At 39.5% G+C, this 569,714-nt stretch overlaps 7 protein-coding genes across 34 annotated transcripts; 4 read left to right on the top strand and 3 right to left on the bottom strand.

Annotated features, from left to right (window-relative positions):
- Positions 1–53,378: 53,378 nt before the first annotated feature.
- On the bottom strand, positions 53,379–71,970 carry BMF (Bcl2 modifying factor). Of its 3 annotated transcripts, none has more exons than XM_054068637.1 (5): positions 71,866–71,970; positions 70,651–70,815; positions 69,418–69,738; positions 68,309–68,472; positions 53,379–55,331 (listed from the first exon to the last, which is right to left on the bottom strand). In XM_054068637.1, the coding sequence occupies exons 3-5, from the start codon at positions 69,731–69,733 to the stop codon at positions 55,230–55,232; spliced, it is 582 nt and encodes a 193-aa protein (XP_053924612.1). In that variant the 5' UTR covers positions 69,734–69,738; positions 70,651–70,815; positions 71,866–71,970; the 3' UTR covers positions 53,379–55,229. The 3 variants fall into 3 exon arrangements, with proteins under 3 accessions (XP_053924612.1, XP_053924614.1, XP_053924613.1); XM_054068639.1 differs by having other exon boundaries at positions 69,418–69,642; XM_054068638.1 differs by lacking the exon at positions 70,651–70,815 and having other exon boundaries at positions 71,866–71,968.
- Positions 71,971–161,410: 89,440 nt separating this feature from the next.
- On the top strand, positions 161,411–450,956 carry GPHN (gephyrin). Of its 24 annotated transcripts, none has more exons than XM_054067567.1 (28): positions 161,411–161,510; positions 255,513–255,591; positions 288,145–288,202; positions 315,628–315,720; positions 325,653–325,691; positions 340,544–340,638; positions 343,776–343,842; positions 347,998–348,270; positions 349,454–349,561; positions 354,723–354,857; positions 374,632–374,688; positions 376,649–376,720; positions 382,752–382,793; positions 394,901–394,963; positions 397,310–397,352; positions 398,640–398,777; positions 406,536–406,628; positions 410,006–410,061; positions 415,101–415,220; positions 419,800–419,858; positions 420,085–420,238; positions 422,157–422,278; positions 440,324–440,411; positions 442,490–442,563; positions 445,229–445,293; positions 446,591–446,694; positions 447,900–447,996; positions 449,936–450,956. In XM_054067567.1, exons 1-28 carry the CDS (start codon positions 161,447–161,449, stop codon positions 450,067–450,069), a joined length of 2,592 nt encoding a protein of 863 aa, XP_053923542.1. In that variant the 5' UTR covers positions 161,411–161,446; the 3' UTR covers positions 450,070–450,956. The 24 variants fall into 24 exon arrangements, with proteins under 24 accessions (XP_053923542.1, XP_053923543.1, XP_053923548.1 ...); XM_054067570.1 differs by lacking the exon at positions 161,411–161,510 and adding an exon at positions 161,914–161,932; XM_054067568.1 differs by lacking the exon at positions 325,653–325,691.
- An 18,150-nt stretch (positions 450,957–469,106) lies between these two features.
- Positions 469,107–523,463, top strand: PALS1 (protein associated with LIN7 1, MAGUK p55 family member). 3 transcript variants are annotated; one of them, XM_054067768.1, is made up of 15 exons: positions 469,107–469,237; positions 489,449–489,535; positions 496,592–497,105; positions 504,723–504,931; positions 510,643–510,720; positions 511,468–511,614; positions 512,236–512,397; positions 514,804–514,881; positions 515,799–515,982; positions 517,056–517,127; positions 517,570–517,641; positions 518,356–518,523; positions 519,271–519,473; positions 520,785–520,895; positions 522,591–523,463. In XM_054067768.1, the coding sequence occupies exons 3-15, from the start codon at positions 496,739–496,741 to the stop codon at positions 522,765–522,767; spliced, it is 2,028 nt and encodes a 675-aa protein (XP_053923743.1). In that variant the 5' UTR covers positions 469,107–469,237; positions 489,449–489,535; positions 496,592–496,738; the 3' UTR covers positions 522,768–523,463. The 3 variants fall into 3 exon arrangements, with proteins under 3 accessions (XP_053923743.1, XP_053923745.1, XP_053923744.1); XM_054067769.1 differs by lacking the exon at positions 469,107–469,237 and adding an exon at positions 471,293–471,390; XM_054067770.1 differs by lacking the exon at positions 489,449–489,535 and having other exon boundaries at positions 469,122–469,237.
- Positions 523,464–525,715: 2,252 nt separating this feature from the next.
- On the bottom strand, positions 525,716–536,722 carry ATP6V1D (ATPase H+ transporting V1 subunit D). The gene is made up of 9 exons (XM_054067772.1): positions 536,562–536,722; positions 533,799–533,916; positions 532,593–532,672; positions 531,156–531,223; positions 530,424–530,468; positions 529,870–529,973; positions 529,415–529,481; positions 527,901–527,979; positions 525,716–527,263 (listed from the first exon to the last, which is right to left on the bottom strand). Exons 1-9 carry the CDS (start codon positions 536,600–536,602, stop codon positions 527,122–527,124), a joined length of 744 nt encoding a protein of 247 aa, XP_053923747.1. The 5' UTR covers positions 536,603–536,722; the 3' UTR covers positions 525,716–527,121.
- Positions 536,723–536,816: 94 nt separating this feature from the next.
- On the top strand, positions 536,817–547,667 carry EIF2S1 (eukaryotic translation initiation factor 2 subunit alpha). Its single transcript, XM_054068535.1, has 8 exons — positions 536,817–536,967; positions 539,345–539,586; positions 540,683–540,762; positions 541,225–541,376; positions 543,970–544,076; positions 545,756–545,853; positions 546,756–546,899; positions 547,188–547,667. The coding sequence occupies exons 2-8, from the start codon at positions 539,346–539,348 to the stop codon at positions 547,311–547,313; spliced, it is 948 nt and encodes a 315-aa protein (XP_053924510.1). The 5' UTR covers positions 536,817–536,967; position 539,345; the 3' UTR covers positions 547,314–547,667.
- Positions 547,668–553,408: 5,741 nt separating this feature from the next.
- On the top strand, positions 553,409–563,736 carry PLEK2 (pleckstrin 2). The gene is made up of 9 exons (XM_009564760.2): positions 553,409–553,471; positions 555,834–555,998; positions 556,984–557,165; positions 557,863–557,954; positions 558,282–558,469; positions 558,978–559,079; positions 560,495–560,578; positions 561,614–561,692; positions 562,734–563,736. Exons 1-9 carry the CDS (start codon positions 553,424–553,426, stop codon positions 562,859–562,861), a joined length of 1,068 nt encoding a protein of 355 aa, XP_009563055.1. The 5' UTR covers positions 553,409–553,423; the 3' UTR covers positions 562,862–563,736.
- Positions 563,737–564,357: 621 nt separating this feature from the next.
- Positions 564,358–568,932, bottom strand: LOC104062656 (galectin-related protein A). Its single transcript, XM_054068537.1, has 5 exons — positions 568,779–568,932; positions 566,592–566,680; positions 565,659–565,833; positions 565,108–565,293; positions 564,358–564,509 (listed from the first exon to the last, which is right to left on the bottom strand). Exons 1-4 carry the CDS (start codon positions 568,800–568,802, stop codon positions 565,150–565,152), a joined length of 432 nt encoding a protein of 143 aa, XP_053924512.1. The 5' UTR covers positions 568,803–568,932; the 3' UTR covers positions 564,358–564,509; positions 565,108–565,149.
- Positions 568,933–569,714: the final 782 nt, after the last annotated feature.

Here is a 569,714-nt window from a genome sequence, read left to right as displayed (position 1 = left end):
AGGCAGTCCAGATGTAGACTTGGTCATCTGTACAAGCAATGGTGTCATCTGTGCTGTCTAGGGAAACCCTGTGGCACTGCTCACCCTGGGGATGGTGCATCAGTGAGAGTGCATCCCTGTAATGATGTCTATCTAAGAAGCCCATGAATAATGCTGTATTGCATGACACACTTCTGGAAACAGGGGAGTTCAAGAGGCAATTCTATTAACTCCCAGAGTATGAGGAAGGGCCTAGGGAGAAGAAACAATATGTCACCATATGTGTTTACTTTTGAAGGGCAGGGCAAACAAAACAGTCACACAGCCCTCCAAAACCTGTGCAAAGCTGTGCAATAAAAGAGTCAGATAAAAAAGAGATGTGAATTGGGCATCCACACTGTGTTTTGAATGCGCATTTGTCCCAATAACTTTCAGTTGCAAGCAAAGCAGAGGAAAGTGTAAGAACACCCTGTTCTGAAGGAGTGCACCTGCGAGGTGACACAGCTTCCTGTCCCCACTGCTGCTCTCCTCTGTCAAGAGACTGGTTCTAGGTTGGCGGCTGCCTGGTGCCACTGCTGGGAAGAGACACCGTGTGGTACAATAGGTGAACTAGAGACTGTGTGGCCAAGAGCACTGTACTGCGTGGCAGAATGAGTCTTTAGAAGCAACTTAGCAATAGCATCTGTTTTAAGTCCAGGTAAATTAGACACTCACGTAGAAACAAATAAAAATGTATCAGAATGTGTTCGTATCCTTACGACCCAGAGATGTCCACTGTGGTTGAACTCCCAGTTTATCTTCTCCATGGTCAAAATTATATCTTGGTAGTTATACATCACATTATTTGTTACTCTTAAAACTAACATATTTTAAATTTTTAGGAGTGTGAAATTAATTTTCAGTGTACGCCTTATATTTTTTCAAGATTATGGGGCTACTCAAATAGCAGACCTTGGTCTGCGTTTGAACCAGGAGTAAGTATTACAAGGTGTTCAGGCATGTCCCCTCCACGTTGAGGTATGAACTTTCACACAAAAGTTCTCAAAGACTGAATGAAAATAAACCATAAAATTCTTCTGCCTTGCAACCCCACCAGCATCAATACAACCATAGTGGTATACAGGAGGTCAGAATTTGGGAGCTGTTAATGTAACTCTGTCTTTGGAGCTGTAAACTATAAATCATAAGTTCATTGGGGTTAAAACTTTGCTGTTGTCTTTAAACCAGTTTTGTGATACAAGATTTCAGCATGGTTTCAATGGGTCTGTGTGAGTAATCTGTGAACTCCAGTGGTTCAGGATTAGGCCTGTACAATATGGTTTACCTTCTGGGTGCTCTAGAAATTCTACTTACCAACCTTACAGTTCATCTCTCCAACAGGAAGAAGCTATATAGTCATCACTTAATTTTGTATGGGAGATTTCTAAGTTGACCCAACATGTCTGATTAAGAGCTGCACAAAGCATCGGGGGGGTAATTAAGTTGGAGTTCAAGAGTAATGAGGTGACAGAGATTGGGTTGAGCGTCATTTCTTTCATGTCAATATGTCCTATTTCCAGAAAAACAGAAATGCAGTTGTGAAAAATTTCCACCGCATGTTCCCAGTGAGATTAGAGGATTACTTTAATGTAAGTATTTAAGAGACAGAATAAAGAATATCACACCACGTTAAAAAAAACCCCAAACAAGCCAGTGGGAATTCTAGGCCAGCAGAATGTCACCAGGGAGGACGAGATTGTCCTTGATATCAAAGAACACCATGGAATGTGTAATTAGTGAAGGAACCACAAGGTATCCTCTATTTTCAGTCTGCTATCCTCCATTTTCAGTCTCCTCAGAATTAAAGAAACCCAAGCAGCCTATATTCTCTTGATACAGTGAGGGGTTGCTGTCTCAGGAAGAAAAGGGTCACCTACCACCTTACCAGCACCGTTTCCTGCCTCTGCTGAGGCTGCACAGCACAGTGAGACCTGGCCGGACTTCTGAGATTTAAGGATCATAACACAGGCTGTGGTGCCTGTACAACAATAGTTTCTTCATAGCGAGAGTGAGGATGTCTGATACAAGAGCTGCACGGCACAACAAAGAGACAATTAAGTTAGTTACCAGATGAGTGAGGTGACAGAGACTGGCTTGGACATGATTGCTCACACTTCTATAAGCCCTAAATTTGAAAAAACAGAGACAGTTTTGACCATTACCGACAGATATTATTTCCAGTGTGACTCTCTTCTTGTAAGAGTGTACCAGCTTTACTGGTGTTTCTTGCTCTTCCTTAACGCTCCTCCAAATGTCCAGACACTTTCTAGGAACAGGCTAGTGTGGGGAGGCCACTGTGCAGCCAGCAGCTGCCCTGGGTTCTCTGGGTCAGCGGCTGGAGGAAGCAGTTTCCTGTTTTGATGGTGCTCAATGCCACTTAACAATACAGGGAAAGAAAAAACTGCAGGATCTAAGCATAGCAAAGCTGTTTTCTACATCAGCTGTCTGCCTGCCTCCCTGCTCTGCCCCAGCTGCCCCCCAGATCACAAGCCCACCTCAACCAGTGGACGGCAGCAGAGGAGCGGAGGCAAGAGGCACTCAAAGCTGAGGTAATGAGAGCTTGAAGGCATCTCTGCCATATCAATGGCTGGACCTCTTGGCAGTGGGCATGAAACAACAGTCTGAATATTACTAGTTTGTATCTTTCTCGCTGCCTTCCAGAAGAAAGAAAATGAAATCCACATGCAGTGCTTCTGGAGCATCAACACCAGCAAGAGTCACTCATGCCTTCTTACAACACCTAAAACATCTCATCCTCCTAGTAGATGATTTTCAGCGCTGTCCTGAGATAACCATTTCCAGCAGTGGTCAGTTCATTAGGGCAGGAACAGCTTTGGCAGATTCCTCACTCTGCCTTTCTGAATAATGTCCTTTTCCTCTAATGGTTTGTTCAATGCCAATTCCTTAATCCACTCCTAACGGCTCACAGAGTGCTCTTACTCTCCCACCCTCCTCCTACTGCCTATATACTCAGGCAGCATCCCTTGCTACCACGCCAGAGTTTGGCTCTCCTGATCTCTGTCCATATCCAAATCCTACCTCACTGGCCTTGTTTTTCAAAAGCTTCTCAGATTAAGGGTTGCAGGAGGTAGCTCTGTAAAGCACATTAAACTAAACGTTGTAACTGTGGCTGGAGTCACTCAGAAACAGGAAATGCAGGTACCCAAACTGTAATCTGAGTTTGTTGCTATCCCTGTCCCTTTTTTTCCTGCCTCTCCCTCTCTATTTCTGAATTCATGGTGTCTTCAAAGGCACACAAAGCAGCAGAGAGGAGCCCCAGGCAGACTGAAAGTCACCGGCTCTTTGGTAGTGCTCAGGCTACATAAATCCCGGGTGAGTCACCCCTGCTTGCAGTAGCAGGTAACCCAGCCATTGCCAGGCAAGCTCACAGAGCCTCAAATGCAACTCTGCTAAGGAAATTCTCAGAAGCAATGCAAGCACTACAAACAAAATTCCTTGTTATTAACCTGTGACAATTGAGTCCTACAGATTTTAAAGTTCAGGGGTGGCATTGTTTGAAGATATGGCATGCACGTATTGCACTAGGTTTACAGAATAGTGTGCCAGAAACCTCCACATCAAAGTTTTCTTTCTTTTTCTTTTCATTTTAGGGGGAAACTCACCTAAGAATCCCACCTGTTGGTTTGGGATTTTTATCAGACAAATTGTGATTGGGTTATAGTGCCAATGAAAAGCAGGAAAACTTCTAGGACTTAAATTGCCAAGCACATGGTGAAGTTTCGCATAGAGCACAGTCAGTGAGACAGTAATGCAGGGTGTCTATCATACTGAAACCTTCTAATGACCCAATGGTGTTTTACCATCATCTGAACACAGCAGGAGATCTGGGACCCTATTGAATAAAGTGCTCTAGGTCTTTATGAAGAACATCACAAAAAGGGTAAGTTCAAGGCCAAAAAAATCCTCCCACAAATCCTAGGATGAAGTTGGCTTTATCTACACTAAAGGTTTAGCTAATGTTATTTTGCAATTGAGGCGTGATGTTCTCTCACCTTCATCTTTTCTTTCTTTGTTTTCCCAGACAAGATTGAAGAGTATCATTAACACAAGTTTCTCAGAAGGCATCTGTCATCTGTCACTCGTGTTTATATATCCATGTTTACTGTGTGCAGTCTGGGAAAATCTCACAGTGTTCTTGAGGGAGTATAAAGAGCACAGGGATAAGCAGTGGAATGACATCAGCTACACATGGAGCAGCAGTGTCTTCAGTGTTGTGTTGCGCTCAGTGCTGTTAGGACAAGTTAATTACCAGGTTAAAGGAAGATAATCAACATAGGAAACAACGTCATTATTCAGCAAGACATCAAATGCTCTCAGGTGCCTGTTACTCTTGCTCAACCAGTTCAGTTGTTACCAGTGTATTAGTCATTTGACCACACTGAACATCAATCTTTCACTCCTCATTACACACTCAAATACTAGCTACAGTATAGGCTTGCTCTATCCTGTAATTACAATATATAGCTGAGCTATAAAATCTATTATGTCTAAAGGTCAGACTCAGAAACAAATTAATTAATTGCACTTTCTCCACTTCTAGGCTAAGATAAGATTTTTTTTTCGCCTACTTTCCAGTAAAAAGCTCTGCTTTTTCCATAGCACAAATGGTTTGCCATAAGAAGCAGTTGTCAGCAAGAAACTCTTCATACAGAGGCAAGCAACAGATGTATTATCATCACAGAGCTATCAGTATTATAAAGTTAACTTTTGGCAGAGAAATCTTGGCAGCAAACAGCCTCTTCAATCTGAAAGAGATTAGCAGTTCTGCACCAGGACAGTGCCAAAGTCAGCCTCTCGGTGCGTGCCGTGGCAGAGGGCTGCACAGGGGACGCACCCCTCTCCACGAGTCGAGTGCTTTTCCATTCAGCTTGGTGACAAGGATAGCATTTCATGCCTTTCAAAGGCATACAAATCGAAATGCTGAATTTAAATCACGATTTGTCAGATGGCAGATGTCGTGGTGGCCTTTGGACTGTTTGAACACAAGAGTCAGGGGAAAGCTATTATTTCTGTGGCTCTGTAAATAAGGATTTCCCTGCTCTGTTCTGGTTCCCCATATTCTCACTGGTTGAGGATCAATAGTGTGATGCTCTTAGGGACCAGGACTGCAGCATGGCAGGAGAATGCATCCTGGAACAGGTCTTGGGATCGTGAGCGCTCTGGTTAGACAGTGCAGGTTGAGAGAGGCACTAGTGAGACAACCCTATTCTGGCTGAGGAAGATGTTCATTCACTCAAGAATGATTTTGCCTTTTCTGTTTTCCCACATATGTGTTTGAATTCCTTTTTGCCTTCAATTTTTTTTCCATCTTGTTACCTTCTCTCTCAGCTCCCTCCTCCCCATCAGTCATTTCTCTATCAACAGTTGCCATTCTTCACTATCCCTTGCTGCATACTTGGCTGTCACCTGGGATGGTTTTTGCTGAGCAGGGCAGTGACTTCACTAGCACAGAGGCTTGCCTGCTCCTGCCCCTGCTGTGAGCCATGGCACTAATGCCAGAGCTAGAGCAGGAGTAGCTGTGGCATGACTGAGGTTGGAAAGTGAATCTTTTTAGCTGTTCGGGACAGGACAGTTCTTACATCATAGTGACATGGGAAGAAACAGCCATTGCTGAAGAAGGGGTGTTGAGCTGCTTGTGGTGCAGTGTGGTGTTATGGTGCAGCAGGTCTGGGTTACTGCAGGAGTTAAGTATGCCTATGTAAAACAATGGTTCCCTTCCCAAAGCGCTCACAGTTTAAGGGACTCTCATAAGCTAAGCACACTCCAGATCTCTAGTGAAAGCTGCCATGCACTCAAAGAGCAAGTTGGGGAAGCCCCATTCTGCAGAATGAAAGTCCAGTCTCCCCGGGTGAGGAAGAAGACATGTATCACTTTCTTTTCCTCCACGGTTTTGCTGCTGGTTGTAAACTACAAAACAAACCCAGGATTTCAGAGAACATTCAATCTGCAGCTTGTTCTCAGCTGATCCTGTTGCAGGGAGCAAGTTCCTGGCTGATTCACAAGCAGTAAAAATAAACACAGTCTGGGGACGGCAAAGAGGAGGGAGGGAGACTGGTGGGTACAGAGGAAAAAGTAGGAGCTACAGCAGCTGGTGTTTTCTTTGCTGGTTCTTTTCAGAGGATTTAGGCAGGTTGGAGATGTAAGTGATTAATGGAGAATGATAACACGCCACCCCCCTCCCCTATCCTGGAAGGAACACGAGTCTTTATGCATATCGCTGGTCTCTCAGCTTTAACCTTTCCAAGACTTACACACTCCATCCACTCCGATGCAGTGCTGTGGGGCTGACAGCACATCTGGGTGTATTAACTGTACGCTCTGCGGTTTTTACAAATGCTTAGGGTTTGTTCCAGTGTTTGGAAACACTGCACTCAAAGCTCTGAGACTTCCCCCATGGAGCTGACCAGACTGAAGACGATGAACTGCCAAACAAGCTTGAGACTGGTTGGGGTTTTTTTCCCCTTGTTTCTTCTGTTCTTGGAGTAAAGGGCACAGCTAGATATTGCTGAATCCCAGTAAAACGTGCCTCCACAATGGCTTCCAGATTGTTCTGGGATAAAGCACATTTGGGAAGAGTATGCAAGTAACAGAAATCCTTTTCTGTCCCGCTCCATAGGTATGTCAACTGATTTGCTAAGTACATCTAGGAATCTCACCTTCAGCTCTGCTCAGGGGTTATTGTGCCACAGTGTGCTTCTGTTCTCTGCTGGGTGGTTAAGAAGTCTCCTCTTCTCTTGCTTTTTTTTGCACTGGAGAAAAACGTCCCGCAGAAATAGGAGGCAAAGGTGGATGCAGAGCTTCTACCACTGATGCAGAGGAGTTGCAACAGAATTTCTGTGTTGTAACTTGAGGACCAGGAACGGCATAAGATGAAAGCGAAGGAGCTTTTGTTATCATTTGTTTTAAGCAGGGCTGATGGAGGCATAACAATAATAATCCGCTAATGAAATTTACTGAAGATGAGATGTCTTATCAACAGAGAGGACAAGTACAATATCGATTATTTCAGAAATTCACAGTGCCACTGGGCATACACCTAGGCAGCAGGAATTCCTGCTGTGAAGACAGGGGGACAGCATTTGGAAGAAGCAGGGATGTCAAAAGACCAAGATATTGTCATCGTTACAGGGTAACTGAGCCATCAGCATGAGAGCCATGGAAGAGGAAATGCAGCTACAGGATGTATTAGACGAGATACTTTATCTGATTAGAAAAGCATTACCACCATTGTGCAAGGCGGTATCCAAATGTCATCCAGAACAACATAGACAGCGCCTGTCACCCATATTTACAAAAAAGAGACCAGAACAACTGATTATCAGGGAAATGAAGAGTCTGTCTTAGAAGTCCCTGAAAGAAACTGATTTATACAGCAACAAAACAAGAGTGGATGAGCAGGGACAGGAGCCTTTAAACATTTCAGAGGAGAAAATAGCAGGGAGGTAAAAGTAATCATTTAAACTAAAGCATGACTTTACCACAAGAACAAGATGAAAATGGAAACCTGTCATACCTCTGTTCCTGGTTGAAATCCAGACCAGGCTGTATGTAGCTGGAGTAGAATTAGTGCTTTATCACAGGTTTCTGTGGTATGAAGTCACCACCACCAAAAGTGATGATGGTGGTTAAGTTTTGTGGGTAATCTTTCTAGAAAGGCCAAAGACTGCCTGGATAGGGATCTTGAACAAGGCAGTAGATGAGTGCAGTGCAGTGGAGGGTGGTGGGTGGAAATCATACAGCCATCAGTTGATGCTACTTGCCCTGAGTACAAAGAAGGACCCAAGTCCCTACAACTGCTGGCAAAGCACTTGTTCATTTGATTTCCCCACTGAAAACACAGACTAAGATCAGATTGAATGGCAACGCCCTGTTGTTGCCCCATGGCTTGTGGTGTCTGGTGCTCTGCCTCTGGGTCACATGCATTTACATACGCTTTACACACATGCATTTCGCATGTGCTTTTACATGCAGTGCAGAGCCTTGATTTATAAGAGCACAAGCTACGTGCTCACCAGGCAGCCACATGGTGCTGGGTGCGAATACCCCTCTCTTGCATCTCCCCAGAGCACACAGGCACCACACACTCGCCTCGTGGCGGGGACTAGGGTGGGAGGAGAGGAGGCCTGGTAAAGGCTGAGCTACTCAAAACACACTGGGGTTTCCTTCAGTCTTAAGATCTGAGACAGACTTTTGCTGAGACAAGTGCTGGCACATCCTGCAGCTAAAAGGAGGGGGAAGCACAAAGGAGATGAGGGAGTGGGGTGGAGAGAAAGACCAAGAGACACAGCCGATTATCTCTTTTCCTACTACACTGGTCATGTGAGATAGGAGGAATTTATAACGCACGTACACACTCCAGGTTTTTCAAAGGCTGTCTTTAGTTCTGTATCATTTCCAGGGGTCAAATGTTTATGCATTTTGTCTGCAAGAGTAAAAATGTGTATTTTTAATAGGGAGTGACTGATCATATGAGTAAGCCAGCATGCAACACACTGAAACAAAGGCGAGACGCTTCACTTCTGCTGCAAGGTTAACTGAACGGTGTAGGATTTAGGTGCCCTATCTTGACCAGTACTGCTTTATCAGTCAGACCACACCACCTTGACTACCTTGTATTCTTACTTCCGAACAAAACCAAACTGCCTTGAACAACACCTGATGAGACATGTTTATTATGTTTATACCAGTTTTGAGAATTAACACCTCTTTTGATGTGTAAACACTTTCCCCATCTCAGTCTGCCCACATCACTTGTTTAACCCACAAGACACTGCAGTTGCAAGTGGCACACGAGGTAGCCATAAAATATCACTGTAAATGATGCAGGTGAGCTCTGTCCTGAAGGGCACTCTGCAGAGAAGGTCTTGAACACACCTGAACTTACAGGCTACCTATAAAAAGTGATGTAGCTTTTCTAAATGAGTTTTGAAGGAGTAATGTAGTCAGATCTTTAATGTTGAGAAGAAGAGGAGAAAGCCAGAGAAGATTGTTGCATAGAGAGCTCTTTACTTACTTTTAGAAAATGAGAAATCCCAAGCGCTGTTTGGATGCACACCAATATAAGATTAACACTACAGGGCACCGAACACAGTGTATTATCCAGACAAGTTTCTATCCAGTTCCTTTTCGGGAGTCATCCTGCCATTCCTACATAGGGTGAAGGAAGGATCACTGCTGTGAAACATGGAAATTATTTATGACTCATCTTCATTGAGCGAGTTTTAGGGAACAAGGTAGAATTTCTTCTGCTAAAGCCAGAAGTCTTATTAACAACCTACAGGGAAAATGAATAAATCTTTCTCACAGAGTAAACTAACTGCTTCTCTCTGGTCCTACTTCAATCCTCTGACATACACAAAGACAGTTTTGGTTTTGTTTATTAACAGCCTGTCTTAAAGTTGATGGAGAAATTCTTCCCCCGGGACAGCAAATCCTGCACCCTTTCAGGCGGCTCAGTTGTGCTGCATGGATCAAGCATTTATCAGACCCAACAAGCCTCGTAGCATTGAGGGTGCTGGCTCAGCTCCATCTCCTCCCGACCTCTGAGTTGTCTAGTGCCAGGCGCTTGTTTTCCACCCTTAGCCAGTTCAAGCTCTCTCCACTCAGAACTGCAATACATGGGGACTTTTTGTAGCTGCCCTTAAAATAGACTCGTGTGGTCTGTCCCAGCTCGGCGTCAACTATCCTTCTGGGTAACCTACTGCATGCTACATAAACACAGCAATTTGCCAAATTACCAATTCAGCAAAGAGCAGGTTGAGGTGTGGGCTGTTAAATACGGAGGATTTGCAGGAGCTGACAACATGCTTGGCACAGCACAAGGGACTAAAGAAGACAAAGCCCAACCTCAGTATGAAACCGTACCCCACTCCCATGTGTGTTTGTAGAAGGCAGGCAGCTCTTTAGGACAGTGTCATGCTTTCATGTGTGTTTATACAGTGCCTAGCACAACAGAGTCCTAATCCAAACCGGAGCTCTTAAGTATCATAGTAATGCAAATTAAATAACACTAATAATACGCTTTCCCTCTGTGCTTACCAGGTCAGGCACGAGGGAAGGACCAGGGTTTCACACCAAGCTGAGATGCATCTTCAGGCTAACCTTGGTTAGCAAGTTACACTGCCTGACCCGCAATCACATCTCCCGCTGTGAGGTGAAACATGTTAGTTTATACCCGAGAGAAAAGTTAATGTCATTTATCTTGTGTTTGCCCCAGCTAAAAGCACGTGTTTGTACAATTACCAGGGTTCAGCTAACACTGGTATTTTAGTAAGCCACAGTAACTTGGCTGTGTCACAGTCTATAGGGCCTTTTTTTAGAAAACAGATAAAGTGCAGGTGGTAAAGAAAAGCTTTCTGCAGACATTTGCTGAAAGTGTTTTCCCTAGTACTTTATAAAATAGTGTGAACTGCAGTCACAAAATTTAATTAATATTTTAGAACTTCTAGCAAAATATTTCAGACTCCAACAGAAAACATGTTTCAGTCATTTCCATATATCCTTTAATCCAACATTATTAGTTGGCCTATTTTCCACAACCAGAGTGCTGTACAGCAGGTAATGTTGTAGACAAAGCTTCTAGCAAGAGTTCACCTCCTGCCATGAAACTGCATTACAGCGAGTGAAAGCTAGGGATGTGCACGTGTGTGTGCGTTTCACCTCTTCTAGCTGCAGGAGGCAGGGAGGAATTAGTAAAATAATTAAACATGCATATCAACATCCTTAATCAATAACAAAATTTTACTCGAAGATTGACAAAACAGTATTTTAACATTCACCGAACTTGGCTGACAGTAGAAAACCATCTTAATGAATAACATCATTGTCAGAAAAACATAAATAGATAAATTATCCCCAAGAAATCTAGTAAATAATATGTATAAAACAAATGTGTAGCATTCAGATAATTGCATCCAACAGATGTCTTCAGTTAGCTGTTCCTGTAAAGGGGTTATCATTTGAGAAGAGGGGACTCCAGACACTATACAAGATCAGCATTGTACCTTTTAGTGCTGTGAAGTTTTAAATAAAGAGGTTTAAGAAGGGAAGCAAGATTGTAATTTTTCTTATCAGGAACAGCTTATTTGAAGGTAAATGTTAAGATGAGCAATACTAGAATGAGATTAAAACTACATCTTTTGGTAGGACATTTGTTGATAAGTTCTGTAGATAAATGCAGTGGGTTAATGGTCCCTTTCACATTGTAACAGTATCCTCAGTGGGATTTGCTTCCTCGGCTGCTCTCGGTCCCCTCCCCCAGCGCTGTGGAATGAGAAATGCACTGTTTTTAATGACTGGAGCAGGAGAGATCTTGTTATTGTGGCTGCATCACCCATCCAGGACACAGTTCAGTAGAAGTTTGTCATGTGGCTGAGCAGAAACGATGAATGCAGGTTTTATGAAGTTCATTCCCCAAATACAAAGGAAAGGCGGGGGGAGAAAAAACCCACCACATTCATGGCTATAGGCTGCGAGAGTACACAGTTCACAGCCTCAGCTCTACATCGATCACTGTCAAGTTCCTGGGCTGCAGTGCACCTGCAAGCTCTCCCCTACTCCCTGAGCAGCAAGCCTTTACCTGCACTCCCACCTTCCTCCACAGCATCTCCCCCCTTATGCACTCCTTCCCTCTCACCTCTCTTCCTTTCTAGCTGGGGGCATTCATTGCTTTAGTGTCTTTCTGATACCCAGCTTGGATCTAGGGAGAACTAAATCACTGCTCTGCTTAGAGGCAAGTGGGTATTCACCAGTTAATATCCACACACACTTGTTTCTTCACCTCAGGCATTGCTTCATTTCCTGTTTGCTTCCAGCAGTCACCTCCTTTGCTTGAACTCTGTGCCATTCTGCAGGCTAATATCAAACAGGTGGAAGAGGTAAACATTAAAAAAAAAATCAACAGCCCAACATATCCTTCCTCTCCTCAATGGGCACGATGATATTTTCAGGAAATGGGTAACAGCTGCAGGTGCTAGAAATGGTCTACATGTATAGGAAGGTCTGGAGTTTGTATGCTGGAAACACATAGATAATATTTACTGTGAATAGGTTATTTTAATTGGGTAAGCACTGATACAAAATCTCCTTAAGAAAACACCCCCTGCACACTCCTGCTGTGACAGAAGCTATTGTGCACTGGCCGAGCCCCTGACATGAAGGTCTCAGGAGAGCCAGGCTGGCTCCCCAGCAATGGCACAGCACCCCAGTGCGCAGGGGAACTGCTGCACCACCACCTCCCTGCCTGCCACCTCATCCTCAGCTCTCCCCAGGGTGTTTCTCTTTGTGGGATTTTGGGGCTTGGTTGCAGGAAGGAGGTGGCAGTAAGGTGGAAAGGCAAATTCCCTCCTGCTGTGGTGGGTCCATACACCTGTCCATACACATGCATGTACCTGCATCTGCATGAGCTTATACCTGCATGTGCAGCCCCCTCTGACCATCTGAGGTTTAATACACCAAATGCTGGGCTTTATGAGTAGGCACTCGCTTAACAGTTTTGCTACATGAGGATGTAGCTCAATCATTTAATTTGTTGACATCTATGTGAAGACATCCTCTTCCCTATGAGGAAAGCAAACAGGGCATGGCATTCTCAGGGGTTGCTCCTGTGGCTTTATTTTTAGTCTGCTGAAGTCTGGGAAACCATATCCCTGAGCCCATTTCACTGGCTTTATTCTGGAAATCAGTATCATTGTCAGCTGTCAATAACTCACTCTATTTACCACTCTCAGCTGCTCAGGAAGACACAGCAAAGCCTAAGGCGGGTAAGGTTACTGTGTGTTAACAGTAATTCTTAAGGCAAAGGGTATAATGAGGCCCTATGAAGACAGTGACAAGCTTTGGATTTCTTGTAGAAATGGCGATTGTGCCTGTGTCAGTTTGTGCTTGCTGTGTTGCAGACTCTCCCCCTCTTCTCCTCCACAGGTCTGGCTCCCCAGCCCCAGCCCCAGCCCAGCAGTGGTGGAGCTGAGCGGCTGTGGGCACTTGATGCTGATTAAATTCTGCTGACTGAGGAAGATGTCAAATTCTACCCAAAGCAGAGAGCCGCCAAGGAAAAGCTGCTTTTCTTTGCTTTTGACAGCTGGAGCCATGAATTTAAGCAGAGGTCTCACCTTCAGGCAAGTCAACAGCTGGGCAGGGAGCAGTCTTTCTTAAAGAGAGAGTGTGCTGTATTTTCTGGAGTTCAGTGTTACCAGGAGGTGAACGAGTTGAAGTGCAAGAGAACATTTATGTAAAAACCCAGGTGCAGCTGGGGGTTTTGTTGTCATTTTTTTTTTATTATTTTACTAGAGGAGGACCAAGTAACAAACAAGAAAGAGGAAATGAAAACACATTCTTAATTCCCACTCTTGGTGTTTCTCATCTTCCATTTCCCCTGTGGTACATAGAAGGAGGAGATGCAGCCCATGTCTGTACAGGGAGTTCCTGAAGTCCTTTCCCTAAGAAGACCGTGTACTGATCACATCACATTTACCTTTATATATGTATGCCAGCCATGCTGCAGGAATTGGTGTCTCTGGTGACTAGTAATGGGGTCTGTAAGACCTTTCCCTGTTTTTAAACCTATCTGTGCACAAGAGCCATCCAAAGCTCTAACTGCCCACTTGCCTTTGTGATGCGACACCTGCGGTCTCAGTTCAATGGGCAGTGGATGCGAGTTCCCATAACAAAATATCACTACCGTAACTAAATACCCATCACTGCCAGTTATTATTGGCAGTATCACCTAAAACACTGTGGACTGAATGGTACAAAAATGTAATTAGGCTTCACTCCCACATTATACTTGCTGAGTCGGAAAGAGCAACTTTGTCACTGCAGGGCCAGGCTTTGCAATACTGAATTTTCAGCCCCATGGAGAAGAAGCCAGGACTGTGAGGAGGTTCAGACCTCATAGGATGCAGGGACAGACACAGCTCTGACCTAAGTGCAGAGGGAAATACGCAGCACAGTTGCATGGCCACTGTCACATCATGTAATTCATGAGTGTGTGATATCTTAGCAGGTGCAACTGGCCAAAAGTGTGAAATGCAGTGAAGCCCTGCTATTACCCTTTCCTACCCTTCTGCCCCCAATAAAACCACAGCTGCTTAGAGTACTCTGGCCACTAGACAAGAGATTCAAGAGATTTAGGAGTACTCCCAAGTTCTCTTGTTAGAAAGACAACTTTAGGAAAGAATTAGAAATTAGTTGGACTAGAAGGAAAATATATAACTCTGTTTAGTTTGCACTTAGGTGGTAAGAGGCTCCACAGGCTGATCTCAGAGTTGTTTAGGTACTTCATGCAACAGCTTCTTAGTGTGAAACACAGAAGCAATCCTGAATAGGTGAATGCCTTAGCCAGTAGGCATCATAGCCATCACCACTCTTCTTCTGTCTGACACAGTGAATCCAATTTTCTTTCCCTTCCTTTCTGTAAGAACTACAAGATGAGAAATGTCCCACTGGGGTCTCCCCACTGATCGTTATAACTTCCTAGGGAGGTGGGAAATGTGAATTTCAAGCCCTTCAGAAGGAAATTATGTCCATCTCCCCAGTACCTTGAAAAGATGAACTGAGAACAGGACAGCCACTCCCCTTGGTTAGGATGGAAGAAGTCCTAATGGACTTTTAATCATGGTTAAGGCTGTCACTTTGTGGCATCTAATGTGTATCCTGGGAAGAATGACACAACTGCCAGGCTCTTCTGTGAAAACACATGGTCATCATCATTGCCACTGTTGCTCTGAGGGGAAAAAAACCAACCAAACAAAGAGCAGGCATCATCAGCCAGCCCAGCAGGGAAAAGGAAGGAAGAGTGGAGAGAAGAAATGGTTTGTGTCTTTAATGTTCGGTAAAAGTCACACTCCTCTGACCTATGAACACTGACGGCCTAATAAGCAGGTGTCGATACAGAACTTTAAGAGTGCCTGAATTGGGGGGTTTGATATTCAGAGTTGAAGCGCCTCTTGAAAGGATGTATTTACAAAGTTAAGCAGTAGCTGAGGTTGTGAAAGTTAAAATTTAGGGTATAGGCACCAAAACTCCATCCAGACCTAAACATAAATACAGGCAGGCTTTCTTTGGATTTAGCCTGATCCATTCAAGCAATTTTTCCTAAAATTTTTCATCTTTATCTCCACCAGTGGCAGGAAAAGTGGAAGCTCTTGAACATAAGTGATTGTGAATGCATTGTCTTATTTATCAAACAGACAAGAAGGCAAACATAAAAAAAAAAAAAAAGCTTTTCATAGCTATTTGGTTATTATGACGTAGAAGGAAGATAAAATTCCACTTCTGACATCATTCCAACTAACCACCACCCTAAACCTTTGCTGAAACTTGTGCCAAATCTCAGCTTTCAAATGTCTGTAAATTCAAAAGCGTTTGGAAAACCTGCAGAAGTTATATTACATGTAGCATTGAAAGACAGAGTCTACTTTCTGCTCTGCTTGAACACAAGAAGGCATGGAAACTGGAAATCTGGTGCCAGACTTCTTTGTTACTAGATTTTCTGCTTAGTTTTACAGCCTCCTACTGTTCAGGTGGGGCTCTGTAAGAGCAGAAACTTGGATGGCTAAGTATTTTTCTGAATCTCATTTTTAAATGCTTAGGGAGCATCCACCATCACCATCTCAAGTAAGAAAGCTCCTGAAACCAGCCAAAGACATGAAATGATAAAGCACAGTTTGTTGTGAGGGTTGCAGCTAGAACTGCCAGCTTTGTGATTTTAGAAGAGAAACTTAACCGTCAGCACATCGTGACATTTTTGGTGTGACGCATGATGATGTGTGGGTGGATTTCAATGCCACATGTTATTTCAATGCATTATCATCATCGGGCTTTATTGAAGCGTTGCTGTGTTTCATCATTATCTCTTGCAGCAGCTTCAGCTCAGCCAATCCTACTACGTTCACAGATACTGTGTCTGAAAAAAAAAGCTACTTTGCCCAGATTTGCATCTTAATATTCTAGCAAACCAGATAACTGGAAGCAATTTCACAGAAAATTATTTTTAAATGTATTTTATGTATATATTCATACTGGAGGCCTGATTCTCACTTCAGTCTTTTCAGACAAGGGAAACATGCCTTGTTATTTTTGCAAATAACCGTGCAGTTTCCATTTCAGATGATAATTGTAATTAAAGAATATATTAGAAGACTCAAGCCAATTTTCTTTCAAAAAGATAAAACTCTTCTAAAAAATATCAGTTATGAATTATTCTTCTGATTCCTGGGTATCTTATGGGCACAAAGAATGATCCTGCTACAACTTTTTGATAAAGAGAGATGTAAATAATATGATTAGCTTATTAAAAAAAATTGATCCAATCTTGAAATATTGGGGTAAACATTAACTGTGCCTTCCAGACACAAAACTTTAAACTAACACTAACGGAAGTCCTAAGATGAAAGCTTTCCCTGGAACACTGAAAATACAGGGCACACAATGCACAAACTTAGCTGAATTTGAAAGAGAATCCAGAATATTCAGTCTGTAGTTATCTAGGCTAGGATCTGTTAAGCATAGTTGTGTATTCATTTGGACTGTAGCTTCCCACACAGGTTGTGTGCTGGAACTGTGCTGAGATTCTTCTGTGTGAAGGACCTGTGCGTCCCTATTACCAGGAAATAGTTAATATCCTTTCCCAGTGGGGCCCACATGCACCTGCAGAACTGTGGTGTGTGGTTTCTTCTTGCAGCTGCATCTGTGACACTGCTGCTGCCTGTGTAGAGGTTTTAAAGTGTAAATGGAGAGTTGGTGAGGCTACCCTTCAGTGGTAATGCAGCCTCGAGGGCTGCTGCAGAAGCGGCAAAACCATCCTCAGTAAAGAAGCACTTTTAGTAAAGCAAGTTTCTCAGCTGTTAATGCTATATCCCACCTCGCTCTGGAAAATTCGAAGCATATTATAAATACCAGCTAGTAAAGTATCCTCACAATGACATTCTGGAATTGCTGTCTATTATTTTTGTGACTTTTCCAGAGGAAGAAATTTACATGGTGAGGCCCTATTTTTCCTAAGGTCAAGCTAGACAGACGATGCAGATCTTTCCTAGCCCTGTAGTTTGGCTTCTCAGCCACTCTGCTGCTCCCTTAGTTTGTTTTCTGAATTCCTTAAGCAAAAGGAGGATTATTTTTGTCTCAATTGCTAAAACCCATCGTTCACTATATCTGCTCCTTCTCAGGAATGAGAAGATTATGGGGGTCAGTAGTCAGAATTGAGAGTTATCAACTAGCCCTGGGCTCCAGGAGCGGTGATTAGGATCATCTGTTATTAACAGCAGATGCATGCTCTGGAGCAGAAGTGCTCAATTCTCCTCTGCACTCGAGATCTGTCTGGTGTGAGGGTGATATATGGGAGGGAAGAGATTGTATTCACTGATTCTACAAGGTGATGTGATTTAGAGGAGCAAGATGGTTGTTTTGTTTTATTCCCATCATGTGATCCCCTTAAGGCTCATATACCACTGAAGGATCGCCAGAGCCAAAGAACTGCTTGCCCTTTGCACTCTGTTTTTGCACCATTCCTTCCCCCAGCATATTACTGATGGTGTGGTGGGAGAGTTACAATTGGCACATAAGCCAAATCTGATACTTTTGGGCTGATGGACATTTTTCTCCTCCAGGCAACATTTTTTAGCCAAGGATTTCAGTGTCAACCTTGCTTCTAAGAGACTGTGTGCTGTTATCTTTAAGTTTACAACTTTCTGAAAAGAAAAGGAGATTTATAGGAGGAAAATGAGGGTGCATGTGCACACCTTTTCAGGCAAGACAGGCAGACAAATATAGCTGAATGAAGAATTACTGCATGTGGTTGTTAGTGCATGGTTGCACAGGGAGTTTTAGTTTGTGTGCATGCACAAAGCTGCGTGTTTCAAGGAAAAAGACTGCTGAGGTGAGAGATCATGTAAGTGGAAAGAGATGCTGGCTGTGTTTTCTGTCTGTACCTTTTCGTGTAAAAGTTCTCGCTGTCTGCTCTAGCAGTAGATGTATTTAGGTCAAAAATACAAAATGTCTTGGCATAAATCACTGAGGTTTTTCTTTCTTTCAGAGACTTGATTTCCCTCCTCCTCCTCTACTTCTTGGCTTTGTTTTATTTAACCTAAAATAAATGTCTCCCATTTTTGGTTTTTTTTTCTTTTCCTGAGTGGAGAAAACCTAGTATAGCAAGTGACCCTCACTTTATCTGGTTTATAAGAACAAACGTTTAAGAAGACATTCCTGGGAAATGTCTTATTACTGCCATAGCCCTAAGCCTTGATAAGAACCCCGTTGAGCTGATATACTTATACAAATATACAAAACAGGTGGCCCCTGCTCCCAGACAACCTGCTCCCAAAGAGAATGAGGCATTTTCACCACAATATTTAGATGCTATAAGGATTTGGAAACTCCTGATCAGAGTGTTCATGCACACAGTAAAGCCCTGCTCCTAACTCGCCCCCAACGCTCCTCAATGACTGAATTGCAAGGCCACATTGCAGCAAGTTTAACTTCAAGGAAAGAAAACAGAGGGACAAGGCATCATGGTTCCCTGTCCTTTATCATAACCAGCATTCAAGCATTAGAGCTTCCCTTAAGGAAATGAAGGATCCACGTCCGAATTTCTGTTCTAGTATTTGCCACCTCAGAGGAGACCAACTTTATCATGATAGATGTCCTGGGCAAGCCACTCATCTGTGGAAGCTTTTCCACTTCTTATAACTTACGCACAGGGACTCAACAGTCTCACAACTCTTCTGCAAACAAATGCCCTCTGAAAAAGGCAAGAAAATCAGGGAGTTTTCTCTCCTTTCATTCTATGTCTGGCCCATTTTAGGGAGACAGGAACAGCTTCAGCAGGAAAGCAAATGCTAGTGAACCTTTTGCCTCAACTGTGGTGCACCTGGATCCAACATCTAGCCTGGTTACTAGCCAGGATGAATAGGAATTTAAACAAAGAGAAGGATTTCACTGCTAGTGGCTCAGATCATGGTGGGAGACATCCAGCTTGGACGTTTTGCTCAAGGAGAGCCTCACAGCTGTGAGCAGTAAGGGAACCACAATCCCTTCCTCTGCTCTGGAGCCAACACACTTGAATGCTTCTGCGAGGCTTGAGGCTAAAGGTTGCTTGGTGGCTAGCTTGGGGGCTCCTGGGGCCTTTGCTGGGCTCTGAAGTTCCTCCTTTCTAGCAAGGAGAAGCACCTCTCCCATTGCCTGGTAGTAAAAGCGTCTGCGCCTGCAAGTTGTGCCTCATCATGGGCCTCCACCTGAGCTCTGCCTGGGAGTCAGGTGCTGCAGCAGAGCAGCCTTCATCCTCTGCACTGCAGACCAGCCATCATCTGCTTCATCCCCTGCACCTCAGCGGGTGTTAGTTTTTATTCGGGCCTGATGCATTTCAAATCTGATATTAAATGCAGTGAAGCTGTCTGCCTCTGGCCATACTGAAGAAATTTACATTACTACCAGTAACACCAAATAAGGCAATAAAAGACATTGCTTAGTTTGCATAACCTCTTATTTTCCTCCCTAGAACTATTTTTAGTTAAACAATTTTCTGCCAAAAAAGCTCTGTCTGTGTCCAGAACTGCCCTGGTCATCGGTGCTGTTACCAGGGACTGGAGCTTTATGGCCCTCATAACTCTAGAGGGCGAAAGGTCGAGCAGTGGAGCCTTTGTGTCAGCTCCACATTTCTCTTTAAACACATGTGAGAGACAAAGCTCCCCTGAGACCCTCATGGAAACTGCCTCCAGGGGTGGGGAGAGGGTGAGAGAGCACTGGCCTGGCAGATAAAAGCAACATCAAAAGGAGCAGGGAGCAGCTGTCCATCTGGAGAAGCAAACTTTTTTTCTTCATCTTCTTTTAGGAGAAAGAGACTGACTCAAAGGGATAGTCTCACAACATTTTGCATGGAAGGAGGGGAAAAAAAAGAAAAACAAAAAAACAACAACCAACTCACCAGCAAGGGGGAGGGAAGAAAAGCCCCTGCAGCAAACAGAAGGAGGTGCTGCTTGGCAAAAATCCCAGGCTGAATCATTTAAATCACTTTTAGTGCCTCCAAATGCAAGTCACTACCTCTGTTTATAGAGTCACAGCGAGAGACCTGAAGAGAATACATTTCCCAAAGCAACGTCTGAGCTCGGGAATGAATCAAAACTCACTCTATATACTGCAAACTCCCTTCCCTTTGACCAAGTTTTTGTTGTTGCTGGTTTCAGTGTCAGCCTTCATCGCCTCAAAAAAAAACCCACAGCTTGATGACCAGATGATAGCTGAGTGTGTTTACTATAGGGAGTGTTTCACTACACGGACTTTCCAGTGCCCGTAATTGCCAATAATATACAGTCTGCATATAGGTAATTGTCGATCAACACACAAATATAGGTGTAATCCTTCAGTTTTCAAACGGACAAATTCCACATCCTTACCATTGGATTTACAGACACAAAAAGCACTTCTCCCAGGCTGTAACTATGAAAAGATTTACTAAAACACAACACTTACTCATCCCAAAATCAAAAAGCAGCTGCATTCAAACACAACAAATTCAGCGGCAAATACCAGTCTGCATCATAAACGGGGCCAACAGGGCTACTTCCCACTGCTGACCGTGTTTAAGGGCTTCCCGTCATGTCTACTTGCACCTGAGGACACTTAAGAAGATGCTGACAATATTTTTTTCCTTTCAATATAGGTTGAAAATGCCATTTCAAAAATAGACAGCAATATCAAAATCAAGAAAGTCCTAATTCTCATTTTTCACCAATCCAACTCTTTCAGTATTGTGAATCTGAAGGCCTGAAATTATTTGACTATGTAAGGTGATGCCAGGCTGCAACTGTTGGAAACTTTTCATTTCTGCTTCAATAAAGTGAAGATGCTGCAAGTAGCCTATAACAAATGTTTATCTATCCTGTATGCTTCCTAACATGAAAATACCTCGCAGCATTCCACACACCCAGAATGTATCCCATACCAAAGGGAGAAAGGATGAAGGATGGATACAACAGCCCTACACCCCCTGGGAGGCAGATGGCACCCCAGGCTGTGAGCTGAGGAGCTTCCTGCCTGCAGAGTCCAGCCTCACATCACCACCCACACACAGGAATGAGATCCTCCCTTCTCTCCACCTCTCCACAGTGTGGGTATGAGCCATGGCCAGAGTCAGGTACCCAGCTAACCAAACCAGACCAGCAGTCTGCCCCGCGGTGGCAGTCCTGACACTCTCTGAGGTGCTTCACACGTGTACCTTGAAATGAATCAGCCTGTAAATCAGCATTTATGCAGAGCTGCTGCATGCACGAGAAGGTGACGGGGAGCACAACCCCATTTGTGATTCACCCTGGGACACTCATTGGCATCTCTTCATGCCTGCCACAGCCTCCTGCAGTGGCAGCTTGGGGTGCTCCCAAAAGCCTGTGGTGACACCCAAAAGGCAGGTGAGTGTGTCTGGCATGTTCCACGCAGCATACTGCAACCAGTGCTGCAGACCTTGCCAGCCTGTGGGAAGAGACAAGGAGCCACGGAGGAGGTCTCCTGGGAACTGGGATGAGATGTCATCCTAAGCAGTGCAGGGAGAGCACGGTGCTCCCATCCTGTACTCACAGGAATTAGTTTAGTTGACTTTCAGCAACAGGCACCTGTGGCACCCTGGTACACCTTGAGAAGATGGAGACGTCCATCCACAGCACCATGACTCCCACGGCATCCTCCTGCCCCCAGCTCAGGCATTCCCTGTACCGAGGGCAGAGCCAGCCCCTGCGTTCTTTGCAGATCTGACTCCCACCTCATGCCTCCCTGCTGCTGGGATAATAAATACCTCACGCCTGAGCGCAGCGCATGGCCAGGCTGCTCTCCCGCTCCCCAACGGCACATCCAGGGGAGGCAGATTGGCAGGTTGCTGGAAGAAACGAACCTCGTGGGCTGGCGGGCAGCCAGACTGCCGTGGCCTCCTGCCACAGCCCCTGCATCTCACAGGGCCAGCCTGCCAGACACGTCCCCCTGTCGCGTGACAGGCCACTGAGTTGTCTCACACGCTAGAAAAGATTTGAGAGGTCTGCCTCATCACTGAGAGGCCCATGCAGGGTCCCCTTTACTGTTCTCACCCACCGCAGGTTTTAGTGGCACTGGTGGGTGAGCTTCCTTCTGGTTTCGGTCCAGAATTGGTGCCCAGAGTACTGCAGATGACTTGAGATGCTCTTCATCTCCCTTTCTTTCTGAAGGGGATACTCTCTCTTTACTCATTTGTGTCTTGGAATTCACTGCTACCATTACCAGACCAGAGACACTCCCCTTCCCATTTCCCATCGGGGCAGAGAGGCGTGGAGCCCAGAAGAGCCCAGTACCCACACCAACCCACCCATGGGGATATTGATATGGGTGGGCTCTTGTAAAATTTGGATGCAAAAAGCCAGTGGTTCTTCATGCCTGAAGTGTGTCCATAGTATCTGACTGCTCCACTAGTCTTTACCCAAAAGCTGGGGGGTGGGTGAGTCCCCATATGTCAAACTGCTACTTCCAGCTCCACTGTCCTGGCATGTCTCCAGTCCCAGCTTCCACAGTGGGAATAAGCACAAAGCCTTTCCTTCCAAGTGGCTCTGGCGCCTGGTCCTGCTCACAGCCCCACAAACCCAAAAGTTGGCTCTGATGGCCTTGGTGAAGAAGAGCGTGCTCTTTTTCCCTCAAGACTGGGCTATCTGCCATTACCACAGATTCAAATTGTGGTGGATACTAGGGCAGCCCATACATCTACATTCTCAGATATGTCTTCTTTTTCTATGCACAAATATCTCCTGTTGGATCTCTCTGGATTTTTTTTTTTTTATTGTTTGTTTAAGCTTTGTAGATTTCTTATGGTTTTCTGAATATCTGGTTGGCCTGTCAGGTCAAAAGCCCCCTGCAATGCTGCAGCACATCTGAGAGCACATCTCAGGCAGGTGCCCAGGAGTCACCCTGTCGTATCTGGAAGAGGCAGCACCCCAACCCACACTGTTGTGCACATGCACTGCGCTAAACCAGCTACATGAAATAAGTCAGTCACACAGACCTACAGTGTATATCAATTGAAAAGGCAAAGAATAACTGTACAGGGCATGTCCAGCACATCTGATGATACTTCCTGGAAGCACCAGACTTACTTCCACCATACACTTCCCGTGAATCTGTGTGCAAAATCTCCAACAGAAATATGGGAGCCCTAAAGGAGAATTTGCTCCAAATGTGTTACTCAAGCCTACTGGGTCCATTTTTAGTGTCTTCCCATTTGTAGTAATAGGTCACATTAATACGTTGGTACTTGCGTGATCTCTGACTCCTCATGATTACCTCCCAGCTGTGTCTAGAGCAGAAGTTTCTGACATTGCTCACTGCTGTTGTGGCCACTTCTGCTCACGTGGCTACTCATTTCATTCCCCCATGGCTCCATGGCTCAGGACTTGCACCCCACTGCTCCAATGGCTTAGATGGAATTATGCCAGACATAGCTGAATATGATTTGCATCAGAATCTGGCCTTTATTTTAACTGCATTTTGTCTTTGACTGTGTTTCGTCTTCTACAGACCTTTAAAATACTCTCCTATTTGCTCAGTGTTGTAATGAGTGCAGCCCAGGAGCTGCTCTGATCAGCCAGGCAGAAGGTGTGGATGCAAGACGAGGTGTTTCTGATGGCTGGACTGAAGCTGAGACCTGTGGTTCTAGTGGATAGCCACCTGAGTCTGAGTCTTGCCCTTTTTAGCAAGCTTCGTTGGAGCATGCAAAGAATTGCTTAGAAAAGCCACATCTGAAAAAAAATCCTTCCAATTTTTAAGGGTAACCATCCACAATGTTAATTTATTAAAGAAAATCCCACCAGACCGTGCACAGGCTCTGAAGAAAAGTCCTAGAGGAGCACAGTGGACTGAAAGGAAAGCCTAAGAGTTTGTCGGAGCTCCCCTAAGAGTCACTTTCTTGGTTTTTCCTCACTGAGCACCCTGTGAGCACTGCAGGATTTTAAAGATCCCAAGAAAAATTTTGTAGCCTGCTTCTGTGTAATAAAAGCACTAGTGTTAATGTGGCACCCTCGTCAAGCACGTGAGGCTTTCCCCAGGGCCTTGAGAAGCCCCTTCCCTGAGTCTTTGTTTTGTTTTGCCAAAGCTCTGCCTGTGCTGAAGGGGTTACTGTCTCGTACAATATAACAGTGGGGCTGACTTGGCTGGAACAGACATTAACTTCCACAGTAAATCTGGCAGGAGCTGGTAATTACAGAAAAAGCAGCCAGGGGTCATGGCCAGCCAATGCTCTGGAGTAACAGAGCAGAAAATCAAAACAGAGGGGGAAGGGAAATCATATTCATCATAGTCTTAGGGCTGAGGTCGGTCTCCTCCAAACTATCAGGAGCCTGTCGTCAATTGTTATGTTTAGAAGGAGCCTCTGGAAGATGAGGTAATAATAATGTTAAACATTAACTTGTTAGTGCTCCCGCTGCACTGGAAATTCACCTCCACCCCAGCACAGCTGGGAAGGGGGAACACACGCTCCCTGGAAACAGACGGGACTACGGTTTGCTAATTGCACTCCTGCATTTGCCCAGTTTCTGGCAGGTTTCGAGCACTAACATGCGACCCAAAAGTTCCTGCTTTGTGGGTCTTGCCCTCTCCCCACAAGTTCTGCATTGCTTCAAAATCCAACGCATGCTTGTCCCCTTGGCGCTGCTCTGGAGTGGAGCAGGAGGATGAGGGAGGGCTGCCTGCCTGCAGCGCTGGCACGGACAGTATGCGTGCGACTCTTTGAAGGACAGCAGATTCCATGTGTGAGCAGGAGCATGTGTGCATGGTGTCCTGATAAAGCCTGGAAGAAAAGATGACTGGCAGCATTACTGCTGTCCTATAGCTCCTCACATCTCTGCACTCCAACATCTCTCCTTACAGCCCCAGTTAAATTAGTGACTGCCCTGTAGCTGTGGCCATTAGTGGGCTAACACTACCTGAGAGCACATCATGAAGGAGCGAGGTCACGGCAGGATGGGAAAGGCTGTAAAATGCAGGGCAATTTACAGGTAAAATAGCTGCCTTTCTACTGGAGAAGCACTTCAGTGTTCATTTGGGCTTTTCTTGGTCTCTCATATGCACACAAACCATCACACTGTCGTGCTGATAACCCCATATCCCTTGACACAGTTCACTGGATTAAGCAGATGTGTCATCACAGAAACAAAGAGGGTAACAGGGCTTTAGCTCTGGCCATGACACAGCTTGGCATGTACCCTCGGACTGCTGCTTGGCCTTACCAAGCCAAATGGGGGCTATAAAACCTACCTTAAAGATGTGCTGAAGCTTAAATAATCTACAATTACAGAGCACTGCTGACATCTCCAGAAGATGAGAACCACTGCAATGGAAAGCTCAACTATTGGTGGTAATACAAAAGAACTTGAGGTCTAATGGACAGAAAGCATGGATTAACCGATGCAAGTCGAGCTGCACTCTGGAAAAAGTCACTGGCACCGGTCATCCCATGTGTTCTGTGCATGGTGGGCTTACTTGTTTGGCAGCCCCCTTCTGCTTCAAGGGACAAGCCCCTTGGCAGCTGCTGTGAAGGGGGACCAGACCAAGAGCCCCTTTACTGCCAGGCCAGTGTCCTGGCTGAGGCTGAGTGGTCCTGAATAACGCTGGAGAAATGGTTTGCTTATTCATTAAATGACTAACAAGGTGGCCCGTATCTGCCTTTCCTGCATGTTGGGCACTGCTCAGTGGAGCAGAGATGCTGCAGGAGAGCTGCCACTGCTGTCAGATGCAGTGGGCTACCAGCTGTCTCAGAGGTGGCAGGAGCTCTGCATGTTGACCTGAGGCCAGCCAGAGCTCAGAGCAGCAATTCAGCTGCTGGCACCGATACACCCATTGTATCCCTGTACAGTTTACTCTTTAGGTAGCACTGGTGTTGCAGTAATCCCATAGGTAGTGTGCAGGGTGGTAAAACAGACACCTGTAAGCAGAAGGGTAATGTCGTCCCCATGTTTAAAAAGGGTAGAAAAGACAACCCTGAGTACTACTGAACTGTCAGCCTCACCTCTGTGCCTGGGAAGATCATGGAACAGATCCTCCTAGAAGCTATGCTAAAGCACATGGAGGACAGGGAGGTGATTAACGGCAGCCAGCATGGCTTCACCAGGGGCAAGTCCTGGGTTGAGGCAATCCCCATTTTCAGTACACGATGGGAGATGATGTGATTGAGTGCAGCCCTGCAGAGAAGGACTTGGGGGTGCTGGTTGATGAGAAGCTCGACATGAGCCGGCAATGTGCGCTCACAGCCCAGAAAGCCAACCATATCCTGGGCTGCATCAAAAGAAGCGTGGCCAGCAGGTCAAGGGAAGTGATTCTGCCCCTCTGTTCCTCTCTTGTGAGACCTCATCTGGAGTATTGTGTCCAGTTCTGGAATCCTCAACTTAAGAAGGATATGGAGCTGTTGGAACGGGTCCAGAGGAGGGCTACAAGGATAATCAGAGGGCTGGAGCACCTCCCATACAAGGACAGGCTGAGAGAGTTGGTCTTGTTCAGCCTGGAGAAGAGAAAGCTCAGAGGAGATCTTATAGTGACCTTCCAGTACCTGAAAGGGTCCTACAGGAAAGCTGGAGAGGGGCTATTCGTAAGGGCTTGTGGGGATAGGATGAGGGGTAACGGGTACAAACTGGAGAGGAACAGATTTAGACTAGACATAAAGGAGAATTTCTTCACCATGAGAGTGGTGAGACACTGGCACAGGTTGCCCAGGGAGGTTGTGGCTGCCCCATCCCTGGAGGTGTTCAAGGCTAGGTTGGATGGGGCCTTGGGCAGCCTGGTCTAGCAGGAGGTGTCCCTGCCCATGGCAGGGGGGGTTGGAACTAGATGATCTTTAATGTCCTCTCAACCCTAACTATTCTATGATTCTATAATTCTATATAACACAACAAAGTATAAATGTTTTTTTTCACATGTACACTTACTTATACCCACCCTGCTGCATCTCATTTTTGCATTCATGAAAACGTATAGTAAGTACATAAAATAGGGATACTGGGCTCAGGTTGGGTTTTATCTGCCAGTAGCCACTTACTGCTGTACTGCACACACCACCTTGTAGGTCACCCCATCTCAGCTTTCACACTCACTTTAGCCATCTGATGCACAAACAAGCTATCAGTTTAATTTGTAATTTCATATGGAGGAAGCCTCAATAGATGCCTGTTGCTAGATTAGTGGTAACTAGTGCATCTGTTTGCTTACAGAAGATATTATTAAGTTGGTGTGCCATAGTTTATGGTGAAGAGCATGGGTAAGAGGCAGCCCTTGCACTGATGGGCTGGGATTGCAGCTGGGTAATAGCCAAGCCATGGCCCTGGACCTTGATATGCTTCCAGCAGGCTGTAGTGTACCTGAGGCTGGGCTCTGACTCCTTTCCTAATGTTTCTGGTCAAATAAGAATTGAGAAGTACAAATATCTTTCTTCAGAAGATCTCTAGCCCATTTTTTTGCAACCCCGAGGTGTTAACATAAGCTTCAGGTGTTCACACAAACTCTTGAGTGCTTCTCTGAATTGCAGCCTGCTTCTGCTCGGGTGCACGCCACGCTGTTCACAGACGATGCTGCAGCTCATGCAGCTGCAGCCTAGGACCCAACAGTGCTCTGCCGCCCAGGCTTCGAGGAGGTCAGCCAGCAATGGTATGGGCAGACATACTCTGGGAAGTCTGAGGGAAATCAGCATGTGACTGCCCACGCAGCTTTCTGTTGTCCAGGCACAGTTCCTCCCACGTAGCATTTGTAGGCATCCTTTGTTAGAATTAGATATGATGAGGTAAAAGGTCCAGGCTCAGACCTCTCTGAGGAGGGTCGAACCAACTGCCACTTGAACTTTTCTAAACCATAAACCGTAAGGTTTTTCTAAAAACCATAAACCGGGAGTCTTCAGAAGATGTGGGAACAATTCTTACTTTAAATACAAGCGCAATTTTCTCTAACCTCAGTGTCATGATTCAGCACTTCCAAAGTAAATAATTTACAATAACAAAAGCAAGAAACTAAGAGGTTTGTGTGGGATCAAGGTAAAAATGAATTTTGCAACATGAGAGAGATGAGATGAAAGGTAGATTATCATGAAAACAGGACATCTTGATTCTACCACTAAGAAAAAGCTGAATCCCCCACCACAAAACCTACTCTGAGTCATTGTTTAATGAACCGAACATTGCTTGCAAAAACTCTAACTCCAAGCTCTTTTTTTTTTTTCCCAGATAATAAAAACAGTGCTGATATTTTTATATTGAGTTAATGGTCTTGAAGAAGAGCCACAAAATTGTACTTTGCTGTAGAAACTCCTGCTGAAGAGAAGTAAATCTGGAAGGTAGCAAAAAGATTCTGGATACACTGTTTACTTAACCCCATGTACCTCTTCTTTCCCTCCCACATGAGCACCTAAACCCACTTGTGTGCTTGTTGGCAATTACAGGGTCTGTTCTCAGGGTTGCAGGGTTTTGCAGTATGACTCAAAGTAGAAACCATCCTGTTCTCTCCTTGAGTCTGCCAGCTCTACTGACACTGAGGAGTAGGATGCCAACATAGCTTAAATCTCAGCAGACCTTTACAGAGCTGGCTTGGTGTTTCTATCCACATTTTACAGATGGAGAAACACATTCAAAGGCAGGACCTTGACAGTGTCAGTGTGCTTTTACAAAACTGATTCGGCTGCTCTGGAGTTAGCAAGATGAGTGCTGGCATAGGCAGGTCTCCTTTTCTGGCAGCAAAGTCTCAAAGACAGCTGAAAGACCCCTCATCTACAACCATTGCTTGGCAGTGCTAACAGTACTGCTCCAGTATTAGCAAGAAGGAATTTCTTTGAAAATTCTGAGTCGGGTAAGGCTCAAGCTCTTTGCCCAGGACCAGTGTACAGGTTAGTATCAGAACCAGGAGAGGTAGCTAAATCTCTGGCTCCCTGCAGTTAAGGATGTGTGTAGACAATTGGGCTGGGAGCTTGTCATCACCTCTTATGAGGAAAGTGAAAGGGGGAGGCCTTTTGGAGAGCATTAATGCTTTTATTGCAGAGAGATATTACAAAAGATTGCACAGTGGAACATGTTCCAGAATCAGGAGGGAACTCAACCCTAAATCTTTTGATTCCTTTTGCAGCTGAAAACATGTCACAGCAGGATCCACTGCAGGTCCTAGTGCTAGAAAACAATGAAGATAAACGGTACAAGAAGGTTTTTCTCATGTAAAAGCAGCACTTTTTTTCTGACATGAAGTTTTTTTTACACCAGGCCTCTCCCTGACGCTAAGGAGGACCGCGACAGGCCGAGCCATGACTGGTTGCGTTGTGCGACAAGAAGGTGGAGTTCAGCAGTCCATAGAAGAGATGTCATCTATATTATTCTTCACTTTACCGCTGTGTGACCCTTTTCCTTACCCTTTGACTGGGCTTTCTGAATGCTTCCGACACAGATTTCCATACTTGGACTGCAATATTTCAGATAGTTGCAACTGTAAGACTCGGTGAGCAACAGCCTGAGAGCTTGACTCCCTCACCTTGAACCTCCTTGGATGTGGTCAGGGCGTAGCCAGCCACTGAAGTGTGAAAGCCAGCATTTGCTTGCTCACTCATTTGCTTTCAACCTCCACCCCCCATAGCCATTGAAATGTTGCTTTTGGCAAGAACTGGGGCACAGGGGAGGGACAATTACCACGAGCACTCATTGTTTGCAGAATGTTTTTCTTAATGCCTTAGAAAAAAAAAAAAAAAAAAAGAAAAGGGTCAGGTTGAAAGGTCAGCCGACCTCTTTGTTTTCTTTGGAATGAGAGATTCAAACCCTTCAGAAAATGTTTTATTAGCTCTTCTGAATTTCACTTTCGGCAGAGGTTTCTCTCCAGGCAATGTTTAGAGGCACCAGCAAGGAGTGCTCACGCTTATCTAGCTGAAGGTGATTTAAGGAGAAGAACAAAATCTGCACCTTGGCTAATGGAAAGCAATTATTTGCTTCAAATTTTGTTACGAAAGAAAGAAAAAAACCCCACTCGCTTGCTGAAGAAGGAGCTTGGGGATGAGCAAAGGGCTGTAGAGTCAGTTTTACCTCAGTACTAACTGGAAGACTCCTCCGTTTGACCAACCACAGTAGGAGCGTCTGCGTTCCCATGCATAGATAACGAATGTTTACAGGACAAGTCCATACAAGCGACATTTCAGGCTTTGTGGAGGGGGTTGGCTGCTGAGGACACAGCGGTGGCCGGAGCAGGTGGCAGGAGGCTGGCACTGAGCAGAGCAGCGCTCAGGCTATGCCTGCGTGACCCCCTTCTCCATGTGGAAAAACACAGAAAATGAGATTCCTCTCCTTTGTGAAGGGCTTTCAAACCTAATGACAAAAGGCAGTATTCAGAGCTGGAAACTATTATTGTTTTTCTTTGGAGGCATTCAGTCCAGGGCAGGTTGGGAATTCAGCAGTAAGAGAGGGTAAGAAATGCCATTTACTATAGCATAAAATAAAAGATTTAATTCTCTTCATTTTGGTAACTTTACTGTTCACTATATATTTGGTAAAGTGTGGTTTTGAAGCAATCTGGGTAGTTCCATTCATGGTAAAGACAGGAAGAAAGGTTGATTTCTTCCCCTTTTTAATTGCCAGGGTTTCAGTGATCGTGATGTCAAAGACATGAGCTCCAAACAGAGATGTTCCTGCAGCTAGGGCCATCAAAACGGTGTGAAGGCCCTCAGGAAAGGTGTTCAGACAGCTGTCTTCTCACCATGTATGAATGAGGAGAGAGCAATTTAGCACACTGCCTCATTTCTTCAGTGGATGTTGAAAAAGCTTGAGTTTTTTATTCATACTTCTCAAAATGCTTCACAGCTGGAGTAGGTATCACTTCCCTCTCCACCTCTACTCTAGCACACAGGTGCCAAGCCCACCTGATGTTGCTAACGTGTTCATAGCTTATTGTTGGGATGCGAGTTGCACACACGGGCATGTCTGTGCATGGCAATGAGCAGACACGTGTCAGACATCCAAGAAATAGGTCTAAATAAAACAGTACAATACTGGGTGCAGAAAGTAGCTCAGCTCTTGGAAGCCCAACAGCTGTGTCAGCAGGGTTTCTATCCACGCTGGAGGTAGCCCAGATGATAAACCTGCTACCTGAAGCTGCTGCAGTGCTCATCCAGGACGGTCGGCTTCCGAGCTCCAAGGTTCTTCTGGTCTGGGAGAGAGCTCAGGGGCTGCTGTACCATAGTCCATACAGCAATGCAGCCGTTTCTTTGGATATGGGAGCTGGGGGGATGATACTTACCAGCTGTGCACAGTCCCTTCCTATTTACATCTCCTGCATTAAGGCGTCTGACTGACAGCTTCTATCCAGTTCATGAAGAAGCTGGTTCAGCAGTGGCTCCTCCCAAGTGTCAGACCCCTGCTCAATGCAAGCCATTAGGAGGGCTTTCCTTCCTCATTAGACCTCCTGCTCTGAACTCAGCCTCCAGTGCAGAAGACAAGCCCAGCTAAGGCTTTTATTTACAGAAGCAATCTTGCTCCCTCACCCAAAAGAGCACTGCCCCACTCCAAGGGCTGTCTGTCCCCTTTGCAGTACCAACAAGCTCTGTCCTATTCAAGGACACCAGAGTCTCCAGGTAGTGGAGAGGACAAGGATGGTGCACACTTGTCCTCTGTAGTTTCACTTAGATAGGCGTTTTGGTTGACTGCCTCCTTTTGGGATGGCAATTTGATCCTGCGGAATAAATCTATGGATTACAAACCAGAGCAGCATGAGTTTTGGATATAGGCACCCTACGTGAATATGAGCTATAAAAACAGAGTCCTGACCCTCTCCTCAGGCAGGGTAACCAACGCCCTGGCAGCTCTGTGAGCGCTCTGACTCTGTTACCTAATCTCCAGCTGTGGGCTCCGCGCCGTGCCAAGTCTCCTTTGGCTCTGTCTAGTAATAATCGTTTCTGGAGTCCCGCCAGGGCCTCCTGCCAGTTCCAGTCACACTCTGCTAATGCGAGAGGCAGAGTTTATTAATTCATCGCCAAGGCCCATTGTCTGGGACACTGCCTGGCTGTTTATTTACTCCAATATGGTCTGTATTTACTCAGACAGAGCAAGCGAGGGGACTTTGTTTAACTTTGCAAGACCTTCTGCTGGAGGAGACATGTGACCTTATGCAGAACCTCAGATAAATGTTCAGAGCTCGGGAAGGACCTGTATTTTTTTTTTTTTTTTTTTGAAGTGTGGCCTCAAATAACACCGGTAGCCAGTATTGACAAACTAGCAAAGTGTAATAAAGGAAAAGAAAACATAATAGAGCTCTCATTTGAAATACATTTGTGAGTGTTTTGAAGATAAAAAGAGAAAAACAAGCCCGTACCCTAAGACTGAGGCCACGAGATAGGGATTTGCAGCAAAGGGAAAGGGCTTTGCTTACAGAAAGGGACAAGTCAAGACATGTTAACCTGAGTCCACTCTCCCCTTTCCATTGACCTCCAACAGCGTGCAGCTGCGATTGGAGGTGGGAAGAGGCTTCTGCAGAGGGCACGTAATGTCGCCTGATGGCTGCGTGGTGGCTGTGATCTGAAAGGGCACATAGGGAGACCACTGGTAAAGCCCACTCGAGCTTTGCCCATCAGGAGAGTGTTTTTCTCAAAGCGGTTCTGCTGTATTGTTGTAACTCTTGGTGTGCATTTCTGTTGGAGTAAAGGTGCCTTCTGCTAATGCAATGGAGCTGAAGATTAAACATTGTGTTTTATTCAGCAATAAAACCTATTTAAGGAACTCCTGCCTTCTTGTTCTTACTTTCACCTTTGCACTGTTCGCAGTTGCACCTTGATTTGTTGTGATATTGTGCTGCAGATGGAATCTTTGCAATGATCTCAGTTTAGGAAATAAGAAAGCTGTTTCAAACAAACTTTTTCCCCATAACATATGATATTTGCAGTCCTGGCCAAAGCACAGTATACATCTACCATGTATACTGGGTAGGCTTAGTCCAGAGAAAGGCTACTGTATTATTTTAATTCTACTCGTTTATTTAATGTAAAAGTTGTGCATGCATGTACCTGTGTATACCATGCACTACTTACATGCATGTGTGTATTTATAGAGACAACCCCCTTGGGAGTGAGGGCAAGGAAAAATACAGCAATCTGAACAGTGCATGCTCTTGTCTGGCTTGTTTTAAGTCAGATCCTCAATGCTATTGTAACATGGTTTTGTATTTAATTTCCTGTGTTTGTAACTCAAGCCAGCTTCCAATGTTGCTTGTGAGTGTTTGTTTGGGTTTCTCTGAAGGCCTTTCTTTTGTTGGAAAGTGTGAGGATTTTAACATAGCTGTTAACACCGCACTAAAAAGCGCGATCTTGTTTTCATTGGGGCAACAGCTAAAACACCCTTCTGTTCACAGTGGGAGTGGCGCTGGTTCCCGAGATCAGCATCAGCATCTCTGCACTCTGGCCATACATCTGCCTGGGAGCACGGTACAGCCAACCCTGGAGGAGGTTTTGCTCCCAGTTTGCACCAACATGAAAGACCATTATGTTTTCAGGGCAACGGCAAGCCCGAGTGGTGACTGATGGAGCAGGTGGATTTAGTCCCTGCAGCTCCGGAAGTTTTCTTAGCTTTGCTGGATGCGCACGCACTTCTGCAAGGAGGTGAGCAGGACACGCCTTACTGGCCACCCCGTGCCACGGCTTCATGTGTTCATGCAAACCAGCTGAATGTGTCTAATTGTCAAGCCACTGCGTCAAAGCCTGTGGTCTGTGGGCTTTTTGGCCTGGCCAGAGCTTGAAGAAGGGTATTGCCTCCTCCTCACTGCCTTAAGCACCCTCTGACCTGCACACCTGCTTTATTCAGGGACACTTGACCTCGTAGCATTGATGGTGGCACCAGCTGTGGGACACTATGTTTGCCAGCGGGTGCGTGGCAGTGGTTTCTGTGGCTGCGATGGCTTGGCTTCGCGTGATGCACTGGTTTGCTCCCATCGCCCTGCTACACCGCAGGGCTGCCCCTTCAGCCTCCTGCCCGTGGGGCTGTTTATACGTAGTGCTGAGGTCTGCTGCTCCTCTCCATCCTCCTCCACAAGCCAAAGCTGCCTCTCCAAATATGCACAGTGGCTGATACCATTTGTTTGTTTACTGGAGAAGTTCTGCAGTGGAGTGTGAAGAGAGGGCTTTAACTGTCCATGTGTGGGGTAGTGCCAAAAGAGTGGAGGGGAGGTGATGAGTGTGTTTGTGTCTCTGTGCGGAACAGCACACGCTGCCTCCCGCTGGTTTTCCTTTTCAGTGGGAACCAGCAGCCACTTCAGTGGAGGAGAGAAGGTGCAGCAAAAGTTTGGGACTCTCTGCTCTCCTGACTTGTGTTGTGTGGAGCACATTATATTTATTATCCTTTGAGCTGTGTTCTTCCAAAACTCCGAGGAGTAAGAGGATGGGTTCTCGAGCTCAGTAGAGGCCAGCATTTCTGTGCCATACCCCACCACTGCCATCACTCCCCCTGAGGGCTCATATCTGCTGGTTCTATCAGAAGAGTGACCTGATGCTATCAGTGAAGGGTCTCTCTATATATATTTTCTGTGCCGGACCATTTCAGTCCAGATTAGTGAACTTTCCATGCCTGGGACTGGTATTCTCCAGTGGTTTATTTGGAGTAGCATACAAATCCTGGAGGATGTGTAATCTTATGTTGACAATTGGGCCTCATTTGTGTATTTTATTAGTTAATTTTTAAACACTGACCTAGAGCTCTGGATCCATTTTAAAATAATCCAAATTATAAATAAACAGACTGCCTAGCATGGGCTTGGAACAATAAATCAGGAGAAAAACAATTAAGCACAACAGAAAAAAATTGGTCTTGAGAGAAAACAGACACTGAAAGGAGAAAAGGCACACCAACATATATTCTAGATGGCGAGGCAGAAATAATACAAGACTGAAAGAAAAAGAAAGAAAGGTAAAGAAACTTCACATTATGTAAAAAAAAGAAAGAAAGAAAAATTGCATTCAGGCAATAAATAACACAGCATTAGCACGTACAGCTCTGTTAGGCTTAATTACAACAGATTAATCTTAATGAAAAATCAGTCTTCTAAGCAGCTCTTAATATTCACCTTCACTGCTTGTACCTGCTAACTGAGCCCAAGTGTAACAAGAAGAGCCTGTATGCATATCACATTGAAGAACATATGCAGCTGAGCTTAACCCTCCCCACTGGGGTGACGAAGGTGGAAGGTGACCTGGGGAGCGAGGGAAGCCAGGTGGCCACGAAGGGGAGTAGGGGGCATGCTGCCCTCCCATACAAGTAGCCCAGGCTCTTTGCTGCGGACAGGAGTGGGGAAAAGCAAAAGTAGCTTCTCAAACAGCCAGCTGATATTTATTGCCTCTGAGTTTGGTGACACAGGTAACTGTTTTGTCCTCGCCCGAGGAAACATTCTTAGCAGTGCAGCGGGCAGTGACAATTTGTCATGAACCTGAAATGTCATACCTACATGCACTCTCTCTATTCTGGCATCATCTCTCTGGCAGCAGCCAACATTTCTTTTTCCAGAAGATGCAAGAAATCTTCTGCAGTAGTCTATCTTGGGGAGAACTGCTTCTCTGTTGTAAATAGCGAGAGTTTGATTTATGTTCTTCATATCACATCTCTTCTTTAATTTAATGCTGAAAGTCAGTGTTCTTGCACAGAACTGTCTAGTTCCATTTAGTCACTCTTGAACACAGTGATATGGCAGGGAGTCCCACAGATTAATTACATACTGTACTTGAAAAATAAAAATAGTGCTTAGATGGCTCATCTTATCACTGGACCAGTAGTGGAGTAGTGAAAGTAAACTACCACCAGCAGCACTGAAGGGAGAGAAGTCAGCACCGTCCCTCCTGAGACATGCACCCTCACCACAGATCTGCAAAGTGCCAAACTATAGACATTTTCCTAGACCGGTTGGGTCAGAAAGCACTAGGCACCACTCGCATCCTCATCAAGACTGGCATTTTCAAAGCATCCATAAAGCTCCTTGTAAAAGAGCACAGAGGACTCGCTTGTCTTCTTCAGCAAGGTGTGCTTAGAGTATGCCGTCAGTGCAGTTGTGCAGTAAAACTTACTCTGACAAGACCAGAAGAGGGGCTGATAGTTGTATTGGTCCTTCATCCACTAAATTCATGAATCCTGTAATAAGTGTACTACAGCACTGTGTCTAACTTCCGTTGTCCATCCCTTCCCCTCTCGCAGGCAGAAAGGCTGATTCATGCAGCTATGCTAAGTCCCAAGGATGAGTCCAGTTTTTCAGAGACCCATGGCAGCTCCAGCACACCCTGTCCCAAAGCTCCAGGCTTGCATCAGTGAACAGTTTAAATCTTCATAAGGCACGCACTGGGTACGGAACTTAACATAAAGACTGCCCAGGATTCTAAAACAAGTAATCTTTCTTCTTGATAGCACAATATGTAGACCTTGGTAAGAGTAATGAGTATTACTGGCGTTTCTCTACCTTGGCTCGTCTGCAGTGCAGAACAAGCTCCAGACTGGGCTCAGGAAGGAGAAGAGGGTGCAGGACCCTTTTCCAGAAGTTCACAGATTGTCTGATAAATCACAGAGCCCTTCTATATGCTGGCCCAACACCTATACATGCTTTAACGCATGTTCAGCTCTTTCTAACTCATTTTCTTTCCTCTCCTGCATGGGCTGGTGGGTGTACCTGGCCCAGGCTCATCCCCATGCCTTCCCACAGTAGCATCTCTCAGCTGAGCACACTGAGGTCCCAGGGTGTTCCCCTCCGTAAGAATGTCTGTTTCAAGGGAACACACACTATTGTGTGCCAGACCATGCCTGACAGGGATGTGACACAATCAAGGCCAGCAAACAGAGGGGTTTTCCCATATCTCCTGCACTCCAGGAGACAACACTCTCCCCTTCATCCACACTGCTGCAAGCACGGGAATTCCGGTGGGACAAAGACAGGGGAATTCCCGGTGGGACAAAGACAGGGGAATTCCCGGTGGGACAAAGACAGGCGTCTCCAGGTCGCTAGCATCTTCCCTCAGGATGGAGGTGATGTTTCAGGCTGGGGAAGCAACACTCCAGTAGTGGATAAGGGATCTCTAGGAGATGGTCAACTCCTGGATGACAGGAACTAACCGAAGTGCCAAAGCTTCAGTTTAACAATTGCACCTTAAACTGGACAAGATGAACCATGAGTTAAATACCAATTATAAAATGCTTTGGGATCCCTCCTGCATTGCATGCTATAGCTGCATGCTATAGCCAGCTTTCCCAAATGTTTAACCAAGAGGACTGATAGGAGCAAACATCCAAAGGTTTGCTCATGTGATGTCTGCAGTTCTAAGGCTACCAAAGCACTTGGCAGGCTGAAGGGCAAAAGAAAGGCACGAATAGTGTGTATAGTGCATTTGTGGTCACTTCCTTCTGGGAAGAAATCGCCTGTACAGAGTGCAGCATCTCATAGTATAATATCCCAAAGTATAAATAGTATCCATTTGCATCAAGGAGTGCTCTCCATGTTTTCCACAGGGACATTTATGTCCAGCTAAATATTCCTGAACCCTACTACACAATGCATTTAGCACATTAGGTAATTACAAAGGGAGGCTAAAATGCAGAAGCAGATCTTAGGTGTTCTCAGACGTGCCTACACTGCAAACTAAAGACTTCACCAAAGATTTTGTAGCTGTGCAAGAGCTAGCTTTAATTACCTAGCTCAGGTACTGATAAGGTAGCACAGATTAGCTGCTCAAATATTTACAGGTTTCTCTGGCCAGTTTTCCATCCTAGGCTGAGTCGTACAGTCTACAGATAGCTCTGGCAGACCCAGCCTAAAAACAAGCCGCATGCCGTCATCTTTCTGAAACAGAAATGTGTGTTCAGCCTTTCACTTGTAAAGCAATGACTGGAAGCTGGTATGCTATGGCAACTAGTATAGAGCAATCCAAAAGTCTCAATCTACATGCCACCAAGCTCTTCCCATTAAGCGTTTTGTTCCCGAGTGTGCTCTATAAGGACCTCAGGTCAAGTTTCGTGAAAGGCAACCACAGACAGGCTGCCCTCTCCATCCTTGGCCTTGTGGATAGTTTGATATCTCTGCCTCCAACGTGACACATCTAATGTCTTCCATGGGTCCTGCATTTAAGGCCAGCAGGTTGTTCACAGATGCCTGTACAGGATAAGCGGTTGTGGACCCAGCACCATCTGGCTGAATAAATTGCCAAAGCAGCTCTTGTGCATAGACCAGGGTGTTGTGGGTGGCCAAGGCAGAGGGTGCAGCTCTGCTGTGGGACAGTGGATTAGGAAAGAAATGCTGCTTCAGCATTCATAGGCCAAATCAGAGTAATAAATAACCGCTATAAAGAGTTTAACTGGGGACTCCAAGTACCTGTAACATGATAGTGTTTGGAAATGAATGGCCTCTGGAAGCACTAAGTAAACAGGTCAGAAGATTTGGTGGCTTCACATATTGGAGAGAGTAAAAATTACACATTACAGAATGAGGAGGAGCCAGATACCGCTCCTTGCTGACAACGAAACAAAGGTGAGCATGGCAGTGCAAGCTTCACACTAGTACGGATTCAGCACTAGGGCTTTCACAGCCACCTCTGAGCACCTGCTATTACTTTGTTATCTTCCGAGAGGAAAGGATCAGGACTTATTTTTTCTGTATTTCCAGCTACCTTTGCTGAGGATCCAACTGCCTCAGTTTTCTTGCACAGACAGCGAGAAGCAGCTATTTGCTGGGTCAGCTTTAGATCCCTGGCTTCTCTATGAATCTCTCACTGGGCTACTTCTATTCTCAAAGAGCCTTCTAAATAACATATATAGTTTCAAGCCAAAAGGGAATTATGCTGTCCAGGCAGCTGTGGTTTATTTGTGTCAAGGTGGGGGCACTAATGTGTATTTGGCCATTCGGAATCACAATTCTTTCAACGTCTTCTAAATCTCAGCTTCATCATTCCTACAGAAACAGTGTCTGGTAACTATTCCAACAGCTTAACTATTCAGTTGCTGGAATCAGTTTCCTGCCTTTGCATATGCTTTTTTTCTCCAAACAGGTTTAAAAAAAGCATGCACATAATTCACACACACACACACACACACACACACGCACACCAGGATCAATAAGACAAAACTTAACATTTTCTTGAATAAAGAACTTTGATGTTAAAAAGTAGGGTGCAATATAATGTCTTTGAAAAGTTGATGTTTCTGTGCTGCTATTATTTCTCCAAGTAATATTTCCTTCTGTTCTCTAAATTTTCTTTCCTTAAAGCTTTCATTTTGTGGCCCTGCCAAGCTGTCTATATTTTCTTAAATTCTCATTTCCTCTGGCACATGTTTCTTGCTTATAGTTACAGTAACTAAAAAAAAAAAAAAGAACAGGAAAAAAAAAAAAGAGATTTTGCACTGAGCCCAATTTCCAGTCTGTAATCTTTTTTAGTATTGCTTTACCACCCTCTTTATTCTCATGTTTCTGCTTGCTGCAAACTTACCTGCTAGGTTTGGGAACTATTATTTCACTTCATTTTCAGAGCTGTTCAAAAAGAACTAAAGCATCCTGATCTGACTCCATTTGTAAATTTCTGTTTGCTGTGCAAAGGCTTAATTTGTGCTTTGTTCTTGCTGGTTACTTAGGGTGTCATATCTCTTTCCTCTTCCACCTCACTCTGTTTTTCAAGCACCAGCATTTTTGTGTTACTTTATCTCTTACTTCCTTCTCCTCTCCCCTATATAAGTAAGGTGTGTGTGTCTCAGCAGCCCTTAAGGCTAATTTCTGCAATAGATGTCGAGCTTTCTAGAAGAAAATGCTAGCTCAGTGCTGAATTAGGTACTGAATGTTTCAGGTTAGATTGAAGGATGCTTTGTGACTCAAGATGTTTTGGGGCTACGTGAGTATTCTCTGCTTATGAAGGAAATGGCAGAAAAACAGTATTAGGAAAAAAGCGATGAAAGTAGCATTTCTTCCTTATGGAGCATTAACACCATGAACAAGGTGAATGATCACAGATTTATTTTATAGTAGTATCAGGAGCACAAATTTCCCACAAAACACTTTCTGAAGTATTCTAAATCTTCACAATGCTATGAAGAAATAAATATATTTTAGCCAGTATTTACAGAGATTGAGTCATGAGGATGTTATTGCCCAGACTTTCAAAACAAGTGCATATTTTGTACAATGAGTTCTTCATATGCTTACCATAATTGTAGACGGTAAGGATGTACACATGTGCATGGGAGGAATAGTTGCCACTCCCATTTCCCTGAAAACCCTGAGTCCACGCTGGTGGAGGAGCTGGGAAGGACCTTGGCATCCAGCTCCCTCAGGCCTCACAGAAGACCTGGGCTGCTTTCATGAGTGTAATCTACAGCCAGGACTTGTAGAAAATAAGTTTGCTTGTATCACTCTATTTTAGTGTGCGGGGAAAAATAATGGCAAGACAATGTTGTTTTCCTAGGAAGAGTAAGAGGAGGAACATAACAAAAGCAGCTGCACCAAACCAAGATTACCTGTGACAGACTGAGAGCAGAGAAGGATACGCTTTTAAGGGAGATGAGCAATAGGAGGAGAAATAGGAGACCATAATTTTTACACTCTCCCCCTCCTTTAAACATTAAAAAAGTCTGGCATCCACCACACACTTCCTTCAGACAAAGCAGCTTTCCCTCCCTGATGCCGTACTGGGAGTTGAAAGAGCAGGTGGCAAGAGACTGGAGAGTGTTCCTGTCAAAATGAGACCTTGCTGCCCTTTTGAAACCAAAGCGTGCAAGGAACACCCCTTTGCTTCTGGTATCTTTTGGGTGTACATCACAGCTTGTTCTAGCAACCGAAACTTCAGAGCTGCTGGCTTTCAGCTGTTGTGTTTTCACTCCTGGTGGGAGGAATGGTGCTCATAAAGCCTGCTCCAGGCATGTTTACTTTCTGTCGGAAAAAGCTGCTTCTGTTAGGAAAGTCTCTCTCCACCAGCCATCTCGACTATTTCCAGTAAAGTTTTCTGATCAACAAATATTAGGAGACAGATCAAAAAAACCCAGAGGTAAATCAAACTGCTCTACCTAAAAGCAAAGGACATTTGTTTTTAAAATCCAGAGAGAGAGAAAAACACACTCAGGAAAGTTTAATATCTTTTGCTCTGGTGATGAAGGACCTAATTCTGTTTTCAATTTTATGTCTACTTATCATCTTGCTGATTTGAAATGTTACAGAGAGAAGGAGATGCTAGACTCCCAGACAGGAATTACTTAGCAATAGCATCTCCTTTCAGAGACAAAGCAGGAAATCCCTTTAGGTTTGGGTTAGAAAAAGGTGATAAAGCATAAAGAGAAGGCAAACACCTCGCAAAGACCCAGAAGGTGAATCCTTGGCTGCAAGCCTACAACACAAAGCTGTGCCCTGATGAAATCTATTACTTTGTGAGCGTGGTACCTTTAAATGCTTCTGAGTTAAACGTCCTTAAGCTGTTTTCCTCTTACTTTGTGATTTTTCTGTATATATATTCAATGCACTTCAAACAAAGACCAAAATCCCAGTATGTAAGAGACTCAGGAGGGCACTTACAAGCAGATCTTGGGAGATACTGTTAGGAGCTGGGGTACACTCTCCTGGGCAGAAATGCTTTGGTGGCTCTTGCAGGAAGAGCCGTAGTGACTATGCAGAGCTCTTCCAGAGAAGCTCAGATTTCTGGTATGTTCAGAGATCTTGATGGTGAGTGAAAGCTTTTGATAACTCTATAGGAACTTGGCGTCTATGTGTTTTTCTCTCTCTCTGGATAATGTCTTGGCAGCCACTCCAAGTCTATTTTAAACAAAGCCAGTGATTTCTGAAGAGATGGAAAACACATGAAGGGCACAATGAAAAACAAGAAGAAAACTTGACTGCAGGACAGGGGGAAACAAGAGTGATAAAGAATACTGCTTCCTCCTCTGGCAGGCAGGGTGAAGCCCCCTTCACCGCACACCACCCTGCTAGAGCTACGATGTCACTACGATGCTGTCGTGGGTCCTGCTCAAAATTCAAGAGCTTTTCTCTGCTGAGCTCCCCTCTGCTTGCTGGTGACCCGTGCTGGAACCGTGCTGCGCATCCCTTGTCCCAAGCACTCAGATGCTGCTGGCAGCAGGCGGTGACAGTCATGGCAGAAAAAGGGAGCAGGAGAAACAAAACAGCAATGCAAAGGCCTGGTCCATTACGAAAGCTCTGATACCCAAAACAAAAATAAGTTATCTACAAAGAATGTAATTATGGTCAAAGCCATACATCTGACCTAGGGCCAAGAAAAAGTTGTTTATAGCTGTCAGTACGTAGAGAGATGAACCTGTAATTTATATATGCTGAAACATCATAAGTTTTGATCCAGAAGCCTCCTTTCCTTTTGAAAAGCTCAGTAACTGAGCCCTGGTCACTTGGATCATGTGGGATATCCATGCAAATTCTTTCACTACGCTCAGTTTAAAGCATTATGTATGTATGTAGCACAACCTCTGGGACACATCTTGGCTCAATGACCTGTCCTGGGCTGCATCCCTGCTGCCCCGAGGAGGAAGTGCTTCCCAAGGCCATGCACTGGGGAACTCCAACAGACCCAAAACACAAACAAGCCACTAATATGGCCTCACATTTGTCTTTATGGCCTGCCTACACAATCTATACGATCAGCTGCCTCCTGTATGCACTGAAGATTGATGTTACATGCTAGGTAGTCTCTGCTTGCACTGTAACCTCTCTGGGACAGGGAGGCTATCTTTGCTTTGTTTTGGAAGGCACCCAACTTGCTCTCAAGCATTCAACAAGCAATCAAAAAATGATTCAGATGGAGAAGTAGAAACATAACTTGCTCGGGCTTGACAGCGTTTGTTTATCAATTCCCTCTTTGAACCAACTTAAGTTGGCAATGACCGAAAGTTAGTGTGTAGTAGCTCCCAAAAGCTGTTGCTGCTTTGTTATTTGGTGCAATTCTTTCAGGAGTTGTCCACAATTGAAAAATAAAAATAAAAAAAAAAGGTATCACATCTGCTACTGGTTGGTATCCTTAGAAGCCATCCCGAAGGACAGATCAAGGACTGAATAAGTATGAAAACTTTGGAGAGAGGATTAGATGAAGGGTAAGATATATTAGGTTTGGCAACATTATAACCTACCACAAATTTAAAAATTGTGAGTCAGACTAAAAAAAAAAAAAAAAACCAAACAAAACCCTCACTAAAAAAAATGCTAGAAAATGCTTTAAAAAATCCTTTTTCTTTTTTGTGCTGCCTTTCCATTTCTAATTCTATCTGCCTACTCCTAGGGTCCCTGCGAGTTTACTAACATTGCCAACACTCGAAAATGTCTTGCAAGTGAGACAACTTTGTAGAAAGTAAAACACCAGGAATCTTCCTGCTATTCTTGGCTCTGGGAGCAGATTGTGGTCTAGTGGTTACAAGCATCATGGCCAGCTGAAACACACCCATGTTTGGGTCATCTGTAAGACATGAACCGTGGATGTCTGGTTGCAAGAGCATGAATTTCCAACCTTAGGGCTAACGAATCAGATGCTAACACAGAAGTAGGAACAAGGTCAAATTGCTTCACAAAGTTCTCTTGCAGAAGGGTGACAACAAGGATTATAGAAGGTCCTAATTTGGGATTTCCTTTTAAAAGGCTATGTAGCAAGTAGCTGAGATGTAGTTCTGTGAATTAGAAAGCTGAGTCCCATTCCAAGCTTGCTCAATGAGTTCTTCAGTATCCTAGCTGCAAAGTGGACCATTAACCCTCTAAAGCCTTAATATATGGCTCAGCACATTGAAAGACCTCTCAGTAAGCATAGTTATTGTAACTGAAACTAAAGCCAATAAGGCTCTGCCTAGGCCAACCTCTTTTAATATTTTTTTCTCCCCCTGAATAGTCAGGAGGTAAAAAATTTATCATCATCATGGAAATTCCTGTAGCAAGGGACGAAGCCACATTCTTTATGACAGCCAACAATATTGGGGTAGGACAAGGAGTTTTGCGCTTGAGCCAGCTGTGCTGTGTTTACCTGGAGATAAACAGAAGGCTCCAAACTTCCCAATGAGATTCCCACTCACCTTAAGATTTAAAAAAAAAACGTTATGAAAAAGGTAGGGCACCTTTTCTTATCTGTTTTAAGGGCACACAGATTCTAAAATGAGCAAGTGATGACCCATTTTTAAACCCACTTATAGCATGCTTTTATTCTATATGGAGCACACATTCCTCTACCTCCTCTGGTAAACATACAGAAAAGTGTTGAACCTTTCAGTACAGCCAATTAATCACTAGTTGGCAAGATGAAGAATTGTTCTGGACAAGTACCAACTCAAAAATAAAGAGACATTAGAAATCATATCTTATCACAGACAAAGAAGTGCAATGCACAGAAGTTATGTCCCATTATAGAACTGTGTCTGTTTGGAGATTAACAAAATGCACTACCCTGTTTTACACAGTGATGAGTAAGTAGAATCATAGAATCATAGAATAGTTAGGGTTGGAAGGGACCTTAGAGATTGTCTAGTTCCAACCCCCCTACCATGGGCAGGGACATCCCACTAGATCAGGCTGTCCAAGGCGCCATCCAGCCTGGCCTTGAACACATTCAGGGAGGGGGCATCCACAACTTCCCTTGGCAACTTGTTCCATTGTCTCATCACTCTCATGGTGAAGAAATTCTTCCTAATGTCGAGAGCTAAATCTGCCCCTTTCCAGTTTGTACCCTTTCCCCCTCGTCCTATCACCACAAGCCTTTGGTAGAAGCACAGCAGAAGAAGAAGCAAAAAGACAAAGGTAAGGTAACATCCTAAATTTTAACTCTGCAACACTCAAATTTTGAGTGCCGAACCACTCTATCAGCTCCACCATTCTGAATTGGACAGTCGAGCTGCCCCTCAGGCAATCTAAGAAGCAGTAGATGTCTAAGAGTGATGGCCACTCAGGCTGGTGTCCTCAGCAGGGAGACAGCTGGGAAGGCCACTGAGACACATAGGAGACAAGGAGAGTATATATACTGCGATAAAGTGCCAAACTGGTTGATTGACTTCAAGCACCTTTAAAGATTACAATGCTGTGGGATACTGGGAATTCCAATCCACATCTACCATGTTAAGGAGAGGCCTGCTGTCAATGTGGGCTACGGTGACCTCCCATCCAGCAGAGGAGTCTCGCTGGAGTCTATTTCACAGGCAGCTGGTGCAAAGCCGGGCGCTGTGCTTTGGTTCTAATTTACAAAGGGCAAGTGAACTACTGCAGTGGGAATAAGGATGGGTTTGTTTCTGTGGATGAGGCTACCTGAAGGAATGGTACCTGGTTCAGGTGGAGGTATAAGGACCACATAATATCGGCTCCAAATAACAGCTTACATCATGAAGCATTTCTCTTTCTGATAAATCCCTGACTGATTAAGTGTTTGTTCATGCTTGGGCACAACTCAAGGCAGTGCTTGGTTTCCCCACTTTGCTCTGCTCCACCATACCGGCTCCAGGGCTGCAGGCTTGCACTGAGGGGGAAGGCAGAGCTTTCCCTGAAAGCTGGCTGCAAGTACGGTGAAGTCAGCAGGAGCTGTTGCCAAGGAGTTCAGTGATCTCTGGGGTGCATTAGTTGTAGAAACGACTTTGGTAAGGTTTCCTTGCAAAGTGACACAAGGACGTACAAGTAGGGTATTGGAATATAATTAAGAGAGAAAGGAGGTAGGGTGGATATTGGGGAAAACCTTTTGTCAGAGAGATTTATTAGTAGGTACAGCAGTGTCCCGCGGGAAATAGCAGAAAGACATTCACTTGGGATATTTAAAATTAGACTAATGAAAGTGCCAGCAAATATTCCGTGGGGAGCGTGCTCACTCTTGACAGGCAAAATGAGCTCTGTGACCCCGTCCTGTCGGAGGAGGGCTGTGTGTGAGCACCAAGGAGACTGAGTGAGCTGGCTGCTGGCTGAGGAGCCCCAGGCTTCCCTGTGTGAAGGGTACTGGTGCGGGGAGTGCCGTCAAGCTGCTGCCCCAGCACTGCAAATTATGGGCAGGGTCACAGGGAAGGGAAGGTACTGGAATCCTTTTATAACAACAGCATCTCAGCACCTTCTTGCCAAATGGTGAAAGGGAAGGGGGGGGGTGCAGCAGGTCATCACAAGTAGAGCAGAGGGTCAGAGTAGCCACGCTCTCCCAGGACTGTTCTGCCTCCAGTGGCACCTGCTGAGACCCAGCCAGGAGAGCAGCCCCTCATGGAGACCTGCACCTTGCTCCCAGCTTGCCCTTTAGCTGTTGGTGCTTGCAGAGAAGTAAACCTGGCTCCAGCTTGACAGCCGCTTCCAGTCAGCTGCAAAAACAGTTGTCCTGTGCTATGAATTAACAGTGTTCCTTTCCCTTGTGTTCCCAAGCCTGTTGTTGCTGCTCACCTTGTTTCCTGCAGGCTGGTAGGAAGAGCCATTTTCTCAACCAGCGCCTAGCAGTCGATGCAAAGGCATCCAAAAGTGGGAATTTCTCAGCAGTGTGGGTGACTCTGCTGTTCTGGACTGACTGCTGGCATAGCAGAGAGTTGTGGTCCAGGCTGATAACCATGACCAGCCTTGAAACAACACCCCACTCCCCTTCCTATCTCGGATTGAGTTGGTGTGTCCCGATACCACAGTGGGCTGCTACAATGAATCATCTACAGTAATTTAAAAAGATGGTGAAGTAAAATTATTGAAACCAGCCATTTCTTTACAGTTTCCATTAGCTTTTCCCTGGTTATTTATTTCTGTCAGGATTGTTGTAAAAACTCATAGTGTTGTAAGAAGTCAAGCCTCATTGTCCTCTTACTAAGAGCTAACTGTCTCCATGAAAACTTAGTTTCATGACTCTTGCTGTCGTGATTTGAGCAGCAGACGTAAACAGGGTCATCTCCAGCCATAGTGGGTGGATGTTTAGTTTATAGCGCTGAGGTTAAGAGTGAAAGCCTGTGACTAAGAGCAGAAAACAGAGGAGCCTTTGTATACATCAAGAGCCCTGAGGCAAAACACAGAGAAGGAGAATGCTGACACAGACTTTAATGGAGAAAGAAAAGAGTCCATTATGAACGTTACAGAGAACATAATTCATTTAAGAGAAATCAAGAGTTAAAGGACTCATAGAGGGGAATATGAATACTGACGTCAGTGCATCACGCCTGGTGGTTTGTTGTTGGACTCTGTACGTGTGTTAGGGTACCATGCATCATGTCAGGTGGAAGACAACTTGCTGCCAGAAATTATCATCCACTCTTTGTTACATTCCTGTTGGAAACAGGTTTCTTTCAGTTCAAGTCTTTCAATAGGAACCAGCAACACACACAATAAAGAAACTGCAGCTCTTGCATTTTAACACCTATCTCCCAAAACTGTGAAAAATTGCTTTTGGGATTTCCTTCCCAAACAGCATCTCTCCATAAATAAAAATGGAGGAGGGAAGGCAAAAGGAGGACATGAAGCTGTCTTATTTCTGAATTACTTGGGTATGAGAACACAAGGAGAAAGCTGGTGAATAGAGCTGCTTCCAAGCTTGCATATATGTTTCAGAGGTATGTTTGCTGTACTGTAAAACATTAGTATGAGTGCCTGATCCATATACTATAGTGGCTTCTAAACTTCAGCAGCCAGAGCCATGAAAACAGAGTGCTTTGTGCAGTAGCTTGCGCAACCAAAGAACTTTCTTGTCCTCAGAGTCTTTTATTATTTTTAACAAGACAGGCTGAGCACTTCTTGATAAACATTTTTTTCCCTTGAAGCAATAATCCTACTTAAACTTTTTACCTTGTTCCTACAGCATACTGCTAGGAAGTTAATAGCAAAACTCATTTTCCCTTAAAGTGCTAGTCATGTTAGTATAGAAAGAGAGGGGCGTGTTGTCATTGCTATGAAAGTGCTCTATTAATATGCAGGCTTAGTATTTTAAGAAGAAAGCTTTTCTGAACCACATTTTGTAGGATATCCAGTTTGTTTTAAACTAAATAAAAAAAAAAAAAGAAGTATTACTGTCTGTGGTTATAGGAATGTTCCAGCCTGTAGTGTTTGGTCCTGATGCCTAACCTTGACAATGTTTCCATGCACCTGGAGTCTACTTTGCCATGACCGAGTGACAGATAGCAGGTCATGATAGAGCCAAACCAAAGAACTAAGATTAATCCAGGGGATCTCAGAGGAAGGGAGTATCTGTGCTCTTGCCTTTGCTTTGAGCAAGGTACGATGCATCCTACTGCTTTGGCAAATGCTTCTGGGACAGCATTACAAACCATTCGCTTTTAAAAGCCATTCTTCTCATTGATACAAAAATTATTAAAATTTTTAAGAGTGCAAGTTTAATTAATGGTAAGAATTTAACCACACGAGAATGAGGAAATTCAGGCCCAAGCCTTCCATCTAAGTCAATCTCACTTCTGTACCCTGGTATCAGTGTGTTACAACAGGCTCTTTCATGGTCACATGAGGCTGGCCAGGGGACACACTTCTCACTACATCTGATACAATGAAAAGAAAAACTGTCTTTTTCCCCCTGTGGTCTTAGATGCACATGTGGCTTTTCATACCACACACATCATGTGTTCTTGGAATGAAAGGCCCTTTTGTAACATGCACACACCAGACGAGGCAACTTAACATCGGTTAGGATTGTTAACTGGGTTCCCTAAAGCCTCCCAGTAACATCCACTGGAAGAGGAATGTGGTTGAAGGAATTTGACCACATATATTGAATTTGTGATACACATCACCGTTTCTGCTCCACTCAAGTTAACTACCATTACTTAATGGAGGTTGCTTTGCCCTATAGGAACAGAGTAAAACTTAAGGACAGGCCTGATGATTACCAAAATGTGTGTCTTGCTGACACTTGAGATGGCCAAGACATTCTCATGTCTATGTTTGAGGGAGTCATTGCCACCTTACAAGCCCTCTCAAAGCCCTGGCTACCTTCCTGTGCTGCCTTTACATCAGAAGACCAGCAAGAACTGTATTTCCCTGGTCAGCTTACTAAGCAATAAGTCTTTGTCCTCAAGGCCTGAGTGCCTTTGAATGTGCGTGTGTAGGCAATAGGTAAGCAGCCGTCTAACAACGATTACATTTTGCAGATTTGGAGGATGCGTCCCATTTATGTGTTAAGAGAACTTCCTGATTTGAAGCAGAAATAACCACGCAGCTCAAAATAGCAGCAGTTCTCTATCCAAGCATGGGAATATATCTCCTTGAAACACTATTTCACAAATTAAATTATGTCCAAGGACAGTAGTCAAACATGGAAAGAAACTCTTGTCTTTGTTGCAGGGCCTGGTATTAGGGTGCACATAAAAGGTATTTTCAAAATTGAACAACCCAAACAGTATCACTGATTTTGGTGACTTCACAATGGACCAGCTGTGTAAATGACCTCTAACCCTTAAAAAATAAAACAAAGAACACAGACAAAGAATTTAACAATTTTATTAAAAATTGTACCAGTTATTAGAAAAAAAATCCAAGTATTAAAGTATTAAAAAGCACCAAAGAAAGAAAGCACAAAGCAAATATACTGCACAGATACAAAAAAAAAAGGAGCTCTGCCCAGTCACCATTGGTACAGGCAGGAGTCCTGGAGGCACACAACCAGGATAAACAAAATGCTACATTCTCACTGGGTCTCAGTCCATGGCAAAGAAGGTGTGTGCACTTCAGGACTAATCCAGACAGAGATCTCACAGGAGAGCATCGGGGTTAACTTCTGCAGCAGGACAGTATCATATTCTGGTGAATATCAGAACTCAAGGGGAAACCCTCCACTGAGGGATAGTTTCAGTACATTGCAAATTCTAGCTCACCTTACCATCTTTGTTTTCCAGATGAGGGACACTGAAGTTTTAAAAAAGAAACAAAATTAGTATCCCACCAAAGTAGAAAAGTCATGCAGGAAGGGGAGGGAGGAAATGTGAATCTACATTTCACAGTACTCTTGTCAGTGAATTTTAGCTAGAAACATGGGAGTCTGTAAAACATACCATTGACGGTAATAGAAGAAGAGGTACATGATCAGGTTTACAAAAAAACCCAATTATCTAAATACCCAAAGTCAAATTTAGTGGCAGGATTTTCAAAAGCACCCAGTGGAAACAGACATACATACAAATCCCTTGCGATGTTTTGAAATGTCCCTCTTACAAGTCTAACTTCTGACATTTATTTAAGGAGATACTGACAACGTCATCTTTCCATCACACCAGTCTCTCTCCCTTTTGTGATCAGATTTTCCTTTGAGAACAGTCTGATTAAAATTGGAGCTGAGGAAATGGTGATGATGCTCTCCTGGAGCTGTGTCCACAAATCAGGGAGACTCCTTTAGATTTAAGAATAACTTTATACATGCAAAATTTCCATAACAGATTTTAAAAACAGTTTAAGAATCTTACCCTTCCCACCCCTCTGTTCCCCAAAGGCAGCAAAGAGTCTGAAGACAGAACTGAAACATGGCTTCAAAAAACAGCCCACAGACATTAGGTTTCGCTTCCCAGAAACCAACTTCCAGCATGGGATTCACAGGAAGAGACCCTCCTTTCTGTGGCTAAGGGGGAAAGTGAGGCACATGGAAGAAGAAGGGATAGGGGATGTCAGACTGCATTCAGTTTAAGAACACACACGCACACACACACATACACAATTACATTCCAGTGCATTTGATGTGTTTGGTCTTTTCTGCTTTTCCTGGTGGAGAAGAACTGAGCTGTGTAACACCTGCGTGAACACATGCAAAACAAAGAAACAGAGACCACTGAAGTCTTTAGGAACTGTAAAAGATTGTCCTAAGATCTTTTATCAATTCCTTGAGGTATTTCTTCTTGCTAAAACAATCAAAGGCAATGGGTAGGCATTTTTTGCAAATGATCACAAATGCCAGTTTGAAAGACAGACTATTTTGTAGGACATCATTAAAAACCTTTGTTGTCAAATTCTGCTAATACTCAATAGTGCTTGGTCCATGCACAGAGCTCCCATGAATATGAATGGGCATTACATGGTCCTTTTACTTATAATACCACAGGAAATACTGCTGGTAAAACAAGAGAAGAACTCCACTTATCTGCATTCTCGTTTGATCCTCGCACATATGCTGAGTGCTCTCCCTATTTTCCCTTTCAAAACTACCCTCAATAGCACACCATTCAGCATGTCACAGTCTCACCATTCCCACAGCTTCAGCAGAGATATGGGTCAGGACCAGCAGTGGAAGGGTAGAACTCATCGTGGAGTTGATGGGGTCACACTGCAACAATTGCCTCAAGTAATTTTGCTCTTTCTTAAAAAACCCAATCTTTCTCCCTAGCCCACTAATGGGCAGAATCTGCAGTTCCCCAGAGGAGTACCAAGCCCCACACTGAATGCAGTTCAGTGGGTACAGCTCCAGTGACCGCTATGGAGCAACTCCAGGACTGTAGTAACATCACATGCACACTTCGCCCATACCTTTACTCCAGCCTTGAGGGGACAAAGCAAACCACTAGTAGAAAGAAAGATGTCTTTGCAATCACCTTTTCTACATCGAGGACGTCTGGGTTCCTTGCCTCTATTCCCTTGTTGATACACAGCTCCAAAGCAAAGCCTGATAAGGAAGTTTCATTCAGGATTCCTCTAACCAGAGTTTAGCCAACAAACATCTAATAACAATCAGCTATTTAAACTGATACATGTGATCGGTTATGTAGGAATTCAGCACTACCAGGGATTATCAGCACCTTGGGAGAAGGATACAGTTCCACACACAGATCCAATGGCAACCCTTCCATGCAAATTCATCCTCCCCCCTGCCTTTGTTGTATTCTATTTCCAGCAATTTGCAGCTATCCCTGGACAGTCGCTTTGTGATTACTGGCTCAGCTTTCAAGAACTGCAGGAAACAAAAGTAAAACTAACTATTCCCTACTAGCACCAGGCTTGATGGATGCAGGGATGGGCAGGTTACAAGATATTTGAAAGGCTGGGAAGTTACAGAAGAATTCCATCCCTCAAGGGAAGAGAGCTGAGGTCTGAAGTCGTTTTGGAGATCTAGGGAAGGCAGGCAAGATACTTCAAGGCTGCTGGTGCCATCAGCAGCAGCTCAAGCTCTTCTCAAGAACTGCACATTAAAAACAGGGTTTTGTTTTAGGAGAAAAATCTGACTGTTTCTTCTAAATTGTTAGTTTTACAACACAGAGAGAAATGGTGCCCCATTCCTTTCACCAAGACAAACTAATATCTAAAAAGCCAAGCACACTCCTTCACCGACAGGAAACCACCTTCCTTGGAACTGTTTCCTCAAACAATCATCATATGTCTGCAGTCACACTGCAATAACTACTCTGCAGGGAAGATCTCGGTGTATTCGCAGGGCCTTACTAACATGGAATGGGTGACAAGTACATGGGTGCTGTGCATCTGTGCATCTGTTAATAAACAAGTGAAATCTTCCCACTATTTCCTCAAGTAGGTGAGACTGTAAATATGAAGTAGCTGCTTTTCCCTAATTGAATAACCAGCCTGCCCCTCCAAATTTACACGAAGCAAAATAAGACTTTTGGGTTGACAGAGCTTATTTCCTTTCTCCAAGATATGCAGATATGGAATATAATTAAAATATATTATCAGTGGTTGTAAATCTCTGGCACGAGTAACCAACACACATATTGCAGGAAGTCGGCCTTTGTCTAGCATTAGCTCTATGTCTCCAATTAAGTATTGTTGTTCAAGGAGACTTTAACTTGAGACCCTGGCATGACCAATTTTGATAAGTCTGTTGTTATAGTGGGAAATACGGACTGGCAAAGATGTGTCTTTCCCTGAGCCAACTGACTCTATTTAGGCAGGCAGCCTGACTGAGGAACAATTTCAGGTACTTGTTTCTCCATGTTAAGAAGAGTCTTTCTCACCCTTGATAAACTGGTTGGGTGATAACACCAGGAAGCACCAGTACCAGACCTATCTTTCCAGCTTACACATCCAGACAACAGACTGTTTGGCAGTCAAGTCTAGGCAGAGGGGAAGAGGAAAGCTCATGATGGTTTTTAAGTGTCAGATGTACTTGTTGAATTTTTCATAGTTTGCAGGACTGTTATGATGTAGCTTTGACTGTTCCTGATAAAGGGGTCCTGGCAACCAGTGGGAAAACCAGTCTGTGCTTGCACTACCACCCAGGCTTTCTGCCCCATTTAAGTCCTTGTTCTCCAATGACCAGCGTTTACTCCAAGCAGACTATGAAAAGCAAGGTATGGGAAGCCTTGTCTCTGTCAAATGAGCAGAGAGTGGCTGCCCATACTGTTGCAGCGTAGTCGGCAACAGCTGTCACTTGTAGACCTCTGGGTAACTCTGTAGTGCACATGCTTAAAGAAACAACACAAAATCAAAATCAATCCCCCCTCCTAAAAAACCCTCCCACCCTCCCTCTTCATACCCCCCCCCCCAAATATTACTTGAAATTCATTTACATGAATTATTAACCATCATGGACAAACACATTACTCTAGCTCTAGCTAGAAAATTTAAGTAAGAGGAGAAAAAAGTTTCTCTCACATAAACTCTCCTTATGTTGAAAGAGAGTGACTGTGAATATACGAAAGGGAAAAAAGGCTTGAGGACCTCTTTCAAGGAGCTAAAGCACACTTTGTCACAGCAGAGCAGCATGCAAATCAAGAGAATAGGGCCGGGAGGGAGGGAGAAAGTCCAAATTTAACTGTGTTCAGCAAATTGTTACCAGACACTACAGTGCAATGATGAGACTATACAAATACCAGAGAAAGCATGAATTAGAGGAGGATATGCAGAGAGGGGTGGAGGAGAAGGCGTTTATGTGCAAGTAAACTACTCTTCCCCTACAGTAATGCTAATTTTTCAGAGGGGACTAAGAGCAGAAGAACTCCTCAACACCTGAAGTTGACATTTGTAACAGGACTGAAGAGCAACTCTCTGGACAGCCCTTCCTCATGCTGGTTTCATCATTTGAGCCATCCAACAAAGCGCAGAGGCAATATGGTAATGGTCTGAAGAAAATAAAGTCTGTATTGCTTTTCTGTTTGCGTTTTACCCTAGTTGTCATTAGGTTTGCGAACTAATGATATTTAAGGCTACAGAGAAGTAGCTGTCAATATTTAAGGCTACTTCCTTTCGGCAGGGTGATTTCCCTGTGCTGGTCCGATAGTGTCAGTCATATGGACAAACTTCTGAGTGCATACAAACCAGGAACTATTAGATGATCTCCCTTGAAATAACATTACTGCTGTTAGTCAATATATGCTTACAGCAGCCTCCAAGCATTACATACTAGAGTAACAGACAGACTGCTTGTACAGTGTACATGTCAGACTAGTTGCTAATTAATTTCCCTGTCAAATCTTGAAACAAAACTCAGATGCCTGGGACCTAAGCCTTCCTGACCAACCACATTATAATAAGAAAAGAGAAGAGAAAAACAAAACAAAATAAACTCAAATCATAAAACTAATAGAAACATATACATTAGCATTGCAGAATGACACTTGTGTCATATTCCATGGGGTTTGGCTTCATGCTGGCTCACGGGCACTGTGAACACTGAATTGGAAGCAAACACTGGCAGAAACCAACAGCTACCAGCAACCTCAGAAAGGTTTAATTTTAAGTCTGTTCTAATGAAATGATTTTGTCTATTGATGGCAGTAACAAAGAACAACATCATGTGAGAGAGCTGCAACTGGTGCCCAATGGAAAGATTGAAGAGATGAGATTTCTTTGTAATTTTCTCTCACACAGTGTGCAATGAAATAAACAGTAATCCATGCAGAAAGCAAGTAACCTGATGGATATAAGCTACTAGAATGTTTTCACTGTAAAACAGAATTTTCTTTGTGGAGGAATCAAGCATCTCTGCTCTGGAAGATACCCGAAGTATGTTTAGAGTCATCAATCCCAGACATCATTTTTAACTAGCAGCCAAAATGACGCTCCTGTACTCTACCATTGACTAACACAGGGCAGAGGAGGCCGTTAGTCTAATACCTGCCTCCCTTGCACAGAGGTCACCGGCGCAGGGAACCAGCAGCAAGCTTTACCAAACACACCCACATTCTGGCTTTCCTTCGACAGTGTTGGACAAGAGCTCCCTGCCTCACGAGGCAGGGAGCAGCAAAGAAGAGTCCATAAAAAACCCCAAACTTGAAGACGAGTATCAGAAATTCAGAGTCCTCACATCCGGCCGGCGGTGTGCAATGTCTCGCCCCCGAACCAGTGTTTGTTCAGTGCTCCCTGCAGACTGGATGCGGCCTGGAACAGGCGGGCCAAGCTCACCTCTGCCCAGTGTGGTTCCTGTTCGCCTCCGCATTTAAGGCCAAGTTGTGTAGGAAGAGAAAAAGCTGCCACCACACTTGATTTCTATTCTGCTGATGCTGTAGAGGAGAACAGTTGAAGCAAGGTTATTTATATTTCTAAAATTGCAACATACCACTTCTCTTTTCCAATAACAACTCAGTTACACTTTTCAAGAGCAGACACTTTAATCCCATCAGCATAACAAGGGGGTGCAGCAAGGGATGAGGCGAGAGAGGGAAATGATAAGTTCTCCAGAAATAATTGTAGCTCTAACATTACAAAAAGAAAAGAGCAGACCCTTTATGCATTGTGCACAAGAGGATTAAACTTTTTTTTTGCTTGTAGGATTTTGCAGAGTTTAGCCAAGTGCTGTTTTTAATCAGATTGGCTTCTGAGCCTTTCAAAAGCCCCAGCTGCATGAACAAACAACCTTTTTTTTTTTTTTTTAAAAAAAAAAAGCCCCCCTTCACCCCAAAAGTAAAAAAAAAAGAAAAAATATAACTGGTGATCCATCTGTAAGTGATTTGACACCGTGAAGGTCAAAGGGTTAATCTTCAATTTAAACCACACTGCTGAGACAGCAAAACTCTGATTTCATCTAGTACAAGAAAACACATTCGTGCACACACACTCCCCCACCCTCCCCCCACCACATTTTCCTTCCCAGCATCTCCAAGATAATACTGCCCTTTTTATAGCCACTTTTGACAGTAAGCCATAAATAATCAGCCTTGGAGCCCTTTCCTACTGACTGGAGCCAATTAAACCTTAAGCAAGAACATACTTGAAAACACACAAAAAACCAAAACTAAGAGGTTATTTCAGGTCCCATTGTCAAGGAAGAAACATAGGAGTTGAGTTTCAAGGGGACATCAGACTACATAATGCATCTTTGGGGCAGGGACACTGTTCCTTCTTTTGTTATATGTAATCACCCCTGCAAAAGTGGCTCCGATTATACCCCCACTTTCCCGCACTTTAATGGCATCTCATACAAACAGGTGGGTTTCTCTTTACATTGCCTAGCCTGGGATACTATTTCACCTCAATAATCAACCCTCTATTAGAAGTCAGTCTTTGTTTTCTCATCCAGAATTCCATATTTGCTAAGCAGGACTGATCATTTCTGGAAAACAAAACAAACCAACCCCAATCTCCACTCCGCCCCCCAATCCCCAGCAGACGAGGAAACAGAAGACTGGCTTCCAACAACTTTGCCTCAGTACACAGGAGTTCATAAAAGAGCACTGAAGCACAGTATACAAACAAGATGTTTCAACTCAGATTAGCCCAACAGTGGAGAACAAAACAGTTGCAAGGCATTCTTTATCTAATCACAAATAAGAGAGAATTGCAGCTGGAGCTGGTGTATTGGAGATATGTCAATGTGTTAACAGTCATTAAATTATGTTCATATTTCAGCCTGAGTATATCTGTGCCATGTGAATAACAAGTACATAGAAAACCTGTGTTTATTTCACAACTTAGCAGTGGGTCATTCTTCTTACCCTTAAGCTTAGTTGCCTCTTGGATTTAGAAGTGTTCACACAGATCTCATCACACACTTCATCACCACTGTGTTTGGAGCATGACCCACAGACAGCGACTGTACAGCCTGGTACAATTTATTTCAAAGTAACCAGCCCTGAGTTCAGTCCATCCCAGTTGTCCAGACATTGATAAGTTTACAGGTGAAAACACTCCTTTATAATAAAACTACTCCCTAGGGGTGGGTTACAAAAACCTAATTTATCTCAAAAAACAAGAAGCTTTTTGTTTTGATGCTTGCCTCTCAGTTTGACAAGGCTTGTCCTTCCTCATCAAACTGCAGAGATTCTTCTCACCCTCTTTCTTAGAGCCACATCCAGACCTGCTCAAACATGCATGTGGGACCACAATGTCCTGATGACACCCAGATACCGTCTTTCTATGAAGCCGCTACAGCTTAGGTTGACCACTCTGTAAACCGAGAGCTTCATGGTAGTGTGTCAGTGAAGTAGCACGCAAGCATCAATGCAACCTTCTGCAGTATCTGAAGCAGGTAACTATGCTCGGAAAGCACAGTGGACAAACATACTATAGATGCTCTGAAGACAATGTGCTTGGGCAGATTATTTCATTGTATCAGCAGTCAACAGAATAAGAAGCTTCTTATAGGGATTTAGTATGGGAAATACAAAAGCATGTTTAAAAAAGTGATAGAGAAATCCTAAAGTTGAAATATATCTCAGCCTCACTGGTGGACCCTCTTTAATAGAACTCTCATGGAATTTTATAAAGCGAGCTAATCTGCAAGCAGACAAGAGGAGGTCTACTGGTCTGCAAGTGCAATTTCAACTATTCCACACTGTCAGGAGGACAAACACATGTAAGAATCCCCATATTAATGTCCTGCATCTTGTAGAAGGCTGCTTTGCACTTCTCACACTCTGTAAAAGGTTTCTAAATACTCTGTCTCCTCCTGAAGTTTTACATGTCACCTTAGCAGAAAAGGATAACATGTTCTTTGCAATGATAGGTAAAGGAGGCCACGTTCAGGGAAAAACAGTCGACAGATTGAGCTCATCATCCTCCCTTTTTTTTGAAGAGGGGAAGCTTTTTGAGGAAGGTATTGGGGTTTGTTTTGATTTGGTAAATAAGAACTTTAGAGCTCTCCTTTAAGAAGGGTTACAGGCCTGCAAAAGAACCGGTGGGATGTGGTATGACAAATACTGAGAAAAACTCCAATTTTCAGTTTTTAGTTTATATTCTGTCGTGTTTATTTCACTGCCACTTGAAGCCACTTTTTTTTTTGGTACAGCATTTTTGTCCTCCTTTAGTTAAAAATGCCTCCCACTGTTTGCCTGAGACACTCAAGGAGATTTCCTTGCGAGAACAGAATAGGGATTATTTCACCCTTGTTTTCCCCTGCATATAAGAAGCATAAGATCTCAAATCACTTTAAGAAGGACATTGACAACATTAATTTCATTTTGAAGTGAAAAAATAGAGCACTAGGCCAAGGGCAGCTTTCCAGGTTTTATTCCTAGACCTAGGGCCTGCATTTCCCTGGGTTCGTATTCAGCCAGCATTTCCTTCAGTGGCGGTGTAGTCCCGCACACTCTTTCACGGGCTTGCGTACTGAAACCGCCTGCTTGCACCATCCTCTCCACACACCAGTGCAGGAAAGTGAACTAGAGCAGAACAATGATCAAGGCCAAAATTAATCTGGCAAAGAAGTTGCCTTTAGTATTGATCAGATCATTCTAATCCATGTGATCCATGGCATCAGGTAGTCAAGCCGATGCTTGTGCCAGCACAACAGAAAGGCAACCGGAGACAAAGAGCAAGGTGGGACTGATTGCTTCAGCAGCAAGCCTAGCTGACAGGGTTCACACAGTTATGGCTTCTCTTCTGGGTTTGTATGCTACCCATGGCACTAATTCAGTGTGGGACCACAGCCACAGAATGGAAATGGCCAAAATTCTTTCCAATGCAGTCACTACTGCACTGAAGTATCAGGCATGAACACTTTGCCATCTCCATGCGGTAGCAGCACAATGAACATGTTGAAGCTCCCTTCCCAAGATGGAAAGAATCCTCTTTTGCCTTCTACACTAATTGTAACTAAAGAAAAACTGGACTTCTGAATACAGTAAGTCAACACAAAGTTGGAAAGACATAAAACCGTTTCCTATTGCAGCTGCTGCTTTTTGAAGGGGATATCCTTAAAAAACTGTCTGAGGCATTAGCATGAATGCTTCAATGAGTCATAGGGAAAGGCCGTTTTACAGGAAAAGTGTCCTCTACAGCAACGTACATGAGTGGAGCCTGTTCCATGAACTGTGCTGAACTAAAAGCCTGAATACTGGTAAACACACAGAAAAAAACAGTAAGACTTTTACTGGAAGCAAATGAAAGAGGAACAGGATTGACCTGACGTTTATTCCCTCCTCATAATTAATATTCCTAACACATATTTCATACTGTGAATATACAACTATGTATCTATCAAAGAGTACCTCAGCTGGTAAAAGCTTTTTACTCTTACCAAGCCCTTGCACAGGTTCATCAAGGGAAGATCAGTACAGATACACCTAAAAGAAAATGTTGTCCCTCTGACACAGCTCCGTTAATCCTTAAGCATAAATGTTTAACGTATGAATAGGATTTACTTTTCTACCTGATACATACATGCCATTAATATCCCTCCTTAAAAAGTAAAGAATATGTTTGTCTTGCACATGTGTCATATATGGGTCTGGTACATTCCCATCACGTTAACAGAAGGGTACACCTGTCTACCCTCTTTATCTCACGGGCAACATTTGACTTTGCTTCATGGCTTCCAGATGGTTCAGGGTCAAATTCTGATCCCCTCTTAACTAGAGGGATTAAAATATAGCCATAAATGGCACTATTTAAAAGAAGAAGAAGAATGGCATATGTGTACATAAAAACATCATTCTTTCTTTAATGACTAATACAAGTATTAGCAATAAGTTGTTGGGATTTTATTTATTCACTGAAAACAAAAATACTTGCACACCGGGAGTAGTTGCTGACTCATCGCTGAAGGCTGTTTTGGCTGCCAGGTGGCTGGAGGCATATTGTGCTACCACAAAATATGCTTCAGCTTAGAAAGACTAGAAAGTCACAGTCCCCAAAGCAACAGAGGTTACAGAAGGTGTCCCCTGCTGGAGAGAGAAATGCAGGCCAATGGAAGTCAAATACAAATCCTTCCAGCTGTGACTCCTAATGACCAAAGCATAATGCATGTGTAAAAGCAGCAGGGGAAAAAAAAGGAGACAGTAACAGAGAAAATCAAAAGGGAGCTTAGTGGCACGATTTCTCGTGGTGACACAAAGATAAGGACAAAGATCTTTCTTGAGGATTTGCATCCTTCTGTCTTGCAACCCCCCCCAGCTCTCTTACATGGGACTAAACTTGTGGTAGAGAGAGACATCATTTCAAGCGCTGCTTCCTTTCTCAAAGGCTTTGTGGAGCAAGATAAGCAACATGTGTTTATGGAGAGAGGATGTACAGGAACGAGCGCAGCAGGAGGGATGCATAGTGCAGGGGAGCCCCAAAACCCACTTATGGGCTGCTCAGCCCGAGCAAGACATGCTGGCCTGAGCGTCAAATGGCGATGTCCATTGCTCCAAACCTGCTGCACACACAGCTGCGCAGGTGAGCCCTTTCTCAACTTTCTTGTAGTTCAAAAACAAACACGCAGCCACTCGTGCCTTCCTCTCCAGAGCAGGCAGGAAGGGGAAGCAGACAGACGCCATGGCAACAGCCAGCTGACAGCAACCTGGGAAGGGCAGCCACCGGCCACTGTGTTCCCAGGCCCCCAGCCTTCCCCTCCTGCACGCCTGGGGGGCACATTTTGCCATAAATACAGTAAATATGAGCCTTGCATTTCCATAGAGCCGCACCCAATACCACTCTCGACCTGTGGCATGGGGTCCTTGGAGGATTCGCCCCCATGCTGTGGGGCAAGACGAGGGTGCAGGAAGAGATGCCCAGACCTCACCTCTGCCCCCAGGAAAATACAGCCACCAAATGCAGGCAGGTTTGTTCGCTCAGACCTTGAGGGTGGACCAACAGAGCCGTTTCACGGCTTACCCTATTTACCATCTAACCCACACAAGCTGCAGGACAGACTGACCTTTATTTTGCATCAATTCCCTCACCACTAGAAAAAGGGAGGTACTCCCAAACCCGCTCAAGTGCACAAGAGATCCGACCCCTCAGTGATTAAAACATCCCTTGGGTATGCTCCTTTTTCGTTAAAAAACACCACTTTGCTAGTTTCTGCAGGAAAATACCTTGGCGGAGGGGTGAGGGGGGCTCAGGGTCCTGCCTGGGTGCAACACTGCCAGGGAGGCAGGCAGGCAGGTGCAGCGCTGCAGCCGGAGCCTGCGGGCAGAACAGCCTCTCGTCAGCAGTTCTGATGACTCAGAGGCTAAATTTAGAGAGCGATATAAACACAGCAGCCGCAGCGCAAACACTGCCCAGCACAGCCGCTCTCACGCACAGCCCTCTCTCTCATCCCACTCTCTCGTCCTGCTGCTCCTCACCAGCCAGGGTCCTGCTGCTCCTCACCAGCCAGGGTCCTTGCGTCCTTCAGGGTCTCTCATCAGCAAAGAGTTGCGGTCCCTATCACCATCTTGTCAGGCTTTACATCAGGAAAAGCCTAATTGGGTTAACAGAAGTTGCCTCATTGCTTTTATTTTTGGATTGCTAGTCTTTGCCATGGGCGGGTGGCTACCCAGGAGAACAAAAAAAAAAAACAAAAACCCAAACAGAGACTATAAAAGGCTAGCGGGACATTCCTCCTCAATGGCTTCAAACAATTCAAACAAAGGACTCTGCAGTTGGGCACTTGCTTTCCTGCCTTTCCACCATAAAATTTAATTGAGTAAAATACAGACACACACACTCCTCACCATAAATAATCAGTCCAAACATCTCACCATCCCCCTGAGATGACAGTATCTTAATAAGATCGACCAGCCTAAGTAGAGAACTAGAGACAGAACGACTGGGTTCTAATCAGCAATCCCTGCGCGATCTCAGACAAGTTATAACCTGCATTTCCTAGTCTCCCACACTAGAAAACAAGTGGGATATTACCGCAATTATTTCTTAATTGAAAAATAATTTCTCAGCTGTCACGCTGCTACAAACAGAAAGCACCTCATCACTGTCACAGCCAGCATGGTGCTGCGAGAGCCAAGGAAATGCAGGAAAGCCTGCGCAGACCACTAGGGTTGTACAGGAGAAGCAGCAGCACTGAACGCTGTTTAAATCACACACGCAGGTGATGTTAGAAACACTGCGAAACAATTCACTTGTACTGTCCCAAAGAATTATTTTGTGTTCTTTATTGTGGTATTTTAAGGTTGCAGCCCTACTGCCTTAAGACATGGTAGTCTCGTGTCTGACATGGTGAAGGATTCATGGTGGGCTGCTGCACAGAGCTCTCCCAGCTCTCCCTGCTCTCCCACCAGCAGGCTCCCTCATCCTCTGCCCACTTCCTCTGCCAGAGCTAGGCAGGAAGTTTTGCTTTTTAACACTCTCCCCCATTTTAAGCAGGAACAAAACCATAACATATTTAAATCTTTTGACAGCTGAAAGCGTAGAGAATGATAGATTAAGGCTGATGCAAAAGTTTTGTGTTTTTTATTAAACCGTCATACAAGGGTTGTGCGTGACTGGTGCATCAAGAGTTCACACAGCCCAGCCACCCCCAGCAGCCTTATGTGGCTGGCTGAGGAACAGCACAGGGCAAATACATGCAATAGCTCCCCCTAATACTCTTTCAGCATCTAACAAGTTTGAGCTTAGTATTTCCCTAGTCAGATCTGGTTTCTGTTTATTTAATGTCTCCTTCAATGGCCATAAACTTGTCCTGATTCCCCTTGAGCCTAGATAAAGTACTGGGATGCACAATATGCCTTGACAAGGAGTTCCACAGAGCTATCTGTTGCTCAAAAATCTACCTCATTTACTTTGCGCTGGCTCCTACTAACTCCACTTGATTTTGTCTAGTTCTTGTATGGGGAGAAGTTAGACTGTCCACTTCCTTTATGTCACTATTTCTGTTAAATATTGCTATCCCCTTGCTCTGTGTCTCTTCTAGGCTTAGCAGCCTTAACTCATTTTTTCATTTTTCATATGGAAGTTTTATCATCCTTCTCGTCTTCCTCATTTTCCAGTTCTGCTGCATCATTTTTGGAAGAAAGAAACCTGAACTCTATGTAACATTCAACATATCAGAGAAACATGAATTTATACACTGGCATAACTATGCTCTTGGTCTCAGTTTATTTTCTTAACATAGCAAAGAATTTAATTTCAGATCAGATGTGAAAGGGTCCAGCAAGTTTCTGTCAAATAATCAGCTCCGCAGGTGGCAGGATTTCAGAACAAGTGCTAGGCAAGTGGCAACAGGTTGCTGTCATTTGTAAGCATAGGGGAAGGTGCACTTCCAAGCCCACCTCTTCCTCCATTGTTATTTGTCAAAATGGAAAAAATCTAACAACATTAAGCAAGAAATCTGCCACCAGTTCCTTGTATTGAGTTCCTGACTCCACTGACTGTGTGAGCTCCTCTTCCCAGTATGGCAACCTCCTTCCCTCAAGCCTAGGACTCCCATTCGATAGTCCTGAAAGAACACCTCCAATCTTCCAAACCTCATACCCACCCTCATACCTCCTCACCCACTTCAGGAGCTCCCCATTTGGTAATTTCCCATACCATGCTCCTGCATCCTCAGCTGGAAATTCAAGTCCTGCACTAATGGACATGCCAGACACAGTAGAACTGGAAAAGAAGACCCACTGCTTTGCACAGCAGCACATGGGCCAACAAGCACTAGCCAGCAGAGAAGATCCTCAAACATACTGACCTATTCAGGAAACAAATTAATGCACGTACCTACTCCAAGTCTCAAAATAGCTGCAGGTACAAGTAAAGAGCTGTTGGTGCTACAAGCTCAACTGCAGGACAGTTTGAGAGTTTCTACATTACGCTACTAAGGAACTTCTCTGAACGTTCTTCCTAAAATGTAAAATCATCATCAAGGACAGCTTCCTACAAACAATTCCCATTTAAAAGAGCCACTTTTAAAAATTCCGTGACTGTACTCAATAAGCAATGGAAAAAAGCTTGATGTAGTTTGGGATAAATGATGCACACCCAGCGCTACATGCCCAGACTCTCACGCCAACAGGTTTCCAACAAAAGACAAGGGCTCCCTGTTGCATAAGCAGAAATGTCTCACAGGAGGCCTCGATAACTCTCAGGAGAGACAGAGGGGAAAAAATATGCAAAACTTTAACAAGTTTCACTTTCAAAGGAAAACAACATTTCCTCCTGGACAATTTCAGTATAATTAACTTGAGGCAAACAGGTACATGCAGCTGTACATGTACCTGTCTGCAGCTGGTGTCGATACAGGCATTTGGGCTCCAGAGGCTCCTCCAGCCTGTTGCAGTTACTTGCTGAACCAAGTGCAGAACTTAAGAGAAACAAAGTTTTCCACAGTTAGACCCATGGAGACTTTTCAAGCATGGTCAGCACATCTAAATCAACTGCAGGATTCCTGATGTGTTGGAAAGGGGCTTTGTTGTTGTTTGTAAATGCACTTATTTACTCAAGAAAGCTCAGCTCTTATTCAGCATCTGGTTCTCATTGAGGCTCAGCTTTTTTTAAACCAAGCTTTCCAGATGGGTTGACTGAAGCACAAGGAGGTCAAGAGACTTGTCTGAGGTCATACAGCAAGTCAGTGGCTCTGCTTGGACCTGAGCCCAGAATTGTTCAAGGCTACCACTCCTTGGCTCTTAAAGAGACAATTTTATCCCCTATGAAGTGATCTTATCACCACAAAGAAGAGATGCAATAAAAACAGTCCCCTAAAAGCTGCAACCTGCTTAGAGTGAGTTATTTCATTTGGAAAAAGCCGTAGCATTCCAGTGTCTCAAAGGAGCAAGTCAAGCTGAAGGGGTGTGTTATTGATCTACAGTGTCATCCACCCCACTCTTGTATAATCCCATGTTCCTATAGGGGCAATTCTGCCCTGCTGCTGATGCCATCTCTGGTTGTCTACTCCTATCCCATCTAGCAGCGTGTCGCATAATGAAATACACTGTTGATTCAGCACAGGTTGAAGCCCCTTCTCAAGGTAAGGGAACCCAAGTGCACTCGGGACCTAAAGCAGAGCACAAGCACTTGTTGCCATGGCCTGGACATGTGGGTTGCAGGCAGACCACGCCAGCCAACCCACGAGCAGATCTCCTAAGCCCAGCTCTGTTCTCCACAACCTCAAAACACACTTTCAGCTCAGCCACAGGATGTGCTACAGCAAGCAGTTCACAGATCCCACGGCAAAAGCATACTTCCTCCACACCAAGGAGGTGGCAGGTACTGGGTTCTCCTGCAGAAAGCATAGCTTCAGCTCTACCTTTGTTTTCCAGGGGCAAGGCGAGAAAAGCACAACAGAGGGAAAACTGCCAGAAGCTATGCAACCTCAGACAGGTAAGAGGTACTAGAGAGCTCAAGAAGACATAGATGGGCCTTATATGTCATTCTGAAGAGCCCTTTGCAAACTGGATCAACATCTAGCAGGCTCTGCTACTTAGCAGAACGGAGCATTACTCAGTCCTTCCTATAATAAATTCAGCATCTTAAGATGAAAGCCGCAGTGCTAGGGAATGTTGTGTTATTGGTCTAGCACTGTTCTAAGGATGAAAAAGCCAGGTTTTAAACTACAGTATTCTGTTTAATATGTTAATCGGAAATGAAATCCTAAAATTGGTGTACATGCCAAAAGCAAGCATGGGTGCTGCCAACTCTCTTATTCTTACAAGATGCACACCCAAAATTTTTTTGTATAGCCAAGAACCACAAAACAAATACCACATAGCTCCAGGAGCCCAGAGAAGAGATAACAGTGACTCTCCAGGGTTCCCAGTGTGGAATGGGGTTAGACTGTGCGTGCAGCTGAGTCCAATGACAACTCAGTGACGTCAACCTCAGCAGTTATTGCCTGCTCAGTTCCTCTCTCAGTCAGGCATGTACATTAACCAGCGGCCTTTGTGTCAACAAGCCTTGCTGCTGCTGCAGCAGCAGAACAGGAGCCATACCCGAGCTGCTGGAGAGTCTTGCAGAACTCAAGAGCCACAAGAGGGCTGGATGCACTATGTCAATGCTGAAAGCCTTTCTTAACTCCCACTGAAAGGGCATGTATGTTTTCTTTTCACAGGTTCACAGATAAGATGCTTTGTAAGCTCCAAAAAGAGGCAGAACATGTTGAAAACCAGGCTTGCTGCCTCTCAGGACTTCACAATACCCCACTGGTGTGACTAACTTTGTGGCATTCTAAAATCTGTTTCAAGACACCACTCTGGAAAGTTGGTTTTGACCAAATACCTGAGACAAGCTGAAATGAGGCATCCAAATCAAGGATTAGTTTCACAGCAAGATAAACGACAGCCCAATTTTCCACATCTCAGAGACTGCCCCTTCCAAACTACAACACATTGTGAACCAGTTCACGCGTCTCCAGGAGCAGAGCGCTTGCTTCTTCAGCAACAGGCTGGGAAGAGTCATTGCATACGCAGGACAGAGGGGCTTCTGCATATGAGATCTGTGCCAAAAGCTAAAGGAAATCCTCCATGCAGGGCTGGGAGGGAAGGGATTGGGCATGACAACAAAACGCTCCACGGGGAATGCTGCCTTGGACACTAATATGTGGCTCAGTACTCAGTTTTCCTGACAAACAAGAAAGAATCCCTTAACAGATCCAAATGCCAAGGCCCATCCCAGGGTCAGGCTGTGGAGAACCACTGGCTGAACTATTCCGTCCTTGGGTTAACTTTTGGGGTTGGGTTTTTTTTTTATTCTGTTTTGTTTTCAAATTTCAATGGCTGAACGGCTCTCCCCCCCCTTTTACTACTTGTTGCTCTTCCAGTTCAAACAAAGACAGCAGAGCTCCTCCTCTGCTGGCTGCGCCATCCCAGTGAAGGCGGAGGGGTTTGTTTACTAACTCTCCCACATGCTTGGCTGACAGGCAGACGGCTGGGCCAGCAGCCCTGGCTGCAGGGCTGTGTGTGGCACCGAGAGCCTCCGCCGCACCCGTGCCTGGTGGCTCACCCCTGGCCACAAGGCAGCAAAGAGCCCCACACAAGGCAGCTGTGGCAGGACTGGCTTGGGTGAACATTGCTGGATGCCTTTCCAGGGCACAGACATCAGATAGGTACGCTTCTGAGATGAAAGGGGTCAAGTTACAACCAGTTCCACCACTTCACTCCAGGGCTCCTCCACTGAGATGGTTAACCTTCCCTTTCCTGGGAGAATCTGACTAACAAGAGTGGGGGTCTCCAGCTGCTGTTGAAAATGTAACACTGGGGAAAACCCCGTTCAACCACACACAATACTTATTAAAAATCTCCTGGTAGCGACATTCATAGGCCCATCTAAATTTCTACAGGCTAATCTTCCTGTTACAGCTTCTTTAATCCTCCTGCTGTTTGGTGGTGAAGAGTCCCAGAACTCCCTCATCTTTCTGATGACACAGAGAGGACCAAAACTCTGCCAGCCACAAGCAATATTCTCTGACCAAGACAGAGAACCTCACTTACCTTTGAGAAGAATTGCAAGAGATCTCACCATTAACAGAGCATCAGCTCCCTTTGAGTGAGGTAAGCTTTCTGTCCCTCTCTGGAGTCAGCAAGTCTTCATATGCAAGCAGATACACACTCTCCTTGTTGGGCTTGCACAGAAGTGGCTAAGTGCTGCCTACTGCCAAACCTCTGCCACCTCTGCATGGCCTCGGTTTTACATTTTATCCCAACTCAACAGGGGGAAAGGAAAAAAGAATCAGGGACATTAGGAATGCTGGCTTTATTTTGTTTCTTTGAAGAGTTGGGGTTTTTTTTTTTAATGAAGAAAACAAAATCAAGATTCTGAAGTGTGGTTTTCAGACTTGATGGCATCTAACAGCTGTCTTTTGTTGTGAGGAAGTCACAAGTCTGAGACAGTAGCTTGGACTGTGCGACAGAGGAGTTGCTAGCAAGTCTAACATGATCTAAATATACTCTGCAATGTTTCAGAAAACTACCCCTAGACAACAAGGAGTGTCAGAACAGACTCCAGGCTTGTTGTCATCTCCAAGGTGAGGAGCTGACATAAGCCACACATGACCACTTGTGCCACAGAAGAGAAGACACCGGTGGTGAGGAAAGTAAAAGCTGTAATAAAAAGCTAGGGTGAGATCCCTAGAGAAAGCCTCAGTGACCCTGTTGATGATGAACTGAAAGAGCTGGAATAGCAGCAGATAATGCAGAATGGCTACCTTTCCAGGCAGTAAATGCAATGCCACACATTCTTTTCCCTCCACCTGCCACTCTTTAGGAAAAGCCAGCAATCTAGCATACGCAAAATCCATCTGCTGCTGGAACTCTGCTGCCTTAAAAAATTGCCCACTTAGCTTGTGCCTGGAGCCAGACTTCTACAGCACCACTTTTGGATAGCTAAATCCCCACCTTCCCCTCCCAAAACACCCTACCCTCTGTATGTGGAGCCGGTGGAACTGGTCAGCAATGCACTGCAACTTCCGTGCAATCTGCACCTCGGCACGTGCTTCCCTCTGACCTTCCTGAGGCTCCTCTTGGAGGTGAGGATCCAATGCAAAGCCAACTGGAGGGACATGTAAACGGTAACCAGCATTCCCTACAAAACAGAGATCAGGAGAGTCATTCTTCCAGTGCAAAGAGTAGCTCTTCGATTCACTACACTTTACGGAGGAAAGAGCTGAACATAATCCTAAATTTTTGACTCATGTTGAAGTCCAGTTCCTGAAGCCCGAACAATGACTGTGTACCATATGCATGCAGTAGAGCTTTTAAGTAGATTTATATCAATTAAACAGAGTGTTTTGTTGCTTCCCATGATCAGATGGCTGGCAGGATCTTACACTTGGTTCCTTTTGCTTGTTTATAGTTCAGCCAAGTGTGGATTTCTTTTTTTTTTTGCAATTTTGCAGTTTTACCAGATCTCTGCCTCACGTTGTCTCGTATCAAAGGTTGCTGTATCTTTTCTGTCAGACTTTTTTTTTTCAGTTCTCTGGCATTCAGTTCTCTGAATTAAAGCTTTGAATTTAATTTGAATTAAAGCTGAATCATATACATAGAGCTGAGTGGTGTCCCATCAGTTACAACTAAAATACTGGATGGATGTGCTACTTATTCAACAACTCCAGTAAAGAGCCTAAGTGTAAACTTCTGCACTTCCCTCTCTCCACTGAAAACTTCCAGGAGACTTCCTATGTAGATGAGGCAGCACTAGAAGTTAAAAAACATAGGCAAATCATAGGATATGAGGTATGGTGAGCACTTAAAACATCTAGCAGTAAAATAAAACATGACAGAACAAAGCCAAAAAGAAAAGGAGTGGGAATAGCAAGGACAGCGGAAGCAATAAGCAAGTGCCTGGTTCCTGCAGTGGACAAGCAAGGATAAGAAAATACAAGCTGTCTTTCCTGAGGGAGTAGGACCAAAGCAAAATTATTTCAGTCCTTTAATACAACACGCTAATGAAAGAAACCTTGATTGATTGGGGAAGTGCTAAAGGGACAGTTTCCTTGCAGCAAAGCTGGTGACACTGGAGTGCTCTTACCATAGAAGAGTCTCCGGGGCTCTTCAGTGACTCCACAAGGCAACATAACATCCTGACTGGAAGAGGACGGGCTGAGTGTTTGAGTTGCCTTGTCCTGCTGCTCAGGATGCCTGATACCGGGACCACAGCAGTGTGTGAGGGGGAATAGTTGAAACCTCCCCAGAAGGCAGCTGTAGGACTGGTTCTGTGTGAAAATGCCAGTTGCAGTCATCTCACCAGGCTGACCTGCAAGTCCAAAGTCATCAGAGTGAAACACGTCATCGTCCAGCCCATCCAGGCTAGAATACTCCTCTTCCAGGTAGCTGGGGCGGTCCATTGCTCCTGCAATAAAGGGACATTTGAGGAAACAGCTAAGACACAACAAGAATGTCCAGAAGAGAACGTCTTCTGCTCCAACAATAAAATACAGTTCTTTTTTCCACGTGTGCCTGCCTCCCTGCCTCCTAATGCAGCCCACCTGCATGGGCAGGAGAGGCGAGTGACTCAGTGGTGAATGTCAGCTTTGTAAAGTGCTGGGCCAAAGACAGACAAAGTTCACACGTGTCCATGAGTTGACCCACGGTTCTACAACTGGTCACACGGAGGGAGCCAACTCCCAACCTCTGCACATAGAAACTGAAGACATTGTTTTAAAAAGCAGCCCCAGTCCTTCAAATCGCCCCATGGCCAGTCAGCTTCCCTGGGGTCTACTTTGGTTTGGCCTGCCATATTTGAACTTTACGGTATGCCCCATTGACTTTTCCCCATCTACTACTTATTGATTAAGAAAAGCTCTTGTAATCACAAGGCTGTGCAGCCAGACTTTAAGAAACCCCGGTGGCTGCAAAACTCAAGAGCTGGCAAAGCTATTTCTGTGAAGCTCTCCACTGCTTCTCCCTATAAGGGCCAACTTCCCATTTCTTCCCTTGGCTCAACTTAATACATGTCCCAAACTTGGCAAGACAGTCACTTCATTACCCCTCCTACCCTCGAGCCTAGAGGCACTGCCAATGCATTAGTTCACCCTACTACTAAAAAAAAAACCCCATTGTTGGTGTCAGTGCTTAATGCAGGACTTCCGTATAGTTGTCATAGTAAACACTCCTGAGCTCTGTTGCAGCACAAATTTGGACACAGATGTTGGAGGAAAAAAACCCCAGTAAATTCAAAATCACTATTTCAGAGCTCTTTGCAAACATATAGTGATTAGAAGCAGATTTACCAAAAAAAAGCCATAAGTCCCTTTACTGTTACCTGTGCATCTAACCCAATTGGAAGACAGTCTCCTAAGAGATCCATCTCCAGGATTTCCACCCAGTTCCAAACAAGGCAGTGAAATTCAACTCTTCATGTCTCTTCCTTTGCTCTGGTTTGCGAAGCATTAAACAGAATGGAAGACTAGCAAGAGGAATTTCAGGCCTGAAGAAGACATTAATAATAACTTTATAAGGATGGGTTCAGTGGTCCCCTCGGTGCTCCCATCTCCCCCCAAGGTAAGCAGCACTCCACGGAGACAAAGGGATGGAGCAGTGCAAGAACTGTTTATGCAGGGCTCTAACTTGAGGACACTACAGTTATTTAAGCTGTCGCATCTCAGCGGTTCGCTCAGCCCAAACACAACTCCCCAAGAAGAGCAGAACAGGTATGAGCCCCGCAGCTGGTCCAGCTCCCCTGGATGACAGCAGCAGTATCTTGGCACAACACCGTTAACATTCTCATCCGTGCCTTGAAGCGACACACCGAAAGGAGTTCCAGGTCCCGAGGCGCCGGCACGGGGCAGCTCCTGCCCGCCCCGCCGCTGGGTCTCCACCGGCTGACAGAACGGCAGAGCTATGCCACCTTCCCTTTGCAGCCTCTCCCGGCAGAGACCCGCCGGGACACGGGCATTCAGCGCAAGACAGCGCACCAAAAGCGGCCCACCAGCCGGCAGACCAACCCTTGTTTTGTTCCGAAAGACGGGTTAGAAAGCAACAAGTTTTACTCGACTTTCCGCAACTTTTCCGACTTCTTCGCAGAGTTCTCGTGACGCGCTTAAGAGCGAACACCGAGGACAACTCGCCCTCGGGCTCCGTCCAGCTCTCCCCCCGGTCTCGAGGCGCAGCTCCCGCCGGAGCCAGCGCAGCCCCACTGACAGGCGCCCGGAGGCAGGGCTCGGCGCACACGTGCGCGCCGCCTTCCCAAAACAAAGCCGCCCGCGCTCCGCTTTGAGCCCGACCGGGAGGTTCGAACGCGGCTCGGGAGCCCGACCCCGGCGGGGCGGGCGGCGCTGGCCCTCGGGCACCGCGCCCCACCGCATCGCTGCCCTCTCGACGCCCGCCGCGCCCGCTCCCAGCCCGCCCGCCCCGCGGGACCCCGGGGGAGCCGCTCCGAGGCGAAGTCCCCTTCCCCGTCACGACTGCGCCCCAGCCGGAGACCCGGCTCCGCGGGCGGGCCGACCCTCGCCGGCGAAAGGGCTTCCCGGGCACTCACCGGGAAGCGGTCCGGGCGCGCCGGGAGCCGCCGCCGCGTCTCCCCGCAGCCGAAGTGCGGCCGCCGCCGCCGGGCGCGCCGCGAACAGCTGATGCGGCCCCGCCCCGCGGCCAATGGGCACTGGGGGCGGGGCTATGGCGAGAGGGGCGGGGCATATGCAATGGAGGCGTGGTTTCGTCTGAGGGGGCGGGTTTTTGTTGCGGGGTGGTGCGGCCGGCCCCGCCCCCGGGGGGCCCCGCGCGGCGTTCCGGGGCGCGCGCTCGCCGGTTGCCCCGTCGTGTGCCGCGGGGGGGAGGGGGGGGGGGTGGAGGGGAGAGCGGCCATCCGTTCAGAACTGCCCCTCCGTCCCCAGGCTACGGGGACGCTGCGGGGGGACACCCTCAGCAAGGTTGCAGATGACACCAAGCTGAGTGCTGCAGTTGTCACACCGGAAGAACGGGATGGCATCCAGAGGGACCTGGACAGGCTGGAGAAGTGGGGTGTGTGAACCTCGTGCGGTTCAACAAGGCCAAGCACAAGATCCTCCCCATTTTCAGTGCACGATAGGAGATGTTGTGGTTGAGAGCAGCCCTGCAGAGAAGGACTTGGGGGTGCAGGTCGATGAGAAGCTTGACATGAGCTGCCAATGTGCGCTCACAGCCCAGAAGGCCAACCATGTCCTGGGCTGCATCCAAAGAAGCGTGGCCAGCAGGGCGAGGGAGGTGATTCTGCCCCTCTGTTCCTCTTGTGAGACCTCATCTGGAGTATTGTGTCCAGTTCTGGAATCCTCAACGTAAGAAGGACATGGAGCTGTTGGAACGGGTCCAGAGGAGGGCTACAAAGATGATCGGAGGGCTGGAGCACCTCCCATATGAGGACAAGCTGAGATGATTGGGCTTGTTCAGCCTGGAGAAGAGAAGGCTCTGAGGAGAATTTATAGTGACATTCCAGTACCTGAAGGGGCTACAAGAAGGCTGGAGAGGGTTTTTTTACAAAGGTTTGTAGTGATAGGATGAGAGGCAATGGCTATAAACTGGAGAGGGGCAGATTTAGACTAGACATAAGGAAGAATTTCTTCACCATGAGAGTGATGAGGCACTGTCACAGGTTGCCCAGAGAAGCTGTGTCTGCCCCATCCCTGGAGGTGTTCAAGGCCAGGGTGGATGGGGCCTTGGGCAGCCTGATCTGGTGGGATGTGTCCCTTTCTGTGGTAGGGGATTTGGAACTAGATGATCTTTTAAGGTCCCTTCTAACCCAAACTATTCTATGATTCTATGAAATGAGCACCTGCCGGACTCACATCAGGGACCAGGCTCCCAGGAGCCACACTCAGTCTGGTGCTGCTGCCACAGTGCTCATGCTAAGCCAAGAGTAGCGCAACTGGTACAGCTGAGCTGGGCTTAAAACTGATGGGAGTTTGAGTCCAGCTAGTTATTTTCCAACGAAACTCTCATTCCTTGGTTCTAAATAACTCAGAAAGTTCTTGCTGGCTTTTAAAGCCTGGATATAGAGGTGTGAGGATCAAGGAGTGCCTTGCAGCAGATCGTGCTCATTCCTGTATAGGAGTAATACGCAGAACTAAAGAACTAAACTAATAAAGACTAAACTCTCAGTAGTGCTTTCTGTGAAGCTCCCCTCACTGAGAAGATTAAAAAGAACAAGCCTCACACTCCTAAAATCAGCTCAGTGCCATTTACCCTTATTCTACCGTTGATAGATCAGCTTTTCCCTGAAACTGACAGTAAAATCCCATCAAGTTGAGATGCAAGACCCAGCTCCTCGGTGTGGGGTGGCACCCTCTCATTTGGCTTTTAAAACACACAGTAACATGGCTTTGGGAGATTTTAAAGTCTAGCTGGCAGCTGAGTAATGTTAATTGCTGTCAAGTCTGCCACAGAGTTATTGATGTTTGTAACTTAAACTCATAGGAGGAATTAGATTGGAAACTGATGACTAGCAAGGTGAGGTGAATTATTGTGAACTCCTCATATGGCATTCTGCTGGCCAGGATCTGTGAGCCTCTCCAGTTAAATACTTAAGAGTCACTGTGTTTTTGGGTGAGGTATTTACTGTTGCCATTAACAGATCAACAGGCTAAAAACGTGCATCCTCTGCAAGAGCCCATTTCTTTATGATTCTTTTCCAAGAGTTCATTTCTACTCTTTTATTTGTCAGAAGGGTTGAGCCTTTGCTTTGTTACAAGTCTATCAACGCTTGTCTGACTTGTACCTCACCACTAAGTGGGAAAGAAAACAGACTAATTTCTTTCATTTTTAGTAAGAGCCAGGATCCTAGATTAATTAAAACTCATTGTTCCCTTTTGATAGTCAAGGGAATTGCAAGTAGCGGGGGAGGAGAATCCTACTAAAAAAAAAAAAAAAGTAATGAAAGGCATGCTGTATCTTCAAGATGTTCGAATTTTATCACACTGATGGTCAGGCCCTGGCAAAATGCCAGCTGCTGGAGGGCTACTTCTAATTTGAACGTGCATCGCTATAAATAAAAAATGAGTGCACTACGATTCCAACCACTTATGTCTTCCAGACTGAGTAATAACTGCCTGCTGGTTAGGCTCATTAACAGCAAACCCAGTACCTGATCGGCTTTGTTTTCATCTTGTTGAGCTGCAGTTGGGGCCACACTCTATATCCCCAGAGGCTGTGTTTTGGGAACTCCTACTGTGTAGAAAATGTATGGAAACTGAAATCTATGTATATAATCAGGCTGGATGGCAAGGGAGCTCAGGAAGGATATTTGTGCCTTTCAGTGATTTAAAAAAAAGATATGGCAGCATTTCTAAGAGAGGGGACTCAGAGGGATTCCTTGAGGAAATTAGACATTGTTAAGAAATGGCTCCGAGTAAATAGACCGAAACCAAGACAGAGACAGCAAGTCTGAAATGGAAAATTGTGAACTGGGGGCAAGTTATACCACCAACCTCACCGCACTCTGCTAAGAGAGTTTCTACAATAGCATGGAGACAAGCTTCTTACCTGGGAGTGGGAGCCCTAGGGATAGATACTCTGCCAGAGAGTTTTTGCTCATTAGTGTACATGGTGGCATTTTGATTTAAGAGATTAATCTTAAATCACGTGCAGTAGAGTCCTGGTGACATCTATGTAGGAAAATACTGTGCCATCCTATAACCCTTCTGTCACCCTGCTCTACTTCTCAAAAGCCTAGTGAACAAAATTGCTCCTTTTATTCAGTTAGCCTCCTCCCTATATAGCCTCTATGTGTCTTCAGAACTATTTCTTCTTATTTTACTGACAAAATGCTATTGTCAGCACTGTGCTGTAATTGCAGAGTACATTGTGGTCTTAGGTGCAGGTCTTGCAAGCTGCTCTGCCTGGGTGGGCTCCAAAACCTACACAGGGCCAGCTTGGCTTTGGTGGGGGTAGTCTTGTCTCATAAGCTCAGTTTTCATTTCTATTTTTCTGGCTCTTATGGCTGGAATAGGGAAATTAAAGGTAGTGTCATGAATCATAAAGCAAAGGGCTGATTTTGCTTATTTTGTAATCTTAAGGACATTTGGTCAATTTGATGATTTTTCAGGGGGCTCAATCTGAGTGCCAAGTAGTGGAAAGTACTGTCTTCTGCCCCAACACGTATGAACAAACCTACTAACTATGTTGTGCCAGATTTTACTGTTGTTAGTTATGTGAGGCAGAAAAAGCCTAGGTTGAATTTCAGGTGTTGACTGTCCTTTGCGCATTCCTCATCCAAGCAGCCTTTGTGCTGAAGATTGGCCTCCATCCTGATGGAAGGGCTCACGGGGTTCAGTACCCAGTGCTGGTGGGGGAAAGTGCAGGTGGTTGCACATTTGAAAAGGTATATTTGGGAGCAGGATCAATTTCTGACTATAACTAATAGTGAAAGGATATTGCTGTTGGGATTTTCCTCTGAAGAGAGCAAATTTTAAGAAGGCTTGCTGAGATTACTCCTTACTTTTCTGAAACACTCTTTTCTCACCAGATAATGGCATTGCCTTGGGCAAATGCTTCATCCTCTCTCTCTGGGTGCTGCCCTTGACTCCTACTGCAAACACCAAAGACAGGAGGTTGTGTTCTCCAGTCAGCGTTTCTACTGTCCACCCTGCAACTCACTTGTGATCTTAGAGGCAATGGGCTGAAGGAAATGCTGACTGCCGGGCTTGAGGTGTGCACATTTCTGTGTATCACTGGACAGGCTGGATTTGTCCTTTTGTCCTTCCTTCCTTCCTTCCTTCCTTCCTTCCTTCCTTCCTTCCTTCCTTCCTTCCTTCCTTCCTTCCTTCCTTCCTTCCTTCCCTCCCTCCCTCTCTCCCTCACATGTTTTATTGGTAATGTTAAATAAACCCAATTTTTTCCCCATCTCTGGGTTTCTTCATTGCCCATCTTTTAATCCTGAATCTCTACTCCTACCCTGTCTCTCCTGGTTTTTCTTGTCTCATTCTTACAAGTTTGCTTCTCCTTCCTTTGTTTTCTGTTTGCCTCTTGTATTCTGGACCAACTCCTGCATTGTAAATTCCCTCAGATGTTTGATTCTGCTACTGGAAGAGATATTAAAGTAAAAATCTGTATATAATGTCTTCAGAGGTGCAGCCTCATTCTGTAATGGCCTGATCTGCTCCTTGCCAAAGGCAAAGGAAAACTGATTTCAGAGGAGAGAGATCTGACTCTAAAATACCAAGAACATTTCTGAGGGAGACTGACTAGTAACGGATACTGAGGATCCTCAGGACTCATCAGATATACACAGTGCCGGGCAGAATTAGGTCTTTCCCCTATAACACTGCATGAAAAGTGTCACAGCTAGTTAATGTGTAAGCTTGGGGCTTGGCACCATGCTCTTCACTGCCTGCAAGGTCTGCCTGCCTAAGTAAGACTGTTTGATTCTGAAACTCTGTCGTCACACAACCATAGAATGGCTGAGGCTGGAAAGGATCTTTGGAGGTCATCCAGTCCAACCCTCCTGCTCAAGATAGCCCACCTTGTCCAGATGACTCTTGAATAGCTCTAAGGACAGAGACTCCTGAACATCCTTGGCTAACCTGTGCCAATGCAAATCAGCTTGGGTGGAAATATTTTTTTAAAGTAACAAGTTCAAAATACAGAAATGACACCATTTTTATTACATTTTTGAAGAATTCCCCAGTTTACTTTTCCATTGGTTTCTGAACTAATGACAATTATCAACCCTGTCTTGGGACACATTCACAGATTCTAAATTCCCTCATCTTTTATTATTCTCCATGCTACTCACAGGATATAAAATAGAGAAGTCTTTGCTGAATCAGGTCTTAACAAAGTACATTGCGTGTTCTCGCAGTAGAATGCAGATGTATTATCGTTCCCATCTTACAGAAGAGGGACATCGCATTAGTGTGTCATGCATTTGGCAAAGAACTACCAAAGACTACATGATGGGCTACGTGGACTTCTGGCTGGAACCAGCAGAGATTATTGCATTTCTTTTGGTGAATGTTCACTGTTACTTTTTGATGTTTGACCTCAAAAACACTCATATTTGGATGGAAAATGGTGGAAGAATGGAGTTCAACTCTTTATGAAGGTAAAGCAGAGAAATTTGAGGACTAGCATAAAACCGAGGACCTTATTCTTTTCTCAGTGAAGCCAGTGGCAAATCATCTGCAAATTCCAGTAAAACTGGAATGGATAGGCTTTACATTTTGGGTAGGAAAAACCAAACAACTTTCTGAAAAAATTCAGAACCTGGAAAACAAGTCTGAAAATAATTTGGCAGAACAGGACACCTTATTATTTTCCTGAACAAATGTTTGCAATTAATGACTTACCACTTCATCCCAGTAATTCTAATACTTGTGAAAACCTATTTCCCATACCAGCCTGGGGAATTGCACCAGGCAGTTTTGGGAAGAGGGTTTTCTTCGGGTTTGAATTGTGAATGCGCAGCTCAGCAATCCAGGCAGCTAAGAGGAAATGCAGCATTTTCTGTGTGATATGTAACAAGCGTCATAGCTCACCTCTTCTCCTCCGTGTAGCTGGATGCTGCTGTTCTGGTACCAAGATCGCAGGAAAGCTTTATCTGGAAAGGGTCCCTCAGTTTGGCTCCTTTTTAACTCTCCCCTTTTTAACAGCTGGTGTTTCCAAGAACTGAGTTGAAAGGCTGAGACAGATTTTCATTTTTAATAACTGAGCTTCAGGTTCCACGGGGGGGGGGGGAAATGTCCTCCACTGTAGACAAGAAGGTCCTATGTCACCCAAATTCTTTACTTATTAAAGAGATAGGTGAGATCCTCTTACAAAACTACATTTAAGTCTCTTCTTAAATCTGGCGAGGTCTTAGCTCTTTCTTTCTTACAATCTTTGTTTTGTTTTTTATGGCTCCTTTGTGAAAATCCAGCAGGTCACCCACCACTAGGACTGACAGGGCAAGAACTACTGCAGAGAGCAACGAAATCAGGAGGTGAAACCTGCGTCCTGGCTTTGACAAAGGTACAATACTACAGTGGGATGCACTCACTTCATTTGTGCCTCAGGCTCTGAAGGTGTATGGTGTGGTGGAAAACATACCAAGCTCCTTCAAAACGTGCCAGCAGGTGGCAAGTAACACTTTAGTCCATTTGGCTAATGGTAGGTTGTTTCAAACTGCCATCCTCCCTGTCTGTCTGGTGTTGAGCGTGTGCAGATGCAGAGCACATTGACATGTCGAAAACTCATAGCAGAACATGAAATTCTCTGGACAAATTTTCTTATTTGCTTCCAATATTTTAAATTATCTATTTTTGTGAAAAGAGAAACTGGGGGGTTGCTCACTGAAAATGAAGTAGCCTGGAACAAAAAAATCAGTGATACATGAGAGTTGTCTCCTCTTTAAAGGGAAATATAAACATAATGGCCTCAAAAATTTCTGTGGAAAAAGCAGTTTGCAGTTCAATAAATAGCACACATCATTTCAAAGAGCCGCTTTATTGGAAAGTATTGAACCCCAAATGGCCGTCTTTTCAAATGTCCTTGTGTACCTTGGGTACGGAAGTCCTGCCAGAGCACTGCCACGGATTTTAAAATCTTGCCTACAACTTCTGGTTGGAGGAAAACAAAGTGAGGGAACTAAGATGGGAAGGTTGAAGTCCAGTCAGGTATGCACCAACCTGGGGCAATTAAAGCTTTTGTGCAGGTCTCACAAAGACAGCAGGCTAACTGCTGTTTTCAGAGGAATGATGGGAGGAGAGGGTGGAGGAAGAGGGAGTCGAAGCCAGACAGCTAGGCAAGGGTTGTGTGTCCCACCTCTCCGTGGCTGTAGCTTGCGGGTCACAGGAGGGCTGCAGTGGCAATGGACAGGCAGTGCCTGTCTGCGTGTATGACTCAGAGTTGGTTTGTTCCCTTCGGGGAAGCACCCTGCCTTCCCCACTGGTGCTGCACAGCCTCACGCCTGACCTGACTCATCGCTCCCCTTCCCAGGGGACTAATCAGAAGGGCAATATCTGGTTAAATCAACTTTTGTATTCTTCCGCTTCCTTCACTCTCTTTTGTTACGGTTTTCTGCTACTTTTTTTTTCTCACATCTCTGCTTCTGTTTGCTTATACTGTCTGCCCTCTCCTCTTTTTTTCCTCTTTCCTCCTTTACTGCTCCACGAGTCCTCTTGCTTTCTATCGCCTGGTCTCATTTTTCAGTTGTCTTTCTCTCATTCTCTCCCGACAAGGAAGAGGAGCGAGGGCTCCGGCCTCCAGCACCCCTGTGGAGTGTTGGTAGCTGTAGTTGGTGCTTTCTCTTGTCCAAGCACTTTACAAATAGCATTGTTATGGTAACAGAGAGAGGCAGACAGGCCAGTGTCCGACCTACCTTGTTGGCAGGGAAGCTGGGATAGTTGTCTCATCTGCCTGCCTAATGATTTTTGGTCCGAGATGCTAGTTGCCTTCCCAAAATCCCAGGGCAAGTTTGATAATTAGGTTATTTTTATGTATGTTTTCCCTAAACTCCTATTATTTCAGCATCTCATGCTAGCTGACATGTAGAGCCAACGAGGACATCCAGCAGCTCGGTGACGGCACTGCTGTGAGACCACTGAACTCCTGTATGAAGGCCGACTGTGAAGTAAGGTTCAAAAGCAGACAGCACTGGAATCGCCCCTTTTTCAGTCACAAGCAATGGCACCTTTGCAGAGCTGGCTTGGTAGCCTGCAGATCCAAACTGCTGAGTCACACTATTGTGTTTTGGGCTTTTTGTAAAGCACTAGACTGTTTTTGAAGGGAAATCACAATGGAGGGATATGGCAGCTCCCGTGCGGGGCCCCTCGGGACTGCTGGGTCCCTGCAAGAGCAGTGCTCGCCTTTGTGTGGCGCGGAGCTCGAGGAAGCCCACACAGCCCCACGCCAGAAGAATGAGCAGCTTGCTTCAATATTTCCTTTCAATTCACTGCAGCCACTTAGGGAAGGGGTAGATTACAATATAGGAGAAAGGTTACATCTCGTGCCTTTTTGTGTATCGCTCTGCTGCAACAGCAAGTTTTGAAAGGGTATTTGCTCCCACACGCACACACAGGCTTTCTGCTATAGCTGTGTTTTAGGTGATTCTCTCAGAACTCCCAGTCCTAAACTTCTGAAATCATCCAATTTCTCTATGCAAGCTCCAATCCTTATTAATTTATTGTCTTTTATAGCAGATACCACTTTGGAAGTTTTTCTGAGTAATTACAAGTAAATTCAGTGCTTAAGTGAAAATAAAATTAGATCTGGCATGAGCAGAAGGCAGAAGAAAGGAGTGAAAGATGGCTCAAAATGAATCTGTAGGGGGTCTTAGGTAAATCTCCTTGCCTGGTTCAGGCCTCAGAGTTTCTGTTGCTAAATTAAAGACAATTTTATGCATTACCTATGTAACTATTTGAGGTCTAAAAGGAAAGTACGCTAAAGAAGTGAAAAGAGTTATTACTGTACTATAGGAAAGGTAACTTTTCTTAATCCAAAATTGAGCTCTGGATTATATACTTGTTTACCCCAGTTTTATGCCCACGTAAGACTACTAGCTTAAGGGAATTTAATGTTAAGCTGTGCTTACTGAAGAACAGAGGTCATGGGCTTAGATTTTCTCAGTAAATCCCATGCCATAATAATGTCTTTGGTCCCAATTTGTCCATTTCACAAAACAGTCTCTCCTCGACCTGTGAAGTCTTCAAGCAAATAGAAGCGTTGCTTAGATTCCAGCAGGATGTGAGAGTTTCTAAGCTTTAACAGTCTAAAAGCAGCTGTTGCAGCCCACCTCTGTCTTTTTAGAGACATTTTCTCTTGAAGTCTTGTATTTTCTCCAGGACATGCCAGATTTAGGAGTATTCTACGAAAGATTCTGTATATATTTAATGTATTTAAATGCCAAAACAAACATAATCCAGCCATGCTGATCCACTTGTATAGTGAAAGCTTACAAAAGATAAGTTTGAAGCCCTTGTATTTGACTATTCAGGCAAGTAGATACCTAGACAATAACTAGAAGTTAGATAACTACTAGGTGTTATATAACTACTAGATAAGGCAGGTAACTCTGTTTTTCTAAGTACTTACAGAAGTAGTCTGGCTAGGTGACATACAGAAGTAGAAATAATATGATCTTTGACAACAAGCACTCCTACCTACCTGTTAAACAGAATACTCCTCAGCATGGAAAAGGGGGAACTTGAGGAAAAAAATGCCATTGGAAAGTTTCAGTTAAAAGTAACTTGTAACTATTATCAGATGATGTTGTATACAAAGGGCAAAGGCTAATTTTCCTTACATTAACTTGTTACAAATGCCTCTCTACTGTTTAGCACTCAGAGGACTCAGGGAGGTCTGTCACCAGCCCTGGGTGTTTAGAGGGGGTTTGGATGTCTGACAAGCAAGTGTCCTCCAGCATAAGTCAGGAGGCTTGAAGGACCCCTGAGGGACAGCTGGAGAAACAGACATCCCCGTCCTTTGGCTGGCATGTGCTTGGTGGCAGTCTTCTAACTATGAGGAATCTCCTTACTTGAGGGATAAACAGGATCTGTGAAAACAAACGTAACTACAGGCAAGCACGTTAAGCCAAATTGATTCCTAGTAAACTTTGCCTAGCTTGTGCTGTAGGGGTGAGTTTGGCTCGGCCTGTGACCTTATCTAAGGCTGGGACCGTGGCATCCAATATGTAAGGGTATTAACACTGTGCATACTTGGAGCCTTTCATTTATAAATGGATCCACAGATAAATTCAGTCTGGTGTAAAGAAGTCAGAATTCCCCGAATTTGTGTGCGTGTGTACGTGCCGCATGGCACAACCTATACTCTCCGTTTGTGCCTATATATAGAAAGTAAATCTACGTGGCGGAGCGGGGGGGTAGGGGAGGCTTTGGCCCTGATCCATTACACCTGGCCTTTCTCGTGCACCATGAAAATTTCATGTTGTTTTCCTCCAGTGTCTCCTGCCGTCTTTGTTCGGCTCAGGCCAGCGCTGACCAGCAGCCTCCTGGCCAGGCAGGCAGCAAGCTCTGGCTGCCACAGCCTCCCCTCTGCTGCTCTTCCAGCTTCTAATGGGCAGTCAATCAACGGACTTGTTTCTTCGAAGCTTATCTCCTGACTGCTGAGAGGGGCCAGGACTAGGGATAACGTGCAAGCTAGAAGAAAAGACACCAAGAGCATATTTAAAGTGCTTTTTTAGTTTTACAATCAAGATTTTTCTCTCCAAATTATTGTCACATTCAAGCTCTCACCATTAAAAAAAGTCACTCAGGATTACAGCACATAAACAAACGGAAACTTTAGTATGAAGGAAGAGCAGTAATCTCTACACCTTATCAATGTCATCAGATAAACAGGACAAATTACCTTGCGTCAGACTGGCTGGCAGGTCAGCTTTTTTTCACTGAAATAAAGGAAGCTCCTTTCTAGAAATGAGTCAAAAGTGGAACCATGTTGCTAAGCCACAAATCTTTGGAGGTTGATTACAAAACACAGTCTAGTTCTCCTTTAGATTCATCTCTATTGTGTTCGTAACTCAGCTTCACTACAGACCCATGGGGAAAAGCAAAAGAGGCTGTGAAGGGAGTGAGCTCTGAGGCAGCCAAACCCACAGTCGCTCTGTGAGGCATCGGGTCCCTGGCTCAGTTCAGTCAGAGCCGCTTGAGTTGAGGTTTGCAAGGCAAAGCCTCACTGGCAGAGCCTGGCTGGTCTTTTCTGCAAGGACACCAGACAGACTCTTTGAAGACATCACTAAAACATCTCATATGAACTTCGTTGGCACTACAGACTGCAAACATGCAGGGGTATTTACATGGATGTGCAAAGACCAGAAGGGATCTTCTTACAGATTCATTCAATTTGATAAATTCTGAAGCCAACCTTTTTCTTTGTATCCTACTTGGCAATACCTTTTTAACCTTCTTCGTTGTTATCTCTGAGAGAGAACTGAGAACTAAACTAATATTAACTGAGCAGCTTTTTATATCTAGATGAAGATGCTCATGCAGCTTTAATTTCAGAAGAAAATGAAAAAACCCACTCATGTTTCAGAAGAGCTGAAGAAGAAAGACAAGTGAGTTTTTTTACAAGTTGTTGTAGTAGAAGAAAGTTGTAGGGTGGTTTTAGGGGGAGAGGAAATATTCTAGTTAATATCTTAGTTTCCTGAAACAATTTTAACTTAATAAACAGTTTTGTTTTCTGAATGCTGGATAACCCTAACCGATCTTGTAGAAAACATCTTGGAAACCCTACTGCCCCTTCCCATCTCCCTTGTAACATACCCATCTCCCCAGCAGCTCTATGCAGTGAGGAAATGCCCCACCTTTTACAACAGTGAGAAACTGAGGCCCGGGAAGCCAGTGACTTGTCCAAGGCCACACGGAAAGTCTGTGGCAGGTGAGGGACATGCAGGCAGCTGGCACCACTCATTCTTCACTGCCATTTACATCTTTCCAAAGTCAGCAAATTTCAGTCTGACAACTTTTTCTACCTGCTTCAGATTTTGCGCACTGGGTTTACATGCCCGGTATTCCTGTAAACAGCTGAACAACATTGTAAATTCAAACAAATAATTGTGAATCTCAAGATATCTGGCAAACCCAGACCGAAATATTATTTCTAACTATGGAGATAGAGGAGAAAAGCTTAAAATTAAGAGTCTTAATACTGAAATGCAACAAGTCAGGTAGAATGATCCTACATGCGTATGACTTCTTAAAAATGTGTGGTTTTAAAGCAAACTCTTGCCTTTTTGTGGCTTGGTTCATGATTGCCAGGGATTTGGTGCCGCTAATACTGATACTCCTTCATACAACAAGAGTGAAAACAAGCTGTTAGCAAAGCTGGTGCTGTGATTCAACTACACCACCAGAAGACAGTCAGGAGGTGTGAGGAAGCAATGAGATTATGTGCTCAGGTAAGTATGCGGTATGTGAATATGAAGTGTTACAGATGAACCTATACTTTTTGTGTATAGCCCAAACAAGGCTGACTGGGCAGAGAGACTTTGAAGTTATGGAAATTTAGGAAAAGTTGCTCTAAGAATTCAATTTTTTTTGTATGTGCCTTTGTTCAAAGTGCAATCTATTTACAGGGGTCCTGGAAGGGGTTTGAACATTGGCTTTGCACAGCCTGACAGACTACAAGGCAAGGCATGATGGCTTTCACACGCTCTCCATCACTGTCAGGCTCCTCCTGCGTCACAGTTAGCACACAGGCATTGCAGGAGCTGTGAAGCAGATGTGCAGGACCAGAATCTTAGGCCACTGCTCTGTTTCTGGACATTTCCTTGGTGTGGGAGCCATGACACACGAGGCATGTGGGTGTCTCCCTTCCAGCCTTGCTTTTGAATGAAAGTGGTTTTTAGGGATTGTTAGGAATGGTTGGACTCAATGATCTGGTGGGTCCTTTCCAACCTAGTGATTCTATGGTTTCAGCTGCTGTGTTTTGTGCATTGAGCTAATAGGTTGGTTATACTGTCGAGCAGATGCCTGATGAGCCAACTACTTGTGTCCAAAGGGACGGCTGTTTTTAGGAAATAACCAGGGGGGCACAAATCCCCACTGTGCGCAGGTATCTAACTCAAGGCCACAGATGAATACCTAAGTCCTAGGGAAGGGTGATGCTCCTCACATGCCCTAGCTTTCCTGATTTTTTTCAGTATCCCCCTGTTCAGCACCCTGGCTGCTGTAAATCTCATTTCCAATAATAGCTGCTCCAGGGTGCTGATCATCTATTTGGGACTAATGAACATAAAAAACAAGTGGCTGTAAAGGAGCTGTGGAGATGTTTGGCAAAGCAAAGCCTTACTGTCTCTTGGCCTTGGTATATACAAATGCACCTTTCTTCAGCTAATGTGTAGTACCTGTTCTTAGGCAGTAGAAACAATACCTTACTTCCCAGAAAAAAAGCCAGCCAATGCTACCAGCACTGGTATAGCTGATAGAGCCCACTCTTTTTTACCCCACAAAGCTTTGTAGGGTTTGAACACAGTTGAAAGCTGTATGATCTACTGTCTTGCTGATCCTGTCTGACCTAGCAGTCTGATGTAAAACAAACTGCACACTCCCCTAGCCGTGAGTACTACATGCTAGGACAACGCAGCCTTTCCAGGTGATTCTGGCTCTGTAACCCCCTCCCCACAACCTGTCTTGCAGGTCATGTGGATGCAACGGTGGCACATCCTGACTCTTAATAGTTGATAATGTACAGACACTGTAGGGGTCATTCAGCTGCTGGGCAGTCCTGGCAGCTGTTTCCCCATTTCCAGAATAGCAAAGGAATTTTCTGTGGGCAAAGTATGGTCCTTGGACTGCCAGTCAGAGCACCCTTTTTATAGGTGAAATCTGAGACTTTCTGGTACTACAATGGAAAATCCCTTTCTAAATGTCATCTCTAATCAGTCTATTGCATAATTCGTAGTAGTCCAGAAAGACTCTTTGTCTGACCACTTGTATGTTTAGAAACCCCAGCCGTGCTGCACAGAGCTGGCTGTTGCTCGCTGGGTTCCATTAGAGTGATGCCGTTGATCTTCTCTGAGGTGCACGAGCACAAGAGCAAAATGCTTCTCACAGGTCATAAGCAACCAACAGCATCCCGAAGACCACTCTTTGAATAGTTCAGTAGGATTCTCAGGGGCAAGGAGATCACAAAATGCAGCTTTACACGTACAGGTTTCTTGTGTTTTTAAAACAGAAAACACTGTATTTTGAATCAAAAGAATATCAGTGCCTTAAAGCTCAGGTGCAGGCCCCAGGATCCCCAAAGCTTGAGGGACAGGGACCTGGAGATTTGCTCTTGTTTAATTGCCAAATCAATTAAAATGTTGCAAGTTTCTCCTAACGTGCTCCACTGAAACCCTCTTTGGGCTTGCTGTTGATACCTTACAGGAGGTTTCTTTTTCAAAAGGGTAGGATCAAGAACCCCACTTAGAGTAAATACATGTCAGCTCCTGAAACCTTTCTCTGTGGTTAGGGGAGAGCATGTCTTATTTAAAAAAAAAAAGTGAGAGAGAAAGGCTGTCTGAGTGGCAGGTAGCACACTGCAGGCCTGTGTGAATAATTGAAATGGAATCTGGAATGCACACCACCGCGCCAGGGACTTCTGGAGACTGCGTCTCGTCGGAAGAACTGACTCTTACTGGAAAGGTAATGGAGAAGTTGCTGGCCCAAACCTCAGTAGTCTCAGCCTCAGGTGGAACAGAGACACTCAGGTCAGAAGGGGCACCCCCTCGTAGGACAAAGTATATGGCATTTGAAAACCGGGCACTGGTCCAGAGCCTAAACACAAGCATACAAAGAGATCATTCAGTGAGGCCAAGGATAGCCAGAAGCTTCCTCCTGAGGAAAGGATGGAGGAATTCCATGTGATGCCACAGGAGATGAGATACTCTAGAATCTCCTGTTAATCACTTCAGCACTGAACATCCCTAAGCAGAGCTGGCTGTCACGATACCGTAAATAATTCTGTTCTTTGGCACTGCAGCTCTAAACAGTACAGATAGCAATACAGCCTCAGCAGTGTCACAGTCTAGAGACATACGGCTACGCTTGTTGACAATTTCTTCAAGTAACTATTAACATTGCTGCTGTGTTGACTCAGTATACTGGGGTGTTTCTTCGCTCTGCTGCTGGCATTGCCTCTATAGTGTGCTAATCTCCAAGGCAGAGAGACTCATCTCAAGAACAAACTCCAAGAGAAGTTTGTGGTGTGCAAAGTTTCCCTCTTATTCAAGAAAACTGTGGAAGCCTTTATAAGCAGCCTTTTCTGCAAATGCTGTCCTTTTCCAGGCATGTTCAGTAGCGTAGACTTTGAGCTGAACACAGGGCAGTACTGATCTCAGAACTAAAGCACAAAACTCTTCTCACTTTCCTCATCATGGGAAGAGTCTCTGAACCAGCGTGGGTAGAAGCCCATGAGGAATGTAGTCCCAGGAAGGCCATGGAAACTGTATTTGCATAGATCCGATGGTCCCAAATCCTCTTTGCATTTTGCTAGAGGGAGTGCAAATGGTCTGTCAGCATACAAGGAGAACAGGACAGAAGAGAAGGATGACATAGGATGTCTCTGAATGAAAGTGATTGCAATTATTCTTGAATATTGTGTCTTTAGCTGGGAAGATTTGATTGTTCCTCTTTTTCCAACATCTCTCCCAAAAATGTTTCTAAGCATTTCAGCAAAACAATAATTCCCATGACAGCCTCTGTGAAAGTTTTCCTGGAAGCTAGTTATGCTTTTTCTAACTATTGGTCAAAATTAGATGACAAGTATTACCACTGAGATAAAGATTTAAATCCCGATAGTGCAGCACTCTTACAAACTTATTTAACGCTAGCAGGCCTCTGACTGCTTGTGTTCTGTGGAATCCATTCATTGAGACAGAATATGTATATCAAAGCTTTTCCAAGACATAAGACTAGTTCACAAAACATGGTCAAGTTCAATCTGTTAGCAAAAGTATACTTTGCAAACTTCCCAGCTTTTTAATCAAACATAACGGGAATAATTATTCTTGATAATTTTAAAAAGGGATAACATTTTTAATAATTTTTAAAGCTTCTTATGTAGGAATTTTGCTACATTTTGCTACATACTCCTCTTTAAACCCAGTTTTCCATCAGGTGCTTCAGGCAGGCAAAAAAAGAGCAAGAAATATTAGACCCGTAGAGACCCAGGCTGACACCTCTGGGGAACAGAGAAAAGTTTAATGGGATGGGGAAAAGCATCTGTACGGCTACAATTGTAGGGAGCTAGAATGGTTTATTTAGTTGCTTCTCAATGACGTATCTTTCTTAGGCGTTTCTAGGATGCCCATCACATTAGTATCTGAGCTCCATCTCAGCTGTCTGGAAGGTAGTAACAGAAAACTGCTATTTGATCTCACTCCTTCTTTATCTAATCTCATCTATCAAGAGTATGCTCAGCAGCTCGGTATCTGAGCACCTCAGAGAAATTACACGAAGTTAACAACCTTCTTTGGCATCTCCTTTTTGTATTGGAAAAAAGCAGTGCTTGCAAACAAGAAAATCCAGATCAGTACTGTGTGATTCAGCTATGTGCACCCACAGGCAATGTACAGAGGATGAATAGGGGGAGCAGAGATATTGTGAATAAAAGAAGCTTCAATTTCTGTGGAAGTCTTCCAACAGCCCCATCATAACCGCTCATTAATTATAACCCAGCTGATAGAGAACTTGGCATGTTTGACATCCAGTGCAAATGTCTTAAGATATTTAACAGATGGTGAAAAGTGAAGTACAGGTAAAATGTTGCTCCCAGACTACTTAGATAGCAACGGTGCCAGAGCTGCAGTCCTTGGGCCTGCATCCAGGACAATAAATTCTCTGCGCTGGACCTGAAGTAGCCTGGCAAGGAAGGTTTTTTGCCTCAGTGGACTCCCTCAATGCACAGATATACTGTGGAGGACAGCTGCTTGTCACCTCTTCTCATCCCCTGCCCTCCAAGCACATGTAGGCAAAACTTCTACTGACTGTTTTACTCAGGTGCAGCACATCCTTAGCACACAATACCACACTGTACCCACTCCCTGCCCACATACCAGGGACTGGGAAGGTGGGTGAATTGTACTTGGAAATCTCCAGCACTTGAACAAGCTTCAAAGCTGTTTATGGGCTGAAAAGGAGCAAAGACCCCAGGGCTTCGGACCACTAGGAGCTAGTCTGAAAAGGATAACTTTTAGCAGCGGTACTTGCTTAAGCAGCCCTCACACCCTCTCCCCTTCCCACCCTGTGCCACCCCCTCCTTGGTTTGCCAGCTGTCTGTGCCGTGGGATGGTGACCCAGACAGACCCAGTGGCCCTGATTCACTGCTAGGCACATCTGAAAGAGAAGCTCAGGGATAAGAACAGGCATTTGGGGCTGTTAAAGCCAGCAGTCATACTGGAAGAAATATTTGTCAAATTTTGCCATAGTTCAGGACTTAAATATAAGCTCATACTGATGAGGCTGCTTGTCTCAGCTGCTGTTGCTGAAGTTTCAGCTACGTGGCCTGTTGACAATAAGTCACTTTCTGTGTAAATTCTCATAATTTCTATGCTTCAAAATCATTTTAAGGTCTGCTGTGATAAATGTTGATCTCCTGAGGAATAACAGAACCCTTGATTTATGCTCTTACAATTACCTCTGTTAAGCAGTCACAGCACTTAAAAAAAGATCTTAGAGTGGCCAAAGGCTATTTTGTGCACCTCCAGGTCCCCAGTTCAAATGCCACATAAAGTTTAATTGCTTTCCTGATGCAGGCTGCTCTCTGCAGCATGGCCCTTTCTGCCTCACTTGCCATCAGTGCCAGCTTAGTGGGGCTGGAGCTTGTGCCACTTTATCTCTAGTCAGGCTGAGCCAATGGTGCCTGCAATTAATAAGGGATCGTGTGCTCAACTTCTATAAATAAATTAAAGGGACAGAGTCATCCCTAGGAACCTTGTCACCTTTTAGGCATTCATGCATACCGTAAGTGCACTGGGCCAGCACAACAGCTCAGGAACAAAATGAGCAATTAATTAAACAAATGTACAGTAACAGAGGTAATGGAGTAGCTATGTCCACAGTGGGAAAGTTTCCCAGAGCCTTCTCACCTGACCAAAGCCTGGGCTAAGCCAGCAAGGTAGAAAGGAAATGAGTAAAGAGTTGAGTGAGTTTTAAAAGATCCGAGGTTGTGACTGAAAACTAGGAATTCCCACTCCTGTCCTCAGGGTACAGACACATTAAATCATCAAAGGCTGTGAAACCCAGTGCAAAGACACCTCCTAGCCACAGCGAGCATGGAGTAACCTGAGACTGTTTGGCTCTGGGAGGAAGAGAGACAATCAGCCACTTCAGGAGGAGGAGAGACAGCCACCTCACCCGTGTGTTGGGTTGTGCTGGGTAGCTGCTAATCAGGTAAGCTGGTACCTTTTGCTTCATAGCCAAGTTCATCATGTAAGCTGGTGTGTCCCCATCGTTACACACCAGAAAGCTGGTGAATATATTGGCCAGGGATTTACACTGCAGTCATGGTTAGTATTCTGCTAAAAGGGGGGTAGTTACGTTGAAGAACTTTATTCTGCATCTCAGGTGTGGTATCTCCTGTCAAACAAGGCCTTCTGCAATGCATGGTAGCTCTGTGCAAAATTTGGACTGGGTGCTGAAAGTGTCCTAGAGAAGCATTAGGAGGTCCCACTGTATGACTGTGAGAGCTTCCTCTGTCTTTAAAGCAAGTATGTAAAGGTATCAGTGCTAGTAGCTTCACAAAAGCAATGCAATTCTCAGAGCCTAGGATAAAGTGTGAGAAAACTTGAGAGTCTTTCAACCAGAGATGAATAACAGACAGCATTGATTTGGGAAAAGATATTCCAATACTGGTGGCAACAATGTCCAAGTCCCTCCACCACTCCCAGTTTGGAAGAAGAAAAGACTGACCTTTGAAACTATGTGGCTAAAAGGGATATGATTGAGTAGTCCAGAACTGCTGAGTGCATCTCAAGCAAGTGTTCATTTAAAACTATTGGTAACTGGTTTGTTTGAAACATCCTGAAAAACACTGATATTAAGCAACTGTGCTACAAACAAGCACTGGCCAGCAGCTCAAGTGCAAAAGCATTACCTGAAATGCTAAAATGATCTGTGGATTTAACTTAGTTCCAGTGAAAATGCGATTGCAGGACACATACGGGTTTGTGCATTTGTAACTTCAGAGATACAAAACCAGGGAAATATGTGATGAAACAAATAGTTCCTAAAAATATCTGATGGGCAGAATGAAATACTTGTGCAACTGGCTAGCATGGCACTCTTCAGCAAGAGGTGGATTAGTGGTCAGTCTTCAGGGAAATGCTAATTAGTGTAACTGGGAACAGATATGAGAGCCCGAATAAGACCAAATGTTTTAATCTCCAGTCATGTAAGCATAATGCCACAGCGATGCTCTTGACTTCATTGGAACAGAACATGGTGCACAATGCTGTGACTCGGAGGGCTGTCAATGTCTAGGCGTGATATATTAATAAAGGATTTTTTCTTTGATCTAGTAATAGTGCTAATCTTTGTCCTAGAGCTGCAGCAACTGATTGGACCATATTTCCCATGGTGGGACATTAACAATGATCCAAGTGATGAATATTTCTCTTCCCGGTACAGGAGACAGACAGATTAGAAATACGTACACATACACACACAAAGGTGACTTTTCAAGATAAAAATGTTGTATTTTCAGATTTCTATGAAAAACATAGTTTCCTTGGGGAAAAAAAAAAAAAAACCCTGTGTAATCTGCCTCTCCTATTTTTCCATTGATGAATTAACACTTGATTTTGACAAGCTCTTTTTGTTATTAAATGTTCGTTGTTATTAAAATATTTCTATGTTCTTCATCCCTTTAGTTAGTGCCTACACTCTATCAGGTACAGCATGTTTGGTTGGCCGAGTATGGCATACTGATTTCTGTCAGCTTGTGACAGTGAGAGGCTTCTGCCTAGGAACACCAGGACGTGTTTTACCACCCTCAGCTGCCTCTCACGCTGACAGAAGAAACTAAGCTCACCCCAACAAAGTATCATGCAAAACAGAGGAAGCATTGCTGATACTGTGATCTTTTCTGTAGTTAACAGCATTTTGTCTAATCCTGGTGAAATCACTGCAAATGATATTGCTGCTGCCCTTTATCTCAGGCTTATAGAGGGAACATGTGGCTCTGATTTCCCTTTTCCCCACACAAATTACTGCATGGGGGAGTAGCAAGGGAAATAGGAGGCTAGACATAAAAATTACCAAGCAGTCTTTGCTATGTCTAAAGAAGCTCTCTAAGGGAAAAATTATAAGAATGGCAGAAAAATTGAGCAAAAAGGTTGCAATGTTAGGTACATGCAAAAGCAAGAAAATGTTAGGGTAAGTCCTTAGCTGCTGTAAGCAGCTGTAGCTTCATTAAATAAAGGGGGCCAGGTTGATTTACACTATAGAGTCTCTGTTATGCTGTTCAGTGCCATTATAATTTCTAATAAATGGGTTTCAGTGCTATTAATTCAGCTGATATTAATAATTTAGTTTTTTGACTGGCCAAAATGAGCTATTTTAATCGCTAAGAATAAGATTCCAAATTGCCACCTGAAGTTGTCTTTTGAGCCTCTGAAAGGTACTTTTGAGGACTGCCCTGACAAAATGCCTGAGGGCAGATCTGCGTGTCTGAAAGACCTGTCTAGACTAGGAAAATGAGCAGCCCTTACAATGTGCTAATGGGTACATATTGGTTAGCACATTTTAAAACACTGGAGAAAAGGGAGAAGATTCTTGCTCAGGCTATAGTGCGTTTGGGTTAAAGTCTTACCTCTGACAAGGGGAAGAAATTGTGCTCCGTCTTCCCTTCATCTCCTCTATCCCATGCCCAGCTGTACAGTCCCGCTCCCTGCTTCGAAACTGATGCTCTCTGGATCCTTCCTATGAAGCAATTTACTTCACTAAGCCAGCACAAAACTGATCACAAAAAGAAGTGGATACCTTTGGGGTGGTTTAGTGAGTTTAATCAGCTGATGGAAGTATGCAAACAAGTGACAGAGCTGAGTTGGCGGCAAAAGTTGTGGCTGGGAGACAGGATGTGAAGAAACAGAAAATCTCCACCTTTCTTTAGCAGTTTTATTGGCTTGGTATATCTAGTAAAACTACAGTCTACATCCTCGGTGTCTGTGCTGAGCCCAGCAAGGAGGAGTCTAGATGATTGTGTGGGTAGATGACCGCTTGGGTTTCACACGAGCCATTGAGATGTATACAGATATCAGCTGGCTGCTTCAGAAACTGTAAACTTTAAGTGCAGCTCTAGTATCGGGCTTAATCCCCTCTTCTGCTGAGCAATTTTCCGATACTTAGTCAAAAGACAGTCTTTGCCCTTAAAACAGGAGTGTCTTCACAGCTGGCTTCAGTCTGTTCTACAGTCTGTTGACTTGACTCTGTTTGGGGGTGCACTCGGTTTGGCCCCGTTCGGCCCATGTCATCCCACTGCAGGTCGCCCCAGCGCACCTCAGCCCATGTCCAGCTGCTTGAATTCCCTCCCACCCCTTTCCTTTCCACTTGGCCCTTCGTATTTCTCTTTTTTTATCTGCAATATCTAAACTGGGTCTCTCCTGCTTTTGCACTCTCTGTGAGTTTAATGTTTTTTCTCCTCTACCTCCTGGGTTCAAAACTCTCCCTCTGCATCCAAACGTACTCAGTTTGGGCCTTATTCACCTATTTCAGAACACTGTCCCCCCTCCAAGAGCTCAGATTCACTCAACTCCTGGCGCACACGATGTTGACACAGCTGTCTGTACGAGTATCTTTTCTTCGGATGGATAAAAACTGATCAAGATTTGGCCCTTGGTGAATTTTTTTAAGGCATGTGGCCTATTTTTCATTATGGTAAGTGTGTTTGTTCTGCTCCTTCTGAGTACAACAGGAGCTTCTTGCTTGCACACACAGCTTTGTGCATCACGAGGGTGTCCCTGTTCATTTTGGCCTCGCTATCTGTATTCAACCCTTCTTTGCAACAGGCAGAAAAGGAGGAGTAAAAACACCTATCCCGGGGCGCAATCTGTTGTTCAATATAAAGAGATTTAAGTAGGAGCAATGGGAGAAGGAAACAGGCTGAATATCAGGAAAAGCTCCTGCCAGTGAGACGCGTTTGGCTGTGAAATCTTCTCCCAGGGGAAAGAGGTCAAAGCCTCATTGTTTGGAAGTAGAGCTGGTCAAAACTGTTTTTGGAGCAGCAGCAGCGGGAGTGGTGGAGGTGGGGAGGAAAGCAGCAGCTGTGCATGGCCGAGCGCAGATCCAGGAGGGGAAGTGGCTGGATGCATAGCGAGAAGAAGCAGGAGGAGAGGGGGAGGCTGAAGGAGGAGTGGGGCATGCACCGGCATGAGGGACACAACAAAAGGAGAAACAGAGGCACAGTGGGGAGCAGTAGACAAAAGCAGGAGAGAAAGCAGGGAAAGCATAGGGGAACAGAGGCAGGAGTGGCGGAGGCGCAGGACAGGAAAGAATGGTGGAAAATGCTAAGAGAAGCACCGCGAGTAGCCAGCGTGCGGAGATGAATGACAATAGTGAGGTCTCATTTTGGTTTTGTGAACTTGGTGGCCGTGGCTAAGCAAAGCTAGTAGATATTAAAGGACAAAGACGTTAGATTTGTTGATGACATTATTTGGACAAATCTCTCATCCTAGGGCACTTCACGCAGTTTTCTCATTCTGCATCAAGACGAAATCAAGCTGTTTCAATCCTTGACAAAGCCATGGACAGGGAGACTCAGAAGCCCCCAACCCAGCTTTTCAGGGCAATATCTTACAACGTGAAGGAGAGGCACAGGCAACACCCTGACATTTCCTGCCTTCTTGATGATATTTGCTTGATGATAGGAGCTGAAGGAGACTGCCAGTGTTAATATTGCACCAAAGTTCATTGCCTACTAACTATTTTTTGTACTGAAATTCCCCATGTTCAGTGACATTTCGTTCCTCTTACTGGAGTGAGCTTCTCATTAAGCAAATCTCATTATGACATAAATTATCTCAGGTTCTTCAGCTGTCCCTACCACATACTCTATTGAAGCACAGTTAGTTAGATGGTGAAGCTCTTTGCTATTGCAAAGGAGGAAATACCCAGTAGAATTTCTTTCACTGTAATATTATTAATGTTTCCTATGCTCTAAACCAGGCTACTCATTTCATTTTGCTGAGGTCTGCTACACAGTCTCTACATAGATTTGCAAAGTAGAAAGCAATGCTAAGCTTTAGTTTTGGTTATTATGCCAAAATGTTCGTGTGCTCAACTGTTCCCTGAGCACAGTGAAAAAATACAAGCTCTCTCCGAGACCAAGTGACATATCCCACGCTTAAAGCTGCAGTGGAGTCCTGATGGAATTTACCCACGGTTCAAATCCAGACCATATTTCTGTCACCTTGCTCTAAAGACTTATTTTTAATGCTTACAAATCTTTTCAAATGCCAATCCACAATGAATATTGCATGCTGAATACAAGACTTGCCAACTTAATTTGAAGAAATTGCTGATAATGACAACTTCGATTGCCTTCTCATTCTGCTCTTTGTCTTCATTGTTAATCCTTTCTCAGCAACCAAACTCTACTTGGGTTACTAATGACAGCTGCTTTGTTCTTATTTTTTTGTTTTTCTTAATTGCCTTGGAGGACTATTTTAAAAGAATATTCATGACAGAAGTACAAGTTGGCAGAAATGCTATTAAAAGGAAAAAGCTTCTGTAATCTTATCTTTGGTGCAGTGACCAGGACCTTCACAGTAGTGTAACTAAGCTGCCAATTCCAAGGCTAAAACCATATTGTGGTAGTTTAGTGCAAATGGAAATAATCTAATATAAATCTGTTGAAGATACTGGTGTTTTTCTCGCTCCATATTCACGGCAATGGAGATGAAGATCTGATGACTAAGCATTCACGGAAGGAATTTGAAATGAAACAGATAAACCTGTTCTGATAAATTAGAGTTTGAGGTCTTTTTAAGACATGAATGAATCAGGGCCTGGAAATTAGATGCTGCTTCTTGCCTCTACTGTAATTCAGATCAGTTGTATTCTGAATCGCTGAATGCAAAATGACACAATCTCTCTTAGTTCCCAGTGTATAAATCTTCAAGGCGATTTCACAGCTGGTTGTAATAGGATAGGTAATCTCAACAAAAAAACCCAAGTAGTAGGCAACAGGGTCACTTTTTGATCTCTAATTCTGAAATATTCCTGTATGTCGGGGTAAGGCAATCTGGATGGAGTAGGACGGCTTGTTTGGCTCGTGCCAGGGCTGAGCACAGAGATCCTTTAACACCAACCCACGTTCCAGGGCTGGTACTTTAACCAAAGACAACAGCGCCCTTCGGTGATGTGATCGTGGTGTAGCAGAAGGCTGAATCTGTACTCCTTTTCCCACATTTGGTGTACTACCGCTCCGAAGCAAGAATTTGACATTTGGTAAGGTGGGCAGCCTTTGTGTCCGGAATATATCATATACTTTGTTGTACAAATGTTCAAACAGACAAGATAGGCCAGGGGTGACAAGAAAGGCGAGAGGGACTATCCAAAGCAGCTGAGGGCTGTTTTGGAGAGATGGATTCCAACCCATCTGTTCAACATCACGCACCGACAAACTTATTTTTTCTTCTGGGTCTCCAATCTGGGATGCATCCTACAAAAATACTTAGCACTCAGCAGCTGAAGCTAGCTTGGGCTTTGAGCATAATATGCATTATGAGATGCTCAAGATCCATCAAAGTTTGTAGGACTGGTTTCTCATACGGGGTATGAGATGAATTAATTTCATTGCGAAATGCTGATTTTACCCTCTGTGGCTCAGCCTCTTGTACAAAAAATACAAATATAATTATCTGGCCTTCTGGGGGCTGTAAGGAAAGGTTTAAAGCTCTTTAAGCGTGGGTAGAAAATAAGGATCGTATGAACATAGATGATGCTATGGAGACATAAACAATAATTCAATATTGAAAGCAGAACTTATATGGTTTGTCTAGTAATGCAGAAGGGCATAAAAGTGATGAAGTAGAGAAAAGTAACTAATAAATAGCTACTGTTTCATGTGCACTAAATTAAGTCTTCAGTTTTAGACAAAACATTGTATGGTTATTAACTTAATGACTGTCATCACATATGCACTCATGGACCAAATCCAGATGACATGCACACCTTTATCCTAGCAATTCCTGACTTTCAAGTCTCTGAACTTGTAAGTTTTCTGATATTCTTCTTAGTTTTTTTTTGTCTTTAATGTAAAAAAACCCCCTACACTTATAAAGAATACCTTTTATTTAGTTTATTATTTATTCTCAAAAATACCTGAAATCACAACTGCAAAAGAAAATATCAATAATGTTAAAGGAATACCTATACCAGTACCAAATACTTTCTGAAGAGCGGAATTTTAAAAAATAATCAAACTTAACTAATATATGCATCACATATAATTTTTTCACTAAAGAAAAAACTTAAGCTTCTTTTCCCTTGCATTTTCTTTTTTGCCACTAAATCTAATATTCTAAAATCCTCAGAGTATTATTTTGCAATTAGCATTGCCTTGTTTTTATTAATTCCACAAGATATGTTATCTCGTAATACAATAAACCCCTGTACCCGCACCAAAATAGTTGTATATGTAGCAGAGTTGATGGGCTAAAATTCTGCAGTGCTGCTCAAACTGTTCTGCGCGTTTTCATTCTTCCCTTGAGCACCAAGTATTGCTAGTGATACAACGGTCTTTTTGAAGGCGTACAACGTGCCAGGGAACTGTATTTTTATACGGAGGTAACTGCCAGCCTGTTGATGCCTGTTAGCTGCTGTGGTTGACAGTGGGAGTGCACAGGGTGCCCAGAGTTGGGCTGCGCCAGCATCTAGTGGCCAGAGGGGAAACTTCACAGCCACACCGGCTGCAGCCTCAGCAAAGGTTTCACTCTGAGAGAAAATTCATAACTACAGAACCGAATGAGCAAACTTTAGTCAGGTGTTTGTCTCTGAGACTAAAGGAATTATTAATTTATAAGATTAAAAGGAAATGTTAAAACAAGGTTGCAACTGTGCCTGATTCTGTTTCACCGCATAAACCTTCCCTTGCGCATGCCTTAACTATTGTTTTGGTTTCCTGCATTAGGCAGAAAAGCCTAGAAGTTGCTAAGGGAATACTGCTTTATTTAAATATTCCATATATTTTACCTATCACACGGTAAAGCTTGGTTTTCTTCTCTTCCAAGTCATTCACTACTGTTGTCTCAGAAGGTTGCCAAGGACAGTAGAAAACAGAAAGAATAGCTACAATGTGTTTTCACCATTCTGGGGCCATGCAATGTTTTCTTAAAGAAGACTTAATTATGAGTTGTGATTTATTAATTGTATTTGTAACATCACTTCTGGTTCAGATTTGGAGGAACTTAGCAACATAATTGGAGCTGCATTTCCAGAGAAGAGAGTAATGAAGAAGCAGAGACAGATACAAATCGTTCCTCATTCCAACAGGCCCATCTTCAGTGGGATTTTCAAACACACTTGGCACAACTTTACTGTTTCCCTGAAAGTAAAAGCTCTTGTTCTGATGATCAGAACCAACACTGAATGCCACTGGTAATAGTCAAGATAATTTGATACAGTCTCTTGGCAATAACAAAACCAACTATTCTCTTCTAATGCCATTTTTTTTCATTCAGGCAATAACACAGATTTCAACTGAAGTTCTCCTTATTTGTATTACAAGGGCTGTAGGACCAAACAGAGGGTTTAATCAGTTCACCGAGACACACGAAGTGCATGAAGATCAGCATATTAGGCTCAGAATAAAATAAGGAATAAAATTAATGCTCTTATCAGAAGTAAAGTAGCCGTAGTTCTTCACTTTAGGCATCAGTTATCCCTAGGCTTTCTTCCCTGAGCCCCTACTCTGAGTCACCAAATCAGGGCATTCAGAGAAGTTTTATTTAATGTTCATCACCCTTGATGCATTAATTCCTTCACCTTAACTTTACTAACTGTAACTTAGCAGACAAGCCTTACGTGAGGAGGAATTGAGGTGGCAGGTAGAAGGTTTACACGAGATGCCATGTACCCCTAGGGACAGGGAACTTCTGACTTCTGATGATACTACCCGTGGCAGCATTTCCCTACCCGCTATTTTTGCTCTCCTAAAATAAATATCAAACTGGAGACAGAAGTTATTTTAGGATCCTTACGAATGCTATATCATAAGGCAGGCAGCCTGCTGGACTCAAATGTATGTACTGGAATAAAACCCCAATAGCAGAATCACAGTATCAGGCACTACTCACCCAGCACATACCAATTATTGGTTTCTAACCTCCCAACAAAGCTTTTTCAAACAGTGCAAGAGAGGGTATCAAAGGCTTAACTCACTAATAAGTGTCACTAAATGCTCACTAATTGAAACATCATACTTGTATTCCTAAAAAAGCTATCTTACTTTTCCTTTTACAGTTCATTTTGCTTGCAAATACTAATATTCCACTATACAATCAATGATTGTCATTGAAAAAAAAATAGGCAGAAACAGTTGTGTATAGATCTCAAAGAAACACATTTATGGGATTTATCCACAGGTGTATGTATGTGTGTGTGTATATATATGTTAACACATTTAACATGTTGTGATATTTTAAGCTGTTTGGGGTGTGGTTTTGTAATTTTCAATGTACAATAAAAAGTAGCTTGGTTTACATAGAATCTTAAATCCATAAAACTGCTTGGTTGGAAAAGATCTTTGAGATCATCGAGTCCAACTGTACCTGTTCACTACTAAACCATATCCCTGAGCACTTTATCTACCCATCTTTTAAATACCTCCAGGGATGGTGGCTCAACTACCTCCCTGGGCAGCCTCCGCCAGTGCATAACCCTTTCGGTGAAGAAATTGTTCCTAATGTCTAGTCTGAACCTCCCCTGGCGCAACTTGAGGCAATTTCCTCTCATCTTATTGCCTGTCACTTAGGAGAAGAGCTCAACACCCTCCTTGCTACAACCTCCTTTCATGTAGTTGTAGAGAGTGATAAGGTCTCCCCTCAGTCTCCTCTTCTCCAGGCTAAACAACCCCAGTTCCCTCAGCTGCTCCTCATAAGACTTGTTCTCCAGCCCCTTCACCAGCTTCGTCGCTTTGCTCTGGATGCACTCCAGCACCTCAATGTCTTTCTTGCAGTGAAGGGCCCAAAACTGAACACAGGATTCGAGGTGCAGCCTCACCAATGTCGAGTACAGGGGCAGAATCACTTCCCTGGTCCTCCTGGCCACGCTGTTTCTGATACAGGCCAGGATGCCATTTGTCTTCTTGGCCACCTGGGCACACTGCTGGCTCACATTCAGTCAGCTGTTGACCAACACCCCCATGTCCTTCTCTGCCAGGTAGGTTTCCAGCCACTCTTCCCCAAGCCTTGGAGCGCTGCACAGGGTTGAGCAGGACTCAGCACTTGGCCTTGTTAAACCTCATCCTGTTGGTCTCAGTCCATTGATCTGGCCTGTTCAGATCCCTCTGTAGAGCCTCTGCAGAGCCTCCAGTGGCAGCCAGTTTCTCAAGCAGAATTCTGTGAGAAACAGCACTGAAGGCTTTACTAAAGTCCAGGTACACTACATCCATAGCCTTTCCCTCATCCATTTATCAGGTAACCCTGTCATGAAGAAGATCAGGACCTGCCTTTCATGAACCTGTGTTGACAGGGCCTGATCACCTGGTTGTCCTGTATGTGCTGTGTGACAGCACTCAAGATGACCTGCTCCATGACCTTCCCTGGCACCGAGGTCAGACTGACAGGCCTGTAGTTCTCTAGATCCTCCTGTAACCTTTCTTGTAAATGGGTGTAACATTTGCCAGCCTCCAGTCAAGTGGAACTTACCCATTCAGCCAGGATTGCTAGTAGATGATGGAAAGTGGCTTGGTGAGAGCCTCCGCCAGCTCCCTTAATACCCTGCCCCTGGCTCCTTCTCGGGTTCCCTCCTCCGGGAACCACCTGTCTGCCTGGATCTAGCACTCAGCTCCAAAACTTACCATCCCTGACACTGATTCTCACCTACTGAGCGTTGCTACTGCCTTTGCCACGTTACATAAATTGTAACGAATTATAATGCTGTAGTAGAGGGAACTAAACCAAAGAATTCACTTACTATGGTAAGACTTCCCACAGACTGTCAATTTCCATAGACGTGTTTTGTGAAATGAGATGAGAGGGTTTGTCTCAGCCACAATCTGATGTTGGTATAATAACCACACGCACTTAGGATGCAAAACAAAACTACCATATAAAATGTAGATCAATTAAAATCTCCTTTCATTATAAAATGCTGATCTCTAATGTCCTCTGTTTCTTTCGCAGCACTGTCATTTTTAAAGTCAACAGGAACAACTTACAGTCTTTGATCCAATGTAGAGGAAACTCTCATACATAAGGGAGCTGTGAGCTTCAGTCTCAGGGTCGGGAATGTACATAAAATCAGGAGTTACTCTACCAACTTGTACTAAATTCCACTGATTAAACTGAAAAGCAGCCTGGCTCCTGACAACCAGCACAGCATTATAATGGAAGCACACGCATGGTTTGTAGAGCATTTCAAGAGAAAAGGGATGATCTGATTTGATTAAACTCTAGAGACATTAGTATACAAAACATAGAGTCAGATCATCACTCCCAATTACTCTTGTGTGATAAAAACAGTCTAAACTTCCTTTCTTTCTTCCCTGTTTCTCACTAGGCTGGTTAGACAAATTTCTGCTGTTTGTTTGTTCCTTTCAGCTACTTCCTTCTTCTTCAGCTGCATCACACCCTCGGTGTCCAATGTAAGGTTAAGTGTTGCTAAACAACAACAAAACTCTGACAGAATAGTCATTGCTTCTTTCTAGTGCTTGTGGCTGAAAGGTATGCAGATGCTTGGTGTGTCCCACAGCCACGGTCTCTGACTGTGTTTCTGTTTTGCAGCAATTCTGTGTTGAACAGAGAAAGAGAGACCAAACATTACGTCATTGTCCCAGATGTCTGGGTTTTCTTTGCAAGAAAAATGGAATAGTAGACAGGAAGGAAACTGGTATTTACTCAGTGGTGACAGCTGAGCAGCCAGGAGTGCACCCACTTGAACTCCAAGATCTTTTTCATATTTCTTTTTGTATTGCTTAACCCTGAGATCAATGAAATTCCAGATTTTTGGGAGAAATTCCATAAACAGGAGTGATAGTTCCTTTTCTTTTGAAGCAACACTGAACTATTTATGGACAAGACATCCAATTCACTGCAGCATGTGGTAGAGCACGGCACTATCTTAGGCAGAGCCACTGCTCCCATAGAAGTCACACATGGAAAGCTCAGCTAGACATAAAGTGTTAATCTACAATAGCAGAATTTTAAAATACAATTAAATATTTTTAAATATTATATATATTTTTAAATATTTTTTACTATGATGTAAAAGTAAATAAAAATTTTAGTGACTTCTTTGTCAACAGATGAATTATTTTCCACAAATTTCACATACAGTTTATAGTATGACACTTTAGGCAATATGTAATTTACTACTTCTTGTTTAAATTGTTTTGGGGAGAGGAGTTTAAAAGCTTTAAGCACATTTTGTGTACCTTTCTCTTGTAAAGTGATGTCATCTACTTCTGCCAAAGTCAAGCTAACTTGATAAACATTCTCACAAGACCTCATGATTAAATAACATCCTATAGCTTGTAGAGCAGCAAAAGATGGGGTTGAACACACACCAGCTGTGTTTATATCAAGGCTCTGATGCCTCGATAAGGAACCAAAATACTCATTAACTTCAATGAGTGCTTCCCTTCTTTAGAAGTATATAATCAAAGATATATGAACTATGGCCCAGATTTTGTGAGCATCTTTATGCGCCTATTTTCCAGTTTTGTTTAAAGTCCATCTATTTAAACCTTTTTGGCCAAGCTGTTATATTTTATCTGAGAAATAAAACTGTAGAAGGACATTTTTCTTCAGAAATATTCAGTCACTGTGATAATCCAGACTGCTCTATTGGTGTATAGATGAAAGACACAGAAGCTTGAACTAATAAACAAGATTGCACTACGACGATTTTTCGAACTTCAGACTTGAACTTATCATATAACTATTGCTTTGCTGTCTTGTCCTGTAAAGACGAAGAAGCCGGACGGCGGGTATAACGAGCCATAGGATTGCTTTGGAGGCATTTTCTAGGAGCACTGGACTGGAGGAGCAGCTGTGTTAGACACTTCTCTCCTGCCCTTTACACTGCTGGGACCGAGCAAATTGGGACCCAGCAAATGCAGACAGGATTCCTAAAGCTCCAGTGTCACCAAGTGACTGCTAGAGCAAGGCGGTACCACTGGGGCCTATAACGGGAGTGTATGGGCAGTAATCAGCTAGAGGGAATAAACCAACCAGAAGAAAACACATTTTTAAGAGAACAAAAAAGGCCACAGGGAGACTTTAATTCAAGGAGTCCTACTTCATTGAGACAGTCAGGTCATCGCCTCCAGCAGCAGCTACAAATCTCCAGCCTGCAATAATTTGGAATAAATTAATATAAATGTGGAGATGGTACGTGGGTCGATGCAATGAACCAGCTTAAACCCAACACAGGAAAAAAATCCATGGTGCGTGACTGAGAAATTGAGACTCTTTTGCAGATTGGAGATAAGCTCTGGAATAAAATGTAGAGAAACCTGTTAGACAAGCGCTAGTTAAAAAACTGAAGCAAGAATAATAAAACATATAAATACTACAGGGGTAATAATAGGCAGAAAATGGCTTTGTTTTCCTGGGGATTTTACACTGAAGGGAATTTTGCTGCTATATCGCCTGAACACTAAGAGGAAAATTCCAGCAGCGCCACTGCTCTTCGTCCGGTCTGGGGGACTCTGTCCAAGAAACCCCTGGATCTGGAAGAGTCCACAGAGGAGGGACAACAAGGAACTAATGGAGTTCCTGACTACTGATTTAGTGAACATGGAGGCAGTTGCTATTTAACAACCTTTAGCACTTCTCAGTGTAAAGAGCAGGACATTCCCACAGGGGCACTGTTGTTATTTAAACCATAGCGCTCACCTGCGGGCACACACCCAGCCCTGCACACGCAGCTGTGCAGACACGGCTCTGCACACCTAGCACACACCCCCACTCGTGCACACTCTGCCCTGCACACAGAGAGCCCCGCACACGCATTCCTGCACACACCGTGCACAGAGCTGGGCACACACATTCCTGCACGCACGGACACACACACATGTACACTCAGCCATGCACACACACCCCCTGCACACACAGAGCCGTGCACACGCACTCGTGCACACACCCTGTACACACAGAGCCGTGCACACACATTCCTGCCTGCACTCTGCACACACACGCAGCACGCACGGACACACACATGTACCCTCAGGCATGCACACACTCACGTGCACATTCCTGCACACACCGTGCACACACACAGCCGTGCACATGCATTCCCGCACACACTATGTACACATGCAGCACGCACAGACACACACGTGTACACTCAGCCACGCACACATTCCTGCACACACCCATTCGTGCACACACCGTGCACACTCAGCCATCCACCCCCCCACTCCCCACCCCAGTCCGTGCCCCCTTTGTCCCCACCCCCCGTGCCCTGGCTGGGGGTTCCGGGGGGCTCTCAGAGCCGTGTCTTTGGAGGGTCCCATCCCCGTTCTTTTGGGGGGGTCTCGACTCCTTTGGGGGCTCCTACCGTGGTTTGGGGTGTCAGGGGTCCCAGGCGTGGCTGGGGGTGTCCCGTCCCGGTACCTTTGGGGGCTCCGGTCGTGTTGCCTTTCAGGGGTCCTGGCGTGGTTTGGGAGGGTCTCAGGGGTCCCGTCCGGGTTCTTTTGCGGGTCCTATCCTGGTGGCTTTCGGGGGTTTGGTCGTGGTTGGGGGGGTTTTGGAGTGGGGGGTCTGGCAGGTCCCGTCCTGGTTCTTACGGAGGGTCCCATCCCGGTTCCTTTGCGGGGTCCTGTCGAGGCTGCGGGGGGTCCCATCCCAGTGGCTTTGGGGGGTCCCGTGGAGGCCGGGGGGGGGGGTCTCGGGGCGGTGAGTCCGAGGGCGGCGGCAGCAGCAGCAGGGGGGCTAGGGGCCCCGGGGGAGGGTCAAACTCTCCGCACTGCCTCCACTGTCCCCAGTACTGTGTCCCCAGTGCCCCCTGAACCGTGTCCCTGCTGTGTCCCTACTGTCCCCTGCACCAGGTCACCGTGTCCACACTGTTCCCAGCACCCCACAGTGTCCCCAGTATCCCCACTGCCCTTGCACCCCAGTATCCCCAGTACTGTGTTCCCACCGTCCCTGCACCCCAGTATCCCCAGTATTGTCCCCACTGTCTCAGCACCCCAGTATCCCCATTGTTCCCAGTACTGTGTCCCCACTGTCCCCACCACCCCAGCGTCTCCACGACCCCAGTATCCCCACTATTCCCAGTACTGCGTCCCCACAGTCTCCAGCACCCCAGTGTTGTTACCGTGTCCCTACTGTTCCCACCACACCAATATCCCCAGTACTGTGTCCCCACTGTCCCCAGCACCCCAGTATCCCCATTGTTTCTAGTACTGTGTCCCCCCGTCCCAGCACCCCAGGACTGTGTTCCCCACCGCCCCAGCCGAGCCCGGGGACCCGGGCGGCCCCGTGGGCGGAGCGGAGGGACCGGGGCTGCGACCGAGAGCAGGCACCGGGACCCGGACCGGGATCCTGGCCCCCAGCCCTGGAATCCAGCCTGGGATCCTGCCTCCAAGCCCTGGGATCCTACCCCCAGCCCTGGAAGCAGTTAACGATAAGGCCCATCCGCCCCCATCAGCGTGTTGGGGCGGTTCGAGAAGGCTCGGCCCAGGCGGTCGATGGGCAGAGGAAGGGGGGGCGAGGGGCGCCCATCGGTGAGCACTGCCCCTCCGCCGGACCCCCCCTGGCGTCAGCAAAGAAAGACAATTGGATCTCTACCCCCCTCAAGCCGAAAATGCCAACAGCCCATTCAATTTCTCTCTCCCCAGAATCCTAGAATGGTTTGGGTTGGAAGGGACCTTACAGCCCATGCAGTTCCAACCCTCCTCCATGGGCACATCCCACTGGATCAGGCTGCCCAAGGCCCATCCAACCTGGCCTCGAACACCTCCGGGGATGAGGCAGCCACAATTTCCCTGCGCAACGCTCCACAGCTGAGCCGTGTCGAGCCGAGCCGAGCCCGCGCTCTCGGGGCTGTCAGGGGACACAGGGGACGCGGGCACCACAGGCAGGGACGGTGGGCGCTCTTGGGGGAAGCCTGGGGGGACACGGCGCGCTGTCCCTCTCCCAGCCCCAGCCGGCATCCCACGGGCCGCAGGCGGGGTGGGCAGAAAGACACCCGAGAGCAGAGCCAGGCCGCGCCGAACGCCGACCAGGCGGAGCCGAGCCGAGCCGAGCTTTGAAATGCACCGCCTGCCCGCTCCCCGCCCCGCCCCTAGCCCGGCCCTGCGCCCCCCAGCCTGCGGTACCGCCCTGTGGCCGCGGCGCGGCAGCACTGAGACACCGCCCCGTTCAGGCCCGGTCACAGGGCTCCTCCGCCCACCCCCCACGCTTTGTCTGCGCTGATTGGTTACTGCTCCCTGAGTGACGCGTGGCTCAGCCAATGGGAGCGCGCTCTCCTCGGCCCCGCCCAACACGGCTCCTGTTGATTGGGCGTCTCTATCTGACTGACGCGCAGCTCAGCCAATAAGAGCGCTCGCTGCAAGGCGCGCGCAACGCCCGCTCCCGGGCGGGCTAACGGAGGGGGGGGGCGGGATCCGCACTGCCTGCGGTACCCGGTTTCAGCCCGTGATCATCGAGCTAAGCTATATTGAGACTGTTTTCACTTAAAAAAAGAAGTAAGGGATGAGAAGAAAAAGCGTAGAGAGTATAGAAAATATTTGTGAAATAAATAAAATAAAAGCATGGGAAAAAGCAGGGGAAAAGCATAATAGGTAAAATTCTCATCTGAAAAAAAGTGTGAATTATCACAAAAATGGAAATTTCTGCGCTTTTTAAAGTATTAAAAAAGCTGTTGACGGAGGATGAAACACGAGAAGAGGTAAATGAGTGAATGCAATGTTAGTTTTCCCCAAGTACCACACATGATTTTAGTTTGCCAGCAGCCACAAGGACAGAGCTGAAGAGGTGCGCTGGGGTGTCAGCCTCATCTGGCAATTTAAAAACCTCTCTGGCCTCTTCTTCCAGTTCCCATGAGCAGAGGTTAGAAGCTGCGTTTTCCATGAAGATGCGCAGACCTGACTGATTAAATTACAGAACGTTTTACCCACCCCTGAAGTGTTTGCTCCCTACACTACTTACCTTCCTCTCTTTTTTTTTTTGGCAAGGGCAAGTGGTTTGAATTAAACAGTTGGAAGATCTATTACTATTTTAATTATGATCATATTATTCTGTGGAGTTCTGTTGCAACAGTGGTAGAGAAAATGGCTTTTGTTGGTTTAGAAATAAAATAACTACTGCTTTTGCTGACATCAACAGGAATTACAATTTTGTAAGCAAGGAACTGCATGTATTATATACAGAAATAAAACTGTGTCAGCTAGTCAGCATATTTATAATCACGTTTTAAAAGAGACTCATGCTTGGTCAAAGGAATCTTCTCTGTCTCCTTTTCTATTAGATAGTAGACCTTTATAACTCTTAGAATGTTACTGAAGCTCATCCCAGGTACTCAATTAGTTGGTTCTTGTTAGGATCTCTTGTAAATATCGCTCACAGAACAGGTATTTAAACCACAAGGTAATGGTTGTTTTACCTGGTATTAGTTAGGGAAGATGCAATTTGCACTAGCAAATTCTCCCATTGCACTCAAAATCAGGGACAACAAGAATAGATCTGCTTTACTCACACTAATAACATTGTTAAACAGTATTTTTACTTAAGCATGATGTTACTCAGCATCTTTCAGCTGAAAACCAAGTTCTTTTAGAGTCAGATGAGGGAAGTGTTCTGAGAGAAATCCTTAAGGTGAGGTAACTGTACACCGTCACATCCAAATCATAATGGATATTCACCAGTGCTAAATCAGACTTGCATGTGCAGCTTGAATGTCAAATATCCTAAAATTTGAGAGCTGAACTTTGAAACCATGAAGTTATTTTGGTGTGTTTTTTCAGTCCATACTGAAGAGTCATACATGCAGGTAGAGGGATATGTACAGCTATAAATCAGTTATCCAAATAAGGGATAAGAGGTTCATAGTTTTCAGTTCCTATCTGATCCGCTTTGCAGCTTTGGGAAGGGAACACTGTGCCCCTTCGCAGTGACTGTATATGCAAAAGCTTGTCATTTCAGTGACAGGAAAGTTTTCTCTTAAATGACATACTGAATATGCTTTGTGGGCTATTTAAACATCCCAAGCACACAATATCCAGCCTATGAGCCATTCAATCACTAATTCAGATCATTAATTCTAGGGGCAAGCCTGTAAACCTCAAAGGAGGGTTTTCTTCTCTTGACTGAGGTTTCTTTGAGCTATTGCTGTAAAAACACTAATAACAAATGGGAACTTACTGTCTCTGCATCATCCTGTCCTACATCCTTGTATTGTGCTTCTTTTATTAAGAAAAAATATGACTATGAATCCTCACTTGCCTACTAAGTTGGAAAAACAGCATTTCAAGAGTCTGTCACTTGTATAGAACTCCCTTCAAAGACAGAGCCAAGAAGCTCAGCAGCTTCCAGCTGATGTTTTTGCTGGTGACTCAAAGAAAAGTGTAGGCTTCTCAGGCAGTGCTGCGAGCCAGCAATTAGTAAGCAATCTTCACCTCAGTGCATCCCAAGCCATCACTTGCTTCAACGAAGGGGAGCTGTCAAAAGCCAATTCACTTTCTAGCAATCAACATCTGAAATCAGGTCAGTGAGTTTGCAGTGCAAGACACTTCTTGCTGGGCCCAAGAAACTGAAATTTGCCGAGCTTGCCAGTCTCTCTTAACACTCTTAATGAGGTTTAGTCAGTGCAACACAGTTTCTTGCAATCTCATTACTTCCTCTGCAATCACAGTGCTGGAGGAGACCGGTTCAGATCACCCTCCAAGGATGGAGCCTTTATCCACTGAAATTTCAAAAGGTTTCTGATAAGCCAGAGATGCTGTGTCAGTCCTTATATGATGTTTTTCAATGCCCTTTATGTTCCATAACTGTCTCAAAGTCGTCTTGCAGTTAATATTATGGCCCTAGCTGAATTATTAGACATAATGCCTTGCAAACGTGAGGTAGGTTAAAAACTAGCTTGGATCGTGTTACTTGCTGAAATAAACAAGGCACTAGGAGCAGGAAATTTTATAGCAGCCTTTGCAAGATGTTCTGTGGTTTTAAACATCATAAGACATGTGATTGCAATTGCCCAAGGTAGAATTGTCAGGGTAGTGTGTAGTCCTCTTCAGACACTCGTTTATACAGTGACTTTACCACAGTTTGAAGGACCAAAGGGGCATCAGCTGCTAGAAACACACCACCCAACAGATTCTTGACTTTCTTACTCAGCACACGTCTTACAAGAGGATGATTTAGTAGATTGCCTGAATAATATAGGATGAGTTCAGTGGTGCAAATGGTTTCAGTGCAGATAAAACTTGAATAATTTGTAGTTTCTTTCCTGGATGCAGCCAATAGAGGACTCATGCAGATAAAAAGGTGTAGAAGTTAATGTATACAGAATATTTTCTGTAGTATTCTCACTTCAAGCTGACAACTGCTGCTCTGAAGAAGCTTCTAAACAGAATTCATTACAATTTTTGTGTATATAGGTCTATATCTCTCTAGCTATGGAGATCTTTATCTCTCTATCTAAATATAAAATATAAAAAATATAAAAAATAAATCTATAGAGATTATAAGTATTGTATCTATATTACTATACAGAAGTGTTATTGATCCATATTGTTATTACCCATATACATTATCAGAGATATCTGAAGAAATATATCTTACACTTGATTATATAATTAAATGGAGTATCCCTAAGATAGAAAACAAGGTGTTCGCGATGCTATTCAAAGCAGTGAACAAAGATTAGCTACAAGATGCAGCAAATTTCCTTGTGGTTACAAAGGCAGATGGAGTATATTTCAAAACAAGTTGCTGGAGTGGCAGTATTTTAGCCCAGAAGAGCACTTGGTCAATAAATTTCAACCAGAAAAAAAAGTCAACACAGTACATCATACAGGGCTGTAATTCCTTTTTGCAAGTAAGTTAAGACTAAGCAAGTAAAACAGGTCATAGATACATTTCTGATTTTTTTTCAAACCCCATCAAGTATTTTATCATCAAGCAGTTGTGTACTGGATGTTGCACAAGCAGCAACATATGCTCTTTAGAGTTGGATGGCTTCTGAAACATCCGGAGAATCTGATAACGTACAGGCAGCTAGCAACTCATCTTTCACATCTCAGCACTAGCTGCCTATCTTCAGATGACACTTTTTTCCCCGTGCTTAGTATTTTCTGTGGCTGTGAGAGATTATAAGCTAGAACAGGGAGACAGATGTGTGAAGATCACAGTGAGTAGAAGAAAAGGAATGTCTAAATATTTTCAGCTTTGAAATGCAACAGTAATTTCTTATTTTTCCTCACTTGTGAGGATCAGCACACCAATAACATCCAAGAGAATATTTGTACAGGAATATCTGAAAAATGTTAATTGCGCCTGAGCTGCACTAAAGTGTAAACATGCTGCATCAGCTCCTTCACAGAAGAGAGCTCTTCTCCACACAGAAACCAGCAGAGGTGCAGCACATGGCTTTGCCAAAGGCCTCAGCTGGTCAGCAGGTGTTAATTACCCCAAAAAGCCTCACCTGGGACCTCCATCCACGCACCACCCACTCATTAGCTCTGGAGCTGCATTTAAACCCAGGCCTGAGGCTTGTGTTTTGTTAGAGCTGTGGGGTTTGTGTGCTGTGGTTGTAGGTTCTGATGTGGGTTTCCCTCTGGATGTGCCATGTTTTTATGGAGAGTCACTGACCTGCGTTGCCCTGGCTCTTCTTGCTTAGGTACTGCGTGTCTGTGCCCTGCTTTGGGGAGGGGATGGTGTATTAGAGCTTTGTTGTTGCTCTTCCTCTGATTTTGCCCTGCCCTGGGCAGCAGCCCGCTGTTCTGCTCTGGGAGAGGCTATGTCTCCCGTCAAAACAGGCTTAAACTGTTGTTGTGAAGGAAAAACATTGATTTTTTTTTTTTTTTTATCAATTTGTGTCTTTACTCCCTTGCTAAAGGGAGCCTGGTTTGTGCTAATGCATATGGTGCTTGCAAGTGGGGAAATGCTGCACAAAGTGTGAAAATAGATATTCAGATGATAAACCAAAGACGCGAAGGAAGTTGCATAGGAGTGAGCATAGTGACTTGCTTAATATAACTTGCTATCTACTTACTAGGATTATTAATGTTTTCTGCATGGGTTATGAGAAAATGAAATCTATCAATGAAACACATGCTTCATACTGTCTTGGGTGCTTTAGCTTGATGCCCTTTAGTAGTCACCAAACTGTGATGAAGGCATGTTGAGTCTTGCTTGTTGAATTTCTTTAAAGATAGTATAAATACTAGCTAAATCAAAATACTTGGCTCCGTTCTGGAGACGGAGTGCCTGTGACTGGTTTGTGATACGCATGCATTGCGTGAAGCAAGTCCACAGTGCTGTAGTATTTTGTGGTTGGTTTATTTATTTTTTTAAAGTACAAATGGAGACGGTCTGTGGGTCTGTGGTTAAAGCCTCCTCTGCTCTGAACAACAAAACCTGATGTAGCTTTTTTAGATGGGAGACTTGTGATAATCTTGTCACACTGTCTGCCATGGTCTGCTGAGTTTTATTAATAGTTTCCTCGGGGAAACCTGTAACTTCTACTAGAACTTGGCATACCTTCCATGAAAATATCTTGTTTCAATTTAAGGAATTCAGACAGAAAGGAATGGGTTGTGGTGGGTCTAACTTCTGCCTTTGTTACATCTTTGCCTGATAGATAAGGAGAAACCTCTAATCTGAACCTCTAACTATATTTTATAATTTTTATTCTCTTCTGCCTGTTCTGTGGTGATAGCGTTGTAATTATGTTGGGTAGGTTGTGGTTACTTTTGGCCTCCATTGGACTATGCCATACAACCAGATTTTATTTAGAGTTGGCTTTCTGAAATAGCTTTTCTTATTTCAGGAGTATATCCTGTGTTTTTTGGGTTGAATGCTTAGTGTCTTCTGTATAACTCTTTGATTCTGAGTATGAGAGGATACTACGTACTGGGAGATTCAGAAAACTGTAGGATTCCTCTGTCCCTGTTATTTGCTAGGTCACAGCTTTGTCTTCTGTAACCTTTTATAATGGTGATTTTATTTTCTCCTTTAGAGTTGTAGCTAAGATGCAAATACTCTTTACAAATAAATTTAAATTAGTAGTTATATTAAGTCTTGCTCTGTCACTGTGGAATGCAGCTTAGGTTCTGCAAAATAATTTGTTAGTTTCTTCAGACTTTTTCTTACAGTTTCAGCAGTCCTTTTTTCCAAATACCACCTTATTAGGTCTTAGTTGAACATAAGTACTGCACTCTTTATGCGGAAAAAAAATCTATCTTTACTATCCTTTGATATCTACCAGTGCTTCTGCTTCCTTGACCCATTTCAGCCAAAATTATCTAGGCTAACCTAAATGTTAAACATTGGATCACTCCAGTCAGACCAGCCTAGGAAGGAAATGTGTGACTTTGGCACCTCAGGGGGGAGGGATGGTAGTCATTGTGGTGGGTTGACCCTGGCTGGATGCATGCAGTTTGTCCCTCAGGTTCTATCACTCTCCTCTTGAGCTGGACAAGGGACTAAGACTATAATGAAACTTGTGGGTTGGGAGAAGGACAGGGAGATCACTCGGCAGTTACAGTCAAGGGCAAAACAGATTCGGCTTGGGGAAATATTAATTTAACTTACCTATCAAATCAGAGTAGGATAACTAGAAATAAAACTAAATCTTAAACCCTTTTCCCCCATCCCTCCCTTCTGGGCTCAACCCCTCTCCTGAGTTTTCTCTACCTCCTCCTCTGCAAGCAGCACAGAGGAGTGGGGAATGGGGGCTGCAGTTGGTTTGGTGCATGTTCTCTGCTGTTCCTTCCTTCTCAGGCCCTGGCCCTGCTTCAGTGTCAGTGTCCCTCTCATGGGAGACAATACTCCATTAACTTCTCCAGTGTGGGCCCTTCCTTCAGGCTGCGGTTCTTCATGAACTGCTCCAACGTGGGCCCTTTCTACAGGGTGCAATCCTGCAGGAACGACTGCTCCAGTGCAGGTCCCTCATGGACTCAGAAGTCTTGCCAGCAAACCTGCTTCTGCATGGGATTCCTCTTCCTGCAGTTCCTGCCAGGAACTTGCTCCTGTGAGGTATCTCCACAGGATCACAACTTCCTTTGGGTGCATCCATCTCTTTCAGTGTGGGGTCTTCCATGAACTGCAGGTGGATGCTTACTCCACTGTTAACCTCCATGGGGTGCAGAGATACAGACTGCTTTACTGTGGGCTGCAGGGGAATCTCTACTCTTGACACCTGGAGCACCTCCTCCCCCTTCTTCATTGAACTTCATGTCTGCAGAGTTTTGCTCTCATGTATTCTCAGTCCTGTGTTCTAAATGTAGTTGCCCAGTTTTCTTTTTCCTCTCCTTAGATATGTTATCCCAGAGGTGCTACCACTGCCACTGACTATCTGCCTTGGTTAGTGGTGGGTCCATTTTTGAGCTGGCTAGCATTGCCTTTACTTGATGTAGAGAGCTTCTAGCAGCTTCACAGAAAAGCCACTCCTGTAGTCTCCCAGTTACTAAAACCTTGCTGCACAAACCCAATGGACTCTTGCAGCTTGGGAAATGAAGCTGCAAGCAGTTAAAAGCAGGCTGAGGCAGCTTCACCTGAAGCCAGGGTAAGTTATAGTTGCAGTCTTGATTGACAGAGCTAAGCTTTTCCAACTCAACCTTCTAGTTTAGATCTGACTTATTCCAGCAAGTGTACACCAGCTCAAGTGGTTTAGCACTCCTAAGAATATCAAAGCCATCAAGCATTACAGAGCTGGCATGAGTACAATTAGATCCAGTTGGTTTCTAATTTGTACTATTAGATAGGTAGGTTAGTTAGATGGGTCAGCAGTTATGAACAGGCCAGGCATTAACAAAAAAAAAGGTTTTAGAGTACCATGAAAGTGCTATTTCTATGCTTTTGCAATTAGGACACAAGAGATAAAGACCTTCCTTAGGGGGTACTTTAGGCTTGAGCAACCCATAGCCCATGTGCACTTCTATGCATTCCTTCTTTGACTCTAGAAAAACTCCCTGCTCCACTGTGGCAACTTGACTTTTACATGTACAGGCCCTCTGATCATCGTTGTAGCGCTCCTCTGGATGCCTTCCAATAGTTTGTTGAGAATTTCAGAACTGAACACAATACTCCAGGCGGGGTCTCACAAGAGCAGAGTAGAGGGGCAGAATCACCTCTCTTGACCTGCTGGCCACACTTCTTTTGATGTAGTCTGGGTTACAGTTGGCATTCTGGGCTGCAAGTGTGCATTGCTGGCTCCTGTTGAGCTTCTCATCGATTGGCATGCCCAAGTTGTTCTTGGCAGGGCTGCTCTCAATTGCATCATCCCCCATCCTGTACTGAAATTGTGGGTTGCCCTGACCCAGGTGTAGGACCTTACACTAGGCCTTGTTGAACCTTGTTCTCACAGGCCCACTTCTCCAGCTTGTCCAGGTCCCCTTGAATGACATCCTGTCCTTCTGGCATGACAGCTGCACTGCTCAGCTTGGTGTCATCTGCAACCTTGCTGAGAGTACACTTGATCTCACTGTCTATATCATTGATTAAAATATTAAACAGCATTGGTCCCAGTAAAGACCCCTGAGAGACACCACTTGTCACAGATCTCCATCTGGACTTTGAGCCATTGACCACTACTCTCAGAACGTAACCATCCAACCAGTTTCTTATCCACTGAACAGTCCATACATCAAATCCATATCAAATTAAGAGAGGAGGATGTTATGGGGGACTGTCAGAGGCTTTATGGAAGTCCAAATAGATTGTCTGTTTTTCCTGTGTCCAATGATGTGGTCATGGCATCATAGAAAGCCACTAGGTTGGTCAGACAGGACTTGCCCTTGGTGAAGCCATGCTGGCTGTCTCAAATCACCTCCCTGTCCTCTGTGCTTTAGCATGGCTTCTAGGAGGGATCTTCCCAGGCACAGAGGTGAAGCTGATGGGTCAGTAGTTCCCAGGGTCAGCCTTTATACCCTTTTTAGAACATGGACAATGTTGCCCTTCCAGTCACTTCTCTTGACTGCCATGACTTTTCAAATATGGAGAGTGGCTTGGCAACCACATCAGCCAATTTCCCAAGGACTCTGAAATGCGTCTCATCAGGTTCCATAGATCTGAGGTTCCTCAAGTGGTCATGAACCTGATCTTTTCCTACAGTGGGAGGGGCTGTATACCCCTTGTCCCCATCTTGGTGTCCATTGGCCCAGGAGGGGTAAGGAGGGTGGCTGTCAGTGAAGACAGGCAGAAAATTTGAGTACCTCAGCCTTCTCATCATCTGCTGATACAAGGTCACCATTGTTTTTTTTTTTCACTAGTGGACCAGGGCAGTGAACACTTTCTTTAACCTTCCTTTTCTGGTTGACATATGTATAGAAGCCCTTCTTGTTAGTCTTTGCTTCTCTTTCCAAGTTCAGCTCCGGCATCCATCAGGGCTATTACTATTACAAGGTAACTTCCCACGTTGCCTTGTAGGAATTCTAGAAGATGGTCAATCAATAAGGGGAAGAGTAAATGGACTAGAGCTGTGAAATGTCAGCAAAACTGTGTGATGCTGGAATCTTATGTGAAATTGGAAGGAATAAGGTATTGTGTAACTCCTAGGTAATACTTTGGACATTTTTGAGTAACAGAACAGTAATACATGTTGCCAATAGGTGCTTCTCACTCCCACCTCAATCAAATTGTCAAGCAATTGGTAGGACAGCAATTGGTCTGTATTGATTATGCCTTCCAGGCATCCTTAAAAGCAGTGAGAAATCAGATTCCTGTATATTTAGTGTCATTAGGGGAGATTTATCTCCACTGCCACATTGGGTGGCAGTGACTCCATGGGTTCACTTTGTGTGGGGATGTGCTTACTTTGACTAATTGTTTGTGGTCAGGATGTTTTCCCCTTCCAGGAGACCTGTATGGTCTTAAACCATGGTCTTGTACTAAAGTTTCTTGACACTGTGAAACTGAAAATAAGTCAATACATTTGGATAACACACAAGTACAGGGTGTAAGGGTTGTACTATCAGCACCAAATATCTGTGGCTTGCCTAACTCTCCTAGTAAAACCAGTTGTGTGTCAACCCATATTGAAATGCAATGTAGTATTGGCCCTCATGAGACATACTCTTATGAATCCTCCAAATGGTTTCATGGGCCTCAAAAATCCATTGTTTCCTGCTCCTGGCTTTCTGCTATAACCCTTCAGCTTTGTCCTTCCTGTAGAAGCACAGCTTTCTTCTTTATTTCCTATGCTTTAAGATATGCTTATTTAAAGCTCAGCTGAAAGAAGGTTGTGTAATAAAATACTTTCAAACACCACCTCTTCAGAATTGGTTTGTTGCAATAAACCTTAAGTATCCATCCACTGCAGTGCTCAGCATCTGGGGCACAGCAAGTACTGTGGTAACCACTGATGGAAAGCAGAGTAACGATTCAGTGTGAGAGGCAAAAACAGGTTTGGCATCAAGGGGCAGAAGGGAGTTCAGCTGCAGGACAAGCTGATTTATGCATGGAGAAGGCAATGAAGTTCTTAATGCCTGTCTCCTGAGGAAACCAGTTCAGTGTTGCATATGATAACCTGGTCCACTGGTAGCCACTGGTTGCTTGAGGGCCCCAGATGAGTTCACTGTCATTTGAGTCTAGTGCTTAGAGATGGGAAAGGCACAGTGGCACGACCTGAGGGACATCACTTTTGCCTTCAGGTTAGCAGCTCTATGCTGCTGAGAAGGCATCTGTACTTGCAGACATCAAGCTAGAAAGGAAAGTGGCCAAAATGTACGCGCTAGTAAGAAGTTGTTAGAGTTACCACTTATATTGGCTAAATGTAGTTTATATACATATATTTTCAAACCAATATCTTTGGAAGGTTATCTTTGCCCTTGAAACAATAGTTAAGGTTACACAATTTAAACATTTACTAATCTTTATGGATGCTACTGCTAAGTAACGGTATTTCTCTAGAAGTGCTACTGTAATTTCCTTAAACACCTTTTATTTAGTGGTGTCTAACAATATTTAATTTTAACCAGAGTTTTCCATTGTTGCTAAAAGCAGCTCACCTCGGAGGAGGGAGCATTACTGTAAACAGTGCTCCAGGCAGCAACTAACATTTAAAGCAATCCAGCTCAAAGTAGGGCTCTGTGACCTCCTATGTAAAACACCAGCAGCTGTCAGCACTCTGTTTACTCCAGCATATTTGATGCTGCTTCTGGCTGAGCTACTGCTACAGTTCATCTGTACTTAAAATAATCAGGACAGGCATTAGGGAATAAGTGTTCTGGTATAAGCCTAAAGCTATTACAAGCCTAGATTCACACCAAGAGCCATTTTGGAATGTCCAAGTGTAGTATATTTCCATTCATAAGCCCTTAGCATGAAGAGGAAACTTCAGCAAATGCTTCTTGATGCAGATGGTCTCTGCAGCTTGTTGCTTTGAGTGAGTTTGCTCAGAAAGTTATTAGAAGGATGAACACTGACAGGGTACCACTGAGGAGAACAAAAGATGAAATAACTTGAAGCTGCTACATATATATTGCCTATGTATTTGTGTGAACTTCTTGGATGCAGCTGCTGTTGGATGCAGAGCTCTGGCTAGTTTACATGCAGGCAGAACATTAGTGTATGGCTCACCTCTTGGAGGAATGAGGTGAAATAAGATGGGACTGAATCAATAGACCTTAGATGAGACCTATGGAGCCTTTGTAAATGACATAACCCAGGAATTGGTTGTTAAAAGGAAGACAGATCTTGGTCACAGCAAAGTCCAGAGCCCTGTGTTTGAGGGTGAACTGAGGAATGGACTATTTTATCCGCAGTTTTTTTCCCCTATATTATCCTTGTCTGTCAGCCTGTGAAGGGTAATGTTCAAAGTAAAATCAAAAAAATAAAACAAACCCAAGAATAGCTATATTTTAAATCTGTTCCTTAAATTTCACAACCAACTTAATTTTCACATAAGATGGGGAGTAGCTGTAAACACAGCTCTGAAAGTGGCACTTCTTTCAGGTGTTCCTTCAGTGGAAGGACTTGAAGGAAGCTTTCCTGTGGAAAGAGTGACTTCAGGAAAAAATAGAACAAGGTCGGGGCATGTATAGTACATCTGGGCAGTGCCAGGAGACAGTGTCATGCTGTTAACAGGTGCCAAATGACTGGAAACACAAGTAGCTTAGCCTGCATTTAACCAAGTGGTGTGTGGCAGAGGAAACAAATGTCAATTGAAAAGCTATGCAGCAGAGGATTATGTATATAATGGTATGTAGGATTTAATTTGTCATGACAAGGTTAAAGTTTGTTTCAAAAGTACAAAAAGAAAGCAAGGGTAGAATATCATTGTTTGATTCTAATAGCGAATTTCATTGTTGACATGACTAGTTTTGGTGGGAAGAGCAGCTATTGGAATTAGTGTTGTGTATTTGGAATAGTAACTCATCTTAGGCCTGGGCCCAGTCAATAGCTTCTGCTACAGCTGTGGTGCTCCACATAAAGAAATTAGGGCTAATTGCTTTCTCTGGGTTAGTTGTTTTCTTTTGTAATTACTGTATGGACAGAAAACTTGTACTTTAAGAGACTTGTATTTTAGTTGGGCACAACAAGGAGAAGGCTAAGGCACTGAACTTCATTGCCATGGTCTTCTCTGACAACCTCTTCCCACCCTTCTTGAGTGGATGGACTGCATGAAAGGGACTGGAGAGGCAAGGTCTCTCCCACTGCAAGACTTCAGGTTCGTGACTACCTGAAGAAGATGAACATGCATAAGTCTATGGAACCTGATGACATACATCCCAGAGTCCTGAGGGCTGATGTAGTTGCCAAGCCACTACATGATATTTGGAAAGTCATGGTAGTCAGATCTACAGTGACTGGAAAAAGGGAAATATTGCACCCACTTTTAAAAAGGATAGAAAGGAGGAGTCTGGAACTACTGACCTGTCAGCCTCACATCTGTGCCTGGGAAGATCATGGAACAGATCCTCCTAGAAGCTATGCTAGAGCACATGGAAGATGGAAGAGATTAAAGACAGCCAGCACAGCTTTGCCAAGGACCAGTCCTGCTTGACCAACCTAGTGGCCTTCTGTGATAGAGTGACTACACTGATGTACATCAGTGGACAGGGGAAGAGGTACAGGTATTTTCTACCTGGACTTCTGTAAGACCTTTGACAGTCCTCCATGGCATCCTTCTCTCTAGATTGGAGAGCTGTGGATTTGAGTGGACCGCTTGGTGGATGTGAAGTTGGCTGAATCAATGTATAGTGGTCAGTGGCCCAAGGGTCCAAATGGAGACTGGTGACAAGTGGTGTCCCTCAGGCTCATATTTGGACCAGTACTGTATATCTTCTTCAATGCTGTAGACAATGGGATTGAGTGCACCCTGGGCAAGTTTGCAGGTATCACTAAGATTAGTGGTGTATTTGACACACAAGGGACAAGATGCTATCTAAAGGAACCTGGACAAAGCCGGTGAAGTGAGCCAATGTGAACTTCATGAGGCTAAGCAAGGCCCAACCTGTGAGCTGGGGCAACAGCTGCTATTTATACAGGCTGAGAGATAAAGGGATTGAGAGCAACCTTGCAGAGGAGGACTTGGTGGTGAGGTACTGGTGGATGAAAAGCTGGACATGAGCCAGCAATGAGTGCTTATGGCCCAAAAGGCAAACTATGTCCTGGGCCGCATCAAAAGAAGTGTGGCAAGCAGGCTGAGGGAGGTGATTTTTGACCCTCTGCTCTGGTGAGACCTTGCACTGAGTGCTGGGCCCAGCTCTGGAGTCCTCAGCATAGGAGAGACATGGACCTGTCAGAGCAGGTTAAGAGGAGGGCCACAAAAATAATCAGAAAAATGGAATGTATCTTGTACAAGGATGAATGAGGTGAATTTGGCTTGTTCAGTCTGGAGAAGTGAAGGCTCTGTGAAGATCTTGCGTAGAGGGGGCTCATAAGAAGAGGGGGACGGACTTTTTAGTAGGGCCTGTTGTGACAGGACAAGGGGTAATAGTTTTAAACTAAGAGGAGATTTAGACTGGATACAAGGAGGAATATTTTTACAACAAGGGCAGTAAAATACTGCAGAGAGGTGGTAGATGCCGCATCCCTGGAAACATTCAAGGCCAAGTTGGATGGGGCTCTGAGCAACCAAACTGAGTTGATGCCCCTGCTCAATGCAGGTTGGGGTGACTAGACCTTTAAAGGTCTAGTCAAAGCCAAACCATTCTCTGATTATGTGAATTTCAGTTTTACTTGTGTGATTGAGCCTAAGGTATGAGGGTAGAAAGAAATACCTGTGGTATAAGTAAATTTTAATGGGATATAAATAAGCTGAAGCAAACCTAGAAACATTATTAGGGTGGTGGAATAATCTGCTGCATTCATGAAACAATGCTGTGTGAGTAAGGGTCATATTCAGTTTAAGCTAAGTAAAACAAATTAGACAAGCTTTTCTGAGGGGGCCATTCAGTGGTAAGTTAAAGCTGTTAGGTCTTTAAAATTCAGCCTTACTGGAGGCTTTCATTGCTGGACTAGAAAAATCTTTTTTTTTGTACCCAATTCTACTTGACACTGCCTACTATGATTCTTCTAGAGTCTTCTTCAACAAATGGGAAAAAATGTGTGGGTTCTGCAGAACAGCTGCCCCCTGGAAAGGGAAGAGAAGGAAGAGATGTGAATGGCCAGAACTTTCTCAGCACCACCTTCCTTCCTAGTCTTTCAGCAACTTTCCTGACTGTCTCTTGCCCCATTCTTGGTGGCTCTAGCAGCACACCTGTACCTGTGCTGTACCAGGCCACCTTCTTTGTTTTCTTTACTTGGGGGCATGTTGGTGTAAGACACAACACTTCTGTATTTAAAACCCATTTGTACATGCCTACGCAAGTTTAACTGATGATCTTTTGTGCAAGACAGAAGTGAATTGAGGACCCTGCCTCTAGTTGCGTAGTAATAGCTTCTCCTGGAGGAATCCCCAGCAACAGTATTTTAATGTTGGAGCCCCTGCAGCCTCACTATGACACCACCAGCTTTCTCTTGATGTCAGGCTACTTAGGTATTAGCTATCACTTTGGCATGCTGAGTGCCTTTCATCAGGAATCATTTCTGCTGCAGGTTTTCCCAACCTCTTCATTCTTCTGCATGTGCCCTGGTTGCTTCTCCAGAGAAGATGACACAATGTGTATTGTCTTTTAGTATGAAGTATTTGGGAATCCAGGCAGTGCTGATGCAAGGAATATATGGAAAATAAAGTACTTGGTGGTGGATGACAGTAGCAGTTTATGTGCTTGAGCTGAGCCCTGCTGCCTCAGATTTGACAGATGATGACCTCAAAAACACAAGGTGTGTCTCATCAGATTTCCAACTTCAGCTGCTATCATGCCTGGAAAGAACCTGGATTCAAATTTTAAGCTGCTTCAGTTTCAATCAGATGCGTTCATTCTGCAGCCATAAGTCTATTGAGTTTGAGAAAATTCAAGTGGGGATCAGGCCAACAGTTCAGGATTTTCAGCTGTATTTGGGAAGCCCTTTGCTCCCTCAGAAGGCTTAACTGTCCCGCAGGTACACAGTTACCTTTAATGATGTTTGCAATTCTTGTAGCATACCAGATGGCCTGTATCAGGCTCATCTGTATTTCTTGGCCAGGAAGTATACACTGTAAATAACCTAAGTGATGCTTCTTATTCCTAAAGCAGGTTATTGTTTGGCTGTAAGTTCAGTTCCTGGACTAACTCAGCAGCCAAAATGTAATTCTATATACAGTCCCTGCACCAAGCAAAATAAATTAATAGTCATTTAAAAAGAAACTTTAACCAATCCACCTGTATTGCTACTTCCCTCCAAATAGTTTTTGAAGTGTCTGTGGCAACACATGTTAATTCATGCTACTCATCCAGAGAAACAACTGTATTTTGAGTATAAGGAGGCTCTTTTAAAAACTCTGAAAAAGTCAAGTAGAAAACTATGCCCTGAAGCATAACCCTGTTCTTCTTTAGTCCTTGACTTCATACAAGCGCAGTGCGTTTTAGGGCTGCTCCTATGGTGAGTACCATTCAGGATAATATGCATATATAATTGCAGATAACCAAATATACACCAATTTGCAAAATTTGCTGATGCTTTTGAAAAGCCTATCTCGGATGTTGCTCTGTTTAATCACTCTTGCCTGTACTGATGAGTGGTTTCACAGGAATACCTTCTGATCTTGCATTGTTACTGGGCATGCTTCTTTTTATTCTCTCAAAACTAAGAAACTGCTTGTTCAGAGACAATGGAAGCTATTTTGGATTCCTCTTGTGACTTTTTTTATGCATTAAGGATTTATTACTCTAGATTCCTAAGTCTAGTCATTTCCACAATGTAATAATGGATGTAGAGTCACCCAGTGTAAGTAAGCTCCCTGTCTGTCATTTCCATCCTTGTTGGCTGAGAAGGGTTTTACCTTTACTGGGACGACTTTTCAGCTCTGGCAAGTGTTTCTTGATCACAGCACAAGTTATATTTGCAGGACTGCCTTGGTTTTGTGGTTCCTCTAATTCTACACTTGACTAGTGCAGACAGCGCATAGGGTTCGCCTGGGATTAGCTGTTTCAGATAGATGTTAATGGAATCTACTGATGGGTTGTACTAGTCCTATCTAGATTTCCAACATTATTTGTTTTTTGCCTTTGTTCATTTTTTCTGCCTTTCCATCACAAGGGGGTAGTTAGTGCACATCTCCCTCACTGACTTCCAGATAGGAGAAGGACTGGAAACTATTCCAAATAAGATTCCCAGAACATCTAGGTACCTAAGCTTCAGTTTTCTTTAATATCCTCTTTGCTTAGTGGTTCAGCAGCAGAATAGCGCATTGTTTTTGACAAGTGCTGCCTTCCTCTGTCCTGTGGTTTACAGAGTTGGAAAAAAGAATAAAGGAAAAATGTGGCAGTGCTGAAGAGAGCCTGAGCAGCAACCTACCACTGTGGGAGTTTTGCTGCAAGGGAAACAGACCTATGGCAGGAGTAAGTCCATGTGCTTCAGTGATGATGGCTGGAGTTATTTTCAGCAGATTTTTCTCACATTACTTCTCCTTAGCTATTTAGCCATCAGGGGGTAGCAGCCTGTCAGAGTCGGTGTTCTTCTGGGTGGTTATGAAAACAGCAAATGCCATCACTGGTTTTCCACTGTGGGCGAGTGAAGTGTTCAGTAAACAGTGTTTCCCACCTAAGGCAAATCTTGTATTATGTTGAGAGGTAACCATCACTCCCTTGCTGTCTTTCATCAGTTCACAGTATATTAAACAGCAAAATTGGTAACAACTTCTATGGCACTTGTCATCTTGACAGATCCTAAGGCTTTACAGGGATAGTTTCCCCTACTGTTGAAGCACAGTCTTTAAAAGCACCCAGCAACATTATGAATAGTACAAGGCAGGGGAGGGAACACAAATCGTGAGTCCAAACTAAGCCAGCAGATTGTTTATTGAACAGCTCTTAGCAGTGGGCAAAAGTTTACAGCCTTGGACACAAGTCTTCTGAATAACCCAACAAATCTGTTCTATTTTGAAATAGCCCTAAAGAAATCCACACAACAATCTCAAAGTTATGCATGGACTGTGAAGTCTTACTTGGTGATGATTTCTAATTTATTGCATTTGTTGTCTATGAATTAATTTGGGAAATGGTATGAACCCCAGTAACAATGTTGAAATGGATAACTATCCACTGAAGATCACCCATGCCGTTGTGCTTGGTGTGAAAAGACTCCATACCTAAACTGAAAGGCACTAGCCTTACCCTAATACATAAGTTGATAACATACTAGGTGCAGAAGTATTGTACCATAAGTACAATGAAGCAATGCTGGTGAAAACAGGAGCTCACTATTACTGATTGCAGAGGTAGAGAAGGGAAAACAAAGGTTACAGCTGAAGTCTTGAATGAGTATAAAATAATAGAGGTGATTAGGCCTTAATCTCTCTCTCAAAGGTAGAGGGACTACCATGGAAGAAATAAGGTTGCCTCAATAGGTTTACTTGAATAGAAGTTGGCTGCTCGTTATATTTCTGGATTATTTGTAGCTTAGTAAAATTTAGTGTTAGGAACTGCAGCTATAAAGAGGTAAAGGTAGGAAATAAACTACAGATGAGTTATTACTAGTGTGACAGAAGGATAGAAAGGAGAGGCATAAGAGCAAGGAAGAATCCATGTAATTGTACAAGCTGAAGATGTTTGCTTAGGTCAACAGTGCTAGAAAAATGAAGAGAAACTACTTCATATTCAACTAGATAAATAGGAGTGTCTTGTCAGGGATGCAGAGTTGAAACCCTAGTTTCTTCTGGTTTGTGCTGCTCTACAGGGGTCTCCTTTTATCTGTAGCTGAATAAGAGCTAATGTTGTAGGTTCATTCCAACTGAAAGTCTGTTCTAGTCTAATAGCAACAGACAGCTGTGAAGCTGCCGATGGCAGTTAAAGAGAATGAAATGGTTGTTTCCAAGATGTGTGTCATAGGCTGCTGAGACTTGGAAAGCTTGTATATATGGATAACTACCACCAACTTCAGGTCATTTGAACTGTTTTTCACATCATGTCTTATAGGTATCTTGAACAGGTTTTGGTCCTTCTCCAGAATCACTGCAGGAACTGTCAGTGTCTCTTCTTGCTGACATCTTTGTCTGTAGACAGTCAGCGTAAGCACATGGGTGATGATGTTGAGTCTTTCTGACAGACTCCTGTGGCCGAGGACCATGTTCTTCAGTTGAAGTCTTTACGTGTCACTGGGAAGTAGCAAGGTTGGGAGTCAGGTCTTTTTCTCAAGCTTAGGTGTTCAGTAGACCTTTCAGGCTTGGAGTGGGAAGCTGTCAGGAGTGGAGCTGAGCAATATTTAGTAGTATATCAGGCAACTGCTTGCCAGCCTTATAGGGAAAGTACAGTTCTTTACTTTTCTTTCTCTGAACTTCACAGACATGAGACTGTATACCTGATTCAGACCTTGACAAAAGGAATATCTCTGTCCACTCTTCTGATCCTCCCTCTGCTTCTGCTGGCAGGGGAGAAGAGTATGGCTCTACTGAAACCTCTTCCATTATTCAAACCCTGAACCATTATTAGTTGGATGCTTAGGCTGTAAATAGTTAATGTTAACATCAGTCTTGGGGGGGCTTTATTTACATGTAAACTCAGATTTTTTTTTTTTAGCGTCTGTGTGAAGCCAAAGTGTGCAGAGCACAGAAAATTCCAGATAGCCAAATTACAACATTTCAAACTTTTTTGTATGCTACAAATAGAGGTATTTAGGGCTTTTTGATCATTCTTCCTCTTGTGTGGTCTTCAGGACTAGCTATCTGCCAGTGAAAGGGTTTTTTTTAAGCTATCTTTAACATCTTGCTACAAGTCAATTTGTTATTGTACTATGCTGTGCTCCTGTTAAGCCAAAGTCAAATGCAGTTCCAAGTCTGAGGAATGTAAATTGTTTTGAAAATAACACCTGCAGTAATTGAGAATAAAGCAAGGTAAAGGACTGACTATGGTGGGAAACCAAGAGAGGTTTCACAAGGCTGAGGAATATCTTTCTGCTACTTGGTAAATAGTAAAATTTTCTCCTTCCAGCTGAAAAAAAAGCATCAATAACCTGCTGATGAGTAGCAACACATCGCTTCAAGAGTCTGACAGTCAACAGTACCTTCACTGTGGGAATCGGGCTCAGTGTCTACCACATCCAGTGCTGTGGCACTAGAGCTTGAAGTACTGCTGCCATCTGCAGGAGCTCAGCTTGATATTATTTCCGTGCTTTATTGCTGAGCTTTTCAGAAACAAAGTAGTCTCCAGAAACTTGATGTCCTGATTTTGGCTGAGATGGAGTTAATTTTCTTCCCAGTAGCTGCTGTGTTTTGGAGTTGAGTTAGTGTGAGAGCAATGTTGGTAACATGTTGTTGCCAGGTGATGCATATGTTTGGGATAGAATTAGTCTTCCCAGCAGTGCTGGTTTTTAGATTGAGGAGAATGTTGCTAGTGCACTGTTTTTAGTTCTTGCTAAGAGAGCAAGGATTTTTCACTTTTCCCATATGTTGCTAGTATCACAACTGCAGAGTCAGGACAGCTAACCCAAACTGGCCATTGGAACATTCCATATCATAACATCATGCTCTGTATAAAAATTGGAATTTGGCCAGGTGACAGGCAAGAGAGCAAAGTTCTGCACTTGTGATTGCTGAAATTGCTTCTTAGGATAAGCTAATCATTGAGTGGTGAATGGTTCTATTTTAACATACTTTCTTCTTGCTCTATTAACTGTCTTTATCTCAACCCATGAGTTTCCCATTTATTTTCTGATTCTTCTCTCCATCTCACTGGAGATGGACTGGACCAGATGGGGTGGGCTGAGAGTGGCTGTGTACTATTTAGCTGCCAACTACGAGCCAGAACTATGACACTTTTGCATCAGGCGTGTCAGATTCCGTAATGATTGCTTTTTGCTCTGTACCATATCAAAAGCCCGAATGCATCTGAACCAGTGATTCAAGTATGTTTTGGAGGGACTTCTGATCTGTGCTTAGGCAATGCAATGAAACTAGCACTTATTCTCATTTAGTCTATTTAAGGTGTGCCCCTCCTGTAAACTTACTTCTAGTACTGCAAAATAGACTGCTACTAGCCCAAAGTGAAAGCTTCTAAATCTGACCAAACATCACATTTATCCCAACTGCTTTTCCACAGTGGAAGGTGTGATTGCTTATTAATGTGTGACCAAATCATTCTGCTGCTCAGTGCTCGTCTATGTGCTCATGGACTTGTACCTACATGTGTGTTTTAAAGAAAGGATGTTAGATAAAGTAGAATCTGGGTTGAGGGAGGGAGAAAAATTGACTAGAATAGGCCAAAGATAGTATTTTGTGGACACCTGTGGACTAATTAAGTCCAACTTTTGATAGAAGGGTTGATACTGGTGGTACATGGAGCTAGATGCAGCCATACTGCCTGTGCCAAAAGTATTGTGAAATGTTGGTGTGAGGGGCTGCAACTGTGATAACTTTAACTTTGAGGTAAGTAAGGATTTGGGAAGAAGAGGGTGTTGAGTATTTAGTGTTGGAGTTCCATGTAAATGAGTTGTGGAGTTAGATGTAAGCCTGTAGGACACCAGAATGAGATGAACTTGGCACACTTGAAGTGTACAAAGACCACTGGACCTGGTACAGACTCAGCAGCACAATTAAGGAATGTAAGATGTAATACAGAATTAAAGGTGCTGGACAAGGAGTCATTAAGTACTTCATACCTTAGGATTGCAGGACTTGCTTGTTAGAGTTTTTCTAGGTATTCATTTCAACAAAAGTGAAAAATAATGGGGTCAAACTCTTGTGTGAGTATGAATTTTCAGACATGACCCCATTATGTCAGAAGATAAAATAAATGATGGAGAGTCTCCAGATGTGTGGCAATTAAGAACATTTCTAGCTTTGTACTTGTTCTTATGCTGTGAAAGTGCTGGTTGCTGAAATCTTATTTTTCCTATCCTCGACAACAAGCACAGAAGACAAATGAACTACTGAGTCTATGTAGGCTTCTCCTTGACATCTAAAAGATTGTTTTGCTTCTCACTTCGAGTTCAGTTTCAGGTCATCTCATGCCTTTTTGATATTTTTGACAGAATTCTCCATCTACTGTACATTCAGTACAAGCTGACTTTCACATCAGAGATAATTACTTCAGATAGGTAGAAAAAGATTTTTCATTGCATGAACTGAAGACAGGATTAGAAAGCAATTCTCACCTCCAAATTTATGTCATAACTGTTTTGCTTCTCAAAGTGGCCTAATTTTATAAACAGCAGCTTTTGACTGTGGCAGACTTCATCTAAGAGAATACTTGAAGTTAAAACTTTAGAAGCTCAGGTTAAAGAGTAATTTCCATCTCTACATCTGAGTTATAATCACTAGGCACAGCAGTCTTCAGCGTGCTGAACAAAATGTAACAAACCTCATAATCCTTCCCTGTTTAATGGGAATATGGTCAGTAGAGTTCTTTAGTGATTGAAATAAGCCCTGCATTGCTACTGTGCTTTCATCATAAAAAGTTGCCTGAGTCAATAGCAAGGCAGGACCAGTTTGTCTCCATTAGTTAAATGTATCTGCTTGCCATTGTATTTTTTAGATGCATGCCTAGTGAATTTGCAAGCTAAGATAGATGTGTTGCTATTACATTCAGAAGTCTCTGAAAAGAGATTGGATATAGAGAGTATTTATCTTGATCTTGCAGTCATCTTGTGCACTCAGCCCTCACTGAAGTGCTCCATAAAGACAGATGGGGTTAATTCCCAAATGGGAATAAAAGCCACTTCTGAAGTGCAGCTGAAATACAGCTTCAATTTGTCCCTGGGAATGCCATTGTGAGTAACTACACAAACTCTGTTCTAGCTCAGGATAAATGACAAAGAACTATTCTTAATCAAATGGAGAAACAAATTGCAAACTGCCTTATCTGTTATGTAAAATGAAAGGTAATTAGTGATTCTTAGTCTAGAAGCCTTATTAGTCTTACCTGTCATATAGAAGGTGTATTGTTGTGTACTTCTAGATGATAGTGCTGCCTAGACTAATACTATACCTTGATTTTTGTCATTATCTGAGGGGATAAATTGTTTTTATCTGAACAACCAAAGCAATAAGCAGGGGCTTTTGTAATACCTAAGTACTTAACTATGCTAGTGCTGCTACAAAGAGAAAAAAATCTTTCTTGCTTTTGCAGGGAAAATGTGTTCTTATGTTTTACATATACAGATAAATCTGAGGTGCAAGACATCTTTCAACTGGCTGAGAAAATAAAGCAAGGACTCTAGAGACTTACTATTTTAGAATAGAAAGAGCTGTGAAGTTGGGAACTACCTACACCTGCTAGTTCTCAAGTGACTACCCTAGATTTACACCATCCCATGACATCACTGAATGCATCTTTACCTTGAGAATCCAAGGCAAAGATGTAAGAAACAGGATGAGGAAGTTGGAGAAAAATAGGTACCAGGAAAGAAATGAGAATACTGGTGTTTGCAGTCCTGCTATGTATACCTTGTATAGGCTAGTTGTCTTCACTTGCTAGGTGGTAGTTACCATCTCCAAAGATCTTAGTACTCTCTCCAGAGCAATTGTGCAGTTCAATTTTATTTTCCACCCTACAGTTCTTTGCAAATTTTCTTGCTCTGAGCTAAAGTAATGCCTTCTGCTGCACAGAGCAAGAACCCTAGTTAACAACGGCTTTAACGGTTTTGAGACCTAGGAACTAAGCATTTGAGATCATTAAAAATAGAACTGGAGATAGGAATTTATGAATTGGTGTTACCCCTTGATATGAGCAGTTACCCAGCATTCAGGACTTTTCCAGGTTGTTTCTCTGAAGTGGTACATCTTAATAACTTAAATTCTTGTTTTTCTGAGGCTAACTGGAAGGAAGAACGAATAGTAAGGCATATTGTTCATAAATTCAGCAAGTTTTTTTTTCTACATAGTACTTAAGGGGGGGGGAAAAAAAACAAACAAAAAAGCCTCTTTCAGAGGCTTCAGCATTGTAATGAAGCCCCATTTCCACTGCTGTCCTTTCTCCTGGATGAAAGGTCTATGCATGATGGATAATTAGATCGGCCAACAGAGACCACAGACCTCAATATGCTCCAGCACATCTGCACACATGAAGAAGCAGCAAAGCCTTGAAATCCTGGGGGTTGGAGCTTGGGGAAGGCAGCCAGAGGGTTGATATGTCCTGACAAGTCTGCTGCTGTCTGGAGCAGGTGGGAAATTCAGAGCTTCTCCATGTGTCTGTAAGGTCATGACAGTCACTGGGAACTTGTGAAGTGGGAGAGAGCTGCTGCCTGTGTTCACTTCTGAGACAATGAGCAGCACAACAATCCCTGTCACTTGTTCTTGCTGCCACAGGGGTTGGCATACCAACTCAAGGGAGTTGTAAATGTCTGAGCTAGAACCATCTGAATGTGTGCACACATGCACAAATGAGTGTAGAAAGATAATTGATTTCTATAATATTCTTTCCCCTGACAGGATTCACAAATTGGACTTGCCATGAGTATGGTTAGAGCAGTCTTGTACTCGCAGCAGGCCCTGTTCCTGCCAGTTTGCTGGTTAAATTGCTGCTGCTACTGCAGCTTCGTCACTGACTTCCCCCAGGCCTGGCAAGCACAGTCACTTGGAAGGCAGCAGGCGAATGTCAATGCTGTCTCACAACAGGATTCCTTTAATCCTTGGCACCCTGTCACATGGTTGCTTGCTACTTAATGACATGCTCCTAAGTGCGCAGTTAAATGGAGTTGTAAGAAACTGAAAGCTCTCATTGCTTCAGCTGTTGCTTTGGCAGGATTTTTTCAGCAGTTTGTTGCCTTTGAGAGGTTTTGGAACACAGCCTGTTCTTTAGATATGACTGAGGCCAGCCTTAAACTGCGAACATAAATGCAGATCCTGAATCCAGGCTTCAGCCAGTCAGTTCAGCTTTTTTCCAGGAACTGGGCCATGGTCAGTTAGCTTAAATCCATGAAAGTTCACTTCAGCTATGCATAAGACATGCAAATACATACCTGCAAATTGTGCAAAATTAATGGCTAGCCTCCTCTCCACAGGCGCTTCTGCCCTGGAGATTGTGCGGTTAGTGGAGGGAGCACTGGGGCACAGTGTGCCCAACTCAGTAGAGAAAAGAAAAGCAAAGGGTGATGGAAATAAGTTGAAGAAATAACAGCCCCATGGTTAGGCAGTTATGTTATGCTGGAGAAATTTATTTAATCTGTACCATAGAGTTACTTGGTGGTACCCACCAAGCACTGGTGTGTGGGCCACCGCTGTGTGTGTTTGTGGTGTTGGTGGGAACTTGCCCACCCGATGGACCTGAGCTGGCTCTGCCTGGGGTCAGTATGGTGCCTCTCAATCCAGTTACACTGGCAGTCCAGGTAAACTGTCTGTGGACAGCTGACAACTCAACTTCTAGTCCAGGGATGAACAGCTAGAGTATCTGTTCTCAGTGTTCCCATATTTGTGTCCATTTTCTCAGACCTCTTCTGCATCCCACTTTGCTGCAGTCACCCTTTAGTTTTACTAGTATCTTGTACTTCCTTTTAAATTAAAAATCAAGAGATGACTGTTCAACTGTCATCTGCTTTTCACACCCATTTTAAGTTCAGGCTTGGGTATCTCCCTGTTGCTCTGCAGAATTTGAAGGCTTTCATTGTGTTCTTTAGAATGTCTAGGCCAAATAAAACAACAACTTTTACAAGTCAATGGTCAAGAGAACCTCAAAATATTAAGCGTTTTGTTTAATAATAATGCCATTAAAGCTTTACCAGAATTAAGAGAAATAACTTGGGTCAGAATTCAAACATTTGGGTACTGCACTTCTATTTTTAAGTATTCAGACTATTTAGTAATCATTTTATTCTAAAAATAAAGTAGTAATATTTTTGCCATCAGTGGTGTTTGTACCAGCTGTCCAAGAGAACATAAATTTCTTTCCAGTCTTTGGAGTTTTAAAGAACAATCTATTCTTTGCTGCTTCATGTTAGGCAGGGTTCCCAAATTTTCAGTTGAAATAATATCACGCATTTGCTCAAAGAACATTGGAGCAGTGTTATTTACAGCATAATTTTCAAATGCAAATGACAATGTCTGCAGCTGAAAAGTGATTCCAGCTCTGAATTAATTTACCACTTTCCAGTCAACTGAAACATGCGTGCTTTCCAGTACATATAAATGTTTATGCAAGTCCTAGGCCTAGTTTAATGAGCTGGGATGGTTCCCAGTACATGGCTGTTAACACTCAGATATTTGCTAATGACAGGACTCGTAAGCAAGCCAATTCCATCTTCCTGTAGCCACAGGAAAAGCAAAATGATTAGCTTTCTGCTAAGCTACATTGGCTATATTTATCCAGCAGGGTGGACCTTATGCTTACTACCCCTCTCTTCCATGTGCCTAAGCTTACTGCTTTTTCTCTGCTGCTTTTTGTATGTATGAGCAGCACTATGCATGTGCTCTACTACTCCCTGCCCAGGCCAGGGAGAAGATGTGTGAGAGTAGGTTTCACTAATCTGTCCTTTGCATCCAGTTATTGGCCACTCTGTGTTCTGGGAGGCAGAGGCCGAACCATGCCTGTGTACTCCACCACACGTGTTCAGCGTTTCCAGTGTGCTGGGGAAAGCATCTGGGCACCCTGGCAAAGAATAGGTGGAAACAGGCTGGCACTATCAGCCACAGTCAGCTGCTCTCAGCCCCATACCTAGTAATAGTGAAGAGGAATGAAAAGGACAAAGGGTCAGGGGAATTGTTCTATTGACTACATACAGCTATGGGATCTAGAGTGATCTTCCTTGGGCTGGTGGGACAGCTCTTAATTATTAGCTTTGTGAGTCACCATGGAAATTGAAAAATGTAGAATTATTTCCTGGCTTCTGTTAGAATCTGAGCTGTTGAGGACAGCAAATGCTTGAAGAAGTAACAGCTTTACTTTTATGCTCTTACCTGATGAGGTGAATATGGATTATCTATATTGGTTCCACCTCTTGGGAACTGAGGCAGAGGTAGCCTCCAGTAAGTAGAAGACAGGAAGGATACAGTGGGGAAATTGCTAAACTCAAGGTAACAAAGGTCCTTAGTGATATTGAAAAGGAATTGCATGCATACCATCATGTCAGAAGCCTGAGCAAGCATTATTAAGGAGATTCATAGTGCTCTTCTGGTTTGTCTTTTGGTTGGTTTTTGTTCCATGCAGAGAAGTGCATGAGAGAGGGTGAACCAGTGCTTCCCGTTCTCTTAGATGTATTCAGGAATTGACTCATTCACATTGGTATTTCTTCCCCAGTTATGGTACTGATCCTGCTTCAGACTGATAGGCTTCCTCACTCCCCCTTTACCTGTCTCCAGGGGGCTGTGCTCCCCAGTGAGCTGTGCACCTCCTACTCTTCACACCTTGGCTGCAGAAGCTGCCATGGCCCACAAACCTGGCCTTGCTTTCTCCTTCCTTACCTCACATGTGTCAAGGCAAGCTCCTCTGCTCTTGCATCTGTCAGACCCAGACACAATTACATGGTGGGTATTAACTAACTCTGTACCATGACCAGCAGTCTTAATTAAAAGACAGCATCATCAACTGTCTGTCTCTGGGAACAATGTTCCTTTCCCAGAAACAAACGTTCTCAACTAAATCTCTTAGCTGTCAGTCTGCCTCATCTGCCCTAGTTCTAGATACTCCCAGAGAGTCCCAGTGGATTCTCCTATGTCTCTTTGCCAGCAGTTTCCAAATTTCAAAAATCAAAGCCTTCTAACTATGTCTGGCACTACTCAAATACCTTTGTAGGAGTAATGTTTCGGGCAGTCCAAACAGCACTGCAGCGTTTTTCAGTTCTCACTTCTTCCTCAATTTTTTAAAGTATTTGCTAGGTCAAATGTGAAATCATTGTGAAACAACATCTCTTCAGTTTCTGTGACCCAGCAGGGGCATCAAAAAGCTATTTCTTAGGAAAACCCAGTTAATGTCCCTTTTACTGTGCTGTAACCATGGTACCTTGGCCACAGTTGTGCCTGTTCCTCTCATAGCAAAGGCTTTGCTGACTCACCAGCGGATTCATGCAGACAGCAGCCTTATCTGGCTTCTGAGGAGCATTGCTGTGTCAGTGTGTGATCCCTCTGCATGCCCTAGGCTGTATCTATTTATAGCTGTTCTGCCTCCATCCCCGGAGCAGTCAGCTGTGTGATGGTCACAGCCTCCAGATGGTGAAATTAGGGTGTTTGGTGCCCTTTGCTGGATATATGCTGCTATGGGGCCAGGGGCAGTAGTTGAGATGGAGCAACTGAATGGTTGTGATCTGTGGAGTTGTTGCACATGGGAGATTTTGACAGCTTAAAGAACTGTTGTTGATATTGGCAAAGTGGGTTTAACATGATGTTGTAGAAGTGCCAATTTAACAAAGCAATTCAGTGGAATTAATTAATTTGAGAAGGATGAGGTTCACATCAGACTTAATACAGGGTTTCCTAAATTAAATCACACACAGGCATATGCAGAGACAGATGTACAGACACACAGAGGGTTAACCTGTAGCAAAAAATTTCCTTCTTGATTTTAGTGAATTACGCATGGGTATTCATCAAAGGGCAGTCATTGAGTCTCAAGGTCTGACTTCACTTTTCTTCTTCATCTGCTATGTTAGCAGATGGTCTTTAAACCTTGAGGAGTCTACATGTGAGAGGCATCCCAGCTTGGGGAGAGGGCGGTCACATCTCACTGCAATCCAGCAGAGCTCAAAGGGTCTCACTTAGGATTCCTGTTTATAGAATTGCGAGATGACTGACTTTGGTCAATATTTTTCCATTCTGGCCACAATTTGTCAGCTAATCTGAGTATTTTCTACCAGCTGTACATTTCTAGTACTTTCTAGATTATACAGTTCTGTTACTGTCCAGCTTGGGCTATGATCTAGGCAGCAGGTGTTCCAGGGACCATCAGGGACTGACTGATTGCTCCTTGTTTACTGACCTTGTGAGGCAGCAGGAGTTCCAGGTGTGGTCAGGGAATGCCTCATTGTTCCAATCATTGCACTTGTACAAAGGCAAGGACACAAAAGGAATTTTCTCCAATGATGTGCATAGCTTACCCTGAGATGTCAGAGTAGCCCAAGGTGTGTGGGCTGTACTACCACAAGAATTAACAACCTGAAAAGGATTTCTTGCTTCATTTTCATTGCAAATAGCTGCTGGTGGTCTGCTGTCCTCTTCCATGAACATACACAGTTCATGAACTCCGTACAGCTCATGTTGAACATCAATAACTGCATAGGCTGTTATTTAAATAGAATCACTGGCCATAAAACATCCTGAAATGCCTTATATGTATTCTGGTAAAAACAACAAGAGTTTGCTGTAAACCGTCCAACTTGGTAAAATACTGTTAGTTTAGGATTTTTTTTTATGCTACATTAGTCAGAAAAAGCAAAGATACACCTCTGCCAGATGGACTGCTATTTGGTAAACAAAAATAAAGGAGCAAGAGAAAGCTGTACCCTATAGAAGCAGAAAATGAGAAGCATGTGTAACCTGTTTCTATTTTTTTAAGTTTCTCTTCTGCTTTTCCCATTTGTACTGTTTCCACTACTTGCAGCTCGTGTACTGCTGCTTCTTTTAATCTTAATCTCAATTATTTTTTCTTAACTTAAACTACAAATATGTTGAGTCAATTGAAATGTTATTGAAAACTGATGCAGAGCTTGGTCCAAAATAGACTGAACCAAAATTGAGGAATGGTAGGGTTAGGAGCTTAACCGTGCCCCTTTGCTTTTTACTTGTTTTGATTCTGTAAATGTAATTTGCTGAGTGGGTTCTGTGACTATGTACCAGCTGACATCAACTGGCTCTAGTAGGGTAACTTGACAAGGCATGGTTATTCAGCTGCCAGCTTTTTCCTTCTGATCTGGTTTGTCTCTAAGACAGAGACTGATGGGAATGTCTGGTGTATCTCATTATCCACTCAAGAAATGAGAGGGTTGTTCTTTCAAACTACTCCTCTAGACTGCTCACCTTTATCAAGTGTTTGGATGGGATTGCCCCAGGACAAAAAGAACAAGGAGGCTGCTGTAGTTGTTCTAGTCTGAGTTTCTGTATGTGGAGTAACAAAAAGGCTGGGAAAAGCTGGTATTCATAATGAGGAAATTAAATTGCATGGAGGAAAACAAAATGGAAATGTAGGTGTGTGTATAAGGCAAAGCCATCAAACACTGAGGATTATGCTTTCCTTGTATTTGTCCTTTAAAACAGTATATTGGCAAGAACTGGCATTCAGAACTGGATTTGAGGCACCACTGGAAGTAGTGACATGAATGTGATGTTACATAATGTACCCATAAGAAGAGTTACAAAAAATGCTATATGAATGAGCTATGGATGTATTGAACAATGCTTGTTAATGTTTCAGTATCTGGAGAGTCAGCTTCTGGATGTCAGTTTCTCAGGGGGATGTTTCATGAACTTCCCTACAATATTGTGCTTGGATTTAGACTCAAAGACATGGAGAAGCATCTGGGGAGAAGCCGTGTAAAAAAAACAAAACAAAACCCAAAAAAACCCAAAAAACCAAACTGTGGTGTCACAGTCTTAGTACTCAGAAACATCAGTAAAAATTCCTGGCATGTTAATCTCTATTAAATAAGATCAACCACTTAATTTCTTGAAAACACCATGGAACTCCTCACACAGGAAAACTGTTGTGAGAGTGTAACTTGCTCTGCTGTCTTCTGCAGCCCCTCTTCTGAACATGAAGCAGCTTTGGTGTACATGGTGGACTTGCTAACAGTGATACATTCAATGTGAATGTTCTGGCAGGGGAGATGTCTGGTCATACAAGTGATGATGGATTATGCTTTTTGCTGCCAATTTATCTATGGTGCCAAAAATGCTCAGAGGTTAGGCTTTTCTAGTGTGGCCTGAAGATGATCAGTTTGTGGGTTACCAGAGTCAGTTCCCTGACTAACAAGGTGAAAAATATTTTATAGGAAAAAAAAATGCAGATAAGTGGTTAATAACAATTCAGTTTTGCCCATGATTATCTAGAGTTAGCTGCTCCTCCTCCCAGGGCTGTTCTTTCTCAGACACTGTGGCATCCTTTCAGTGTGCTTGGCTCTGTCTCCAGATGAGTGCAGGTGAGTGTCATCAGCAAGGACCTGGCAGAGGCAGCAATGTCCAGGAGGAGAATACCCAATGGTTTAAGATAAAAAGTATGCCAGAGGAGAAAAATTGCTGCTGCAGTTGTAGAATAAATAACAAGACAGCTGCTGTTTCAATAGAGGATAAGGGATGATGTGATTGAGAAGAGCCCTGTGGAGAAGGACTTGATGGAGCTCATTGATAAGAAGCTTGACATGAGCTGGCAGTGTGCTCTGACAGCCCAGAGGGCCAATGGTATCCTGGACTGCATCAAAAGAAGCGTGGCCAGCAGATCAAGGGAGGTGATTCTGCCCCTCTATTCCTCTCTCGTGAGACCTCATCTGGAGTATTGTGTCCAGTTCTGGAATCCTCAACATAAGAAGGCTATGGAACTGTTGGAATGGGTCCTTAAGAGTGCTACAAAGATGATCAGAGGGCTGGAGCACCTCTGCTATGAGGACAGGCTGAGAACTGGAATTGGTCAGCCTGGAGAAGACTCCAGGGAGGCTTTATAATAGTGGCTTTCCAGCACCTGAAGAGGGGGTGTACAAGAGACTTGGGGGAGGGGCTTTTTATAAAGGTGTGGAGTGATAGGACTAGGGGGAATGGCTTTAAATTGGAGAGGGGAATATTTAGACTAGGTATTAGGAAGAGTTTCTTTGCCATGAGGGTGGGGAGTTGCTGGAACAGGTTGCCCAGGGAAGTTGTGGCTGCCTCATCCCTGGAAACGTTTAAGGCCAGCTTGGATGGGACATTGAGCAGCCTGGTCTAGTGGGAGGTGTCCCTAACCCTGGCAGGGGGTGTTGGAAATAGGTGATCTTTAATGTCTCTTTCAACACAAACCATTCTATGATATTGTCCATGAAAAATTATTACAGCCTCTGTCTGTGATCAATATTTAGAGAAAACACATTAAAATGCCTTGCACTCCTTTGTCTTTCATTTGATTATCTCAAAGCATTTTCTAAGCAATTATATCACCCTCACAGCACCTTCTAATGAAAGAAATGTAGTGTTTCCAATTAGGCAAACATACAGGCTCTAACAAGCTAAAGCCAAAATAATCAAGCATGAATGCCTTGATACAGCAATTTGAAACCCTATTTATTTCAGTAAGTGTTAAGTATTTGTCTGTCACTGACCTTACAGAAAACAGATGATGACTGGAAGATCTGTGAATTAAAACTATTCTGTTCTACCATATAAATACACAAGTAAATGCCTGACTTTAACTCCTTCTCAGATTTTATAGTGGTTGGTTGTATTCTTTAATTACAAAGGATGTGAAAGAAATTTTGCGTTTGGGCCCTCTACTAGGTAGGATCCCAAAGGATTTAATAAATTTATTTCACTGCAATGAAGCTATTTCTTGAGTTGACTGTGACAACTGCTTCACAGCCCATAGAGACTTTACACAACAATCTAAAAGACCAAGTGAAGAAGTCTGTATTGACTGGAGTCTGCAGGGAGAATCTGGGTCAGGGGAATGCAATTACTTGAGCTGCCTGAGCAATGGGAAAAATGTCATTAATATTTATTTGAGCTCAGAAACAATCAAATTTTACTTTCACTTGCAAGAGTGAATTTAACCAAAGGCTTATGTAGTAGCAAAATAGATGTAGAGTTTGATTATTTACAGTATTTGAAATGTGGAATGTATTTGTAAGGTACGAAAGTAACCCAGTACAGAAACTTTGTTGCCCAAATGCCTAACCAGCATTGAATTCATGTAGAAGTTAGATAATAAATATTTGCAACAAACTGTTCACAAGATATTAATGTAGTGAAAACATTTGTGAAATAAACTCACAAGTACTGTACAGTAAATTAATGAGACATTCCTGATCATTTTGTGGGCAGCAGGAAGAAAAGAATGTGCTGACTACCCAGAAATGGCTTTTTATTTTGTTGTCCAGTTCTTGCATAATGTGTCATGGGTTTAAGTACAAGATTCAGGATTTTGATTTAAACTGAAATATTAGGTGATCTAAGAGTCATTATGAAGTATAAGTTTATCTCATTTAGTTTAGTTGACTAGAATCCATTAACATACAAGGATACTAGTGTCCTAAATACTATTCTAGTAAGAGAATTGCATAGCCAGTGGGGAAGAGGCTGTTTTCTTCTGTTTTGAAAAGAGCTTAAACACTATTACCATAACTGAAATATCCTTCACAAAATAGCTGAGACAAGATCCTTTACTTTGTTAGATATAACAGGTGACCAATCTAAAAGAGATGGGCAGTAACAGAGCCAGATGTGGACTTCACACATAAGCAAAGTACAACTCTTTTGATCTTGTGAAGTGACTTATTTGGTAATTGTCTTACTATATTCAGAGCGTAAAATACAAGATTGTGGTGTAATACTGGTGAATTTAAACAAACTCTATTACTCCTGCATCATTTGCAACACATTTTATAGATGTCCCCACCAAAAAAGGCAGTGATAAATTTCCAAGGGATATTTAGCATACATTTTATTCACACAAATCTGATATCAACAGATATAGGAAAATAATGTTATTAGCAGATGTCCATCAGCTGACACCTGTATGTTTCTTACAGGTTTCTTTCTTCTTTTTCCTCTTGAAAAAAATTTCAGATATATGATAAAAATTATTTTAAAAATAATTTTTTTCCCCTATATTGTCTACTGAAACAAAGAGAAAGAGGAGTTCATGTCTTACATAAAATGTAGTTCAGTGTCACATCTATCAAAACATCTTGCCATTTGCCTTACTGTTAAAAACAGGTTAAATTTAGTGGCTACTTATTTAATTTTAAAGTAAAATATATGGCTGATTTTACAACTGGTAGATACTGAAGCAGATGTAAACCAGGTGCCAGGTATTCCTTCTATAAGAGATGGGAACTGCTTAAGCATTCTCACCAGCAGCTATTTTAGATCACAGGAAGTTATGCAGTTCTGCTATAGCCCTTTGACCAAACTTTCCGAATAGGGACAGTGGAAGCTAAAGTTAGGATTTCTATTTTTAGGCAGCTCTATAAAAATAATGTAAGACCTCACAAGATTCTGTATCCCATTGTTCCTACGAGACAAGAGCAGCAACAACCCATTTAGCAATTTTGAGAGTGAGATCACCTCCTCGTCTGTTGTAAAGGATGGATTAAAAATCTTAAATGTGAAAGTTCAAACATAAACTGTAGCAGCCATTACTTCTTATTTGCAGGTATTTTCTGTTAATGTGTATGAAACTCCCAGCAGCCTCTGGTCTGCTGGTCCTGGGCGCTGATGCTCCTCACAGCTGTGCTGCCCAGCAACATTCCTTGCACATTTCTGCTGCTGTGCTTCAGTTCTCATCTGTTGCCTTCTGTTTGTCAAGTTCTGGTGTCTCTAGACTTGCTTGCCAGTGCTCTTCTGGTCCATCGATCCTTATTCACTGTAGGGTAGCTACTCCAGGTATAAGCCAGATTCTGATATTAAATCTCAATCCTAACTTGCAGTATTCTCAATTATTCAAGACTTAGGATCTCATGAAGCTTTAGCTGCTAATTTAAGCAGCCCTTCTCCTTTTGTGGCTGTTATGTATTTACAATCCTGAATCTGCAATCAAAATAGTATTGAATTTGGGTTTCTACAAGTCATTTTACTCCATAAGCCTTTATCTCTTTTAATTTGCAACTAAATCTATTAGGAAACTTAGTAACAATCACATGTACATTTCACAGCTGGATTTAAAAACACCTGTGAAGGATTTAAACATGGTAATGAAGAACCACTGTTATGAAATCTAGAAGTTGGTGTCAACCTACAACAAAATTTTTGAATTATTTTTATATTGACTTCTACACCAGAAAATTATTTCTGAATTTCTATAACACTGTAATGTATCTTTCTAAAATGCATAAGATTTGTAAGGTCTTTTGGCTATACATAGTACACTAATTTCTGCAAGACTGCTGTATGCAAAAAGAACAATTAAGTAAAAGGCAAATGGAGGTTTCGAAGTCAACAGGAAGATAAACATGAAATGCCCCGTGTGCATCTCCTGTCATGGATTCCAATTTAAGTAAACGGTACACAAGACAATATGACTTGATTAACTAATTAAAGGACCGTAACACCACAGTTATAATATAGAGAATTATACAGAGAATATATAAACTCTAGAAGAGAGTTTAGCAGACAAGTTACAGGCAGAAGAATATGAAGTCAAGGACCAGAAAGAGAAGAAAAAGCTTTTGCCATCAACTGAGTTAATATTGGGGGGGGGGGGGGTGTAAAAAGAAATAAGGCTGATCTGACTACAAAAGGTTAACAGGAGAAGGTGGCAGTAAAAGCATGGCAGCAAATCCCTCATTAACAGCAATAACACAAATGGGAGATTGCCTTGAAAATCACCATACCTAAAGGAGTCATCCAAGGGTGAAATATGCATTAGTAACTTCTGAGCTTGGTACATCAAAGACTTTTAGGAAATACTCAGAAAAGATAGATTGACATCCCAGTTTACATGAAATGTGCAGTGTGAAGTATAGGTTGGAAGAAGAAAGGCTTTGGAGTAGAGGACAGAAAGCCTGTAGCACTTTTATCATCCTTGCAAATAATTTTTAGCTTGGCTTTATGAAGAATGAATTTTGCAGGGATATATTATCAGAGTTACTCTGCCTCTCTGGGCCCATTAGGTTTTCTGAAGAGTCTGAAGGTGTCGGCTGGGATACGTAGGCCTCCCATTGGTGTAAGGAAGAACCTATTAGTATTATACCCGCCAATAAGCTGCAGAGGAAGAAGAGAAGGAAAGGGAAAGGTGTTGTGAGAAAATTTGTAAAAGATATTTTTGTAGTTAATTACTATAGTGCTGAGAAAAGACAAGAAGGTTCAAAGTAAAAAGAAGTAGGAAGACTGCTACAAAGCATGAACAATGACTGCAGCATAATGCCTTTCTCTTTTTCTATCAGGCGCTCTGGCATTTGTCTGCACTTGGGCACCTATTTCCTTGTACTTGAGACCTTGTTGATTGTTAACACTGTATAAGTAAAATATTGGACCTGCAAAAGCAATAGCTGGCTTTGTAGTTTGAGGTTTTTTACTCCTATTTTGTTTCAGAAAACTCTTTGTTGAGTCTGTCTCTTGCCACATCTAGCAATAACAAACAGAAAAATCTATGAGGAAAGGGAGGGAAAAGTGCCATGAACTTGGTCGGTAGCCATCTCTGCTCCTACACAGATCATCAGACCTAAGGCAAATCACCTGCTAGGTTCCTTACATCCACTTTCATTACATGCACATGCAGTACATTTGTTAAACAGTGCATTTCAAAACAGTTTTGTGAGTTTAGTTCCAGAATAAACTTCATGCTAGCGTAGGTTTTAGTATGATCTCTTTTTCATGTATGTTTCCTTGAAGCAGCATTTCAAGGACTGTTGAGTCTTCTCCTTAAAGCAAGAATAGACTACGGGCACATTGTTATTCCAGAAGTGTCAGCATCAGTAACATTCAGTCCAATAAAGAAATGCCTTGCTGAAAACATGTATGATGAACACATTATTATCATACAGTCACATTAGAAGTTACGCATCCTTTTATTGTGAAATGATAAAAATAAAGAAAAGCAAAACGTAGCACACTTGAAAACATTACTATTTCAAGGGTCGGTCAAGCAGTGCGTGATGCCATGTTGGAAAAGCAAGTTGAAGTATAAAAAGGAAATACCTCTCTTCTGTGCCCCAAAAATGTCATGCGGAAGTATTCTGCCTCTTCTATACGTTGTTGTACCTTTAGTCATAGTTATGAAATAGGTCTTTTCTTTGTGATTCCAAGCAGCACTGTACATTTAATCTAAGCATTTATTTTCCCTTCAGATAGCATTATAAGACTATTAAGGGTAAAGGCAGAAGAAAAATGGAATTCTTCTTTAAAAGTACCTGGCAGAGGAGACAATAGCTTACTTGCAAACAAAATGCACAGTAACAAAAGTAACAGAAGGAATGAAAAAAAACCAGAAAGCAAAAAGTATTCAACCCCTGCTCAAAAATGTTAGCTATATGCAACCCTTTTCCAAATATATAAGCAGATTCAGGGAGTCTGCCTATGCTGAAAGAGCTAATTGCAGGGATTGTTTTCAGACTGCCTGTGCCTGTCAATCGTGGCTTGCCCTATCTTCTTATTCTTTTTTAACTCTGTTCTGGATGAGGGACTCTATTCTATGTGCATAGGTGAGCTAGACAGCCTCTGTGGTCTTTATTAAAGAAGATTTCAGTTAAATCTTTAGTAAAATATAGAGGGAAACCAAATGCTTCAGTACTTGACCAATTTATGAAGTATCAAGAAATATAGAACAGATGTGTTCTTATTCAGTGTACATTCCTTCCTTCCTCTTCAGTAGTCACTGGCATTTTAGCTATCCAGATGCCACAGTGTTTAATCAATGATTCAGTACATGGCCCATGAGATATGCCACAACACTTCGACAAGCAAGTTGTATCTCTCCATGGGGACAGAGGATCTGAGTTTGTGTCAGTCTCTTCTTGTCAGTTATAATTAACCACACACTCATTTGCATACATAAATATTTATACACAAAGAGAAAACTTCCTAGAGCTTTATCAGATCTCACTTTATCACAGTGGAGTCTGATGGCAGCACAACACAATTTAATTTTGTTAAAAACTCGGAGAGAATTTTGAATCTCATAAATACAGAAATCATGGCTCAGGTTTTGAGATGTTAAATATCTGCAGCTCCTGGGGACACCTGGAAATTATAGATGCACAGTATCACTTCTATTTTAAATGTCTGGCCAAAGTCTTAACAGAGCCACAGGAAAATGAATGACAGAACGTACAGACCTTTTATAAGACTTGTGTTTTTTCAGGCTTTAAAAAAAAAATGTGATGAACCTGTCAGGTAATAAGAGTGGCAGGGGAGAAAATGAATAATGGATCTTTCGAACAGTCCAGAGTTACTGCCTGTGTTGTTCTGGGGCAGGACCAGGTCAAAACAAACCATCTAAATAGTGTATGTCACACCAAGTCACTAGCTAAGCCAAATGACATTTACCGTACAAAGAATTCTAAGAGCCTGCCTTGCCCTGCTAGCCACTTAGATAGTGTATGAACTAGGACAAAAGAAGATTAGAATATATGCTAGGCTTTGTTGAGCTGATAAGAGACTTCTTTATAGAAAGTAACAAAATTACTTCCGTGTGGAGCTTCTACTCAATGACTTGTTAACAATTACCTAGTTACTGGAAAAATAGTGACGATGAAAAAAAGGCTACCAAGATTGCCAAAATGACACTTTTATTGCCCGCTTTTTCTGGATGTCCCAGTGGAAGCATCCCAGTGGAAGCATTAAGGACTGAACAGACTTATTTCTGACTTGTGCTCACCTTGCACCCAACTCCACAGGCCATGACAACACAGGCTGTATAACCTGGCAAAAATCCACTCTTTGCTAAAAGGAACAATTCCTACTGTCAGTTCTTTTTGTCACCTAGATGTAGCGCTCATTCAGCTTCATGCTCAGCTAAATCAGAAAACAGATGTAGACAAAGACTAGCAACTTGTGACAGCAGGTAGCCCTCCTCCCCCTTCTACCAGATCATGTACACTGAGGTAAGCATGTGCTGGAGCATGTGCAAAGGGCAACAAAGCTGGTGAAGGGTCTGGAGCACAAGTCTTATGGGCAGCAGCTGAGGGAACCGGCGTCATTTAGTCTGAACAAAAGGAGGCTGAGGGGAGGAGACCTTGTCACTCTTTATATCCACCTGAAAGGAGGTTGTAGTGAGGTGGTTGTTGGTCTTTTCTCCTAAGTAACAAGTGATAGAATGAGAAGAAATGGCCTCAAGTTGCACCAGGGGAGGTTTAGACTGGATATTAGGAAATTTTTCTTCACTGAAAGGGTTGCCAAGCACTGGAACAGGCTGCCCAGGGAAGTGGTTAATGTAAAGAACACTGCTAGGCACCTGAGTCAGGTATGCATACTCCAGAAAGGACTAGGGGAGCAGATTTACACATGTGTATGTAGAGGTGCTCCAGCTTCATTTATGCAAGTGATGCTAGCACAAGCACAGGGAAGTGAAAGGCAGGAGTTAAGGCTGGACATAGAGTGTCTTTTTCCCTTCCTAAAAATCAAAATCTGTATTGGCTACCTGCAGGCAGCATCCTATTCCAGCCACTACATCTTTGGTCTCTCTTTTACTTTCTGTATAGAGGATCAAGGCATCTATGTCTGAATTGTAATAGCCAACTTACAGCACGTCAGAAACACAACTTCTAACTCCCAGCCCCTCATCGTTATTCAGATCTGGTTTTAGCCAGGACAACACCTCACTTTTCAGGCTGATGTGGATCTTTAAGGACCACAGCAGTCAAATCACTCAACAATTTAAAAACATTTGTTTATATGACAGATTTCCTGAATTCTTGGTAAATTGACACAGAAACTAATTCCACTTCTATCACAAAAATTATTACTCCTTAACTTCTATGTCATTGAGCCCTTTTTTAAAAGCGATGTCAGACAGTGCCTGAATGTGCACTTGCTGCACTAGAGGGAGTAGGAACCTCATCTCTGCAATGGGCAGCTTTGCTTGATGCAAGTTTCCATAGAAAATGCACTGTTCAGGGGTGGTTTGCATGAACAGGTTCCTGGCTATTCAATACTGAACTGTGAAACAGGGACATCATTAAAGATCAAAGCTGATGCTTTGTGAGGAAACAAGGGTCTTCTGACTTTCTAAATAACCTCCACATTTCTTTCATAAAAAAAATCACTCAGATTTATAATTAGTTGTTTCTGATTTGGGATCAGGGTGTATGCTGTATATATGCCATGCTAAGGTAGACTTCCTTACCTTATCACGATTGTGATTTTACGCCTTAGAACAAAATTAGTTTCCAGTGTCAAACACCCTCTTGCTTTGCATCTTTGTATACCAAACAGTTTTTCCCACAAGAGACTTGATATAAATTCCTCTTCTAAAGAGGAAAAACAAGCGGTAAAAGGATGGCATATTCTGTTTCTGTCTGTAAATTACAAGCAACATGACCTGTGCCACATCAGTTAAAGAAGCTTTTCTTAGCTGATAGGCATGGTTTAATCACTAAGAAGCAGCCATACATTTCCATCTAAAATGCTATAACAAGAGTTTTTCTTAAAGAAGAAAATGCTGTCAAAATTCTTGAAGGAATTAGAGAGGGATAAGTTATTGTGTATGTCTTTTTCTTTTACTGTGTCAAATGGATGCCTGCGTCTGTAAAATTTTAAATGTGAAAAAGAGGCAGAGCAAAGAGAAGGGATACCTCATAAAACTGCTTCTCCTGTGTTGCTGCAGCAACTGTAGAAGTAGATCCCCTATGCCATCAATAGGAATAATGTACTTCCACTCACAGAGGCAATATGTATTACTTAAAACTCACAAGGCCAACATCAAAATTACTGGTCTGGTAAGATACCCATGTCTCCAACCATGATAGACTCTCTTACAATTTCAGATCTTTTCTAGATTTTAATCCTCTTCCTTTGTCTGCTTCCCTTTCACATTGCTTTCTGGTTAGAAGGCAATAGCGGAATTCCTCACTTTCATTTCTTTGCCATACCTCCTCCTCTCCCTTCACTCCAGTTTTCAGTTGTGGTGTAGCTGTCTTTTTCTCCTGCTGTCTTTTCACTGTCTAACTATACTGTCTCCATAATATCCTCATTACCTCATTTCCTCTCATTCATTCTTAATCTTCTCCTCCTCCTCTGGTTCTTTCCTTTCTACCTTCAACCAGATCACAGGTTCCATTATCACAGAGCAATCATCTCATAACTCCCCTAACCTTTCCACAACTCTCCGTCTTCTCCTTCAGGATGCACAGGGCATGTAGATGGTTTCCTTATTTCTAGTTCTCCATGATCCATAACCTTCTGGAAGTAAATGAAAAATATCGTTAGTCTAATTAATTTGGAGATTCAAAACCTTGACATTTTAACCAGTGGGAATAATTCTCCAGGAAAACCTGAAAGGGGATAAGTCTGCTGAAGAACTAGAATACCTAGAAAAGGAAACCTCTCATCAAAATATAGAAGTGTTTGAAACTAGCCTTTCTTCCTTATGTAGTGCTATGCTGTGCTTGAATGGGTGAGGGAAGGACGCTGCCATTCTGTCATTTCCCTCTGCTCTTGCGGTGAGCAAAAATAGTCAGAAACAATTGACTGTATTAGTAACATTGGAGGTAAAGGGCACCCTACATCTTTGTGGGACGTATAATCAATCTTTTAGTTTGCCTGCATTAGCCAAATCCATTCAACTGAAGCTCTGATTTTGGAAGCTCCTTCTTCTTTTGAGACTATAGGTAATATTTAAAAAACACTTTATAAAATAAACATAAAATATTTCCATTGTCAGTAGGAACAGTCTATAGGCAAGAGAATGGAACAGAAGAGCTTTGAGCACATTCAACCTGTTCCGAAGTTCAAAGTTCTTTATTTCTGTGTCCTTGAATAAGTTGCTTAATCTTTCCCTTCCTAGTTTCCTCAACTGTAAAATGAAATTAATACAGATTACTTACTTCTGAGATGACCAGAGGATGCTAACGTTCCAGGAATTCTATGAAAATTTTGGCCTCATTTTCCTTCACTTGTTTTATCAGCTGTACCTGCCACTTAGGTGTAGGTGAAGCCTCTGTAACTAAAGTTAACACAACTCTGAGATCTTGCATAAGAACTATCTGATGACGTGGAATTTCTTTACCTGTCTGAAGGAAGCAAGATGGATTTAGCTTCTCAATTGGCATATACGAGGTTCTGTGTTTGAGATCTGTCAGAACTGTGACTCATGAGTTTCATGACTGCAAAAGAAGAGTCATGCACTACCACGTAGGGATATGTAATGCAAATTAAGGAAGAAAATAAATGAAATAAATTTTGAAAATATTTTAAAAATAAAAGATTGCCGATGAACAATCTTGTGTATCTTTAAGAAACAATGCATTTATCTTTCTTTCAACCTTACTTTAAATTATGCTGTCAGCCTCTTCTGCCACTAGTCTTACTGCGTGTCTTGGATTTCCCTTCCTCAGAGACATAACCTTAACCTTGACCGTTAATGTACGCACAGTGCCAGTTACTGGGTCATATACTCAGGCCAGCTAATGCAGTGGGGAGAACTCCCCTCAAATATTATGTGATCCCCAGTAAGCCTCTTTCTTAGCCGATGTCTCAGATTATTCTGTTTTGGTAGCCTCATCCCACCCCTAGCTCCATCCCCACGCTGAGATTTACACCACAAGACAGTAGGAGCACCCTGGCTAAGGTCTGCTCAGTGAGAACTCCAGCAGTCGTCTCTGTCTGCCTTTGGCAGCTTCTACTGAAGCCCCTTCTTATTTGCCATGTGCCCCATTTCTCATTCTCTGAACTATAAGCCTAACTTTACCCAAACTCTAGAGTAAGCCCAAGGAGAGGAACCCATCACTCTCTTCAGGAGAACGTCCTGCCATCCCACTTCCCTGCCTGGGTGTTCCAGCCCTCTTATTTGTTTCTGTAGATTTTATAACAGTTTTACTTGCTCACTCACAGGTATCTCTGATTCCAGTAATACCGGTCTGAATATTTCAAAGCTGAAAAATCAAGATCTGAAAGATAGTTTGGCTTAGACACCTTGAAGGAAAACTTAAGCCAGTTTTGTCTTTTGGTTAAGTTTTCAAAATGTCATTTCAACTTTTCAATTTTTTTTTTTCCCAGCCAAGGATGCTGGAAGTAAGGCTAAGATTCTATTTTTGGGAGCTGTGAATCTAATAAAATATCAAGTACCACAAGATTTGTGATGAAACAACCATGGTTGCCATCTCTGCTGCTCTACTGTCTTCCCTAAAACTGAACAGCATTTTTTAATATGAATTGCTGTATTGAGATCAGTTGGATTTTTCATGAAAGTGTTCTCCATCATATACGGTGTATACGTATCAGACAGGCTTTCCCTCTGAAACCAAGCACATTTGTATCGATTTGCCAGCTCAAGAAGTACAAAATGCTATTGAATAGTTTAGGCAGAAAACAGTCTGGCCTAAAAAGCTTCTAAAACTTATGTAGAATGCATTCCAACACGCGTTTAGTGAATAATTTTTGTGAGAAATGTGTAAGTTCTGAGACACAGAACAGCTAACTGTTGCTAACTGTTCCTCTGCTTTTCAGTGTAACTTGTATTTATGTAACTATGAGTTTGCCTCCAGAGTATCATCATCATGCTTGTAACTCTTATTTCAATGACACAAAGAACAAGAAGGAAAAAAAAAAATGTAACTTAATTGTTAAATATTTGACATTATCTTTAAAATAAAAACATGCATGGGGCTTTCGGATAACCCCAGGCACCAGGACAGGCTGGGAGCTGAGTGGCTAGAAAGCCTCTTGGTAGACAAACCACTGGGAGACCCGAGGCACAACTAGATGAACATAGTCAGCAATGCTATCTTGCAATAAGGAGGGGCAACGGCATCCAGGGCTGCACTAGACAGATCATTGCCAACCGGCACAGGGATGTGATCCTTCTCTCTAATCAGCAGTGGTGACACACCTGAAGTGCTGTGTTCAGTTCTGGTCTCACTGGTGCAAGAGACACATGAACATACTGGAGGGAGTCCAGCACAGGGCGATGAAGATCATTAAGACACTGGAGCCTCTTTCATATGGGGGAGACGGGGAAGACCGAGCCATGCTTTTCTCAGTGGTACCCAGTGACAGGACAAGAAGCGATGGACACAATTGAAGTACAGGATGATTAAACTTAAGGAAAAGATATTTTACTGGCAGGCTGACTGAACACTGGAAGAAGTTGACTAGGGAGGTTGTGGAGTCTCCGTCCTTGGAGATATTCAAAACCTGACTGGATACATCCCTGAGCAATCTGCCCTAGTTGACCTTGCTTTGAGCAGGGGAGTTGGTCCAGGTGATCTGCAGAGATCCCTGCCAACCTCAACCATTCTGTGTTTCCCAGAGTCAGAAGAGTGGAGTGCAGATTTCTAGTTCACTGAGGTGAGCCTTACTGATTTAGGAAGGCAGATGGTGACTGTTCTCCTCAAAAGTGTAAAGAGTTTCATTGTAGAAATGAATTAAGGGAGAGTAAAGAGGCCAAGCACTTGCAAATATCCTCTGTTTATAGTGTGTATGGAGTGAAAAGGGAGTTACAGCTTGCAAGTCATAATAGAGGTAAATTAGAAGTCCCACAACAAAGGAGAAGAGGGCACTTAGGAGAGAAAGGAATTAAACCAAGGGTCATAGCAACTGTATGTTTGAGAGGATGCAGGGGGATTGCAGTTTCACATTACAGCACAGTAATTATCTCGCAGTTCTAAGTTTAAAAATAACACAGTCACAAGATTTGCTTAAAGGTTAAGTGTCATATTATACTGCAAATGAAGGAGACAAGGCTGCTCTTCCTCCCCTCCAACACTTGTCTGCTCCTTTCCTAAAGACTGTTGTCCTGAATTAGAACAACACACTGATACAACAGAATACTGAACCACCAAGAGAAAAACCTGATTACTCCATTGGTGCAGTATGGTGACCTTCATGCTCCCTGTGGACATGTAATTCTTAGAGCCCATGCAAGAGAGGGGACAGGGAAACGCAGCTGTAAGAGATAAAAGAAGAAGGAACATCCACTTTGGCCATACGCTCAACTGGATACCAGTGAAATGTATTAGACATGAAAAAGAAAATGTTATTTTACATACTCTCAACTATGAGTGAGTTATTGGTGTAATCAGGCAGCTTGGCTGCAGTACTGCCACACACCCTAAGGCAGTGTCCTCTACTCCACACTGTGCAAGCAGATCACTTACAATATCTACCAAGACTCAGAGCTTCCCTAAAAGCCGTAGGCAATGGAGGGCACAAAAGTACTCCTGAAGCATTTCAAATTTCAACACGTTGTTACAAAAATCCATTCCACAATCAAGAACAGCATTGTATGAATTTAATAAAAGTTGATGGCAAAGAGCTATCGATAACTCCAAAGCTTAATGTCTGAAACTCCAGATCCCATACAGCATTTGCCTTCACCAGAACCGGTTGTGTCAAATAAAACAAAAGCTTATAAAACTTCACTTGATTTCTAATATTAATTGCATTTTGTATTGATACACAGATCATATTTTGGAGGGGTATCTTATGTGAGCATTTATACAGCCATCTGATTTGTAAAACTCATGATACAGTGAGGAAATACCAGGGTTTTTTCTACTTGTAAGACTACCTCCCTTAATCCTAGAACTATAACAGTAACAGGAAAAAAAAATCCATTTGTTTCTACAAAGCTAAGATGAAAATCCTTCAGAGGTCTCACGTACTAAACCGATATTTTTGTATACTTAGCAGCTTTTTAAGTTATACTGCAGACTGACGGCTAGAGACAGAAAAGGAGTTCCAGAAATATGAAGATATTCTCCCAACGTACATGGAAAATGGATGGTAAACAATCTCTTCCAAAACTAAGTACTAGAAAGAATAACCCTCATGTCACATTTATAAAAGTGTATTTTCAAATAGTGAGGTGGAACCCAAAGTAAAACAAATATGTACTACCTGGCTATATTTATATACTGATTTTAAAGTTATACGTCAAGTGGCTTTACCTACTGCTGCAAAGAACAGGGAGAAAGAATAAAGTTCCGATGTGTCTGCAGAAAGTCTTCCTATTGGTTCCCCCAAAACCCACTACTGAACTACTCTACAAAAAGAAAAGAGTACATCTCAGATAAATCTGGGAAATTCTGTACTAAATATAGCCAGGGAATATCTGTTCAACTGAAAAACAGTATTGTGTAAATGGTTGAAAAAAATTCACGGACATGAGAGGACCAGAATGCTTATACTGCTTCCTGCTCTTAAATATTATGTGATCTTGAGCAGCTCACAGTTTCTAAATACGTCTGCTGATACTGGGAGCCTCAAAGCCGAAAATGCATTTACACATTTGGTAGGCGGATGCTCAGCATCTCATAAAGTCATTTAAGTTTAGGGTGACCAGCTTGCATCAAAATTGGTAACAGTTACTGGAAATTTTGACCACAGCTCCTTACTTCTGAGATTCACTATTTGTACAATAAGCAATACTAGAAATGAAAAATAATTTTTGAATACACACACGTGCCCACCCATGCTTTTAGACATGTCTACATATACACAGAAATACTGTTCCAAATGAAGGAGAGGTTTGAGCCCTCAAAATAGTATTTCATTAAACTGTTGTCATATTAAACAGTAAGATTGTTTTTCTTACAGCTGGGAGAAGACACCTGCATTGCTACTCAAGTTAACACCGCTCTTGAAATTAACACTTGAAATCTGACTATAGTCTAAGAACAGCAAAGAAAGTAAAAGGATACCATCCTCCCACAACAAGTTTATTTGCCAGCTGTGACAAACTTCGTAAGGTCAGCTATGTTTTTCTAAGTAGTTGTCAAACAGTGCAACAATTTTGTCGGTGGTATCCAAAATCAGGACCTCCAAGATTTTGTGTCATAAGCCGTAAACATAAAAAATTCAATGCTGTCTGAATGGAAATCTAAGGGTTTTGTTGTGATGACAATTCAAAATCTGGAACAGTTTAGAAATCGTGTTGAACCCATTAAGCTGAGCCCCTGCAGAGTTTTAGAGAATAAGAAGATCCATGTCTAAGATGGAAATACAGTGAAGGAGATTTCTTTCTCAAGGAAACCAATCTACTAGATTGATGGGTGTTGGGATGCTAATACAGTAGTCAGAGAGGAAGCTGTCTGGCAGAAGGAGACTACGCTTCTACTGAGTGAGCATTTTGAAATTGCAGGGCTAAAGTTGTAAGACAGGCTGAGCTTTCTATTGTTGAGAAACAAGAAAATGCTTTATTTTGATAGTATGTAAATGTCCCAATAAATTATTTTTAGCCAAAGTGGATATTGACAATGACACTACAGTTTCTTTGATTTTGATGTAGTAAAATATTCTGAAAGGTGCCTACTTATGAGCTATGCAGTGAAAAAAATGTGTTTGAATAAGAAGAAAGCAAGTTAACAGGGATACAAGAAAAACACTGTTAACTGATATCAGGTTGTCATTGCTAGTCTGTAACTGGTTAGCATGTCTTACTGAGGCAGAGTAAACACAGTAGATCCTATCCTAGAAAAAGGATGCAAATCATACAGTTATTTTTACTGGTTACAAGTTTGGTACAAGCGTATTTGTGCTGCTTGGTTATAAATTTTAACCACTGATCTAAAATTACTTCAAGAATATCTTAATACCATCTAGTCTAAACAGAGCTACAGTAAAACTGATGGAATAAAATTACCTTGTTTTCCCACTCGAATAATTTCATAAAATGAAGAGCAGCTACTGCCTATGCATCAAGTCAGATGCTACTGTTGAGATGAAGAGCCCTTTACACAGTGGTGAGCCCATGTCTGAGCATGTAGCAATACTCAGCCTCACAAATTCAGGTACACGAAAGAGAACAGTAGACCCCAAGATAATAGTAAAATACAGATGGCTAATAGTACAACACAGGAAGGCACTACAAAAATTGTATACATGCAAGGTGTTTGTTCCAGATCCTTTGACTATGTGAACTTATGATTATATTCAGGGGCTACTGTAGTTCTGTGTCTGTGTCTGTAGTTCTGAACTTCTCAACAACTACTGGATTGAGATTGAAGATCTCTGGACATGTGGTTTTGACTCAGTTTCCTAATCTTTAAAAGACTTGTAACGGATCTTAATTGATTTCTAAGTATTTCAAAACATATAGGCAAAAAGGGATATATCAGAATTATACAATAAAGATAAATGTACACATTGTTAACTAGCTGACTTCTTGTCACTCCTGTTTCTAGGTGAAACTCCTTGGAGAATAAGTTATTTGCTGGAAAAAAATAATTTCAAGTGATCCCTAGCTTTCAAATTTGGTAACTAATTATAACCACAGAAAAAAACCAGATAAAAATTTAGAAATTTTGCAATTAAATATGAGACAAGGTTTGTACAAAGTGGTAAAATAATCAGCTTTTTTGTATAAAATTGGCTCAAAGGAACAAGAACTCAACCATGCAAACCATTGGTGTAGTCAGAAATGCCACCTTTTTTCTCAGAATTGGCCTCTTTTGGGATGCCATTCCATGAGGTGTGGCAAGCCAATAAAACAAACCAAAGAGGAAGATCCTTTCCCACGTTTCCAAGTTTCCACTGACCCCTGCCTCCTATTCACAGTAATTGCTATTCTGTCTCTGGCAATCCTCAGGCCCATCTGTGAGTGAGTTTCCTGCCAGACCATATTAAAATTCTGCCCAGGTTTCTGCCATAGGCATGAAATGCATCGGCTAATGGAGAAGTCTGAGGAGTGCAACAGAGGAGTAAGGATCAGGTGGGGAGAGAGGATGTTGGCAGTCAGAAAGGACTAGGATAATGTAGTGATGCGCTTGCAACTTTAAATCCACTCTCTTATGTACAGCAACCCGAGGACCTGAAATGCTACTTTCAAAAGACATTTTAATTTTTCATTTCCAGCATAATTATTTTCACTTTCAAAATTGCCAGTATGCCTTAAAAGAAGTTGATCAAATAAAATCTAGATGAAAAACAAAGACAGAAATAATATCTCACTGGGAGTTGAACTGAATGTGTAACTTTTTAGTATTTCTTATTTTGCCCAGAAACATCTGCATTGGGCCAATAACATATTAGAAACTTTTCTGTTTGTCCAGAAAACAAAAAAAAAAAATCAGAATTTTCAAATGGGATTGATTCTGTGAGAATGCTTAGCTTCATTTATCTAACTGTCTTCATTGATGACAGTAAGACTTAATGTAAGTAAACTTTTTCATATAGGTTGGACTTAGAACTTCAGTATTGGCATGTGGAGAAAAAAGGGAAAAAGAAAGATTTCAGTTAAGCAGGGGAGAGAGAGAAAAAATGAATTTAGGTCATGATGGTGATTTTCTTACTTCAAGGATCTGGACAGAGAAACACTTCATTCCCAGTCTCTATTCCAGTTTTAGATTAAATGTTGATTAAAATTTTTATTAGAACCGTGGTCTCCCTTTTCCCATGTGAGTTCCATAATATCACAAATAGCCAGTCATGCTTGTGTACTCACTGTCTGGCTTAAGAATAATTACTTATTTACTCAAAGTACAAACCCTGTAAACTTGAAAGTCTTAACCCATGCAGAACAGCTGACAGCTTGCTGCCTGGCACACTCAGAAGTGTAGATTTAAATCCAGATATCAGGCTGGTATTTAACAGGAGAGCTAAAGCACTTCTGAACTTTCAGGTCCTAGCTGAAGGCCCTATTCAGGTTTGTATTTCCATTGAGGTGAGACCCAAGTGTGTCCCCATATGCTGCTGCAGCAGGAGCCAAGGAGACCGTGACAGGTCCTTAATCAAGAAACCATAATACCTCAGCATCCATCAGCAAGTCAGTTATAATGCAGCCAGGAGCTCTGTTACCCTTCTCTCTAAAACCAGAGTAATAGCGGTTTATCTTTCAGACTAAATAGTGTCATGGAAATGAAAAGATATAAAGAAAGGTCTGTTACTAGAAAGCTTGTTTTTTCTACGTGTTTTTCTGCTTGAACTTTGATTAACTGTGGAAGAGGTAGCCTGACTCTACTGGGAGTTAAGGAGGTATCTGAGATGAAGTTGAGGTAATGGAGCTCTGGAGCAAGATTAAATAAGTGACTACAAAGCATAGCCAACAATTTTTAGACTTGCCTAAACCAAAATTATATAAAGCCCTAATAATCCACAGAGGCTGTGTATTACAAACTTCCTGAATATAATATAACTACATATAATGTCGTATGAACCTGCCACGTTATTTCTATCATCTGGTAATCTTCTATATGCGCAGATTGCAAGCCTCCTTTACTGGTCTACAATGCAAAAGTGTATAAGCAGAAACGGCAAACAAGGTACTGATTTCGTTCTTGAGGAGCAGAAAACCAAGCAAACTCATGGAAAATGAAGAGATCAAACCTTCTCACATCATCACCGAATAGGCATCAAAGACAGTACACATTGCTCGTTTTATAAGCATAGTCTATAGATCACAACAGAAAAATACATCTGGGGAAGGCATTGCTACTTGCTTTCTGCTCGATTTTTATTTGTAGATATAGTTGTAGATGTGTGAAGGCTAAGGAACCCTTTGAACCACCCTGGCGTGCAGTTTAGAGCTGAACACAATATTCTGCAATGAGTGTTGGAGAATTTGCCTTCAGTCAAGCTAGCAGGAGGTTGTGGCTGCCCTTCTCCATACAGTATCCTCCTCTTCTTTAGAGGATCTGTTCTAGTATTTTTAATGCTTTTATTAAGTCAAAGCAAACAACACAACAAGGTTTCCTGCAGAAGCAAGCTGTCATTTGTTCACTTTTGGCCACAATACGTGATGATCATTTGTGGTCAATTCATTATGAGATGATAATTTAATTGTTGGTTCAAAATACTTACTGTCTCTTTCCTCTTTCTGCCTTATTTCATACAGTTTGGAGCTGCCTTGCTTGTTAATCAAACCTGCAATTTCTTAAAGTTTTATTTCATCTCTTACATGGTAACAAGGGGAAATACAGATAAAGGAAAATAATGTATGGAAAGAACTGATTCAGCTCATTAGAATTCTGAATTTAGTTTACATGAGATCCAAAAGCATTTTCTTGCTTTTCATATCCAACTCCTTAATGAGGCAGTTTTGTCAAAGTGAAATTTCAAAAATAGAATGTTCCAGTAAGATGTCTTTTAAATCTGTCTACGCTTTGTGTATGCTAAACTCATCAACTGCTTTTCTAAAATAGCTACTGTTTTGCAGCAAACGAAGCACAGACAATTGAATGTGTCAACACCACTCATGTGGAGTCATGCTAAGATTCATTTATTTTTGTCAGGCACCCATACTAGTAGTGAATCAAATGAACTGCAGTTGTAGTCAGATGTCACACAACATTCGTACCTCAAAGACCTTGGTTCTGCTCACAGTGGGTTATCAGTAAGGGCTGCAGTGACCCAGAAGAAGTGATACAGAGGAGCCTCAAGCTTCTCATCATCCCCGCAAAAGTCCCTGACTATTACCTTTGGCTGACACCATTTCCAAATTATTCGGAAAGTGTGGAAGCCCTTGTTTAGTACACATTTTTTCAGGAAAAAAACCTGAGCAAACCTACTTTGGCAGTTTAGAATAACTACAGCAAAATATCTGGTGTATCTTCCTTAGAGTGGAACAGAGAAAGAAGACTTGTAGTAGGACCAGTCCAATGGATGATGGACGAAAAGATGATGAGCATGAACCCAAAGATAATCTTTCCACAGGATCTGCAGGACTTCCACTGCTCTTTCGTAATTGATTCAAACCCTTGGTGTGAAGCTGAGGGTACACTTGAGTTTGGAATATCCCTGCCTGCCACTTCTTGAATTCTGTCTGGGAAAGTCTGGGCAGAAATATATATGTCTGCGTAATGCAGCAAAACACACTGGTCCAGCATGCCCTGGACAGACATCTACAGAAAATTAATTTCCAAGGGCTGGTAGAGACTGAAACATTTCTTCAACTGAGCAGCAAGACAGCAATATCTGAAATCTCAGACAAAGAAGAGGCAAGCTGAATATACCTGCTTTGTGCATTAAACAATTTGAAGATAGGGTTTAACTGAAACCTTTTTCCTGGGCAGGATGATGGGGAAGCAAGAGTTTTTGCTTTTATGGTCTGACCAGAGTATGAGAATTAAAAAAGGACTGCAAGGGAACTGGATTGGAAATGCCTCACATGGTTGTCACTGTCACAGAGCCATCAAAGTCATACAATATAAGCTCAATAAACTTCACCCTTCCAGGTATTGTTTCTGAGAATATATCTGAGGTTGTATCCTTGAGCATATGGTGCCATTTCAAAAGTTACACCACAGCAGGTAGCTGAGTAGGAAGAGATAGTGAGGGAAACAGGCTGTATGCATGGATGTCTGTTAAAGCCACCTTTCCTTTGGAGCTTTCTATGTCTCTCATTGCTGCAAATGTCCAGACTGTAATTAAGCATGAGCTAAGTCGTGATATAGTTCATTATGAAGTGGAAGAGTTAACAGCTTCTCTCATTTTGTAATCTCACAGATACAGGCTATTTGCTTAATATACAAATCTGACCTTGCAAGTGTTGGTGCAGCGCAAGGAGTAATGCAGTTTTACCCTAAGCAAAACCACATTTTTCTTCCCACTAATAGTTAAGACAGTCACTGACGCTGGGCTCCTATGCCTTACTGGAGGTGTAAACCCAGACAGTGTTCTCAGGAGGCCTCTGGCAAAGACGGTGTGGCAAGGACGGACTATGGTAGGGCCCACTAGGGATGGTTTGCTAGCCTTACCTAGCTAAATTGCGGTGCATGTGCTGTCTTTTCTCCAGACACTTGCCTAAAGAAAGGGATTGTTTGGAGGAATCACCTCTCATAACTTCTTTCAGAGCGATTAATATTCTGCTATATCAGTGGTTACATGAAAATGCCTATGCTATTCTTTTCAAAATTTATAGATCAATGCCAACTATTGAGAAGTATCGGGAAGTAATCATGTATAACAGACTGACTTTAAACCAAGAGCTGCATTGGAAAAACTTTATATTTTAATGTCTCAAAACTTAGTTTCCTGACGTTTTATAGACTTGCATCAATAGGCTAGAAGTAGAAGCCTATTTCTTGTTACTGAACCACTGAGCCAGCTAGTCTCTTGACCTTACTTGGATTTGCACCAGTGGCATAGAAACAAAATGTTCTGAGTTCCATTAATGATTAATTAAGCCAGCTATTTCATGGCTTCAGCTGGATCTGTACCAATGGCACACAGTTGAAAGGCTGTGTCCCACTGCTGATCCATCTAGCCAAACAATTCAAACAAAAAAAACTATGAAGAAATTACATTTAAGGAGCCACTGTGAAAAAAAATCAGACCTGTCTGACAACGAAATTATAGAAATTATACTGAATACCTATCCTAAATATGAAGTGTCTTTGAGAACTTTCAGTGAGTTTTTAAAGAACCCTTTTTCACGCCTTGTAATCAACAGAACAAACCAGTATCTTCCTGTAATCATACTGAAGTCTCTTGGTTTTTTTAGTCAGGATTTCTACAGGTGCTTCCTGTACTCTCACACTGTTTCACCCAAGGGAATAACTAAAGTGTGATTCCATAGTGCTCATGATAAAATAAGAAAGTCTACTATGTCAGCCAGTGGACTAAGCCTACATGGAATAAACAAGGCTGGAAGAGACAGCTTAATGAAAGGATGGCGCTTTGTTAATGGACAGATATTGATAATTAACAGCTGGCAGACTAAGTACTGTGAAAGATTTCCCAAGAGGTTACTAAAATGCGTTATACTTCAGCACTGGTGTGACCAGGACAAAATGTGACTATCATGTGTATTGATTTTGATGAGGAAAACTTGTTTTTCTCTGGATGCTCAACATGAACTCTGGTATGGATTGCCAGCGTATTTCCTAGAACATCTCCCTGCAGTAAAAGATTTCTTTCTCAGATGCTTGTTTCCTTACTCTGTCAAAAACTTGACTGTAGGACACCATCCTGTTTACAACCTTCTCTTCAGCTGCTATGGATCTGCCATTCTATTAACAATCTAGTTTCCAAGGACTTTCGTACTACTATAATAAACCCCCTCATACTTCTTCTTGACTCGGTCTTTTAAAAATTTGTAAGCTTACACTATTTCATCCTGTTAATACAATCCTCTACTACATTTCTATACAAAAAATCCCACACAAGTCCCACTAGTAGGCACTTATAAGCCAGGAAGCATTAAAGCTGATGATGCCAGTGAAATCTTAATTCTGCCCCTCTTTCTTACCATCCACAAGAGCAACAAATCAGCAGGCTACACAGGGAGACTGAGACGCTCTGAATAAACAATACTGGTGTACTTAGTGTAGGGTGTGAGAATCCTCTGCAGGAAGCTACAAAATGTCAAGCTTCTTGCTTGTACTTTAGGTAATTTCTGATACGTTTGAGAGAAAATAAATAAATAAATCTTTTTGCCTTGTCTACAGCAGAATATTCAACACATAGTGACTGAACCCATGAGGGAACAGCAGTGTGAGCACAGCGATGCAGCATATCTTCAGTAACCATGCTGTTTTGGGTTCAGGCTTACACCCACCCACATATGTTGTATTATACCATTGCATAATCAGAGATCTCTGGAGCCTGGATTCTCAGTCTCTATGGCTGCACACACTGCAGCTGCTGTGTCAATACAGAAATACTGACAACGTCTGCTGGTGCACCTCGCCACCAAAGTGCTACTAGTGTGACTTCCCCGGAGACATAGGATATTTCTTCAGGCCTTTGTTTTTTTGCATTACTAGTCCGTCTAAGAAAATGATATGCTTAGGAGGAAACTCCCAAAACGGTTCCATAACGCCTATGCAAATTGCAAATGCTTGTTAGCATACAGTCGAAGGGAGGATAACCCAGAGCCTGTTATTAGCAAGGTAGTATTGCAGCCTCAACAGGAATATCTGAAAATACAAATATCTGCTAGAGGCAGAGGGCTTGAACTTTGACAACGAGTTATCATTAGCAGTCGATGACGTTGCTGAGAGAGCTGGGGTTGTTTAGCCTGGAGAAAAGAAGGCTGAGGGGAGACCTTATTACTCTGTACAACTACCTGAAAGGAGGTTGTGGAGAGGAGGGAGCTGGCCTCTTCTCCCAAGTGACAGGGGACAGGACTAGAGGGAATGGCCTGAAGCTCCGTCAGGGGAGGTTCAGGTTGGATATCAGAAAAAAATTCTTCACAGAAAGAGTCATCGGGCACTGGAACAGCTGCCCAGGGAGGTGGTCGAGTCGCCTTCCCTGGAGGGGTTTAAGGGATGGGTGGATGAAGTGCTGAGGGGTATGGTTTAGGGAGTGTTAGGAATGGTTGGACTCGATGATCCAATGGGTCCCTTCCAACCTGGTGATTCTGTGATTCTGTGTGATTAAACGTGGAAGACACTTGCCTACATATTCACGCAAAACGAGTTTAAATATTTGCTTCCAGGTGGATTCCCAGATCATACAGCTCAAGTAAGAGGAAGTAAAGATGGTTGTGATACTAAGTTGCTACTTAGATAGTAAGATGGTGATACTAAGAGGATACTAAGATGCTTTATCTAAAGGCTGCAATAACCACAGTTTTAGTGGCAGAGGAGAGGGCTCGAAGGGGAGAGGAGGCAGAGCTCCGGGAAGGCTGCAGGAACGCCTCGCCGAGCCCGGGGGACACGAAAGTCTTTGGCAAAACGTTGTCTCTCCGTGTGTCATCCTGACCGAGGGGAAGGGCGATCGCCACCCTCGCCGCCGTCCCTCGTGGCGGGAGGTGCGAAAGACCGAGCTGTTGACTCGGTGCAACTAGACGAGGAAAAACGACTCGGAACTCCGGGGAACAGCTCGGCCGGCAGGAATCGCGCCTGCCCGTGCCTCGTCCCAGCCGGTGTGGCCCCCGGTCCCTCGTCACCGCCGGCCGTGAGGCAAAAGCAGCTCCTCCGGGCTGCTGCGAAGGGCGGAGCCGCCGCTCGGGGCCGCGCGGCGCGCTCGGCGCTGGATTGGTGCTGCCTGGGCGGCGCGCAGCACGCGCGTCTCGCGCTCGCTGTGGCTCGGCTGGCGCGCCGCTCGGCGTGGCCCCGCCCCTCCCCGGCTTGGCCCCGTCCCCTTTGCGCTCGCGCCGCTCCCGCCCCCCCGCCCCCGGCCCGCCCCCCCCGCCCCCCTACCCCCCCCCCCCCCCCGCTCGCTCTCAGTGCGGTGGCTGCGCCGGGAAACATGGCGTCGGAGGGGATGATCTTAACCAACCACGACCACCAAATCCGCGTCGGGGTCCTCACAGGTAACGGGGACGGAGGGGGGGAGAAGGACGAAGGCGGCGGGTCGGTGCGCGCCGTCAGGCCGCCAGGCGGGGTGCCCGGCCGACGGCTCCCGTGGCGCCTCGGCCCGAGCGTGGGGGCGGCGGGCGGGGAGCGGGACCGGCCCGAGGTGTATGGGGGGAACGGGGGGTCGAGACGTGGCCGGGGGCTGCAAGGGCGAAGGCGTCCGGGAGCCGGGCCCGCCTTCCCGGGCCTGAGCTCGCTGCCCCGGGGGTGCCCGTGAGCGTGGCACGGCCCGCGCCGCCCGCACCTTTCGGGAGGCTCCGTCCCCTCCCCCTCCCCGGCCTTTTACTTTGGGGGGGGGGGGGGGGAATGCGTCTGCCCGGGTGCTCCCCGTTGGGAGGGGAAGGAGGGCATGTGTGCTGCCGCCGCTCATAGCGCATGGGTGAGCCTTGAATAAATCCGTGGCACATGACACGCGGTGGTCGCACGGAACGGTGCGCGGAGCCGTAGCCGGTGCGCGTGTCGCAGACTTCGGGGTCTCTTCGGCCTTCGGGGAGCCCTTTGCCGTTGTTCCGGTGAAGCGGGGGGGCTCGGCGCCCCGGTGGAAGCGCGGAACGCCCAGAAATGAAGCCCTCGGGGAGTTCGAGTGTATAAAGGCGTAAATAGCGCTCCTGGGGAGGGAAGGGGCGAGGGATTCTAGTGACATTTTTGCGCGTCGAGCTCTGTCGCTTTTACCGGCAGCCCGGGAAGACATGACTGTTGGTGGAAAGCGGCGTTGGGAGCCGGCTCGGGAGCCGGCAGATGTTCGGAGCGAGAGGGGACGCGTTCACTGGAGAGGAGGCCTGGAGTTAACCCGAAAGTTACTTGTTAAACGCATCGCTATTTAACCTAGACGCCCCCATGGGAAGCGGGCTCGCTCCCGCGGTGACAGGATTTTGGGGGGGTTGGGGGGAATCCCGCAGTGCCGGGGGAGCCCGCGGTGCCGGGGCGGTGTGGAGGGGGAGCCCGTGGTGCCGGCGTTCCCGGGGGCTGTGGAGGAGGGTCCCGCGGTGCCGGGGGGTCCCGGGCGCGCGGTCGGTGGGAGTCGCGTGGCGGCGGGCGCTGTCCCCTCTGCCGGGTGCTGAACCGCCGGGGCAGCGCGGCGGTAGCGCGGGGGCGCGACTTCAGCCCGGCCTGAGGAGCCTTTGGCTGCGACGTTGTTTGGACGGTAAACCTCTAGATAAAGCGCGGAGCAGCAGGAGTGGAAACGCTTAGCGTTGCTTTCAAGTCTCAGGCAGTCATATCCTCAGTAAGGACAGAGCAGGTTTGACCAGATGCAAAAGTCGCAGTGGGGGAGTTTGTAGCTTTTTTCCCCAAACCTAGGATGTGCCTGCAATTACGTATTATTGTAAAAGTTAAACTGAGAAGGAGGTGTCTGCTAACGGAATTATCTTTGTGTATTTTATGCAACTTAATGCTGTGTAACTTGGATTATTATTTTATGCTGATCAGTTAGTTGTAATAATTTTCACCTGTAAATGTTCTCAGAATACAGTAACTTGGGTTATTATTTTATGCTGATCGGTTAGTTGTAATAATTTTCACCTGTAAATGTTCTCAGAATACAGTATCAGATACTTATCATGCCACAATCTTTTAAATAATGATTAAGTCCCACCCTGAATTCAGATAATCTTTCAGAATACCTAAGGCTTTATTTTGTATTGTAAACCCTAAGCACGTTTAAGCTTAGGGTTTACGATACTAAGCACTATCAAACTCTTAACTTTGTGTCATAATTTTCAGTCCGTGTGCCCTGATGTTACTTTTTTGTTTTTAAAGGAAAGCCAAAAGGCATAAGCAAACAGAACAGTTTTAGCCTGTTTCCCCTTAATTCCGTTGTTTTGAATGACAAGCTGAATTTTTTTTGCAAAGAATTATTTTGAAAGGGGACACCTTGGTTTCTAAAAACTTTCCTTGTCTCCTGTTTATGTGTATTTGTAGACATAAAATTTTATATAAGCGTGTTACTTTAATATCATATGTTTGGCCAGTGTTAATTACTTTCCACTCTGGCATTTCTTTTTCCCCCTGAAAAAGATTAACTGTACTTGGAGGGTTTGGACACCATAGTTGTTTTTGCTTTCTCAGTTGTGGAAGGGCAGCAAATCTAAAAATTCACTCTTCTGGATTTTTGTCATAGAAATGAGCTAATAATTGCTTCTTGGCTGGTGCATGAAGGAGTAAGTGTAGGAATGGAAAGGTTAGGTATGGGCGCTATTTTTTGGCTTAATCGTTTAGAACAGTTCAGTAATCAGAAGTTAGATAATTAATATAACAACTTCTTTAGCTTTTCTAATTAAGATCACAGCCATATGTTTGTTTTGTTAGCAGTAAATACTCGTGGGCTTATCAGCACGGGCATATAGATTTATGTTCTTGTTAGACCTGGTATACTTGGTTTAGAAAGCACCATTATTGCACCTTATGGTAGTATTCAGATGGAATGTAAATTTACTGAGGAGTAACTCCTTTGAATTAATTTGGAATAAGATGGTATGTTTAATTTTTTAATGAGGACATAAAATTATTTGGTCTTGTTGTCTTGTCAAGATTGATGCAGATGGCTCCAGACTATATTAATACAAAGTGGATAATGTTTGTTGTGTAGCTTAGTTTCATTACATTCGATTTTGTTTTAAGGTACTGTATTTAGTTTTGCTTAGTAGACCTTTGTGTTTGTGTCTGTGTTGCTAGTTTCCTGTCTAGAAACAAACATATATTTCTTCACTTGTGACTAATTAAGACAGATACAATGGATTAGAGAAATAGAAAGTTGACTTATTGTTTAGACAAAGTAACTTAGTGTTTTAACATGAAAATTTATTGGTTATTGGCAGCATCTTGTTTTGTTTTTTGTGGGTTTTTTTTTTTTTTAAAAAAAAAAACTTTAAATTCACATATCCAAGCTGTCAAGGTCTTTTACTTAAGAATCAATGAGAAAAACGGAGTCCACAATTAGGATGTTTTCAGTGGGAAAGAACTATATTCCTGAAATATGGTAAAGTACTTTAGTGTATACAGCATCTACTGACTTGCAGATGTCACTCATGTTTATTTTTGAGTTCCTATACAGAAAGTTGTAGAGTTAAGCTTACTTACTGAGACAGAAGAAGGTATAAACCATGATGGATTACAGAATTGTGAAACATTGTAAACTAGTGGGTTATGTCTTATGTGAATATGAAGTCTCACTAGCTTGTAGATAGCAAATTGAGTTCTAATCTTTGTGTGTTACTATCTCAAGACATTTTGCAATATGTGAATAGAATGCAACCATGAAAGTGTCATATTCGGCCCTAGTGTTTAATGAATCTTTTGGATTAAAGGTACTGCTCACTTAAGTTCCAAAACTAGGTTTTCCCTCTTCTGTCACCAGTACATACTAATAATAGACCTTCAGTGTTGTGTTGTCATGAGGTTACTCTTAGGGTAAAATATGTTTTAAAAGGTCTGTGGCGCTACCTGTCAGACTGGGAGGTATTTGTGATGGAGAATGAGATAGAGGACTTGGACAACAATGGGCAAAACTTCATCATTTACCTGTTTTGAGTATCTTCTTCTAAAAAAGAAAACACAGAGAAACAAGAAACGTGGTATAGATAAACAAGTAAAAAGAGGAAGAATGTCTACATTTAGGGTAAAGGTTGGATTATAGGCATGCTCTGTCCACAGTGTTGCGCACTAATGCTTCCTTAGTAAAATACAGATCTTGATAAGGAATTATTCTGGCTGGCCCTTGCAAGCCTTTCATGTTTGGAATATCTCTAACAGAGTGGTGGTTAATCTGTTACCATTGGTGTCAGGATGTTGAACCTGGATTATTAAGTGCAGAGTTTCGTAACATTGAAGTTGGCTGGAAAAGGGAAGAAAATAGGTGCAGTGCCCTGGGTTGAATCAATATTTGGTCATCCTTCACTGGTGGTGAAATTGATAGAAGTTACATAATCTGTGACCTTTCTTGTTATGTGAGGGACTAAGCAAACCCTTGACTAGAACTGTCCAGAGAGGTCTAAACAATGCTACCATCTCCACTAGCCTGATAGAAAATTACTGTGGTTTCTCTGGTTCCTCTTTTATTTTGTACTTTTCCCACACCATCTCCATTTTCTTCTTATTTACCTCTCTTATCGTTTTCTGTCCAGTAAGCATCTAGCTCATCAACACTTCATGTTTTGTTATAGGCTTTTTCCCTGAATATTCTTGATAAAATTTCTCAGATTTGGGGTTTACTTATAAAGCTTCATTCAGTGTTTGTCTGCTTTTGAGGTAGGTCTTTGAGAAAGAGTCATCACCAGACACAAACAGCATTCTCTGTCTTTACTCCTCTTTTTGTATTGTTTCTTGCTTATTTTAAAAAAAATAATCTCAGACTAACTTTCTTTTTTTCAGGATAGTTTTACTGTACTTAGTATTGCTTAAAAAGCAGTGATACAGCTTTTCACCTTCATGACACTTTTAAAGGGAGTAAGGGGGTTTGGCAAAATGACGCCGTTCACTAAAGATTGCTTCTTCAGGTACTTCCTTTCTTCCTCTAATTAAAGATTACAGCATTTTGTATGACAGTTGTTGCCTTGGGCCTATACGGTAAAGGAGAAAAAGGTTCCTGAATGGATAACCTCAGACTTTGTTTAGTGTCTTAACACTGTAGCATGAAAGATTACAGTAGCATCTTTAAGCCTCTAAGAACATTTAGTTTGAAATTACACAGTCTGTACACATTGTGTCTGAATTGATCACTTTGAAGAAAGCTTTTTTCTTGGATACTGAGGGTGTTGCCTACTCAGAACATCATGCAAACAAAGAGATTACCTGGGCAGGATTGGAAGTTCACCAGTGTAAAAGTTTTGTAAAAATTATCTTGGAGAAACTTGGAGGACAAAATACTTACGGTATCGCTATTTGTTGGTCGGGCTGTTTTAGATATATACAGCTAAAATTTGTATGCCTCTCTCCTACTTTAGGAGATGCCTTCTCAGGACTTCCCTCTGAGACTTTTCATTAGTAGCATGCAGATTGCAAGATCTTTTCTCAGTGGCGATGCTGTTCATGTTTTGGACATGCATTGGGAGTTAAAGTAAACATCTTTGAAGGTGTGGGTGTGAGGGTGAGGACTGACATTAAATTTGCCAGGACTTATTGTCAAATTGTCTGAATTGTCTAAATTGAAGTTGGTTGGCTTTTTCTTGTGGTCTGCCTTTTTCTCAAAAACTGCAGCAGCTTGTGGAGCACTCATGTTCAAAATATAGATTCAAGTCAGTAGCTTTTTCTAGGAGCCTTAGTTTTCTTCTAAAAGCTTAATTCAGCGAGTGAATTCTCTAAGTAGGGAAGTACTGATTCCTTTAAGAACAACAGATTCTAGACTCTGAGCGACATTGATTTTTCATCTTTCCCAGCTGTAAGGCTGACATAAGGTTGAATTCCTCCATAGCAGCTACATCTCTCTGTTTGCCATTTGTAGCCATAAGTCTTTACAAAAGCATTTCTTTCTGATTTTTTTTTTTTTTTATATGGCTGTGATGGAAAGCTTTTGTGTCCAGTGAATGTAATCCATACAATTGTTCAGTTTCCTTATAGTTTAACAGTGCTGAATAGGAACCTTTACCTATGATGAAAGTCCTGGATTTTTTTTCCCCCTGTTTTTCAGTATGTAGTGTGGAACAAAAATTGGTGACTGAGATCTTGACCAATAAAGCAGACTCTTTTATTTACAGTTTAATTTGCTTGCTGTGATACCTTTTTTTTTGAACTGAAAGAAGTGGAAACACTGAAGTGAAAAGCATGTGAAGAGATTATTTCCCAACTATACAAAGATGTTTTAATTAATACCTACATATGTAGGAATTTACCTTTTTTTTGGGGGGTTTATATGTCCTTATAGAGTAGGAATGAGAAGTCTTGTCTAATCAGAGTTTCTTGATTTGGAGTGTACTTGCCTAAATACAGCTGAAAGACTTCCATCTTCGCCCGTGCTCCCTGTCTGTAGTTCATACTTAGCAATACAGAGCTTATCCATTACATTATGCTTTTATTTACTTTTCTAGGTGTGTATTTTCCCCTTTTCCAGTACTGCAGGAAAACTTTCTGTGTTCTTTACCTTATGAAGTCCATGATCACTAATCTTCGAGAACTAACTTAGTGCTGGGATAACCTTTAGTTGGTTTGCTGGCTTTATAACTGGACAATAACAGAATATATGACCATCAGTCTATGCTGTGGGAAGTCTAGCATACAAAAAAAAGCTTACAAAAGCCTGCTATGCAGACACAGAATTTCTCACCTTGAATGTTGATTTAGTCATATCTGACTGTTTGTTTGCTTGTTTATTTTTTCAAGCAAGAGAGTAGAGCATCTTTGTTGAGAGGCACTTTTATATCATACTATGATTTCACCCATAGCTTTTCTGAAGATGTCTATCTTGAAATTTCTAACACTCTAAAAGCAAAGAAGTTTGCTGTGCAGTGCCTTTGTGAAGTGGAAGTTAAGACTTTCACTGTGCTTTTTCAATTGTTTATACTAAAAGAGTTTATTTTGAATATGTGGGAAAATAGGTTTTTTCTTATTCCAATGTTTGAAATAGTCTTGCTGATAGGATTTTTTTTTTTTTTGAGATAAGCAAGTATAGTTTTTTGTTGTCTGCAGTTCTTGAGATTGATATTATGCAATGGGAGGACATGATAACAAAAAATGAGAACACATTTTAGCTCTTGCTAGAATATTTATAAGGTCCTGAAGGTTGGATTAAATAAAAGAAATTTACATTCTGTTTCTATGTGTAGATGTAGTATGCAACTCTTTACAAGATCATTTCAATACATGAGGTATTAGTAGTCTTGCATATGATAGAATTCTTACAAGTTTAGCTCAAATGCCTGAAAATGTTATTCCTGCAGAATAGAAGGGTAATGAACAGCTGTATGGGAAATGATCAGGTAGCAGCCATTTTTATTTGGGATGTTTTGAATTAATAAAAAAGTAGCATAGCCTTTTAGGTTTTGGGTTTTTTTTGTTTTTTTTTTTTTAAATCACAAAAAAATGAGAAAAGTAAGTTGACATTTACAGGGAACAGTACATAAAAAGTTCTTGGGAAAAATAGGCTTAATTAAGCAGTTATCTTACAAATCTCTTACTTGCAAAATGAGATTTTCTATGTGATGTTTTGTTTACTTGCTTTGTTTTCATGCTAATTAAGTGAGGCCTATTTTATGCCTAACTTACTAGTCAAGTGCAAAAAAAACCTGGCATAAAACCCTCAAGAATAATCATCTTCTAAATACATTTTGCAAAATCCTGCAGAACAGGGCTCTATCCTGCTATTGCAAGGTGGGTAAATGATGTTATTTTGTAAGGAACAAAATGCTTTGTCTGTTCCTTGTACTATCAGATAAATAGCAAAACTTCCACTGGCTGACTTCAGTGATTTGGTGAATAGCTATGTATTACAAACTATTTTTGAGCAGTAGAATGGTTTTTGATGTATACCAAAGCCTGAAAGAACTGACTCAATGTTAATTTAGTTCCATGTGCAAGTGGGTTACTTAGAACAGTAGTCTTTAATAGTTTTATACTTAATATGACACTTCATGATGTATTCAACATACAAATTGTATTTGTAGACCAATATAGTAATATATTAAGTATTGCATATGTATTTAGGACCACAAATAAAGAAATACGTGTTTCTCAGATACGCTCTTTCCTTTTCTAATTAAATTTTATCACTTATTATGTAGTAGGGTAAAGAAGCAGAATGCCTGTGGGCTTTGAACTGTAATATATTTTGGGCTTTTGAGTACTTACTGTGTGGTTATGAAATTCTTAGTTTTCTTCATTGCATTATATTTAAAATCTTTGTGAAATATTTTTAATTTGAAAGTTTTTTCTTGTGTTTATTTTGTTGGCTTTCCTCTATATCATATGTGACTTTTGAGACCTAAAAGTGGGAAGTAGAAATTTAAGACTAAGGTTTGGTTTTGTTTGTTTGGTTTTACTGATGTTTTGGGTTTGTTTTGTTATGGGTTTTAATGTCTGCTGTGGGGCATTTAAATTCATACCGAATTTAGGAATTGAGCAGTTATTCAGAACCATTTTATGAAAAGCTGTATGGATGAAGAACAATATATATTCTTGAGGAGTTAAAATGAATTACAGTGAAATATCCTTCAGATCTGACTCAGAAGGGGAAGGTTCCTAGGATCCCTGCAAATGATGACATAGGCAGATATGGCCATTAAAAAAATAACACCCCTTTTTCTCCTAGCAAGCTGTGTTTACTGCCCTGGGATGGGCTATTTAGGAGCTTAGGGGGTTGGTTGTAAGGTCTGAGGTGAAGTCTGTAAAGCTGTCATCCAGTAATTCTTGAAGAGACACTGAACGTGGCACTAGTTAGGAATTGGGCAAACCGCTACACTTCTACTTTGCTATTTCTTACCTGTTCCTGAAACAGTTTTCATGGAATCATGAAGCCAGACCAGACTGTAAAAGAGAAGATGTTGATGTCAGGCAAGTTTGTATCCTTTCACCTAGGTACTTGCAAATCTTGCTGTAAGAAAATATGGGTGGCAGTGTATGTTTCTGGAGGAAGAAAATTTCCAGGAATTCAAATAACTATTAGGTAGTTTCCCAGTGACATGGTTCTTTCATATACTGAATGAGTAGTGGCATAGTAGTGTAGACAGTGAGAAGCCAAAGGCTTACTGTGAACTCCCTGTCACAATCTTCATCTCAGGAAAAAAATTGTGAGAATGTGGCAAGATGCCTAAAAGTAAGTACATAACTGGTGAGAAAAATGCCTGTTGTTTCCAGAAAAAGCAGAGGAAAACAAAGATTAAAGAGAATAGGTTCTTCTAATTTCCTCTTTTTTTAGCTTGATTTTCCTTTTTAATTATCTGAATACTGAAGTAGAGGCATTAAAGGGATCTGGGGATTCTAGTCGACGGCAAGTTGAACATGAGCCAATAGTGTGCCCTGGCAGCCAAGGGGACCAGCTGGGGTGCATCAAGTACTGCATTGCTAGTCAGTAGAGGGAGGCAATTGTCCGCTCTACTCCGCACTGGTGTGGTCCCTCCATGAGTACTGTGTACAGTTCTGGGCACCATAGTATAAAAAGGATATCAAGCTACAGGAGAGTGTCTAGAGTGTCTATACCACAAAGTTAGTGAAGGGTCTGGAGGGGAAGTCATATGAGAAGCAGCTGAAGTCACTTGGTGTGTTGAGCCTGGAAAAGACTGAGGGGGGATCTCGTAGCAGTTTACTGCTTTCTCACAGGGGAAGGGGGAGGAGCTGATTTCTTCTCTTTGGTGACCAGTGATATGACCCGAGGGAATGGCAGGAAGATAAGCAAGCAGAGGTTTAGGTTCAAATTTAGGAGAAGGCTCTTCACTCAGAGGGTGGTGGACCACTGGAATAGGCTCACCAAGGGAGTAGTCATGGCACCAAGCCCAACAATATTCACAAAGCATTTGGACAACACCCTCAGACACATGGTGTAAATTTTGGGGTTGTCCTATGCAGGGATAGGAGTTGGACTAGATGATCCGTTTGTGGGTTCCTTCCAATTCAGGTCATTCTGTGATTCTGTAAACAAGCCTAGAGCAAATAAAGGATCCTCAAAGTCAGCTTCCTTGGAAAAATAAGCTGTATATTAAGCATACTGAGGAAAAATGTTGTGAAACGTGTCTTTAAAAGATAATGCAGAGACAAAGTGGTTTTGTAGGTAATACTCAGAAAACTCCAGAGATGCCGGGGAAAAAGTAGCAGTAGATGCTCAAATCTGTCTAACTCCTTCTGGTTAAAACTTCATCATTGCTGTTACGCTCTGATATAATACTTTAAGAAAATTTAGACAATATTTTAGAACAAATAGTATATGAAGTGGGGGTTTTGGAAATGTTTTTGTCATCCTCAGGTTTTTCTTCTACTGTCATTACAATGTCCTGAAAGAATTCCTTCTCAGATAGTCACTCTAATGATGTTCCTTTGCCTTGATAGATATCTGTTGTAGATCAGTGAGGTATGACTCCCTAGCTACTAGCTTAAGTACTTCTACTTATCGAAAAATATACTTGTTAGGCTTTTTTAGTGATCACTTTGATTGAGCAGACTGAAAAGTCTGGGGGCGGAATTTTCTTCCCTTCTAGCCTCTCGTTGTTAGGGATTTCAACCAGTTCTGAATATGCAGACATTTTTGTTCTGGCATTTATTTAGCAAAATAAAGAAAAGAAGAAACCAGTAAAAGGTATGTAGTGTAAACCAGGAGACGTAACAGGGTGTTGAGATTTTTTGAGAGAAATCTTATAACCTTTTTCGAGTAAATGTGACTGCAGGGTAGCACTGTATGGCATAATTCTTTAGGGAGAAGAAGGGAAGGCACAGAACTTCAAGAAGTTGGGAATGGTCTCTTAGTAAGATGTATATGGTTCGAGTTGGGTATATTTAAAGTTCTCCAGAATGCAATGCTATTCTGATGTCTGGTTTTTAGGAACATGCTCTGTTTCACAGTAGGCAGGTAAGCTGCAGAACCTTAAGGTCTGATCTTTCCTCTTAAATTGTAGTGGAGTAAGAATTAGAACTATTACTAGTGTCTCCAGTGTGCAAGACCTTATCTGAGTGAGACTCAGGGTTTCTTTTAAGCATTGAAGATGAAAATGGAAACTCTAAAGTTCATGTAAAAAGCAACAGCTGAAAAATTTCCTGTGATCGTTGAAGCTTCAAGGATGCTTACCTGCCTGTTCCTATTTCTTTATTCCAAAGAGTATAGCTGTAGTTTATGTGCAGTGGTTTCAGTACATGACTTTTCTCTTTGGCTTGGCGGTTGATCAAAGACGATTAGTGAAAGTACTAGTTGTCATTTCACCGTTGTTTTGTCAGAAAAGGGTTCAAGTAGACTTTTTTTTTTTTTTTTGAGTGCTTTTATGAACGTAACATCTTTCCAGAAATGGCATCTGAAGCAAATTTCTGTAGAACATTAGACTGGGACATCATGGATTATCTTTAATATTAGAAAAATCTTTTCATTCCTTGATAGCATGTCTTATATTTGGTTATTGCTATGTGTAAGATGCTGTGAGGGCTCATTAAATCATAAGGGAGATTTTGAATGTGAAATAGTAATTATTTTCATTATTTCTTACTAGAATAGTAGTAGCTTCTGGTGCCCCCCAATGATGTTTATTTCGTCCAAAACAAATTCAGCATTTGAGCTCTCATTCTTTTCTGCAATGTGAACCAAAGTACAGTGACTGGGGACTATCAGGGGACAGCTTGAAAGCCACACTCTTGAACTAAACAGAAACACTAATATAGACACAAGTCTACATATTCACTTAATTCCTAGTATCCTTTTTCTGCACTGAACAAACACCTACTGAAAATGTTCTACTTGTACTTCAGCCTCTATAAAGTAAATTCAGCTGTGCATATGAGAAGTATGCAGACAAAACCACTTTAAAATGAATGGTTGAGATCTTATTAGCATCTAGAAAGTATTTAACAATTAGGACACATTCAGGGGCCTTCTCTATGTTTAAGATATTGTGGAAACATCAGCCTGGAACGATTTGAGGCAATAGCAAAATATATATGTTATAATTCATTCAATGTATAAATTTAAACTTAAATCCCTAGATGCAGACGTTCCAAGTAGCAGCAATTGCAGGAAAAAGCAGGCAGATGCAGAAATTCTTTATATTTAGATAATTAGGTGCTATCTGAATTCTGCACCAGTAAGTAGACAATTTTTATTTCTTTCTATAAATCTTTGCTTTTGTGCTGTACCTGCATAGGTCATTTGGCTGTAATTCAGTAAATTAACTTACCTTTTGTGATTTCATTCAACTTAAGTGAAGTCTGCGTTAGCAAGTATGGCAGCCTAAGAGAAGCAGATTTGTAGAGCAAGCTGCTTAGTCCTAGGGGTTGCACATCCCCACTGTTTATGGTGTTTTGCTTCATGCTAGCTCAAAAACCATGGAGCAAACTCTAAGCAATGGTTGGAGTGCATTAGGTGCGCTCTTGGAGAACATATTGTTTATTTCGTCCAGAATGAATTCAGCATTTGAACTCTGATCCTTCTCTGCAATGTGAGCCAAAGTACAGTGATTGGGGACCATCAGGAGACAGCTTGAAAGCCACACTCTTAAACTGAACAGAAGCACTAATACAGAGATGCTGTTTGCTATTTTTTGCCTCTAGAGGATTGTATGTACCTCCCACAATCCTTTTGTGTGTCAGAGATGTCTTCCAGTGGGTAGCACTGGGGAGACTTTCCTGATGGTTGAATTGCGTCCAAAAAGTTACTGGCTCTCGGACTGTTCCTGTGAATTTTGTGAAGATGTTGTAGGCAAGAGCATGTGCTTTGAATACTCCGGAGAAAAAGTAGCTTAAAAAGGTGTGAGAAATGCATTTTGTGAACTCACCTTAAAATTACTCATAACTTAAGCTTGCCTAAAGTAAAATTCAATAAAGTTATTTCAAATGTCCAAAATAAGCCAGACAATTACAGATTTTTATGGAAGTTATAGATGAAGAAATGTCAGAAAAAGCAGTTTGCACTAATACTTAATTAGAACAGGCTCTCCCAGTATCAAGCTGACTTGTCTGTTAGGAAAACACATACAGCACTTTGATAGGGAATTTATTTTCCTACATTCACTATATCTCAAGCTATATTATTCCGAGCTTTTGGTATACCATGCAGTCTGCTATAACTGGTCACCACTTTAAAGCCCAACAGGACTCTGTCCAGGTTTAATCTTGTGCCCTGTAGAATTTTGGGCATGGTTCTATCATCATTGCTGCTTGTTCGCTTGCATGCTGTGCTGGCATAACCTGTTGTGTGGCTGTGCAAGCAGGGAACTGAAACAGCTGAAATGTAGCTTGCTATTAGAAAGGGATCCTTTCCAGCTGAATCACCTGTGTGATCTCGCTCAGCACTGAGCTCTGCAGACTCTGCTCCAGCAGTTGAATGGTGAGCAAGGCTGGCAATTTTCACCTCTACTGTCAATTTTTTTTTATATCTGTTCCTTCTGTACTACTCATTTATCCTGCCATTTTTAACTCTGTGCAAAACAACTTTAACTGGCTAACCTAGTGGAAAACTAATCTTTTTAAGACCTTTGCTTTCTGCAGCCTGAACAAATTGAATTAACTCAGCAAGGGACCTCATGAGTGCCAGTATGAGGGAAGGGATGGATTGCAGAGGTGGGATAGGTAAGGGTGGGCTTTCTGATCACAGTTCAAACAGATGTATTCATGTGTTGGTTTTGTGTACTTACATTAATTCAGAAGATAGTCTTGGCACTCCTTTACGTAACTAAGTGTTGTCTCCTTTCTTGCAAGTGTTGCTTTGTCAGGCCAGGTATCCTCTTAGTGGTATTTGCTAGCTTGTCCCAATTGACAAGCAAAGACACTGCCTTCACTGAATAATAAGCAGGAAAAAAAACACATAGTGAACAAAGGGAAGGATTTGTCCATTGTAGGAAATTATTTTGAGGAGGTAGTAACTCAAGATATAGTTCTCTTTTAGTATGTAAACTTCTTTAGTTTGTATGACTAGCAGTGTGGTGTGTATGAGGGCTGTATGAAGCATTTGTGCTTAGTGAAGAGCTGGATATTTGGTAACTTGCACGTGTTAGGTAACTAGAAATGCTGAATGTTAGACTTCTGCAGTGGTAAATTTAGAGAAAAGGTGAATTATCTGTATGTATTTACAGGCAATTGGAATCTATTTTTATTAATATGTTAATTTTTAATAGTCAAAACTTCCAACATTTAGTTTTTGTCACTTATCTGGACTGTAGTGTGCCTGACAGAACTAATTTGAAGATTATATATACATATTATTTATAAATATATACACATGTAAACATTTTTTGTATTATTTATCAAATAATAATTAAAATACATGTATGTGACCAATTACCCATTTGTACTAGATCTCATTTTGCCTTCTGCTTGAGGGACTTCTTTGGTAGCATTCAATCTGTCATCTTACTTACACTTGGTGTAGGTTTTTCTAAATATATCTTTACTCGTTAAATTAGCTAATATGCTAACTTTGAGGTTGCTAATCTGATATATACTTGGTATGCTATTGACTTATTTTTCTTTAGTTGGAACTTGTCTGTACTCATCTACTATCAACATCTGCATGCAGGATCATTTCCTAATTTCACTTTTATCCTGCGTACCTGCTTGCTGATCTGAACAGAATCATTACCTTTCTCTTGAGCGGACTGTCATCGATGTGATGGGGGTAACTGGAACAACCAGTCACAGGCATCAGCTGGTTGGGTAAGTCAGGCTTTGGGATTCTTTATATTTCCTTATAAAGTGTGAGGGATTGGAGTGAAGGAGGATAGTTTAGTTATATAATTATGGTCCATGAACTGTGTGCATTTATTTAAGGCCTTATTTCACTGAAAATCAGAAGCCTGCTGGTCCATGCATTTGTCTGATACTGTATGTTTCCGTGGTGTCCAAGGCTATTTATTATGTATTCACCATGGTTTTGGCATCCAAATGCAGTGCTTGGAGATAAAGGCGGCAAAACTAGTAAGTTATGATGTAAGTAGCATCTTCAGTATTAAGATACATGTGTGAATTTAAAATAACAGAAAATACTGAAATGCTGTAGTCACTGGAAAACCAATCTGAACATTAAAAACCACTTCTAGAAGAAAAAGTTAAAGCTTAATAGTAAAAATACAATATTATGGGAAGTGGGAGAAAAAGAAAGTATAGAGGAGACCGATAGCCACATTATATAAATCAAAACCATGTCATAAGGTATAGCTTCTATGCAAGAATGTAGAGACTGAGGTTATACAAATGAGGAATAAGGTTGCTAATGGAAAGCAGACTAATTAAACGGGGGAAAAAGATTTGAATGCTTAATAATTATGCCTCTGTAGGTGTCTTCAAGCATCCCATTCACTAGAAAAGTTTGACTTGTCACTTAAAGGCAAAATTAATAAGTTATTTTTGTATAAAGAATAGAAGAGTAAACCAAATATACGAAATGCTTGTAATTCCAGTAGTCTCTCCTTAAAAATCCCTCACTGGGCCTTATTCAAAGCAGAAAGTGGAATTTTTAGCCATCTTTTATGATGAATTCATTTTTTTTCTTTGTTTTATTAAGGATGAAATTAATCCCTCCTAGAGAAGTGGGATGTCCATGAGCCCCCACATATCCCAGCAAAATTGCTTATATATATGGTGAACAAAATGTGAACTTACCTAGATGATAGATTTTTGCCAAGCTAGTTTTAAATCAATTTCTCTGTTTACTATGAGTAGATGCTTGTGCCCACACAGTAGGAACGGGAACAAGTTGCTGCTAGTAGAAGGAAGGTGGGATTTTTTTCTCTTGGTAATAATACAGGAAAAAAAAATGTTTTTTGGCCGAGGCATTAGTGCCCTGTGTTCTTGGGGTATATCATATTGTCAGGCCCTCTCAAATTGTATCATCACTGCAGTGCACTGTTGTCAAACTTCAGTTGGAAAAAATCAGAAGTTACACTTTTAAAAGGACTGAATGGGTAAGATCACATCTGGTAGCCTTGGAATTTGAGAGTCAGTGACCTGAGGCTACATACAGTGGCCCAAAATTCAGTTGCCTTCCATTCACTTAATCACGCTCACAGAAGCATATGCTGTTTGTTTGTGGGATATTGCTTTTTTTTGGGGGGATAATAAATTATTGGCTTCCTGTTTTTGAAGTGATTAAGCTACTTCTGCTGATGTCTGGTTGATCTATGAATCTGTTGTTACTTTACTAATGTCTTGTATTCTTTCAGGAGAATATTAGATTCTGTTTATTTTAGTCACTTTTTTTAATATTAACCTGTATAGAACTATTTGGTATTTGATGAGGTTTCAGAATTTAATTATGTGTCTTACATAGTGATATATAAAAAAAAAAAAGTTTTGAAAAAAGGGGTAAGGGAAGATTTTTCAACAGTTCCTCTTTCCCTTCACCTGTCTGTTAAGGAAAATGCTTGAGCATGTTACTTTTTTAATGCCTGCAAGAAAATAAAGCTTTTAAAAAAACCTCTTAACTCTTCTTTAAGAACAATGGAAGAAAAAGAAGTAGTAAGGACAACAGATTCCTTTACTGTAATCTTCTTCCATGTCTGGCTTTTCATCGTTGCATTTTGTTTAAGTTTTGCTAGCTAAATACTGGGAAGGACTTTTCAGTGCTTTTCTGCTATTTTGTAATTGAAAATTCTTTTCAGTTACTGTTATTTCTGCCCTTGTGTAAGTCTCGTTCTTTGTGATTTAATAAAGGCATACTTCCTTTGGGACTGACAGTAATATCTTTTGTTGCCTGTAATGTGACAAGTTATACTGAAATCTTTCTTGGCAATGTTGTTTACTTTTTATTTTTTTTTTTTCCTTTGGGTGATCAAATATATTGTATATCTTATTCAGATTGTTTTTGATGTTAGGTGAAAAAGTCAACCTCTTGAATGCAACTAGATTGAGAGTTTTCTTACAGAATTTCTACTAAATGTCAAGTGCTCATTTTCTTGGAACTTTTGTGTTTGGAACTGCTTAGAGTTGACATCTCCTGGAATGTTAGGATGCTCCACAGTATGGCTTTCCTGTAGATTCTGGTACACAACCTGTAGGAGGAGGAAAGACGAACAGCTGTTGGCCATTTACATTGTTGGTTGATTGTTTTGCTACATTTGGTGAACAGCATTTTTATTTCTCATGTGTTAGCTTTTTAGAGCTGTTTTGGAGCCTTTGGAGAATCATCTCCCTTTCTTGTCCCTTTGGAATCAGAAATGGAAATTCCACTTCCATAGTTTCAAGGGGTTTCTTTCATAGGAAAAAAAAAAAAAAGTATACATTTTAATTGTATTACTGCCATGTAAGTCAATGTAGTTCCTCTGGGCTGTTACACAGCTATCTAATGTCAATTACTGTGCATAGATGATGCATCTTAGGATACAGATTGGGATTTTAACCATGTTATGTGAACGTAATTGAAGAAAATCCTTTTATTGGGTGCCCAGATGAGATCATTTGATTAAGGATGTGGTTTAAAGATGTTTAAAGCTCACAGTACTGCACAGCTTGTCACTGTTCTGTGATTTATTCTGTATTGGATGAAATTTCAGATACTGGGTTGTGACTGATAGCATTGCTTGCTGTATAAATCTGTATGAAGTTCTTCCTGCTAGTGCACAGTATTTTTATTTGTACAGTCTGCAGATTTCTTCTATGTAAGTAAGTACTTAGCAAATTCCCAGGTATAAAGGAAGTCTTGAAACTTATAGACCAGACAGGGCATATGCTTACACAACACTTTTTTCAGTCTCTGAGGACAAGAACTGATACCAAACTGGAGTGTGAGGCTCCTGAATAAACTAGATTTCTTGTATTAGCTTGGATTTACTGTCGTAATTAGCTTTGGCTTTTCCAGCTGGACTTTTAAAATATAGCTGACTAGTAAAACAGCTGTTGATGAGTTAAAAGTTACTTATAGAACTATCATAATGTAATATATAAGTTGGAGATCCCTAGAGGCTGCCATCAATTTTAGTATTAGATGAGATGTTATTTATCAAATATTTCTGTAACAGTCCCTATGTGAAGGTCCTACAGGTAATTTTTAAATCCAAAATTTAGCAGTTGAGAGATTATCTTAGAACACACAATTTTATTTCGGTTCAGATTTCCTTTGTTGAAAGAAAGTGAGTGTTATTTTAGGGTTTTTTTTTCTGTGCTTGAATGTTGAATGTTGTTTTTTTTTTTTTTGGCTAAGCCTTTTCATATTGAGTAACCAGGATCAGATGTCTTGAAAACATTACATGGACACAGCTTTGTCTTTGGTCTCGTTCACTTTGTTCCCTTAGTTTTTTTAGAATAACTTAGTATAGATTTGTTTTAGCTGAATAGCTGAAATTCTGTAGAAATAGTTTGTCTGGTCTGTAGTAAACAAAGGTCTGTATCAAGTTCAAATTAGCTAATTCAGAGAAGTAAAATTCTGTATATTAGAAGTATGTAATGTATATTTTTGTTGTATACTTTGCTCTGTTCAAATTAGCTAATTCGGAGAAGTAAAATTCTGTATATTAGAAGTATGTAATGTATATTTTTGTTGTATACTTTGCTCTAACAGAGTCAAGAGGCTTTCAGTTTTCCTTGTTGACTCTCATGATAAATATCACCAATATTTTAGCTTCCTGAAGCAGGGCTATGGTGCAGTCACTAAACTGAAAGACAGACTTGCAGTAATAATAGTGTTCTAAGAGTAAGAGCTATGTATTTCTTTAATAATTAAGGTTTACAAACCTCTTAATTTACAGACGCACTGCTAATCCACTGGAAATTACATACATGGATATATTTTGCCTTCCTTTTTTACTTCTGATTGCATCCCTCCTTGCTCCAGGGAATAAGAATTTGAGATGAGAAGCTGAAGCTGCAGAGCACCATTAGTAGTTTTAACTTACTGTGGTATTTACAAGTGTACAGCAGTTTCTAAAAGAATGAACAAATACTTCACAGTTAATTTATTGTATTGGTCAACCTATGGGGGTATTACCTTTCTTGTATCTTTTAAGGGTGGATTGTAGATTTTTGGATGTATTTTGGATGGAGGGAGAAGGATAATACATAATGCCAAAGATGCAAGTTAAGGAAAAAAAAGCTGCAGTTTACGCAAGAAGTGTAATGGTGGATGTTGGGGGCAGAGGAAGGTGTTGAGTCATTGTTTTAAGCTTGTGAGTGGATTTACTAGAGTCCGCATGCTTCGGAGAGCAGAGAATATTCTGTTGATCCAGTTCTGCAAATACTCATTTGGGGATATTATGGTTGTTCCAGTGAATGCTGCATTAAAAGTAGAGGAAATTTTAAATATTCTTTAAAATGAAATGCATTTCATTTGTTCTCTCTGTGGAACAGTGCTATTAAGAGCTACATCCCTGACCATACACTTCTGAAATTAAAAAACCTTCATGGCTGAGGAGGTGCCCAAACTGTAAGAAGTCTTGTATTTCTGAAGAAAGATATAAATAGTCAATCAAACAAGTCACTGTAACACTTGGCTAGATCCAAAAAGGGACATAGATGTGGTAATACTTCAGTATCTTAAATTAGCAGTCTGGACCATGTAGTGGGAGGGGAGAGAACAGGGTTCTCTGTGTTTTGAATGAGTGTTGCATTTTCTTTTCTGCTAAAGGGCAAGTGATAAAAAAGAAATAGTCCATGGAGCAGGGACTAGAATCTAGGTCTTCTCTCCCAGTTGAGTGCTGCAGCTATTAGGCTACAGTGTGGTGCTTCTTGCTGACTGTCCAGATGCTATAGCATTATGATTTTTAGGTGGATAGTTACCTAGCTTTAACAGATAAGAAGCTGGTCACCACACAGCCTTTTAGTTTCTTAATTAAAGCACTCTTGTTGGAAATAGATGAGTGTTTGAATTCCCATGGGCTAACAGCGAACTAAACCCAAGTTCCTTGCCTCTGTAATTCAGTATAGATCTACAGGAAGAGTTCTGGGTTGCAAGTCCTAAACCATTTGTAGATCCTTGTGCAGCAGCATCCTGCGATGCTCTACAGGGCATCCAACACTGCCCTTCCACAGGGGGTGCATGTGCTGCCTCAGGTGTAACCTACATGTTAGCTTGCATAGGAACCTCTTAGGGTATGCTTTGGTGGAGCTTTAGTCTTCTATAAAGTTTCTACCAGAAAAATCTAAATGCCTATATAATTTCTGTTTCTAGGGAAATAGTGTAGTGTTTGTTGGATTGCTTTATATAGGACTTGAGGGCCTAAATTTTACTTGTATGCAAAAATGCATTTATTACATGCATTCAGGAGCCATGCAGATGAGGAGAAAACTTGGAGAATGTTTATGAAGTTTTTGAATAGTGTAACAGCAGGAGCACTGCTTTTTGTTGCCATTTAAATTAGAGTAGCTTAGCATTCAGAAAGTTCTGGGATTACCCATACTGGAAGCTTTATTAGTACATCTGAAGAGGTGAAGATACAGGACAGTCAGGTTTTCCTTTCAGCTGTTTAAATTAAATAATAACAGATTTTTTTTTTGAAAGGAAAGAGAAATAATTGCCTGTTTTACTTAGGAAGATTTTGCTGATATCATTTCTATGATGTAGTCCTGTTCCATATCTTCCTGTAAAAAAATTGATTTGTGTAGGCTTTATGAGGATTGTAACAAGCAGGAAAAAAAATCTGGGGAAGCTCTCCCTAGCTTTCTTCCCTGAACTCTTATTTACATGCTATATGATTTTAAAAAAAAGAATAAAGAAATAAAATATGAAGTCTGTTCTCCTCATCTCAGTTTTTCACTTTACTTGAAAAACAAAGGTTTGGTGTGTTCACTGCATTTTCTAATTAGTTACACTGGCTAGTTTATTTTCACAAGTGTCATTCTGTATCTTAATCGTTTTGGTAGTGGTGCTTCTATGCAATATTGAAATTGAAGTAACTCAGAGTGGTTGGTGTCAAGTGTTTTTTTGTTTCTTCTTGAAAAAAAAGTACTCTGTGTCTTTGATTATTTGCTGGATTTCTTTTAATCTGATAAGGTACACAGTTCTGAAAAACAGAAGTAGTGCTGATATGACCTTGACCATATCTTAGCTACTATGTGTCTTTAGAATAAGACAGTACTGCATCATAATTTCCTGATGAGTTACAGCATCATGATGGCATGTGCTCCCACTCAGAATCTATTTTAAGAAATGACAGAAGCACTTTCTTATAATTAATCTTGTGGATTAGAATGAAGAAAGTCTACAAAGTAATGATGTTCTGGAGAAACTAATGGAAAAGTAGTTATTTTGTATGTATAGTAAAAAAAAAGGTAGCAGAAAAAAGCATAATACAATCTCTGTTTTTCATGTTTGTCTGTACATCTGTCTGTGTAACAGATTTGTACAACAAAGGAAATACTAAAGAATTCCTCAAAGAAACACGTGGCCCACTTTGTTAAATAGATCTTTCAAAGGCTGTTCTAGTTTAATGCTGTCTTTCTCTGTGTTCAGTAGCAAAGTGTAACTACTGTTCCGTCTCAGACTGGAATCCATGTGGTGTAATATCATATTGTAATGGATATTAGGGCTAGTTGCTTAGTATTTTTATTTTTCCCTTTCTTGCATGTCAGTTTAACCTCTTACTGAAACACAAACGACATACATTTTCAGAATTTTTTTAGTCAAATTCAGCAGTTTTATTATTACCCTTAATTTTACATTTCTTGATCACCTTTAATTAGAAAATATCACATAAGTGATATCTGTAAAGAAACACGAAATAGTATTTACATTTCTTTCTCTAGTGTTTAAACTGGAAGTTATTATGAAATCCTTCAGCATATATATTACATGCCAACTCGAACAAGAAGGTTGTTTCAGTTGTGTGATATTGCATTGAAAGCTTTTGTCGTGATAAAACTGGACAAATATTTATAGATTTGAGTTTGCGGTTATGATTTAGATGTTGCCATATAGTTCAACATAATTAATCACTTTTATGGCCATCATTTCGTTTTCAGGTGTTTCAAAGATAATGGCCCCAAATGTATATATTTTATGCACCTATTTAAAAAATAAAATCTGTGTGTCTACTTAGCAGCATGTCTTCCCTTTTTCAGTTTGTGTTTCCGATATGGTAAAGAGTTCTGCAAGCAGAACTGCCACCTTATTATTGAGCTTTTTGATTATTTTCAATCAAATTTGACAGAGGGATGGCGGTATGGAAAGTTTTAGATGCCTACAAAACACCTTGCTTGGTAGAAAAAATGCCCACAGAGGATAAGGCTTCCATGTGAGTTCATCCCTTCTCAGGCAGGAGCGAATTCCACTAAAGGTACCTGGAAAAGACACTGTATTAGAACCATCACTCATGGAAATAATGTTTAGTGAATTCTGTTGGTGAATGAACAGAACTGAATGTAGAACCATAGATGATTCAAAGGTGTATTTTTTTGTGTGTTGTTTTTTCCTTGTTGGTTCTTGTTAGGACATCATGTAAGCTATGTAAATATTTTGTTGACAGTGGCCAGTACAAAAAGTTCAAATTTACTTCCAGTTTACCTCCAGGGAAAGTATTCTTCTAAGGTACACTAAGTTGGTACAGGGTGTAAGTGTGTGCATGCAGTATTTGATGTAGTTTTGCTCCCTTTGTTCATAGTAATGGCTTACCCTTTTCAGTCCTACTGAGCTCTTGGTCTCTGTGACACATTCTTTCAATTAGGTTTTTGGAACAGGACGTTGAGTTGCAGGACAGTGTGCTGCCAAAAGATACGTGGCTGAGCCTGAATGCGTTTCATTGGTTTGTAGTATAGAATGAGAAATGCAAATGGGTTGTAAATGAAGAGACATGGCACTATGAAGCAAGAGGCAACCAGGTCTCTGCACAACTGTTGAGATTTAACTTAAAAATAAAATAAAAATAATAAAAAAGTTCCTGTTAAAAATTCCATTCACTACTCAAGCACAAGACAGCTGAAAGTAAGCAATTTAACATTTTTCATTTTTTATCCAAAACTACGTGTCTGGTTTGATCTATGGTTTTGCAGTGAAAGATTATAAACTGCACTCTGGGATTGCATACTCATTATTTTAAGGAAACTTAATGAGCGAATACAGGATCATACTCTGTTTTAGCTCTTGCCTCTCCTTGCACAATTAGTTATTCATTACTCCCAATGTGTTGTACTTTCAAAACTTAAAGACAAATAGTGACTCAAGCTTTGTCTGACTTGCCTAATCTACTGCTCTTGTTACTATGACAAAAATGTAAAATTTATATTGGTAACTAACATTTAAAATTTATTTGCCAGACAACATCCATGGTCAAAAATCAGGTAGTAACTAAATATCAGCTGGCAGGTGTCAAGGAGCTGCTTATTATGCTCTTCATAATGCTCTATTCTCTGTAGATGATGTTCTAAAAACCCCTCTGTGTTCTGAAAAGTGTTAAAGAAGCTTCATATTAGTAAGCATTAAACGTTAACATTTTCTACTTTATCCAAGTTACATCAACATCAGGCTTTTATCTTGCTTTTCTTTTTTCTTATTACCTTATTGTAATGCCTTCTTCCAGTCACTCCCATGCTCACACCCATTATTTGCTCCCTCACCCAACCTCAGCAATAACATGGCATTTCTCTCACATCCTTGTCTTCCCACATTGCCATTACTCTTGGGCAAAAATGCAGAAAAAAGCAGTTGTAAAAAGAAACTGAATTACTCCCATTCAGTCTGAATTAAGATCACATTGGTAGACAATGCAAAGGCCAAAATTCTAAACGCTATAGTGAGCTTTTCTGTGAAAAAGTAGTTTGACAAACTGTAGGAAGAGGAACTTTTCACTTAGGATGTGCTCGCTACAGAAGATGCACTCTGTGATTTTTAGCATAGCGTAAAGTTCAGCTTGAAACCAAAAAAAAAAAAATAAATCAGCATGAGAGTATATAAAATGAGGCAGCAAGCTAAATGGAAGTCAGAAAAAGCAGCTGAATGGTTTGTGATGTGCAATCTGTTTAAAGTCATTGTATTAAGCTCAGAACGAGAACGTGCGGCAAATGGAAAGGCCTCTATTAGCTGACCTCTAACTGCTTTGAATGGTTCAGTGTATTAGTATCAGTTTTATAGAGTTCAGGAGACTGTTACAGTGCTGTGCACCTTCCATTCTGCCTGTACACTTCTGTTTCCATTCTGTGGAAACCAAGCTGTGAAGGTCTGGAGTGGTCCTGTGTTTCCCCCAATATGTAACTGGTAAGTAGCCATCAGGTGAACCACTTCTGAGAGCTACAAAGTGCTCCTCTATTTCTCTAGGTTTTGATACAGTATCAGAAGACCAAAAAAATAAAAGCTGATATGTTGAAACTTCAAGAGACAGAAATTTATTAATAACAAAAAGGTGTAGTGCAAAAGGACAAAATAGAGACACTGACAAGTGAAATATGAAGCCAAATAAGGCAAGCCTGAAAACGGCTTTTGAAAATCAACTTGCTAAAGGAGTAACCTAGTGATAACCAGCATCCATGTATATCAGGGAGCAGAAAGATTATCAGAGTATTGGTGGGGTTAGTAGGTGATCAAGACATAAAAGGAGCAATTGAGGAAAATAAAGCCATCATGTAAAAGATAAATTTATTATTTGTGCTAGTGCTCTGTACAGACGGGATTTAGGGACTTAGTATGCTAAAGTGTGGGGTTGTGTGTTTTTTTTTAAACACAGTGTGAATCTCACATTGAAGGTGTTTAGCAGAAGTCACTAATTCTGAAGTAACAGAGCTCTGAAGTGGAGTGCTGTTTGATATTTTTTTTTTTAGGGAATACTTGTGGTCATTCGAGGAACTTCAGGAAATCTGAATGCTATGTTGAGTACACTTCAGAAGCTGTAGCAGACACTACTGTGTTTTCAGTGTATCTACTATTATATTGGGGAAGAGTTGAAACAGCTTTTCTGGAGATTAATTCCGTTCAACCTGTTGGAAGGTTTTTAAAATGTCTCATGGTGCCCTCAATATGAGTGATATAATAAATTAGCATTTTCAGAATGCTTCAAAAGACTCTTGAAGTCCTTCCACTCTTTAGTAGTTGGTTAATAGTTAGGAAAGTGTAGGAATAAATTGTCATAGTTCTCTGTAGGGGCATATATCACCAGAATCATGTAGGGATCTGCTATGCGAGCTGCCGTGGTTAACATAAGAGTAGACAAAACAGCTTCTGTACTATTTACTGCTTCTTATATTGCAAATAGTAGAAGGTATAAATAAAATTATGAGATAGTAGTTTTACTTATACATATCATTACAGCGGCTTTAAAGTTAACCCATACTCAGATAAAATTTGTAGTCTCTGTTTAAAAAGAATGTAGTAGTGAAGTGATTTTTTACAGTAGATTTCAAAAGACTTTGCTTGCCGTTTTGAGAATCAAGGAAGCACGTGCCTTTTATATGTTTACCTAATTTTGTAGAAATTAGCACCTATGATTGCTGGGGTGTGAGAAAAATAAATCGGCAAATGGCAAATAGTTAGAGGTTCTCCTGGTTTCTTTTTGAGATTTTGAAAACCACTGTCTTGCTCTGTAAAATACATTTGATTTTGGTCACCACCAAAACTGAGAAATTCCCATTGTTCTTAATGATTCCAAAAGCTTTGTGGCCTTACTGGTAGTCCTAGTTTTAAGCTCGGGGTTATTGATTGGGGGTCAGGAAGGAATTTTCTTACAGATTAGGTTAAAAACTGCTGTACTTTTTCGGTCTTTAGTTGTGGATGTAGTTCACTTTCCTAGGATCGTCTGAATCACTGGATGTGCTTCTGTGTAAGACCAGGCTGCATACTTTGTACCAGTCAAAACCAGAAACAGAATGCAATGACTTGGGAGGAATTGAATGGTGAGTGTTCTTATGCTGCTTTCTAAGCTCCTTGTAGAAGAATCTCCTAAAAAAACACCATTACTGTCCCCAAATTGGAATTAATATGAATGCAAAACATCACACTCTTTATTCAGTCTTATTAATGTAATACGACCCTTTTTGTTTAATTTTCTGTCTGTCTTGTCTGGGTTTTTTAGGTTACAAATCCTAATCTAAATTGGGACCACTAACTGCTATTGCAATGCAAGTCATGTTTAGAATCAGGAAGCAGTCTCACTGTCTAATTTATTTTAAAGATGCTTAAATAAATACTTTTATAACTATATTTACACTAAAAAAATGCTACTTAAATGTTTCTAAATTTAGGAGTGGAAGAGCTTTGTGAAGACTTAGTATTTGCACATATTTCATATTGTGTTGTGAATTTTCCCATTAACTTCGACTAAAAATGTTGGTGCTTTTAGTGGAAATGAATATGTAAGTCTTCATCAAACTGCATTTTAAGTCGTGAGGCAAGAGTGAACAGATTTGGCAGAGCACAAAGTAACAGCACGCATTTATCTACTACAAAAGTAGTCTGTCTACGTTGTAGGACCTACAGAGCAAACAGCTAGTATCTTTGCACCTTAAACTGTAAATAAACTTAGATTCAGATTATAACAGATGTGCATCTTCTGGATTTAGGACAAATACAGATATGTATCTTTATCTGTGAATCACTTATACTAAGTTTTTTTAATGTTTTGAAAAATACTGAGAATTATATACAGGTCTGAAAATGACAGTAAACTATTTTAAGATGAAGAACTTACAAACTCTTTAGTCTTATTTACCTAGTATTCTTATTTCTCAGAGTACTACTATGCTGTCTTACACTGTGCTACTTGTTTATGATTGGTATTGATAGCATTTATATTCAGTAACCTCTAAAAATTAAAAAGTATGCATCTATTTTTAGAACCAGAGTCATATATCTGGGTCAAAAATCAGGATTAGCAAACGGAAACCATGCCTAGCTGCAGAGCATCTAGAGAAATTGAACTTGCGAACTGTGTTCCACAAGTGAATTTTGATTTGAATATGAATCTCTTTTCAATAAAGATGGGGGGGGGAAAGTACAGCCAGTGTGGAGATGGAGTGTGATAGTGGTGGATGCAAAAAGTACCACCTGCATCTGCCACACGTTGTTTTGCTTTAGACATGAAGGCAGAGTCTGTATTGTAACTATTGTAGGTGTGCAGTGCTGATAAGGCATTTGACTTGGTTGGATCTTGTGAAAGATCTGTGTCGTAGGCTGGTTTGTGTATTCAGCAAACTCAGACCCACTATAGCTTTCACGTGGTCTGAAATGTCTGTAAATAAATAATAAACTGGACTCCTATATTTGTTTAAGCTGTGCATTTCAGAACTCCACAGTAGATCTTGGCTCGTGCAGTCTTTCTGTAGCATCATTCTTTCATAGGACTCTGTAGGAAAATGCAAATCTTAACGAGAACACGGTTGTGCAGCATGATGGCCATCTGTAAACACTGGCCTCTTGCCTTCTGCTACAGACTTCACCCTAATTTTGGCAAGAAATTAAAAGAGTTAATTTTTATTTTCATTAAGTAGTAGAAATTCTTGCCAGTTTAGTAATAGGTGGATAGAAGGCTTGGCAAATTCTTGATGCTCATTCACCTGATTCTGATCTTGGCCTTGAGATTTTGGCAATATAAGCTTCCCATGCTGCATATAACCATCATTCTGTAATACTACAGTTTGGTCTTTAAGCACGGGAAAAAATTCTTAGGGTAGATAAACCTGTTGCCCATTGAATAATTGTTAAATACTTTCAAAAGAAACATTTTTATCATTAAAAACTTATGCATTTTTTTAGTTGAACGTCGTTCTCCAGAATCCCAACAATTCAGATTACTTGTCAATGCATGGTTTTCCCCTCAGAGTTAAAAAGCCTGGTTCTTACTCTAAGAAATTTTGCCATCATAAATTTGACAGGATATGGGTGTTTTTGTGCAAGGGGAACTGATGTTTTTCAAGAAGAGTTGCAGCTTCTGTGCAAGAGACTGACTGACATTTGCTTTATGGTCTTTAATTGTGGATGTCAGTTTTTTTGAACATTTGGATTTCTTTTTCTGTTTTTGTTTTATTTATTTATTTTTTAATACAAAGAATGGGTCTAGGGTGCATACAGTGAGAGAATCGCCTGTGCTTCCTTGACCTCAAAAATGTGTTTATATTTTGTGAAAGACAGTTTGGACATTGTAACTTGCTTGTGGTGTTTTTTTGTAAGACTTATTTTAGGGTCTGTTTTATACAGATGATGAAGGGCATTGATCTGAAAAACACAACCTCTTGTTTTCCTAATTTTCTGCGTAGAATTTTAGTTAGTTTGAGAAGTGGTATCAAAAGACAGTTTCGAGAGATGTGCATGTGTGAAATGTAAAAACTTCCTTACAATGCTAAGCATGCCTTTGGCATGTTTTAAATTTTTGAAGTGGTAATTTTTTGATAAAAAGCCTTTTTAAATATGCAGGCATTTTGCACTGCCTTTGTATATAATATGAAGCATTATGAAAACAGGTGACAAGGCAAAAGTGGAAGACTGTCTATATGAAAGAATGAATGACAGTTCTGCGTTTCTGTTACTTAATTCCTTCGGCTTTCTTAGAGTTATTGAAGATAGAACTGCACGCTGTTTTCAGTAGCTTTTCAGGGTATAGCGCATGTCTGTTGCTCCAGGACTGCAGTATTGCTGAATTTTTCCTTAAACCTCTGGATTTTTTGCCCTCTGACCAGCTGACACAGTACTCGCTGGTAATTTGACTGGCAAATTCTTCCTAAAAACATTAGTAATAAGAGTTGATTGCTGTAAATTATGTAAAAGCTTGTCTAAATGTGCCAAGTACCTGCTCTGTGTTGTTAATGAAGTTATTTTTTTACCACAACATATTTTTTCATGTTTGAAAGTCATTTTAAGGTCAGTGGTTCTGGAAAGGTCTCAGTGGAATTTTGTTCATGCTGTAGCACACAATACTCATGCTTCTTAAAGATATCAGACTCAGGTGCCTAATAAAGCACCATATAATGACTTTTAACAAGAGAAAAGTAACAAAAATGCTTCTTGGCTTTTAAAAAAAAAATCTCTCTGCAGTCTCCTGAGCTCAGTTCTTGTTACCCTGTGTTTACCTAGGATGACTGAGTTCCTTAGAGTGGGTGCATTTTTTAAGTAACGTACACTAGTATACATTTGTAGAGGGGAAAATCTTGCCTACCTTAAAAAATGAGTCATCATTGTCTCTAGATTTTGGTGAACAATGAGCTGTCCTATGGATTTATATAAATTGTTTGAATGGAACCTCTAGAGGTCTTATGTTCAATCTCAACAGCCAAGCCACATTTTTATTGCCATCGCCCCATCGAATTTGTAATTCTGTTTTTGAATAGTTGTAAGTTGCTATTAGCTAACATCTTAGCTGCTTCTTTGCCAGACTGAATAAATTCAGCTCCCTCAGTCTGGCTTCCTTATGCATGTACTCTGGGCCTATTAACATAGTGCTTTCTACGGGACCCTCTATAGTTTTTCAACCTCTATCTGAAGGTAACGGAACCCAATCTGAACACACTGTTCAGGTGCGGTGTCATGAGTGTTGAGTAGAAAGAAACAGTAACTTGCCTGGATCTGCTGAGCACCCTTCTAGTTTTGCCCAGTCCTGGAGTTTCTCAGTCTCAGGGTTGAATCTCTGACATTCATCAGTTCAACTAATCTCTCTAATTTAATGCCCTTCACAAATTTCCTCACCCTCAGGCTGTCTCATCATTCAGGTTGCAGATTTCTTAAAAAAAAAGTAAAAAAATAATCCACCAGTGCCACAATATTGACCCCTTTGGTATTTTGGTCTTTATGAGCTGCAAAGAGGAAAGTGAGTCATCTATTATTACATTTTGATCTAGGCGGTCTGACTAATTTTTAATCTTCTTAGCAGTCCATTCTTCTAGTCTGGGCTTCTCAGCTTCTGGACAGTGTTCCGTAAGATGGTACCAAAACCCAAGGTCTGGTTACTTTAAGTGCATGGATTTCCCCTTAGCTACCTAAGCAGTCGTGTCATTAAGTAGGCAACCAGGCTGGTCAAGAGTAATTTATCCTTGGAAAAACCATGTTGGCTCTTTCTAGTTACTTTCTTGTCCATCATGTGTTTGGAAATAGATTTCAAGGAGGACATGCTCCACAGTCTTCTCTGGTGCTTTCTAGTTCATGTTGTTGGCCTGTTGTTTCATGGGTCTCTTCCTTTTGCCTTTATTAGGGATTAGCCTTTTTCTAATCTTTAGGACCCCTCTAACACCAGCAAATGTTAGGATATTTGATAGCTGATAGCAGTCTCATCACGTTTGACTAACCTTTTCAGCTCCCTGAGGTGGATACTATCTAGCCCTAAGGGTTTGAATACAGCTTCAGTAAGCACTCCTAAACTGTTGATCTCATACTGTTGGTTTTCCTGCTCTTTCCCAAACCGTGTTGGTACTGGCAATCACCTGGGAGAAAGCTTTGCCAATATGGAACAGGACAAAAAAGGCACTGAGTATTTCTATCTTTTCTGTATCATCTGTCACTGGTATGTCTACTCATCCACCAGAAGACTCTTGCTTTCCTGAACTTCCTTTTGCACTAGCAATGCCTGTAGAATCTTTTCTTACTGTCATTTATGTTCAGCAAAACAAAAGTCTTCCTGACTCCTTTCCTGGTTCTTGTCACCGAGTAATACTTTTATTCTCTCCTCTGTTGCGTATTCTTGTTTCTCCTTGTATGTTCCATTCTTGCCGTATTCTCGTAGAGAGTGAGTGCATCCTGTCCCTAGCTACGTGGACAAGCAGACTTCAAATGGATGTGAAGATTTAGAAGGGATGTTTTTCACATATGCTTTGTTTAATGGAACTGTTATTGATGTAGAGATTTTGTTTGTCTATAATTAAACAAGACGTGACACAGCAAAGGTATTCAGAAAAGTATCTCCAAAAAACCATACTACTTGTATCAATATGTAGGGCTGGGAAAGCATGTCTCAAGTGTATTCTTACATTCACATTTCTAGTCAGTCATGGACATCGTTTTCTCTGCTAACTAGGAGAAATCTGAACTTATTGTTTGAGCTGAGCAGTGCCAGGAATTATTAGACTTTCAAACATGGTATTGGATTAAAATCAATGAAGGAGGATGTTTCATCTTTAAGTGGCAATGTATTAATGCCTGTTAAAAAAAACCCTAAATATTCTTTGACTATTAGTTCTTATTTTGGGATCACTGGCTGCAGTAGTCAGTCTTTCTGAGAATGGAAATGTACGAGCGTAAAAGCATGAACTCCCCCTTATGTGTGACTGTTGTTTATCCTTTAAAAAAATAATTGAATACTTACCATTGAATTGTCTTTCTACTACGTAACAGCAGACAACTAGATCTTTGTCTTCCAAAGTGGACTTACATTTCTGTTAGGGGTATTGCTTACTACCTATCCTTGCCTGAAGCACCCATTAAACAAGCATACTTTGGATGTGAGAACACTAGAAACTTTCATTGGACCAAATTTTCAATTTGTTTTGTTCTGTCTGCCAGCAGTGGACGAGGAAGTGTCAGAGGAAGCAATATTTTTCAAATGAATAAAAGAGATCTGCCCACACAGAAATGGACTGTGTCCCTAGGAGCCATGGTATATATACTGCATAGAAGAAAATTAAGAATGCTAAAAATGCACTGTCTTTCAAAAACAATGCTAATAATGCAATTCCTTTGGTCTTCTAGCAGATGAGTTGTTTAAACATAACTTTTCAGTGGTAGTAGTCCTTTTCTCATAATGTAGAATTTTTGTTGAATTTTGTCTTTCTTAGTATATTTTACTGCTTAATTCCCACTGATAATACCTGTATCCCTTTTTGTTTGAGAAAAATAAAATATCTGCTTGTTGAGTTGAAAAGTATTTTCATGTATGTATGAAAGGCAGCCATATATGTAGTCCTCGAGGGACAGACTAGAGAGAGTTTTAGCTTCTATTTCAATAAGTAAAAGAAAAAAATATTTTCAGGGAGTTAGTTTGCTGTAATGAAGTTTTTAAATCAGATGTAAAGTGAGCCTGTTATACAGAATAGCTGTTTATTGACCCTTGTGGAACATATTCTTTATAAACTGGAAGGTTTGTTGGTCAGGCAACTCTATTTCCTACTGATAAAGTTTTATTGTTAGTAATATGTAATCAGGTGATCTGCAGTAACAGATGCATGTAAATGATACATATTCATGATATAAATAATTTTGAATAAGGATTTTTCCCCTCAAATACCTATTTTATTTTTTATGTATTTCTACCATCTTTATTTTTGCTATTCTGCCTCTGTGTCTTGTACTGTTCTTGAAATACTTAAAATGTTGCAATTCCCCCAGGTGCCTTCTGCAGCAGACAGACTCACTTTGGTCTTTTCATCCATTTCTAATGTTAAAAAATGTAACCAGTTCAGATATTTTACTCCATCATTTGTTGGAATGATTGGCAAGGCTGGAAATGGACTTCTGATCTGTGGAGCATTTCTTTGGAAACAGGAGCGGCCGTAGGATGCTAAAGGGAGTTGTTGAGATTCCAGAGCAGCCTTTGCTACATTCTCTAGCTTGTTCAGATTGACTTTTTTTCTGAACTAACTACAGTTTTTACAGGTGCTGCTTTCTATTATGCAATTTTTGAAGTGGATCTTGCTATTCTGGAGATGTTTACAAGTAAAGCTTTCTATTCCAAGATCACTTTCCAATGGTGTTACATCTTGATTAACACTGGCAAACCTCTAATTACAGGCAGTAAATTAGGCTTCACAACCTGCAAACTGTTCTGGGACATGGGTAGTTTTTTAATGGCAGTGCTACTGGAAATGACACGACAGGGATATGAACTAGGCTCGGTGAATGTTAGTGTAGAGATTACTTTTTCTGCTCTGAATTTCAAGCATACATGACATATCTTACACAGAAATCCCCTGGGTCATTGAGTCATATTTTAATAATAAACTCTCCTTCTCACATCCCACAGTGGGTAAAGTCAGCTTTAGAGCTCCACGTTCTTCCTTTTTATAATTACAGGGATTAAGGACTATTGACTGTATCCTGTATTACTTATTTCATTAAAATGTGTTCTTTCTTGCTTGCAATATGATAAGGAGTTGTCTCAGAAATAAATCATCATTGTCTGGAAAGACGGAACATGAAATTATGACATAAGAAATCTGTTTCCTTTTGTAGCAATTGCTGTTCTCTCTATCCATTATTGGATGTTTGTTCCCATATCAAGGCCACCCCCTGTCTGTACGAGCACAGCAGTTTGTGGAGCTGCAGTGTAAGTTGGATTTGCTCAGTGTTTCTGAATTTTTTTTTAATGTCTTAGTGACTGTGTTTGGCTTATCAATTATTTCTCATATTGCTGCAGAAGTTATTCTGTTGGCACAACCAAAGGGACAGTTAGGGTGGGAGAGGCAGGGTTTTGAAGTTCTACTTTGACATTTCTGCTAAAGTTAAGTTACATAGTGCATTCCTGACTTTATTCTTTGGCTTTGAAAGCTATTCCTTCAAACTAACAAAAAACTCCTCTCCCCAGGAACCCTAACACTCCGTAGTGCATCCTTCACCTGATCAAATCTTAGATGACTTTTTTTTTCTGCATATATCCTGAGAGAAAATTATTTTAAGTAGTGTGGTATGTGTGTGATACCAAGTTCCGTGTCAATCTGGCATGTGTGTGATCATCCATAATCCCTTAATCTGTGACCTGATTCCTGCTTTTTAATGCAGGCATGAAAAGCAGGTAAAGAAGAGTGTCTTTGTGTTTGGAATGCTGGTGTCCCTTCCATCCCTGGCAAAGCTCTTAGATTCTGCATTATCTGATGAGGAGAGATAACCTCCTTGTGGAAGTTCTTTGTGTTCTAAAAAGTCTGTAGTGTCTTCTGTTTCCTACTTTTCTCTCTGTGTATTTGAGGAATATGCCTGAGACTATTGTATTGTAACAATGCCTGGCTGTTGTAAATGGCCCCTGGAAATACACTAGCAGTCCTAGGATGCATTGAAATTGTTCCTTCTGTGGTGCTAAGAGCCGATGCTTCATTACATAACTTGGTACAAGGGCTGTAGTGGCTGGTGCCTGTCTTAGTGTATCATGGATTTTTTTTCCCCATTGATCTCTTCCCTTTTGGTGTGAAAGAAGTGTGATCGTGACATCTGTAAGCTTTTGCAGGTTAATCAGGGCTGTTTACAATGGGAAGAAGTACAGTTATAGAAAATGTGCTTAAAACAAACTGTTTGTTCAGCTTTTAAAGTTTTCTTACCTTCCCTCTGGGAATGCTTAATACATTTACACCTTAATTTCAAGAAATAAGTCTCAAGAAAATAGAAAATAAAAGTATGTGGAAAAGTAAGTAGCAAATGGTAAACCATTTGACCAAATAATTAGCCATATGTCAGTAGGACCAACTTGAAAGTTAGGCTGAGACTAATAAAGAAACTCAAAATCACATTGAGAAATTTACTTTAGAAATGTAAACTTCTAAAACCTAGTCTAAAGATACGGTGCTTTGTCTTCCTCTTTGTCTGAAATATAATGAAGTCCAGTCTCTCTTGAGATAATTCTTTAATTTGGAAACCACTATAGAATAATGTCCACTAATGCATTAGTGATGGTGAATCCTGAGAACGTTTTTGATGTGTAAGAATCTCACAATATGTGCCAGATTTTTTTTTTTTTTGTGTTAAAACAGCATTTGCAATCCTCTCCCTTTTTTGTTCAGAAAATTTCCTGAAGTGGCTGATCTGCTGCCAACCAAAGGCAAACCATCTCTGAACTGTAAATGGGAATATATACACATAGCTCTTCTTTTTCAACTGGGTGCAAGTTCAGGTAGATGCAGAACATGCTTGTCTGTAAGCTTTGGGTACTTGAGTGATTATTTCAAGGGTATGTGTGCCACATATATAGGTGTGCTGCATTTGAGAGCTTTTTATGAGAAACAAGTGATTTTGAAGCAGAACAGAAACTATAATAAATAAATTACAAATGAGTTGGGTTTTGTCACATGGCTGCTGCTGAAAACATGTCTTCAACAGGTTTTGCACAGAATACTTTTAAAATACTTTATTTGTATCTTTATGTTTGAGAACATCTGCCAAAGAAAAAGATAGCTGCTCACGTGTGTTTCTCTCCACGTTCCACGGAAACATTTTGATATGAAGATGTTTCCTGCCCACTCTTCTAAATCCACTTTTGAGATGTGCCTTCTTACTCTAATGTTCTCAAAACTGGTTTATATGTTTGTTTAGATAATTGTTCATGACCCTTTCCCTTCCTTCCTCTGTAGCATGGCCTAATGCTGTGAGTAGAAGTTATGTGTTTGTATTATCCACTACTTCTGCTTTGTCCTTCTTCCCAGAACTGCAGGATTTTTTTAATCTTTTGCCTTACTCAAAGGGTCCTCTGAGGAAAAATGTATTTCAATACATTGTTATTTCTTTCCAGATTGTGCCTTATTTTCATCATTGCTTTGCATTCCTAAGCCTTTCTGATCCCTAGAACTTAAAGGCTCTTTCAGTTTGATAGCACTTGTTTTATAAGAATGAGGGAAATGAAACCCGTGTTCCTGAGCCACTACCGAGTGGCTGTTTGGGCACCATTTTCTGTCCATTCTGTGGCCATAATAAGGGTTCACTGATTGACAGTTTTGGAGTGGATGATTTCAAGAGGAAGTTAATATAATTTCCTTCCCCTTCAGCAGTTTAGAACTGGAATAGAGGGAGACTATAGGCCAGTTTTATTTCTTTTCTAGTTTATTTACTATCCTAGTTCTTTCTTCCCTTGCTAAGCCTCTTAATTATACATCTCTGCTTTCCTGTAGTCCATATAATTTTTTCAAGGAAGCAATACGTATGTTGGCATCAGCCAAAATAAGCTTTTTACTTTGTTGAGGTATTTAGTGATGTATTCCCCTCTCTGACATATGTAACATGGGACAGGTCTCAGATAAGGAGGATCATAGAATCATAGAATGGTTAGGGTTGGAAGGGACCTTAAAGAACGTCTGTTCTAACCCCCTTGCCATGGGCAGGGACACCTCTCACTACATCAGGCTGCCCAAGTCCCCATCCAGCCTGGCCCTGAATACCTCCAGGGATGGGGCAGCCCTAACTTCCCTGGGCAACCTGTGCCAGTGTCTCACCACCCTCATCAGTAAGAATTTCTTCCTAACATCTAGTCTAAATCTTCCCCTCTCCAATTTAAAGCCATTCCCTTTCATCCTATCACCACATGCCCTTGTAAAAATTCCTTCCCCAGCTTTCTTGAAGGCCTCCTTCAGATACTGGAAGGCTGCTATAAAGTCTCCCTGGAGCCTTCTCTTCTCCAGGCTGAACAACCCCTACTCTCTCAGCCTGTCCTTGTATGGGAGGTGCACCAGCCCTCTAAGCATCTTTGTAGCCCTTCTCTGGACCTGTTTCAACAGCTCCATATCCCTCTTATGTTGGGGATTCCAGAACTGGGCACAATACTCCAGGTGGGGTCCCACAAGAGTGGAGTAGAGGGGCAGAATCAGCTCCCTTGCTCTGCTGGCCACGCTTCTTTTGATGCAGTCCTTCCACTGTGGCAACTGCACCACTCAGCTTGGTGTCATTTGCAAACTTGCTGAGTGTGCGCTCAGCATTTGCAGGTAAATATGTTCTCTTATATTTCTACAGAAGCTCTGTGGTTGCCACAGGCAGGATATTGTTTGGCTGATAAAAGGAAGCGTTCCTTGATAGCAACTTATGAATTGCATCATTCATGATTATTAACGCAGGGACCACAATACTGTCTTTGAAAAATGGATTACTCGTGAAGGGTAAAGTTACCTATTTATATGTGTGTATTTCTACATGTTTTTGAGAAGTGACTGAAAAAACTTTAGTTGCAGTTTGAAATAACCAAAAACCTTTAGTTGATTGTACCTTATTAAACTTGCTCCAAATTCTCTCACTTGTGAAGTATTATTGAGGGTTCTGTGTGTGCATAGGCTTCTGCGTACACAAGTATTTATATTTAGGTTTTAGTTTTGTCCTAAGTAAGCTGTAGGTCTGTCGGATGTCAGACTTTTGGCATAGAGGGAAATCTTGAAAATTGGTGCTGGTGCTAATTTTCAGGTTGTGAAATTTGGGATACCACGTGATCAGGAGAACATCTTTATCCCATAATGTGTGTAGGCTTTATGTATGAAGAAAAAAGCCCTCAAGAAATAAGTATGGTATATGTATCCTGTTCCAGATCAAGGAGGATGCTGCTCAGGACCTTCTTTCTGCCTATCTAAAATGAAGTAATAAAGGTAGTTGCTAACCTGAAAACTTTACATGATCTCTATAAGCAGCGAGATGAGGCTATGATTATATTTTGGGAGAGTTCAGCATTGCAGTGGCCTTCTGTAATTGCTAATTTCTTAGGGCCTACTTCTTACATGGACAAACTAATACAGATTTCAAGTGAAGAGAAGGACACAATTCACTGGCTGTCCATGGTTCTTTGACTTGAAAATCAGTGTTGTGTGTTCTAAATTAGCTGCTTGGTTTTGGGGTTATAGGAGTATCTCAAACTTCTGAGTGTGCAGGAAATGATTTTGTTTTCAAAAGATATTCTTTTCAGATATAGTTAATTAGAATTTGCCACTTTTCTTCTTTAGGCTTCTGATTTTCAATCTGTTGATTTGTGCAAGTGTTTACCAAAAATGGAACTCTGTACAAATCCTGCTGAACGGCTAAAAGGAGATTACGAATGCAACTGTTGATGAGACTCAATATTAAATCTGTAGTGATGCATCATTATGTTGGATTCTGCATGGCTTGTAGCAATGTAGTTGGTTCTTTTTTTTTCCTTGAGAATTTCCTTGGTATAGAAGAAAATTAAATTTCTTTTGCAAGGAGAATTTTCTATAAAATGCTTAAGCTATTTGTTAAAAATAAGCATAAGAGTTGTAAAGCCAAGGTTCTTTATTTTTTTTGTGTGAATACACACTTCCTGTCAAGCCAAAAGTGGCTCTTAAGTTTTTTAAGTGTTTTCTTAGAAGTATGATGCATATGCATAAGCATCCCAAAATGGATGACTTCCAGTAAGACAGGAAAGTCATAAACAGCTTTCTGCACACTACTGTTATTTTTCTTTCTTTTCTGTGTCGTTTGTTTGTTTGTTTAAATGGGTCATGTTTCATTGTGAAATGAAATAATCCTCAAGAACTTTGTTTCTAACATTACAGGCAAAGTCTTTTGAGTCATACATTCATGTTAAATTGTAGTGCATAGGAAACATGGGTAATGTTTAATGTTAGAAAAGTTAGAAAATATAAAGAATAAAAAATATATAGGTTGATGAAGAGCTTGCATAATTCTGCAGTAAACTTCCCTGATGTGTGCTTCATAAAACTGTATGTAAAAGGCGTAGTGAAACAAAATCAGAAAATGTTTATTAGTCAAAGCAGTCAAATTTTAGAAATCAGAATTAAACGAGCAAACTTTGTTAGTGATGCAAACCTACTTCAGTTGCACAAGATTTAATATTAAATAGGAACATAAAATTGTTGTATTTTATCACACCTTATGTCTTTCTACTTTACTATGATGACAGTGTTTAATTACAAGGGTTTGAGGAGTCAGCAGAAGGGTTCCAGAACATGAAGGTTGTTTACTTCCTTACTTTTTCACCAACTTGGTCTTTTTATAGGACATTGGCATGTATTTTGAAACATCTCCTAAAATAAGTTGTGTTAATGTTGAAACATATATTAACTGGCTGTTACAAAAAAAACCCCTACTTTTGAGTTGCTTTTCTTTTTGGTTAGTGGTGCCTTGCTGTGATAGCTTCCACACTTAGATCATATTGAATATAGATATATTTTCTTTCTATACTTATGAATTTTCTGTCTTTCTGAATATATCTTATTTCTTGATTTGAAATAGCTCTGAAGCACCTGAGGTGCCAGTTATTCTGTTCTCTGATTATTAGTTTTCTTTTAAGTAACTGTGATATCCTCATGATAAACTGGACGTATTTTTGCATAGGTAACCTATGCAGTTTTTAAGAAGCATCTGAAAGGCACATGTTTGTGCTGGTGTTGCAACAAAGTAGTTGCATCTGTCATTGGTAATTGCTTTGGATTTTCCTTAAGTTAAGAAATCAGCTTTTTTATTTTGCATAGCTACATACATTGCATTATTTGTAAAGAGCGCATCCTTTTGAGCTGATACTTCCCCTCCTTTAAAGTAGTTTGAATTAAAATTGTTGAATGAAGAAGATATTAAGTCATGCAGAAAAGGTTTAAATCCCTTCTGACAGAGGAGCAGGAAAAAAGACCTTTCTTCCCAGGAGTCTTTTCTTCTGGCTGTCAAATTTGAACTTATTACTTGAACAACTTGCTTGTTTTTGCACTTTATTTGTGTTGTGTTACTATGTATACGAAAATGTAGTGTCTTGCATCAAACTAATATGTCAGAATCCAAATACTATAATTTTGTCAATAATTACTACAGCCGTAGCATCAACTTTATGAAAATGAAACCCATATGTGAATTTTTGATAGCACATGATTTGAATATGAGCTGGCTTTTGATTTTGCTACTACGAATGCATTAATCTAAAATACTTGGTTTTCTTAGAGCATGTCTAAAAATTGCTATGGGCACGTAAGGACACATCTATGTTGTGCAACGAAGTGTGGCACAAAAGATGGCGGAAAATTGGAGTCCAAGTTAGCACTGGACCTGGGAACAGTACAGTTGTATTAGAGCAACTCTGTGTGGGGTAGGAAGCCTTTTCCAGAACAGATAATGGCTTTTCTTTGAAGATACTCTATCAAAATCCAGCTGCATCCAAGAAATAGGACACATTAATAGGAGTTCGTTGTGTATGACCGCTTCCCTCTCTCCAAATTTTATATATTAATTTCTGGACCTTGAAATGTCATGTAAATTAGATGTAATTTTCAGTTTAAGTAGATATTTTTTTTCCTTAACCTACATCAGTGTTCATATTAATTAAAGAAAAAAACCCAAATCTATAATTTATATTGGCTTTAAATTTATTCTAGTTAACATGGAAACAAAGATGGGAGCTGAATGCTTATGAAGCTGTTTGGGAATTGGTTGTCGGCGTGAAATTCTGAAATACCTTTCATCCTGAAGTAAACCCTTAATATGTAGAGTGACTTCTTAGACTGGAAAACATATAATCTGATAAGAGAATTCCTAGTGGGTTTTTGCGTATAGTTCATGCCCTTTCAAATCTGTTGAGTTTTATGAACGTACATGAATACAGCAACCTGATCTAGTGGGAAGCGTCCCTGCCCATGGCAGGGAGGTTGGAACTGGATGATCTTTAAGGTCCCTTCCAACCCAAACCATTCTATGATTTTATAAATACTACGAGAATTGCTTAAACAACAGCTAGCTGCGAAAATATCTAAGAGAAAAGCAAAGAGAGTGGCTGTATGGAGGGCACTTCACGGCAGCACTCTCTTGAAATTACCCCTATCTCCTAGTTTTCAGTCTGTTTCTACAGTATATTTGCAGTTTTTACTAACGGTAAATGTCATGACTGCAAGCATTGGAAAAAATGTAGGAATCTCATTGTACTTGGAAAGTTTGCATGGTAAATTGTATATATAGTTACTTACAAGTTTGTAGTATATTACTACAAATTACTAGGCTAATTGGTATAGCTCGTCAGCTGTCATTTAAAAATATAATAGACATTGTCAGCAAGAAATTTTGAACTGTTTTGATTTAAGTAATGAGGATTTATATCGGTGTACTTTCTACTGTAAACCTGTGCATCTATCCACGAGACTGTCTTAATAGTTTTAATAAAACTCTGCCCATATTTTAAGACCATTTAAAAATATTTTATTAGTATTTGTGGCTTGCATGCTGTGTGTATATTTAGAAAGAGTCTTCTTTAATTAGAGTCGTCTTGTCTGATTCACTTGGTGATACAATATTAGAGTGAGTTTTTCCCATCACAACTGTTTCCATGGAGACAAATAGTGACAATACTCAACGAATGAAATGTGAAATTCATGGTGAGTTTAGAGGGAGAACACTCCCTCTCACATCTTGTTGATTGGCATGATTAATGGGAAACTGAAATAATGAATCTTAAATGACATTGTATTAAAGTGTTTGAATGATTGCTTCAGTTCTGTTTCTTTCATGACATTTGCCTATTTTCATCCTTGTTTGTGTGAATAGAACCTGACCCACAGTACCCTGTGTATATTTGTTGGACCTGCAGGTGGCTGGGTTATTGTGTGTGAAGCTGATAATGTAATTGGTGGTGTCAATAATTGTTTGGGATAGGAGGTTGAGGGGCTAGGAAGGGAAACTAATACGGGAATTTCAAGTCGTCTTTTGATGCTTTGTAGAGGATATGGTCACCCTAGTTTTAATACTTGTAAATACAAGGACAGCCATCCTTTTTTCTTCATGTTTTTTTTTCCAGTCATCCAGACTGTGCACATTTTCAGACCTTAACTGGATGCCTAGCAATTTCCAATTTCTAACACCTGAAGTTAATCCATATTGCTCAGAATACTAGAATTCTTGATTTCTAAATATCATACTTATATTTTCACTTACTAGACAAGATCCTTCAAGCCTTATCAGAAGTTATTTTTGCAAGCTGGACTGTACAGCTGGGCCATTTCACCAATCTGTAGATAAATATTCATAACTATTTTTAGGGGGAATAACTTTTAAAAGCCTATATTTATAACCTTTTTTTTTGGTGGAGGAAGAGTTTAGCAGAGGTGGAATATAAAACAGATAAGGAGAATTTATATTTCTACCACTATGCAACTGGCGTTCTCAGGAGACTGGTTGTCACTTTCCACAGATGACTGTCAACAGCAGATACATGGAATCTGACAACACATTTTTTAAGTAGGCTTGGCATTTTTAGAAAGACAAACTATTCTCTCCGATTGTCTGGATAATGCACTGCATTCATCAGCATTCATGCTGGTTTCACCTTGCTTTCTTAGAGGTGCTTTTGTAGATCTCATGATTCAGTTCCTGGTATTTTTTACCACAGGATGTTGTGACTGCTAATATTTTATGTGACTTGTATCATCAGATAAATTTTCATCAGATAAATTTCTTGTCAGATAATTTCATGGGAGAAAAATCCCTGAGTGTTGTTAAATTCATAGATGCCACTTCTTGCAAGATTCTGGTTTTCCTTAAACCAGAATCTTGGAAAGCAGGGAGAGTGTTCTTGGACGCATTAGGACGTGGTGAGTAGAGAGTCATGCCTATCCAAGTGTGCCATGAGGACTGGCATGTGATGCCAAGATGCTTGATCCACCCTGCCAGCCATGGAAAGCTCCCATTCCCTCCTTCCTGACCACAGAAGCAGGTGTCAGCAGTGTGCGGAATAGTCAGAACAACACGTTTGGTTTGTCCTCATTGAGGCTGCAGTGTTCAAGTGGAGAGCCACCCAGCATATATTGCCAGACAGGAGCGATGATTTAAGTTACATAACTGATATAGCTTTTCCAGTCTTCTGACCCTCCAATTCGCTTCCTTGTACCTTTCTCTCTGACTCAGTCTTCCACTTAAATGACTCCTGCCTAATTACTTTCTCCTCATTCATTTTATCACACAGGTACCCAAAGAGGGTATTTCTGAAACTGTTGTCTAGGGAAGTTCAGGTTTAAACAGCATTACCAATATTATTAGCTAGCAGTTGCTAACCTGGCGGTCCTGCTCCTCTCTCCTCAAAAGCTGCCCAGTACTCCCCCTCAGGCAGCTGAGAAGGTTGGCTGTTTCTCACGTAACTGGCAGTGAAATCCAACTGTTCCTCATGGCACCGCCTGTGATTTCTGTCACTTCTTACATTGTTATCTGCCATATTCAGCAGTTTCCCATCTTCTGCTCAGTTGGCTTAAGCTCAGGCCTGGGTCCAGCCGGCAGACCACCCAGACAGGAGGTACAGGAGTATCCTTGGGAAAGTCTGTATGGTTTTGCTTGATATAAAATACCTTAAAATAAATAAATTTGCTTGGTATAAAATACCCCTTGATGGGCATTTGTTATTGGTGAGGGTTTGAGGAGCCATATAACCATACGGAATCACAGACCAGCCTTTGTTCCAACCACTACAGCTACTCTTAGTAAAGAAATCCTGCTGTGATGGAGGCCAGAGGCTATGGTTGCGTGACCGCTTTGATTCCGTATGCTTCTGGGATGTTGCTGAACAGCCTTCCCATCCTCTGTAGGTCTTCCAATTTGTGTACCTGTGGCAGGAGCCATTGGCTCCCTGCAGGCACATAGACACTCTCTTAGCTGCGTTGCAGTTCTTCTCCCCTCCTGAGAAGGTCCTACAGAGTTTACCAGGCTCAGTTGCTCATGAGAAGTCTGGAATTGAGCCAGTGTGGTGACCCAAGACATGGTAAACATACAACCTGCTCAATTGTGTGATATTTTGAATGCAATAGGCAGTGTAGAGAGTTGAAGTAAACTATGATCAAAGCAAATAATTATAAGATCAGGTGGAGTTGCAATTGTTAACAATTAGACAAGTAATAGGAATTATTTTAATGTTTCCACTGCATCCCATAATTCAAAATTTTATTCGGAACACTGGGCTGTCACTGAATGTGCCTTCCAGATATACTTTCTTGTTTCTTTCTTTCACATACTTTGTAGGGTGAAGAGGAGGAAAGCAAACTTCTTAACTGTATGCGGCAACAGTAAGGTGAAATAGGGGAGGGGATTCCAGTAGGAATAATGATTATTCTGATAATAAATATCACTTCATATATGGAATTCCATCAAAGTCTTTGTCTTGAAGAATACATAATGTAGTTTCCTTATTCCAGGAAGGCTGACAAGTAGGGCCATTCATTTATTTTTGAAGGGATGATGATAGCTGAAATATGAACTCACTTAAACCTCTACTCTTAGTGCAAGGTGATCTTTAGAGGAGAAAGAAATCTACATCTATCCTTTGGCTTTATTAGTTGCCTCCCATACCCAGAGTCATAAGTGATGCATGAGCCCTAATAATTAAAAATTATGTCAGGATTTAGAAAGCAAGCCTAGTTTGCAGACTTCTTAAATGTAACAAGTATGGTTTTGTGTTTGAAATGCAAGTTGTGCATCATACAGTGCTCACTTGTGGAATATAGTAGCTGTTTTGACCACCAAGTGAATTGGATTTGAGGCATAATTCTTCTTTTTCTGGATTTTTCAGCAAAACTGCTGTTCAGTGAAGTCAGCAGATAAGGATTTTTATCACAAGATGCTGATAATAAGAGTTTCCAAAAAATGCAATTTTATTATGGGAGACAAGTTAGTATACTGTTTTACAACAAATGAATCCTAGCAATCTTCATGAAGAGAAAAAGGAAATCCCTTGTAAGCATGGTTTTTTTTTTCCCTTTATTTATTTTTTTAATCTAGTCAAAACTTTGATGTCTGGAAAGCAGTTCAATATTTCATTAAGAGTGTAACATTTCTAGTATCTGTTAACTGGAGCACTGTTTTAGTTATTTAAGAGAGAAATAATGGTAGTGATCAAAGAGATTTTTTTATTTATTTATTTTAACTGTTATCAGCACCTGCAGAAAGCTTTTTGTAGTATTTCTGTAGTGCTAAGAAATTGATTTTGAGATGCAGAGGACAAATGTTATTTTAGTGCTGCGAACTGTGAATTCTGAGTAACTAGTTTACGGTCATTAGTGGTAGGTTACCATCATAGAATCACAGAATCACTTATTTGGAAGGGACTTACTGGGTCATCGAGTCCAACCATTCCTAACACTCCCTAAACCATACCCCTCAGCACCTTGTCCACCTGTCCCTTAAACACCTCCAGGGAAGGTGACTCAACCACCTCCCTGGGCAGCCTCTGCTAGTGCCCAATGACCCTTTCCGTGAAATTTTTTTCCTGATGTCCAGCCTGAACCTCCCCTGGTGGAGCTTGAGGCCATTCCCCCTTGTCCTGTCCCATGTCACTTGGGAGAAGAGGCCAGCTCCCTCCTCTCCACAACTTCCTTTCAGGTAGTTGTAGAGAGCAATAAGGTCTCCCCTCAGCCTCCTCTTCTCCAGGCTAAACAACCCCAGCTCTCTCAGCCACTCCTCATAAGACTTGTTCTCCAGCCCCCTCACCAGCTTCATTGCTCTTCTCTGGACACTCTCCAGAGCCTCAACATCCTTCTTGTGGTGAGGGGCCCAGAACTGAACACAGTACTCAAGGTGCGGTCTCACCAGTGCCGAGTACAGAGGTAGAATAACCTCCCTGGACCTGCTGGTCACACCGTTTCTGATACAAGCCAAGATGCCATTGGCCTTCTTGGCCACCTGGGCACATTGTTGGCTCACGTTCAGTCGGCTGTCAACCAACACCCCCAGGTCTTTCTCCTCCAGGGAGCTTTCTAGCCAGACTTCTCCTAGTCTGTAGCACTGGGTAGGGTTGTTATGCCCGAAGTACAGGACCCGGCATTTGGCCTTGTTGAACCTCATGCCATTGGTCTCAGCCCAGTGGTCCAGCCTGTTCAGATCCCTTTGCAGAGCCTCCCTACCCTCCAGCAGATCCACACTTCCACCCAGCTTAGTGTCATCTGCAAACTTGCTGAGGGTGCACTCAATGCCTTCATCCAGGTCATTGATAAAGACATTGACCAGGGCTGGACCCAGTACTGAGCCCTGGGGAACGCCACTTGTGACTGGCCTCCAGCTGGAGTTAACTCCATTGACCATCACTCTGGGCCCGGCCATCCAACCAGTTTTCAACCCAGGAGAGTGTATGCCTGTCCAGGCCAGAGGCAGACAGTTTCTGAAGCAGAATGGTGTGAGAAACTGTGTCAAAGGCTTTACTGAAGTCCAAGAAGACTACATCCACAGCCTTTCCCCCATCCAGTAGTCGAGTCACTTTGTCATAGAAGGCAATCAGGTTAGTTTGGCAGGACCTGCCTTTCATAAACCTGTGTTGACTGGGCCTGATCATCGAGTTCTCTTGCATGTGCTTCATGATAGCACTCAAGATCACCTGTTCCATGACTTTCCCTGGCACTGAGGTGAGACTGACAGGCCTGTAGTTCCCTGGATCCTCCCTGCAACCCTTCTTGTAGATGGGCACAACATCAGCCAGCCTCCAGTCCAGTGGAACTTCCCCAGTCAGCCAGGACCACTGGAAGATGATGGAAAGGGGTTTTGAAAGGACATCCGCTGGCTCCTTTAATATTCTTGGGTGGATCCCATCCGGCCCCATAGACTCGTGGGTGTCTAGCTGGGCAAGCAAGTCTCTAACCTCCTCTTGGATCATGGGAGCCACATTCTGCTCCTCTAACTCCTGGGTTTTCTCATGAAAAGAATAATGATGAAGTAAATCCTGCTATTCTGTGTATTATGTCAACAGTATTTATGCCTTATTAATTTTTATGATCTCTGTTGTAATGCTTTATTCTACTCGTAGCTTATAAAAAAGTAAGGAATAATTGTTTTCTCATTTGTTTTGACTCCCCTCATGCCTAGATGGAATTTGCTGATCATGGGGAGATGCTGTGTCTGTATATTTCTCTCTATTACTGAAATTATCAGTTTTCAAGTCCTCGAGTAATCCATCAGGATTGTTGTGGAACTGAGGTGGGTGTTGCTACACTAGATTGAAATGAAAAGATAACCTCAGAAATGCGTAGCTCAGAATCCAGCCATGGTGCGGGCTGTTTGCATGCTTGCTTGCTGCAGAAGATCTGAGAATGCCAATAGCATTTTATTTATTGCAGTGAACAGTTGCACGCTCAGCAGTGACTGCTGGTGTGGCTCAGAAAAATACCTCAAATTTTAAATTGGCTGCTAAGATGCAATGAAGTTCTGGAACATCTCAGAGAAGTGTGTGGTACTTGCTTCAAACCAGCAAGTGGGTGGAAGTTGCCAAACTGAGAGAAAGTCTGAAAGGAAGATCCCATCCTCAAAGACATAGGCTATGCTTTTTGTTTTCATACCCTTTGGTTTTAGTATGTTTCATCCAGCAGATTTGAGTTTCTGTATTTCAGAGTTTCCTCATTATAGTTTATGTCCTTAAAAAAAAGAAGGCTTTAGAGATGCTGAGCTTTTGCTGTGGTTTTGTTGTTCTCATTTCAAGGAGAAAACTCAGAAAGTTATGTCTCGGAGTATTCAGTGACTTGTGGTACTGCCATCAGAGTTCAGAGGCTTATTTTATCGGATTCTTTAAAATAACAAATGTTGAAAATCTCGAGTTGTACTTTCCCATCTCTTTTTAAAGAGGATTTAGTCTTGGCTGGATTCCAAGTCACCATCCAAGTTTTTTTTCATGTTTTTGCAGTGGACATGGTATATCTCCATGATGTGTGGTAGTTGTCATGATCAACAGCTGTGGCCCTCAAACATTCATATTCTCTTCACAGCATGGAACAAAACTGCAGTGTAGGTTTTATGTGTAACTTAGCTGATAAAAACTACAGCTGTGTCATATGCAGAAAAGATCCATCTTACAGCTGTAGAACTGGTTTGGTTTTTTTTATCCTATTGGGAGAGAAGTGTTACTGTTGTAATAGTGTAAATATTTTCAGTTTAGTGTTTGTACTGAGAAGTTTGCTTATTAGTAATTTTTGAAGAAAAGTCTGTAAAATTTTGCTGCAGGAAAAGGAACCTCTGTTGTAGCAGCATCTTCTCTGCCTTGTTAGTAAAGGCATAAGCCTTTCAAATGCATTTAGTGGCTCTTCACTGAAAAAGCAAGACTGAGACAGAGGATGACACAGGGAAACATGAAGGAAGGAATATGCTGATCATTTGACTTCAGTTCAAACTACAGCTTGCTATCTTCCTACAGCCTGTTATCTTCCTACTTTGCAGAACATTATTTACTAATTTGGCCAGGAGCATTTGAGGTTATGGCTTTTAATGTGACTCCTTCCATTTAGAAATACTAATTACAACTAAAATAACATTTATTCCATGTAATACCCTTCATTGCGTGTTCAGAAACAGCATGAGTGATTCATGCTCAGAACTGCCACCATCCATCAGTCGGGTGGATCAAGCGCTAGAAGTAGTTTAGGACTGAGTAACTCCTGTCTTCACTTGTTCGCTTGAAGGAAGTCTGGGTCCTTATTGTATGAGAAGATCTCCTTAGGAGGAGACCAATCACTTCCAGGGCTTCTAGCATGTCAGAAGAGCAGGCAGCATGTAATGGGTGTGCCAGGTGTGTGCTTTCAGACTTGTGGGGTGGCAAGAAGCCGGGTGCCCCTCATTCTTTGGCTGATGTAGAACTGTTGGGAGTTGGCTTGGCCAGGAGCAGACTTTGAGCAAGTAACTTAAATGTTTCAGTCTGACAAACTCACATGTTTTCCCGATTGTTGTGAGAAGCACTGCTGAATTGAGTTGAAGAATTAAAATTTCACGTAACAGCTGCCTATTCGTAAATGGCATATAAAGGTATGTCCTGCATTAAAACTTCATAGCAACAAAGAAATGATAATCTGTGGACATTAGGCAAACTTCGCAACGTATATAATTACAGAAACGTTCTGTTAAATTTGCTCTCCCATCAGTGGGTATGTTATACTTTATTTCTTTTTCTGTTTTGTTTTTCCTCAGCTTAGGGGAACGTCCATCAGTTTCAGTAGATTTGATCGGAAGTTCCTTTGTGGTGCAACAGTTGTAGAAAAGGAATAAGATTTTAGTAACAAATCGCATGAGGAAAATTCCCCCAGTATTGATGCATTTTATACTACCTAGACCATTTTGCTCATTTACTTCTATAAAAATAAAATTTCACTATGTTGGCAGAAGCACTGTTTTGCTGATATAACTGCATATATGCTTGGTATGTTTTCTAGCACAGCATGGCAGCTGCATACTGCACTACTACCCATTCCAGCCAGGAAAAAGTGTGTGTTATCAAACTGCTCTTAGTAGCTGCTGTTTTGGAATGTTGCATTTTAGAGGAAAAAAATGCCATAATGCTTAATGCTTATTATGCTTCATTAAAGAATCTCAGTTGTTCACCTCCGATGCTTTCATACTTTTACCTTTCCCTAGAGAATAAGTAAGAAGAGTCACGTAGTCCTACATTTATAACTTCGTACTTGAGGCTTTGCTGTGCAATTTGTATGTAGAACAACAGGAAAAAAATATTCCAAATGTACCATTCCACTGCTTTATATGAAAGAGGAAAATGAGAACCGGAACTTTGTTTATCCCTTTAGCTTTTTCACTAATCAGGAATCAGTTAGTTATTCTGCAAAAATTGGCTAGTGATTGTTTCAAATTCTGAGAAGAATTCTGAAAGAAATTCTACAAAAGAATTTGCTGAAAAACTGTGGCCTCTTTTCTGTGAAATTTCAAGGCCTTTCTTGTCCATGAGCTCTCTGTACTTGATAATTTTGATAATTTTCTGCTTTCTGAACTGCTGCTTCTCCTTTTAGTTTGTGATTCTCTTAGAATCCTTGCAGGTCACTTGTTTATGTCTCTTATATCTCCCCTGTGTTTGTATTCCTGTCTTTCAGTTTTTTCCTCATTCACAAGGTCTGTTCTTGGATAGTGGTAGGGAGGATGTTCAAATAATTTTCTGTAAATATCACCTTTGTTTTGCCAGTTTTAAAAATACTTCACTACTGATGAACTGACCTCTTAATCTAAACTAATAACTCAGTGTCTCTAATATTTTTGTGGCTATTCAGTCATGAGTTTAAACATATGTTTAAGGTCTGACAGATAAGAGAGAATTTAGATAATATTTAATTAACATGTTACTGTCGCTAGGCTAGACTGATGACCCATTTCACTGAAATTATTACCAAAAGTCATGGGTTATTTAAGCAGAAACCAATAGTACAGCTCACATTCTAAATGTTTTAAATCAAAGCAGACTATTTCTAGCTAATTGTTATATTTTTCACAATATCTATCCAAAAAGATGATCAGATTTTCAGAAGTATTATGTTGAGGAAAACAAGCATTTCTGAAGCATATAACCGAATAAGCAAAATTATCTAATATACGTATTATTTAATAATGGTTTGTGGTTTCTACCTGCTTCAGTTGTAATTATCTCGGTATTGGCTCCCATGTTGTCTGTGCCACCTTACCATTTTTTTGCTTCTTAAACTGCCAGAGTGTCTCTCAAAACGCTGTTATCTGCTGCTAGTTACGCATGGGAGGAAAATCTAGTCACTGCCTTTACTTTTACAAATTCCTCTTTAAAAAATGCTTGAATATCTGAAACTCAGAATATCCCTTTTGGTTTAAGTAAGAACTGCTTTGATTTTGTTGGGTCATGGCAAATACTTCCTCCAGTTTTCTCCCTAACTTTGCAATTAAACCAGGATATTTTTAGCTTTATTTTTCCTGTCTCTGTAGGCTAGTTTTGCTTACTGTATAGAGATGAATGTTGGAAGGACTAAAAAATGCTAATGCTTTTGGAATATTCTAAGCAATTAATTGATTTTCTTCTGGGGAACAAAAAAGCTTCCTATCATGGCTTTGCTGCACATGCTTGCTGTAGCATTGTTTCTTGGAAGTGATGTGGTGAAGATGATCATAAAACGTGTAATCTGCTGTTGAAACTTATTCACCTAGGGGTTTCTCAGCTGCAGTTCTCTCTTTGACGATGCTGTTACCAGGAGGAAAGTCATGGTGTAGATGACTCAAAGGAGCAACCATTTAAAGCATGCTGCTTCACCTCTGACGAATGTTGCCTTGTATCAGATGTTTCAGCAGGAACCCAAAACATGATGCCTGGCCCTCTGCGTATCTGGGGTCTCGGGGAATTTCTGCTTTTTTTGTATCCTGGGCCTTGAGGATTATTTATCCTTTATTTTACCTAGAAAATGCTCAGTCTTCCAGATGATGTCTCAGGTGTCTATATTTGCAGCGTTTTGAAAGCATATTTGGGTCATTTGTGAGAATTTCCACTCTTAACTCTCACCGAAGATGCAAATTTTATTTTAAATAAATCAATAAAAGGAATTGTAATTTCCAGCGTTTAAATAATCACTCTTTTAGAACAGCATTCAAAACCATGCATACTAATTATGCTCTCCTGGCTCCTTTAGACTATAATCATTTTATTACAGGCTGCCACTTTATGATACCATTTCCTGACGATTTCTCAGTGACACTGAAAAGTGGTCTTGCTGCTACTTCTAGTGCTGGAGTCCTGCCTATAAGAACAGGTTCTCCAACCACTTCTGCACCACTGCAGGCTTGGCTGGCTGTGGTCAAGCCAGCTGGTCAACAGACATGCTCTGCTCTTACTTGGGTGCAGGACTGCACCTTGTGTTGGGAAGGTCATTGCCTTGCCTGATTTGCAAAACCTCTTTCACTTCAAGAAGTGTGGAGCATCAAATAAAACGAGTATTTAGCGTGCTCCAACAAATGGAAATGGTTCTCTGCGTATATGTAACTTCTTGCTGTGCTGTGTTGTGGATGTTAAATGTTTTATGTTCATGAACTTAATTAAAGAAGAGTTCACTGAAGAAAATAAGGATAAGTAATGCTTCGGGTCTTCAGAGTCTGTGAGAATTTGGGATCTGACAGAGCGTTCTGTGGAAATATCACTATATGCTTGTCTTAGTGCTTCTTAGATATCTTCTGTTTGCCACTGTAAGAGACCCTAAGCTCAACAGACATTTATCTGACCCAGCACAATCACTCTTGTTCTTAATGTAAGGTTATTTAAATATATGGGGAACAGTGATGCCATTGATGTTACAGAATACTCTTGATCTGACATTAAACAAGAATTACAAAAAGTTATCGCTGTCATTATCATATGATTCTTAGTACAGTTCATTTAGCAACAGCAATTGAATCCTTTTTTCCCTGCAACTAGCAGGTAACGATCCTTCATTCTGTTCAGTTACAACACTGTGACAGCAAACAAAGAGATGACATGCAGGATTAGCTAGGGAGCTACTTCACCTTCTTCCTGATCTTTTATAGGGATTTTTTTTTTTTCCCACGAGGTTTTCTATCAATGCAGTGTGAAAAATCTTAGCATTTTAAAATTTAAAAGTAAACCCTTACTTAACCAGTTGTTGGCTGGAATAACAGGTGGTACAAAAGAACAATGCACAAATGATGCAGCACTCGTTTCTAGGTAACTGGTCAGCATCAGAAGTAAACATTAGTGTGCTTTTGCTCTGGTCCTACAAATAAATATACTTGGTTAACACTGGCAAACATTTTAAAAGCAAGAACGAGCCATAATAAAGAAGATGAATGTGAAAGGAAAGAAGAAAGCTTTAGTCAACTTACAGGTGAAGATACAGTTCCATTTGGTGAAGTAGAACTTGAATGTTCTGGAATTACACTCTCAACAATGTAGTTTTTCTTTTGAAATCCATGTTTTCCCTTTGTCTGCTTTGTCCTTTAAGGCTTGACCTACCCAGAAGAAACAGTTACATATAGTTGATGTGCTATTTACGTAAACTTGAACGTGGAAAAAATCTGGGTTTAATAGCTGGTATGTCCAATTTATACATAACATTTTTAAAAAACCCAATAAACTAATTACTATCTCACCAGTAACTAATATTTATTTTCTCTTTTAATTTTTAAATAATTTATCAACTTGGAAGTTTGTATCGCTCCCTGGCATGTATTCCTGTTCCTCAATTGAGCACATTCAAGGCGAGGAGTCAGGGAATAATGTTTTTGTAGGGTCTTCGTGTGTTCCTTCCCATCTACAATGTTTTGTGTGTTACACATTATGATCCACCTCTCTGGCAGGTTTGGCTTTTTCATGAAATAAAGTTTTTGTTTCCTTGTACATAGTTTTGCTATTTCTGAAGCAAATCCCAGCTGCTTTATCGAAACCCACATTCTCATTTCTTTTTCCTGTTTGTTAAATTGGCTGAATTGGCTGAGTTTGATATTGGATTAATATATTACTTTTGCATTTAAGTTACGCTCTAGAAAGAGAGAGTGTATGAATTTTTGAGTCTGTGTGGTTTTTATGTTTGGGGTTTTAGTGGACTCCTCTTCCAACCATTCAGCAAATTATTAAAACCAAAAATAATCCTCACATTCAGCTTCAATAAATATCTGTTAGTGATTCTGTAATCATGTTAACTTTTTAAGCCATGAAATTTTGCTAGGGATCTAATTATTTGTTTTGTCTTCCATATTGAAAAGACTGGAAGGTGGGAGGATTGTATGGTGTTGATGAGGCAGAGCCTTTTTGCTAAGACAAATAGGAAAGTCTCTTGAATTGAAAAACTGTTTGGTTGGGGGGAAAAAATAAAATATTATTTAGAGAAGCTAATTTTATTTTAGATACTTATTTGCAGTTACAGGGTTCAGTTCAGGTTTTGGGATCAAATTCTAAAAATAATTTATGATTAAATTTTACACATAAATATTTAAATTATAATTTTGGTGGTTTTTTTTGTGAAAAATACTTGGAATGGTGACTGGAAGTTTAGTGTCCAGTGTCTTACTCAGGATTAGAAGGATTGTCATTAGTTAGCCTCTCTTAGCATATACCCCACTGAATATTTTTAAGTGCTAGCACACAGATATCTATATGCTTGCAATGGGAGACCTAAAAGGCTGGAAAGGGTGAAGCTGAAGGGTAGTAGAACCAGCTGTGGTGGGTTGACCCTGGCTGGGTGCCAGGTACCTACCAAACTGCTCTATCACTCCCCTCCCCAGCTGGACTGGGAAGAGAAAATATAATGAAAGGCTTATGGGTGGAGATAAGGACAGGGAGACATCATTCACCAGTTACTATCACAGGCAAAACAGACTTGACTTGGGGATATGAATTTAAATTATTACCAAGCAAATAAGAGTAGGATAATGAGAAATAAAACCAAATCTTAAAACACCTTCTGCCCACCCTGCACTTATTCCCAGGCTTGACTTCATTCCCGATTTTCTTTATCTCCTCACCCCCGAGCTGCACAGGGAGTTGAGGAATGAGGGTTGCAGTCAGTTCATCACACTGTTTCTACTGGTCCTCTCTCCTCAGGGGGTGGGACTCCTCATACTCTTCCACTGCTCCAGTATAGGGTCCCTCCCATGGGAGACAGTCCTCCACAAACTTCTCCAATGCAAGTCCTTCCCACGGTCTGCAGTTCTTCACAATTTGCTCCAGCATGAGCCCTTGCCATGGGGTGCAGTCCTTCAGGAACAGACTGCTCCACCATGGGGTCACAAGTCTTGCCAGTAAATCTGCTTCACCATGGGCTTGTCTCTGCATGGGTCCACAGGTCCTGTCTGCAGATAACTCTGTTCATCTGCAGAGATAACTCAGGCTTGTCTTACCATTTCCTTAACTCTGTTATGTATTTGAAATTATTACAGTGATACTTTCTTTTTTTGTTTTCTAAGTGATCGTAACACTTCTTTTATATTATTTAGAAGAAAATCTGTATCTGTACGTGTTCATGTCTGTTTCAGTGTGGTCTGCAAGGGCTCAATGGACTCTGGGATGGAACATTTTGCTAGGGCTTTAGCTACCTCATGACTAGAAAGCTGTATTTCTTTCACCATACTGAGCAACATTCTTACAGCTGATACAATATTTGATTCATAGAGTTCCTCTTGGGGTAAATTTGACTACAGTGTAAGTATACAGAAGGTAATAGATGATTTTCACTTAACAAGATGCAGTCATTTATTTTTCTTCCGGAGACTGAGGAGGACAGGGTTATGCATGTATGTGTAATCTGTGTCTGGTTGTATCTCCACAGTGCAGGCAGAGTTTACTTATGGAATTATTGTACCATGGAAGCAAACCTATGCAAGGAAAATGGAAATGACATCTGGGCATTCAGGAATTTTTGTTTCCTGAGGGGACGTTGCTTTTTCTCATAGGTCTTTGAGCTAAAGAAAACTTCCAAGGATTTTTTGAGCAGGAGTGATTGGCGGTTGTGTTTCCTTAGGAAAGGTTATTGCTTATTTGTAATTCTTCCTCTCTAAAGACTTTGTATTGCTCTCCTTTCTCAGCTGTCTCCTTCAGAGAATTATAATGGTGCTAAGAACCTTTTGTGTAGTAGCATGTGTGGTATTTTGAAACTGATACCTTGCTTTTACGACTGATTTTATTAATGTTCTGCAAACAGCTCTATTTGAAGTGGAGTTTAGAAAAGGCAAGACTTATGTAGGTGCTGGCTTCTTTTCTGGTTGCAAAAAATCTGCTTGCCATCTCAAAAATGACAGCTTTGCAGTATCTGCTGTATTTTGAAATAATTTCCAGGTAGGAGACCTCTGAAATATTTTTTAGAATTCTATTATTTTGAATAATAGAGACTGATATTTAGGTTCTTCCATAGTAATACAACAGTAGGCAATACAAAAATTATTAATGCTTTCTTAGCGTTTTGTTGATGTAGATCACATGTTCTACATTAGAAGAGTGGTTGCCTTCTGACCCAAAGGACGTCTCAGCTGAATGAGACATTATTCTCTTGCGTTTTTTGAAGACTCACTAACTGGTCATGGCAAGTTTCATATCTGAGGTTGCTCAGAATTGCTAAATAGAATTTTAAATTCTCAGTGTGAGAAAGCTTTTATGTGGGCTTGTGATTTACTTATTTATTTTTAGTAAAACATTTTCATAATATACAAATGAATGCAGATAAAAGATACTCCTAGCTCTTTCTCTAATTTTCTACTAACGGTAGATGTTAATGTCTATTATAGCATCTCCCAACTCAAACCTATTTCCCCATTACCAATCAAAAGCTGTAATCAGTTTCTTCTAATTGGCACAAATCAAAATCCAACAATAAACTGCATACTTTAATCGCACCTGTAGTTTTGTGTTAAGTGTGCCTGTTAATTTACGTGACATGCAAGGTTTTATATGAAATACAAACATGAAATAGATAAACCTCTAGGAAATCTAACATTAAAAAACTTTACACTGAGATTGGAGCATTGCCATAGTAGAAAAGAAAACTGTCTTCTTGCACTACAGAGCAACTATTTGCGTACACTTGCATCTAGCTGTTGGGATGGGACCAATTGCATGTGGACTTCCTAAAGGCAACTGTGCTTTCCAGAATGGCTGAGTCACTCAGTAATCCAAGAGATGAGTTTTGGAACTGCTTTTTAAAGAAAGCTGTGGATCAGGAATCTTGAGGGAACAAAGAGACTGAGGGTTTAAATCCAAATGAAACAGAAGAAAAATTTGTATGATTGTTATCACAGTCCCTCAAATCCTTTTCTCAGCAAACATAAAGGTGCAAATCTTGCCTTTGAAAGGCTCATGGCTTCCATGGATGGGAAGCATTTTGACTCCTGACTCATTGTGCCAAGAATCAGACTTGCTTCAAGATTAAGAACAGTATTAAATCCGACTTTACGTCAGAGTTGTGAGCATATTTTTAGAATTTCTGTTAATCTCTCTTTGTAACCCTTGGGACTGGGTATATTTTTATTTCGAGTATAGCAAGTAGATGGTTTATTTCCACTTGACAGTGTTTTCAGACAGGTCTATGTGTTTTGTTTGTGGGGCATACTGATGCAGCAGCCCTTAAAAGAGAAATACTGCAGTGCTCTTGAAGCGTTTGCCCTTGCAGCACTGTTCTCCAGGGCTGTATGCATGAGATAAAAGTAGAGCTACACAAAGTTGCTAATGACAGTGATAGAGCTGATAAGTAGAGTTCTCTGTGGAACAAAAGACTCTAACGGTTGCTCTTAGGAAAACTCTTAAGCAGCTAGGAAGATAATAGGGAACGTGGTTTTGCCTGTTTGTAACAATAGCTTTTAATTGTTATTCTTTGGATATGAACATTTTTAAAGACATGGGTAGGTACTTAGAAAATTTATACTCCAGGAAACGAATATTTCTAATAATTGTTCCAATGGATGTGTGGGCATATGGTAAAAATAATAGAATGGTGATAGATAACAGTTTTTTTGCAAACACTTCATTTAGTCTTCCCCACTTCCCCTCAGCCCTTGCTATTCATTCAGTTGTCTTCCGTAAACTATAAATGAGAATTTTTGTACTAAGTCTACTCACATTCTTGTTCCCCTTCTTCTCCGAAAGTCACGTTTGTTGATTTCTCAGTTCTAACAGATAATGTGAAATTGAATATTAAATTCCAGTTTTCTTCAGGACAAAATGAAAGTGTCTGATGCTGTAGAACATCTTACAGGGAGTGTCCATAAAAGTAAAATAGTGGTAGGTGACAGAAGTGTATTTGCCTAGAAGAATGTTATCAAAACCAGTAAGGCTTCTCTGGATACCTTTTGATTTCTAATCTCAAAAGATAATGCAGATTATGTTTTGTTATTTAGGGAGGAAGAAAATTATGCTGTGAAACTTAAAGTACATGCACTCCCACCAGGTATTACTGCATCTAGGGACCTTATTCAGCCTTTAATTATGCATTTAAAACTGTGTTAAATGTTGTAGAGGTTATAAACCTCAGTACATGAGATTTAGTAAGAGCTTGGGTATAAAATGCCTGTTGTCTTAAGTCTGAAAATCATGTTAGTCTGTTATCATAACTTTTTTCTTTTCCCATGGGGAATTTAATTCATCAATGATGTAAATATGTAGCTATGCATTTCTTTATAACTTTGTCATTTTCTGTGCGCAGTAAGACTTCTTTACTATCCCAAGAGTACAACAGATAAAAAGTAACTAATTTTGCTGCTAGTTTTTCTCAGTTCGTCATCTCACCATATCAGTTTGTCTGAAAGTGGAATTTGTTTACCTTTTATGAAGTGAGGAAGTACTTTTCCTGTCCACAAATGGCAAATAGGGGAATGGAGATTTAAAGTTTGTCTAGTCAAAACTGTCATATTGTTTAAATGTCTGCTTTGAGACCATCTAGTTTTCCAAAATCTTCATATTAATAGTATATTTAATTTCTTTAGTGTGCCTTACTGACTGTAGCTGTTGGAAGTGCCTGGCCATTTAGGACTTGGCCCAGTAGTTCATAGCAACTTGGTAGCAAGGACAGAAACAAATGCTTCAAGGAAGCAAATTCTTTTGTGATCCAGGAGCACTCTCTTGCTCTATTGAAGTGTTGTTAATTCACATTTAGAAGCTTACCATTATAGGCAAAAATAATAAAGGTAATGAAAGAGGTGCTTAAGACCCAAACGTTGATTTCAGTCTGCAGCCTAAGCATGTGAATTCTATCATAGAAGTTTCTTTTGAGATGGAGTAGAGAAAGAATCCTTTTTCTACATAGTCCAGTCTTGTAAGTAGGTAGCAGGGATTTTTAATAAGTTGGGCAGACTGCGATACAATTACAAAATAGCGAACTTTTATCAGTATCTTTGGGTAGAGGTGAAATTCCTGGGCATTTTAGTTTGACTGAAGGGCAATAGTCATCAAGTATTAATGAAAGAGTAATTCAAGATAGGGAAGCAATCAAAAAGTAGCGTGAAATTCAACATTGACAAGTAGATTTTACCAGGGCTAAACCTTCTTTCATTAAGTAGACTGGATTTTCTTTTTTTCTGCAAAGTAAATCTTGATTTAATTTGACTGACCTTCAGTCAAACAAGTAGTAGAGATGTCACATGGGAACTTAGTTAAATTGGTCATGTCTAGACCACTGCCGCTTATCCTAAAGAACTCCTTTGTTACAGTATCTTTACAATGGTTAAATAAAAATTTAAAGTTTATGTGATGACTGGATGTGTCTGTAAGATTTATCATGTCCTGTTGAAAACTATTTAAACATGACAAAAACATACTTGTTGGAACATTGGAAAAATATCCTTCTAGTTCAGCCTGATGATAATATTGTCATTGGGACAATAATAGCCTGGAAACATCACTTCTATAGGTCAGAAAATGATATAAAAGAAAGTGAGTCCTCCTGGACTGATATAGAAGGTTAAGATGTTAGAATGCACAATGCACGTCTATATACTTGCTGTTTAGAAAAATGTTGCAATAAATTTCATCTGTCAGCTAAACACAGTGGAGAGGAGTGAGTTTGAAGAGCATACATTGTTTGTGAGAGAACTGTAGACTGTCAGTGTGATGTGGCTGAGGAAAAGAAGCTTAAAAAATTAGGTTGTGTAAGCTTTTTTCCAAAGCCTTACGAAATGGACTCTACTTCAGGTCACCATTGTCTATTTTGTCCCAGAGTCTTGGAAGGAAAAAAGCCCAAATCCACACCTCAAGCCCAACAGTTGGCAGTTATACAGAGCATGGTAGTCACGTCCTCCTGGATCGGTATTTCCAAATTCTTTCCGGGATTCCTTTAGAAGAGACACATGGTGGATCAGGAGTCTACGTAAGCAAATGCCAGACAAATTTGTGTCAGGAAAGAGATGCAGAAGGCTTAGAGTAATTGGCAGTTGGAATAACTTTTGTCAGGACTCCCAAGAAAAGGGTAAGTGTCTCCACTGAAAGCATAGTCCTTCTTCAGCAGCTATAAGAGCCAGACTGAACATTCAGCATGAAATTTTCATTTTTTCAGGCTGCATCTGATTATTATTGAAACAACTGTTCCCTATCTGTTCTGGGAAGAAAGCTGTGGACCAGATTCTGCAGACTGGTCAATTGATCCCTGCTGGTAGATTAATTAAATTACTGAGTGAGATTGTTTGGATTGCATTGTTAAATGGTCAAACTAAATGATACAAATTGATATAGAAATGACAATTGACTTCAAGTCTTTTTTTGTGCAGAATAATTTCTGTTGGCAGCAGCAAAGATCAGAGGTTCGTTTCAGCTACTGCCTAAACACAAAGGTTTATGCAACACCTGAATGTAGTCAGTCGGCTGCCCCTTACTATTGGTTTTCTAACCTCCTTTTCTTCGTAGAGAGACTGGCAGGGTCTTTCACAGTGCAGTTATGCGAGTCTGGACTTTTTCACTGGAATATAAGAGGAAGTTTCAAAGTAAAATCAGCTAGTCTCTTCCCTTTCCTTCAAGAATGATTTTGTGTTTCTTGGTAGCAGCAGTGAGAAGTTTAATCCCCCCTGAAAAAGAAATCCGCATAGACCATGATGTTCGGAAGAAACAGTGTAATTTTAGCCATGTTTAAGTTATTAAACTGTTTCATCCTGGACCTCCAGGGATTCAATCAAAATTGAATGATGAAAGGAATTCAACACTGGTGACAGTCAGGTAGTGTGGCGGGCTTTTTCTGTATATGGTTTATATGCTTCCAGGCAACTATTTAAAACATTAGAACTAGTTCTGATTGATTAAGGCAACAGCTCTTAGAGTTAGTGTCCGTGTTATATTTGTCATTCTAAAAAGAGATGATAATGTGACATATTATGTAGAATGGAAAGCTGTAAATTTCCTTTCTTGGATGTTTTTTTTTGGAGAAGAACAGACCTCTGGAAAATGTCAGCATATGCATTATGGAACTGAAATAGTCAATGTAATGTCTGTAATTTGTCTCACACAAAAGACATCAGTTTATTTCAAATTGAATTTGAAATTAACTTGTGTGACAAAACAGAGAAGCAGAAATTAAAAACTAATAGTTTGGATTGTCTGTGCGAGCAGAGTCTTATGCTTACAATTAGATTTGTTGTTCACAGATCTTGTTTACATACGAGTTATATTGGCATCATAACATTTCTGTAAAATCCTCTCAGTTTCTTGGAGAGGCCAATCTGGTAGTGCCAGCCCAGTCTCCATTTGTTAGTAGATTTTTAAACTTGCTGACAACCAGATACACCTGATACGGTCCAAGGGAGTGCAAATAGAAGAACTCCTTATCCTGGGACTCCCTTGTCCTGGGAGTTGTGGTAAAAGCTGGTAATGCTCATAAATGTTCTGTTAGGGAAGCGTTGAGATAGCTAGGGTTTCTCAGAGACTGAAGATCCAAAGGTAGCATCCTGCCTGATGGCCAGGCTGTCAGTGCAAGCAATTGACAAGCAAGTATGCACCATCTTATATGCTATATGCGCTGCTGGAAACTTAAATTCTTTGAGTATTGGCATGTTTATAGTCATTATATGCTTGCCTTAGAAGGAGAAAATGATGGCAGATGATCTATGCTTGATTTTCATGTGCGGCTTTTGAACCACAGATCAGTGAATAAAGCTTGTAGTCCAAGAAAAACAGAAAATCACTCCCCAGCCTGGAAACTGATCATTTTCTGTTGCAGCATGGCAAAAGGATGACGTTACTAACAGTTCTCATGTACTGTTCTAAGGTCAGTCTTGTCATGTACAATGTAGATCACAGATCACTTTATGGGACAGTTTATGCTGTAATTTGTGGTCTGTGTTGCAGCAGCACCTAGTGGTTCGAATTAGATTATGACACATGAACTCTGCTGGAAGAGCTTACATTGAAAATACACAGAATGGAAGGAGTAGGGTGCAGGAAGCCAAGGTGGAACGAGAGTAGAGAGATGGCTTGTTAGTGACTAAAGGAGAGCTGAGGTGCAGCCAACAAAAGAGACTGAAGTCTTTGTAAAGGGTCTAACATCCTTTTTATGTGTCATAGAAACATCGTCTTTCCAGACAACAGTTCTTGGTAGCTCACTGCGTTGGGAAAATGGATTTCTTGAGTATGAACATCTACTTCTAATCTTGGTTAAAAGTCTGCAATCCTTAAACTTTGGTAGGCTTTGAACAAATACTGCAGCCCAGCTACCTGTTGCAAAATGTTATCCTCTGAAATTCAGAGTATGTCGTTAGGATTGCTCACTGCATCTCAATGCGTGCTGCTTTGCTATGGCTGCTCTAAACATACAGATGAAGATAGAGCTTCACAGGTATATATTGTACATTAGTATTCAAACTGCATTGATTTCCTGGAAGTGGATCTGTAAAGAAGGTTTAGCTGAAATTTCCAGGCATGTGAAGGACAAGAAAGTCATCAGTAGTCAGCATGGCTTCACCAACGGGCAGTCATGCTTGACCAGTGATAAACTTCTATGATGAAATGGCTGGATTGAAAACTGGTAAAACAGCCAGTGATCACGAAGTCTAGTTGGAGGCCAGTAGCTAGCTGTGTACCCCACAGGGGTAAATACTGGGTCCAGTTCTGTATAATGTGCTCATTAATGATCTGGATGATAGCGCGGAGTGTACCCTCAGTAAGTTTGCAAATGGCACTAAACTGGGATGAGTGGCTGATGTGTTAGAGTCGTGCTGCCATCCAGAGGGACCTCAACTGGAGAAAGGGGCATACAGGGACCTAATTGTCACAAACTGAAACACAGGAGATTCCCTCTGAACATCAGGAAACACTTTTTTACTGTGAGGAGGACTAAGCACAGTCACAGGTTGCCCAGGGAGATTGTGGAGTCTCACGCTTTCTAGAGAGTCAGAAGTCATCTGAACATGGTCAACTGGCTCTAGGTGGCCCTACTGAAGCAGAAGATTTGGACCAGATGACCTCCAGAGGTCCCCTCCAGCCTCAAGCATTCTGTGATACTATGATATAATAGGATCTTCTACAGTTGGCTTTTCTATTGTTATGAAGTATTTTTTTTTAATTCATTCAAGTAGGAAGTTTTTAATCCTGTGGAAAACTGAACAGCTTTAAAATATTTTGGTGCAGAGCCTTGGATCTTACTGCTTTACCAACGTTTATTTTTTTTAAAAAAAACCAAAATCACGACAAAATGTTAACAGACTTTAGTCATGTTTCATTGGTCTTGGTGTTTAGACACAGAGAAAACAGGTAGAAAATCTTATAAGAAAATTAGTTTGGAGAAGTGGAATTGCAGATTACTAAGTAGCCCTTAACCATGGGAAGTTTAGGAGACTATTTAAATTAGTTTCTGTTAAAAGAAGGAAAAAATAAATGAAAACAAAGTTGTAATGGGGTGTGGAGCCACTTTGATATTTTCGTGCATTAATTGCTTAGGTTTAGAGATTTCAGGTAGGCAAAAATGTGTCAAGTAAGCAGAGATTACAAATTAAGGACAGAAACACAGAGTCTTTACTCGTGACACAAACCTGGTATTCCTGCAGCTTCCTTCTGCCAGTTTTCTGAGGGTCTTGGACAGCTATTTTGCTTTGTGAAAACATTGTTTAAAACATCATTCACTATTTGGAATTATAACAATGCTGTGTAACACTCAACCTATTAAATTTGCCAAAACACAGTATAGAAAAATATGATACAAATTCCATTTCCATTTCCAGTCTTAGAGCAAGGACTGTACTTTAATTCCAGCACATTCTTTTGAATGGTATCCTCAATGAAAGAAAAAAAATGGCCTCTGTTGAAATAACCACTTTCGTGTGGGTAAAATGTGAGAAACTAATGTTTTGAGAATGTTGTCAGAAGCCAAGTGATTTGATTAGTAAAGCCCTTGTAGCATAATAAAAAGAATTACTTAAAAGCTGAGAAATGACAGAAGTTAAACTAAGACATGAAAGACAACATGTAACTATGACTTTCTGCTTACGTTTCTCTTGTCAAGCTTCCTCTTTGCTTGTTTGCCAGCTTTTTTCGCGCTCAGTTGTGCTTTCTGCTCTGCAGCATCACTGCATGGCATAACCTAAAAGCATTCATTTGCTGATTCTTTCCCTCGAACCATCACCCTTTTAGGTTATCACATTCATAGCTTACAGGTCAATTTTGGCCATGATACCGACAGTGAATTTAGTTGGTTTGTTTGACTTCCAGTTGTGTCTTCTCTGACTTCTGTCTACCTGCCCACCTGTCTTCAGAGTTTGAGCTCCTGGGGGCACAGACAGCCTCCTCTTGAATGTCTGGAAAATGCTTACCATTTACACAAAATAATCTCTGGCAAGCAAAGATTAACAGGGAGACTGAGACAAATAACTGTCTGGAAGATGTGAACTTTGTCAGTCAATCCTGTTAAATTATAGGAACATTTTGTATTTTAAGGGCAGGAAGAAGCTCTCATTTTTACTTTTCTAATATAGCTCTCATAACTGAATGCTCTCTTCTAGAATGATTACAAGACATGGATGTATTTGAAATAATTTTCCGTTATTTCTTGCAGAAACACGGTCATATATAGTAAAGTAGGCTTTGGGGTAAAAGAAACAAATGTATGCACTAATACATTTATGTGTCTTGCTTTTGCAGAAATTTTTTCAGGCTCACTTTTTTTTCCCAAATTTGTACCCTAGTGTCAATCAGAAAGATAAATTTTGTCAAAGCTTGGAAAAATGTGTTAATTTAATCAATATCAAGTCCGTTTATTACAAACACTGTTTCACTGAGTACTTAGGAAACTGAATTGCTGGAATTCACAGTGATGTATGTGAGCTTGTGAGGACTTGCAGTGGCATCTACTGCTGTAATGGAAACAAAGAAATCTTTTGAACTTTCTTTCTGTATTTGTATTGCTCACAGTTTAGGATACACCTGAAGTTATGCAGTATCCTTCAACAGGAATTGAAAAAGCTGTATGTTGGAGGTAGGGTTTTTTTTTCAGCCCCTATTCTTACATAATCTTTGGCTACTTCCTAAAATTTTTAATACTCTTGTATGAAAGTGTCATTTTTGTATGATTTAATTTTTTTTCTTTAATTTCGAGTTTAAAATTAAAAAGTGAAATCATCAGGTGCCTAATTATGGACAAGGTTATGAGAAGTGGGCATGTTTGTATCACCGCTGAAAGTGCACATAAAGTCAGCTGTTTCTATGATGGAAATAATTCCTGTCTCCAATTTATGTATGAATTCTATACTTGAAACTCTACTTCTTGCTTTTTCTCTCATTCCTACAGAGAATTAATTTGTGCCAGTCCTTACAAGCACTTAAATAGGAATAGCATTAATTTTTAATAATTAAAATATATTTTAGCTATTGAAATTGGAAAAGAATAGGTATTGCAAGCAATGTTTCAAATTGGTCTATGTACAATAAAGCTGAAATAAATAAATTAACTTCTGTTGAGCAGTAACCATAGTTTGATTTATACAGTGCTTGTTTTTCATCAGGTAGTTGGAGGTATATCTATTAGATTTAATCACTGTTATTCTTAATAGGTTTACCTCTTTAACTTACTTGCAAATCTTAACTTTTAGGGAGTTAGCATCACTATGCAGAAGATTTTATCTTATTAAAGGTGGCTATTATCTTTTCAAAGACAAAATTGAAGGAGACTGTTATAAGCGTATAAACATACAAACTAAAGGCAAAAAATGCATTTTTGTTATGAAATACTGAAAACTGCAGTGGAGCTAAAACAATTGCACATAAATTTTGTTTGCATTCTGTTTGTTACAGAGACATTGATTTCACTGTATTTTGGAGATGATGCTCTGTGGGCCAAAATCTGGGTCTGAAAAATTGCTTTTCTGATTGGTTAACTGTTGAGGATTATGCGAAAAGATTGAAAACAGTAAGAGACATGCTGAATCATTTTAAATTAAATGAACATAATAAGTGTATTAAAGCTTGGATTGATTTAGTTGTTTTTGTGCCTGTGTTACTACACTGAATGCTAGACATTGGATATTATGTACCTTGCCATAAACTGTTGAAATATTGGAATTTCCTTCACTAATTGTGTGTGTCTGCAGTTGTGTTATTAGAGGGGAATTTGTTAAGTTGCAACATTTATAGCCATTACTACGATGAAGAAAAACAATGAAATAGGAAGCCGAAAGGGCTCAAAGCCCAATATCATCTTCGTGATCTCTCTTAGGCAAGAAAGTTCCAGAAGAAGCAGCAATTGACAGTGGTTGGGTGGAAGACAAGAGAGGAATGGCCGATGTAGAATAAACCGACACTGATAGCAACCAAATGAGAGATGGGAAACTTCCACCCTTTTTTTCCCTACCTAATAAATAACGATACTGTAAAACTAGAAGAGAAGTACAGTATAGAGTTACAAATTTTAAGTTTCTAGAGCATTTATGACAGTATGTCTGTGACTCCTTAGTCCCTTTGTGAGTAATGTTATGTATCAGCCTACAATACTGAGGTTTGTGAGTCATTTTACAGATTGAAATAGAGAAGTTACCACTGACTTCAGTGAGGTAGTTCATTAAATTCTTGTAAATGCTGTTGTTCGTATATGGTATGAGTGAGAAAAACAGTTCTGATGTTATTTTAAGATGAGGTGGCTTAGAAGGGAGAGTTTCCTCTGCAAAAAAAGCCTGTGGTGTTTATGTGCCCACTTTTTACTTTTCTCCTGCTTCTTCTCTTTCCCTGTCTCTTCAAATTGGACTGTTTTAGGAACCATTCTTTAATGCCACTGTTTTTCCTTTTGATATTTTTACCCCTTTAGCAATTTAAAAGCTGTAAAAGTATTGATTATTTTCCTGGAAATTGTGTTCCAGTCCCTTTCATGACATAGGTTGTAACCGTATTTCCAGTTGCAGATTTCGCTTCTCTTAGGTTTGAATGTGCAATGTTAGCATTAACCGCTTAATTTTTGAAGAACCTGTAAATCCCAATACTTTAATCTGAGATATGCTCCTTACTTTTACAACTGTTGCTCTACTGAAGTTATTTGTCTTTTGCGATATATTCCATTTTTCTCTTATAATTAAACAAAGGTGCCAGTTCCTCCCTTCCACCAATATTCTAGATTTATTTGCTGTCATCATAGGCAATCTAGATCTCCCAATGAGCATTCTTAAGTTAAAAAACCCATAATCACTAATTGTCTCCAGTTACTTGCAGAGGAATGAAAAAAAACAACTTCATTTCAGGGTTTAACATGTCTTTCAGATTACTCAAATTTTTGTTTACATTTGGTAGTAGCCTGTTGGAATTCTGGCTGAGAAGTGTTTAGAGTGCTGTCTCAAATTTATCCTTTCATTATTCATAGTCTGTATCTTGGCAGAATTCATTCTTTTCATGAATTGTTGGATTACATGATGACTTTTGACTTCCACTTCATTAATTAATGACTCTATCTTATAAGAGCAAAACACAGGTTTAGTGTAATTTTTATTTTTTTATGATTTTAATGAACATATAACCAAAAAAACCTGTAATACTTGTTTTAGTGTTGTTTCCCCTCCTCATACTATTCATTGGTAGAATTTCTAAGAAGCATTTTATTTCCATAGTAGAGGAGGATCTAGCCAATGCTATTGCTACATGTAACACTATATATTAAACTGTATAGCTCATATAAAAATTACATAGCATATGTAAATTATATATATAACTGTATATAAAGATTAGAGCACATAAGTAATAAGTGCAGAGTAGGGTAAAGTAGTAATGGAAATATTGAAAGTGATCCATGTAGCTCAGCTGTTTTTCTTTTAGTTCAGTTTTTGCAGTAATTCTGCTCTAGGGGAGGGAGAGAAGGAAGGAGGGAGAAAGAGTAGGATTCTTTCCAGATTCTGGTGAGAAAGGCAGTCAAGGAACAGGACTGTAAAAGAGCCTTTTTAATAAGAAAGAATAAAAAGAGGAGTACAGATAGTGAGCAAATCTTATGTCCCTGCAGAAGCTGGGAACTCTGCATTCATGCAGCATCAGATGGGCCCCAGGTGGGTTTTCCCATGGCATGCTGCCCAGATTCTGTCTGTGGCGAGGTTCCTCTTCCTTCCCATGGTGCCTTTTATTTTGTGTAACAAAAAGCCGTTTCTCCTCTCCTGAGAGCCTGGGATGGCATTTCTGCCGTAGCATCCACCAGTGCCATCTGGGGCGTGCCAGCAGGTTCCCCTGCAGCACTACTGATGCTGACATATGGGCATCTCAAGGCTTGACTAAGTACATGGCCCAGCAGAATGTGCTCGGCCAGCTCAGGATCACTAAATCCTCAAGTACAGTGTCTTATGTAAAGCTGCCAATGCAGTGTTTCCCTTGGCATGGGCAAGAGGACAATCTGCTCTACGGGGTTTTTGAGGGGAATGCAGGGAAAGACCCAGTGATAGTTTTCCAGCTGCAAATCTTGGTGCAACTAGCCGACTTTTAATGTGTTTTGAGGTTTTATTTTTGCAATGATTTAGACATTTGTTGGTAGGAGGATGAAAATGCCTCCGTCTGCTCCTCTGTGTTATCTTTCCCTTGGTGTTATTTGAATATAACTGTGAGCAGATGCAATAACTTCAGGTCTGGCTGCCAGGTATACATATTATTTCTAACTTCATGAGACTTAGGACAAAATTTCTTTGCAAGTTCAGCAAATTAAGCCGGAACAAAGAGTACCAGGTCACTGCCTGGGTGGTGTGGCTCACTGAGTTTGTTTTATTTTAGTGTCTGATCCCTTGGAGCTGTCTGTAGGTATCTAGCTTAAGGAGCGTTGTGCTGCATTCATTACATGCAAGCAAGCAGTAACTGAAAGATGTGTTTCCCATCTTGTCTTTTCTAGACTGTTTTTGAGAACTTCTGCTTCTGAAAGCTTCAATGAATTTAAAATCCTAGTGAAATGTGACTGCTCCTCTTCGAGCAGTACAGGGGCAATATTTCAGTCCTTGCAGAATTATTTTATTAAATGTATTTGAGACATGCCTATCAAACTGATCTCTGGTTTTCCTTCTTTCTTTACCTCACATTTTTAGAAAGCAGGCAGTTCGTTACGGGGGAGATAGGATTACAGAAAACCAGCAGCAGGTTAAACAGTGCATAAAAGGTGATGATATAAAAGTTGACAGAGGCAAGAACTTTTGGGAGCCTGCATCTGGCCCGAGTTGCTATTTATTGTATTTAACACACACATTAAGCATCCAAGGTTGGAAGTGTTAGAATTTCATACTGGTGATTTCTATTCTGTAATCTTCTATTGACATTATGTAATAATTCCCATTGGTAAGAAGACTGCTCAGTCTTGGCAACTGGGAATGTGGCTTTTGTGTAATTCATTACCTTTCAGCTAAATAACAAGACTGAATTAACAATACCCTGGCAAGTTATGCATAAGCCCTTAAAGTTTGCTTCAATACAAATGCTTTAGTGCAGTGAAGGCTGTGAGGGTCATCCATTCTGTTCTGTTTGTCCTCTTCACAAGTCTCCAAATAAAAAAATCAAATTTAGGGTCTTAAATACCTGAAGGTACTAGAAGGAGTGAGCTCAGTGTACCTAGCTTGTCATCTGAAGTTTTGGGATAATGTATGTAATTGATTAAATGATCCTTTGACACAGTGGAGTGTGTACAGCAAGGATAAAACCTATTTGCACTGAGAGGCTTTTCTCTGGTGCTTGTCCAGGGCCATGAAGTGGAATCTCGAATGAGAGAGCAACAAAGCTGAATTTCTTCATTCTCTGTTTCAGCTGGAAGGTATTTGTGAGCAGAACGAGGAGCATGGTAGTCTTAAAAAATAGTTAAAACCACATAATGTCTCAGGAGAAAGAGGAAGAATCTCAAGCATGTCACTTAATTGACATTTGGAAGATGACTAGGTGTTACAGTAATTGAGATGCTATAACAAGATAATTTTTTTTTCCCCAGCTTAGAATTTGTACTCACTCATCTTTTCTTCTTTTGTCTAAACGAGTGTTTTAATGATTTCAGGCTTCCCAGGTTGCCTGGCTTCATGGCGTACTGTAGTCACCTTGCCTTTGGCCCTAAAGGCTGAGAAGCCCTCGAAAAATAAATTGGAAAAGCCAGGAGGTGTCTCCTCAGCTTAACATTTTCTTTTAGCTCTGCTTATTGGCACAATTTTGTTGGATTTGGTCTCAGAATGGTACCTCTCCAGCGAGGCCTTCCTCTGGCAGCCACTGTCTGCTGCTTTCTGCTAAGAAGCATCAGCTGAGATGCTGAGCACAGCTGTCTACACCTGCTAGAAGAGCTTTTTAATTACTTGTCTTGTATAGTGTTGGCTTTTCACCTATAAAGAACTGTTGAGAGCATGGTAACTCTCCTAACTATTCTGAAGAAGTAAAATATTTTTTTTTTCTTACAGCTCTGTACTTAAAATAAAAAATAAAGAAATAGGCTGGTGGTGGGGAAAGCCAGTTAAGTCTGAAAATGTATGGGTGGTTTTCATTCTTTCCAAGTATGACTATGTGATTGAAATCACAAGGCTGAGGTAAACATTGTTTTTAAAACGCAAAGAGAAACACTTTGTTGGATGAGAAGATTGCTGGATGGGAAAAATACAGAGCTTTGTTACTTTAGGACTATGAAACAAGAATTTGATTAGTGTCATTGTAATTCTGAGTATTCATTCTGGATAGATTTACGTTTTTATTTGTAGACACAACCTGGGTTGTTTTGCCCATGCTTCACTCTAGGTAGCTGATGTCAGTGTAGATCTAGAAACTGTGATAACATGGTAGTTCACTTCTAGAGCTGACTTTGGCAGACCTGTCTGCTCAGCTCTGTTGTACCACCACTTCAGTTGAGCTGGCTGGCTTTTGGAGGAAATCTGGTTTATGTCTAGCCAGTTCAAAGTATGTGTAAAGCGTGTTTGTATAGTTGTTCACATACGTTCATTAATCTTTTCTGTTAAATTTTTAAATGATCAGCATGGAGCTAGTTTGATCCTTTATGCGCTGATTTAGAACTGCAGTGTGTACCAGTGTGAAAATGTTACCTTTTAGTTTATTTAATATGTGATTACATGCTTGTTTTCTTAATGATAAAACTTCATTGAATCCTAATGAAAAACGCCTCTCCTCCACGGAGGATGTAATATGCTGTAGTTTGTCAGTGGTTTTGGAAGACCTCTTTCAAAAAATAAGGAAGTTTCAAAACCTGCTTCTGCCCCACACAGAACTTTTACTCTTTTTCAGATTATAGTTTAGTTTTATTATTTACTGATCATGAACCATGGATAAGGATTAGTGATTTTGGCCCTGTGTGCCAGAAGCAATTTTCCATGTAGTTACCTAGAAGCCTTTGCTTGAATAAATTTCTTACGTCTTTTCTATGCTGTACTGAAGTTACAGTGAGATTTTGACAGGAGCCATTTTCTCTTTTAGAGGACATCTCATCTGAACATTTGTGTAAACTCACCTCAATCAGATTTAAACTTAACATGGAAACAGAAGTTAATATATATATATTAATTAAGTTAATTATATATATATTAATTATATATATATTAATTAAGTTTTTATATATATATATATATAAATATATATATTAAGTCCCTAATATATAGAAGTTCCTGGCTGAATGGCTGAGTCTGGAGTGCAGTAGTGAAGTCTGTTTCGAGGCAAATAATCAGTGGTCTACCCCCGGGGTCAGTACTGGGTCCAGTCCTGTTTAACATCTTCATTAATGATCTGGATTATGGCAGCATGTTTGCAGGTGAGACAAAACTGGGATGGATGCCTGATGCGTTACAGACTTGTGCTGTCATCCAGAGGGACCCTGACAGGCTGAAGAAATAAGCCATCAAACTTGTCTCTGAAGCCAAGTCCTACTGGTTTTGGATAAGAATTTTCTTCATCCTAATACAGCTGTTAAAATACGCCTTGTTTCCATTTTACGGGTGTGAACGAAGACATTATTGTTAATGTTAGAGTAATAACCCTCACAAACTAACACAGATTGTTGACCTTTCCTAGGAAATGTAAAACTGCATTAATAAGATTTTAAATAAAATCCGTTGAGATGTCTTCTACTTTAAAGCTGCATCTCATATTTGGAAGGAAGAGAAAGTACTGCCTTTTTTTTTTTTTTTTGCACATGTGAAATGAGATTGTTGAGATATGATTTTTGCACATCTCATTGATTTTTCTAGCTTTTACAAATTTTAAAGGTCTATATTTACAGATGTGAAGGTGGGCCAAAAATTTGGTATTCTTTAAGAAGCTTGTAGTTACTATTTTGTCTTTATCACATTCTTTAGAAGTTTGTAATATAACTATTTGTATAGAAATGTTTTAAAGTAAATAATCTACATTTGAACCTTAGTTTTTAGTTTTCCTCTTATTTCTGGCATCATAGAAAAAGCATGAGGTTTTGCGAGGTAGTGAGATTTGACGTTTTTCTCAGTGACTGCATATGAATTCTTGTGTGTACATAGCAGGGACAAAATAGCCAAAACTGTTTTGCAAATCACTAACGTAACTGGAAAAGTAATTCACGTCTTTTCTGTTGTAGATTTGTAGTATCTTGAGCTTATCAGAGACTGTTTGCAGCAAAATAAGAAAAGCGAGTTCTCCAGTTGTACCGCATCCCAGCCCCCCGCTCTGACTCCCTGTATTGTTCTTGATTTCTGGGGCTGCTCTTCTGTAGCCATCTGTTCACTTCCCAAAATAGCACTGCTTGTCTCTTAGTTTAGAATTCTCCTTATTATCCATAATACATTTTAACTTCCCTTTGAATGAAACCTATTTTAGACAGATCTTTTAAATACATTACCGAATATTCATACATTAAATAGTTTAACACCAGCATTGGCGTTCATAATTATGCCAACATGTTTTGGGATATTGAACATGAGAAACAATTCCTGTTTTTCTGTGTTCCTTGTGCTTAGTTGTTCTGCATTGTTCTAAGTACTGCTTCATTTGAAGCTAATCAAACACTAAATTATAAATACAGTAGCAAACTGAAAAGTGATACTACACAGTCGCACAGTAGGTAATTCCAGATTCATCCTATGTTCATAATGACTCAAGGCTATGTGTGTGTTGCTTGATTGACTGACTGGCTGCTGATGCACTAGAATTGTTAAGAGCCTTATCTTCATAAGGGCATTAATTTGCCTTTTCTCTCTCCAAGCATTGATTTTCCCATACTTTCTAACTTACTAGCTTTGATGTCTCTAATGTTCTACAACGTCTTAATAGCTTTGACATCTCTAATTTTGTAAAATTGACTTGAAGTGTGTCATCAGGTTAAACAAACAGTGCTTGGAAGGAAACCTGAGGAAAGGCAAAAAGGGACATGGGCCCTGGGAGATAGATTTGCAGCATTTAAGTAATTTCTGTAGGCAAAAGCACCCATCTTTAGTGAAGAGTTTTAAAAATGTTGTGTTTTAGTATGTACGTCTGGCAGAGTTCGTCTGTCACAGGAATGCTCAAAGTCTTATGCACTTTTAAAATTTTGAAATGTTTACGCTTTTAAAATGTAGTTGTTTACGTGCTCCATACTCATGGAACAATCCTTTGGAGGAGCACAACTTTTCTAAGTGAACTGATGAAATTTCAGATGTGGGCTTTAGCTGTTTAATAGTGAGTATGTGGATAGTTTTAACTAAAACCTTGAGTTTTGGTTTTTTCTTCTTAAGTTACTTGGAAACATTTTCTGACTAAGTTTAACGGGGTTTGCCTCTATGGGGTATCTAGGTGTATTAAAAGGATTCAGTTTGTCTGCACGCATCTTTGTAGTTTAGGTTTGGGGTCTTTTTTAATTACTATTTTCTTTGTTTTTCTCAGACCTGTATTCCATAATACTAGAGGAGAAAGCCCAAATTTAGCCTAGCATTTGAGGGAAAGACAAAATCAGTATTCTGCACCATTGCTATGTGTGTTTTTTTTCCTTTCGCTTCCTCTTTCATTTCTGCACACACACACCCCCCCCCCAGTTGTAAGAGCTAACTTGGGGAAGAAATATGAAGTTGTTCAGATTTCAAACCTTTCAAGACCAAAAGAGAAAGGAGGAAGAATTTAGTTGCTCAAAAGTATAACTGCATTACAGAAATTTTGCAGAGGAGTTGGCGCTCATGAATCCATTCAGAAAGTTGGTACTGAAAACAGCATCTTGTTTACAAGCACATCCTAAAAACTGTGTCAGCCAGAATAACTGGCAGCAGGAGGTGCTGTGTACAGAGTCACAGAAAGTCCGAGGCTGGAAGAGAACTTCTGGAGGTCATCTTGCCCAGCTTCTTTGTTCCCTGAGCCCTCTCTGCCAGGTGCCTGGATTACCTGATACTGTCCTTGCTGAGTGGCATCATTAGATAATTGGGTGTGAGGTGGCCTGTAGAGCAATGAGGCAGTTCCTCTGCATGGATATTCTGGAATCTGGCAAAATTTGAAGAGAACTTTGATATTAGTATGTAACCTTGAAATATTAAAAACTTTTAGCTGATTCTAAGAAGGTGTCAGAAGACTTAAAAATGATTCAATTAGGATCGTACTTGACTAGTAGAAACTGAAATACAGTTTCTACATGGGGCAGATTGTTTTGAAGCCTCATTGTACACCTTTTTCTCCATTGTCTTGTGCTATCTACTGCTGGAAATGGGGTATTGCCAAAATATGTCATCTGTGTGAGCCACCATGGTATTGTTTTTAAGAACCTGCAAACTTCAGAATTGATACAATTTTCCCTCTGCTCTTGCGTGATTGAAAAAACGAACAAACAAACCTTTCCTGGTGAGAAAGGAGGAAAAGCTCAGCTGAGATTGTTGTAGCCCATCACCCTCTCAATACGAGTCTTTCATTATCTTTTTTGATTCTAGACATTGGTGCGTTCTCAATGCAGTGCTGTTTTCTCTTTGTGCTTCATCAACTCAGACTGTATGTATCAGCTTATAACCCTACTGATAAGCACCCAGTGCCTCACTGACTTCAAAGCAGAGAAACCTGAGCCCCTCTTCCAGTTTAGGGTGTTGCAAATAGGCCTCATAAGAAAACACAAATCACATCAGGATATAGATCTCAAAGTGATATGATGCACGTGTGTTTTTGACATTTTTGTGGTGAAAAACCCCTCATCGTGGCAGTATTAGTAGCTGACTGGGATGTATTTAAAATTGTTCCGCATTGGGAAGAGCAGAAATTCTATCATTCTGCCTGGTGAGATGTTAGTAGTGCCATGAAGTGCCGTTTTTTCACAACAGAAATAATTTCAAATATTTTTAACATCTTTGCAAGTTAAGCAATAACAGAAGGTTGTCTTCTGTACAGGAAGAACTTAGATACACCTTTAAAACATTTCCCACCGTGACTCTGCCTCTTCAGAGGAGGGCATTCTATCGCTGAGCCCCGCCGTGCCCCTCTGAGGAGTGATGCTGTCCTGCTTATGCTGATGGTTTTTTGCTGCCCTTGCATTAAGGGCAGGACACAAAACTGAACAGGTAGGCTGAAGACAGGGCCTCCAGGGCAGTGGCAATGAGAAATAAGAAGCTTCAAATTAAACTTACATATACCAGTTTCTTTTCTCTCCATAGATTTCTTTGTAATGCTTAAAATGTTAAGGAGAAAATGCAGTAGGTTATACGAAATGGAAAAAAAGAAAATAAGGGCTTGCATAATAAATAGGGAATGTTCAAGAAAGGAGTCACTCAATTTCTTATTGAGATTCTCGATTACTTTTTCAGTGGAAAATTCTGAAAACTGTAAATCTCTTGGTGTTTGAAAGTCTTTCCAGTGGTGGGCAATGTAGTCTCCGGGGAATTCTCAACAATTTTGAATTTTCTGTCGCTCTATACAAGTATTTTTCATCGGTAATTATTTTAAATGGGTTTAATGACTAAGATGCTTCAGAAAATAATGTTATAGCATCCCATTTGTGGCAAAGTACATTAAGGATGTGTTCTTAGGTATTCTGATAAAAGCACTGTTATTTATAGCATTTTAATTTATTTGGCAGTTTATCATTCACCTGACTTTAACACCTGGCAATATTTCCCTATTTGCATTCTGTGGGCCTTCCTACTTAGTTTGCGACACTGCAGCACTGTAAAATGTGATGGTTGCCTAAACCCAGCAACTCTGAAAGGAAGGTAGTTCTTCTGCTGGCAGTTCTAAACGCAAGGCATGTCTTACAAATTATTTTAATGGGACATTCTTGTGAGTTCTCAGCTCACTGCTTCTCTTACAAAATTTATTTAGAAGTCACTGATGTTAGTGGCATCTAATGTTAATAGCCTTTTTTCCCTCTGTTTTTATATTAAGCCCACAGCAAATAAAAATTTAAAATGTGAAACAGAAGCCTTTTTATAGAATCTCAGAATAATTTAGGTTGGAAGTGGAGCTGTGAAGTGCAGCCAGGCCGGTTCCCTGAACAAAGCAAGTATAAGATCGCCTTGTGCAGGGACACCTCCAGAGTCTTGAACATCACCAAAGATGAACACTCCACAACCCTGTTGGGCAGCCTTTTCCAGTGTTTGTACAAAATTAGTTTATATATATATATATATATATATATATATGTAAAATTTATGTATATATATTAAAATATACCTTATATATGCAGATATATGGCATTTATACATATATACAATTTTTATATGTAGTTGATATGTATGTATATAATATAGATTTAAAGAAAAAAGGGTAGAATACAAGAGTCTGTATTTGGAAAAGTCAATATTTTGTGGAAAAAGTTTAATTAAGATTTATTCATAAATGTGAGGTATAGTCACAATTTTAGGATTTCTGCTGTCAGCAGTACAGAAAATTTTTTATGTCCCCAACGATGAGAAGTATTAATTGTCACTTAATGAACGAGAGTAATTTGCAAAAATTCAGCACTGTGGATTCACAATATCTATTACGATTTCTTAATATAGAATCATAGTATGGTTAGGGTTGGAAGGAACCTTAAAGATCATCTAGTTCCATCCCACCAAATCAGGCTGCCCAAAGCCCCATCCAACCTGGCATCCACAACCTCCCTTGGCAACCTGTTCCAGTGTCTCACCACTCTCATGGTGAAGAAATTCTTCCTTATGTCTAGTCTAAATCTGCCCCTCTCCAGTTTATACCCATTCTGCCTCGTCCTGTCCCCACAAGCCTTTGGGGACTAGGGAAATAGCCCCTCCCCAGCTATTTCTTGTGGGCCCCTTTCAAGTACTGGAAGGTCGCTATAAGATCTCCTCTGAGCCTTCTGTTCTGCAGGCTGAACAAGCCCAACTCTCTCAGCCTGTCCTCGTAGGGAAGGTTCTGCAGCCCTCCGACCATCTTTGTAGCCCTCCTCTGGACCCATTCCAACAGCTCCGTATCCTTCTTATGCTGAGGATTCCAGAACTGGACACAATACTCCAGATGGCGTCTCACAAGAGAGGAATAGAGGGGCAGAATCACTTCCCTCGACCTGCTGGCCACGCTTCTTTTGATGCAGCCCAGGACACGGTCGGCCTTCTGGGCTGCAAGCACACATTGCCGGCTCATGTTGAGTGTCTCATTGACCTGCACCCCCAAGTCCTTCTCTGCAGGGCTGCTCTCAATCACATCACTCCCTGTCGTGTACTGAAAATGGGGCTTGCCCCGACCCAGGTGTAGGACCTTGCACTTGGCATTTTGAACCTCATGAGGTTCTCGCAGGCCCACTTCTCCAGTCTGTCCATGTCTCTCTGGATGACATGCCATCCTTCCGATGTGGCGACTGCACCACTCAGCTTGGTGTCATCTGCAGCCTTGCTGAGGGTGCACTCAATCTCGCTGTCAATATCATTGATAAAGATATTGAACAGCACTGGTCCCAGTACGGACCCTTGAGGGACACCACTTGTCACAGATCTCCATCTGGACATGGAGCCATTGACTACTACTCTTTGAATATGACCATCCAACCAGTTTCTTATGCACCGCACTGTCCACCCATCAAATCCTTATCTCTCCAATTTAGATAAAAGGATGTTGTGGGTGACCATGTCAGAGGCTTTACAGAAGTCTAGATAGATCACATCCATCCGTTTACCAGTGTCTACTGCTGTGGTTATACCGTCATAGAAAGCCACTAGGTTGGTCAGACAGGACTTGCCCCTGGTGGAGCCATGCTGGCTGTCTCAAATCACCTCCCTGTCCTCCATGTGCTTTAGCATAGCTTCTAGGAGGATCTGTTCCATGATCTTCCCAGGCACAGAGGTGAGGCTGACAGGTTGGTAGTTCTCATGGTCGTCTTTTCTACCCTCTTTAAAAATGGGCACATTACTCTTCTTCCAGTCACCAGGGACTTCTCCTGATTGCCATGACTTTTCAAATATCATGGGGAGTAGCTTGGCAACCACATCTGCCAATGCCCTCAGGACTCTGGGATGCATCTCATCAGGTCCCATAGACTTGTGTATGTTTAGGTTCCTCAGGTGTTCGCCAAGCTAATCCTCCTCTACTGTGGGAGGGGGTCTACCCCCCAAGCCACCATCTAGCTGTCCCATGACCCAGGAGGGGCGAGGGGAGCAGTTATCAGTGAAGACTGACGCAAAAATGTTAAGTACCTCAGCCTTTTCCCCATCTGTTGATATGTGATCACCATTTCCAACCATCAGTAGGAGAATGTTCCCTTTGATCTTTCTCTTTTCTTTGATGTACCTTTAAAAGCCCTCCTTATTGGTCTTTATTTCCCTTGCCAGGTTCAGCTCCAGCTGCACCTAGGCCTTCCTGACTTCATCCCTACCCAACCGGGCAGCGTCTCTATATGCGTCCCAGGTTTCCTGTCCCTGCTTGCACTGCCTGTGCAGTTCTCTCTTCTTCTTTAGTTTAACCAGCAGGTCTTGACTCAGCCATGCCAGCCTCTTCCCTTCCCTGCCCGATTTTCTATATACGAGGACTGAGCACTCTTAGACTTTATGGAAAGCTTCCTTAAATATTTGCTAGCTCTGTTCCACTGTCTTGTCTTGGAGGACTTTGTCCCAGAGGGTCCTACTGAGTAACTCCTTGAAGAACTGGAAGTCTGCTTTCCTGAAATATAGTGTCCTAACTATACTCCTCGCGTTTCCCATATCCCTCTGGACCTTAAACTCCACCAGTGCGTGATCACTGCAGCCCAGGCTGCCTCTGATCCTAATGTCACTGATGAGTTCGCTTGTATTGGTGACCATAAGGTCCAGTATTGGTTCTCCTCGGGTGGGGGGTCTCTATCTGCTGGACTAAGAAATTATTCTCAATGCACTCCAGGAGTCTCCTGGATTGCCTACAGCTTGCCGTGCTACTTTTCCAGCATATGTCTGGGTGGCTGAAGTCCCTGAGCAGGATGAGAGCTTGCGAGCATGAAGCCTCCTGTAGCTGGAGGAAGAAGACTTCATTGGTTGTCTCTCTTTCATTGGGTGGCCTGTAGTATACACCAACTACTAGGTTCCTGTTGGTTCTTCCATCTTTGATTTTCACCCACAAGCTTTCAACGTGTTCATGGCTATTCTTCAATGACAGCTCTTCACATTCTATCCCTTTCCTGAGATAGAGGGCAATGCCTCCACCCCTCCTTCCTGGTCTGTCCCTTCTGAACAGCCTGTAGCCATTGATAGCCACATTGCAGTCATGGGATTCGTCCCACCACATTTCCGTGATGGCAACTAGATCATAGCTTTCTAGTAGCATGGTGGCTTCCATCTCTTCCTGCTTGTTCCCCAAGCTTCGTGTGTTAGTGTAAAGGCACTTCAGCTGGGCTGCTGGTTGCATCACGTTCCCAGTGGACCCTTTATTACCTATAAGGTGTATTAGAGAGGTCTTCTCCCTAACACCTGACACCCATCCTCCCACCTCTTGTTAAGGGCTAGCTTGATGTTATCCCCCTTCCGCTTCATATCTAGTTTAAAGACCTGTCTAGAAGCCTTGCAAGCTCCTGGGCAGACTCTCCTTCCCCTCTGAGAAAAGGTGGCTCCCATCTGAGGCCTGTAATCCTGGTGCTGTGTAGGCCATCCCATTATCAAAAGCCCCAAAGTTATTGCGGTGACACCAGCCACGGAGCCATGTATTAATTGTCTGGATGTGTCCGAGCTGTGCTATGTCACCACCTGTAATTGGAAGGAGGAAAGAAAAAATCACCTGGGCCCCTTATTCCCTCAGTAGCTGTCCCAAGGCCCTAAAATCTCTTTTAATCCCCCTTGGGCTTCTTACTGCTGCTTTGTCCTCTCCAGATGGAGCAGCAGTAATGGGCGATAGTTGTTCTCACCAGGTTGGGAAGTTTCCTGGCCACATCCCTTACCCGGGCACCTGGGAGGCAGCAGACTTTGCTGTGAGTGGGGTCTGATCGACATAGCAGACCCTCTGTCCCCTTCAACAGAGAGTCTCCTACAACTGTGACGCTCCTATCTGTCCTTGTGGCAGTTGTGGCAATGGAGCGTTCATGCCATTTCGGTCTCTGCCCCTGCTCTGATGTGGGTGCATCTTCCTTCATGTTTTCCTCTGGTCTGTCCTCCACATTGAGAGCCTCAAATCTGTTGTGGAACGACACCTGAGGTGGTGTGGGCAGCAAGGGGGTTGATTTTCTGCCCTGTCAGTGGACACATGTCCACTCAGTACCTCCTTTTGAGCCCTCATGTACAACCTTAGAGGGGGGAGGATGCCAGATCCTTTTGATCCAGGGCTCTTAACCTGTGTCTGTGTCTTCTCTTGTCCTTTAGAGCTCAGGATGTGATCCCACCAGTTTATAATCTGTGAATACACAGAAGTCAATAGTGGAGTTCAGGAAATGTGCATACCAGACGTGTATATCTATACCTTCTAAGACTTTTCTTTTATTTCATAATACTCACTTCAAGAAGAGGAGTTCTAGAATGAACTAATGAATTGTGTGATGTGTTCTATTTCCCATCTGCTCAACAGCACATTTAAAAGAGAATTTATTAATATTACAGATCTTGGAATACACTGTAAAAAAAAAAGAAGTTTGTCAGCCAAGTGTTTCCTCTTTCCCAATTAAAATAGCATTGGTATCCATTCCCATCTTTATAATCTTCATACGGCTGGTTTAAAACACCACAGCTCAAAGGCCACAGAAAGGACAAAAGTCATTCTATAATGACAGAAGAGACACCAAACTTTTCAGTGGCATGTACGTCTATTTTTGTTGGCCATTTGTGAACCATGAGGATTGCTAACGGTGCAGTAAATAATAACAGTAATAATATTAATCATCCTATCATTCTCCTCCTTATTGATGATCAAGCGGGGAGGACTTGGAGCAAATAAGAAAATCTAGTATACATCTATGACTTGGAGTTTCAGGAGGGCCACAAGAGCACATTGTTCTTGGCTAAACCTATTTAGCCTTCCTAAGTGAGACAGTCACACAAACAGAGCTTGAAAATGTGTGTCAGAGCCTGTAATGCCAAGTACTGTAGCATGCCAGCAGGCAGAAACACCAAAACCCAGTGAGTCAGGAGGTGTCTGTGATTGCCAGGGAATACTGTCTCTGCGGGCTCTGTCAACGGGAACCTCTCAACATTCTGCTGTTGTTCTGTCTCATTTCCAGTACCGTTGTCTTGGCTGGATGAGGGGGAACCCTTGGCAGGATGCTCAGTGTTGCCATGTTACAAATGTGGCGACTGCTGGGTTTCTTTTGAGCTGCAAGAAATTTAAATGGAGTGGAGCAAGTGTTTATATGAGGTGTCATTCTACAGATTCCAGAATGCCTTGGTACAGTCCTGACAGCTGATTGATTCGTTTGATTCCTTGCCTGTACAAGCAAACATATGAGAGATGACAGGCTGTGTAGGTTTTAAAGACTTCTCCCATTTTGTTTCTTGCTGTAGCTCTAGAGTTAGATATTGTTAAAGACTGGGAGTCGGCCAAGAGAGGGGACTTAATGGTTAAGAGTAAACAGTCAAATATCAATGTGACAAGATTATCTCCAGAGGATATAATTTTTTCTGTTCAAGGGAAAAATAGATGTTGTGTTTATTCACATCACAAAGGGACAGCAGTACGATGATGACATTTGTGCCTTGCAAAGGTGTTTAGTAATAAAAATGACTATGAGGCCCTGAAAGGAGGCAAAGTCAGTTAGGTAAATGAGCGACATCATTATGATGAAAGTCACATTTAGGTAGCTCAAACAAACAGTAGAAATAATCTAGGCTACTTCTCTCGTTAGTAATTCTGATTTCATTGTAACTAATAAGGAACACAGTTTTGAGCACGGCTTGAATACAGTAGCTTGAAACCACAGTACAAAATACAAAATTAGGAGTGAACATCTTTAAATGCAGGGAGGATCATTGATAGGAAGAAACATTGTACTGCAGCTCTCTGGCCTCTTGTGAGATGAGGGTTGTACATGGCTAGAAGGCACTCTTATTGACTGTATCACACACTGGGCTGAAGACTTACAGTGAAAGTAAGCCAATTTTCAACTAAAAATGTTTTTTATGCGGTTCATGATTTGTTTGTTAAAATTGTTGTTTTAAAATATCTGATTGTAAGAATACAGCGAGATACCAGAAAGGGAATGGAGAGTAAACTGAAAAAAGCCTTAGATTTTCACCCTGTTATCAGAACCTGGAATCAAGGACTGGAAATCAAGACTCCATAGAGGGTCTTCGAAGCTGTAGCTCAGTAAGTAATTATAAACAAAGGTACACAATTGTAAAGCCTTCTCCTGTTATATTTTCTTATTTTTTAGCCTCCAAATTATTATTTATTATATGTCAGGTTTTATGTTTTGAGTGATACATGGAGCATGACTTCTAGTACTCTGGAATTATTTGAGATTGTGATTGTAATAATTGAATGAGTGAGTGATGGGTGGTTAAACTATAAACACTGAGGTTTTAACTGATTTTTAGGTTTCTCACAGCTCACTGAGGTAAGTGGCTCAGTTCCAACTATTTAAAACTTTTTCAGGTTCCTCACATTTGGGAGAAATGACAAGAGACATTGGTTCACATTTTCAAAGTTTATTCATAATCATTAGGAGCAGACGTGTAGAAACACAGGGGTCAGTGTCAGTTCTAGGTACCAGTTCAGTGAAAAATGGTCAGCTTCAGAGCTGTGTAGAAGAGACAGTTTAGGCACGTAATGTTAGAATAAACTAAACATTGGGAAAAAGTTAAAATTTTTGCATTTTCTTTGGGTAGCAGGTTGGGGGTAAGGAATAAATCTTTGTTTCTTTTAGAGTTCTCTGTTTCATAAGATAGAGGTTTTCTGATCAGATACTCTCTCCTTCTGTGGCACCTGCCCCTCCGAAATCTTCAGCACTGCCATGAGCAGAAATGGAAGTGAAATAACTGTGAACAATGTTGAAAATCCTGCATTCCCTCTGTAGGATTAGTTATCAGCAGTTCAGGGATGGATGTAGCGGGATCCAGAATGGTGGTACAGAGTTCTGCAGACCTGTGTGTGGTACATTTCCAGATCATCGTGAAGAAACGCAATTTCCCACCTCTTGTAATAACTGCAGAGCCCTGGGAAGCCAGCAAAAATCTGAAATGACATGACTAGATCAGCTTTGTGTTAATGTAGCTATATTCCTTCTGAGAGCTTGAGACTACTTTAGATGCCTTTATGTTGCTGCAAATCTGAGCTAATAAACCCTGCCACTGCTGAGTTAACACCATCTAAAGTTAGCTTAGGTGTGTCTGTCTTGGCGTTTTCTGACCTAAGCTTATCTAGTGATATTAGAGTGTATAAAGTAAATGAAGGTTGATCAGGATTTAATATGTCTTCACTGCTAGTCCTGCTCTGCTGTATCCAAGCTGGCGCTGGTGGTCGTATTCTGGTGTCACTGCCTTATGGTCTAGATTTAGCAGGGCTCATCAGTTCAAAGTAAAACTTAACAGAAACAGTGTGCGATACTGTGGGTTGTGCCCAGTGAACGCAAATGGGCTGTGTTGTTTGGTGTGTTGCACTGCGTACTCAGTAACAACTGTCTGCAGAGGCTTTTTCCTCCATTGTCCGAAGTATTCTTTTACTTTTGATAATGGAAAGCTGGTTGTAGAAAGAAAAGTGTATGATGATAGTAGCTTTTTAAACAAGTTGTTGGATTTATCTTAATGCAGTTGTAATTTCTTGACCAATTCCACTACTGGTTTTATTTATTTTTTTCTAGTTAGTATTGAAAATTTCTCCTTACACTGTTTTGAAATAAAAACACTTTATTTTGTACTGCAGCTTGTTTTATGAAGGCTTAAGAGTTCTAGGACAGAAAAAATATCCAAAGAAAATACTTATTTTTGGAAAAAGAGGATTTGTCCTGTTGTGAGGATTAGTCTACTTGCGTTTTTACAAAATGGAAGTTTTAGCATTATGATGGAGGGCCTTGCTGAATTGAGTTGTTTCTCCCACTTGCATAAAGAAATCTGTCATAAACTATCAAGAACTCACATTCAGTGAATTTGGTAAACATATGGACATAATTTACTTCATAAAAACTAAATTTGAGTAAAAGTAGTTAACGTAAAATAGCTAAATCCTGTTTTGGTGGTTATGTATTTATATAAAATATGTGAGTGTTCTGACATTATTAAATTATACTAATTTGTTTAAAGATTAAATTTGCTAAAGATTAAAGACAATAATTTAAAGATTCCTTTGCATGAACAGGCATCCTTATACCCAGTAAAGCAGATAGCTACAACCGAATTTTAATCTCAGTTTGTGTCACTCCGCTGGTCCAGTACTATGGATGAGCTTTATGTGCTTTCGCATACACTCAGAAGATCAACCCAAAGTACTCAGTAAGACATCTGGCTTTGTGGTCTGATTCTGATCTCCTCCAGCTCTGTGTCTTGTCTTTGTGTTTCCTTCATGCCTTCCTGTAACCTAAAATTCATTCTGTCCTACTTTGGAAGTCCTATATCGCATGGGTGTAGGTCTAGATCCAGGGGAGGCATTTTCTGAAACCATAGATACAATAACTAGGGAAATCCTCAAGTTTGGAGTTGTCGCCTTCTGCTACATTAGAGTTTTAGGTACTTCAGGTGCTGGACAATGGCCTGAATAGCAGCGAACAAAGTAACTGTCTTTCTTCACTGTGGTTTTTTTGAGGTGATTTAACAGAGTTTGCCAGACTGTGTTGACTGTGCAGAAAATACCTCAAGTTCGTTAAGGATGACAAGTCACCCGATTTCTAAAGTCTGGGACTGTCTGAGACATGAGCAGAAGCAGGAGAGTATGCTGAGGCCCCGGGGCCTGTGGGTCGGTCCTGGAGGGATATCTAAAGATCAGCGGTTCTGTAAGCCTTTAGCTGTGCAGCGATGCAAAGAGGGGTGTTGCTGCATGCCATAATGGGAAGTATGGTTTCTAAAATCCTGTCATTAATTGGTGATGCAAACCTGGGCTCACAGGTCCATAATGTGTTAGCATCTGGCATAGGAATAGTTGTCGTATTTAGAAGAGCATCTGGCTGAGGTGTGGACTTGATTAGTGTACACTGCAACCAAGAATCCTTCCAAACAGTTAAACTGGGCTTGTATAAGATGCTCTATGTTGTTTCAGGTGTTGTGGTCTTCGAAACTAAACATGCTGTTTTCCTGAACTAAATAACATACAAGGAAACTAAGATTAGGGATAAGAATATTATTTTTTGTAGTGATGGAAATAACCCTGATATCCACTAAATGAGCAAAGCTGGAAGTCAAGACCTCCCTGTAACGGCTACCTTTTAAAGGAATGGTTCTCAGCATCTGCTCTAAGTACAGCTATTCTGACCTGTAATAGAACTAATAATTTCAGAAAAGCCTAAAAAGGAGGTATTACTCTTCAAAAGTAGTTAGCCTTTACTATTACTATTATTGTTGGTTTTGTTGTTGTTGTTGTTTTAAGTCTTCTCTTCCCCTCTCTTAGATGTGCTTACCTTCTGTCTTCTTCCTTCCCAGACCACAGGTTTTACATTGAAAGGAGAGACAACAAAAACATATTGGAAATATTCATTAAAAAAAAAAACCAAACCAAACCCAACCCAAATCCAAACTTACTTATTTCCCATGAAAGTAACAAGAATCCTAAGGAACTGTTCCATCAAGCATTTAGTATTTGCAGCTTTATGCAATTTGTTTTTTTTTTTTTTTTACTGGGTACGAACAATTAGTATTGGTAATGCTGCATCTCCAAAGATTTGAACGTCTTTAATGGTTTGATGCTTTTCTTCTGAAGTTTGCCTGATCACTAAAGTGATCATAGTGACAGTGTGATTGGGTTGAAACTCAAGCTTGTTAGAATAGTAGATTAAACCCCAGTACAGAATTTGTAGCCTAAGGCCACACAAATACTGTAAAATTTAAATGATAAATCATTTGAAATAGGCATAACCCACTAGACTAATGGCTACACAGAAAAAATGGGTTATTTAATTACTGTTATAAAATATGAGAAACCTTGGGGGGTTTAGAAGTTCAGAAGTTCAGTTTAGCCTTCAGAGAAGCTCTAACATGAATTTTACAGCATTAGCAACTGTGGCCCAAGTGGCCTCTTGTGTTCAAGAACAATTCTTCTGGCATTTAATCGATTCCTAAATCTGTTGAAAACCATTTTGTGCACTTTCCTTACCCTCACTATTCTTACAGGAAGATTACTTGTGAGGTTTCACCCCTCTAGCTCTTGGAAAATTTGTTCTTTATTTCTTAGGATTTTCTCACAGTTATTTTTCTTGTGCAACACTATTCTTCATTTCTTCTCCCTTTGATGCTTACTTTGCTGGTGTATTTATATAAACACACCGGCAGGAACCGTATAATGCTTTGTTTTTGATAAGCTAATAAAAAACCCTCCTCTTTTCATCTCCTCTAAGATCTCTTACTTGATTATTGGAATAGCCCTCCTTTACATCTGTCTTTCAGGTAGCATTACTGCTTCCCTGTGTTTTCTGGAAAAAAATCATAGGTTCACATGTCTAAATTGTATTGCTGGTTTATGAACACTCCATTTTTCACTGGGTTGCCTGAACTTTTCTCTTCTCCTGTTTTACCAGTATATTAGATCATTTGTTATAGTAGTTTGTTGATATTTGAGGATACCATCCTTGCACTTCATAGCATTGCATCTGAAGGGAAAAAAAAGGCAAGAAACTTGCTTTATTCTGAGATCCAGTGAAGCACAGTTTGAAGAGCTTGCTGTGAGACGTTCTTAAAGGTGGATGTTAGATTTTGTTGTCTTGAAAAAGTATACTCAGAATTTCCCTGTATTTATGACAAAAATTATGTGAAAACCAAAGCAGATGACAAACGTTCATCAGATGTGTGGGGTGGATGTATACAGGAATTCAAACTAATCACTGCAGTCCTGTCTTTAAAATCTGTGACGTTGTGGTTGATGTTGTCTGCTGTGTCAACCTTCACGTGGTCAGAGAAAATAGGGACAAATACATCATACAGGTGGTTACTGTCGTGCCAGAGAATGCATGTAAATGTTCTTGCTGCATATGTAAGAAAGAGGCTATTCATGGGATTTTGTTGAATTCGAGTAAATGGAATAAAATATATGTGTTTTTGCTCTTGTCTGCTGAGAATATCTGTTTGGAAATGAATTATAATACATGAATTGAAACTACAGCTAGTTTTGGTGCTATGACTAGCTTTGAATGCCCACTTGGAATAAATTTTATTAAATAATTTGAGGTTACTGATTTGCTTTTTTATTTCAAACAGGTTAATCCTCAGCAGTGTGCTTTCTTTCATCAACAGGCTTCGTCTGATAGCTTGCAGAAGCAGCCTTTGTCTTCCTTTGTTTCCCTATCAGACTTTCACATTACTGCTTACAAAAAAACATTCCTACCAGTGGATATGTTCTGTGACTTGTTTCAAACAGTTGCACCTTGGCCTCTGTATTTCTGTTGACAGACGTTTCAAAGATAAAAGGGAAACTGGGCCCAAACAGTGATGTGATCAGGACCTTCTCAGCTACTTTTTCACTTTTCTGGTTCTGTTGCTGTTCGTGATACGTTCTTTGGCGGTAGAAGTTAAGTGGTTTTGTAAATGGAAAGGATAAAACACTGTCTTTAAAAGGCCCTACTTATTTCTGGAATGCAGTTCTTTGTTCTTATGGGATAAAAAAATAATTTGCATCTGGACTTACGTGAAAAGTATTAACTGAAACTACATATCCTGTACATCTTAATTTCACCAACACAATGTTTTGAACTTTTTAGTCTTATTTTTCACTAATTTAATTAGTTTTATAGTTAAAAAAATTAAAAATACAATCCACCTAAAAGAGAGACTCATTTCTTAATGTGACTATTTTAGATATTTTAATACTTCGTTTAAATAAAATGTTTTGTTAGCTTTTTTTGCATAGTGCTTAGGTTAGAATATGTGAACCTGTACAGGGGATGTTATGTTTTCTGTTTCCTGATGCTGCTCACACCTAAGCAAATCCTTGGCTGTTGTTTATTTGTGTTCTGTAAATACCACTGTGTGTTAACTCATTCTTTTCAAAATTGTTTCCACTGTGATGTGTTTGACCAGATGCTGCAGAAACTGAGTGTTACTGTTTTATTATTCCATTCTCTTATGTCCATTTTTAGCAGAATGAAGTTTAAAATGGAAATGAAAAGGGAGGGAAACTTGAAATTTGGTATGCATTGATGCCTTGCAATTTCGCAAATGGTTTTTAGATTATCTTTAATAGAAAAGTAACTGCAATGTAACAAAAGGAGAATTTTTAAAGATACATTTATCTATAATTAAGGGAAAATTAGCAGGGAGGCAAAGAGGAGACTCAGATTATTACTCCCACTGAGGAGAAGGCAGTTTGATATCAACCGGTGCTATCACGTTTATGGCTTTGATTCAGCTTTAGCTGTCTTCCTTGTGTGGATATCAAAGGGAATCTGGATTTATTATGATGATAGCAAATGGCATTTAGGGAACAAAGATCAGAGGTTCTTAGGAAACCAGCCTGCATTATTTTTGCTGGTCACAGACAACGTTATTTTCTTAGCAAGTACAAGCAATTGCAACTTGCATGCAAACCAGTAGTTCTTTGTGTTCTGTAAGTACATCAGAGAAATTTGTGTGCAGATATGCAAACAGTGTAAGTGCCCTTCTTAAAATTTATTTGCTGTCTTCCGTAATAGATCTAGTGAAGGTGCTACAAGATCTCTGTAATTTGCCATCTGTTTTATGTATGTTTTCTGGTTGACAGGCAGTCATTTAAAAAATGTGACGGTAGCAGAGAAAAGAGGCAGGATATTTATCTCTGGTGTTACTGCTCCTGGAATAGGCAAAATACCTTAAAACAATTTTAATAGCAAGAGAATCAGTCTTCACATTCTGATACTATCCCATTACTTTGCCTTCTTTAAAGCATGCCTGTAGGACAGGAATTCTGTGTCTCCAGGAGAACAGGCTTTGGAAAAGAGATGTTTTGAGGTCTGATTAAAAAAAACCAAAAAATGTTATCTATCCTAAAACATAAGTGCTAGCAGGGTTTGTTAGGTTGTATATACAATTACACTTGGTAAAAAGGGGCTGCTTGCTACTGTGTGCATAAGATTGAGCCTATAAAAATCAAACATTTGAATCCTGCTATATCACATGCAGTGCCTGGAACAGAACCACGTGAATCTGAAATGAGGCTTTTGAATAGTGCTTTACTGCAAACAAAACCAGACTAGAATACAGTGCTGTGTCAGACTGGTACTTTCTGTAACATCCCAAATGTTTTAAATATATTAAGTTTTTGTCAGTTGCTGAAGGAATATGGTACGAAAACCTAGATATATAAATGATCCTATAAAAAGAGGGATAAGGGAGAGATATCTACTATGGAAAATCTGTGAGAAATACTACAGACAGATGAAAAAGTCCTGAGAAAATGAACTGAACTTTAGAGCTTATAACACTAAAACACAGAAATGTAAGAAACTGATATCTTGTACTTCGGTGGATACTGTTCACTGTTGTAATAGTCCATGTATATTCAAAGCAATAGCACATCACAGATTTCAATGACTGTCTTTTGGAGTGTAGCAATTTTGCTGCTGGGTTGGTTTTTATCGACAGGTAACGACAATTACCCTAGAGGCAGTTCCAGATTTTGAGAACCAAGAGAGAAATCTGGCAGATAATAGTAGTTTTCATTTTTCTGGAATAGCTCATTTTGGTATTATGGAGATAAACATTATTAATTTGCTTTACCAGATTATAGATAGCCCTTCATTTTTAATGATAATAATTCCATTTTTTTCTAAAGCATATGCTATGAAAATGACTATTTACTATAGAATTGGAAGTGCTTTGATCTAAACAGGGCTTTTGTTTACTGGGAATACACTGTGTGGGATAAGAGATGAAGTGACAGTTTTAAATGGCTATATTGTTTTGAAATCTTAGAACGTTCAAGAAGAGGCTAAAGTTCACAACAGGCTGTTCCCTGCCTCCACTTGAAAAGAAAATTAGTTTACCTTCAGATGTGAAGAACTACTCTGCTACTTCTCATTTTGAAAATATATGTATTTTCCTTCAGTATGGTCTCATTTAAAAGTCTTAAAGAAAGCAAAGAAAAAAATCATATGGACGGATTTAGAAGTTCACAAATGGGAAGGCTTCACAACTGTTGGAGATTGTATGTTTGCACGTTAAGAGTGTGAATGCCAATTTCAACCTTTTTACATGAAATGTTGTATGTTGTGTAATTGGCAAGTGAGAACTGTATTCCCTTGTTTCCTTCCCATCTCCGTTCATTTCTGGGCATGAGACTAGACAGGGGTCAGAACCAGAACATCAGGAATAGAAACCAGGAACTGAAAATAGGACAGGTGTTGGGAGAATTGTAACTATTGCTAAAACCTCTTGACTTTTGATAGGTGTAACAACTCACTTGGAAGTCAGACTGTTTCATGGGTGTTTAGGGATTCCTCCTTAGTGTGATGTTTTTCAGAAGACATGTTTCTGTGGCAGGAGTGGATTCAGTCTATGCCTGTGGTATTTGTGCCAATATTTAATTTCATAAAAAACATTTCTGGTACCTTATAGACTGTCACTGTTGAACAGCACTCCATGGAGCAAATGCGTCTTAGGGAACATTTTTCTTATAATACTCCCTGTGTATAAGGAAGTATGTGGGGGGTGTAATACAGATCAGAGGATTAGGCACTTGGTGTACAGGTAGAGGGAAGCAGCCAAGCTAACAATTCTGTATCTCTCCATAAATGATACACTTAACATTGGTTAAAATACTAACTTTTATAAACTAGGGGAGGTGTGTTAAAAAAATAAATGAATTTTGAAACACGACAATAAAATCCTGCATGGGAAGTCCATTTCTATAGACGTCCTGTGCAAAAGTCTCCCATGGTTGTGCTTTAAAGACAAGAAGTTAGGCATGGTCTTTGTGTATGTAGTCCAATTTGTGGCTGGGCTGCAGTTTTCTTCTGCCTTTTCTTCCCTCAAACCTTAAAGCACCATTGATCAACATGATCTTTCTGCCATACTTTCAAACTCAGCTTCACCCTATGTCCTGTTTAAAATTGTATTTCCATCACAGTACAATTTTTTTTTTTAAATACTTAGAATTTTGATTTATGGTTTTCTAAGCCATGAGAAAAGTAGTCCCTACTCTGCTTTGAATGCTTCCGCTCCATGTTCACTGCTGAACATTTGTTTTATTTCCTGGGCTAGAGTTTGCAAGGATGTGAGGGAGCCTGGCTGACCTTGTATGCAGGTCAGTAAAATGCACCAAAGTCTTCCCGTAAAAGGTTTTATTCCAGCCCATTCTACTGAATTATTTCCTCTCACTGGAAGCTCTTCTATTGCTGTCAATGCTAGCAATTTAATCGGCAATTAATGTCCCATGTTAGTTTTCAGAAATTGTATTTTGGTGAGTATTACAGCTAGCTGAAAGGAGGTTGTGGAGAGGAGGGAGCTGGCCTCTTCTCCCAAGCGACAGAGGACAGGACAAAGGGGAATGGCCTCAAGCTCCACCAGGGGAGGTTCAGGCTGGATATCAGAAAAAAATTTTTCATGGAAAGAGTCATTGGGCACTGGAACAGACTGCCCAGGGAGGTGGTCGAGTCACCTTCCCTGGAGGTGTTTAAGGAACAGGTCGATGAACTGCTGAGGGACATGGTTTAGGGAGTATTAGGAATGGTTGGACTCGATGATCCAGTGGGTCCTTTGCAACCTGGTGATTCTATGATTCTGTGATTCTATGATTAATAAAACCTTTGGAGTTCTTGGTTGTTAAAACTGTTTGAAATTATTCGCATTTATCTGAGGCGTCTATGTTTTCTGATTCAGCCTAGAACAGTAATCTCAGACGAGGCTTGCCAGCAAATTTGCAGCTTCCCAGTGTTCTGACTCTCATATAATCATTAAAAGAGGAGCAGGGGGAATGAGGGAAGGTTAGCAGTTTTTAACTCCATTTATATAAAGGGCACTATAATATTTGAGTTATGTTGAGACAAGACAAAGATGGTCTCTGACAAATCTATGCTTTCATTTTAAACATTTATTTGATAATTTTGTCTCAAATTTCATGAGTTATACAAACATAATGGCTAGTTTTACTGATTAAATAATTTTATGTTGCTATATTTAGTTTTCCCTTTTAAAAAGTTTTAGAAGCAGTCCCAATAGCTTCTTCAATTGTAATTGTGATGAATTTTGATGATGAGATTGGAGAAGACAGTAGAAAAAATACAGGGTATTTAGGTTAAATTTTAATACTTAAGAAATGTTTGATTTGTCAGTAGTTAAACATTATTGACTACCATTTTCATTCATGATGGCATATATTGGCATAGGAGGTATGTCGGTACATCACTAGTGTAAGATTTATGATAAGGCAGTAGGTAAAATGTTCTGTTTACTGTTTTTTGCCAAACTTGACAAGAGGCAAATATAAGATTTCGAATATCAATGTAGCTGGGATCTTTTCCCCCATAAAATCGAGAATGTAGTTTGTTGGCTGGTCTGCTGATCTTGGAATTACTCCGTTAGCGCAGGAGTTGGAGACTTCGTAAATTCAAGGGTCTTGAGTTCGGTGCAGTAGATATCCATGGAAATGGAAAGTTTTTGAAGATTCAAGGTGAGCTTTCCCTGGCATGGTAGGTAGGTCGTGCGATCTCATTACAGTTAGATTTCAGTTTAGCATTGAGATAATGATTAATTGTCTCAGGAGGAGCAAGCCAGGAATTCTGGACTTTGTTAGCACTACCAAGTAGCTGCTGTTTAAACTGATGAGTGGTGGCAGTTACCTGGAAGACAAGAGGATCCTTGTGATATGCTGCCAGGCTTAGGGGATCCTATTAGGTAGGCTTTATCAGAGATGGGAGGTAAGAGAAGCTTAGGATATCGGCTGATGGTTACAGTGTTGAGATGCAGAGTAGGTAAACCTCCTAAAGTTAGTAACAGTTGACAAATACTGCTGTGATTGTCAAATACTGTTAGCTGTCAGGCTTTGTGTGAAAGCCGGGGCTGCTATCTGTTCCATCAGTTACCCCAGCACCTTCTTCTGGGACCCTTTCTTCCACTACTTGTCTTTCTTAGCAGATTCACAGGCTTGTGAGATGCATTGGCACAAGGAGTGCTAGCAGAAATGTTTCGCAGTTTTGTAGTGTGTTAGGTAGGTCTGTCACAGCACGTGTCGCAATCTGTGAAAACAGTGTATTGTGGGAATGATTTGCATTTTTCTTATTTTTATGATGCACAATGAATACTCATAGATGTAAATTAAAAAGACTATCATGCATTTAGAGAGAAAGAAGTAGGAACGTTTGCTTTTGCAGATGATTTTAAACACATCCTCTTTCACTAAATACGAGGCTGTGTTCTATGTCAGAAGGTGAGCAATAGTTTGTTTCTTCATAAGCTCTCTTCTTTCTGGCAGATGACCTTGCTGGTTATGGCAGATTGATCCTTACACTGAGTTTGCCATATCGCAACCTTTGTGCCCTTCACAGGTTTGCTGCAGCCAGAAATAACTGTAATTCCTTTGAACTGATGCTGATTTTTTTTAAAGCATTTATGCCACTACTTTTTTTTCCACCTTTCAAATTGACTGTGGCCCTGTTTAAGAGAAATTTCTCTGTTGATGATTCGGAATGGGGTACGTGTGCTGAGAGAATTAAGCAAGGGAACAGAATTGGAGTTTCAGGTTTAAATCACATATTTTTCTTTTTTTTCTTTCTTTTTTTTTAGTGTTCTGAAGGTCATGAAAGTACATTAATACTCCTTTGAACTTCTGTGAAATTTACTCTGTTGTAATTTCAATTATTACAATAACTAGCTGCTTTACATGCACTTTACAAGTTTATTATAAGATGTTTGAATACATTTATGCTCTTAATTGTTTGGTTTGGCTATTGCTCATATTAAACATCTTTGCTAATCCATGAGCAACTGTGAACTTAAATACATAGCAACTTTCACTGTTTCTGATTAGGTTAGGAATATTGACCGGTGCATGATTAAAGACTCTGCTGTCCAGGGAGGTTATTCTCCCTCTGTACTCGGCACTGGTGAGACCGCACCTCGAATATTGTGTTCAGTTCTGGGCCCCTCACCACAAGAAGGATGTTGAGGCTCTGGAGCGTGTCCAGAGGAGAGCAACAAAGCTGGTGAAGGGGCTGGAGAACAAGTCTTAGGAGGAGTGGCTGAGAGAGCTGGGGTTGTTTAGCCTGGAGAAGAGGAGGCTGAGGGGAGATCTTATTACTCTCTACAACTACCTGAAAGGAGGTTGTGGAGAGGAGCGAGCTGGCCTCTTCTCCCAAGTGACAGGGGACAGGACAAGAGGGAATGGCCTGAAGCTCCGTCAGGGGAGGTTCAAGTTGGATATCAGAAAAAAATTCTTCACAGTAAGAGTCATTGGGCACTGGAACAGGCTGCCCAGGGAGGTGGTCGAGTCGCCTTCCCTGGAGGTGTTTAAGGAACGGGTGGATGAAGTGCTGAGGGACATGGTTTAGGGAGTGTTAGGAATGGTTGGACTCGATCCAATGGGTCTTTTCCAACCTTGTGATTCTGTGATTCTATGGTTCTGTAAGTGTAGGGATATTTGTGTATACTTACACATCCAGTGTTTGTGTTTGAGACTTCCTGTAGGCACAGTGCAGAAGCAGTAAGGACACCAGCTTAAACGGATTGTTGCCCCAGAATCTATGATACAGTGTTTATCACTTTCCATTGAGTGGTTTTATGTTTAAATTAGGTGAAACCTCACTGAAAATCAGACTTTATACATGAATATTCAAATCACACCCAACACCAAAAAGCATTTCTAGTGAATCAACTTCTTTTGTTTCTCTGGTTTTATTTTGTTTTGTTTTAATTTTATTTCTGTTTTTTTTAGTGAGTGACAGTTGCTTCAGGAACCTTGCCGAGGATCGTAGTGGGATAAACCTTAAAGATCTGGTCCAAGACCCTTCTTTGTGAGTATCTGGCTCTTATTGCTAAGCAAAGAAAAGCTTCTTCATGATATCCTTGTGAGTAGTTTTGTAATTATATAAAGAAGTAGTATGATGAAGTACACTGAGTGCTTTAGCGGTAATATGCTTGCCAAGTTGTAAGTTCTTAATACAGGCAAACATTATTAACACTATGTTGTCTTTTACCTACTTCTGTTCATGAATATCTAATAAGCACATATGGTAAAGGGTACAAGAGCAGTTGTCAGAGGTAACAGGCTGTGCATGCTGGTATTTCTGTGGAGGGTTTGTATACACAGTCACGCCTCTGTTTAAGGAGGAACTACATATAAACTCGGAGATTACTGGGTAATTATGTTCTCATCAGTTATCTTAACATGTAGAATCCTTTTTTTCATTGTAGCTTTTTCATGCAGCTGATATTTATTTCTTTCTCTACTACCTGTTTTAATTCGAGTATGTGAGCAGATGATCTAATTTTTATCTTATGGCAACATAGTGGTCTTCATCTTGTATTTTCCTCTAAATACAATAGGAAAATAAATAAAATTCAACCTCATGAGCTCTGAGTCAGACTTGAAATCGTATCCAGACTTCTTGTTGTTTGTTTTTTCTGTAGTTCCCCACTCTCCCCCTCTTCAGTTATCTTTAATACTAATACACTCGCTCGTGTGCATGAGTGTATCACTTGCTATTCGGGAAGGGAAAGAGAGGGAAAAATTCACATCTTCCTACGTGAATGATAGTGCATTCCACAGTGGGTCTTAAGATGATGAGCCTTTACACCAGCAGAGCCTATTTTTCAGTATTGGTTGGCAAGTAGTGGAAAGTAAGGTATATTTGACACCTTATTTCAGTCACAGGGGATTTTTGGGGATAAATATAACTGTTGCTTGAGATTCACAGAATGAATGAAATAGGTAAATTTTTAATAATTACTAAGTGTTGAAGTCAAGGCTATTTCAAAGGTCTTATTTTTCAGCCAAAATTTGTTGCTCTGACTGTGGACAAACTGTTTCTTTCCTTTGTAATCTAATATCAGATACCAATGTCAGATTTACATAAAAATTTAATGCTTTATCTGTGAATGGCTTTGTTACTCTAAAAGTTTGCAGTGCATTTGTAATGCATGACACTAGTAAAGTTGTTTACCAGAGAGAGTGCAAGAAATTTTAGGTTCATTAGCATATAAATAGATATATAATCAGTATATACTTTTAACACTAGTTTATGTTAGTAGTAGATGATGACTTAGCAGCAGAGTCAGAAATACAGTATAATGCACCAAGAGACTAGTATAATAAAAAAGTTTAAGTGGTTTTAGATTAGAATGGTTTGATATATCATGTGAAATGCATTTTGGATGGTGTCTATTTCTTGTGAGCTACTTCATACTGTTTTCTAAGCTATATTAGTATCTCCTGCCTTGGTTGCCTGCCTCAGGTTAATCACAGATAGCTTCTTCTCTTTTGTTATTGTTTTTTTCCTGGCGTTTTCTGGAGGGCTAAAAGCGTGTCTTTATATTGAAATGAAATTCTACAAAGACAGCATTGTATGGGTTTTTGATTAATTTGGTTCATACCAAGCATGTCTAATTATCAGGGGAATCTTTTTTCCCCCAACAGGTTTCCCAGCTTAGGCAGTCCGGATTGTATAAACTTGATGTGCTTTTGGTTCTCTCATCTTTGCTGCTCAAATCAGGAGTTTGAGCATCTCTTTCTATTTGTATGCATTTTACTCTGTCAATGAAAACAGAAATGCTACTTAAGAAAAAAACCCAAGTGTACCAAATAAGCAAAGTGAGGATTTAGTGACTGACTGTGGGAGAAGGAAGCACACAACTACTTTACAATTAAATCTCATTTTGTAGTTAATTACAGGATAGTTGAATTTGAACAAAAAGTTGCTTAGAAATTCAACTGAAAAGGTGGTTTGAGAGTTAACTATTGTTCTTTATTCATTGCAGCTGATCACAGAATCATAGAATGGTTTGAGTTGGAAGTGACCTTTAAAGGTCATCTAGCCCAACCCTCCTGCAAGAAGCAGGGACATCTTCAGCTAGGTCAGGTTGCTCAGAATTCTGGGATGTCTCTGCTGTATAGTGGACAGTTTTGGACACAAAACTTAAAGATATAGAAGTGTGTAGGAGAAAGGAAAGAGGTGAAGGTGCTTAGAAAGTGCAATGCATGACAGGTGTTACTTAATTTAGAAAACAAGAGTGGAAGAAAGGAAGTATGAGTCGCCTACATTATTTAAAAGATTATTAAAAGGATTCTTCTTTCTGGCTGATGAGAAAGAAGTTCAATTTATAGCAGATGGGATTGGATATTTGGGAAAAATCCAAATGTCAGTTTATAAAGAAACTGGAATCTATTTCTAAGAATGTCAGGGAGAGCTCTGCAGATTACAGTCTACATATGCTTGGTCCTGTGGAAGTGTAGAGAGCTGGAAGGGCTAACTTTTTTTCCCCCCTTTCTTTTTTCTTTTCTTCTATGAAAAAGGTATACATTCTGTCAGCTTGGCATCAGCGTAATTAATATGACCAAAAACCAAATGGAACTTACTTTGATTGCTATGTAGGTAGCTTAATGTGGCTATGAATATTCCAAGCCTATGATTTGGTTGAGATAAGGCACTCAGTCCAGCCCTGCCTACCATTCCAGTAACACATAAAACGTATCTAAGATTTTGCATTCCACAAAGGAGATTTATCTCCATGAGTAGACTATAGGTGTCTCTCAGTGAATTATCCTAAACAGCAGAGCTGCAGACAGCAGGTGTAGTTGGAGGAACTAGGCTGGTTGGTTTTAGGGGATGGTGCAGATGTTCTTCAGACTATGTTCAGCTAAGGTGAAATACAATGGAACAGTTTAAGATGCTAGCAAAGCCCTGCTCTTGTAAGCAGGATCTTTGAGGCTCTGTAGCAAGGCTTAAGAAAAGATAGAAAATTGATCATTTCATTTGACTCCTTGCTTAGGAGCAGACTGAGCACCACCCTTTTTTTTTCCCCCTACTTTCTACTCTCAATACCCAATCTGTGCTAAGGAGAGAAATAGGTTAGATAGAATCCAATATGGCTGTCACCTGAGACTCCTGCTGGGGTCTTTACTACTGAATTTCTTGTAGCTGTAAGTTATTCAAATACACTTCTGAAGCATGAACCATCATATTATTAGAGGTTTAGGCATACTTCCGTGTATTTCAAGCAGAAGTTCTATGTGTAGACATTCCCAAATATTAGCTCTTAGGATCACTTTATAAGATGTTCTTTTCAGCTCTACTCCGTTTATAGGCATAAAGTTTGTAAAATATTTGTCCCGAAAGAAAAGAGGATGCTTTTAATTTTTCTGTGCAATTCAGTAGGTGCCGCTGCACATAACAACTGATACACATTTGTTTGGAAACATTTTAGTGCTTCTTTCAGATGAACAAGATCCAAGAGATTCTAAATATCTTTCTTCTTTCTAGGCAAAATCACATATTTAAACTGTGTTTCATATCTCCTTCGGATTAGCTAATTTCAATTAAGAGGGGGTAGATAAATCTAAAAGGTAAGAACAGGTAAATTTTGACAGGAGATGGGAAGTTATTTTAATATCTAGGGACTACAGAAGCTTTCTCTTTTTTGTAGAAGTTGAGAGAAAAAAATATTGTTTACCTTCCAAGTAATTGCATTAGAAAGACAACCAAAATGTTAATCCACAAGTTTAACAGATCTGTACTAGAAACTCCTGAGTGAACTTTGAATTCTGTTTGTCCATGACAGGAGATAGAAGTCTGACAGAAGTTGTCTTTGTCACTGCCTTATTTTATTTTACAACTTTGGAAGGAAGAGCTAGATACTTTCTGGGAAATAATTGTGAGAGCTTTAGAATTTGTCTATTAATCTTAAGGACTGAAGATAAAGAATTCTTGAGGAGCTCTGATTTTTTTAGTTTTGTTTAATGTGAGGATGCATGCTGTGCTGTTGGATTGAAGACTGATAAATAAAACATTAAGTCTGTGGATGTAAAATTTCTGTGTCTATCTTCACTTGAAGGAAACTGTCCAGCAGTTGTTGAGGATAACTGAAAGCACCTTAGTTCATTCTTTCTGGGTGCTGCTCATCATGTGAAAATGAGTAGCATGTTCTGTCGTGATGTAGGGTGCAAATCCCATGTTATGATGATACAGTTCTCTTTCTCTTCCCTTTGTACAGCCTTTCCAGTTTTTCAGTGTCTGTTATAATATATGAATGTCACACCTGTTTCCTTTTTTAACTACTGGTCTCAGTAATGCACCATAGAGAGGAAACCTTTCTTCTCTAATCCTGTCCACTGCAGCAGCATTCTAGTGGGAGTTTATACTCAGTTTTTGTCCATTATTTGACTGTACTAGCACGTTTTCCCTAATAGGCCTGGCTTACAAAAATACTTCTCTTGCCTCTCTTGTCTCCTGTTGGTCAGCTCATCTGTTAGCACCAAATTATTTAATCAGGCGATCTTTGTCAGGGCAACTGGAGGACTCACGATGATAACCTGGAGTATTCTGTTATGCAGAGGAGCAATACTGAGGTGTAATGGAAGTGCCGTCTATTTCAAGTATGGCATATAATGAAAAAGTCGTACTTGGCAAACTTCCAAAGATCTGATGCATACCTAAAGTAGTTAATGATGAGTGTAATCCATAAACACTTCATAAAGCTGGTGTAAATAGAATTGGCCTCATACTATCCTGATGGTTTCTCATTGATCTGGGACAATGAGTGAGACAAGCCTTTATCTGCTTCAGCTGCAAGCAGAGTTTGTGTGTGCCTGTAAAAAAATTATAGTTGCCCTCCCTTTGAGATAGTTAAAACATGCTTGCATTAAGTGGCCAAGTTTTCTTCGCAGACCAGTTTCCCTGCTTGGCTTCTTCATAGTCTGGCCAGAATCTATGAAACGTATCACAGAGATAGTTCTGTAGTTCGTGTGACAAACAGTTTTTCCCTCCAGTCATACGAATAAGTCCATAAGTGTTTTCTACAGCCATTATGTAAGGGACTTTCTGTTTAGGCATGCTGATTATCTAAGGGAAATCCACTTCTCACCTTCATTGGAGACCTCCACCACTCGTACTTCAAGAAAAAATTGTTTTCTACTTACAAGATTCCTTGGCAGTTTGGGGCAAAAATTACTAATATTGTATGTGTACTTCTTTGGCTGTTGAAGCTTAATGACTCTTAAACCTGCAGAAACAACTTCATCTGTCTGAAGCAAAACCTTAACATCAGTCTGTGGCAAAGCAGAACATAAGAAGAATGTCTTTCTATGGCTTGTTCTGGAACTAACAGTTTAAAAGGATACATGATGTTTGTTGGAATAAGAAACATGGCTATTGGTTATGGAGATTTACTAGATCATTTTCAGGGTTACTATTTATGTTATTTTTATTAGCTATACTAAAACGTTGATTTGGAAAGGAAATTACTAGGAAATATTTTCAAAAAAATTCAAAAGGAAAGCTGTGTCCCTCTTGCTCTGTTTTACTGTATTTGCTATCTAATGTCTGAAAAGAAATACACAGGATCCAGGTTGGAAAATGTTGATCTAGTTCCACTCTAAACAGTTTCACACAACTACTAACATTACCCCTCATCCTTTCCTTGAGCTTTTATTGCTTGAGCGTGACATCACAGTATGGAATATCCCTTTGGTTAATTTGGATCAGCAGTGCTGGCTATGTCCCTTCCCAGCTTTTTGCCACCCTGGAGTGGCAGAGGGAGAAAAGACAAGGCCTTGATGCTGTGCAAGCACTGTTCAGCCATAGTTAAATTATCAGTGTGTTATTAACAGCATTTTAGTCACAAATCCAAAACACAGCAACATACTAGCTGTGAAGAAACTCAGCCCCATCCCAGCCAGACCCAGCACACATACAAGTAATGTTACAATTGTGATTTTTTTTTTTCTTTTGGATTTGGAAGGAATATAGACAAGGGCATCTGGATATATTCAGAATCAGACCAAAATTACTTTATACAGAAGAATTAGGAAAACTGAGTATATACCAAGTACTGTCACAGTCTCAGAGGTGACTTTTTTCTGTAATCATTTGGAGTGATAGGAATAGATTAGAGCAGAATGTAAAATGTTCATTTGGTTGAATATAATTTTACAGCCCATCATTTGCTTTTGAATTTAATGGCACAGCAGCCCAGTTTCCTGCTCAATATTCCATTTTCGCAAAATCACAGTCCGAGATCTTTTTAAAAGCTTCATCTATAATGCTAGGGATTTCCTTAAGGGATTATGCTGTCCATCTCTCTGGCTTTGCTTTTTGTCTTCTTATCCAACCCAAATCCACCACAGCTTCTAGTTGCACTCTCTAGTCTTACTTTAGTGACCTTATCTTGCCTTTCTTGATCTTCTCATTTCAAGCTTCTTTTGGAGGGATCTTTTTCTGTTGCGTTTGCCGTTTTCATCAACTTTCCACTCTCTTAGGATCTCTGACTGTTGGAGCTCAAGCAGCCTCTTCTAAGCCCATTTTCCCACCTCCAGGCTTCATCGAAATCTCATCTAACCTGACTCTTCACCTGACCTTATTCTTCCCGACTCTAGTTGTTGTTTGTGTTTAAATCCAGATCTTTTCTGGTTATGTAAAAGGAATTTCTTCTCATAGTGTCCAGGCAGTGGAAGGCAAAATGCTGTATGTATCTACAGAAGAGAAATGATACAGTGCTGATCTTGGGTGAACCTGCATCAGTGGATGGTTCTCTGAGCAGATCCTCATAATACTTACTGAAAAAAGTAGAAAACAAAACAGAAGACCTACTTATATGACTGTATAAAGCTGGGATATGCTTACATCTTGACTACTGTATTACCTTCTAAAAGGAATATGGTATGGATCATAAGATTAAGCAGAGATTTGGAACAGCTTCTCACACAAAGAGAAATTAAATCGACTAGAACTTTTCATGTTAACAAAGAAACAATGTATGGTGGAGGTACACAATGAATAGCATTAAAGAAAGACTCGGAGGCAATTGTTCACTGTTATTCACAGATAAGAAATCGTGACAGGAAAAAATTCAGAGAGCAGGTTTAAAATGAGTAGAAGTGCATACTTATTCAAGTGTAACAGAACTGAATATTTCATAATTGATGGAACATCATGTGGAAGCCTGGAGTATAAATGATAGATAAAAAAACCCAGAATTAGACTGATGGACCTACTATGGCTGTTAAAGCTGATGATCTGCATGTAGTGTCTAGGTCAGCAAAGCTTCTGTAAAGAAGATGGCAAGAGGCAGTAAGTGTGTACCACAGGACAAATCATGCTTTATGTTTATTCCTTAAGCATTTGTTTCTCAACACTAGAAACATCATACTGAGTTGTGTGGACCTTTAGACTGATCTAGTATGGCAATTTTTGTATGTCAGGAATAGTAGTTACATAAATAGTGAGCACATAGAAACTTGAAACACTTTTCCACAAAGCCAGCAAACACTTATCCATGAAAGTAGAATGGGCTTCGCTGGCACATCTGAATTTAAATTTGAAACTCCCAGTAATGGAGGAGCAAAAGCTTCTTAACACAGGGGTTGTAATAATTTATTAAACAGGAGACAATTTCTCTCCCCTAACCTCACAATTTAAAATGACTAAATGTGTTTTTCTGAAATGCCCTTTCTTCCGAAAATCATTTGTGAACTGACCCCCAGACATCAGTCTTTTTGTAGGAAAGGATTCATTTTGTCAAAGCTATAAATAGTTGAAAGAGTGCCTTATTTGGAGAATGCTGCTATGAATTTTTTGTGCGTTAAGTTGAGATTTGTATAGATTAAGCTAGCAGGGCAAGCAGATAATCTGCTACTGAAAGATTATAAAAGAACACCTAGCCTGGGTTGTAAAGGAAGCCTTTGCCACACATTTTAAGAACGATTCTGACACTGAGATACAGAAAATTGCTACCCAGAGATGTTTTCATGTTCTTACACAATGCTACTCACTGTATTTAAATTCTAGATTGCTTTCTTAATTAGAAAGAATTGTCCTGCTGTCACTTGTTCTGGGGTACTTTTAAAAGTTACTTACCTTTTCGCAGTGTACAGCAAAAATCTATACAGATAGTGCATTAAGAAGGATGAAGTATAGTTATCCTACGATAATTCGTGTATTGTTTTCATGTATTCTTTTCTTGCCTTCTTTCACTGTCTTGTTTTTTACCATTAATTCTTTACATAGGCTTTATCCATGCTAACATATAAACATAAAAAGAGCATAATGAGGACACAAGTATATGATGATGACAGCCTTGAAGTTCAAAACTGATATACCAAGGGTTTAAAAATTACCTCAAGTGATTTTACATAGTTAATTGTTTCAAAGAAACGCAGCTGTAATACAAAAATTAATGCATTCGTTTACACTCTTACTAATTCTGTTTGAAGCTTTTTCCTTTTTCTATAGCTATACCATCTCTCTTCTAATCTTCAATTTCATCACCTTCGTTGTTTTCTAACAGAAGTTTTTATTCTAATAAAATTCTGTTTTGTATTAGTTATTTGGTTTCAAATAGGAGAATGCATCTCATCTATTAGGTGACATTTTTGGTTGGAAATACAGTCTTTCCGTGAAATTCATTATTGGTGTAATTTTCAGGTAGGTAATTGTTTTAGAAAATACGAAGTGCTCTGTAGTGTCATTTGACTGACATGATTGAATTACTATTAAAAAAACACACATTGAGAGATCTCTTTCTCCCTTAACCCCTCATCATTCAGTATGCCTCTCTCATTGTCATAAGTACTCTATACAATTAATGTGCTTTGTAGCTCAGTACAGTGTGTGGAACTGTTCATCTACAGAATAGATGGTGGAGGGACTGTTAAACGTGGAAATGCAAAGCTGGAATGTATCTCTTCCCAATTTCAACAAAGCATACTGCATTTGTTTGTGTGATTTTTTTGTTTTTAAATAGTCTGTTACTTATTAGGTGGTGTTTTTTAGTCTGCTGTGTTCTATTTTTTTCCAAAAGATACATTAGAAAATACGAATGTACTTCCAAAATAAAGATGCTGTTAGTGCATACTTTCCTCTTTTCTGCTAACAGAAGACCCCCCACTTTCCTAACAGAGCCTGGAGAGCTATTCACTATACAGGTTTCTAATAATGTACGGAATACATTACATTATACAGTTATCCATTATATTATACAATATATTATATAATGCAGTTATGTGTGATTTTGTTTTCATTTTCACGTACAGATAAAGAGAATACAGGACAATATGATTGTGATATTTTTACCACTGTAGTCCTGGGATGGCTGCATGATTCAGGACTGAGAAGCAGAGTGTGGTACCATGAGCAGCTGTTGTGTCTGTTTTGCGCCTGGAGCTCTTGCTGTAGCCATATTGTCTAAATTTCCTTCAGGAAACTCTGTATTGTGTCTACACTCTCCGCATTAGCAATGCTCTGAAAATTAGAGAAAAACATTTGAATAAATTTTTATTTAACCTATCATTACAGTTCCACAGATATTAGAACCTTATTTTCATCTAAACCTGCATGAACTTCAGGGGAAAATTAGAGGCTTCAGGAGTGTCAACCTATCACATTCCAGGGGTTTCTGTTGCAGAGTACAAGCCATTAAGAAAAATTCAAGAATGTATTTGAGTTTTCAATAGTCTTGAAACATCAAAACTCCAAGACTGAGCAGTTTTCACAGAATAAGCAACATAACCCAGAGTATACTCATCCTTAGTGGCAACCATGCAGCCCCACCTGTCCATCCATACATTGACACAGGTGGATCATCTTGGCTTTGTGTGTTTAAGCAACTGCAAACTTTGCTTTCCACCAGCCTACAATAAATACTTCTACCCCAAACCTATCTAAAATGATTCTCAGGATATTTACTTACAATACTTTATTGTAATTAAACTTACAATGACAGTTTTGAAAGTTTTGGAGTTAATTGTACCTTATTCAGACGGTATTCCTTGGGTAAAGTTGGCTTTAAAATGCATTATTGCATGATCTTTCAGCATTTAATCCCTTCTGAAAACAAGAATTTGCTGGAAAAATGCAAAGAAATACAGTATATACATTTTCTTTGTACCTTTTTCCAGCTTAAGAACAAATGCTACTGCCATGAGCCTTGGGCAGATAGGTTCTCAAGGCCCATTCTGCATGTGAGGGGATGAAGAAACACACTTGACACGGCTTCATATTTTTAATGCTATGCGCTGTATTGTTCTTCAAAAGCTAACAGCATTAAACAGCATCCTCGAGGAATAAATTTCTGGCCAAAAGCTAGGTAAGAATGAAGATTATGTTTGTGTTCAAATAGATGGAGTATCTATGTAAATCCATTATTTGCTAATGCTTATATAGGCTTTAGTGATAGATGAACAGGTAAAGATTTCAGAACATTTCTAATATATTAAATACTAACATTTTGCAGTTATACAGATTTATACACTTTTATATTTGGAAAGTATTTTGTGAAGTTTGTTTTTAAGAAATCAAAACTGAGAAAACTTCTGCCGTTTTTGCTAGTGTCAGATGCAGTGAGAAGAGTGCCTGGTTCTGCCTCTGTGGTTGAGCAGAACGTTTTGAAGATACTTCAAAATACCCAACGTTTTCTAAACCTAGTAGAGCAAAAATGACTCAAGATTTTGCTCAGAAATTCCAGTAATAACAGTGAATTCTACATTGAGGAGGTTTTTTTTCTTCATCTTCCTTCAAGAGTTCCCCTTGTCCTGCCTTCTCCTGCACATTCTTTGCACTCCGGCCAGCATTGTCACCCTTGTACTCTCAAGCCTTTTAATCTCTTTAGCCAATTTATTGTTTGTACTAAACAAAAGTGTTTGATTCTGTTTGTGTTTGGTTTTTATTTTTGTGGAGCTGTCAATGCTTACCATACTCAAGAGCTCTAATATAAGATAAAATTGTCTTTGAATTGAAATACTTTTTTTCCAGTCAATAAGTCTTATTATCACTTTTTGCTACTATTATTTTCATTGAGTAAACGAGGGAACAAACGTTATTTGAACTGTGCAATGCCTGCAGCATGTGTAGATATACACGAGCTATTTTTAAAATACTGATATTAGTCCAAAGCTTAGTGTAGACTGAATGAGTATCCAGCTTCTCCAGAAGATTTTGGAATAGCTTTTGATTTCAATCTCACCATGGCTACACTGTTACCCATAATCAAACTTTTCATTATCTCACTGGCTTGGATATTTCTGCGTAGCTCAACACACTGACATATTGTGAAGGGATAGAAGTAATCTGTGGCAAAGCTTGCAAGCTTGCAGTACTTAAAAATGCTTTTTTCTTTTGATTTCTCTAATGCAGCAATGACTTCTCTTCAAATCTGGTTCAGTGGCATCTTAGCTGAAGATGCAATGACTTTTGTTTTCCAACAACAAAGAATCAATTTGCACTTCCTTTTTTAGTGACGTGTTAATACTCTTCAGCTTTGGATGAAACCTCATTTTCTGTGGAAAGACAGGCTAATGAGAGCTGCTTACCCTTATTAATCAAAAGTTCCTTAATTTGTCAGAGGAGTCTTTATTCTTCACATCTTTTCTTTCTGTCTCCCTCAGTGTTTCTCTTCATTTGAGGTAGTGTTGTGTGTATACAGTGTCTTCTCAAGACCATACATTTTTGGTGCTACTTTGGTGTTCAAAGTGGTGGTTTCTGATCTTCACGAGACAGGTCACTAGCTGAAAATTTTTACGGAACTTACTTTCCCAGATTATTAGTTGCCCTAATAGCAAGCTTTTGTCTTACTCTGTCCTCTGTAATGCTATTCAGCTGATTTATGGAAGCCCTATGTTGAAATCATCATTGGTGAAGAAAGAAGAGATTGCTGGAACTGTGGTAATCCTTAATCAAAAATTATTCAGGCACTCATCAAGGGCAGGTTTTGAAGCTTGATGTATTTAGACAAGAACTGTGACTGAAGGATATCCACAAAGAAGTAGGCATCCATAGTTTCTACAGTTACAATGTCACAAAGCAATAAATGTTTCTTATCACAGAGGAATATTGAGTAATGGGAAAGATCAAACCATCGACAGCTTTATGACAAGGATGTTTGTATACATTTGACTGCTTCCAGAGGCGATGTCCCTTCGTTCAGCAAAGTGAGACTCCATGCTGGTACCTGTCCTTCCTGTCCCAGCAAAAGTTGCCCTTGAAGAAAGACTATCAGAAAATCTTTAGACATTGTATTATTCTGGAACAGGAGCGAATGATCAAATAATATATTCATATATACCTGCACTGTTTGGATTTTACAGGTACTTATGTTGCTGTTTCATTTTAAAACACATGGAAGAAAATATCTGCTGAAGTTATTGCTTGTTAGCGTGGTGGTGTTCCTGTGTCTGGCTCAGCAGCAGGTCCACCTCTTTTCCTTCTGTTGCAGTTCCTCTTCTAACAATCTAATTGGAGAGAATAAGCCACCTCCTGCTTATAGTAGCAAGCTACTGGAGGAAAATCTCACAGTCTTTGGAGGAAAGGATTGTACTGTGTGTATCTCAGCCTTGAGAAAAAGAAGATGAAGGTTGAAGGCGTTTATGCTGGGCAGGGCATAGAGTACGTTCTTTAAAAGATTGCTAAAACTCCATTGTGCTGACCAGAATATAATAATCAAGAGCCTCAATTTCACATCTATAGTTCATGTTCTCAAGAAGTAGGAAATAAAGCTTTCTCTGACTGGTAGTGTTGATTAGTTCATAAAATGAAAGGTATGTCATGGAATAAGACAAAATTTTGTTTTACAACTGCTGTTAGTATAAAAGACTAATAGTGGGTTTTGTGCGTGTGTGTTTAATGCTGCTTGTGTTTAAGGGAGAAATACTGAATGGATAACTTAAGTGTTATATCTAATGTGCCAGTGTGGTCATGTGGGGCTAAAAATACTGAGCAAATACGAGCAAGCCCTAAGTCAATGAAGAAGAGGAGAGCAGATGAGCTAAGTGACAAATATTTTGCACTAGGCCAGTAAAAATGAGTGAAATGTTGAATGTGAAATTAAAGTGGCAAACCAAAAACCATAATGTCTGGTTTCATGTTGAAGTGTTGATAAAGACCTTTTGGTGAGGAACTGTCATAAAATTTTATGATGCACAACTGTTTTAATTTTAATTGAATTTCATGTTTTGGTGGAAAAGCTTTGCTGGAAAGTGATCAGGTAACTCTCAACCTAAGTTTTCTATGTAAGATCTCAAAGTGGTATGAATGAGTTGTATTTGCTACTAACAACTATTCATTTAAATGATTCTTATGGAACAGTCGGCACAGTTTCTAATTACACTGATATGCAGCAGATTTTATATATTTTATATTTAAATTATGTAGTTCATAGAAATTGCATATTGCCATGTTAATAGCTTTTTGACAAACAAGGATGACCAAGTACTCTGAGCTGTCGGGTTGTAATGTAGAGGTGTGTAGCACAGCACTCAGTACAGAGCAATGTGCTTTCTCTTTCTGAATCATTTATTAGTTCTAGCTCACTGCCACTCTAACTATGAGATAGAGTGAGCTGTGATCTGACGTGGGATGCTGGTATAGCTCTCTGCGTATAACAGAAAGGTTTTTTTTTTCTTCCTTCATCTCCTATGCTTAGTAGGTCAGTTGTTAATAAAAGCTCAGATTTCTACCAGAAGGTGTAATAAACATTTTAAAAAACAAGTAGCGAGCTTGCATTACAATGCATCATTCAAGTATATCTCACTAGCAATTGTTCAGAGTTAGGATTATTATTTTAATTTATTTTGATGAGAAGACTATTAGTGTTTTGTTCTTGCTTTAAAGTAATTGAGTGCAAAAGTGTGTCATAAAGTAAAACAGAACTCTCCGATATTATGCAAGCTCCCTGAAGTATTTACATGCCATAGCTACTTACTCGGCTGGGTTTAGAATGGGGAGTGGTTGAGGGAAAATATCGAGTGGGCTAGAAAACCTTGTGTTTGTGTTTGTGCTTATGTATGTATCAGTGCAGTTCTGAGGATGAAATTGAGCTGGAGCAGGATTAAAGGGCTAATAGTGCTACAATACTGTATGAAGGATCCAGCTATAGAAGCTGAAGGTGGGAAGTGGCAGATAATATTGCCTGGGATGGAAATTGTGTAACTACTCCTTGACTGCTGTAAGTACTGAGGGAGAATCTCAGAGTTAATAAGTGAAAATTATTTTGGAGGAAGGCAATTGCAGGCAAGACCACAGAGGTGGCACGCATCCATGCTTTGCTTGTATTTCTCCCTTCCTGTCTTTTCTCTTGCAAGGAAAGCCTCTCTGTTGTACGATGTTTGCCTGTGAATGGTGATTTCCTGTGACCCATGTACAGACTACGAATAATTGAAAAGACTGTCTTTGTGCTTCGACATTGTGTGTAGCTTTGTGGGTTTTTTGTCTACATGGGTTTTCATGACCTATTCAGTCTTTAGCCATTCTGTTAAGTTAGTCAGCAAGAATCTCCAGTTAGTCCTTAACTTATATTATGTGCATGCATGTGTATGGAAAAGTTTTAAAACCAAGATTTTTTTTAAGCAAAATTAAGTATCTTCCAACCAACCATATTACCACTGCCTTGTTTTTCACAGAATAATTAATGACTGAGAGATCAAAATGTTATTGACAGTATCTATGTATTATTTGGTTTCTTATTCTTTTTATTTTCATACACAGTTCATTTTACAAATCAAAATTTAATGAAATGTATTTGCTTTCAGTGTGAACTCAACTTGAGGTTTAAAAATCTACCTGCAGAGTTTGTCTTAATGGCATATATGGCAGAACTGGAGTCACTGTGCTCCACTGTTAAGAATTGGACACTGTGGAGTAACAACCAGCTGAACTGTGAGTTAATCAATAGACACGGCAGAAGGATAACTTTGGAATGAACATTTTTAGATATTGGGTACTCAACTTTGACTTTCTTTCGTTTATAGAAGGCTTCTGCTACATCTTATTTACCCATTACAAAATGCTTTGAATTTTGTACAAGTGGATTTTGGACATACTGTTTTATTAGACAGTCTTACAAAGGTGAGACAAATTGAGAGGATACTGAATATTTTCTTTAGCTTAGTTAAGGTGAAAGAGGATGTTCTGTTCTCCCCAGGAAAGTCTACTGTCTTCCTGGGGCCCGGGTTTAAGATGTAAAGACAAAACTTCATATTCTGGTATGGCCTTTGGATTATTATCCATTATTGATTTTTCAGCTAGGCAGCTATAAATTTCAAAGAAGAAATCCAAGGCAAATTAAGAGAGACTTCAGGGTCTTGGAATGACTGATTAAGGAATCAGGAGCACATGTACTGTTCCTCTATCAACCCAGTTGCAGGGACGATGAGGGAAGAAATAGAAAGAACCAGCAGATCATGGCTCCGAGACTGCTGTCACCAGCAGAATTTGGGGTATTTGATCACAACTTGGTCTACATGACACCAGGCCTATTTGTGACAGAGAGGTTATGCGTGTTGCAAAAGGGGCAAAGGATCTTTGCACAGGAGTTAGCAGGGCTCATTGAAAGAGTTTTAAACTAGATTTGCTGGAGATAAGCATGGGGTGGTATGCCAGTGTTTGAAGGACAATGTGCTTGTGGGATCCTTTAGTCTGCTGTCTCTGTGGAGGCAGATCATGGAAATCCATGTGTCAGCAAAGATTCAAGGATAACTGGTGTGTTAGAAATCATGGAAGCATCTGAGAATGGTCATGTAGGAATTAGGGCTTCTACCGCTAAAAAGGTGGTGAGATCGCTTGCCCAACGGAAGTACATCTACACTAATACATGCAGCATGGGCAACAAACAGGAGGAGCTGGAAGCTATTGTACAGCGTGAAAACTATGATGTAGTTGCCATCAAGGAAACATTGTGGAATGACTCTTGAATGTGGAGTGCTGCAACAGACAGCTGTAAACCCTTCAGGAGGAATAGACAAGGAAGAAGAGGGAGTAGGGTAGCTCTGTGTGATGATAGGGTTGAGTGTTTATGGGTAAGAATCAGGGGAAAGACCAGCAGGGCTGATATCATGGTGGGAGGCTGCTACAGACCACTCAACTAGGATGAAGAGGTAGATGAAGTATTCTATAAGCAGCTAGGAGAAGTCTTACAATCACTAGCCCTAGTTCTCGTTGGGGATGAGATATCTGCTGGAAATAACAATGTAGCAGAGAGGAAACAGTCTAGGAGGTTCCTGCAGTGTGTGGCAGAAAGCTTCCTGACACAGATGGTGAGTGAACCAACTAGGGAAGACGCCCTGCTGGATGCTTGTTTGGTAACAAAGAAGGATTTACGTGTGATGTGATGGTTGGGAGCTGCCATAGGCAGAGCGATGACCAAATGATAGAGTTTTCAATTCTTGTCGAAGTGTGGAGGGTGGGCAGCTGAACTGCCACCTTGAGCTTCTGGAGGGCAGACTTTAGTCTATTTAGGAGCCTGCTTGACCGAGTCCTTTGGAAGGCAGTCCTGAAGGGCAGGGGAGACAAGGAAGGATGGACATCCTTCAAGAAGGAAATCTTATAGGTGCAGGAGCGGGCTCTCCCCATGTGTTGTAAGATGAACCAGCAGGGAAAAAAACAGGCTGGCTGAACAGAGAGCTTTGGGTGGAACTCAGTTAAAAAAAAAAAAAAGTGATTATGATATTTTGGAAGAAGGGGTAGGCAGTTCAGGAGGACTACAAGGATGTTGTGAGGTTGTGCAGGGGGAAAATTAGAAGGGCCAGAGCCCAACTAGAACTTAAGCTGGCAACTGCAGTAAGGGACAATAAAAAAAAGTTTCTATAAATATATCAGCAGCAAAAGGAAGGCTAAGGAGAATCTCCAGCATTTATTAGATGTGAGAGGAGACTTAGTGACAAGGGTTGAGGAAGAGGCTGAGGAACTTAATGCCTTCTTTACCTCGGTCTTTAACAGTAAGACCAGTTGTTCTTCAGGTATCACAAGGCTTCACTTGATCACAAGTGTCAAGTCCTGTACTTGGACCACAACAACTGGTTTGGGGAACAGTGGCTGGAAAACTGCCCAGTGGTAAAGGACCTGGGAATGCTGGTAAACAGCTGGCTGAATATGAGCCAGCAGTGTGCCCAGGTGGCCAAGAAGATCAACAACATCCTGGCTTGTGTCAGAATTGGTGTCACCAGCAGGAATATGGAAATGATTCTACCCCTGTACTTTGTGGTGGTGAGGCTGCACCTCTAATCCTGTTTTCAGTTTTCGGCCTCTCACTACAAGAAAGACGTTGAGGTGGTGGAGTGTGTCTAGAGAAGGGCGATGAAGCTGGTGAATGGTCTGGAGCACAAGTCTTATGGGGAGCAGCTGAGGGAACTGGGGTTGTTTAGCCTGGAGAAGAGGAGGCTGAGGCAAGACCTTATCGCTCTTTACAACTACCTGAAAGGAGGTTATAGTGAGGTGGATGCTGTTCTTCTCACCCAAGAAACACGTGCTAGGATGAGAGGAAATGGCCTCAAGTTGCATCAGAGGAGGTTTGGGCCAGATATTAGAAAAAAATTCTTTACTGAAAGATTTGTCAAGTGTTGAAACAGGCTGCCTAGAGAAGTGGTTGAGTCACCATCCCTTGGAGATAGGCACTTAGGGATGTGGTTTAGTGGTGGACTTGGCAGTGCTAGGTTGCTGGTTGGATTCAGTGATCTTTAAGGTCTTTGCCTACCTAAATGATTCTGTGATTCTACGATTCTAAAACATCTGTAATCTAAGCTTCAAAGCATGAGAAGTCTATAATTTTTTTCAGAAAAGCCCTTTCCTCTAATTATTGTCTGATTTATGAAGATGACTAGATGTGCGCTGGTAATCATGTTTCTCAGCTTTGAAAAACACTACTGAATTAGGAGAAGCATGGCTTCTTAGCAGTTTAAACTGTGGAGCTACAAAATATATCTTGACACTTACCTAGGGTAGCATTATGCATCAATGAGCATTTGAAGGCAGGTGATATGGCTGGAGGAAATATGAGCTAAAGTGTTGGCTGCTGTTATGGAGGCATAGCACTGCTATTTGTCCTGATGTGCTTTACGTGAAAATGTAGCTGACAATACAGTTTATGTTAAAATAACCTCGTAAAATTTACCCATTGTGTTTTGCTGGGGGGGTGGGGTGTGGGGTGTGGAGGTGGGGATATCTTGTAAGACAAAATCTGGAGTTTTCTTTTCATTTGTAAATGATCTGTGGTCCCTCTGGCTGCTTTCTAGGTCCATCTTTTTGTTTTTAAAGGGAAGAGATAGTCCTATTAGTGTAATTTTGCCTCATTTGATAGATATGTACTGAGCCGCCTTCTCACAGAATCATAGAATTGCTTGGTTGGAAAAGACCTTTGAGATCATCGAGTCCAACTGTACCTGGCCACTAGTAAACCATATCCCTGAGCACTTCATCTACCCTTCTTTTAAATGCCTCCAGGCATGGTGACTCAACCACATCCCTGGGCAGCCTGTTCCGGTGCCTAATAACCCTGAAATATTTCCTGATGTCTACTCGGAACCTCTGCTGACACAACTTGAGTCCTTTTCCTCTCATCCTGTTGCCTTTCACTTTGGAGAAGGAAGCAACACCCACACCTCTGCAACTTCCTTCTCCTTCTCCTCCAGACAGCTTTCCAGCCGCTCCTCTCCAGGCTTGTATCGTTGCATGGGGTTCTTGTGGCCCAAGTGCAGGACTTGGCACGTGGCCGTGTTGAACCTCATACCATTGGTCTCAGCCCATCAATCCAGCATGTTCAGATCCCTTTGTAGAGCCTCCCTGCTCTCAAGAAGACCCTGTCAGGATAGGCCTTTCATTCTTTCATTGCTTGACCTGATGCTACCTACCTACCTATAAGCTCTTTGATCACAAATGCAAATCTGAAATAGAAGAAAATACTGCAAAGCTGTTGAATTTTTGCATTGTCAGCATAATAGGATTTTGCAGTTTTACCAGCAATTAAGGCCCTAAAATGTGTTCTACTGATGTTATCTACAGTGGTTCCTCTCAGTTCTTTAAATGCTCTTTCTTACGGTATTGCAGCAGTTTAGCTCAGTTCCTAAATTTGAGTACTACTGAAATTCCTTTCAGTACAGATTTGGATTACTCCTGGGCTCTTCTGACTAGCATTTTGTAGTTATTACTGTTACTCCTTAAAGGATGAGGGTGTTTAGTGAGAGTTCTGAAAGACAAAGGCAGGTTACATAATAACAGTTGCATGTTTGGAGTGCAATCACATTGTCTTGCCCTCTGTCATTCCTTTTTTATCTCTGCTATGTCATCCTCTTGTGGGGAAAAAAACTGAGGGGACTTGAGGCTATGTTTCTTAATGGTTAAGGTCTGTATACCAACATGTGCACAACTCCATTGATGACAAACAAATGTCTCTTCCAATTATACAAGCAGAATATATAGAATATATACTGCTGCCTGTATCGTAGCAAACTTTTTCCTTACTAATTTGGATGTAATGTTGTCCATAAAGTGTTACTGTAAAAACCCAAATATTTGAATATTTTTTTTAAAATCCCCTAGAAGAAAAAGGCACACATAGGGATTAACAGAAGCAAATGCAATGTCTTGCGTCTGGGATGGAATAACTGTGTGAGAATAGAGGACAGACCAACTGGCTAGGAAGCAGCTCTGCAGAAAAGGAGCTGGGACTGTCCTCGTCCTCTTAGGCAAGTTGAATATGAGTCAGTGGTGTGCCCTAGTAGTAAGGTGGCCAACAGCATTCTCATCGTTTAGCAAGAGCATATCCAGCAGGTCCTGGTCACGGGGTTTGTTCTGTCTGGAGAAGAGGAGGCTCAGAGGAATCCTTATCACTGTCTGCAACTGCCTGATCAGAGCCAGAAGATGGGTCCAGACTCTTCTTGGAGATGCTCAGTAATGGGATGAGGGGCAATGGGCACAAGTTGGAATATGGGAATCTTTGACTAAATATGAGGAATTTTGTATTCTTTTTACCGTGAAGGTGGTCAAACGCTGGAACAGTTTGGCCGGAGATGTTGTGGAATCTCCATTCTTGGAGGCATTAAAGACTCAAATGGGCAAGTCCTGAGCAGCCTAACCTAACTGGATCTCCTTTGAGACAGGGTATAGACTAGATGATTTCTAGAAGTCCTTTCCAACTTACATTATTCTGTGATTTGATGATGAGAGTTCTATGGAAAGAAGTGATGATCAGCAGAGAGAGGGGCAAAAAAAGAAGTTTCATGAAGAATTTGAAACTGGACGGTGAGGGCTGCTGTCAGTATCATGCTTGTGAATAAGAGGAGAGCATGGCCAAGTGTTGATAATTCTAGAATCTGCTAGTTCTCATAATTCAGAATTATCTGTGAGTTAAAGTATTGTTTCTTCAAAACCTGAAGCTAAACAAGAATCTATAAAGACAGTCTTATCATCTAATAATATCTATTCTGGATTCAAGGGAAATATTTTTTTTTCATAGGTTTTTGGGGTTTTGCTTGAGCTATGCATTTTTTCCTCTGGAGAAATACCTTTAAGCTTCATGTATACAATAACTTAATATTCCTTAAATGGATGTAAATTATAGTAATAGCACAATAACCAAATTTGAACTGGTCCTCTTTTTTAAAGGTTTTTGAAGGGCCAAGTGTTTTCAGATTCTTGTTAAAGGTTTTTAATTATACTATGAAAAAATATGCATTGTCATCACAATTTTTATTTTCAGTACTTCTGGAAATTTCATATAATAGAGGCACTCTTTCTCTGGAGACACTCCAGCACCTCAATGTCTGTCTTGTAGTTAGAGGCCGAAAACGTAATACAGTATTTGAGGTATGGCCTCACCAGCACCGTCTATAGGTGGACAACCATTTCCCTGTTCCTGCTGGCCACGTTGTTTCTGATACAAGCCAGGATGTTATTGGCCTTCCTGGCCTTGTGGGCACACTGCTAGCTAATATTCAGCCTGCTGTTGACCAGCATTCACTGGTCCTTTTCCATCAAGCAGTGCAGGACATGGTTGGTCTTCTGGTCTGTGAGCACACGTTGCTGGCTCATGTCAAACTTTTAATCCACCAATACTCCCAAGCTGTTCTTGGCAGTTCTCTGCTGTCAACCCTTTCATCCCTCAGCATACATTGGTAGTGAGGGTTGCCCAGACCCATGTGCAGGACCTTGCACTTGGACTTGCTGAACCTTATGAAGTTCACGTGGGCCCACTTCTCAAGCTTTTCCAGGTCCCTCTAGATGGCATCTTGTCCCTCAGGTGCGTCAACCGCACCACTCAAACTTGCTGAGGGTGCATGCAATCACACTGTCTGTCACTGATGAAGATTCATTAAACAGTTGTAGGGGACTGTGTCAAAGGCCTTACAGAAGTCCAGATAGATTATGTCTGTAGCCTTTCCATCATAGAAGGCCACTAGGCTGATCAAGCAGGACTTGCCTTTGGTGAAGCCTACATGATTTGTTTCTTATTTTTATACAGACTTTGTTTCAAGAAAAGAAATAATACTGTTCAGGTCATAAGTAAAAAATATGTGTCAAATATGTGGTGCCAACTGAAATCTGTGGGACCTATAAGTTACTGATATGCTGTAAGTTGAATTTGACATAATTTGTTTATTTTTGGAAGTCAGATGGACTTCTGGATTTTTTTTAGTAGAGCCAAAACTTATATTTTAGTTAAATTCACTGTTCCAGTGGGTTTTTTTTTGTTTGAACTTTTAATTATTGCACCATATTAGACTGTAGGAATGAGACATTATGTGTATAAATGAAATTTATAAATAAATATATTGAGTATTTAATCTTGCTGGGTTTCGTGTATAGTCATCTTTAAATATCAATGTTCCAATATCAGTCAACCTTATTTAAAAAATTAATTATGAAATGTTATCTGACTTGCAGCCACAGACAGGTTTCCTTAATTTGTTTTCTTTGTAAATAATTTATATGAATTATAATTTAGCCTGAGAGTTTCTGTAGGTTTCTATAAAGCAGAAATGGTTCCCGTGCAAAGATGGCAAGAAAATGATGAACAAACAGAAAGTGTAAGGAGTACTAGGACACATAGGACCAGGTAAATCCAGGGACTCCTCAGGGTCTTGTGAACTAACAGAGAGCTGGTTTACTTTTTATTGCTTGCCATGCTGCCTTTTTTTGAACTCTCACATGTCATTGGCAAAAAAAAAAGTGATTTGGCAAGAAAAAGGTGGTTTCTTACAGTGGTTTATTCATCAAGCCCGAGTTTCTCTGTACCCAAACCTCATATGTTTTCTTCGATATTGGTATCTGTGAGAGTCATGCATATACTGTACTGCCCTGAATACCTGTTTGCAGGTAGAGTTGTCCTAACTCTTTGGTTTCCTTTCTGCGTAATGGCTCAGGAAGTACTGTGCGAAGTATTAGCGATGCTAATGTAAGTGGTGTTAGTCATTTGACTATTGATAGTCAGCTGTTTAGCCTTGTAATTAATACAAGGTGCTTCTAGACGTACACTGGAAGCAAAATCTACGGTGCCTAATCTTTCCCGGTGTGAATCAGTGTTCACAGTTAGCATATTGGCTATCTCAGGTGCCACATCTTAGAAACACATCTAAGCTGTCTGTGGTGTTTGCCAGTAGAACTGTACATTGAGTGTTTTTCAAGACTGTTTCCTAGATACGTGAAATTGGTTGTTAGTGAGAAAAGGGAGATCATGGGCATGCTGGAAAATGGGAGGTCAACAATGCTCTTAAAATTGTTTTAAAACCTGTATGGAATTACCACTTCAAATCTCTTTCTCATAAATATTCTTTAGCTTGGGGATGGCTGGAGGCATTTTGAAGTTATCAGGGATGTTATGGTCACTGTCACTCAAAGGAATATGATTCTAAGTACCATGTATATGTGCTCAGTAACTTTGTGCATGCATATGTTGAAAAAAAAAGTCTTTAGTTACTGTGAGGTGGTTACCCTTCTCCCTGAATATCACATTTGTAGAGGAAGCAGAAATAAGGAAGAAATGGGCTTTGAGAAAATGGAACCGGAGAGGATTGTTCTATCTAACTATTGTTGTTACTTTTAAGAGTACATCACACAGAATAGATGGCAGGAGAACGTAGCTGATAATGACTTACATGGTGAGTTAAAGCTGCAAGTAAAGAAAAGTTAATAGTTATATTTTGCCAATGGATTATGTTTGTGCAAGCTATTTATAAATTAAAAGTAGTAATTTTTTAGGCTCTGAATTAGACAAAATGCATAAATCCAAATTTAATCAAGACCCTCTCAAGTTGTCTAAGACCTGCATGTCCCCTGCCTACCATGTTTCTGAATATTGAGAGTCAGGTTGTAACGTGTTGTGATGTGGACAACAGACAATTTATCAGTAGATTTTAAATTCATCTAGAAGCATTTGATTTTACATTTAAATAATAGAAGGCAAATTAAAAAGGAAATGGAAATGAAAACTACAGAAAACAAAAATAAAAGTGCTGCAAACCCCTTATAGCCAATAACATACCAAACCCAAGAAATGTTTTTCAGTAGCTTGAGTTTGAACATTACAGAAGTTTCTTAGAAGCAGCTGTAAAGTACAGATGATGGATGACTTCAAAAATAACTAAATCGTATGGAATGGGGATAACTACCTAAGATATACAATAAAATCTCACTTTCAGAATTGTCAGTAATGCTATTTGTCTTTAGAAGGTTTCTTCTAGATTTGAAGAGGGATGGATCAAATATGAAATTGTTTTATTCATATGATTCCATTCTGTGGCTGAACAGAATTTGATCTAGAATCTGAAATGAACAGATCATTTTTACATATTTTCCACATTTTATTCTTCCTGAGTTTGAGTTCATCCTGCTCTCACCTGTAGTCATTATTAGTTTTTTTTGGAATGAAGAGATTTTCTGGATGCTTTTTTGCCTTGCCATAGAAAGTACTCCACTCTTTTCGACCTATGTCTGCAATTCATTTCAGCTTATTCTCCAACATCAGAGATTCCTGTGTTTCCATTGTCCTATGTTCTGTTTTTACTTATCCCAGGCACATTTCCTCTCTTTTTAAAATAAACATTTAATATTCATTAGCCTTGACGTAAGTTGATGCATGGACTTCGTGTATCTAAGCATGCTTCGCAAGCATGTGTACTTGCTTGAGCATCTAAGAAATGATAGGGAAAATACACGCTGAAGTTATTGGGAAGAAAATTATCGTGTTGTAGTGGTGTGTAAGAAGCATAGACATGGCAAAAGCCTCCACGGTGGAGGGCCGTATTTCTTAAATTTATTTTTGTTGGAGACAAAAAGTCTTTGAAGGACATGGCCAGCAATATCTTATAAGAAAGAAGCCATATTGTTACTACTACTTGTAGGTCAACCTGTTCTCCTAGGATAAGTTGTCTTTTTATTAGCTTTTAATTGAGATGGTCTCTCTTTTACATCGGGATAGAAGCAAGTAAATCTCAGCTGAAATGATTGAAGCATCAGCAAAATAACATTATCCTCCTGTGTAGGTTTCTACAAGTTGTTATGGTAATTTACCAGTGGAATCTTTTATTTCCAGGCAGATCATTGCAATCCTTAACTTATTGCCTAAATCCTTTAATTTACAGTGCCTTCCAAGACAGATAAAAGGTCACTCTCAGGCACCTAAAAATTTTGCTTTCAGTTGACATAGGTGAGGATTTTGTGGCAGGCAATTGCGAGCAATATATATGCAAATGCTCTGTATCTCTCCTAGGTATGTAATTGCTGGAAAAAGTGCAAATGCATACTTTGCCCTACACAGTTATCTCCTATAGGACAAAGCAAGATCAACGTTTATTATTATCTTGGCCTTGCCTGTAAATACTTTTTTTTTTTTTAAAGTCTTCAGTCTGCCAACAGAATCCCAACATCAATATCAAATACATATTTCTTTATCTAAACAGTAAGAATTTCACTCTTTTTGTGATACTGATTTTTGTCTGTTTCTGCATGTTTTTTCTCTCAGGAAGAGAGAAATCTGCTCATGTTGTTTAATGAGCTGGCTGGTCAAGCATCTGATGCCCCGGTGGGAACTTTCAAAGTCACTGAACACATTTGGTACTTAAATCTAACTGACATTTCTGTCTGTTTTATTTAATGCGTGATTTCCATAGTTAGATTACCAATCAGATAGAGCATAGTACGATCATTCTTCCGTGCTGTAAACATGTGTGTATCCCTCTCAGAAGTGGGCTTTTTGCTGTTGGTCAGCATGGCAGGACTGTTTTTGGATTCTGATGACATTTGGGAAGACTTTAAAAGTCAGTTTTAATTAGAAATAAAACCGCAATAAAAATTCTGAGTGTAGAATTAGTCTTTAGGATTTTATTTTTAGCCCGTTTTAGATGCAGCACCTCCCTCTATTGTTATAATCTGGTGGAACTAGGCTATTGGAAACTGTGAGATATTTGATGTAGTGTTGTCCATGCTACATTGTGTGGTGCAGCTAAATGCTGAAGTCCTTAAAAAAATTTATAAATATCCTTTTTGTTCATATTTCATTTAATTCCATTCAGAGAGCTTAAAATGTTTGCCTTCTGGGTGCTTCATACCCTTGCTGTGACGCATACAAGTATTAGTGGTAGGACTTTTGAACAATTATTAATGAATGTGTTTAGTGAAAATCAAAACTTAGATTTTGCTTTTCATGGAAGTTCAGTGTTCCTCCTGCTTTTCCCCAAAAGGCAACTCTCTTCATGCCGAGAGTAAAAAAATGATAACATTGCACCATGGAAAAGTCCATCTGTTTTAAGTGTCCCTTTCATCCATTTTGTTTCTTTTGGGGGCCAATGTCTGCAAGCCCAAAATTTCTTGGGGCTGTTGCCATCCCTGCTCTGTGTCTTTATGAGGCAACAAGTAAATTGATAAACATTTTCAAGAGGAGGCAGTATATTGATAAAGACATTGATAAATGTCTTTATCAATGACCTGGATAAAGGCATCGAGTGCACCCTTAGCAAGTTTGCAGATGACACTAAGCTGGGAGGAAGTGTCGATCTGCTGGAGGGTAGGGAGGCTCTGCAAAGGGATCTGAACAGGCTGGACTGCTGGGCCGAGACCAATGGGATGAGGTTTAACAAGACCAAATGCCGGGTCCTGCACTTGGGGCACAACAACCCTATGCAGCGCTACAGACTGGGGGAAGAATGGCTGGAGAGCTGCACAGAAGAGAAGGACCTGGGGGTGCTGGTTGACGGCCGACTGAACATGAGCCAGCAGTGTGCCCAGGTGGCCAAGAAGGCCAATGGCATCTTGGCTTGTATCAGAAATGGGGTCACCAGCAGGTCCAGGGAGGTTATTCTCCCTCTGTACTCAGCACTGGTGAGACCGCATCTCGAGTACTGTGTTCAGTTCTGGGCCCCTCACCACAAGAAGGATGTTGAGGCTCTGGAGCGTGTCCAGAGAAGAGCAACAAAGCTGGTGAGGGGGCTGGAGAACAAGTCTTATGAGGAGCGGCTGAGAGAGCTGGGGTTGTTTAGCCTTGAGAAGAGGAGGCTGAGGGGAGACCTTATTACTCTCTACAACTACCTGAAAGGAGGTTGTGGAGAGGAGGGAGCTGGGCTCTTCTCCCAAGTGACAGGGGACAGGACTAGAGGGAATGGCCTGAAGCTCCGTCAGGGGAGGTTCAGGTTGGATATCAGAAAAAAATTCTTCACAGTAAGAGTCATTGGGTACTGGAACAGGCTGCCCAGGGAGGTGGTCGAGTCGCCTTCCCTGGAGGTGTTTAAGGAACGGGTGGATGAAGTACTTAGGGACATGGTTTAGGGAGTGTTAGGAATGGTTGGACTCGATGATCCAATGGGTCCTTTCCAACCTCGTGATTCTGTGATTCTGTGATATATCTTCTTTTTGGATGGCAGCAATAATACCCCAAACTGTCATCTAAGGTCTATCCTGTGCTCCAAGTTAAACCAAAGGTACCAGCTAGAAAACTGCACTAAACTCTGAATTGATGTGGGTTTCGGTAACTATATAGATCTTTTAAGTTCATATACTTTGTCATTACAGTTCAGATTTCCCCCTCCAAATACAAATAAAACATTCTGCTGAAAGAGGAGAGTGGCTCCTGGTCAATGATGTATAAATGACCTCATCCTTCATTTCAGATGTATGTCGAGGACAGAGATCCTGGTTGCATTCTTTCCCAATAACAGGTTTTTGAGCTGACAGTATTTTCCTACTGAAGGTACCTGAAAAATTTGCCTCTTCAAATTTATTCTTGCTTTCCTATGGTAAAAAAAAAAAAAAAAAGCTTTAAAGGGTGAAAGAGAAAAATAACATTTTTTTCTGCCTTAAAAGTCATGTTTTTATATACTTTGGTTTTTTTCTGTTTAGAAGAACAAAGCCAGAAAGCAGTGAAAATAGGAGAGAATAAAAATTTTACAACATTGAGTTAATTTTACGCATCCCTCCATTTTTTGTGTGCATGCACTAAATCTTTTGAGACATGGTGAGGTGGAGGGAGAATCCTGTAATGTTGATGTGTTAATCCCAGAGCTGTCGTTCATGAGAGACATGAACTGATGGAGGGCACGTCTGCAATCATTTTATTTCTGTGAGTTTTTGAGCACAGCTTGTTGAAGTTAGATGGGGGAGAGTAGGTTTTCAAGGGTTTAATTATCGAATCCATTTAAAAAAAAAAAAAAGAAATAGAGCAAAAAACATGGACTGAATCTTCATCATGTAATTCTACACCTTCGAGTAAGTAAAACTGTCATCAGGAAGCACTTTGCAAGCTGTTTTGCACAGTTCATTGCTGGCGTGGAGCCAGCGATAGGAGCTGCAGCCCAGCTTGCTCTCCTGCCAGCGTTCTGTTGTGTAGGAAGCGAGCCCGAAATAGCATGCTGCCTTACTACCTCCCTTCAGGGTGCTTTAACGATTTCTCAAAGGTCAGTAGAAACCAGTATTAATTAAAGGAGCTTTGTATCTACTTTTAATGTATGTTCTTACAGGTAGTGGAGAACGAAGTTGCTTTGAAATGCAATTCTGCTGCCTCTTCCCTGCAATACTCTGTGAAGTTTTGGCTATATTTGAGGATCCAAGGCAAGATGATTTGCTGATGCCTCATGGGTCAACATTAAGCTAGCCCAGTTGAGTAGGCTAAAAATGCTGTCTCGGTCAGTTTTGTCCTGCAGGAGTAGTTTTCTAATATGTATTCATTCAGTAGCCTCTGAAAACAATGAACATGCCCTTAGGATTCGAAGTGGCCAGGCTGGCTCCCAGTCATTTGATCTGCTCACAGGCACAGTCTCTCTTGGTTTTTAAATCAGTCAAAAGGTAGAGTATCCTGATGGGAGATAACAAATATATTTATGAGATGGATCTGGGAAAAAAAAAAAAAGTTGAAGAGAGGATTTTGAGTTTAACTTTCATTTAAAGATGAAGCAGAGTTTCACTGAGGGGTTTAGTGACAACTTGAAATCATTTAGACAGTGATCTATCTGAAGAAAGATTAACGTTAATTAAAGTGGCGTTGGAGAACTTCAGCAGATGACAGCAGCCGAGCTGACTGCAAGCTATTTTTAGAAAATCTACTTCATTGCATCCAGTATGACTCATTTATTAAGTTAACAGATGAATCAATAGCTCAGCTTCTTATGGCAGTCACTGAATGTGGCACTGTATATAAAGACTGTTCATATCTTTGTTCAGTATTCAAATTAAAAAAGCTAAGTCGTATTGATTCACTGCAAGTGCACAAGTGTTTTGCACATGATGTAGCTACACAATAACAATCCAGTGAGTCCATCCATGTGCATATACACAAGGGCACAGGGGAAAACCAGTCAGAACTCTAACTTGCAACTATATGAAAAATAACACTGTGATAATTTTAACATTATATTCAGAATGTATGTTTAAAAAGGGAAATGCAGTTTCTGCACAAACAGGCCATAAAAAGATAACATTAAAATAATGAATAGTTTATTGTTTTAGCAGAGTTGTAATTTATTTCAGTGAGTTTTGTCTTCTCAAATTCTCTTCCTGTTTGGGCTGTGGTTCATTGTTTCTTGCCTCCATTTGAGCATACTTCTTCCTGGGTTTTAACTTTCCATAACTTGGATGAAGCTAAAGTTTTCCCTCTTCAGTGATATTCTGCTTTCATTTGTGAAATAGTAAAGCTTCCATCTGTTCCAATACAACTGTATTGGTCTTACTTCAGTTTATTCCCTGTATTTTGCTAATTTCTCAAGTTGCTATAGAAACTTTGATTTCCATATTATCCTGAATCCTTTTTTTGTGAACTTCCTGCAAACCCCATCTATGCATTCTGTCAGCCTAAGATGCACTTTTTTCCTAACATAGTTCTACTAAAAAAGACAAAGTTTCTGTTCTTTCACAAACTCCCATGCAAATAGTTATATGAGATTTATTATTTCCTAATTATTTGTATTGAACTTCTATCCTGTATTTTCTGATTCTCACCAGTTCTTCACCAAGCCTTCATCAGTTTGTGGAGGTTGTAGAGGTATGTAGAGGGACAGATAGAGAGATTGGTCTGAAAGTTTCCGTCTTGATTTGTCAGAATACTCACATCCAATGCAACAGCATTCCATGACAGGCGATGGTGGGATCTCAAGGAGTTGACTTTGCCGTGGTCCTTTCAGTTGCCCTAGTAGCACATGGGATCACACAACTGAGAGACGTCCCAGCTCAGGGGGTAGATAATTGGTCCCAGCCTGCTGCGATCCTGAAGAGTTCAGAGGGGTTTTCCATATGGTTACTTACTTATAGGATTTCTAGATAGTTAGTTGGATATTTGAATATTCATTTTCATGTTTTATTGTTCATTTGCTGCAACTTGGAAGACAATGTGGAAATCGCACCACCACAAAAATGTCAATAATCAAATAATGGATTTGCAAAAATAACAAACAAACTTCCAGACAGGTCATGATTAATAGTGACACTTGAATGTAATTGAGGGAAATACTCAAAATACAAATTTTTCCTAAAGTTGTGCATACCAATTAGTGCATTGATTTTCAATTTCCCTTGATTTACTGGTCTTCCTTACCATTCATCACTATGTTTTTGTTTTTCCCAATGACTTTTCTCCGTTTGGGTGATATTGTGCAGTACCTTACATTATGGGCCTATCTGACTACGGGACATTTGTAACAATGATTTGGTAACTCCAAACTAAGTGCTTTCAAATTTCTTTTTGGAGTATTTACCATAAGGTTGGAATGGATTAGAATTTATGTTTTCTGAGTGAAGAGCACACAGCATTTGTCACAAGTGGTTCTGCCTCAGGTTCACTTGGTAACTGAATTGTATGACATAATATTTTTTGTGTGACGTTTGAGCTGATCGAGACATTTTGTCAGAAAAAAGCATACTGTTTTTAAATTTTATCTGTATGTTGTTGCTCACTACACAAAGGCTCCCAAACAGGAAGATTAAATCCTTTTTTCTCGTAGATACATTATTGCATAATAAAAACAGAAATTCTGTTCCTCACGCATGTCATGCTTAACACCAGTAGAAGAGTTTAGGCTGTGTCAACTGGAACCTCCTAGTGTTTCTGATGCTTTTAAACTTCTATGCAACTCACAACCAAACTTCATACACAAAGTATTTATTACTGTGTAGTACCATACTTAACTGGCAATCTGCTGTGGTTGATCTGTCTTCCAGGAGTTAAAAAACAGAGTGAAATCTAATGTTCTGAAATGAAGAAAGCATAAACTTCTTTAAAAACTCGGTAATTTGGTAACTGACATTTTGCTTCAGAGTGTGCTACCATTTGGACGGCAACTTGGCAGATTCAGAGTGTGTTAAACTCTTGACACAAAACTTTGTAGAAGTATTTGCAGAAAATTATGCTAATTAATGGCGAAAGCAGGCAGATGAGTTTACTAAGGAAATTATTTTGATTTTTTTAATATTTTATTTTCTCTGATGGATTCCAAGGAAGTGCTTAATAACTGTGTCAAGGGTGGCAAATAAAGAAATCTGCCAGGTGGAATTCCCTACTGGTGGAGTGCTGGCAACAGAGGCTGTCTTCCCCTTCTGCTAGAGGATAAAAGTCCACAAAGTTATTTCTTGGTTACTCCATGTTTTCTTAGATGCCTCATTCCGGTGGCAATAGGACTGGTTATGTGCAATGTTAACATGCACTGATCTGAGCCATTCCTTGTCTTGGTATGATGATGAAATCTTTCATCCTGATTTTGGAACCAATTTCACAATAGAAATGCCATTTGAACAAAGGTCGGGTATAGTGAAGAATGAAAGCTCATGTTTGTACTTGCACTGGCAGAAAGAACTTTTGGTTCTCTCCAGCTTTCAATTCCATTGATGATTAGAAGCAACAGAAGGTACAGAGGAAACAGGAGAGAGCAATTGCTAAAGTCTAGTTGTTCGTTGAGTTTAAATGCTGTAATGTCTGCACCCTTTCTCTACCTCAGAAGTCGTAGTTGATAAAACTTGGAGCAGTCATGGACTTGAGACTTGATGTTTCCTATGCAGACTTCGTCTTCTGTCTAAAGCCTTCAAACCATTTGTTTCTGAGAGTGATTTATTTGTACATATACAGAAAGGCAGGACTTATGGGGAAAATCTTGGTGTATTTTCTGTGTTACTCTCTTCTCCCCTATTTAGGTTGAGTAAACAATATATATAATAATTTCAAAACTGAATACAAGGAAATATATATGTGTAGAAATGCTGACAGTTGGAAGGAAAAAAATCCAGTAGTAGGGAGATAATAGAAATGCACATTTGATAGTTGTCTACTGCTTTTTACAATAAATAGTTTCTTACTCAGTTTCCGTTTCTACAGGACCCAGGAAATGACTAGCGTTGTTGTGAAGAGCCAACAGGGGGGTCATTAGTGCAGTTATATTTTTAGGTCTGAATTGTCACTATCAATGGTTCTGCTTCATGAAATAAAAGAAGCCATGTCTCTGTGTCTCTGAGGAAAATTGAATATTTAACACCACTTATAGTACATGCTATTCATGCGTCTTCAGTATATGAACTATTTTTTGTCATAAACTTTTGCAGAATGTAGATAAGCTCAACGTGGAACAACCCCCGTTTTTCTACATCAGTGTCAACTACTGCACATCACCAATTTTCTGTTGCCATTCATGAACTCCAGAGACTTTTCAAACATGGAAGACATAGAGTCTCTGTGGTTTATATGGTCTCTGCATGCACATCTAATTACAAAATTTGAATTTCTAGACCAGCATTTGAATGCGTTTAAAACTGTATAGCAGCTTAGTGAAATACTGAGCAAAAGTGAATCAGACTTCAAATAGTTGAACTCATCTATATGACTTAGACAACAAACAAGGAACAGTAGAATATGATGACTGATGGCCGTTAATATAAAGAATAACATCTTGATAATGATAGTTCTGCTTGGTTAACCTAATACTTATCTTTCAGGCTAATGAAGGACATATTCTTTCTAATTTTATGTTAATCACATGAAGATTTTAATTTTGGATAAAGAAAGGAAGAGGAGTTTTTTGCTGTTGTTTTGGTGCTTGGTGGGAAGGATATTTGTGTTTTGGAACAAGTCATGACACCGTTAATATGCCATGCTTTCTGTTACTGATTTTGAGAACATTATTCTTCTGATTTCAGGTTGGGTGGGACTATATCTGCATACAAGATAGTGCCAGATGAAATAGAAGAAATTAAGGTACAGTATTACTGCATTTCAACACTGAATTTCTTTGCTTGGAGAATTACAGAAATGTTACATTAAAAAGCCATGTTATTTCTTGCTTTGAAGAATATTGGGGGGAGTGTGGGAATTTCTAAAGTAAAATTATTAGATGCATATTTATGCATCAAAAATAGAATTTGTTACTTTTACAAGTACAGTACAGTTTCTCCCTCTGAAAGTCAACCTCAGTAGAGTTTATTTGATGCCAAAAACTTGTATAATTCAACGTATTTCTGTTGCTTGAAAGGAGATGCAGAACTACTATGAACATTGAGTTACGTTTTCATTACAAAAAGTAAATATGAATGTAATGTCTTTTTGCTTTTGAGGTCAAAAGCACATCCTTATTTTTTTAAATATTAACTGTCTTAAGAAGGGATAGTACGAAGTCTTTGGTACTCAAAATCATTAAAAGCTTCTGATTTTGGGGTCTGACAACAATAAATACTGAAGTTTACTTCCAATGCAATGTGCATTATAACAAAACTCTCTTTCGTCAAGTCCACTCATGGAAGGTAATTCAGCAATTTGTGTCAATTTTATTCTTCAGTGGAGTACAGAATGGGAATTTGGCCTAGGTCTGGTAGCATGATCTGTGTAGCTGGTTCTTTATTGGATTGGTAGTCAATCAGTGTGACATATTGTTTGCTCAGTGTTATTACTTACTCCGTCGTGCTGTTTCAGGTACTCATTTTCAGCTATGCAAAGGGAGTTACTAGTAGTAGTTTAAAATTTAGTAAAGGGAAGTGGTTGCATGCATCTGATTTAGAGATGACTTCACAGTGTTTAAAGTTGTGAGGATGTGTTCCTCCTCAATTAACATCAAACATAGTGTAAGCCAATACAGTGATTGCCTGTATCTCCATCAAAGTTATCACTCCGTTATGATCAAAATTTATTTCTGTCCTCTGAGATTCATGGACTCTATCCTGAATTATCATGAAGAGCATGATTTATTAGGGTAGATCTGTAGATCTAATGTTTAGACTTTGGTATTAGAAAGAAAGAAGGTTTTCAAAACTTATTAGTGTTATGTAGTATTTTCATGATGTTCAGAGAACTGCACCAAAGCTATAAACCCAAAAATGACAATAACCCTAAACCATAATCTTTCCCCTCTAATATAGGAAATCCGAACCCACTGACATTTTGATAATGTTAAAGACTAAGAAAATAAATCTAACGTTTCTGGCTTCATGGTGCAAACTGAGTTCAGTGAACAAAGAAAAATAGAATGCTGGTTAATAAAGAATAATTTTACTTTTAGGAACTTACTGTACTAGGCAGGATAAATAGTCCACAGGAATGTGTTTTTCTCACCACCTACCAAGGAGGCCCATTCTGATTTTTCAGTTCTTTCTTACTTGACTGGTGTCTAAATACTTGAGATCCTAGGAGACAGCAACGGATGGGTTACTCATTAATGTCAGTTGTGCCAGCATGTAAGTTGGAAGAGAGGATTGTATTGTTCTAAGTCAGAGCTATTTAAAGTGGTCAGCAAAAGATCACCTCTTTTACTTGTTTCTGGTAGCTGTCTTGCCTTGCTCAGGTAATGGGTTTTTCAGGTTGTGACTGAAGTCAGCCCACCTCTCCCACCTTAAATGATTGAACTTCTCAAGCTGTAATGCAATAGGTGTTATTCATAAAAAATAAGGCATTACTGGAAGATGCTAAGACACTCTAGCAGTGAATATAATGGACTAATCTGTATCGAATATGGATGAGTAGTCTTTTGTATATATGTATTTTGAATAGCAGCTGGCGAAACAGGGAGACACGGTATCCTTATGGTAAATATAGGGGGAAGTCTTAACTTCTGAAAGGTTTTTCAAGCAGATTTGAGCAGAAAAATGAGAGAGGAAGAAATAAAAGAGAAAGCAAATGAGATAATTGGAATATTACTTCATGAGAGGACAGGATCTTCTTCCAGGCACAATAGTTCGGAGTTATTTTGCCTCACAACTATCCCTCCCCTATTTAAACATGAAATATTAAGGCATTTAATTTGATGAAGTATGCAAGAATAGCAGCTCCATTTTTAATGTATGATTTAACTTGAGAGGTTGCTGAGTTATATTCACAGGAGTTGGAATATTCATATTTTCTGATAACCCTTACAAAGTAAACTGCTTGCTTAAATAGCACAGAGCAGTAATTACAGCAACAAATAAATAAGAAGTCTCTTTGACGGCATTTCCATAAGCTCTAGAAAGGTGATAGATTAACCTCTTTTACAGCTCAAAATAATTCATGAGGAAACAGATGTATTGATTTTGTTAATTCACATAATTTCATCTTAGGTAGAATGCTATTGCAGGCAGAGACTGTATCTGTGAGATTATGGAAGAGGAAAAACTCCATAAGACTTACTTTTCAGCTGACAGGTATATTATCTTTAGGAGATTAATTAAATGCATGTTTCTGAAAGTATTAATAATTTTAAAAATAACCTGTATTATATATATATAAAAGAAATTATTTGTCCATATTGCAATATGCAGCAAATTTTAACATGTGTTGATAATGTTTCCGTTCTGGAGCATCTAGGATTATATGTACCTTTGCATGGGAGTGTGATTTTACTATGTGTATAATATATATGTACTGCGAGATCATATATGGTTTTATGTATCTAGAATATTGCTTGTACATACGTGTGCCTGTTTCTTTGAATGAGTATTTGTGGTAAGTGTTGGGTGTAATCGAAGCGGTGCACCTTGCTTAGTGTCAGTTGTGCTTGTAGGCATACGAATTAGGATTTCTTATGGCAGCAGTGGTAGCATGTACCCTAAATGATGTTGTGCACCATACCAAGGTTAGGAAGAATTGCGTGGCACAGTCACCACTGCAGATCCTCAGCACCTGTATCAGTCGGAAACGGAGTGTGATGTAACTCGCCTTCCTTAGATTTTTGTTATAGGTGCTTGAGTTGAGTGACAGCACTCAACAAGTAACCGTATGAAGATACCATCACAGGTTTCCTGCCTGGGAACTTTTACAGAAGGAAGAAATGTCTTCTATCACAGGATCTTCAGGACCATTCTTCAATAAGAGAAGCTTTCAGAGAAGACAAGTCTGAGTGAATGCCTAAATGGATGTACTGCCATTTCCATTCCTGTCATTTCTCTACACCAGTTAAAGCAATGGCACTTCATTTTCAATACCTGCTGGTTTTAAAATACTACAGGAACTGTTGAAGATAGTAAATATAGGAATTACAGCATATTTCTGAGAAAGTGGCACTATTTTGACTTTCTCTAGACTTCTGCTCCTATCAGAATTATTCATCCTGTAATCAAGGGGCTTGTCAAACTTGCAAAACCCCATTGGCAGATTTCAACCTTGCTCCCCATCCACTATAGTAGTATGTTGTGCCCAAAGGTGAGGTCTTCCAAGCCAAATAATTACAGGTATACAGGAACTGATGAGCATATCAGGCTTTTGAAGAACATCTTGTGGTTGGAAATTAAAGGAGTTGCATTTGAGAGGAGAAGAATAGCAGAAAACTTAACATTTCTTTTTATCTCGTTAGTGACATTCATGACAAAATATGGTTTCGTTTGCAATGTGGACTTTGCCTCAAGAGTAAAACAATTTATAATTATTACGAATGAGGGAATGTTTGTGTGGTGTGCCTGTAGACAATTTTATTTGTCAACAGTAGTTTCTTATGGTTTATAATACCATGAGAGATGCTCTTTTTGATTGCAACATTCTGTCGTTACAAAGGAAATACAGGATGTTGTGAAGGATTGTTATTCTAGAGGAAAACTCGGTGAATGAGAAAAGCCCTCATTAACAGATTTCTAAAAAAAAAAAAAATTACTTGGTTTGCTAGGATTTGCACGTCAACAGCAGAAAGGAATTTAATTGTTCGGTAGTTGTTGTTTGGGGTTTTTTTTAAGTACTTCCCCATATGCTTTTCATGTAGGCATATGCATACATCTCATCATCTCAACCAGAAATTAATTTGGCAGCAGGTGTTCAGTTTGTAAGAGTAGCATGCAGAAGAAAGACATTGCTATTATATTTCATTTTGTGATATTTGTGGTATAAGACAGATGTTCGAGTGTAGAGGACAAACTTAAATGGTTACCTCCTCTGGTAGTTAATTTTCAGAAATCTTGTTAGAAATTTTTCTTACTACTGGTTGTAAATTTGTGAATTTAGATGCAAAGCAGTTCTGGAAGAAGACTGGAATTTTTTTTAGTTCTATTATCCACCATTTCACACAGAGAAATACTTTAATGCTCCTCAAAGAACACCTGTAATTCTTCTATAGTTGTTCCTTAAATAAAAGCACCTATACATAAAGTATTAAAGGCTACCTTTAAAACTTGCAGAAGTATGTGTTCACTCAATAGATTAATATATGAAAATCCTTTTCGTGAATAGCTGAAACACATTCCTCTCAGATTGTATTCAATCTGTGAGGCAGCAGACTCCAATGATAAAGATCCAAGAGTGGAAAATGTAAAAAAATGGGTAAGAGAGGGAAGTAGCCTGAAACTACACCATTTCTGATGCAAGTCAGGATGCTGTTGACCTTCTTGGACGCTTGGTCATGCTGCTGGCTCATATTTAGCCAGATGTCAATCAACACCCCTCAGGTCCTTCTCTGCCAGCAGCTTTCCAGCTACACTTCCCCAAACTTGTAGCATTGCATGGGGTTATTGTGGCCCAAGTCGAGGTCTTGACACTTAGCCTTGTTAAACCCCGTACAGTTGGTCTTGGCCCATTTATCCAGCCTCTCCAGATCCCTCTGTAGAGCCTTCCTACCTTCAAGCAGATCAATACTCGCACCAGCTTGGTGTCATCTGCAAATTTAGTGAGGGAACACTTGATCCCCTCCATCCACCACTGATAAAGACATTAAAGAGAGCCAGCCCCAAAACTGAGCCCTGGAGAACACCGCTTGTGACCAGCCGCCAACTCTGTTTTACTCTGTTCAGTACAACTCTTTGGGCTTGGCCATCCAGACAGTTACCCTCTAGAACTGCTGCACAAATGGATACATCAAACCTTTCTGACGCACCATGCTGTGTTTGTCCATCCTCTTTGCTGACAGAGGCAATTGAGAAGTGGGATGTCTTATGTTAGAACTTTACTTTACTTTACTTTACTTTACTTTACTTTAAAGTTTACCTGATGGACACACAGATTTCTTCCTGAGTTAGTTTCTAAGTCCTGCATTACCAAAGTCAGTGACTGCTTAGCATTCTTTTTCAAGCTACACGACTCACAAAAAAATAAATTACATTGTTTAGATGACAGAAAGAACTTCTGAGTTTTTTACTTGCGGTACTAATCCTTCAATGATCTTACAGGTTCTGTTGTTTCCATGCTGGAGAGAATGAAACATTTGTGTGTGAGATGATATGACAAAATCATGAAAAACATCATATGAAACAAAAAATTACTTTCTTTTAATTGTTTGTCCATGTGTATGCACTTATGCACATAAATAGAGTTGCTTAGGCTAGAGATTTACATTCCCTACAGTGCTGATAATGTGCTTTTAGCTCTTTCTGCCCCCATGCTATGCATTTTTGCTCCATTCTTTTACTTCTTGTCAACAGCTAATTTATTTATATTATAGTGTATATTGCTTCTAGTTAACTGTGATTTCATCATCTATTGTTTTATGTCAGTTTTTCTTCCCATTAATCCTTTGTTAAGTTAATTTTGTTGCTTCTAAAACTGATTTTTTCCCCTTTTCTGGAAAGCGCAGTTTGTATTACTCTATATTCTGGCTTAGAATCCAGTGTTTAGTGCCAAGCCTGGCTGTGCAAGCCCGAACCACTGTCCAGGCACACTCTCACACCAGCGATACATGAGTGTTCCCTAAGAATGACTTTTCTGTTGTGGGATTTTATTCTCACCCATGAAGGCAGTAGTTGTTGTGAATGTTGGTTTTGAGTCTTGGATTGCATCTGCTCTGGTAGTTTTGACACCCTTCTTGCTTGAAGGAGATGACTGTACTCCAAGCTATTGCTGTCTCAAGTTTTTTGTATAGAAACTCTTTAGGGATTACTGACTGAAGGAGCTTTTCATCTGTTTCTCTCACATCCTGTGGAGAATGGATGCTCGCTGCAATCACAGATCTTTCAACCAAAAAAAATCTGTACAAAAAGAATGTAAAATGAGAGATGGCCAAAGTGTTTGTATTGCTGTTCCCCAACTACTGGACAGCAGGGTTCAGCCCTGCCCTTGTGGATGTTCCTTGGCATTTGGTGGGATTTATTTGAGGCCCAGTTATTTGCTGCCATTACCAGTATTACAAACCTACTCCATTTTTGCTCTGTTCCTTGCTGTTTCTGTACTGTTTTGAGAGATGTGCATGATGTAAACCAAGCAACCGGGGCAGGGTAAGCTGACCATTGGCTCTGTTTGGCATCTGGCAGTGAAGAGTCTGATTGACTTTTTGTTTTGGAAGAGACATTGGCAAGTATCTGGGGATGCCCCAAATTTTTTTTACATCTGTTAGTGATCAAACTCTGATCCCTATTAGGACTACTCTGCCTTCCTGGCAAGGACATCAAATGCCAGGATGCTATGGGAGAAAAAGTATACTCACTAATTTTTTACATGGAAATCGGAATTATCACTTCTGGTTTTCTTGCCGTCTTCTATTTTATATTTCATACATTCTGTGGCCTTGGAGACTGCATGACTGCAGAACTGACAGAGCAGACCACCCCACCCCACCGAGCTACCTTTCTCTTACAGGCTGTCTTGAATATAGAACATGCTGAAGCATTGCTATGAATTCCTATTCTAATGTGGGAAGGATTTAAACTTATGCATTTTAGATTTTATCGTGAAATTTCATTATATGAACATCCAAAAAAGTTTAGCCTGTGTTTTGGAGACCATGGAATATTGCAGCATGGGGAAGGTAAGGGCAGGAATATAGCGCATTCAATTAAGTAGAAGTATGATGCCAATGAGATAAAATAATTTAGTAATGTTATTATTTACTTTTAAAAACAAACAAAATAATTCTGTAGTTCTCCTGCAAAGAGAGAAATATCTGTAGAATGAAAAAATAAAAATAGCTGGATGTTAATTTATGAGACAAACCAATATATTTTTGAGCTTTCTAGCCTTTGTGGTTACTCAGCATTTAAGCATTCTTGATGCTGTTGCCCTTAAGAAGAGGGGAGATTAATGTGTATCAGATTTTTCATTACAACAGTTCTGTTTATCTATTCAGTCTTTCATCACTAAATATTTTAGAAACAAACAACAAAAGATTTCATATCCCATGTTGTTTTTCAGCATAAAAATTATCTATGCTTCTCTCTGTGGCCATAGGAACCAATTTTCTCTGACTTGCTCCTGGATTTCTTTCATTTTCCCTTGTGCTAAATGCATATCTCTGTACCAGTCATCCCCTAGTTAGATCTTGGACTATCTTCTTACTTGCTCTAACTCAGTATTTCTGCTTTTCAGCTGACCCAGTATACTGGGCAGTGCTTTCAGTGGCTTCTGAAAAGTCAGTCTTTAAACGAGATCTCACTTTGCCTGAATGAGAGGAGAAAGCATAGCTCAACTTCATTAAGCAGCAAATAGCTTTTGACAAGTATATAAGTAAATCGAGTTTATGTAAAAGCCCTAATCATTTTCCATGTGACCTGTTATGTTAAGTTTTGTTTGGTTATATTTACCATATAAGAATGTGTCCTGGTGAGTCTTTTGGGGACTTAGGAAGGAAATTTAATGTTGTCCTATCAGAACTTTTAATGTCATAATTGGTTAGGCGTGATGGAGTTTGAGGAAGATATACAATATGATCTTTCTGTGTGGAAAATAGATTTCTGAAACTTTTTTCTTTTTATGATTATGAAAATAAATGAATACCTTGAAGTTCTATACTATTTACAGGTAGTGTCTTAGTGAAATATGAGAATTATTATTTGTAGAGAAATGAAGTATCACTGCAGATGAGGACACTGAAATACTGCATGATTGGGTGACAAACCATCTGATGAAATTCAATGGGGGTAAATGTTAAGAAATGTGTATGGGAGGTGTGAAAAAATTCTAAATTTGCGTGTAAAGTAGAGGTCTCTAATTTGTCTATTGCGATCAAAGAATGAGGTCTAAGAAGTGTGCTAAGGTGGTTACTGTTAGCTCAGTGTTTAGGAGCAACTGAAGGGCAGAAAGCAAAGCAAAACAACATGTGAATTATTGTTAGGAAAAGCACCAAGATCAGAACGGAAAATCTTTTCTGTCATGTATGACCCTCTGGTGCCCCACTGTGTACAATGGTGCGTGAAGAGCTGATCCCCTGGCAACAAGAATGACACGGTAGAGCTGAAAAAGATTTAGAGTCAGCTTAAAAAAAATATCTCATTTATAAAAGTACATACATATGAAGAACAGATAAAGAAGCTGGAACAGACACATCCACAAGTGGCATGTTTGGTTGCATTTCAGCAACATTCTTCCTTATTTATACTGCACTTCCAAAATTAATTCTCATGCTTAATTTATGCACATCCTAAGACTACCTGAAAACAGGGACTGAAGCTTTCACTGTATGTCATCTATTGTTTGATAATCTACTGACTGGGGTGGGAAGGGAGAAGTTCCTAATAACAGGAAGTATTCACTTAAGAGTGCTGGACCTGAGACCTTGTCTGGTTATAACAGCAGTCACCTCTCCCATCAGAAACTATCTCAATAGATTGTATTTTTGTGAAAAAGATTTGTAACTGCTAGACTGCAGGTAGTTCTGCTAAACGCCATACAGTTGGCCTCAGCCCATTGATCCAGCCCATCCAGATCCCTCTGCAGAGCCTTCCTTCTGCCCCCCTTATCCAGGTCATTGATAAAGATATTAAACAGGACTGGCCCCAGCACTGAGCGCTGAGAAACAGGACTTGTGACTGGCCACCAAATGGATTTAGCTCCATTCAGCACAACTCTTTGGACCGAGTTATCCAGCCAGTTTTTTGCCCGGTGAAGAGTGCACCCATTCATGACACGATCAGCGAGTTTCTCCAGGAGAATGCCATGGGAAGTGGTGTCAAAAGCTTTATTTAAGGTCTAGTTAGCCAAGATCCACAGCCCTTCCCTCATCCACTAAGTGGGTGACCTTATTATAGAGATCAGGTTAGTCATTATGCTGCACGCACCCCACTTTGATGATCACTAGCCTAGACTATTGAAATTATTTACTGGTTTAGGGAGCATCGTGACATTAAGTAATAAAACCCAGCCCTGTGTAGTGTGTTTATAGATTGCTCAGCACCAGTCACTCCATAGATAATAGTATTCTTAAGAGGCATCTTGAATTCTCTCAGCTTTTGGTTTACAAAAGTGTGGTTTCAAGTAGTTATTTTACTTTGGTGCCTGTCATAGTTTACTGAAAATCACCCAGCATTCAAAATTTCATGCGGAGTATTTATAAAATTGCAAAACAACCCCAGAAATGTTTAGTGAACACATTAGTATCTCAATGAAAATCCTCTTGACAAGAGGTTGTTAAAAGGATTCAGGAAAAAAATGCAGGAAGAGGTCAGTCCACATTAAAAAATACTATATAGCAACAATTTTAAGTAAGGAAGCCCAGCAGATATGTTAGCAGGCTGAAAGGAATTCTCCACCTCAAGTCTGCTTCTGTAACACAAGCACACAGGAGAAAGAAGCTTTCCCGAGAGATTTCTCTATTTTTTTTCCTAAGATGAAAAGCCTTATTGTGTTAATTAGCATTTGTAACCATTTATTTTGTCTGATTGTTTAGGTTTTGTCAGCCACAGTTTATGCAATTATTTCTTTCTATGGCTTTTACATAAGGGAGCTAAGAAGTAGTGCCACAGGTTGAGGAGAAGACAGACATAAGTGTAAGGTGGAGGTGTTGCCACAATGAAGTGAGTCCGTCTTGGGTGCAGGCATCACATTCTTAAGGAAGTGGGTTCAGTATAGACAAATAGTCTCAGAGAGCTATGGTTGTAATAAAAGCCAATCATTTTTGCCATGGTATGTGGAGACAACACTAATTCTGTATTTGATAGGAAAACAGTAGTGTTATGTATTTGGATGAACTTGCATTCTGGAATATCTTTGAGCTCCCGATGGAAGTATTTCCTAGCATGCACCTCTCTACGCAAGAAAAACAACTCTTTTCAAATTAATATCAGATTAAAGTTTCTCATTTTCATTATCCCTGGGCTTTCAATCTGTTCTTTTTCTGGATAGCTCCAAGAGAAAATAGCTAGCATTTTAATTTTACTTACTATAACACTGTTTCTGTACCTTTCAGTTACAGAAGGATTTCAGAAATGATGTGACTTAACTGTCCTCAGAGAAATGTATGAGGCAGAGAATGCCACTGAATCATCAGAGTTCAGTAAAGGTGCAGTGGCTGCAGAGTTTTAGTTTCTAAAATATCCTCTTATAAAAAACACACAAGGGTTCCTAGGATTCTTCTGTCAGAAATGTTTGCATTCAATTTCAGTTACCTCATTATTCTGACAAGACTAGGTGGAATGTTAAGACTGCAAAGGTAACAAATAGTCTCTTCCACCATTTCTTCTTAGACTGACATTTCTATTTTCTGTTATTATTTATTATCTGCTCGGTTAATATTGTTATGCTTTTTCAAAATATCCTTGTATTTTAAAATTATAAATATTGTAATGGTTTCACTCAGTTATTTCAGTAGCGTAATGAGATAAACTTTTCTGAACAAATAGGCTGATCCCCTAGTGAAATTTATACTGCTCAGTCCAGTCATTTTAAAGCGTTCTGCATTCTTACCAGTGAAGTGGTCTTGGTAGTTGAACAGCATATAAAATAAGTGAGAATTAGCTAACATTTATCATTCTTGAAAATGAATCTGTGTATCTAAGGATACCTTATGACGATAAGAGCTTAACATCAAGATGTTTTAAAATTCTTATTGTTCTTTAATAAAACAGCAAACAACCATTATGTATTTGGAGATAGGAGTGTGTTCTATATTTTAATGAAAATTTCTAGGTAATAATGCTGTATAAAAAAAGGCAGTGTTTAAAAATAAAGCTGAGTGTCATTTGGGACACTGAAGCTAACACTTTAGTTTTACAGAGAGTACCTTCAGGCTGTAAAAGTCAACAGACAATTATCCTTTGGCTATTTTGAAGGGAAGATGCCGAAATTTAAAATCAGGGAATTGTACAGAATTGCTTTACATAAAAAAGCTTCAGATGCCTCTTAAGTATTGTTCAGAACTGTGAATGCTTCTGTAGGTGAGAAAACCAAAGTGATAGTTGTGTTTAACTATGAAATACGAATGGGTATTAGTGAAGTAACATGCTCCAAGTGTAATCAAAGCATTCCCATGCATGTTATCGTCACTGAATCAACTTCTGCAAGGCGCAGCAAAAGGAAGAAGCAATAACAGTGCACATATAAAGGGAAATGATTATTTTTTCTGTGATTAAGTCTTCTCTGCAAATCTAATATGGAAGGTACTTCGAACACATATTCTGACAGTTCAGCCAATGGTTGCAGGCATGAAACTTCAATTGTAAAGGCACAGTTCGCTACATTTGCCATTTTGCTCTAGGTAAAACAACTGACATACACCTCATGTATTTGGGTACCCAAGCACTTTTATGATTTATTTTTCTATTTAAATATTTTCTGTGAATTAACATACAGATTTTAATGCACCGTATATGTGTGTTCCGAGTATTTTGTGTCGGAAAATTTTTTGCACAATTTTGATACCTTAAGCTCTTTAAAAAACAATCCTATATTTGGACAGATCGTATTTTAGCAGCGACATACAGCAAAACAATAAAACAATAACAGCAAAATCTGAGCTAATTATGTTGCAGTTCATCTCAAACTGTGTCAGTCTCATAATATGCAAACTGAAAAAAATACGAGAAAAATTATAGTCTTCCTCTGTGGTGGAATAAATGGCAAATTTCAGACTAGCTTTTGTAGAAAAATTTTTAAATTCACTCTGCTAGATATCTACCTACGAAAATAATACTAGACATACTTGGGCACTTATATTGCCTTCTGAGGATGGCTAAGTAATAAGGAAAAAACCAAAGAAAATATTCTTTCTAACTCCCCTTATGATTATGTCTTCTGAGTATGTTTAAATCATGGAATGAACATCAAATCATATTCAACTTTTATCCCTTTTTGTGGTCTCAATTAAGAATCTGTTCTATCATCAACATGAGCAACGTAATTCTTCAAAGTTAGCTAACTGGGCACAAGTTTTTCTCTGACTGCACGCTTAATGTATTTCGCTCAAGTGAGCGTGACTTGAAGGTTTCAAAATCAGGAATATGATTCATTGCATCAAGCTCACTAACAAATAGTATGCGAATAGTTTATTTTACACAGAGGGTAGATAATAGCTTCCCAATGCCAATAAAAAATAAAAATAACAAAATCAATTTAAAATTGAAACCGTGATATAAACAACCATTCTGCTGTCCCTTCTAGAGAGGTTAATTTAAAGTGATTCTTGAGATCGTTGAATTTCTCATGAAAACCTGATTTACCTCTTTCCTCCATTTTGGATTATCTGTAGGGAACTGAAGGTAAACATCCAAAGTACAGAGTTTGCAAAAGAATTAAACATTTTCTTATCAGACCTCAATCAGACACTGAAATCTATCCAAAGAACAGAGATTACTGATGAAAATATTTCTGCAAGTAGGTCAGTGAGAAATTTAATATCTTCCTACAAAATTCTTATTATAATAAAAGGAGCCTAGAGAGATGAAGTCTGTTATTTCTGTTAGTCTGCAGTTATTTCCTGAGCAAAATAATAGTCTTTTGTCAGTACTGTAAATGAGGATGGCCAGATGTTAACATGCTAGTTATAACCTTCCGTTGAGTGTATGTTGCTTTTCTGTGCCACATTTTTATCATTATTTTTATGTTTTTCTTCCTAAAGGTTCAAAAAATACATGAAACTCAAATGTCCCAAAATCCAGAGAATGAAGTGGTAAGGAAGGTGTCCGACAAAAAATGGGTTTGACTGTACAGTTGTTTTTTATGTAGACAGCTGTATATTGATCATTCCAGTGAAATGTATTTGCTGTAGCAAATGCTTTTACGATGTTTTCTTGGAGACTTTTGAAATTTAAGTGACAAACAAAAAATGCTTCATTTCCTACTAAAAATACCCCTGCTTTGGAGTTAGAAGTGAAAGCTGAAACAGCAGCTAGGGACTTCCTGGACTAATAAATGATCTGTGACATTTAGGAAGGAATAACTACAGTGGCTTGGAAATTAACTTCATTTTTTAGAGTTGATCAGATAGTTAAAGCTCCAAAACCAGAAGTTCTAAGTGTACAAAGTATCAAATACTGTGCTTAGACGCATGGGTACAAATGTAAAAGCTCTTGGAATATTGCTGCTATAGAATTGTTGGATTCCTGGTAGGCTGATCTTTAACCAAAAATATATAACTTCTAGCAGAAGAAGAAAAATCTTTGGTCTGTTTTTAGTGTCTTTAAATATCAAAGATATTACCAGGCCCGGAGAGAGGACTCTTTCAAGACAGAAAGACTTGCTCTGTAATTGCAAGAAAAAAAACAAGGGCTTTTTCTTCCACAGAGTGAGAAGTGATGTGTGTTGAAATGGGAAGGGAATTCTGTGTGTGTGTTCTGCACTGGGGCAGGGGAATGAGAGAAACGGACAATGCCGGTTTCTTTCTGGATCTCACTAAGAGGGGCCTGACACCAGATGGCTTAATATCTGCTTCAGTAAGGCAGAATAAGAGGAGGAATATAGATAGCAAATAAATCATACAGTCTTTGGATGCTGGAAACCATGAATTCATGCAGCATGGAATCAGTCTCTGCATGGATTTCTCCACTCATGAGAAATTCTTGCTACAGCTTTAGATAAAGGAGAGGCCATGCCTGTTGCATAATCACCAGTACCGAGGGGGGAGCTGCTTACGGGCTCCTCCATTATAATGAGGTGGCTGAGTATCTCTTTTGGCCAGGGGAGTTGTGCAACATGACACGGGGCTGAAGGCCACGCTCTATGTGGAGCACAGCATAGGCTGCTGTGGGAACTGCAGGGAAACTGTTACGTGGATCACTAACTTCTTGATGTACAATTGTCTCCTGGTCAGGATTACTACGATATTAGAAACATTATAAATAGAACATTGTGTGGTCTTTAATTTCCAGAGGGTATTGACCGGTTCTTGCTCACAGATAAAATTTATTGCATACTGTCCTTCATCCACTAATTCCACCTACTCTTCCTTACTGAAAATACTGTCTGGATGACTCTGCTGCTTGTGTAAGCTCTTTGTCACTCTCCAGCCCTAAACTGGCAATTGTCTCTACAGGAGAAAGCAGTAGTCCAGAGATAACCTATACTGGATGCATCATAATCCTTAAAGTAGAATGTGTGGGAGATGATAAAACTCTGTGAAAGGGGCAATATGGTATTTTTAATTATTGAGATGGTGCCTGTATTCTGAACTGCGTTGAGAATATGACTGTAATGTGTTTATAGCCTGTCCAGAAAGATAGGTTTTGCAATTAAAAAGACTCCAAATTATGTATATAAACATTTTTACTGTAACCAGGCCATACTAAAATAGTAGTAAATAAAGCAGGTGAGGTGCAGTTAAAGAGACTTGTTATTTCTTATGCAACTTTTTTTTGAAGTGTATAAATAACTCAGGATTCTCATAAAGGTTACCCTGTGTGTCTTCTTACTTCTTTGAAATAACAAACAAGTGCTTCCTAGTCCAGAGGGCTTTCCATGGTTTCACAACTCTAGAAGTGACTCATGCTTTAGCAAGGAGGGTTCTATTCCTGTGAAGCCGCAGACATTTCATATGCATAACCTCCACTGTCTGATTTGAGCCCATCAGTACCAGTGGGAATACACTTTTTTTTTGCTAGAACCTGCAGTACCTTCAACTCCACTCCTTAAACATTTCTGTAATTACTGATTCTCCTTGCGTGTCATTTTGGAAAACTACTCAACAAAAAGAAGTGTGTATGTATTTTCTCTGCCTTCTGTTTCAAGGGAAAGAGGAGGCATGAAATACCCATTTATGAAAGTATAATGAATAATTGTGGTATCTGCTAATTGTAACATTTAAAATAGTGTTATATTCTAGATAGTTATGAAGATGTGATATAAACTTCAGATAAAGAAAGTGAAAGCAATTTCAAAGTAAATTCAAAAGGTGCTTTCTGAAATACTTCCCTCAAAAGGATAATTTACGGTGAGAAATGTCTGCTAAGATAAGCACAACAGAAATCATTTGAGGTTTAGAACTTAAATTGTAAGAAAACCTTTTAGTAAAAAGGACACTAAGATTTGATTTGTCTTATGCTAAGTAGGTAAGAGTTTATAAATTGTTGATTCCTTTTGAAGCAGAGACTGTAAGGGCTTCATTCGTCAACAACTGTTCCCTTAGTGTTGCAGCTTTTGGTTCTGGCACAGATCTTGATTTTGCAACTGAAGCATATTGTACAAATATATTCATCGCCAGAACCCTTAATTAAGCCGTCATTCATTCAAGATTAAGTGTTAAGAGTACCTGTATAGATGGTAAGCTTAGTGCAAGTGTTTATTATTCCAGAATTGGTAGTATTTGTTTGAAAACTTAGTCACAGAACAATAATTATGAATAGAACCAGCATGTTGGAAATTGAGGGACTGGAAAGCATTCCTGAATGCACCAAGACTTTCTCTGCACCAGTCAAGAGACTCAGTATGGTCATTGCAAGCGTTGCTTTTCCTTCAGCAGAAAGCATTCTGTGCTTCTGGCGTTTTGATAGTACTGATTAGTATTTCTTTTATGATTCTTAAATTTTAGCAAGTGAAGCTTGCCATATGTCTTAGAATCATCCTTTTCATATCTTTTCATGTATTGCTTTGAACTTTGTTTCCTGATTAGCCTCTATGGCTTTGTTAATATTATGAGATCAGATTGAGCTATATCATATCAATGATGCAGTTGCTTTATTCAACTTCTGTTTTCTCCATTTGCAGAAACTTTGAGTCAGTTCAGTAGAATATAGTTTATTTTATATGTAGTCCTTGTCATATAACAAAATGCTATACATTTCGTGTAGCACAAAATAACTTCCAGAGACTTAGGACCTTAGAAACAGTGAAGATTACAATACAAAGAATCCTGCAAGAATGCTGTAGGTTGTTTGACGTTCTTTATATTATTTTGGCTGTGAGATTTCCAGTACCAACAAAGGCATATTTAAACAAGCTTAATATCCTGACACGTTTTAGCTTCATAATTACTAGCTGCAGAAACAGTTGGAACGTGATTTTGAAATCTCTTTAGGATTTTGAATGCTTTTATTACCATCCAACTCCAAATAATTTTGTTGTTAGTATGTATCAAGAAAAATGTACATGTTTCCAAATGTTCCATTAAATGTTCCAAAGAGAAATGGCTGGGAAGTTTCAGCTCTTAGGGAAAGAAGTCTTTCTAGTGTAAGTTGTCTGCATCAGTTTTCTCCCAAGTAGGATAACAAGTTGAAATCTCTGATTGCAGTGGCATCAGCTAATACTAAGACACCTCTGCAAGCTGTAGTGGAAGCAGACGATAGCTCATCAAATTCTGTGGTAACAGGTTTCACACCATATTGTGTAATAACTGTGATGCTTTGGGCCTATAAGAGAGATTCTGCATACACTGAAACCTGAAAGGGCCTTTCCTTTGAAGAGAATGGCCTTTTTAGTTCAATAATGGATTGTCTTATAAGTTCCAAAAGGTTCTTTCAGTACATTTTAATCTTTGGGTGCTTATACTCCAGAGTTCAGGAACGAACAATAACCTAGTCAGCAAGGCAGCCTAGTTTCTTCTGTTATTCTTCTATTGTGCTCTATCTCTGTAAGAAAAAAAACAAGAGCTTTTAAAGAAAAAACTTTTTTCTGTACTGATCACACTTATTTTTCATTGCCTTCGACAGCTGTCAACATGTTGCGTGCATTCACGTCAATGAGTCTCAATTGATTTTTATCCTTTCCTTATCCCTCTTCAGAATCATTTGCAGAGTCTTCCAAGATTACTCCTACTCAGCAGATAAAGGAAAAGTGCAGACAGTCTAATCAGTTCAGGAATACTCCAATCTTCTTTCCTTTCTTGCGTGTACCTTTCTCTTCATTGTTAGTATATCGCTGTCACAAGACTATATCAGAGCAGAATCTCCATATCATATGTTGTGTTATCTTCTGGAGGCTAAATCTGGCATTGAGTGATAGACCTGGAAGGTCATTCACCACCTAAACATAGTACTCTGTAATTTGTTCCTTATTTCTCTCTGGTAGTAATTTTTCTTTGGGAAAAATAAATACCTTTGCATACTCATATGTAGTGACCTGATTTATACAAGAATCCTTTCTCCATCAACTCACGTATAATATTCAGGGTTCTTTACAAATGCTTTTTTTTATTTACTCTACCATAGAAGGATGAACACAGATAATTTCCATCTAAATTATATTCAGGAAAGAGGTTTTATAGTTGGCTTGATAGGCTTCACCAGGGCATAAGAACACTTCTCTGAAACAGTCTGAACACTGCCAAGACAATCATACATCACAATATGTTCATCTCTTTAATTGCTAGGTCATGTGGCCTGTACATGCGTTGCTTGGCTAGAAGCTTCTTACATTTATCTTGTGCATTATAATTAGGTATTAGAGAATAAATATAGCTGATAGACAATAATCTTAAAACCTCTCAGCTGGTAGGAGCATCTGCTACAAATATGCAGAGATGTCAGTAAGGATGGTTTCTTTGTTACAAAAGAAGGGCCTCTTCTAGTAAATTTAGGCAGGCAAAATTGGAGTGCTTTTCCGTATCCCTACAATGATGATCAGAACAGTGATTTTTAGGTGACTGGCACTGTCATAATGCACTGCATGAGTGAGCAGGAAGGTGCTAGATCCATGCATTATGTGATGACTCCATGTATGGAACTGTGCTTGCCATAAAATAATTATTACAATCCATTATCTTCAGGATCTTCAATATATGCTGTCACTTCTTCCTAACAGGTACTTCTCTGAATATCTAAATAGGCAATTGTATTGCCAATATTATCCACCAAAGATTAATCTGCAGCTTATCATTTCAAGAAATGCAAAGATTTCCTATCTAGAGGGGAAGAGTATTTGAGTTGGTAGGGAGATGTCTTTTTAATTCCATGCATTTCCAATCCATGCTAATCTCCCCAAACCCTTATTCTGTTGTGGTTAAGAAAAAGCAGTGTCTGAGTCACCACAGTCACTCCATTCTGACTTGAACAGTATTCGTACCTGGAATTCAGGAGCTTGCAAGTGTCTGTTCCAGTCTTTCTGCCTTTTTCCCCCGTATTGATCATTCAGAGCAATGCACATGCATCATTCAGGCCTCAGTTTTCATACAGCGAAGTGTAATAACGTATTTCACTATTTAAACATACAGAACATTTTGGTTCGGGGTACGAAATGGTCCATGACCTTAACATGGCTGCAAAATGGAACGAGTTTCACTTCAGGAAGAATCTATTTTTTGTGAGCATTTCTGTTTCTTAGTACTGTAGAATATTACAATTATTGGAAAGTCATGAGCCTAGTATATATCCAGCAGCTATTTCAGCATCTCATCTACCAGTTTGCCAGCATGTAAATTCTCTTCACCCAGAGCAATTATCAAGCTTCCATTTTAAGTAGAAAGGTTAATGTGATTTCCCATAGTCTTATTTGTTTGATATAATAATGCTCTTTGTTGCACACAAAAGACAATGAGCCCTGATTTAAGTGGCTTTGACTCTACCTACAGTCCTTAGTAAGGTAGAAGTGATAGTTTAGATCAAATATCTACATTTCTTCTGAAAGTTTAGATTTTCATCTGAACTAGTTTATTTACTTGCTTTTCCAATGGTCAGTTGTCCAAAAGTTAAACATTTACTGATCTTTGAGTATGTTTTGTAGACAGATGCCTGTCAGGAATGACAAAATAATCCTGAAGTGGACAAAAAGGGAGAATAACTGAGATTACATCCAGGCCCATTTATGTATATTCTTTAGAATTTGGCGAACTAGACTTTTCCAAGGAAATTTCTGTGAAGATACAGGTGACTTTTGCGGTTTCCTTTAGGAGTTTTCTTTAGAGAACTTAAGTAAGTCTGTTCTTTCCCATACTGCATGTGCTAAAATATAGTTGTTGTTTTGGCATCCCATTCAGCTTCCTGGCTTAATAAAGCCATACATGAGTTTTGTTTGTATTATGCTTTCAAACTGCTTATTTTCCTTTTATGGTATATTGACTGTGAGTTACCAGAATTGGTATACATGTAGAGAAATATTCAGTAGACCTGAACTTGTTATCTTGGGTGTAATTTCACCTTCTTCTGACAGTAGGTGTATTCATATACTTCTATGTGAGATTTCTTATGTAGTATCCATAGCTATTGTGTTTTAGCTCTTCTAGGTTATTTGTTATACTCAGTTCTTTTGATTCCTTTCTGTACTTTGGTGGGGGTACCAAGTTTCTTTCTGTGATTGAGTACACTCATGTTCTCACACTGCACAACTCATGGCTTCCTAACCGAGCTGATCAGGATGAACCAAGTTGTTCATGACTGAATAGTTCTAGGAAAACCACTGTATTACAGTGGTTCCATCTTCCCTGTTGAGCTCTTAAATTCTTACTCCTTCTGCTTGTGTCTATGAAAGTGGCACATCTGGTGACAGTTCGCTCGGCCAACTGCAGAAGTATGTGAGTCCTTGTGGTTGCCATTGTCTATGCTGCCTTTATAAAGGCAGAGTATCTCTTCTTCAGTCATCAAAAATTCCTTCTTGGAGTGATGCCAAAGCTCCAGAGTATCTAGGCTATTAGTCTTCTATTACTCATTTCCAGATCTTATGCTTCTGTGATTGAATTTTATACTTCATATTCTAAATTTCGGATGGACTTTATCCTTTGTCTTCATAGATCCAAGTCTTGTAGTTTGTTTCTTTGCTTGTTGCACTGTGGGAATATCCAGAAGTTCAGCTGACTTCACACCACATTTGGTGGCTTTCTCGCTCTTTGTGGACTCAAGGAACTTTCCCCACCATGGCCAAAGCAAATTCTATTAGATCTCTGGGCAAACTTTGTATCAGAATTGTATGTTATTTCAACATTTGCGAAGGCCACCTGGACTTCTCTCTTTGCATTCACCTGGCATTATATTGGCCTAGTAGAATCCAGGGCTGTTTCAGCCTTCAGTGGAGCAATGCTGTAGTTTTTTGCGGGAGTCCTCAGTCCTTCTGGGTAGTAAAAGGCAAAGGTAACTCTTCAGAGTGAATTGTTGCGGGAATGTACATGCAGACTCAAAGAAAAAAGGTTACTGGTCAGTAACTGGTGTTCTTTGAGAGGTGTAGTCTGCATGTACATTAGTCTCCTACCTGCCTTTCCCCTCTTTCTGAATCTCTTTCAGGTTTGATTGTGCATTTAAGAGGAACTGAAGTGGTGGCGGATGCGCTCTGCCCCGTATGTCATGCATCGAGCAGGAAGAGGGGAGGAGCTAGGGCACCCCTCCTGGGACACTCCAGGGCAGGCCACAAGCCCACTCACTCTTAGCGTATATGTATGGACTAAATATCTCAAAGTGCAGCAGCCGTTTGTTGGTAGGTAAATTTTCTTTACTGTATTTTCACAGGTGAAACAGTAGTTTTTATTTTAAACACAGTTTTGTTCATGGATTCTATGGACAATGGGCATGAACAACACACATAGGGGAGTTTATACCACAAACTGCATTATACTGAGTAGCTCCCTTGTCTGTCTAATGCTTTATTCTCTTGTCTTTCCCTCTACTCCGTCCTAACTTTTTTTAGATATCTGAGTATTTTCACTCTGTTCAATTTGCCATTTCCATGGAGAGCTACACCAAAAATTGAAATTATATAAGCCGTGGCATTATTCATATGGTAAAAAGAAATTATGTCTTACAAAATTCTAGCTAAGTTTGTGAAGTAACTTGTAAAATTGCATTTACTACTAGGAAATCAAGCTAGAAACTGAACTGGATTCTGTAAGAATTAATTATATTTTTACAATTATATTGTTTTTAAAACTTCATAGTCACAGAAAAGCAATCATTTAAGTTTACCTCATGTGGTTTTTTTTTTAATCACAGAAGCCTTGTAGTCATTTTTTTTATCCACTGCACTTCCTGCCCATGAAACAGAACAAGCAGACACAGGGTATATAACCTGGCTTAAACTGAGATATAATTGCCTCTGCATGCAAATATGTACATGCAAATTCTGCAAGTGGTTGTTTTCAGGCATTGTTTCGAAGAAGTGCAGGTTAAGCAAGTTGAGGGCTGTTATGGGAATATGATTCTTATGTGTTTATATTTGGAGTTCTCTGAGACCCATCTCCTTTGCCTACATGAGACACGTGCTCTTACCGATTTCTTAGAGTTGAAGCAGTTAGCGTTGTCGTGGAAGCTCAAAGAAATTTGCAGTTAGTTTTCTGTGGCTTATTTCTTTTTTTTTTGATGAGATTAAGATGTAGCTTATCTGGACTTAGTTACCACCAGCAAAGTTTGCTGAAAATCCTGATCCATAGTGCGGGAGATATTTGTGCTGTAGACGTGGATACACGTAGATAAAATATTGTAAAGAACTCCAGTTTCAGAAAGTTACCAACTTGTTTGTAATATCAAGCTGCCTTTTCACATTCTGAAAAGAAAACACAAAGTAAACAGTCTTTTAAACCAACTTAGATGAACATTGAAGTACTCAAAGGGGAAGAAAATGTGGAATAAGCCATCTTGTTCTGCGCAATTAATAACCAAGCATTTATATCTTGTGATAACAGGTCTTTGAAGTGCTGCTTTAATTAAAAAAAAATAATTAAGAGAGAGGATTTCTGTTTATCTATTATTAGTGAGCAGTATTGACTTAATTCAATTTGGTTTATGCTTTTTTTCCCTTTTCATTCAAATTGCCATTTTAGCTTGTAGGAATAATTGGAGGAATACACATAATGTGTCAAGATTCTTACTGTGAAAAGTAATACTGGCAAAAAGGCGTTATGTTTTTTCTTTAATTTTTAATTGTTTTCAAATAAATTCTTAAGATAAACAAAGACTTCTTATACAACTCTAAGATTTATTTTACTAAGTAAACATATTTTAGAGAGGTAGTTTACACATGACAGAAATGAGACACATTGAACGTTGGCGCTTCTGCTAGCAGATTTTTATTACGTAGAGACGAGCAGTGTGCGTATGTGCCCACATATTTATGTATCTGCCAAATTCAGAGTGGACAGGAAAGTTGTTTCAAGAAACAGACATATTTGGAAAATATCTAGTTCTTACTCTTCTGACAACTGTAAGTTCCATCCGTTCCTCCAGACATCTAAGGAATACTGTTATGCAGGAGTGACTGATCCTTTTCTGCAAGAAGCTGTGATTTCAAGACCTCAGCATGCACTCTAGGAGGATAGTAGTGGTGCCAGCAGTAGATGGGAACAGATTTTCATACAGAAGGAAACAAATCTTGTGGCTTGCTGCACATACAGACTCATGGTTTGCATCAGATCTAGACTCGCCTGTAGATTTTAATTCAATTTGTTAAATCATATAATAAAATCACAGTTTTTCTTGTTTATACTAAGACTAATATGTCATGGGAATTAGCTTAACTAAGGATTCCTCCCTTGTCTTTCTGAGAGGAAATCGGCACCAGACATTTAAAACCATCTTTACCTTTCTCCAGCAAAATAGTTAAGAAATATTTTTTGCCAGTCTCAGCTATTACAAAGCAGACTACTTCATTGTTGGCACTCCTGGTCCTGGTGGTTCAACCAGCAAAGATTTTAGTGTTTGTACATCTCTCTGCTCGATTTTCCCTACTCATTTGCATAGATGAACTCTGTTGAGCATTGCACTTCAGTGCCTACTTTTTCCTGTTTTAGGGATAATTATCATGACTGGTAGCTTTTAGAAGCCATGAAGTACTTTTTTTTAGAAAAGGTTACATTACAGGCTGCAATTGAACTTTGAATTATTTGATAGTTGCAAATGAAAAATATCTGTAATTAAATTTCCATTTTAAATGTAAGCCTTTTGTAAAGTACATTTTTATTACTTTCTCCCTTTAGTTTTGTATTTCAGTAGCATAATTGGATTTTTTACCTCTTTTGTTATGTTAGCATAGTATTCAGAAAAGCATTTTTAGAAAAACAACATGCAAACTGACTGCAATGCTGAAACCTGCGAATACATCTGGAGAATCTTCAGAAGATTGCTAACTGGTAAAATCTGGAAAGACAGAAAGGATCTATTTAGACACATTGGGGTACATACTAGCATTGCATCCAAGTCTCTTGACTACAGTGATTACACTGTGAGCAGAATCCTGACATTTCTCTTACTTTCTGCCTTTTGTTGGTGGGGGAAGGAAAAAAGGGATATAGGTAATAGAAAATGTTGAGTGTATTTTCATTGTGGTTTAGTATATAGTTTTCTTATTCTTAAATCATTTTGAGATTGATTACCTGCAAAGTTGTTGTTCCATACGCAAGAATATCTTTGTGCTTCTACATTTCAGCAAAGCTTTCAAGCAGTAAGTGAAAGATTGTAAACATTAGATATAAAATCTTCACCAGAAATAGGGCTAAAAATATGAACTTACGTCCAAGGAAAGTTAACACTTCTAAGGCCTTCCCTCTTTTTCAAACTGAATGGCGAACTCAACTCTTTACTGCAGTGCCTCTGTGTTATCAGTATTCATTTTCTTGCATGGTCCTCGGTACTTGACTTTTCCTTTTAAATTAATAGACAAGCCGTGGTCTGCTGAATAAAGAAGATTCAAACTCCTAAGTAATACGGTTGTGAGGAACAATTGGTTTACTTTTACCTTTTTCTTTTTTTCTTTTGTCATGCTTTATATTTGCGTGCTGTAACATCAGTTTCTGATTCATACAGTTGTATATGCTCTCTCATGCCATAATAACTGGGTTAATATTTAGTGACCTGGGGTCTGACCTGGAGTAGGTCAAGGCATAAAGTAAAGGTTGTTACGAGCTCTTAAAGTGCCAGTTCTTCTATATTCTTGAAACTCAATGGTCAAAATGACACCTAGTTTTCTTAGAAAATCTGTAAGTTGATATTTGATGTGGCTTTTTATACAACAATTCTTGTTTGACTTGGATTGCTAAGGAATGTTTTCATTGTGGCTTTAAGAATGTATTAACGTTTTTTCCTTGAGTTTTGAAACATACTGTCCTAGAGTAAACAGAATTTATTTTCAAAATATAGAAGTTAAATAATTTTACAAAGCTTCTTACTTATTTGAGAGAAATTTTAATGTATTTAAATGAGAAAATATAAAGGAATAAGTAGAAGGGAGAGAGCACCAGATCTAATCCAAAGCTTAAGAATTCAACTGGGCTGATGTTTTATTCCTGTGCAGTGGAAAAGCTTAGTGTAGTTATCCTGGGACTTCAGTGAACCTTTAACAGGTTAGAATCACAGTTACATGCTTTTGAAGTAAAAATGTGTCTAGAGGAACTGACTGCTATGACTTCATTTCTCCTTGTCAGACTTAATACTAGAAAATAACTGATAAAGGCTATTTTAACATATTAACTGTAGAAAATATTAAGCTATTTATTGATTTGTGTATTTCTTTTCTTGAGGTCTGTAGTTTTGTTCTGGTGTTTAAAATTTGGCAGAATTTTACAATAGTGCTTTTAGAGCCAGATACTGTAATTTTTATCCACCGGCATTATTCTACTAACTTGAGTGGAATAACAGTGATTTACTGAACCTGTTGACATGGACTCATTTTATCTTGAAGGCTTGTCATCAACAATAGAGTAGAAGAAAGAGGCACAAAAATTATCTAATGACATTTTCTCTGGTTGAAACATTATATAATAATTTTATTTGTATATCATCAGTGAAGCCAAATATCAGGTCCCTGGCCTAAAGCAGTTCTCATTTGAAGACACAGCAAATTCAGTTCCATGCGAAGCTAGTGAGAATCCAGCCTGACTGCTGGCAGCAGCCAAGTGAATACGAGTAGCCTTTTGTCCTCAGTTGGTGCTTCCTTTTTTAGATACTTAAAATGTCAATGAGAATGTTTGGCAGGACACAGTTTTGTGGGCTAGAGAGAAAGTAAATAAGTTGAATATCAGTCTCAGGTATTTTTCCGTGGTTTTAAAAGATCTATGTGGTACAATTTATACTTGGGAGATACAATGAAACCCAAAGATACTGCCTCATAGTCAAATGTCTTCTTACTGAAAGCTTACGTTTCTCTACTACAACTAGAACTTGATAGAGAATTATGTGTCTGCCTGATGGAATACCAGTAATGGGTATTTAATTGTTGCTCAGTTTATTTGAAGAGTTAGAGTGTGTACTGATTTATTTAGCTTTTTGTAGACCGTCACATGACATTTTTTCCCCTGTTAACTGTAGCAAAATGAGAACAGAGGACAGATTTATTTGCTCTATAAAACCAGTTGGAGTTCGACAAATTTTATTTTATCTAAAGATAAATAATTCATTAAAAAAAAACCCAGAAACAAAAAAAAAAACAACCAAACCCAGTCCACAAAATCTTTCCATCCTGTTTTATACTGACAATTTTTTCTTGTTGATAATAATTTTTAAGATAGATGCAATATTAAGCTCTAATACTGCCAAACACCAGTTTTGCACTGAACTTCTCTCAGGTATTCTCTGAAATTTCTAGCTGTTCAGAGTCAAGACAAATATGTTTCTAGGTGATAAAATAGGGAAGATGCCACCTCTTTAAAATAATTTTTCTAATGCATATCTATCTTATTGAAACAATTTTAAGACATAAAATGCTTTTTACTACTATAATTCACATTTCTCCAAAGTGTAAGTCAAAAGTCAGACTTAATAGTTTGTTTATGTATGGGTCTGAGACATTATGCGTGTTCTTTTCTTAAGCTTATTTAAAATGTTTGTATCACTAGAGACTTCTGGTAATTTACAGCTGTCTACGTATTAGAGTGCTGTCCTCCAAATGGAGAGAGTAAAAAGAGGGATGTAATTTTAATAAAGATGAGATAATGCAAAACAAGAAATGGAAGGAATCAGTGAAAAAAAGGAGTAATAAAGACAGAACCTTCTGCTTTGCCACTTCTTCAAATAATCCTTGGATATGTTTGTGTGATGGGGCAAGTCCATTCTGCCTGCAATTTGAACAAAGCTGTACATGAGCTTTCTCTTCGTGCAAAGTTATGTAAAAGTGCTAAGCCTGAAGAACATACACCTGAGGATTAATCTAAATTGGTAGTAGTTTTTAAATGTTCTGTGCAGCTCTATAACTATCAACAATATTTTAAGCTTGTTTAATAAGTATATTGCTCAGATCTAGTTTTGTGATAAATAATGTTTCTAACCAACAGTCAACAAAGGAGTTAATTCCTCCCCGATACAATACTCCAGAAACAGAAATGTGCACTAATCTTTTTCAAAGGTTGAGGTTTCTTTGCTAGCGTAAGGATAGCTGTCTAATTGATCTGAGTGATTTCTGTGGATGGATACTCACTGTGTAATGTATGAGTGAACTTCATGTAACACAGCTAATTTTGAGCTCCCAGCAGACATTCTTCTGCTGTGCTAGCCCATGGTAGAGTATGAAGGATAAGTGATACAGTCATATCGAGACTAAATACATTTTCTGCTTGTGTGAATTTTTTATCACTGTTTGAAAACTGATTTCAAATATCACTTAAAAAATGAATGCAAATAAATAATTCTCCAGTATCATGCATTCTCTGGTATTGTAAGTCGTTGACTTTACGTGGCAGCTTTATTAGACTTTCTTAGTCCAGCCTTGGAACTGGTATACACAGTCCTACTGAGATGTTACAGGGAATGTAGAAAAGATTATTATCGGTGATTTTTTGGGTTTCTGTGTCAGGTTATTGCATCTACTAGTAGATAAGCTTTCAAATATGTGGTTCTGGCTTTTTTTCAGGCTATTAGAAGGTGACGTATAGAAATCAGTCACTGTAATAAGAATCAAACATATAATCTGAATTAAATGCGTGCAATCTATTAACATGTGTCAAAGCATTATGTTTATATCTCATTGTCAAAATAAACAGTGATATAAATTAGTAACTGTGAATTCTTGTTTTCCATTTCAGATCAAGAGATGGAGAACAGATTTTCAGTTTCCATTCCCAAAACTATTATGATGGATGCTTGCATTATTCTCTTATATGTTGATTATAAATAGTGGTTTGAAATCTTTGTATAAAAAAGCCATGTATTCCCTGTACTTATTGTATGTGTGTCTGGTTTTAAGATATTTCAATTCTTCAGGTGTTTTTTGAGATAACTGTATCGCACATATTACTTGTTAGGTCTGACAGGATTCATGTTCTCTTTCAGGAGACGCTGATAGATTGGTGCGATGAAAAGGAACTTAATTTGATTTTAACAACTGGAGGAACAGGGTTTGCACCACGAGATGTCACTCCAGAGGTGAGATAGTCCTGCAATAAGAAAGATCTGTCCTTTGGTGTAGAAATGCATGAGTCTCGGGGAAGGGAGGTGGTATTTTTTTCAAATTTCCTCTTGTAACTTTACTTTGCAGTATCTCTGGACAGATCGATGACACTCAACTTGGAAGCAGAAAAAGCAATAGGAAATATAGCGTAAGGGAACTACTCTGACCTTAGATTCTGACTCAAGATGATTTTTTAACTAAAATGTGGCATAGTATAATGGATTTCCAGTCCCCTTACAAAACAAAATTTTAACAGCTTTTTGCCGCAATTTTCCTTTGCACTAAAGTGCTGCTAAGCAAACACTTGTGTGGCTTTTGTTGCGTCCTGCACAAGGAAAAGTAGGATGAGAGAGCTTTTAATTCTGCCTTGCAGGCTAGTGCCTTGACAGTTACTGTAGTATAGGTTGGTGTGAGAGGCAGATAGCAGGGGGAAAAAATTCTGTGCAAAGCTGCATTTGCTTTGCTTGATGCCACATTGTCAAAAAAAGCTAAACAGGCACAGAGACGAAGGTAACCTGCTTCCATAAATGTTGCAGAAGATATCAGATTTGGTTACATTCCACTTATCAAGAATTAAGGTAAGGTGAAAAATAATAAAAAAGGGCAACTTTTATAACCTCATAGCCATGAGCTGTAATACAAAATGACTGTGTGATTGCTGTTGAAGTGTTTTGGTATTTATGGTTCCAAATTAGATTAATATGAACTTTTAAAATCACATACTTTTTGTTTGCTTACATTCACTAAAGGCCAGGATTATGATTGAGTGTCTGAAGTGTTTATTTCCATAGTTTGACATATTTAGAATTCTCTTAGGTACTCATATAAGTTTTTAATTACTTTGACTTTCAACTTAGAGTTGACTTAAGTAAATAGGATTGTGGTTATGCTCTAGTGAACTCAAAATTGTCTCCTGTCAACCATAGCTGCAGTTTAACTTCTTTCCATTAGGAATCTAAGAATATTTTAAAATCTATTACATGAAAGTTATGTAATTAAATAAATAGGCAAAGAAAATGCTTCTATACATTACTTCTGGTATGTTTAGTTTACATACTAGAAGCTGTAAGTAATTAAAACATAAAGGTTTATGTATCAGAAAAGGGCAACCGTACAAGATGACCGCAGTGTGCTAGGTAGTGAAACTGAATTTGCAGGCGACTCACTGTGCTAAAGCAACACAAAAATGAAAAGTGTGTTGGTTAGATTGGTCTCCTACTTGCAAACTAATTTAAGGTTTTGAAGGTTGTATTCCCAGCACTGCTCTAGTTTTTCTGATTTATTACTTTTATGTAGGGTAGCGCCTAGGCAGTAGTGCCAGAGGAAGCATTGCAGCCAGTACCAAAAATTAGGCACAGCTTCTCAAGCAGCATTTGGGACAAGAAATAAACAAATCAGAACTCTGCACATAAACACCTTGTATTTTCCTTACATTGCTTTATTACCGTTAGTCAAACTAATTATTTAGGACAGGTGGTTGGTTTTGATGTTACAGTGAGCCATTTAAAAAACTATCAGAGTTGTTGAAGTATCTTTAGACTATATAATGAAAACACATTGAGAGAAATATCGTTGATAACTTGTCCTAAAGAAAAAATGCATTGTTTTTAAGCATAGTAGGTGTATAAGACTTTGAATTGTTAAAACAGAATTAAGTGTTCTGACTGTCAAATTATTCACCTCCTTAAAAAGAATTAATATAGGACAGTATTTACTCACTTTTCACTCATTTAAGTTGGATTAACTTGCAAGACTAAACGTAAACCACAGTGAGGAGATCGTATTCCAGCTTTTATTTCAAAGTGGCGGTTATAAGGCTTGTACTTACGATAGGGTTTATTAGATCATTCGTTCAAACAAATGTTTTAAGGAAAGAAAATTGGTTTGCCATTATATGTCACAACACAAACATATGAAGAAGCACAAGCTTCGGCCCCACGTTTAATGTCTTTGGATCAATGAGAGAACCAATTCAAAATGGAAAATTCGTTATGTTAACATGAAATATGCAATAGCAAGCCTTCAGGAAAACTTGATGTAGGAAATGGTTTTAATCTCTTTCGTGTATGGTGTTTGTCCAGCATGTTCTGCTCTCATTACTAGACTGATAATGAAATAACATGATCATGACATTGTGCTGTTGAGATGTCATCTTTAAGATATGATTTTAAAGCTGGTAATAATTTAATCTGATACTGGAAGATGTTTTAGCATTTTTCCTTAGAATAGTGAGAGTAGTCCCTTAGGTCATATTTTGGCTGGAATGATTCAGTCCTGCTTCTCTTTAATCCTCCTTTATTTTCAATTAGAAAACACATTTTTTCTGCTTTCTTTTCTGAGCACAGATACATAATTGTGGTTGTACTGTACAAGATAAAGCCAGTTCCTGAGAGTATTTACAACCCAATGAATTAATGCTAATTGAATTTTGTAATTATTGATTAAATTGAAATTAGATAACTATCATAATGCATCTATTAAAAATGACTTCTTGAAACTTCGGAAGTTTATGATTAAAAAAAAAATTACTCTGTTTTCCCACTCACTTTGCCTTTTAAACCCTATATTGGAATCATACCTGGTTATTGCAATTGTTTCAGTGATGTGTAATGACTTTTTTGTTATAATGGAACAGACGATTTCGTGGGTATTCATAATATGTGATTTTTCTTACTTGTTTCTGGCCCCTAAATTTATAGCCTCAGTCTAGTCAGTGGACAGGGAGAAGCTTTTGAATTGGTTGCTATGATTCACATTTTGAGGGATGAGGCTCAATAAAATGAGGCGGTGAATACCCTTTGCCTTCTTGTCTGTGTGACTAGAAGTGATGAAATGTGAGTATTCAAAAAACAAAATTCACCCAATGGATGGCTGAGTTTGAAAGAATATGTCATGTAGATGTTATTACTGAATACTGCAATTCTTCATCTGTTATGGTAGTTGATGGTGGTTTGCATTTGGAGTGAAGCCAAAGCATAGGCTTAATTTTGGAGATACAACCACTTTTTTGCCTATCTTATTTTGCCTGTAATTTAAGGGCATAGTGTTTAAATGCATACTGGAAGTGCTCATACAGTCTGCTGTTGAAAGTTAAGTTATTTAAGGAATATTTGTTTCGTATTTCCAGATGCAAACATTTTTTCCTTGGAAATACAATACTTGAGTACTAGACAGTTACAGTTCTTACAGAAATTATTTAAATACTGTGGCAGCATTTTATCTGTCATTAAGTATCCTTTGATATAGAACTGTGTTTCCTGTACTGCTGTTAGTCAATGCAAGGGAGAAAAGAAGAACTTCATGTATGCAGGTACTCTGCGCAGTTTTCTATCTTCCATCTTCTCTATTTTTACATTTCTTCCTTTGCGAAGTTGTACATCAAAATTTGCTTGTCTGCTCCTAAGAGTCTTATAGCTGGTTTTTTATCCTTTGTCTCTAGTGTGGCTCTCAAATTTAATTTGACTCTCACAAGACTAATTTTATTTGCTTAATAACAATAGAAGTCAACTTATTTTGCCTCAGCTGATGCTGGACATCCTTGGGCTGTGTCACTATGTGTATTCATCAGTAGTTCAGCCACGCTGCAGATAATTGTCAGCCTTGAAATTTTAAGAGAAGTCTTTAGAAGGAACATAGAATAATTCTTTTCCATCAAGTGAAACCAGACAGATGTTCCCTTACCGTCTTCCTCCTTTTCAAATGCTCTGGAAAAATTATGAATATTCCTCTTGGTTCTTGCTGAGTGTTTTCTTCAATATTTATAGATTGTTTCTAAATTAATTTAGACACATAGTTGTTTTGATTTAATCTGACAATGTATGCATATTTGTTCGTTCTTAGATCAAAGTTCTCTAGCCCATGAAAAGAAATTGTTGTCTTCTGGAACTGCTTCTCATTTGTCAGCATTTTTCTGGGAAAAAAAAAGAAGCATGCTCAGAATTAACAAAAAGCTCCAAACTTAGCCACACAAAAACCATGTCTGGAGAGAAGAAATTCTCTGTTCTCCTGTGGTACAAAGTCTTTGTATGTTCAATTCAAAACTTGCACCAGCATTTTTATAATCATTATCTATTACAAATTTTCTGTCACCTGTTTTTTCCCAGTTCTCTAAGGTATCTTTCACTATTGCCGCTTCCCAAGTTTCTCTTTAGAATCTAGTGGTTTTCTTCAAATGCCATTTTATTTCTACAGACTCTTTTAATGTCTGTATCCTTCCATTTCTCTGTCCCAGGTAGTGTTGACAACCCTCTTAATTTCTATTATTTGTCATTTTCATGTGTTCTGTGTGCTTTCCTTTCAACTTTGTTAATGAAATAAGGTGCTTGTGACACAGCAGGATATGGTTATAGTCATACTGTCACAGCAACACGTGTTCCCCCCAGTTTAACCCAAATCCACTGAGACATTTCAAATAAGAACTTCCATTTAATAGACAGTAATTGAAACTAGTAATAGTATGTAAAGGTTTTGTCCTCTCATGGTGCAAATAGTGCCTTTCCACAGCTGCAGGATTTCTAGTATTTTTCATTGTGGATATGGGAGAACTTCTGTTCTTCTTCAGCAGCATTCAGCTCTTCTTAGTAACGTACCAAAAACATCTTAGTGTTGAGCCAAAAGAAACTAATTTTCTTTTTTCAAGCTATCACTTCAGGATGGCTCCATAGCGAGGAGGAATGAAGTCTTCATCTTGTATGAGACCTTAGTCATTTTGTTCTAGGAATGCTGTGAAATCCGACAACCTTTAATTACCTAGGCCGTTGTTTCAGTTTTTCACCTTTCAATATTCAAGGTACCTGCCAATTTTATAACCTTTTTCAGCATTTGATTTCGTAGTCTATCTTAAGGCTGTGGTTTTCTGTATCTCTTCATGGAGGTCTCGCTCCCTCTTCAGTTTGATTTCTGTGTAGAACTATTGTATAGTGAAATGTGCTGTGTATGTATGTTGTCTGATCCTGTAACTTGCCATCAAACCTTTTGACAACTGTTATTCATAATTTTTAGAAAATTATGTTTCCAACCCAGCTTGCTCCTAAAGGTTCTGAATTATGAAACCTTACCAGGTGTATCGAGACAACAAATATGCTTAAGTGGAATAGACTGCTCTGTGATAGACTCCTTCCAAATTTTGTGCTACTCGTTAGTAATTTATAAGCAACTCTGTAAGGTACCATTCCCTTTTTCTTAGTCCTTCAGACAGCTCCTAGTGTATATGATGAAGTCTTTATCCAGTCCACTTTAATTTTTCAATAAAATTTATTATTTGAAACGCTGGGTTTGGTGTCAGAAAAATTTGAATATACTTGTATGTCTTATTCATGCAATTAAAAATCCTATAATTAAATTTTGAGTTTCATATTTGGAAGGCACGTTATTATAGCAGAATTGGTATATTTAGTTGTAGAACGCTTCACTAAACTATTAGCAGTTTCTTCAAGAAGCAGCAGCATGCAGATTATTTGCACTACACAGTACACTGTCAGGTTACGGAAGTACTTCTAACTTGGGAAATTCCAAGCTAATTTAGCTGACTTTTGAAATGCTAAGAAGTGCACTTTCTCCTCTAGACTTTGAGTTTCTCAGGAAAACCTGGTAACATGCCAGCATCACTAAAGATCCTGATTGTGCTGCCATCAACTGCAGTCACTGCTTGGAAACACCTGTGAGGTGCCAGGGCAGCTTTAGTGAGAAATGTGTGAGGGAAGGAAGCCAAATCCAATTTCAGATCCATTTACTGCAATATCACTCCAAAAAAAAACCAAAGGAAGAAGGAAATATATGCAGAGAAAGCATTCCTGAAAAGTGGTAGTTTTGATAAATAAAGAGAGCTTGGTTAATTCTGCTACATAAAAAGCAGTTTTGAGTGTGTCTCCCTGTCTGTGTGTCCAGCTGAGATACTGGATTGAACAAGTGTACGTCTCTCAACTTGTTTCTGTCTAGATTTCCCAACATATGCAAGTATGAAGATGGGGGGGGGGGGGGGGACGGAATAGGAATACAGCGGATACTTTTATATCTGTATATGGAATTGATGTGCCTAAAGTGGAAAACTGCATATTTTTCTGATATTCCTTTTTTTAAAAAAAGTTTCTAAAATAACAGAGGATGTAGAAGAAGGTAAAACAATATACAGTGGCTGAGAGAGATGCTTTCTGTGAGAGTTGCTCCACTCAATCTCTTCAGTTTATAATAAAAATACTGGGAAATTAACTTTATTTTAGCTGATTTTAGCACTTTCTTTAGGAAATAATAGTGTAAGGTATATAGCTTACTACTGTTACGAAAATACTGAATTTTCTTTGGGGACTAATGACGTAAAGTAAGCTACCAATGTGTTTCTTAGCCTACTAAAGAGAATTGTAGCAATAGCTGGTGATGGGAAGCTTGAGCCAGATAAGTCTAGTAAGAAAATCATCATAATGGAAGGTTTTTATGTATTTGAGTTGGTTTGTTTGTTTAACAATGAGGAATTAACCACAAAGACAAATTCCATAAACAAGAGCTGTATTCTTTGTTCTAATCCTGTTGAATCAAATGTGGTTGATTGTGGGAAAGAGATATTAGAAAACTCAAGCTATCTTGAACTTCTTACAGAAGTCATGGATGAATTGTGTGGAAGGCCAAACTAGATTCTAGCCCTACGTTCTGTTGATGTTAAATGAGAAGATAGTTTCAATCAAATGGATCCTGAAATTAATGAATGAACAATTTTTTTCCTGCATCCAAAAGGATTACATTATTTGCTTCTCTGTTTCTTTTTTTGAAAATGCAAATTTCTGATGATATTGACTGAGGATGCTGGGGCAAATACCTTCTAAATAATTTAACTAAGGTGTTAACCTTCTCTGTAAAGTCGCCTGGCCGTCACACCCTAAAGATGATGCTATCAACTTTTTATTTCCTTTATTTTAGCTTTCCTTGATACTCTCAATAAGTAAATAGAAAGTTGGTTCTCTGTCTTTCAAACGTATGAAATACTTGCCAGCTCTGTTGAAAAGAAGGAAACAGTAGTAAAACAGCAGTAAGGGATTTGAATATTTCATAGAACAAGAAGAAAAACTACAGTAACAAGCCAGGAAATCTCATTTCTTTATCTTAAATATTACAATTAAGTCTTTTATTCCAAGGTAATTTCAGAACGGAAGATGCAGGAAGATTGAGCTTATCCTGTGGGTGGGCAAATGGTTCATATCACAGTGATCCCAAATACTTTCAAAAATACATCTAAGAGAACAATGTGATTATAAGTTAGTTCTTGTTAGTGTAAAGATAAGGATTCTCCTCCCCTTGACATCACTGATGACTTTCAGCCAAGTTTTCACTGTAGGGCCCACGGCTCATATGGACATCTCAGTATTAGTTTAAATTAACTGGCTTGGCTCCTATTAGCAGTTTAGCTGCAACAGTGGGATCTTGCAGTCCCTTTTCTGTAGCTGAGGGAGAAAGATATGATTACCATAGAACTTCTGCATAATTTTCAATTTGGAACTTTTGGAATTTTTTTCCTTTTAGGCATTTATAGAAATAATTTCCATTAAAACATCTCCACACAACAAATGATAGGGAACTGAACGAAATTAAACATCAGGTTGAGGCAAAAATATTTTGAAAACTTTGTCAGCCCTGTAATTATGCAATTCTTTCCCTTAATGTGACATTTTTTTTCTGGTCATGGTCTATTTCAAAGAGTTTAGTAACAGCTTAAAGTGGAGAAAATGAATAAAGAAATGTATAGACAAGTTAGGAAGACTTCTCTGTGAAGGCAGTTTAAAAAATGATAACTAGAAGGCAAATACCAGTTTGGATTTAAGATGTATTGGACGTTGAGTGAGTTACGCCTTTTGACATGAGCCCAACAGAATAGCAAAATGACTCACTATTAAAACAGTTAATTATTAAAGCTTATACTTATTAAAGAGTAAAGAATTTCTCATTGCCTGCTGTGTAGGAACTCTTCCAGCAATTAAGTGGAAAGAAACTGGAAGAATTTTGGAAGGCAGCTGGCTTCGGCAGTTATTCTTAGGATTATTAATGGTCCTTTGCCTGCTTCTGCTAATAGCAACCACGTGGAGCAGTGAAGATGTAGCAAAATGTTAACTCACTGCATGCACCAGAACAGAAAAGGAAATTATTATTGTCACACTTAGGCATGAACAAGAAAATATTTACTTTTAAACTTTAATTTAGACCATTCACAGATATTTTAGCTTGTTGTCCCTTCATGCTTATATTTTTTCCCAATTATTTTGTAATGACAATATCCAAATTAAGTGAGGTGCATAATATACTGTTGATTGTTTGTCATTGATAGTTAAACTTCCTTTAGATTTATAAAGTACATTTTTTTCTTCCACAAATAAAGATTTTTTTTTTATGGTTTACTGAGATCAGTTTGTCATAGTTCATTTTCATTGAGCCTTGAAAGATCTCCCTTTGGAGAGAAAGTGTTAGCAATTTGGTTCTTGATGTGCTGCAGCTAACTCTAGCTGCTGCTGGCCACAGAATCACAGGATTTGATAAAACTGCCAGTGCATGCTCTAAGTACTCGATAGTATTAATATCTACTCTGGTTCAGTCAGTGCGCGCTATTCGTGGCTAGTCTATGCCATCACTACTCACATGATGGACATCTCTTGGTCTCTTCTGTCTAAATTTCCTGTCATTCTGTTCTAAGCCCAAATAGTAGTGTTTGATATGAGAAAGCTTGGATATGGAAGAAATTCCTGTTTTATGTTCCCAATATTCCTGTTTCCCAGTTCCTAAATTTGAAGTTATATTAGCCTCTGTTATTCCCATGCCTTGCTCAGCTAGGAGAATGAGTAGCTGATACCCAGAGAATCACTATAAATTAGGTTCCATCAGCCAGCTCGTTACTACTCTGTTCTTTAAAAGCTTTCTTGCCTAATGAGTGCATGGCAAATTCTTTCCAAATCCTAATTCAGCAGTGCACAGTAAAACTAATGATTCCTTTATTGTGTCTCAGCTTCTCAAAGTTTGCAGGAGAGGGAAGAGTTGGCTTCTTGTTGCATGTTATTGCCTTATCAAAGTGAGTTTAGGTTTTCAGTGTTACCAGTAAGGCGTTAATGTGAGAGCAGATATGTCCTCTTCCACACAGTGTGGACTTAAGTAGTGAAGTTTGATTCCTGGTTGTTTGGCTTTTAGTTACTGGGAAGATGCTTACTGAATAAAAGGACTCATGACTGAAATGACAGATAAGTTAAATTACTGAATTTTATTACTGCTGCGATTTTCTCAGTTCTTACATTCCAGAGCTCATTATGTGTTTCTGAAATAAAGCAGCAGCTAAGACTTCTGTAACATGGTTTAATTTGTTTAAAAAAAACATCAATGATAAATAACAGAATGCTTAAGTTAAAGACAAGAAAAGATTCAAGGTAAAAAAAGATGTTGATAAGTTTCGTACTTTCGCAAGTCTTGCCATAGAAGAGGGTTACCCCACAAGGCTTGTAAGACTAATTCTTTTCATCAGAGTGTGGATGTATCTAAGCCAGATTCAAACACCAACCTACACTAGTGATGAGTTAATGACTTACTCAGTTTATCTCATAAAAAGCCAGCAATGGCTAATGGATACTCCTGTTCATCTTCACAAGCTATTTTGCAGTGGATATGGGAATGAGCTCACAAGACCATCCCCTTTCCCCTCTTATACACCTTGTGCTAGAGGTAAGTGTGGTCTGAGGGAATAAGGGTGGGTTGTCATGAGATGAAAGTGATGTGGGCTTCTTAAATTTTTCACAAACCTCGATATAGGCGTGTACCTGGGGATGGGCAAAGATTCAGTTGAATTCTTATTTTTTGCCCAAAGAGGTTACCCAGTCCTAAACTGACATGCTTTCCTTGAACTGGGAGTCAGAAATCCCTTTTCTCTTCTGTTTTTCTGCTGCAGAAATTCCCAACATTCCCATTATGTGGGCTCCAGAGAGGGGTAAGCAACATCTTCAATCCCACCCGATCATTTCCAAAACAATTCTTTGCTAGTATTTTTTTGCTTTTTAAATCATCATCAGATAACAGTTTTTAGACACATTTTTTCCCATTTGTTTGATTTTCTTGTGGATTCTCATTTTTTTTGTTTCACAGGAAGGTCCCATGGCCTCCCCAGGTGCTAGGGTCAGACTCATCTGCTATTTCCATTTGTGTGCTATTCTCCTGTGGGTTTTCATGGTTCACTCTGATCTAATGATATTACCAGAGGGTGAGCATCTAGATTCTTGGGACTGTTTCACTCGTGGTATCCTAATTTATTGAAAAAGCACTGCCGCCCTGCCGCCCTGTCAATGAGTTGGCAGGCTTATGTTTTGTCTTTGCTGACAGTTGCATCTGATTATTCGTGGGCTTTGGTCTTTTGCTGCCTTACCTGTACGGGGACTGCCTGGCATTCACTACTTTCTCTTATTCTCTCTACCTGCTGGTTGTGTGGCATTGTCCTCCTGAAATCTTGGCCCTTTGCCTGCCTGGCATTACCTCTTGACCAGCTAATTGCTTGACACTGACTACCTACTGCCCTGCCCATCTGTTGAATGGCATGCATTGCCTCTTTATTGTCCTTTGGATCTGATTGCACGTGGGCATTGGCCTTCTGCTGCCCTGACTCCTGCTCCGAGTGCCTGGCATCACCTTCCTGCTGAGTGCATCTGCTGACTTTGCGGAATTGCTCTTCTGCTGCTTGGCACACCTGCTGACTGTTTGGTACTGCTTTATCGACTTGCTGAATGTCTGGCATTTTCTTCCTGTCTTTTCATCTGCTTCTTGATTATAGTGTCCCCTTGCTGCTCTTTGAGTCTGCTTACTCACCAATACTTGCTCTTTTGTTGTCCTGTCCACTTTGGTTTTATGCCTGGCATTTCTGTCATATTATCCTGCCCACCTGCCTAGATTTTATTTCTAAATATGCAGCAGTCTGAAAAAAAAATAAGAAGAATTGTAAGGAATGGGGAAAACTGTTGTCTGGCTCCTTCATGATCTGATTCAGTTCAACATACCAGCCAAAAACTGATCTCAGTACCAGCATCCAGCTTTTTCATAGAACAGGTCGAACTCCTTTCCCTCCTTTTACAGAAAAAAAAAAAAAAGCATTCAGTTTTATTTAGTCTTTACGTCCATCAGTTCATTTGATAGGTGTATTACTGTTCAGTAATACTGTCTTCAGGATTAAATTTGGTAGTAATTAAGCGCTAAAGCATATCACTAATATTACCTATAGTAATTCACAAAGTCCGTGGAAGGTAGGTAATAACAGAGGAAAAAAAACCCAATCTGTTGCTGAGGCTGAGAAAGGTTAAGGTTTGAATATAGAGCTATGCTCAGTTAATACAGTGGATCAAAGGAACTAAATAAGACATTTTTCAGATTTCTTCATTTAAAAAACAAAGTTGCAGCTAATCTAAAAAACCCATTGGATCAGTACAGTATTACCAAACTGTAGTGTGTCCTAGTTTGCTGCTTTCTGCTCTTCCTGTAATGGAAGCATGGTCCATTGCCAGTTTAAAGGAACGTTTTGACACTCTCACACATTAATAACAAGGACTTGACTACATCTGTAAGGTCTATAGTAAGGGAACAAATTATTGTCACAGCTTAGAGTAAGAAGCAGGATTTCCAAGTTTCCTGCCTCTTAATTCAATTCACTTGACTTCTCTTTTCATAGCTCTGCCTCAGCTTCTAGTTTATTGTGAGTATTTGCGGGTTTAATTATGCTTTTGAATCCAGTATCAACAAGGAATTGAAGAGATTATTTCATCATAATGAACCCTGTCATAATTTCATAATAAATTCTTCCTACACTTAAAATGATAGTATCCAGTGTTCTTTTAACTTTAGCTTTTATCATCTCCAGTTATAATATTACTACTTTTGCCATCTCCAGTTATAATATTACTACTTTTGCCATCTCCAGATACCCTGAATATGTGAAATAATGTCTAACTGTACAGGCAGGGCAGCATCCCATGAGTCAGTAACCTCTTTCGCCTGTGTGAGACCAGCTGTGGAGTCAGAGATACTGGGGGAAAGCACCTTGCTCCTATGCTCCCAACACCAGCTTGCCCCTGTGGAACGTGGCTCGCCGTACAGCAGACAATATTCCAAATGCAAGAGCTAGTGGTAACCTTCTCGTAGTTTTCACATTGGTCTCTAGAAATCTGGTACACTTGTATCGTCCTCCAAGGAACTGGAGGACATGAACGTCTGCCTTTACTCCCTTACGGTCTCCTGGGCTCTCCTGTCCTCTGTCTTCTCAGCCTTTCCAGCCCTCCTTTGCTTCTCCAGGCATGTTTTTTTCACAACTTTGCAAACTCTTAAAGACAGTAGTCTGGCAGTCTCTCACTTCCCACCAGCTTCACCCTGTTGAGGGGTCTGGTGACAAGAACAGATCTCAGTGACAATTCTCTTTCTCCAAGCTTTATCTCCCAGTACTACTTTGCTGCTTTCCTAGACTCTTTTTTGAGAAGTGATATCAAATGCTGGAAGGGAAGAGGAATATACACACTGTGGAGCCGCGTGATGCTGCTAGAACCCAATTATTATTCCAAGTACCAAAAGTCATTGTTCCGTGTATCTTTTTAGTTATTTTTAAGATAGAGATTTGAACATTAATGTTACCTCTGAAAAATGGCTAGTTTTAAAAAAAATATTTGGGTTGTATAAACTTTAGACTAAACAAAATGCAGAACAGCATCAGAAACTGGAGGAAGATAAATACAATACTTTGTCTTGAATGTATGTAGTTTTCTTGCTTGAAAATTATACCTGCCATGGAACTGATGTAGTGCTGTTGCAAGCAGCTTCACTATAAATTCTCCAGGTGAATCAGTTCTCCATCTGCAGTAATTGAGTTATGGTTCATATATTTTAATTAGTTTAAAGAAATGCTATGTTAAGTTGAAAGAATACGTTGTAATTTTTATCTTGTAAGAGTCAATATTTGGTTAAAGAAATAATGAGAAATTTGCACACAGAGCCCTGGAAATAACATCATATCTATCAGATCCCTGGAATAATGAAATATAACATTACTTTGTATTTTTTAAAAAATGTTTTATTTGTTTGTTTTTATTTAGGTATTCTTTAATATATCCTGTGCACTTTTCAACAAAAAATTAACTTCTGCAACACCCACGAAGAGTTAAAAGTCCTTATAGCTTATAGAGTTTCCCTTTCCAGGATAACTAAATTTTCTGTTATCAGCCTAATTTTATCTTAGTTTTACTTTGTCTTGTTAGACTCTTTTCCTTCCTATCTCTGATTAAAAAACCCCAAAATTTTGTATTTCTGATAATAATTTCCTGAACTATTATGCCTACATCCTACACACTATTTGTCAGGAGAATGTTTTTCATATATCCTCGGCTTACTTCAATGCGATATTTAAATTCCTTTACTTTTTTATAGTTTAGTTGCTTTGTTCTCTGTTTTCTAAAGGTATTCATTCTGATGATAGTGTTTCAGCATCCAAGCAGCTAATTTCTTCAGCTGTTTATGAAAAGAAAATAAATTCCTAACTAATACAGGTCTTCTACTCTCTCTCAAATAAAAGATAGGTATATAATTACTATGTCATCCTTGGGATTGCCAGAAGGTGGTCCACTGTCCTGATCTACTTAATGACTGCTTTCAGTTTCAGTTGAAATTTTCCATTCTGTTACGAATAATATGTCTGGCAGTGACTCATATCAGCTTGGAATCCAGACTTTATTATGTCTCTGTATTGCTTCTGGATCTGGTTTGAAAAACAGTATTTGTTTAATTTTAGACAAGAATGCTTCAGATAAGTATTGCTAGAGAGCAGATATGCCTTTTGATTCGTGCATTGACATCAGTGATGAAGGCTTTTGCTGTCACAACTTGTGCAAGAATTTGCTGAAGGTATATTGATACCAAGTAAGTTCCAGCGTCTCTCTTGTTTTGTGAGTAAATAGCTTTTGTTGGAAAAATGTAAGAAGCAAGACAGTACTAGTGTTAAGTGATTCCTTCCGAGCATCAGAATTTGTAACCCATGATTTTTTCTTTTATTCTATTGTAATTTTTTCGGAAGATTTTAATGCTCTGTTCTCCGGGTTCCCTTTTCTTAAAGTGTCCTTTAGGATACAGGCTAGAAAAGGTGTTTTACGTGGTTAGAATGCAGTTTTTAATTGATTCCTTGTTAAGATAATATCCATGACTTAAAGTTATTGAATTTCCTTAGTAGGTTAAACTGATATATTCATTGAGTTTGTACATGGAAGAAGACCCAGTTATCCGTTCTTCAGTGACTGTTGAAGAGTTGTTCCCCTAGTACATTTTTCCGTTGTTCTGCCCAGCCAGGCTTTAGATTTTGAATTTGCTAGAGCTTCTTTCGCTTCACTTGGGAGTTTGATGAAGTCAGATAGATGTTATGGTTCAGAAATTTTGAGACTGCACCTAAACTTTTGTTTGATTAGTCCTTTACTGCTCTCGTAGTACATCATAGCAACACTAGATAATATTCCTCACTCTCACTGTTTGCTTTTAGGAAGCATTTATACACCTTAATGTGGCTTTTAGTATTTTTTGCAAAGTAGACGTTGTAATAAGCATAATTTTGTGTAGTATTGCAATCACGTACATCACAAGTGGTGGATTTTGCAATTTTCAAAGCTGACTGAAACCTACACATGACACCATTTTTTGGTACGAGTTTTTGGGCTACAGTTCCCTTCTCAAAAATGAAAAATTATTTGGTTATTGCTCCTCCTTTGGTTATTACCATGAGCTGACTATTTCATTCATTCAAACCAAATATTTCTCATGCATCCAGTGGTGTATGGAATTATTCCATGAACAGCAAAGCCTAAAACTGATCTTTCTCAAACTCTTCTGCAATTCATGCAAGTTTTACTGATTTCTGCTGTTCAGCGTTGGTGGATTCTGAGATGAGAAGAACAGAGAAAAGCACAAAGTTCTTTTAGATGTCTTTGTCTCCTAGGGCTTTTGTGTCCTGTAGCATCTTATTGAGAAACTGCTAATAACTCAGCATTGCTCTTTGCAGGCAAGAGGGAATTTGTAACAGTAGAGTTTTCTTTTGAATTTTTAAAGCGTAACAAAGATGGATTTATTAGCCTAGCTCCAAGTTGTGAGGTTTTTCTCAATGAATAGCTTGTGACATTGTTGACAGCTTAATATTGCCCCAGAAATATTTTGCATCTGTGTTTCTTTTTCTTCTTAGCTTTTTTTAAAATGAGATTTTTTTTTTATTTAACTTGTTTAATCCAACACACAGTTTTGGGCAGCTAACCTTAAGTGCGTATGATTTCTATGTTATTCTGAATCGCTGTCTTTCATTATCCATATACATAATGTAGAAATACTGCTGTCTAGTTTTTTACTTAAGTTAATCTGCTTAAAGCTATGATGTTTGTTAAAGTTGATGTTCTCTGAACGTGAACACGTTGCTGCGGTAGTGATCTGCTTAGCATTTATTGCAAGAGTCCAGTCCTGTGTACATTTTAAGTACACAAAGGAAGAACTAATTTGTTCCTGTGCCTATCTAAGAATCTCTTCTGCCTTACCAGATGTTAAAAGCCACCACTTTTCTCGGTGATCCATTTGCACACTGCTAGCGTAAAAATCAGTCTGCTGAAAAAATTTGGATGCAGAGTGAATTTTATTAAAAAAGAAAAAGAGTTTTCAGCATAACGTGGTCTGCTGCTTCAAGCACACCAGAAGCGTATGTGAGGGGAGGTGCTTATATAGGGTCGTAGAAGGGTTTGGGTTGGAAGAGACCTTAAAAATCATCTAGTTCCAACCCCCTTGTCATGGGCAGGGACACATCCCACTAGATCAGGCTGCCCAAGACCCCGTCCAACCTGGCCTTAAACACTTCCAGTGCCTCACCACTCTCATGGTGAAGAAATTCCTCCTTATGTTTGGTCTAAATCTGCCCCGCCCCAACTTTCTTGTAGGCCCTTCAGGTACTGGAAGGTCACTATAAGCTCTCCTCAGAGCTTCTCTTGTTCAGGCTGCACAAGCCCAACTCTCTCAGCCTATCCTCATATGGGAGCTGCTTCAGCCCTACAGTCATCCGTGTTGCCCTCCTCTGGACCCGTTCCAACAGCTCCATATCCTTCTTATGCTGAGGATTCCAGAACTGGACATAATACTCCAGATGAGGTCTCACTTGTGTTGCTGTATGTATATTAATGAAAAAATGCCTACATTATAAGAACTTAAGGGTTTTGAAGTTAAGACTTGGGCATTTAGGAAGTAAACTGATGGACTTTGTGTATACAATGCAAGGTTGCATAAATATGAAAGAATGACTGTTACAGCTGAGTAGTGTCAATAAATGATTGAATTGGTTTTAGCTAATACATGAAAGATAATGTCATGTCTTTTAAAATTGGAGGAAAGCGGTGTTTTAGATACAGAATTGTGCATAGAAAAGATCTTAGGAAAAGTGAAATAAAGGCAAAACATTTCATACTGGATTTTGTTACGTTGTTAACGATCATTATTAAGTATTGTAAACCGTAAATTACATAGTAAAATCAAATTTCAGAGGAAAAGGTAAACTTGGTTTATTGAATATTCCGGTGTAAATTAGGAGTTCTGCTGTCTTCTGTTTCAGTGTTCTGAGCTGCAGCAGTCTCAACAAAGTACTTTCCATCTTCTCTTTGAGAAACTTTTTCATCCAATTGTTTCCACAAAAGTCTTGGAGAACAAAAATGTGGTTTGTGCCAGGAGTTAAATAGTCTTGTATAGAAAATTGTTTGACAGAATGCACAATACTTGGCTTTCAAAATCTGTTCAGTTCCAATGAGTGCATCATTCATGTGTACCTAAATCGAAAAGTGTTCAGACTCCGCACAGAGGAATTGCGTCACTGAAGAGTCCTTTCTTTGTGTTTTTTTAGGTTATGGCAGAAGTAGTTTAAAGGTGTCATTATTAGACATGCTTGTTCTTTTACTTGGGGAGTAAATATACTATGTAAAGAAATCTTAAGAGAAAGTAAAGTACTTTTTGTAATGCTTGTATTGCTGTGGTATGTTATTGAAAAATTTTCACTCAGTAATCCATCTTTGGTAGTGTAGCAGGTGTATTTTAGGAAGGATTTCTTTTTTAATCTTCAACATTGATGATCTGAGATTTGAAGTTGCTTGAAGGAGCTGCTGTACCTGTGGCAGAATCTTACTGGAGTTTCAGTAGTACTAATATTTCATATGGGAGATTTGTTCTTGGCAAAAGGTAGCAAATGCAGAAACAACAGACAACAAAGAAGAACATTCCACATCACAGTCACAGTAGCAAATGTGCTGGAGCTAAAGCATTGCAAAATTATTTATTTAGATAAATGAAACTGAAAGTAAAACCTTTTGGTTGTTTTACTGCCCAAGGGACCGGACAAGTTCTTAAGAAAAAGCAGTGTATGTTTCTGCCTCGTGGCCTCAGTCATTGTGTGTACTTATGAGCATCTCTAAACAACACGGTCTTTTCTCTTCCTGTGATATTAATATCACAACTAAGCAAATGTCACAAGTTTTTTTCTCTTATGTAGTTCTATACTTCATTGCTTAATATACTCCTCCTCCACCTTATATATGAAGAATCCAAGTTTGGCACTAGTTTTATATGAAACGAAGCTAACTGTACCCTGACTCCTCTTCAGAGTAGACATATAGTCTAGAAGGTAGTACACATAGCCAGAACGACTATATGGTGTGTGCTTTTTTCAATGACAGTAAAAACAGCGCTCCCTAGTTACTATACTGTTAAAGTCATTGCATTATTAATACTCTAACTGAGGTATTGTAGATATTCTTATCTCATTTTTCTTAACTCATTTCTCTCATTTCTATTGTATGATTCTGTGATTGGCAGAGAACAAATTCTTTCACTTCTCAGGTTTTGTGTCACTTCAATTTTTAAAGAATTTTTCAAAAGCTGTGATAAGAATAATAATGATTAATAGACAAAATAAAATACCTGTTTTTGCAGAATGGTGTCACTACCTTTACCAGCAAGCCTTCAGCTGTACTAATTTTGTTGAACATCAAGGGAGTCCTTCTTATATGAAATCGAGTTGAAGCGGGAAGCTGAGCAGTTCGCACATGAAAAAGAGGGCTGAAGAAAGAAAATAGGCACTTGACCCTTCTTTATGAGCAAGTGCAGTGGCTTGTTTCCAGCTGTTGTTTTAGCAAGCTAATCCTCTTAACCTCTCTCCCTTTGCAAATACTCTGCCTTTTGACACTGGCTTAACACACACTATTACACAGCTATATCACATTGCAGCCAGTGGGCTGCATAGATCTTCATAGGGTCTAAATGCATTCCTTGTAGTGCAGAAAAGCATTTAGTAAGTGTTTCCTTTTTTTTGGTTAACTGTTTCTAAACATGATTGTTCTGTTGGTTTTATGACAGTGCGTGGGGGTGGGCAACATCATAAGATCAGTTTGTATGGCATAAATATTTTATACACATTTGCTATCTTAAAACAATGTTTAGCAATCAGGATATGGGGAGAAACCGAGAAAATAGAGTCTGTATTTAATATATATGAAATCAAACAGCAATTATTGCTGTGGTGCTTTTGTTCCTTACCCCGACAAATTCAGTAGGGTCATTCTGTGACGGTTTGGGATGTTGATGGCAGCAGAGTATCTGCAGGTATGCTGAGGGTGCAAGCAAACTTCAAGTCACCATTTGTGTCCTGCAGAATTATTGTCAGTTCAGATGTGTTATTGGTGCATGCAGATACACCAGTTTGTAAAGCTCACTTTTAGTTGGCTACATTCATCAGGGTTTCATCCACCTTTGGCTGGTTTTAGATTTGAGTCGTGAGGAGAGAAAAGAGAACATGTAATCAGAATAGTTATTGGAGGAATACATACCAAACTGACCACTGATTAGAAGGAAAAGCGGTAGAGTAAGCCACCCTAGTATGTTCAGACCTATTTTGTTATGATTGGTGTAAAATAATTCTATAAAACCTTGGAGAGCTCTAAGTACGTGTCTATGCATTTCTAACACACACAGTGTTTAACATCAAAAAGACCCAACAGCAACATTAAAATGGTGACTCACTAGGCTTAGGCTGACTTTCTTACTGTACAGTAAAATTGTTGAAAGTCTGGATGGTCACTTAATGACAAGGAACAAACACATGCATGAGGGGCAGCACTGGCCTGATGGCTATCTAGCCACCACCATTCTGTCTTGTGAGCTCAAACATAGTGATCGGTGCTTATTTTAGCCTTATATCACTTATTCTGCACTGCTTTAGGACTATAAAACAGTTGATGGGTTTTTACAGCCCCACATCATTAGCACGTATGGATAACATTGTTGAGGAAACAGGTGTCAGGCTATTACATTTAAGGTGTTCATTGGTGTGGATGTAAATCTATCAAAGGCTCTAGAATGACAGCGAACACCTACTTCTGGGATCTGCCCTGTCCAGAATCAGGACATTGCCCTCTGGTGAAGGCCATTCTTGACTTACATGGCTCTGTGATGACTAATTTGACATCGAGAAGTCAATGATAATCATAATTGCGTACATGTGAAAAGACGGGCAGTGCATGGTGTATCTCTGGCTGTTGCACCCCAATGATGTGTTATGGCCACTATTTTGTTAGAAAGTTATTAACTTGGATGGCAAGTTGAGAGACTTTGACAAACCTGCTTGACTTTGATTGCTTTGCAGCAATAGCATATGTGACCAGTTTTAGTGATTTGTTGAATTAACTGAGCAATTAGCCAAAGAAATTGGATTTTGGAGAACATCAGAGAGTATGGTTCCTGTCAAGCCTTCTATCCATAAAAAGATGCAGAATATCATCACACAGATTCCTGGAGGAAGGAAATAAGAAAAAAAATCAAGGAAAACACTATGATGTTGAGAATGAGTGGCTCAAAAGAGATCTTTATCCAAAAATACCTGACAGTGTATTGAAAGAAACCAACTGCTATAACCTGTATTTCTTATTGTACTAAGAGAAGAAACAGATAAGTGATTTTCAGTCGAGAAGCTCTGATCTGTCTACCTCCATGTAAGCTCTATTTTCTCCCCTGCAAAATCAGAGAAAAGAAATAGAGAATAAGCTGAAATAGCTGACTTCTGAATAGAAATTACAGGCACGCTTGTCACCTCCAGCAGAGGTATACTGAGTGATCTTGAAGAAAATATCTCATCTCCAAGCTGAGACATGCAATTTTTGTTAAAAGTATACACTTCTTGCATAACTGCTTGATAGACATGACTGACATTTTTGTTGCATATTTGACTGATCTGTCTCCATGACTCTTTCTTTCTCCAGTCTTCCTTGGTTTGACTGTGGTCTGTGAGCTCTGTTGCAGAGCATATATGGGTATTTCTTTGGTTAGGCCCTTCCAAGACCTCCACTTTCAATGGAAAGCTCAAGTTACCTATACTAATTCTGTAGTCTGTTAAATATAGATTATCTGCAAATTTGTCCATTAATTTGCATAAATAGCTTATTGATATGCTATGCAGAGTCATAGATTTTAGCTATTTCAACAGAAATAATATTTGCAGCAGAGGCAGTCTTGGTCATTTTAATTTAATCAAATTTATTATGACTTCTCAGTCTCCTATTTGCATTTTAGTTGCAGAGATAAAACTATATTGCCATCTAAAAACTGCTGAAGTGTATATGAAATGTCTCAGATCATTACTTACTATTGAGGTCAAACTTTTCTGTGTTTAGCAGCTGAAAGACAAAGACAGAGTTTCTGAACATTTTAGGAAGAGTAGTCCTAGGTCTTCTAATTAAATCAGTCTGCAATGGATATATCCTACAGAAGCTGCTTGGAAGGGCTTCCACAGGTTAGGAACTGAGCTAACTTAATTTATATGGAGGCAAAGAAAGGCAGTGAAGCAACAGAGAACTCTCTGAAACCAATTGGCAGCGAGCCATCTGTTAAGCAGCCACAACTACGTCAAAGATACCTAAAAATATATCAGTTGGTTTGGGAACATAATGCCCTAACTACAATAAAAAAGCACTTTGAAAACAATCAAAAATGTATTTTAAGATAAATTGTGTTTATTCATATAGCAATGAAATACAAGAACTACTCTCACAGACATTGTTAGTAAGTCCTGAAGTGTTCCACAAAATAATTATTTAATTGTCAGTCTCTACTTCTCCCTTCTGGGGTAGAAACTACCATTTTATTTCAGTTCTATTGTCTGTCTCCTGGTTCCCCCACAGCCTGACACTTCTGTGATGTTCTGTCTTCTTTTCTGCTTCTTTAGAGTTTTTCCCTCATGTATTGTCTATTCAAGCCATCTTGTGCAGTATTATTTCCATCCCACTCACTTCATTCATTCACCCTCACTCTACTCTCATTCCTGCCCTTCTGACAGTCCTGCTGCTTAGGCATTCTCTCTGCAATTCAGCATTTCCACTTAGGCTTCCTTTTTCTCATATTCTCTTCTCCTATCTAAACTACAAACCTTGCCTTTCTTTGCAGCCTCCAGCCTTTCTGCGTTTCTGCCTCTCTTCTGAACCTTTGCTTTTACCTTCAAATGCTTCCACTTCTGTGGAACTCCTGTCTTCCACTTCCATCTTGTGTGTATCTGTCTTCTTTGCACTGCCACTGTATGCAGGGAAGAAAACAGGGACACTTCCGTGTTGACATTTTAGTATTTAATGCAAATTTACTTCAGTATCTTCCACCTACGTTTTACATTGTCTCAGGTTTGAGAAATCAGTGTATAGCTTCAGTCTTGATGAAGGCATCAGTGTGACAGCTCTGAATGAAATATCATCATCTTTTTTTTTCCTGCTTCTTCCCAAATAGTAGTATTCTCGTCACTATTGTAAGAGAGCCAGGGGCGACAGCCGTGATTTGCGATTCATTTTGTGCCAGCACTATGGCCCCCTGCAGCAGGCAAAAGCTGGCTGGTGGTGAGACTACCAAGAAAAAATTGCCCATGAAACAAAGCTGATCAATCTTAATTCAGCCTTGCTGGAGTACTGGTAAGATGTGAAGGTGCTGAGTCACTAATTCTGTATTAGTTTGTGTGCAGGTAGATACTGGTACCAGATAGTTAACTCCTGAGCTAGACACAGATGAAAATTGCATTTTGACATCTCTCTTGCACTCTTCCTTCAGACCTGAAAGAAGCATTAGAAAAACTGGTCACCTGCACTTTGGTACATTGTTTGGTGAAATAAAAAGTTGTTGCAGATAGACACAGTACCTGCAAATCACTGCAGCACAGCTAATTTCATTCATATATGTGTAGCTAATTAAGTGATGATGATAATTTCATTTCCCATACACTACGCAATTTAAGTCATGCTATTTGAGGACATCCCAAGAGTGGACTTTCCAGTGACTGATTTCAAGAGCAGATGTCACTGTAAAAGGTATTTACTTAGCAGCAGCCCTTTTTTGGTTACATCCATCCAGTCATGCTGCAAATATGAAAACAGGAAGCATTCCCCTGTTTATAGAAGTGTGCCTGCAGTAATAAATATAAGCATAAATGTTTTGAAACAGGTATTTTTAGAAACTTCTATTGAAGACTGTACTGCTATTTGGACTTTCTGCCCTTTCAGATTTTGTTGCTTAGTCTATACATTTTTAATAATCACGTTGCCTGCTAGCAGTGACATTTTGTGAAGGTCATTTTTCTTGTGAAGTTGGAGAATGGACTTGAATATCATTGAAGGACTCCCTGAGCTGCAGGATCGTTGTTTATGGAACTCTCTTGCATCTTGTACTACCTTTGAAGCCTGTTTAGAATTTTAACTAATGGTATCTTCAAAGTGTCACTGTGCTCAAGGGCAAAAAAGAAATCTCAAAATGTTCTTTATATTTAAAACCACTTTTAAATAGATAGCTTTGAAGCATGGTATTAGCTGAAAATAAAAGGCATAGATATAGTCTTACTATGTATGCACACACAGAGAATTCTATGTCTCACAAACTTTTTCGTTGTCAGCAAAGCATTCCTTCACTGTTGCAATGCCTTTTTATTCTATACTCTAAACATCATCAGGTCTGTGGAAGGTCTAAAGAATTTTCAGTGTGATTGATAATTTGATACCTCAGCAGGTATCTTCAGGCAATCTCCCTCGGTGGAGAGGTTTTAGTTTTGTTGACATCTTTCCTAGGCTGCCTCTTTTCATTTCACTGTGTAGAAACACAGATACTGTGTTGTATTTATATGCCTTTTCTGTTTCTGAGGAGATAGAGGATGGCAGATACTAAAACCAACACGGTATGCTTGAAATAAAAGGAACTGTGGTGTCAGCTACTGAATTAGAATTGCTTGGCTTTGTACAAACCAACGTTCCTTCTTCTCCCAACTAAGCATGTACCAAGTTTGCTTATTAATAAAAGATTTGAAAATTTACTTGGTAGCTGTGCCTGATGCCTTCTGATGCTGGCATATTCCATTAAAACCTGTTAAATGTTAGTGGCAATCTTCTCAAAAATTGCCACTTGAATATATATACTGCTCAGGGATTTCTTTTTTCTGTTTTATTTATTGCTCCCTGTAAGTGTTTTGGCTGTATAGCTAGTGTGGGACTCCCGGATCCTTCTTATAAGGATACCATTGTGTTAATCCTGTTCTTTTTTTATCTCTGTGACTTTACTTTCTGTTTGTAAACTGGGAGCTTACAAAAGTACGAGGATGTGATTTATAATGTAATCTTTCCTACAGAATAATTTGTCTGGTTTTCTTGCTTTTTATTATTTTACTATATCAAGCTGCCAAGAAAATTTAGCTTATTCAGAGTGACCTTACAATTAAGATGTGCTTTTATATTTCTGTTTTGATAGCTCCACCACCAAAGCGCTGTGGTTTGGCTGGAAGTTTTACAATGGATTTCACAGTTTTATGAGCATTGCTAACATTTTGATTGTGCCACATAACTTACGATCTTGTTTCAGAACATGAAACAAGTTGATCCACTGAGTAGCAACTACTGTGAGGGAAATGAAGTGTGGGCAGGACTGTAACCTGCCTTTGAGGTGTTCTGAACTAGTAAAAGTTAGAGGTTAGGAGACTGCGCAGATTGTGCGTTTGAGAGAATTTTTGTTAGGAAGTAAGGATATAAGGTTGTGCACTTCCCGGGAGAATATTTTTCCATCTGACTCCCTGTGTAGAAAAAGGACTAGGAAGACAAGAATTTTCAGACTCTGCTTCCAGGCTTCTCCGTGCCCACTGCATATAGATCCCTTGTGAATAAAAGTCACCAGCCTGTTTAGAACCGCTCTTTTGCTGACATGATCAAAAGGAAAGGCCTCAGCCTCTGGCCATTATCATTACCATTTTACTATTTTCCTGCCTGCCTGCTACATGGGCTTCCTTTGCAATTTTTTTTTTTTTTTTTTTTTATCTTTTGCGCAGACCAATTCACCTTTCTCATGCCTGGGAAAATCTCAACAGGAAAATGCACAGGAGATTGATGAGGAAGAGAAGGCCTCTTTTGGTCTTTTCTTTGCTTCTTCCCGAACTTTCTTTCCTTTCTGTTAGAAGGAGTTCTTGTTATTTATGTGGTGTTGGTTAACATTTCCTGTATAAATAGGGTCCTGACTTTTGACATTTTCTGTAGGAGTCTTTATGGTACAGCTAAAAGTGCTTCTTCCAATTCCTTGTCTTTCTCTATTTTACACAACCAACAGGAAATTCTTTAACATATTTCAGTGTTGAGAATTTAGCAAGAATGTCTTTTGGCAGAAACAAAAAAAAGAGATATTCATACCCGAAGTTTAGCTGGTTTCATATTTTTCTTGTCCTTTAATTCTTCACTCACTTTGCTATTTAATCTTTGATTGCAGGCCACTAAAGAAGTAATAGAGCGAGAAGCCCCAGGCATGGCCCTGGCAATGCTGATGGGATCACTTAATGTTACTCCTCTGGGTATGCTCTCTAGGTAAGAGTATTTCCTTCAAAATATGAGGTGAACTGTTTCCTTAGAAATACACATTATCATGAAATGACCATACACAAATAACTGAAGATTGCCATTTTTGTCAAGACTAGAAGTCTTAACTTCAGAGAAGTGACTGAAGAATGGTGATTGCATTCTCTCATTTAGTTGCCTATGTTGTCTCCATTAGACACTGTATCCTTCTGTATTCGCTGTGCCACTTTATTTGTAATATATACATACATCAATGCTGTTAAACAGCTGTCTTTTCATGCTAGAGCTGTGGCATTTTGGTGGTGAGTGAATTCTTCTTCTACAAGTTGTTCATCAAGTACTAAAATGCTTTGTATAGCAAGCAAACCTTTGGTAAATATAAGTGTATTGTTTAGATATTGCTTTTATTCTGGTACCAGCAAAGGCTCTCTGAGTAAGTTAAATTATATGCTTTCAGATACAGTATTTTATCTCCTAGAGTTTGTTATTTCCTACTAAATAATTAGTGACTGTTTCTCTTCCTGTTGGTGTTTCTTTTTTGTCAGACATCTCTTGTTATGCTGTGTTTCTTTCTGGAGTTGACTCTTATTTTATTCCTTCAAATTGCCTCGTTTTACAATGATAGGTTTAGTAATATCAATACCTTTCTTAAGTTAGTTTGTGCTTGCACATTGTTTTAGGGTAACTAAGAAACAATGGCTGTTACAGGTTTTTGATTTCTCATTGTATGATGAGGGTATAGGTAGAAAATATTTATATAAGAAGTGAAAGAACTTTCAAATCTGCAACTTTGTATTCAGAAACTTGCATTTTTAAAGAACATTTAGGTGAGAAGTTCAGTGATTTTACAAGTTATTTTAAAACATTTCTTGTCATGTATTGCATATCTGAAAGAGCAACATTACCAAGTTAACACGTTCGGGTTCTGTCCAAATGAGCAAGTATTTTATTTTTTTTTGTCTGATAGAATTTTCTATATTACAGTTTGTATTTATTTGACGTTAAAAGATAACAGAATGCTACCACAAGGAGAAGAAAGGTTAATTTAGCTGTTCTATTTCTGATCAAGGAAAGGATAGCCATTTCAATGACACTACCAAGTTTGATTTAGGATGTAGTGAGCTCAGGATGACTGAAAGAATGTTGTAATGGTAGTGGAACCAAAATTTTGGATTGCAACCTGACTCTTCTGTACATGTAGCAAGAAAATGTCCCTTAAACTACAGTCACTTTCAGTGGTAATTGATGGCAGTGATGGAAGATAACATTACAAAGATACTGCATGCAATCATATTAGGCCTTAAAAAATTTCTGTTTCTCCTTTCACTCCGTTGCTTCTATTTGTACTATTATTTCTCAGGCTTCTTTGTTTTTTCTTAAAACTTCTGTCAACTGCACCAAAAGGCAGAGATCCACAGCATCTCCTTGAACTGTTCTACATTTGGAGGAATATCATTAATTTATCTCTCAAATTGGCACATTTTGTGTGCTTTTATGTTGTGACTACAGACAGTATTTTTTGCAAGCCATGCAGTTCTTGGGTACTTTTACTTACTTTCGCATGCTCTCGAGAAATTTTTGGCAGCTCCATTTCTATCTTGAGCCACTAGGTATGTTTATTGGCAGCCAAAATTTGTAGCTTTCAAGAGAATTGGTACTGGTTTGGTCCTTTTTTATTATTGATTGATTGAATTGGTCATTTAGGTTATAAAGTTAGAAATTATTTAAAGCAGAATAAAAGAGCCAAGATGAAGATACTAAAGGAGCTATCTGTCGAACACAATTCCACTTCATTTTAATTCCTCTGTGCATAATTCCTGTTTCCTTTATTTTGAATCTGTCATAAACCATTTCCCATGTATGGGATTTACTGGATTGAGTTTGTGAGTTTGACTACTGCAGCAAGAGTAATGAGCACATTTCTTTAGCTCAGGCACTTCATCTTTGCACTGCACTAGAGCATTCCGCATCTACCTGGAACTCTTTCTTAACTGAGGGAATACAGTATGCAAGAAGTGAATATGGGAAAATAGAGGCTAAGAATCAGACATTGTTCAAGCTGCGAAGACTCCTCTTCAGACTGGCTTGACTGTGATATCAGAAGTTCATTTTGTGGTACAAAATCAGAGAATTATTTGTATAAGAAGAAATCCAGGGAACCTGGCTAACTCACAAACAATGTCCTTCGTCCCAAAATGTTTGGTAATGCCATATCAAGAAATTATTCTCTTTTCTATTCTGTCTTCACTTATGGCTCATGTGGTGTTCCTTGGTAAAGAGTTTGTTACAGTTTCTCTCAACTGTAGCCTCTGAATCTCTGTGGTTCGGTTTTATCTTTTTTTACCTTTTCCTTATCCTTATATCCCAGCTCTGGGTTTTTCATCACTGGTTTTGTAAACAGTGGAGAAAAGCAGGAGGTGCTCTTTACAACCTCAAGACAAAATCCAGTAATTTTTGTTTTCCTTGAAAAATACTTAGCTAAAAGGAGGAAGAGGCAAACTGAACAACAGAAGGCATTCAGCACGTGGATGTCTAAGTATTCAGCCCTGCATCAAGAACAAAGGAGTTCCCTAAAGACAAAAAATAAAATAAAATATTCCGTCTTTGATAGTTGGTTTAATCTTTTTTTGAGGGGGAAGAAAAGGCTGTTAGGAAGAATTAAATATGAATTGCTTAAGTGCAATTTTCACTTGAGATTTACTTCCCTCTGTGCTTTTCTTATGTTGCATTTTTAAAAACACAGAACACATATTTGAATTAATGCAACCACCATGTCTCACTATTTTCACCTGGCGAGAGTGTATGATGCCATGATTACATTACGATGGAATTGTGCATGTCTGAATAGAAAAATGTAGTGGATACAACTAAGCAGTAGAGTTAAGGGAGCTACACAGATCTAAAAATTATGGAAATCTAGCCAGTGTTTATACTGTCAATTAAATTGTTAGACTCTGTCAGCCTTGTTTGATGCATTTGCTGCTCAATTTCTTCTGAGTTTTTTTTATGAGAACGTGATCGGCATGTGGGAAATTAAGTTTACAAGTTCCAATAAATAATAGAATTTATTTTAAATGCTCTGTTATTGTTTTTACAGTGAAGAAAGTTACAAGCAAGAATTTGACTGTGGGTTTCTTTCTTTTCAGACCTGTGTGTGGAATCAGAGGGAAAACTCTCATAATTAATCTGCCAGGTAGCAAGAAAGGGTCACAGGTAAGAAGTGTTCTTACTGATCTGCCTCTGAGGACCCTGGATGAGTACCTCCCATTGTTCTGAATGGTAGAAAGTACCCACTACAATAAATTTTACAAAAATGAATCGAAATACATATGCGTATAGCAGAATGCACCATTATGCTCAGTCAGGGACAGTGCATATCTGATCTGATTGAAGGCATTGTGTTACCAGAACAGTACTACATGTAGTTGAAGAGAGCGGTCGCTGTAGCCAGCAGTGCTAATGAAGACTCTTATGATCTGTTACACTTCCGTCTTCATCTGTAGTCAGCCTGTACCTGATCCCTGTGTTGTCTACAACTTCCAAGAAAGCATTCCTTTTCGCACAGAAGTCAGAGGAAGGCCTAGTATATGGTAGAACTTGGTGGAGTATGAAGAATATTCTCAATTCTGGTCAGGTCAGCAAGAAGGAAAAAAAGGAATGTTGCTTAAAAGAGTTTGAGGAATTTTATATCTTTTGGGTACAGCTATCAGACTTTACACCCTTTATACAGTTCGTTTTCTTCCTTCATTGGAAAGTTAGGCTTTATGTTTTTAGGGCGTACTTTCTGACTGTAGAGCCGAGAGAAACACAATTTACTATCAGGAGGAATTTTTTTTGTGTGTAAGTAAGGAAAGTTCTTTCCAGTTTTCTTTCTTTTTGTGTAGTTGGCTGATAGGTCCAGAAAAACAGCTTTCTCCACACAAGTGCTGCCTAGCTGAATAGTGGACTGTACACCTGATGCAAAACTGCTAAGATAGATCCCCATGGGTCACGTGAACATATGTCTCCAGGGCTAAGACTATGTTCAGTGGCCTTGTTAAAAAATGCCTTTACCTCTGGCCTCTAACAAATATATCGTTGGTAGTTTATCAGTGTCTTCTGAACTAGTGGTACCCAATCACAGAGGAGGCACTACTAATGTGTTTGGCAGCACAGCCCTGAAGTCACTATTGCTTGGAAGAGTTATATCTGGAGATAAATAAAGAATGTTTATGTGGGCTGTCACTGCAAGCTGAAGAAGAAATGTTTTGAATGCTGTTATCTTAAGCAGGCATCACCGATTTTCAGGTACATGTTTCAGTTCAAGGACACAGTAAGCCTTTCTATGATTCTGTCATTCCATATAGCCTTTTTAGGAAGTCTAAGGAGAATTTGTAATTTAAAAGACATTAAAAAGCCTTCAAAACATGCAAAAAGCACTGGAGGATAGTGGGCCAGGGGTATACCTAGTTGAAACTCTTCCAGTTAGGAGTGGGAAGTCACAGGTATGTACATGTATTTAACATAGCAGTGGGCCCCACATCTTAGACAATTACTGCGCCTGTAAAAAGATCTTTTCAGAAGTCTATTCTTCTTTTTGTTGAGTTATGAAAGAGGTGAAGTAACCTACAATCTCTAATGGGTTTTGTTATGTTTAGTGGCACTCCTGATATGCCAGGTACAGAAAAAGTTGTCATTTTTTACCCTGCGGTACTCAGACCGTGAAGACAGGTGAATTGTAGAAAGAGGATAAGGAAAAGAAATGAAAAAAGTATACGTATGTATTTTAACAATAGTTCAATATAAAGTAATAAAAACGGTAATTCTGCTGGAAAAGAAAAAAGGTAATACGATTTCATTACACAAGCAAGCATTTTGTAAACTGATGATTTATTTGTTCCTGTCAAGATGTTGCTGTGTTCTGTCACAATTTATTTTAATATGAAATGTCATTAAAGTATCAGATTTCAGCAAAGATTTTTAAGATGAATAGGAGAGAAAATTGTTCCATTGCAGGCTGGATCTCAAGAACTAAATAGGATGGGTTGCTACCAGGAATTTTTCTCATTTCTCTCTTTTATGACTTAATAATTTCCTTTCCATCATATTTATACTAAACATGCAGGAATCATAGAATCATAGAATCACTAGGTTGGAAGGGACCCACTGGGTCGTTGAGTCTGACCATTCCTAACACTCCCTAAACCATACCCCTCAGCACCTTGTCCACCTGTCCCTTAAACACCTCCAGGGAAGGTGACCCGACCACCTCCCTGGGCAGCCTATTCCAGTGCCCAGTGACCCTTTCCATGAAAAATTTTTTCCTGATGTCCAGCCTGAACCTCCCCTGGTAGAGCTTGAGGCCATTCCCCCTTGTCCTGTCCGCTGTCGCTTGGGAGAAGAGGCCAGCTCCCTCCTCTCCACAACCTCCTTTCAGGTAGTTGTAGAGAGCAATAAGGTCTCCCCTCAGCCTCCTCTTCTCCAGACTAAACAACTCCAGCTGTCTCAGCCGCTCCTTGTAAGACTTGTTCCCCAGCCCCCTCACCAGCTTTGTTGCTCTTCTCTGGACACTCTCCAGAGCCTCAACATCCTTCTTGTGGTGAGGGGCCCAGAACTGAATACAGTACTCAAGGTACAGTCTCACCAGAGCCAAGTACAGAGGGAGAATAACCTCCCTGGACCTGCTGGTGACCCCGTTTCTGATACAAGCCAAGATGCCATTGGCGTTATTGTCCACCTGGGCACATTGCTGGCTCATGTTCAGTCGTCTGTCAACCAACACCCCCAGGTCCTTCTCCTCCTGGCAGCTTTCTACCCAGACTTCTCCTAGTCTGTAGACTGTGTAGGGTTTTTATGCCCGAAGTACAGGACCCGGCATTTGGCCTTGTTAAACCTCATGCCATTGGTCTCAGCCCAGCGGTCCAGCCTGTTCAGGTCCCTTTGCAGAGCCTCCCTACCCTCCAGCAGATCCACACTTCCACCCGGCTTAGTGTATTCTGCGAACTTGAAGTTTATATAAAGCTATGAAATTGCAACAGTATACGTATTTCATTAATAAAATATTAAAATGCTAATACAAAGTGGTAGCAGTGTAAATGCTCCATCTCAAAATGAACCAATGCGTGCCAAATGTGTTTTCTCCAGAGAATGTGTGTGTGGCGTGTACCACTGGATCAAGATCTATAGAATACTTCTGGTTTTGTCGTTTTTTGGTCTGTTTTCTTTTCTTTTAGCTTTGCGAGAGGTATTTAATATTATGAAAGAAGATAAAGTATGAAATTACCAGATGTTCATTGAAATAATTTGATCTATAGCAATTTTCATAATTGTACTAGTAATTGCCTAAAACAATGAGTTTTACAAATAGCAGGAGCTTACAGAGTACTTACTGGGAAACTATTCATCAACAGTCAAGCCAACAAGGCTTTATTTCAGTGGTGGGAATGGGAAACATGCTTCTCTGATGAGTTAGTCATTAGTGTACTTTTGCATGAGTATTGGTTAGTTAACAGGTTGTTCTTTGTTCCCACTTGTTGAGGTGTGCTTTTTTACTGAAGTCACGATGGTTGTATGCTTTAGTATTTTAAACCATTTTTTAAATAATACTGTGGAGGCTCAGTAGCTCAAAGGTTTGCAGCTGCTTTAGAAGTTGTCATTCTTAATTATATTTACAAATTCATCTTAACAAATATTTGTTATATACAGTATCTTATGCTTATCGAGTTTATTCCACTTGTTCAGAGTACCAAATTGAATGTTTAAAGAATTTATAAATTTATGAAGTAGTCAAACTTTTCATTACTCTTAAAAGAGCAACCGAAAGGTGGGTTCTTATTTAGACACTTTGAGGAAATATAATGTTTGTGAGTTACGTTTTTGACTTACAAAGTGGCTTATATAAATTGTAGTATTTCTGATGCATGCTCTACCCTTTAATTTGTTTAGATAGTAATTTTTATTTATTGAAAATATTTGTTGCTGTATCTGCTTACACAATGTATAACACTAATTTTCTGGATACTCTAAAATGTTGGAATACTTTTCTTAAAATCTTCCTTATGCTTGAAACAAAACTGAAATGAAAAAAAAGGAATCATATCAGCTTTCTCTGTCTACTCCTATGTTCCCTAACTGCACTGCCATGGCAATTCATTCTTGTGACAGTGTCATAATTTCCCAGTAATTTAATGTTTATATGCGGTCTGCTGAAGTTCTGAGTTTGTTTATTTACCTTGTATCAGCAATTGCACAGGGCATTTAAGATTTTATTTATGATCAGGTGAAAAGATACATCTAAATCCCGAATATCTTTTAAGAGTAAATCTGAAAGATCTCTTTTTACTTCTGCAGGCAACTTTTCATGATCATTTCTCTTCTTGTTGTGCATAGGAATGCTTTCAGTTTATACTGCCAGCCCTACCTCACGCCATTGATCTTTTGCGGGATGCCATTGTAAAAGTAAAGGAGGTACATGATGAGCTTGAAGATCTGCCTTCACCACCACCCCCTCTTTCTCCTCCTCCAACCACCAGCCCTCACAAGCAGACAGAAGACAAAGGAGTACAGTGTGAAGAAGAGGAGGAAGAGAAGAAGGATAGTGGAGTTGCCTCAACAGAGGACAGTTCTTCTTCACATATAACAGCGGCAGCCATTGCAGCTAAGGTGAGTCTGGCTTGTTTCCCTAAGAGACTCTTTAGTTTCTATCTCAGGTACTTTCCACCCATATACATTTCCATTTAAAGACTATACATTGATAGCTGTGTGCTCAAACACATGTATCTTAGGTATGTTCTGTAGAAATATAGCTTCATAAAAATATATTAATACTGTTTCAGTAGGTGATCTCAAGTTTCAGTGGGAGATATATTATCTTGACAATAATGTCTATTTTCATGATGCCATTCTGATGTGACAGTGGGTTTCTTTAATTCAAAGAACTCACGCCGAACACGCAAACTCCAGTAGGTGGCATATTAAGGAAACGCAACATTTTCTAAGCCATGATATCTGTTTTGAAAAGAAAATGTTGGTTTCTAAAAACATTGATAACCTGCTACCTGTTTGTTATACTTTTTAAGTAATGTGCTATCCAGACTACTGTATTCAATTGTGCATATCCACATCAGAGATGTGAAAATCTACCAGAAAACTATATGTCTTTATAGCTATGCTTAATCAGTAATCATAGATCAACATTATTCAAACCAAAATAATAAATTTAATGCTACAAAAGGAAAAACTTAGATACAACTCACAGATTATTTCAGTTCAAATTTTAAATATTTTCCAAAGAAAGACATTATTTGAAGCAACATGTAAGTGTCCACCTCGTTTTTATGTCTCTGGTCTTCAAATGAGACGACAAAGTTTCCTGTGTGTTTGGAAAGGTTTATTTTCAAACTGCTTTGCTCTATAGTCACTCCACAAATTGCACTTTTAATACCTATCATGGGAATTGAAAGTCTAACTGTACACAAACTGATACTAAACAATTCCTAAACCAAAGCAGCAACATTCTAACTCCAAAATTGTAAATCAGATCCAAGACATCTTGACATTTGAAAGACAGCTGCAGTTGGAGATTGCAGTTGGTAATTGTCACTTGCAAGCTTCAGTTTTTATTAATTAAAATCTTAAATGGATTCTTTTTTTTTATAGGTAAAGTTAAACAGTATATGCAATTTTTGAAGGCAGAAAATACCTGAGATCTAAACTGACTGTGTTCATGTGAGCTTGGCATTTCAGTGTCACACTTACTTTCACCTCATTCCCCTTCAGTCATTTGCTTGTGTAGTTTCATGTTTTCCTGTCACTGTATTCATAGCTGTTATGTGTTGTGCATTAGAAACATCCATCCTACACCAGTTCAGCTGTTATCATGGCAAAAGGTGAACAGCCCATCCCTGGTCTCATCAATTATTGCCATCCCGCAGCAGGCAGTGCAGGAGAACCGGTAAGAGATGCTTCCAAGAGGCTTTTGCACTAACAGTAGCTAAAAATACATTGCCTGCCTCCTAGTCTACTGTGTGAACAGACAGTGTTGTTTGTTTTCTTAACAAAGACGCATCAGTGCTGTCTTTTAGAGAACATGCTGCAGAAAAATATTCTGTTTAAGGTGCAGGGGTAAACAAGGTAAAGTTCCTGTGCACTGTCACTTTGAATCATTTGGCTGCTGAGATAATCATTGCTATAAAGCCTGTATTTCTTACTAGTGATCAGTTTAATCATCTAACATACTCAATAATTGAAAATAGTTAAAATAATCTGCTAAAATTACTGCTTTAGAGCTATGAAATTTTGGTAACTTTTCCCCCTTCTTTTGCCTTGCTTTGCTTTTTCCCTAAGTAGTTTGTTTGTCAAATACAGCATTTGCACTGGATGTTCATAGTTTGCTTTCATCACTTGCTTTCTCCTCTTGTTTTGTATTCTATTTAGAAGCAGAATTTTTCAAAAACAGAAGAAAAAACTTGAGAAGTCAGGGTACACTGGACTACTACTATAAATTACTGGATTTTAGTGAATAGTAGTTAACTTTTGCAATAAATAGTAAAAAGGACTTAGGTTATTATAACCCCAAGGTTATAACTTGGACTCTAACAAAATACTATATTTTCAGTCTCCCAAAGATTTAGTCTAGGCTTGAATCAGGATAGATAAATGGCCACAGTATCATCAAGAAAGAAATGTAATTTAGTGTATTCTTAACTTTAGATTAAAGAAACCTGAGGAAGGCACTTGACCCAAGGAAGGTTGTGCTGTTTGACCCATTCATTACATGTCAGCCAGAACATGGGGTGTAAGTTCTTGGGGAAATATGTCACTAGATTTGATGACCAGAATCTGTACTTTCTTGTTCCCTTAGGCAAATAGTAACCTAAACCATAAATCAAATAGCATAACACCTCTGTATTTAAAGCAGACTGTGTCTCTTGAAAAGTCACATAGGAAGTGTGAAGGCTTTGAAGTTCACAGACCTTACGATAAAGCTGTGCATACATATGTGCACACACATTTCTTGCAGTAGTTTCATTTTTTTGAGTTGAGATTACTAAACTTGAATTAGCACAATATTCTTTAGTATCAGTAGAACAGTGAATTCAGCCTCCCTGAAGCACACTGTTAAACTGTCGTCTGGGCCTCTGTGCCCTTTTGCAAATTACTCTTGAGCTAATGTTTTATGCATCCAAATCAGATCTTCAAACTCGGAGCAGGAACTAGCTAGTTTTTCAGAAACCTGCTGGTTTTTTTAAGTATCCTTTCTCTACGTTTTTAAGACATTTTTGCTTTTGTATAATATTCATAGTAATTTCCATCTACAGCTTCTTTTCTTAGTACCTCAGCAGCACTGTCAGTCTTTGTTCCAGTCCTGGGCAAAAGAGAATAAAAGAGCTTATGTCTTTTCCTTTTTCCCCTTCCTGTCAACACTTAGTTCTCTAATCAAAAAATACAAATATTTAAACCAATATAATGGTTCTTCTGAAAAAGATCATATCAGATAAAAATTGTAGAAGCAATAACTGATAGATATGGTGGATGTCTTTTTCTGTCACTTCATTCTTTTCTGTCTCAGTTAGTATGTTGCAACAAGTTTTCCACTCCAGCTAGTGCAAACAGAAACTGTTTTCACTGAACTTAGTTTTATAGTACCCCATTTAGAGTTTTGAGACCTCTACTCTCTATTAATTTTGTTTGAAAATGGAAAATAAACTTTAAAAATTTTGTGGGAAGATATGATAAATACTCAGAGTGTGACTTTGTTAAAGTTTAAATTAGGGGGAAAAAAACATTATCAAAAACGCAGTAATTTTTCTGCCCTTCTTTTTTGCGGATTTCCAGACTCCAGGAAACACTGAAATTTCTCATGGGTTTATCAGCCCCTTTAACAGGCTGAGCAAGAAGTTGCCTTGATTAGAGACTTAGATTGCCCAAATTTAATTTTGAAGAAAAAAGTTATTAAACGTAGCTGAGAAAAAAAGAGACATTCCCCATAGCACATACCATATATGCATGGAAATGGCAACTGTATTTTCTGTAAAGGTAGTGATTAGGGAATAACTCTTATTGAAATAAAATGCTTAGAACCATCTTTTCTCTTTATTTTCAGCTTCCTTTTCTGATTAATGTCCCAGCTAAAATTTTTACTTAAATTTTAGTTTTCTCACAGGCAAGAATTAGTACTTCACAAGCATTTGAATGGAGACTGGAATTGTTTCAGTAACTTTGTTGCAGGGAGAGTTTTTTGTTTGGATCCATATGCAATTGTAGAAAAATATGTGCAGCTTTTTGTCAGTGGAGGGTAAGGAAAAAGTCTTATTTGAAGACTTAAAACTATTCTTTCTTTTATTATGTCCTTTTATATTTTATACCTTTATCAAAATGTAATTTTTTACTCTATTGTCCTTAGTGATGAAGATTAAAAGGAACTATTAAAAGTTGTAGTTAATATTGGAGCTATGCTAATGTAAAACTTAGAGATGTCAGCTTCTTTTTGTGTTTAATATAATTAAGACGAGATATCAGAAGGGAAATGATGCTTCTGACTACAAACTGTTTGCATGATCAGAATATCGTTGTCCCTGTTTACCTGTCTTCTTAGTACGTCTCTAAGATGCCATTTGCAAATCAGAATACTCGAAGTAGAGGCCAGTTAGGCACTGTTTCTAGAGAGGAAGATATCTCCAGCATAGTCTCTGTAGTGAAGAGAAGCTGCTGGTTTTATTATTTATAGTGGAAATAGCAGCACAAGTTACTGAGTCTTGAACCATCTTCTGAAGAAACTTGAGTTTTTTTAAACGCCGACAGCAGTTGACTCGAAAACTATACTGTCAGTCTAGAAACACAAGAGTAGAGGAGAAAGCAAGCAGTCAGTGCCACACTTAGAATAAGATTTGTTTCCACACAACTTATAAACAGGTTATAAATATGAGAAACTCTAATATGTGGAGCAGTTTTTATGGAGAAATACAATCCCTTAGGTCATAACCCAGTGTCTCTAAGTCAAGGTTGCTAAGCTAGGCATAGTCATTATGTATAGATGAGAACCACAGAAGTTAATGAAAGTTAAGAAAAACAACATAAAATAACCAGTATTTAATGACATGAGCCTTAAGATTGGTCATTTAACTGCACAGAGATAAGCTACAAAGCTGTCTTAGTATCCTGACAGTGGTCCTGGGGGTGCAGCAGTGTTTATTAATAAAGCTAGGATTCAAACTTGTTCCTGAAAGGATTTCCTTTCCAGTGGCTTCTATTTGCCCTAAAGTCTTACTAGGCAAGAATGCTTAAAATGCTTATATGAAGACTGGGTACAGCATCTCCATTAAAAAAAATATCCTGTGCAGTGTTAGTGATTTGACTTGTCACAGAATCTTCATTTCTTGCTTCCTTTCATTGTCTGCCACTGCTTTTCCCACCAAACGTGAGGGTTCTTTTGATAGTTTTCTTGGAACTTGAACATCATGTTAAACTAGCAGTCCAGTAAATTTTAAAGCCTGGGAGATATCTGCCTGACTTGGCGCACATACTGCAGTAATAAGAAAAATAGAGTTTCTAAGACTCAGTGTATTGAAGCTAAGAAAAGCTTTATTCTTCAATGCATTCTTCTACCTCTTTTATTTGGAACTGGTGATAAAACTGAACAGAAGAGGCAGAAGATAAAAAATAATGATTTGCCTTTATAACTGAAAATAAGACTACTTTCTCACTGTTGTAAGTTGGTGTTATTCCATTTATTTCAATGGTTTAATATTACCAGCTAAAGGATCTGTTCCTAAAATTCTAGCTTAGAAATAAATCGTAGAATAGAATCATAGGATAGTTTGTGTTGGAAGGGAGCTTTAAAGGTCATCTAGTGCACCTCCCCTGCAGTGAGCAGGGATATCTCCAACTCAGTCAGGTTGCTCAGAGCCCCATCTAGCCTGACCTTGAATATTTCCAGGGATAGGGCATCTGCCACCTCCCTGGGCAACTTGTTCCAGGGTTTCAACCACCCTCGTTGTAAAAAATGTCTTCCTTTTATCTAGAATCTACCCTCATTTTGTTTAGAACAATTAGACCATGTCCTATCACAACAAGCCTACTAAGAAGTCCATCCCCATCATGCTTGTAGGCCCCCTTTACGTACTGATGGGTTGCAATAAGGTCTTCCCAGAGCCTTCTGTTCCGCAGGCTGAATGAGTCGTGCTCTCTCAGTCTTTCCTCATAGAAGAGGTGTTCCATTTCTATGATTATTTTTTTGGCCTTCCTCTGGACCTACTCCAACAGGTCCATGTCTTTCTTGCAGTTTCCAGGTGAGATCTCACCAGAGCAGAGTAGAGGGGCAGAATCACCTCCCTCAACCTGCTGGCCACGCTTCTTTTGATGCAGCCCAGGACACAGTTGGCCTTCTGGGCTGTGAGCGCACATTGCTGTCTCATGTCCAGCTTTTCATCCACCAGTACCCTAAGTCCTTCTCTGCAAGATTGCTCTCCATCTCTTCATTGTCTGGCCTATATGCATACCAGGGGTTGCCGCTGCCCAGGTGCACTTGGCCTTGGTAAACCTCAAGAAGTTCACATGGGCCTACTTCTCAAGTTTGTCCAAGTTCCTCAGGATGGCATCCGCTCCCTCAGGCACATCAGCCTCACCACTTATTTTGATCTGCAGACTTGCTGAGGGAGCACTCGATCCCACTGTCCGTGTCATTGATGAAGATATTAAACAATACCAGTCCAAATATGGATGCCCGAGGGACACCTCTAAGATCCTCTCTCAGCCTTCTCTTTTCCAGGCTAAACAGACTCAAGTCTCTCAGCCTTACCGCGTAAGAGATATGTGCCAGTCCCTTAATCACCTTTGTGGCCCTTCCTGAAAAAAATCATCACTAACAAAACCTTCATAGTTTTCTTCAGGACAAGTAGTATGTTCTATGCTACTTCAGTTAGAATATGATCTTATTTATTTGCTGGGTATTTGTTACTGGAATTATGAGAACATGCCACTAACCACTGCCAGCACTGCATATGAGGAGGTATGCAAACTGAGGAGTGGAGTATTCCTGCTTTTTTGATATAAGGTTTTGAGTAAGCTTTAAATACTTAATTTTTACTGTTAATTCCATCTCTATTCTTTTTAAGATCCCAGATTCCATCATTTCTCGTGGTGTTCAGGTGCTCCCACGTGATACAGCTTCCCTCAGTACTACTCCTTCAGAATCACCTCGTGCCCAGGCCACCTCTCGTCTCTCCACTGCATCTTGCCCAACACCAAAAGTAAGTACATCTATGCCTTGCAAGCTCCGTGCTCAAACGTATGATCTATCAGATAAATGCATTACCTCTGCTGAACAAGGTTGGTTTGCATGCCAGGTTGTATAATTCTAAGTAAGAGATGAATATAAGACAGTATAGTTCATTCCATCTGTGCTGTTGCACGATTTAATATGTGGGTCCACCAGTGGTTACTGAAGTTACATGTAATCTCATGCAATATCAATCATGAATATAAAATTGTTTACACCTTGAATGTTTTGAATATCCCCAGGAACATAGATAATCCTGCCGTTCAGTAACAACGTTAAGCATGTAGTGCTTTGTTGACAAAATGTATGTGCAAATTTCAAGCCGGGGCTGGGGCAGTTCTGTGCCCTACTTTGTTATTGTTTGGTTTAAGACACTTTCAAGCCAACTGGTTTTGCTTAAACTTAGATATTTGCTGCCTGACATTTGGAAACAAAAAACAGACCAAATTGAATAGAAAGAAAGTTTTAATGCCAACCTTGTGGGATTATTACTAAGTTCTTACTGATTATGCTATACGACTTAATCATTGAGGTGAACTCTAGATAATGTTCTCTTTGTCAAACTTTAAATAACATACATCAAAAACTAAATGAATTGACCAGTGGCAAGGCCTGTAATGTTTACCTTCAGCAGGATTCCTTTTAGCAGAAGAAAACTGTCTGAATTCTCTCTGTGCATTCACATCACAAAGATCTTTCTGTGGCACCAGATGCTGACATACTAATAGACCCGTAGCAGATGGCAAAAAAATAGGATTCTTCCTCATCTAATTCATGATCCTTGAAGATTATTCTGCTTGCTAAAGTGATTGCCAGCATCTGCTAGCTCTTCTTTCCTACTGTCTTTTTCTTTTCTGTCAGCAAACAAGATTTATTGGCAACCACCCACAGAAATGTTTTGGTTTATCCTATGGAGTTGTTTTATGTGGTACTCACCTTCACTGTAATAGAATTGAAATTATTCTGATGGACAGAATACTTCAAATTCACTATATAGTCTACTTTTCTTAAGAAAATATTCAGTGAATTCTATCTGCAAGCAGCTCCTTCACGTTTTTCCTAAACGTTTGTCACTTGTCTCATGGTTTGAAAATAAAACCTCAGAGCTTTTTACGTTAGAACGCTCACAGCAGAAGAACAATACAAAACAGAGAAACTGCACTGAGTTTTATGCCTGTTGACAAAACAAAAGTGTCCAAAGAAAACCAAAGAATACCAGGCGTAAAAACAGAGTCAACACAGCTAAGAAATAGCTCCAGATGAAACCTATATATTTTCAGGAAGGTTATCACAACGGGAAGGAGTAAAGATTATCTGTTGTGAAACAGGATGTACTCCTCTAGACTCTCTTCAAAAATTCAGAAATTACAGGAGGAAACTATAAGAACTTTGAAGCAGATGAAAAATCTGAAACTCGTTTTTGGGAAATTAGTTTAGGTGAGCTGTTATCATAATTGGATGCTGCTTTGGTATTTCACGTTAAGCCCTATTTTTAAAGTATTATTGTAAAATCAGATTTTATTGAAAATGTAGGAGACCACAGCACTTTTAGAACAGAAATTGCCATGCAACATCTAGCCAGTCTAGCTTTTCTGTGGTATCTTTCCAAAGTGTGTGGTACAAGCTGATACAGGGAAGGAGCTAGGAAAGCCCAAAAGGAAAATGGACTCAAAGGGTGATCTCAAAGGGTGATCTGTTCTTACTACCTAGAGGTTGGATTTTGCACAAAAGTATAAGTTGCTTTGGTACTTAGAGAGTTCTTGGTTCATTTTACGTATCACTTCAAAAAAACCCAAACTATTCATTACCTTTTTTGTTCAGTTCTTTTTAGTACACTCAAGTTCTCAAAAGTCATCTGAATTTGTCAAGACATATGGTTCATTCATATTCTTCAAGATTGTCGATCTGTCTCTGAATGTCTTTACTTCCGGTGTTTTTCCTTCTGAATCTTGGCTTTCTAATAATGCAGTATGGACAATTAGACTGGACCTCTTGATCCACACAGTAGTGAGAATACAAATAAATTGTACTTCAGCATCCAGTTGATATTCCAGGGTGGATTTTGCTTCTTTTATCTGCGAGTGTGTATCTTTTCAGTATTCTCATTTGCTGGTTTAGGAACTGATTTCAGGGATCCAAAGCATGTATAAATGAAATGAAACAAAGGAGAGGAAGTTTCAAAAAAAAAAAATTAATTTTCTTTGATTATTTATATTGTTTGGAGTGGTGCTCTAGCCATAGAGCTAGTGGCACTGTATTTCTTTGTCAACTACATATTCCAGTTTATTATGTTGTACCATTTTCTTGTTGTGATTTTTTTGTCCTAAGTGTACATAAACCCTTAAATCTCTCTCTCACTGAATTTGCTGAGTAGCACGAAGTTGTTTGTGTCTGTCATAAAAAAAAATCAAACTTCTGCAATGACAGGAGCACCACTATTGAATGAATGTAAGTAGCAGGTTACTAAAGCATGGGGTTATTGGAGTAAAGGTCTGGGAGAGTGCACTACTAATACTCCTGACTGATCTACCAGGAGAATTATTTACCTTTTAATAATTCTAGTTTGGAAAACCTAATGTTATTTATATAGAGAGAGATACAGATCACATAGATAAAACACAACATTTAATTTTGAAGTTGCTTTACTGTTTACCCTTGATCTTCCATGTTTTCTGAAAATCTCTAACAAAGTAGTAAATGATGAATATTGAGTTCAAACCTCTGTATTTCTATCAGTCCTCAGAAGTTTAATTTCCTGATAAAAGGAATTTTATTTTTCACTGTAGCCTTTTGGGAGGTCTAAACTTTTCAAGGCAAATTTCCATTGGGACTACTCTGTCTATCGTTAGGTACACCCCCCAGATTAAGTAAGCTTGCTTTTCTTAGCTTTTAGTAAATCTCTGTAGATCACTTTCCTTGTTCTCTAAACTACATTCGAGTTTCAAGCAAAATCCACTGCGGTTCAAAGAGCACTTAAACAATATGTATAGTAGATATATATAAGAGATATAGAGCCAATCTAAGTTTTACTTGGGAAAACTGCACTACCAGCGCTTCAGTCATTCAAACATAAAGTTGATAGTGATTGTGACAGGTATTTTTATCTTCTACAGCATAGTTTTGGTCCTTTTAAAGTTTCACTGCTTTCTCAACAGGATTAGATGAATTTGCTGAATAATCACATGACAAAAGTTTAGGATGAAACAGCGTGGCTTGCAAGTTTTTCTTGTAATTTCCAGGAGCTGCTGAGATTCTAAGATCTTACTCTATTTTTGTGTACTTTTGTGGCTGACATTTCCATGAAGGTAAATGCACTCTCTTTTTCAGATACAAAAGCAATACACTGCCTAGTGTAAAATGTCTTTTATATATGGAGAAGTTTTTTAATGTTTGCATTAATGTTGACTCTTGGGGCTTTTTTTAAACTTACAGTATAAAATTTTAGGTCTGTAACTTCAGATAGCTTAAAAGACGATATCCAGAGCAAATGACTGAGTCATTCCTTAAAACTTTGAATTTTATTCTATTCTCAGGGAGATCATATTAGTATAAAAGAAAATTAGAGCTTTCAAGTTGAAATCTTTGCTTCTCCTATACAGAAATGATGTAATCAATATTTAATTTTTGGCAAAGTTGTGTGTCAAAGTCAAATGAAGCATATGTAGAAGACCAAGGACATTTTACATTATCACCAGGAATACATTTCAGTGACAAGAGGTGTTCAAAGTATTTCACTTTGCAAGGTCATTAGTCTCACTGATGTTCAATTCTTCCACTTCAATGCGTGAAAGTTTCTTCCGGTGTTATCTTTGATCATGAAAGATCCTAAGGAACTTGTTATAGTACTTTTAAGGTGAGAGTGTTTTTTTCTTTTTCCATCTTCATACTTCATACCCAACAGTCCTTATGTTATGCTTAAGAAAAATGTGTCTCTCTGCCTGCTGGTTATCTGCCCCTTCCCTAGATAGGCCTTTTTTTAGTTGCACTGAATCAGACAAAACCTTCAATGGTGGTAAGTAGCATCCTTACCTATTTGTAGTTGTGATAGATAGCTTTTAATGTCTACGTAAGAAAAGTATATAGGCTCTTACAGCTGAAGTGAGCAAGCAAGGCTACTTTTCAGAAGGTTTTAGATTCTAGCAAAATTATCGTCTCATCTATCCACCATGCCATCCACACCTATCTTGCAGCATAGTACATCTGCTTCTGCTAGTTGATCACTTTCTGTATATTTCTATTGCTGTCTCCTATTAAGAACTGTTTTCTTTGCAATTTTTAAGTTGACAGACCTAATATTCCTAATATACGATACTTATAATTTATGTAAACACTTCAGTTGTAGAGAATTTCTGAAATAAAAAAGCCTGGAAAAACATGTTAATGTTTTTTAAAAAAAAAAAAATAAAAGCCTGATGAGAATAATTTCTGTGGCAAAAAAAAAATATTTCATTATCTCAGTCATTTCTCATGCTTGCTACCAATAAAAAATGATGCTTTGAACACCTTCTGTCATGACCATAGCTTTACTGTTGAACGTGCTCGTTAGCGCAAGTTTTCACACAGTCAAACAAGTTACAAATTAATACTAAAGCTAATTGAAAATTATGTTTTCAGTCTAGTATTGTGACTTTTCATATGCAACTATGTGAAGTAATGACATTAGCAGATGGGAACAAGTGGAGTTAACTGGGAAGATGCTTTTCTATCAATTATTGTTACAAATTTTTCAGTTGAAATAGTCACTATTTTTCAGTAAAAGAAAGATAAAATTGCTTATCAGAAATTCATAGTTAATAATAATATGCTGTTCTGGACATGATTTGGCAAGCTATCCGCAGGGTAGGTATTTTGTGTACATTAAGTGCATTAAATGTTATGTTTGTTATCTTCATTCCTACTATTTCTTCTTAAGGTGGTCATCAAGGTGAAAAGTATATGGCAACTATGTGAATATATTTTGAAGTTTATATACATACACTGAATTCCCAAGTGGTTTTTTAATTTATTAATTTTGTATATGCTACAGTTTTTTCTGCCTAGGAATTTGCTTGAGTAAGTAGCAAGTGCTTTGGCACAGCTCTTTAGCTGTGATATAGTTGAGGAGCACGGAAAAGTGGAAAGGATGTTTAGGTGGCTGAAATCACACTCCAAGCTCTGCAAGCATTTCTTGCTGGTTTTTTTTTAAAACAGGTAGCTGTTCGTAGACACTCGGGCTTCAGTACGTATTTGATCCTGCTTAAAGTTCAAGTTCTTTCTTGATTATTTCTAGGTTTTATTTCCTTTTAAATTTTTTTCAGTGCACTTTCCAGGTTAACAAAAAATTGCATTTAGTGAAAAGAGATGCTGGACAATGTATATTGGAGTAGAAAGTAGCCAGGGTTGCCCTAAGATGAGGAATCCTACTTACTAATGCACATCAATCTACTGTATCCTCTCAGGTTCTCCTCAAGAGAGCGCAGCATTGGTTTCAAATCAATTACTAGTTAAGATACTAGAATATTTTCCACATAATCATTGCCTTTTTGTCCTCATTGTTTAAAGTGTGTTGTCCTGGCAAACCATGGATTATTGAGTCCATAGAAGTCTCATTTTTAGTTTACATTTTGGCTAAAAATCCTGATTGCTCTTAGTTAAAACCAGTAAACCCCACAGCTTCAAAAGTGAGACATTGTAACTAACAAAGACACAGCTTGGTATGCTTGGGTTATCAAAAAAAACCCAAATACTTGACAAATAAGGGCGAAGTCTACTAAAGTTCTTTTTAAAAGGGAACATTCATTTTGTTGGAAGGTTGAAAAATATATGGGTAGGGTTTGAAGATTTTTTATTAGTACCAAAATAGACCCATCAACAAGTCTTGTGCTGTCAGGTTTAAGCTGAACATTGTATTTCACTAGAGGTACATATTTGACTTAGTTTTATTTATTGGGTATCTCTTTTTCAAGTGGTACCGTATTCATTGGTTACCAGAGACTGCGTTAAATGGTATAGCGGTGGCAAAATCCAGTTCCCTTCCTTGTCTCATGCCCAAGAACTGTTTACAGTAGGGCTTAAGAAGGATTTTAGAGTAGTTTGGAATTGGCTGCCTATAGCAATCCAGAGCATCCAGAACAATTCTTGAATTCATAGAATCAGCTCTTTTTCAGAGCTGTTATTTGTTGAATCACGTGAAGGAGCTCTAATGTGCAAAACTTCCCTACGCTTCTGTTTCTTAGTAACCAGTTGGTATTTTATTCAGTGATGGAATTCCATTCTTTTACTGAGTCCATGAAACTTTCAAATATGTCAGAAATGAGCTTCTCAGTCGTTCCCTGAAAATAATGACTTTTTGAAATTGTAACTATTCTGCATGTTTATCCTTCCAGAAGAAAATAATCTTTCAGTACAGACATCGTGGCTCACGCATACACTGCATGAGTTCTGAACTATGTATGCTAATGCTGCATCACCGTGTTGGTTCCTCCTTGAAATGTTGGGGGTTTTTTTCCAATTAGCTTTAGGAGTAAGAGTTTTTGTTTATTAATATGCTTTCTTCAAATGCCAAGTGTTTTTATCAAATCTAATAATTTCAGTTTGGCATTACTTTAAGAAAAGGAAAAGATGTGCATCTTTCTTACGTTAGTTTCCTTAACCCATAGATTTTCAGTTAGAAATTATTGTGAAGGCATCTCTATTTAGAAATATTTACTAGCTTAGTTTTCTATATATCTAGTTCTGGTCTTATAAGCAATGCTTGTTGAAACAGTTGATGCCTGGTGGTCATTTTGTTGTCTTGCTGGGGTTGGTCTCCTGGAGCAGTACTGACTCCTCATCTCCATTCATTCTCTTTTCCTTGGGGTTATTAGTCCTTATTACTTGTGCCAATTGATTTATTTTTGTTTCTTCATGAAATACGGTTCCAAGAGTAAAAATATGCATCTATGTGCTGAATTTTCGTATAGCCACATGTTCTCTTTATAGAAATCTGGTTTTCCTCTGCTCCTCTTTGTTAGTATCTGCAAATCTGTAATTTTAGCCATTCATACATTAACCTGATCTTAATCAACAGGAGAGGGATGGGCAGGCTTGCTTCTGTTCCTTCACTGTTGACATAATAAGTAATCCACATCACTTACTATGTTAATTTTTTTTAAGAGTATCAGAAATTTCAAAACCATAGTTGCAAGGATAGATACTCTTCCTTTCTAGTTGTTCCTTTTCATAATAGATGGTGTAGCAAAGTTCCATGCCAGTTATTATAGAAGAGGCAGGTGATGTTATTTTAAAGCAAAAATAATTTCAGTCACACTTTCATATCTGTGTATTCAAGAGCACAAAGATACATGCATTCAGTAGTCTGTGCAGCAATCAGGCATCCGTATGTGTGTACCCACCTAGCCTGGTAAGGATTGCTTGAAATGATGTATAGGATGTGGGACACCAGCTATCAAGCCCTCCACAACTTCTCTAGGTTTCTTCTTACATTCATATCCGTTAAGTCAGTGTTGGATGTACCTTTTATACCCTTTAAGAACTGACAATTTTTGTCCCTGCATCTAGTTCCACCTCTTGGATATGTAAGATTTGCTTGCTGTTTTGTGTTTTCTTTATCTAAACCTGTTTTTTATCATTCCAACATCATCTCCCAGTGGCTCGACTCTTTGTTTCGGTTCATAAGTAATTTTAGGGTGTCTTGTTTTACTGATCAGATTTTCCCAGAAGCTACATGGAAGTGCTGTGAACTAAATGAACTATTAATCTGTAAGCCATCAACATGTTTTTCCTATATCACTTCTGCTATGCTTCCTGGTACTTCCACATTTCCATTTTTTCTGTACCATTATTAATATATCTGTAAATTATTCAAGAATATTCTTATACAGAAGTATATATGAAGCAAACTGCTTCTATGTCACATGCTGATATCGTATCATCCTTCTACGGATTTGCAGTGTAATAATAATGTTACATTTCATGTGCATGTGTGACCCAAAGTGCTGTGAAAAGTGGTGGTAGTCTAGCAGCAGCAAGCGGTTATGTGTTCGCAGGAACCGAATCTGAAATTTAGACCAGGAAAGCTCTTACAAGGCATGCATGTTCCTGTGGTTTATGTATTATCTGCAGTAAAATTTGCTGGTTCCCTCACAGAAGTAGGTGTCATCTACCTTATGCAAGATGCGAGAGAGAAGCCAGAATCTAAAGCACATACAGTGCTTTTATCATGGATGATGTAAATGTGGTAGTGCCTTCAAGTTTTAGGTTCTTTAGCAAGTGTACTAGTAGTCCCTGAAGTCCAGTTTCACCTTTGGAAAAGTTTTTAGGAAATACGGAATTTAAAAGTAAATGGCGCCTCGTGATTCTGTGAATCTTATCTCCTACTTCGGGCAATATCTAGTATTGTAACATATAATAATGTAATATATAATACTGTCTAAAAGTAGCAAACTAGAAGTAGTTTTCCCTTTTACCTGGCTGTCTCCAGCCTTGTTTTAGAACCTCAGTATCTCATTGGTCAGTGTGCACTCAGTTGCCTTTGTGCCACTGCTGGCCTTTTAACTTAAATAGGCCGACGTTTTCTTGATTGTGTATTTGTTCCTCAGGTAAACTTAAAAAGGACTTTTCATCCTATTAAAAGTACTCCTTTTCCTGCATTTGTTGTAGGTTTTGCCTTCCTTGGAGTGATCAAAATTATATCTACTTATATGATATTTTACTGGTGTTTTGTACAATGGATTTATAAGCTCTGTCTTTTTTCCAGCTGTTAAGTCCTTTCCCATGTAGCAAAGATGCTTGCTAGTTCAGAACTTTGTGTTAAATTTCACTCCCATTTCTTTTACAGCAATCTTCAGTGTTACCAAATTCCTGCTGATGAGATTACTTCAATATTCTATAATGATGATGCCTCCCATATTTATCTGAGAGCACTCCTAACTTTTCTATCAAAATCATTATTGAAAATGCTAGATAAGGTCAGTTTCTACATCACTTGTTTGCAAACTATGTTCATAACTTCTCTTTCCCCATTCCTCTTTCAGCAGAATACATTGTTATGTTCCAGCCAGCAATTTCCTTGCCCTCCCAACAATTCTGTATGTTCCTGTCCTACCTTACATCTGTTTATAACAGTTGCCACATCAAAATTAATATAGCTTTATACTAATTCTCATTGATTGCCTTTGTTTCCCTATCATGTATTATCATCACCAATTAAAATTAGGGCAAGGTATTATTTCCCATTGCCTAGTTTACCATTGATGTCTTCCCAAACTCAAATGAGAGATTTCTATTTTCTCTTCTTCTGTTTGTATGTTTAAGGAATCTTTTACTCCTTGTTTTAAATTCCTGTAACTCCATTTTGTACTTAACAATTTCTAGCTTAGACAAAATAGTGTATTTTATTTTCATATCTGCCATGCTCTCTGTCTAGTATCCTTCTTGTCGTGGCTTTTTGTTCTTCTCCACTCAGGAAAATGGAGTATTTCAAGAATTTATTTTGGCCGTCTGTCAAAGTATCTCCAGTTCAAATGGGACTTTTGCAAAAGCCAATGAAAGGTGGTCATTTGTCTCCCTTGGTAGATAAAACTTCTGTCTATTGATACAGAAAAGTATCAAGTATCAAGATCAGTCTTATTTTAATTGAGAACCTGTTCAGTCTGGATTTATTTCATACGTATTAAAAATACTTATCATTTGAGAGCAAATCTGTCTTCATGTAGTCAAGCAATTAGGTGATTTCATCACAGTCTAAAACTGCAAAGTCATTCTTGGTCTGATGTAATAACAAAACCAACTATCCAAAAATTCAGTTGTTTATCTGAAAAAACAGGGTTGAGCCTGAAGGCAATGGTTTTGCATGGAGCTTACAAGATACTTTCTACAAGACATAAGAGACATAGACTTTATATCAAGTTTGAGAATTTTTTGTAATACCTCTTGTGTATCGTGATCTTATTTCTGGTATCTTTTTTGCCCAAGCAGGTAGGATTTCTCCTTTATAAAAACTAGTTATCAGAATCATGTTATCCTTGCATTTATATGTCAGCACAGCAATAGGTCAAATATGAATAAAGTAATTCATTTATTTGTCTTTCCAAGACAGAAAAGACAAAACAATGTCTTTTAGGACTTAGCTTGAGCCATTGCTATCAGAATTTGAGGTTTTCGTTCATTAAGAAGATTCTTACATCATATTGATTGGCTAAGTTTTTGAACCATAGCTATTTTTAGCAAGTATGCTCCCAGAAGGTTTTGAGGAAAAGGTACGATTTGTTTTCTATTTAGCATTCTTTTGCCAAGTTCCCATGCATTATTTCCTGACTGGAAAAGGAGAACACTCATCCTACTTAGTGTGTGGACTAGTGCTCTTGCATATACCTGCAGGTGTGTGTAATCCTCATTCTGTTTCTCTCTGTTCCTCAGGATGATTAGGCTTTTTTAAAAAAAACTGTGTGGGTTTGTGTGTGCATTATCTTTTATCACAGCTGAGCCTACATACTGTACAACCATATCAGAGGAGTATGTGTGCACTACGTCAGTGCTGCCTTACTTGACCCTTTGGTGTGATTCCACTCTCTCTGTTCTACGTGCAATAAATGGCAGTTTAGAGTACCTAAATCACAGTCATTAAGCAATAAGCTCACGTAAGCCCTATACCAAATTTGTCCAGAAAGGTTGGCAAACGTTATTGAAATCCATAACATACCAATTCCATTCTATTAAATACTCCTGTTAAATTGTAGTAGGCATTAAGCATCAACAAACAATACTAGGAATTGAGAAGATGAAGGTGATAGAAAAGTTAATGGTTTTTAGAATCAAAGGAACAGTCACAATCTTTTGTCCAGCCTTCTCACAAACAGCCGTTCTAAATTTGTTAACGCAGTTCATCCTGTTAAATTCAACTTCTTTGTCTGCTTATCCCTCTAATTACCTCCTTTCTCACAATGAAGCCTTTTATTTTGTAATTCATGTAAGGCTTAGGTCAATGTTTATCCAACTCTGTATTCTGGATCTGTAAGGAGAATTTAATATGTGCCAAGTGCATTGTCTGTGTTTAACAAAATTCTTACTTAGTTGTACCACTTTTTTTTACTAAAATATTGATCATAGATTATTCCCCTGGTTTTGATTTTCTACATGCAACAGAAAAAGGGATAAGACACTGTAGTGTTTGAGGGAATGGTCCCATTCTGAACATCAGCCATCAGTTTTGTTTGTTCCTTGAAGAGATTGTGTAAGAAAATAGTATCTTATTTCATTTTTCCTACATTTCTGCCTTTGTAGAATTAATAAACTGTAGCAGCACAAAGCATGACAAAATTCTGATGACATGTTAAAATGTGAGTTCGGAGTTATGTGATTGTGAAGATATGCCATTCACAGGTGTCTCAGGATTAGGTGTTAGATTATGTTCAGATAATTAATAGTAATGATGATGATTCAAGTGAATCTTCATATTTATTACACTCAAAATTTATCTTTAATATCTGAACTGTGCTGTCTGTTAAGCTCACCAGTTTAGTTTCATTTTAAAAGGCAAAATACTTAGTATCTCTTTAAAGGGGGGCATTTATGAATAGGGTTGAATCTGATTTCTTCAATTCGTCTTTAAGAGTATATTTGCTCTTTTGAAAGGAAGCAGTTATCTTTCTGATCACTATCAGTAGCATTGCAGGTTCTCAGACAAGAATTTCTGTAGGCATTTATTGATATTTACATTCCCTGAAACCTGCATGTATTTCAGTAAAGAGCTTTTTATTTAAACCAGCAGTAGTGGTGATTGTAGGAAGGTATTTACAGGAAAAGTCTGTGACAAATTTGAGATCTGTAAGGTGAGAAATTCAAAGCACTTACATTTGGAATATATTTCTCTCCAATGACTGTGCTGGAAGATGGGCCTCCCACTTAAATGCCCTAAAGTAGATTTATGGAAATCATCCTATAAGAACTAGTAAGAAGTTTGTCAAGATTTCAAACCAGCTGTTGGCAATTTCTATTTCAAATTTGCATCATTCATTACAATTTATTTATTAACACAGCTTTTTTTCTTTTAAGAGTAGATTTTCAAAATGTGAGGAATACCTTTGTGCAAGGATTTCTGTGAGTTGGCATGGCAGTTCCTTGCAACACATTGTTTTCTTTATGAAGTTCCCAGGCAACCTCCTTGGACAATGGTTTCATTCAACAGCACCAGCTGTGTGGACAAAGATTGACCTTGGTCACTTCCCAGATTATTGTTAGTATCTAAGCCACTTAAAGGTCATATTGTTTTAAGCTTCAGCAAAGTGAATTGAATCTTGGATTCTTCCACCTTATCTTCGTCTCCTGAGTTTATTGTCTCACTGCTTTAATTATGTGTTTGCTGTAGCTTTAATGGACACCGCCTTTCCAAGTATCTTTTCCAACCATTCCACTTATCTTTCATAGTTGAACTCTTCAGGTCTGAGGAAATACATGTGACAAAAAGCTTTACACAGAGTTTTTCCAAACACAGCCCTGCCTAGTCAAAATGATAAAGTACAGGATATTGCAGATATTTGAGAACAAACCTTAAATGCTCTTGTCTTCAAAGAGGTTTGCTCTTCCCTTTAAAGTCCCAATGGCCCATCTGTTTTCAGAAAGACGGGGTTTTTCTTGTTATGCTGAGCCTGAATGCAAACATTTCTTCCATAATTTTACCTCTAAATGTGGTCAAAGAGAGCAAACATCTCAGCTAGTTTGCTTTATAACCTACCTGTTCCACCATCAGGTCCTTTCTAAGTGACTTCATTGATGAGACAGCTTTCACTGTGACCACCAAAGTAGCTTTGAGAGGTGCTAGCTTAGTGTCTAAAAATATTTAAAGGGCACTGCCCTCCACTGAAATATGAACAGCCCTATATATGCTGCAGGTTTTAGAACTTCAGTTCAGCTTAGGACAACAAGACGAAAGAGCAGCACATTCAGAACTGAATTGTCGGTTTGGGAAAGGAATAAAGAATGTACAAAGAATTCAAAAGTTCACCACCTAGGTCTTACCATGCTTTCATTTATGTGAGCTTCTTCCCTGCTTGCCAAGACAGATTTCTGATATATGAGACAGATGTTTGGGTTTTTAAAAGCTCTACCAGGAGCATGAGGTGCAAATTCTGTTTCCCTTTGTTGGAAAGCCAGAGGATAAATGAGGCTGCAGGCATAGGCAGGGAGCACAATGTGCCAGCAACCAGTGAAAAAATGTTCAAAGCAGGGCTGAAATGAGAGTATTGAATTAAGGGGACATTGGATGCAAAGGTTGAGTGGTAGAGGTCTGGTATAAAGCAAAGCAGTATTTGTGGCTCTTGAGTGCTGAGGCTGCAGGTCTTAGAGTCTTTAGGAGAAGAGTAGCAAGTAGCTAGGAGGCAGCAATAGCTTTGAGAGAAAAGAAAGGGCTGTGGTCAGGAAGAACTGGGAGAAAGTTGGCTTAGAATGAGTAGCAGGGTTTTGGGGAACTTCAGCTGAGTGACAGGAGAGTCATGCGACTGAATGCTCTGAGGCAAGCTGGAAACCCTACTGTAAAACTTGGTCCATATGTGTTTGTGCATATGTGTCCCCCATATAATAAAGTGAAGCATATAATATTTGAATTTGTTCTCAATCAGTTTGCTTGGAGCTGTCTGGTCTTGGTGGCACACAGTTCTGTGCAGGCTAATTAAGCCTTCTGATTGCCGGTGTTCTTTACACTGAGTGGGAGCCCTTTGTACGATTTCCATACCATTCTTGTTGGGCTGAGCATGCCTCTGCCAAGAGTATCCACTGGGTTTTGTTACTCATCATTTATAATCTCATCACGTCTTGGACAACACAAAGCTTGTGTATTTTTGTTAACTGCATAGTGAAAGTAAGGACCCCACTAATATGTCCAGAGCTCCAGTTCAGACAAGATTTAGGACACAAAGTTACTAAGAATAGTGGCCTAATATGTAATATTTATGTTATGGTAGTCTGTTTTGCCCTGGCTGTGCATCTTACCTACCAGCTTTTAGATTTGATTTCTGACCATAAAGTTTCACTGAAGTCAATAGATATCTTTAAAGAACTAGACTGCCACATGTTGGTGTAAAATAGGCAGTGTATTACAAAATCTTCTGTATAAGGAAATGGTTACATTATCTTTGTCATTTGTGTGTGTTAACAGAGCATTGATCTAGTGGTGATATTAATGTACTAAACTCTAAAACGACAAGAGAATTGTATTACTTTTTAGCACTGACTGGTCTACCTGCAGTGTGTTTGTTCCCTCATCTGTACATGGAACAGTGTGAGAAGTAGTGACTATTTTTAAAAAAAACAATTTTTTTTTTAAATGTGGGTAGTATGGCAGCCTGATAATGGTGTTTTATTGACATTCGTTAGCATACACCTACGTTATTCTTTTGTAGGTCTACCCTTTTCAAATTGCAGCAACCTTAATAAAACATATATGCCATACTGCAGTATAATGCATAGGTGTGAATATGTTTATTGGTTGAGAATGTATGTCTTTGTTACAGGAGCTTATGTTTCCTTTGTTTGAAAATATTCCACATCAGGCCAGTAAGTTGTAAAAATACCACCCATATCAGTATTTTATTATATACTATTTGGATGTTGGCAGTCCCAGTCCCCAACATCAAATTTGTTGACAAGCAATATGTAATTACTTCACTAATTAAAACTATTTCTTGCCAGTCATAGAATATTTACAGTTATTCTTTTTTTCTGGATGTTGCTGCCTTCCATTTATCTCCAGTTTGTTATGTACCATGAACTTCAACGAACATTGCAAAGGGTCAGCAAAAACATTTTCTTTCTTTATAAGATTTAATCTCCTTTGGATTCACTTCCCTTGTGTGATTTGGCCAATACGTGAAGTTTCTTGTTTCTGGCCAGCTGATGTAAAATAGTTGCCAGTTGGATTACATTTTTGTGATACTTTTCTCTATTAATATGAACTGTGTGAGAATTTGTTTGAGAGATTTGTAGAACATTTTCCTGGAACAGAATGGTGTAATAATATGCATAGCATAGCTTTTGTGGTTTCTCTTCAACAACTGGACCCATTTCTTCTCTACTTGAATGCACTCTATCAACTTGAGGAATCTCCAAACTTTTGATAATAAATTGCTGTTGGCTCCTAAATTTCCATGCACTTAACACTGTGTTTTTTCAAAACCCTTTCATGTGAAGGCTGTTTGAAAATATTAGTTTTTCTTTCTAAATGCATTTGTCTTTAAGATCATTTTATTGGGTTTTTTATACATCCACCTACCTTTTCACTTAATCATAGAATCACAGAATCATTTAGGTTGGAAAAGACCTTTAGGATCATCAGGTCCAGCTGTTAACCCAACACTACCAACTGCACCACTAAACCGCATCCATAAGCACCACAACTACATGTCTTTTAAATACCTCCAGGGATGGTGATAGAATACCTCTTTAAGTTTATTGGAGAATTATCCCATTGTTGATCTTCTATATTTTGCCTTAAGCAGTTGAAACAGCCATTGTGGGGAGGGCATGAGGGTGGAGAGGTGAGAAGATTTAGAGTATGTTGTGGAATTCTGCTGAAGGAAGTAGTCCAAAGTAGGAGCATCGTATGCACAGTTTTGCCCATAATGCCCTTCTTTTTGAGATGAAACAGTAACTGGAAGGGAGTAATGGCAGGTAAAACTGGAAAAACAAAGGAGGTCATCTTTTCCTGTAGCACGTACAAATTTGTGAATGTCACTGTTTCACATCCAAAAGCCTGCTTTATAAAGGAACAACTTTATACATATTTTCATTAACATGATTCCAAGATTGCATGCGCAGGCCATTGAATAAGAAACATAATAACTTTTTAAACCACTGCTATAAAGAATTTTTATTGATAGTGTTGCATTTTTCAGTTTCAGAATTAAGTAATTTGATCAAAAAGACTTTGTTGTTATTAACCATGTATGTATTTGCAGGGATTTGGGGGAAAGTCTGGCAGAGGTTTGGCTTTTTGGTGAATGTGGATGTGAAAACTCATTTCTGAAAGCTTTAAGTCCTGCAAAATTCAAATTTCTTCACCAGATGCATTAAATAGGGAAGCTTTAGAGTAGCGAGAACAGCGTATATTATCAGAAAGGGGAAAGTATATGATGGATAGTGTTAAGTGTTTGAGAGTATTTCTCCTGTTGTGGAACTCTTCCTTTAAAGAAATCCAACTAAAACCAGAATCTCAGATTAACCGATTTTCAGAACTGTTCTTTCTGTAACTGCTGGTTTATATATATTTAAGGTTAGGTCTTTTAAATTCTTTCTTCTGCAGTAAAATCAGAGATGAAGATAAACAGATACATTTCTTATGGGCTTTGTTTTAAGGCAGAGGAATAGTAATGAAAACATATGGGAGACTTCTGCTGAGAAAACATTAAGTGTCCAATCTTTGGTTTCTAAGTCTTTCATTCAACTTCTAACAATCCATTGAGCATATTTGAACACTCCTCTTTGCTCACTGTGAGGTTTTGGTTTCCCTGCTTCCCAAGTTCTCTTTCACTAGCTTCCTATCTACTTCCATTGTAACTCCGTCTTGTTCCTCAGATCAGGATGGGGACACTTGTAGCTAATCTTTAGCTACTAACTCCAACAATTATTCCTTTGTGAATAAGAAAGGAATGTGAATACAGTGCATTTGTATTAACTGTCAGTGCATTATACTCTGCCAGGTTCCTGGAATGTTCCCTATACAACATTTCTTTCTTCATTATATTGAGTAATTTCATTCTTCTCATTCAGAATGTTCCCATCTTTGAAGTAACATTTTGCCAGTAACTACTTAGTGTTGCTCCTGCCTGATCTCTTAATCCACTCTTCTAGCTATTTTGTGATATTAAAAAAAAATAATCATAAAACCTGAACCAGAAAGATTTGGTTTCAGTGTCACTGTTGAGGTTTTCTTTATTAGTCCTCTGTTTCATTTAGAAGTATTGTTTTCACTTTACAGATGGGTAATAAAAAAATTAAAGGATTCATTTCTAAATACAACAGTAACTGATGGGGATGGGAGCATACATACTTTTGATTTAGAACCCTTGTATGCACAGCTCTCTTTCTAATCTTTTCTAGCTACAACTGTTCATCTATGACGGGTTTCTTCTGTCTAGATGAGATTCTGAAAAACAAAGACCGTATAATCCATGCCATTCTAAGAAATACTAGTTTATCAGTCAACTTCTGGGGCATCATACAGACCAGGGAGAGATAATGTTATACTTTAGTTCCTTTCTGTGGCATTTACCATGAAAAAAAAGAGTTTTATTCTTACTGTCCATTGCCTTCTTGGTAACAGAATCATAGAATGGGTTGGAAGGGACCTTAAAAATCACCTGGTTCCAACCCCCCTGCCATGGGCAGGGACACCTTCCATCAGACCAGGCTGCTCAAGGCCCCGTCCAACCTGGCCTTGAACACCTCCAGGGACGGGGCAGTCACAGCTTCACTGGGCAACCTGTGCCAGTGCCTCACCACCCTCATCGGGAAGAATTTCTTCCTAATGTCTGGTCTAAATCTTCCATCTTCCAATTTAAAGCCATTCCCCCTCATTCTATCGCTACATGCCCTTGTAAAAAGTCACTCCTCAGCTTTCTTATAGGCCCCTGTTTAATTCCCATCACAGATGTAATACAGTTTGGGTAGTACTCAGATCACTCTGATTCATCCCTTGAGGAGCATTTGAGTTGCATTCTGGAAAGTTCCTGTAGAAAACATGTTATCATGTATATTAACCATGCCATGGATGTAAAACAAGACTTGACCTTAGGCTACTTCCTTGTAATTTGTATTTTTAATCATTTGTAATTTCATTGCTCACAATGTACACATTGTGCTATATTTCTCTACATATTTTGAAGAAAGGAAGAGTAAATAATGTAATATGCACCTCTGATATCTCCAATCTCATTTCTGACTGAATCCTAAACCTTCAGCACAGGTTGATCAACCAAAGTACCCACACTGGTAAGAAATAGAAGTAAAACTTTATTCCTGAAGGGCAATGCATGTTGCTGCAACTTCCAGCTTTTCTGTGGTATGTAGTATTAATGTCCTAGTTCCATGTTATTACATAAAATTATCAGCGTTTATTTTTTCTTACATTTCAAAACAAAATTCAATGTATTATGTTTTTTAAAGTTTCAAATTAGTAGCATTACTTGGGGTTCTACTTGATTATATCTTATTGTCTGGAGACTGCTAATATCTCTAGCAGGATATTGGACCAGGTATCTTTGCTCTAAGTCCTGTTGTTTTCTTTTCAAATAAGGATCTTTTTTTTTTCTTCTTGAGGCTTCTTTCTCTTTTTTTTTTTAGGTAAAATATATCAATGGGATTACAGCTGCATATATTTTAATTGAATCTGTCTTCTAAAGGAGACATATTTGATTTAATGACAGTTTTTGCTTGATCAGTACACTAGAATTTCTTGAGAATTTGCTTAGAATCCCATGAAAACAGTAATGTACGACCAGGGAAGGAAAGCAACAATTTACATAAATGTTTCTGTGTATTTTGCTAGTGGACATCCTGTCAAAACTAAATATTTAAATAGTCAATATATTGCTTAGTTGCATTATTTTCTTGAGAATAGAGTGCAAGTAAAAAAAAAACATTCAATTGACTGTGTTTTGAATATTAATTTCTCCATTTTGCAAAAGTAAGGTTAAAACAAACAGGGCAATCTAACTTTTGCTAGTGTGCTCCAGAGAGCATAAAGTATAGTTGAATTTGCATAGTTCATTCAGTCTTTGGCTTCCTTGCTGAGATTTCTTAAAGGAGAGACATTTAATGTGATTTGAAAGGGTTCACCTCAGTTGTGTGGGACTTTGTTTTACATAAGCTGTGAAACAACCATTAGATAATAAAAACTTTCAGTTCAGGATATCCCTAAAGTAATTTTTATTGTCTTCTTCCTCTCTATTTCAAATGACATGACACAAGTTTAATTTATCAGTAAAAGAGATTTACTTACTGGATTCAGCAATTCTGAAAAGAACATTTGCTGTAAAGAATTTATTTTACCTGCTTCTAACAATACGAAGCTTTTTGAGCAGCTATCTCATTTGTTTCTTCCATCCTCTGCATCATCTAGGAAAAAAGCGTATATAACAAAGGAAAAGTAACCAGGTAGGAGATGTTGGGGGAGAGGTTATGCATATGGTATATTTAAAATAAAAATCTAATGTTGGTGTGGCATTAAAATTTTCTGGTTGGGCAGCATAATTTTTAACTGGGAATCTTGATAGCAGCGACTACGATCTCTAGGCCTGGCTCAATAAGAATCTGTATTGCATTCTGTCAGGTATCAATTATGATACTTGCCAGGCCTGATAATCCCAGTTATAGCATGCTGTGATCATATGATTTGTAGAAGGTATAGGGTGGGTTTTTTCTTTAGTTAGGGTTTTAGGACTTCATTATTCTTCATATCCAAATCAGCTAATTAACATGTGTGCTTTAAAAAAATGTTAGTGAATTTAGCATGCAACGTATGTGCCAGATATATATATATTGAAATAAAATTATCAGCAAAGCAAGAAATAAAAATGATCACAAAGCAAATTTAAAATGCCATGATAAAGCATCATTTATTCCAGAAATTAGAGTCTGTGTCTTTGTCCTCTAGAGGTGTCTCAGAGAGTCAAATTGATGTCTTGCATGTACTGCTAACTGATTGTGTGGAAATTTTTTTAAGTTCACTTTTTCTTTATTCTTCTGTCTTTTTTACCCATCTTCCCCCATTGTAGCAAATTAGACGGCCGGATGAAAGCAAAGGAGTTGCTAGTAGAGTTGGATCCCTCAAAGTAAATATGTTTCTAACATTTATTTTGCAAGTTTTCTTCTATAGCCTACACTTTTCCTTTTGAAGGGGGAGGTGAGGGGAGGGAGGGAAGGGGCTTTTCCATTTCTCACCATCCCATAATTTTTATTTAATTATTCTTATTGCTGTTGGGTCACATTTTATTTGTTTCTGTGCTACACATAGAACAACTTACTGAAGGCAGGCTGCCAGTTAGCTTTGAATGTCACCACAAATAAGAGATAGCAACAACTTTCTGGAAGTGCCTGTAATTTGGCGATCATGATTAAACCACTTCTCTGATCACTGTCATTTGTTGTCTTTTAACTGCCTGTTACATGGAGAAGTGACTTACTCATCTTCAGACTGCTGCTTCCCATCTTGAAACCTAATTAAACTTTTATAGTGCTCCCACTTTTTTGCATGTAATTCTGCAAAATCCCATTGCAAGAGAGATGAATATTTCATGTATACCTAGCCTTTAAATCAGAAAAAAAAGCAGTAAACAAAGAGGAAATAAGAGATTCACGTGAGGCTAATAAGAATGAAGCCACTGTTTTGCTAATAATTATCGCTACTGCCTTTTTTATGCTTTTACAAACATACTCAATTTTAGAGCACTTAACAGAACGAGCAGCTATCTAAATCAGTACCCACCATGCATAGTGTTACATCCTAATAAATCGCTTGAAACACAGGACATCATCTATACCAAGATGCTGATCATATGCAGTCCAAGCTACTCTGTTAAGGTCCCATGCCAACAGTTGCTTCGTTTTCAACTATCCAATTTTTTACATTTTTTCCCACTTTTTTTCCTTTTAGCACTTTCTCAAATGCTAATTATTTCATTTTTCTTCTGCATTCTACTCGCCTTTCCTGCCTTCTTGGTTTTTGATCTTTTAGTTTGGTTTTGTATGTGAGTTTATTGCCTTTGCTCCAGGACAAGCCATCCTCTCTGTTCTCTAACAGTGCTCTACGACTGCTCTTTGTGAAAATGTTATTTCACTGAGCATAAAGAAGGGGAGGGGAATGATTAATTATGCACATCTTTCCAGTAATGCCACCATTTAAATTGATCTCAGAGTAGAAAAAGAAGCCAGTTGCTATTTGTTTATACAAGTTATAGCTGGAGGCATCTGTAGCATTCCTCACTGTCTGTGAGGCTTAATCTTTTCATCTTGTGTTTTGGGAAGATGTTTTAGTTACAGTGTAAATGAGAAGGCACTGTTTCAGACATTCAGGACCACTGAATTCACATGGAAGAAAATAGAAGATAGCCAGTTTCTATGCTTTTTTTGAAAATTGCGTATGTAATTACCGTGACCTCTACATTTTATTGTGTCATCACATACAACTCTAGATGTGTAGTGCATATACATATGCAGAAGATGTAGCTTATTTAGGTGGTGGGACTCATCTGTAATTTTCATGAACACGCACTGACACTTAATTTAGTATCTAATCGCCCAGGATTTATTTTCATGACCCAAAAAAAATTTATGTTAGATTTTGTGTCTAAATATATCCTTAAGGAAAATAGGAAATCCTGATTGAGGTTTCCAAACATGAAAATTTACCTCTAAAAAGTTTTTTTTTTTTAATTGAAATAAATTCTAGAACCCAGCCTTACTAATAAATAAGCAAATAAATAAATAGACAGAGATTCAATAGCTTTAGAATTATCTATCCCTTGATTTTTCAGTTTTTTCTGTACTGAAAAAACAGCCATGTTAATCCACCAAAATATCTTGTTTCCAGATTCCAAGTTTACTGAGCTTGTACGTCTGTGTTGTTCAAAGCGCTTTGATGTCTTGAAATGTTTTGCCAGAGGCAGTGAGAAATGTGTTATGATACAATTTATTTAAAAAAGAAAAAAACCCAAAAACAAAGAACAAAAGAAAAAAAATTGTAACAAGAGAACAGGTTGCTTTTTCAATTCATTTTCTGATGTTTACATGTAGCTCCATCGAAAGCTGGAGGAGCTCAGAGATCACCTAGAAGGCAATGTCAAAGGATGCTCTCTCCGAGTAAATGTACGATTTCACTCGGTGATCTGTTTTTTTAAAGCTTCCGCTGGCTGGTAACACCAAATCTGATTGGTTTGTCCTCTCATCCCCATCTTTTTCCTTTCTCTCTCTCTTTCTCCCTTTGTGTTTTCTTTCTTTTCTAGCTGGATTTTCATTTTAATATGTGTGAGAAACCTGACCTAATTGACGGGGTTTGTTCAAAAGAATATCCTACTACATTTTAGTGAATGCTGTTCAAACTGTCAGGCCTTACAGCAACTGAAAAAGGTCTCTTTCCAAAATTGAAATTGCCTATCTAGACGTTTCCTGAATATTAAACTTAGTAATAAATAAAATAGATATCCTTAATTTAAATTATGAAAAATATTATCTGCCAGTGTTTGGTAGCCTTACCTGAACTACAAACTGTAGCTGATATAAGGTAACCCAAAAGCATACAGGTTCACAGGTATCTCTGTCTTTGCCTTTAATCTTTTTAGGTCTCTATTTTATCTCACAGAATAGTTCAATATTTGTTTGAATGGCAGCAATGCAAATTTTGTAGCCTGTTTTTTTAGCAGACTAATAAATTAAATCTGCAGCTTATTTCTTATATGTTAGGTTTGTTATTTAATAAAAAATAAATTAAAAAGAAAGATTAGGATCTCATATATTAGTCATGACAGCTCTATAAGTTTGCCCATTTTTCCCAGAAATTTTTAATAAAACAAGTTAAATCTGACATAACAATACAGACAATAGTACCTTGTGTTTAGTAGTTCACGTCATAAATTCAAGTCTGCTTTTCAGCAATTCTATAGCAGTGAGTTTAAGCCACTTAATTTAATGTATAATGAAAATCAGAAAAAAGGGACAGTTGTGAGCATAGTAGATGTGAAAGTTAGTAACCATTTATTCGTTTGCATATCCATCCATTGAAGATTCTCAGAATAATTTCTTTAGATTCACGTCCTGTATATGTCTTCCATACAGTATGACTGTGGTCATTCTCAGCACTTCCATTCTAATGCATAATCCATTATGGTTATATAGTGTAAGATGATTTTGGTAATTATAATGATTTGATAGTTTTTACTCCCTTTTGGATGCTTTTGCATATTCAGCTATGTATCTGACATAAAGTTGATCTCTCTACATTGACAACTGGACATCCCTGAGTTTATAGTCTTTCACAGGTCAAATACAGGAAAATTAAGTTGTTAATGGATTGCAGCTTTCTAGAAGATAAATTTGATTAATAGACTACATAATCTTAAAGAATTAAGTTTTGTGGGGAATAAACTACATGATATTTTAGATTTGGTAGTAACTCGTATTTATTAATCATAATCATGACAAAGCAAGTTCCTTTATATTAGACTCCTCACTCTTAAATTCATAATTTAATACTAGTGAATAAATGTAAAGCTAGACAAAAGTATGCCATGAAACTTTGTACTACAAAAAAAGATTTATCTGATCACAGATTATGTCATAAAGTGTCACGTGGGTAAAGGTTTTAAGTTAAAAGCTGGGACCACATTAGTCATGACAAATTAGTTGTCATTAAATAGTCCTGTTCCTCTGTGCCACTTTATCTGTTATTTCTTGGCCGTACCTTACACAATGTAAGGAAGTCAGAGTGTGAACTAAGAAATAGTCTGTCTGTTCTGCATATATCCTTTTAAGTTTCTTGAAATATGCAGGACACATTGCAAGTGTAAGAACATGTAACTAAAATCTGCCGCTTTGTCACGGCTACTCTGATTTGTGCTGTAACAATGGATGTTTTAAACAAGGCAACATTTTAGAAGTCCATATGCAAACGACTGTTCAAATAAAAGAATAGATCCTTACTAAATAGTGGACAATTGGAAAGAGAATAATTAGGGATCTCTTAGTCGTTTGTCTTTAAAATAATTTCCACCCCTTCCATACTGCTTTTGGAAAGCAGTTTAGGTATAAATTGTTAGTACTGCTACAACGTGGCAAACGTTGAATGGTGTGGGAGGGGAAGCACTCAGTGTCTGATGGCCACCCCCATAAGTGACAATGAGATTCTGTATACTATGAAGGTAGAACCTTTGTTCCAGAATGAATTGCAAAGACATGCTTTCCGGATTAAATTCCAATGCCATTGGAAATACGTAGGAAACACTGGAATTGTGCAGAATATCCCAGATTCCACCAAGAGTTTAGAAAGCTGCCAGATAGTTAAAATCAAATTGTACTAAAAATGTGAATGAAAATTTGCGTTAGTTAAGCAGTTCGGAGGTTTTTAGTAGTTTTCATTTTAAAACACTGCTTTTAGTACCAGTAGTAATATGTAACCATTTACAAAATAAGTTATCCTGACCTGAGATTTGTTTTTCCATTTCTTCCGGAGATCTTAATCTTCCTTGCAGCTATTGCAGTTCTTTTCATGGCTTTATCCTTTGACCCCTCCCAGAGATCAGTGTTTGAAGCTGAATTTAAATATTGTTTAGAAAAACTAGTCTTCTGTCGCTTGGATATCTTAGTATTCACCTCCTGTTCAAATTAAGTAGCAGTAGCAAATAAATGCCTTAGCTGCTGAGATGATGCATAGTGAAGCAACTGACTCGTTTATATTTTAGAACTCATAATACCTGCAAAAATTGATACCTTCCTGGAAGAGCAGAGTTCAGCTGAAATTCAATAGACCAATACTGCTTTAATCTGTGTTTTGAAGATTTTTTTTTTTTTAAATGTAATGTAATTTTTTTTAATGTAATTGTGCAGGCTAAGAATTTTAAATGCAAGTTTAAATTCTGCAGAACAAGGTTATGGAAAGGCCATGAAAAAAAAAAAATTAAATCTAAGTATGGAAGCTCTACACAGAGTTCCCAAGTGCTATGACAAACAGATTTTGTGTGGCTTTTAACCAGCATCAATCCAAATCAAATATTCTGGTATTGTTCAAGAAAAATGTTCTCAGAATTCTTAGCAGAGGCCAAATACTGCCCGTAGATTATGTTTAATGATACTGAGATTATCATTTTTCATACAGGACTGTATCTCTCAGAGTCTACAGTCTCCTGCATGCAGCGTTCTTTCATACTTTAAGTACTTGCATTCTTTGATCATGATGGGGGAGAGCACATTTATGGAACTTTTATTTGTGGTTCTTAATATTCCATTATGAAATACCTGAGTCAAGCCAGTAAGGCCCTCAGACCAACAACAAATTCCTCTTGCAGCTTTTGAACCAGATTTAAAATCATTCTCACAGTGGGGAATTTCTGTGACTGACAACGTGGCCCCTTAACTTGTATATTTTTGGGGGAAAGGAGCCCAATAGCTCAAATGTTACCGCATTAGCTTCACCTGACGTATTGTGTAGGGGTTGAAAGGTGGCATGCAGAATAAGGAGAGCTGCCCCCTCTCTCAAAGTGGGAGAAACAACCGCTGGAGTTCATATATGGCAACAAGATTGTAAGCAGAGTAGGTGATGGGCTGCAGAATCATTAAAGAAGCTTGGAAAAGTATTGACATTTAATTTTAAATGCACAGAAGCAATACACTTACAAAATGCTGCAATCAGGCAGTTGCTCAGAAATGGAGACTAGTTAGCAGGAAAGCAATAACAGAAATTATCAGGGAATTGTAAGTGTGCAGCAGATGAAATAGTCTCATTGTGTAATCCTACTGAAAATGAAAAAAAAATGGCAATCACTGTGTGCAGAAGTGTGGTATGAGCATAATCCTTTCCCCAAGAACATTAGATCATTTTGAGATCAGGACACTTGAGCATACCTTCAATTTCATCATTGTGAGAAAATGACAAAGGTAAATTGAGAATCTATACGTGTATGAATAAGAAAAACTAATTTGGAGTGAGATTAAGAGATTAAGGAAAACCGTGTGTGTACTTGAGCATAGGGAGAAATAAAATATACAGGTATCAGTGAAGGAAATATTATCATTTGTCTCTATTATACAACTGGCACTATAAAAAAGAAAATAAAAATATATTTAAAATGATTTAATATTAATAGGAATAAGACTAAATTTAAATGGTAAATTTACCTTAGAGATCAATGAAAATATAGGTAACTAGATCACAGGATAATTTGACAAGGAAGCTAATAGCATTCTGCTTACAGCAGTTGTCTGAGTAAAAATTAAAGAAGTATAGCAGTGTCTAGCAAGCTCCTTGTAAATTAGTGTGAGGAGTAGACAAGATGAGCCAAATTCTTCCAAACTCTGCAGAGTACAATTCCAAACCTTCTCATTGCTGTTGTTTCTGTTTCTCTTGTCGCTGATACTTCAAAAACTGCTGCTGTGATTTTTCCTCACCTGAAAACCTGAGGCCATTGGTTCTTCTTTTTCCATGCTGTTGCAAGACAAACCATGGGAGCAATGGTTGGACGTTATTTATGAGGATCTTGATTAGAGACTCATCCCAAAATCTTAGGTGAAGAGCAGAACTCCTGCTGTAAGCAAAAGCACACCTTATATTTCTTAGAAAGCTTTCAAAGCAATGTTTCTAGAAACAGAAACAGGATTTGCTCTATCAGAAAGGGTTCTCTTTTTTTTCTTTATTTCTTTTTACCTTTTCTTTTTCCAAAATAAACTGTTTAAGAATAGCACTTGATTTCTTAAAACTACTTTTTCTACTCTATTTGTCCAAAGGAATTTTCTATCTGTGGCTTAATCCTCCTTCAAATCATCTCACTATAAGCAAACATTTCATCAGATGAAGAAAGTACTGAATATGTGTGAATATTTAAGATGTTGTGAAGTGATTCAGGTTTCTTAGTAATGTTATCTAGAAGAGCAAACAAAGTACACAAATGCTAGAAAGGAACAATATTTCCAGAATATTAAACAATTTTTGTTGAAGAAAGAGCAGTTGTATAGAAATATATAATGGAGACATAAATGAACACAGACAAACATGACTGTAGGATTTTCCTGGAAGTGATATTTTATATTTTGCTGAAGAACTATGAAATACACATTTGAGATTGAAGAATATTCGTGAGAGATTTACGAGTACCATGTTCTCTGCTCAGTCTGTGATAGTACCTAAGTCAGCAAGTGGTCGCTAATAATTTATGGGTTCATCTTTAGCACAAGTGCATCCAAACTGCTGTACAGGTACTAATTCTGTTAAAGGCTAAAGAAGTTTACTGGGGCTTCTGATAATTCATTTTGGAAAAAAGAAAATAAAACAAGACAAGATTTTTAGCGTGCTTATAAGAACCATATCTTTTAAAATTTGATTTATTAGGCTGCTTTTACTCTTTCTTCAAAGCCATTTGTCATCAGATTGTTATTAATCTAGCAAAAGTGAAGGGGAAAAAAATAAAACCCAAAACTGGTCTTTGTAGTATAGAAAAATGGGCATCCTGTATATACAAAGTATTAAGCAATCAGTAAAACTGTAGTGTTACTAATTAACCTGAAAGCTTTGAACAGTGGTTAGTGGCCCTCAAGAATCACACCACTTTACACTGCTTAGGGTCATAATCTGCAGGTTTCTGCTGGCCTGTATCTGGCCAGTAGCTATTTAACTTTGCAAGTGATTTTTGGTTTTGGCGCAGTGAGATTGAAGAAAAACCTCCAGTGTTGGAAGTGCTGATTCTGAGCATCTGAAAAAGTAAAGATGTACAGGGAGGAAAAAGGGCCTCCAATGGATTTTCACATTATACTCTTTGCAGAATTAGAGTAAAACTAATAGTTTTTAACAAAAGACACTGGTAAAGCTATGTCCTAGAATACCTTATTGTCCTAAGGATAGTGTTGTCAGTCATTCAGAGTAGGAAGGATTGGTAGTTGTATTCAGATTCATCACTAGTTCATTAGTTTTAATTATTTTATAAAGACAATACTATATTTTTTTTTTCTTTTAAGAACCTTCCACCTTAAAAAAGCATAAATTTGAAGTTTCTCAAATAGCTGGTTGTGGAAACTTAATGAACCCCCCTGCTACTGTCTCAGTGTTGGAACCACCTATACAGAAAACCTTCTGAGACCCTTACTGTGCCACCATTTCTTTTTTAACAATGTTTTCTTTTCCCCACTGCACAACCAGGCTCGGCTCCCTTCGTGCTCATCCACCTATAGTGTTTCTGAGGTATACTTTGCACGTGTTCTCTCACACAGTCAACATGCTCGCCCATCACACTTTTTGGTTTTATTTACTTATTTCTTTTTTTTTTTGCATTGCACTGTGCACAAGTGGGGAAAAATCAGCTGGGGGGAGCAGATTTTGCATGATCAATCTGCAACCATGGTCAGCGTGGTTTTAAAATCAGTGTATCTGTCTGGGACTACCGTGATTTGTAGTCTAGCTAGGCAACAGCTACAAAACATATGAGCATAAATTACATAATAAAAGCATCCTTAATTATCTCTTACATTAAAATGAAAATAATAAACTTGCACATGTCTAGGCTGCAAAATGCCTCACTGGTTAGTCTAACCTATTTTCAGTCAGTGAAACTGGAAAGACTCTGGTAAAGGTGGGCATCACGTTGTGATTGCTAGTTACCTGTCTAGAAATAGGTAGGTTTATGATAGCTGAGGTTTGTTATTAGTTCCCTAAGCTCTGGCTTGGATCATTCCCTGCCAAAATGCATATACACTTGTAAATAATTCCATATCAGCTTCACGATGGTCTTCTGTAATAAGGTATGGTACCATCTTAGCAAGAAGGGAAAAGAAAAAATTGTTCAGTTGTAATTAGGATGGGGAAAAAGGGAAAAAGATATTAAGAAATCACAACATAATGGAATAAAAATACTTAAAATACTGTCAAATTAATGCCATGACCCACTGAGTAAAGATTAGGCTTCAGTATAGTATTGTATTATTAATGGATGAGTATAAAAAGGTGGACTTGAAGTTCTCTGCAGTACTGAATCAGTCTTGAGTACATACAGTTATTTATTCTGCATTTTAAAAGAATCCCTTAAAGTTGACAGGATCTCATAAAAAGATGACAGTTTGCTCTGTCTCATCCTATGGGCTAAGTTCTAGGCCTGATGTGAATGCTCGGTGGCTGAGCATCATACAAAATGCAAACATAAGAAGTTCACCTACTCAGTATTGTTGTAGGAAGCAGGAAGATCACAATATCTTGCTGATGTGTGTCTAATTTGTTCTGAAAAGCTTCAGCTTCTCAAGGAGTCATTCCTAGCACGTCTTTATCCTTAATAATTGAAAGCTATTTTCTAGTTTCAGTGTATGTACAGGCAAAAGGTCTTATAAGAAAAGTTTTTAAGATAAAGGTGCTTACCAGTTTTTTTTTTTGGTCATAGCTAAATAATCACTGTCTGGCACCACCAGGAGACAAGTTGTTTTTAAGATAAACGAGTATGTGTTCTCAAAAGCACCTGATACATATTCTACAGTTTGTTGTGTCTCATTACTCTATTATGTGAAAACCTCACTGTTTTTATCATAATTATCATCAAAACACTAATATGGAATAGATAGGTAACACCATACTCATACACATACAAAGACACTTTTTTCTAAGCTAATCCAGGAGCAAGAAATGAAGTTTAGTGGTTACAGATGCGAGACAAATGCCATCCTCACTTAACCAGCTATTCTTCTGAATCATCGGTATGAAATTAAGGAAAAGCACTGAATCAACAGGCATTTCAGCCTGATGACACTTTGTTTCCAAAGAATCCAAATATGCTAGTTCACAAAAATATGGTCTTACAGGTTATGAAGTGAATAAGGCACTTTAAGGGAAACTGGAACTTTCTTGCTTTGGCTGCAACGTCAGCCGTTTGTCCCTTTCATGTTCTGGAGGAATCGCTGTCTTTGAAGGAAATACAAACCAAGGTGGTGTGGCTGATGACTGGTCAACTTGTATGGGTCTCCTGCTTGATCAGATTCCTGACACTGTTTTACCTTCTCCAGAGCCATCAGACTGTAGTACCAATTAGTGATATTTGAACAGATTCTACTGCAACTGAAGAAGAAAACTGGAATATTAAATGTATGAAAGCTTAATGGGCACTGTCTACAAAGGATGGCTTTACAATTTGTCATAAAGAGTTTGCTAGCTGAAGTATCAAGGTGCACCATGAGACTATCCAAGCAATTCACCCTTTATACTCTGTCCAAAGGGAAGATCTTTATGTCTAAAATATGAATAATGTGGCCGCCTGGTGAACTGGATCATGTGATGCAGTTAAAAAGTTTCCAGCTGATGAGAATTTCGTGCTTATGAAACATACGGTGCAAGACCTACACTGCCCTCTTTTAAACTGCAAACTGAAGGTGTAAAAAGAAAAACATGGATACATTCTTCTCTGGTGACAGAACAGCACCCTGTGTAGTTTTGAACAGACCGTTTGAGCCAGTGACCAACCTAAAGGAACAATTCAATTGAAACTGAAGATATCAAGTAATGTTGTATTGCATAATGTCTCGTATCCAGGGGAGATAAGGACCACACCTTTGATAGGATCTCAAGGCTATTTCTTGTGTCTACGCCAATTTCTGCGGTGCTTATTCCAATAAAATATTTTCCTTAAGCTGGTGCTTAAGCACCAGGTTCAGAGCTTCTTAACTGTATATGTCCAAGTTATCAGCAAATGGCTTTGGACCTCCAGAGGATACCAGAAACACATAGACAAGAAACAAAGTTAGTGCTGTGGGAATTCAAAAGAATACTGGCAAAGGGGCAGCAAAAGATAAAAGAAAAGATAGCTTGAAACAAGCAATTTCTGAAATCTTTTTTTTTTCTAAGTGGACACCTTGGATTCATCATAAGACCTTTCCTCACCATTTTAATTTTTTAGAAAAGCCCTAGAATTAGATTAATTGGCACTCCTTGAGCTAAGATTGCCAAGAAGAAAAGCGACTGTGCTATCAGGGATTATTTTCTGCTTCTACATAGAAGGTCTTTGATTAAAGAAGTAAAAGGTCTTCCAGCAGAAGAGGAGCGTGACGTCTGTGTATTCTGCATTAAGAAGAATTTGAGGTGAATTTGCCACTTAATTTTTTTTTAATAGAAAGCATCCTTGTAGAGGCTATTTTGCATCTCAGAGTCCAGTAACTAGGAAAGTTTATTTTCAACTGTTCCTTTTTATTGTCACCAGTTGAACTGGTGAAATTGTGGACATGGTCAGCTGATGCCTATGTGAGAGGAATAGGCAGAAAGTTTTTTTAAATTTTTATTTACCTTTAGTTATGGAAAGGTTTTCATAGTTTGTTGAACTCCAGGCTTTATGGGATACTAGTACTATACAGTCGGTATCTTAACAATTCCACTTATCTGTACAGATGTTCAGTCTTTGGTTCAATTCAGTTAAATCAAAGTGAGTTTCTTTAAAATGTTATTCCCTTGTGGCAAGAGAAGTAAAGCTTTAATGGTTTGAAATAGTATAATGAAATCTGGTTACTTTTTTGTAAATGTTAGCAAGACTACTTAAATGATTTTTCTGAAAGTAGAACTATTAATTAGGGATTATGCTGACTTAACAGTTGTGCACTATAGTATGTGTGTGATATATTCATAATTTATTTATTTTCCAGTTGTTACAAAACATAGTAATTTATTCTTTTAATAGGAGTAGTTCACAAGAAATTATTAAATCAGATAGGCTTCACTTACGTTTTTACAAGTAGTCTGACTTCAGCTTGTATCTGAAAAATGCTCCACAAAATAGAAAACTAACAGATTGACCAATGAAGGTCCACAGTCTCCTAATTTATAAATACTCTAATTTATAAAATACTACTTAGGTAGTATTATACAATGGCCCCATTTTTTATCTCATTTGTATCTCAGGCTTTTTATTACCAGCATCAATCTCTTTCTCCTTCTCTCTCTCCCTCTCCTTTGGCTCCTGCATGTGCTATGTGTTTGGCTAAAAGCATAATGAAGGAAACCTACTCATTTGCTTGTTGAAAGCATAGTGACGGCGAATGTTTACTGCAGTGCAATCCCCTGCTTTCTTGAAACCAGGGACTAGTACAGGGAATGAAGTATCAGTAGTATTCACAGGAAAAGAGAGAATACCATTTCCTACAACAGGTAGTTGACTTCAGAAGTCCATTCATAGATTGCAGGAAGATTTTTAAATGCTCTAAGTTAAAGTATGCTATTTAGTATACGTTACAAAGTGTTATAAATAATCAAATCTTCTTTAGAATTAAAATTGAGCAAGAATGTATCTCCTTCTTCTTAGTCTAGTTTGAATAGAAGGCAGTGCTGAAAGACTGAGACCTGCTACGCTGACTTTCAGGTGTTTACCACCAGCATAGGACCTGGAATCCAATTTTGGGTACAGGCAGTTAAGATCCACTGTTGATAACTGCTGTAAATCTGCACTACACGGCACAACTGATTTGAGGGCGGGTGGACCACTTATATCTTGAGGTCAGAGGGGACTACTTTTGACAGTCAGATTCAAGAGCATCCTTAAAGTGTGCACAGTAAGCCCAGCATTTTGAATTTGTTGTCTGCTTGCCAATTCTGAATCCAGGGTTTCCAGAAGGCTTCCCTGCCTTCAAGAAATTATGCCAGCTTTGTTGTGCTGGCTTTAGAATGTGGCAACCTTTGTAGTTTGTCATCTTTTTTTTTTAAATGGCGTTTCTTACTCTTTTTTCTGAAATCTTTCCCTCGATTTCTAATCAGTGAGCCAATTAATGCAGTTTTTTACTTAGTTTATTCTGATATTATAATAATATAATATCCCAGCTCTCTATTTATCAGACAGAGAATAAATAAAATTCAATGTATCTGTCAGGAAGCATAGGCACTAAGAAATCAAATCACAAAATCTCAACTATTTTCCAGATAATGTTACATACATTTCTATGTTCCAAAAAATCAAATAATTTAGAAATAATTTCCCCATTTGGAACTTTAAAGTTCTTTGCTTTTTATTTCAAGACAGAACAAGTCTTCATGTTTTAATTTTGAATGTTCTCCTCTGAATTTTTCCCTTTCTTCTTCCACAAAACAGGGAGACATTTTACCCATATGGTAGAGATGTGAAACCTTGTATGAAACAAATACAAACAAGTCAGAGCACTATGAATGTCATTTTCCTTTTGATTTTTTTGGTTATAGTTTAGATTCATGTGTGTAATCTATATTTGCATTATCCAAAGACAATCTTGTCATTATTTCGCTATAATTACAAAGGATTATTTCCATTTGCTTGTACTATTCCGTACCTTGGACAGTGTGGTATCAAAACTGGCTTGATTAGCTATAAATGTGAGATTTTCTTTCTATACAACCCCTGTTTCTTTTTAAATCCAGCAGCAAGCTGCTCACCCTCATAAAATATTTAGTATTTATTTGTTTGGGTTTTACTACTTACATCAGCTTGTTTGAGAAGCCAGACATTAGTTTGTACTCTGTTACACCTGTAATAACACTCAGTGCAACTATTCTCTAGGGTCAGCTCTCAAAGCAATCTAACTTTTCAGTCAGCTTCAGTAATAGAATCTATGGAAAAATAGAAAGTTTCTGTTACATTGCTATTATGGCTTTTGAGTAATCACTGATGTAAAATGCTCTGTGTGTGATCTAATTTACGTGTATCTTGAGTTGGCGGTGTCTGTTTTAACACATGGAAATTGAATTAGATACACACTAATGTATAGTTCAATGTCAGTGGGTTCCCATCAGTGGTCCCTATGTTAACTTCCTGTTTTTCTAGTTTTTCAAATGCAAGTTTCTTGCTAAGCATAATTAACATGTAGTTTTTCACGTAAGAGCCAGAGGCGAGAACGCCCTTATTCACGTTATTTTCCATTTCCCTTTCTCTTCTATGAATTTCCAAGAGTCATTGCTGCTTGAAGCCCAGCCAAATTAATATTCTCTGTCTCAAGCATATAACTGCTGCGAGGAGATTGGTGGTTGCAATTGCACTGGACCTCACAATCTGGAACACCCAATTCAATATAGCACTAAAGGAATCTTACCCTTTTGAGCCTTTGAGGCTCAAAGCAAAATCCTAAATGCAAATGCTTTTCCCACATTTGTATTTCTGATGGCATAGTTCTTAGCGCAGCATTTGCTCGATTCCAGTCTCTTCTTTCCATAGCTTATGAACCCTCTGAAATCATCACATCATTCATCCATGATGAATCTGATTTCACTTTAAGGATTCTCCTCAGAGAAATACAGTCGTATGTTTCTGTCTCAACTCAAAGGCAGAAACCTAGCTCTTCATATAGAAGTTTGCTGTACTGCTATTTACTGCTTATATGGATTCACACACCGAAACTTTATTTTTATATTTGTAAGTGTACAAGTCTGAGGTTTTGGCTGAACACTGTATACATCAGTGACTATGATATATACCATATATATGAGTATCGTTACCTGTATTTACTAGGTTTTGCTCTTGTAGTTGAAGAAGCCCTTCAGATTTGATGCTCCAAGTTCAAATAAAAATGTTAAGCTTAACCAAATTCAACTATTTTGGAGTTATGCCAGCACAGAAATTCTTATCAGACCATGTGGCAAAACATATGTTTTGTTCCTGTTCAGATAGTTTAAAAGTAGTCCAACATTCACTTTAGAATGATAATAACTGTAAAAACATCCAACTAAAATTGCTGGCAAACACCAGTGGAAAAGCTGAAATTTAACTTTAGGCCTGAAGATCACTGGTCAGTTGATGAGTGAGTTTTGGAGCTTGTAATTGTTTTGGTTTTATTGTTAGTGTTTTCATGTCTTCATATTCTTTTGACATAGAAATGCAAGGAACGTTACCTGTTTAGTCAGCTTCCACAAAAATGGATTGTAAGCATGAAACACAGGTCATAGGCTTTGTTAGCAAGTACCAGTTTGACTCAAAATCCTCTGAAGGTCAATGGAGAGATGCTTTTTTACTCCCACAGACCTTGGATCAAAGATATGGAGGCCTGTAGGAAGGAACAAAAGCAACAGAAGCTAAGTAAATTCCTTTGTGTATATTAGGACACTTTGTATTGCAGAACTGAGTATGACAGAGAAGTATATCAATAACTAAATAATTCCCCATTCAGAAGAGAGTTTGGATGAAGTTTGTTAAGCAAAGCATGAAACTAGTTTTTGAACAAAGAGACTAAAATGAAATAGCCTTATCTTGTCTCACACAGAAGCCCTGCTGAAATAATTATGATTCTATGATAATGCCTACATATTAAAGGAAAAATAAGAGTTGCACACGTAACGTTGATCTAATATTTCCTAAATTATGTGTTTCTCTCTAGCTTGCCAATTTTGCTTGACTGTATTTGAATGAAGACTTTATTTGACAATTCTTATTTTGAGAGACATGCTGTTCAAGAAAAATAGTTTCAGGGTTTTTTTGTAGATGTGGAAATTTTGTAGTTTTAATGCTGCACTGAAGTTGACTGTTCCTGGGGCAAGAAACAGAAATGTGAAAATAATTTAAGTTTCATTTAAAAGCAAAACACTTGTAGTAGAAATGAAACCTTAAAATGTCAAGCTTATTAGTGTATGTCAAGGCTTAGAGAGTAATTTATGGTGTGCTTGAAGACAAGAATGTCTATACAACACATATATTTTTAGTCCATCTGATTGAATACAGTTTAAAAAGCTAATTGAACTGGAATGGACAAGGAGTTTAAAAAGTGTTAATGCTGGTGACATACAATGTAACTCAGACATCTAGGCTAAGCGATTCATCAGTCAAATTGCCAGGGTGTGAGATTGTATGAAAATAGGCAAATAAATCCCATTTCTGTGGCAAACAAGAAGGGCAACAGGAATCTCATTCTCTTGTAGCTCTTTGGTAAGAAAATCTATTCTCTCTGCCTTTATTTACACTGTCTGCTTCTCAAATTGGATAGTACTTCCAGGGCATTCGGGATTGTTGATGTTCATACAAACAAATATAAGATGTTGTTCTCAGCTAATAATGCAAGCAGTAGAACTGTTTATTTTCCTAAGTGCAGTGTTCCTAGAGATTTCTTGTTTCTTACAAATTCCACTTGGATTCTGTTAGCACAGGTTAGAAATACTTTTTGGAGGTTGTGCACAAATTATTTAGCAATAATTTTTATGTCTTGATTTAATATGGGCTTTAGCTTACAAAAAATGTGTGTCCTCTTCATATCTGGATATTATAATTAATTCTGTTTCTCTGAACAAAACAAGTATGATCTTGAATAAGCCCTGAACAGCCCCTAAAATATCACAGAACCTTGCTGTCTTTCCAGTGTTATTCATACAGCATATCTGTATGCTGTCCCATAGTCTTAAAACCACTAATCCAGCTTATGATTTTTACTCATACAAATGTAAATGTTTTATTAAAATTCCCGTGAAGAAATAAGAAACACTTCATTTCTCTTTGCCTCTTTTTATTGTCAACTATCAAGCCTGTGCTTCTCATGTGTAGTAGAAAGTTTGCTTTCCCATTAGCTTTCTGACCAGTGGTTTACTATTTTATCTCCTTTTTTACTCCATGTATCACAGTTCTTCCTGTTTTCTCATTCAGTGAGGTGTTCAGCTTGCAATTTTAGTTGACATGTAAGATTTCGTTTGAACCCTGTTCTAGTAATAAACATATTGATTTTTCGTTTCCAGGGCAAGGTCAGTTTTCATTGAGAAACAATGACTAATCAGCATCTTATCCTAGAAAGCTACCCTTTGCCTTTTAATTTGGTTTTGTTCCCTATACTGAGTAATGCTTTTTTTATGTACTACTCCTGTAAAAGAAATTAATTCAGCCCTCGTGTTTCTGTAGAGTGTTCATCAACCCACTTCCACCGTCCTGTTTGAAAACTAGTTAGTATGAACTGTAACCTGACCATAAAACACCATGGATGTGTTCATAGTCTACTGGGAAACAGTGATCAAAATTAAATATATATTTATGTAAAATATAGATGACTAGGCAAAACATCAGAAAAGAGAACTCAATAATATATGGAGGAAGACCTAAAGGCATATTCAAGATCTGTAGATGGCTTGTTTGGTGTCCAGTCTCCCAAGCATAGCAGTTCAGTAGTAAAAATCTGTTCCTAAAATTATATCAGCTTCAAATGATTTTTGTTTAGTTCTTCTCACTGACTCAAGTGATTAATTCCATATGAAGAATAATACATTATTCCTATTTAAATTTTGGTGATCTAAATCCCACCAACAGGGTTGCTTCTTTTTAAAAAATGTTTTAAGAAGTAGTGTCTGTTCCTATCAAATTCCTTGAGCTCAGTTCCTTTCCCTTTTAGAGGTGTTCTCAGTATAACAAGAAAAAATTGTTCTGTAGTTTTGAGCTGACTTTGCTCCCAGTTCAGATGAACATAAAGCATACTCTTAAGACATTGCATACGCAGGTCGGTGTGAAAGTGCTGTTTGAATAGGAAAGCATTCCTGAGATTGGAAGGCTGCTTCTTGTAATAGGAATATTTAACCCTCAGATACTTTGTTCCGTGTTTTCTGAAGCACACAATTCCTGATATACTTCTCCTGTGATTTTTTTTTTAAACAACCAACCTCATTTTTATATTATTTATTAATTCAATCAAAGCAATTATCTCTGTTCTTCAGATTAGATTTAAAACATTTTTATTAAACAATGTATTTAATTACATTTTTCGAATTTGCTTCTAATTTAACCTTATTATTATATTCTTCTAATATAACCTTATTATTATATATGTGTATATTGCTTAGAATGACAGCCCCAAATAATTTCCTTTTATACTATTATTAGACCAGTTGGAGACATTCTTATTTATGCTTTAGTTTTATTTTATGTTTTTAGTTACAAAAACTGATTAATCTGTATTGCACTCTTAAGGGCAAAAGAGTTTCTTAGGCAAGAGACACCTTGCAAACCCCTAGAGCTACAAATTGGATCATGTGCGATTTGTAATCTATTTAAAGTAGGCAAGTGTTTGAGAGACCATTCAAAAGGCTTGTGAGCAGAGTATATTGTACAGAAGTCAGATCGTGTTTTTACTAATATAGACAGTAAATAACACAAATGGAATGAGGGCAGTTTGAGAAGAGAATTCAGCCATTGCAGTATGCACTGAATTTTGAGTGGCACTGAGAAATTTCTTGTCACTGAAATGCTTTGCAGTATAAAATTATAAGAAACATTTGCATTAATTATTAGGGGTCTTATTGTATGGTTAGATTATATGAAAGGTACCTGTTTTATCTCTTAAGTAAGTCGCACGTAGAAAAAAGCAGTAGCAGCAGTACACTTTCCACATCACACAAAATAAATTGTCTTCATAAAACTGCTGAAGTTTCAAGGAGAGGTTATATGAGTTATGGACTTTCTCACTGACAGTAAGTTGTAGTAGGTGAAATACTTCATAAACAGACCTGCCAGGTGTTTATGAGACACTTAGGGGAAGAGGCTTCTTAAATTTTTAACGGCTGCTGTGCTTTGCATACCCCGCTTCCTTCATTACAGCTTGGCGAACTCATTCCCTTTGCTGTACCTTAGTCCTCTGTGTCTGTATGTATGTTTGGGTTTCTGCTGGTGGTTCCACATTCTGCATGCTTTCCTAAAAGTGGAGCAATGTGCTTTCCCATAAATGATAAAGATTATGAATTAGCCTTCTACAGGATCTGTTCCTGAGAAATGGGCTTTCTTTTGGTGATAATTCATGTTTTGATGTCATTGTTCTGATTTGTTCTTCATGTTGTAAAACTGAGTTGAAATGTACTCCCATAAGAGTTAGCTTTTCATATTGGGCTGGAAACTCTTCATCTTTGTGTAGCAATTTGTTTTATTATAACCAATGGCTTTTAATTGTACCTCCCATAATGAAGAGCTGACTTAATACTCTGTGCTAATCTTGTTATGACTTTAAAAAGGTAAGTACTTTCTCTAAACATTCCTAACAGTCATGGTAAAGTGTTAAAGGATTTTTCAATTTTCTGTTTTTCTTTATTTTTTACATGAATTTTTCACTTCTAGCATGAACTTTTCTTTGTGTCTTTTTCTATTTTTCTTGTAAAATTTTTTTTGTGAACTGATTTTTATTTGCAGCAAAACATATGTAGGTTTAAATAAATCCAATTTAGTACAGTCATTGATTTCATTTTTCAGAACAATTATGATTGATAGATAGCAATTGTCAGCAAGACTCTTTATTTTATCATTCCCTTTATTTATTTTTGAGTACTTCATTTCACATTCTATTTACTGCTTCAGCTTATGGGAGAAGCTTAGTCTGCATTCCAGCATGATGAAATTATATATTACGGAACATAAAATCCAGTTTGCATAAAAAAACAGAGTAATGTGAATTGAATACTTTGGGTTTGATTACATTCTGCCTGAACTACACAGGGGAATGGTGTTGGCTGATAGCACACTGTATCTTCTGCCAAGGTACATTGTGAGCCAAGAGGCTGTAGAATGGACAAACAACAAATCGATACTTCGTGTGAAAGGAAAGACAGCAATAGATTGTTATTTCTGTAACTGTGAATGAGAAGACTTATAGTAAATGATACTACTCGCCACTCGCCCCAGTTAGTCTTGGTACTATATGCAATGTAATATGGATTCTTTACTTAGCAGTAGCTGTGAAAGAAATACAGATTTTTCATAAATGTCACAAGGAACAAAGTAGTAAAACATACAAATAACGAATATGATAAAAGACACTTAAAGTACATGACCCCATTTATACAAAGTTCCATTGCTACTAAAACTGTATGTGTTAGAAAACTGGTGGGTTTTATTCAAAATCATATTTTACTGCAATTTTGTTTAAAAATAAAATTAGGATATCAATGTGAAATTAATATTAAATAAGCAAGTGTTATGTAATAACTAATTTTGATGTGAGTTATGTTAAAACATGGTTTGTATTCTGCAGCTGTGAGCATAGGTTGGGAAACGATCAAGTCTAGCTGATCAAGCCTTTTGTTTTATTATCATGGATTCCTCTTCCACAGCTGCTTTTAAAATTTGTGGGAAGCAAATTATTTCTCATACTGCATATGTTGCCCATCAGGTGAGTGATAACATGGAAACTGTAGGTTGGGTGTAAGAAATCAAAACGTAAATTTAAAGTCCTCTGTGTGCACAGAATTAAAAAAATGACCTGTAAGAAGCTGTGTGTGAAGCCGGCTGTCTTTTGTTACCATTGTCATTTGGACACTGTAAGAGCAAAACTTTGTCAGAACGTTTTTTTTATATTAGAAGATTTGATCTGCAAATCTCAGCTGCTCTGTTCATTATAAATCTCTTGTTTTTGTCCATACACTAGCTCCACTATAGGTTGGAAGGGCTTAAAGATGAACTGAGGAGGAATAGAGGCTACAACTCGAGAGTAACTATTACTGCTCAAAGGAGCTGTTTTCCATTCGCAAACATTGCTTTGCGCTATGGTTTTGGGCTCCTTCTGTTCCTCCACTTTGTTGAAGACTCTCTCTTGACTTCCATTTTACTTCTTTAGCACTGTCTTTGTCTGCTAACATTTTTCCTCCTTCTCTAGTAGCTTTTATCTGTGTCCTTTGGATCACGTATTTTACTTAGTTTGTTTTAGTAGATTGTTTCAAATGTTTATGTTTTGTATTTTTGGTTTTTTTTCCTTTTTCTTTAGGACTATGTTACCTCACTGAGTTTCATTCCACAGTTTGCTGAATTGCTTGGTTATTTTGCAGCAGGCCCATTCCTCGTTTTCTCTTTTCATATGGTTTTCAGTGAGAAATAAGAGAGCCTCTTCCATTTTAAGCAGTAGTCTTACACACATAGGACCATGTCGCATTTTGCACACATCATCTGCTGGCTTACCATATCCCGTCCTGCTTCTCACTCCTGCGCTCGCTCTCTCTCTCTCTCTCTCTCTCTCTCTCTTTCTCTGTCAGTCTGTGCCTCTCTCTTTTGTGCTTTCTTTCCTACCATTACACCATCTTTTTGGTCCAGAATTGTCCTTTTGTAAATTATAGATAAATATTTACTTTTTCCAAAGAGAGTTCACGTTATGCTTTTGAAATCCAGTAAAACAACTCTGGGCCAAATTTGGGCATCATTAATATTTTTTTTTTTTGCAGTTTTCTTGTATAGTATTTTTGGTGGGGAGGAGGGAGGGCTTGGAGGTTTTCTGTTTGTTTTTTTTTTTTTATTAGCAGTTTTCTTTCAGGGAAGGACACCATAACCCACTCTTAGTTGCAACATTACTTTCCATGAGTTATTCCATTACAATAAGTGGACTGTGTTGCACTCTAGAATCCAATTTTTTATGTGAATACACATTTGGGGCAAGCTGCTGTGGAACAGAAGAAAGAGGTTTAGAAGCTGGGTCACAGTTGGTTTCAGCCTTAAATGGTTATTCCATTCTGAAGACAGCCTTTTGGTGGTTGAGCATGTACCATTCTTCGTCAATTATTAGATCATACATACTAACTTTCTAGGCAATTTTTATGTAGCTGCAAATTGCAGCTGTGGTCTGAAAGGTAATCTGGATTCACTCCTTCACCTTTTAGCAGAGACAAATGTTCTGTAGGGAAATTATAACCTCAGCGTCACCTGTGCTATTCCACTTCTTTCACCACGTGTACATGGGTTTGCTTTATTAGTACTCTCACTGAAATTTAACAATACATTTGTCAATAAACTGAAAAAGGGAAGAATTCTGTTCATGGTCTCTCAGAGGTTTGTCTTCCTGTGAAGTTTACTTTGGCTGGGATTTTGTCCACACAAAAAGCTTTTTATTCAAGCGTTCAGTCAGCTGGCCTGCCAGAAGATTGACTGCTGTTCAAATTAGTTCATCTAAAAACTTGCAGCTTCGGTGCTATTATACAATGTGCTGTCTTTCCACACCTGAGAAGAATTAACAAGAGCTTACGTTTCAGTATAGGTGAAGTTTAAACTGTGTTTTGTTTACAGGACTGATACTCTTCAAAAAAAAGCCAAGTCTTTTTTAAATCTGTTTGATAAACAAACGGAACAATAAACATCTAGTATTACTAGAAATTCAGACCAATGCGAATCCTTCGATTTCCCTGAGTCACACTAATGTATCTGGAATAGCACAGTGGCAGCTAAGCATCTAGGAAGAGGATTTGTTGAGAAACCAGTAATCATTCTCAGTAGAATTGCACTGCAAAATTCATACTGAGCATAACATTTCTTTTAACCAAAAGAAACAACTGAGTAAATTTGTCTGGCTCCAACCAGGAGCTGTTCATACAGTTGTGAGTTGTTTATACATTGGAATAAGTCTTATCAAGTATCTTCAGAATCAACACAATCTAAATTATTTAAAGCTCTTTCCATAGCACCTGAATATATCAATACTAGAATTTTAAAGCAGGTCATGATCCTATAGTTAGAGTTACTGTAATTACATTTGTGTAAGAAAATGGGAGTTTTCTGTTTAAAACTGGAGCTTGACATGTAATTTTAACTGTTATATTCTTTGATTTTACTCTATTACTGTCTTTAGGCCATCTTGGTTTTTTTGGGGGGTGGGGATCAAATTGCTTGTATCAGATTCTGACCATCAGCTAGTACCTTTTTGCTTAAATATACTTTTCTCATGTAAAGTATGTAAGAATGTTGCTGAAAATATGTATAGCCTCTGTCTTAGATCCCAGGAGCTTGCCCGTTGTATCTCTGTATTTTGTATTCTTGTTAACTTCTGTAGCTCATAGACTCTGTGCTCTCTCTGCAGGTCCAGTCTAGGTGCAGCAGCAAGGAGAACATCCTCAGAGCAAGTAAGTACTGAAACTTCATAGCTCTACTGAGAAACTAAGACTGCTCAGGAAACAGCAAATGATAGTGAGATAAGAAGAGTTGGGACATAAGTGGGTTGGCAGAAGAAATGTAATAAGAAAATAAAATTCAGTCTAAAGAGAAAATAAAAGTGAATAGCTCATAGTGTTCATGTATTAATGGATAGTTGCCTTTTAATGATTTTTTATTATTATTTTTGTATTAGATAACTACACTTAAAGCGATAATCTTTATTTTTGCAGAGTGTGAAGGCATGTGCAGCAACAAATTGGATATTTAAGTAGCTACTGTGAAGTGAAATCATGTCATTAAAAATTAGTTTTTAATATTTTTTAATGCTTTCTTATAATTTATGTTGCTTTAGGAATATTGCACACAGAACATCATCAGCTTTGGATCTCATAAATGCCTTCTTGTTCTAGGCAAATCCATTCAAGATATTCCTACAAATTACATTTTCTTAATCTTTTGGGTTGTATCTGTTAATTTTATTTATGTATTCCTGCAATAGTTTCCTCTCTTCAGTTTCTTGTCTTCGCTTTCAAAATCCTTCAAAGCTTGTTGTCCCTTTGTTAACTCTCTCAGTAAGTATCAAGAAATCAAACATGCTGCTAGCTAGATTTTCAAGCAACTTTTGCTGTATTTATTCCCAACCTTTTCATACTCGGGAAAAGTAAATTTCCACACTACTGTCCTGACTGTCCAGTGATTTCTTTGTGCTTTCCTCTATCCTCCTTCCAAAGCTTTTTATTCCATTCTCATTCTTAGTTTGCAAATTCACAGGGGCAGTGTCCAGTTCTGTATTTCCTCTGTGCGCTGCACATAGCATATTGAGATATGTTTTTGGAGAACAGAATGAGGAGTGAATCATACTGAGTTCATACTTCATAGAACTTATCCTCAGATTATCATCCTCAGTGTAAAATACTCCATCATCTTGCAGGGTTTCTGTTTCTGATTAGCTGATCCTGTTCTTCTCACTAAGAATTCTAGTATGTTTTTCATGACAAGTGAGGATATACACTTTTGTGAACTTCTTCAAACGTAAATTGCATTTTGTTTTAAATCTCTAGATTTAAGTCTAGAATTTTGATTCTAATTTAATACAGTGCCTCACCAGTGTTTGACATAAATGCTTAATAGTTATAATTAACTAATTTAATTTACTTCAAAGTGCCAGATTAATTTCGGTAAAGTGGTTTAAATGAACATCACTGCCTACATCTATGCATTGTAGCATACATAATATTGGTGCTCTGTCACTGCAGGTCACAGTGCTGTTGACATTACCAAGGTAGCAAGAAGACACCGCATGTCTCCATTCCCATTGACGTCTATGGACAAGGCCTTCATTACAGTTCTGGAGATGACCCCAGTGCTTGGAACAGAAATCATCAATTACAGAGGTAATTTAAATTGGATTCTTTGTGAGGATTAGGGTGGTTATTTCCTTATTTTACAACCTTCTCAAGCACTTGTTCTTTTACTGATGTTGTGAGATGTCCGAGACAGTACCTTCTCCAGGATAAACTGCTTTAGGAAGTGCCAATAATAGGAGCAGAAGTCTCCTTTCAAAGTCACGAGAATATAGACTGAGCTCAGTACTGCTCACTGAAGGAATCTGTAATGGAACTCTAATAAAATATGTAAATTAATTTTCTCATGCTTTGTGTTATATGCAGCAAAGCTGAAACATAGAAACTATGATTTTCCTCAGTGGTTGATTTAACACAGGACTTTTGTAGATGCCAAGTAGCTCCAAGCTAGACTGTCATCATTTGCTCTGTTCTCTTACTGTGGGAGATTCTCACTAATCCCCCATTCCAGTCTGAGATTAATGATCAGATCAAAGTGATTATTGATTCCAGGTCATTTTTTCCATGTCTGTGTCTTTAACAGTTCATTTTAGTCTGTGTTTTCCAGATCCTGCTTGACTTCTCAGTAATTCCAGAATTTGCCTCTTCTTGTAATAAATACAATTCCCTTTCTATATTCTCTACCACTACTTACTTTCATTTAATATTTGATTTATTGAAACTTTTTAGTCCAGGGTAACTGTTATTGATTTATACAGTGAGGTTGTCTTAAAAGGCATCAAACAGCAGGCAAAATGTTCGACCTTGTTACTGTCTGTACTTATAACTGTATGGGGATATCTGACACAATTTTCTGGCCTTAGAAGGAATTAGCAGGGAACCTCTCATGTTTATTCAGCTAAACTATATTCCCTCCTGAAATAGCGTGTTCATAATGCCTATTAGGTGTCTCCCTTGCTTCTGCTGTCCCTTACACCAAGCTTTGGCATTATCTGGGAGAACGTTCTTAGCACAGAACAAAACCGTGACAGGAAGCATGCTGACAGGTAATCCTAAAATAGATAGGGAAGAGGAAATCTCCTCCAAGGATTCCTCCAGATTTTCCAAAAATCGCATGGTGAGCCAGGAGACAGTAGAACCATGAGGTTCAAGACGCAAAATGTTTAGTATATTGCTGGACTTCAGATAGTAGAGATGTAAAAATGGTTTCTGAGCAGGATATTCTGTCTTCTGACTTGAAAGTTCAGATTTTTCATGCTCGCTCTTCTCTTGTGCTGCCACAAACCTTTGAGATGTCTCCATACTGACATACTGATTTACAGACTGTACATAGAAACAAACCTGTGTGTTTAGTCACTGCAAGTAGATATCAGCAGCCCCCTGTGCCCAGGTAGGAAGCAGATCTCTGAGAAGGTGCTGCATATCCTGCATTAAGAACAGCACAAATACAGGATCAACACAGAACATGCATATTACTTTCATAATGGTGTGCACGTTAGAAGAAGACTTTAAGGTATAGATGCCTGAGCTCAAGTGTCAAATCTTTTTGGATAGCTGTCAGATAATGTCTTTGCATCACTATTTATATGTATGCGCCAGCCTGTGGAAACTTTTATATCAACAGTATAGAATCATAGAATGGGTTGTGTTGGAAAGGTCCTTAAAGATCATCCAGTTCCAACCCGCTGCCATGGGCAGGGATGCCTCCCACTAGATCACGGTGCTCCGATGTTGGCAAATGACCCATTTACAAGAAGGGTCAGAGGGAGGATCTGGAGAATTACAGGCCTGTCAGGCTGACCTCGGTTCTGAAGAAGGTCATGGAGCAGGTCATCTTGAGTGCTGTCACATGGCACATGCAAGACAACCAGGTGATCGGGCCCTGTCAGCATGGGTTTATGAAAGGCAGGTGCTGCCAAACTGACCTGATCTCCTTCTATGACGAGGTCAGCCGCTTAGAGGATGAGGGGAAAGCTGTGGACATAGCGTACCTGGCCTTTAGTAAAGCCTTTTATACCATTTCTCACAGAATTCTGCTTGAGAAACTGGCTGCCACTGGCCTAAACAGGTGCACCCTCGGCTGGGTAACAACTGGCTGGATGGCCGGGACCAGAGAGTGGTGGTGAATGGAGTTAAATCCAGCTGGAGGCGGGTCACAAGTGGTGTCCCCAGGTCTTAGTGCTGGGTCCAGCCCTGTTCAGTATCTTTATCAGTGACCTGGATGAGGGGATTGACGGCATGCTTAGTAAGTTCGCAGATGACACTAAACTGGGAGGAAGTAATAATCTGCTGGAGGGTAGGGAGGCTCTACAGAGGGATCTGAACACGCTGGATCAATGAACTGAGGCCAATGGGTTGAGGTTTAGCAAGGCCAAGTGCTGAGTCCTACACTTGGGACACAAAACCCGCAGGCAGCGCTGTCGGCTTGGGGAAGAGTGGCTGGAAAGCTGCCTGGCAGAGAAGGAGCTGGGGGTGTTGGTTGGCAGCCGACTGAGCGTGAGACAACAGTGTGCCCAGGTGGCCTAGAAGGCCAATAGCATCTTGGCCTGTATCAGAAACAGCGTGGCCAGCAGGACCAGGAAAGTGTTTCACAATACTGTGTTCAGTTTGGGGCCCTTCATTACAAGAAAGACATTGAGGTGCTGGAGCGTGTCCAGACAAGAGCAGCAAAGCTGGTGAAGGGGCTAGAGCACAAGTCTTATAAGGAGCGGCTGAGGGAGTTGGGGAACTTTAGTCTGGAGAGGAGGAAGTTGAGGGGAGACTTTATCACTGTCTACAAATGCCTGAAAAGAGGTTGTAGAGAGGTAGGTGTTCGTCTCTTCACCCAGGTGACAAGTGACAGGACGAGAGGGAATGACCTCACTTTGTGCCAGGAGAGGTTCAGATTGGACATTAGGGAAAATTTCTTCACCAAAAGGGTTATCGGGCACTAGAACGGACTGCCCAGGGAGGTGGTTGAGCCACCATCCCTGCAGGTATTTAAAAGACGAGTCGATGAGCTGCTTGGAGATATGGCTTAGTAGTGGGCAGGTACAGTTGGGCTTGATATTCTCAAAGGTCTTTTCCAGCCTAGTGATTCTATAATTCTATGATTCAAGGCCCCATCCAATGTGGCCTTGAACACCTTCAGGGATGGGGCATCCGCAGCTTCCCTGGGCGACCTGTGCCAGTGTCACACCACCATCGTCAAGAAAAATTTCTTCCTAATGTCTAACCTAAATGCTTCCTCCTTCCAATTTAAAGCCATTCCCTTGCCCTATATTACAAGCCCTTGTAAACAGTCCCTCCACAGCTTTCTTGTAGGCCCTCTTCAGGTACTGGAAGGCCACTGTAAGATCTCTCTGGAGCCTTCTTTTCTCCAGGCTGAACAACCCCTGCTCTCTCAGCCTGTACTCATAGCAGAGGTGCTCCAGCCTTCTGATCACCTCTATGGACCTCCTCTGAACTCCTTCCAACATTTCCATATCCTTCTTATGTTGGGGATTCCAGAACAGTACTCCAGACAGGATCTCACAAGAGTGCAGTAGAGGGACAGAATCCCCTCCCTCACCCTGCTGGCCACGCGTCTTTTGAGGCAGCCCAGGATGTGGTTGGCCTTCTGGGCTGCAATCGCACATTGCCGGCTCATGTTGAGCTTCTCATCACTCAGCTCCTCTAAGTCCTTCTCCGGAGGGCCGCTCTCAATCACATCATCCCCCAGCCTGTATTGAAACCACGGTAGCGGCATTTTCATCTATATGATATGTGAACTTCTTAGTTAGAACTATGGTGAAATGAAACAAAATCACAGCATATATAATTTCCTGCTGCAACATGCTTTGGACAAGCCTTGACCGTGTACTTTATTTATATATTAAAAGACATTCAATGTATGGGCTAAGTAACAATTTTGTCTTAATACTGGTAATGTTACCATACTGATAACAAAGTGATTCTATTCTACACGCTCTTCAGAATGTCCTTGCAGAGGCAGAATGGAGGTAATTGGTGTTGGCTAGATGCTTATGTTCTCTGTAGAGTTTTATATACTGTAATTTGTCAAAAAAGGCACTTTGGTTGCTTCTGTTCTTATTCTACTACATGCGAATATGCTTTCAAGGTAATAGAAGGTATTCTAGTATACTGTAGAATATCTCAGTTGATATTTTATTTTGCTCTTCACGTTACCTTATAACTGACATCAAATTCTGGCTGATTCTAAGTCTGGAACATATTGACTATACCTGGCATTGTTATTCTTTAAAAAACAATGTTCTGAATCTTCTGAGACAGTTCAGTTATGACCCTCTTCCCTCCTATCTGAAATAAGAGAGTTAGCTACATGGTAATATCATCAGCTGCAGAGATATATTCTTGGTTTAATGTTCACATCATTTTACCAACAATGAAAATATTAACAAAGATATATCCCTTCATATTTTTGCACTGTAGTGCAAAACTGTATCTCACAATTTGTTTTTCAACAAGTATACACTTATTTTAGCACTGTAAGATTCCCTAATACAGAGTATGAAATTTCAGGATTGAGCCTCTAGATACATCCTAAAGGGCAGATCAGTGTCTGTGATACTGGAAATTCAGTTTTGTTAATCTACAGATACAAATCTCAAGATAGAATCTCCTTTTCAGAAGTTCTTAAGTGATCACCGTAGTGTTGTACAGAAAAATATGTAGGAGTTTTTTGTATAGGCATATATATAAATATATGCGTGTGCATACGTGCACTAACATATGTGTTAGTTTACTAAAAAATATTGATTTTTAAGAATGCGATTAATTAAGAACTAGTTTTTCATTTAGTTATGTATTCATTTATTTTTCAGTTAATACACCTGTAATTTCAGGAGATAATAAAATTGTAGTCCTGAACACCTGAAACCTTACTAAGTGTACACAGACATGAACTACTGTGCTGTGTTTCTTTTCTTTGTGTTTTTGTGTCTTGAATTAACACTGAACTCCTGAAAAGTGTCTTTCAGAAGCACAATTTCTCTGTAAGGAAAGTGAAATGTTTAAGATTGCAATTTATTTCCTTAACAAATTACTTAAATAATTTTAACCTGATTATTTACATTACTAACTATATTACATACTATCCCATAAATAAAGATGCTGTATGAATAGTGAATACAGTCCTGTCTTTATTCATGATTAAGTCAAGGCCTGCTCTAGTCTCCCAAATTTACTCTCTCCTAACATAAAGGACAGGATGAATAACATTGTCTTTTGCGACATTACTTTCACATTGGTAAGTGTATTGTTCAGTGCCTTTATTGAGCATTTGGCTTCTTCTATATTAAAAAAAAAAAAAAAAAAAAAAGACAGTACTAGAACATTTTACAGATGTGCCATAAATCAAAGTCATTTGATGTGTATTTCCCACCTGCCATCATCAATATCTGGTATAAAGTCTCCAATTAGCCTTCTACTTCAGCTAAATGCAGTAACCTGAGTATTGCTCTGTAAGTATGTAAGATTAAGTTTTGAGACAGCATAATAATGATTATTTTTCTGAACCTAAAAAGAGGCAGAAGTTTAATTGATTCTAAAACTACAAAGCAGAGGCAAGCCATGCTTTAAGGGCTTAAGCTTCAGAATGGAGTCTTTTTTCTGATCTAGTCCAAGAGCCGCGTAACTTCTGTAGAGCCTGGACACTTGTGTCCACTGCTTATTCATTTTGAACTAGCTGATTATTTTGATAGCATTTCCTTTTCACTGAAGTGCTACCAGGGCAATATATACAAAATGGGAGCAAATCCATCACCTCTAGTACAGTACCTGTCTTGATGCTTTATCTGTGTGCCAATACCCTAAGAAGTTAAAATTCTTCACCGTACCAGTTTATTACCAGCTAATCTTTAGAAAATACCCAAAGGTGAAAAATGAGTTTAATGTAACTCTCTATTTTATGTTGTAATCAGAAAGCAGTGGGTATCACAAGGAGCAGTTTGATGACATCAAAATATTTCAGAACATCTTTTTATAATTACAGTTAATCAAAATAAGGTCGAACAGTGTATTTCTAAAATAATTGCTCAAATAAAGGAGAGTAAAGAGATACTTCACATTGTCCTTTAGTTGCTGCCTTACTTCATTTTAAATGCCTAAGGCTTCAGCAAATAATTCTTATATTTTTCTCCCCATAATGAAATTCATTCCCCCTACCGGCTGGCCATTTATTCCCTTCAAATATTGTATGGCAGAATGCCAAGAACATACTGTTCAACTTTGCTCTAATTGGTGTGATTTTGGATGCAGACAAGAACTAAAATGAAGACACAATATGCCTACTAAAATTAGAAGGATCACTTTTGCATGAGATTTTGCTTGACTATGAAGAGAGAGTGTTTTTACTGGGCCTTTGATAGCTGCCTTTTCTGTGCTATAATTTAAATGTCTGTATCTGCGTCCTTTTATTTCAGTGGAAGTGTAGAAGTTTTTGTGATCTTTCTAATAGCTTCGATATTGTGTATCACAGACAGTAGTATGAATAATGCACAGACATATTAATGGTCATCACAAAGGTGCTTTTCTAGTTGCTTTAGCAGGTTTTATCAGCATTTTCATAGCAATACCAATTTCAACAGTCCAACGTATTCACCTCAGGCTGAAAATTGACACGTAGATGTGAGCACAATGTTGTTATTGTTTTTGTAATTATAATTAATTACTAAATCAGTTTGTGTTAGTAAGTAAAATATGATCTCCATTATAATACCAATTCACCATGACTGAAAGATTGTAATCTGTAAAGTACATATCCATGCAAATTCTACTGCCAGAAATATTCATTCATCCTCTCATACCTTCATACTTTCAGCTGGATATTACCTTCCTGTGCCACACCACAATCCTAAAAGCAGTGGCCTCTGTTATGAAATGAGCTTTCCTTCCTCTGCTTAGATATACTGGAATCAAGCCAATCTCCGTAGTTCTGACCCGTGTGCCCCTTCCCAGTCCATCTAATCACACGTGCAATAAATCTCCTTTCTCACTCTCCCACTGTATGAAGGAATTAGATACGTATTTTCCACTCTGTTCCACATCATACTACAAAAAAGCTCTTGCTGGCACCATAAAATCAAACAAGTAGTGCACACTTGGCTGAGAGTGAGATAATTCATATGAGTCTCTCGGGCGGGGCCGAGCCAGGTTACAGCTCATCAATCGTAGTTGCTAAGTGAAGGGAAAGAGTATGTTTGAAATAGCTAATAAAATATTTGGAACTATAACAGCATAAATTTACATAAATGATCCTGGCACTTAATGTGCACTCACTCTCCATTAAGCAGAGATGCACTCAGCAACTGGGCAAAGCTAATCTATTGCAAGGCTTCTTTATCAATTTATGGAAGCTTGTCCATCATTACTGTTCATGTTGAGTCCTCTGGACTCAGTCCATCACCTCTCACCTTTTGCACACAGGATTCACTTTAGAAATGTTATTTTAAAAGCTTTTTAAAAAAGAACTTTTTTGAAGAAGAATTGAAATACAGTTAAGTATTAAGAGATTTCAGGAGAAAAACTTGTCCTGAAGAAACAAGTACTTGTTTTTTATTGTCTGATCCTACATCAGAGCTATTACCGCTGGGTTTGGTTACTTGGCATTCATATCTACTATCAACAATTTCACCATAACCAGGAACGCAGACTTACTAGACAAATCAGTACTTTCAGACTCTGGTCTTTTTTTGTTTATGTACAGGCAGAAATCAAAAACCTGAGATCTGTTCATGTCACATACAAATACATTTCATCCATCAGAGCACACTGCGGTTCACTTTTTGACCCCTTTCACTAGCTGTACTAGCTGTAATGACATGGAGTATGGTATTTTTTCTTTCCTAGATGGAATGGGCCGAGTCCTTGCTCAAGATGTATATGCAAAAGATAATCTACCACCATTTCCAGCATCAGTAAAAGATGGCTACGCTGTCAGAGGTAAATATTCGCTTTGTAGACATGCAGCATAGTGTATGTAAAACTACTTCATGATATGTTAGTTCACCTATTTTGGATCCAGCAATAGTTATTTTGTTTAACATTGGATTCAGATCATTCCTGAAGTCGCATTTATGTAGAATGCAACTGTCTTGAAGGAAGACCATGAACTTGAATTCAGATCTTTTAAGTGAATACATATGTACATGAGCAGTTATACATCCAGGTGCGCTCATCGACATGTACCTGTGTTGCTAGTGTGTTCCTTGGAAACACAAAGAATTCAGGAGAGTAAAAGAAGATCTGTTTCTGAATGACAGATTCTTCTATTCCTCTGTTGTTGATTTAATCAGGAATTTCTTACATATCTACTACTTTGTTGAACTTTCATAGGTTCAGCTTTCTATTTGTGAATTATTTTATGATTGCATTAGAGAATTTTCAAAGATACATATTGGAATATACTCTTACGGAGGAACCTCAAAGAAGAGCTCATTTTTACATTGAAAATATTGCATTTGCTGTATGAGAATAAAATTAGTAGTGTGACTTTACAGAGCAAGCATTGAGTAATTTCCCAGAAGACCTGGATCCATCCTCTGCTTTGCCACTAGGTGCTGAATGATTTGAGCAAGTTGTTTCTCTGTGTATCAGTTTTTCCTTTTGTAAAGTAAGACTAATGATATTCACCTCAGATATCCACAGAGGAAAATTAATATATATATGATTGAACATTATACTAGTAGTGATTTCATTATGGGGATGAATCACCATAACACCATGTTGAAATTTGGACACAATAGCCAGCTTTCTCTTAGGGACATTAAAATATCTTTTTGGTTACTGGGAGCTGAAACAGTGGAAAGCAACAGTCCATGAAATGGACTGTCTGCAAAACCAGGCGATGGATGTAGTCCAATAGCTTCCCCCTGGGTTTAATATAGAAATAAAATTCCAGGTCTACAAGATGAGTTTGACTGCAGCTGTCTGTCATCTGTGTATATGAAAGACAGGCAGACCAAAATAAGCAGTAATAGTGGCAAGGGAGTGCAGATGGAGTCAGAGAAATACAGGTAGTGTAACACTGAGAAAGCGTAAGATGGAGGTCTCTGAGTAGAATTCTGACTGACAAGGGCCTTGGGATCAAGCAAATGCTGTCTTGCAACCTGATTTCTAAAAGGTAAGGGAAAGCACAAGTGCAATCTCAGTGAACTCTGAGAATAAGCAGAGTGATCATGAACACCGTCTTCAACAACATCCGTCAGAACCAGCACACAAGACCCAAATTTTTGTGGTGGATTCAGCTAGACTAACAGCACTTGAATGCATCCAGAGGAGGGGAACAAAGCTCGTGAAAGGGCTGGAAGGAATGTCCTCTGAGGAGTGGCTAAGGCTTGTCTAGCTTGGAGAAGAGGCTGAGGCAACCCCATTGTTCTCTCAGCTTCCTGCGAAGGGGAATGGAGATGCTGATCTCTTCTCCCTGCTATCCCTGATAGGATGCATGGAAATGGTTCAGAACTGCACTGGGGGAGATTTAGACTGTACATAAGAAAGGATTTCTCTACTGAGAGGGCAGTCAAACACTGGGACAGACTTCCTGGAGAAGTCTTTGATGCCTCATGCCTGTCAGTGTTTAAGGGGCACTTGGACAACATGCTTAAGAATTCAATTGAACTTTTGGTGAGCCCTGAATTGGTCAGGCAATTGAACTAGGCAATTGTTGTAGGTCCCTTCTAATGGAAATATGCTATTCTAATTGTTGTTGTAGACCTGTTATCTCAGGATATGAGGAACAAAGCTTGTAGGCAGAGATAATATTGACTACATTAATGGATATTTATTACAAAAAAAATAAAGGATTAACTTTAAGTCACATAAACCTGTCTGCCCAAAATCTTAACCACTTTTTTCAAACTATATCAGTTGTACATCAGCTATAAGCTTTGTCTCCATATCATTATTACTGGAGGAATAAAATCTAATTCAGTACCATTTTATCAGGTTTAAAATAATTTAGCTACTAGGAAAATTTTTCTCCTCTTTGCTGGATCATTTGAGTGCATTTTTTTCAGGGAAGATTTGACACCTGTATTCAGTAGTATTATATGCATTACTCAAAGACAGGTAGTTGTAGAGTCCTTTTCCACTTTCTTATTTGAGAGTTTGTTCTAAAACTCGTAGATTAGGCTGTTTGATAGGCTTTTAAAGTTAAGTTAATCATTGGTCCTCCAACATGACTAAGTAATATAGATCGTCATCTGCAGAGTTGCAGCTGATGTATGAGTACAAATGTGGTAAATCATCACAGAGAATGAATGGGCATCCTTCCTGAAAGCAATTCTTCTCAATACGATAAGGTTATCTAGCTGTATATTCAGGGCTTTTTAAATTAAACACAAGTTATTAAGATAAAGGTTGTCACTGGTTAGAATTCATCTCTGGGAAATCAACTTTTGACAGTTACAGAATAAAAAGACATATTTAAACATAATTTGATGAACCCAATTTTCTGAACACTCTTGAAAGCGTGCCTACTGTGCTTGGACAGGCAGAGTTGCTTGTGCTCCATACACGCTTTACATCATGGGAATTGCAGCTTTCAAAATACCTTTGAGGCAGGCAGAAGTTTAAACTTTGTTAGTAAGGTGCCTTTATTGTTCCTGTAAAAATGCAGATTTGGTTATATTAGAAGTCCTGGAGACTTTCAGACTTTTCAGTAGAGACAAATCAGTATCTGTGACCTTTAGTTTCCAGAATGGCTTTGGGGAAAGATTTAAGGTAACTACTTCAGTACTGCCTCCTAAAATTACAAAAAGGAACAGAACTCAAACTTAAAATGTGACAGCCCAAGTTGCATTATCTTAGCCTTATTGCTCTTCAGAAAATGCCAAACCTGTATCTACATAATCTGTAACCACTGCATTTGTCCACATTTTCCTGAAAAGGCAGAGATAGGCTGGAAATGTCAATATTCCATTGTTGTCTAGAAAAAAGGCATTTAATACACTTAAAAAATATGTGATTCCCTTGTGTTATTTTCCCATAGAAAAAAATTGCTCATGGTGGACATTTTTGTAAAAATGATCACATGAAAACTGTCAAATCTTTGTTATTTTTGTAATTCCTCGTAATCGCCTTTTATTTGATCCCATATTGCCCATTTTCAGTTAAAAGTATTTAAAGTACCCGTAATCTGCAAAATAGCAAACACAAAAGAACCTCAAATTTAAAATGTTTGCAAAACTTCTATAACCTCTTTCATGCTGACACTGAAGAACTGCATCCTAGGTCATTCTTTGATTCTTCTGTTCTTGTTTTTTAATGCCATCATTCATTTTGGTTCAGCCTTTTTCATTTGTTATTGTCCATTTTAACAGCTGCTGATGGCCCAGGAGATCGATTCATCATAGGGGAATCCCAGGCTGGTGAGCAGGTGAGGACAATTTCTTTTCTCTTTCTTTTTTTTTTTAAATATCATTTTCTTTTGTAAGATAGTGCTTTGTATTTTTATAAGCTTTGCTGGTGCTCTAAAACTCAATATTCTTGGAGGCAGCATGAAGTAGGACACAGCTGTACCTACCCTGCTGCTATTGTGCCTTAGGATGTGATTTCAGAAAGTGAGGTGGTACAGTTACATAAGGAATTAAGAAGGATATCCCAAAATACTTCAGAGCATTGTGCTGACATGTCCGATAGGAGTGCATACACTAATGTTCTACCCTAGTACAGTGTCAGAGGACATAAGGTTTCTAGTGTCACTGCAGTTCATAAATAGAGAAAAGCATGATTTACCCCCTTCTTGCTGACAGATTTTTAAAGGGACATCAGCCCAATAACTGTTCCCACAAGCAGCTGGAATATTTCACAATGATACCTGCAAAACAAAGTGTGACAATTATTTATGAAGCTTTTAAAGACAGGTGATCAGAACAACGTTGAGGAAGCAGCAGCCTGGTTTGTGGTATTGCTCTTTTTTTTGTTTATTAAATCAGGAGTGCTTGTGCACCTTAGCAGATACATGGATTGAGCTTGAGAGAAGTCAGAGCAGCACCCATTCATGGCCTGCTGTGCTGTATAAATATTTGTGTGATTTGCTCTCAAACTCAGGAGTACATTTCATTAAATTCCTATATTAACACTGGGGTAATGGGGAAAAAAATCAGTTATGTTCAACCCCTTCTGTAATTCTGTCATTTTATTTATACCTGCTACCTTCTGTTCAGGAGAGCATGAGTTAATCCAGAATGTTTCTTCAGCTATTTCAAGGCATGGTTTATAATTCTGTGTATTGTATGTGAAATGATGGAGAAAGAGAATAAGTGACAGGCAAAACAAAGGGGTTTTTTTAATGCGGATTTTACAGTTTTAATGAGTTTTAATGACGATTTTACAGTTAGGTCATTTTGACTGCTAAACAACAAAAAGTCGAAGTAAAATAGATTTATTTCAAAAGTTGTTTCAGATTTTAGAAATTTTACCAGTTGCAGGATTATTCCATATTTTTTAAAATTGAGTCAAACTGCCTCTTAATGTATAATAGACGTTTAATTTGGCTAATCATGATAGATACGGAGAACTGTGAAAATAATTTTTGCTGTAGTTCCCATCCATCATCATGGGTTATATTTTAATATAGTAGACATCTTCCTAATACTGATACTTTTGTGAACTTAGATTAATGAATCTGTTATACAAAATGTGTAAAATTACTTTAAATATTAAAAAAAAAGGAAACTAATTAATTCAGCAGCTTTTTCACCTGATTTTTATCTGCATTTTCAAGCATTAACCCAGAATCCAAAAGGCTGACAACTATTTCTACAACCCCTTTTATGGTCACTATAAAATAGCAAGTACCAGCAGAACAACCTGCTGATTTATTACTCCTATTATTATTCACCTGTCATCAATATTACCATTTTGCTAGTTAAAAAATATCACAGCACAGTGGTGCTTAAAAACAGCACTGTTGAAGCTGTGTCTAATGGAGATGACTGTCCACGGGTCTAAAGAGTTTCAGTGCCCCAATCAGTTCATCAGGTTTGTACAAAGGATAAAAGAGCAAATCTGGAGCTTGCTCCCTTCCTACAAAATTCAAGAGCTCACAAATATCTCTCTGGAGGGACAGTCTGTTCTCCCGGATTAATGGGAATAGGAAGCGTCTCTGGCAAGGAACAAAAATTGGGTGGGAGGAGGTACACAGAGAGAGAATAATTTTGGTAATGCCAGTGGTGAGTTAGAAAAATGAGTCTGCTGACCTCTGAATCGATGGTCAAAGTTTTTTTCTTGAGCAAACATATCTGCAGGTTCATCTCCTTCCCAAGAAATTATTTATAGCTTTGGAAGGCTCCTCAGTCTCATTTCACCCTTCAGTCACTCTCAGCAGCAACATTCTGGTTTTCATGTTACAGACCAATTGACAGAATGATTCACAGCAGGGAGTTCAAAATCAGTTTAGATTTGGCTCCTCCTGTTGGGAAAAAGGTTATGTAAATGCTACATAGAAAGGAAGAAAATGGGACGGAAAACCGCAGAGAGGCCATATAACCGAGTTTGAGATTCCTGTATCAATTTGTAAATTGTGTATTATTTTCTGATATCCATTTCCAGATGGTTATCTTTATGTTAACAATCATTTTTTGGTTTGTATTGAGGACAACTTTGAGATACTGTATTGGCTTGGAGAGGTTAGGGCACATTTGGGAGTTCTGGTCATGAGCCATCGACACGGCCTCTGTGTGAAAGACTCAGCCATGGGGAGCGATGGTTTTCTTCCTATAGACTAACACAGTTGGAGCTTAGAATTTCCTTGAAAAATTTTAAAGACATTTATAAGAGGCGGTGTGAGTAGCCAGCTATAATATAGGATGGAAAACAGACACTTTCCACCTTTCCATTAACTTAGCCCTTTTTACAGAAAGGAGCACGGGTCATTGTAAATCATGCAGGAGCGGTGTGATTGTGTGCAAGAGAAAATGCCTGAGATGAGGGTTGTGCTCGATAGATTTCTGGGTTTTATTCAGTGACTGACATCAAATACATTGTCAGTGATGAAGGCAAAGGGCATAACCTAGTACTGCCTTATTCCGGGTAAGTGTGAGGTCTTAAAGGCCTTTAAAAGAGCTTCTGTGAAATTGTTGTGCATTAATATGCTTACTGAGAAGCAGTCATTTCTTTATCTTCATACTCTCTAGCAAAGAGGAACACAGCTCTGGAGATTCACACAAATCTGACAGTTGACTTTTGTTCATAAAGTTAATCTGATCAGATTCTCAAAGGGCAAAAAGGAAATTAAATACATGAGCAACACAACCATTTCTAAAACACAGTGCTATTTTATCATGAATTTGTTTAAATGTTTCACATCGTTACATCTCAAAAAATTAACTCATCTAGCAATAAACCCAAAAGCGTGGATAGTTACAGTGCGTTTTATCACCATAGGCACTGATTTTGGGCAGAGTCATAGACATTTTGTATTCCTTGTGGTTCTTGAGGCCCAAAAAATGCATTTTAAATGGGAGAATGTTGTTATGCAATATTCAGTTTTTCCTCTGAAAATTGTTACTAGAGACATCATTAGTCTGGGAAGTTCAAAGCAATATTACATTTTTGTAATGTACCCATAGACTGTACCTACACAATATGCAAAAGAACTTCCGTAATCCAAGGCATAAGGTTTTCCTTTTGCAACATTTCTTTTCATAAAAATCAAAATAACACATGAGACAAGATTATTTTTCCTTTTAAACATCTTCTGTATAAATGACAGCATCTCAGCTATTCATCCGCAGCTCCTTGCATAGTCTGTGGTGAGAAATAAATACCATTTTTTAAAAAATATGGTTTTTATATGATCTGGTTTAGATACCTGCTTTAGGATGACATGAATCTTGCCCTTAAAGCACTGTAACCATGACATATTGCAAGTGTGATTTTTTTTTTTTTTTTAGTCTATTTTAGCATTTTATTTATGGCGCTCTCAAAGGATGTTAGATTTCCACTACCCATAGAAAACGGTCAAGATTCAATCAACTCCAGGCTCAGGTTTTTTGCGGGATACACAGGTCACTGTTATACCAAAGTAAACCTGGTGCAAAAGATTTCCAGCCTCTCCCTAGGGCTGCTGGCCCAATAGGCACCATTTATGGTTTATTTATGGTTGGACTCAATGATCCGGTGGGTCCTTTCCAACCTGGTGATTCTATGATTTGAAATGCATGCATTTCGAAGTAATAATCACATTTTAGAGGTTAAGACAGTGCTGAAACAGAATAGAAAAACGGGCTTCTTTCAAACACAGCTTTGCACAGCTGAAACGTTGGCCACTGGTCTAGGATTTGCAGATGTCTAACAGGCACCTGTCGAAAGTCCTGGACTAAAAGGCTGCTGGGCAGGATCAGGTAATAGTGCTTGGGCAGTACTGCTTGCAGGTCTGTGGGTTGCTATCAAATACCTGCTAATCACAGTCAGACAAGTCCTGGGCATATTCCAGTGCTGCATATGGAATATAGACTCAATCTGCACATGAGTTCTATGTGTGACACATACAGAATACGTTGGTCTGATCACAGCTGTGTAGATCTGTGTGTGGCACATGTTCACTATTAACAGAAAAGGCCAAATAAGTTGGGATTACTAAAGTGCTGCAGAGAGCAAGCACTCATATTTCAGCAATGAAATATCATACCAGCTTCTTTTAGTTATATTTTTTTAGAATTTTTTTTTTTTTAGTTATTTCTTTCTTAAGTGGTTATGGTCAAATTGCAGTTTTACTCTGAATTTTGAAAAATATGCATTAAAATAGGCTGCCTGGTGAGAAATTTTATTAAAACCATGTTATTTGTTTTATCGTGTTGTCCTGATATTTTTCTATTCTTCGTATTGCTTCTGCTGAAACTTTGTAATGTGCTGTTCTTTTACGTAATTGTAGAATATTATCAGTTTTACGCTTTTCCAAATTGACCCTCATAAAGATAGTTATTCGTGGTGAGCTGGTGTTGGGCCGTCTCTCAGTATGAGGAAATCTGTGTAAAATGAAGCAGCTCATTACATTACTTTACTTACAAGCTGCTAGTTTTACGTATGTAACGTGCTGGTAAAACAAAACAGAACAAAACCCCAACCAAAACAAAGCGAAGTAATTTGAACCCTGAGGACCAGAGTACTCGACACATCTGAGCCAATCGGAGTATCACTATATTGCTTCTTCTGAAAGTTATTCTTGTAATAGAAGTGTAGGGAGATAAATGTGAAGCCACTGAATATGTGACCTAAAAGCCAGATCTGAAGCAATGGCCTAATGATCTTTAAATCCAACGGAGATTATACCTGTTGGTATCCCTAGCAGTATATCAAGAGTCATGCCACAAGTAAGAATTTTGGTCTTTCAGACCACTTCCATAATGTTCAAATGGTTTTGAGATTTTTCTTTTCAAAAGTAAATTAATTTTTGTTTGTTTATTTTTTTAGCCAACACAGACTGTGATGCCTGGTCAGGTAATGCGCGTTACAACCGGTGCTCCAATTCCATGTGGTGCTGATGCAGTGGTGCAAGTGGAAGATACAGAGCTCATCAGGGAATCAGATGATGTGAGTCGCAAGTTAAAACTCAAAATAAATCATGATAGAATCCTATAAATATGAATGACAGTCCTACAGAAAAACTCTACTGTTATCTCAGAAGTCTGAGGATTTTTCACATCGGTTCCTAGTGGTAATTCTACTCACTTTTTCAGGCTGCAATAACAGTACCACAGACTTACCTGTCCTGACATTGTCTTTTCATCACAGTTGTTCAATGCTGACACCAAAGTATTTGGGAGCATGATTAAGTGAAAGGCAAATGCCTCCTGAAGATCCATAACTGCAGTCCAATTTGAGTGCCTAGTGTATTCACATTTTAAAATACAGAGTAGTGGCAATCAGGTATTGTATTTCCTTCATTTCTACCGAGTTCACATTTAGCAGTAGAGCAATCTTCTTTATGTTTCAGGATTATCCTGAAACTTAGTAAGATGAGGACTTTAAAAGTTCTCTTAAACTCAACAAGTAAGAAGGGGAAAAGTTTTCTTAGAACACATAACGATCCCAGGATAATATGTTGAAATATTGCAGTGCAGCATTACCGCTGTCATAATTAAAGCTGAATATGATTTTCTGAGAAAAAGTGAGCTGGTGTAAGTGCTGCAAAATCCATGGGATGATTAATTTGAACTATGCTATGAAGATGGTTCTCTATTATCAGACTTGGTCTCCTTTCAGCAGAGGTGAATTTGGTGAATTTTGGAGGACGTCTTATGCATGTACCTTACAATAAATGTATTTATGTTTAGAAAAGGGGTTTTATTATGTAACAGGGGAAATAAGTGCCCCCAAAATTTTTTAAACCTTAACTAAATCTTAAAGACCTCTGTGCTCTTTTAAAATGAGAAAGTTAATGAATTTAAGACCTCTGTAAACCAGGAAATGGATAACGTGGATGTTTTCCCGGAACATAGTCTTAACTCAGTTTAATTTGAACAGATTTTCCAGCATACCTATAAATCATATTAGCACTCTACCTTACAGATGCTGCAAAATACTACAGGAAAAATTATGAGTACTGTAGTACTAATTCTGTACGCACAGTTGTCTTAACAAAGTAAAATGTGGTTTTTGATTAAGCACAGGAGCTCTCTGTAGCAATTGTATCCCAAACAGTCCACTTTAGACTTCCTAAATATTGTTCTCTCTTCCTTTGTGTTCAGACAATTCCTTCTGAATCATTACCTTCACTTACCCAGCTGTGATTTCAGGACACCATCATCATGTTTGCCATCATCTGACAGATTTTAAGGCAAGAAGATATGTCTTTTATTGACACAACTTCCAAGTTCGGTTTTGGAATGAAGTGGGTGCATGGTTCTCTGCTCAAATCAGCTTTTACACCTCTGCTGCTGTTCCAACAAGCTGTTCCTCTTCACCATAGCTCCGTGCTCGCATTCCAATTGCAGCTGGGGTGTAAGCAAATGAATTTTAGCGTTCGAAGAGGATGAAGACAGCAAAAACTGAAACATACTCTCATGATCCTTTCTCATGCCTTATTACTATAAATACATAGATTTTTACATCTGATGAAGTCAGCAAGCTGTCTAGGCTGGGCTTCTTCCTAAGAGAATTTATTGAGTCAGTCGTGCCTCGAGGTTACAGATGTGTATGTGTAGATGATACCTTCCAATGAAATACACCATTGCCTTCACTGCTTTTTTAGTCATTCCATTAGCCTTACCGAACAAGTTTTCTTTGGCCATTGCCCACCTAATGATGACAGGACTATCACATTGCAGAGCAACATACATGATAAACTGTTATTTTCTCTGGATGACTATCTTCCTGGATTCCACTTTTTCTGTGCATGTTTTCTGCATGTGAGGACAGATTATTTGGCTATATGCTTAAACTTCGACTTTCTTGGCAAACAATCAGGCGCCTTCAGCTTCCTTTTCCTGCCTCTAAGTGTGAGGTAGGACTCTTCAGTTTGTACTGGTCCTTGAATATGCCACTCTGCTAGTCCTTTACATAAATAATTATTATAGTTTAATTAATACAATACTTTTCTCTGCTTTCTCATGTCTGGGTGACTACATATTTAAAGAATTTTTTTCTTTTTAGTGTTAAGAACTTCTTCAGGGCTGGGATTTAACTGAAATGAAATCTTTAACGTCTGAAAAATGTTCTTCGGAAAAGACAGAGAGTACTTTTAAAAGGAGCTCCTTGACCTCTAGTTGTGGTAGCAGTACTTAAATACTGTAGCAAGCATTCCCCAAATGACTGCAGGAATCACAAGCCTGAAAGGAATTATATCAATCCAGCAAGAAGAAAAACTCATCAGCTTGCCAAATGCACAGTCACTGAGAAACTGATCCTTGCAAAACCATGTCTACAGCCCTTTCATTTTGAGTTTTTGTGTCACCCTGTAGGAAAAGGAAGCCAATGTGATCAGCCAAAACAAGAGTTAGATCCTACATCAAGACCAAGCTGCAGTATATCAGTATGGATGCTGTTAATGACCATCAGAGTAAACCACTCAGACATCATTCAAAATATATTAATACACAGCAAGAAGAATGCTATGTTTTACACACCCAATGGAAGATGTCAGCATAATGCCATACCTCCCTGAAAGCCCTGCCTCTAGCCACTTTGAATTATCTTGTATTCCTAAAATGTTCTGGGTTATCCATCAGTTCCATAAATAACAATCTCCACACATCGTCCTGTTGTCCACAGTCACAATTTCCATAGTGTTTTTTCAAACCTGGGATTAGTAAATTCACCAAAAGGCTTTTCTTTTCTTGTTTCCCCTAATCCAGGAGTCCTAACAGGACCTTTTCTGTTACTCAATGTATCATTGGCACTTCTCTTGATTCCCTAGAAACTTCCTAGATATCTTTATACGTTATCAAAAATAAGGAAAATTCAAATCTTCATGAGTGACCAATCACCTCCAGAGCATCATAGAAGTAAAATAATTCTTATACTAACTGTTGCCATAGATTTTCATCACAAGCCTAAAGTGTCTTTTACTGGTTCAGATGGTGATTAGGGACATAAAAAGACATTCTAGGCACCAGCACATCCATTTGTCAGTAGCAGACAAAACAGTCTCTTTTCTTGTACTAGAGGAGCAGGGATAAAAGAAAGAGAATTTGAATTTACAGCATATTTTGAAAATACTGTGATAAAGTAAAAAATTAACTCTGATGGTTTTATTCTTCATTTCCTGGTTTTCAGGGGTTTAAATATATCCATTTGCACACTAGGTAAACAGAATCATAAATGTAGCAACACATTCATTATCTTTATCTCTGGGGCCTTTAGCTTAAAGCATTTAGTTTGAACTGAGAAATAGCAGTCTATATCACCTCTAAGAAAAGAGGTGAGTCTCAGTGTCCTATACAATATTATCATCCTGTAAAAATTCCAAATGACAATTACTTGCCTTGTTTGTTTTGTAACATTTGCCAGATTTAGAACTTTGAAGTACTTAAAGTGTGAAGTACTACCTAGTAACGTAAACCCAAAATCTGTTTCACTCTAAGTGTAGATTTAGTGCAACTGACAGGCTGGCACTATCTCAAAGCTGACATAATACATAATATGACATAATACATATGTCATCAATTCACTTGCAGGGCATGTGCCATTTATTGAATGAATCACCAAAACACTGACATTCTGAAGAAGTAAACACAAATATTAAAATAGGCATCAGACTTTTTTGGCCACTGTCTCTTCTTCACAATGAATAAGAGTGATGAATAAGCCTCCTTCTGATTTGTACAAAGCTCTCAAGTAGGAGTTTCCACTACATCTACAAGAAAATCCTGAAACAGAGCGTGTAGCTTCTTCCCATGGATGTAGTGGCATATTGTCTGTCAGATATTTTGTGATATGCCATCTTTGGAATTGTTTGAGCAGGTCAAATTGACTGAGAGTAGTAGAGAAAATCCACTTGGTATACCAGGTCAACAGACAATGATATAGAAACACGGGGATCATAAAAAAAAGAAGGTAAAACTATGTTATACTGTGTCCAGGGAGACTTTATAGCAGCCTTCCAATGCTTAAAAGGGGCCTACAGGAAAGATGGGAAGGGGTTGTTTATCAAGGACTGTAGTGATAGGAGGGATAATGGATTTAAGCTGAAAGAGGGGAGATTTAGATTAGGCTTTAGGAAGGAAGATTTTACTGTGAGGGCGCTGAAGCACTGGCACAGGTTGCCCAGAGAATTCATGGATGCCCCATCCCTGGAGGTGCTCAAGGCCAGGTTGGATGAGGCTTTGAGAAACCTGGTCTAGTGGAAGGTGTCCCTGCTCATGGCAGGAGGCATGGAACTGGATGGGCTTTAAGGCTCCTTCCAACCTGAACCATTCTATGATTCTGTGTATTCAGTGCTGGTCCTTCCCTGGTGAGCTCATCAATGAGAGACTGTCTTATAAAGCTGTTCAGTTTTAGCACACATTGCATTACAATCTTGGCTCACAGATCAAGAGGACAATGACAGTGTTTAAACCATAAGATCTCAGTGTAATGAGTGCTGTAAGCTGTGTAGACTTGTGAGAAATTAAAATGAATAATCTTTTTTGAATAGCCCAACTGACCATATTTGATCTTCTTGGTTTTATAGGGCACTGAAGAACTAGAAGTTCGAATCTTGGTGCAGGCTCGACCAGGCCAAGATATCAGGTCTGTAAACAGCCTACTTTATAAACAGTAAAATATCTCTATAAGAAATAGAATGGTTGGTGATTCTTATAGTCATTGTTTGACCTTAAGTAGTACTGACATTTTGACAATCTGACTAATGAGCACCCCTGAACACTCTCTACCTGGAGCAAGACCAATCAAGGAAAGATACTTTTAATCTCATTCTGGTTTTCTTTTGTTTTTTTCTCTGTGTTATGATTTTCAGACCTATAGGACATGACATTAAAAGAGGTGAATGTGTGCTCGCTAAAGGAACCCACATGGGTCCATCCGAGATTGGTCTCTTAGCAACTGTTGGAGTAACCGAAGTAGAAGTTAACAAGTTTCCAGTGGTTGCAGTCATGTCAACAGGGAATGAGGTAAGAAAATTATGTTTAAAGGGAAGGTGTGAATTACTATATCTGCTTCGGGACAGGTATTGTGTTTTAGATAGTGACTTCCACGCTATTCCCAAGTAGACTTACTTTTTGAGCTGCAACTCATGCTGACTTGAAGTATTAACATTTTTTTTAACATTTTTGATTGAAGTGATCAACTTGGAATCAAGTTGCTTGCTTGTGTTTTCTCCCCCGAGGGCTCTCTCACAAGTCTGACATACTGCCTTTGCCAAAATTTTGGTAATGTATGCAACCGTGTGCCAGCTGCTTTCCTCCTGCCAGCAAGGGGAGGACCTGTGGGGTAGTTGGGGCTGTAATTCGTGTTGCCAGTCATGACTGTAAGAGTAATTTCTTTTGAGCAGCACTTCTCTGTAGCTATAGTGGAAATGGCAGATAACCTGTCTTTGAACACCGAATAGAACCATCATATGCCTTGCTGGAGTATTGTGCCTTAATATTTTGTTTTATTAGTAGCACATATTGCAATCCAGGCAGTCTCCTGTCAGTAGAACTCCAGACCAGCTTCCTAATTGCTTTGCCTTAATTACATCAGAAAAAACAAGTTCAAGTTTACCTAATTTACTAGTTTTACATATGTTGTGTGTTGACCCTGGCCAGCAACTAAGCACCCACCTAGCTGTTCACTCATTCCCTCTCGCAGTGGGACAGAGGGAGAATAGGAAGAGCAAAAGCAAAAGAACTTGTAGGTTGAGATAAAGTCTGTTTGAAGTTTAAAGACAGCATGAAGTTTGATGTATAATTATGACTGTCTTTTGAAACAAACTTTCTGAAGTCTCGGCACAAACATAAACCAAATAGGTATCTTCTCAAACCGCTTGGGTATGTGGAACTTCAGAGGATTTTTACAACTTTTAATATGTTGAATTGTGCCCTTACAACTTCCATAAACCCCGTGGTTATTCTGTGACCACTGGGCACTGTGTGTGGCTGAGGCCAGCCTTGCTGGGACAGAATCTTGCCAGATTTCAAAACGTAGACAGGGTCTGTTGTGCAGGAAACATACCAGTAACCAAAGAGCAAATCTAAAGAGCTGCAAGGATTACAGGCGGTGTTTTTCTGCATAATGTCTTCTGTGTGACTGAATGTCCTTGCATGTCATTAAATGGTCCTTTACTGACATGGGCACTCTCTTTTGTATCATGTGTTAAAAAGATCCTGCACAGTGGCTTTCTTAATCATTCTGTAGAAATCTTTACAGAAACAGAGCTACTCGCCAAAACACCAAAACTTAGCCATGCTCCACTTTTGATTATTCTTTCCTTACTACCTAACACTATGGCTGTAATTTTGACAGATACATTATTCTTATTGTTACATATATATGTTTTGTAGTTTTAACTTTCAAAATATGCAACACACATAAGGCAATTGCTGTGATGCTTTCTTGAGAGAAAGCTTTTCATGCAAAACAGTAAATAATATAAGAACCAAGCTTTAAGCTTCTGTCTATTATTGCAATACAGATTGTTGTATTTTAAAAACCTCTTTATTGGTAAGTAGGCGGTTAACTTCAAAATTTCTTTTAATACCTTTAAATCTGGTTAACAACATCAATGAGGTTCCCTTAAAGTCATTTAAATAGAAGCAATAACTCAGAAACCTGAAGTTTATGGTTTGATTTCTAGTGTTTGAGAGTAATAGGTACTTATAACGAGAAAGAAGTTTTTGCAGACACGAACCAATAGAAACAAACTAAGCAACATGGAGGATTGGACTAAACAAGCACATTACGTATGTTCACTAAATTCGCTAAATCATTTTAAAGATGTATTTTGATAGGTGTCTTAAGAATATCCTGTCCAGTCTGAAGAAGAAATTTCTGTTCTGTAAAGGCACAGTATTGCAAGGAGACTGACTGAGAGTGTTTCTGGTTTTGTAGCTACTGAATCCTGAAGATGACCTCTTGCCAGGAAAGATTCGGGACAGTAATCGTTCGACCCTCCTAGCTACAATCCAAGAACATGGCTATCCAACAATCAACTTGGGAATTGTGGGAGATAAGTAAGTACCACATGTTAGTAAAGATGTCACCTCATATTCATGTGATGCACTGTATGTCATCCATGGAAAGAAGAAATACCAGAGAAAATGTCACTCACTGCAAGTGTCACAGTGTTGTGACAGGGCACATCTTGGAGAAAATATTTTACCCTTTTCATTAGAGAAATAAATAAGTCTGTTCTAATATTAAAAGGAATCATTTGATAAAATTTTTATTGGATGATGTTTATCTTGTTTTGCCTTCTGTTTGCTGAAACATTTATTACTGCTGCAAATTTAATTTATTCCTACAGTATCATCACAAGCACCATATTTAATACTTGTAAGATGAGATAATTCTACAGAAACTATACTTTTTTCTGACTCAGTAAAGGGAGGAGGAAAGTTTCTCTCAGAGTTTATCTTCTATACCAAAATTAATTTAGAGTGTAAAATTTTGTCAAATCCTGAGTAACTGTCTTTTGGGGAAGGTCCCGCTGCTCAACATATTGCTCAACATTTCAAGACATATGTCAAAGAATTTTAAAGAATAAAAAAAAAAATCTCTTTATTGGTCTCTCTACTTTGATTGCCACAGAGTAGTACTCTGTGATCAGTCTTTCCGTTCATCTGACGGTGATTGCTCCTTGTTTCCCGGTGGTAGGGAAGTCATATGTCTCCCTGAGAGCTCTTGGATAAGTGATTGAAGTGTTAAGTCTTTTGTCCTTTGCAAAACTGCGCAATGTCTGTCATCCATGGTTTGAGTTTCTCAGTATAATGTATTTCCTCAGTTTTTTGAGCCCCAAATGCTTTGAATAGGCTTTCATGTTTCTCATTTTGAGTATCAAACCAACTGTCAGGATTGGTTTGACAGGGAGTTATTCAGATTCACCTTCACCTGTTTGAGAAAAAGGGTATTCCTTGTAGATAGGTAACAGTGAGGCCAGATCATAAGGAAGAAAGAAAAGGGGGGGAAGGAGGAAATAGTGAATTTTAGCACTGCAGGGTTTACAGTATGTAAACCCTTACGAATGGTGGCTCGGGGAAGTGCAGTTCTATTTAAAGTATTCATACAGGGAGTGTGACGGAAACCACAGCAGTTTTTGTTATCTTTGGGAAAGCAAATGGCTCTGGATACTCTCACTGCATCCAGGCTTCCTTTTTTACTTCTCTGGCCTGGCAAAATTCCATTGCTGTTCCAAATAGCAGTAAATATCAAAAACCTTCTGCTCGTGAGTGCTTCCAGTTTCAGATTTCCAACAAACAGATATGGTGTCCTAAATGTTCTGGATCTCTAGAGTGTTTTCTATATTATAAGGACCTTTTTATACTTTAAAGCACAGGTAGTGAAGTTCTCAAATAAAACTATGATATCCAGAGCTCAGGTTCTAGATGTATGTATCTGAGAAAAAAGAAAACAGCCACAAAAAGGTTAATTACAATCAGCTCTTGAGAGTCATCCCGGCATAAAAGAAAGGTTGGCAGGGTTTTTCTCCAACAAAATGTTGCAGGTGGAACTTTTTGGCTCCTACACCACTGGAAGTTACTGCTATTCTCATCAACATTATTGCCAATACCAACTTACATACTGTCATTAACATTAGGTTACTCGGGTGAAAAAGATACTTTTACCTGAACATCTTTCTGGTACCTCCTCTGGCAAAATAGGGACATAAATCTTGCTTGTTCTTTATTGCCTTCTTGTCCTAACCAAATACGTATAGTCTCAAATTTGTTGTAAAGTCAGCATCGTCAAATGGAGAGTTTAACTTAAGGTCACTGTGCAAAACTGTAGCTATGTACTCCATTGCCTTAAGGAATTTTTTCTGTAACCTCTTAGGCATGGAATGTCTGTGAAGATAATTAATCCTGAAAGCTCTCAGTAATAAATAGCAAACAGTTTCAGTGAGATTTAAAGCCCAGGAGAGTTTGTTACTTTTCTACATTTTACTTTTCTGTATGTTTTACAAGTAGGTTTTGTGATGCTTTTTCACTTGTTGGATGCTAGCTGAAAACCAGACAGCAAACATATATATCAGTGAAAGGCAGGCAAGTGTCTGCAGCTTTGCTTTCACTTTTGAGAGAGATAGATGCTTTTGAATCCTCCCTATTAAAATGTTCTCTATGTCTTGAGATAGTATTACCCTGGCAAAGGTATTAAGAGTTCTTTTTAAACTTCCAGTTCCGTGCTCAGGAGTCATTTCTGTAGAGGCAGTTACTTCAGCTCAGAATAGAAATAATGAGCCTCCAATTGTGGAGTGATTTTGTACTCTGTGGAAAATTTTGAAAGAATAATTTGGTATTGTTGACTTAGACAAGAATCCTCCCCACCTGATATCCAGTCTTCTGTCGTTCTTCTCACACTCACATGCCCAATGCCATTTGCAACAAAATGCATCTGCAGTTCTGTTTCAGTCAAAAGGAAAATCTGAATGTGTAAATTAGTTTGATAATAAGTATGGTATTATTATCACTACATAATACAGCTAAGAATGTTGCCCATTTGGGTATTTCAGTATGTATCTTTCAGACTAACTTGACTGATTTGATGGGAGTACTATGGCACTCGAACAAATGCAAGAGTCATATCAGAGAGACCTTATGGGGGGTACAGTTCTGACATTTTAGTTATTGTGTTTATAGAAAAGATGATCAAGCCTTCAGTGTCTGTTATATGGTTTACTGGAGTTAAACCATAGATTATGTATGTTTGTGTGTGCTCATGGATACGTGCAGCTTAGTTTGTATGTATAATATCTATCTAGATAGTGAAAAAGATAAAGATTTGATATGCCTGTAGTACATACAGATGTCGTAAAATACTGGCAAACAATACTTTTCAGAAGGGAAAATTAAAAATTTCTTGTTTTTTTTCTTTGGAGATATCACTGTAATGTATTTCTTCCTCTCACATTTCACATTTTGGGCTTATATCCTTTTTTACTATTTATTCTTGTTTATACATTTTACGTTGAGTATATTTTACTGCATTTTACCGGGAATGTCTCCTACTGTAAACCATAAGCACTGACTGGAGTTTGAGAGAGCAGCTAATAGAGGGCACAGCTGAGTGTTACTACTGCTATAACAGGTCGAGTTTTTTAACAAGCATGGAAATTCAGTCAGTCATAGGTACAGACCAAATATGCAGGCGTGAAAATTGTTTTAGAGTAGTATCTGTGAAGACAGACTTAGAGGTAAGTATTCCTATGTTTTGTTTCAGTATATGAATCACTGAGTTGTTTTGGTAGCAAAATAGCTTGTCCAGCTGCTTCAAAGCCCAGGACTGTGATACATGTAAAGGCGTTCCAACAGAGAATGTGAAAGGATGGGTAAGCACATGGAATGTCTGTGGATGGCTACAGAGTAATTAGGAGCACTTTAAAAATACCTTTGCTTAGTAATCATATCTGAAGTTACATTTTGAACTGGCCACTCAGCCTGTATTTGTATTTTCAATTGAAACCAATATTTCTTTTTGGAGCATTTTAACAATTTCTACAGTTGTCATTGTTTATTTCTGTTCTCATAAACTGTATATAGGACTCGATACTCAAAATTAAAACCAGCAAGTCCAAACCATGTAGATAAAATCTATAGTTAAAATTCTAGAAGCAAACAATAGAACAATCCTGAAAAAAATCAGTATAGCTGAAGTTATGACTGGCTAGAAGCCAAGATTTTCTCTATTTGTGTTCTCAGCACGTAAAAACCAAGCTGTTTGAAAAGCACACGTCTCTGGGTAGAAATTGAAGATACCGCATTCCCAGAACTACTCCAAACACAAGAAATAAAATGCAAAACCAAAAAAGGAAGAACCTTTCTGATCTTGTGCTTACTGTTGTGTCTTACATCTTTTGACTGAATCACAGACTCACTTGCTAACTAATTGCAAAAACAACTGACCAGTTAAAACTGGTATTGCAATTTACTTTTAAGTGTTGTGTCATGTAACAAGACCATGTTAAAAAGGCTTTTAATTTGATTTCCTTTGCTTATAGTCTACAAAATTATTTGGTTCTTTGGAAAAACAAGAGTTATATCTCTGATCTAATCTGTAGAAGTCTCTTAGATTAATTATCAGGATGTTTTGTGTCTGATGATTTCATTTGTGTTGTTCTTTGTATCCATTATTTATTTAAAGCTGTGAAGTAGCCCTCACAAAATTTGCTGTAGTATGGAACTCTGTTCTAGAAAGCCATTTTCCATTTTATCAATTTTCCTTCTATGAGAAGGAAACTCTCCTATTAACCTTGCTAAAGAGTTGTGATCCCTTATGTAGTGAATTCAATTTCCCCTGGTTTTAGCTTTGTTTATGTGAGTGCATTTTCCCCTCCTCTGCATTCTTTTCACTACTTTTCAATTCCCTTATCATTTTGTTCAGAGAGACATGTAACATTAGCTGCTTCCAGCTGCATTTTCGTTTATGAGCCTGTGATTTCACAGTGGAGAAAGGAAGAATCTCACCCTCCTTGGAAGAAAAATTTAGGAAATTCACATTACATGCTCATTTGCTTTTAAAAAAGATTGGAATAGTTATAAAATCAGCAGCATGAGAACTTTTATACATTAGAAGTTATTAGTCTCTCATTTATATACCTCCCTTTTATGATATATTGTTTGACATAGAGCTTCTAAGTGACAAGTAAACCCATTAAAAATCACCCTTGCTATTGTGACAGCAATATTCGATAATATCCCTACAATAAGGCTTTGGTCCTTCTATATTTTGGAAGGGATACTGAAATCTCATTCAGTTATTTAGTCTGCTTGAATTTTACATTTGCTGTCCAAAAAGAGTTTTAAAACTTTGTATTTGTGTGGATTGCTTGTAATTATTGGTATTATAATTCAGACTGAAAATCTGGAGTGAAGAGAGGTGAGCACGGAAACTGCTCTAACTCCAAAATTTCTCATCCAGTATCTACTTGACATGTATCATATGAATTAAAATATGAATTACAGGCAGAATGCAGTTGCAGAATGCCAGCCTCTCCCTGCACCAATTTAATATCCAACTTGGGTACAATCAAATATACTGTGAATAGGAACTGTAATAGTAGTAGTACCATTTCATAAATGACTGCAAGAAAAGACTTGTTAGAGAAAAGGCGTTAAATCAAATGTCACAGTATTAGTTTTTGCTGAAGGAATTTCAGTTCTAGATCTGCTCAGAGAATGATGGTGTAATAAAGGGTGATCATAGTCCTAACGAATCCAGGGACACGGGCTGACAGTTTTAAGGTGATTCAGATATGGAGGTCCTCTCTTTCATTGTGCCATGTCAAGAAGAATATTCTCCTTTTGAAACAGACCTGTTTAATATCTGTCACAACACTTGTTAATCATTAGGGCAAACTTCAGATAAGTTGTCATATGTGACAAGGCATCTCATCTAATGCACATACTCAGAAAACACAAAGAAACATCTGAGTCAAAACAGAGGTGAAAAAGAGAACTAATGAAATGGGGCAGTGCAAATCTCAGGGGATATTCTGTACCGGTAGAAAACTACATAGTGTGACAGGTAATAAAATTTCATGCTGTAGAGGTGACAGGTGCAAAGCTAATGCATAACAGCGTGTTCAATTGCTCCTCAATGCAAGCATGGAATTCTTCCTGAATTAGCATTTATAGAATCACAGCCCAGTTGTAGAACATGACACCAAACAGCAGAAAATAAAGTGGACAGAATACTCTGAAAATCCCCCATATTTGAAAACAGAGGGAATCTGTAACTGTATTTGTTGGAGGGGAAAAAAAAAACTACTGTAGTCTAAGTTGAGGCATAAGAACGTTTTTAAAAAGTAGTTGGAGATTTACGTTCTGTTTACAAGAGAACTTCAGCCTCTAGGAGCCAAAGTATCATTCACTTAAATGATTTTCAGCCTCCTTAATATCTCGATCATATATAGGAATTAGGGTTCCCAAGTCACTGAGAACTATTTGAGAATTGAAATTTTACTCTTACCACCCTAGAAGAGAATAATTAAAACTAATAAAGGCAGTAGATACAGAAAGATCAAAGAAGTGGCAAATGTTGAAGATGGGTGGCTGTGTTAGGAATCCGTTAGAAAACCTGTTGTTAGAATACCATTAATACAGCCAAGCATGAATTTATGTAGTCGTATATAGAACTAAAGAATGTAAGTAATATAGACAAGATGGAGTATTATATCCTGAGAAGTAAAGATTTAACAGAAGAGAATCACAGCAAGGAATCTGCTAAATGCAAGTTCTAGGGTATGTGTATAGAGCTAAGTTTTCTGTAAAATTAGGTTATTTTTTAACATACCGTTGTACTTGCAGGACAAGAAGACAACAGTATATTGTATAGAATTCAGAGGAGAAGCATTATTTTTTTTTTAAATGGTTGAAAGATGGACCATACACTCCAACGGCATCTGAACTCAGGCTTTTTAGTTCAACAAAGATATTCTTACAACACGACTTAATTACATTCCAATAATACTGGGCCACATGGGGAATAAACTGAGAGTAAAGTTTCTATTTCAGCTGCAATGGCTAGATATTAAAGTCAGACTACTTCAGAGTGCAAATAAAGCATAATTTTAACATTGAAAGTAATAGTCACTAGGAAACTATATCAAGTGCTTTGATAAATACTCATTTCAAAGCAAGACTGCATATTTATTTAAATATGATCCACAGTTCAAACAGAAGCAAGTTCAGGGAGGTTCCCAGGCTATATTAAATATGAAATCAGACAAAATTATCAAAATTATTTCTCCTAGTAATTCTTACTTCAGAGAACTGAATTGAAGTAAATTAATTTTCGTGTTCTACTAATGGACAGTATGTAGGAGAAGCACAAACTCAGAAAATCAGTACCAGCAGAAATAAGACAGCAGTAGTTAGTGATCTATAAAGACAGAATACCAATCAGAGCTTTGGATACTTTAATACGTGATGCTCAAATGAATATGAAACTTTCTGGAAATTTCAGCAAGATCCCTTTGATTGCCTTACCACTATGGAATTCGTTGTGTTGGTTAGAAACATCTGTAGTTTCATTCTGACCGCCTTGAAGAAGAACACTGTGAAAGTGAGAGTACTTTCAGAGTTTAGCAACTTGCTGGAAAAGGTTCTCGATGTTTGAGAGTGCTCTCTGTAATGTTGATGACTAAACATGATGAGAAGCCACGATCACTTATGAAATCTGAAATTCTTTTGTCTGTCACTTCCTGACCAACTTTGTTCTCTGGCAAGGAATAGAAGAATAAATGAGGGACTGGAGCCATTTTTTTAGGAAAATGCTATCTTGGGAAAACTGTCGGAAAGAAATTAACATCTAAACATTAATTGTTTTAATATTTTTGCATGACTTCCAAGCAACATTCGTATGCATCTGATCTGACAGACCCTTTCTGTGATGACATACGAGGAGAAACCAGGCATGGATTTAGAAGATGATAAGATTTTAGATTTCAAATTAGCAGTGCCCGTGTGTGTTTGTAACAGTATGATGATAGCGCAGACACACTGTCCAAGTCTTCTCACATTCCTCAGTCAGAGAGGATCTGTGTGTCCTCAGAAGTGATCTTTGACGTGATAGACTGCAGCTGCCATGTGCAGGATGAGCTGAGCCTGGGACAGGGACTGGGGAGAGGTTAACTTTGTTGTTAACAGTCCAGCCAGTTGAAAAGAAGAAGGGGTTCAAGACATGCTTATTGGTGATTCATGACCCAGTCCATTTCAATCTTGAACTCCTTATTTTAGGTTTTTTAAAAGAGATGTTGGTAAATCTTCATGACAAATGAAGATTTTTTTACATTATACATTTAATTGTCTTACATTTAAGAGTATAAAAATATAGATTTCTATTTATTTCATATTTCTGTTACAAAAGACATTATCTAAAAATTATTTCTTCCCAGTGAAACTGACTTGGAAGAACTATATGTAAAAAGAAATGCTGTCTTGATAAAACAGGAATTAAGAGCAAAGCATTAGTTGTTTTAAATAAGGTCCTGATAGCAGTAGCTTTCTCAGTTTTGGACATTTCTCTAATCCTGCCTCTTAGGCCAGGCTGGCTGGGTATGAAGCTTCTCATGAGTGAAGTGGCATCTTTATTGACTTTGGGGATATAAAATTAGGGTAAATACAGCCCTTTCCCCCTTGTAGTCAAGAAGGTGACATTTAATACCCCTTGATACCCATTTTGTGAATAAGAAGCTAGAAAGGATGAGTAAATATTTTCTCATTATCTGTGGTCCTCCTTCCAAAATGTCAAGGGGTTTAACACTTCATTTTGCTTTGTCTGAAAGTCAAGAGTAAAGAAGTTTCTCCATAGACTGTGCAAGGAAAGATGAACTGCACATTGTTGGCATGCCCAGTTGAGACTAAATGCTTCGTTAACTTCACTTTTTATCCCTGTGAGAACCCTGTCCAAACTATAATAGAAAGGTGTTCCCGTGCACTCCTTCTCTCTCCTATTGGCTGACCTTGCAAAGAGGAAGCATTTCCCATGCTGATTTTTAATATTCAGAACAACCAAGGGGACACAGATGGGCATAGAGCATTCCCGTCACACCACGAGCCTCTCTCTTTCTCTGGCTCTTTATTGTACCCCTTCTGCTTCCTTTACCTTCAGGAAGCCAGATGTTTTTAAAGAAGAAGGGACGCAGAGCTTCCAGAACACTGCGGAGACAGGCCTACCAGATTGGTGAGCACTGTTTTTAAAACACTTGGGACATTGAGGCACATGCATGCTCACAGGCAGGCTTGACCAGATGTCTGTCAGTGCAGAGCTTACAGGATGGATTCTACCAATATTTGCCATACAGAAGCAAATGGTGTTCTATTCTGTCCATTAAATAACACTGCTTTGACAGTTAAGTTCTTATGCACCTGTGCACTGTAGACATATATGGCTCCACAACATTGATAAAATTAAAATTCTGCTCATACCAAGAGTTTTACATTATTCATCACTAGCATCAAAGGTATTTATCCATCAAGGCTTTTCTTTTTTGAATACAGAGCAAATTAGGAAGAAACCTGAAGGAGGGAAGCAGTAGGGAAGTCACCTTAAGTCATACCTGGATGCTTGTTTTTCCTTTACCGTGCTAAGTGAAATGTCCATGAAATCTCTAAACTATCCACTATGCTTTTTTTTCCCAGAAGACATGGTACAATTATATACGAGGTCTTATTTAGGGCGATGGCTTAATAATATAGATTCATTTACAGAGCTTGCCTCCTACCACAGACAGACCAAAGGGGCAGGAGTAATAACAGAGGGAGAGTATATCACCTCTCATTTTCTCCATTAACAAACAAAAGTATTTGTTTATATAATTTGATTCTTGTAGGAATTAAAAATAGGCAGAAAAGCTATGAAAAACCTATCGAAGGCTAGTACCTGAAAACCTCAGTCATGTGAGGGTCCTTACTGAGGAAAATGGACGTATTTTAAATCAAAAGGCTGGAGGATTGAGTTATAGTTTAATGTTTGCTTTGCATACTGGAAAAATAAGTTTCTGTACTCATTAATGAATCAATCTGCCATATCCTTAATCTTCAGAATGCTTGTCTTGTTTAGCAATTGGTTGTTCTTTCAGAAGCCACATTGTCGTAAATCTAGTTTTTCCTCATTAAATTGACTAAAGAGAGAAACCGACTAGAATCTTGCACTACACTCTGCACATCCCAAAGGACTTAACTGCAATTAGCTTACAAGAACCTGCGCTCTTTAAAACATTTTACATTAATATGAAGATCATGATATAGACTGTCGGTTCACATGTCATTGCTAACAACATAAATCTAGTGGATATATTAAATGAGCCTTCGGCCTCTCCTAAGCAGTGCTGGGGCAAGAATTAAGCCCCTAGAATAAAGCCTTGCTACCCAAAGAATTAACAATAAGTAAATGCTTCTACTCCCAGAGCAGAAGAAATTGCAATAGGCATTTTCTTACACTAAAAACATATTTGTGCTTGAAGGAATATAGTCCAGTATTTTGGAGACAAATGATGTTCTAGTTCCTTCCATTGACTAACAGCTGCCAAAAAATTGCCTTGCCGGTCTCAGAGTGAGTTTCTCTTTCTGTTCCTTCTCCTCACTTATTTCTAATACACTGGCTTACTCTTCTTGGAGTAGTTGTATTATGTTTTAGTAAACAAAAATCGATGTCATATTTCATTTGACATTTTCCAAAAAAAAAAAATTACTTATTTTAAGACATAGCGGACAGGGAATTTTAAAAGCCCTTTTTATGTTGTCTCTGACCTGTGGCTTCTAAGTCATTTTTTTTCTGGAGACAGATATTTTTTCAAGTGACTAAGTTGCGGTTCTATGAAAGGTGGAGCTTTACAGAGAAAACCTTCATTTTGAGTCATTGCCATTAGGGACTGCATTTCTACCTGTCATAGAGACCTACATGCTGTAGTTCAGTAGCAGTCGCAACAGTTTATAGAAGGGGATGAATTTACTTAAAATTCACTTAAGATCTATTTCAAGTTTACTCTTGCTTAAATTTGAAGTTAGAGCAAACTGAAAAGGTAAGAAATTCCATGATAACAATACCATGTCACCATGTGTCAGATTTCGCAATACTATTTGCTTTATGAAAGCAACTGACACTAATTACATCAATCGTAGTATTTTACTTTCAGTTATCTCAGTAGAAGCCAATTCTCATATTTCATGAGTGGTCTGAAAGGAAAAACGGCTGAACCATGTTTACCTTTCAGATGCACCAGTGCACTGTCATCTTTACTGATGAGCAGTGTCTTTGGCATTGGTTATTGTATTGTGTGGTGTAACCTTCCGTCATATTATTTCAACCCAGCTACAACTGTTGAATATTTTCCACTCCAAAAGTGAAAATTTTTCAGTAAATCCATATGGGTTAACTTCCTTCATAAGAAGGAAAATAGAAGCTGTTATCTTTATCAGTGAAATCTCATCCAAACTCTTGGAAAAAGTAAGGGATTTCTGGTAAGTATTGGGGTAAGGGTCATTGTCCTCAGCCAGTAAAATAGCCAGGAATAACTTATTAAAGGAAACTAACTGTTCTCGGGCTTCTTCTTACATTAGTGGACACACACTAGCCTGGATTTAGAGTGGATAATGCGCTCATGGGTTACTACAGTGGCACAGGAAAACATGGGAAAACAGCTGTTACCAAAGCTTTGGTCCTGTTCTACAAAGTTTTGATCCTGTTCTTTCAGCACTGATGAAAAAAATATGTACAATTCACATGCAGGTGCTTGCAGGTGAATGTACAAGACCCAACCATGAACAATATAATGCCTTCATGTAGGAATGTGTTCTATAGTACATAATTAACTGGCTTCTACAACATGGGACCTTTTCCAGTTGCACTCCTATGGCTCTCTCTTTTTCTGACTGCTCTGGTCTTTTGTCATTCCGGCATACCTGTGAGTGAGAGTCTTCTATTCATGAAAACAGCAGAGTGAAATATGTTATCATCCAGATAGATACAGAGAAAAAGTTGAAGGCATTAGGCAGATCTCGTGGTAACTTCAGCAGAAGAGTTGAAGACCTCTAATCAAAGTCTCTGAGTTCATAAATGTAGCATGAAAAAGAATACTCTGCAAAATAGCATTCTTATTTACAGCAGCATCACTTAAAGGAGATGCAGAAAGTAGCAAAGACAAATTCTTTTATATTGCTGTCAGATAGACAAAACTTACACAGTCATGTTGAACAAGCCCAAAGCTGCTGTAATTATTCCAGCTTCCCTCACAAGCTGGCCTATATTCTTAGGGAAAACATATTGCATCTGTTCAAAGTGATTCAGGGAAATACCACAGAAGGTAGAAGGAAGAAACACTACGAGAATATGATGAAATACACTGGAGAATTTTGAAACAAATACATTTTCAGAAGACTGCCCATATGTTCCTATATACGTCATTAAAATTACATCTTCTGATTTAGAAAACCATACTAGTCAAAACACAGAATTCCTGTTACATTCCCATACTTATTCATTGAATTACATTCACTGAAATACATTGAAATACGTGCATCTAATTACATTCAATATTGCATTCTATGGAAATTAGGTTTTAGTTGGCCAAGTCTAATATGGCATCTACTCACTATTCTGCATCCTGCAAATTATGGATATGCAAAATATTCCTCTTGACCATGAGGTGAGAAGCAGGTGATAGACTTTGTCTTTATGCTTAGCTGCATTCGTGTATTCATTTTGAAATCTATCACCTCAACTGAATGAGCACAAGAAAAATTAATCATAAAGGATCAATTCCATATCCCCTTTCGTCAAACAGAAATATCATTGAGCTTATGAGATCTCTGAGTACAATAAGTACAGTTTTTGGGTTTTTGATGAAAATTTTACTTTGTTAAACTCTTTGTTGCTTTGGATGAGTTTCTACTTTTTTTCTGATATAGTACTAGACGGTTATTTGGGATCTTTGCATACAAGAGGAATTTCTAGCAGGTCCTTTTAACCTTTGTTAAAACTTTTCTTCTTCTGAGAGATCTGTTTAGAGAAAAGAAACCTTGTAAGATGCAAAACTAGTACAAACCACTGTTCCCAGTTTGTGTGGGCATGGCCAGAATGTGCTAAACTCGGGATACCTACAGACAGCACACACGCTTCTGAAGCTTACAGTCAGCTGCTGTGGCTGTTCTACTCTGGTCTTCGGTGTGGTTGATGCAGGAGCACTGCTAGCACTTACTGTCGTTTTCACTATGTGTCCAGGAATCTGTAGCTCCTCTGAATCCGTGAGGAATCGTGTCTGAAGGGGTAATTATTTCAAGATATAGCTGAAATATTTGAGATGCTTTCAAATAAATTAAAACAGTAGGCAAGAAAGGTTACCCAGCTCTGCCTTTGTACTCACAATAGACACTTCTGCATGGGTCTGGTGCATTACGGTGCTTGTGTTCAATAGATCTGTGAAGCATGCAGGTTTAAGGTGCTAACTGTGATGGTTTGCATGCACAAATTTTGCAACTACAGGTTTCCAGAAGGCCTGGGTTTATAAAAGCCTGGGCTAATGCATAGAACAGCACAACAATCAAAAATGTTTCTGTTAGTCACCCAACAGTAGTAGCTGTACATGGCAGTGAACAACAAGGACTGGAAATGACTGTCTGGTAATGAGGTTAATTTGAATAAATGAGACTACTGTGGCAAAGAACTTGGTGGAAACGGTCCAGGAAATTAGTGGTGAACTATGGATTTTGTACTGTGACAATGGCTTGATAAGTCAGTCTTAACTAAATGTTCCAGTTTGATTTTATAGGGATCACTCACTGTAGTGCTGAATGGTAGGTGATGCAGATCAACCATTTGTTCTTATTTGTTTTCTAAATTAAATTAGAAAACTAGGCAGCTTAATTGCATGTATCAGACTCTTAGTGTTAAGGGTTGTATCACAGAAACAACTGACAGGTTTATAATTAATGACAGTGAAGCATGACAATAGGATCAACAGAAGGGAATTAACAGATGTTGATTTCTATTTGAAAGATAAAATTACACTGTAATTTAGGGTACTTCGAAATGGCGCTTAAGACAGAAAATTCTTTGGTCTTGAGTGTACTGTAGCTATTTCTTTTGAGAGAGATAAAGGAAAAAATCCTCTGTGTGGCTGATGTCTATTTTAATGAGGCTTGCGTCATTTTCTTCTGCGAGTTCCTGTGCATCTTTTCAGTTCAAAGACAGCTCAGTAATCAAGTGCTACATAACCGTTTTCCACAAACTAGCTTGGATAATCAGATTTTTTCATGAATCTAGAAGGTGTTCCTGTTCTGGTATTCTGCCATCCTGCAAGTCCTCTTTTCAAATTAATGAAATCAAATGACACATCAACTGCAATGTCATGCATCTGCTTACTAGATACTACGCGTGCTGCTGCCACTGTACAACAGATACCCTCCAATTAATTTCCAGATCGTACTGCTCATTCTGTTCCATTACGCTGACTAAAAAGGATCAGGACATTGAGAATCAGTAGAGTAGATACTGGTTTTATCAGACTGGCGAAATTATCCCTGAGCATATAAAGATGACTTAAAAGTATGGATTCTTTATGCAAAGCATTTTGTCTGTAGCTTCAAAAACGTATGTACAATACAATTCTGTGCAGACATAATGAGCCCTAGATGGGAATTTCTACTGTTGAGAGAAAGTTTGGATATGTGCTTACTTACCTCCATGAGTAGTTTCATAAACTGTATGTAATCCTTATAGAACAAATATTCTTATCTGTACTTTCAGAAAATGCTTGGTTGTGATCTGAAACATACAGGGAGTGTATTTTTTTGATCAATTGCAGCATGTTAGAAAAGTGCACTCCCTTGTGCACAATGTCAGTCTGACTTCGAAAATCACCAAATGAAACAGAATAGTTTTGCAATCTGGAAATGAGACTTCCCATCAAAATCTACTTTACATTGATTAAGGTATTCACCATTATATTTGACCATTGTTACAGTTCTGTCCATGAAGGAAAAAAAATCCAAGAATACCAATTTCGAAAGACATTTTAGAGGATTTATCATAGTAAATTAGACCATTAGTCTAGCTAATCCAGTATCCTGTCTCTAGCAATGACAAAGAATTCAGAATATAGCTGCTGATTTGTACCTGCTCAGTGAGTGTCATTTCTCAGCTTCGTGGTGATTTGTCACAGGCCTTTTAGAACAATCTTATCCTGTTATGCTCATATCCCAAAGTTATTTTGTCTGTTCTTTCAGAAGTTAGTCTTTAGTTATCTCTTCCCTTCCCATGTCATCCAAAGGAGAAGCTGTTCATTGTTATACAAATGAAATGAGAAGTAGTATCTCGTCATCTGATTATATCAAATCTGCTTTAGTATGGAATTTGAACGATAACTCTCTGCATTAAATCCACTGAAGGCAAAGAAAATGTTCGCTGCGGTGTTGATTGAAGATGACAACAGGTGACTCCTTTAAGGGGTGCTTTGTGTTAATGGCAGAGTGATGGAACTAGCAGCCTCAAGCAGGAAAGGAAGTTAGACAGACCTGGGTGGCAAAAAGAAATGTGCAAAATATGCCAAAAAGAGGAAATTGTGCAAATGTCTCCTTTCTTCAGAATAAAAAACAAACTAGTATAATCATTCAGTTTATTATAATAAAAGTTCTGTCACATCTTTCATGTTGGAAGAATTCCATGTGTTTTGCAAATAGGTAAAGATAATATACAGTGCAATTGGTTGGATAAAGTTGTAGTGGTAGAATTTTGAAATGTGTTCCGTTACACAGATGATAAAGGAATGTATATATTATACAGGTCTTTCTACTGAAAATGCTAAAAAAAATGCACCAAGGACAGTAATCTTCAACTTCTTACATGACATGTAGTAAAAAAAAAATGTATAATTAACTCCTCCAGTGGTATGCTGCCCTCATAAACGAAGGTATGAATTGAGTCCTCACATGGTTTGAGTTTGGCTGATTTTGGGCTTGGGTTTTTTTTTCCTTTGTTAAGTAATTTTATACACATACACACACACATGCATCTATATATTCAGTATGTAAGTGGGAGCACTTCCATTCTATTTAACCTTAGCAACCGTTAAATATAGACTCATTCACTTTTTACTGTTTCATCCATTATTCTCAAACCACAATGACAAGCATACTTCATGATCCAGAATTAGGATGTCCCCAGATAAGTGGTCTTGCCACCGATGAATAACTTCTAAATAATTAAGCAAGATGCAATAAAACAGCCTGGAGCAAGCTTCAGATCAAGTCCTCAGCTGCATCACTACCTAATGAGAAAAACGTACTGAAAGCAGCCTTCGCATAGAAATAGTGACATGACAGTCTGACTGTCATTGAGCTTCGGGAAGGCCTGTATCCGATCTGTGTAATGAATACATATTCTTTTCTGCATGCCATTCTGCACCCTCATTGGCAAGGATAAAGGAATATTTAGATGGTGAGAGACTTTTCCTGTTGCAAACTCTAAAACTTAAAGTATTATTACATACAGATTGCTGCTTAGGTAATCAATATGAAATAAATGCTTCTAATGAAGACACAACAGACTTGCTTCTTTCCTGCTGCCTTCAAGAACTAGTGAAGGCTTGTGCCGAGTTTTGGGCAAAACTTCTGAGATTTCAGAAGGGGCAGCTGAGAAAACATCTCCGTTTCCTAAAGAGCAAAGAAGGAGATGGGTTCGCCAGAGTCCATATGTTTTATATTTTCTCCCAAAGAAAACAAGAGTTAGGCCATTCATTATAGGCCATTTAGAGTCTCCAAGATACACAATAACCCAAACAAAAGTCCTGGGGACATGCCACAATATCTGCAGCCACGGTTTTCTTAAAATATAATAATGTATAACACAGTTGTTTACAGCCATCACTACGGCACCAGCGATCTGCCCTTCTTTCTGCTGTAGTTTTTTGCCTACCTCTTACAAATCAAAATGATCCTAAAGAGTGGATGTTACCCAACACAAGTAGAAAAGTTTTGCAGGATAACCACACTGTGATGGCAAAGGAATGCTCCATCAAGTCACTGGACATTGCAGAAAAGGGTTCTTGAGTCTTTCTGCCTGTAAGGCATAACTGGGGTAGAAGACACTTGAAGACTCTGTGGTGAGGAGTGTGGAGAGTTGCATGCACTTGAGATATCTGCTCAGTGAGGGAGCACAGTCTTTCTTGTGTCGCATAAATTGTAGTGCACACAGCACCAAGTAGTGTTAACTGCTGCTTGTATTCCACTAAACCATGGGCAAAGACAGGATGCTCAAAGGAAAGAATTTTTCTTTCTGAGTCCTTTTGAAACACATGGTTTCTGTTAGTGTCTCAAAGGTCAGCGAGGACTTGCATAGTCATTTCTAATCTTCCTGTTTCCCAGTTCAAGCCCCCAAAACAACTGCAGTGATTCTGTCTTTCAGTAAAATACAGCCAAAGTTCTCAAAGGACGACGCATATGCCATTTGCAGCCTGCAAAGCCTTTAGAACCCATAATGGCATTTAGTATTTGTATTGAGGCATTTAACTGAGGTGCTGTATTCCAGCTGAAGTCGTTTATACAGTCACTAGCACTATTGCCCATGCATTCAATTGCGTTCTAAGAAGGAACAGCCTCCCATGAAAAACTTCCAGGAACATTGAAGTAAAAACATGCTGTTGAAGGAGCATCACGTACAGTCGTAGCAATCGGTCAGCTTCTGGTCAGTTCACAAATGTTAGATGCAAAGTATGCATTTAATATATTGGAAATTCTTTTGGATTCCTTTGGTCTTGTGTAAGCTGTATTAATGAGTTTCTCTACAGCATGCCTCAAAGCCCTGTACTAGCATCAGTACTGCTGTTAGGTAACTAATGCCCCCTTCAAAGTTTCCAGTTTAGATCTTAAAAAAGAAAAGAGTTAAGGTACCAAAACTTAAATATACTCAGCTTCTATCCTTCACCTTCGCAGTTATACTCTTTGAAAGGAGGAAAAACACAGCTCCCCTTACACTGTTTCTCGTGAAGGTAAATACACACTTGAACAGGATGGATTGATTTTTTTTTAAGATGAAGTGGATGTACAGCTGGCTTTGCTGCAGAGCCCTCTAATGGAGAAGATAAACTTCTCACAGTTGGAAGTTTGAAGTGGAGCCTTATCTCCATTTTTGCACACATCAGATAAGCCGGACAGGTAGTACTGCAGCCTACTTGGTGGCCAGTAATTTTAATGTGTCGGGTCCCTTTATACAGCCCTGTCAGTTCATCTGAATAATAATTTGTATTGCTACCTACTGTGCAAAATTTATAATTTTAGACACTTGTATTCATTTCTTCAGGCCCAGACTAAAGTATCCACTGTTCCTGTTGCAAAGCTTTTAGACAGAAAGGTGCCAAACAGGGTGTTGTCTCCTTAATGAGTTTGCAGTTCTTGACTTGAATAGAGCAATGTGGAGCCTTAAGAAGGAAAAGATCCGATAGTATCCTAGAGCTGTATCTTTCATAAAATACGTGTGTGTGCATCTGTATCTGTGCACGCAGACAGTTACTTACACTACAACTCGTAAAAGTTCCTGTCACTAATCTGCTTGCCTGTTCTTTTCTGTAGCCCAGATGATTTACTGAATGCACTGAATGAGGGTATCAGCCGTGCTGATGTGATCATTACATCAGGAGGTGTATCTATGGGGGAAAAGGTATGCTGCATTTAAGTATGGCTTACTACAACATATGTAAGAACTTCACGTCCGAGTCTGTCATCAGAGCTTCTACCTTTGTGTTAATGTTTATTAAAAAGAGATCTTACTTTTTTTGGAACACTTAAATATGAATTAAGAAAATAGTCTTTGATGCTATCCTCATTCCCTTTGTTCTTATTACTAAACTGTAGTAGACATAATACAACAGGGAAGATTTCTTGATGCGAGAGATTTGCAAATGTGGTTTTATTTAAGGAATTATGTACATAGTTATGATGAGGAAGGGGCTTGGTTAATAGCACATGAAAGCAACAGACTTCTCTTTATTTTTAAAGCAGGTAAAATGTAGATAGAACAAAGCTACTTTGAAAGTACTTCAAAAAGCAACCTGCATATATAAATGACTCTTTCTTACTCAGCAAATCTGTCTCCTGAATATGCCAAAGCTGTATCTGTTTACAAAAAAACATTTTATCATTTTGTGCCTGATAGACCTACAGAGGCAATACATACGAGACACAGTGAGCTGATATATTTGCCTTTTGAATCATTAACAGAATTGTTGATTGAGTTCCTGTTGGTAATCCCTGTGCCAAAGCCATCAAAGAAAATAGGGATATACAGATGCTGGTGAGGCGTAGATGAACCTGCAGGACATTTATTAATCATGACTTATGCGAAGGAAAACTCAGATTACTTTTTGATCCCAGGCTGAATCTGTGAGTTTGGCAGGTAAAAGAAACATCTCTGCTTTTATAACTAACAGATGCTAAAGAGACTCATTAGGAGATGGAAAACATGAGTGCTGGTTTTGTTGCTTTTCTGAGTATAAATCATATTGCTGGATACACCATGAAAATTGATAACTAGTTAAACCGGTGCCAATTACTTTCGTTTCCATTATTGTTCTCAGCATTCCTAGAAAAATAATCAAGGACAAGTGCTGGTCTTTCAATTGGGAATGTGGAGGCATAGTGCAGACATAGGAACTCTAGGAAATGACTGGGCTGCTGAATGGTCTTACAGGCATTGATGCCATCTGCCTGATTTCTCCTCTGTCTGAATTTCAGGCAACTGCATAAAGTCAATAGGCTCAGTGTTCCCCTGATGGTTCGCCCTCTGACCCTGAGCTTTCAACAGTGCTATTGAAATAACTGTGAACATCCAAAAAGTAAATAGAAAGTAAAAGCAGGATTAATGCGATCAATAATTGATAATTCATGCCTGGCTGAAGAAAGTTGCTGCTTTCCAAGTATTGGAAAACACATCAAAAGGAAAAAAAAAAAAAGAGAAAGATGAGAAAACTCCAAGGGAGCTTCGGATTTACTGCTTCCAAAGTCTTTCTTCACAGATGAGTGTTACATGCTGTGTCTTTAGTCTCACTAAACACACTAGACAGGGTACTACATCTGTGAGCACAACGGTTTTCAACAAAGACTAAACAAGTAATTCGATTTGTTTTAATAGCTGGATCAATAGGGTTATGCAGAATCACTTAACTTGAACTAATGCAGAGGTCATCCACAGTTTTTCCTTTCTAAGGGCTGTTAAACCTGACCGCTGTGAATTAGACCATGTCCCCAAGAAATTACAATTATTACAGTATCCTGGAAAATTATGATTTCTACGGTACAGTATTGATTTCAGAAATACTAGGAGATCTTTAACTCTACTACTAGATAGCTTCCAAGGCAAAGGTTAAATAACTTGATGATTTTAAGTCATAGCTTTGATCATAAAGGGTTTTTTTTCCATTTTTGACATAGAGAATGTTTTAGTAGCAAGTATTTGTGGGGTCCTCTAAGATTCTGATGCTGCAGCTGACTTCTAAGTAAACAGATTTTACTGTATCCTTGTGGAGTCAGGTTTGGCACCTAAAATGAGTTTGTTCTTCACCTCTTCTTTTTGAAAACACTTCCTTTCTAATACCGGAAATTCCCCACTGGACTGTAGCACTTTTGGAATATGAAAAGTCTTTCATCTTCCCTTGATATTAATTAATTGCTTTGAATGCTTAGATGATGTAAGCAACTTTGATGTTACTTAATCAATTTTCTTTTTTTGCATTTAAACAGGACTATCTTAAACAGGTGCTGGATATTGATCTTCACGCACAAATTCACTTTGGCAGAGTTTTTATGAAACCAGGGTAAGAATTTTTTCTGCTTGGGCAGCATAGAGGCTATATTGAGCCAAATATCCTGTATGAGTGCTTCAGTAGATTTCAGTTTTCCAAATATACTGTAAACCATAGATATATATGGGTAAAGACACAAAATCAGTCCTATTCAGATTAGTCATCATCTTTATAGGTGAAATTAACTGAAACAGAGAGATCATTTTTTTATCAGTAAGAGATATTTTCTCTGATAACTGTTGTAAATCAGATTTAAGTATTGTGGAGAAACCAGCATGGTATAAACATGGCCTCAGTCTTCACTGTGATTGCAAAATTCAGATATTGACATTGTTATGAAATAACTGAGGAATGTAAGGAATTTAATTGCTGGTTTGCTTAACAAGCATCTCATTTCACTTCAAAATTCACCTAAGTCATATTCCTGCAAAAAAGCAATTTCTTGAGAGAGGTGAAATGACAGCTAACTTACAAAGTTTTATCTAACTGGCATATCAGGCATAGTGATTTTAAAGTCAACACGATCCTTTATGTGTTTAGTTTGCCTCAGAAAACTGGTTCAGTGTTGCTTTCCTTTGCTGTACTCCTGCTGAGTCTGGAAGCACGTTTGTAGAGAAAATGACAACGTACATGTGTTGGAAATAGCAAGTTCCTTTCACAGTATAGTAGCAGAAAGATGTCTGCAGCTCTGCCTAACTAACCATGGAGTGCAGTTTGTTTGCAAGCTAGGCTCACACAGTCCAGTAACATGAGGCCAAGCGCAGCTTTGAGGAGTGATTCCCTCTATCCTGTAACTGTTGCCAGGAAGCTGAACAAGAAGTGGGTGTTTGCTGTGAGAACAAATACCTTTACTGTCTCTGCTTACAATCCATAAAGAGCTGCACGTGGGTTTGGTGCTTGTGCTGCTACTACCACCACCTCCCTTCCACAAAAGGAACAAATAGGCTGGAAGCATGTTTCTTCCTGTGCTGGATATAGCCATGGCATGGAAATTGCTCACTGCTTCTGTCATACTGCCACAACTGATATGGGGAAAACACAAAAGAGGGATCTGCACTTCAACCTCTGCTGCTGACAAGAATTGATAACCTGATATAGAGAATTCAGAATATTAAATTCTGGGTCTGACTTATGTGAAAGCGAGTGGACTTCTTTCTCCTGGTGACCCCTGAAGACTTGTAGCAGCAAACTTTTAAAAACAGGACAGAAAAGCTTGAAGAAATCTTATTTTCCCCAAACATCTATTTTTACATTATGCCAAAAGAAAGGGATTTCTTACTGCTACCAAAATATTTGATCATCTAATCTTACAGAGAATGTAAGCGCCCTCATTTTTGTTGGCTGTAGTGCAGTAGCAAATACTGTGTCTTAGTTTTTATTAATTCTGTCTTACAAGGCCGTAGGTATGAATTGTGATTACTATATTGGGGGAAAATTCCTTTGAGTAAGGTAGTTTCAAAAGCGAAGACAGAATTTGCTTTGTATGCCTGTATTTTGATGTGCTGCATTCCTACAGAGTGATGCCTGCAGTATGCAGGGATTCACATTTCCTTCACTTGATGTGAAAGTTGCTGAGCTAATGTAAGGTTGTATATTGTTTAGCAGCTCTGCCAGAAGAAAGTGCTGGAACACTCTACCAGCAATGATGTTAAAATCTCATATGAGAATTCAGTTTCCAGTAAATATGAATGCACAATTAGATTTTTTTGTACCTCAGTTTGTGCACTGGCTATAAGATTTGGAGGTCTGGCGCGTACGTCCCATTATGGTACAGACATTTCAAGACAGAAACTTCAAGCACCGACTTCCCCTGGTAAAACAGGGTATTCATTAGTCCTAGGAGTCACAAAACTAGGTAGTAATGATCGAAGGGCAGGAAATCTTCAAAGTTGCGGCTGGTCAGCAAGGATCTGCTGACCAGGTGACACGTGTTAGCTCAAGACGAAGCCAAGGAACTGAACTTAATTATTACTCCTACAAAGAATTATTTCTAATGTTTGAAAGGATAATATTGACACAGGTATATAGATAAAATGGATGGGTCCCTTTTCTTTTCCAGTAACATTTCAGTCCTGTTTGTATAACTGTGATAGCCCTGATAACAAGTCACTAAAGATCACTCAGGAGCAGCTGAGTTCTCTTTCCTGATAGACCAAGGTCTAACCTGACTGCAGCTGTGCCTGAATTTGTTCATCTGCAGACTAGCTTGCGTTCACTGCTCTGAAATACTGCTCCATCGCCTCTACTGCTGTAGACAACAGAATAAGAGAAATTAGAGTCACTAATGTCACAAAAACTTTAGAGAGCCTTATATGAAAAACAAATACAGCTCTGTAACTCTGTAACTGCACAGCTTCAGTTTTACTTCTTTTTTAATTTACTTTAGCATAAAGACAGGATTTAGAGTTTTGGTTACAAGTTCATCTGCTCTTAGATGTTTCCTCACCAGAAGCAAAATCATCTACTTAAAACTTCATAGCTGAATACCAAGTAAACCAACTGTTCTGTGGTCACAAAAGGAAGATGATACCCTCACTATGGAATAAGCAACAGGTGCTAATGAAGTGCTGAGAGGGAGAGATTGATCCTGTTTTGTTTGCTTTTCTGAATGTTTTACATAATAACTAATAATGTTCAAAGTCTAGTGCAGATATTAAATAGCTGTCTTTTTCCATAGCCTGCCAACGACTTTTGCAACTCTGGATATTGATGGCGTAAGAAAAATAATCTTTGCACTACCAGGTAAGATGTTTTGTGGATTACTTCTGTTGCTGTGCATAGATGACAGAGATGAAACAGAACGGTGACGTTTCGCAGCACCTATGCCTGTGCTGGTATCCCTAAGGAAGGTACCTGTAAGGTTTTCTGAGAAATTTCCAGAAGAGAGAGACTTACAGTGATATAGTAAGGAGTTCTTTCTTGTCCCTGTCCTCAGAATTTGCCAGTATACAGGCCTTATGATTTCTTCTGTCCAACAATTTCCTTGGGTCTTGTCAGTGGTACTACAGAGGGATGTTTTTTTTCTACATCTCCGTCCACCTTCACAGTAAATATTCTGTGCGTGTCAGGCAGTGCATCCACTCAGAAGTACTGAAAGTAGAAATGAAAACGAGGGAGTGCCAAGGAACGTGTCACAGTATATTTTTTTTTAATCATGGTCATACCATGGAACCGAAAGAGGGCAGCATCGCTTCACTTCACGTGTGCTGCGTTGCCTTGGGAAATCATCACTTTAGAACAAACACTTCCTTAGGGATCTGGCTACAAATCCCTATTCACCTAAATCAGGAGGAATTTATTTTATTCTTATTGCTCTGGCTTTGCATGGATTTCTGACTACACGAGGAATCCTGCTCTTGATAAGCTAGTGGTTTTCAGATGTATCTGTAGTGCTTTTTCTCTCTTGTTTTAGTTGCTGCAGTACGTTTTCTTCTACAGGAGAGATCGATGGAGCATGTATCCAATGGTAGTATTTTTTTTAGTACTATCACCTAGGGAAGTCCAGATTTTTAAGACAGGTGGTGTTTGACAGACATTGGTCATACATCTCTCCCATGAATCACCAGAAAACATATAAATGAATAGAATTTGCTTCAGAATTGGTACTAAAGCATTTTTCCCACTCTGTTAGGGAATTAAAAGTTATTTTTCCATAGGTCTTGGAAACCTTAATAATGAATGAAGAGCTCTATCAGCTAAGACCTATATCTGTGCACAATAAAATCTCCCCCAGTCCCAGACAAATCTAGGCCTAGGACAAAAGGTAGTGCATGAACAGCGGTAAATGGTGGGGTCTGAGGAACGTGGGGCAGTTCTGATCAGAGCAGGATTTCAGCTCACCGTCAGCCAGAGAGTGTAGCTTTCAACAGGTTTAATTGCCACATGCCACTCCGGTCCTGAGTGAAACGTTTCCTGTTCATGGCATGAAGAGCTCTTTAATGTCTTTTGGAGGGCAATTGCTATAAAAACATGAGATCACTTTCAGCATTTCACAGATTAAATCAAGAGGGAGTCACCACCAACTGTTCTTTTCCTACAGGCAACCCTGTGTCAGCTGTTGTCACCTGCAATCTCTTTGTTGTTCCTGCGCTGAGGAAAATGCAGGGTATCCTGGATCCTCGGCCCACTATCATCAAAGCCAGGGTAAGAAGCTTGTCTTCTTAAAAAATTCTCTCAAGACATTGAAGTACAGCTCCTTGGGCTGTGAAAGGCTGTCTTGGTTGGGGAACCTGAGCCCTAAACTAATTCTGGCAAGCTGCAGGCATTTCACACAAAACAGAGGTACAGTCTTAATCTCTGTTAATGGTAATATTCAGTCCCACAATTTCTAGGAGTTAGATGGCCATCTAATGGAGCAAGATGTACAGATGCAGAGGCAGTCATTTGGCAACCAGGCAGGAAGGACACTTTCCTGTTTAAAAAAAATTATTTGTTTTAACCTGTGGTAAAAAATGCAGAGTAAGCTTGGAATACCTGAAGAGTTGGATAGTTCTGTATTAGCAGTAGAAAATACAAACTTCAAAGCCTTTCTGTTCTTGAGTTATTTATATAAGTAATCTATGTGACCCCCACCCTAAGCAATATAAATCCCTTAAACTATTCATTTCACCCTCATAAGAAATCATGGATATTGTAACTCAGTTTACTATAGATTCAAGGCGTGTTATTCTAATGTAGTATTCTTCTATTTTTCATTCGAATAAAGTACCAGGAATGCACTGCCTTTTGTAGTTTTCCTAGTGTTCTTCGCCATGCACTTTTCTCTTAAATGCTTATCCCATTGTCTCTCTTTTGCACTTCCTCAGGCATCCAGATTTTTCTTTATATCACAGCTAAAATATTCTAAAACAGAGAGCAATTTGTAGTGACCCTCACTTGTGCATGAATATTCCAATGTGTTCCATTAAATTCTATTGTGAGCCATCCCCTGTACGTCTCTTCATTTCAAAGATTAACTATTTCCCTTTTGTCAGAGCTAGCAAGATTTTGAATGTGAATATTTTTTTTATCTTTATGCAGTGTAATCCTGAGACCAGTAATGATAAAACTTTTTCCAGAGAAATACTATCTTTAAACTTCCAGTAAAGGAACAGCTTTGGAATATTCCATTAATGCATGTAGACTCCATCATACACTTCGATTTTATAATATCACAGTTGCATTTCTCTTAAATATTACAATCTCTATCTTCTGCAGCTTTTGGTCTTGCACTAGACACCATCTGACCTCAAAATACAAGTTTTTCAGAAGACTTTTTCAGAAAAATCAGTTGAGCAGATGATTCCAATATCTGCAACAGTACAATCTGAATGCGTGGCATTTTCATCCTTTCTTTGCTTCTTCTACAGTTATCATGTGATGTAAAATTGGACCCCCGCCCAGAATATCATCGGTGCATACTGACTTGGCATCACCAAGAACCACTACCTTGGGCACAGAGTACAGGTTAGTGCCCAGTCACGCAGACTGACAGACACGCACAGGTCCTTGCCTTCCCATGTGTATGTCTAAAAACAACCAAGCGCGTACATGTTTTTTCATATAAACTTTATGTAGACTAATTTGCTGCCACACTTGTGCACATGCATACCTGTACATTAGCATAAAATTCAGACATTATATGACTTACCAACTTAACCCTTAAAACTTCCTGTATCCTGTAAACAATCTGCCTTTACACACACACAATATACACCCCTATGCTCGAATATGTGTACACATCCCTTCTTTTAACTATCCACCCATGCTCTCACAGGCACATTTGCTTACTTTTGCCTTTGTTCATGTACTAAACAGACATAAGTTGGGGCATAGGTAGGAACACTGCAAATAAAAGATGTGTGATTGTACCTGAACTAGGAAAGTAGAAGAGGTAGCAGAGGCTGTACCTGTTCTCTTAAAGCAGACTAAGACTTTTATTAGTCATGTTTGCCACCTGGGGATACTTCTGGATACTCAACTGCAGTTGGAGTAAATGCTATATTTGAATACCTTTTTACCTGTGTACTGCTAAAAGACCAAGTCTGCCAGTTTCTCAAGAGATTTGTGTCCTTAAACAATTGTCTTTTTGTTACATCCAATTTGTTCAATACAAAGCATTATGTACAAGTCTCCTTATGTACAGGGAAAATATTAGCTCAAATGCATCTTACTGTTTACTCAGAGAAAGTTCTTACCATTGACTCCAGAGATCAAACAGCCTCTGAAATATTTCCAGGTGTAAGTCAAAGTATTAATCACACGGTGTATTTGGTTTGACTCTGTTTTGTTGTGCACCACTTCTTTCCTTATGCAAGCGGACTGTCTGCAATGATTCCTCTGTTAAACTAGAAGTTTGAAAATGAGGAAATTGAAGGGCGTGACTTTCTTTTGCTTTTTCATTCTTTGTCAGTACTAGCAATGTGACACTGTTTATCTTCAGACATGTTGTGAAGCCTATTATCCCGAAGAAACCCATTCTTTTGAGTTGGCAAATGGATTTATGCAGACAGCCACCATAACAAGGTCCAACCCTAGGAGCCCACTGAAAAATGTAAAATATGAATGAAGGTTTCCCAATTCCTCTTAAATTAGTTCTCAGGTTGCAGCTCAAGCTCCGTGCTTCTGGAGAAGGACCCCTACCACAGACCATGCTCTCCAATTATATCCATACCACCCAGCACCCGACCCCCAAGTCCAATGTTCCATACCCAAGGGTCCATAAGTCTTAATTCTGGTTTGTGGTCTCTTGATATCTTACTGTTTTTCTTTGTCACTGGGATGGCCTTCTTGTAAAGTTACCTCATTCTCTTGGAATTGTTCCCTTGGTCCTTATCTTCTTCATTCTGTTCACTTCTTCCAGATTCAGCTGGTTCTGTGTTAGCAGCACTAGTTTTATCAAAATGTTTCCTCTCCATCAGCTCTGGCGACCTAAGGCTTCCACAACTATAGCTACTACTGCTAAGCTACTAAACAAGATTATTCAGAGACAAGAATACAGTTAATCAAACTTACTCCATAATAGTATATTAAAAACATTCTAGACTGTGCTGATTTTAGTCTTTGTACAATTGGCATTAGGAATACAAATTGAATAATAAAGTAATTTTGATAGGATAGAAATTTACTATGACAAGATATGAGGTACAGATAATGTGGAAGACTGAGTAGGAAAGTAATCAGCAAAAGGAATGAGGGTTTTGAGAGCTAGAACGACGAGAGTCTGGCTAATTCCATACAGAGTTCTCTGTTTCCATCCATCCTAAAATAGTGAGATCCTACCTCTATGAACAAGTTAGCAAATATGAACATCTTCATAAGAACAGCTCCTGTTTCCACATGATGTGTTGCAGCCGTTGAAACTAACTGAAAACTTAACTGAAATTCTTCTCTCGCCCTCCTCTAGGGAATCAGATGAGCAGCCGTCTGATGAGTATGCGCAGTGCCAATGGACTGTTGATGCTACCTCCAAAGACAGAACAGTATGTGGAGCTTCACAAGGGGGAGGTGGTGGATGTCATGGTCATTGGAAGGCTATGATGTCACCAGCAAGAGTGAAGCTTTGATGCATGTCCACATATCATTGACTGTATCCTGTAATATGCAACGGCACAGCTAGTTTTTCTGATTTGGATAAAAGTTGATCAGTATAGTCAACATCTTGAATTATATTTCAAATGGAATTTAAATAAATACCTTTTAAAAAAAAAAAAACTTTAAAACAAATCTTAACAAAGAAATTTATTCTGATTATATCAAAGCAACTTTTTCCTTTCCTTGCAACTGCTTTGTGTGTTCAATGCTAGTTCTAATAGCGGTAGCTTTTAGTAGACAGCAGTAGGTGCCTGCAGAACTTGTGTTTTTTCTCATCTTTAAGATACAACTACTTATGCTCTTAAAACAAGGCTGTCTGCTTATTTATACTAGCGTAGACAACACTTGGATTTCCCTTATTAGTATGCTTCATAACGGCTTCACAGAGAGCTTCTGCTTGTTCTTTATCTTGTATCTCGTGTTGATGTGCACAGTGCCAAAAGCAGAGTGGCTGTACTGGGAACCCAATGAAGCCCCGAGGTTTTCTCACCTCGCTGCGCATTCAGGGATCTGTCTTGTCCCAGCAGCCACCCAGCTCAGTACTCTTGGGCAGTAACTGGATACCTTTTGTTTCAACAAACAAACAAAAAATCGCTTCCTTAAGTGCTGACAGCCTTTTTAACCAATACATTTAAAAATGTACAGAACTGAAAACTAAAAAAAATCAAAGACTGATCTTGTACAGATATTAGTGTTACCAGCATTCGTGTGGAAATTAAATGAGCAAAGAAATAAAACTAATGTTAAACAACTCTGTACCATAACATTTTCTGTAATGATATTGAAACTTAAATGAATAAAAAAAAAATCTTCAATCATTATTTAAAATTTCACCTGTTTAGCCTCATTGTTTGAACCAAAAAAAAATAAGAGGGTATTTGGAGTGGGGGAAGAGGACAGGAAGGAAGGTAAAATTGAATGTGGAATCTAGGGCCTTCCCTCACGGAGGGTATCGTGAGTGAACTGAAAATACAGTGACCTGTCTCTCATTCATCTCCCAAGGGACAAAATGGAAGCAGCATTTGGGGAGGGGGGTTACAACTGAACTAGTCATAGCTGCAGAATACTTTTTTTTGCCCCATCTAAATGGCATAGGAGTGCTGCACTGATGGAATTTGATAGGACATTTGTGGTTAGGGTTTTTTTTTCATTGTAATCTCTGATCCTGGGACTGTTCAGCCCTCACCAAATTATGTATTTTGGGAATTTCACATTTTGTCTGGGATTAAGACAATAGCAGTGCCCTATAACAGCCTGCTTCTTGGAGTTCATTGGGTAGAACTCTATCCCATCAACTCCATTCATGAAGCCAGAACATTTGTCTCTAGTGGTTTTTTGAAGATTTAGTAAGAGAGGCCAGAGAAAAATGGCTTTAAATCCTGATGGCCACAGTGAACCGGAGCTGTAGTTCTGTAATAACTGCAGAGGGCATTCCTGAGGCTGACTTTAAAACCAAACTCTTACTTGCTGTGCAACAGCATGAATACTCCTCACGCAGGCCATTGCAAACCTTGAAGGCAGGTGGGCATGGATGGTGTTCAAAGGCACTCCAGGGGGTGATCTTTCAGAAGAAATAGTAACACAACTTGCTGATCATATTTCTTTGTTCTGGTCTACATGTCTACATTTGATGTAGCAGCAGGATGGTACCAAACTTAATTATTGAATGCCTATATTTACTGTACAAATATTGTAAGCCACAGAAGAAGGAAGAGAGAAGAGAGTTAATTCATCTCTGAGATATAATGTAGAGTGCGGCCTTTTATAATCCGAAGGACTGTTATATAGTTAGGAATTATTACAGGCAGCACATGTAATGAGAATTGGAAATTTATAGAGAATGCCAGTAACAACAACCTCAGGGAAGATTGTTCACGCGATTGGAGGTGCTAGACAAAGATAAAAGAGAGATGTGAGGAAACCTAGCCAGAAACAGCTTGAGTCTGGTTTACATTGAAACCATTACTCAAAACAAATGTGGCAGAGAAGAGTTGGCACAATGCTGTGTGTAATGCATGGCTCTGTTTAAACCATATCTTGGCATCAATAGCATTTAACTACTATTGAAATGGACAAAGCTTTTAGAGGTTTATCAAGATCTTTTTTTTTCCAAATCACTGAAAAAATAAACTGTTTTAGCCACTTTTGCCCAGCGTTCAAAATTTTGTGCAAGGAAGTAAGCTTTGCAGTTTCTGAGAGAGATGCTCCCAGCCTTCATTAACACTGCAAGCCACAGCACTGTGTTGGAGGGGTAAGTCTGGGAGCAGTACTATAAATTGTTATTACAATAAGGTCTCACTTATCAAGCCCAAAATTTGAAATATTTGCCTTGGTTGTTGTAATATAAATGGATATAAATGCGATATAAATAGATAAGTTCAAATCGCATTTTTATTTTTAACATTCCCGACTCTCAGTTTCAGGGAAGGCTCAAAGCTTTGGAAATGAAATCAAGGACAAACAGATCTTCAAGTAATGTGGTTACTTTGGTTCAAGGACTTGCAAATGGAAACATTTTAAAGAATATTTTCACTATTTTTACTTCTCTAGGTAAGGTTTTAGAACAATCAAAATAGGAACTTACTTAACAACAAGAAGCAATGCCAGCAATGACGGAAGAGGAGGTTGGTATTCCAACTTCTATAGTTTTGTTCTTTTTAAGTCATTTTCTTCAGCACCTATACATGGGAACGACCCCACACAGTGCGCCTTTTAAGTCCCATTCATCCAGCTGGGATAATCCTGCAGTGACCTACCAATCATACAGCAACTGGCTGGCTGGTACCAAAACCTTGATAGTTCACCTGGATGTAAAACATCGTTCAGAAATTGGCTGTATTCAATCAGATAAATAGAAGAATAGGCTGGCCTCTTCCAAATAATAATTTCAAGATTTCATTACAGAAATTACAACGTTAATTCTATCTTTATATTAAAATACGCTAATCATTAAATGTCTTTGATCTGTAGGTAGTTATTACAAATCTGTATTACTCCAGAGATTATTAATTAACATGGAATCTTTTTGATTCTTGAGCTGAAGGGTTGCACTTAAAACATATTGCAGGATGGATACTGCCTAAGGACAATACGCAACTGGAATCAGCCTGCAGGTTCTGCTTTTGCCCTCCCAAGCATGCCACTCTGTACTAGGTGCTAAAGGTTGTCTCCTTTGATACATCTCAGTCCAGAAGATATGCTGCTTGCCTCATGCTTGGTAAAGATGGTCTTCAGACCACAAGCAGTCTGTACATACCCTGCACTGACCTCAGAAGTGCTCGGTATAGTGCCTGCATCCACCTTTTCCTTCTGGTTGCCTTGGTTCCAAGATGTTTCTAGGTACCTGTATTTGCAGTTGACAAAGAGAAGATGAAAAATAAGGGCTAGATAGCAAAAAGCTGTAAGTAGTAGTTCATGCTGAAGACAAATCTCTTAGGTTGTATATTAACACTCATCAGCTGTTTCAAAAGCAGAGTCTCCTTCTTGAATACATTTATTTGGTATGTTTGGATATATAACTTTTTACTTCCCTTGAGGAACTAGGTGGGAGAGAGTGAGCGTGCCACATGAGGCATCAGAGCCCAATTCAACCTATGCTATCAAGCAGCAGGTTGGGCTGACATGTAATGATCATTATACTCTTCCTCTTACCTGACAGGAAACTTAAGAATAAGAAGGAAGAGGGTAGGTCTTTAAGTGCTCAAGCACAACATTTGCCAAAAATTTTCTTTTTCCATAGCTGGAAAATTGAAACTAGTTTTTAATATCAGAAAAAAAAAAAGCATGAAAACTGTCTGTCATTTATTCTGACACTTTCCAAACATTGCTCATAGACTTTTAGGCCATATATATTCAGGAATATATTCCAAACTGAATATTTCTTTTGTGAGTTTATTTTACACATTTGCCAAAATTCCAGGTAAGAAACCCTTTGCATAAGTGCTTTATGTCTATGTAGTCTCCTTCCTGAAGCTGGTTAAATCCAGCTGGCATTACCGAATTTTAGCATTACAGGTCAGACAGGGAAGAGCATTTATGCGTGAAGTCAAAGAAAGCAGAGATGTTTCTAGGAGAGGGGGACAACAAGGTGGTCAAAGTCCAACTTCTGATGAAGAATAAAGATCTGCAATGTGGAGAACAAGTGCAGCAGCTGATGATCATGAAAGCAGCAATCTGTTGAATAGAGACAAGGTGTAGTTTCCATAGCAGCATTTGGTCAGTACATTGCAATGCAGTGCCTTAACTTCATGATGAAGAATGCGATCTCTAAACCATCAGTCCTTAACGGTTTGGCAGCCCTTTCACCTTCCTAAAACCAGCCGGTGTCAGAAGACAAAACACAGCATTTGCACCCCTTCAGCATAATACCATCAACAGCTGAATTTTTCTGTTTTCTCAGAGTGAAAAAAATCTGCATTGTTGTTTGTTTATATTTTCTTATATAGCATTTGTTTGTGGGTTTTTTTCAGACTTGATGTTTGTTTTCTAGTAAGTGTATCTACCCGGAAAGGTGAGTTGCTGCACTGGATTTAATCTCGACGTTGAAATGCAGACACTTCTTGGTTAATTCCTGTGGAGGAAAAACCTGTGGGTTTTGCAACTGTTACAGCTTCATGCTGTGCTGCTAGTTGCATGTTTTCTGAAAGGGCTTAATGACTCATATTCAGCATTAGATTAGAGTTGCTCTGCGCATTTGTGCCATATTGCACACAAGCTGACAAAGCTCTTAGAATATAAAGCCTTCAAAAGGGCAGTGCACAGATGCTCAGTAGCTCTCTAGTTGTCAGTCTGGTCTGGCTGGGGTTATGCGCTCCATCCCAGCACTGTTCAGTGACATCCAGCATGCTCCATCCCTATGCAAGCACTTCTGCGTTTGCGTGGACCCAGTCTGGGTTTAAAAATACAGGCAGCCAGTTTAGTTTTTGCAGAGTTAGTTCACAAGTAAAACTGAAAACTGATTGTACACCAGTAACTCCACAGATAATTTGAACATAACAAAGAGAGCAAATGCACTGGTGTGATCTTGAGAACCAGGGCCTGGAAAGTAGAAGTAAAGTGACTTCAAGGAACGTATTATGTAAGAGAAGATAGAAGGTAAGTTTATACTGTCCATGCGAATACTGCCTTAGAAACAGATTTACTCCTTTTCTAGTTGCGAAACACTGCCAGATTGAGAGCCATACCCAGATGCATTTGCTTCCAGTAAAAAAAATTCATAGCGCGATACTGACATGTTGCCAGCCATTGGCACACAAAAACCTGTCCCATTGGACTGACAAAAAAGCATGCAAAGAAGCTTTTGTCAGCACCTGATACTATCCTCATGTGGATTCTTCTGTGGCCCAAGATGATCTGAAAGGATGCCATTGCCACACAGAAATCAGAAAGATCAGCAGGACAAATGAGAGAATCAAGGACATACAGCTTTTAAAAAACAATGTAACACGTAACATAGTACATTATCCCCTGTCTGACAAGAGCATTTCCTAACTGGGATATTTGTCAGTTGTCGCAAAGTGACAAAGTAACATCTCACAATTTTGAACCCTTATGCTCTTTGGAGCACAAGGGGGGACCCAGTTCTGCAGTGATGTGCAGACCACATGCTGGGCCAGAAGCCAACCCAGATATTTGCACCCACAGATTCCTACTCTGCCAACGTGTGGTACCAGCAGGAGAAGGCAGCTTGGGTGGGACTACTCCAGAAACTGCTGAGAAGACAACATAATGCCAGAAATTTCTGTGCCTATTTGGATAATTTAAAATAAAAATCTTCCCCCTTGCCAAAAAAGTAGCTCACATCTTGGGAACAGAGTGTATAAACACCCGGCAAGTCGATAATGATCAGTACTCCAAATACTCCCCCACCACTCTCAGTATTTGTGGCAAGAAGTCCCACACTTTCACAGTGTGAAGCAACCCCTCTTCTGTTTTGTGCTGAATCTGCCACCTCCTAGTTCTATTTGATCCCTCTGGCTTTTGCACTGGAGCAGACAAAAAGAAGTTACTTTCATTTTGCCAACCCTAGTTTTATAGATGGCTGGCACTTGGATTAAGAGTCCTAATCTATGTAGTCCGTCCTTTCTAGTCACATTCCATGCCCAAGGGTCCATAAATTGGATCACATCTGTTGCTTCTCTTTGCAACCTCTTCACATACTCTTCAGTTTTGCTATAGTCTCTCTGAGACAAAGAGATCAGAACTGCACACAGTATTAACAGCACTATCTCATATAACCACAAAAGAATGATTTCTGTTTGTTCTCTACTTCCTGATAGTTAATTTTTTTCTTCAGTGCTTCTGACCAATGTGTTTTTACGGATCTTAAAATACAGATAACCATAAAGTCTCATTCTTAATTGGTCATAGTCAACCTAAAACCAGTAATAACAGTTCACAAAAATGTTTTCTTCATATACATTGTTTTACTTCCACCTGTGTTGAATTTCCTCAGCTGTCTTAATTCACTTCCACTCAATTTTGAGCAATCCATCAGCAGGTCTTGGTCTTGGTAATTGACTGTCTTCCTTTAATTTACTTGGCTTTAATTTATAATATAATAATGGATACTACTTTGATTACTTCAGCTGAGACCCTCTTCTATACTGTGTGAAAAGACCTGCTTTGATGACTTGACACCTACACTATAATATTGATACTTTACCTTATTGTGCCTGATGTTTTCTTGTAGTTTATTGCCAGCTGGATTGCCACTGATGCTGACAGACCTTCACCTATGCTCTTGGTTTAGGATGCTGTTGCATTACTTTGGAGAACTGCCAGCTGACTTAATAAATCCCACCTAAGGCAAGGCACGGAGAAGCTGCAATGAAAAGAAAATTGTCTTAATATTTTCCTGCAGTTTTCTTGTATTTGGACAAGGTTGATGGAACAGGCATGTTCATTGTGAAGACTGGTGGGCAGTTACTGGTTGGATGTTGCTCTGCAGAGCCCCCTGGTAGGTGCATGTGCTGTATTTGAGGGAAATACCTCACAGGAATCTATAGGTAAATGAACTGGAGCTGAAGCTCATTACAGCCTGTTTGTGGTGTACTATGCCTTTCTGCAAGAGCAGCCTGTCGGGGCTTTTGTGTCAGCCCTGGGTAGCTATTCATCCCTAAGGTTATTGAATAATGAAAAAAAAAAAAAGCCTGAGAGGTACTTATCTGCCATTCATATCCTGCACTGACCACAGAAGTGCCTCAAAACAGAGGAAGAAGTAGTTACTAAACAAATCTCCTCCAACCAAGTTCCCTTTTCAGGTACAGTGGGTTGCACAGAAAAGAGTGGAAGTAAGGGAAAAACCTTCCACAGCTCCCCGAGACCAACCAGGCAAGAAACCACCATGTGGTCAAACAATCTGGATGCAAAGAAGAGCAAAAACCCAGAGGAAAAAAGGAAGACTAGGTAGGTATGTTTAGAAAACTATTCTGATATACTTGGTTTCTGCTGCTGACTTTCAAAAGTAAAATATGTGGGGGGGTTTTTTCTTCAGAAAATACATTATTGCAATACTTTTCAGGGTCACTGTGATTCTCCTAAAGCTTTAATGGATTAGGAAGCAGAGTACCAGATGGGGTTTCCAAGTATCCAAACTTTGGCTTCTCAGACATTTAGGTGCTTTTGAAAGACCATTCTCCATTTTCATGAGTTTGTTGGCAACTGGCATGATGATTTTTCCCTAAACTTTTTTTTTTTTTTTTTTTTTAAGACAAATAGAGCAAAGCAAAAAAGTTGGAAAAAAGATTACAGGCTTCAGGTATGACAAATTTTCTAACGTTTACTTGCTTCCCCATTGCTATTCCTACTTCACTAACAGATGAGAGAAGGTGAAACTCCATGAGCTGGGAGTTCTTTAGAACAAATATTCCTATATCCATATTGCCAGTAGACCAGCACTTGTATGGTCATATTATGAGAAGGTACCCTGTGCTCATTCTCTGCTGTGATCACATCTCACCTTCCCTGATTCATTTTCAGATTTCTTCTAGAAAGGCCTTGATGTTTGACCTGTTTGGCTGAGGGCAGACATTCCCATTTCACTGCAAAATCTGATAAAACAGGATAGTGGAAAGGGTGAGAAACCTGCAAGCCTGGAACGGTTCAAAGAGCTGTCCATAAAAGCTGGTCCATATCTCCTCTTCCAGTGTACTGTAAACCCACTGTCTACACATTAATTTACCTCCAGGTAGTGTCTGCAGTGTCTTGAAGCATGAAGACCAGACTTATGTTTCAAGCAGCATATGGACATGTTTTGGAGCGCTCTCCACAAAGTCATGAGGGATTAGCATTAGTGTCCTTTCTGACAGCCTGCATAAATCTCTCTAGAATATCCAGCTAGAACAAGTATGCACCTGAAAGACAGTCTTTATTAACGTCACAGTTCCCCTTGTTTATATTTCTCCATTGCTAGTCAGCGATTAAACACTCTTATCTATACCTGCCAAGGAATGACAAAAACTGGAGCCACTTAGCTTATTGATGTCCCTTATTTTATGTCTAAACTCTTGATCATTCTGCATGTGAGTGAATCAGTCTCTTGAACAAAAGCTTTTATGGTCGTCCTTCTCTGTATACTTCTCCATTTCGCAAAGTTCAGACGAGCTCTTGTTCAATCAAGCTCGTTTTTTGTGAATGTGATGCTACTGCGTGCTTCTCTTTGCAGCTGGCCAGTGGGCTACATGCAATTAATTGTCCTAATTTCCTGTTGATGATTTTAAAGTTATCTATGTGACCTGGAAGGAAAAGTATTGTGGTTTACAATGTGCTCTCATTGAACTGCTTTTCTGAATTTTTCTGTGTGAACACATCTCTCCACCTGCTAATACATGTTTGTCTCTCTCTGAAAATCTTGTTGCATTTCTCTCAATATACACTTTGGTACATTAATAATTTTTTATTATCTCACTGTTATGCTCTTTTTCACTCTCTTCCTCTCTCAACAGCATTCATTTAGAAATGGGGAGTACTGAAAGAGAGCAATGGATTAAAAGGAGATATAAATAAGTAGATGCTCAAGAACTTATTTCAGCACTCCCTGTTAAATGGAGACAAATAATGACGTTATACTCTCATTTCAAATTAATTTCCTGAATTTTAAATTAATCTGTGACACACATATAGTGCTAAAACAGCTAAATGATATTTTACTGGGACTTAGTGCTGTAATACTGTATTTCTTGTGATTTTATCGTGAAAACTGCAATAATAGAGAAATAGTGAAGCAATCAGAACAGAAATGCTTCATATATTTTCCTATTACACACATACAATTATAGTGTCATTCAGGGAAAAAATAAACAAAAAAAACACCCCACCCCCCTCAAAGTGTCTTAACTGTCTTAAGAAATCCAGCATTTGGATTTACTGCACTGAGAGAAGAGAATGTAGGAACTTGCCTATTTATTTCAGTCACTTCCCTTCTAGAGTTTTGTCTGCATTTTCTATTCCATACAAATAATTACTTTTAGATATTAATTTTGCAATAATAATTTTGTAGCATATTTTCTATAGGGAAGAATAAATAGCTGACTATATCTCCCATTGTTTTCTTTTTGTTACCTTTCTTTGTGATTCTTTGCCTCTAATTGTTCCTTTTTTCCCCAGTTACTCACAGCTTTTCAGCTTTCCCTCCGAATAGCTTTCCTGACCTTTTCTCTTGCTCTGGATTAATGTTTCTCTTATTTTCCACATTCTTTCAACTCTGCTCTCTGTCTCTTTCTCTTTTTGAATGGTACCATCCTCCAAAGATGTATTCCTCCTCGTGTGCAATTGGGTCCCCTCTTTTCCCTAATTTTCTGATCATGCTTCTCCCAGTCTGCATTCTAGTGTCAATTCTCAATTTTTTCCTGTTGAGGCAAAGGCAGCTTCTGTTCTTCCTGAGCTTGCTTAGATCTGCAGAGACTGTCATCTTTTCAACATGCTGATCAACTTTCCATAGAGAATGGAAACGATCTTCACATACCCCCAGGTAGCTGAGAAGTATAGCAATATCGTATCAACTGATACCAGATATGCACAGGATTTTCACACCTCTCAGGTGTTCTGCAGGGACTACAGATTACTTCAGCTGTGAGATAAGACAGGAGTGACTGAAGGAGAATAGCATGCGAGAAACTGGGAAAAGGCTAGTTTGGAATACAGAGCACAAAGTCTACTGAACCGCTTGCTAGGAAATCAGTTACCTCTGGTCAGCATTTCTGCCTCTGTGGTTCTTAGAAGATAAACATTCATTCTATCTTTTTCTCTCTTTTGATTCCTCATGCTGCTTTTTTTCTTTCCTTCTATATTGTAGTGTGCTTTTTTCGTCATGCCCATCAAGTTTCTTTCAGAGCATCATGGGGCAACGAGTGATAGAGAGCAGTATGAGGTAATGGGCACACAATCATACTAACACAGATTTTATTTCTGCCAACTTCTAGACCAATGTGGGAAAATCACTTCGTTTTTGTTTCTCTTCAGTCATAGAATGAGGATAGCCGTACTTCTTTTGAAAATCACTGTGCAATATACTAATGAGAAATATTATATAAGCATTTGGTATTGCTGCTACTGTTATTATTGTGCAGGTACTATAAATATTGTTACACTATTGGAATACTGAGCAGCATTTTGCTGCATACTTGCTGCACTATGAAGCATTTCACATTTAGCAATCTAAACATCTGCTGCAGCTCTTGCTTCCTGTTGCTAGGACGTTTCTCTGTGGTTTACAGCATGTGCAGTATTTTACTGAAGTTTAGAAGCATAAGTTCTGCACAAACATAGCCAGGCATGGGAAATGGAAGGCTCAGTATGCTTTCCTCCAGATGAGCAAGTAATTCACAACTTCCAAGGAGACAATGCCAATCTATTTCTTGAGAATATAAATTAAGTGCATAGTCTTTGAGAGCAGCCCACATGTAATCAGATTCCAGACTAGAATGCTTGGTAGCAAAGAAACAAGTGGTAGCAAATTCAAATCCTAGATATCAACAAAACATGAACAAGAGTGAAATACCACTCAATATAAATGGAAATTCCAATGTTATTGTCCATGGTGAAAAAAAAAAAAAAAATCTAGATGCTCTTTATCAAAATAGCAAAGTAGCAATTACAGAAAAGGAAGAAACTTTCAGGCAACCCCTGAGAAGATGGCTGTACAGCATATTTTCTGCCCAAGGGGCAATAAGTACTCGAACGATACATGATTTACGAAGTGCTGCTGTCCACTTCAAGAACAAACATAAAATGTTGCAAAAATAAGGATCAGTAAGAGTATCTTAACTATCATCTACACATAGGGTGGCTGCAAATGTTTAGGATCAGTGACTTCACCCTAAATTTACACACTAGAAGTAAAGAAGATGACATTAAGATTGTAGAACACTGGAAAATTGATGATACAGATTTTGAATATTCTTAGAGCATACTGCATTCAAATGCTGTTCACTTTAGTCAGAAACAAATATTTTGCTAGTAAAGATGTAATAACTATGACTGATTTCATACTAAGGTATGCTGCATACAATAGGTAACAAAGAATGGAAAATAAATTAAAGATTTAATTAGGAATACCTCCCATCTATGCTAAATATTGCACCTGGAAAAGCATTGCACACTGCCTACAATGGTAGAGAAATTTAGTTTGCATTCAAACAACCTGCCAATGCATAAGGCCATCAGTGATAACTAGTCCTGAGGAAAAATTTAAAATCCATCAAAACAAAGGGGTCAGATATTCAAGCGTATTTGGAGAAGAGTGACTTTCAGATGGGAAATAACATTAAGGAGATACACTCTTTTGAACTCTCAAAGCTGAATTGTTGTTAAGGAAAAGTATTTGCCTCAATTACTTACGTTTGTTGTAGCAGAAGGCAAGCTGATGAGCCAAGACAGAAGACTTTAATAAAATACTTCCACAAACACTTTCTTTATTCTGTGGTGAACGGGACACTTCCTTTCAAATGGCCACTAAGCTTGTAATGGTTGTTCTGAAGTCATTAATGTCACAAGGTGACACTAGAATAATTACAACTTCTGAGCACTGTGTTTCTCTTCACTGAACAGGTAGATATAGTCCTTTACCTGCAGAAACCAGGATTGGTTTGACAATACACTGTGCTGCCAAAACCAGTCACAGTAATAGTATCCTTATCTGTGGCCATGCTGACAGGCCTTGAAGAGACAAGGTGTGACAAAGGACTGCTGCACCAAGCAAATGAAATTACTATTTAGTATTCAATTGAAGATGCTCTCAATACTACAAAGAATAAGCAACTTCACAGTATTGTTTTTCCCAGACTGCAAGACTGAGAAGGCAGCTGAATTGCTTGCATTGTAAATGCAGTAAAAAATGCCTCTTAACTGCTGTGCCTGGAGCAAAGAAAAATAACTCAGCATGGATGCTTGCTGGGTTACATACCAAAACAGCCTTATACTGAGCTGATTCAATAGACTGGTATGCAGTGTTGGCTCAATGAGCAAGGAATACAGTCTATCAGCTCCTCTGAAAGAAAAATAACTGCTGGGAGAATGACCGCCATTGAAGATCCTGAAAGCAGTCAAGCTACCAAGCATAATTTATATGACTACACTTTCTAGGAAATACTGCAAAATAGAGTGGTATTCATGCAATATTTTCCAAAACAGGTTTTGCAACTTTCTGCCAAGATGCAGGTTCAGGAGAATGGTACAGAATTTGCACTGCCGCTTATCAATTTATCCAAGGATAATGAAGACCAGTAATTAAAGTGTAACAGGGAAGCACAAGCCAGCACCAAACAAAATTGATAAATAAAGCATAGCATGCAAGGTTATTTCAGTGAAGATTTAGAAAAAGAGAACAGGAAATAAAATTGTGGTGGTGTTTATCTTCATCTTACAGCTGTCTTATTGCATACTTAGTTTGCTTTCAGAAGAAAGATTTACTGCATTTCTGTTTTACAGAATATGTGAACAATATAATGTAGTGTTGTACTTTTGATAAATATAGTGAACTTAAGCTTTAAATTGCAGCATTATCAGGCAGGAGGGTCTCATCATTACCATAATTACCACTACTAAGCTGCCTTTCAGGGAAGATATTCATACCTGGGGAGAATCCATAATAAAACCCACAAATGTGTTGCTTCATTAGGATTTACTAAATAAGTATTTTCCTTAGGTAGTATCAAGTCCTGAAAATTCTGTTGGTTTTTCCCCTGTTTTCTCACAGATATGGGGGTTATCTCATATTTGTTTACAATTATATTTACATACATTTATGAGTATAAGAAAAGAAGCTCCAAAGAGTAAAAGGTTTAGAAATGAAAAGTGGCTCTTTTCCTTTATTCACAGACCAAATCTAAGCAAACTTTTGAGTAAACCCAGTAAAAAGTTGGTGCGATTTAACAGTAAGACAGGTTAGCACTAAAATCCAAATAAAATCCTATCTTGGCTTTGAGCTTTAGGATACATCAGCCTCCAAATGGCAAGTAAAGGAAGAGCAGGGTTGATTTGTTACAAATTAATAATCATTACAAATAGTAAATCAGGATTTTGTTTTCCAGAAAGACTTAAATATGTATTTATGTACTTATCATCATTTTATTCAAGATGGAGAGTTGCACAGAGGAAAGCACACAGATGACTGAAACACTATCAAAGAGACGGATAACAGTATGATCATGAAAAGAGTAACATGCACAAATAAGGAGAATCTACTCAAGGAAGAACAAGGAGCAGCAAACATATAAAGAGCTAGATAAGGTAATGACTAATTTGATTATAACTTAATAAGGGAAGGGAAAACAGTGGTAAGAAAGATAGATTTTATTACCCATCTTTTTTTTGACTAAAAATAGTGCCCCAGACTTTTCCTTTAGCAACCTTAATTCCAGCTTTACTTTGAGGCACTCATCTTCTGGGAATGATTCAAATTTCTGGGCTTAAGACCCCCTCAGTGAGAGATAAGTAGTACTGCCAGACTTGAGACCTCTCTTCTGGAGATTAACTTTTTTCTACAGGTGAACTTCTATGGGGTTTATGACTCTATGTGTAAATACTGTGACTTTACTTGGAGTTGTGCAGTTTTGGATCTGAAGGAGTGGCAGAGGACACTAGAAGCCAGAGAGGAAGATATTTCAGCCACCCGGATGAACATGAATATAAAATTTAGCTATTGGACAGAAAGTAAGGATCAGATCTAGATGCTATCATGGCATAAACCAGCCATAGTTGAATCCTTGGTATTTGATGTCCTAGTTCAAGGAAGGTTGAAATTAAACTGGTTGCTGTATTAATTTCAAAAATTCAGGGTTTCTGTTGCTGGATTGTGGAGGCTAGGAGAGAGTATTTTTTTTCTTGCATATTTCTTGCTATTTAGCTTCTGGACTTTTGTATTTTGCACTCTTCTTTGGAACACTGAACACAGTTAGCCCTACAGGTAGGTTAGTGCTACTGTCACATTCTTTGAGATGGCTGGTGCATGTGTCCTACTTAGAGTTAAAACAATCATCAGATTTGAAGTCAGATTGCTATAAATCAAACTGAAAGGCCACTGTGAGATATTGTTATTTCCCCTGTGGCACAGGAAGAATACACATGCAAAGTCTGAGCAGGAAGGAGCTCACTTTCATTCATATTCAGTTAAAGGTGACATTTAAATGTGATTATTCAAGATATAAGCTATCAGTATCTAAAGGGCAAGGGAAAAACACTTGTGAAATTCTCAGAGGCAGGAGGACAAGAGTCTGTTTAAAGAGATACCAGACATGAAAGTAGAGAGATAAAGAGAAGAGTGCAACTTCTCAAAACTTTGCAAGAATAAAAAAATCAAGAAGGAAAAAGATCAAGATAATAAAAAGGCCAATAAAACAAACAAACATACATACAAATAGCAGAAACGTCAAGACAGAAAGAGGACAAAATACAGCCTCTGACATCAGGCAAGCAAGAATTCTTTAGGGATTGCATAAAAAAATATTTTGGCAAATAGAGAGGGATGACACCAGCTTGGAAGGGATCCAAGATGAAGTTGGAAGAGAAAGTACATCTGTTGTAGAATGGAAATTCAGTGAGTTTAGAGATAAAGAGTTTAGAGATAAAGGGGAGTAGAGTAATGGGGATTACTTCTCCTCCAGCCTTTACTGACATAAGCACTGTGGCCACTTTTGACAATCCTGACAGAGCATTCCTTTTTTGCATATGTCTGCAGAACCACTCCTGGACTGGAAAGCATATATTCAGTTACCCAGTAACAGAAAAGGGAATTTTTACCTAATTCTTCCATGTTTTTTCATTCCCCCTCCAGAAGGCAATGGTTTCAAAGAAAACATTTTGTCCTATGCTAGACTGATGCTAAAGTCAGTAACATTTTTCATCTTTCCCTTAGTTAAAATCAGCCAGATTTAGATCAATCAATGGTTATATCAGTACCTTGCTGGCAAACAGTGACACTAATTCATGTAAAATTAAGTTTGTCAAAGACAAACATTTTCTTTGTTAAAAAAAAAATATATCTGTAGGATAAATGCACCAATGTTAAAAGTAAGGTTCTTCAATAATAAATTAATTTGCCTAAATACATTGGTTCTGTAGCTGCAAACATCTTTAATGTTCCTACGATCCCTGATAGTAAAAATCAGAGAAAATCCATGTCTGAAATCAAAATGTTCTTAGATCCAAGCTCATAAAGGTATCCCTTGGATATTTCTTTTCAGTTCTTTTTTCCTTAAAGATAATCACTGAAAACTTAGAAGAGATGGAACAGTATGGTTTATTTTACTTTGGTAAGTAATTTTCTTATTTCCTGTAAGAGCTGCCTTAGCTGATTAATTTTTCCTATGAGGATCTACTGAGACAAAATGAAGGAAGGTCAAAAGCTTTGATATTTCCAATCATCTTTCCATTGTCTTTCCTTATCCTCCCATTCATCTTGTTTCTCTGTATTAATTCATTTTAATTTGCATGTTTTGTTAAATTCAAGCCAAAATGTTGATTTTCTCATGGCAATTTTGGTGTTCTTGGTGTAGCAAGAAGCAGCATCCACAAGGCAAAATCATCCATCAGAGCTGTTCATTTCAATTACTAACACAATGATGTAAAAAAAGAAAGGTTATCTGAGTCTTTATAAATAATACTGCCAATCCTGTGCTCTATTGTGAAACATTTTTGGGTATGACAACTTCTTGGCCTGACGGAATATTTTAATCTGTTGGATAGAATTAGCCTAGCACGCCTCATTCAAGTATCTTACGAATGGATTTGCCAGCTGGGCAAGGGCTAATACTAGGGTTTGTGAAAGCCAGAGGGAGGAGATTGGTTACCAAAGAAACAAACAGATCTTTAAGCAGATATATCCAAGAGATATCCCAAGCTCAGTCTTAACCTGATCTGGTTACCGCTTCTGGCAAAAGATTAGAACTTCAGCTACAGGTATGAGAAAGTAAAGGAAGGAAGCAGAAACTCTCAAACTGGTGTGAATCCTTCTCTTCTCTATAAAAAATTACACAACATATTGAAGAAAATTCCCTTATCCTTATTTAAAAACTGGCTACCAGGCAACAAGAAAACTGGAAACAATGAGAAATTCTGTGAGAGGAATGAGAAATGCTGTCAGTTGAGGGAAATGGTAATCAGAATTTGTAGGTTTTTTGGTCTGATCATCCCAACCTTGGATATAGAAAAGACTGTAAACTGGTGATCAGATTGAATGAGGATGAAAACAGTGGACAGCCAACTAATGAACCTAGATATGTTTTGCTGCCATTATATCTTCTAGGCCAGTAACATACTTCAAAAAAGTCCTTTCTTGTTCCCAGTCCCTTTGCCAAAGTGATTTGTAAAAATAACATTCATGTGAACTTTCACCATTTTCTTATGAAGGTGAAAAGAACCATGATTGGTGATGCTTAGCCATGGATAACCAGTGTCATGTTTTCCTTCCATTTTTATTTCCCAAGCAAATAATTCTGCAGTCCAACAACATTTGTACTTCCTGCAGCACTGCAGTTTTCCTCACTTGATATAAAGACTTTTGTTATTGGGTCAGAACAGAAACAGCTGCTCAAATGCAGTTACAAGGCATTGCTGCCCTGAAAACAGCAAACAAAAAGATAGTGTGGTGAGTTTGAGACACGGTACGAAAAGTTAGAATGCTTTCCGTTTCCTCTGCAGGTAGCTGGGTGGGACACGCGTTAATGTCAGGTCAGCTGGCCTTTTCACAGAGTAAGCAAAGAAAACCACACGATCTGGTTTCGGAACTTATAACTGTGTGTTCCATCTTTAAAAAAGGTCCAAAGGAAACATGCTTTGAGGCAAAATTATAGAAAGCCCATATCTGGGTTTCACTATGGAGAATGACAGAGAGTTAAAGGACACAGATGGTTACACTGAAGCAAGGAAAGATGGGCTAAAGCCGGAATCCCTTTAGGCCTTTTTAGCAAGCTAAGAAAGACTTTTTTTTCCGATCTTGTTATGTGGAACATTTCTTCTAATGCCTCAGGCAACGATCTGGGCAGGCTAGCCTGAAAAAACAGGGGTGGGAATGCAGTTTTCAGCTTAAACTAAACTGCAGCACTGAGGATGTGTTTCTCTGGTCTGGTAAAACACAGCCATGGATGCAAACGAGTTGACAAAACTACTTTCAATGTCCCATTTCCTTTGTTCTTCCAGACAGTGTTGTTGGCACTTCCCACGCCTCAGCCCCCTCTTCTCAACAAGAGAGCAGCTGGACTCTGGGATCACAGGGTGCATAAGGATGAGATGTCATCTAGAGGGACCTGGACAAGCTGGAGAAATAGGCCTGTGTGAACATCATGAGGTTCAACAAGGCCAAGTGCAGGGTCCCACACCTGGGTGGGGGCAATGCCTGGTTTCAATGCAGGATGGGGGATGATATGGTTGAGAACAGCATTGTGGAGAAGGACTTCGGGGAGCTCGTTGATGTGAAGCCACATGAGCCGGCAGTGTGCACCTGCAGCCCAGAAGGCAACAGTATCCAGGGCCGCATCAAAAGAAGCGTGACCAGCAGGTTAAGGGAGGTGATTCTCACCCTCTATTCCTCTTTTGTGAGACCTCATCTGGAATATTGTGTCCAGTTCTGGAATCCTCAGCATAAGAAGAATATGGAGCTGTTGGAACGGGTCCAGAGGGTGGCTACAAGGATGATCAGAGGGCTGGAGCAACTCTCATATGAGGACAAGCTGAGAAAATTGGGATGTTCAGCCTGGAGAAGGCTCTGAGGACAACATATAGAGACCTTCCAGCGCCTGTGAAAGGGGCTACAAGAGAGCTGGAGAGGGACTGTTTACAAAGGCTTGTAGTGATAGGACTGAGGACAATGGGTATAGACTGGAGAGGGGCAGATTTATGCTGGACAAAAGGAAGAATTTCTTCACAATGAAAGTGGCAAGACACTGGCACAGGTTGCCCAGGGAAGTTGTGTTTGCCCCATCCCTGGAGGTGTTCAAGGCCAGGTTGGATGGAACCTTGGGCAGTCTGATCTAGTGGGAGGTGTCCCTGCCCATGACAGGGGGTTGGAACTGGATGGGCTTTAAGGTCCCTTCCAACCCAAACTATTCTGTGATTCTAAGAGTCTGTAAATCTGCTCTATTTGGAGAGATCTATGTGTCCTGTGGAAACACTGAGGCTTCCCTGCTAGGCATTGGCAGTTCAAAGGAAGATGGTCAAAGTCACAGTTTAACTCTATTAAAATTTCAGCAACCAAACTCTGTGTAACAGAACTGTGCTACAGCGAAGGGATGGGTGCGCGGGATCAGCCATAGGCCTCTGTCCTTCCCGCCCTCCCCACAGACAGCGGCGGGAACAGCCAACCCCGCCCCGCCGACAGGCGGCGCGCGCGCTCAGCTCGGCAGCGGCCGGGGGGGGCGGGGCCTGGCGGAGGGGCTCTGGGGGCGGGGCCTGGAGACCGGGGGCGGGGACCTGGCGGAGGGGCGCTGGGAGCAGGCGGGGCGGGGCGCAGCACACGGGGCGGGGGCGGGGCTGTGCCTGACAGGGGCGGTGCCTGGCGGGGGCGGGGCGCTCGGCGGCGGCTGCGCGGGGGCTGCGGGCGGGCGGGCGGCTCCGCGGGGCGTGCGCGACCGTGACTTCCAGGCGGCGGCTGGGCCCGGAGCGCGGCCGTGAGGGAAGGAAGGTGAGCGCAGACCCCAGTGACCAACAGGTCCCGCCGGGCGCCTCCGCTGGGGGTTCGGCGGGGCCGAGGCTGACTGGGGCGGCGGCGCCGCTGAACCGAGCTTGGTGGCTCGGGGTGGCTGGTGGGGGAGGGCGGTGTCGGTCTCCGCGCCCCGCCGGGCGACGTCCCGGGCTGCCCCCCCCCGCTCACGGCTCTTCTCCCGGTGTTCTGCACGCCTCATCCTTCTCCCCTCCCGGGGCTGCCCTCCCTCTTCCTTCTTTCCTCCCCCCCGGCTTTCGAAAAGCTCGTCCCGATCCCGTTCCCTCCATCTCCCACGGAGGGGCCGAGGCTGGGATGTGGTAGAGAATCTGCAGGCAGGCGACAAAGAACGCTTGGAGTTTGGTGAGCCCGATTGCACGAGAACGTTAAATTAACATGTATTGGACCCTTTCGAAAACCCATGGTATTTAAAAAATATATTTGTAAAGTACTTATGTTCTCATATGTCTGATGTGGGACGGATCGTTGAGAAAGAACTCCACGAGGAATATTAAATGGATAAATATTAGATAGTGTGGAAGTTTCTTCTTTTAAAAAGTATTCCTTTAAGGTTCTTCAGTGGAATTATTTGGGCATAAACTAGCTGCATAGGGCTCTTACTAGAGCAAAATACTTTCTTTTTAAGTCATGATAATAATTGCAATTAAATTTCTGAGAGGTAACTGGTGGTAGTCTTTTTCTGAACGGCTCTTGCTTCAGTGCACACCTTCATATGCCTTAAAGGCACCTGTTGGTCATTTTGGAGGATTGCGGTGGTTTTCCTGGATTTTTCAAAAATAGGATATCTTTCAGTTTTCTTTAATTAGGCATCCAAGCCTGCAACCTGTTGGCTTTAATCTGTCCTCTGAATTTTCACAAACAATCACGTGGGTTGTTTTTTTTTTTTTCCTTACAGTCATTTTTACAAATCTAAGCGCCCAGTGCTTTAGAGTCTGGCTGGTTTATACATATATGAACTGAACATGTTAAAAGCTTAACAGTTAGTACTGTAGATGGTTTAACAAGGCATCAAGTATTTATATATCAGCACTTTGCGAAGCAGCGTACTAGAATGTTAAATGTAATTAACTTTACTGTTAATAAAGTAATGGAGAGGTAAACACACATACATGATCAGTTAACTCTTTTTAAAGTAGTTGCTTCAGGTTTTATATCCTTCTAACGTGTCAGGTTGTCTTCAATGTATGGAAGGTAATTATTGCTATGTAGAATTAGGTAATGGTAAAGATGGTAGTTTTACTTTTTATCAATTTTCCTTTCAAAAGATCTGAACGTACTGAGAAACATAAATAAAATTTCGTTGCTAGACTGATTTAGCCGTCTTAGAAATCTGGAGGAGGTACTCGGGCTATTATTGTGGGGTCTCGGGCAGCTTTCATTACCACGACGGTGCTCTGAAGTAGTAAAAATGCATTATGGAGGTTAGCTTTCATACTGAGAGTTACGGACACAGAAAGCTTAATGTAGCCTGAAGTTCATATGCAACCATTTATATTTTCCTATGTAAGTAATTATGTTTTCGTAACTACTATTTGCTGATTTTTAATTAAATTTCTTGCTATAGCTTGAAGTTGCAGGCTTTAAAAAAATCCCGCAGCAATTTTGGATGTTAATTCTGTTATAATGTATCTTCAACTGTAACTTAATGTCAAATAGTAAAATCCTAACTACCTGTTTCGGCTACTATTTTTTTTTCTAGTTTGTTCTTTTGGTTAAGTGCATTCCTGTTAGTGTTAGACTTCTAGAGCACTGAAGGCTAAGAATTTGAACCGCCTGCTATTTCTTAGACAACAGGATTTGTATTTGTATTCATATGTCATGTTTAAAAATCTTAAAAGTTCTAGCAATTGGCTCTTTTAAGTACTTTATTCTTGTGACAGGTAGTGTTGCAGAAAGGCTTGACATTACGGTATTTGGAACACAAGTAATTACTACTTTAGTCATTCATCAGAAAACCTCAAGACTCTTGGGAAGTATTAATTAAATATTGCTGTATTGTTTTGCTTTTATTAATAGGCAAAGAGAGGCATTTGTATGTTTGAAAATGTTTGCTGTTGTGCCTGTGGTAGAAAACTCATTTGGTGGGATCAGTTTATACTGTGGTTTAAAATCAGGTATGTTGGCAAAATGATTTTCTAGTATAATTATCTACTTTGGAGCTTTCTTCAATACAGCAGTTCTGATGAAAGAAGTGTTTTGTGTACTCATCCTGCTTTCTGCATTCCTAATGATATGACAAAATGTTTTGCGTATAGTTCAGACTAAAGTATGAAGCAGAACTGAAAAGAAAAAGAGGAAATCATGACTACACAAGTAGTTTATGTACCAAGGTATTTTGATGTAACTTTTGGATTTTAGTTGTTTGGGTTTTTTAACCACAGGTGATAAACTGTGTGTGTCAGTTGGTAAAGACTTGTTTTATACTGCAAGGGTGTCTAATAGCATATTAATACATAGCTGTGTGGGAAGAAAAAAAATGCTTTTACTCTCAAAGCTTGCATCAGTTGAATTAGAAAGCAAACAGAGATACAATTAGTAATGCACAATGCTACAAGGAATGCTTCTGTTCTGTGAAGCAGGGAACACAGCAAGGCCTAATCTTGCATGCTACTTTTTTTTTCCCAGAAAAAGGATGTGATGTCACATTTCTTTGCAGATAAGTAAATCGTTTGAATACCTGCCTAATGTGTTGAGATTTGGGTTCAAATCCCTCTGTTTTATGGGGGGAGGAACGTTCTTGGGGTGTTTGGATGTGAGGGGCTTCCAAACACCATCCAGTTTCATTCCTGAAGAGTAATATTCACTTGGGAAGAGAGAAAATGGGGTATGTAGCTGAGAGACTGGCTGGCAAGAAGCATAATCAAGCATAAACTGATGATATGAACCCAAGTCTCCTTGTTGCAGGGCAAAGTGTTGAAAGAATAGATGAAAGGGATATGTAGATATATATTTTTCTTTCCCTGTCATGGTGTGAAATTCTGGAGACCTCAGTCTCAGATTTTTGTCTTTATTCTTGGCTGACTTGGCCAATTCCTACTCATGTTGAGTATTAGATATTTGAACAACATTGGTAATGTGCCCTTTTCATTGTAGAGTGGAGCTTGTTTGCTTATCTGTGGCTTGTGGAGTCTAGTAGGTGGCATGGCATATAGATTCTCTTGTGGATCTAATTCTGTTTTCTTATAAGATGCTAAATAATTAGATATAAAAATGTCTCTTTTTTCCAACATATCTATAATTATTATCTGTTATAAAGATCACCTCAGTGCCTTGTGTTTCCTTAAGTGATTTGCCTGTTGCATCATGTATGTGTTCTGGCTGGCCATAATTGTCTTCTAAAGAAAAATAATAACTAAGAAATATTTAATGTGATTTTATGTTAACATTTTTAATACTTGATTTTGCTTCTAGTATTTAACTTTTAAAATTTCTTCCCTAGGGTTAGAGAAAAGGCTTGACGGTTGGTACATGTGACAGTGCAGCTCATGACTGTTAATCATAAACTTTAGCATTTGAATTCACTGTATTTTATCAACATAGAAAATAAACTCATCTCCTGCAAAGCTCTAACAGACGAACAGATGATGTAATAGGTAGAAATTCTGGAAAAATATAGTTTTTAAGAAAAATAATATAGAGATGAAACCATACTTTTCATTCTTGTATTGTACCAGGGCTGATCTTATGGGGAAACTGTTGGAAAGTCATACTTGGCTCTTTGACCATAATAGATGGTTCAGAAGACTCTTGAATGTTTCTTGTTGGGGGTGTTGGGGAAAGGGACAGCACAGTAGTTTAGAACCAGGAAACGATTTCTGGTAAGGATATATTGAAAGTGATGAGTTAAGTGGTGCTTTGCAAAACGTATTAGGAATACTTGTGTCTGGTAATAGTATGTTAGCATCTAAAGCGCATACCTCTGTAAGTTCATCAACCGTTATGTCAATAGTCAGTGTGAATTGTCTTATTTTCATTGTGTGAAGTTGTTCAGTGGTATTTTCAAGCTTTCTAGAAAGTTGAATTCAACAAAACTAAAACCCTTTGATTACCAGGAAGTTCCAGTGCAATCTCAGCAGCTGCTCTTTGACCTGGCAATGGTGCTGGGAGGTGGCTGTTTTCATTCCAAGTTGATTTCCTAGGATAAGTGTATCTTTTTGTCAGAAAGGAGAGGCTAGAAAAGAAGCAATAGTTTAGGTACCAGTAGTCTTGAGTGGAGTTCTGTGTACAAATGCATGACACCAAGAGAGGACGATGTATATTCAGGCCTAAAAGAGAGTGTCTTGTTAGCAGTGTGATGGCATAGGAGTGACTTTGTGTTTAATGAGGTGTATACAGAAGAGTATCAAACTTTGGAAGTTCAACTTGTTCGGTAAAAACAGTTGGTGAGAGAAGTGACTTTACCTTTGATGTTTCCCATCACCTGTCCATTTCCTGGGAGCCCAATCTTGATCTTGGTTTGGGTGGCAGAAAGATCAGCAGAGTCAGCTCTCATCTGAGTATTCAAATGTAAACCCAAGTGTTCTTTTAGCTGGGATGATCTTCACAATTAAGGTAAATGAAGGTAGTATGCTTTGGTAATGCCTTCTCTATTAATCACTTAATTAGAAGCTGATCTTCCGTGTGGCAGAGGAGAAATCTAGGGAGACAAGCAAGTTTTTTTGTGTGGTGGTTGTGGCACTAAGTTGAATTTTTCAGCACAGCAGATATCACGACAACTTTTTCTTCAGAATGTGATACCTCTGTGCACAAAGCTAAGGCTTGACCTTAATATCTGATCATGCAGTGTTGCTGGAGTGTCATGGTTGAGAACTTGTGGTCTCCCTTATTTGTCTGGTTTTGTCAAATTGCTATTGACTTGTCAGCTACTGTTAATGAAACTGAAGACAGATTAATTGTGGATTAATGCAGTGCACCTTGAACAAGAAAACTAAGATTGCTTTTGTAGAAAAGCTGTGTTACAGATAACTGCATTATGTGCCATAGAAAGTAACTGCATGTCTTATGTTGACTAAGAGAACAGGTTGCTAATTCCTTTGGTATGTCCTGTTCTAAATGTTCTTTCATCTCTGAAGGCACAGCTCATACTTTCAGGTTAAGCATTCAGGGATTTCAAATCTCTTTCCCGTTTGTCTGAAAGGGCACGTGATGTCAGCAGACAAACATAGTCCTGTGTTAGTGGGAGAATATAGCATTAGTGGACGTCACGTGCTTTCTGCAGAATCAGTTCCTGTAGGATCAAGTGGTGATGGAATTGCTTAGTGCCACTATCCTGTGACATTTACGTTTTGTTTGAATGGTATTAGAAGTCCTCAAATGCAGGAGAGAAGGAAAGTGATTCAAAATGGAATGGAGTCTATATATTTAAAGATGGTGATTGTTGTTGTAGGATAATTAAAACATAATGCAAGCTCTTACAGTTTCATTTTTGCCAGTAATCAAGATGTGTTCTAAATTAGTAACCTAATTACTTACAGAGAGGAATTAGCAGTGTCTTAAAGTGAGGTAAAAGCTGATCAGCTGGACATTGTCTTGTTGGGCTGACTAAATGAGTTGAACTCAGCAGTATGGTTTTGGTTTTGACCAGTGAAATAGTCTGTTTTACATCTTTATTAAGACTGTAAGCAGCACTAAAAATCTGCTTGAGCCTAAGTTCTTGTTGGATTTGTAGACTTTTTCTACTAAACCATCAATTTAACTCTTGCCTCTTCACAGAATATTCTTCTAGTGTGTGTTGCTGTCTTCTGTGAAGTCTTTAACTATTGTAATCAGCCACTTCCTAACAAAGTGTGTTGCTTCAAGCCAGTATAATGACGGGTAGCTAGAACTCTGAAGAGGCAAATTACGTGGCTTCAGTGGAAAGATGAGGGAAGTGGCAATGTGAGGATTCTGCAGTTGAGTAGATGCTTTTCTATCCTTTAGCTTACTTAAATTTCTTACTTCATTGGCTCATCAGGCAAGGTGTAAAGATTAAAGACTGAGAGCGTATCACAAGGAAAGCTAGAAACACAAACAGCAAATGTCACTTGTGCTTCCGTCTAAAAGAAAAAATCCTGAGGATGGTTTTAAGATAACGGGTGAAAAGCTGTTCAAGACTGGTTATGTTGACATATTTTGTAGGTCATTATGTTCTTTAAGTTTTTGCCAATTTTCAAGTAAGGAGAGGTCAAAATGAAGTGCGATGAAGAGCTGTTTTTCTTGACTGAAAAAGAGAACTCTGCATCAAATTGTATGATGCTTTGAAGCTGCAGTTAAAAGTTATTTTGGCTTCTTGTTTATGAAGTAATTTTTAGGTAAAACTATTTCTTTTTTGATATCAATGTCTTGTTTAGATTAGTAAGCTTATTGCTAATAGTAGGGAGGAGTCGTGATCAATTTTGAATAGTCAGAATTTTTTAATAGTTTTAGAATATTGTTTTTCCTTAGATTTTTCCTGGTTTAGTGTGCACCTCATGTTTTTACTGCTACTTGTTTTGGCAACTTTTCTGTTGCTCGTTTTCTTGCTTTCTTTCAGCCCTCAAAGATGAGACTTTCTCAGCCTCCACCCTCTAAATAGGGAAGATGGACAGTGTTGGGAAGGAAACAAAGGTCCTGCATATTGGATCGCACCATTCCTACGCTCTGTTAACTCTTAGGACCTTTTGCTTTCCCATCATATTGTTGACTTGTGTATTAAGGTTGGAGTGATTTGTAAAACTGTACCTATACTTAGCATTTATCTCATTGTGTAGTAGTGTCCTGGTTCTTCTTTAGATCTTCTGATGCTTGTGTTCCTAATTTCTTATTACAGCTTTGATGTATTAAAAAAATACCACTTCTGTTTCAGTGGGAAAATTTTCTGTAATATGTGAAGCTAAGCAGGAGTATTGGTTTTAATGATGACAATTATCTAGTACTGTGGAAAACAAAAGTAGTTCAGTGCCAAGAGCTCAAAAAATAATTCTTAGCAATTGTCTGCTAGGATGCCTAGGTATCTCCTCACTACAAGAAGGATGCTGAGGCTCTGGAGCGTGTCCAGAGTAAAGCAACGAAGCTGGTGAAGGGGCTGGAGAACAAGTCTTATGAGGAGCATCTGAGGGCACTGGGGTTGTTTAGCCTTGAGAAGAGGAGGCTGAGGGGAGACCTTATTGCTCTCTACAACTACCTGAAAGGAAGTTGTAGAGAGGTGGGTTCTGGCTGCTTCTCCCAGTGACAAGGGGGAATGGCCTCAAGCTGCACCAGGGGAGGTTCAGACTGGATATCAGGAAAAAAGTTTTCTCAGAGAGGGTCATCAGGCACTGGCAGAGGCTGCCCAGGGAGGTGGTTGAGTCACCATCCCTGGAGGTATTTAAAAGACGGTAGCCAAGGTGCTCAGGGACATGATTTAGTGGCAGATAGGAGTGGTTGTACTCAATGATCCAAGTGATCATTTCCAGCCTAGTGATTCTATGACATCATATCGCAGCTATGGAAAACCCTACTGTCTTCACTCTTGTGTACAATTCAGGTTTCTGTATTTAAAGGAAGTACATAACAGAACTAAAAAGAAGTAGAAAAGGACAATAAAAATGATCAAGGAATGGAGCCTTACGAGAAGAGATAAAAGACTGGAATTCTTCAGCTGGAAGGGAATGTCGTGGAAATTCTAGGAAAAAAAGCCACAAAGACTGTGTATCTTACAAATGCAGGATGCTATGGATTAAAATGGTGGATTTGCGATGGATAAAAGAAGCTGATACTTCACATACTGGGTGTTGAACTACTGGCATTTGTTGCCATATGAGTTTGTGAAGGCAACCAATATCAGCATGTTCAAAAAGGGACAGCAGATCCATTGACAGATAGATTTAGTGGTTCATAATTGAATAGTCAGGTATGTACCATCTGATGTCTTTTAACAACTGAATTTATGGATGCACAAGTTATCCCTACACACAATGTCTGTTGGTGCTGTCAGATAGTGTTCTGGGTTTGATGGACCATTGATCTGACTCAATCTTACAAACTAAAACCCTCAGTTAAAGGTGAGCGGGAGGAGACAATCTGCAGAAGTGAGCAATTAGGCCTGCTTATTATTTACAAGCTTTTTTTGAAGCCTTGAGTGTGGTTTCCATGTCTGATGGTTCTTCATTTATAAACCTTATATGAAGTAGGATCATATGTATTTAATCCTAATAAGAAGTATTGGGGTGATAACTGCATGATACAGATTTCAATAATCTTACTTAATAGGTTATATATAACCTGAAGTACCATTTCTGTGGTAGTGGAGTATTAAATGTTTGCTTATATGTGTTTTGGTGTTCTTTAAAATTTAACCACCTGATTTGCAACTTGATTTTATATATACTTCATCTCCTAGGCCAGTTTCTTACTTCTGTTGGTAAGAACTTGTTGGTAATGCAGTTTCTCCTTCTGTCAATATTTTTGAAGCCTTTCCTATACAAATATTTAATGTATGTAGCTGCATACCTAAATGGCTGGGTAGTAAATGTAGGTTAGTTTATGTTCCCTCTTAAGAGCTCACTCTTGTCAAATCTTTGAAAGATATTTTAAAGCTGTTCATTTGGTATTGTGTGTTAGTGCTCGTATAACTTCTGTGATAATTAAAATTCTTAGCAAAGCCTCTGGTCTTGATTTCTTAAAGCTAATTTGAAATTGAGTGTTCAGCCTTTAAGGTACATAATGACTAATCAGTGCTTGTTTTAACAGTTCACATAGCACTTCTGACATTTTCTGGTGAGAGTGCGGTTTTTATTCTTGGGTGGATTTGTGACAAGTGGTACATCTGATTCTGGCTAATTTGGAAGAAATTGAGATTGTAACTGTAGCTCTGGGAAGTTTTGTCAGATTTGGTGGTGTCAGGTTTTTAGCTTTCCCTGTTCAGCTCCTCTGCTCTAGTTCATCATTTGCAGAATTAGCAGAAGCGCTTGTTCCTCTGTCATTTCAGTTCATAGTGTAATATCCGACCAAAACTAAGGTGCAAGTCTTAGCAGTGAAGTGACTGAGGTGTCAGCACATGTTGTCATCTGCCAACTCTGCTTTTGGGATCAGTGACTTCTGACGGGAACAGAGACTGCAGCTGAGGATAGTAACTTAATCTGCTACAACAAGATTTGCTAGAGCTTGTCCATGAACATCTTTAAGCTTGCGGTCCCTTCAGCTCAGCCTCTTATGCAGCCTTTTCTTCTTCTTTATTTGAAAAAAAAAAAATAACACAAGGAGAAATTTGCCTTACTTTATGATCTCTTTGCAATATAAATTCCATGTCTAACTTCTGACCTGTACTTTGAGAAAAAAATACCTATACAGTCAAGCATATTATTGCTGACCATTACACCTTTGCAGGTATCAAGAATTCATATGCCATTATGTTAGTATGTTCCTACAGGTATATTTCTGAAAATTTATATTTAGCAGGTAAAATTTGCCCTGGTTTTGGTTTCCTGGCTTGCGGTGTAGAACAATCGAGAAATGCACAGCATCAGTTCAGTTTACATACCCACAGGGTAAGAAGAACCAAAACCAAAATACAGACATTGGTAGAAAGTGGTAAGACCTATTATTCAAACTCTGACTGAAATATTGTGACTGGGAGTTATTTGAATGGGTGCTTGAAGTTCAGAGGAATGAGAAAGCAGTAGAAGTATGTTTCTGGGTTTAGCTTTTTAAAACTTGAAGTTCTGTAATAAATAACCCTTGTTTGTATTCAGAATTACAGAACTGGTCTTGAAAGAACATAGGTACATACTTAAAATCATTTGAGTTAGTGGAGCATGAAGGTATTAATTGGTATCATTGACCTCAAATAATAGATTCTGGTTTCAATACTTTCAATTTCCTAGGTGGTTCTTTTTTTCTGAAATCTCTGAATGCTTACTAAATATCTGGAAATAATTCTACCTCTTTTCATAAACGTAGAATTCGTCAAGAACCAAAAGGTTATGAATGCTGATTCTGTTAGATGTTCTTCTCTAGATAAATCTTAGGAAATAGTTTTCTTTTTTAATATAAAATGTCAGCCAGCTGCAGGTTGGAAATGCATTCTAGATAGATAAGTATCTTCCGAACAATCAGTCAATTGGAAAAGATATTGTGAAGCTTTTGACCCAAGTTCTGAAACTTCAGGAAGTGATGGATGAAGTCTTTGGGATACCTAAAACTTTCCAAACTCTGGGGTACCTAGACCTATTATTTGCTCTATTATTTCCGCTTTGCCAAAGTAAATTTTGTTATTGCAGGCATTGTAGCCTTGGCAGTGCTGGAACAAAATTCTCTGACTGCATTGCTGAGATGATTTGCAGTCTCCAGGGAACAGAGACGTACAACTCCTGTCAAATGCTTTCTTTAAATTGAATGGAATAAACCCATTTTATTTAAGAGTGTCTCTGGCAAACAGATATGTCAATAAAATGGTTGCTTTGATTTCAAAAGTTGTAAACGTCTTCAGCTTTAAACCAAAGCTCATAGACTTGACTTGGAAGATTGACTGCATTATGGTAAGTAGTGGAATTCTGGGGGGGCTAGTCTGTTTTTTCCAGAGACAGTCACTAATGGCTGCTGCACTGATTATTTTCAGATTTTCAAGTGGATTTAAGGTAGAATCTGACAAAGTGCATTGTAATTTGAAGTGACAAAACAGAAATAATGGACAGTAGATAATCCGCATCCCAATATTTGTTTGTTTCCTAAGTAGGTAATGGTAAAGAGTAATGATAAAATTCAGAAACTCCAAGACTTGCAGAAATCAGATTTACCTGCTTTGATTTGTCTCACTAACACAGTTGGTTGATTTGACACTGAAGATTAAACTCAGTGGCCAGCCTTGCAGTTGATTGCTCTGGGTAATTGGCATATCAACAGTGTTGCAGCTCTTGTTCAGGAGATCGGTGTTTTTTGGATGTTATTTGGAAAAGTCACTGTTTCATATGCTCAGGTTCCAAAGAAAAAAAAGAGGTAAAGTCACTGTTGTGTTCTTGGCTTGTTCAAGAAAAGCATCTGGGTTTTTTGTTTGGGTTTTTTTTATTTTTCCTCTGTTACTGAAAAAAAATCTCATTGAATGCTTCGTTGGGGCAAGAATGTATGTTATCACTACACAAAATTAGAAAGCGTGATCTTGGAACCTTGTTTTTTCCTAAGATCAGAATGCATGTTACAAGTGCTCAGAGAAGTGGTGGAAAAGAAAGTAATGGGTGGAGCTGCTAATAAAAAAACTGTCTGAGGGGCATTGGTACTGTCATCAGAGGACCTGCTTTCCAGTAAGGTACGCTGTTCACACTATACATGCTGGGTTAGAAGTTGGGCTTTTCAAAAGACTGGTACTGCTTCGTGTCTGTGCTACCCTCTTTTGGTTTTCAGGCTTAGGTGAACTCTAAAGCACAAAGACTTGCTTTGCTACATCTGACAGCTCTGCAACATCTGCTGTTACTTGCTGAACTTTCTCACTATAATAAAACTAAAATGTTTCCCAAACTGATTTTGCTGGCCTAGAATGTGACATTTCAATTCTCACTTAAAATTCTATATTATTAATATTTTCAGTCTACTCAACCCTGCCTGAAAGACCATATTAAATGGCTTCATAATTAGACTATACGGTATATATCTGTAGGAGCAGCAGTTGTCTGTTCTAGTAAGTAAAAGAATTTAAACTTGGTGCACAGACAGTAGCCTACCTCCTGGCCAGGACCCTGCAGAGCTATACCGCAGGGTGCACAGCAGTGTCAGGGAAGGAGCATTCTGTTCTCTGAGAGCCCCATTCTCTTTACTCATGATTATAATGCAGGTGTCTGAGCTAATAAGTTGTTAAGACCTTGGAGAGCCTGGTTAGCGTAGCACAGTCAGAAATTAGATTCAGCACGGTTTACTAATTTCAGGCCACTGCCAGTTGTGGCAGACCCAGAACCTTCAGAGTGTCACAGGATTTTTTTCTTTCTTTTTTTGTCTCTGTCTTGACCTCTAAACTCAGGTCTTTGAGCTTTGTTGTTTTGCAGTTTCCCAATCTTTTACTGCTCAGTGAAAATGTTGACTACATTGTTTTTGTTGCAGATGTAAAACGTATTTTCTTTCAGGCATTATATGGAGTGGTACTTTGAAAATTGTGCTAGAAAACTGTTTTTACTTGACCTGTGGCCATGTCAGGCCTCTTGATTATACTCACTCACCCAGTCCTGCGGTGAAAAAAAATTACTGGTTGAAAAAACAAACAGTTGAGGCAATGTGAGGTCCTGACAACCCCTCCCCTTGAGCTGGGGAGTGGAGGGAGCCAGCAGCACTGCCTGAACAATACTATTTATTATAGCTGCTATAGGTATGTGGTAGGTTGCGTAAAATTATACCCTTGTAATTTGGATGCGTTTTTCTCTTTATATAGCTATCTGGGTACTTTCTGCTCAGTTGTTAATAAAATCTTAAAGTGATTACTTTGGTAAATTGTTTATTTCTGTAATCAAACCAGGTTTTTTACTTTAACCTTTGTCAAATAGCCTGTTGTTCCTTTAATTAAAAACATATGATTTAACTTCTGTAGTTAAGTGCTTTTAACTTATCTGCACGTCTTTCTGTGTATTTCCTTACTTTGTCTTGTGTGTCTCTACAATTTACACTACTGATATTTAGACCTCTCCAGTCCTTTCAAGAAACCGAGCAAAACCTATTCTGGCTGAAGGTGTGCGTTGTTTTCTTTGCATAAGAGAAAACTGAAGCTCACTGACTTCTATAAATTGTTAATTTATATTAATAGAGACTAGTCTAGTTCCATTTTTAGGAGAAAGGATCAAGTATTTTCCCCATAGCGTTGCCTAATACACTTGAAAAATGCCACTAATGACAGATAACTTGAAAAAGTCTGCAAATTCAGGTACACATTAAGAAACTACTGCTTAAATTGTAGCCTTATTTGCATTCAGTGATGTTACTGGATTGCATTGTAATAGATTCTATAATTTTTATTTTTGCCAGAGCCCAAAAGCTTGCATTTGTAAGTGGAAACCAAAATTCCTTATCCTAAATGCCCTTCGCAGATTTCTTCTGAAATTAAAAAAGGAGGTGACATTCTCTGCCATCCTGATTTTTCTGACTTGCAGGTGTTTCTCCCAATTTCTGTTACCATTGGGTACTTCTCTGATCCTAAATCATTTGATACCAATGATGCAGCATTGTTCCAGAGTGGGTTTGGATGTTATTTCTTTCACTTCAGCACAGGAGCACAAGGAATTTTCTTGTACGCATTTTGTCTGAATTTTTTTTTTGGGTATAAACAGTCTCTTCTATACACAATAAGAGTTGGTAACAATTTAGCTTTTAGAAATATGTAAGTCATCAAAAATGCAATTGCTTTGGTGATGAGGAGAAACCACTGTTTTATGTGCAGATGATCTCATGTTAGAACTTTTTGCTGCTGAGAATGAGAGGCATCTTTCTCCTGGGTTTGTTTTCTGTCGTTTTATTCCACTGAGCTGGCTTGTGGAGAGCTCTAGTGATACCAAAGCCAGTGTAAAGTAAATGAGAAAAGGGGTTTGAAATAAGATGAAGATCATCTCCGTGTTGCACGATCATATCCTAAACCCAAAGTGGAAAAATAGATAGGAAAAGGAGAGGCTGTAATTTAGGATTGTTCTGAAACATGGCTGTGTATGCATGTGTCAAGGCATGGATGGTGTGTATTGTTGCATCCTGAAATTTTTCAGCTGCACTGTTCCAGTGCTTTGTGAGAATTTGCTGCTGTGAAATCTTGAAAAAGTACATCCAGGGAAAAGTTTCAGTTTTGGCTGATCAAGTCTCCTCAAATTGCAAAGGCAAGAGAAGGACCTAGTATTTTCAAGCTTTGCATTTACAAAGCATGGGCATACAGAAACTAGAGTTCTCGCTGTCCATCAGACAGATTTGTATGGTAAGAGTCTGGATGAAGTTTCTCAACTGAAACCTGACTGTTTCTTAGAGTGACAGCAGTGAAGACATAAATGTTGTGCTGTTGTTACAGCTCTCGTGCTTCACAGTGGTATTGGGAGTTTTCTCTGCAAAACTTGCTGCTTTTTCCTGTCGTTTACAAAGTAGATGCGCCGGACTAGATTGTTGTAATTTCTGCATACGTAACCTTTTCAGTTTTATTTTCATCGAATTTCCTATGCCTGAATCAGAGAAAGTACCCTTCACAGTTACTTATTTGGCTGACATCTTTGATCTGAAAAACTTTGTGTAAGGACAGTGGCAGCATCTCCTGTGGCATATAGAAATGCTGATATTGGCACTGAGCCTCATATATTCGTTCAGTGTTCTTGCTGTCTGTTCTGTCATCTTAACCTTGACCTTTGGCACTGGATTCTCCTTTTTATACAAGACGGAACTTAGAGTAATTCAACCTTGCTATTCGTTGGATTATTGCGTGAATGAAAAATTACTATGGTTTACCCAACATCACTGGTTTCTCCAGTATTGTATGGAGCTTTTCTCATATCATCTAGTTCTAGACTCTCCTCTTTTTCCTTGCCTGTGTCTTTGTTCCCTCCTCTGGCTTTTCTTAGGAAAAATCAAGATCCGTCCTTGCTAGGATTCATACTGTGTGCAACTTCTCATGGTTTGTGGAGCAGCAGTTGAAGTCTTGACATTTGATTTTGCAACAGGGCAACCCTGCCAGTTTTGGAGGGAAATACTGAGAATGTTTCCAGCTATCTTGACTATGTAATCACTTTTGCTTGGGATAATTTCATAATTGTAACACTTTTCCGGAATGCTTTAGTATGGTGGAGTCTTGCAGTTGCAGTTTTGGACTTAAGACTGGTGTTAGATTACTGATTCATCTCAGGACAGGAAGACACCTGTCTCTGTGGCCTCTGCATGAGAGGACAGCATCCAGGACCATCATTTTGCTGAAGGATTTGCAGAGTAATACTTGACAGTTCATATTTTTACAGTTATGTAAATGTGAATTTATTAAAGAAGTACCTTATGGCCAGAGTGTCATGGTTATTTTGTTCAAAGGATTAGTATAGTGAAAACTGTTAAAGGCTAATTTACTGAAGGCTTTATTCTTTAACCCGAGGTAGAACTGCCAAATATGCAGCTTACATTCTTAGATAAGCTTAATTATGGGATATTTAGCTGTAGGATTTTTGAATTTAATACCAGTTTATCTTCAGTTGGATAGTATCAGTGTGTTCTTATGAAGGTCAAATCTCTAATAAGTTTGTTCTGAAGGAGTCAATACTATGGTTCTTCTGGAACAAAACTGAACAATGATTGCTGAAGGCACTGCTACCTAAAGCTGTAAATGGCACTGTTTAAAGTTTGTCATTGGGGTTATTTTGGGACACAGAGTTCCTTCTGATTCAGAAGCACCGGGTGACTGAGTTCTAAATATTGGGACAGTAAAGTGCTGTGATGTTTTCTTTCAAGAGATTTATCAGTTATGTTGGTACAAGGCATATAAACGTGTTTGCATCATCAGTGTGTAGAACTTTTACAAACTTAATCTTTAGATATTTGTTTAAGGAGTTGAGTGTATGATTGGTTTTTTTAAGTATTACTCAGTAAGGTTTTTTTTTTTTAATGTATTCTTAATGTTCAGTGCCCTTGTGTACATTACCCATACAATTTACTTCACCAAGTAGTGAATTGCAAAGATATCCTGCATTTATCAGTGGAATGTGTCCTTCCACTGTTCCCATTTCCCATTATAAAATATCTGAATTGCTGAGATCTGACATCAGCACTAGGATGGAAAATTTCTGTGGTAAAGAAGTTTCATTATCTCGTATCCATTAGATTTTAATTCAACTTGATTTTTATGTACAGTCATAACAGGTAGAAAAGGTGTCCAAATATCTTTTCTTCCCTGTTGAGAAACTTGTTGCAGGTTTTATAAAAGTAAAAAATACACATGAAGGGTCAAGTGGGACAAATTCGTGAATTTTGAACTTGTGCAGAAAAACAGGAAGACTTGAATTCCTCAAATTCAAATGCTGTGTTGGAAGTTCTTTGCACTAGAAGATGCACTCCATGATCTTAGGTAAAGAGAGCTTTCTGCTGAATTCCACCTTCCTAGGTGTTGAGTCTTTGTTCCTTAGTCTGATTTGGGAGTTCTTTGGAGGGATTTACATCACTTAGCTTACCAGTGGCGTTCCCTAACTTGTGTATAGTGATGTTTAATATCTTAGTTCCACAGCTCAAATGATGATGTGGTTTTCTGGACAGGACTGTTGCACCGCTACATATGAAAAAATTTACCCATTTTCATAGGGAAAGGAGTCTTACATTCCTATGAATTTATCACAATTTTCTAATGTTTTCTGAATAAAAAGAATATCTGCTTTAGCAAGGTTTCAGAAACTGAATGTACTTTCTTTGATTTAGAAAGAGTTGAACTGTGACTCTATAGCCCCAGTGCTTTCCTTCTGAAATCAGTTTGCCGAAGTGAGTATGTTCCTGTCAGGGTTTTATCTTAATTTGTGTAACCGATTGTTAGCCTTAAGCTCAAGAGTCCACTTACATTTAACAGGAGAGAAAGAGACAGACTGTTTTAACATTAGAGACCTTTTCTGACTTCTATCTTTTATAGACTTTGTCAAGCCTTCTCATGCATTTTTTATTATGAATTCTAGCGACGTGGGTTGCTTATAAAGCATATGGGTTTTGCATCTTATAGTGAAATTTTAATACTTTACATAAAATTGTTTTCTACAGGTTTTCCTCATGACCTGTGTTTTGAGTTATTGGTATAAGTTTGTTCAGCAGTCTTGCCTTACAGTATGACCAAGGAATTGGCATGAGTTCTTCTGTCATGGTTGACATTGTTCCTGTAAGTTCAACAGGTGCTTGTGATAAATATCGGGAATGTTTGAAATACGAGTGATATGTAATAGTTGTGCATTTCCAAGTGGTTTTCCCGTGTGAATTCCATTGTAGTACGTGTGTGCCTGAGGTGATGGTAGTTATTTCTGTTAGTGTTTGACCAGTAAACATACCATTTTATGCCTTCTGCTGCAAGTACTCAAAAAAAATAAGATTTATCTCTGTTGTTAGTGTCCACTGTTTTAAAAAAAAAAAAAAGGAAAAAAGCTTTTGTTCCAGAGTTGTGGATTCTCATCTACTGTGTTTATGCTATTTACAAAGATAATAGGTTGAGAATAGTACTTGAGTATCTTCAAGGAATGAATGTGCTGGGATGCTCAGACTTCTCAGTGGAACCTCCTTTAATGCTCTAAAGATGCGGGTGTTCAATTCACTGGTTTTGTTTGAGAGGAAATATGCTCAAAGATAAATGCAAGTTTTGGATCCTTTACACATATGGTGTCTGAGGTTATGCCTTTTCAGAGAGACCAATAGATTCTTTTAACTGTCTTGTTTATATTATCAGGAAAACATGTAAGGGGTTGTAGGTATGTGGTTCTTGTTTTTTCTTGTGGATTTTGCTTCATTTGATTTTTTTAGAATGAAAAACGCTTTCAAGATCAGTAGTTGTTGAGAGCTTTTGGGGAATGAAATGAAGTGAATGAATTCACAGAATATGGTTCCATGATATGTGGTTCCATTGGAATTGGCTCTCTGCTACCAGTGGCAGGGGAAGTTTCTGTTTATCTCTGTCCTCACCTCTTTAACAACCTGGTGTCCACCACTTGCTTCTTGTCCCTTGTGCCGGTCCTGTCACCATTCAGATTGTGAGCTGTTTGAACATACCACTTAACCCAGACCAAACAGAAATATTTTGTAACATTCTGTAATCTTGTTGAAATAAGGTGACCTAATGACAGAGAGATTTGACAAGTTTCAGAGCTATTGGAGAAGGTAGTAAGGACTGTTCAGCCTTAAAGTGGAGATGGAAAGGGAACAGTCGAGAGACTTGTGAGACTGCAGTCTTTGGCAGCAGCAAACTAGCCCAGCTCAACAGTCCAAGGAATCATACTGACAGTCTCTTTTCTGGTTCTTGTCATAAATTCATGAACTATGGGATCTCTGTTTGAAAGGATCCAAAAGTAGGGCACACTTGAAAGCCTAGTCAGCTTTGTTCTGTGCTAGCAGTTGGGGAGTTAGCTGTGCCCAAACACATAAATTATGTGATTTCCCTGAAGAAATTACTGAAATGTTCTGTAAATATTAAGTAATGTGACTGACAATGTAAAGAAACTACAACACTTTGCAGATTGTGAACAGTTGTTGCAGTCTGCAAAACATTGGGTTCTGGCTTTGACTGATCATCTGCTTCTCAGGATTGAGAGAGGTTCCAGTGGATTTCATGGACAAAAATTCACTTGGGCATAATCTTTCTTGGCAAACTCCAACTTTCACCAATTATTTCTTTGGGGATATATTTGCAGTAGCTATCCATTGCATTTATCCTGGTTGAGGGTAGTTTCTTTCTTCTATGGTAGCAAGTGTCTAACAGGACATCTTTAGCATAGTAGTAATATTGAAATGAGTATCATAGGAAAAAAATGCGTACACTGCATGGCTGGTTTTCCTTGCTCTACAGCATCCTCCAGAAAAAGCAGGTACGGATTATGCTAGAAAGAAAACCTTGGAGAATCATGCCCATGAAGTGAAAATCCTTCAGAAGGAAATTTCTAAAATTTATGCAGCAGGTTATTTAGGTTTTTGCTCAGGGAAACAGTCACTACAATCCCAGACGAGCTTAGGAATGAGAAACCTGTGACATGACCTGAATGTCTAAAATAGTTTGTGGGTGGATTGTTGTTTTCCCTTATAAGTAACTAGAGAAGAGCTCCAATGAAATGTGATGTTCTGATGCATAAGTGACTGAGTTCTGTGAAGTGCAGTGATCATCAACCATACAGTTTGTCTTATGTTCTGTATTTCAGAATTTCAGTCTTCAGAAGTCTCAATTCAGTTTTTGTGGTCAGAAAAAAGTCTTTCCCTCAACATGACTATGAGTAATATAGTAGTGGGGCTAATCAGGTTAAAGTAAGGGCAGTAACTATAAAAAAATAATTTTGCTGTCACCGATTCAGAGAATATTGCAAAAAAAAAAAAGTTGAAAAGAGAGCCCAAGGAGGAAGGCCCCATAAAAGAGCGTAGCACGTGTACCTTTGTTATGTGATGTTGTGAGACTTTGTGTTTTGAACTTGCAAAGCCTATAGCTCAATCATATAAAATTTAAAGACAGTCATGGTCCCTATATCTAGCCTCTTTGGAGACTGTTTAATGAGATGGCTAACATTTCAGCATTTTTGGATGAAAGCCTGCGAGGAGTATGCCTGTCCCTTTTCTTTGGTTAATGTTTCTAAATGCTTTTATCAGATTCAGCAGATATTGGAGTATTAAAACAGGAGTAAGGAAGAAATTTCTCTTTCCCCACAATATCGTAAATATAGCTTAAAAATTAATTTGTTATGGAGGACTAAACTAATGCTGTTTTGTATGAATTTAAATGTCAGATGAGATGCAAGTTATGGACCATCATATCATCAGTTTAATTCGTGATCAATTATTATAGTTTTGGCTCAATGGCCTATCTGAAGGCAGTGTGTCACTTACATTTTGGTATTCATGAATGTTTACTGTTAGTACTATATTTTACATAGTGAGGCATTTGCAAGCATTGGTATTGAAAATAACATGCTAAAAAATATGGGGATTAAAATGGAATGAAGGTGAAAGAGCTCAAGACAAAGACTTTATTAGAGAACTAAAATGGCAGCATTTTTAATTTCACAGAGACTATGACCACTGTTTAAAACAAGAACAGGCTTGTTTACTTTTAAGACAATGAAATCTGAAGTCTTAACTGGCTGTGAATAGGTGATAAGAAATTGCTATCTTGTTATCATGCTTCTGGCTGTCCTGTGAGATCTGTTAACAATCCTTGGAATTCCAGGAATTTCTCTGCTCTTAATTTGTTATGCTTGAAGGTTTCTCAACGTTTGGAATAACTGCTAAATTAAGATAATTCTTTTTTTGTTTCACTGTTCTGTCAGCTTTCATTGTAGCACATAGAGATCTGCGTTATCCGCTTATATCTATGTATGAAATACATGTTTCTTGTTGCAGGGAATGTGGGTACAAAAGACTTGATTAGAACTACATATTCAGATGTATGCATAGTTGTAGCGAAGCTGAAGCTGTAGTTGGATGCTGGGGTAGTAAATCTGTGTGCTGCTTCGGGGTAATGTAGGTGTCAGACCGTTTAATGAGTTATAGCCGTGGTTGTTTCTGTGAGCTACTTTGAAACTGTGTTTTTTTCAGGTTTTCATTAATTGGTGCAAAGACTGCCCTCTGCCGTGCTCTTCACCTGAAGTAGAATTTGGGTCTTGTCAGCACAAGGAGTTGTTCGTAAGTGTTAAAAACATGTTAAACTATATCAGAGCTTTATTGATGATACAGATGGCAAAATATAAACAAAAGTTAAATAAAATATTATTGAATTGTAAAATATGCTTAAATGACCTTGGCAAAAGTCTTCATTTTTTCTGTCTAGATGTGAGTTTTAGCAGTAAGCTTCTTGAAGCCTACTCTGATTACTTTCTGTTATTCCCTTTCCTCAGTCCGTAGTCATCCCAGCTGAAATTTATTCCCCCTCATGTCTGTTTTTCGTTTGATCTAAAAAGTAGAAATGAAACAATGCTGAGGTGTAACTGATAGTGTATATTTAAAGGGAATTATGGAGTATAAGAAAGGTGTTTATCCTTAGTGCATTCAACAATTATTCTTAACCTCAGCCAACTTTGAAAACGCTTTAACTATTTGTGTGACCGAGAAAAAAGCATTTGTATTCCAGTGGAAAGCCAGATTTGTTATGACTAAAGCAAGTTGCTTGTGCAGTGTTTCTGTGACCTGTGCTATCATTTTTGATTAAAGAAGCTTACTATTGAGATACTAACTAAGGAAGATTGCTGTTAAGAGTCTGCGGCTTATATTTTTCACAGAGATTGCTAAGAATTTAAATACAATTTAAGTATTTCTCCCTCTTTGTACGAGTGCTATGTTATTTCTTTTATAAAAATCAGCCTGTTGAATTTCTTAAAGCTTAGACCATGCTTATTCTAAGGGGCATTAATTTCTTAACAGAGATAAAATATAGTATTAAAATTAATGCATCATGGTGTATCTTACATATCCTTCCAACGGATTTCACTCACTGGCATCACTGAGGCTGTGTATTTTCTGAATATTGCTGTAAACGGACCAGTTGAAGTGCTGTACTTCAGAGGTTTTATTGGCATCATTGCTGCTTTTTCAGAGGCTTTAGCCATCTGCTGACCAAGCTTGACAGAACTCACAAAGTGTTTTTTTCACTTCTGCATTTGGGTAATCATCTCTGTTTCTAACATGGCTGGAAGATGTGCTGACATGGTCTCAAAATCTGGGGAGAAGCAGCAGAGCGAGCGGAGGAGTGGCGTTTCATGTCTGGCATGTGATGTAGGTCCTGCAGCTCTTGGCTGGAGCACAGTGGGAGCCGACAAAGCTGTTGGCATGGGAACCAGTGAATGCTGAGCCCTGCAAATGGGGGGCTGCAGCTGCTGCCGAGGGGAGCCCTGACACTGGAGAAGGCAGAGGGGGAGTAAACATTACCTCTCTGGGCCAGATGAGCAACTGGTTGCCAATTTGGACATTTCGTAGTAAAGAAGAGTATTTTGTCTGTGCTGTCTAGTGCACTGGGTAATTAAATTAAACGTGACCTCTTTTAGAAATATATCTAGTAGTCTGACATGATTAAAAGTTACAATAGTGACAGAGACAAGAATAGTGTTGTATGACGCTGAATATTTATATAAAACAGTCTTTGGATGCACTTTAGAAAACAGTTTATTCTTCAGCAATGAAACAGGTTAAAATCCATTCTCTTGCTTGTCATGTGCAAATATACAATGAAATTATGATATATATTCTTTGTTATAATTTTATATAGTTTGGACACAAATTGCAAATATTTTACTGTGAAGGTGCAGGTGCTGAAGAGAGGTCTGCATGATGTGGTTGTTGATTGACATGATGTACTCTTACTGTTTTTAATGGAAAACACTTTGTTCATATCTGTTCTGTAGGCAGTAGACCTGTATCTTTTGAAGTTGATAGCGTAGGCTAGCCAGTTCCTGAGCTGTGACTTTTTTGATTGTTTCTGCTGTTGCATCAACAGATAAACAAGCCTAATGAATATGTTTTTAAATATACCTTGTGTCTAAATGCACTACCAATGTGATTCAAAAATGTGCTTGCAGTTTCCCATGTTTGCCTGTCGAGCAATTTGTTTATACATTTTATAAAACTGGAATTTGACCTTAGCATCTGAATTTTCAGTTTCATCGCTTCCTCTGTGCATTAATATTGCAGGTTAACATTGTTATTTGTCTTCTGCAAATGTAATTTAGAAAGCACTACCAATGAAAATTACTTCCCTCTTAAGGGGTTAGCCCTTTTTGCTGTTGATCCACATACCTTACACGTTTAAGTGAGCATGGAATGTTGAAACCTCTTGGCATGTCTGAAAGCCCTTTGGAATACACATCTTGAACTGAGTTACTGTGCTTGACAGGTTTTATAATGAACCCTAGTCTGAAATTCTTAGAAATAAGAGTCAAATGGATATTAAAGGAGGAGTTTTCTTCTAATGTCAAGACTATGTGTATAATTAGAGGAAACCACATAAAATACGGTAAACTATAAACCTCAAACTAACTGTATCAGAAGTTGCAGTCTTGGATGCGTCGCAAAGTCAGAGAGAATTCTTTTTCTATTATAGAATGTTTTAAATTAAGAAAAATAGTATACTGACTTTAGCTCTCACTAAGTAGTGGTTAATTTTATGCTGTGTAACACGGTTTGTGTTGTATTTTCCTTTATGTAATTGGCTCCCAAGAGCCTTAGTTTTACAGATTCCCTGAAATATGTTTTAAGAAACAATTATGCTTGGGAGATCATGAGGGAAAGCTGGTGGTTTGTTGGGTTTTTTTTCCTACACTGAGCTTCAATTTAGGGAGTTACAGAAATGCTTTACTTTATTATTTTGTGATTTTTATGAATTAGGTTTTGCTTGCTTAGAAATATGAAGCGCTGAGTAAAACTTACCAAAAGACTCACCATTAAATGAGCCATTAAAAATACATGGTAGAGATCTCTGGCATAATTTTATGTTAGTGGTTCAGATATCAGCAAGCATCTTGTATGTTACTTTAATCTTAACTTTTAATTCACTTCAGCAATCTAGAATTCCTCTTCCAGTTGTTCTTATTTAATATATTAATGCACTGTGTCTGTCATAGTATGTGGCTTTCAGCCGATAAATCCTTTGTGCTGTGCCTGATGTTAAATAGGTATTTCTTGTATTTATCATGTAATTACAGGTGTAGGTTGGGCTTTTATACTCTCAACTGTGCCAAAACTAATGAAATTCAGTTGGAGGCGAGTGCTGAACTCCCTTGCAGTCATTTAGAATTTGCAGCTTTAATGAATTTTAAAAAGGGAGCTATCAAGTTTAATCATACTTCTAGCATTGAAAGAATTTTACCCACCGAAATGTATCACAAAACATCAGCCTCCAAAACATGTCATTTTTGCTTTTTGGAAGCTGCTGAAGCAAACCAAATTTAATTTAGTGTACAAAATTTAGTTGCTAAAGCAATTACGATTGTTATGCACACCAGCCACAGTCTCCAGGAAGCAAATGAAACCTTAAACCACCTTACTTCTGCTTCTGTTCCTGTCAGTATGTGTATTATATTGGTATCTGTCTTGCATACAAAGATGATTGCATTTATGTATGTGTAGTCTTTGACAGGGCTTATGGGGTCTGCACTTTGTTTGGCGTGTTCAGGGTGTCTAAAGATATGATTAAAACCCAACATTGCCAGGGGTCAGTATGAAGAGTGATGCATAGGTTGTAAAATACAGTGGTTGTAAACTACAGTATTTTTGAGAATAGTAAGTATAGTTGGCAAGACAGTGGTTGCGGCTTCTTCTTTAGTTTTGCTATTTTGAGCTTACACCAGAAATACGATTTGATTGCTGTGCAGAATTTCTTCACAGTGAAATTGTGTGATGCCTGATGGTGATCAGAGTGACGGAAATGCTATTTCTCAATAGCTGTTCATATGTTAGCAGTTTATACAAACCCTCCTCTGTAGGGCAAAAATTTGACTAGTAAAAGTAATCTCTGAAGGAGAGACTTTCATGTGTGCTTTCCAGGACTTGTGACATGAATTTGGACAGAAGCCAGTCATAAATTCATTAATGGCTATAAATTGAAGAGGGGCAGATTTAGACTAGACATAAGGAGGAATTTCTTCACCATGAGAGTGGTGAAACACTGGCACAGGTTGCCCAGGAAAGTTGTGGCTGCCCCATCCCTGGAGGTGTTCAAGGCCAGGTTGGATGGAACCTTGGGCAGTCTGATGTAGCGGGAGGTGTCCCTGCCCATGACAGGGGGTTGGAACTGGGTGGGCTTTAAGGTCCCTTCCAACCCAAACTATTCTGTGATTCTAAGAGTCTGTAAATTTGCTCTATTTGGAGAGATCTACGTGTCCTGTGGAAACGCTGAGGCTCCCCTGCTAGGCATTGGCAGTTCAAAGGAAGATGGTCAAAGTCACAGTTTAACCCTATTAAAATTTGAGCAACCAAACTCTGTGTAACACAGACTTTTACATACATAAAGAGTAAAGAAGTTGCTAGTGGAAGAGAATTCTGTTACTTCCATGTATTCCTTTATGTATTTTACATATGATATAGTAAAAATCAGCATTCCTGACTATGTCTGTAAAATCTCCTAATTAGTATAAAAATGAATGGGAAAAAATAAGCTCTTCTTGGGCTGAAAAGCTAGTTTATCCGATGATCTGCAACCTGCAGAGAACAGACTTGGTATAGCAACTTTCCCTTATTGTTGTTATCTTGGGATTTTTCAAATTGTAAAAAGAACCTTCAGAAAGAAAGGCCAAGATAACTGTTTCTGAAATTATTCATCGTAAGGTTTTTGATGCCATGCTTGTTGGTTAAAATAAAATTTTCCCTTCCTGGTGCCTGCCTTAAGCTTAAATTTATTTTTAACCTCAGCTATACCACACCTTAATTTGTGCATCAAGTTAATGTTTTATCAGTGTCATATTTTATATCTTAAATTCCTTAGGATCATTGTAGAGAGACTTAAGAGCTGCTATGATTTTTTCTTTATGTGCTTATTTCATTTGTTGCAATTGGGCAGTAGCACTTTTCCAAAACTGTTGGAGATAAGGGTTTGTGATATTTGAAGGAGGCCCGAGAAAACAGAAGGAACAGTGCGCTTAGGTTTGGAAGGGGTCACCCATTATCAGAAGTTCTGTGATTAACGGAAGTTGTTCCAGCATTCCAGACTTGCAGCATGCCTATACTTTTACGGATTACTAATGGATTATATCTGGGGGGTTGGGTTTTGGGGAGTTGGTTTTGTGTTTTGTTCATGTCAAATTTCAGGCTGCCTGATGAGCTATCTTTCTAATCACCTTTTATAGTCTCTGCGTGTGATTACTTTGCCGGTACCACTGTTTGCTCCAGAGACATCTAACTTTCTGTGACCTCAAAATACTTTCTATTTAAAATTCTCCTAAAACTCTAAAATTGCTGTTTGCAATTTTGTTGTACCTGATGAGACTTCCTTTTTGGTATTGGTAATTCTGTACAGTGAAGTTGCCTTTAGAGAAGGTAAAATGTGGCTTTCTAAGGATCGTTTTGCTAAATTATCTGCCGTTCTCTGAATTTCAATGACCATTTTTATATATATATATGACCCTATCTGAGTGCTAACCTCTATAACTATTCTTTGGAAAGCACCAATTGAAGGTTTTACAGACACCAAGTAATTATGTGGTGCTTGCAGTGCTGGCCTCGCTACTGCGCAGCTATTGATGGGCTACACTTTGTGGCCTGAATTTTTTCTGAATGTGGGAATGTTGAGCATTGAAATAACTATTATGTATGTTGGAAATGCAGTGCACCTGAGTATCTTTTAAAGGAAAAAAAAATAGTTCTGCTATACAAATGCTTTAATGTATATACTGCTTGGAAGATCTTAGTAATAACTGGTAGTAGTGGCTAGACAGGAAAGAAGTAAAGAAGGTAGATTTGGTGTTTTGTATGTAGCTGTATATACTACTCCTTAAGAAAATGAGAAACTGCACTTCTTTAGAATTGCAAGCTGGCAGAAACTTGTGTAGGAGTTTCTATTGCTGGTCCTCCAAGACATTACTATTGATATTTAATTTTCAACTTAATTACAACATAAGCATTCTTTCCTTCCTCCTCCAAACACAAACATTTGGTTTAAGAACATTGGCTTAGGGTTTTTTCTGTGTTGGTGCTTCCAGTCTATAATAAAACTTCGAGATATCTTGTAGTATTTCCTTTCAGTAAATTAAAAAACAATGATAAAAAGGAACTGGAAAAAAATAGCTGTATTCATAAAACTGTACATGACTATTTACGACCTTTCTAACTGGATATGTTGAGGGTAATGTACCACTGTCATTGTGATACAGAAAGGCAATGGGTATAAAACACATCTGTATCACATTTAAGAGCTGAGCATGTTTAGCAAGACACTTAAGTTCTTCAGCCTCAGTCATCAGGAATGAGAAAGCAGATTAAGGTGTAAGGAGTATAGTGGAATGTCACTACTTCACTGTGGAAACTAGTTGTTCTCTGTCAAATCTACGCATCTGTATGCCCACACAAAGATTTTTACTCCTGTATTTAATCCTTTCTGCTTTAATGCATACTTGTAGGAAGCATTAAAAGTAGCTGCTAACCAGAACTGTCCAACCCTTATCCTAGGACTTTATCCCTACTTGGAATTGTGTAAGTGCAGCTCCAGACGGCTTTAGCTAGTATCTTTTGGAAGATCTCTATGCCAGACCTGTCTTCCCTGAACCTAGCAAGCAATGTTTACATAAAAATGCCTATGAGCAATAAATTCAAATGCCTTGAGTTTAATTTATTAAACTTCTTGTGAACATGTTGTTTATAACAAGTTATTAGTATTTACTGTTTGTAGGATTGTAAGCAGGTTTTGTGTTCGAATTGTTAAGAATGAAAGGATAAATTAAAACTGAGTGGGACCTTTCAGAGAACTGCTGATTTGGAGTTGTGTGTTAAGTGCAGAATGTCCACTGCTTTGACCAGGCAGTCTTAAGAGGCACTATCATTAGCTTGAACAGTATTCCTTCTCTAACATTGGCACGTGAAGTTTACTAATATGTGCAAAACAGATTTGTGAAGGTTCTGTAGTTCTTAGTAGGGGAGGAAACGTTATATAAATGTGAAGGAAAAGTTGTATTTCTGATGCCTGGGGACCTGGAGAACTATCTTAGGTGTTTTCTTATTAATGCAGTTATTCACTGACTTCTTTTGAATATCTTTCATTAGATTTTCTTCCTGGATGTTTCTTCAGCTGTCTTGTGATGGAAGGGAAATATTTTTGAAGTTATAATGGATTTTACACAACATCATAACGAAAACTGGCCTAATAGCAGCATTTCTGTTTGAAAAGAATAAGCATAATTACAAATAATCATGACAACTTCTCATATGAATGGTCATATCGCAGAAGATTCTGACAGCGAAGTAAAAAATGTGGATCTTGCATCTCCTGAGGAACCTCAGAAGCACAGAGAAATGGCTGTTGATTGCCCTGGGGATTTGGGCTCCAGGATGATGCCCATACGGCGAAGTGCTCAACTTGAGCGAATCCGTCAGCAGCAGGAGGACATAAGGCGCAGACGGGAAGAAGAGGGGAAGAAACAAGAACTGGACCTTACTGCTTCCATGAGGCTAAAAAAATTAGCACAAATTCCTCCTAAAACTGGGATAGATAATCCAATATTTGACACAGAAGAAGGAATTGTTTTGGAGAGTCCACATTATACTGTGAAGACACTAGGTAGGTAAAAAAATAATGAAAGGGCTAATGGAGAAAATGTTTATTTGATATTAACGTTCTTATAGGCCACTGAAAACGTAATTCATCTAATTCTTTCTTTACAGATTTTAAGTCCTCTTGTCTTTTATATTTATGCTGGGGTTTTTTGTTTGTTTTCTTTTTTTAATTTTAGTCAAACATCAGGCTATGTTACCTCAGCAAGTGGCTTTTCAAAGCCTATCCATTTGACCAACAGTTAAATACCCTGTAGACAACTAATTAATTCAGTGGCTCTTCATCCACTTTAGGCTGGGGAAAACCATGCAGTTTTGTGATGTTTGAAGCACAGATCAGAATAAGCAATGAATAAACGTTTGTCATTTTTAAACAAAGTGCAAGAGTTCAAAAATATTTTTAAGGGAAGTGTGCTGGTGCCTTCTTATTGTCTGTCTTGCATTATCTAATATGATCCAATTGATGTTTTCTCTTAAAGTATTGGCATTGATAATGAAACTGTTTACCATGGCACTTAGAAATTGATGAAAATGTAATGTTAGTAATTTTTTAAGAAATAGGTTATGAAGTTGTTCATTTCATAGCTGTCATAGCTTTAACTATGCTTTAGTAGAGAAAGCTTCCTCAAACATAAGTATCTATTTATCTAAAATGTGGTGTCACTGGAGTGAAAAAGAGGCACTTGGAATTTGTAGTCGTCCAGTTCAGATTTCCAAATCTATACCTGTTCTGATATCCAGACTGCCTTAAAAAAAGGTGCCTTTTGCAGGGGGAGGCTGTACCAAAGATTCTTGCTAGTCTTTCCTGTTAGGTGGTAGTTGAGAACACAATGAAAAACAGCTATCAAATTGCTTTTTTTTTTTTCCCCACTTCATCTTTAGTATTTGTGTGCCCAAGCAACATTTCAGCTTTATTCTATAACCTCTGGTAATCCTTGTTACACAAATTGTTCTTAGGGAAAACTTAAGGGTCATTGGAAATTCATCTCATCCAACCTCCTGCTGAGAGCAGGGGCAGTTATGAACACAGCAGGTGTGCCTTGTCTTAATGCGGGGCTTGTCAGTTACTGTCCAGGAGATCTCTTTGTGAGAAGCAGATTCTGCACTTTATGAAGTGTTAGATATTTGATTGTGAAATTCTATTCTTAGAGGGATAATAAAGCAGAAGATGCAAAGATTAACGTCAAGCAGTAGAAGTGACTTCTGTTGGAACAGACTTAGCCATAGTGGCTAAAAGCTCTGAAGACTGACTACAGGAGGAATTGGAACTTGGAACTTGAAGTTTGAAAGCCGAGGCTAGATTTTATGCCAGAGATGGTGAGAACTTGGAGGGATGGCAGTCTGGGTGGAAACCAGTGGGCAAAGAAGCTAGGCAAACCTAGAGACAGAAATGAGTGACAAGCATGGGTCTGACAAGTTTGAGAACCAATAAGGAGCTGGGGTAGACTGAAGCTGTTAGAACAGGAGAGACAATGGCGAAGAAATTAGAGTGATGTTGAAAGGCTATTTTGAAAATCTGTGTTGGGATAAAATGGGTAGAGGCTGGGGGGGAAGCTGAGAGATTGTCAGAGAAGGACAATGTTTGTGAAAAGTTGGAAGGAGGAAAGTAGGTTTGTCTTGCAAACAGGGGAAACTGGTGTGAATGGAAGCTAGGATTGTGTGACTACTTGAAGAAGAAAAACACCAAACACTGGAGACAAGAATATGAGGAGGTGTATGTGGAAAGAAGTAAAATAGGAAATAGCAGTATATGATATAAGATGCATCTTAAAGGAAAAGGTGACTGTCCGTGAGGCCCAACCCTTCCTCACTTTTGTAATCGAAGTTGGGGTCTTGTCATTGTTCTGCTGTCAGCGTGTTTCTGTAAAAGCACAGTAGTAAATTGCATTTCATCTAAAGCTTTTCCCCATAGCTTTCAGATACCATGAGAATCAGAAAACTGACACTGCCTGTCTCTACTATGAATTGCAGTAAATAAGGCTTAAAAGTATGTGCACAGAGCAGAAGTATTGACTAGCTTGCTGTGTGAATGTGGTCTGTTCTTTGAACTAGAAAGGCAACAAGCTTTAGGAGATATCGTCAGCCTAAATCATGATATATCCATGTGTGCATCAAGGAACTGAATTAGGGCCTCATAGGTGTCTGTTTCAATCAGAGAAGTCATGACATAGTATTGACAAGCATACAAAGGTACTACCACTCTTCCCTTGTCAGACAGAATTATAGTAACAATTTGGATCAGGTAGAGTTCAGGAGAGAGGATTTAAATAGTTTGGCACTCCTGGTAAGAGTGGTGCTTTCAGTTATACTCACCTGTGATGTTTGCTTGTTGCAAACTTTAAAAAAATGTTCCTGATAAAACACTGTGATATCTTAGCCTGTATAGTCTCTGTTCAGTCATTATGACTCAGGTTTCTGACAGCGCTAAATTTTAATTTAACCAAGTTTATCTGCAGTAACTTGGCCTCTTCCAAAGTTTTCTTCTTCTATTAAGCATGTTCCTTTCTCCAGCTTCTGGATTAATATTTCTGACATCTGAGACTTCTGCTGAATTTCTAAAGAAGTGTATATGTATATTTTTTTTATTCTGAAAGCTGGCTGTTCCTGACTAGTATCAGGGTTAGGGATGTTGCCTTAGGAATATACACACACACATGCATACACAACAAAATAATATGGTTTTGTAGAGAGGAATCGAGTCTATTATCATGAATGTCTGCTTTTCTATTAAATACATGAATTGGAGAGGTCAGATATTTTAAAATGTATGTGTAAATTTTTGTCTTCCAAGAAACTTGCTAGCCCATGACTTGGTCCAAAAAATATCTGCTAGTGTATGATCTTATATTTTTTTTCCAATTTGTTTGCTTATACTGAATTTTTTATTTACACTGCTCCTGATCATTTGTCTTTCCACTTTTGCTGTCCACGTGAGAATGGGTCAGTCACTTTCCCAAATCCCTAAGCTTTATTAGGAGAACCTCAAGTAAAACTAGGCAAGTGCTGGTGAATTAGAAATGTTAAACTACCCTTATTCAGTTGTTTAAAGTATCGATTACGGTTTTGCTTTTTTGTGGTGTGCTTTTTGATGTGTTAATCCATAGAGCCTCTATTAAACATAGCTGTTTTAAGTAAGAATATTGACTTGATTGTCTGTTTTTAGTTTTGAAAATATTTCTTAAGTGCCAATGTCTAATTTGGCAGATATTTTTTTTAAGTCTTCAATCTTTTATCTTAAAAAAAAAAAATACCTGACTAGATTAAACAAATTGGATTTTATTTATAAAAATAAGAAGGGGCACTTAAGTAAAACGATTTTAAAGGGCATGTTTGTTATCAAAACAGTATATGATTTAGACAGCTGTCTTAATGGAAATAACTTTCTGCACACCTGGAATGTGCATATATCTACTTAACTGGCTTTTTCACAGTGGTACGCTTTTCTAAAATGCAGAAAATTTTTTATTTGTTACACTTCATTCAACTGATTTAGTTAAATGAGTAACATGACTTTTACTTACATGAAATGGAAGTAAAAATGTAAATCTTTGTGGCCATAGTGAATCTTTTTCTAGGGGAGAAGCTGCCTATTTTTTGGTTTTATAGCTTCGGCAAAACTTAGAAGTGTTAAGAATACAAATAAACTTTCAGAAATACTTTTGGATAAAACAATACTTTTCTTAGCCCTGTGACTCAAATAACATACGGAGCATTAGAGTGCTAGCACCAGCACATAGAGTACTCTAGACGTCTATAAAAAAGCTTGGAAATTAAGATATTGGTGCTAATATAAATCCAATTATTTCTTGAGTTTCCTGTTCATTTCTTTTTGTTTAAGGTGATAAACAGCAACTATTTTCATTTTCTTTTTCTAATCTAACATGTTAAGCTGTGACCACGGGTCCTCCCCTGCAGTTGCGTACTTTTGCCCCAGCAGTCTTTTGATTAATGTGTGTATCGCACAGTGCTCAGTCACATTCCAGCCATTTCATAGCCTAATGGAAAAAAGGCTGCAACAGTTCTTGTAAAAGAAGACTTTAAAAAAAGTAGTCGATTGCTAATTGATCTGCAATTTTAAAAAATGGACTTGTTCTGCAAAAGAATCCTGGCATTTTTCTGTGAGTAAATGCAGACGTTAGTCTTTTACTGAATTTTTTTCCTCTCAAGACAACCCTTTTAACAGGAAATGTCTAGAGATGGAATCTTTTGTTAGCTGACATTTTTTTTAAAGAAAGAGCAAAACCAAACAAAAAAAAATCTGCTGCAAAATCTAATCTGTGATTTAGAATTCAAAACTAGGAACCTAGAGAGAGGAGCTAGGCATGTGTAAAGCCAGGTTTTGTGGGGTTTTATGTGTGTGCTTTTTTTATTAAGCAAGTGACTAGAAATTGATTGCTAGCTTTTGGGGAATATTTAGTTTCATTTCTTTCAAGTATTATTTTTCCTTTAGAATTGTGATGAGGAGGGTATTTGCTGTTTCGTGATGGAGGGAAATAGTTTTGTATGGGGCTTTTGCATTCAGCACAGATAAAGATTTAGTGTAGAAGGGAGTTGTATGGGGAGGAATGTACAGTGGTAGTTTGTAGGGAAAGGTGACAAAGGGAACTAGCAAAGTGCTAAAAAGAGAATATGAAGAGGCATCTAGGAAAAAGATGCCTTTATAATAGATACAGAATAAGATGTCTGTTCTTTTGTATGTCCTTATATCCTATATGGAATATGTATTAGAAAGAATTGTGTGTGTGTATTTGAATTATCAGATATATAAGGAGGGATAATTCAGAAATAATTGAATAAAATAATTTATGCATAGGAAGAGTTAGAAGAAATTAGGTTCTTTTCTAATGCCTCTACTTTTTTTCGATTCCAGTAACAGTAACAAATAGCATGGTTTTGGGCTGATGTGTTTTTTAATTGAGCAGATATCAGTAGGAATTTTAAACCAACGTCTTACTGTTTTACACTACTTGTTACTCTTTAATGCTTGAATATAGCGCACTTCCTCAGACTTGGGAAAATCAGTTGCTGAGCTGCTTTGGTAGTTGGCAAGATATTTGCCAGCTGACAAGGACCTGTTTTGCAAATATTCTTGCTTGTAGAGTGTTCTCTAGTCTTCTCTCCAAATGGCATTTCCCCCTGTGTGTTAGGCAGTATATTGTGTATACAGTTCCCTACTGAGACATTGGCTGCCTTAATTAGTGTTGTGAGCTGTACTGTATTTCACCTGTGAAATATCCTGCACAGCCAGTATCCGTGCTTTCCATGCAGCTTTTGTGCTACTGCCCTTTGTTTCCTTGGTGGTTACAGGAAGAAGCTCTTGACCTTTGGTGGGTAGGACATTTTAAGCATGTGTGGAATGATTTTGGAGGGATTTATTTCATTATACTTTCTATTGCCCTGCAGACAGTAAAGTACAAGAATTGTTTATAAAAGATTATTATACAGAAGGCTGACTTGGAAACTCAAAAATGAAAACGTATATGTAGGTATGCTTTGTCCAAAATCAAAGCCATTAAACTTGTTTGAAATGCATATTTCATTAAGCTTTATGGGTTTTGTGTGCCCATTTATCAAACATTTTAATCTTGTACTCAAGTTTGAGTCTAGCGTAGTGCCCAGTGTACTGGTGAATTTGAAGTTAAAAATAGGTAAAGGAAACTTCTTGATAGAATCTCTCAGTCATCAGTATCTGTTGTGATTTTTCATGTAAAAAATGCGAATTAACCTATGTTGTGATAGCATTCCTATTTTAATGTGATTTAATTAGCTCATAATCAATAAATGAATGTTGCTAAAACTTGAAAATAATACTCAAAGGTGATATTTTGATACAAGTAAGGGAGATTGACATCAAAATCAACTCAGTTTTAAAATTCGTGATTTTCTTTGGTCTTTTTTTTTTAAAAAATTCTAGCTTGCTCAACTTTATTAAAATAAAAAATAGCTGACAAGACTCTTGTGGCTGAACAGAGGTTTTACAGTTCATATGTAAGAATGCATACATTGTTTAAGGATCAAAACATCCACAGTTTGTTTTTCTCGTTGGCCTAAGGATTTCTTACCTGGGTTTATATATATTGTAGGTATGAGTCATATTCCTTGTTTTAGGTATAAGCACTTACTTTCGAGAAGTGACATTTTTCAGAAATTCCAAGTGGTTTAAAAAAAATGTAAATTTGTTGCCAGTTTTTAAAAGCACCCATAAAGCATAGAATGAGTTCTTGAAGCTCGAGAATATAGTACATGTATAGTATTCTGCAAACGTGAAGAAACTGGTTATTAAAATATGTTAAAACATTTTATGGTCCAGGAAGAACTCATAGTCTCATAGGTAAAAGATGTGAACTTTTTTCTGGTGCACGTGACTTTCGGAACTCTAGCCATAGATGATATAGTTTTGTTTTATTCTGACCTTTTCATTTTAACATGCTAAGACTGAGCTTAATTTTATGTTTAGAAATTCAGTGTAGTTTACTTATCAAACACTCATTGTAAAAATAAGCAATATTTAGTTGAGGGATGTATACAAGTAGTTTGACTTGGAAGGGACATTGAAAGGTCAACCAGTCCCACACCCCTGCAGTGAGCAAGGGAGATCTTCAACTCAATCAGGTTGCTCAAAACTGCATCCAACGTCATTGTGACTGTTTCCAGGGATGGGGCTTCTACCACCTCTCTGAACAACCTGTTCCAGTGCTTCACCACTTCCTTCTATCTGGTTTAACTCTATCTTCTTTTAGTTTAAAACCATTAGCCCTTGTTCTATTGCAGCAGGTTCTGATAAAGGTTTGTCCCTGTCGGTCTTATAGGGCCCCCTTTAAGTACTGGAAGGCTGCTGTAGATCTCCCCAGAGCCTCCTCTTCTCCAGGCTGACAAAACCCAGCTCTCTTGGCCTTTCCTCATTGGAGAGGTGTTCCATCCCTCTGATCATTTTTGTGGCCCTTTTCTAAACCCGTTGCAAGAGGTCCATATCTTTCCTGTGGTGGAGGCTCCAGAGCTGGACTTAGCGCTCCATATTGGATCTCACCAGAGCAGAGTAGAGGGGCAGAATCACTTCCTTTGACTTTCTGGCCATGCTTCTTTGGGTGCAGCCCAGGATAGAGTTGGCCTTCCAGGCTGTAAGTGTATGTTGCTGGCTCGTGTCCACCAGTACCTGAAGTCCTTCTTAGTAGAGCTGCTCTCAATCCCTTCATGACTCACCCTGCATTTGTAGTGGGAATTGTCCCAACCCAGGTGCAGATACAAATAACAGTGAATGCATCAATGTTAGTTTAGCAAAGGAGTTATTTTCATATTGCAAAATAGTCCCTCTTTCCCATTTAACTACACAGGAGCTGAAGTTATTGGATCTTTTACGTATCAGTGATTTCTTTCAGAGAAGAAATGCTCCTGCAACAGGAATTTAAACAGTTTATTTTTATTTCTCCTTTTATCAACTCAGAGTCCTTTTTTTGATTCAAACACATTCTGCTAATAAAAGACAAAGTGAATAGTAAATTTGCATACATTTTGATTAAAAAATGAACAGCAAAAATAATTTGCTAAAATTCTTAATATAAATATTACTTAATTATGAATCTTATTAACTTGTACCTTATTTGTTTTTTTCTTATTTCCTACCTAGAAGTGGAAGAACTGTTATCTTCTCTTAAGCATATCCAGCACATTTTGGTAGACCCTCAGAGCCAAGAGGATATCTCTCTCATTTTACAGCTTGTTCAAAATGCTGATTTTCAGAACGCTTTTAAAATACACAATGCTGTTACAGTGCACATGAACAAAGCCAGCCCTCCATATCCTCTCATCTCCAATGCACAAGAACTAGCGCAAGAGGTATGTGCAGTATGCATCTCTGAGACGTATGAAACCTATAATCATAGCTGTTGTTGAAATATGTACTTGTCAAGCTTGTCTGAGTTACTGAATGTTGAATATGTAAGGGATTATAATAATCACTGATTGCTGTATCCAGTTTTTCCAGATTTCCAAAGAGTAATCAGAAAAATATTTGGGGGATAAGAAGTCCCTTTTTAGCAGGGATAGATATGTAACAGGAAAGGTACTATGGTTAAGCATAGGAAAAGGGAGTGGTTATGAAAATCTTTTACCTTCAATATTCTTTATTCCAAGCGTTCAGGAACTGAATTACAGTTCTCTATCATTGCGACTTTCGTCTGAGTTGAGCCATGGTTCTTAAATTGGGAGGCATGTCTGAAAATGCAGCCATACTGGAAGCAAGTGTTCTGCTTGAAAGTGAGCAACAGATCCCTTAATACTTAATTTCAATGTTTTAATTACTGCTGTGATGTCATGTTACACTTAATTTTTGTCTGACAGCTCTTTCATAAGATCTGATCTGTCTTATGCAAATTATTAAAGTATATTTTTATACATTTACTTATGCGAGACTTTTAACTTTTTTCAGTCAGATATTAACTGTTTTAAATGCTTTTACAATTTCATCCAGGTTAACTACTTTCTTTGAGGCTTATTCACTTGAATATAGGTAGGCAATAACTGTATAGGGTAGATTTATAAGCATTAGTAGTAATCTACAGAAAACTCAACAGATACAAAGGTGTCTGTACACAGACTGAATTCTTTGTGCGCTAAGACTCTGAGTGACAGCTCAATAACTTTATCTTCATTTTCCATGGCCTGGTGCATGTGTATATTTGAGTGAAGTGTGGCCATGCCTTAAGTAGATACACATTTGTTAACTTCAAAATAGTTAACTGAATACCAGTATGAGTGCAAGTGTAGCACTGTGATGTTCAGCAAAGCCAGATACAGGGGGTGGGTGAACGCTCCAGCGTGTTACACCAGCAAACCAAGTTTACTTGTTCAAAACTTGCACAGGTACACCAGTTGGAGTACCTGAGTCAGTATACAGCCATTCTGCAGTTACTGAAACACACAGCACTCCAATTTCAGTATGGCAGTGAGGTGGGGATTTTTTTTTTTAGTATCTGATTTTTTTTCTTCCTGAAGCAATTTGTTTCAACAGCTTTTTTCACTCTCCCTCTTTTTTCTAGACTTCATCCTTGTAATTTAAGGTAAACAGCATTGTAGCAGTCTTGAAGTTCTATTGCAGAAGAAATTACTGATTCTTGAGGGGCATCATTTAAATGTTTTCCCAAGGTGTAGTTTGCTGATTAAACTGCAGCTCAGGATTTTCCTGTTTAGGTCTGTCAGTAAGACTGTGCCAAAGCCAGGTGGGAGTATTTTGCATACGAGCTTCCCGCTGGCTTATTCATCAGCATGTAGGCTGCTGTAGGATCCTCACTAGGCTGCTTCTGTGTCTGTGAGCCTGAAGGAACCTTTTTAGTTTGTGAACTACTTCCTCAAACACCCACTTTACACAAGCCTCATTTAGGATTTCATTCAGATAAAAGCCAGAGTTTTTGAATCTTCATTTATAATATAGATTAAGAATGCTGTTTTTTCCTCTTTGTGGATTTTATGTCCTTTTATTTGCTGCTTAATTGAAGTTTCCAAGATGACAATATGCCTAGGAAAGTTCTAGGTCTGTTTTCGAACTTTCATATTTCTCCCCATCTTCCCTACCCCACACCTTCCCAGACCATTTCCATTTCTCCCTTTTTTTTTTTTTTTCAAAGTGATTTGGTAAATCCTAAAATCAGAAGGTGGTGCAAAGCCAGTTTTGTGTCTCTTAGCAATACATGAAGAAGGTTAAGCATAAAGAAAATATTTCTTTAACCTAAAACTTTTAAACTAGTAGAGTTTTCGCATCGCCTGGGTGACTGTTACATAAAAGGCAAACATATTCCTGCACTCATTTTGTTTCTTCATCTCCCATCTATCCAGCCTTGACATTACTGAAAAGTCATTGCTTATGTTTATTTCCATTTTCAGATGTAATCTAGTTTCATGGTAATCCAGCTTCTGGTATATTTAAGTGACTTGTATTTTGCAATATGTTAAATAGCATCCTGAAATGATTGAGCTGGGAATTCAGGACAAGTATTTCTGTGACTGGCAGAAGTGTCTCAAGAGGAACACCCTAAGGCCTCCATTCACATCCTTGCATACTTCCTGGTCTTGCCTGAATAGATCTTATGCTCATTTTTCAGATCCTTCATTCTTCTTTGAAAGGCTTCTGTATTTGTTATGGTAACAGCATAGAAGGATATTATTTCTGTTTTAGGGAAAGTTGGGTTTGACTTTGGTTGGGTTTTTTTTTCACTCTGACAAAGTCTCTATCTTGCATGCCCAGGTTTTTTCTTCTGCTTTTTCAATCCCTAGACATAGGCATGGGAAGCTCCCCCTGAAAACAGTTCATTTACTTACTTCAGGGGGTTTTGAAAAGACATTTGCAAAAGCCTGGATTTAAGATACTGATAACATCTTGATGATAAAAGCCAGCAGACATTACAGGAAAGAAAAGTAGCAGATACCCGCATAACATTAATTTTAAATGGCAGGTAATGCTAATGTGCATATTTTAGGGCATGGATCATCAGTTTAGGAGTGCACGTCCTGATTTAAAGCTACAGAAAGTTTTTGTTGGAGGCTTTGTGATGTGGAAGAGAACCTGTTCTAGCACTAATGCGTCTGTAGCTCTGACAGGAAAAGACAGTTTGCAACACAATTTCATATTGCAAGTGAAAAGTCCTCCCTAAAAAAAAGGTAAAAGTTAATGTTTAATTAAGATACACTTGCTACTCCAAACTTTATTAAAAAACATCTGTTTTCATTTACTCTTTAATTGATTATTTGCTTTTATAAAACTTAATGTGTATGAACAATGTGTTGTTAAAACTTTGATTTTTGAATTTTTTAACCATTAACAAGACACAAGAGTGGAATAGTACATTTTTATTTTCTCACCCTCTTTTGGAAATTCTTAAAATTAGAGTTGCGCTTATACAGTTAACTTGTCCCACCAATTTGAATAATCAAGCACCAACAACTCAAGAGTTTTCCTTTTTTAAAAAAGAAACTTTAATTTAATTCAAAAGGTGGGGTGAAGCACTTGAGCTTAAGGAATTTATTTTAGAGGTGATAATCTTCACGTAATGTGGTGTACTACAAGTCTTAAATAAAAATAGCCAGTAAACATCATGTGTCATCAAATTGATTTTAAATCCATTTAAACTTGACCAACATGAGGACAAGGATTAGAGGAACATGGTCTCAGTCGTGACCTTGTAAGAATATTTGATGCAGCATTCAAGACTATTTGTAATTTCTGGCCTCTTAACAGCACAGTATATATTAAATACCTTAAAGATGTTCTTGATATTAAATACACTTAATAGGTTCAGTTTATGTAGGCTATGTTTCTTAAGGTTTTGGACTTGCTATTGTTGACTTCAGCAAGTGCAGGAAATGAAATTAGATTAGTACTTTTGAGAGGATGTACTGGAAGCTTGTAACGTTTGGTATAAGTGCATTATACTGTGTATGTACATTCCTTCTGACAGTCCCGCTCATCTGAGAACAAACAACAACAGGATTTTGCAGGTGTGGTTAAACTCTGATATCACTCCAGTGTGTGCCTCCTCGGTACATGCTTCCAAATTGTGGTAAATTGTATAATGAAACTATATTAATAGTTTTTTAGGGAGCTGCTTGAACAAAAGTTACTGTAATCAACAGTAAAAACTAGGCTTGAAGAGTTAAGCAAATACTGTCATTGCCAAATATTTAATGTGGATTGCCTATGCTATCTGTAGTGTGTCTTTTCTAGAATAACAGCCTACACTCAGATTTTTGTCTGATATAACTGTGGGATTCATTACCACGAATAAGAAAGGAATCTGACATGCAGCAGTACTGGTGTAGTAGGTGATGTCTGTAACAGCCTGAAGCTTTCCTAGCACTTCATTAAATAAGCAAATAATAAATGTGCCTTTCTCTTAAAAAGGGGGCAAGGAGCTATTAAAAGTTTTGAATAATCAAATTACTCAAAGCAGAATTTCAACTTGAATAAAAGATATTCACTGCACACAAAATGAGTGGTTGGGCTTGGTTTCTTCTTTTCCTCTGTCAAATCCCCAACCTCTGGCCTTGTATTCAGAACGTTGTCTTGCTTGCAGGACTTCTAGGTTGCTTTCTGAGTAGGCTTTGCAGTAAGAGTCACAAAGATTGGATAAATAAGTCTTTAAAGCTTCTTGTAGCTTCTTCAGGAAATGAATTGAAAGTCCCTTGAAAGTTAGAAACCTTAACTAAACTCCTATGAGAGAGTTTGTTGTAGAGAAGAATTCTTTCAACACGGAGGAAAAAGTGCTAGTGAAATATAATATGTCCTTTACAGTGCTCTCTTTGTTATGTAGTATCTCCAAATTCGGACTAAGCAAGGGATAATAGCTTCCTGTGCAGTTTGGAAGTATGTCTGAGGTCAGGCCTTTACGAAACTGAATTCTTTCCACTCTCTAGGGTTTAAAGTAATTGGTTAAAAAAAAAACGTATTTAAATCTGGCATCTTGTTTTACTCTTCTAAGCTACACTAGGTTTGTTCACCATGAGGCAGGTCATGGAGATGTCAGAAGGAAGGCTTTTAGAGCTTGTGCTAAGCACCAGAGCTTGTTCCATATGACAGTATTGTTGGCAGTGTAAGGATCTTGCTCCATAGGAAAGGTTCAGTTAGTAGCTTCTGCTAGAATTTAAAATAGTTTCTTGTTTTCGGCACTGTCACCTGCTAACATCCAGGAGAGTTGTTAGCACTTCTGTTGAAAATTGCTCCTAGTTCAGACCTTTAAACACTTCTAGATCATACAAAAAGCTTAATTGTTTTCACTTCAGAACTTAGGGTTTCTTGATTCTCTGTGATGCCACGTTACTTCATCCTTTAGAGTAAAGAGCTCCTGAAAATCTTTTCTGTCCCGCTGGAAGTTACTGTTTTGATATGTATGATCTACTCTTAATGTCTCTGGATTCAATTCGTCTGTGCTTTTGGACTTCTGTCTTTGGTCAGATTAGGTCAGAGGATAATGGCTATGGAAAGTATCATCTTCAGCATCACCTTTGCATAACAGGGACTTCCCTGTTCCTGGTTTTCTCTGTAAGCACACCAGCATTTTCTAGTATTTGCAAGAGATGATGGTAAGTCATGTTTGGTAACTGTATGAGAGGACAAACCTTTTCAAACAACTGAGGCTGCTTGAGCAAAAACTGTCCTTGTGTTAAGGTGGATTATTTTGGAACCAGCCAAAGAAACCTGGTTTCCTGGAACCTTTTGAAGTTTTGCCTTATACACTTTCTGAGGCAGAGGCTCTAGGAGGCATTGCAAATCCTGTATTGGAATCTTTGTTCTTGCTGCTGGTGCCAATAGTTTGAGTAAAAATAAACAGTTTTGGCAGTTACTGAGGCAAGATAACACTGGAGTAGTCCTGTGGTCTCATTGCATGTATTCTTAATGTGTACCAGATTAAGTTCAATCAGCCAGTGTAATGATTACGTGGATATACTTTACTTTCACTAAAATGAATAATTGCAACTAACTTTGTGCTTGGGTGGTAGAGGGTGGAATCACAGATCACCGGATAGATTAAGAGTTTTACTACTTGATTTCTTTTCAGGTACAGAGTGTTTTGAAACCCAGTCACCACAAGGATGGGCAGGAACTTAACGCTTTGCTGAATGCCCCTCACATGCAGGTAAAACAAAATGGAACTTATAAACTAGTGGATTTATTTCTTGGTGCTGTTTGCAGTGTAATTTAGGTTTTGCAAGTGTCTTGGGCTAACTGGGCAAGGATGGTTTTTATTCTTCCAGTCTGTGCAAATCTCAGTATTTTTCTCGGATGAGGGGCTTCCAATTTTCAGCAGCTAGTGGAAGCTTCTAATCAAGTGTAGCGACTGATTGTATCCAGCCCTTGCCAGGTTCTGCAGGTATTACAGGGTAATTTGCACATAAAAAAATGTAGCAGTAATTAGGGGGCAGGGCAACACATGAGCTGCTTTGCACATCTGTGTTTTCTTCTTTTTCTTTGACAGTTGTTTCATACTTGCCATAGGGTGCATAAATGATATTTTGTACTGTGGTGATGTAAATACATGAGTAGTTTTCACTGCAATAACTTCTTATGTCTGTATCCTCAGTCACATACATAGTAAACCAATGTCTGTTTTTAGGAAGGAGGAGGTGTAAGTGCCATCACAGTTACGTGTTCAAAATTGCTTTTTTCATTCTTTTTCCAATCTGAAAGCTTTGGAAAGTCTGTAGCAGCGGGCACTGTGTAGCTGTGATAAATAACTTTTGGATTTTTATTGTTTTAGTCAGTTTGCAATACTCCGTAACATGCAAAGACTGTTCACGTTGCAGAATTACATTGAACTCCATTATTTTGTGCACATATAAAGTGTGAAATATGCTGTAACTGAGCTGATTTTGTTTAACACTAGGCACTTTTACTAGCTCACGATAAGGTTGCTGAACAAGAAATGCAACCAGAGCCTGTGACAGATGAAAAAATTTATGAGAATGTTGGTGTGTATGGCGGGGAGACAGTTAAAATAGTCCGCATTGAGAAAGCTCGGGATATTCCCTTGGTAAGTACTGATACTCACTTACGTGTGAAGGAGTTAAGCTTTTTTTATTGTCCTTGGAGATTGCTACAAAAGTTTTGGAATTTGAATGTGGATGTAATGTTTAACTACCTCCCTCCGAAATGAGAAATAGTCATAGATAATCAGCTTGTGTCTATCTTTACATAATGTCTATCTTTACATAGTCCTACTACCATTTAGAAACCATACAACTTCTGTCAGCTTGGGTTTTGGACAGAACTTCTTGACAGAAGTCACTATCCCAAGCTTTGCAGGGGAGCTTATAGCCCTGTGCCAGCCATGTGTTGTTTGAGTTTGGGGTTTGTTTGTTTTGCAACTCTCCTCTTCTATTTTGCATCTTCCCAATAAGCATTTGTTTAAGAAAACATTTAAAAAAAAAAATTATGCATCTTATGGTATGGAGTAATTAAAGTCTTCATTCAGTATTTAGTGCAGCTTGTAGAAAATCAGTGTTTTTTCAATCTGGAGCACTGGGTGTATGCATCCATGTTAATTGCATTCTCTTTTAATGTAAAATGTTTCACCACTTGCTCAGAATACATACAATAGATGGCTTTGAGTTTCATATATATAATAAATTCAGAATGTGTTGCTACTACACAGGGCGCTACTGTTCGCAATGAAATGGATTCTGTTATCATTAGTCGAATAGTGAAAGGAGGTGCCGCAGAGAAGAGTGGGCTGCTACATGAAGGGGATGAAGTTCTGGAGATTAATGGCATTGAGATTCGTGGAAAAGATGTTAATGAAGTTTTTGACTTGTTGGTGAGTTGGATACTTCTTTTCTCTTCAAAAAATACTTGTTTCATAGAACTGAAGCCAGTCGGCTTTGCTTGTCATTTGTACTCATATTTAGCATTAGTTTAAAAGTACTTTGATAGCTAGAATTTATATGTGGAGGGCCATTGCAAGTTTTCTTTCTGATGCGTAGCATGATATTAAGTTTAATGGCAGTTATCTGCAAAATGAAGCCTAAAAAAGTGCAAGAGTAAAGCTATTGTCTTGCTTTTAATGATTTCTAAGAGCAACTTTATTTAGCTCTGAAAAGCTATGGTTATTTATCTTTGATTGAGTCTGCAAATAATAACTCTGTGGCTGTGTGGTAGCGTCTGGCTGGAATGGAGTTAATTTTCTTCACAGCAGCTTATACAGTGCTGTGGTTTAGGCTGATTTTAGACTGAAACGATGTTGATAAGTACCAGCCTTTTGGCTGTGGCTGGACAAGGCTTGCACAGTGTCAAGGCATCTGTTTCTCACTCTGTCCCCTGCTTGCTGGGGGTGAGCAAGAGGTTGGGAGAGGACACAGCTGGGACAGCTGAAGCAAACTGACCATGGTGACGTATCATGCCATGTAACATCATGCTGAGCGATTAAAAACTAGATGATGAGGGATTGCCTTTGTATTATTTGTTGGCCTGTTTTTTTTCCTTCACTCATGGGTCTTTACCTTGACCCATGAGTTTTTCTTGCTTTTGGTCTTCTGATTGTCATCCCCGTAACTGCTGAGAAGGAAAGCAAGTGAGGAGCTGGTGGATGCTTAGTTGCTGGCCAGACTACCACAGATTGTACCACACGGGACCTTTACGTGACTAGACAATATCCATAGATGAAGTAATTTCATGCTACAGTAAGACTGTGCTTTTTAAACTAAACGTTTCCATCTTTAGTTGCATTTTTTCTGAAATTTGCTCTTAACATTTTTCAGCTAATGCATGGAATAAGGTAAAGTGGAGGGAAATAGAGGCACGAATATGTGAAGGGTTTTTTTTAGGCCTTTTCAAAAGATTCTTATAGATATTTGAAAAGCCTTCATTCTCCATGTGGTTCAGAGGTATCTGAGATTCTTCATGCTCTGTAATTGTCTCCATTGTCATATCTATGTATTAAAAAAAAAAAGCCAGATTTAATTAAGTGCTGTGATTTTAAAAGAGTGTTTTGTACACGCTTGACAGATAATTGAATTCTGGCAGTTTAGTTCTGTGCAGAGTAATTGTGCTGCTCTTGAGCAGCTCCTGCAACCTAGAGTTGCAGAGTAAAAGAGTTAAAACCACAATATGTGAACGTAAGAGCAAATTACTTACTGAAAATTAAGTAATAACTGACAGTTACTCCTGAACTGTCTTTAGTATATTTTTAAAATCAGTAATGGAAAATAATATTTCTAATTCTTTACATATTGTCTTTTTGTGTTTTGTAATGGGGAAGGGAAGTTTTAAAATGCTTTATTGCCCCCAAAAATACTTAAAGCAAGCGCAGAAGAAAATTACTTCCCTTCTTAATCTTGCTTCACTACTTGCTACATGAATAATAATCTGCACATGACTTTAGACAAGACTATTCTCACATTCAATGTGAAATTCTATGCATTCCTCATAGAACTATGCATGCTGACTGAAAATAGTGAACTTTCCTATCCTGCAGCCCAGTCATGTTATGTTCAGTTATGTTTGCTTAAGCCCTAGGTCTGAGCTTTGAGATACATGCATGCACTTTGGTGTTATGCAATATAAAGTGCTGTGTTACAGTTCATGGAGTGATATATAGGAAGCAAGATTGCCATGGATTTGCACTTGCATTTTATCTAGAAATATGTGCAAACTCACTCTGCATACAAGACTACGCAAATAAATTAGAATTCTTTAAAGCCAGGACATGGTCTGCTTTCTTAGTAGAGGTAGTTGCAATATTGATATTGAGTACTTCACAGATGCAGGATTTCCATGCTGAATTTTTAAACAGTGTTTCGTATGCTTTCATGTTAACAGCATAAAATCATAGCAGAAATGTTCAGATTTGAAAACACTGTTCCACTTAAGCAATTTTGGGAAAATACTATTTTATACGATTTTCCTGCCCAGCATAGATCCACTTCTTGGTATTTGTTAACAAAACGAGGATATTCTCAATTTCTGCTAAGTCTCTGGTTGACAGAATTGCAGGTGCTCCATTTCAAGTACAATCAAGAATGCTAGGCTTTTAAAATCTGAATATCGACATCTGGCTTTCCAGTCTGTCACCGCATCACTGCATCTGTACTATATCTTTTTAAACTAGTTAGGGGAGAGGTGATGTGGAATTGGGAACTGCCTCTTATTTTTGAAGCATTTTCTGAAATGTGTTATTTATTAAAATTCTTAGCTGTAAGCCATATTTTGGTATTTTTCATCTCAGGCTGACATGCATGGTACCCTGACCTTCGTATTGATTCCCAGTCAGCAGAGCAAGCCACCTCCTGTGAAGGAGACAGTTGTAAGTAGCTCTACATAAGTTCTTGAGCTTGGTGATACATACCTTGCTTGCCCAATAATGTTTAGAAAGTTCTTCTATAGGTCATTCACGTTGTGGAGCAAACCCAAAAGTTAATCATTTTAATTGTTCTAATTGCTACCAGACTAACACCTCCATTGACTGTTGAAAATGATTGATATTGTTAAGCTGAAACTCTTAGTACAATTTTTAACTCTATTTCTAAAATAGTCGGAAATTATAAAAGTAGAACTGCCTATGCTTGTGAAAATCTGTTTTGAAAGTCCCAATTTCTCTTCGTATGTGTGTGTACATATGTATATAAGTGGGATTAATGGAACTTGCAAATATGCTTTGGGAGGAAAAATTTGTATAGTGGAAACTTTGTTCATTATCTTCTTAGCTAACGTGCTTTTCTTGAGGCAGCTTTAGTAGTTTGAAAGAAAGAATGCAACGATTTATGTCACAGCCAAACAAGAACATTAATGGTTGTTAAAAAAGTAAGATATTTTACAAGTGAAACTTCACCTAAAGCCCAGCAAATGGGTTTCAGTATTTGTCTTTACTAAGTGTTTTAAACAAATGAGAATACCTCTGTTACTTTTTGAATGCAGAGATCTTAGAATCAGCATCTCGGTAGGTTTTGACTCCTAAAATGGTGAGGAAATTGCATAGACTTTAGAATTAACAAGAATTCTAGCCTTCACTTCCAACCTTGCATAACTGTCTTTTTCCTTGCTCACCTAGGTAATGATTCCATTCCAGTTTCTCTTTTATTCTCCAGAGAAAGTTTCAATTTATAGAATCTTGGAGGTTTTTTATATATCAGAGCTCCACTGCAGTCATAGGGTGAGGTGTAATTCTTCAGAAATAAGTTTTTGTTTTTTTTTTCTTCTGCTTCTACATTTCACCTTCCACAGATACACGTGAAAGCGCATTTTGACTATGATCCCTCTGATGACCCTTACGTCCCCTGTCGAGAGTTAGGCCTCTCTTTTCAAAAAGGAGATATACTGCATGTGATCAGCCAAGAAGATCCAAACTGGTGGCAGGCTTACAGAGATGGAGATGAAGATAATCAGCCACTGGCAGGCCTTATCCCTGGTAAATACAGCTCTAGAAAAAGGTTGACAGTGAATTGTTCCCACAGCTATAGGAGCAATAATCTGGTTTTTGAAGACTCATATACCCTTAGATATCCGTTACCTTAAATATCTGTGACTTTGAACCTTTTGCATCAGAGCCCACTGTTGGCTTAAATGGTTGACCTTTTAGAGGCATCTCAATGCATAGACATTAAATACAAAGTAAAGCTCCTGCTTCCACTGCAGTTCACCTTTCAAGAGTTACTCTGCTTTTCCTTTATTCTCCACCCTGGGGACTCTCTGGATTCATGGTTCCCTCTGCTGGCTGTGGCAGAAATGCGGGACTTCAGCCTGCTTTTTCTCTGGAGCTGAGAGCAACTGTTAGGTTTCCTACTGTATCAGGCAGTCTGTTTGAGAAATGTATCCTTCTTGCGGTCACTTTTTTGCATGCTTTCACTTAAAGAGCTTCAGCTACTTTTAAGTCATGCTTCCTTTTGAACTGTTAGGGGCCTTTGAGTTATAGGGTTTTTAGACATTGAAGTCAGTATATGATTTTTACATTGAAATGTGTACCGCACTGTAGTCCATTAAAGATCCACTGATCTGTTAAACATGTTGAACAAGAGACTTATCAAATACCAAAGAGTATCACGCTGTTACTTTATGACATTTGAGAAAGTTGAGAGGAATGCTTATTTAAATATAGGCTAATCTTTTTCAAGTTGATATTCAAAACTTTTAATACAAGTAACATGAGCTTAACCTACAAAAATAATGAGAAAGACCATATCATCATTGTGGGGAAATGTAGTCTTTCCAGTACTTTCAATTTTCCAGGCAAAACTGTCCAGAATAGTGCAAACTCTCTACAAGTTTTTCTTGGTGAATATATTTTCAAAGCAATAAATAAACCTCTCAGCAATTTTAGTGTCTGTTTTTAAATTTCTTTTATATGACATTCTAGTAAAACCTTCAGAGATTTAAAAGCTTAGGAAAAGGTAAAAATGAGTAAGTCATTACAAAAAAAAAAAAAGGTATGGAAATGGTTTCTAAACGTTAACTGCTTTTGTACTTTTTTTAAAACCCATTAAGGAAAAAGTTTTCAGCAACAAAGAGAAGCAATGAAGCAAACTATAGAAGAAGACAAGGAGCCAGAAAAATCAGGTTGGATATATGCTTTCCAAGTTAAAAAAAGTCTAACTCTTATAGAGGTGCTAATTAGTGATATCTGCACTCTTGTCATTGTAGAGTTATAGAAAATTCTTCCTTTTTTGTAATACAAAAAATTCTTCATGTAAATGCAGGTCTGAATTTAGCATTTCATTGTATAAATACATGCTTTTTTGGTAACTCTGTGCAGTGTAGTTAGGATGATGTAGGAGAATAAAGTCCTTTTCTTCTGAAAGAATTTTATCTGTCATGACTCAGTTGAAGTCCTTGGCATGTAGCATTTGCTTAATACACCACATCGTTGTAATGAACTAAAGAATGTTGTGCCTTTTCAAAACTGCAGAATAAATTCTCCACTCTAAAGATCCAAATAGTGGGTGGGATAGGAAGCTTTTTACTCTATGGGTATTTGGTTCTCATTTTGGATTTTTTTTAGGAAAGCTCTGGTGCGCCAAGAAAAACAAAAAGAAACGGAAAAAGGTTTTATACAATGCAAATAAAAATGATGGTAAGCAACATCTTTGGCACATTTTACAAGCAACTGTAAAAGAGTCTACAAATATCGTTGTGAAAAGAACACTGAAGTTCAGGTTGTGGTGTTAGAAATAGTGCCTAATGATGTTCTTTTTGGGAGCAGTAGTATGTTTTGTAGTAGCATTTAGTGAAACAGGTGGCAGAATTTGTATGGTCATTTATGTCTTTAATAAAGACCAGATGATAAGGGTGAAAAACCAGATAGCTTTTTAGGCATGGAAGCACTCATAATTTTATCATGATGAACCAATTTATTATCATTTTGTAATATCATCTCACTCTAAATTAAGTGTAGTAAACGGAAACTCTCTTCACAGACAGTTTGTAGGCTATTTATCCTATATTCTTACAAAAGTACTTCGGGATTGATTTTTGTTCTTGGGCATAAAGTGCTATTCTTGTAATAGAAACTTGTTCTTTGGCAAGAAAGTTGTTTTTTGAGTTTATGCTACTACTTATATCAGTAGTAAGTGGAAATATATTCCCTGTCTCCAGAAAAGGAAAAAAGGCACCTTGTCTTACTGGGCAAGTGATGATCTGTGTTGCTTTGGGGTTCTGTTGCTTTGGTGACTCAGTTATGTGCTGGGCAGAGAGTCAGGAGCTGCCTGAAACTTGATACCACATGATAGGCAATATATGCAACTGGCAGTATAGGATGTTGTGACTCTTTTATTGCTTCTCTCTCAAGATTATGACAATGAGGAAATTTTGACTTATGAGGAAATGTCACTGTATCATCAACCAGCAAATCGGAAACGGCCTATTGTTCTGATCGGCCCTCAGAACTGTGGCCAGAATGAATTGCGGCAGCGACTTATGAATAATGAAGTGGATCGCTTTGCCTCTGCAGTTCCCCGTAAGTTTGCCAGGAAGATAAGGATTGCTTATTCTAAACACTGTCTGCAGGCAAATCCTCTTGTGTTGAAAATAGTAATTAGGAGTTTGGGGGTTTTCAGCAAGCTATAGTCAGCTCTCAGGTAAAGGAAAAATAAAGTTGCGTCTTGTGTGCCAATAAGTAGCTTTGGTATGTCAGTGCAAATCCAGTGTCCCAACACAGTGCTGCAGAGGCATTTTAAGACATGCATATGTTTCAGTTGGGATAAAATTAGAGTTAAAAGAATTTAAAAAAAAAAAAATTGGTACATCAGTCAAAGAATTTTTAACTTAAATGTCCTGCATAAATTCGAATTTAGGTGGCTTTAGTGCCTTCACAAACCACTTTTATATTTTAGTGAATTTTATATTTTTAATGCCTAACGTACCCTAAATTACGTTCATGAACAGCCTAACCATATGACATGTTATGAACAACAAATAGCTGTTTTCACATCCAGAATGCAGCTGCACAGGTGAAAGTATTGCTTTTCTTTTTGACTGGTTTGGTTTTTTTTTTCCTCTGAATAAGGTAAGCAAGCCTCTAAATGTAGGTTCAGCCTTTAGCAACTTGAGCTGTCCAAGAAAATAAAATATTTGCATTTCTTGGATGTTTCAAATACCTTCTTTTGCCTGGTTAGCAATGTCTCTCCTAAGAGAAATACTTATTTTCCTTCAGTTCTACAGGTAGATCACTGTCTCATTTTCTTTTTGTTGCTTTTGTTTGTAGATACTACTCGGAGCAGGCGAGAGAATGAAGTAGCTGGCAGGGATTACCATTTCATTTCCCGACAGGCATTTGAGAGTGACATTGCTGCAGGGAAGTTCATTGAATATGGAGAGTTTGAAAAGAACCTTTATGGTACTAGCATAGACTCTGTGCGGCAAGTAATCAACTCTGGAAAGATATGCCTTTTAAATCTTCACACCCAGGTACAGCAAAGCTGTTGCCTGTCATGTTTTGATTGTAGGAGCTACTGTGAAAATCTAGAGCTGTATTTGGTTTATATAAATTCAACGTATTTTCAAGGTTGCATGTTTATTCCAAGTTCTCTTTCAGTGGTGGTCAGTTAGGTCTATTTAGTGTGTTATGAATACAACCTGTTTGTTCCTTGTTTGGAAATACACACGTTGTTACCAATGTTAAAGGTAAAATGGGCCTTGGTTTCCAGATACTTAAAGCTGTTGAGAACTATCTGAATTGAAAAATTAATTAAAATAAGATTTGTGTCTCAGCCTTCCAATTAGTCTGTGAGCTCTGAGGTTTTTGAAGATGGAGGGGAAATTGTTTGTGATTATACTTGGAATTTTGGAAATCTTTATGCAGTTCCATAACACAGGACTGAAGTACATCCCATCAACATTATTGAAAAGCTCTTCACCTTTTGGTTATGGAGGAAGAAGAGACGAATTATGCATACAGACCTCAACCTGGAAATGTAGTTAAGCATAGGAAGAGGCAGAGCGCTGGAACACAGCCTGTTTTCTAATACATACGAATATGAGGTCTGCTGCTGTTACAGATGCTGCAAAAGAAGCCCTAAAACTCGGGCGTATCAGTCAAGTCAGGTGGTATCAAAGCTATAATTAGCCATCACCAGCTGGAACCACAAAACTTCACTAGAATAGCTCATGGGTATTGCAAAGCATGTAGTAAGTTGAAAATTCATAACACTTTTTCTTTGAAAATTGATTTGATTCTGTGGGTGTAGAAATGTATCTCAAAGACAAGTTGTTTGTAACCTTTAGGAAAAATCAAACTACAATTTGGTCCTCTCTGAATATGAACGTAATCTCTAACAAAAAAATTATTCTAAGTATTCAGTAGTAGTGCATCTGATACTTTGTGTTTTAATCTTCAAAACAGAAAAGATTAAACTGTAATATTGAAAGTAAACTGTAGTGTTTAAAGACTCTTCTCTTTGTGAAAAGCTGTACTGGTCCTTAGCACTGTAAGGAAACGTGCTGCAATTTTTTTTTGCTTTTGGATATCAAAAGATCTGTCCCTTCGATTTAGTTATGAAGAATACTCTTGAAAAAAAAGCAAATGCTTGTGTTCTCTGAAGGTGAAAATTTTAGGAGTATCAGTTTTGCAGGAGAAGGTGACTGATCTCTGAGTGGTGATGAAATGGTTGTCATTGTGTTTGAAGAGTATATTATCAATTATAGCATGTGAAATATGTATTACTAAATGCCCTTTTCGTGTGTGGAACTGTTAATATTTAATTATTACTGTTTCTGCAGTCACTGAAGACACTACGTAATTCTGACTTGAAGCCATATATTATATTTGTTGCACCACCTTCACAAGAGAGATTACGTGCTTTATTGGCCAAAGAAGGGAAAAACCCAAAGGTAATGTGTCTAACACTTATTCTGAAACCATGCTGCTTTTTATATACAGGTCTGGAATGTTTTTGGTAAATCCATATACTTTTTATATACTTGGATGTGAGGGGAATGAGACCAGGGTATCCACTGCTAATTCAATAATCCTGGGGCACAGTGTCTCAGTTGGAGTTCCTGCATTTGAGTATAAAAATATGACCCTTTATTTCAGAACTGTGGAAAAAGTAAGTTTGTCTTCAAGTAAACCTGAGAGTAATTCAGGGAACAAATGATTATTTTTATTCTGAGAACTTCTGCCTTTGGAAAAACATTTACTTGAAAATTTATTCGAAAACTTTTTTCATATAAAGCTATGTTAGTGCTTGATCCTGTAAGATCACTTTTCATGTTTCAGCCAGAGTTATGTCAAGATCTCAGCTTATTCAGTTCAGATTTAGTTGACACAGAAGCTTGTTCTGCAGAATAAAATTTAAACCCATAGATAGATTAAACCAGGATGTATGAAAGCTCAGAAAAGGTCCTTACCAGCTTATGAGATACAAAGTGTTTATTGCTAGGATGATGACATATGTCGATCTTCAGCTTTTTAACTCAAATACTCCCTATAAAGGTTTGATGGGAGCACTTTGGCACCCTAGTTTCTTCAAAGCACCAGTTGAACAAGCTTCTAGGCATAACTCAAAGGGACTCCTAGTAGGGTTGTTGGTGAGGAATTGAACCTCACTGTGTACTACAGCTCTGTTGTTTTGCTCGTATTGTTTGATGTGAGGGTGATGTGTTGCCTGGGTATAAGATTTAAAGATCTGTTCAAGGCTTAAAACAGAGAGGCTTTTTTTTTCATGACTCAAATATCTTAGTGCTTAAATGGGCATCTTTCCTCTTTTCATGATTATGCAATGAATGAAACTTAATTTTAGATAAATACTTCGTCTTAGACATGTCCTAGTTTTTTTTATTGCAGTAGTCAAGGAATCTATCTGCAATAAAAGTTAATACACTGTTATCAGTGTTAAACTATACCTGTTTTCTTTCTGATTGATTGTACTGGAGTTCTATTTATCTCAGTTGGGTAAATGCCACTGTGTTAAATTCCTGCCCCTTCATGAAAAAAGGGTGTTACTTGTGTGTATACTTGTATGTGATTTTTTTTTAAGCGTGTATAACACCTAGGAAAAAAAAATCTTGAAGACCTAAAATCTCTTTTGAAAATATCCTCTTTAGAAAATTATCTCAAAAATGATACCTGAATATTCCTTTATATAATTAAAAAATTAGAAGAAGAGAAAAACAAATGTTCTTTTAGAATCCAAGTGTAAAAAAAATCTGAAGTAGAACAAAATTATTTCTGCTACTCCCTTTGCATTACTTATCTACAATTGCAATATTTTTTCTTTTGACATACTTCCTTCTGGCTCCCAAATCTTGTTTTCTGGTTTTCTCAAATGTCATTTACCTGATGCTATGGTGATCCAATCAACTTAAGTGTCTTGCTCTCCCTGTGCTCCTGGTTGCTGTTCGTTAGTGAAAGTATTCCAATGATAGCTGTTGCCCTTGGCTGTTTGGTGTTTGTGCTGCTGCATCTCCGGAAGAATGCTGTCTTGTGCTACACAATCCAGACTTTCTCTCACACTATCTCTGCCATCTCCAGTCTTTCTCAGAAGGATGTTGGGTTTAGCACTAACTCTCCATTCTTGATTGCAGCCAGAAGAGCTGAGAGAAATCATAGAGAAGACGAGGGAGATGGAACAGAACAACGGCCACTACTTTGACACAGCAATTGTGAATTCTGATCTTGATAAGGCATATCAAGAGTTACTTCGGTTAATAAACAAACTTGACACAGAACCCCAGTGGGTGCCCTCTAGCTGGCTACGATGAGAGAGCAATTCCAAGGGACAAATGGACTTCAGTCTAGTAATCTTTCCAAGGAGATCGTGTGTAGGTCTGCCCGATTCTAGTATAAATGTGTGAGCTCTAGACCTCAGTGGCTGCATCCTTTGCCAGTGGAATCGTGTATTACTGAAAAAATATGCTTATCAGTTTGTGAGCCAATTTAGCTGATCTAAAGATTGTCCAGGTTTTCTTTTCCTGTGGTCTAGAAATGGAGACCTTGTCAATACTAAATTCTAAAGCTTTAGATAGATTTTTCTAGCAACTACTTTTATACATAAATCTGCCTTTTTTTACTAGAATCTCCCTTATGAAATCAAAGATTTTAAGTATGTGTGTGTGTATATACAGTCCATGCTGTCACATAGTTATAAATATGAATGTTATTTAACACTTAACTTAATGACTTCGTGAGACGTGATGGTAGTTCAGGAGCATAATTCTACAGATCATTGGGCAGAGGAATAATCTACACATTAAAAATATTAATGAGAAATCTCTCCTGTTAAAAAAAAACACATAGAATGAAGGTGCCTCTCTGGTCTGGAGCTGCCCTGTGAGGCTTGAGTTGATATTTTAATTCTAAAACATTCCACTTTCTAATAGCACTGTAATTGGAAAATGTGTATAATGTAAATATTTCAATCCTTGTGTCTTTTTAGTCAAACTTTTTAAATCAGATTTGACTGCACATTAATTCTAGGTCCAAAGATGAATACTATATTGATCTTTTAGATGTGGTATTTTTATGGAATTTTCTTTAAAACATATTGACTGATTGGAGCTGCTGTTTTCCACAGATCTGTAGAGATTTAGAAAGGCAAAGGTTCTATTTTTGTGAAAAATAAATAGTTATTAGACATGCTGCTTAAAAGTCAACTGAAGTTCTTGTGCTTTATAACAGAATATGAACTGAAATAGACTGTGCTGAACGTTGGAAGATAGTGGGGGTTTTAATCTCTGCAAATGGAGATTTTGTGGCTGTCGGTCTAATGGATAACTAACTGGAATTAAAATAGCTGAATGTAGCTACAGTTTTATAAAGGAGTGTTGTTGGTCATTAGCCAACATAGTCCTCATCTGCTCAGTACTGCGTAAAACACTGACTGAGAAGTCACAAGAAAGGGAAATATTTGTGAATCTTGAAGTGAACAAAAACTTGAAAGAACTGAACAAAAAGTAAAGTCTGTATCCTCGTGTTCTGCAAAGCAGATTAGAACATCTCTGCATCCTCAAATCATTCTGAGCTGTGAAGGTCTAACTACTATGGCTGTGTATCTGCAGTAGGGCTATTGTATCGCTGAAGCTAACTGAATAGTAGTATTTTGGCTGTTCTGGTTTTGCGTAGCACACAGAACTTTGACTGTGAATACATCTTATTTTAGCCGTAGCATTTCTTTGTTCCTACAGGTAAAACACTGGAGTTAAGTCAATGTGTAGTTCACTCCTGTCTGATGCTGAGGGATGAAAAAGTTGTAGGTTTTTTCTCATTCTGTCTGGCACATATTCTTTCTCCAAATGTTAATGGAACAAATTCGCACCCATAGTAAAATAATTTGAGAGTTCAAAGTATGCAGCAGATAAAAAGAAATAGTCAGATAACTTTCTAGTTGCTGAACTATGGTTCAGTACGTTTCTGTATTGAAAAATGGAAGTAGAGAGAGTGCATTCCTGCGTTGCCAGAAAGCAAAATGATTTGATGAATAAATTAGTATTTAGGGCTGAAAAGCAATTAAGCCATTAGTGGGGATAAGTAATGACCTTTCAGAAAGAAAAGGGGCTGGAAACTTTGATATCTTTAGTTCCGTTCAGTGTTAGAAAGAATAGTGTTCTAGCTGTTGGCCTAAGGGCTGGATATTCAAAATAATGCTTTCTTGCCTCACATTGCAGGCATGCTCTCTTTTTAACCCATACTTTGCAACAGCTACAATGTTCAGGTGTTTTGGATAGTCAGTGTTTCATAGATGACAAAAATATTGTATCAATTCTACCCTTTTTAAGGAATGATGATTGTAGGTGTAATAGGCTTTTTGGCACTAACTCTGATAGCTGGACAAGAAGGTGGAAAGCAGTGAAGTGTAAGGGTAATCTAGCTCAGCTACGTAGGTACTGCCCAAATTCTTGGCAGTCATAATCAGGAATCGATGGTTGCTGAAGCCTCTTAGGTATTCGGTGTTCGCAGGCAGTGTTGGTCACAGTAAATCATGCCATTAATGTATTTGATGAATGTTTTTCTCCCCGGATTTTCTGAAATGGCTTACAGAGGCTGGTTTTATACAAATGAGCTTTTGAATGTAGACTTAAAGAATGTTGCTTGAAATTCAGCTCTATGGTAATTCCCAGGGCCCACAGTACTCGCTGACATCCACATGGAGAGGTGCTGTGATAATTCATAACCAATGTTAGCTTTGTCTCCTGCTGAAAGGAAAGGCTTGAGCAGCACCAAGACACGTACCTGGCTGTCCGTCTGCTGCCAGCCTGGACCTGGAACTACTTTGTGTGAGAAATTATTCTGCCTTCTTTAATGAAGAACATGTGGTTCGTTGCCTTGAGAGTGAAAGAGAATCTGCAAACTTCATTGGTGAAACTCTTCAACCTTAGCACAGGTTTTGTAGTGAGCTCTATCAAACTGAAAGGAGGGTATCTGCATTTTACCAGCCCAGATTTAATTAAAAATAAATGTTAGCCGAATTGTATAAAATAATTTTTGAATGTAATTATATGTGACTTTTTCAAATATAAGATGGGGGTTTAATGCCTTAAATAATTAAGGTAATTTTACTGAGACCTGTGGTTAGCCCCACATCATACTTTTATACCATGTATCTGCACTCTGTATTTTGAGGCATCATGAACTGCACACTAATGTAAAAATGTAAAATATTTCTAGATTTAAAATAAATCACTGTACAATTTTACTTTTTGTGGTGGATCTTGGGAGCCTTTCTGCCATTTTATTGAATGCGTGAAAGATGCTGTGACCCATCGGTGCTCTAGAGGATGTTCTCTGCTCCTTCCCATGCCAAGCATTCAGTGGGAGAGGTAAGGACATGTCCTCAGATCTACAGTTACTCTCTATCAGGCTAGATCTGTATCTGACAACAGAGTATGGACTTACTGCCCTGTGCTGCCTTCATCTTCAAAAGAGAAAAGAAATGGCCTTGTGCTTCACACATTTATAAAACAACTTTTTAAAGGTATTCATAGAAATTCATTTTCTTGCAGTTACCCTGCATCTGCACTAAAGTGCTGGATCACATGTAAAACAAGATGCTTACCAGCAGTAGTAGACCAGTAGCACTAGAGATGATGTCCTAGTACTAGCACTATGGCATGTATCGTTTGCCGACTGCAAACCAGAGTCTTCAGGGAAACAGCCCTTCCAACTGAGCAGCATTCAGCACCAACCTGCTTATCAAACACTCTCCTAGCCTCCCCTCATCAGCTTAGGACACGAATCGCAGCCAGGATGGACTACCGGGCGTTCAACCCTGCTTGTTTTGCCAGCCCACCTGTTGCAGTGAAGATTGTGAGCAACATGCACCTGGATCATTGAGTTTCTGTGTCTGTGACAGGAACAAGCCACTTCTCCTTGGCTACTTCTCTAAAGCAGTAAAGATAAACTGAATGTGGGCACAGGCTGAAAAGAGACGTCTCTGGTGAGGATACTAAGTTGGGGGCAGAAGACTATGAGAAGGTTTTATTCCAAAATAAACATGACAGTTTCAAAGACCCCCATCTTCTAGCAGCTTGAGCCAGGCACCAGATATTTAACACTTAAAGTTTTTACTTATTTCTAGCACAGACAGTACACAAGTTGGCAGATCCTCTAATTAAAACCATAGACATTTTAGGCCAATTGTAACAATCGTGCAACAAAAATAAATCACGGAAGACTGTGGATTTCATCAGCAGGTTAGAAAATTAGACTTGTCCTTACTGATATCTGACTTCAGCTGTGCCAATACCTGCTTTAAGCACCTTGAACATTAATAAGTCCAGCAATAAAAAATATTAAATGCATCTCCACCCCTAAATAACATATTCTTCTGCAAAAAGTACACCATGGACAGCCATTCCCTCCAAGTCAAGAAAGAGGCTGATGTGCAATACACGGCTTTGCTGATACTAAAGGACCTGACCCATCTCCTCTTCCTCTTATGCTGCAATCAAGCTCCCCCCTTTCTAATCTCCCAGGAGAAATCCACAATCTGTTCAACTCAAGACTTAGACACCAATTGTGAAGCCACGTAAGTATCATTGAGGCAACATGTCCTGAATTATATTGCAATTGGACATTCTGTATTGTGTCCCTTGTTCCATATACAACAATTGTGCTGGGTTACTCAAACAGAAGGTCTTCATCCTTCTCTTCTGCTAAGAGATTGGCTGGTTCACGTTCCCCACCAGCAGCCCTCCGTAGCTCCCGTTCTTTCTCAGATTTTTCTTTCAAAACTTTTTTCTTTTCCTGTATCTTTTTTAACCTGTGATGAGAAATGTGGTTTAGCTGTAAAAGCAACATGACATTTTCATTAAACAGGCAAGCAGCAAGGGTGCCATACAATACGGATACTATAAAGCTGTCTGGAGAAGTTCCCCAGGAAATGAAAGTCCTGTAACAAATGGCAAAAGGTTTTATTCACTAGCTGCTCCCATTGAAAAAGTTCATCTCTGCAGACTAGCACATTTCTTCATCCATACTATAAATTATATCCTTGACCTTAGGCACTGCTTTATACTACTCTGCTTGTCTTTAGTGAAGTTAATTCTCCTTTAATTCATTTCAGGTCTGACATGTTTGCTTCCGGTAGCCCAGAACACTGACTGCCATGGCAGAAGCGTCCCTAAAGCTGAACACCTTGGTGCACTGCATCGCCGCTCTTCCTCTGGGGGAATGATAGGACAGTTACGTACAACCTAGTAGGACAGATTTGGTTGTAACTACGTTACAAGTAATTACAGATCTCCAGTTGCCCAGCTCTGAAACTCAATAGGCAGTAAGAACTAGGTCACATTTAACAGCGTTCATTGCCATATGTGGTGCACAGTTCTCAAAGTCCCTTCTGAGGAATAGTCTATTTGAGAAAAAGAGACCAGTTTAGTCTATTTTTAGATATTTACCTGTAGAATTCCTCTCGTTCTCGTTCATCCAGTTCTGTGATGATATAAGAAAGAGTACGCTCAATCCTGGGAATAATCACTAAAAAAATATAAATAAGGGAGTTGTTTGCTGTTACATTAGCCAAGAAGTTATCTAATGCAGCGCACAGATTGTTATTCAAAGTCAATCCAGTAATTCTTTTGGCTAGGGGAAACTTAGATCCTTAATGATAGATCATAATATTTCATTATGGAAAAGTACACAAAACTGTTTTCTTCAGCAAGTTCAGGACTAAACTAGGACTCGCAACATCACAGAATCTCCCACAACACATTCTTTTGAAAGATACAATGGAATCAGTAAGTGCTGATCCCTGATAGCTTGCAAAGTCCTTTTTTACCACGGAAGTGGTTAAAAAAAGTCCTGCAAGAGGTGGGCAAGAACTGAATTAAAACTATGTTTTTAACATCACATCCTTTTCAGAACCTTCTTTTCCATACAGCACTTTTACGCAAAGAATTATGATCTCTGTTTGAAAAAGTTGTCGTGAAAACAAATATTCAAATATAACACAATCAAAAAGGAATGGGTAAGACATTAAAGAAAGGTTTAACGCCCAACTGGGCAAGTTATGTGTTAGAACCACTTTTTGAAAAGAGAAAGCTGTTATTGGCACTACCCAAGTAGTGGAAGGCTCCAGAGAAAACCTTTTCTACAATCAAAGCTGCCGAGTGATAAACTGCAGCTTAAGGCCTGCGCATTCAAAGGAACAAGACTATGAAAAACAGCGCTGAAATAAGTTATTGCATACAGGCAAAGATAATTAAACCCCAGCTATCAGCAACTCAGAACTAATCAAAGCACCCTGGCTACTGCAGCAAAAGGAATCACAGCAATATTGTGCACAGGTAGTACTTAAGAAATTGCAAGAAACAAATTTACCAACAAGATGATGAAGGATAAGGAATTCAGATGAAATAAAAATACCAGAGTATTAACATTAGAACTGTTTCATTTCCTGTAACATAAACCTCAATAGGTTAGCAAGATTTCTTGCTGGATGCCTACTCTACAATCCCATCTAAAACCAACAAAAGAAGTCACCAGCTCTCCGCTGTACACTGCCGTTACAGTTGTAAAAGCCATTATGGTAGCTATGAGAACGTCTTAATGCATAGGAACAACCTGTCCTTTGTTTCTAATCAACAGCTTGCACTAAATAAGTCAAAGTTGCTAGCAGAGACTCCAGAATGTGTCTGTGAAATCTTTGGTCTACAGCTTCTCACTCCTCATTACTCTCTCATGTTTGCATATTCATGTCTCTCTGTGTGCTCCAGTCCATTCCATTAGGCTTTTAATTTTTGTTCTTACTTGCAATATGCTTTGCTGTATTTCTTTCTGAAGAGTTCTTGAACTGGTTAGAAATCCTGTCAACGAGAAAGCTATCAAAAGGAGATTGGCTTCCATGACCCTGCTCCTCATCTTGCATGGAGACAGTAAAAATGGGACACATCCCAAATGGAAAAATACTCACCATGTTCAATTGCATTCACACGTCTGTTTGTTATTTTAATGGCTTCATCCAAAGTAACAAAGGATGTCTGATGGAATGGGAATAAATAATTAATACATAACAAGACAAACCTAGCATTTCCATCAATTCTATACACAAAGCCAAGTCCACAGTGTGGTGTTACAGACTACATTCTTGATAGAAGCAGAATTTTTTCTACTACTGTCACTGGGACGCTGACTACTGCACATTAGCAGTTACTAACCACCAAAAAAAGTTGGCTGGTAGCATTAAGGAGTAAGGACTTTTTGAAGTGCTAATTTAACGCTTTCATGGCTGAAAAAGGTTTGCAATTTTGTACAGTACTGGGACTAAACAAGTACAGTACAGCTCGAAGTATTAAGTCACTGAGACTATATTACTTGCATTTCAGAACAGTTAGAAACCAACAATCCCCTTTTTCTTCTCTCACCAACCTGTAAAGAGGCCAGTTCCACAAGCAGCTCCACAGCTTTGGCATAGTTCCTCTTCAGCTTAGCCAGCTGTTCTCCACCTCTGGCCAAGCCAGTCAGCTCATAACCTGAAAAAAAAACCAACCAAATCATCAAATAGTATTTTGCTATTACTACCATGATGGTTTCTTACTAGATAAAAATTAGAACTCAGACAGCCCAGCAAGTGGCAAGTTAAAGCCTTTGCCCATTAACAAACTGTCTTCGTAGTGGTTTATGTTACGACAGATCATTGCTGTGCATTTCCACACTAAGATCTACCAGTCTCAAAACCTGGTAATTCAAGACAAGCCTTCTCCTTTCCTGAAAAACTCATAGATTTAGGAAATTAAAATCCACTATAGTCCCTAACAATCCCTCCGTGCCAGAAGAACAGAGCAAAGCATCACAGAGGACGTAAGTACACCTATGCCTATGACATAAACTGATGTATTGGCAAGACACAGGAAGTATTTTTGTATTAACATGGAATAGCCATTAGTACGTAAAAGACAGAAAAACGCTTGGTTTGTACTTACTGTCCCCTCCTTCCTGGTAATGCTCAAAAACTGGCAAGGTTACACCTGAGAAAAGTGAACAAGAATGTGTGTATGAGACATAAAAGGTTATAAATTTATTAAGTACAACTCACTTTTACCCCACTTGCTTCTAACAAATTATGTAAGCTCAAAAGTTTTGTTTCCAAACTCTTCCTATATAGCTTGGAATTATTAAGCCAGGCTGGTTCTGACATTTTCATGTGGAACTTCAGAACCGTACTGAGATCACAGCAATCTAGGCACATTAAAAAATCAGGAAAGTGTTACAGTTTATCCAGTGTTCAGCATTACTATGTTTCTGTTTAGTAATGTATTCCCTGTGCTTAAGGAATATTTTAACCATTCAGTCCTGATTTACGTTTATTGTTTTCCTCATAGACAATTACTGATATTTAATTTCCTGAAACTTATTTAATTTTTGTTATTTTATTTCCTGATCTCTTTTTCAGTAAAGATCTACGGAGGTTACACTTTGTCTGAAGATCTAAAAATTGGACTGCAAGTCACACAAAATCATTTAATTTTATGAGAGGTAAATAACTAAACATAAAAAATATCTGCTGTATGTCAAAAAGCAGCAAATTACAAGCGTTCCTACCCTAAGACAAATAAGAGAAATAAAGAAGAAGAGACTGGATACATCCCTGCATATTTCAGTCTCCTCCCACAATTCCTGTAAGAGTTGAAATACTCATAGTCTGGAAAAATCACCTGCTACATTGTCTTTTTTAGCTCTGACCTTGACTTGAGCTTTGTTCACATTTTGGATAACAGTGGTGCTGTAAGGAAGAAAACATACAATTTAATCAGGAAAGCTGAAGTAGCTCATTAAGTCACCATTATAAACAAGATGAAGTAGGTATCACATAGCTGTAAAGGTTTGGAAACTGCAGCTCAATTCTCTATGCAATTCACTGCACAGATTTTGAAGCTAACATAGAAGCTTTGAAAGAAATAGGTTTCCAGCAATGTTTGGGAATTTAGAAGATGCAGGGTGTGAAATGTAACTTTAGAAATGTCTTGGATCAAGCACACAAAGCATATCTAAAAATTTGCCATTTATCTGGCAAATTACTTTAAAATATTTTAATAGAATGGAGTCTAATCAACCGGTGAGACTTTTTTTCCTAATGAAGTTGAAGGAATATGAATATTTTAAAGCAGACCAAGGCCACAACATTTTCCTTTGAGTTTATATGTCTTTGTTCTTTCAGAGCAGTAACAAACTTCAGCTTGTACAACAACTTGTGTTGAAGAATTCTTGTGTCTTAAGGTCTTCCAAGAACAGGTAACTACAGCCAACTCTTTAACTGAAGTACAGATTCCTTTCAGGGTGGAATCTGACTGTTGTTTATAGTTAAACACCGAGACTGGTTAGGACAGGAAACAGCACACTGTCCAAGTGAAAGGGCAAAGAGACTTTCCTCCAGCAGAACACAAATTACTACTGTGCCTGATCAATTAGTTCTTCCCCACTAATTGTTAGTACCATCAGCTGAATCACTACCACTTCCCCAACCTTATTCCAAAAGATCTTTGCACACTTGAATGAATTACACAAACAGTTAGAACTGTAATTTATTAAAATACAATTAAAAAATATGCAACTGGATGAAAAAAGATTTGTTTTCTCTCTCACACACAGCCCTCAGCAGCCCTAGGGAGACAAGAGGTCAATGAGATAGGAGGCTGGAACAATTAGGAAGATTTCTGTATGACTTAGTGGGGGAAAATAACACAGATTGCATCCAGCCCTCAGATTCACAAGGGAGATGAAAATAATAAGTAGTCCAATACTCTGCTATAAATTCTTGTTTCCCCAAATTTTAGATTCCAGGCTGCAAAAAGCAACACCTTCTCAAATCAAAGATTTGTATGTAAAGCAAGTTCTGTTAATCTTTCTACTTCATTTTGCTTCCAACGGAGTACTCATTTTCATCATGCAAATTATCTCTCTCCTGCAGCGATATCTCCCACCTCTTCCTAATGGAATTCAGTTCATCCTGTCCATGCCTTGCCCACTGTAGGGTTTTTTTTTTCTTTTTAAAGTGCATTTAAGAATTTTACTTTTTTTCCAAAAGAGAAATCAAGACCTTGTTGTTCACTCTCTCCCATGGGTAGGACATCAACAAGATCAGCAATTCTCACCTGAAATCTCCTGCTGTAAACTTTGCCTCAGCAAGCGAAAAGGCAGCTTCTCTCATCACCTCACCCATCAACATCTTAGTCTGTTTACAGAAAAAAAAGAGGCAGCAAATACAAGGCACATCATTGCTCCTTTTCCAGGATAAGTAACTAACAGCATAAAGAAAGTAAGAAAGTCCTGTATGTATAGTTTATTCTCAAACTGCAAATCATAATTCCCAGGTGAGTGGCAAGAAAAGAAATATGTTTCACTGACTCAGAAGCAGCAAGAGCTTTATCTGTCTTAGTAATCACAGAATTCTACTATATGAGTTAGTAGGATGGGAGTTAAATCACATAAATAAAATGGCTCATAGGAAAACACTCTTACTTCATATCGTACTGAATACTATTGAGACAGCTGAAGTTGTTTTTCAACACACAGAGATGTGTGGCTTTGAAGCTGCGCTCTCCCCCTACTTCTTTTTTTCCCACGTTTTACACAGTTGAAGCCTTGTAGCTGAAAAACGGGCTATCAAGAAGCAAGAGACAGTCTATAGGAGACAAGATACAGAGTGCCAAGAGCTTGTGTACAGCACGGCAACAAAGCACTGCTGCTAACCATGGATATCACAGCAGCTGCAGTACAACTAAAGCCCATCTAGTATGGTAGAAGCGAGCAAGCCTTAGCAGGCTTTAGTGAATAACTTAGATTTGTCATTCATGTTGCAAACTAAGAAGCAGGACTTCGCGTTTCTTCATAAAGGAACAAGTTCCATCCGGACAAAACTTCTGCTTTCTAGTGTACCTAGTCATGCAGGAAGTGTTACAGTTCTGCAGTGTTCTCTCAAGCCAGGCAAAGAAATAAACTGGGGCAACAAAACATGTTAAATCCACTCCTGAAGTATTTGGCAGCACCAGAGCAAATTCCTTCTAATCTAGAAAAGATGATAGGGAACTCGGGACACAAAAGCAAGCAGAGCCTAGAATTGTTTGGAAAGAGGTGAAAAACTAATTCTCACAAAATTTCTATATCGTTGCAGCCAGGAAAACATAATTCTGCTCATCTGTCCTCAGTGGCCTCAGTCACGAAAACCAGGTTACCCAAAAGTTGTCCGACATTGCAGCCTACCTTATGAAGTTAATAGAACAGGGATGCACAATATTCTGACAGAATAAACAGATTTCAAATAAAGTGACCCAAAGACAGGAAAATTCTAATTGACCTACCTCAATAATTTTCTTAAGGATCTGCCTGAAACGAAGTGTCAAAGCATCAGATTTTTTCTTCAAGAGGTTACGACCTGTTTGGGCTCCTTTCAAACGAGCCTTCATGATGGTCTGAGCCCTGTTGAACAGAGTAATAAATAAAAATGTCCTGCATCATCTGAAGGGATCAGGAAAAAACTTGCGCAAAGTTTTCTGACATGGATGTGACTGAAATTATGAAGCAGTCAAGAAACACTAATGCAGTAAAACTGACAAGTCATTTTTTCAGCACTTCCATAATAGGAAATAAGAGTTTTCTTTTTCTTGGCTTACAAGTACCAGAAATGCACCAGAAATCAAACTGCCCCAAAAGCCCACTGTCAGAGTGACAGTGGTGTTGCTTTTAAGCTCTTTTACTGCTAAGCAATCTTCTCAAATTTCATGTGATCGTAACTGTTGATGCTGCGTTCTGATTTTACAGAGCAACAAGGCACAGCCAGCTTATGCCCTGGTTTAAAGACAGTCAGAAAGTGTAATGATTCTGTATTTTCATGTGCCGCACAGGAGATTTACAAGCTATTTAAGACAATAAGAAGTAACATCAGGTTAAAAGGGCTATCAGCAAGCCAGCTGTAGCATTGCATATCCTTTACTTCCAACAGCACACTTGCAGGTTTCTCATATGGAATTAGGAACTGAAGAAGGGTCCAAACCGTGCTTCCCTCTCTCTTGTGGAGTATATTTTAATTTGAAGAACACATTTTATTTAACCAGAATAGCAAGAGCCACAAGCTGTGCTAAACTAAGCTACCACTTTGTTCATGCATTCACTATACTCAAAAGACAATACTCAGTCAACTCTATGTGAAGAGAAGCCTTGTTCACTTCCTCTCTGACCCTGGAAAATGTAAGTATAATTAAGATTCTACCTACACAATGGAATCCATTACTTTCCACATCTCCTGGCATGTGATGAGACTAGCTCCATTAAAGCCTGCCAAATACTTACAACTGAAAAGCACAAATACTTTGAGTGTTTATGACTAAAAAAAAAAGACGATGAATAAAAAGGCAGCTTTACTTTCACCACCTGTCTCTGCCACCACCTTGAACCAGTTCGCTCTGTTCACCACCTGCCAGAGACTGCCTGACCTTCTGGTTCAAGCAAGATTTTACAGGCTCCGAAAGTGCATTAAACAAAGTCTTGCTTACTGTCAAGGAGACTGAGCAGCTTCCGTAATTCATTATCACAGAAAAGGCTCAGAAAAGGCTCATACCAGCAAGTCACTTCATAAAGATTAAAAAAACAAAAAACAATCTAACCCCCCCCCAAACCCTTGTGAAATTCTGTCAGTTAACTAAAAAAAAAAAAACAAAAAACACCACCTGTTGCGGATGCAGGCTATCATTATTTTATCATCCTAACTTACATTCCCATCAAAATATTACCCATATTATTGGTCTATGACCTCATTTGAAAAAGGGCTTGTGAATACTAAACCTTTGTACATCACCATCTTCTTGTCACAATGATTTATCAGCCCGCAAAATCGGATACCGTCTAAAATTGACTCAAGTGCCTCCTACTAAGGCAGGTAAACTGAATGAAAAGAGCGCTGTCAAAGAGCAGGCGCAAGACTAGACAACTTAGCACATGCAATAATTTATTTCTGAGCTGAGTTTCAAAACAGAACTTTTACAATGTAATGCATTAATCTTTCTATATAAACTGTTATTTCATATGTCCTGAGCTCATATATGGGGGAATAATTATTATTCTGCATTTGAGGTTTTCTGTCCTGCAAGGCACCTTTTTATAAAGGCTACATCCAGGCATCAACCCAGTTTTATGCAAGAAGATTCAAAACAGCCTTTCACCTTAAGGCGAAGTCTTTCTGTCCTGGAGAGAAACTGGACAGGATTATTAAAACCGCACTTTTATTAGCAGATCAGTTGCAGTTGTTTGGGTTTGTTCCACTGTGGGCAGCTTTCTGAGCCTTGTCAGGAGACAGCTGATTTCATGACAAAGCGTTTGCTGTCACTATCTGGAAAATTACTTGACTGCCTACTGCAGCTACGCATTTTACTTCCTTCGTTTTTTAACACTTCATGGCCAACCTCTTGTACAGCAGCTTCACCCAGTAAAAAGCAAAGGGAACCTAGAGTTTGATTCATGAATTTTTTTCTTATACATATATTCTACCAACTGCTCTTTTAAAAAAATAAAAGTGTGCCTAACTGCACGATTTTAAACAGTGTTCCCTCTACAGGGAGCGCTTGCTGCTGGCGCTGGGCTGGTACTGAGCTTGGGAAGGGAAACCGAGGAGACTCTGCCCGTGGCAAGGGGGGGTTGAAATCAGATGATCTTAAAGGTCCCTTCCAAGTCAAACCAGGGACGGGAGACCCGGGGGGACGTGGAGACACAAGGGGCGTGGGGAGACCCAAACGATGGGGAATCCCCCAGGGTCACGGAGACCCAAGGGGGAGACCCCAGGGGCAGGGAACTCCAAAGGTCGGGGAGCCCCCATGGACGGGGAGCCCCTGGGGAGATGGGGAGCCCCCGGAGAAGATGGGAAGACCCAGGCGCATGGGGAGCCCCCAAGGGGCTCGGGGAGCTCCAAGCGGGACGGGGAGCCCCAAGGGGTTCGGGGAGTTCCCAGGGACGGGGAGCCTCCAGAGGGGACGGGGACCCCCAAGAGGACAGGGAGCCCCATGGACGGGGAGGCCTCGGGGGGACAGGGACGGAGCCGGCGCCGCCACCCCATGCGCGCTCCCCCTACTCACATCCGCGAGGGGAAGATCTCGATGCGGTCCTTGCCCGACATGACGGCGGCGGCGGGGCCCTGTCACCGCTGTCACTGCTGTCACCGCTGCCACCACAGCCTCCAGAGACGCGGCCCCGCCCCCGCGCAGTCACGTGCGCCTAGGGGCCCGGAAGGAAGCGGTGTTGGGGAGGGGTGGAGGGGTGGATAAGGGGGACGCTCTGCCTCAGCGCCGGCACTCTATGATGCCGATGAGGCGGCGGGCGGGCGGAGAGGGGGGCGCTCTGCCCCGGCGCCTGCACTCTATGGTGCTGATGCGGCGTGGGGAGGGCGAGCGCATGTGCAGTCGGGCCGCACGCCGCGAGGGAGCGGGAGCAGCGCGGGGCTCCGGGCCGCGAGTGCAGAGCGGGACCCTCGGCCGCCGCCAGGTGAGCGGGACCGGGCTAAGGATGGGTCTGGGCGGGCCCAGGGTGGGCGCCGAGCCGGGCCCGGCCCTGCCCTGCCCTGCCCTGCCCTCCGCGTCCCGGGGCTCCCGCCGGGCGCTGCCCGTGCCCGCCAGGCCTCGGCCGCGGAGCCGCTGTTAGGAGGCTTCTCCGGTTTCCCCGATTTTCACGGAGACTGGTGTGGGCGAGGGGACCCGGAGCTCGGCTGAGGCGTCTCTGGCGTCTGGGAAACGATGTGTTGCTGCCAAGAGGCTTCCTGCGGCCCCCCGAAGTGAAAGGAACATCAGCTCTGGAATCCCCAGCAGAGGAGGGAGATGGAGCTGTTGGAACGGGTCCAGAGGAGGGCTGCAAGGATGGTCAGAGGGCGGGAGCACCTCCCGTATGAGGACAGGCTGAGAGAGTTGGGGTTGTTGAGCCTGGAGAACGGAACGCTTCGAGGAGGTCTTATAGCGACCTTCCAGTACCTGAAGGGGGCCTACAGGAAAGCTGGGGAGGGACTGTTTACAAAACCATGAAGTGATAGGATGAGGGGCAATGGCTATAAACGGGAGAGGGGCAGGTTTAGACTAGCCATAAGGAGAAATTTCTTCACTATGAGGGTGGTGAGACACTGGCACGGGTTGCCCAGGGAAGCCGTGGGTGCCCCATCCCTGGAGGTGTTCAAGGCCGGGTTGGATGGGGCCTTGGGCAGCCTGATTTAATGAGAGGTGTCCCTGCCCATGGACACTGGATGGGCATGGAACTGGATGGGCTTTAGGGTCCCTTCCAACCTAAACTATTCTATGATTCTTTATGAATGGAAGGTCTGTGCAGAGCGTTGTTTGTCCATTCCCACTTGCTGTGGCTGGGGTTCGCTGCCTTGTGGTAGGTCTTTGTTCTGTATCGCATGTAGTATTGAGCCAAACCGTGTTAAATGGGCCGGAAAAGCAAACTGTAAAGTTTTTAATTTTAATCTTGGAGTTCATGGAGTTCAACTTCAAATTAAATGAAGTTATAGGAAACATTTAGAAGAGTGTTTTTTTTAATCCTTGGGTAGTCTGCATTTCCCCTTCTTGGAAGTTAAGAGTGGAAATAAAGGTCGATGCAATCTTCTGAATTATATGGCCGTGTATAGATAGTGCTTGGCATTACTCTCTTCTTAAATTCTCGCATAGCTGGAAGCCGTTACCAGTACTGTAAATGTCAAGAGTAAAACTTCAAAATGGTGATTACAGCTGATACCTTCTGAAGGGGCAATGCATTTTACTTGACATTTTGAAGGCCTGCTTATGGAATCTTAGTTTGGTTGGAAGGGACCTTAAAGATCATCCAGTTCCAACCCCGTCTTCTGTGGGCAGGGACACCTCCCACCATACCATGCTGCTCAAAACCCCATCCACCCTGGTCTTTAATGCCTCCAGGGACGGGGCATCCAGAACTTCTCCTGAAGGGAACTTTCTGTATGGAACTTCTAGCTGTAGACAAAAGGAATTGACCTAATATGATTAGCAGTGGTGAGCATGTGGATTCATTGTTAGAGAAATTAAGCCTTTTAGGCATTCATTCTTATCTCAACATAATTAGGAAGCATTCATTTTGTAATTTTTTTTTTAACGTGAATCCTGTTTTGATTTTCAGGCTTTTTATGTCCCGAGTAGCAATACATTGAGGGGCACTTTTTTCTTTTTTTTTTTTAGTGCTTCCTTAATGTCAGGCTAATTCTGCCTTCTGCTCTGGTTATTGCCTTTGCTTTCTTTGCTGACACGTGGCTTCTGAAGCCGGTCTTACAGGATTATTCCAAACACCCTGTGCGGAGTTTAGGAAGTCATCTTCTGGAATGTAGAGTCTCTTCCTTCTCAGTCCTAGAGAAGCCTCACTCTCCCTCTTACATTCTTAACCTCTTGCATGCTGTCTTAGTACATGCATACAAATAACTTCCTGAGCACTGCAGGCTGCTTCTCTCTGCGTCCTCCTATTGTTAAAAATCTGACTTAAAATTTTACACAGCCTCATAAATTTAGATGAATGCAAGGTGTGCACTGTCTACTTTTCACCACTTGAAGTATCTTCTCTGCAGTGTGCTATGTATGAGTAGCATGATAGCTGAAGTAGATAGTAAAGTCTAGGTAGCAAGATTTTCCTATTTTAATGCAAAATAATAGGATCTTAGCAAATGGTAACACTAAAATACTGGTTCATTTATTGCTTGCTTTCTGTTAAAACCCAAGCATGAATTGCAGATCGGGATAAGGCTTGTGAAATTTTTTGTATCAGTGTTCCTCTCTGTCGTCATCAGTCCTTCCTAGTTTTTTTCCCGTTTGTAGGAAAACGCAATGATGTACTATGAAATAGAACTTTTTGTTTCTTTCTGTTCAAATTCCAGGATGCCAGGACTAAGCTGTAGATTCTACCAGCATAAATTTCCAGAGGTGGAAGATGTAGTGATGGTCAATGTGCGATCTATTGCTGAAATGGGAGCCTATGTCAGCCTGTTAGAGTACAACAACATCGAAGGCATGATCCTTCTCAGTGAGCTGTCCAGAAGACGTATTCGTTCCATAAACAAACTCATCCGCATTGGGAGGAATGAGTGTGTAGTGGTCATAAGAGTTGACAAAGAGAAAGGTACTTTGGGGATATTGCGGGCTATTCCAGTGAGAGATGCAGATAAACTAATTGACTTAGGTATTCATTGTTTTGCCAGGCTTCTTTTTAAGGTGCTTAGGAAAAATAGACCATTATCTTACCATCTGATGTTTATGATTATTATTTCATTCCTCTTTGTCCTTTGGGAATCAGGTTAATGAAGGTCATTGATGTAATTTAAGTGGGTCCTTTGTCTCCTAGAAACCTGACTGCTGGTACAGTGTTCCTCAAGTAATCTGCTTTTCTAGAATACTTGTCAAACTGCAGTTAACTCGGAGATAAAATAATGACTGACAGGATAAGAAAAAGCAGAGAGGAAAGAAAGACAAGAAGAAAGTTATTTCAGATAGACCTGGAGTGATTAAGTTTCCCAGCATCTCTAATGAAAGAATACTTCCTCATACAAAATTATTTCATTAACAGAAGCACATCTGGAATTGACGTGGTCTTTTATTGAACCTTTACAGGAACTTATTGCTTGTGAGAAGTAGGTGGAAGCCTTTTCAAATTTACTAAGAGGTGATTTAAAAGAATATTTTTCACTGGCAGATGGTCCTTCCAAAAGAGTATCTGGGGAGTTAGAGTCAGAATTTGAGACCAGGTCTACATTATTAGAAAACTGTACAGAGCTAAACTGATGGAGTGCCAGCCTTGAATGAAATTGAGTTAAACACTACAAAAACATGTATCAAACATGCTTCTGTGCATGTTGGTGTGGTTTTTGCCAAGCCTGCATACAGCAACGTAGAAATGGATCACTCGTTGCTTAAATATTAAAAAAAATTCTTATAAGTTTTCAGGGAAACCATTAAGGCAGTAAGTTTAAAGAATGTCATACAAAAGATTTGCTATCATAAATATTTACAGTTCAAAGAATAATTTAATATCCAGATTTGAATCATGATTTCATCAAATTCATTAAGGTTTGTTTTATTACTTTCTGTAGCAACATACAGTGAGTGTAGGCAAGGGGCTAATCCTGAGTCAGAGAGTGTGCCTTTTATGCTTTTCTTTTGAAGCAACTAGGCTTAGTTTGCACAATGCCTGATACACTCAAAATTGTTTTCCTCTATAGGTTATATTGACTTGTCAAAAAGAAGAGTTTCTCCGGAGGAGGCAATTAAATGTGAAGACAAATTCACAAAATCGAAGACTGTAAGTTGCTTTGCTTTATTCCGGCGCTATGTATTTCCAGTTTCTTTCCTGAGCAACCAGAATCCACTGACAATAGTGAAATAAAATATTGCTCTCGTTTATTAGGTATATTCTCATTCTCATTTATGCATGCAAATATAGAAGCAGCTCATCTGTCCATGAGTGCTTTGCTAAGCTGCTTCTTAATTAATGAATAGATCAAGTAAGATGTCATTTGGAGATCTGTTATGTATAGAGTATATTTAAGTGATCAGGAATCCAAAAGTATATGCTAGTTTAGCACATTGTGGACAAATTTTATTGAAAAGGCACACAAGTAGTTTAAGGTGTTCACTCCAACCCTTACTACGGTGTGGTCTTATGCTTCCAAGAAGAAGGCTTCTAATCCTGTACTACTTTTGATTCTAAATTTTTGTTTTCAGTATTTGTTTTGAGGTTTTTAGCTCTCCTTTTGTGTTCAAGGTTTACAGCATCCTTCGCCACGTTGCTGAAGTCTTGGAGTACACTAAGGATGAGCAACTTGAGAGTCTGTTCCAGAGAACTGCCTGGGTATTTGATGACAAGTACAAAAGACCAGGATATGGTGCTTATGATGCGTTCAAGCATGCAGTCTCGTAAGGACATCTTTTCTACTTCTAGGGCTTGATTTCAAATTGCAGGGAAGTGTTTTCTGGAACAAATCCGTCATAATGTTGGTTTTGTTTGTTGTTTTGATTTTGGTTTTGTGGATTTTTTTTTTCAGGGATGTAGAATATACTGGTCAAGTAAACTTAGTTAATTCTTACATTAGTCTTCCAGTTGCCTTTTGTAGGTTTCTCTGTCTTGCTTTTTTTTCAAGTTCTCAGCACTTTTGAGAAAGAAGGCTCATAGTTAACTTGGTTTTATCCATTTTGGAGTCTGCTGTCAGGTTTTTAAAAGCAGTAATTGAATTTTGTGTGGAGAAAATACCGATACATTGGTGAATAATATGTTTTAAGTATAAAAGAAATGTGATTGCAAACACTAGAGAGATTTCTGTTGCTACAGATGAGCCTATGACATTTCTAACAGAAGAAGCACTGCTCTTGGTTCATCTGTCAGAATTTGCCCATTCTTAGTCCCAAGCAGAAGTTATCAAAAATATCTAGCTTTGTCTGAAGAGATTTCTGCTCATAGCTAACTCGCTCTTCCACTGCACAGGCAGAGCTTTTCCTTAAATGCAACAAGCTGCTACTCTATGCTTCCAAACAGAAACAATGGGAATGGGATCATGAACTTGGAAATGGAGCTATGCCTAGAAAGAGAAAATTGTGATGCTAAGGGACTATTGTGCCAAGATAGGTCACTTTTAATTTTTTATGAAGTCTGATATTTTAATTGACTTTCAGAGTTAACTCTTTGGTTTCCCTGTAAAGATTCTATGGTGAAATTGGCAATCCAAAATAGATTTCTCAATAAACATTTACGATTTTATTCTTTTATAGCACATAAACCTCTGAGTGATGAACCTGAGTTGAACGCTAGAGGGCAGTAATACAATTTTAGAAATTGCATTTGCTTTAAGACATAGGGTGTTGGTGGCGTTTTGATTGGCTTAAAAACGTCTTAGTATTTTTAGAGAAGAGACAACTTGTGTCCTTATTTAGACATAATGTGTTCTCTTCCGAAGAAGAATAATGATTTTTTAATGGTAGCAGTAAAGAGCAAATCTGGGAGGATTGCTGCAGAAGGAGTACTAGATCATTCTGTAACTGATAAATATTTACGTAAACACCTGTATAGTGAAAAAAACAGAAAACTGTAATTACTGTGGCTGTTGAAGCTTCTTTTAAACTCAGAAAAAATTCCTCTGTTCTCAAAACATTTCCATCAGTAATGCCTTAAAATTTCTGACAAAGGACTGCAATTTGTATTTGTTCCTGGTGGGCTCCTACTTAAAGCTATAGTGATTGAGCAGAAAAATGTGGATATTGCTGCCTTCCTATGCTTGCTGGAGACTTAGTGTGCCTTCTAAGAATTTGACTTGTTTTGCTGTTTATTTCTTAGTACTGAGGATTAGTGGTTTTGGGTGTCACACAGCATGATACCTGTGGCAGAATTTTAATGTGTATTTGCCCTCTGATCAGTGAAAAATAAACATCCAGGACCTATTTGTTGAATGCCTACAAAATGCTTATGCAAATTACTCAAAGATTTAACAGAAGAGATTATAAATTAAGAAGCAGAATTTGTGTGCACAATAAATCAGTTCTGCCATGCGGGCTTATTTTTGATGTGTAAAAAGCATGGCAAGTTTCTGGATTCTGTTTGCTTATGTTTGGTCCTTCTACTATCTCTTGCTGTATAAACTCAAGAAAGATGACAATTTATTAGCAGCAGAGACCAATCTCTGTTGATGTTTGCCTGCAGTCTGTATTGTAGGTGATCTGGTATTGCTTTTCGAAGAACCATAACTCCTGTCTGAAGAACAGAAACAATTTTTGTGAGGAGCTTTTTGGCTATGGTTTCTGTTTCAGATACATTTTGGATACAATTAATACAGCAATAAAGAGAATTGTCACCACTGCTTCAAACAAGAGCTACTAATTTATATGAGTAAACAACAGAGGAGTTTGCTTCTGTGATGTCTGTATTTTAAACTATTAGCTTGTGATGTAAAAAAAACTTTGTTCTTTCTTTAGCCAAGAATGTAGACAGCAGATAAGTATTTGTCTGTGATCCAGTCAGTATTAAAAAGAAGTATAGAATAATGTTGAATGAGTATAGGTCAGGTAGAACAACAAAACTCTTGTGTTTGAAAGAAATGCTAAAATAATTCAAAAAACTCAGATTCATCATGGATTCTCTTTTATGCAGTATGAGTTTATCTTCATGTTGCAGGAAACAAACAGCAAGCAAGCAGATATTTTTCTTACTCTGTGTATCATGTACAAATGGAGCTGGACAGAATTCATTACTTCTCTTTAAAAAAAAATCAGAACTTCCTTTCCAGGATCAGACTGAGTAAACTACATATCTGCTTTGTGGTTAAATGTTTCTAGTGGAAAATGTTTCGAAAACAGTTGTTTGTTTTTCTTCCTGTGTTTCAAAGGACTAAAATTTCCCTAATATCTTTGCCTAGTAGATCACTAGGATTATGCATAAGAATATTAAAGTAGTACCAGAAGTTAATGTTGTGTCATATTCCGCTTCAGTATAACTTCTGTGATGTTGTTTTACTTGCCTCAGAGACCCTGCAATCCTGGATAGCCTAGATCTGACAGAGGAAGAGAGACGTGTATTGATAGACAATATTAACAGACGTTTGACACCACAAGCAGTCAAAATCCGAGCTGGTGAGTTTTTTCTGGATGCTCATTGAACACATCTTGATGCTCACATTAATGTATCTTCTTGCGGACTATAAACTCAGTTGAAACTAATGGTTTGTAGTGATGATATTTGAGTGGAGTTGTTGTTCCAGAATTAAGACACCTTGATCAAGGATTGCTTGCAAAATGCCTATGCGAGTTCTGTCTTGAAGTCCAAGGTGGTTTGGCTTTTATTTTTTCCTTCAAACTGCATATTCCTTGGTACACAAAGTAGTTGTTCTGATATATAATGCATTCTATCATATTGGTGCACAATGAGTTTAAATATTTCAGTTATTACTGCATCCACAATATTCTTTTTTGTTATTCAGTGTTAAGTTGATTGATTACCTAACAGGATTATTGATCTCTTTCTGCACGGCTAGGCCATATATCCTAGACAGTTGTCCATGAATGTGTGAAAATAGAGATACGCTCACAGCAAAGTCGGAACTAACTGGTTGATTACAAACCATTCAGCAAGATGTATTAACTCAAACCTAGCATGTCTCTAATGTATTCATAAAGTGTACAAGCTGCTTTATGTCTTATTAACTCAGTGGAGGCAGAAAAAGCATGTGACTGCGCTGCTCAAGAAGGTGTACTTAAAAAAATTAAATCTGGTGGTACAACTAAGGAGTATCCTGAAAGCATGCTTGAGTTTAAACAGTCTGTGTAGCAGAGTCACACTTTATAACTATAATGAGAAATTGCCTCTGATCTGCAAGGGTCTATCGAAGAGCATTAGCACTTATTGATTACTGTTGAAAGAAGAAAAGGTAAGCCATATCCACATGACAGTGAAGTCAAGAAGAGAGTGTTCTCTTACTTCCTTCATCTTGCATGTTTTGTTGGGATGATCTAAGTTGTTTTTAATTTTGTCTTCAGAGCAAGCATAGTAACTTTCCATTGACTTCTAGTCTTATCCTGAGGCCAACTGGGATGCTCTCTTATGAATTTGTGATAGCTGAGAATTAGCAGGTCGTCAGTCACCTGGAAGTGAAACTGTCTTCTCTGTGTAGCTTAGTCTTGTGCCATTTCTACACAGATAAAGAAATCTTTGTGTTTAGACTACTCAGGGTATTACAGATACAGACCAGCATTAGTCTATACCTTCGTTTCCAAACATCTACTATAATAATATAAATATTATAAATATGTAAGCTATAGCTAATTCTTCCTAACTTTAATATAACTTACCATAAAAAAGTATATCTATTTCAATGCTTAAGAGATGTCTCTGTTGTAATTGCTGACAGAATTCCATGAATTTGTGGATGTGCCTTTTTTTCAAGTTTCATTTTTCCTGATCTTTCACTATCTCTGATATTTATTGCTTTTGTATCTTGCCACGGGAAATGCATAATAATTCCCATTTCATTTATTGCATGAGAGGTGGGTGAATGTGAGTATATAATTTCTTGCCTTGGTTTTTCAAAGCACAGTGTAAAACATTGTATGTCTAGAGAATTTATGAAGATTTTTATCTCAACTCAGAAGTCAAGAAAGTGAAATACCTTTGTCGGCTTTCGGAGCTACTGAGTCAGTCATAGATAAATATTGGATGCTAAAAAGCTTTATGAATGCTTAGGTTAAGAAGCTTTTAAAGATTCTATAGCTTCTGGTAACTTCAAAGTTTCATTATTTGAATTCCTCTGTCATAGATATTGAGGTTGCCTGTTATGGTTATGAAGGCATAGATGCAGTAAAAGAAGCTTTGAGAGCAGGCTTGAACTGTTCGACGGAGAACATGCCCATTAAAGTAAGTGTCTGTCTTACTCCTGAAATCAAAAGCAAAATTTCCTGATGCCTTCGGGTACCACTATCATACAACTGCAGTTGTCACCATCACGTAGCTGAGGCTGGGAAGCCACGTACTTGCTTTCAGATTCTTCCGTAGTTGGTCTGTAACACACTTCTTTCAACTTTGTGCTGCCAGGTGTTCTTGTGTCTGTGCTGTGCCTTCCCAAGCTGAAGGAGCCATATTTATTCTGTACGATGTTTTGAAGTCTGATAGTGCTACTATTGCTCCTTTATGTAGCCTTGGTTAGGGAGCAAGAAATTGTATATTCAGGTAGTATAATTATGTAAGAAAAGGAATGTTTCGTCTGTGTGTGAGTATTGGTAGAATGGCTACTGTGGCCAGGCCTAGTTTTTCTCCTCAACGATTTTAGAATATTGAGTGCATCACTGAATAAGTGTTTTCAACAAAAGTTGGAAGTGCTTCCCTTGAAAATGGTTTATTATAATGGATATTTGTAACAAAAGAAAAGATTACTTATCCAGTCATCTTCTTAAAGCAAACAAACAACATACCACAAAAATCCCCAACTGGTTATCACAGTCTTTTAATTGTTTGAGAAGTTATGTGATGGGCTGTTTTACTGGTGTGCAAAGTGGGTATTCTCTCTGCTTAGCAATATTTGTCTAAATAAATGTACTCTAGATGTTGGTGTTGGAAATCAGACAGGCTATGCATTTTGTCTGCTATTTCTGTCCAATTTGTTTATACTTCTAGAAGGGGTTTTTCTAATGGGAAAATGTTTCTTCTGTGAATTGTACGTTCAGAACTATGTTGTTTGTTTTGCTTTTGAGGTTTTTTCTTTATTTTTGGTTACTGAGTTTGCTTTTTTCTTTCCCCTGCCAATCTCTACAATGTAATAGATTAACCTGATAGCCCCTCCTCGTTATGTGATGACTACAACAACACTGGAGAGAACTGAAGGACTGTCTGTTCTAAATCAAGCTATGGCTGTAATTAAAGAAAAAATTGAGGAGAAGAGAGGAGTCTTTAATGTGCAGATGGAGGTAAGAACACTTAACATTAAAAATGTGATCTTTTTTCTTGCGGCATTTTAAAGTCGAGCAAGATCAATGGTGCTAGGAGAAATTTTAGCAAAAAAAAAGTATTACAAAACTGAAAAAAAACCCTAAGCTTCTGTGTTTCTTAGACTAAAAATTCTAGTTTTCCTGGATTTATTGTGTGACTTCAGGTTGTATTTCATCTCTTGCTCTTTATGTAGAATCAGAGCCTGCAAATATATACAATCTTTATTAATAACAGTTTACCATGTGTTCTGTTTTGATTTTTTTCAGCCTAAGGTGGTTACTGACACAGATGAGACCGAGCTTGCAAGGCAGTTGGAAAGACTGGAGAGGGAAAATGCTGAAGTGGATGGGGATGATGATGCTGAGGAAATGGAAGCCAAAACCGAAGACTAAATGTTCTTGGATAGTTAGAAGAGACAGAGCATATGAAAAATTAAAGACCCCATTGCAAACACTCTGGACTAAATGTTTCCAGTATTGAAAACTTCAGATGCAAATACTTGAAGTGTTTTAATGTTCTAAAAAGACCAATATGTGAAAGGCTCTTCTAAATAACATTTAATGCAGCAGCTTATACAGATCGAGTCCTTTGAAGGGAAGGTGCCTAGTCAGATTCAAGACACAGATCTGGCCAGAGGGAAGTTGTAGCCCCATGCCCCATATTTTCATATGTAACAATTCCTAATTGATGATTACAGCTCAGTGCATCTGTTAATCTGTTAATGATCTTTCCTGGGAGCACCAAAAGCAAGCAAGCTGAACAGTTCTATGCAGAATGTATTTCAGAAAATATTGAATAAATTTCTGGGTTATGTAACCCCCAAGTCTTTTTTCCTCTGGTCACATTGCCTATACTGATGTGAATACAAAACTGGAACAGTGTGATCAGTGGGTGACTCCACATTAACATTAGAAGGGCTTTCTTTGCTTTAAATTCAGCCAAGAATGAGTGGAACAAAGTTTTTCTTGAAAGTTTGTTGATGCACACTTGTTTAAAACAGCATTTCTTTTTTTTTTTTTTCTTTTCTCCATTTAGGAACTGAGAACTTGAAAACTTTTAACATAGCTTGTTACCATTCCAATAACCATAGCTAATAAATGAAAAATTGCATATAGTTGCATTTTGCTTCTATAGGTGAATATAGCGGGAGCTTTCATGAACTTACTCATACTTCAAAACAGTGTTGTTTTCTGAGCTCACTGCTGCATGACCTTCAGTTCTGCCTACCTTAAATCTAGTTTACACTGAACTGAGCTATTCACTCTAGAATCAACCTGTTTATCTTCTCTGAAGCAAAGAAATGAGATGTGCTTTCCCTGTTGGAGTATTGAAAAAAGAAAAATCCTGCTTTCCTTGTCTGTGGGAATTGGGGAGGGGGTGGTTAAGTAAACTTTTCCCAACTGCTAAATTTTTAAATGCATTTATTTCTTCTTTCATTGTCGTGTCCATATCTCCTTTTTTCTTAGTAGCTTGTGCTAGAGGGAAAATGCATGAAAACTGAGGCTTTGAGCCTTAAATAGGAATTCTTAATATTGGCACTGTGCAAGCAATGTAATTATGACAGTCTTGCCACAAAAGGCGTTCACCAAGAGCATACCGATTTCATAGAATCATTAGGTTGAAAAAGACCTTTTGAGATCAACTCCAACTATACCCATCCACTACTAAACTGTAGTGGGGGACTGTTTACAAAGGCTTGTGGTGATAGAACTAGGGGGAATGGGTATAAACTGGAGAGGGGCAGATTTAGACTAGACATGAGGAGGAATTTCTGCACCATGAGAGTGGTGAGGCACTGGCACAGGTTGCCCAGGGAAGCTGTGGCTGCCCCATCCCTGGAGGTGTTCAAGGCCAGGCTGGATGGGGCCTTGGGCAGCCTGATGTGGTGGGAGGTGTCCCTGCCCATGGCAACGGGGTTGGAACTGGCTGATCTGTAAGGTCCCTTCCAACCCTAACTATTCTATGATTCTGTGATTCTAATCTCATTTTCCTGACTGAACAGCTCTCCAAACTTTGCCCATCCACTAAAACAGTGGTTTGGCTTCCATTAAACAAAATAGTTGGGTACTCAGACAAAAGAACAAAGTTTTTACACACTAAAATGTTGCCATATGTTAACATTGTCAACAACACTGTAAAAGCAAAGCTCTGATAAATGAGCCACACGTGTGCTTTCATTGGAAATGGAGGCACCAATTAGTATCATCTCCAGGATCTGTTTTGGGGTGTTAACAGGTGAGTGTATTTTCTGTCAGTAACCTAGGCAAAAGTTTGCTAAAGGTGTTAAATAACTATAGAAGCTTTCCTGATTAGACCCTTAGCGACCTGGTGTACCCAATTCTGTGTCAATTTTGAGGGCCTAAAAAAAATTTGCCAGATGGTGAGGCTGGTAACAAAGCAGCTTCAAGATAAACACATTTCAATCACGCATTACGCTGGTGGATAGAATTGGGGTCTCCCGTTGCCTGAGTAAATTTTAATGAAGAAGCTTAAATAAAAAGTACAAGAGAACTTAGTTAATTTTTCTCCTGTTTTGCAGCAGGTGGAAGGAGGAGGTGTGAGATGGGCACTTTCAAGGCCGGTTAGCGAGCTGGGAGTAAGAGAGCGCTGAACCTGTGAAGCCAATGCTGAGCTGCAGCAGTGCTGCCTCTGTTGTCATAGCCTGTGACATAAGGATTGTTAGAAGATGTTGAGATGATACATTCTACCTCAGATGATCTGTTTTGTAGGTTTGGAACTGTGTTTGCTTACCAAGTGCTTAAAATAAGGGTTGTGAACATCTTTCTAGAGTTGCTAAAGCAAGGTAGCATGTTCCTGCTGTTCGTTTGCAACTGTCCTGTTTACTCAATCGTAATTGCAAGGACAAAATCTCTTCTTGTGTTCACGTAGTCAACTGAAGGGAAAGATATCTGTGGACAGGGATTGGCCTGATATCTTTGCTGTAAGGATCTCAGCTCGATTTTCATATCCCAAATTAATTTTGGAAGCCTGGCGGTTTCAAACAATTTTACTCATAGTGTCTGATAAAGACTCAGCAATACAAAAAAACCCCAAATGGAGGTACTGGATTAGGTCACTCACAGAGTCCAGTGATGTGCAGCCCAGTAACCTGTTTCCGATTAGGAGAAATAGTGGCCACTAAAGAAGAGGTCCCTGCTTTCTTAGGGCTGGTGTGGTTGCTCTGGTTTTTAATACAGAGATAATTCCTTGCTGTTTTTTCTCTGATTCTGGCATTTGGAGGGTTTTTTTGGTGCAGTAGGACCGGCATGTTGTTCTTCACTGTGGAATACGCACTTTAGTATTTAACTTTGGTATTTAATCATTTTTTGTTCCAGAGTCTAGACAATTAAACAACTTTCAAACGCTGCCACCTTTCTACAGTTAACTTTAAAAATGCTCTTGCGTCAGAATACCTCTAAACACTTGTCATCTCTCACTTTAAGACATGTTTCATTATTCTTTATTTTGAGGTGGTTTGTTCTCATCTTATTTCATCTCTGATTGTCTAAGGAAACGAGAGGTTTAAGGTGTCCTACACTGCAGGGCATCCTAGCATCTTAAGAAGCTGCTTTGAAAAAGCTGGGGATGTGTAATCCCCTGCGTTACATGATGGGCATTGCAGACCTTTGGGTGAGTTCTCTCAGTCAGTTGTTCATGGCTTCTTGAGGGACTGACCTGGAGGTACCAGTGAAGTAGTGCCGCCTGTGCTCGTAGCTGGCTCCTCCTGCTTTTCCCTTCAACCCTGAGTAGCGCCCTGTGGCCCTGAAGCCTGCAGCTGGTTCTGCTTGGCCATCCCAATGCAAATTCTACAGCATATAAAGTATTTTGGGGTCACTTTGAATGGAAAAAAATGTCAAGCACTCAACGGTGCTTTCTTTTTAAATAATAAACTGGCATGGAAAGCACTCTAAAATGCATCTGAGGAAAGAGAGTCTTCGCTTCAGTCAGTATCAAGTCCCACGGAAGACTTGATACAGAGCTCTCTGGGTTTATACAGATCGAAGCATGTCCTTTTCCTCCGGGAGACTTCAATGCCAGAACTTGCCTTCCTAGAACATGTGTGAATACTGCAGCCCACATCTACTGACTCATTTTATACTCTATGACCCTTTTCCCAAAAAGCCGTCTGGGAGATCTGTATTTACTGAGCCTCGGGGAGCAACACTGGGGCAGTTTGTTAGCCTTGATTAACTACAGAATGAGATGGGGAAAGGGAGGGCGTGTATGATAAATATCCAAAGAGTTGAAGAAATACTTTGAAGTGTTGAAGGCAGTGAAGGCTCTACATTGTAAAAAGTACTTGATACGAGACCTGTTTTTTAATGACCAGCTTCAGCAATGTTTGCTTCGCCGTTCACTGGTAGTTTGGCAATAAAATTCTTCATTGCTAACAGTAATTTTGCCAAGATCCGTTGGCAGGATTGTGGGTGGTCTGCATGCTGGAGAACAAGAGCTCACTCAGGTCTTTGGTGAAGGCTGGTTGTGGTGCAATTCTGAGATCACTGTCTGAGCGAAAGCCCCCTGCAAGCTTCTACCTGCCCTCGCGAGCATAAAATTATCTCACCTACCTTGTTATAAATTGCCTGCAGTAACAAGCTGAACAATGTGAAGTCAGACCTCAAATACCAAACTGTGGAACACGGTATTCCTGGAGCTGGTTATGTAGTGTGTGTCCAGTAAAAGCATGCAGCAGCAACGTGCACCTAGACTCGAGTTTTCTTCTTTGTTTTTCAAATTTAATTCTGATGTACAGGATGCTGTGAGCCGAAATTTGTTTTCTTTTTCCTGCTGATTGCATAAGGTTTTCTTTTTCCAAGATTCTGCTTCTGAGTACAACTTTTATTTACATATATAACATATATATGCAGAGATGGTGATTTTTTTTTTTTATTAGAAGACATAAACTCCACTCATTTCTGATTTATTTTAAGGCCACAATAATATAAAACATTTACAAAAATTTCCGTTGATATAGTTGAAAATACTACATACATACAGCAAAAATACTCTTCTAGGTGTTCTCTTAAACTTAGTGCACTCACTTCAATTGGACTGAATTAAAAACATTAATGGGATATGAGCAACTGTTCGGCTCGTGGCTGCCTGCCTTTTCCGAAGTGGCAAAGGGAGTACAGTAGGAGCTGCGTACGTAACTTCCATGTGGGCTGGCTGCGTTTGAGATCTCAGCCAGCCTGCTTTCTCTTTATATAGCAATCGATTTTTCTAACTTCAAGTAATGTCAGTCACTATTGTATTTCTCATGATCTCTGCAGGACTGTTCTGTGGGTCATCTCAAGTACATTGTCAAGTTCTAATTCTTTGGTCTTTTGTTCTTCCTTGCTAAAAGGTATTAAAAAAACAGTTTAAAGAAATTATTTGTTCGTTCCTTTTCCTTGGAACATGAAAGTGTGAGCTGTAATCTGATCTGGCGTGTAAAGACTCAGAGATACTTGAGTCACTTTGTCTTATTGAACTCTGGACTCTGTTTTTGCATAGCAACGAGTTGTTTTGTTTATTTGTTAGACTGTACATTAGGTTTCTTATCACGGCCCCTAGCTCTGCTCACGTATGTCACCTTAATTTTGGGACAAGTCAGGGAATGCTAACTGTACGGCAAAGACTATTAATTCTGAACAGCACAGCTGTATGAAATACTACTGCTGGTTTATTTCATCAGGACAAGATTTGATAAATCCATCAAATGTATTTATCACGGCCAAAGTCTTCAAAAATGCAATAAACATCTCAGCTCATACAGAGACTCAAGAAAGGCACTGTTTCAGAGGTGCTCAGGAGATACAAGATGTCACTGCACGTTGTTCATCGATTTGACTGCTTTACTAAAAGCTCAAACAGTTGCTTGTGTAGAGATTTAGGATATTAAGAATCTTGGTCTATATGCCCAAAGGTCACTGAAAGTAGAGTGGGCTTTTAGGTGCTTTGGTGCTTCTTTGGTAAATTGAATTTCTAGCAAAATAAATTATTTTAAGGTTTATAAAAGCCTCCTTGTAGTCATAATATTCTATATGTTATACTTAAGCTGTTCTGTGAAACCCCTATGAGATGTGTTTATTAGATGAGAAGTTTTAAGCAGTGGAGTTGATTAGCCTGAAGTTTTGAGGGATGTCTTTTGATGATTTTGCTTCTCCCTCTCATGTAATACCTGATTTGTCATCATGTGGCTGCTTATCTTGGCCAGCTCACTCAGGGGTGGTGTTCTGCTGTACTAAAATCTGTGAAATTCTTTTAAGATCCTTTTTAGACTTCCCTTTGTTTTACTTCCCGCAGGGCAGGTAATGTGTCAGGGCCAGCTCAATGTTTAACTAATGTCTCATAGGTAGGAAGAGAGGGAGAAAAAAAACAAGGAAGGGAGAGTGCGTCACGTTGAAGGAGGAGGGTAACAAAGAAAAATGAGCTTTCTTAAACAAATCGTGTGCAGGACAGGCTGCCAGGGCTTGGGCGCTTCTTGGTGGGGGCTCGGTTCTCTTCCCTGCTGACCACAATGCAAGAAGCAGCTGGAATCCTGAAGGAAGGCTTCCTCGTCAAACGGGTAAGTGCTGCAGATCCTCTCTGTGTAGTTCTGTTCCAAGGTGAAGCAGCCCTTGAGCAGGCACCAGATCAAGCCAGGGCTCATGGCAAGGCAGCACTGTGCACCGGGTTTGTGGGGCTCCCGCCTGCTCCTGGGAAAGAATCTCCTCCAGGTCTGTGTAGATTCCTGCCAGGGAAGCTGCATGAACTGTGGGTGTTCACTGGTCTCTCTTGAGTATCCCCATATTAGCATTTAGCCAGGGGAAAGTGAATTAGCTATCAGGATTACTCAGGTATCAGAAAGCCAGCATGTCTGCACTTGGCGCACACCTCTGCATACAAAATATACCTGGCAAATGGCTACGTGGCAGCAGTGGAAGCGGCCGTGGAAGGATAGAGAGAAGAAAGACGTTTTGACACTCTCTTAAGATAGTCTGTGCCTTCGTTAGCAGCCCAGCCGAGTGGGGTTTCCCATTTCATATGAGAGAATAGAGAACAGACTGTCCTTTTGAAGGGGTTCACAGCAAAATAAAACGTGTTCCTTTCTTCCACGTCTCTCAAGCTGCATTGTAATGAAAGCTTAGTCAGAACGTGGAGAAAAGAGCTGAAAGATGGTGTCACAGATTTCAGCCTTCCCAACACTTGTCCGTGTAGGACCAACTCAGTCATAACTGGGACACAAGACGGCAACTTTGCAAGGGGTATAAGCTGCTTTTAGTACCAAGATCCTGTCTCGATGATTAATATCATCCCTGATTGCACATAAAAATGTGATTGAACGTTTTGTTCAAAGCTATGCCACGCCTTGGGACATGCTTTTCTACAGTACGTAGCAGTGCTTCTGGTGCTAACATGAAGGTAATCCTGGTGAGGAGATCTCCTGGCAGGGCTCCTGGCCAGCCGGCTGCTGGCCACGTGGAGAAGGAGAAGGTGGAGAAGGGCGGCATGGCCCAAGCTGTTCCCCATCCTCCCTTCCACAGCAAGGGCAGAGAAGTCCCAGCTCCTGCTTTCCTCTCTAGGCTATAGTCTGTACATCACCACCAGGATACACCATGATAGGGAGGAGACAACAAAGAAGAAGACTAAAGGAATCTAGAGGTGATGGGAACAAGGAATCCAGAGAAAAAAATGAGGAAGCGGTGGCATCAGGTAGAGGAAACATTTCTTAAGAGAGCAGAAGCAATGATCTAAAGGCGTTATAAATGACTGAATTCTGTATTGTAATGTATTATAAATGTAAAGTAAATGTATGGAAGTCAGGTGAAGATAAAGGAAAAAAGGCAAGGTAATCTACTGTAAAAGGGATAATCTCGAAGAAGGAAAGAAAATAGCCATAATAAAGAATGTACTCAGAAAAATTGGCCAAGGGACTTTACAACAGGTGAAAAAAACACTGAAGAAGGCAAAGGGAAGGAGAAAACAAACCTAAGTTATATAAATTGTATTTAGTATAGTCTAGAACACACTAGATCTAAAATCCCCTGGATTTTAGATACTCGTCACTGCACCTTTTTCTTGGAAATTGCTGGTTTTCCCCTTTACTCATAGCAAATTAATGAGCTTTGACTCCTGCCACAACTGGACCCTGCATGTTCCCTTCTAGCTCTGCCCACCCTCTCCCAGGTGTCAGAGCTTCTTCTGCTCAGTGCTTCACCTGCTGGCTGCAATGCTCCTTTGCCTGTAGAAATACAAGTCAGCTCCCCGCACCACCAAGCTGGACCTGATGCCTTCAGACAGGATTGAGCCTGCCAGTGCCAGCCCTTGCTGGGTTTGCTGTCCTGTACGGCTGGCGTAAAGAAAGTCAGAGGCTGTTTACAGAGGGGGAAGAAGAGGATTTTTCTTTCTTTGTTCTGATATAACCCATAAGGCATTTGACAGCAGCCTTCATTAGGTCTTTTGCCATTAAAAAGTGTGTTTTGTTTGCAGGAAACAGCAGCACAGAGAATGTTTTAGCCCAGGAGAATGGAGGCAGGTAGGATAGAAATAAACCTCCCATTAGCAGGAAGAGGGGATGCCAGGAAAAGGCAATTCATCCAGCAAAGGGCTCTCAAATCCACTTGGCACCTAAACCCCTGCAAAATGACAAAGAATGAAACATTAAATACCACCCAGGATCACCAGACAGATGAAGGTGTCCTTGCTGGAGAAAGAGCAAAGCACCTTTCCATTGCTCCATGATTTTATAATGACGGAGCTGTGCTATTTGGGTACAAAAAATGTAAGTTTCAGAGAGAACAGGACTCATGATTACTTCTTGTGTTTCTCTTCATACAGTTTGCTATTAGTGTTTGATATTTTTGCCTAAAAGATAGAAAAACAAAGAAAATGCAATCATTTATCAGTGCTTGTGTTAAAGTTAACTATGTGGATTTCTTCCCCTCTAGGGCCATATTGTTCGTAACTGGAAGGTGAGATGGTTTGTTTTGCTTCAGGATAAGCTGCTGTATTACAAGATTGAAGGAGGCAAGAAGGAGCCTTCCCCAAAGGGCAGGATCCTTTTGGATGGCTGCACTATTACTTGTCCATGCCTGGAGTATGAGAATAGACCGGTATGACTGGAAAAAAATCTATTGCTTCTCAATGATGTTCACTTTCTAACTTCTCCCTAGTCTTTTCCTCTCCTCCTGACTTCTTTGATCACTGCAACCATCTCACCGGGGTATGAGTTTCCAGAATTAGGCTCAGCCAAAAGCAAGCTGCCACTAGATGTGTAACCAGGACAAGCAATGAACTCCCTGATTGTGTCTTTGCTGTTCCCTGTGCCCAAATATGAGTCACAGCCATTAATAACAACAAAAAAACCCACACATGCATGGTGGGAAGAATAAATGTGAATGTATATGTATCAGTCCAACAGTGTTGGGAGGGAAGACAGGAACAGCTCAGTAAAATCTGAGGACAATGGGAAAAAAAGGGAAACTTATCATATCTGCTAGTTGCCTTACACCCTACCTGTGTCCATGGGACATTCCCAGGCAGCCTGGTCAGACTCTCTATTCTCTTGTCAATGTGACTTCACTGCTGTGGGAAGTTTCTATCAAGAGAGCTCAGGAAGCGAAGATGCGCCTCCTGCGCTTCTCTCCGCCTGTGGGCAGCATCAATGCAGACTTCCCCTGAGTGGAGCCAGAAGGGAAATGACTCTGTCAATTGCTGACTATTTCAGTACTTCTCATGCCAGAAAGAGCCTCGTGAGAGTTTGCAGTTGTTGAGAAACTAGAGATATGGGTATGAAAAGCTCCATGGCCAGTAGCACACTCCTATGTAATCCGACGTCTGGGTGATCTGCTCTCTTTGAAGTATCACAGGCTCTATGCACACAAACCATGCTTGGAACTGAAAACCCAGGGATTGCGGTGGGGAGGAAGCCAGAAAAACCCCAGAGTTGTGCCCACCATCCTTCCGGTTGGGAAGCGCTCTGTACTGCTCAGGCGGGATGCTGTATCAGCCTTATTTGGGCTAGTGCCAAAAGAAGCAAAATACCTCTGGAGGACAATACCTAAATGATAATATTTCCTTGCACTTCATTCTCCACAGCTACTCATCAAACTAAAGACAAAAACCAACACAGATTATTTCCTTGAATGTTGCTCCAGGGAGGAGCGAGACTCCTGGGCTTTGGATATCACTGGAGCTATTCATGCTGGTCACCCGGTGCAGGTGCAAGAGCTTCACAGGATGAAGAACTCTTTCAGACTCCTAGAGAATATCAGCCTCCAGTAAGTGCATATGGTTTCTTCTTCTGTTGCTGTAGTCTGCAAAACGCCTGAGCTGGTGAATGAGGAGTGTCAAGGGAAGCTTCTCTCTGCACAGATCTGTTCCCATCCCAGGAGCCTCTGAAAAGGCTGTTCTCCCCTAGGTTTGCATATATTTTTGCCATGGTGTTTTGGGAGTATATGGGTTCTGCATGGGCACCTCATTGCTGGCTTGAAGACCTGCCTGGCCAGTTGCAAACGTTCTTGTCAAGGAGGTGTATTAACTCAGCAGATGTAATGTCAGGGAAAGACTGAGCAATGGCATTGCTCATGCCACGCTGGGGAGCTTTCAGAGCTGGCAGATGGAATGTAGACTAGGGGTTTTAGGGTGCATCAGGTTAAACAAGAGGAAACAGAGAACTGATTAAGAAATGGAAAAATGACAATTCGATTTGTTTTGAGAAGGTAAACAGGCTGACTATAGCTCAGTTTGAAGTGCTTTTCATCAAGACACTTTGTGAGGCATCATTTTTAAAGCTGCTATTGTGAGAATAAAGTTTTCCTATACCATACTTAGAACAAAACTCCTTGGGGAGTATCTAGGCTGTTTCCCATCTTCATGCTGGTGATCACTAGGATGCTCCAGGCACTGAGAGAAGCATATGGCAATTTCTGCCTGTCTTGCTATTCTACTAATGTGTTCCTGTGTTCTCTTTTACAGCCATATAGTAGAGAGAATGTGTGACAGCAGTACTGGAATTAAGCTGACCCGCAACTTGGGACAAGGCAACAGATACAAAGAGACCTTCACAGGTACACCTGCTGCAGGCAAAGAGCTTCCTTGCATCTGACATTCCATGTTGCAGAGACAACTACGGTACTGCCTTCATGGTGGGATCATTTGTGGCCCAGTAGAAAGTAGAGGTGCAGCAAAGCTCTTTGACATCTTTCTGTCTTGCTTTTTGGGTATATGGAAGCACACAGAGGACCCCACACTTTTGGTCAATTCTCACTTGATTTACAGTTTTTGTGATGGTGTTAAAATGTTGTAGCAAATGAAGACCTGTGTGGCAGGAGACCATCTGTCTTGCCTTGGAAGAGCACATTGTCTTGATATATGAGCTGCCTTTCTCCCTGCAGGTTCTGCCCTTGTAGACTGGCTCATCTCCAATAGCTTTGCTGTGTCACGATTCGAGGCCATCACCTTGTCATCCATGCTGATGGAGGAGAACTTCTTCAAACCTGTGGGAGCCCGCAGCACTGAGGCCACACGCTACAGCGACCCCTCCGAGCAGTTCCTCGATGACTCCACTGCACTGTACATGTTTGTAAGTGATGCAGCCACAGACAGAGGCACCTTCTCTGCCCCTCACTTGATTTGGAGCAGTGGTAAAGCGGGGAGACAGAGCATGTAACCAAAGGCAAAGTACACAGGCTACGAAAGTAAACACAGAAGGAGCAGCTCTAGGCTTTTAATACTTCTAACTCTTGCACTTTTGCTGGAGACAAATAGCTACATGGATATGGAGAGATCTACAAATTACATAATTAGGCACTAAAAGGGTCCCTCAAGTGCAGTTCTGTGTCAGTATTGAATGGAGGCCATGCTGTAGTTATGCTAAAACTCAAGATCACAGTGTGTAAATAGGCTTTCTAGCTGTAATTTGTTGCTTGTAAATCTTAGACATACAAATCTGAGCAGCAGGGCTACAGAGTAGAATTTTCTTGGGAAATATAAGCTTAACACAGCTCGAGTAAAATAAAATGCAGAACTTTGTACTTAAAAGTGTGTTTAGGTTAAAAAGAAAACTGGAACTATCTTTGCCCTATTTGCAGGCTGAAAGCAGTAAGAAAAATATCAGTCCCAAGGAAGAGCTACAATTTAACATCTCTGAACTAAGCGGCACAATTGTGAAACAAGGATTCTTAGTCAAACAGGTAAATACAGTCTTTGAACCTTCCCTGGGAAACAAAAACCAATTCACATTTCCTAGGACTTCCTACAGACTAAATGAGATTTATCCAAGCGTGGCTGGAGAGTTGTGGCCAGCAGAGCTCGCCTGCCAGTCAGTACTACTGCCAGAGATCATGGGGTGAAGAGCATCTAGTTATGAACAAGTGAGCCATGGTACTTGCAGGATTAACTGGATATTTTGTACATATTGAGTGCATACTGGAAGACAGACAGAGGGACAGAGAGATAGATAAAATAGTATCAAAAGCAAAAGCCTCACACAAACTCAAAGTCTCACCAAAAGTGTTACAGTCACTTCCAAGCAGATCCACAGTTCCTCTAGTTTAATCTATCCCATCCAGGTCATGTGAGCAGCGATGCTGTTCTGCTGGCCGCAGACAAATTTCAAAGCTGAGTAAGATTAACTTTCGCATGAAGTGGACATTTACCTGTGGACAGTCACACCTGTATACATGGACGCTCTGGTGGTGGTCAGAGCTGTCTTCTTTGGGCACAGCTACCTGTGGCAGTAATTGTTCTCAGGATGCCACCTTTAGTCTGCAGGACTTAGTTTCTGACCCTTGCTAGGAACAAGATGAGGATCAATCACACTGTTTCAATGCATAATGCAGCCACCTGCAGAGGCAATCCTACCTGCATTGCATGGCCACACTTCTGCTCTGGACCTTTGTACCCTGAGGTGCAATTTTAGTGTTGTGCAAGCTGGATCATTAGATAGTCCCCAACCTTCTCTCCTCCAGCTTCCAAGGTGCAGCAAGGGCTGGTGGGGTCCAGATAGCTGGAGCTGCATGAGGATCCCTGTATGATGAGAAGGGCAGTCCCCTCCATCACCACAGGATATGAGAGCTGCCCAGGAGCCTCTCCCCATGATCAGCGGCAGGAAGGGGGACCCCCAGCCCTAGGCTGGCCCCGATCCCCAGCACCAAACCTCCAGGAGAGGGGATGCTTATAGGGCCTGGCACCGGCTTGCAGTGCTGCCCTGCACTAACAGCAGCTGAAAGTGCTGGGGAGAAAGAGTAAATAGCTGCAAAAGAACCTGACACAATCCTCTCAGAGCACGCACAGCACGGGTTTTTAATCTGAGATTCGTGTTTAATTTGGAATTATGAGCAGGAATCAGGTATATAATCATTTGATCCTATCACTCTGCTTTCTTGGTTCTCAGCACAAAGAAGGCAGAGAGGAAGGAATTATCAATGCATGAAGAAGGATGTTAAGATGAAAATCCTGGGAGTTACAAAGATGTCAGAAAATATTTTTCTCTGTTGACTCCAAAACATCTTTTTTTCAGTACCTATTTAGGTCTCCCCTACAGCCTGCAGGAAAATGGCCATTACAAGCCATTACTGGTGGTAACTTTAATTCTTCTGTTTTGCAGGGGCACAAAAGGAAAAACTGGAAGGTGAGGAGGTTTGTTTTGAGAGCTGATCCTGCTTTTTTGCACTACTATGACCCCACTAAGGTATGTGAGTGGCAAGTTATTACCCGTAGAAATCCTCTCTGACCTTACCCTAGGAGGATGTCCTTGCAGGGTTTTCTACCCCTGCATCTTCCCTCCCGTCTTTTCCCCAGTAAGATTCCTTCCCCATAGCTGAGGGGCAGCAGTCTTCTTGGGGTTGCTCTCTTGTTGTACCTACATGGTCTGAAATCATGCTCCTGCAAGGATTTTTCCTGGGCTATGATCTTTCTGGGCTGACATCCCACCACTTGAGGGTCATACTGTTACTGGAATTTTCTATGTTCTTATTCAGACACTGAACAGGGTCTTCTTGATTCCAACATATTTATGGGAATTTGTGTTACTCAGTTTTAAACTTGCTCAGAAATAGTAGAATTTATCTTTACGAATATAATAATCAGCATGCGCAACTCAGAAGGGCATGTGGATACATCAGCCCCAGATGCATAGGGTACCCCAAAGACCAATAGGTTTCTAAAAGAACATGTATAGAAATGCTTTATGTGACTTAAAGAAAACACAAACACCTTAACAGTGAAAAGGAGTTATGGAGCTAGTTCATTTTTTGTTGCCCATTTCTTTGTGGTTTTTTTTTTGCACTGCAACTTGCATTTGTCATTCAATAAACACAAACTGCAGAACCTGAAGATCAGACAAGAGCGCCAGCCTGTCAGTGGAAACAAATTTTCCCCATACAGTCTTAGTGAAAAGCAGCAAGCTAAAAACTTGCAGAAATATGGGGTTTTTTTAATATGGGTTGTTATTGAGATGACTATACATAAGTTAGAAGTGTTAACCTATCCTTGAGCTTTTAATTTATATTTCCACCACTCTCATATTCCCAACTACATCAGAGAACTGAGACTGAAACTACATAGCAACGTCTTTAATTACATGTCCTAATAAACTTCTTTTCTGACATGGATGTTTTATATCTGGCAAGACTGGCATTACACCTCCTTCTTCATAAAAATAATTTATATGCTTGGGAGAATTTTTCTAATGAAGATACTTTCCACTTTTCTTTTTTCTTTACAGGAAGAAAATAGGCCAGTAGGTGGATTTTCTCTTCGTGGCTGTCTCGTCTCAGCTCTGGAGGACAACGGAGTCCCAGCAGGTAAGCATGAGCCTCTAAACTTTCATACTTACATATTTGTGATATAGCAATACAGCCTTTGGATCTGAGTTTGTATATGTGGCTGCTGGTATGCACAAGTGGGCTGGCCTTCCCTCTCCCCTTGCAAGCAAAGGAAGAAGCAAATCATAAAAATCCCCACAGTGCTGGGCTGTCCATACCAGAGAGGATTGGTTTTTTTAATGTTATTTCCATGTATCTTGGGTGTTCCCCTTTTTATGGGCTTTTCTCAGTCATATGATCTCTGAGACAGTCCTAAGACACAAACTAACATCCCAGAGTTAACAGACAAAGAGGAAATGCCTTCTGTTTTGTTACTGTTTAACTCAAAGTCTTGAGGCATTCCCTGATGCCAGCCCTTTTCTCTGTGTCCTCTCTACTTATACGATTACCTTTTGGGTTTTGATCTGCTAGAACACAAACATGAGAGAGAGACATGAAGACAAAACTAGTTCTGCTAATGAATATACTTAGCTTAAGTATTTGTCTAGAACCTCAGCCTCACAGATAAGTGTTTTTGCTGTTAATAAATAAATAAAATAAATAGCTTTATATGACAGGAAGCACAATGTGTAGATCTCGAATAGCAAGCGTCTTTCTAAATACAAAAGTCAGGGTCTGAAAAAGATATGATCCAGGGTTGGGGGATATGATGAACAATAGAGCTCTTTGCTGAAAGGAGCCCAAAGATGGGCAGGAGCAAATGTAATCTACTGCGTGACATGGTAGGGAGTTCATCTCTCCATCTTATAACTCAAGATTCTCCATCTAAACAGCTATTTTATATATGATGCATATTACACAGTAGTTTGTTCAGTCGATGTGAGGGGTGTCTATACTGTATCTTTATTTTGATGAAGAGAAGCCAAAGACATAAGAGCTTTAGATGTCTCACCCATAATGAAATGGAAAGGTCTTATACCTTAATTCACTAACTTGAAATTCTTCCCCATGCAGCCTCCTATCTGCCACAAAGTATTTCCTTGCATGTTCCTGATCTGTCATATTTTTTTTTCTCCCCAGGAGTGAAGGGCAATGTGCAAGGCAACCTCTTCAAAATCATCACTAAAAATGACATTCATTATTATATTCAGGCCAGCTCCAAGGCAGAGCGAACACAGTGGATTGAGGCAATCAAACCACTGACATGAGTAAGGTGGGCTCCATGACAAATGACAAGTCACATTTGCGACCACGTTTCATGTTCTCACTTCACGAGAGTGTTGTTTTTTCCTTAAACAGTCTGTTTTTGTTATTTGTATTGCCATAGCATCTAGCAGTTCCTGGCAGATCAGTATCCTAGATGACTAGGAGTCCTGTAGATCCAGAATAATTCCCCACCAAGAACTCACCATCTAACCAAGAGTCAAAAGACCACAGGTGGATAGAAGCAAACGAGGCTTTACAGGAAAACAGTGTAATATACTATTCCAGGATGGAAGAAAATAATTATTTTGTACAAGTATTCAGTCTGTATCTGACGGATCCAGATTGTGTTTTATCCTAAAGCAGAAATGCTTTGCTCCTTTCCCCTTTATAAAGGGGCTCGTAAACTTAATTAGTTAAGACTGACTGAACCGAAGTCATGAAAGGCCCTGCTGACTGAGGCTGCTTTTCTTGGTATACCACAGGAGTCTTGTGCTAAGCCACGATCCAGCTGTCAAGATAATCACTATTGCAAAACAAAACAGGTGACCGTCTGTCCATCTGTCTGCTCTACTGTTTGATTTTCTGTTAGGCTGTAAAAGACCAAAGGATCCTCCTCTCCTGTATATAGATTATTCTTGTGCTGGTAATGGTCCATAGCAGTACAGGATCCCGAGCATAAAATCAGATCAGTGGCAGAAATTCCAGGCAGTTGCTGATGCTAGATAGATTACGAGAAATATCTCAGCCATAAAAGCAAGACCTTTCCTTCTGGTCATCATCGTAAGTCCATTTATGTGAAATACTATTGGGACCGAAAATTCTAATAGTTTTGAATAATGCTTTTTCTACTTTAAGCCATTAAAAGTTCCATTATTTGTCTAGTAAACTTGACTTTGATACATATAAAAATATATTTTAATAAAGTTCAGTGCATTTGAATCTCCTGTGCTCTTCAGACATGATTTTTCTCAGAGGGCAGTTTGAGTATATGAAAATAAAGGTTTCATAAACCATAAATTTTGATTTATATGGAAACGTAGACATTCCCCCAAACACAAGAGGGTAGAATTGAATGTATGAGATGCTTAAAACACCCAACCAGCCTGCTGATGTACTATTTTCATAAAATTCCTTGTGTTATCTGAGTACCTGTATCTGACAGTCAGACTCTGCAAAGCCTCCGAAAGCCCTCTGAAGACAGCACGCTATACATCTTCCCCAAAGTCACAGAGGAATTTGATAGCACTCTATCCACAGAACCACCTCTCTGCAGGCTTTGTTCTACAAGTTATGTACTGGAAAAAAAGTTTCTTCATCTAGAGACTTTCCCCTTCATCCTGTGTTATAACCAGCTAATCACAATAGAGGCAAAGGCAACAGATATGATATATGGTTTTATGTGCTTTAGAATAGCCACATATTTAGGACTTTTTTTCTAAATCTACAGCAATGAAATAACAGCACAACACTCAATGTGCATTCAAATATTTAACAGAGCTGGTAAAGAAGTTTTCCAGCAAAGATGCAGTTTTAATTAGATACAAGAACGGGCAATGCAGTTTCGGCTACATATACCATTTCTGAGTGCTGGTCCAGAGAAGACTGTGAAATTCACAGCTGTCGAAACCTCTCAGTTCCTAAGAACGCTACCTGCAAGAGAGAAGGATGCTGGTAAGTCTTTTATTGCTCTGTACTGGGAAGCACAAATGGCTTTGTGATGACTAAGCAGAGCTTCCAGGAAGCTGTTTCCCTGTTGATAACATAGGCATTGCTGGGGCCTAGCAGACTCCCTTATTCACTTACAAGAAAATTTCCTCCTCTTTTCTCAGTCCCACCACCTGCATACTGGCCACTTCTAGTGACAAGGCTAACAGCTATCCCACTACAGAAGACTGAGCTCTGCCAGTTGGCATGCGTAGGGACTTAGGGAACCATGAGGATGTGAGATACTGCACAGTATCATAAATCTTGCAGTTTGGGAGGCCAAAAGAATATCTCAGCAAAGGCTCTCTGGTTTACCTGGATGGGCCTTAGCTCTGCAGTTGCTGAGTGTATATGAGAAAAAAAAAAAAGAGTACATAGAATCATAGAATCACTAGGTTGGAAAAAGACCTCTTGGATCATCGAGTCCAACCATTTCTATCAACCACATTTTAAACAAATCAGCAAATTAAAATGATGCGATTCCCACTCTCCAGAATAAGCCAAGGGAAAAAAGATAAAACATTTCTCTGACAGCAGAAAGTACATTTGCCTCTGTCCCCTGGTGATATTGTGGTCTACGTTTTTTTCAAGCCACTTTGGTAAGCCTGATGTCCCCTGAGATCTGCAAAGCTTTCACCAAGCTCAGGGGCTGAATACGGTGAGTGAAGTCACAGAGCTGCCGTCCGTCAAGCAAGACTCGTATTTGCTGGTGTTCACATACGAGCTCCATCTGCAATGGAAAGGAAGGGGGGAGGGTGTTAGAGAGTAGCAGCGGAGTTGATTTCGCCAGCATGGACTTAGAACTCCATGAGATGGGGAAAGTAAAGCACGAAGTCCACCATTTCTTCTGAAATGCCTCTAATAAATAACCTACCCTCTGCTGTGATGACACTGTAAAGCTCCTCACACTGAGTTTTCTCACTAAGACTAGAAAAAAGAATGGATCTCTCCCATCAGGACTTGAACTATTGTTCTCTGTGCCACATCACAGTAGTCAACCTGGCAATGTCAGTTAGCTATTTGTGGTCATATACGTAGCCTGCAGCCTTTCTCCCCTCCTTTTCTCCATCCTCTTCATAGCACCCCAAAAATTACCTTAAATGTGTCGCCTGCTGTAAATGGAAAGTAAGGAATAGTCTTCTCTTCTCTTCCCCATTTCCCAGCAATTCGTGCATTTCGGGTGATGGATTTGTCACTAAAGTTAACTGTAAACAACAGCCCAATATCTTTGTTTGCATCCACTGGATCACAGAGCAGAGTCACTGAAAAGCTGAAAAAACAATTACATGACTGGGACTTTCAGAAATGTGAAAGAACATGGCAGATGCCTATAAAAACTAGAGACACACTGATTTCTTGTCAAACTGAAATACATGACTTCTACAGGCTTAGAAGCTGCAGAAAGGGATGACAAGAGTTTTTGTTTCTCCTCTAGTTTCTGGTAGGATGCTAGTGACTTCTGATGTTGCTTCCCCTCCCCTTCAGTTGCTGACTGAAATCAAACCAACATTTCTGCATGAGCCAATTACAATTTGTATCCTAAAAGAGGTTATGGCAAACTCTTCACCAGTGGAAGCACTGGAGTTGGTTACTGTAGATGCAAGAAAGTGTAATGACAAGCATAGTTGCTATCATTCAAACACCACGATGAACCTGCACCTCCTGTGCCAAACCCACTATTTTTTAAAGTGTTGATTCCAGCCTCCAGTAGACAACTGAAATGTGGATTCAAAATTACACTTCTTCCTGGAGCAGAAATGCCCTTTGTGTGCCCCCCTCTGCTTTGCATTAGATAAGGGCAAGTAGTAGAAAACACTGGCAGGGCAGTCAGAAGGTCCAAATGGTGAATTATTTTTCATCCTTTTAATTTCAATCTAAGAACAGGAAAATTAAACAGAGCTATGAGTTACGAATCTATATTACTTTCTTCCCCACAAGGAGCACAGACTCTCAAGAAATCATTTGAATTTAGAAGACTGGTAGGAGTACTATGGCAGGGGTGAAGTCCCCCTCAACCCCTCTACCTACCTCTTGGGGTTGGAGTGTACCAACCCTATGACTGTGAGTTTCATGGCTGGTCTCAGGCCACCTTTAATTTCACCAACATACTGCTCCACCTGGAAAAACAGGAAAAACGTGCTGCAGTAGGTCATGCCGTGAGCAGTTTCTGACCAAAAGTGCCATCAGTAAGATGAGTGGCTGCTATCGGTGCTCTACTTGACAGACATGTGTGACTGATGACCCTGACAGCATGCCTCAGGCGGCCCTGAGAACAGCCACCACTGACTAGACGGGACTGGCACCATTCCCCAAGCTCAGAGCAGGTACTGTGAGGCTGTGGTGACCCACATGTCTCACAAGTGACAGGACCAAGGTAACTGACACATCGGAATGAGCCAGTGATGGCTGCTATGGTCTAACAACACAATAAATCAGGTTGCAGCAGATCAAAGGCTTTGTCACAGGATGACGCAGGAGCACAAAACTCTGTGTGAACTTATTCTGCCAGCTCAAACTCAGGAACAGGTTTTGGTAGGCTCACTTGACACCAGTAGGCTTTACACTGGGCCAGGTGGCGTCTGTCCACCACCACAAGAGCACAAAGCCACCGTAAGCACTGCACCGCCTCTGCGTTTGGATGGAAACAAAACCATATCCTCACAGCTTATCCCAGTCTCACTCATTCCCATCACTTTTTCAAAGCCAGAAAATGGCCTCCTGAGGGATCTACTTTTGTCCCATTCACAGACTTATAGCTGCAAACTCACCCAAAGATCAGAGCTACATTCACCTGCTCCAAGTAATTCTCAAACAGTTTTGACGGTCAGTGGAGAAACTAACACAGGTGGTGGCTGACATGGAAAAACAAAAAGAGAGCTTGGAAACAAATGAAAAGGATGTTGTGAGACTTCAGTTTCAGAAATGGCTTTAAAATGTAAGTGCCAGAGTACTACCCTGTAGCATGTAATCGGTCCCTATGCAGATTCCATTAGAGAGAAGCTGCTACAAAACACTGAGCACTATTAGCAATTTGTGTAACACTGATAATATTCCAAGGCAGTGCACAGCAGACCCTATTTTAGATAAAAAGTTATCATTCCAGTGCTCTAAGGTAAAAACTCATACAGTTTTTGCTAAAAGACCTGCACAATATATGCATGGTTTAGTATTTTGACTATGAATAGCACTATCTCCACCATGAAAACCCACAGAATTCTGCTTAGGGCAAATGGGCTTCCATTCAAATGTATGTTGCTATTTCATAGGTATTTTTAAATATAATACCAATGTTAGATTTTTAAAGTATTGAATGCCACCTTGCTTAACAGAAACATAAATTCAAGATGAAAAATCATTTGCCTACATTCTGTTTCCTAATTTCAATATACTAGTTATATCTTCTGAAGATGACTTTAAACAATTTATCTTCCCATCCTGGTATTTACATCCAGCCACCTTTACAGCTTCACAGATATATTAATAAACCTCTAATTCATAAGAATGCCCATCTAGGAAGAAATTTAAAAACGTTCTGAAAATGACAGCACTACTGCTAGTTGTAAATAATGTACGTTCATCCTTGCAGAAGTAGGCAGGTGACTCCAGCAGGCATGTTTTGAACTTCTTAACAAAAGAAAAGTTTCAACCACCTGAGATGTCTTATGTGAAGGAGCAGCTCCTCAAGTAAAGATCTGACATTAAGGAGATACTTTAAATTGAATGAAGCAATTAGAGAGTGGGTAATAGGCATGAAAGATCCCAGGCTAAATGAGCCTCACCCTCATACAGATCCAGTGTCCCACTAAAGCTCTTTCCTTACTTACATAACAGACAAGACAAAAAATAATACCCTAAATTGAAAGTGCAGGTCAAGAAATCGTTTGTGCCATGCTGTGACACAGCAAGCACCATCATTAAATGCACAAGGAATCAGAACAGAACTGGTCGAAGTACAACCACATGGTTTCAAGACTCACAGCTCTTCCAAGCCTGACTGAAGAAAGTTCAGAGGCATCATCACCCATGTGGCATTTCTCTGCTGACACCGAGCTGACAGCACAGGTGAAAAATACTCAGGATGCTGTAGCAGGTAACAGTAAAAGCTCCTGCGGCAGCTTATGTGGTTTATTGGTGGTTTCTAGCACACGCACATGTACATAGCCCCCTTCCCATATTTTCTGTTCAGGAGCCCTTGGGACTCCCTCCGTCACTTACTTTGGGACACCTCTCCTCTGTCATCACCACTCTGCCTCTTTCACTTGCCTCCACTGCAGCAGTCCCCGAAGGAGTTTTGAGGTTTTATTTTGTGTGTCAGGATAAAAACAAACAAAAAGACTAGAATAAAGGGAGGATGTTGGCGGGAGGGTGCTTATCTCTGCCGAACACCAGCTGGACACCACCCAGCCGAGGAGCTGAGTCACAGCCCCCACGATGTGTCCCAACAAATAACTCACAAATAATGTGTCCGTGTGGGTGAGAAGGGAGTGCGACAGCAAGGGCAGCAGTCCCCACTGCCCTGCACATAGGCTGCCTGGCAAGCCTATGTCTGTACCTGTATCTCTACTGATTCCTACACATTTGTGTAGGAGTATTTAAAATTATGTGCTTGTATGCACAGTATATTGTTCTTCGTATCTGTAATATACATAAACAACGTCATTTACTTATTTTGATCTTATTTCTGTCCTCTCTAAAAGGGGCAAATATATACAAAACATATATCCCTATACAGATCTTTATCTATAGAGACATACACATAGGGTTACACACATATAGAAGTGGCGTGTGCGCACGCACACGCACACACGTATACCCCTTTATGTATACTCCTCTCTCTCCATGTGAGTGTATCATAGAACCATAGGGTGGTTTGGGTTGGAAGGGACCCAAAGAGATCATCCAGTTCCAACCCCGTTGCCAGGGTCAGGGACACCTCCCACTAGACCAGGCTGTTCAAAGCCGGATCCAGCCTGGCCATGAACACCTCCAGGGATCAGGCAGCCACAACCTCCCTGGGCAACTTGTACCAGTGCCTCACCACCCTCATTGGGAAAAACTTCTTCCTAATGTGTAATCTAAATCTTCCCCCTTCCAATTTATAGCCATTGCCCCTCATCCTATCACTATAAGCCTTTATCAACAGTCGCTCCC

This window comes from Cuculus canorus, chromosome 5 (genome assembly GCF_017976375.1).
Source record: "Cuculus canorus isolate bCucCan1 chromosome 5, bCucCan1.pri, whole genome shotgun sequence".
Classification (NCBI taxonomy): domain Eukaryota; kingdom Metazoa; phylum Chordata; class Aves; order Cuculiformes; family Cuculidae; genus Cuculus; species Cuculus canorus.
This window is presented reverse-complemented; position numbering and strand designations above follow the sequence as displayed.

Excerpts from the sequence above, each read along its gene's own strand:
- LOC104062656 (XM_054068537.1), bottom strand. The coding sequence starts at position 568,802 with ATGACAGAGGAGAGGTGTCCCAAA. Across the intron at positions 565,834-566,591 it reads GTACACTCCAACCCCAAGAG|CTTTTCAGTGACTCTGCTCT; the intron begins GTAGGTAGAGGG and ends TTGTTTTTTCAG. Across the intron at positions 565,294-565,658 it reads CAGCAGGCGACACATTTAAG|ATGGAGCTCGTATGTGAACA; the intron begins GTAATTTTTGGG and ends TTTCCATTGCAG.
- PLEK2 (XM_009564760.2), top strand. The coding sequence starts at position 553,424 with ATGCAAGAAGCAGCTGGAATCCTGAAGGAAGGCTTCCTCGTCAAACGG. Across the intron at positions 557,166-557,862 it reads CTAGAGAATATCAGCCTCCA|CCATATAGTAGAGAGAATGT; the intron begins GTAAGTGCATAT and ends TCTCTTTTACAG. Across the intron at positions 558,470-558,977 it reads CCACTGCACTGTACATGTTT|GCTGAAAGCAGTAAGAAAAA; the intron begins GTAAGTGATGCA and ends CCCTATTTGCAG.
- PALS1 (XM_054067768.1), top strand. The coding sequence starts at position 496,739 with ATGACAACTTCTCATATGAATGGTCATATCGCAGAAGATTCTGACAGC. Across the intron at positions 504,932-510,642 it reads CACAAGAACTAGCGCAAGAG|GTACAGAGTGTTTTGAAACC; the intron begins GTATGTGCAGTA and ends ATTTCTTTTCAG. Across the intron at positions 517,128-517,569 it reads CAAGGAGCCAGAAAAATCAG|GAAAGCTCTGGTGCGCCAAG; the intron begins GTTGGATATATG and ends GATTTTTTTTAG.
- EIF2S1 (XM_054068535.1), top strand. The coding sequence starts at position 539,346 with ATGCCAGGACTAAGCTGTAGATTCTACCAGCATAAATTTCCAGAGGTG. Across the intron at positions 539,587-540,682 it reads AAGAGTTGACAAAGAGAAAG|GTTATATTGACTTGTCAAAA; the intron begins GTACTTTGGGGA and ends TTTCCTCTATAG. Across the intron at positions 545,854-546,755 it reads CGGAGAACATGCCCATTAAA|ATTAACCTGATAGCCCCTCC; the intron begins GTAAGTGTCTGT and ends ACAATGTAATAG.
- ATP6V1D (XM_054067772.1), bottom strand. The coding sequence starts at position 536,602 with ATGTCGGGCAAGGACCGCATCGAGATCTTCCCCTCGCGGAT. Across the intron at positions 532,673-533,798 it reads TCCTTAAGAAAATTATTGAG|ACTAAGATGTTGATGGGTGA; the intron begins GTAGGTCAATTA and ends TTCTGTAAACAG. Across the intron at positions 529,974-530,423 it reads TTACCAGGAAGGAGGGGACA|GTTATGAGCTGACTGGCTTG; the intron begins GTAAGTACAAAC and ends TTTTTTTTTCAG.
- GPHN (XM_054067567.1), top strand. The coding sequence starts at position 161,447 with ATGGCGTCGGAGGGGATGATCTTAACCAACCACGACCACCAAATCCGC. Across the intron at positions 340,639-343,775 it reads CCTCTGGGTATGCTCTCTAG|ACCTGTGTGTGGAATCAGAG; the intron begins GTAAGAGTATTT and ends CTTTCTTTTCAG. Across the intron at positions 445,294-446,590 it reads AATAATCTTTGCACTACCAG|GCAACCCTGTGTCAGCTGTT; the intron begins GTAAGATGTTTT and ends CTTTTCCTACAG.
- BMF (XM_054068637.1), bottom strand. The coding sequence starts at position 69,733 with ATGGACCGCCCCAGCTACCTGGAAGAGGAGTATTCTAGCCTGGATGGG. Across the intron at positions 68,473-69,417 it reads GCCCCGGAGACTCTTCTATG|GGAATGCTGGTTACCGTTTA; the intron begins GTAAGAGCACTC and ends TCTGTTTTGTAG. Across the intron at positions 55,332-68,308 it reads ACCGGCTCCACATACAGAGG|CATCAGCAGAATAGAAATCA; the intron begins GTAGGGTGTTTT and ends TCTCCTCTACAG.